The sequence below is a fragment of the Candoia aspera genome, chromosome 5, assembly GCF_035149785.1.
Source record: "Candoia aspera isolate rCanAsp1 chromosome 5, rCanAsp1.hap2, whole genome shotgun sequence".
In the NCBI taxonomy this organism is placed as follows: domain Eukaryota; kingdom Metazoa; phylum Chordata; class Lepidosauria; order Squamata; family Boidae; genus Candoia; species Candoia aspera.
In genome coordinates, this window is record NC_086157.1 from 77,106,279 (window position 1) to 77,682,994 (window position 576,716).

Genomic DNA, 576,716 nt, shown 5'->3' on the forward strand with positions numbered 1-576,716 from the left:
GCATAATCCTGTACCTTAAGTGGGGCATGTCTTATGAATCCAAGTATAAAATATAAAACTTATTACAACTTGGTATTATTTGATTTTTTTGTATTACTAAAATTATTTGATTTCATTGTGTTCCATATAGGAATGAACCTGATCAGTAATGTGGATTTATTTCTGCCTCCAGTATTATAAGTACAACTGGGATAACGTTCTGTTTTTTATTTTAGGCTTTTATTACATTACATTATAATAGCAGTTTTATATTTCCAAAAAGCAAAGTGTTTTTTGCAGAATATAATAATGGCACCTATCCATCACTTCTGGAAGTTAATTTTTGTTTTTTGATTGATACTATACATAAAGTGAAGGGGAAGCCCTTGTAGGTCTATTATTTTAAGTGTACAAAAGGTTTATGTTATAGATCAAGTAGAAGCACATTACATTTTAGCTGAGTATTGGTTTATTAATTTATTGTTGGTCATAAATTCTTCTGTATAAAAAATTGGAATGTTAAAAATATTACACATTAAAAGATTATGAGATTGTAATGATGAATAAGTAATATAAATGTTTACAACAGTAATAAAACAATTATATTCTATATTTGTCTTATTTTGTTCCAAAGTTTAAGAGTACTGTAAATAGGCTACAGCAATATGAACAAATAAACACATTATAAATTCCTGATTAACTTTTGCTTTATAGTAACAAATGTTTCAATATTAAGGTCAGGCTCTTGGAAATACCCTCTGTTGAAATTAATTTATTTTCAGCTACACGTGCATATGAATTATAAAGGTTTTTCCCACTTCATTGAACAACAACAACAAAAAATCTTATGAAATTGACTATTTTTCCGGGAGTTGGCTTTTTTAATATTAAAGAAAATTTTCAATGTTTTCTAATATTGTAATCTATTTTAAAACATGCCTATATTATTGATTTGTTTCTGGTAATATAATACTTTACAAAGTGGAAAGGCAAGTTACCTATTAAACTATATCTCTGGGGGCGGTGGGCAGGGGGAACTGTTCTTATTGCCATGATTATCATTACATAGTTTCTTATCTGAGTATCACATGTTCATGATTCAGTAATATATTGGCAGCATTTATAGTAAATACATTGCTTAAATGAAATTATGGTGGAAAGATTCCAGTCTTAATGCTTTTTTCATAAATTTTGTTTCAATCAATATCTGAAAATAAAATGGAAAATCAAAATCATGTGCCAGGCCAACATCAATTCTTGTTTAAACAGACAAAATCTTCAGGTCCCATTTTAAAATAAGGCAGAATGTTCTCATTAATCAGAATACTATACTATGCAATTTTGAAGCTTTATTGAAATAATTAGGACTATATCAGAGCTTCTACAGAGTTAACATTTTAGATAATTGACTTAAGTACACAAAACAACTATTTAAGAACTTTCTTTATTAACTAGTAGATGCACCATTCACCCTGATCCAGCAAGGTTTCCATGGATTGGTCATCCTTTGCACTCTGATCTCATATGCACAAAAGGGTGTTATGAAATGTAGCAAAGAGACTATACCAAATGATACTACTGTCAAGGCAGAAACAACATTTTCAAGCTAAAGGCTGCACTTGACAGTGATATACCAGAGTCTATACTTCAATAGAGTAAGGACAAAAGCTAAAATTTGATTTAATTTATATGTACACTGAATTAACATGGTATTAAATTAATTGAATACAGTTAATATGATTATTCCCATGTATTTAATTAAAAAAAATTACTTCTTGTGCTGCATTGACAATTTCATTGATAGCTATTTTCCGAAAGACTGTGGGACTTACGCAGACCCAAGAACTCAGGTTCTGCATCCCAAATTAAGAAAAAAAGAGAAGTCTGCACTCACCCTGAACCAATTTCTCTTTGTTGTCAGGGTAGGATGGATGAGCAGTTCTCTGGTGGAAATCAAAGTTAAAGTATTCTTTAGTTTGCAGAAATTAGCATTGATTTAGTTTTGACCAGATTCAGTCAATACTTAGTCCCATAGCTGTAGCTTCTCTGTATAATTGTCAAATGTGGACTATATTCTTTTTGTATCCACAGGAAACCTTAAATACTACATGGTACCTACTATATTTAGAGGGTTTTTTTTTTTTTAGAAAGTGCTCCACCACTTCTGTGACAGCCTTCTCCAATGAAGGCTGTTGGTCAACCTGGTAGGAAATTCTAGAAGTCCTGATTCATCTGGAACACACGATGCTGCTGTTTTAGTGAAAATCATTACAGATAGTCCTCAACTAATGACCATTCGTTTAGCAACCATCCAAAGTTACAACAGTGCTGAAAAATGTTATGATTGGTCCTCACACTTACGACAGCCACAGCATCCCTGTGGTCACATGATCAAAATTCAGGGTCTTGGCAACCTGCATGTATTTACAACAGTTGCAGTGTCCCGGGGTCACGTGGCTTCCCAGCTGGCTTCTGACAAGCAAAATCAATGGGGGGATCTGGATTTGCTTAACGACCATGTGATTCACTTAATGACCACAGTGATTCGCTTAAAGGCCATGGCAAAAAAGTTTGTATAATCAGGTGTGACTCATTAATGGCCACCTTGCTTAGCGATGGAAGTTCCGGTCCCAATTGTGGTCATAAGCTGAGGACTACCTATATTAGTATGCTCATTAAAGGATATGTGGCAAATGGCCCTAATGTTTAAAAACAGCAATGGAAAGAACATTGGACATGAAAATAAACCATTCACTATATTTTCACCGTATTAGTACTTTGAAGGGTCAATATTCATAGGAAGCTGTGTTATGACAGAATTATTTATAATTTAACTGAGTTTTATCTACTTTATCAGTAGTGACTCTCCAAGAACTTGGAAATTTATTTACATCACCTGGTACTTGAACTTTTTAACTGAAGACCCCCGGGATTGAATACAGCATTATCTGCATGCAGTTCATGCTATCTGTCACTGATCTATGGCCCCTTTCCTAATAGACTCAATCCTTAAGCCTAATGAAATCACACAGCAGTATTGACATAGTCTTTCTCTAGGTAGATGCAGTGATGTTTGTGGAATAGTCTCACCAGCGAATAAACAAAATGTGGCTTCTAAAACTTGGAAATCATATAATTATTAAGGGGGAGGGGGAATATAGAGTAAAACAAGGAGGAAAATGTAGCAAAGAAAAATCCATAGACAGAATTCAAGAGAAGATTAAGACTTTTAACTGATACATTGCTAAAAGAATTTATTCTTTTACTCTTTATTTAGTTGCTTATTATAAAAATATATTAAATACATGTCTACATTATTTTTTTTCCTATTCCTTTTTGTTGAAAATATATATTTCCATAGAGTGATAAATCAGGAAATAAATACTTCTTATACTGTTAACTAGATTTATGAAGAGTAATGTGTATCATTTCAGCCATTTGAATGGAAAGATATAGATATACCTGTCTGAAGAAAAGCTTGTACAGGCAGTTCTTTAAAAATTGAATGATTACAGATAAGCAGAGAACTTCTAGTCCCACATTAGTGTGTGCGTGTGTGCACATACATGCACACACAAATGCATACATTTTTATTTTCTACACATTTACTTGAAAGTAAGGACACTATGCCCAGTGGCTTCAGATATTATCAAACTATCCCCACCCCCCCATGCATAGCATTCTGAATCCTGCTGGTGCTTTTTATGATCAAGGAAGAATTTGCCCAGGAGAAATATGTTGGGAACTTGCACAGATATGTCATCCTTCACACACCACAGGGTAAACATGGAAATGAGTATGCATTTAATGGGCGGGAGGGGGAGGGCATCATTTCAGACAAATTCAACATTCAAATGCAAGAGAGAAAGAGAGGGACCAAGACTGTTTTAAGAGTATCCATTGTGTTCAAACAACAACAATCCAAATAGCTATAAAATGTTATCAGTGCAGGCCAGAGAGTCGTCTTTTTCTTTGTTTAGTAAAGGGATTGCTGCCTCTGCCAGGGGTTTTCCTGGCAGTTGGCTTTTGGCACATCAAACAGACTTTCCCAAAGACATAGCTCCTTGATGGCTAACTTAAAGCTAGTCATACGGAGGCTGCTTATCAAGCTAGCCAGTCCTCCATGTACAGCTGAATGCTTCATAGCTTCAACCATAACAAGAGCTGTTGCAAGACGCTGTCTTTGTGGGATTAGCAGCTGTCCAGGCAGAGCTCATGTTTATTTTAGGAGGTTGCTTGTTTGTGTAAACTAGTCTGTAATCCATATATGTTAACAAAACATAATAAGGTTGCCAAAAAACCTATTAGAAAAGCCTAAGAGTGAGACTAAGCTTGAGGCAAATTGAAAAGCCAAACAAAAAGGAAAGATTTCTTCTATACACGAGGCTGTATTTTAAAAAAAATAGAATTTATATGGCTTTTCCCTTAATAGATAAAGAGCAAACCCACCACAAACATTACAATGATCAATTCTCATAAACAGTATTAAAATGCATGAAACAACATGTTACTTCCAGGCTAGTAAACCTGATGTACCTATATGGGAGTAGTGCATGTATAACAGTACCTGAAAGATCTTAAAATTCCAAACTTTTAGCATCTATTAAATACATGGGCAGTAAAAAGAAATATTCTTATTGATTCCATTTCATATCTTCAAAAAAATCAGTTTTTGTTTGCATTAAGGGCTTAAGTTAAAGAAAAAAAAATACCCTAGTCTAATTTACAAGCAGGTTATACAGTACTGAAATCATATGTGGAAAACAAACAAACAAACAAACAAAACACATTTGCATGGCAAGCTAAGTAGAAGTGTTTACTGAAATTAGACAAAAAGACTAGTCAAGATAATTTTCTTATATTTCTTTTCTCTGGCCCAAGATACCTTTTTAAGCATTTCTATTTCTGAATGGAAGTGAGAAACAATTTGGTGTAATGTTTAGGGGCACTGGGCTAAAAACTAAGAAATAGTGAGTTCCAGTCCTGCCTTAGGCACAAAGCCAGCTCGGTGACCTTTGGCCAGTCACTCTTTCAACCCTAGGAAGAAGGAACTGGCAAACCACTTATGAAAAATCTTGCCAAGAAAACTGCAGGAGCCCATGGCTAGGAGTAAAGACCGTCTCAGAGGCACCTGCCCCCCAAACCCACTTTGAACTAGAAGCTGAAATGGTACATTAATTGTAAACTAGAAACTGAAATTATTGTTAAGTTCTTACATGGCTAGGTCATCTTAAGTCTTCCTTATTTATAGGCTAGTCATGTCCATTCTTGAACTATAAATGAGAAATTCTCTATAAATGTCCTTACATTATTACTTATATGTAATTTGTGCATGGCTTTCAGAGCATGCAGAGTACTCATTTTTGATATACCACAGAACTTATTCCATGCAAAAATGGGATGATGTAGCCAAATAAGATCTATGTAATTTTTGTAAGAGATACAAATATTTTAGAGCATTTTTATTTCAGGAATATGACATGGCTATTAAAGTTTATAGCTGAAACATCTGGCTTATCCAAGGTATCTGCTGAAGTGGCTCTTTTCAGCACCTTATGATCAGTTACTCCAATTCCTATACATCAGCCTCATTTACCACTCAAATGGATAGCATTCTTAATGCTGCTATTTCTTTTTCTATTTTGGAACAGATCTTTTTCCCATGCTATATTGATCAACTTATGGCCATTGGTCACAAATGTTTAATAGGATGATCTTTCCTGAAAGTAATGCAGTAATTAGAATGTTCTCTCATTTGTACTTAATGAAAAACTTGAAAACATTTCCATGGTAGAAAAGTATGAGAATTAAACTAACATTTTTCATGACAGTTTCATGAAAAATGCCATTTTTCCAGATTGAAAAAATTGGCTAGCCTAGAGGAGCTAAATATGTTACAGTGAAATGGCTTACAGTCATTTTTCCTTATATGTAAATAGCAATTTCTTGTTTTCTCAGTTGAAATATATTTATAAAGTCTACATAACTGCATTGTGTAAAATAGCTGGTACCTATCATGGGTTTTATGTTGCTTAAAACATATATTTTGGGATTAGCTCAGTGTTGTAGATGCATATAGAAACTTAAACATGAATAGCAATGAAACTAGCCAATCGTTAAATTAATTTGGCAATATACTCTAAACTTTCTAAGATACAGAAATCTGATGTTCAAACAAATGCATTTAAACACTTGGCATCACAAAAATGTGATGGGCATTCGTCTTTGCCAGTAATTCATTTCTATTTGTTTACACATAAATTCTGTAAACATCTGTTTACACAAAAATTCACTATAAACTTTTCATTTTTCATTTGGCCAAGAATTCTTATGCTTCCATTCCAGCATATCACAGTTGTCATAAACTAAATGTAATAATTACAAAATAAATGTAGTAATAGAATCCTACATTTGGGATTTAGTAAACAATAAAATAAATACATATGTCAAGTTCTTTTCTTGATTGCACATTTTATATTGGAAGCTAAATATCACAAAACGTGAAAATAAATGTCTATTATTATTATTATTATTATTGTTATTATTATTATTTTGTAATCTACCATCAAACTCTAATACATCAAGAAGGTAGCAATTTCAAGCCAAGAAAGCCTTTACTTTCAAAAAAGTTGATGAAAGTTTTCTGAATAGTTTACTGTTATACAAAGTTATACATCCATGCCAAGCTATTCAACATCATGTAGCAACAGTCTTTTAGTGGTGGCTAGGATGTTACTGTCAGTTCATTGAGGGAGGAAGTATGTAATGTAAGTAAAAATTCCAAGCTGGAAGTATTAACATAAATATTTTGTGTTTATAGAATGAACAAGAAGTTACAGTTTCTGAAGCTGGGAAGAAAGAAGGAGTGATAGTATTTTCCATTTTAGAAATGCTGAGGCACAAAACACAGTTGCTTCTAGAATTTTCATACATGAAATCCTTTGTCCTGTATGTGCATCATGTGTAATCGCAAAGTCTGTAAACTGCTCACTATTCGTCTCTGGTGTCCAATAAGTACAACTCCAATTCTTCTAATGTCACTGCAAGACAAAGGTAAGTTTAGGAAATATTGGTCAAAGTACAGTAGGTACAAAAAACAAATTGCTCCAAGCCATTCTTAAACCTGAAATATTCAAATCATTCCATGCCATTCTTCAGCCTGAAAACTATCAGTAAGTGGATATTGGATACTATACATGTTGACTAAATGGATCTGAAATGCAATGAATGCTTGCATTTTAGTGTTACTATTTTGTTTTTCTGGGGAATGAATATTTGTTGACCAACTCATGCCTGCCATTTTGTGATGAGTTCTTAGCACTTTCTCTAAATTCAAACGTTCCCCGCTGTCCTCTAAAGCTTAGGGACCCCAGTAAATAATGTACTTACTCAATACTCATTCTTGAAACAAGATCCATAGATGTGTACCCTGCTGCCATGAAATTAGTTTTGTATTGGCCCATTTTTATTGAGTCCAGCCAATCATTGACTGATACAAAGAAGGGATATTCTGGAATTTCACCAGGTGAATCTGGCATTCTACGAAAAAGAACAATATATTATTGATTTGGTTTTATGATACCTTCTTTGTAAGTTAGACTAAAACATTAACTATGACACAAGCTATGAATCCCAATTTCTTTTCCTGTAAGAATATTTCTTGCAACCAGAGAAACACTTCTCTCCTTAGGATATAAATATTCCATATTATCATTAATTAAAATAATTGCTGCTGCTGCTGTGTCTATTCAGTTTTTAAAGCTTTCTTCATATATTTAATTTTGGATTGGACCACTTTCCTGCAATTACAGCAGAACTGCTGCTCAAAATGCTCTACTTGCAAAATGCCACTATGGATTTCTTAGGATGAAAAGAATGACATTGTTTCACTTGCCAGCAGAAGACAGAAATCACTGAATAATTTGATATTGTGAATTCAGTATGGATGGAAGTTACTGAACATCTTCACAAAGAAAGGTTCAGACTGGAAGTTTATTATGCTCCAAAATTTGCACTTTTCAAGTGTTTGGCGGTAGTTTGTAGCTCAAAATGTTGTTTTGAGAGGAAAATACATTTTCAAAGTATTTCAATATATACTTTAGGCAGATTTTTTCCATTTAAAATCCAAAATGGGCGGAGTAGATTGGGAGAAATGTGCAAATCTAATAATATAGAGTAAATAAGATCCAGTTTGAATACTCTTGTCTAATTTTGCCTCTTATTTTGCAATATCTGTTTTGTGTAAGGCCCCCAAAAGTGATTGGTCTGTTGGGCCTACTGTATAGTTAGCCGGATGAAGACAATTCCACAGGTGAATAAATATTTTTATTCTCCTAGACTCTAGGTTGGTATTGTGGTTCTGTCTCCTTTCAACAACTGTGGGTCCTCTAAGCAACTATATGAGTATTTAAAAAATAAAAATAATTCACTCTTACAGATTAGGAGAAAGATATTAAATTATCTCTAAACATTTCCAGTTAGCAATTTAAACTGTGAGAAACATTGTAAAGAAATGGAATTTTCATAGAACTGTTGAAGGCAAGATAACAGCTGGAAGACCCAGAAAAATATCTGCTGTAACTGCAGAAAAATCAGATATGCAAAACAGTAACCAGAGATCACTGTAAATGATCTACTGAAAAGTTTAGTTGACACTGGATTAGTTGTCCACAGATTACTGTGCAATATTGCTTATACAACAATGACCTGCATGGGAGAGGAAACCATTTTTCCCGATCTCATCACAAAAGTTATCAAAAATATGCAAAAGAAAACCTTGATAAAGCCTTGGAACAAAGTGCTTTGGACTGACAGAAGAAAAACTGAACTGTTCTGCCACAACCATAAAAGACCTTTTGTTTTGTAAAAAACAAAAAAGGTGAAATATTTAAAGAAAAGAATACCTTGCTAATCATTAAGCTTAGATGTTGTGCTGTATGCATTAGGATGGTGTGTCCACCAGTAGTAGAGTGAATAGAATGGACAGAATAGATTCAGCTAAATCTCAATATATAGTAAAAATTAGTATTCCTCAGTCAGTGAAAACAAGTGAAGCTGAAAAGAGGTTGGGTATTTCCACAAGACAATGACCAAAGCCATACCTCCAAGTCAACCATGAAGTACTTACAAGAAAGACAAATAAAGGTTTTAGAATGGTTTTCAAAGTCCTGAGACTTGAATAGTATTGATAATCTTTGGGGAGATCTCAAATATGCAAGGAGACCTGAGAATATTTCTAAGTTAAGAGAATTCTACATGTTAAAGCCTCAGAGAAATCTGTGAGATGAGATAAAGAAGAATTGAAGAGAAATCAAATCCTATGGCAATATTTGATTGAATTAAAGATTAAGTCTGTTAGAAGTAAAAGGAAGGAATATAAAGTTGGTTTATTTAATCAAGGTTAAAATAAGACTTTTTTTTTGCAATGTTCTGTCAACCCTTTATGGACTTTTTGCTGACACCAGGATTGAAAATTTGATGTTTTATGGATTTGCTTATAGATAAGGGATGGGATAAGGATTAAAGAGATATCTGTTTAAACTTATAGGGGGTAAAGAGTTATTAAATTTGTTTATACTTGTTTTGATGAAGGTTGGAAATCACTTCTTTATATATATTTTTTCTTTTTATTATATTTTCTCTTTTCATTTTCATTTTCTTCTTTCTTTTTTTCCTGCACATTTTATTATTTCTTTCTTTCCATTATCTTCTCTTTTTCTAAGTTTAGTATGTATTAGCTTTTTGTAAAGGTAAAGGTTTCCCTTGACATTAAGTCCAGTCATGTCCGACTCTAGGGGGCGGTGCTCATCTCCGTTTCAAAGCCGAAGAGCCGGCGTTTGTCCATAGACACTTCCGTGGTCATGTGGCCAGCATGACTAAATGGAACGCCGTTACCTGCCCGCCAAAGCGGTACCTATTAATCTACTCATATTTGCATGTTTTCGAACTGCTAGGTTGGCAGGAGCTGGGACTAGCAACAGGAGCTCACCCCATCACGTGGATTTGAACTGCCAACCTTCTGATTGGCAAGCTCAGCAGTTCAGCAGTTTAACCCGCAGTGCCACCACGTCCCTATTAGCTTTTACTATTGTAATTAAAATTCTTAATAAAAATTGTATTTTAAAGAATTCTGCAAGGAAAAGTAGGGAAAAATTCCAGTAGGCTGCAACAATTATTTGGAAGCTGTTATTCCTGCTCAAAAGGTGTTACAAAGTACTGACTGGAAAGGTGTTCAAGTTTCTGCACCTGCCATATTCACTGTTTTCTTATTTTGAGAAAGGGTCCTACACAAAGTGGGCAGATCCAACCATTGGCTATGTCATTGCTACAGGCACTGCCAATGTGCCACACTTGAAAATAAAAAGGCTAATGCTGGGATCAGATGGAAAACACCACATCAGCACATATAAATTTGATGTTAGCTAGCCTTGACTTACAGCAAGTACATTGGGAATAGTTTCAATCTTCTCTGAACTACAAGGGCAAACCCATTTGGATAGGGGATTTTGGAATAGCTGCCCAGTAGGAGTGTTGATGGTAGCACATTATGCTGAGCCTGAAAGAAGTCCTTTCTCAATCTGAGAAAGATGAGAGTTCAACATTTGGCTGCTATCAGATATTTAGCTTTGGCTGTAGGATGGAGATAGTGAAGGGTTATATCATGGAGATATATTCCTGAAGAATGGTTAATGAGGGACCTTTGAACAATATTAAGGGGATGTATAGATAAGCCTATTGTAAAGCTTTCATAACTTTATTTATTTACCTATAAACACCCACCCACCCCCCAAAAAACAGTAGAAGGAGCTTCCTTATAAAGTCTTCCCTTGACTTTGAATGAACATGGGAAGCTACAGGAATTGCAGACCACTAGAGATATGAGTATACAATTAAACCAGAGATCTGAATATACAATAAAAGCCATTTATACATGTCCCTTGGCCACTTCATAATTAAATAAGTGCAGGAAAATAACTGATCAGACTTTTTCATCAATCTTGAATGCAAACTAGGTTTAAAAAGTGTAGGGTAATTATTTTTTGCACAAGACTAGAATTGTTGGTATATACTTAGTGACACTTCATTCCTCATTACTGTTCTTTATATGCATGTGACTCCAGGAGCAATGGAAGTTTATCATATGGAAAACATCCATACTGGCCTTATGCATTAGGTATTGGGCAAAACTGAAGAAAAAAAATTAGAGTATCTGACATGATGGAGAAAACAAAAGGGAAGGATGATGGAGAAATCACTGATTTAATGCAGAAACAAAATAATTGTATATAATGTTGTAATTAACATGGCTATTTGGAGGGTGCCAATCATGCATGCACATACAAAAGCATACTGAAAATGGTTCTTACATTAGTACATCCTCAACTAGCGTATGAAGAGAGCTGGGGTTTCGTATCAATTTGTCTAAGAAGCTGACAATGTCGGTGAACTTTGGCCGATGGCTTCTTTCCTTTTGCCAGCAATGAAGCATTAGTTGATGGAGTGCAGCTGGGCAGCCCATTGGAGCCGGAAGCCTATAACCTTCTTCTATGGACAGAATGACCTGTGTAGAAAGTGGGGGAGGAGGAGATGAAGTGATATTGCTTTGTATTTTCAAATGAAAGCTGTAATCAAGTATATAGAGCCATAAAAAAGTACTAAGCTACCATGAAGCAAAATTTATTAAATGATGTATGATAGATTCATGTATCATGCATCATACTAAATTATGCTTCACTGAATAAAACATATTCTGCTGGATTCATACCACATTAAGTATTTAGTACATTTATAGCCCACCTTTATTTTGTGCAACTCAAGATGGCATATGTTATGCTCCCTCCTATTTTCCCCATAACAATAACACTGTGAAGTCACCCAGCCAGCTTCCCCACCTTATGTATGTTAAACCAAAAAAAACAACAACCCCAAAACCAAAAACCCTACACCAGAGTTTTTGGCAGGGGTTCTCAAACTGTGGGTTATGAGCAGCTGTGGGTTAACAATATTTTTAACCTGATCAGGCTTGTCAGGCAAAGTGAGAGTGCTGTCAAAACTGTGAGCTTTGCTCCTCATTTGCAGTTGGTACTTGTCATGCCAGAACATTGGAGAACCTTTGTGATATATAGATTAAAATTTATTTATTAAAAATAAGTGGTATATTTTGTTTTTGTCAAACTCTAGCCCAAATGAAATCCTCAATTTTATTTATGGCATGAGATTCACACAAATTCATTTATCATGTAGGGTACCACAGTGTTTGAAAACCATTGGCTTATGGCTTAGCACAAAATGGAAACTCTGCTAATGTATACTATATGCTATAGGTAGTCCTCGGGTTATGACCATTCATTCAGCAACCTTTCAAAGTTGCAGTGGCGCTGAACAAATGGTACTTTTGATGGGTCCTCATAGTTCTGGCTGTTGCAGTGTCCCCATGGTTATGTGATTGTGATTTTCGATGATCCCTGCAGGCTTCCCACAAGCAAAGTCAATGGGGAAGCCAGCAGGAAGTTGGAAGTCATGGTCACATGAGGTCCTTGCTTAAAGACCCTGTATGGTCCTCAGTTAAGGACAACAACCAGGATTGCTGGAATTGCCACTGCTAAGTGATGTGGTCCCATGATGCATACTTTACAATCACATCACTTAGCAAGGGCAATTCTGGTCCCAATTACCAGTATTTGAGGTATAATAATGAGGAATCTTGAAAATGCTAAGTGATCATGCTAAAATAGATTGCAGTAGAGATGAGCAATAAACAAGAATTTTGCTTCTGTCCTGAAACTTTTGCTTGACTTCAATTATCTTTTTCCCCAAGTATTAATCCTTGATGTCAAAGCTAACAATACTAAAATGATTTGCCTCCTAGAAAGAGAATTTCAATGGAACTTCTTCAGGATGCTTTTAATTAAATGCCTCAATTCACTTGCAGTTAATAGTGATAAATGGAAATTAATTTTTAATTTCCACTTTCTAGCAGTTTGTTGTAGTAACAGTGACTCATATGCATGTTTATTCTGAAGCAAGTCTTACCAGTAGGACTTATTGCTAGGTGTGCCCCTGGATAATTGCAGTTTTAATCCTCTTGTTGTTCCCATGATTGACTTAGCCATATTCTATGACAGATAAACCTCTTTTGGTTAACTTTTGGTTATAATAACTTCCTTAGCTACAAGCTACGTGATTACCTCTGGAGAGGTATCCATCTTCTTTATTATCTGTCCCACTAGGTAGACCAGGCCAGGAAATCAACTCCACAAGATGGCTAAAGCTATTTTTATTGAGACTGGCTAAAACAACAGGATCTTGCAAGTCTGATGGTGCAGACTTATCCAGTAACCATAGCCAAATATGCTGGTATTTCTAATTATCAATTTTTGAAGAAAAGAAAAAACATTACAATTGTAAAGTGGTGCAAAAATACAGGCTTTTTATTTAGAATGCTTAACTATTAAACACATTTTGTTTCTTTTAACAACTAACTTGATGCCTAATGAAAGGATTGAAAACAATACCATATTTGTATGTAGTAGTATACTGCTTCTTAGTCTGGACCTTTTCTCTAGTCAATATGCCAAAATAACCCAGGGAGTTCACATACTGTATCATGCCAACCCATGGCTTCATTTATCATAGATTTTTGAACAAGTATAAAACAAGACAGTTTTCCATGAAACCAAATAACTATGGCTTGTTAACCTGGTTTGGTCTTTTCATTTTTAACTGCGCTTACCATGGACTGCTGAGTACTGCTTAAAAGCAATTTAATACATTAGGTTAAGCCACAGCTGCATATGACTGAAAGTAGAACAAATACTAAGGATGGAATATCCCTAGCTTTCCAGTTGTTGCTGAACTCCATCATCCATCATTCCTCACCATTGGCTATAATGGCTAGGATTGCTGAGAATTATAATTCAGCTACATTTGGTATCTACTTGCCATGAATGAGTCTAGTTTCTTTTAAAGCTTTCTGCTTCTATGCTAATCACTACCTTGCACCAGTGAATGTTGTTGTTTATTCGTTTAGTCGCTTCCGACTCTTCGTGACTTCATGGACCAGCCCACGCCAGAGCTTTCTGTCGGTCGTCAACATCCCCAGCTCCCCCAGGGACGAGTCCGTCACCTCTAGAATATCATCCATCCATCTTGCCCTTGGTCGGCCCCTCTTCCTTTTGCCTTCCACTCTCCCTAGCATCAGCATCTTCTCCAGGGTGTCCTGTCTTCTCATTATGTGGCCAAAGTATTTCAGTTTTGCCTTTAATATCATTCCCTCAAGTGAGCAGTCTGGCTTTATTTCCTGGAGGATGGACTGGTTTGATCTTCTTGCAGTCCAAGGCACTCTCAGAATTTTCCTCCAACACCACAGTTCAAAAGCATCTATCTTCCTTCGCTCAGCCTTCCTTATGGTCCAGCTCTCGCAGCCATATGTTACTACAGGGAACACCATTGCTTTAACTATGCGGGCCTTTGTTGTCAGTGTGATGTCTCTGCTCTTAACTATTTTATCGAGATTTGTCATTGCTCTTCTCCCAAGGATTAAGCGTCTTCTGATTTCCTGACTGCAGTCAGCATCTGCAGTAATCTTTGCACCTAGGAATACAAAGTCTTTCACTGCTTCCACATTTTCTCCCTCTATTTGCCAGTTATCAATCAAGCTGGTTGCCATAATCTTGGTTTTTTTGAGGTTTAGCTGCAAGCCAGCTTTTGCACTTTCTTCTTTCACCTTCATCATAAGGCTCCTCAGTTCCTCTTCACTTTCAGCCATCAAAGTGGTATCATCTGCATATCTGAGATTGTTAATGTTTCTTCCAGAGATTTTAACTCCAGCCTTGGATTCCTCAAGACCAGCTTGTCGCATGATGTGTTCTGCATACAAGTTGAATAGGTAGGGTGAGAGTATACAGCCCTGCCGTACTCCTTTCCCAATCTTAAACCAGTCCGTTGTTCCGTGGTCTGTTCTTACTGTTGCTACTTAGTCGTTATACAGATTCTTCAGGAGGCATACAAGATGACTTGGTATCCCCATACCACTAAGAACTTGCCACAATTTGTTATGGTCCACACAGTCAAAGGCTTTAGAATAGTCAATAAAACAGAAATAGATGTTTTTCTGAAACTCCCTGGCTTTTTCCATTATCCAGCGGATATTGGCAATTTGGTCTCTAGTTCCTCTGCCTTTTCTAAACCCAGCCTGTACATCTGGCAATTCTCGCTCCATGAACTGCTGAAGTCTACCTTGCAGGATCTTGAGCATTACCTTACTGGCATGTGAAATGAGTGCCACTGTTCGATAGTTTGAACATTCTTTAGTGTTTCCCTTTTTTGGTATGGGGATATAAGTTGATTTTTTCCAATCTGATGGCCATTCTTGTGTTTTCCAAATTTGCTGGCATATAGCATGCATTACCTTGACAGCATCATCTTGCAAGATTTTGAACAGTTCAGCTGGGATGCCGTCTTCTCCTGCTGCCTTGTTATTAGCAATGCTTCTTAAGGCCCACTCAACCTCACTCTTCAGGATGTCTGGCTCTAGCTCACTGACCACACCGTCAAAGCTATCCCCGATATTGTTATCCTTCCTATACAGGTCTTCTGTATATTCTTGCCACCTTTTCTTGATCTCTTCTTCTTCTGTTAGGTCCTTGCCATCTTTGTTTTTGATCATACCCATTTTTGCCTGGAATTTACCTCCAATGTTTCTAATTTTCTGGAAGAGGTCTCTTGTCCTTCCTATTCTATTGTCTTCTTCCACTTCCGCGCATTGCTTGTTTAAAAATAATTCCTTATCTCTTCTGGCTAACCTCTGGAATTTTGCATTTAATTGGGCATATCTCCCCCTATCGCTGTTGCCTTTTGCTTTCCTTCTTTCTTGGGCTACTTCTAGTGTCTCAGCAGACAGCCATTTTGCCTTCTTGGTTTTCTCTTTCTTTGGGATGTATTTTGTTGCCGCCTCCTGAACAATGCTGCCAACTTCTGTCCAGAGTTCTTCCGGGACCCTATCTACTAAGTCCAGTCCCTTAAATCTATTCTTCACCTCCACTGCATATTCCTTAGGAATATTAGTGAGCTCATATCTAGCTGATCTGTGGGTCTTCCCTAATCTCTTTAGTCTGATCCTAAATTGTGCAAGAAGAAGTTCATGGTCTGAACTACAGTCAGCTCCAGGCCTAGTTTTTACCGACTGTACAGATGTCCGCCACCTTTGGCTGCAAAGGATGTAATCAATCTGATTTCGGTGTTGTCCATCTGGTGAAGTCCATGTGTAAAGCCGTCTCTTAGGTTGTTGGAAGAGAGTGTTTGTTATGCAGAGTGAATTGTCTTGGCAAAATTCTATCAGCCTATGTCCTGCTTCGTTTTGTTCTCCCAGGCCATACTTACCTGTAATTCGAGGTGTCATTTGACTGCCCACCTTAGCATTCCAGTCTCCTGTGATGAAAATAACATCTCTTTTAGGCGTGTTGTCCAGTAGGTGCTGCAGATCCTCATAGAACTGCTCTACTTCAGCTTCTTCAGCATTTGTGGTTGGGGCGTATATTTGGATCACTGTGATGTTAGATGGCTTGCCCTGAATTCGAATTGAGATCATTCTGTCGTTTTTGGGGTTGTATCCAAGCACTGCTTTAGCCACTTTACTATTAATTATGAAGGCTACTCCATTTCTTCTGAGGTCCTCTTGTCCACAGTAGTAGATCTGATGGTCATTTGATGTGAAGTGGCCCATTCCAGTCCATTTCAGTTCACTGACGCCCAGAATGTCTATCTTTAATCTTGACATCTCACCAATAACTACATCCAATTTGCCCTGGCTCATAGATCTTACATTCCAGGTTCCAATGGTGTGTTGATCCTTAGAACATCGGATTCGCCGTTCACCACCAGCACCGTCGGCCGCTAACCGTCCTTTCGGCTTTGAGCTAGCTGCGTCATCACGACTGGGGCTAGTTGAGCTCATCCTCTGTTCCTCCCCAGTAGCATTTTGACCATCTTCCGACCTGGGGGTCTCATCTTCCGATGGTATACCGACATATCTCTGGTTGTACTGATCCATTTAGTTTTCACGGCAAGAATCCTGGGGTGGGTTGCCATTACCTTCCCCAGGGATCGCATTTAGTCTGACCTCTCTGTCATGACCTTCCCGTCTTGGGTGGCCCTTCACGGTTTAGCTCATGGCATCATTGAGGTGCTCAAGCTCCAGCACCACGACAAGGTAACGATCCTTTGCGGAGACCAGTGAATAGCATGGATTAATACAAGAGAAATATTTTTCTGGCTGGCTGTAACACCAGTAAATTTGATTGGATAACTCCTAGTACTACAAGAGAAGGAGAAGAATTTTAGATCAATGCTCTATAGTAGTACAGATATACTAAAGGCCAGAGGAGGATCGATCATATTGATGGTTCCTGTATGACACTGCCACTTGGTCTGTGAATGTGTCATAACAGAATTAAGGGCTGCTCAATTTTATTAAATGTAGTGACATTAGTTTCTCAGCTTAATATAGTGATAGTGTCTATGAAAGTTCAATTATTTGGCAATTTCCACATAAAGTTCGCAGGCTAGCTAATCTAGCTAATCTTTGTTAATTCAGGAACAATACATGGAAATTTGTGTAACACCTAAAACTACTACTAATACACCTAAGAATGCATCAACAGGGCTGCCATGCTCTGGGGAAAACATAGTAATGAGTTAGGAACATACTAAACGCACATAAAACAATAAAGTTCATTTTAAAAATGTTAGAAATGTGACTTCTGAAGCATTGGCTCTTCAGCATATCATAATCTAATGACCACAGATGCCTCTTCTATCTCAATCTGTCAGAGTGTGCTGGAAAGCATTTGGCCTGAGACATCAGAAAAATCACACACATCAGGCATTTCTATAAAAATAAATGTATTTACAGAAAGCACAAAAACATATTTTTAAGCTGTGCATTCACACACGCTCAGAGAGGACTGGGAGGAAGGCAGATAGAAAGGAAACACGAAACTAGTAAGCCCAGGCAAGCTGCCCTCCAGGCAAATCAGGAGCTTTTTCCTTATATGGTCATGCCTTTTCACCTCCAAAACTAAGAATACTTAAGTTTGACCTTCTGACTCTGCCAGAGTGATTTGTTACCATAGTAACCGTAATGGCTTGCTCCTTGCAAAAAACAATCAAATGCCAACACTCTCTTTCTTTTTGTCTGTAATATTGGTCACTTCATTCTGCCTCTTTCCCCAGAGGTGGATGGACAAAGTTCTTGCTCTTTGACTGTCTTCTTGGTAGGAGGTAGCTAGCTAGGTGCTAGGCTTTGTCTATCCCTGTCATGTATTTCCTTAAATAAAACTTCCGATTGTAAACCAGATTCACTAATCATTGCTCAGGTAAGGTTCTTACTGTGAGGAATGCTCATATACATACCCAGTGCTTTCCCTCCAACAACAACAAAATAACCATATGAATACATAAAATATATTTTCAAGCACAAGTTAATTAAATGGGGTCATGATTTAGAGAATTCCCTAAATTCCCTATTCAGGAAACTTTGATTAGAATAATTTGAAACTCATAGTAAATTCATAGTAAATATATGCATCCTCAAGAATGCCAAGATGTTGACATTGTATCTCGTTCTTTGCAGAGGATTAATAGAAGAGGGAGGAACTTCATAACTTTGGAATGACAGAATTTTAAAATTTCAGCAATTTCTTAGCAGGAATTCCCCAGAAGTTTGCTAAAAAGAATCACATACTACAGCATTGGCTCACATCACACCTACATTGGTTTTGAAGAAATCATATTCTGAAACAGCTAGTTAGAAATCAATGGATGGCTTGTGGTTTAGTTTTAGGAATAACTGTGGAAGGTACCGTATTGTGGAAAGTTTAAACTGGTAAAATAATGTTCTTTTTTTTTCCTGTGTTACAAAACCAGTGGTTACAATATAGACTGTAGGATCTGATTTAATATACTGTTCGTTCTGAGACTAGGCTGAAGCTGCCATAACTAAAGATGAAGCAGGCATGTAGGCAGAGAGGACAAAAGCCAGGAATAATCTTGTCTAAGAGATCCCTTCAGGGAGGTAGATAAGAAGGAAGCAAGTCTTTAAGGAGACAAAGGAAAAATGTCACCTGAACCAGACAAAGGAAGTTGGGCCTGAGCACATGGAGACCCCCCCCCCCAATCCCATCTACAGCTACTTTTGGGGATAAAAGGGGTCCCAAAGCCTGCCCACTCCTTGAGTTGTCTTTGGATCCAGACTTGGCAGCTTCTGTCCCTCTAGCTAGTGCCTGGCAACTTAGTTGGATGTGGGTAAGTGTGGATGAGCATGTGTATCTTGCAACCAGTAAAGTCTTGCTGTTGCTTTAAATTTACTGGGTCTCCGTGTATTTCAAAGAACCTGTTGTGCCTCAGTGTTTGGTTGGAAGTTATTTGTGTCCCTAATTACTTCCCAGCTGTTGACCAGGGCAGTGCGCCTTGTCTGTTCAAACTGCACCTATCTGGAAAACCCAGGTAGAAAGCAGGGGGGGGGGGGGCTGACAAGATCCACGTGCCTCAACAGGCTGTGAGTCTGTGAGTGATTGACTATAAGCTGAACCTGGGAGCTTGTGTGTGTAACACCGTATCTTAGATTTTGCCAAAAATTATTTTAAAAGTTGCTTCCAGATATGCCAAAATCAATATTTAGCATATCTGTAGCCCTCTAGGAAATGAACACAGATCATATTCTGAACCAATGTTAATATTAAAAAGAGCATGAGCATGTACAACAGTAACTATAATGCAATTTTAAAAAAAGCAGATTAGCAAAGGCAATGTGATATTGGATTATATTGCTTCTATTTTCAATATAGCTTCTATTTTTTAAAAAGTGCTACATTTCAATGCAGCTAAAAAGAGCCCTATAATGTTGCATAGTTACAAATAATAGTCATAGTCCAGCACACAGTAGCATGATAAAAAATGTGACTGTTTAGGTCCATTGACAATGATGAAGTTATTGCAATTGTAATCTTTAATAAAATTACTATTAAAAAATAAAAAAGACAATGACAGGATTATTCTAAGTTGGATTCCATATTTATATTTATTTATTATTTTAGTATTGTCGGTGTTGATTCGGGGATTTTATGAAGTTGAGGTTTTAAGGAGAATTTTATTGTAAACCTCCCAGAGTCCCCCTTTTGGGGGGAGATGGGCAGTAATAGAAATGTGAATAATAAATAAATAAATATATTAATAAATATATACTAAATGACTTTTTTTTCCCAGTAAGCAAAGGAGTAAATGCATTCTGAAAACAATAGCCTGTGATAACCAGGAAAAACTTACATCCTGATTAGACATCTCCCAATATGGTCTTTCTCCATATGACATCACTTCCCACATGACAATTCCATAACTCCAGGCATCGCTTGCAGAAGAAAATTTCCTGTAGGCTATAGCTTCAGGAGCAGTCCATCTTATTGGAATTTTTCCACCCTGAAAATATATATTGAAAAATTCTCAGTATTTAAATCTAACATGTATGGTCTCCACTGAATAATCTTACAAACATGTTAAAATAAATGAAACACATAATTGCTGACAGAAACAGAAATGTTCCCTTATAATTCGTGTGTTAACATAACATTGCTTCTGTAGTATCATAATTGAAAACTAAATGCATCTTAGTTCTTTAAGGCACTATTCTTGGCCATATACAGACTGAATAGGTGGTAAATTATTGTCTTCACTTAGATCATGAATAAAGTATCATTGTTATTGGGGTTTTTTGCAAGTTTATACTCAAGTATATGGCAAGTGATGTTTGTTCTATAGATTTATGCAAAAGGCGTTGTGGATCATCTGTATTTTGTAGTATTATTTTCCTAACACAACTGTCTTATGGTTCTGGAAACATTGTTCTGAGCTATGCACAATGGTTAAATCCAAGTCTAAAGTGTTTCTGCTTATAAATCATGTTGCTAAATGAGGACTGCAAATGTTATTAGCACAATATAATCTGCTAGCTTTCATGTAATTGGTCGTACAACAAAACCTGCCAATAGCACATTACATTAATAAAAATAATAACAGCATTTTTCGTTATCTTAAAGATTAATGTTTTCATTATGGTATAAGCTTTTTGGATCCAAATCCAGATAGCTGTCCAGATGTGCTCTGGTCCAGTAAAGATTATGGTGTAATATGTTTGCTGGTGATGATTCTGTTACAGTAAATGAATATTCTGTGATTTTCTCTTTCAATTTAATTTAAAGAATACTTTTGTATGTGTTTATGTTTTATTCCATTAACCTTCACCATTCTTCCAGTTTAGTAGAAGTGGAACAAAAAAGTGGCTAGTCATATGATCTCACAAGAACATGGCACAGATTACATACCTGATCATAATGAGAAAAAATCAAACTGAGAAAAAATTATTATGGGCACAAGCTAAATGAAGAGACAAGCTTTATTACTTGTATAGCTGGCAGGGGAGGAGCTAGAGTCATCAGCCTGATAGCACATGTTTTTTGCAGCTCCTGCCACTCTAAAATAGATTAAATTATTTTTAGTATTTTTAGTATACTTTTTTCTTTTTTCTCTTTTTAGTAGTTTTAGACTTATTTTAATTTTAGTAACTTTGTTTGGATAAGACGACTTTGAAGATAAACGCTCATTTAAAGGATTTTATGCGGGACTGATCGACATGAGTAAACAAAAGAAAAGAAATGGTGTTAGCCCAAATTCCCTTCCTCCACTGAAGCTTGCTAAACAACCAAGAACTGAAGATTGCTTTGCATGAAAGGGAAACGTAAGTAAAATAAACACCCCTCCCACCTCCAACAAATTTGAAATACTGGAATGGGATCTTCAAACAGAGCTGGAGAATCAACAATTATTAGAGCTATCCCTGTTAGGGAAGAGCTAAATGAGAACCAGGACTTTGGTATGGGCTCCCCTCATGCGTCGTCATTCCAAGTACTTAGCCCAAATATCTGTCGCAGGGCATCCGAAATTAAGTCTAATACTAAAAATAAAAAACAAAGTCAGAATATGGAGAGACTTCCATGGGAAAACTCAAAGGACTTCATGGCAAAGCAATGCTTGCTCATGGCGCAAACTGTTATCTCAATATTCGAACAGCTCTCAGACATAAAACATGAGCTGGATATGTTGAAAGGAGATATTGGGGCTTTTGTGGAAAAGTATGAATTTAAACCTTCTATAAAAGCTCATGAAACAGATGTGGCTAAGCCTCACACCCAAGGCAAGTGAGCTGATAAAGAACAAGCAGCTAAAGGAAAAGTTAAACAATTAGATAAAAAGCCGCAGCTCCTAAAGAACAGCGCTTTAACTTCTGATAAGGCAAAGAGTGGGGAAATTACACACAACAAAGACTCTTTGGAAATAAACAAAGCATTTCCTGCTAAATTAAATTGTCTACTGCAAACACAACAGATTGCTCTTGTTATCTCCATGAATAGACATAATGCTGGATGTTGGAATACTAGGAGAGCAATTGTAACTTCCCTGGGTCAGCTTCTTCATTGCCAACAGGGGCAGATAGATTTGTGTGCTGTAGAATGGCTCCCGAATGTTCCAAATCGGAAGCTGATCTTCTTGTCTTTCAAGCAGCCTACCATCCCTTTGATGCTATTTAAGATGAGGTCGTATTTAGCTTTGTTTCAATTTTTTCCTATCAGAGTCTTTTGCGACGAAAAGGTTAAATCTTTATTTGGCGACATGACAGCTCCCAAGGCTGCCGCCCTTCCTTCAGCCTTGAGAGAGCATGAGTGTGGGAGTCAGCCTGCCCTGCCTGATGAAGACGTTTGCGATTCAACTGAAGCTAGCCTCATTAATGCTTTCAGCTCTTTACCAAGAAAAGAACAAGATAACATTTTGCTTAAGCTGGAAAATTTGAAGAAAACCTTGCTGGTCACAATGGCTACAACTGAGCCACTCATAGACCTCGTGTCCCCAAACACTGATAATAATTCTCTCCCTCCAGTGAACAAGGGACTGTGATTATGACCCGCCAAAAAACAGCAGTTCAGATCATTTCGGGTCAATAGGGGAACCTGTAGCTGAGAAGGAGCCATTACTCTCTTCAGGACATTCTATTGAGGCTTTAGCAATAAATCGGGGGACTGGAGGGCAATTCAACACCACTGAGTCGAATGCAGCATGACACAGCAATTATGTCTCCATTGCCACTGAATGAAGCCTTGGTAAGGCAAGATCAGCTGGCTGATGTTAACTTTGAACAAGATCCCCAGGAGCCAATACAGGATTTGCATGAGGCAAGCCACCTTCCAGCAGTGGTTGTAACACCTGTTGTTGACTCCTTAGTTCAATATAACAACCTCGTAGCTCTCACTTGTCAAATTGGCAGAAATTAATCCAATCAGTCAGGATGAAAGATACATCCTTTTTTGGCATATCACTAGAGATTTGGGAAAATCGCTCCCACCCCCACCTAATCAAGTACCATCACATGCATGGGAGGAATTTTTTAGAGGGTTGTATACGGACCCTGCTTGTGATATGAAGGAGAGTCAGATTAACCTGGACAAAATTCCTCACTGGCCTCCAGTTACAGCACAAGAGGTATCCTGGCTGATCAAATCCCTTAAGGTTCACAAGGCTCCCGGTGCTGACTGTGTCTTCCCCGAAATAATTAAAAGGAATTCTAGTTGGTGGGTACCTTTACTAGCATCTCTCTTCACATATATAGATCAGACTGGTTATATGCCAAAGGACTGGGGAATGGTGATTATTGTTCCAATCTATAAAAAGGGCAACAAAAATGATCCTTGTAATTATAGGCCTGTTAGCTTATTGAGTGTAATTAGCAAGTTATATGCTAAGCATCTAAACAATAAATTACAATATTGGATTTTGTCAGAGGGCATAATTAAAGATGAACAGGCTGGATTTAGAGAGGGGAGATCAACAATTGATCATATCCTGGTGCTTCATCATCTTGTATTTATTCATATATATATATATATATATATATATATATATATATATATATAAAGAAAGAAAGAAAGAAAGAAAGAAAGAAAGAAAGAAAGAAAGAAAGAAAGAAAGAAAGAAATCTTCCCTCTTTGTGGCCTTTCTTGATTTTAAACAGGCCTTTGATTCAATAGCCAGAAGTGTTCTTTGGGAAAAATTAAAAAATACAAATATTGATAGACGCCTCCTCTATTTAATACAGAAATTATATTCTAATTCTACTTTAAGAGTGAGGTGTAATCCCCTAGGGACCTTATCTAGCTCAGTAAGTGTGCAGAAAGGAGTACGCCAGGGATGCATTCTTGCCCCTTCCCTTTTTAATCTATACATTAACTCCTTGATTGATCTCCTTCACAATCTGAATTCTCATCCTCCCAATCTATCACAATGTAAAGTACCAATACTTCTTTATGCTGATGATGCCATTATTATCTCAATTGGATTGAAAATAGCTATAGCATTATTAACCCCAATTGGATTGAAAATAGCTATAGCAGCAACATTAAATTACTGCATACAAAATAAATTGGTTCTTAATGTTGATAAATAAAAAATCCTGGTCTTTGCCAAAAGAGCTATTCAATATTCTTGGAGAGTTAAAGGGCATAACCTAGAACAAGTCAATGCATTTAAATATCTGGGAGTGATTTTCCACTCGAAAGGCACTTGCAATGCACATTTGAACTATGCGGTGCAATTAGCCCTTAGGTCCTCAAATGCTATCAAACACTTTTTTTTACACAGGTGGAGGACAATTAGTCCCTGCAGCCTTAAAATTTTTTGAGGCCAAAACGTTGGCACAAATTCTTTATGGGGCACAAGAAGGAATTTTTTTGAAAAAAGTGTCACAAGAAATTGTACAAACAAAATTCCTGTTCACCTGGTGGAACATCAAATGCCCAGCTGAGAGTGGAAATAGGAATGCCACAAATTCAGGTTAGGGCTTGGAAGATGATGTTAATATTTTGGTTGAAAATTTAATTTTTCCCAGTTGGTTTGACCACTCTAGTCCTGATTGATAACTTTTCCTCTCCCTGGAAACAGGCAATAGAGCATAAGTTGGCTCTATATGGGCTTTCCCCAATATTTCTAGAATCCTTAGGTTATGATCAAGCCAAGCAGGTGATTATTAATAGAATAAGAGACATGGAATTCCAGTCAGAAGTTAATAGGATACCCCTGCACAGTAGAAATCAGGTAAGATGGGGTACATGGGCACCAGCAAGCTATCTGAAAGACCTAACCTTTCCTAAGATCAGAACAGCACTTTTTAGAGCTAGACTCAATATCCTTCCATCAGCACTTCTGCAAGGCAGGCATAATAAAACTCCCTTAGCAGAAAGAATCTGTATATGTGGCATTAAGGAGGTTGAAAACATCTTTCATGTTTTCTTACACTGTAAATATTACAGGGATATAAGATCAATATATATATTCCCCTTAATAGAAAGATTCCCTGGGAGACCTGATAGTTTTTATGAGAACCATCTTCTTCAGGATTTAAATCCAGCCATCACACGTGCAGTAGCTAAATTTTGTGCTGCCTCAATGATAATAAGGCAAAACTGGTTAAAGAAGTAGAGATCTCTGCTTATTTTTCTATTTTTATGAATATTTTGATTAGCTATTTTTTAATGTTTTTTTAAATTTCTTGAGGATATACATTTTACAAAATAATATAGTATTAATATAACAGATCTATTAATGTTTAGATAAACGAATATGTTATTATTTTACTAGGGATTTAGAGATTATATGGTAATTGTTTTGATTTATAGTTTTCTATGTATAATTGTATTCATTTGATTTAGTTTGATGCTGTTTATTGTTCTTATCAATTTTATGTTGCTGGTCATTGACCAAATAATCTATCTATCTATCTATCTATCTATCTATCTATCTATCTATCTATCTATCTATCTATCTATCTATCTATCTATCTATCTTGTATAGCTGGCAAGATCTAAAGTTGTTTTAGGTACATATTAGTTCTTCTGTCTTCTCAAAATCTAAATTATAATTCTATAATTTAGATTAATTTAAACTATTTAGATTTATTTGTACTATTTACTTAGTATAAATCTAAATAATTTATACATTTATTTTTTTTAAAAAAAGAAGCTTGTTGCATCAGTATCCACTTCCAAATCAATTCTCTGCTTGATATCCTTGTCAAAAAATTATGATGAGATGGAAATCAAGAGGCTCTAAAGGACTTTAAATTTATAGTTTAACGGCATTTAATTACTTGCAAAATTCTAAAATCTGCACATTAACACCAACGATATAATAACGAAGTAATGGGGCACTTCATGGTATGCTTTGTAATACTCTGTTGTGAAGGCTTTTGTTTGAGGCACAGATTCTTCCCCATTGCCAGTTATATTACTTCATATGTGGTTTTCTAACCTAGTTTTGAGGATATGCTTAAACTCTAATTCAAAATCCTAATAAGCAATTTACTTTTTCTTTTTTATAGCATTGCTCTAAATTGTTACCCACTTTATTGAATACAAAATGATTCTCTTGTAGAGTAAGACAACAGAAATGGGAATTGCAAACATTCATTTACAGAAGTCCATAAAGATACATCTCTTCTGTAGATGGCACAGCCAAAGCATTGCAGTATAGGATAATCTCTTATTATACTCATAATGGCTAAAATTGCATTTTTAATATTCCCATAGATGATGGTTTCTTTTGTAAACCCATTATATGGACAGTAATGGAAAATTTCATTAATTACTTTTGTAAAGTATATTTTTATGCAGAAAATCTGTTACCCTTTATACATACTGTATACTAAGTGAAAGCATGAAGCTAAGCAGTATCTGTTCATGAATAATAAAACGACATATTTGCTTCTGCACAGCTAAAATAACATTTCTAGTGTTTGATGAAACTAATAAAAAACTCCAGCCCTGCTGTGCTTCTCTTTCTGATAATATTGCTATAAAGAAAATTATATTTATTAAAATCTGTTGTTTACATGTGCTCTATCACCAAATTAAAATAAATATATATTATTACCAATATGCAACTTATATATCAGATCAACCAAAAGAGTCACTTTTCCTCATAGGCAGATTTTCTAAGACAAAGCAGTTTTTCTCATCTTAAACCATGCTGCAGCTGAACGTCATTTCTTAAATTTATAATGAGGTTGGGGTAATGCAAATTTCACATTTCTGTATACCATCTCAGCAATGGTACTTAGTTACTTAGTTGTAATAGTGCTACAGCATACCCTGTTTTCATATGTTGCTTCCTGAGTTTTTCTTGGTTTTTCACCTAGGAATTTATCACTGTAGGCTGCCAGAATACACTGGTTGAATTCAGGCATCACACTAGCCAAAAATGTGGGTTTGGGTTCACATGTACAAATCTAGCCAATGTCTCAGTTATGAAAAACTGGCTACTGTCATTTATTGAACAACTGCTGTGGAAACAAACTATGGATTAGTGCAATCAATTAGTTCCATTGTACAGCTGGTTCACGTATGTAAATGACCTTTTAAGATATATTTACAGGCCTTGTGAGTTGGAAACCGAGCATACTGCCTAAGGATAACTGTCAGAAATAAGCAACAGAAAAATGAAACACTGCCCTGCCAACCCACAGGACTTTGTTTAGGAAAGAATGTAATAGACATTGTACCAATATTACCAAATCTTAGACTTTGAAAGGGAAGAAAAGGGACGTTCACAGAAATAAGTTTAATGAGTGATATGGGAAAAAAAAAACAAAACTGCCACCCCTTCACTCATGAAGGACACTTTCAGGTCCCTAATCTCTGGAAAAGCAATAACTGCTATTTTAGTTTTGGGCAAACTAGAATGAGAAATGAGAGCCAGTTTAGTGTAGTGGTAAAAGCACTGGACTAGAAACGGGAAATTGTGAGTTCTAGTCATGCCTTCGGTATGAAACCAGCTGGGTGAGCTTGGGCCAGTCATTTCCTCTCAGCCCTAGGAAGAAGGCAATGGCAGACAACATCAAGACAACTGCATGGAATTGTCCAGGTAGTTGTGAGGAGTGAAGACTGACTTGAAGGCATACAAACTTTCACAAAACAAACAAACAAACAAACAAACCCTGAAATGGAGACTTACAGGGCTAAGATGGGAGACATCACATTTCTGTTCAGCATGTGTTTATGTCTGTGTACCCATACCCATATAATTATATATGTAATTTTTCCCAGTAATGGAGCTGAAATTTTTAATATTTTATTTTGAGATATACTGGTATTAAACAAGAAAACAGCTGAGAAGTGGGCAGAGCTAAAGATGTAACAAATCTAGAATCTTCTGGAAAAGTTTAACAACATAATTATTTTTAAAAAGTAATAATGTGCTGCCTTTTAGTTGTGGACTCATCTAAGGAGAACCTGGTTGACCATTCCCCCATGGCTGGCTGGGGAATTCTGGGAGTTAAAGTCTACACATCTTCAAGTTGCCAAGGTTGAGAAATACTGTGATAGGCTCTAAGTTGAGTAGACTACAGGCTATCAGCCACCAGTGAGCAATAAAGGAGACTCATCACAGCTGGCTGCTGATTCAGATAGCAAGGAATCAGAGCCTGAGCTTGGAGAGTGTTGATCTCTAAACTATGCTTCTTGCTAAAGAAGGCTGAGATTGGCATGATTCCTCAAGATAAGGGAACATTAATTCCTCTAGGAATTCAGGCTACGTAACAGCATACTCCAAGCTCCTCCCTTTGTTGGAGACAACTCTTCTGTTTTCTGACCTGTGATCCTGTGATTATTCTTTCCAACTTCCTCCTGTTTCTTGTGATCAGACCTTCAATTTGATTTTTGGACCAGTTTTTGTGGAAACCTCTGGCTTTGGGCCCACAGACTAGCTTTGCCAACCCAGCTTTGGTTCAAATTCTTCAGGGTGGTAGTCTTGAGGCACTGATATGATTTACAAGGCAAGATTCTTCTCCTCAATCTTTGTTGAACTCTGTCTAACAGCCTGCCCTTACCTTTGCCTTGGCTTCTCTTGGAGAATTTAAAACAAATCAATAAAAGCTCCCAGACTTGCAATAGCTTTGCTCTCTGTTTATATCATTCTATGGCTTGCATAGGACATCTTTAAACCAAAATACATGGCCAGAGACTAGCACCAATTTCAGACTTTCTGTCAGATCATTGGGTGAAATTTAGACCAGGGTTGTGCTATAGGTGGCGCCCATAAATACCATTAGGCCTATAAATGTTGCTGTTGGGTATATGACTTGGACTGACAGGGAGCAACCTTACCAGTTTGCCTGTTCATCAATAAAGTGCTGTATGACTGGCCACCTCTTTCAATACATGATTTTGTGAATAGGCAAGTTCTTGCCTGCAGCAGTTTTGGAGAGCATCTGAGACATGGTCTCTAAATTTCAGATGTGACCAACAGCCAACAATTTTCAGACACCTGCTTTACAAGTTGCTCACCCTTGAAGTTACTCATTTTGTGCACTTTCTTATATTAGCGGTAATACAGAATAAAGGACTCATTATAAAGTGTGAGCAGTATATCCATATTATGGATTTTCTGTAGATATGGCATTTATTATTTTATTTATTACATTTATATCCTGTGTTTCCCCTAAGAAACATGTAGTCACATCTCATTTTATCCTCAAAGCAACTGTTTGAAGTTGGCTGGCTGAGACATAATGGCTGGTCCAAAATCAATTAGTGAGCTCCAGGGTCACCTGGAGACATAAGCTTGTTATTCATTTTGGTTACTTCAATTTCTTGGAAAGAAGAAAGCTTGAAAATGCAAAGTAATTATTCAATAACTTCCCTTGGTCTAAACATCTGGAAGGCTTAATTTATTACTTTAACTTTCTTTTATGTGCTATTCTTTTAAATAATTAAAAAGTACTATCTGCTGTCATTCTTTTCTCAGATATGAGAATTCCAAGTTCCTTCAACCTCTCTTCATAGGATTTATTATCTAGTGCCATGATCATCCTCACTGCTAAACCTATTGCAGTTTTTGGAATACTTCTGAAAGTATAGTGAATGCAATACTTGAGATGGGTCAGACCAACATAGAGTAAATTGGATCTATTAATTCCCATAGTGTAGAAACAATTTTAGTATTATTTTTGAGGCAGTTAGGTATCTACTTAATTGTCATATAATCCAGCTCACACTTGATTAGCATACAGGTCAGAATGTCATGGGGTGTTTCTTCCTAATGCTTTGTTGAAATAAAAATATACTATGTCTGCAGCATTCCTACAATCTACTAAATACATTAATACAATCCACTAAAGATAAAAAATGAGAGTAGGCTTTACTGGCCTTTAAAAGAGCATTAAAAACATGACCTTACCCCAAGCCTTGGCTTAGGGTCATGGGGTGTGTGTGGGGTGCTCTTTGACTGTTTTTTAAATATGCTGGTGGGGAAGACAGTTGATTATTGTTCTTTTGCTATCTTCTGGGTTTTATTTTTGTAGATGTTAAGCCACCCAGTTGGGTGGCCTAGAAATTCAATTTATCAATAAAAATTAGGTTAGTCAGGCAAGACTTACTTGGAAAAAAACCCTTGCTGAGTTTTCATAATGAGCATATTATTTTCAGAGTGCTTACACCATTTTATGACCTGTTCTAGAATTTTCCCAGATATTAATGTCAGATTAACCATTCTGTTGTTCTTAGATTGTTTTTTGACAGGAACAAGAACGTGACATAATTATTGCAGGTCATGACTGCAGAGTCCTCTGTCTCTTTTCCCTTTTATGTCTTAAAGCACTAACAGTAGATAGTTTTTGTTTCTTTTTGTTTCTTCTCAAACTGTCAGATTAACCAAGTATAAGAAAAATTCAGCCTTAAATTTCCCTACTGAACATCTCCGGCAAACTTTGCTTGCTCTATGTATTTGTTCACTTAGTTGTGGAAATGCTTGGCAAAATAGTATTTGCTGATGTACACAAAAAGTTGCAAGATACATGACTTTAAAAGGGCTTTTAACATGTTTTCAAATGATGCTGTCACTAAGAGTACCCTGGTTTTTTTCAGTGGTGCTCTTTGCTGTTTTTGGATTTGCTTTCTAAATACTGATATAAACTGCTATAAGGTGCTTCTTAAGTGAGACAGAAATATATTTGGTAGCTTGGGATTTGCAACCTGTAGTTCAGGAGAGCGTTTAAGCATTCTGCATAGCCCCAGAGCCCTCTATATTGTTATTGTTATTACTGTTATCAATGTTGTTGCTGTTATCAGCCTAAATCAATCACTGAAAGTTAATGGGTTGTAATTTACAATGTTGATCCAGTGTGGGTTGGTGGATGTTTTTAATCTTCCGAGTCTAAGTCTAGGAGAGTGACTGGTCCTAAAACACCCAGCTGGCTTCAGTGCCTAAGGGAGGACTTGAACCTCAGTTTCCCTGCTCCTAGTCCAGCACCTTAACCAGTACAACCAATAGTGCTGTCTCCCTCCCTCCTTCCCTCCGCTGTTGAATTTTTGTTGATACAAAAGACACTCCAAAATTGATTGAAAAACAGAAATAATATCACTAAAATAAAAAAGCAGAAAATTCAAGCCCTATCCATGGGTGTGCAGAGCCCCATCTATCACTACCCTACCCAACCTGCTTCACACCAGAAGAAAATTCATCCCTTGATCACCAGAAGATTGCTCACTTTTCAGATAGGGGTATAAATTATAATACAGGAAAAACAAAACAGTCCTATTATTGTTTCTAAGATTCTCCAGAATAGTATTAAAGAAATCCTCCTGACCAATTTATTCTCATTTTTCTGGTCTTGTCAGTTATGTGGAGCTGGACACCTGCTTGGAAAAGTATCACCACCAAAGCAAAATCAAAAGCTTCTGTTCATTCTTGGGGATGAGGGTCAATTATTTAGGGACGCAATATTTTTGTGAACAAAATTGCATTCTTCCTCATATTCATGAAGTAGACTTCTCTAAGAACTCAAAACTTCTTGATGATTTCATATGCAAATTGAAAATGGACAAGGAGCTGATAATCATCTCTTCTTTTGATCTGAGAAGCACAGCATCTGCTAGGTTAGTTAAGCTACATTGTATATAATGTTAACGTCTGTTCATTTATGAGAGTGATATTATTAATACTAACTGGATTTTTCTCAGGAGAAACTTAGTTTGACTAAGGTAAAGGTAAAGGTTTCCCTTGACGTAAAGTCCAGTCGAATCCGACTCTAGGGGGCGGTGCTCATCTCCGTTTCTAAGCCTTGGAGCCGGCGTTGTCATAGACACTTCCGGGTCATGTGGCCAGCATGACGACTCGGAACGCCGTTACCTTCCCGCCAAAGCGGTACCTATTGATCTACTCACATTTGCATGTTTTCGAACTGCTAGGTGAGCAGGAGCTGGGACGAGCAACGGGAGCTCACCCCGCCGCGCGGTTTCGAACCGCCGACCTTCCGATCGACAGCTCAGCGGTTTAACCCGCAGCGCCACCGCGTCCCTTACAGTTTGACTAGTCTGAGATAATTTTTTGTGGGCTTTGACCTACATAGTTGTCTACCTAATGAATTAGAAGAAAGAAATCTATATAATGAATAACAAATTTCTAAGGTAGTTTCTTAGAGTAATGTCCCCATGAGTCTTAAAGCTTGGATATCTTCAAATTATTTGAAGAAGCATTTCCTTTTACAGGAATCTGCCCTCTCTTTATGATAATAAATGGAATTATTTTTAGACATCATTTTGTCTTCATAGGTTGGCTGGAATCTGAAACATCAGCACTATAGAATATTTTCTTCTAGTCTTTTTGTTGATAAAGCATATTTTTTATTTTATTTTTTTCTATTGTACTTTATAAAGTTGTTGTTAGGAAATAGTTTTAAGTATGAAATCCATTTTAACTGCCTGTTCTGTGTTTTTTTATTATTTTATTTTATTTTATTGTTTTATATTATGTAACATGCTCTTAGCCTAGTTATAAGCTATTTTGGAGAATTTTCTGGCTAGCAGAAATGATATAAATATTGTAAATAAATAAAGGGATATAATGATGAAGCTCCACAGGTTCATCTTAAAGAGTTTTATGCCTCTCCAAGTAGCCCATTAAGAACACAACTAAACAGAAAGCTATGTACTTCCAGCAGTCCAGTTCCCATGCACAGGAATGGAACTCTGTGCAACTAAGAGTAGTATGTTTTAACTGATTGATTAACTAGGTGACTCAGAAAACATGACAATAAGTTTGATTATGTTTCTGCAGACTTATCTGGGTATAGTTGAACCATCCCTCTGATGTTGGATATTCAGACACATGACCAGCTTGGGCTGAACCATCATGTGTGGATTTAGGGTCCACAGGCCAGAAGGCCCCTAATTCAGTACAACAAATGTCTTTAAATCTTCAATAATTCTATCCCTTTCATTCCCCTCCCCCCAAATTCTCTCTAAATCTATCTATAAAAACAAAGTAGTCCATCCATATTCTTTTCAAAGCTAATTTAAAGCCAATGCCATTGCCTAGTAAAGAGAGAAGAGAGAGAAAGAAGAGATTGAGAAAGGAGGAGGAGGGGTTGATCCAAGAGGAGGAAATTGAAGGATGGAGTACCCAGTAGTATGTGTGGAGCTTGAGAATCATTATATTCAGCTACTGCAAACATAAACATGATTGGAAGGCATACTCAGGCAATAACTCAGGTAATGAATATTAAATGGGGGTCATTGTAAACAAACTCTGCATTGCAAAAGAAAAGAAAATCAAATACAACTTTGCAATCTTGTGCTTCTGAAGACCTCTTATGTTATAAATCATTCAAGGCTTTAAATTGGATGTGATATTTCTGGGAATTTTCTGAAGCAGAAGATAGTATTGACTGAATAGAATAGCAAGAAATACACAAGACTTACAGTCAACAGGGTTTTAAACAGCTATTGTCCTGGCTTAAGCAAAGACCACACTGAGATGAGGAGAATGTCTCTAGTGTTTATTTAACTGCTATAGTAGACAGAAAATCCTACCAAACTGAAGGAGCATGGGAAAATCCAGACAGATAAACCTCCAAACTCAAGGCAGTTCTGTTCTGGGTTTCTTTGAATGGCAGTTCAAAGCCTCTAAACTACGCATGTGTTTTCCCTCCTGGATAGGGGCCCCCTCCTGCTCACCATCCATACTCATAACATCTATGTATTACAGTCATCTTGATATTTTAAAATTAATTTATGTATCTGTGATTAATATTTTTATGCCATCTTCTTTGCTAACAGCCATCAAGGTGAGAAAAAAAAATAAAGCAATAAAAACCTAAAACTACTGTTGAAATTATAAAACTGTACATAATGTAAAATACAAAATTAAAGAGCTGTAACTTCACAGTTTTTTTCTAAAAGTCAAAAAAGTTGGGGCCCATTTTTATTCTAGAAGGACTGCATTCTCCAACTGCTGAATTAATGATCTTTTCTCCTCAGCAGGAACCTTCAAAAGGCCTCTACTGCAGTTTTTAGTAAATGTACTTGCTCACAAGACAAGCATTTTCTTAGGGTAAACCCTAAAGCTTTTCATTGTGTTAAAGGTTTAACCTTCAGTGAACCCAGAAAACATATGGTAATAGTACCAGTTTTTCAATATTCATATAATCTTTACTCAGTGAACTAGTTAGCAGACCTAGTTCTGAACTGATACCTTTTATAATTTCTGGATGCTCTTCCATGATAGTCTTTCATGGAGTTGCTGTCTAAGCATGACGTGGGTAGGGCATGGATAACTGTTGTCACTTCAGGTGCACTCTGGAAAGGCTGCAGTGATATAATAATGTAATTGTGTAACCTGCTCCTTATATTCATTTGCATCCCTCTCATTTTAACTTTAACATGTGCTTAATATTCATACAATAAGTAAAATGAGAAAGTCTAAAACAGACAAAGCAGGCCTATTTTTTAATCTTTTGTCAAAATAGGTCTGCAACTAATAAAACTATACAGAGAACAGTGAAATACATTCACCTTACTGCAAGAACAAAAATATGTGACATAGCTATATTTACATCTTGTTTTCATAAACTATCAGTAATTATAAAAATTAAAAAAAAATATAAAAACACTTTAGAGTGCCAAATTAATTCTATCCGATTAAAGCCCTTGGCATTTTTAATCTTCAGTGTGCTTTATAAAGCTTTAATTAATTATTCTGCAGATTCAGGATATCTTCACTCATTTCTTGTCAGACCTACACTCTTTCCAGTTTTAATTCAATTTCTTCCCTAGTGATTTGGAATTAAAGTTTGGATGTCTGTCTGTCTATCATCTAATTTGTACAATAGTATCTGTATATGTATTTTCATACACTCTTGATCATTGGCTCCAGAATTTGTTTGCTGAAGAAGATATAAAAGGATAACTTTGTGGTAGTATCATGAAGTAGATGGATTCTGGATTGTAACCATCCAGGATAAGTTTCTGTTTAAAGAAATTAGCATACAAAATTAGAATATGAACAGCCTTATATTTAACGGTTAGACTAATGGTTTGTCTTGTTGTTTATTCGTTTAGTCGCTTCCGACTCTTCGTGACTTCATGGACCAGCCCACGCCAGAGCTTCCTGTCGGTGGTCAACACCCCCAGCTCCCCCAGGGACGAGTCCGTCACCTCTAGAATATCATCCATCCACCTTGCCCTTGGTCGGCCCCTCTTCCTTTTGCCTTCCACTCTCCCCAGCATCAGCATCTTCTCCAGGGTGTCCTGTCTTCTCATTATGTGGCCAGAGTATTTCAGTTTGGCCTTTAATATCATTCCCTACCACAGTTCCAAAGCATCTATCTTCCTTCTCTCAGCCTTCCTTATGGTCCAGCTCTCGCAGCCATATGTTACTACGGGGAACACCATTGCTTTAACTATGTGGACCTTTGTTGTCAGTGTGATGTCTCTGCTCTTAACTATTTGATAGAGATTTGTCATTGCTCTTCTCCCAAAGATTAAGCATCTTCTGATTTCCTGACTGCAGTCAGCATCTGCAGTAATCTTCGCACCTAGAAATACAAAGTCTTTCACTGCCTCTACGTTTTCTCCCTCTATTTGCCAGTTATCAATCAAGCTGGTTGCCATAATCTTGGTTTTTTTGAGGTTTAGCTGCAAGCCAGCTTTTGCACTTCCTTCTTTCACCTTCATCATAAGGCTCCTCAGTTCCTCTTCGTTTTCAGCCATCAAAGTGGTATCATTTGCATATCTGAGATTGTTAATCTTTCTTCCAGCGATTTTAACTCCAGCCTTGGATTCCTCAAGCCCAGCATGTCGCATGATGTGTTCTGCATACAAGTTGAATAGGTAGGGTGAGAGTATACAGCCCTGTCGTACTCCTTTCCCAATCTTAAACCAGTCCGTTGTTCTGTGGTCTGTTCTTACTGTTGCTACTTGGTCGTTATACAGATTCTTCAGGAGGCATACAAGATGACTTGGTATCCCCATACCACTAAGAACTTGCCACAATTTGTTATGGTCACACAGTCAAAGGCTTTAGAATAGTCAATAAAACAGAAATAGATGTTTTTCTGAAACTCCCTGGCTTTTTCCATTATCCAGCGGATATTGGCAATTTGGTCCCTAGTTCCTCTGCCTTTTCTAAACCCAGCTTGTACATCTGGCAATGGTTTGTCTACTCAAGTCTTATCTATGGTGACTTGCATAGATTCACCAGGGTTTTGAAAAGGAGTCTTGCCAGTGCTGAAATCTCAAGGCTGAATCAACTGGGAGCAGTATGTTTATACAGGTGCAAATTGCAATTTCTATATATGTATATACACACATATACACAAGTAATGAGGATAGAAGCAGTGGTCACAAAGGGAATAATAGAGGCCTCTTCTTTAGAAAAAAACTGCACATGGTGTTGTTTTGAAGAGATTCAATCTGTATTTAGAAGAGATTTGGAAACCCGCTGGCATTTGTTTCCATGGTAGTTTGGATTACTGATAAGAGAACAATCTTCTGCCATTATTTCCTTCAGGTGTTTTATAGCACCTTGGTTCCAACTGATTCAACAGATGATCAGAACGTTTCTAGCAGAGCAATTGAAGAGCTGGTTGTAAATTTCCTTGTGTCTACTGGTGTGTGTAATGGATTGATCTACTGATATGGACAAGGGAGCTGGTGCAGATCACCTGAGACTTAGACAGTCAACCCATTTCTTATTCCAACCAAAGCTGCACTGTATTGCACATTAATTTACTTGCTGTACAATACGCACAGCCAAGCTTACTTTAAAATCCAACCTAAATCTTCTTATTCTTTTGGTTAAAGAAGCACAAGGCTTTAATTATTATTATTCATATATGCAAAAAAAAAGTATCCTTCCAATATCACTGCTTGTCTGTAAGTCCATAACTTGCTGAACTCAGTAGTCATATGCAGGCAGGTTTTCAAACTGCTTAGGTGAAGACATTGTAAATGGGGTAGTGTAGACATGCATGCAAGCCTCATGTCTAGCTTAATCAGGCTAGGAAAGTCTGAAAGGATTTCTATTTGTGTCTGCTTCAAATAGAAGGTTATTGGATATGCACAGGCATCTACTTTTTTCTTACTCATTTTTAGTCCTCAAATGAGGAGGCTGAGTGCTTGTGTAGTGCTAGGTAATTTCCAAAATGTCTTCAGCCTTAACAAATCTCCCCACTAGCATTCTAAATGTGTATTTTATCAGTATTACTGACAAGCCTGTTGCTAGTCTGTTTGATGCTCATGGCAGATGTCCATATAACACATCTTAAATCACCAGCCCTTTTTCAATGTTCCTGACACTCCCCCCTCCACTGCTTTTCAACCTCTTTTCCTGCCTTTATGAATCTTATTATTAAATTATTTCTTCTTTTCCACTTCTCAGAAGATCAGGGCAACATTGCAAAGCTATGGCCCTCACCCCATAAGCCCTCCTTCTCCTTTTAGGAAGCCTCCCTCAGTTATCTAATCACCATTTTGTTTTATTTCTTGGTAAAACGTAACCTTCTACAAAATTCTGAATTTGTCCCCATGAGTTTCTGAGCACACTGCAAGGACACTTTTCCACTCAGACTTATCAAAGATTACCCACACTTACATTGTGATTGGCACATTCGTTTTAGCCAGCTGTATCTGACTGACACAGTTACATTAGGAAACAGTTTCCTTACAGTGTCTGCACTAAAAGTGAAGCATAATTGGAACTGGAGCAAAAATACTTAAGAAATGCAGGAATGCATTATCAACTATGCCTCTTTCTTAGTGGAAAATTGGTAACAGAATGTGGAAGAAAAATGGTTTTGAACCTGTCTTTTGTTTTCTTCCCACTGCATGGAAATTCACCTGCTACATAGCTTTCCAACTTCTTCTACGAGAGCATACATAATCTAAAAAAAAGGAAGGAAAAATGTGCCTTTTTACTTCATTAAACTGCAGGCACAAGAGTTGAAGCCTTCCTGCATCACCACAGAATCACCTGTTTGTTACCATGCACTGTTCAGTAGTTAAGTCTCCAGCAGCATTTATTTTTACTCAAATTCTGCCTCTCTATTGAATGCTTCCTGCTTTCAGAGTTATTTATACTATAAATCTAAAAAGTAGGAGTAATCTCAGTTCTTTTCTACTTATCTAGCACAGTAATGTTCCTGCAATGCTTGGTAATAATAGCTACAACAATAGTAACAGAACTGGTAATAGTTTATGAGCATACCTTCTTAGAGAAAATAGCAGCAAAATAAATTCTGGAAACCAAATGAAGGTTTGTGTTGACATTCTGATAATATTCTGTGGCAACAAACACCTAATATCCTTCAGAAGTGGAAATAGTATGTTATAAACATTCCCCTAGTGAACTCATTCTCACAATTAAGAAATCTTTTCAGTGCCTGGCATATAATCAGCATAACAGTCATGATCACAATCCCTTAAGGCAATTCCTATGTTTGTAACAATCATTGTTCTATAGCTTAGTTTCTTTCATTAAAATTATAGAGCTGTAACATAGAGGCATTTGTGTTGTGTAGGTGAAAGGCAAAGCTTACTCTTGTATTCTAATAATTGTAGGTAATAATTGTTTTAAAATGACATAGAAAAATTGGCTTCAGCAAAAAGAATTGTCACTAAAAATGCCACCTGAAAACAGCTCAGTACTTCTGCTCTTCCTAAGCCCAAAACCAGATGTGACACATAGTTGCATCTATTTTTGAATGTCAGGAAACTATAGCTTTGAGCAGAGGAATGGGGCCAGGAGCCAGGGCAACTTAAACCTTTATTCCATCAATTTTTCCCTGTCAAATAATCTCTTATCCCAACAGGCTTTCTCTCTGCAGGGGAAAAGATGAAGATAGATCTGTTATTTGTTTAAAATTGTTATTAAATCAAACAAAAAAAATTGCAGTTTTATTCCACTACAAAAATTCTTATCCTTTTCATAGTTTATATGTTGTGTAGAAACAGCATAGTTTCAGTAATTTCTGAATTTACAAATACTTTCAGTAGTTCAAGACCTTCAGAAACCCAGGAACTTAGACTATAACATTATGTTATAATTCATAGCATGTAAAAGTGTAACGTTTTTGTTCAGTAGAAGAACAAGAACAGCAGATTCCCCAATTATTTAATCAAGATTCATTAGGTATAATTTCATCTGTGTCAAATGATTGGGGAAGTTGCACCTAAGATTAGTCTGAAAGGCCAAACAGTCAATGTAGGAATGGTGAGTTGTAAGTTCATCATAGCATATAAGACGGACAAGGTTAGTTAATGTAAAGGGGACATGAAGAGATACATAGTTTCAGACTGAAAGGAAGCAAAAATTAGAAGAAGCAGCAGTGGGAGAAACAAAAAAAAAATGGTGAAAAGTTGTAAGGAGAACAGCTGCTTTCAATTCATGGGAAGAAAAAAGAAAGATGCAGCATGCACTGAGAAATAAAAAGAGGACATACAGTACTTAAGTTTTAAATTAGAATAGTGGTTCTGACTGAGGGGAGAATGGAAAAGCAATAACAAATCCAGCTTGTTTCCTTTATTGTGAATGTCTGCTTCTTCCATTTGTAAGTGTATATGGCACTGACACCCCTTCAAGGGAGAAAACAACAGAGATTCAGCAGGCAGCTAGGATGGATTGCTAGAAAGATGGCCAGTGATTCATTGACTGGCTTTGATGACCCAATATTTGCAGCTAAGAAGGAGGAACTGTGCCAGGGTCAAGATCCTATTCCTATTCAGAGGGAAGAAAGGTAGATTGGGGATCAATCTAGATTCAGAGGCTGAAGAGCCTTACAAGCTTGAGTCTCAATTTGACCATAGAAATTATTTGAAGTGACTGTGCATGGAAGAGGCACCTGAGGTGGCAGAGACTAAGTCAACAGCACAGAGCCTGAATTAGGCAAGATCCCAGGCCCAGCAACACACAAATCACAAAGGGAAGAGCAAAGAAATCAAGCTCATCTGTTTGAAAAGAAGTAGTGTGGCTCAGCAAATTAGGCAAGTTAGTTGTCAGGGCTGCATAAAAGAGATGGCTTTTATGACTAGGTCTTTGTGGCAAACAATGTCCTAATTTTCTACCTGTGACTTACTTTATGCTGTTATTGCATTACCTGGAATCTTGGATTGGAAATTGACTATTCTTGGATCTTCCTGAATTTAACATTTCTCTCTCTGGACTCTTTTGCCAGAGTAAAAGACTCTCATGCCTGCTTTCTATGCAGAAAGCTTTGAGTTTGCAGTGTGCTTTGTGTTATTTTGGTGAAAGATTTATGACTACAATAAATACTATTATTTTATTATCTGAAGCTAGCTATACATGTATAACTGACAACACAGAACAAGGAATTAGGAACAATTGGGGACAGTGTTATGTAGAATGTTAGGCTTTGTTATTAGCATTTTAAATAAAGGTGATACTAGCATTTTAGTATAGCATCCATGCCTCCTTTTGAAGTTTAGGAAACCATGTTTTTCCTTTGAGCCAAACCCATTTCCTTTGATGTGCATAAACTAGCCCTTTCAGGGACCTCAACCAAACAATAGGGTTGTAATCGGAAGTCCTTGAGTGTTGCAAGTCTTAAGGAACAAACCCTGGTGGGCAAGGAGGAGATGCAACATATTTTAAAGGTGTGCCAGATCCCTCCGATCAAAGGGTTCACAGAATCCCTTATTGGAGCATCTTCCATCATTTCCTTATCAATGGTGTAGACTCTCTGTCGCCGGGTAGGAGGGGGTGTGAAGTTGGAGTGTGAATTGTATTATTATGGCTACACATTTATGATGGCAGACATCAAGGACAATTGGTAGAGATTTACCAGAAACACCACCTGGGTGACATACTTTTGTGGGAAAGGGAACAATTTAAGGGAATGTAGTTTTAAATGTAGTTTTGAGCGGGAACTCTTCATTCGCAGCTTTACCTCTGTCCTATTCATTTTGCTTCATTAAACAGTTAAAGGATCTTGGTCTCCTGACTGTTATTGTGTGAATGCTCGAATGAACTGGATCTGACATTAAGCTGTGAATCTAATTGTGTTCAAGAACTCTTCCTGGGAAAATAACTCAGTTGAGAGTTAATGAATCATGCCGAAACATGGAAAAACCAGGGTGAAGCAGCCATCAGAGGACAGTGCTATACGCCAAAGAGGAGGAAGAAAAGGTTGAGTCGGAAGAGAGCTCTGGGAGCGGGGAGAGTGAGTGCTAGATGGAACCCCGGCTCCATGCTATGGAGTTGAAGAGTGCACTTCTTACCCTCGACTTCATGAGAGAGCCTCAGACTCCAGACATGGTACTGGAAGAATCACAGATGGGACCTTTACAATTGGTCGCCAAGGAGGAGGAGGGAAGAGCTCCACCACCTTTGGAGGCACAAGTAAGGGTGTTGAGTCTGGGGTCCCGTGGGACTGTGACAGACACTGATGGGATGCCGCAAGCAATTCGTGGGTTGGAGGCGAGAATGTCGGCCATGGAAGTGGTGATGCAACATGTGTCAAAAACCCTCAAAACCATGGCATATCCCCTGGCAGAGAATTTGACCCAGCTCTCCAGGGTGGCATCGCCAGACTCGCGAGGAAGACATCACACCCTAACCCCAACCCGGGACTTTGACTCCCCAGTGAGGTGATGGAGGAGTGGTGGCCATGTGGAGAGCCATGAAGATCTGGGTAGAGCTATGGCCAGCGAGGTGGCACCTGTGGGGACCCTGAAGGAAATACAAGTTAAATTCAATGGCGGTCCACAACAGTTGGCATTTTTCTTGGCCAACGTGTCCATCTACATGAGAGAATATGGGTCCTGCTTCCCGAGAGAGTATGAGAAGGTGAGCCAGGTCGGCGTGAAGCTTCGTGAAGCTGCAGCAGATTGGTATGTGCAACTGCATGATGCCATGGCCCCGGAGTTACACAGTTTGCAAGACTTCATGAAAGCCCTGAGGGAGCAGTTTGAGGACCCACTGGACAAGATGAAGGTGAAAGCGGCCATCCAGCAAGGGGAAAAGTGTGGCAGAGTATGCCATGGAATTCAAAGCCCTTGCTGGAAAAGTTATGGACTGGTCGGAGACCACCAAGATTGACTACTTCAAAGGGGGCTTGCAGCCAGAGGTCCTGAGATGGGCACTTTGCAGAGGAGACCCCCCTACTCTAAAGGAGTGGATCTGCCCGGCGGGGGAAGCCAAAAATACCAAATACCAATTTCATAGGCAGGGAGGAATACCGGAGCACTGGGACAGTTCCCCTTTGCCCATGCAAAGCTATTTCGTGACAAAGAGGATCCAAAAGACCACACCTGGAAGAAAGGCAGCTGCTTCAAATGTGGAAAGGACACACATCGAGCAACAGAGTGCCTATGCGGAGAACCAGATGCAGCCAAGGGAGGAACCAAACCAACCAAAACCCCACCAACCAAATGCAAGGGAACCACTGTGACTGTGCTGGCGTGCAGAGATCCAGATGTGAATCCACTGATGGAGTTGAGCAAGGACTCTGACCTGGAGGATCAAAAGCCAGCGGGAAATGAATTTCACCTGTTCTAAATCACGCCTGTGAGCAGGTGGAAATTCTAGGGGGCAAGATGCCAGCTTCAGAGGAAGACGAAAAGGAAGACCCTTTGGTGAGTGATGAATGCCCCACCTTGTTAGTCAGTGTAGAACTAAAAAACTTAACCTGCCACAAAGCCAACTTGATGGCGATGTTAAACTCGGGGTGCACAAAATGTTTAATACACCCTGCATTAATCAACATATTAAGCCTCAAAACTAAGAGACTTAAGCAACCAATTGTTTTTACCCAGATGGATGGTTCCATTGCCCATGGGGGTCCTGTAGAGTTTTGAACTGAGTCTGTGGCCATGAGGCTATACCACAAAAGGAACAGAATGTGGCGGGGATACTCCTCAACCAGATCCCATTGGAAAAACCTGATGCAGAAACAGACATTCCAGCCAAATATTCAGACTTTCTTGATGTTTTCAAGAATCTGACCAGTTGCCACCCCACAGAAAAACTGACTGTGCTATTGAAATTGACCCAAAAGCTAAACTACCCAAACCCAAAATGTATGCTATAACAGAAACGGAGAAAAAGGTTCTCAGGGAATTCATAGACTGGCTTGGGGGTTTATTGAGCCAGCTAACTCCCCCTTATGGGACATGGTGGCACTGAGAGTTAAACCGCTGAGCTGCTGAGCTTGCTGATTGGAAGGTCGGCGGTTCGAATCCGCATAATGTGGGGAGCTCTCGTTGCTAGTCCCAGCTCCTTTCAACCTAGCAGTTCAAAAACATGCAAATGTGAGAAAATTAATAGGTACTGCTTTGGCGGGCAGGTAACGGCATTCCATGTAGTCATGCCAGCCACATGACCACGGAAGTGTCTACAGACAAACGCCGGCTTTTCGGCTTTGAAACAGAGATGGGTACCACCCCCTAGAGTCAGACACGACTGGACTTAATGTCAAGGGAAACCTTTACCTTTACCTAACTCCCCCTTAGCTGCCTCGGTACTTTTCCGGGCAGAGAAAGATGGCTCCCTCAGACTCGGTACCGACTACTGCGGAATAAATGCGGTATGAACCAGTACCCTCTCCCTCTCATGAAGGACATGCAAGCACACCTATTGAAAGGAAAGGTGTTCACCAAACTTGACCTCAGAGAAACGTACATCAGGATTCGAATACGGGAGGGGGATCAGTGGAAAACTGCTTTTAATTGCTCTCTGGGTTCATACCAGTACGAAGTTCTCCCGTTTGGGTTAGCAGGGGCCCCGGGAGTGTTTATGCAATACATCAATGAGGTCCTCCATGAACATTTGTACAAGGGGGTCCTGGTTTATTTGGATGGCATTCTAATCTATTCTGAAAGCTTAAAGAACCATATCCCACTTGTTAGAAAAGTGTTACAAAAGCTGAGAAATGCCCAACTCTATGCTAAGCTTTCTAAGTGTGAATTTCACAGGTCTCAGCTAGACTATTTGTACCATAGCTACCATATCTCATCACATGGCACCAAAATGGACCCTGCCAAAGTACAGGACATAATGGGGTGGGATCCACCTCGCACAAGGAGACAACTTCAAAGTTTTCTAGGTTTCACCAATTTCTATAGACAATTTATCCCTCAATTTGTGCAAATTGCCTTGCCTGTGACAGATTTGCTCAAAACTAGAGGGAGGGGGGAGCTAAGCTGGCTTGGACTACTGACTGCCAAGCTGCATTTGACCGCTTAGAACTTCTATTCACCAGGGAACCTATTTTGGCTCACCCAGTCCCAAGCCACCCCTTTATTGTCCAAGCTGATGCCTCTGACTCAGCCGTAGGAGTGGTTTTGGTTCAAAAAGATGAAAAAGGGTTCCCACGCCCATGCACTTACCTCTCACACAAATTTACAGACTCTGAACACAACTGGCCCATTTGGGAAAAAGAGGCTTTTGCTGTTAAAACTGCTCTAACACATTGGAGACATTTGCTGGAGGGCTCTGAACATCCCTCTGAGGTTTGGACTGATCATAAAAACCTCCAAGCCTTGCAAACTCCAAGAAAACTGAATGGTAAACAAATCTGTCGGGCTCAATTTTTAGCCGATTTAATTTTACAATTAATTTCCTTCCTGGCAAACGTAACTTTTTAGCTGATGCACTTTCTTGCCTTCCACAATATGCTACCGCCCAAACTGAAATTGTGGATACAGTCTTTTCTCAAAAACAGCTTGGCATGGCTTGTGTAATGCCAAACAAGCAGTAGCTGGGAAAGTGAAAGTGCAATCAGACCTAAAAGAGGAACTGCTTCAGGTGCTCCCCAGTGATCCCTGGCTACAATGTAACAAAGCCCAATTAACTGAAATTGACAATGTCTGGTATTGCAATAACAAAATCTACGTGCCTGAGTCTCTGAGCAAAATGGTTTTGCACCATTCCCATGATGTTAAATCTGCAGGACATTTTGCCTTCACAAAAACGCTCCACTTGGTAAGGTGCCAATTTTGGTGGCCCCCCCTTCGCTCTGACATCCATTCCTATGTCACCTCGTGCCATGTCTGTGCACAGGCAAAGAGGAAGGGGGGGAAACCGCAAGGACTTTTACAGCCCGTTGCCTCCCCCAAAGCCCCATGGAAGGAAATCACCATAGATTTTATTGTGGACTTGCCTGAGAGTAAAAATAAAACAGTAATTTGGACTGTAATTTATTTTCCAAGCAAGCTCATTTTATACCTTGTGCCAAAATCCCCACTGCTCAACAATTGGCAGTTATTTTTAAAGCACATCTACAGGATCCACGGATGTCCCACTTGTGTGATCTCAGATAGAGGTGTGCAATTTACTTCCAAATTTTGGCACACATTTTTAAAATTGATTGGTGTCCAACAATCCCTAAGCTCGTCTAACCACCCCCAGACGGATGGGGGGACTGAATGAGCTCAATCTACCCTGGAGCAATTTCTACAATGTTACATCAGCTTCCAGCAGGATGATTGGTTTGACCTCCTCCCTTTTGCTGAAGTTGCTTACAACAACTCCGTGCATCAAAGCACTGGATTTTCCCCATTTCACATTGTTTATGGACAGGATTTCGTTCCCATTCCTGAGCTTCAGCTGCAATCTCTACCTGATTCTTCAGTTGCTGATTGCACTACCCGGGTTGCCACAGACTGGCCTGTCATTTGTCAGGCTCTGGATCATGCTCGAGAGATCCACAAAAAGTTTGCTGATCTCCACAGGTACCTGGAGTGGAAGATGAAAATTGGGTCTTTTCTCATGTCTAATCAATGTCTTTTATTGTTTGATTTGTTGCTTTCTGATGGATCACATATATTGAATGAATGTATAATTTGTTTCTGTATCCTATATAAAGACTTGAACCCTCATAATAAAGTGCCTTTCTGATTGCAGGGTGGGGGTGGGGGGAAAAAAGCCATTTTGCAAAGGTATTGGGTGTTTCTCAAATTTAGGGACTACGTACTTTCCATCTCCCTGCCATCTCAGGTGCCTGAGTTTTAATGGCCAACTTTAGGAGCTGGGAAAAGGAGGCTTATGATGAGCCCATTTACAGAAGAAGCAAAGGGTATTTTGTAAGTGTCAGCATTCAGGCTATAAACAGGACTGATGGTGGTATTTCTCCTTTTGCATTAATGTGCAAACTCTGAAAACTCCAGTTATATATATTATGGCATTGCCAATACAATATGTACTTCTGAGATGGTAGATCAATAAACATCTGCTTTGCAATGCATCCAGAATTGCCTGCTCCTGCTTTAGGTAGGGCATGGAATATGAAGAGGGCAGTAGCTTAAAAATTCCTCTGCCTACCTATCTGACGATGCAATTCTATATTCACTTCACAGTAAGAAGGCACATACTCTGATGCTACAGCTGTTATGCATAAGTTGTTTTCAGGAAGAGGGACGTGTACTATGCTGCTTTGCCTGATGATGATGTTCCATTGAAATGGAAGGTTTCTGACATAATTATTATATTATTAAGGGATTCATTTATCAAAATAAATGAGAGCACTGCCACTCTGGGACTTGTCTGCCAGTTTTTAAAGTGCCATATTTTGGTGAAGTCTATTCCAATCTACATCAAATTTGGACCGTTCCTGTAGAACAATATATTTCCATTCTGATCTGATACAGATGCACCCAATTATGTGCACTTAAACTGGGCACTTTACCTAGCTTGCAATAATTTTTGAGAGCGATAATCTGTTTGTTCTATTAATGAAATATGGTGACAAAATTAATGGTAAAATTTAGAATTCATATTTGCTTGGATGTTTTAAAACAGCTGTTCAAGTACATTTGTCAACATACCTCTTGATAATATAAAGAATTCTGGGACTGGCAATTACCCTTTGGAATTTTTTTTTCCCAATCAGGAAACAATGAAAGACCATCTTTCTCAATCTAGTGTCCTCCAGTATGTTGTGACTATAATTTCTAGACATCCCAGCTATTCAAATTTTTGTCTGGGTTTTAGAGTAACACCAAATAATGCATAAAAACGTATGATAGGCAAGGTACATTTCACATGGGATCACTTCAGAATGGATGTCCAGAATTACTTTATGTAATGACTTTGCCATTACATAATCATAGTAGCTCACATAAACTTCCTGGTTGTTTTTCATTGCATGAGAATGTAGTATGTTAAGTTTTTCTCCCTCAAATGAAGATTGGAGTGTACAGTCAATAGGACAATAATATGCTTTTTTAAAAAGTCAAAACTAATGTAGTAACTTAATGGATTCCAAGTATTTATTTCAAGGAGCAATCAGAAAACTTGTTAAATACTTTATGAGAAGGATTCTTCCTTGATCCATAGCTTTTGACAGCATCATCCATAGTTCTTGATAGTACACATTTAGCAAAAGCTTTAAAAAGCTTTACATGCACCACATCCATTTCTATTTTAATAATTTATGATAAATATACTGTACATACAAGATTTCATTTTTTTCCTCTATTAAGTCAATTACTTTTGGCAACAGTATTACATAGTATGGCATTTTATACTTTTTTTTTAGCCACCATCACTACAGTATGAACCTCATTTACTTTCACAACAGTGATGGTAGTACATCCTTAATCTGATAACACATAAATCTATAAATTGATACTTATATATTTATGCTCTTTCTAAACTACCTAATAGGTTGTGCTCTCTGGGCTGTTTACAAAACAAGTTACAAGCCAAAAATACATAAATATAAGCACTTTGACTTTTCTGTTGGCTGTAGGCAGGGGGAGTGAAATTGAAGATTGAGAGATGTTTGCATTTAATCAATTAATTAAACATATTTCTATGCTGCTGCAATCAAAAGAGATTATCAGCAGCTTGCATTTCTTTATCATCTTCCCTTGTTTAATTAAAAAATTCTCACACAAGCTGGTCTCATGCTATTTGAAATATTGTAGTGTGGAAAAGAACTGGAAGCCCTTAACATCCTTCTCTGTTCTACCATTTTTCCTTTTGTGTTTTTCTAGGATTGACATTTCCTGAACTTGAAAGAGGTAGCTGTTAGGTAACAGGATAACCTTGCTATATTCATAATCCTGATTTCAGAGTAAGAAATATATCAGTTTAATGGTCCTTGGGGTATGTCTCAAAAGCATGTGTGCACTCACGCACAAATCATATTGCCAGTTTTGAATATTGTCACCAACTGCAAGAGCAGAAAACATGTCTAAACAATGGAAGACCATGGATCAGAAGAGATCTGGGCAAATTTGGTAGATTCATAGTTTTGCCGAATACAGATAATAGAAAAAAAAATAGGGCAACATTGCAGCCATATTTGCAATTGATCTGTGATTGCAAAACCTGTGAGCTTATAAGTGAACTGTAGAGCCACTTGCAGAGTTCTATTGAAGAGTACCATCAGGATGAAATGTCACCAAGTGCTTTTAATAAATAACTGAGCTATGGGACCATAGTTTGATGGCTATAAAAATCTATACAATAAGAAACAATACTGACCCAAAATTTATAGTAAAATTTTAGGACAATCCTGAATTGCCTGCTGGGCAACTGATGATAATAAAGCATGGTATTAATTTTAATGCATCCACAACTTTCTCAAGATCAGAGAAGAGTAAGAATGCCATATTTGGTACAGAAATATAAATATTGCATTTATGTTAAATCAGGAGATGCTTTGCTGATTATCACATCCAGATCAATTAATCAGACTAATTTCTGGTACTGGGCAAATTGGTAATCTTTCAACATCAATAGTTTGCCTTTTTGTGAAATTTATATTTGTGATTGTTTCAGAATAGGTTATTTAAAATTTACATTAAATGAGTACCCTTTATTTCAAATCATATTAATAAAGTACTTGATTTCCAGTAAAGGCATTCATTTAATTCATCTTGCCATAAGGAAAGCAAATATTTGTGTCTGCTAACCAAACTGATTAGAAGCACTATGCTTTTCTGAAAAAAAATAATACAGTTCCTGTGCAGCCACTGTGGGGCAGTCAAAGGCAACAAATAACATTTATTCCTAGATAACTTGACAATACAAATAGACAGTGGTCACTTGCTGACAAATATTAAATTCATATTCTGCTAAAACTAAATCTTAATTCAATAACAAAAAATCACGCCTGTGACACATTGGACATATTTGCCTGTCTGAGGCCACAATCTAAAAAAGAAGCAGGCACAGTTAAAGCCATTGTTTCAAATTCTGTATTGGACTATAGCCACAGTTTTTAGTCACCTGTAGGCTAGATTCAGAATAAATCAGCTAACCCCTAAGCCCCACTGAAATCCATGAGAATGAAATGAGACAGCTGTAACTTTTCAGACTGATTTCAGTGGGCTCTAGCTGTGACTAACAGCCTGGATCCAGCTCACTGTGTCTCTAGCTCTAGTTGTATTTCATTATGTAAAAACAAAAAAGAGTAGAATAACTCAAGCATCCTTTAGTATGAATTACAACCATACATTATTTATCAGCACTAATAAATACAAACTTATTTTATGGATTACTGGAAGAATCAGAGATAATTTGTACAGGCTTCTTGAAGTTATGACAACAGTTGAAACAATACATGTGACTGTTTATTATACAGCTATCTTCATCTTGTTAGCTTAATGAAAAATCCAAAAATAGGAAATATTAATATTTTTTTATTAAAAAAAAGAATGTAAGATAGGCTTTAAGGGCTACATCTATGTTACTTAAGTACACTTCTGTTCATGCCATAAAAATTCTCTTCCTTTTCTCTTCTTTTAAATTCCTGTACTGCAAATCCTTTAGAGGGTTATTCAGTCTCTGGAGGCTAATGTAATGATGCCATTCAATATATCTTACAGTAAGTTTCTGTGCCTTTTTTTTTTTTTGCTTTTTGTTTGTATTTCATTTGCTTAAGATTATGCAATGGGAGAAAAAAAGTAGTATTTCTCTTATACTAACCTACTATCATCAACATATACTTAGTTACACTGATACTTTGATTTTTAATTTGATACTCTGTTTCCTTTTCAGTAGTACAGAAACTTTTACAGATCCTCTTAATGTAGATTTCAATCAGATGAAAATTTTCCTCACTACTAAGAATGAACTGATGAAAACAGCCAATACATGAATTCTCTTATGCAGAGTGAGTCTGGGTAATTGTGACATTTTGCTAAGTGGTAATAAAAATTTAGGTTTAAACCAAATATGGAATTAAAACCAGGGAGAGCTGGCACTTGAAAGGGCTTCAAGAGAAGCACCAGATCTGCTTCAGGTTCATGCAGGATTTATTACCTTTCTATGCAGGACCAGGAGCATGTGACAACATTCTGTTTCATCCTGTGGAGTATTATTCTCTGAGATGGATTGCCTTTCTTACCCCTGACATCATTTCATCCACTAGAATATGGAGTTAGCTAAATCTAACCTTGCACTATCCTGTTTTACCCAGTAAGATGGCAGTACTTAGCTAACCATGGCTGAGCTCAGAAAACAAAGCAGAATTGGACCTGGTTAATATTTGGATGAGAAATCATTAGAAAATTTAAGGCTGCAGGCTGAACTGTGAAGCTGAAAAAATGTCCTGGAACAAGACAGTGAGAAACCACGGTTGGTTGTTGCCACAAGACTATATGATTGTGTCCATGAAGTCAGCAGGAATTAAGCTCAACTCAAAGGACACACTTTAGTTTTGTTCTAAACAGATGGTGAGTTCCACTTGACATTATTAGTCTTTAGGTAATGTTCCATTCTTTCTTGTAAGAAATATTATTATTTAGGACAAATGAGAGGCTCAACAACTAAAATTATTTTTTAAAAAATAAATCAAGTGATACTACTAATAAAATTAATCATAACCTGACTGCTCTTCTTAGGTGGTTTTGGAGAATGCATTTCCTTATTGGTTTAATGAATTGTATGAATTATCATACAACTATAAATCAGTAAAGGAAATATATATGATGGGATTTCCCAATATATCCTGATATATATCAGCAGAAGACTGACTCACCTGGACTGATTTTATACATTTCAGACTGAACACTTTCTATAAAGGATTACAACGAGACAACTCTTTAGTAAGACTTCCCAAGAAAAAGTTGTAGATTGGCTAGAGCTAATGAAATTATTTAGACTTGGTTGAACAGTAGTTTCTCTTCCATTCAGTTTCATTCCAAACTCCTTAACCAAGCTTCTGTGTCAAGGGAAAAAAATAGTATTTGTATTTATCCCAAGGCTTTCTTATTAAGTGAATTACACACTTAATGTACTAAGATATTTTCAATATTTTTACGTTGACTTTTCCCAGTCACTCAATCCAATAGATTTTTAAAAATAATTTTACCTTCTATTTTATTCTTTGTTTATCCAGTTTTAATCTGGAATTATTTTACAGCTTAGTATAAACCACACTATTTTTGATTAGATATATAGATTCATAATTAAATGAACATTGAACAAGAAAGTGTGCCAAATTATATGATGTTGGTAAAACTCATTGCCAAACTCAATGCCAATAGCAAGAGGAAATAATTACGTAAAAGAAAATGTTCTATTTTTTATCATTGGATGTATTAATTCAATAGATAAAGAAGCTATCAAGAAACTATGAACATTCTAGTTCTAACACTATTGAAACCCTACTTTCATAAACAGATTACTACATCCTATACACCTATGGAAATGTGCTAAAACAGAACACTGCAGAAATTATTTCTTTCATCTTGAAGATAACTGTGACATAGCATCCTGTAGTGAAAGAATGCATGCATGCATACAGTACACACACACATACATTTCACGCTATCGTTTTGCAGGATAAGAAGTGCTATATGAAGTACAGAAAAGGAGAAGGGAATAGTAAGTCAAAGAAAATGGACAGAGGGGGGAAAGGGGAAGAAGGAAATATAGCTATGTAGTTTACACCAACATCTTTTACAATAGCTCTCCATTCTTTTCTTTTCTTGCAAATAATTCATTGCTTCCACAACAGCTATATACTGTAACATTTCATACACTGCTTTTGGCTTTTTTTTTTTTTAATATCCCGCCTCTTTCTTTTTTGAGATGCTGTCAGATGCTCTTTCCAAACATGACTTCTTCAGTCTTTCCCTTTCTCTTGATCAATTCACTCATTGTTCATAGATTTGGTTTGTGATTTCATTCTGTATATGATTAAATCTCAACATTCTTTTTTCATTCTGGTCACTCACTGTTGTATTCATTTCACATTCCTTCAGAACCCATTCATTCTTAACTCTATCATGTCTTGTTTTCCTACATACACTTAATTACACCATTATCATTGCATTCATTTTACTATTTTTTCTCCCAAAATATCCAACTCTCATATAAAACACATATAATAAAGTGAGGGAAAGTACACTCTTATGCACAGCCATTTTCTATCTTTTGACTGGCATTCCTCACCACACATTTATTTATTTATTTACAGGTATATTTCAGATTTAGTCACCACCCATCTCACTCAAAGAGCCACTCTGGGTAGTTTACAATAAAACAAGAATAAATGATCATTAAAATACAATAAAACAATATTTTTAAGTAAAAAATATAGTTCAAGACATAGATGTTAAAAAGTTCTTAATTAATGGGAGCTAACCACCCCCCCAGGGTTGGTTATCCTGTGAGGTTTGAGCCTGCTTCTGACTCCAAAAACAAAACTTATCTGGAGTCAGAAGGGGAAAATGAAACTTATCAGGAGGAGCTTGGAGGATCTAAACCAGGAAGTGACTCAGCAGAGCAGGAAAATTTGCAGACACAGATTGGACAAACTCCCAAGGGGGATTTGAATCCTCCAATCAGCACTCGAGACCCGAGAGCAGAGAAGCGCACAAATCAGAAGGCAGCCTGATTGGCTGCAGGAGAGAAAAGGCATGGAAAGGATCGTTTTAAAAGGCAGGCGCCCGAGGAGCAAGCTGCTGGAGACAACCAATCCTTCGAGCTCACAGCACTTGAGGAAGAGTCCTTACCAGCATCAGAATCCTTGCCTGTAGCCAGCGTGGAACTAGCGCCAGTGCCTTCTGCCACTGCAGACCCGCCTTCTGCACAAGCCACTCCAGTCAAACCTCTCCTTGCCGTCCCCGCTGAGCACAGCCTTGCATCCAGCTCCAAGCCTTGTTGCATTGCTCCAGCACAATCCAGGTATGCTCCAAGATTTAAGCCTTGCCTAGACTCTCCAGTCCAGTCCAGCTTAGCATCCAGAGCCAAGCCTTGCCTAGAGGTTCCAGTCCAGTCTTGCCTAGCCTCCATGTTTCAGCCCAATCCTATCTGCATGCCAGTTCACAGAGCCTTGCCTCCAGCTTCTGCCTTGCCACGCACTCTAGCTTCACCAAGTCTGACAGCTTCGATCAGAGAGTTAGCTGAATTCTGCCTTGCTGTTCTGCCACAGTCTGATCCTGCAGCCTGGTCTGTTCATCCACCCTTGCCTGGGTGGTCTTGATTGAAATTGCTTTGTTTATTTATTCACCAGGACTTTTACTGTTGTAAATAGTTGCTTTAAATAAAGAGTTTGATAATAATTCTGTCTGGCCACCTCATAATCTGAACAGGACATATCCTTTCTCATGCTCACGAAAGATGGCATTATTACTCACTGTCTTTCTACAAATATTTTAATGTCTTAAAATTTCTTCTGCCATTTTCCATTTTTTTGTAAAAATTCTAGGAAGATTTCAAATCCATCTACTTTCTTCATTTTTTTTTTTGTTGCCACTTACATATACTTTGGGGGGGGGGCTGCAGAAGGACATAATAATGTCAGAATGAAGTGGCGACTGAGGAGGCTGAACTCCCATTCTTCAAGCTCAGCTTGAAAACCACCAATTTTTTATCATGAAAAAAAATCTGTTAATTCATGGAAAGAGCAAGAGAAAAATAAATGTTTACGTTTGCTGCAGATCATTCAGGTTCACAGCCAACAACACATTAATACATACAAGTACATGAAAGTTCATGTCTCCAGCCAACATACCTCTAGAGTCACCACAAATATTTCTTATGTAATTATCCATAAGTACAATAAACAGCCAAAAGGACATCAGACATTTTGAGTGTTGAACCATTTGCTAAGCACTCCATTTATTCGTAAGCTTTTTTTTACTTCTATCATATACCACATGTATTCCATTCAGCATTCAAACTTTCTTACTCACATTTATACTTTCCCCATTATACTTTCCTTCTTTTGCTGAAGAGCAAAAATCTGGTTTGCAAAGCTTCTCCCCATCATAAAACTGCATTGTAGTTCCCAAATTTGGTTACTGTTACCTCTCATACCTTTCCAATCAGAATTCAGGCAAACACTTTCCCAGGCACACTTTATTAATCACTATTGGTTCTTGTCCCTTTGTGTGGTGGAATAATAATGGCATTTTTCCAGTCATTGGAACAGAGTCAGACTTAACACACATGTTAAACAAGTTGCACAGCTACTCCATAAGGACACCATTCACACTTAACATTTCTTTTTTATGCTGTCTACATTTACATCCCTTCCATTTTTTAACAGTCACTTATGAGTTCCCCTACATCATTTTTTTCTTGGACACTAACATTTATATTTATTTCGATTTCACTCTTCAACATATCATTACCATTCCTATTCAGATCTCCGAACTATTCCTTTGAGCATTCATCTCATCACTTTTGTAACCTTTGCTAATTATCTGTCTTTTATTACAAACAATCAAATCAGTTGTCCTTTTTGATGTGAATGCATGAGATGTATGCATAAACCCTGTATTTGGAAGGCTTTTTTCTAAGCATATGATCACCAATCACTATTCTTTAATCTATGAATGAGTGAAAAAGAAACAGTTTTGACATGACATGTAGTAGCACATTACATGTACTGAAGTATTCTGCATTATAATACCAATGAAGGGTTCCTTTATTTGTTCAGTTTGGAATAATGTCAAAAATCACATCAAGGCTACATTCAGCTCAGTTTTATTCAGGTATTTGGTTTTTGTTGAATTAACAATATATCTTTATTAATCTACTTTATAATATACTTGAAATGATAGAACAAATACTGCATTTCTACAATTAAGTTCTTATAACAGTATTCAATAAACTATGATCTCTGCATAGATCTTGGCCTTGAAATTGGAATTTTGCAAGATAACTAAAATACTGACTTTCTCTATCTAAGGCACTAGTAAATCCAAATATAATTCTACTCCATTTAAAAATATAGATCTCAGTTTTGCTTTATAAATCTGAAGAGCAAGAGCAATTCTTATTAAGTTTTTTTCTTTAAACATGGTTAAACTGCTTCCTTTCTGAAAGCAGTTTGGCTTCTTTTCCCTTTTGTCTAATTTTTATTTTCTGAAAATTATATGAATTCACTACCCCAAACAATACTATCTGAAAAAATTATTAGTATTTCCCAAATCATAATTTGGTTGTTATTTACTGCAGTGCAGGCAACATTTCAGTCTGAAGGGTTAATTGACTCCAGACAATTAATGAAGGGCTACATTCCAGCTCTGCACAAGGCTACAACCCAAATGGAGCAGGATCACCTCAGGGCTGATAAATGGCCCACAATGTAGAGACACACTCCACATTGCCTATCTTTCATTTTCTCTTTGTCCCTCTCCTTTCCCTGTCCCCCCACTCTGTTAAATTTATACATACATTCTTCTCAAATTGTTTGAATGCAAGAACAGTTAATTGCACACAAAAGCAATTATTTCAGGTTAATTGCCTACTGTTTCTCTCTCTTGTAGACACCTGACTCAATTAATAAACATTCAAAACCACTGTAATGGCAATGGGCTCTTAATTGGGGTACTCAGAATGGTCCCCCAAAGGCGGATTTCAATATTCCTTGATATGAGTATTATCAGAATAGGGGCATTGTGCTAATATGTATCTGTTTCCATGAGTATGCAACATCACAGATTCTGTAGATTCATCTGATTCATGAGTCATTCCTCACTGGTGAATCAGGCTATATGAATGCTATAATATCATGTATTTAATTCATCTTTAAATCAAGCAGCATACATTAATAATATGGATAATAAATGGTGTACAGTGTCACCATTTTGTATGAACATTTAAAATTCTGTATTTTTTCTTAATATTCCTCCTTCCTTCTTGAGACTTGATTTTATCCCTCTAGCAATTTGTAAATACATCAACCATGGTATATTCTGGCCTTCCTTAGTAATTCTTGCTGTGTTTTTAATCTATTTGTATAGTCTGAATGAACTGAATTTGTATATATAATTAGATTTTTCTTGCTGTAATTATCTCCAGCATGAAAAGCATTTGAGGGAGAAGCTAAAGGGGAAATTTATTTATGTATTTATTTATTAAATTTATATACTGCCCATCTAATTCCCTTTGTAGAATTACATACCTTTATCAAAATTTGTCTAATAATATATCCTTTGAAATGCTGCAAGACACATACTCCAAAACCCCGTTATTGTCCTTTGTGTCTCTATATCATAAATATCTATGAAGTCCATTGGCTAAGCCAGCTCCTTCCAATATTGCCATTCTACTATTCAGGGATTTTATCCACTATGTTATGTATAACATAGGCAACTTGTTTTATAATACAGTTTAAAATTTGGAAGGGCAAGACTATCTCTCTCTTTGGAAACTTGTAGGATTTTTTGTTTAACTTGGTGTCTTTTCCTACTCCATAGAAATTTACTTACAGTTTCTTGCCATTCTTGTAATGTTCTCTCTGAAATTCAGCTGTGCATTTGATTCCTCTAATTTGTAAAATACTGTCATGTCCCCCATTGCAGTGCAATCATGCATCACAACGGGGAACATGCCTTTCCGGATAAGGGAAGGAAGGAGGAAGGAATCATACTAATCCTTTAAACACTCAGGTACAAATGCAATTAAAGGACAAAGGAAGCATACCTTTGCCCTGACCAAAGAAGCCATCATCATATCTCCTGGGCATCTCTGCATTACCCCGGGGGACGCACCTGCGCCGGACACAGGAAGGAGACAGAGGCGATCAGTGATAATCCCCCCCGATCGCCCATCGAGACCCTGGTATCGCACCCTGATCACCCATCAAGAATCCGGATCTGGACTGTGGGACAATGGGGGGTGGAGAAGGGCCAGGTCCGCACGAGTATTTACAGGATACCCCGCACGCCATGTGCCCACTCCTGTCTTTTTCCATGTATGCATTCTGTTCCCATTAAACCGGAAATCCTTAGCCCTATCTAAGTGAGTCCGTGTCTCTTTGGGAGCAAGGCAACCATCACAAATACCTTGTATTGTACTTGCTGGAATTGATTACTAATTTGAGTATATAATGTTTCAAATATCTGACTGATTCCATTGAATTCTGATTCTTTAGGATCCCCATTTGCTTCTTCTGTTTGTGGAACATTTTTTTATCTTTGAAAGATGAAAGGATGAAGATATACTTTCCATACAGATTAAAACTTTTTGAGGCCAAATCATTGGCCCAAATGCTTTACAGTACACAAGTGGGAATTTATGCAAAGAAGAATGCATTAGAATCAATGCAAACAAAATATTTGAGATCAGTTGTCCCTGTATCCAACTGCAGATGTCTGGTTAAGGTTTGAGATAGGAATGGCTGCAATTCAGGTAAGGGCCTCCTGGAGGAGGAGGATAAACTGTCTGAAAATCCAATCTTTCCAGCATCCTGATTCCATCTCGTGGGATTGTTATATGTTAGTAGCTGGATTGGAATGTGTTTGGGTTATCTTGTGTGTTCAAGGTTCCTTTCCCAGGACATCAGCAGAAACGGTTACCAGCACCTGGCGGGGGGGGGGGGGGAGTTTGCAACGGCAGGGCGAGGGGAGGGATTACGTTTGAGCCGAGGGTTTTTAGTTTGTATTTGGCGTGCTTTTGCTCATTCTCAGCTTTCTCTGTATTTGCATACTATTCTTTAATAAATCAGATATCATTAAGTTCCTGCTTGTGAGTCTGAGTCTATTAAGGTAGGCAATCCTTACAGACTCCTTGTTATGTTAGCATTTTACCTCACCCATTTGATTTTATTTTTTTTGTGTATATTTTTATATTTTGCTAGTCATTGATTGAATAAACATTACTACACTTTGTTGAGGTAATCTAAGTCATTTGTCTATTCTATTGCAAAATTGATGATTGGGATTGTGGCAAACTAAAGGGTTAAAGCCTTTAATCATCCCAAACAGCTAATCTTCTCCAGCTGTTTCTTAAAAAAAGCATCGGTAGTGTGAGATATAAGCTACTGCATAAACTTCAAGTATAGTTTGAACCTTAGTTTAGAAATGTAATTGTTTTATAGAATCCAAACTACATTTCATGTTGTTCCAATGACTGATTAACTGGATTAAAATAATCACATTAAATTACTAGAAAGATTTCAGTTACGGTGCTGGGAAATCATATGGTAATCTTTACAAGATTAGGGCCTCTGAAGTATTTGAAATTAGGCCAAGAAAGCTGTAAGATTATTTCTTTAAAATTTTGATTCTGATTGCCTTCTGTTGGTTCAGTATGTTCAACTAAATATAGACATCATCTGTGCTTATTTGTGTCTAGCATATCTGAACAGCAGGTATTGTATTGACACATGACTTAACACTACTTCTCCCATTATTTATATAGGAACACCAGAGTTAATTAGCCTAAATGTTCAAGGACCGTCTTTCAGTAAAACAGGTGAAATACTTTTAAAAGCAACATGTGCTTTCAGACTGAAGAAATTAGATACTTCTTGCTACTTCTCTGGAAAGTATTTCCTTTGAAGATCAATTCTAATTTTATAGGTTTTAATGTGCATGTTGTAGAAAAAGTGATATTAGAGCTGCCACTGGAACAAGAATATTATACTTAAATTCACGGGCATTCACAAGGGGTGTCAAAATGCTAGGTGTGGTGCTGTTACTGAAGCCCCACTCTTTTTGTACATTGGGGCAGAGTTTAAACTGCAATTTATTTGACCCTTCCTGTGGTGGTCCCTGCTTAAACTCTATGTACTGTATTTTTAACCATAAAAATTGGACTACTGATTATACTGGCAAACAACTTTAGTACAATTAGCTAAGAATTTACCCATTTACCTTATTGAAGTTCCTTATGTTGGTCAGGACCAACATTCAGATTGAGCCTGTTTTTTGGGGTAGCATGTTGGAACTTTTCAACCTTTTAGGGGGAGATGGGCGGTGATAGAAATATGAATAATAAATAAATAAATAAATAAACCTTGCAAATCAGGGACACTCATTTTGCCTCTAAAACCCACCAATCCTTGAAAATGGTAGGTAGGTAAGTGAGTAAGTAAGTGAGAAAGTAAGTAAGTTGATGTTTAGGTCACACTCACTCGTGAAGGATCCTGGGCTGCAGAATGGATGCTGGTGGGTTAAATGTGGTTCACGGACTGTATTCCTTGCACCCCTGTTCTAAAATGTGCATACCATCACCTACTGTACTATATCCTTCCACATTATGAGACTACAAAAGCTAAAGCTCAAAATATTATAATTTGCTGTTAGTTTTATTCCTATTGAGGGCCTCATTGTGATGCACAATAGCATAGCAAAATAAAGGCAAACCCTTTCTTAAAACAAGCCAAAATAATTGTAAAATATTTTAAGGGCTATTCAGTTCCTGAAATTATATACCGTAGCTTTTACTCAGTAAAGCTGGAGTTCCAAAAGCAGGTTGCTGCTACCAAAGAACCATCATTTTGTGTAACCACAAAGCTAGCCTGTTTTATCCGTATGAAATACAAACATCCCTATGGTGAACAATGTACATTATGGGTAGGCTTATAAGGAAGTAATCTTGGCCCTAAGCCATTTAGAGGTTCATTGGTGACTACCTTGTTTTGGAAATAAATAAGAAGCCACTAAAGTTGACTCATACAGGATTCGTGATTGTTGTTGTTTATTCGTTTAGTCGCTTCCGACTCTTCGTGACTTCATGGACCAGCCCACGCCAGAGCTTCCTGTCGGTCGTCAACACCCCCAGCTCCCCCAGGGACGAGTCCGTCACCTCTAGAATATCATCCATCCACCTTGCCCTTGGTCGGGCCCTCTTCCTTTTGCCTTCCACTCTCCCTAGCATCAGCATCTTCTCCAGGCTGTCCTGTCTTCTCATGATGTGGCCAAAGTATTTCAGTTTTGCCTTTAATATCATTCCCTCAAGTGAGCAGTCTGGCTTTATTTCCTGGAGGATGGACTGGTTGGATCTTCTTGCAGTCCAAGGCACTCTCAGAATTTTCCTCCAACACCACAGTTCAAAAGCATCGATCTTCCTTCGCTCAGCCTTCCTTATGGTCCAGCTCTCGCAGCCATATGTTACTACAGGGAACACCATTGCTTTAACTATGCGGGCCTTTGTTGTCAGTGTGATGTCTCTGCTCTTAACTATTTTATCGAGATTTGTCATTGCTCTTCTTCCAAGGATTAAGCGTCTTCTGATTTCCTGACTGCAGTCAGCATCTGCAGTAATCTTTGCACCTAGGAATACAAAGTCTTTCACTGCTTCTACATTTTCTCCCTCTATTTGCCAGTTATCAATCAAGCTGGTTGCCATAATCTTGGTTTTTTTGAGGTTTAGCTGCAAACCAGCTTTTGCACTTTCTTCTTTCACCTTCATCATAAGGCTCCTCAGTTCCTCTTCGCTTTCAGCCATCAAAGTGGTATCATCTGCATATCTGAGATTGTTAATGCTTCTTCCAGAGATTTTGACCCCAGCCTTGGATTCCTCAAGCCTAGCATATTGCATGATGTGTTCTGTGTACAAGTTGAATAGGTAGGGTGAAAATATACAAGCCTGCTGTACTCCTTTCCCAATCTTAAACCAGTCCGTTGTTCCCTGGTCTGCTCTTACCGTTGCTACTTGGTCATTATACAGATTCTTCAAGAGGCAGACAAGATGACTTGGTATCCCCATACCACTAAGAACTTGCCACAATTTGTTATGGTCCACACAGTCAAAGGCTTTAGAATAGTCAATAAAACAGAAATAGATGTTTTTCTCAAAGTCCCTGGCTTTGTCCATTATCCAGCGGATATTGGCAATTTGGTCCCTAGTTCCTCTGCCTTTTCTAAACCCAGCTTGTACATCTGGCAATTCTCGTTCCATGAATTGCTGAAGTCTACCTTGCAGGATCTTGAGCATTACCTTACTGGCATGTGAAATGAGTGCCACTGTTCGATAGTTTGAACATTCTTTAGTGTTTCCTTTTTTTGGTATGGGGATATAAGTTGATGTTTTCCAATCTGATGGCCATTCTTGTGTTTTCCAAATTTGCTGGCATATAGCATGCATTACCTTGACAGCATCATCTTGCAAGATTTTGAACAGTTCAGCTGGGATGCCGTCGTCTCCTGCTGCCTTGTTATTAGCAATGCTTCTTAAGGCCCATTCAACCTCACTCTTCAGGATGTCTGGCTCTAGCTCACTGACCATACCGTCAAAGCTATCCCCAATATTGTTATCCTTCCTATACAGGTCTTCTGTATATTCTTGCCACCTTTTCTTGATCTCTTCTTCTTCTGTTAGGTCCTTGCCATCTTTGTTTTTGATCATACCCATTTTTGCCTGGAATTTACCTCCAATGTTTCTAATTTTCTGGAAGAGGTCTCTTGTCCTTCCTATTCTATTGTCTTCTTCCACTTCCGCGCATTGCTTGTTTAAAAATAATTCCTTATCTCTTCTGGCTAACCTCTGGAATTTTGCATTTAATTGGGCATATCCCCCCCTATCACTGTTGCCTTTTGCTTTCCTTCTTTCGTGGGTTACTTCTAGTGTCTCAGCAGACAGCCATTTTGCCTTCTTGGTTTTCTTTTTCTTAGGGATATATTTTATTGCTACCTCCTGAACAATGTTGCGAACTTCCGTCCATAGTTCTTCTGGGACCCTATCTACTAAATCCAGTCCCTTAAATCTATTCTTCATCTCCACTGCGTATTCATTAGGAATATTAGTGAGCTCATATCTAGCTGATCTGTGGGTCTTCCCTAATCTCTTGAGTCTGATCCTAAATTGTGCAAGAAGAAGTTCGTGATCAGAACTACAGTCAGCTCCAAGTCTTGTTTTTACCGACTGTATAGATGTCCGCCACCTTTGGCTGCAAAGGATGTCGTCTATCTGGTGAAGTCCATGTATAAAGCCATCTCTTAGGTTGTTGGAAGAGAGTGTTTGTTATGCAGAGTGAGTTGTCTTGGCAAAATTCTATTAGCCTATGTCCTGCTTTGTTTTGTTCTCCCAGGCCATGCTTACCTGTAATTCCAGGTGTCATTTGACTGCCCACCTTAGCATTCCAGTCTCCTGTGATGAAAATAACATCTTTTTTAGGCGTGTTGTCCAGTAGGTGCTGCAGATCCTCACAGGACTTCAGCTTCTTCAGCATCTGTGGTTGGGGCGTATATTTGGATCACTGTGATGTTAGATGGCTTGCCCTGAATTCGAATTATGATCATTCTATCATTTTTTGGATTGTACCCAAGCACTGCTTTAGCCACTTTACTATTAATTATGAAGGCTACTCTATTTCTTCTGTCCTCTTGTCCACAGTAGTAGATCTGGTGGTCATTTGATGTGAAGTGGCCCATTCCAGTCCATTTCAGTTCACCGATGCCCAAAATGTCTATCTTTAATCTTGACATCTCACCAATAACCACATCCAGTTTGCCCTGGCTCATAGATCTTACATTCCAGGTTTCAGTGGTGTGTTGATCCTTAGAACATCAGATTCGCCAATCACCACCAGCACTGTCAGTCACTAGTCATCCTTTCGGCTTTGAGCTAGCTGCGTCATCACATCTGGGGCTAGTTGAACTCATCCTCTGTTCCTCCCCAGTAGCATTTTGACCTGGGAGTCTCATCTTCTGATGGTATACCGACATATCTCTGGTTGTACTGATCCATTTAGTTTTCACGGCAAGAATACTGGGGTGGGTTGCCGTTACCTTCCCCAGGGATCGCATTTAGTCTGACCTCTCTGTCATGACCTTCCCGTCTTGGGTGGCCCTTCACAGTTTAGCTCATGGCGTCATTGAGGTGCTCAAGCTCCAGCACTACAACAAGGTAATGATCCTTTGCTGAAGTAAGACATTCTACAAATAAACAAATGTTGCAAATAGTTATTGACTTGGAAGTTGCAATTGGTGCAGAATGTGGCAGCCAGACTTCTGGTTGGTGATAACAGAGTGTCCTCAATCTTACATTTGGCATCTTGACTGCAGGTAGGTTTTTGGTCCCAATTCAAAGCGCAGGTTTTATCTATAAAGCTCTATGCAGCTTGGTACCAGTTTATGTTAGGGAACCGCTTTGCTAAATGTGACTCTGCTATTAGAGAGGATTTGCTGAAGTCTCCACCCCCAGGTCATCGAGGATTGTGGACCAAAAGGCAGGTCTTTTTGCTAGTATCCTCTGCACTGTGGAATATTAACCTGGAAGTACACTTGGTCCCAACCCTTCTGGAAGGCATTTAAGACCATGCTTTTTCTACTGATTCTGATAGACATCAATAAACTATTTAGTACCAAAATATGTGCTGCAGTGGAGCCTATTTTGTTGAAATACACCAATTTGGTCCCATAAAAATCTATGGCATATTCCTTTGCCTTATTATTCTCCAGTTTTGGAAGAAAAACAAGATGAACTAAAATGAAAAAGAAGAAAGAATGACAAACTTTAAAGAGGAACAATTTTATCCTACATGAGCTGGACAACAGACATTTGTATAATTTTCTTTGTCCAGTTTTTTAATATATAAAATCTAAAAACACATACTATATGCTGACTAGTTCTTAGACTGTAGTGTTTTAAGCCATTGGCCTTTTAAAAAATTAAGTATTTACTAAAATGCCTATGAATAAATACTTTTACTTTTCTAAAAAAAAGAAAACCTAGCATTTTCGATTAGCATATATTTTTAAGTGAGTAATGAAGGTTTTGCATGGAGTAATGCAATTATAATCTGATTCACTTAAATAAAAAACCTTTTAATAGTAAGAATTCTAGAATTAGAATGCCTTTTAGAAATGCCTTTTAGATCCTGTTCTCCCCAAGCTTGCCAACCACATACCAGAATTCCGGTATGATCAGTCAGATCAGTCAAAGTCTTAATGCCTGGTTCATCTGCAACTTTGGATATTAATGAGACTTAAGATTGTAGATCCTTTGTCTTGTTTTTATCAGCAAACTCCAAATAAAATAGAAATAAAAAGTTGATAATGAATTACTAATGGCACAGATACACAACAGAAGAATCCACCGGCCTTCTTGGACTCTTAACTCCATTTCAGAATGATTAATATTGCTTACATCATATAACAGAGATTCTGAAATTTTAATGTGGGAAGTTTTAGCAAATCTGAACAAAATGTATATTCTGATAATTTTACAGTACTTTTTCATGTTTCATGAACCTCTTAAACAGGGAGTAGGAATCACATTTCAGCACATCTCATTTGTCATGTTAAAAAAGGGTGCAGATACTCTCTTCTTTACGAGGGACCATCTGCAGCTCCTTGCTCAATTCACTTTTCAGTTGCAGAGCTTGAGAACAAGCAATGTGCCTTGTTTGGGTTTCTTGCAATGATCACCTAGGGAAATAAGTGAAAGCTCTCTAGAATCCTGTTCTTTGGAATATTAGCTGCTGTGCATTGTGAAACCAGAAAATTAAAACATTTGAATGGGTCTCCTATTGTAAGCAAACTGGAAAAAAAAAGAAAAATTAATCCAGAAAATAAACATCTTTTTACATTGCCATGAAGGCTTCTATGAATCAAATCAATGAATAACAGAATCATTGTACAATGAAGAGCAGCCAGATAGTAAGCACTAATGAATTCAATAAAAAATTGGAATAGGCATAAAAAGAATTTTAAATATTGTTATTTTTGCAGAACAAAAATGAGATAATTAACAGACACACATAGACGCACAGAGAGACATCCATATTCAGTATTTATACATAACAAGAGTAACAGAATAGGAAACTGTTGTTAATATAGTTAATAAAAAGGTGAGTAACTTTCACTGACTGTTAAATAAACATGAATTTACTTTTTAAAAAATAGTATCTTTTCATTCTGATCCAATCCTCTATAATCCTATGGGTATACAGAACTGTTTGGTTTCCCTCAAGGTTATCATATCTGAACTTTCTAAAAGAGGAAACTCTGAAGAGGGGATTGTTAATGGATGTTGTTAATGGATGTTGGTGAGCCAAACATAGGACAACACATACTTTTCTCTCCTCTTTTCCACTTAGTAAAAATCATTATACCTTTCAAATCTAAAGGAATATCTCCAACAGAATAAAACATTAATCATGAGGCTGAAACAATGTTGGTCACAGTGGGAAGAATCTTAAGAATTAAAAAATAAATGCAACTAATGAGAGAGAAAGAGACAGAGAGTGAGTTGGGGCTGAAGCATTGTTTCAACATAATTTCTTATTATTGTCTAATTTTCAGGTACATGAGAGAGTCATTTCTTTAGTCCTCTTGAGGTATCATGTATATATCTCTGTTTTTACTTGTTGCATGGCAGTTGTATGCTGCTAGAAATGCAGGATGCTGTACAAACTGATATTTGGTGGTGCCATAAACAAATGCCATGGGAGATTCTGAAGGCCAAGTCTTCCCATACATCCAATCTATTATGCCAACCAGGGCCAAAGAGTCAATAAATTACCTTAACCAATTGTTATAGTCAAAAGACATAATAGGTCCAATAATAACATTCACACAGAGTAACAAAACCAGTCCAACAACAAAGAAAACCAACCTATTGAAAAAGAGAAAATTGGTTCAAACATCACTAAAGTTTTAGAGGGAAGAACTAGAAATGGTAAAGAATGGCCCTTTAGTAGTTTTCTCTAAGGTGTATTCAACTACAACTTTCAGCCTCCCTGAGCTGGCTGGGAAATGATGGGAGTTATAGTGTCACCCATTTGGCTTATGATGGGGAGGAGGGGAAGGCACTGAATTTTATCTATTGGGGGGATTCTTGCCAATGAATGTTTCAGGGTGCTATAAGATCTCCTGTTTTGGTTTACGTGTTGTTGTTTTAACCTCAGAACAGATAGGTATAGAAAAAGGTACTTTATTGGAGTACTTTATTTGGAGAAAGCAATCTACAGTTCCTTACCCTTAAGACCCACATAGAAATTATGATGCAAAGCTACAGCTTTATGGCAATGGCTATTTATCCAAACCTGGAATATTAACTTCTTTCATTTGTTGAACTTCTGCATCTTGAAGAGCTGTGTGTGTGTCAGCTGTCATCAGGATTTGGTGAAGTGGCCTGTTCCACTGCTACTAAGGGTAGAGGAACCTTGCCAGAAGCAAATCTAGTCTTGTGTACATTCCAATAATTTAAGCCAATTATTTCCTAAGTAAGCTCACTGAAGCAAATTGCAGTCTCTCATCTTGCCCCTAGGCTTGTTTTCTAGGAAGACTCACTTTGATAGCCTGCCATTGTATGTTCATAGGCTATCGAAGAGCTGCTGGTCAATTATGCCTCCTTCCAAGTTTCTAAGGATACCTGCACCAATAACAGCACATTCATATATCATGGAAAAGATTAGGTGCAGACATTTCCTAGCATATAATCCCACTGCCAGATGGTTCCTGCAGGATTCTGTGATGCTGGAACCATTACTTCCTGACTAAGGGCAGGAGCAGGAAGTATCCCACTCAGATAAGTACAAGCCCCATACTTGGAGACTCTTTAAACCATGCTACATGCTGCATGGCACCAGAGAGCCAACAGTCAATGATGCTGCTTGAACTGCAGGCTGGTTGGTCCAGACAGATTTCTGGTTGGCTACCTAGCTGAGGAGAGGAGAGAACAAGCTGACCTTAGCACCACAGAAGAAGCAGGCTAGCCATCTGCAGGGCTAAGTTTCTGTATTTTTCTTTCCAGCATCACATTTGATGGTAAGAACAGTCCATCAAATATGATGATGAGAACAGTCCAGCTTAACCAGCGATAGAATCTTGGATATTTTAAAATGTTTTAAAAAATCACCTGAATGAAATTTAATCACCAAAACCAATGGCATTCACAGGATCTTGCTGCTTCTATCATTCAGACTAAAGCAGCTTTGAGGCATTGTGCTGCAACCTCTGCCTCTCTTTGGCATGTGTGTAATGCTGAGACACACATAGGAAAGAGATAGGGCTTGTGTATCAACCTCACAACATTTTCATCAGTCTGACCTGCCCCCCCCCCCGCACACTCACACTGATACTGCTGACCAAAAAGAAGGGCACAATGAGAAATAAATGGCATATAGTAACTGTATTCATTTCAGCTAAGGAATCAGGTCTGGGTTCACAAACAAATAGACGTACTTCCTCAACTGAAATGAAAATATAATCCCGTGCATGATATAATAGAATCTAGCAAATCAACTATTTGTATGTGTGTTGTGTCTGTGTGTGTTCATCAGAGTTGCAGGGGTTCTAAAAACATTATTGGCCATTCTCTATGCAATAGTTTTAATGACACGAATGGAATTTCCACATACAGATGTTAGTTATCTCATTATTTATCATTAACTTATTGGCTGGATTGTAGGTCACAACTAAAGTGAAGTTTCCCCTTTTGAACATCTGGGGACAAGGTCAATTTTCTATTATACAGCATGCTTCCTTATATAAAATAAAATAAAACAAAATGACATTACTTGTTATTTGGTAATATTTAGAGAAGCAAAATTAAGAAGTTGAAGAAAAAAAACCTAACTTAGTAAATATGTATGAGCAATTTCCTATTTCTGAGTTCTAAGTAAGATCTCTTTAAAATATAAATGCTCATAGCTTAAGAATGGAAACAAACACATGTTCATTTATTATACTGACTATGGGTTTATCCTGTTCAGCAAATAAATTTACCTTATGATGAAATCTGCTTATGCTTACAACTTATTTATTTAAAATATTTAAATTCAATCTGTTCTCCACAGTTGTTTGTAATTTGTAGCCATAAAATATGAGAACAGTGAAATGAAGCTATATAGGTTTAAAAGGGAGGGAGAGAACAAATACTCTGAGTCATGACAAAGAGAGACAGCATGTAAAACACCCAATTTTCTGACAAACATTTCCTAGTCATAAAAATGGTTAATACAAGAAAATCTAGCAGATAGTGACTATATAGCACAAAACGAAGCAACGATCAGTGTAAAATGGAAAAAAAATAAGGATAAATTGTCAGGCCCAGCCCAAGAACGACGAGCCAGTGCATTCAAAACTCCAGTTCTCTATTGCTCTCACCATACAGACAGAATCTTGCCAGACTGAAGCTATCCCAACTAGCCTAAGGGCAAATAACCTAAGAGACTCTAGGGTGGGGCTACTCTGACTCTCTTTGACTTCCTGCCAAGACTTTCCAAACTGTGAGTCCTCTTATCTCCTTGGAATGCACTCCCTCCTTCCTGAGAATCAGTGGCAGCGCTGAAATCCACCACATCACTCCCTCCTTCAGGGACACATTCCATCACATCAATACCTGTTCAACTTCTATTGACCTTTTTGTATTGGAAAAAAAAAACTTACACTTGTTGTATAAGCTGCTTCAGGGTCATCCTCTAGTACCCGTGATAATCCAAAATCAGAGACTTTGCACATAAGATTACTGTTGACCAAAATATTCCGAGCTGCCAAATCCCGATGTACATAACCCATATCTGAGAGATATTTCATGCCTGAAGCAATTCCACGAAGCATTCCAACGAGCTGGATGACTGTGAAGTGGCCATCATGTTTCTGAAAGGAAGGTAGAGTTTCAGTTGACATTTGCATGTTGTGCTGGTCAGACTCAAATCAATTTATATTTGAAAGATCTGGTTACTTTTCAGCTAACTCTTACATGAACCCATCCATGAATCTTCCATGAATCCAGAGTTTTCACTTGAGGCACAAATGACCAGGGTCAAATTTTGGACACAGTATCAAAGACCTAATTCTGGAGAAATGTATAATGCTGGGAAAGGTGGAAATAAAAAGAGGATGACCAGTAGTGACAATAAGTTACAGTGACAATAAGTGTAGTATTGGAAGATCTGAAGGACCAGGTTGGGGTCACAGTGTCCTGGAGAAAATCTACCTAAGTTATCACTAAGAGTTGACACTGCCTTGATGACACATAATCAATGAATCAATCAATTTCTACAAGGCTAACTATTTCTCTAAAGCTATCTACATGTTCAACATGGAATTAACCTATTTCAGACAACTGCAGAGTTTAATGCTTGATTAAGCAATTTTACTCTGTACTTAACCTAGGAGTGGAGGTTGCACTGTGATGCCCTGCATGAGTGCATAGATGATTATGGAAGGAGTGCTTCACATCAGTCAGTATAAGTCTCTCCCTCTTCTCTCTTCAATTCCAGGCCTTGGTTTAGCCAAAGGCTAAAGGCTCCTCTTTCCTACCAACTACCAAAGAAAGACAGCAGGGGTAGTTTGGGAGGAGATGCATTGGTATGCATCTGCATGAAAGGTGAGGAGAAGAAGAGAAGAGTTCCAGGATATAAATAATGGAGAAAACTGGAATATAGTATTGTATTGGAAAAACAAACCTTGTTTTTGTATAATAAATCTTCCCCTGAAATAAAGGGAAATAAATTTACTCTTGTCTATAGTCTACACCATGCTATAACTGACTACTTGAGCCTGGGAAAGACAGTGGCAGTTAGCAAAATATTACAGGGCCAGAACATCTGTACATTCCTCCTGTAGCAGGGAAGTGATTGATCTAGTTAATATGTGAAAATCTAGCCTTTTTGGCTGCTGGGGTTTGATATTAATCTTGGAGATTAGATATGTATATTTTAACACCTACTTATCAGTAAATTTGTTAGGGCAGGAATTCTTTGATCCTCTTGCTGACTGCCTCTTGAAGCAGTGGGGATTTTGCAAATGTTCTGGCCATTAATACTTTGCAAACTGACATCCTCTTTCCCAGCTTCTCTGAAGTCCATCATACATCCCTAAGAACAAATAGAAGTTTGAAAATAGATATTAGCTGATGTGAAAAATATTGGATTACACCATGGGTGGGCAACTTGAGTGAAATATTTGATGCTTTGCAATGGAACAATCTAGAGTATTTGAAGCTTATTTTTTAGGAACTAGGTGTAAAGGGATTATAATGCAGATTTTTAATCATAAAATAAGTTCTTATAAATCATATTGTTATTCTTATAAATAATATTGCTATTTCTGTCAAACAAATTAAAGATAACATAAGGATGAAATATTGTATGCTAAATGAGAAGTTATTTCTTCCCAAAACCTGTGACAACAGTCTTTTAATTAAAGATGAATACTATGGGAATTACAGAGGGCAAGCCTAACTAATAACTTCTCAAGGATGTATCTGTGAAAATAATGTGAGCAACATAACCTAAACAAGAGAAACTTCAGTATTATTATTTGTTTATATTATTCATTCTTTTGCATACAGAAAGATTGACTAAGAACTCCCTTCTGTTAAGAAAATGCTGTATTGAGGCTTTGATCATTATAATAGGGAGACAGACATGCTTTACAGTTCTTTGCAGACTTTTCACAATCTTCCAAGGAAGCTTCCAATGGCTAGAAGACCTCCTTCACAAACAGCTCAGGAAGTGGAGCAAACAACTTCTCCAGATCCTCAGGAGTAACTCATCCTGGACATTAGAATGGCCTTCCTTCTTAAAATATGGCTGGACTGTTATGGCTGCTCCCTCTGGTGAGGACTTGTGTTTTCATTTTTGGTCCAGTGAGTATAGTATTTTACTTTTTGTTTTTTGTTTTTACATTTTCCCCTTATTGGGGAAAGGTCCGAAGGTTATTATTTACATTGCTTTGTTTACTTTGTTTTTAATCTGAGTTTACAAAGATAATTGTATGCTGCTTGGAGATAGCTCTGTTTGCAGCTAATAAACCTTGTAAATAAAGCTGGCAAGAACCTTCTTCTCTTTGATCTGTTGGAAAGCTTTGCTGGATGAAACAATCTTCCCTCAGTCAAGTGACAACAATAGATACAATACTTCATGTAGAATTCTCAATTCATACTTATGATTCATAAGTATTGCTTACGTAACCAGCAATATTATAGAACATTATAATAATCATATCACACCACACGTTTCAGCAACAATTTCAGCAGTTTAACGCCACTGTATAAAATCATCTGCTGTACATACATATGTACTTGCATGTTGTTGTTGTTTATTCGTTTAGTCGCTTCCGACTCTTCGTGACTTCATGGACCAGCCCACGCCAGAGCTTCCTGTCGGTCGTCAACACCCCCAGCTCCCCCAGGGACGAGTCCATCACCTCTAGAATATCATCCATTCACCTTGCCCTTGGTCGGGCCCTCTTCCTTTTGCCTTCCACTCTCCCTAGCATCAGCATCTTCTCCAGGCTGTCCTGTCTTCTCATTATGTGGCCAAAGTATTTCAGTTTTGCCTTTAATATCATTCCCTCAAGTGAGCAGTCTGGCTTTATTTCCTGGAGGATGGACTGGTTTGATTTTCTTGCAGTCCAAGGCACTCTCAGAATTTTCTTCCAACACACAGTTCAAAAGCATCTATCTTCCTTCGCTCAGCCTTCCTTATGGTCCAGCTCTCACAGCCATATGTTACTACAGGGAACACCATTGCTTTAACTATGCGGGTTAAATGTCGTCAGTGTGATGTCTCTGCTCTTAACTATTTTATCGAGATTTGTCATTGCTCTTCTCCCAAGGATTAAGTGTCTTCTGATTTCCTGACTGCAGTCAGCATCTGCAGTAATCTTTGCACCTGGGAATACAAAGTCTTTCACTGCTTCTACATTTTCTCCCTCTATTTGCCAGTTATCAATCAAGCTGGTTGCCATAATCTTGGTTTTTTTGAGGTTGAGCTGCAAGCCAGCTTTTGCACTTTCTTCTTTCACCTTCATCATAAGGCTCCTCAGTTCCTCTTCACTTTCAGCCATCAAAGTGGTATCATCTGCATATCTGAGACTGTTAATGTTTCTTCCAGAGATTTTAACTCCAGCCTTGGATTTCTCAAGGCCAGCGTGTCGCATGATGTGTTCTGCATACAAGTTGAATAGGTAGGGTGAGAGTATACAGCCCTGCTGTACTCCTTTCCCAATCTTAAACCAGTCCGTTGTTCCGTGGTCTGTTCTTACTGTTGCTACTTGGTCGCTATACAGATTCTTCAGGAGGCATACAAGATGACTTGGTATCCCCATACCACTAAGAACTTGCCACAATTTGTTATGGTCCACACAGTCAAAGGCTTTAGAATAGTCAATAAAACAGAAATAGATGTTTTTCTGAAACTCCCTGGCTTTTTCCATTATCCAGCAGATATTGGCAATTTGGTCCCTAGTTCCTCTGCCTTTTCTAAACCCAGCTTGTACATCTGGCAATTCTCACTCCATGAATTGCTGAAGTCTACCTTGCAGGATCTTGAGCATTACCTTACTGGCATGTGAAATGAGTGCCCCTGTTCGATAGTTTGAACATTCTTTAGTGTTTCCTTTTTTTGGTATGGGGATATAAGTTGATGTTTTCCAATCTGATGGCCATTCTTGTGTTTTCCAAATTTGCTGGCATATAGCATGCATTACCTTGACAGCATCATCTTGCAAGATTTTGAACAGTTCAGCTGGGATGCCGTCGTCTCCTGCTGCCTTGTTATTAGCAATGCTTCTTAAGGCCCATTCAACCTCACTCTTCAGGATGTCTGGCTCTAGCTCACTGACCACACCGTCAAAGCTATCCCCAATATTGTTATCCTTCCTATACAGGTCTTCTGTATATTCTTGCCACCTTTTCTTGATCTCTTCTTCTTCTGTTAGGTCCTTGCCATCTTTGTTTTTGATCATACCTATTTTTGCCTGGAATTTACCTCCAATGTTTCTAATTTTCTGGAAGAGGTCTCTTGTCCTTCCTATTCTATTGTCTTCTTCCACTTCCGCGCATTGCTTGTTTAAAAATAATTCCTTATCTCTTCTGGCTAACCTCTGGAATTTTGCATTTAATTGGGCATATCTCCCCCTATCACTGTTGCCTTTTGCTTTCCTTCTTTCTTGGGCTACTTCTAGTGTCTCAGCAGACAGCCATTTTGCCTTCTTGGTTTTCTCTTTCTTTGGGATGTATGTTGTTGCCGCCTCCTGAACAATGCTGCCGACTTCTGTCCATAGTTCTTCCGGGACCCTATCTACTAAGTCCAGTCCCTTAAATCTATTCTTCACCTCCACTGCATATTCCTTAGGAATATTAGTGAGCTCATATCTAGCTGATCTGTGGGTCTTCCCTAATCTCTTTAGTCTGATCCTAAATTGTGCAAGAAGAAGTTCGTGATCTGAACTACAGTCAGCTCCAGGCCTTGTTTTTACCGACTGTACAGATGTTTGCCACCTTTGGCTGCAAAGGATGTAATCAATCTGATTTCGGTGTTGTCCATCTGGTGAAGCCCATGTATAAAGCCGTCTCTTAGGTTGTTGGAAGAGAGTCTTTGTTATGCAGAGTGAATTGTCTTGGCAACATTCTATCAGCCTATGTCCTGCTTCATTTTGTTCTCCCAGGCCATACTTACCTGTAATTCGAGGTGTCATTTGGCTGCCCACCTTAGCATTCCAGTCTCCTATGATGAAAATAACATCTCTTTTAGGCATGTTGTCCAGTAGGTGCTGCAGATCCTCATAGAACTGCTCTACTTCAGCTTCTTCAGCATTTGTGGTTGGGGCGTATATTTTGATCACTGTGATGTTAGATGGCTTGCCCTGAATTCGAATTGAGATCATTCTGTCGTTTTTTGGGTTGTATCCAAGCACTGTTTTAGCCACTTTACTATTAATTATGAAGGCTACTCCATTTCTTCTGTGGTCCTCTTGTCCACAGTGGTAGACCTGGTGGTCATTTGATGTGAAGTGGCCCATTCCAGTCCATTTCAGTTCACTGACGCCCAGAATGTCGATCTTTAATCTTGACATCTCACCACATCCAATTTGCCCTGGCTCATAGATCTTACGTTCCAGGTTCCAATGGTGTGTTGATCCTTAGAACATCGGATTCGCCGTTCACCACCAGCACCGTCGGCCGCTAGCCGTCCTTTCGGCTTTGAGCTAGCTTCGTCATCACGTCTGGGGCTAGTTGAGCTCATCCTCTGTTCCTCCCCAGTAGCATTTTGACCATCTTCCGACCTGGGGGTCTCATCTTCCGATGGTATACTGACATATCTCTGGTTGTACTGATCCATTTAGTTTTCACGGCAAGAATACTGGGGTGGGTTGCCATTACCTTCCCCAGGGATCGCATTTAGTCTGACCTCTCTGTCATGACCTTCCCGTCTTGGGTGGCCCTTCACGGTTTAGCTCATGGCATCATTGAGGTGCTCAAGCTCCAGCACCATGACAAGGTAATGATCCTTTGGCTGAAGATGTACTTGCATACATATATTTAAACTTGAGGATAATATCTGGATTTTCTAGGAAAGTGAAATTATCCAGTTTAGATATTTGATTCAATTGAACCTCTAAAGTGAATTTATTTTTTGAATCAAATTGTTTTGGAGCTTCAAATTGAATATTTCTGAATCAGTTTAGTGATTTGATGGGCTTTTCAGCTTCTGCAATTCCCATTTTTTTCTTGACTGGAACTGACAAGTTGAACCAAATTTGATTTAACAAGTCTAGCATTTTCTAAGAATGTGTGTGAAGTTGTGCATATATATTTCTGAAAACCGTTTTTTACTGAATTAATGAATTTATAAATTAACCAATAAATTAAATTGTATTTAATTTTACCAATCAAAGTGAATTATTTGTAGCTCAGGGTTGAACTGTGGAGTCCTTGGTGCTCTCTGAGCCTTGTTGTTTTCTTGCAGATGTGTCATTGCCAGACTAGTGGGCCTTGCTCTCTGTTTATGTACTGTAGTTTGTCCTGCTTGTGCTGGTGGAGGTGTTGTTCTCTCCTTGCGAGTTCCTTGATTGGGCTGTTGTTTGCCGCTTGGTTGATTGACTGAGTTAATAGTTCCTTGATTAAGGTATAATGTACTGTTTGATTGTTCATCTGGTGTTAATCTTAGTGTTAATCTTTGCATATCTGGGTGTTGATTGCTGGTAGGAGGTGTTCTGATCTTTTGGCTTATCTATTCTCTCTTTTGAATGGTATGTAATGTTGTTTACCTGTATGTGTCTGTTGATGGCTGCTTTGTCTGAGTGCCAAGCTTCCAGGAATTCTCTAGTGTTTTTGGATTTGGCTTGGTTTAAGATGCTCACAGTTTCCCAGTTGAAAGTATGGTTAAGTCTGTCCACGTGTTGTGAGATTAAGGAGTTTTCATCATGTCTTCTGATTGCTAGTTGGTGTTCGTGGATGCACTCTGCTAGTCTTCTGCTTGTCTGTCCTACGTAGACCTTATACTACTATAGTCCTTACACTGTATGTTGTAGATAACTCCTGTTTTTTCTTCTTGGGCTACTGGGTCTTTTGGGTAACTTAAGATGTTTTGAAGAGTTTTAGTTGGTTTATGTGCTACAGTGATGCCATGTGGTTGTAACAGTCTGTTGGTAGTTTCTGAGATGTTTCTGATTTACGGCAGTGTTATCCTTTTCATAGCTTCTGTTGGTTAGGTTGTAGTGGGTTGAGTGGCCAGGCACTTTTTGATAAAGTTGAGGGGGTATCCATTTTGCTGGAAGATGCTGTATCTGTATGTATGATCTGTTTCCTTTTTCTGGTGTTCTGGGTTGCTGCAGCACATTAGTGCTCATCTGAATAATGTTCTTATGCAGCTCCTCTTGTGGGAGGTTGGGTTGTTGCTTTGGTAAAGGAGCACTTGGTTAGTGTGGGTAGCTTTCTGGTAGACTTGTGTTTCTAGCTTGCCATTGTTTTCTCTACTGATGAGGATGTCCAAGAAGGGTAGTGTGTTGTTGTTTTCTTCTTCCCTTGTGAATTTTATTCTATTGAAGATGTTGATGGTTTCATGTGTTTCCTCCAGTTGTTCCTTTTTTATTATGACATACTGGATCCATACTTTGGGTTATATATGTGGGAGTACTATCCTTTCTAGATGCTACATTACAATCTCTGCTATGAGTCCTGAAATAGGTGATCCCATGGGTCTCCCTTTGATTTGTTGGTATATTTGTCCATCAAACTGAAAGTAGGTCATAAGGCAGAGGTCGATGAGGGCCATTATTCTGGGTATTTCTATTCTGGTGTATTTGGATAGGTCAGGTGTGTTGTGTAGAACTGCTGCCATGGATTCTTTTGCTAGTGCTGGGTCTATGGATGTAAAGAGAGCTGTAAAATCGAATGACACCATAATTTCATCTTCTTCTATTTTTAGGTCTTCGATTTTCTGGAGGCACTGTAGTGGGGAGTTGATAGAATATTCACTCTCCTCTGTGAGATGCCCAAGTTTCTTTGTAAGCTCTTTAGCTGTGTTGTATGTGAGGGTCACTGGTAACGATACAATTGGCCGAAGTGGTATGCCAGGCTTGGGTATTTTGGGGCATCTGTAGAAGCGTGTATTTAATTTAATTTTTTATTAATTAATTCATTAAATTAATTGTGATATCTGCACAATTACTAAGGAAAAAAGAAAACTATACTTTTAAAGGTTTTGCAATATGCATAGAAGCTAGAATACCTTCCATTCCCATTTAAAATCATTTGATAAATGAAGCTAAAGTGTATTTATTTATTTATTTAATTTTATTGCCTGCCCAACTCCAGTGAATCGTATATTATGATTGGTAATACAAGCCTTGAGCACAAACAATTCAAATATCAATTTTAACACAGCAGACACTTTTCTACCAAAATGAGTAATAAAAATTCAGTTCCTAACTACAATTTCACACATGCCAATAAAAAGCAGTTCATACAAATTACTTAAAAATGGTTTAAAATAATTTTTTGTTTTTATTTATTGCCAGTGTTTTATTATTTATTTTATTTATTGCCAGTGTAGCTTATATCTGATTACAAGTAATTTTTTCATTTCATGACTCTTTTCTCTTATTCTCCTCTTTTATCATGAACAAGATATATTCAAATGATACTGAGTTTTTTTTTTAATTCTAGGAGCTGACAGAGTCTCAAATCTTGGAAGATGAAATATTGAAATGTTACAGTTCGCTACTACAGTTTTACACATATGTCTGTATACACACAAACATACAGTCCTACACAGGTTTGATTGCATTTTAAAAAAATGCCTAATTCAGGTAGCTTATAATGGCAGAATTTTTGAAAATCTTTATAGACAATAAAAAAGGAACTAATCAGCACTTTAAAAAAAAATAGAAGTAATAAAAGCAAATCATACATCCTTCTCTTTTGAAGCAGCTATTAAGTGGACACAACTATACAAAAAAAAAAATCAAAGAATCAAGGAAATCTTTCTACTTGGCACAGTGGCAGTGCAGTGGCATTATTTATTTATTTAATGCAGTTATTTTTATGCTATTTTAAGATCCTAAAAAGGACTTTTAAAATCACTTATAATAAAGTAAATTAAATGGAGGACAGAAGAAGAAAATGCAAACTCAGAGTGACATGTTGGTGAATGCTATCAGAATATCTTGATCTCACTAAATGGTGTCCTTAAGCATGATTTGTTGAATCAACCACCATTATTAGATTTAATACAATATGCTAATGTTGTTTGTTTTGTTTTGGTTTAGTGTGATGCATGAATTCTGCTACTGAGTATTAAATTAAGATATTCATTTTTTTTCCCCTCTATGTCCAGTTATTTTTACATTAAAAAGTCAGCTCTTTTAGAATTAAACAACTATCAGAGGTCAGAGAAAAAGATTCAATATCTGTACCACCTACTTGTTGGGTTCACACATTGCATTAAGAAGAGGCTAAAATGGGGTTGGGAGTGTGTGATTGACTGTTGTGTAGTTTTGTTTTGTTTTAGAATGTTATGTGGATCATGACATTACATTAAATCATACTACAGTTAATTTGTTTGCTTATGGCCTGTTACATGAACATAGCAATTGTCGTTTGCTAACATGGGTTTGGGATTTAGATGTAGTATAGTGGATTTTATCAGATACTTTTCTGGGTAAAGATACAGACTACATCTTATTACACATCTATCTATTGAAATATTATCCAGATATTTCCATTATTTGGCAATGACTAATTTGGCTGTTATAAGTAAAAACTTACTCTTTTACTTAATGACTTTTTTAGCTTGCAATTTCTTATTCTGGCCCTCAGTTATGTGTGACAAACCTAGCTTTGGAGAGAATTCAATCTTAAATCTTAGGTATGTCTTAAATGTCTTTAAACACATTTTCCCCCAAATCTCATAGTTTATTGCATTTCCACCAAAGGAGAAAGAATGGGGTGGGGGATGATGTTCCAGAGGGTGGGGGCCACAGCAGAAAAGGCACATGCCTAAGTCCCTCCAGATGGAGCTGTTTTGGAGGTGGGACCTGCAGCATACCTCTCCTGCCTGACCTAGTGGATGGGTAGTTGTAATCGGGAAGTCCCAATTGACAGTCCCTCAAATAATATTGAAAAGATGTATGTAAAATTCTTATTAGAATTTGATGCCACCAATATGAAAGCTAAGATGTATTCCCAGTATGGATGCTGATAAAAATCCTTCATGCTGCCATAGAAACTGCCAAGTATTATCATCTCATTGTTCTCTAAGTCCTAGGTTTCTTTAAGCCGTGGGGTAGATTCTCTATAATGTATTTCAAATAAAATCTATTATTTTTTTGAAATTATACAGTACCCTTAGGTTCTATGAAAAAAATTAACATTAATTTTTTGAAAAGAGGTTGAGGTCTATTTGTAGACATTTATCTTGTAATATGGAAGTGGTCTGGCACCAAAGAAACCAAAGGGCCTTTTTATTTTAATAGTTGTTCAACTTTTTCTAAATCATAAAGTTTGAGTTTTTGTAGAAATCTTTTGTTCTACAAAAATCTTTCTTTTAGAGCTACACAATTGAAACGTTCCAATGTACATAGTATATAATTTTACCCTATTCTTTTTATTCCATATGCACATCTTTTGTTTTCCTTGTTTCTTTTACACCTGACTTTCTACCACAGGTCATACAACATACAGTCTGTACTGATGCTCTTTGTGTTATCTTTTATGTAGTAAATTTCTTAATGCCTTGTGCTGCAGTGCAAAGATTCTCAATAGGATTTCTATGCTTTCTTTATTTCTCCATTAGTATTAAATAGGACTGTCTTCCCAAGCAGCTGTTTTCAGTCTGTCTGGCCTGATTTTTTTCCTTCTTCAAAGTTCTCAAGCTATGCATCAAAGTAATATGTGTTATGAAGCCTCTACTGGATAAGGTTTTCTTTTATGTCTTTTTATGACTGAAAGTGGTAGTAGTTTTGCTCATATCACTAAAAGTTTTAATTTGGGTATTTGGAACCAACAGGGAAGGAAAGAATTATGTAGATGGGGCATTTGGAGAAGGGCTGATTCTAGAGGGACAGCAAGCAAGGGGAAATATTTTGACTCCCCATTGCCTCCATTTAGTACAATTTACTTGTATTTTTGTTTTATAAACGTTATATACTAAACACAGTTTATCCACCTAGAAATGCACTGAAGTCACAATTAAGATGAGTTTTAGTGCTATCCATCCAACCCTTAGTTGGCAAAAAAATATACCAGCATGAAATTTACTGTCCCATTGTCAGTTCTCATCCTGTCTCTGTTTTTGTTCCTGGTTACTGCCAGGTTAAGGCTTCCCTATTTATAGCTATTCTTAGCAAGCCACAATGACATCAAAATGATCACATGTGCATCGCCACATTGTACAAAGGTGCTCATATGTAGTTAAATCATGATGCATGATGCTAGCATGTATTATTGCATTATTTGTACCATGATGCATATAGCATCATTTGCCAACCCTACCTCTGTCCAGTTCAATTTGCCATTGTCAATTGCATTTAAGAATACTTTTTGTTCGGTAGGAGCCGCTAGTCTACTGTTACAGTGCATTTGCATGGACCGTGTGGTTTGGTCTTAAGATATGCTTACCATTCATTTCCAGGTGCAAGAAATACTTGATTTTAGAACAAGTTGTACTAACTGCAATCAAGAACTCATTTCCAGAATGAATGGAGAAAATGTTTTCAGTTTTTGGATAAATTAAAGAGATGTTTTGATTGTTGATTGTCTTGACTGCGAATTTACTTGTGGAGGATTTATCAGCTATAGATATAATTCAAAGAATTTATTTATTGATCAGATTTCTACCTGCAATTTACACTCTTGGCAGTTTACAATGTACTCATCAAAATACATTAAAACTTCTATAGTTTAATAATAAAGGAGATAAATATAGCACAATTCTCTAAAACTTCCACAATAATAAACTGATAGCAATCAATAGCAATGAAAATAGGCCTTATGTGGCGCAGAGTGGTAGGCGGCAGTACTGCAACCAAAAACTCTCCCCATGACCCAAGTTCGATCCCAGTGGAAGCTGCATTCTTGGGTAGCCGGCTCAGGTCGACTCAGCCTTCCATCCTTCTGAGGTTGGTAAAATGAGTACCCAGCTTACTAGGGGAAAGGAAATTATGACTGGGGAAGGCAATGGCAAACCACCCTGCTATAGTCTGCCAAGAAAATGTTGTGAAAGCAGGGTCCCCCCAAACGGTCAGACATGACTCGGTGCTTGCACAGGGGACCTTTCACACATAAGTGAAAATAGACATGATCCCAAACACAACAGAACAGAATTATAAATGATAGCAATTCAAAGGCTCTCCAAAGTAATTGTTTTTGACAACTTCTAAAAAGCCAACAAAGTGGGAGCTGATCAGACTTACAGCAGAAGGCTGTTCAAGTGCCCTCCCCCCCATGGGAACTAGCAAAGTGCAGTCTCAAACTTGTACTCATTTCTCTGATTGTTCTATTTGTTTTTCATCTTCCTGTCATGGTGCTCCAGGCACCTCTTCTGCCACTTCATTTCCCGGAGGTCCTCAGTAAACCAGAAATTCACCAGGGATCATCTAGCAGTGAACACACACTCAGGGCAAACATATCTAGCACCTGGGACACTTTCTGGTGCCAGGAGCTGAACAGGCACTCAACAGAACTGGCTACAAGGTCACAAAGAATACCTCAAAGAACCTGTTGGAAGGCTCCTCATCAAGATCCATGAGGCATCCAGTCAGTCCATTCAATCTACAAAGGTCCCAGGTGGCACTCAATCTTATTTGGACCAGGAGTTTAGAAGGCTTCAAAGCAGTGTTCCCCAATAAGGTTCCATTCCATCCACATGTTTCTCAATGGAATTTAGAATAATGCTGTTAGATCATTTTAGATGCTGGACTTAATGATGTTATGAAGAGATACACAAGCACTCTTTAGTGCTTTTCAGACAGGTGGTGATATTTCTGGTAAGTGAACTGGTAAGTGAACTACAAGTGAACTTGCCCTGGGCTGCCATCTTCATCAGCCATCTGCTGGGTTAAATACACCACATACAATGCATGAGCTAACATTAATATTATTTTCCAATTGCATCTGGGGAAATATAATGAGCAGTTGATGCAGATGGGAGCAGAGTACCAGTTTTGCTTCTGTTTCAAAACACAGCTGCCATAGCCCACAAGGGAAGCTTCTTGGACTATGTCATGAAGTGGTAGTAATAATGGCCCTGAATGAGTAGGCAGCAGCAGCATACTGTCCAGGAAGCAATGGCAGGAATCACTGCCAGCATTCAATGATATCCACTTTTGGCTCTAGTTTTGTAAGTAATGAGAAGTTTGAGATAGATACATGGGGAATGAAGTTGTAATGTTCAACTATTGGAATAAAGCAAAGCAATTTTATCTGTTTTTATCAGCAAACAGTGCACAATACTTCCATCTATATTTTAAGAGCTGTAAGATTTAAGAAGTTGGTTAAAGAAAAAAGATCAAAAGCTGAAATTGTGAGGTGTCTGATTGCTGAATCCCTTGCCACATACCACACACTCCAATGCAATTTGGGGCATATAGAACAAACACTGCTGTGATTAAATCATTTTTGAATACCCTTGCCTCTTAGGATATATGCTTTAGCAGGACCCCTCACATATAAAATCATTTAACTGATTACCCTATAGAATCTCATTTGGGACTGGATTTATAGCTTTTTAAATAAGATATTTGAATGAATTCTGAATTTATACACATTTTGATATACAGAGGTTCTCTTGCAATTTTTAAAAAAGAAATTTATTTATTTATTTATTTTTCAGATTTCTATCCCTGCCCATCTCTCCCAAAAAAATTATTTTCCCACAAGGTATATAATAGAATATTGTTTTTTACTGACCATTTATGTTACATGAAGTTTTTGTCTAGTGCATATTTTTGATTCTCAGAGGTTAACCCAAGAAATATTTTTGATACAATTCCCATTTGTCTGCTGAGGATGTTTATCAGCCTTGGCAACAAGTCATAACACAGTGAATTTATCCAAGGCACTGTTCCATCAAATTCTAAACAGCCTTTAACAGCTTTGCCAAATAAACTATCCTTGACAGCCAAAGGTATATCTGATGCCTGGCTGGTTTCACACTTACATTATCATTCTGGGGCACATGAAATAAATTATTTTATATTCAACATCTGATGCTGCTTTGCAAAGTTTGATTTAAGAAATATTCCAGTCCAGTTACAGAACACTGTGTAAAGTATTATGGACAACAAATCACTCTCTCCAGTGGAAGCAATTCATTCCACATAAAAGTTTTGTTCATAAAATATTCCAGGAAGCAACCATTTTAAACAGAAAACAAAATATGAATGAAACCTGCATGTTGCCTTTTAACATTTAATTATGGAATATTAGAAATGCATAGCACTCATTGCTGCAGAGTAGGTATCATTATACATTCTCTGCCTCTGATTGCATGGACCAAACTAAAAAAATGGGGGATCAAGACTGTTGCAGAATCATTTTATACTGGAATATAAAGGTATGAATATTTAAGGAAGTTACTTAATCTGTACCCATCATTTAAGGTAGTCTCCAGGCATGCTCCCATTAGCCCATGGAATCTTGTTGATTCTCTATTTTGTAATGTTTCACTTTGCCAAAAGTCTGAATTGCACTATTAATTTTTTTATTGTAATATTAATAATCTAACAGTCATCTTCTACATTGTACTTAATATGTGCAATATGCAAACCTCTGAAGAGTGCAGGAACAGGCAACTTGAAGCACGCCTGATGTCGTTCAACTGTGACTCCCAGCATCCTTAAGAAACATGTCCAATGGTGAGGGATGCTGGGAGTTGGAATTAAGCATAACTGGCCTGCCAAACTTATTCATCAAAGGTATTTCCATGGGCAGAATCACAAGGAGAGAAAAAAATAACTCTATATCAATAGAGCACAAGGAAGTTCAAGAGAGAGAGAGAGCTCATATATTTCTAAAATGTATTTCTAGCAGTAATCTTCAGTTGGAATATAGGGATGACACAGCAGGTGTGGTAGACAGTAATTTTTTTTCTTTTCTAACATTTTAAAACTTTTCATAGAAAAGAGCTTCATCACCACTGCCTGGAGTTTCTGATTTTTATATTTCCTGTACGTTGGGTTCTGGGAGATCATACAGAAGCATTTTTCAAATTAACCACTACTTAGAATCTAGCAAAGACTGGGGGTATTTATTTAGGAAAACTAAAAACAAGAATGTTTCACATGCACTCAAGATGTTAGATTTCATTAATGAAAAACTGATTTTAGGCCAGTGGAACAATCTGCCAATAGTGAAATAGCTTGAGAAGAGCTCTGAACTAACCGGAATGATGAATTCATACAGGGTTGTTTGTGGGGTTCATTGTGATAGGGTGGTTTTGCTTTTAAATAATAGCTTTTCCTTAGTAGGGTGATTTCTAGATTCCACAGATTCAGTCAGACTTCCAGCTCAGCTAGACTATTAAAAGAAATGTAAATCAATACTCCACTTAGTGTGCTACAGAACAAACTCTTTCCAGAACATTCTTATTTCCTCTATAGAGTTAAGAAGTATCTAATTTAGATCAGCATGCAAAGTTTGTGACTCCAGATGCAACCCACCTGCCATTTATGGAGGCCTTTTTCTTTAAAAAGACAAAATAAAAACAAGAAAAATAAAACAAGAAAAAAATCCCTCCTTTTTTTCCTGAATGGGACCAGAAAGTCACTTGTCTAGGCAATTATAATACATACTTGGTGAACTGCATCTGGCTAGATGGTTATTAATACTTAGTGCTATATAATATCATTTGTGTAATCCAGGGTTTGAATGGATAGCAACAGTGCAGAAACCTGTGTGGCTTTGATTGTGTGTCTTTGATTGATATGGATGCTCAGGATTCTGAGCATCAGTCAAAATACCGAATCAATCTGTGAATCTGATAGTGTGTTGATGGTGTATCGCAGCTAATACTTGAAAGCATCACTTAGTGCACAGCAAGATGCCATGTTTTTGTACCATTGTGGGCTAAAAGCCAAAACAGAAGCATCTGCTTCTATATTCTGCATACTGATGGTTATTTGGAAAAGTGAAACATCTTTAGTTCTCAATATTTTAAAAGGCTCTAAATGTTAGGATACAAACAAAATAGATAAGGACAATCCTTATGAAATATGTAAAAAAACAAAGTACTCTGGTCCTAGTAATTAAAAAAGCAGGACAATTTTACTTAGCATCAGTTCCAGAGCTGTCTTCATATAGAACCAATCTATAATCCGGTATTTTTTTTTCTACATATTTATAATGTAGAAAACAAGAAAAATAAAACAGATTCCTGTTGTTGTTTTTTTCATATTATTTTGCTAATAAATGTCCTGGAAAAAATATCCCACATCTAAAATGAGAAAACAACAACAACAAGATGTTAATATATACAGATCTGTCAAATATTCATTCTTTAACATAATCACAGATTTTAGGTGTTGCATTCTAAACATTTCATAAAGAAATTATTTGTGATCTTTACATGATTAAAAGGGTTTCATGAGCAACACTTTTGATTACAGTTTTAAAAATGTTTAATTTATGAGTTGCACTGTTAACATTATAAGATGCTAACTTCAATTAGAAAACCCTTTTCTTTTCATCATTTTAAATTGGGTTACACTTTTATTGTATTGTATTATATATTTAAGATATTTTTAAAAGCATTTTGTGACAAAGGAATTTTAGGACAAAAATTGAAATCCTAAGGATATATAGATACAGTTCAAATGAATAGAGATAGCTGTACCTTTCTCATATCTAGTGCTTCTTGAATTTGAGTTGTTGTAAGATAAGCTATGCAACAGTTCTTCATCACACTAGAACTTAGGAGTTAGCCAAGTAATTTCTTGTGCTGAGAGATAATTTCCCTCACTTAGTTGCCAATATTCAAAAGACATTTGAATACTGGCAGAAATAGGGGTCTGGATGGGGAATAACAGGCTTCAGCTGAACCCTGGTAAGACGGAGTGGCTGTGGGTTAATGGCTCTTCCATATCCAGGACTTTGTCATCCTTGGTTCTGGATGGGGTTGCACTGCCTCAGACAGACCCAGTGCATAATCTGAGGGTCCTCCTGGACTCATGGCTCCTGCTCAAAGAGCAGGTAGCAGCTGTAGCCAGGAGGACCTTTGCACAACTTCGTGTTGTGCACCAGTTATGCCCCTTCCCAGATCGGGATGCCCTTTGAGCAGTCACTTATGCCCATGCTATCTCCCATATAGACTATTGCAATGCACTGTACATGGGGCTACCCTTGAAGAGTATCTGGAGGCTACAGCTGGTCCAGAATGCAACCACGCGGGCTATCTTTGGTGCCCCTAGAAGGGCGCATGTAACACCTTTGCTGTCTGAGCTGCATTGGGTACCAGTCTGCTTCCGGGTCCAAGGTGTTGGTCATCACCCTTAAAGCCCTACATGGCATGGGGCCAGGCTACCTGAGGGACCACCTCTTCCCCATTACATCAACCTGTCCCACCTGCTCATGCAGAGAGGGCATGTTGTGGACCCCGTCGGTAAGAGAATTCCACCTGGCAGGGTCCAGGAGGTGGGCCTTCTCTGCAGTAGCTCCCACCCTCTGGAACATCTTGCCCCTGGAGGTGAGGTTAGCCCCATTGCTTCTGGCCTTCCAGAGGAATTTGAAGACCTGGCTCTGCCAACTGGCTTGGGGTGGGGAGGGGAGTCATCATGTTTGGGGATGGCTACTGCCCTAGAGTGCTCGTTGCATACAAGGACCGACTTGGATCATTTGCCATTTGGATTCTATTTTTATTTATAATTATTGCTGATTTGTAATTGTACTTTTAGATATTGTATTTTATATTGTATTTTTATATTGTATTTTTATTGTTTTATTTATTGTTTTGCTGTAAACCACCCAGAGTCCCTCTGGTGGGAGGAGATGGGTGATGACAAATTTGATAAATAAATAAATAAATACTGACAGAAATTCATATTCTTTCTGTCTGTGCCAGGGAAGAAGTTGTCTTATCAAACTTTTAAAATATGTCAAGGTTTGTTGCAAATGTGGACAAGATTGGTAGGGAAGCCTTTTCCTATGGTCAATCCTCAGTTTGTAAATGGCTGTTCCCTGGTTAGATGTTCCAGCTGCCAAATGCCCTAACTGGATACTGGTGTCATGAGGTACCTGGTAGAGCAAACAATAATCACTCAGTTACTTTCTCTCCCATTCAAATTATGGCAGTGGTGGCACTTCAGCTAGAAGAGAAAGTAACCTACTAGTGATCCATTTCCTGGCCAAAGGGTATCAGTGGCCAGAGTTTGAAAAACCTGGGACTAATGTTCCAGCACCTGGTCAGATACAGGTATGGTTACAGAGTAGCTCTCAACTGCTACACGGGATGGGAGTTCACCTGGTATGGCAGGATAACAGACATATTCTGATGTTGAGGGTGATTTGGCAGAAAAGGTTATGTTTGTTCTGCTGCCTTTCTCAATCTGCTGTTCAGGGGAGCTCTCTGCCCGGCTCACATTAGGACCAAGCCTATTGGAAATATCACCTGAATTCTTAAAATAGCCTATATATTGGGTCTGTGCTTTGAGTAACCATTGCTATTCCAATTTAGCCCATGCATTTTTTTGGTCTTTTTTTGATACTTTGTGCGGAAATGATGGGGCACAAAATGCTGGAGTCCTCTGGGAAGTTATTTCCCCAAGTGCCCTACTCTCCAATTTGTAAAAATCTTTATCCTTGGTTTTTCTTACAAAGCTAAAAACAACCCAAAACTTTCAAGAGAGTTGATGTTAGCATGATGTAATGGTTGAAGCTGATGAAGTATGGGTCCTTGACTTTCATGCCAAAGATAGCCATTTAGTAAACAAGGAACAGATGGCAGAAAGCTTCAAGGCTGAGAAAAGAGAGGCCAAATGTCCACTGGCTCAAATAGGCAGGAGGAAGAGGCCCAGAGTTTGAACCTTGGACCGACTGAGATCATATACATACATTATATATATATACACAAACACATATACACACACACACACAGAAATAATCCTGTATGAGCTATACACAGCTCATATGTATGGCTTCCTAAGCTCTGCAATTAAACACTTATCTAACATTTTTGTGTCTGCTCTTGAATGTAGAACTGAGAGAGAACAAGAATTTTATCACTGTGCCTGGCAGGAAGCTCTGACACATGCTAACATTGTTGTTTATTATGTTGTACACATTTATTTCTTCTATGCCAAAATAGTCTGTGCAGGTTTTAGAAGCTCAACAGAACAGTTGGGTGAATTTGCACACTAAGAACAACAAGGCTTCTATTGTACCCCTTTCATCTTTTCAAAATTACATACATTCTCCATTCCTATCTTGATAGGAAAACATATATTAGTTACTGGTCTTTGGGGTTACTAATCAAAGTCTTCAAACCCAGAAATCATAACTGGCTAATATCATTTTTAGATCAATTAATTATCTAAAAGAATCTGCAAGTTCTCCAGAATTCCTAATCGGGCCAGCTGTTGTAAACAATGTTGTATCTTTAGTCAAATTTTAGTTGCCTTAGAGCCCACAGGGACAAGGGGCCTAAGTCAAGAGTTCAATCTTTAAAAAAAAAATTGGCCAGCACCTGCTGCAGACACAGCACGAATAGACGGCCAATGCATTTGTCTAGGCAGCTCACAGTGCGATGAGTAGAGCAGCAATCTCAGTAGAAACTGACTAGAGCAGTGTTTCTCAACCTTAGCAACTCTAAGATGTCTGGACTTCAACTCCCAGAATTCCCCAGCCAGCCATGCTGGCTGGGGAATTCTGGGCGTTGAAGTCCATGCATCTTAAAGTTGCTAGGGTTGAGAAACAGTGGACTAGAGGGAGCCACTAGATGGCAGCAAACAGAAAAGAAATACAGAAAACCTGTTTGTTTGGATTTTTGTGGTCCAGTTGTGACACAACCTGCTGGCACTGCTACTCCCAAAACTGCACCCAAACTACTGCTGTTGCTGTTCCTTCTTGAAAGTGGCTTGTGTGAACAAGGCTCCAGCACCAGAAACAGTTTGCTTCTTTAAATATGGCTGCCAGCTCTTTAACTGATGACTGATGTTGGGATGGGTCCCTGCCTGAGAGGTTTGCCTGGGGTCTTGGACATCTCTGCTTATGCTGCTGAAAAGAGGTGATAGGAAGAAGCAAGAACGTCCAAACATTAAGTCAGAGGAACAATTATTTCCTTTGTCCATGGAGATTATGTGCACCAACACTATCCAACGCTGATTCTGCATCCAAAACACAACTTCCTTATTAGGATTCATTTTGACCTATGTTCATGTTTAAATATTTCATACCTTAAAATTTTTCCATGGAACTACTTGGCTATAATATCTTTTCAAATTTAAAGTTATTTAAGGATAAAACAATGATGTTAACTCTCCTCTCTACTGTTTGTTATAGCTCTGGAAGTCTTGGCCAACAAGACCCCCCCCCCCCCCAAAAAAAACCAGATAATCGGGATAAAAGTTAAGGGAGAGGAATACAAGATGAAATGTTACACGGATGATGTAGTATTAACAATCATGAAACCACAAAGCTCCATACAGCAGTTGATGAAAGTAATGAAAGATTTTGGTTGCTTTTCTAGATACAAAATCAATGAAAAGAAAAGAAAGATAATAGCAAGGCACTTAACTATTGAGGAATAAAATTCTTTGTAAATAGAGACTGACAAACTTATGGCTCCAGTTATTCAGTCATTTGCAGAGCTGATCGATATAGATCAGCTATGGATAACTGTAATGAATCATGGCTTCAGTTTATTGATGTCTGTAAATATAAGTCTTGTATGCTGTTTCTTTTTTCAGATTTGTTTCTTCTTATATAATTTTGTGTATTCTTTTTCTTTGTGTTTAGTTAATAACAGCTCTCTTGAAAAAAGAACAAAATAAGCAAAGGAAGTAAATAAAAACAAGGAGGAGAAATCTACAATTTTGTTGCAAAGGCTGTACATGCTAGGGGAGAAAAAGGAAAAGAGACAGAGAGGGTGGCTCTATTTTAGGCATCTTTTGTAACTGACAAATAAAGCAGGGCTATTAAACTTTGCAGCATCATGTCAGCGTCTTCCATACAATTCAAGATAGAAAAGCTAACTTAGATGGATTTAGAGCACTCACTTTACGGCTTCATTTTATGGAAGTCTCTTCTTCTTTCTCAATATTATTTAACACAGGCTTCTACTAAAGCATCTAACCTCTAGCTGTCAGGAAGATGAGGTTAATGGCAATGGTGCACTGGGAATTATAGAAGAGCTGTTTCATTGCACAGCCATATATCCTGACATTTCTTCTCTCCAGAAAACTATTTTTCACTTTTCCTTCCCAACCTTTCTTGGATTTGTCTTTAGGCAACCAAGTTTGGTAAAAAGTATTCTTACTTTTCTTTCCCGCATTGCATGTTCTTAACATACCACTGAAACAGGTTGTGATACCTTGCTTTAATATACACAACACAAAGAGAGCTTTCTACTTTAGTATATATGTAGTGTAGCTTCCTCAGTTTCATATTTTGAGATTAAAAAGCTTCATGAGATAAGCTTTTTCTATATCAAAGAGGAAGACAGTCCCCCTTTAAAAATCCATCAAATTTGTTCAGACATATTAATTAGCCTTCACAAAACAAAGAATAAAACCCCTGATAAAATTCTATGTATTTAAGTGCCACAAGTATCTCTTCTATTAAATATTGAAGACTGGAGCATGCACCAACTGCAGAAGAATGGAAACAAGAAAGTTGCCTGATTCAGACTTGATGTACACACAGTGCTAAATTATAATCTGGTTTGTTACTTTAGCTTAGCATCTTGTGTAAACCTTGCAATTGTAACTCATGCAAACAAACCATGCATGAACCAGGTTACCAACAGAGACCATTTTGAGAGCATATGCTCCCAGATGTTCAGGCAGAACTTTTTCTCCCTAATTCTGCCTGAAAATATCAGGATTAGAGTCCCTCTTCTGGGGGAGATGGGCGGTGGCTAAATTTGAGTAATAAATAAATAAATTATGCTCTACCAATCACCAATATATAATTTTCTGATTGTACCTAATTTTAATAGACTAATATAGGCAGATGATGTTTGTTATTTACAAATATTCGTTGGACCAGAGAGTACATCACCCATGTCATTTTGTGTCATTCATGTAATATCATCATTATACAAATGCCACAATAACATTTTAATCAATGCATGTCATTTGCATAATGTTATCCTTATGCAAATTAAATTAATTGGCATAGAGTGGTCCATTACATGCAAAGTCTGTTGCTTGAAGGCAGCTACTAGTGTAGTGATGAATATACAACTCTTGCTAAACTATGTTGTTGGCTCAATTCTACTTTGTCTCCACATTTTCATTTTGTCTTTGTTACATGACTTGCTCCCCACTCTAAACAGTTATCCAATTTTAGCTTAAGCTTTATGCAAACTGAACACTATGGTCAAGCCCAGAGCTCATAACCACTGTTTGCAGGAAACAATTCCCTTTTTCAGTCAAAACTGACACCCATATGCAGTAGAAGGTGTATGGCAGACACATTTAGTCAGGAAAAGGGATCCTAGTTTAAAGAAAAGCAGGAGGCCTTCAATAGCTCTTTCTAAGACACTCTTATGTTCAAAAATTCTAGTAACAACAAGGAATAAACAAGATATTAAAAAGGACCAACAAATGACTTTTCCAAACTAAGATTGTGCCCCTTCACTCTTTCCTTTCCCATGGAATGGCTCTTGGTTAAAATGGCAGATGTCATAAAAGACCATCTCCCAAAGCAGAGGTTTTCAACCTTTTTCATCTCACAGCACATATCTCATAGATGGGACTTCCTTGAAGCCTCTTTTGGTAATCAAAAGGAATCTGGAAAATCTTTTTAGGGCCATTAACCTTTTTGCAACAAAAGCCATTAATCCAACCCAATCACATAGCCCAATCAATACTCCTTGTATTGCTTCCTGACTCTTTTTTCTTATCGTGAACAAGTCTTTTGATTTGTTTATGCCCCATTTTTCTAAAATGGGATTGTCTGGACTAGTAATACTTTTGCCTCAGAGCAGAGATGTCTTATAAATGAGAAGGAAAACCCCAGTTCTCCATCTTGGTCTGGTCAGATACACTCTTTTTTTCCTTTTTTCCCATCTTCATCCATATCTGAAGTCACTCAGGAGAACTACAGAGAGACACAGCCAGTCCTGAGTTTTCTGTCTCAGTTGCCAGCTTTTTCCTTATCCCAGAGAATCCTCTTTGTATCTTCTGAAACCAGACCCCTCCTCGGGGTAGACCTGAGCCTTGCCAGTGTGACTCTCAAGCAGTCAAAGGCCTGTCAGAGTCTTACATTGAGTTGGACTGAATTGGAAGTTGCTGGAATTTATGGAAACTGAACCAGGCCTCCTTCAGTATGTTGCCTTCTTAAACTTCGAAAGCATTGTCTTCCTTTTGGGTGGCAGGAATCCTGCAAAATTCTGGCTTTCTCTGTTGCAGCAAGGAACACTGTGTAAAGCATACCCCATTTCCCCTCCCTGTCTTTATTTCTCCTTGAATTCAGTGTCCTGCTCTCTGAACTCCTTGCATTTCTCACATTGAACTGAAAACTGCTATATTCTTATATATTATTAATGCTCTTTATTTGATTCCTTTGCATATTAGCTTTAAATGTTCTTCATGCTATATTCCCTATAAGTCATCAACTACTTTTTTGTTTGATTACATCTATGCCATTAGTTTCAAATATTAGTTAATAAATGGTTTGGTTAGTAATCATAGTTTAATTTTTGGACTACTGGAGTGCACACTCCTGTTTAATAACCTATAATGTAAAAATCCCAACAGAATTGGAAGACAGTTCCAGTTCATAATATTTTTCAGTTTCAACTGATTATCATAGTTGATCTGTCCTTAGACCTTGCTCAAGTGACTACGCATAGATCAACTGCCATAGTCAACTAACCAGGGAAAGAGAATGTCCTATGTCTATTTGCGCTAGACAATGTTTAAATGTTTAAAAAATATGTTAAAAAATCTTAATGTGATCAGAATGGTACCTGTTCATCTATTAATGAAAAAAGACTACATTTTTTTTATTTTTAAAATAGATATATAAAAAGTTTTGCATTCTTTTTGAACTCCATCCCAAACACCTATCTCACATTCAGTATCCCCTACTTCAAAGAGCAGTTTCTGTTTCTTTTTGGTCCTTCCAAAAATCCTTTCAAGAGACACTATAGTATTTATTTTCTTAGAATTGCTTCCCACACCCCCAAGAAAAGAACTGGGTTATGAGTGCCTTTTGAGACATATCCACATCGCCCACAGCTTGCTCTAAATTCTCTGGTCCAGTGCTCCATCTCGCCCGGTATAAGCTTTACCACACCTTTGTTTTGGCATTTGCTCAGCCAGTGGGAATCTGTCTTCACTGTGACTTACTGTGTTTTAAGAAAAGCCTTTTTTTTCTGAATTAAGTGTAAAGTGCTTTCCTGTTGGCAATCCTATGACTTTCATTATCCAGATCAAAATTCCCACAGTAGTTCTCAGGTATTTTAAAATCAGTTTTTCCAACTGTTGCACATCCTCCATAGAGACTGGTCAGCAGAGAAAAAAGCTCCCATAACACCCAGGCCATATTCCCAATCAGACACTGTTTCTAAAGGACCAACTATTTCTAACGTGCATAGAGGTTTGAATAAGCCACTAATTTATTATCATTTTAAATTGAAAAGATAGTTTAAAAGCTCGAAATGTTAAAACCTATTCTTTATGTTGGTCTTTTATCTTTTACCTTTGCCTGTTTTATGTTTTTATCAAGGAACTTGAAGGTTCAGAAAGGTATTTTTACATAGGAAGAGTTATTGCCTTTTGAAGGGTTTTGTGGTTACTAGATGAAAAGCTCTTAGAAATGTAACATTTTTATTATGTCTTAGAGATAACCCATGAAGTATTCCTTTGGTACTTGTACAAAGACATCTCAATGTTTAGTCAACAAGTGATGGGGAGGAAATAAGCATTAAATAAAAAAGAAGCAAAGTGATTTATTTTCAATTCTAACACTTTCCAATCTTTATTATGCTTATTCATGGTATTGAGATGAAATGTCCTGCATTCCTTTTACATGCCAGATGCAATCTCAAAACTATATTTAAAAGACATGTGTGCACACACTTGAACTGATAAACTGCATCTGAGGCAAGAACAAGCAGTATAGGGACTTTCGTATAATTGAAGAATTAATAATTATATCTGAAAGATTAATATGCATTAGTCTGAGAACCATTGTTTTCTCATGAATTACCCATGTGCTAATAATGCACACATAATACACATACTTTAGAAGAAGATATAAGGAGTGAAAAAGCCAGTAATTGATCAGTCTGATAATTCCTCTTCATAGCAAGAAAAAGGTAGTTAGAGGAAGCTGATGATCAAGAAGAAAATGTTAGCTAATATAAATGTAAGCGAAGGCAGCAAGATGTAGAAAACCAGAGGCAAAGCCTTTTCTTTTAGCTCACAGATATACATACATACATACATACATACATACATACATACACAAAAACGTGAAGACATGTATTGCTGAAAACCAGCTGTAACATGAATTGTTGATTATAAAAATGTCACAAACCTGGAATAAGACATTGCAAGATCCAGTTCTTGTCAGTGGTGTCTGGAGGGGATGAGCCAGGGAAGCAGAATGACGAAAGCAGCATTATGATGCAAGCCCTGCCCCTTTCACACAAGTACAATGACATTAGACACAAATGAAAAGGTGGAGCTTGCAACATGATGATCCAATGTGGCTTTCATCATTTTGACAAAAAGCATCAAGATCTTGCAGAGATCCTCCTGCCACATCAATTAAGTTCCTTAGATCTTAGGTTGCTCTTCTAAGCACACTTTGAGCTTCACTTCTGCACTTCTGTTTGCCTATTCTGATTTTATTTGCTTTGTTTGCTAAATATCCTGGATTTTATTCTGGTCAGATTACAGATTTCTCTGTGTTGGTTCTGTTCCCTGACTTTACAAACTCCTTCAGAGAATTTTAGTCTTGAGCAAGATATTCCTATATTCAATGAATATGAGAGAGAGTGGGAACCAACATCCTAGGTATGCTTCTTTTCTTGTCCTCCAACAGGTTAGAACCAAACATAGGAAGCAGAACATTTCATTTTATTGGAGCTTCAAACAGTATGCTAAGCCTTTAAGACCGAGTCTAGGGGCTCTGCTTGCAGACCTATTTCATAAGACTAGTCAGGCTGGTGGACAAAAAATACATTGTCTTGACGGTCATCATGGAACTTCTTCCTATAAGAAGTGTACTTTGTAGCCAGTGAGTGATATCTGGGATCTGACTGGAGCATTTCATTTCATTTTTGGGGGGTGGATGGGGGGGGGGTAGAAGCAGCTGTTTTATCAAGCTGGTTCTGTATTTTTATCTGTAATGATAATTTATTTATTTGAAAGATTTGTATGGCTGCCCAACTCAACCAAAGTGACTCTGGATGGCTCAACAGAACCTAACAGAAAGAATACAATACATAAACCAACAAACAATAATAAAATAGTAAAATATATTTGCATCTTAAAAACTAACTTTGGTGAGATTGAGCTAACTCCCCAGGTAGGTAGGCTGAAAACTCTAGTCAGATTCCTGTATACTGTAAATCCAGGAAATGACACTTGAAATTATTTCACCTTTTAACTTCTTAATTTCCAGAAAGGTAGCACAGGTTATGAGAATTATTTCTCTTTCACACACTGAAGTTACCAGGAGGATGTGAGGTGCCCCTGGAAGATAAGTAGTGGCAACAGAGATTGCCAAAGCCTTATCCCAAGGTCACTGTGTGAAGATGTAGATGACATCTAGGAGAGGAGGTTTGATACTTCCAAGCTCTCACAATGCAGGCTCAGTTGTTTCAACTACATTGTTTTTTACAGTTGAGAAATGAATTGCTTTAAGCTACTCATTATTGTGTATTTGTATTGGATGCTGAACCTATTTTATGATAACTTCTTATTGTGAAAAGCTTTGAGAGGGCTTTTCTGGCACTGAAAAAATGATATAAAATGTCTACAATAACATTCAAGCTTCAAAGCAGATGACAGTCACCTCACGTTTCAGTTCATTCACTTTTCCAACAAATACTGTTTCACATCACCTTCTTTCTACTGATCTGATATTATGAACTTGCATACAAACCTCCACTGTTTTTCACTCTTTAACAATTCTACCACTTCTATAAACAAGAATAAAATGATCTGACAGGCACAAATTATTCCAATTTATTTTTGATCATTATGTTCCTGAGACAAATAAATGAACGACTGAGTCCTGGAATTTTTCCTATGGGTTCCTGATTGATTCCATTGTATTTGTATACAGATAGTCCTTGCTTAATGCCCACAATTGGGCCTGGAATTTTGGTTGCTAAGTGAAGTGGTCATTAAGTGAATGTGTTCCAATTTTATGACCTTTTTGTGGTGGTTGTTAAGTGAATCATTGTGGATGTTAAGTGAACTGCATGGTTGTTAAGCAAATCATGCAGTTCCCCATTGATTTTGCTTGCCAGAAGCTGGCCAGGAAGGTAGAAAATGGTGATCACATGACCATGGGATATGGTCATGGCATAAATGCGAATTGGTTGCCAAGTGTCCAAATCGTGATCATGTGACCATGGGGACACTGCAACGGTCATAAGTATGAGAACCAGTTGTAAATATTTTTTCTGGCACCGTTGTAAGTCTGAACTGTCACTAAACAAATGGTTGTTAAGTGAGGACTACCTGTACGACTGAAGGGAAAGGCTATATAAAGGTGTGGTATTAAACTCCACCTGATCTATTCACATAGATAGATTGCTATTACATAAAGATAGATTTCTCCATTACTTTGCTGGTAGGAACATTTCAATCTGAGTGAGACGGCAAGGTGATTCTGACGCATATTAGTTGATGCCCTATATCATATGAATAGATGGCACTGGGAACTATTGTGTAAATGATTATTTATTTATTTATTTAATTAATTTTTATCCCGTATTTATTATTTTTATAAATAACTCAAGGTGGGGAACATACCTAATACTCCTTCCTCCTCCTATTATCTGAGAAATTCATTTAGGTGAAAAAGAAGAACCTTATTTACTTATCTTATAGCATTTCCAATTGTTTTGACATTCTGTGAGTGTTCTGCTAGGCTCAAGAACTGCCACTGCAGTGCCACAACATTTTGCATTTTGAAGATGGGTACTGGACAATACCGATGGAGGTAGTTTAATGTTTTATTTATTATATTCTTCCTCCTTTCTTCAATGAAGTCAGAAAATGCTTTCTCCTCCCCCACTTTTATTAAGGTTGGGCCTGAGGTTTGAAGGGCCCTTGAAGGACCTGTTTAGGATCTCTGATAAGACTCTCCAATTCCAGTTTAATCTCCCTTGTGTGCTTACATGATATTTATTTATTGGTGGTAGGAGAGAGATTGGGGAGCAGTGTGGCAAGCTGTACTATGTATCTGGGAGCATCACACTTTTTAAATTTCTCACAGTGCTTGGAACAAAGCTATAATGTGGGACCATTTAATTTTCTTATAATGTTCTGGAGCAATGACATGCTCAGTGTTAAGAATATAATAATGTACACTAATATTCTGGGACACTAAAATAGAAATTTGGCTCATGGACTTCAGTGCATATTCTAACAAAAAACTCCTTCAGTAAGAGGTTTTTCTGGAACCCTGGCAATTTATAAAGATGCACGTTGTTGGGGCTGGTGTCAGTAAGAAATACCTTTGGTGAGTGATTGGCCTGAAATCAGCCAGTGGACTTGGCTATGAAAAGATATGGATGTGGAAATATCTGGTCATACTTAAATATCCTGACCGCACCACATCGGTTCTCACATATTAGTTTTGACACAGTGTATAGACAGAGAAACAGATTCTAACAGTTTAGGTACAAGTGTGCTGAAAACTACTGATTATCCTAAAATAATTTCTGGCACTATGATGATAGCTGTTGTGACTTAAATTAACTAACTGGTATACAGTATTTTAGTAAGGGTCTTTTTTTAAGCATTTGTAACTAACAGGAATGGTCAGTGGAACAATTGTATCTCATGTATCTCTTTTATTATGGCAGTGTGTCTACAGTATGGCAGCACAAACTATTCTCTGCGTTACGTATGAATATATAAAAGATTGGGAATTCATCACCTGCTGTGTAAGGATGCATATCTATATTAATAGAAAAGTTTGTACAATTTTGTTTATGCTTCCTACATTTATTTACAACTGACTTTAAGTAAAATAAGATTATATCATCAAGCCACTTCAGTGTTGCTAATTCAATTTGTTTAAGTATAAGTAACCATTAATAATTATAAATCAATTACTGAACCTGTACTACACTTTTCAAGTGAAAATATTCCCACTGAGAAAACATACTTTTAAATGAATGAGTAAAATGAGCAGTTGCCATATGGCAAGGAATTCGTATTTCAGTTTATCTTTTTGTTCATACCAACGGCATTTAAAATACATTTGGCTAAATATGGAAGCAGATAGTGTATAAGGAATCAATTATATTCTTAAGTTTAAATCTTCTTTTCTTTCTGGCTATACTCTAATGTATCACTGTACCTAAGAAATTTACCTTGGGCAAAATGCTTCTCTTCAGCTAAAAATCTATGAATAACATTAGGGAAAAATTAATAGGATAAATGATTAAAAACCTTTCCTTAGAATGGATTCTTATTCAGATGTCCTGAGAAAATGATACCTCACCCGTAGAAAGGAGTCAAGGGATCCATTCTCCATGTATTCAACCACTATCATTACTGGTCTACCTGAAAAAAATACCAAAAGAATGTGTTAGGATTACAGGTATATTAAGGACTTGTTATATTTCCTGCTGTTAAGAAAAGATTAGTTGCATCACTAAGATATATTGCTCATTTCCCAATCCCTGTAGCAAAGATGCTCTACAAAATACAAAGTAGTATGTGCTCTACACAAGGCTGCCCTTGAAGACCATCCTGTAGCTTCAACTGGTTGAGAATGCAGTGGTGCAAGCAGCAATGGACATGCCTCGGTATGCCCATGGTTGCTGGTTTGCTTCTGGGTGTGATTTAAGGTGCTGATTCTTACCTATAAAGCCCTACGTGGCATAGGGCCTGGTTACTAGAGGTACCGCATGTCTCCTATAACACCTTCTTGGCTGATTTGATCCTGCAGGGTTGGTGCACTCTGGTTTCCTTTGATTAAACCATGTCATCAATCAGGATCCTGGAAGTGTGCCATCTCTGTAGCAGTGCCTGCTCACTAGAACAAGGTTTTCCCCAAGATCTGGGTGGCCCCCACTCTGCTGTGGTGTAGAAGAGCTGTGAAGGCTTGGCTCTTCACTGAGGCCTTTGGTGATGAAGAGTGAGACCACTCACTTTATTGCACTTGCCATCTTTTATCTTTATCTTTTATCTTTTATTGTAATTTCTTTGATTGTTGTGAGCTGCCCAGAGTCATTGAGAGTTGGGTGGCTGGAGTGGCAATGCAGAAGACCACTGTTATTTTGAGGAGGTGACTTATTTTGATTTTTTTCCTTCACACGAAGACACTTAGAGTTTGAGTTACACTAATGTTTAGCTGGCTTGTTTTTTATTTCTGTTTGAAATGAGGGCGGGGTGGGGGAAGAGAAAACCCTAAGATTGTTTTTGTTAAGCTTATCTGTACTGTATAGTTTCCCAGCCTCTTGGATTATGTCACAAACAGGTGCTCCAGACCCTGGGAACTATCCAGTCAAGGTTAGATCCTGCAGTCTCAGTACCATGGAAACAGGGTCATGAGGTTTTAGGGCCAGACTTTGATAAAAACCTTAGGATTGCCTTTTGAGTTTGGGAGCTTCTGCCCAGACCTGAGTGCTGGGTGCTGTGGAAATGGAGCCGCCCTGGAGTATCTCCACTGTCTTTATTAAGGGGCTCCTGACAGCCTATGGGAGATTGGGCATGAATTTGCTTGGCATGTTATGATTTTTCTTTTTTTATGTTCTGTTTAATCTGCCTAAACTATGCTTCTGTTTAAATCTGTTTGCTTAAGTTAATAATAAAGCTTAAAATCTATTTATTCACTGGTGTGCTTATTGTCTCTAGATCTAAAAGAACCAATTGTCTGGGCACCTGATCACTGCTTGGCAGAACAGTGGCATACACGTTTAATAAATTATTCTTATTACTTCGTTGTTTTATTATTTCTAAATTACATATTATTTGGTTATGACAGTGAATGAACTGAAGACGTAAACTGAGGTTTATGCTACTTTTTTGTTTTAATAACTTCAATAAAAGGTTAATATGTATAGCCCACACTCTTTATGGACACAGTTCTGTGCACTTAAAAGTCTGCTACAGGGAAGTCTATATAAGTTGTAACATTTCAGCCCTTCAGAGTAGACCATATCATAAACAGATTCCACAGGAAGACTAGGACTATACCTTACTAAGATAATAGAAAGTTGCAAGCCTGATTGTGGTTTATAATCCTTCCCTCTTGTGTACAGTGAATCAGGAAGGAGCCTGCCTGAGTTTCTTCTGAATACTATCTTGTTTCCTGGGATTTAAGGAACGTTTCAGCCTTCTTTGCTTATATAATGGTTCTTGCCCTCAAGGTCATATCTTTTATTCTCTTCATAACAATAGCCCTGCCACTAGATATAATAGTCTCAGATGGTGCATGATGGCAGTAAAGACCATGGACCAGTGCTCTACTGATAAATGATAGCATTCCCTGTAATCCACAGGTTAGTTTTCTGTCTTTAGGTAAACTAGAGAGTGATATCAAATCACCAGTGCTGAAATATGATTCAGGTAGTAGTAATCATGCATAATCTATTGGGATTATTTAATTTACTGCAGCTAGCCATAATTCTAATCAAACATATATAATGAATGCTTTTAAATATTTACTGTATTTATATGTATTTTTAAAAAATTATATACACACACATACATATGTATATCCACACAAAACTAAAAAATATATAATAAAAGTTATAATACAATAACAAAATATTTAAGGCATTAAAATTAAAAATATATTAAGATATAATTCAGGGTAAATATATTCCCAGTGAGACTAGATAGTGACTCTTCAGGGTTTCAGATCTGAGCTTTTCTCAATTCTATGTGAAGATGGCTGGGATTAATCTGAGACATTCTGTGTTCAGTTGTTCTGAATTCATGAATGGTCTCTATTCCTGAGTGACAGCTTTCATTTTAAATGAAATGTATCATTAACATTCAATGTTGAAGACAAATGCATCCACATCACTCTGGCACTAATTTTGCTTTCCTTATTTACTTGAGAAGCTTTTTACTGTTAGTGTTCAAGAATAAACTATTACTCTAATATAACATAGAAAAATGGCCCAATTTACATGCTAATCAGGGCATTCCATCAGATGTTATTTAGGTAATGCGAATAATACAAAGGTGTGTGTGTATGTGTGTGTGTGTGTGTATACATACATACATACACACACACATACACACACACACATACATACACATACACATACACACACACACAGAACTACTGTAATAAATAATCTTACATGCAAGATTGAAAAGAATATAATAAAACAACAAACCCATTTGTGGGAATGCATGTATTAGTTCTGTTTGAAATGAATGTCAGATAAGACAATAAAAAGAATAAAAAACTTGGGTACTTTCAGGGAACCATATCTACATTTTGCCTGCTATTGTTCTTTTTCATTATTTCTGTCCAGATATACAATATGGCCTGTCAGAGCCTAACAACATGGAATTTTTATGCTTCTAGCAATCTCCTACTAAATATTTTTCTGCTTTATTTGTGAACTGAAAGAGTTTTTAGGTGATTGACCAAGAAAAAACCAAAACTCAGATGTTATTTAATCCATAGAAAGACCTGTTACATTGGAATAAATGGAGGAATAATTGACAGCAGGAATCAAGATAGGTGGTGGAAGTATCTGTTGGAAAAGTCAGTAAGTAGAATTAAACAGGGAATTGATTAGGCAAGGAACTATCAGTGATATTCAATAGGCAGATATTATCAGAACCAATCACCATCATCATCATCATCATCATCATCATCCACTCTGATCACTTGTGTTCTTGGCTGCATGGAATTGGTATATAAGGCTCATATATTCCATATAATAGGCAACTCGTGGTACTTCAGACATTACTGAACTACAATTCCCAATATCTTTAGGAAGCACAGACAGTGATGAGGGATAGTAGAAACAGATGGACTGTTAAAGGTTGCATACTCCTATTATAACTATAATATCCAGTATTAGGATATGGAGGAGACAATAAGATTGGGAGAATGATGGGGTGGGAGAAAACCCACTGGGGCATTCTCTTCTAACCATCCTTCTAAGCATCTTCTAAAATACTTTAGAATTTATTTGGTCTAGAGGTATAAAGTCAATTATTTCATCTTTCTCTGCTTTCTGAGATGATTTCTTTCAGAAATAAGTAGGGGATTCTTCCAGTTTTCTCCTTGGAGCCACCTATTACACAGTGCATTTAAAAGTATCAGAACAGATTGAAGACTTTGCTAATCCTTCATTCTGTCCACTCAATGGTCAGCCAAATGCTCTGCAGAAAACCTACAAGATGGGTTTCTGATTGTACTTAACAACTAGTACCAATATGCATGGTGAAAGGTCCCCTATGCAAGCACCGAGTCATGTCTGACCCTCTGGGGGGAAACCGCTTTCACAACGTTTTCTTGGCAGACTATAGCAGGGTGGTTTGCCATTGCCTTCCCCAGTCGTCACCTTCCCCAGCAAGCTGGGTACTCATTTTACTGAACTCAGAAGGATGGAAGGCTGAGTCAACCTGAGCTGGCTACCCAAGAATCCAGCTTCCGCTGGGATCGAACTCGGGTCGTGGGTAGAGTTTTGGTTGCAATACTGCCGCCTACGACTCTGCACCACACGAGGCTTAATTAATTTCAAACAGAACCAACAGGCATACTTTTGCAAATATATAGATGCCATGATTTTCCTATACTTTCAAAAAGCAATATCATTTGCATATAAAAAATTAGGTTATCCAGCACACATACCATCATACATAATGAAGTCACATGTGACTCAAATAATTATTCAAAGCTACATGATGTAGCTTTAGGACTAAACCCAATGGGATGTAGCTTGGTGCTATATATAAATGCTCTGCTTCCTTTGGGCAAATATGGTTTAAACATAATGACATAAAATAATTTGCTGCCTGTATATTTAAGATATACATGTACCATGGAAAATTTTCTAGGAGACTTAACAGTTGGCTTGCACTTCTGATATTAACAATATGATGAACTTGTCTTATCCTTCAACAACTCCTTGTTGACATTCTAGCAGCTAAATAAAACTATAGAATAGTATTAGTAACAGACAGTTTGGTTAACTATGATTTAATGCCCCTGCTAGGGTTTGGCTGTGTATGCAAGGTACTTCTTGCCTCTCCTTATAGAAAAATAGGAAAAAGCACACATTCAAAATCAAACAAAATTTTCAGTTTTCTTATGGAGAGTAGCAGAAATTTCATTAACTGGTATCCAGGTCTGTTGTCAACTCTGTCCTAAACTTCACTTAAACAAATTCTGGTCTGGCTTTCTGAGCAGTACTAAATTCCATTAAAATATTCACTATAATTTCCCACAATACCTCAGATTACTATCCTGAGGTCACAGTGGAGAATTAAAAGAGGAATTAGGCCGAGTTTGCTACATCAACACTGAATGCTACTTCCATCAAGTAAGCTTATCGGACTATTATTTTTTGATTTGATTTGATTTATATGGCCACCTAAGTAACTCTGGGTGGCTCACAAAAAGGCTATCAATATGAAAGAAAGGGTCTGTAAGAGGATGTCTTCAAACTTGAAGCCAGCCCTGTTATGGGTCTGGGAGGTACTTGTCTTAATAAACATATTTCTGACAGCAAATAATTGTGTATTAACTATGCCACTGTACCCATTATTTAGATATTGCAATATATCACATATGGCTGTGTAAATTATATCAATAAAATAGTTATCACTTTAGCAAGGAACCCCAGCTAAGAGGCATTGCCTAGCTGACCTTGGCTGATCTTGAATACTAAGCAAGGTTGGGCCTGGTTAATTCTTTGATGAAAAATTATCAGGAAATATGAGGCTAGATGGGGAAGTAAAAAAAAAAAATTCACGAAGAAGGAATGGCAAAAGTCTTGCATGCTGCTACAAAAAAATGACTGAAATGTCCAAGAAGTTACTAGGAGATGAGCCCATCTCAAAGGAAACTTTATTCTACAGCACGAAAACATCAGAGAGAGTCTGCGGGTTGTGTTGTATGAGGCTGTCAGTGTTGGTATTTAATAGACATAGGATTTGCTTCCCTAATTAGTAACACATCAACACATAGTAGGAGATACTATCTTGAATGGAAAATAGTGAATTGGCTACAATCAAGAAAGCTGCTGAGGTCAGATAAAAACTGCTAGACCTGACTCCTCAGTAGCAGGACAAGTGTAAGTCACTTGGTCTTTGGTCTGTTTCCAAGAACTATTTAATCTTCCTTAGTCTTGAAAGGAAGGAAAGGAAAGGAAAATATGTTAATTGAAAACTGATGGGATATAGGGAATAAGAGTAAGGCAACAGTGTTACTGCCAGTTCCAGTGATCATAACTATATTTTACTGAAAGTATGCAGGGTGGATTAGGATTATATTGGTGGGCAATGTGAATACATTTAGTACTTTTTCCACATAGTTAAGAATACTAAAAAAGAACCACCAAAGCAAAGGAAGCCCTATTAAGCCATAAGATCAATCAGAAATAATGCAGTGCCTCTGTTAGGCCAATTAAAGGTCATAAATGTGTGAGCTTTTGAGATCTCTAGAAATCTTCAAGATTAGCAGTGGAGAAATAAAACATAAAATATGATTTTGAAACCATGGAACCATGGAATCTACATATAGTCATAGAAAGTAGAAGGAGACTTCAGATATTTAAATAAGATTCATTTGCTTTATGATGGTTTCAGATTGTACTTAGGGCTATACAATTGCATGGTTACATGCATAACCATGACAGCCCTGTTTTCTTTACTTTCTTCTACTCATTCAGTGAACATGAAAATATAAAGTGGCGAACTGTTCAGTAATTTGGTCGCTTTCCCCTCATTTTAAATAGTGAAGCAAGGCAGCACTTCACAGGCCATGGGGCTCCTCAATGTTTTTCCTCTGGTACAGGGTCCACCTTTTTGCATTCCTTTTGGTTTCTGGGTCTGCTGTTTTCATGGTCAGAAGAACTTGCCAGAAGGTTGCAAAAAGATATTGGCTGACACTTGGTAGGCTATGATGAGTTTTTGATCCAAAGTTTAGCTCCCAAACCAAGGAAAAGCATACCAGTCGTTATGGATGTACTGTAATTCTAGATGTGCACAACAGTCTTGTTTTAATTGCTCACTCTCTATTTTCAGGCAATGTTTTTACATAGTTAATTTTTAAAAGCCTTATAATGTGACCCTTCAAGACATCCAATTTTCCCACTGATTTTTTTATCTTCCATATCATTGTCAGTCCTTAGTCCTATTAGTAAGGACAGAAAGGCTTTCTCTTGAAAGTCTTTGGAAATTCTAATTTGCCAGGGCTTTAGATAATGTCTGAGAACTCTGATTACTACTACTAAATATCTTGGTAGGGGGAATTCCCTACTGTTTTCAGAGCTAATGAAGATCAATGAAGCAGTCTCCTTCTTGACGGCGCTTTACTGCTGCTGTAGGAAGTCAGCTCTGAGAAGGGAAATTGACTTCTCTGGATGGACCAATATTATCTGTGAGCTACTGATCATAAAAGTAAGTTTCCTACCTGTACTCAGCACTCTGTGGCAACACCATTGCCTGTTGATTAATAGTTAAGTCTTCTGTTGAAGGTAATATAAAATCTGAGCCTTTCAACAAGCTGAGCAGCATAAGAGTTTTAAAAGAAATACTCACATAGAAAAAGAGGAGGAGGTCTCACTCCTCCATATGACATGAATGACATAATCAAATAGATCACTTTCATAGCTACCAATAAGCACATCATTTTTATATTGGATATTAATAATGAGGCCTTGTTTGTCAGTATAATTTTATGCATTTTAACAAATACTTTATTGATGTACAGAGGGAACTAAAAATAGATTGTGACTTGTCTAATAGCTATCATACAGAACAACCTTCACTCTTGACTTGTATGAAGAGCCAGATGATCTATATACCTTAATACATTTTCGGTCAAACCATTTTCAATCATTTTCAGTTGGCAGGAACCTCCAGAGCAGGAGTTCCATAAGATGGCAGGCAGTTGTTGTTTCTGATATTAATATTCTGAATAGAAATGTGATACTTAGCTTATCTGGGTAACACAGTGGGAATTAATAATAATAGGCCTTGATCTATGGATTCAATTATAGATGTCAAGCTGGAGAATGGGGGGTGGGTAGGGGTGGTATAATTAAAGCACTGCAGAGCTTTGGAGAACAACCATTGGCTCCTGATCTTGACTTCTTATAGGTCTTGTTTGACCTCCAGGAAACAGAGGAGCGCTCATCCTGTGTGCAAAGGCCTTGTGCTGGTAATGATAGTTATATCTGTGATTCCTTCAAAAAGATAATAATCTCACTTTGAAGAGAAAGTCTAAACATGGTTCAGAAACAGATTGTACTGTATTTGTTCTGTTTTGTTCAATAACATTACTTGTGTATGAAATTAAATGGTGTGCTATTTCATTCGAATGGTGGGTGAAACACACTGTCTAGGTCTGAATTCACTTCACTGTAGCTAGCGAGGCAGTAATTCTTGGAAGCTGCCAAGAACAGGGCAATTAGACCTTTCTATTGTGGGAGTTAAATCCCACATTTTAAGAAAGTGTCTTTCTTACAGCTGGAAAATAACTTTCTTGGTCTCTGCCTCATCTTTGCCAACAGTGCTACCTGCAGCCCCTTATCCAGTTCTGACATCATGTATATGAGTGGCCTGTTCTCCTTTCAAACTTACATTTCCAGTCTACAACAATCCGCACTGCAGCTAGAACTGACATGTTATTTCCCAGTCTTTCTACTTCTTGCTTCCTCACTCCTCTTTCTTCCAGTTCTCGAATAAGACGACACTTGTTTTCATTCTCCATTCCGTTGCTTGGAAATTATAAAACTTGATTATATTTACAGAATAATTGTCATGATCGCCGGTGCGATGTTGGCGACATTGCACCGGCTTGCATGACAAAGCACGGAGGCATACTAATGACTGGAGAGGGATGGGCGATAAAACAGGACAAAGACAGTAATGGGTCTAGGAGATCTACAAGCCCTCATCACCCGGTAATCGGCAATTAACACCATTAGCAAGGAGAAGATTGGGGCGAAGATTGGAAGGTGGCGTCCAGATGCTTTCGAGGAATTCCGAAGCCTAATCGCCTGGTAATGAGCCATTATGCCGCAGAAAGAAAGACGGAGCAATGCCCGAGGTGATTGGGGATGGACGACCTCTCACCTAGCAAAGCATGGATGGCCGGTCACCCCGTGGAACTCGTGGGGCACGCCCAGGTAATGTGGGGGGGGGGAGCGCTAATTGGCGCGAAGCTATTTAACTCTACTCTTGGGCGCTTCTCTCACTCTCAGCTTTCTACTGGTGTGCACTCTATTCTGAATAAAAGCCAGAACTTAACTCTGCTTATAGTCTGGGTCTTTTATTTAGCTTAGGCATTCCTCACAATAATGAATCCACATAGTGCTACACTTACAGAGGTAACAAAGAATCCTTCATGTTAAATAATCACATACCTGACTACAAATTATTTCTTATGAAATAGTCCTTGATTCACTTACGCACATGCAAATGTACTGCATATAAAGCAAGGAATGCAGCAACAAAACCATTGCATTCTCTATACTTCTTGAACTGAATGAATATGGCAACTTCTATATGAGGACTCTTGCTAATTGGAAAACAGCAACCAATTTGTAGAATTGCATGAGGTTGGTTGATTCTGAGAGCCAAGTCATTTTTCTGACTGCTGAAGTTAATTTGACATCAGAGATAGCTGGTGTTTTCTTTGCAACACCACAGCTTGGCTGAACTCATGGGCTGTCCAATTCCCCATTTGAAGGAACATTTGCGTTTCTCCACTAGTAGCAGCCCTGGAAGGTTTTTCAAGAGGAAAGATGCTTTGATGCCTTTGCAGTTACTCTTCCAAGAAACTGTTTGCATTATTATTATTATTATTATTTTTCTTTTGTATACAGCCCAACAAATGAATAGAGCCTGAAGTAAAGATAACTTACTTCATAAGAATAAAGGAAAGGCAGGTACAAGCAATTTATTTATTTCACTTTTGTATGGAATAAATGAGAAGACATTTTTTGCTTCCCTAGACAGCGTGAAACAGGGCAATCCTTTTTTTCTTTTAATTCTCATGTGATATTAGTGACAATGAGGAAACTGTTTTCAGTTACTGTCAGCGTAAGCAATGACAGTACAGGTAGTCCTCACTTAACAATGGTAATTGGGACCAAACTGTCCATTGCTAAGCGATGCGGTCGTAAAGTGCAACATCATGTGACCATGCTGCTTTGCGACGGAAAATCTATCTATATCATCTCTATCTATCTATCTTATATAAAATATAAAATATAAAATTTGGGGCAAAATTCAAAGTGTAAAGAAATTAATTCACAAAAGGTAACTGAATTATGACTGATTTTGCTTGTGATAAAGGGGAAAAGGGAAGTTAATACTGATATCCCAGAAAAATATTTCCGAGTAGGGTTTTCATTTTAGTTTTTATTATACACAGGAGGTCAGAAACCTACAGTATGTTAGCTTTTTTTAAAGTTAACTTCAGTGGTAAGTGAATTATTCTTTTAAAAATGCAATGCACCAAACACTTAAGCAAGTTTTAATTCAGTTTTATTTATTTATTTATTTTTTTAAAATGTCCCTTAAGTGCAAATTTGCAGGATTCTAATAATTGGGTTTTCGGCCTCATTCTAAATTTATAATAGGGATTTGAATGGGAACTTGTACTGGGCTTGGTATTTTAGAATATACATAATATACTATCCCTCCCTAAGTGATAGAAACATGAAAAAAAATGCTACATGTTCCCACCAGGTAACCCAGGAAGCAGTCAAATGGAAATTACTTTGAGGATGCTGCTGAAGGGCTTCTTTCTAGCCCATTTACTGTAAAATACTTCCTCCAAGTATTTCAAGTATTGGATTACATACAACTCCATACAACTTTTTGCACAGTATTTTCAATGTTTGTAGCATGACTTAACCAGAACTTAACTATTTTAGAATATAAGAGTTCTCTGTGGGATCTTAGTATGTTAGTATTTTTTAAAAATATTTTTACAGTGAACAATTACATTTCAATAGAACTGATAAATATTTTACCTAGGGAATCTGGCAATGTTGCACCAATTTTATTATTAACTCACCACAACTAGGACTATTTGTTTTCCCTTACCTTATAAAATAATTAAAACGAGATACTTGAATTTTATAAAAACCTCATGTGAACAAAATACACTGTGCTTAGCATGAAGATGCTCCTGTAAGTCGCCTCATAGAAACAGTTTTGATACTGAGCAACATTAAACATATGGCAACAATGAAAACAAAGCCAGTTCTGACACAGAAACTACATCAGAATCACATGTAATCAAAACCATTAATTTTATCAGGATATTGCCAAGAGCTCATTGACATCTCATCCTGGGCTTCACATGGTATTGCCCAGAATTTGGCTATATTGTGTATAATGCTTGGGTGCCCATTATGAAGGCAACATAGTAATTGTCTGGACAACCTGGCAGAAAGGTGAGATACATTGACTCTGCATGATCCCAAAAAACTCACAATAAAATAAAACACAGGTAGCTGTTTTCACTCTGCTTGCCAGGTATGGATACATTTGTTCCCCATAGGGAATCTTACTAACTGGCCCTCCAATAAGGTAGATGACAAGAAATTAAAACAGGCTTGAGAGAAGATTCTGTGATAAGTAGGCATTTCCAAAGTAGAGAGTTAGCCAATTTCAATATGTAGCATATTTTGCATATCGCCTCCTAGTGACTAACCTGCCTTCCCATATGTGGCCTCTGAGATAGCAGGCATGAAGACTTACAACATAAGGACTCTAAATTTGAAATGTTAACATGGGAAAAACATGAGACAGAATTAGACAAAAGTTTTTCCTGATGTTTCTATGGCAAGACAGGAGTTTATTGAAGCCCTACTTGGGAAATATCAATGAAAATAAACAGGATTTTGAGTTTTTAAAATCCATTTTTATATATATATATATATATATATATATATATATATATATATATATTGTTCAAACTTCTATTACCTCCCATCTCCCCTACAGCACAAGTGGGATATTCTGCCTTCTACTACATATATCTGTGTGCTTGCTAATCTGCTCCATAAAACTAATAGACAAACCAAAGCAGATTTTTCAGGATGCTGCTGACAATGGAGAAAGAAGGAATCACATTGTACAACTAGAAATCTATTATAATATACTGAATGTGCTGTTTTGGTATGCTACAAGTAAGTGAAGTCCCACTTTAGTGGGTCTACCCTAAATATGACTAAAAGATGGACAAACTAATTATTAGTCTTTTCTGAACTTTGAATCACTGTTCTTAACTGTTTCCATGGTACTGCAGAAAAAATAGAAATTAAGAACAAAATTCCAAATATTTTAGCCTCAAATTAAATTTAGCTAACTATTTCAGTGATTCTAACAGTTCCAAAGAAAGGAAACCAAAAAGTTTGTAATTTGTGCTAGGATGTCAATGAAAATCAAATCACAAAACAATATATAGAAAGGTGAACAATGCAACAGGAAAGGGAAGGTTGAGAAAGTTATATATGGGTAGAATTGGTGAGATCCTAAAAAAAGAAAGGGGAGAAATTTAAAGGACAAGAGGTAATACATGAACTGGTATATGGATGTGGTAGAAGCAAGGATGGTTTGCAAGTACAGACAGGCATGAAGAAGTATTGTCTAATGAAACTTATGGTATAAACCAGGTTTAATTCTTTTTTCCTTTTTACCCCCAATGTCATCTATTTAATTGGTTTGGTTTACTATTTTATACTCCTTTTCTGCTCTTTGCAAAACATTGCTTAGCCCAAAGAGAATGGCATGGTGGCTTTGTATGCATGCATGGCACTTTTAGGTGACACTTGAATGAATTATCACTGTTTTCTGCAAGAGCACTACATTTCTTTTCAGTTGTTAGAAGGGAAAGAGATGTTTCTGTTTAGGAGAATAAACTGGTTGTCATATTAGCACAGCTGACAGTCCCTCTTTGCAAGGAAGCATCCTTCTCTATACAAGAGAAGGATGCAACATTTTTAGGTCTTTGAAAGATGTGCCAGGGGAATTTTCAAAAGTTGGTAGGACTAGAACCAATAAATAGACATGGACAGATAAAGAACTAAATTTGATTCAATGTAATGTTATTAATATTAAATTTAATTACTACTTGTATATTTAATAATTTTACAGCAGCAAGTTTTGGAGAAAGACTGCATATTGTCCAGGGATCTCAGGTTGTGAACCTCTGCCATATTACCAGATATGCCCAGGAAAATTATTTGCACTTAGCTCAGATTTAGATGGCCAACCTGTGGGTGCAAATAAGTGGCCATGCTCTTAGTGATTCAGCATGAAGGCATTTGATTTAAAAAGGTATGTTGGCTTGCCTTCCATTTGGTGTAGTGGCTGAAGGCACCAGGCTAGAAACCAGGAGACCATGAGTTCTAGTCCTACCATGAGTTCTAGTCCTACCATAGGCACATATGCCAGTTAGGTGAATCTGGGCCAGTCACTTTCAATCAACACTAGGAAGAAGACACTAGCAAATCACTTCCAAAAAGGCTTGCCTCGACAATTAAATCAACTTGCCAGGTAGTTGCCAGGAGGCAAGATTGACTTTAAGGTATTAAAGAAAAAATCTTGTATTATTATCTGGACCTACAAATAAATAATTTTATTTGGGGATGTGCATTTATTAATATAACATACTGTTCTGAATTGTAATTACGAAATACAACTGCCAGGAAAGGGTTAATGATGTTAAGTTTAAATGGCATATGAGAGTAGTGAGAATAAACAGACCTTATCAAGAACATCTTTATATTTCATTACCATATTGTTCTTGAATTTTGGAAAGAAAAATTGGTCTATTATGATAGCCATTGAATAATTGTTCATCTAGTATTTGTTAATTCACTCTAATCATAATTGCCAGCTTATACTGCATAAACACATATACTAAAGAAAAAAGAAAGATCTCCTAGATATACAGTACAAGGAAATCTACCTTCCTTTTAAATTTTTTTAAAATTATTTATTAAACAAATGTATATGGTCACCCAACTCACACATAGTGACTCTATTATTTATTTTCTGTTATAAAGTAACACAATACCCTTTTCATATACATTAATATGCAATGATTTGAAGGACTCTATTTCTTAAGGTAGTAAATAAACCCAATCACTATAGATAATATTTTATAGAGCCATTGCAGAAGAAGATGCAGGTGATTGAAAGGTATGGAGGTAGAAGCAATGTTTGTGCCATTGGGTGCTCAGGAAAACCTTTCAAAAATTGAATTCAAAGTGCTGCACAGCTCTAGTATTTCATACTTAGATGAATCCCAAAATGCTACTTTTATACAGTCATATTACAAAGACTAATGAAAAACCTTAAACCATTATAACCAGTGATGTCACAATGCTATGTTACAATTTATGTAGATGGGTCTCTAGCTTTCTACCCAGTAACTTTTTTTTTGCTGGATCATTTTAATTGATTTAAAACAAAATACTGCCTTTCTTTAATTTTGTAATGCTTATTTGGATTTTATGTACTTATAATAAAGCTGTTTTTACTCACTTTGATTTAGAACTCAGTGTATATTTGTCTAATCTGTAACAAAAGTAACATGCCAAATGTCTGTGCAAAAAAAAAAGAATATTTGTCAATGACCCCATATATCTTAATGGGTGCTTTGAAGATTTACATTGAATACCTACCAGAGAAGATCCTGGAGGGTAAAGATCCTCCCCCTGACAAAGGATGTGGGACTGCAATGTTATTTAAAAATCCTTCCCTCAGGAATCTTGGGCAAAGAGACTGCACCCCAATGGTCGGGAAGGGTCCTTATAAAAGATAAAAATTGTCATTAATTATAGGCAGTGATTTTGGTTGCTGAAAAGAAGTTGTTGGTTTCTAATTGAGACAGACCATGAAAATATTAAATAGTTTAAATATTAATTTACAACCAGTTGTGGTCAACCAAAAAAATCTGGTAAGTCAAAAAATCAGCTCATGCCAGACAAACACAGAAATATTACTCTAAGGATTAAGTTTCATTCTGGTGCCATGGTACACATTTCAAATGAGCAAAATGTGAGATTTGGAGAATCTTTGTTAATTTGGTTAGCTGTATTTTTTTTTTTGTAATTTTTTATATTATTTTCTATTTTCTATTTTTTCTATTTTTTTTTCTGTAAAATTTATTAAGATAAATTAAACAAGGAAAAAAAATATAATGCTAGACAAGAAACCATGGTTTACCAATCATACTAGCTCTGCTCACAAATTTTAGGCCAAAGAAATACATTTTACTTTGGTGCAATGTATGAATTCAGTATTGTAGATGTCATTCATTGAAACCTCTCCCATGTTTACCATCTTTTTTCTTACAGGTAAATCTGTTAAAGAGGGAAAGTCAGAACATTTTCAATGAGCAAAATGATATTTACACTTGCAAATTGCAAACTACATTTTCAATTTGGTTTAATATGCTGATTTGTAATGAATACTTGAACCACTCTTTGGATATTATGAGAAACCAGGAAATCTTATCATTGGTCCATCGTACTGCAATAGGTTGGAAGAATGGTAATCAGAGAAGCAGTCCCTAGTTTACAGTTTCTGTAAACAAGGAAGTATTAATGAGGTCTGCTAGTGAAAAATGGGATATAGTTTTGTACAGAGTTGAAAAGCCACAGATAGTAAACCACGAAAGTAATCTTTGCCTGACTATCTGGCTTTGATAACAGAAATATAGAAAGCAATAAGTATGTATGCATTTATTTGGATTTAGTTATTACTATCAGTCACAGGGGCTTAGGAATTCCCAAATGTTTTGGGCTAATTGTACATTTGGAATTTTGGAAATATGATATAGGTATTCTCACAAAATGTTTGTCATGATGTGTCAGGCAAATTACCATTATCATGAATGGATCACCATTTGGTTGTTCACATCTGACCTCTGTGAGGAAACTGGATGTGTTAGAAAGGTGTGTCTGAAAAGGGTATTGGGTCCAACTGGTTTCCTACTATTAATTCTGTAAATTCCCTGACTGATATCTGAAATAAGAACTTCCTAGAGAAGTCAACACAATTGCTTCGCAACACCTTCAGAGCAGATCAGCTGGGCAGATGGGTGGCTAGAACACAGGCAGACTAAATTCAAATATAGTAAGACACTGCATAAAGTTTATTTGAAGGCTCTTTCAGTAATAATTTGAGCAAAAAGTAGTTTTTTCTTTCTTCCTGTACATATTACAGGAAGAAACTGCAAGCTCACAGCCTTCTTATTGTGAGGGGTTTAACTCTGCACTTCCACCTCCCAGAGTTCGATTGCAAAACCGTCAGATGCTTGTTGTTATGCTTTTAATGAGGTGTGTTTTTTTTTGCAGATAAAATCTCTCACATTTGGTTCAGTCTGGATGCCACAGGTGATGGAGAGTTAATTATAGGAGGATTTGGTGACTCCTTTTGTATAATTAGGCTGAATCAATTGCAGTTTGTGACTTCCAAAGATATAGACAGGTTTGGAGCAGTAAATTCTACCATTTGTCCATTAGATCTTTACCCAATTTTGTTTGTAACTTCTGGCTGGCAGGTTATTAGAGATACCTTAATTCCCCTGATTGTCTGATTTATATTTAGTAATGGGTTGAAAGAGGGATAATAAATTGAAACTGAATCTAGACATGTCAGAGGTATTCATTGTGAGTGGTTGCATTCCAGAGAAGTGGTAGACATTCCTCTTCTGAATTGGGTTACACTCTCCTAGAAGGAACAGATGCTCACTTGGGACTGTTTCTAGATCCAGCTGTCTTTGTGGTTGTAACAGTCAGGAGTACCTTTTATCAGCTTTTATCAACTTATCTCCAGATCTGAGCCTTGGCTAGATGCACCAGTCCAGCCTTGTCTAGCCTCTGCATTCCAGCCTAGTCCAACCTGCGTGCCTGTTCACAGACTTGTGCCTCAAGCCTCCTCTTTGCCATGCACTCTAGCTTCACTGAGTTTTGCAGCTTCTGTAAGAGAATTAGCTGAGTTCTGCCTCACTGTTTTGCCACAATCTGAACGTGCAGCCTTGCCAGGGTGTCCTTTACTGCCTGGGTGGACTTGATTGTATTGCATTGCTTAATCTATTACAAGGACTTTTTGCTGTTGTAAATAGTTCTTGTAAATAAAGAATTTAATAGTAATTCTGCCTGGCCATCTCAGTCTGAACAGGACATGGCCTTTGAAATTTCATTAGAGTATATTTCTGGAGAATTTGAACTCCAGACCCATTGCTCTTAATTCCTTCCACACCCACACCCCTGACCTGTTTTGGTTCTTTGTTCAGCCTAACCCTTTGCCTATAGACTTCCATTCATTTTCGCCATGCTTTTTCCTCCTGGCAGTTATGGGTGGATGAGATGAATTCACATCCTTGTCCTTTCCACAAGGAGGGAAACCACAGAAGAACTTTCATCCCTAGGAAAACAGAAGGCACCTACATTCAGTTTAAACACGTTCCTTTTTATGGGTTAAGCGTCCACCCTACTTTATGAGTTTTCTAAGCCAAAGTCAGTCTCTGTGAGCAGAGTACTGTGTTCTCCCATAAACCGAAAACCTCGTGGCTGTTGCTTACTTGGTGGAATTCGTTCAATCCTGTGTAAGACTGAACCTGCTTTGGACTGGATCTAACATGCTAGAGATTAGTTGACAGGGTCAGTTGATCCCTTTTTGGTGTAAACTTATTAGCCTTCATTGATCAAGTTTAGTAGGAGTGTTGTGGGACTAAGTTGTTGTCTTTCCTGAGAGTGCTGGCGAGGCTTCACCAAGTAATTTCCAGTTATCTCTTTGACTATTCTAAAGAATTTGGTATAGAAAACCAAGGGGTAATTCGAAGGAATATATAGGGCTACCATTTCTGGGCTGCAAATATATAGACAGCGACCAGATGGCAGCACAGAATACAGAAAATATAGAGATACAGATATGATAGCCCTAAGGAAGATGTGAAAGATGAACCCACTGCAGCTGTATGTGTATGCATTTATAAGGAGAGAGACTATAACTGCACTTGCTCATATCACATCAGAAGAACAGTATAGTCCATTTCCACCTTACGTGACACCTCTCTGTGCCAGCCATGTTAACTAGGGTAAAATAATTAGTGCATGAATAATGGGGAGAAGGGGCTTTGGATCCTTTTCCTTTGCTATATAACCTTTAGCCATTGCTTTTAGAAGGCTCAAGGATAAATTTTATTAAGTAGAGATTTGCTTCCAGCTGAGAGTAGACAATATGGCACTATCTGAAATCAATCATCTGACTCATTAAATGGCAGTTTCCTAAGTTCCTGGGAACTCTTTGTTTGCCAACAGAATGTTTGTATTTAGTTGCTCAATTGCTAGCTTCACAGGCAATAGAATATAAATATTTCACATTTAATGGCATTGGAATCCATTGGTAGCAGACTGAATGTTATACTACTTTCTTTTTTGTTGTAGATGTCAGGAACTGTGCTGTTTCATCTACCACTACCTGTAGTCATCCTTATCAAAATGTATTAGAGAATGATCCCCATTGAGCCCAACAGAATATATTTGTGAATAAACAGCCACGTTCTACTTTCAGTGCTGAAACGTTAGATAAAGCAACCAGAAATTAGGGAAATGAAGAAGGTGCCATATTATGGTTGTAAACAAACAAACAAACCTGTAATATTAATGGATCATTATATTAACGGTAGCAAATAAAGGGATAATAAATTGTATGGTTTCCTTCTTAATATAAATGGGCATATGGTGCAGGGCTTTCACAGCTATGAAATTCCTCTCAGGTGGAATTATGATTGAACAAATGTCAACTTTCAGGGCAGGAATGAACAAAATATGACCCTTTTCACATCTTACAGTGTTATGAAGCATGGCAGCAGCTTATGAGACAACTTGTAACTATACTCAAATATCAGGAAAAGCCCTACTTATCAGCCTTATGTTTTTTGAGGAACTTAAGAAATTCACCTAAAATGACTGCCCAAGCTTACTTTAGAAACCACTAGGTGCAGAGTGTACTTTCAGCTGATGTTTACTTCCAGTCAGGGGTGGTGGTGGTGGAGAGGAAATATAAAGTACTTTGCCAGGAAATTTAATAACACGTTTTGCTTCCTCTGGCTTGTGCTTCCATTATTTTCAGGCAGAACTGCATGTTTGTTCCTCAGAGACAGCCAACACCTGCCTCTCATTATAATCAGGAAAGAAACAGTTTCCTTCATCTTCATGAGATGCAATTTTGCAGTGATTAACAGAAATGCAAAAAAAAAAAAAAGTCCCAAGAAGAAAATTCAGCTAAAATATGATTCATTTATATATTCCAAAGTTTACTCAGGCACAGTGACAGAAAAGTAATGTTAGCTCTATGTAAATTTAGAAACATATAAATGGATGATGAATTGCTGAACTTCCTTGCCTAAGCACTAGCATTCTCTTGTACAGTATCTGCTTCAATTCACTCATTCAGTGTGATGCATTAATACCTTTGAAGGAACAAAACTCGATCTGATTTTATATAAACAGGCCTTTATCATGTTTAACAAATCTGTTCAGGGCCATACTACATATTAGTGCATTTAGTAATAGCTTGGAAATGTTTAGATGACAAAAAAAAAAAAAAAGCATAAGCAGGAAATTTGGTTTTTCAACCTTCCCTCGCACCACCCCAACTGTTCCCAACTTAAAACTGTAGTTTCCCCTATTTTCTTTTACCAAAAAATTGACCCTACTCCACAAACGTTTCTTGCAATATGTGACTTCCTTCCTTTTTATCTAGGTCAGGATCCAAGCTGATCTTAATAAATGTAGTCATTTCACCTCTTATTTCATTATGCTTCCTTACTGTATAAATGAACAACACATAAGGGAGTGTCATGAATCAGAAAGAAAGAGAAAGGGTTAAGCTTTCCTTCCTCCTACTGCTTCTACATTCCTACATTTCTACACAACGCATGCTCTGCAGTTAGAAACATAGTTTGAGACTTGGGTATAGTTTATAGCCAAAATATAGATAAGGCTGCTATGCTGACTCACTGTGCAGAGGGGGAGGTGTTCCTGGGAGGGATGAACAAAGAACATGGGGAGCATATACCAAGACTATATATTCCCAGGAGGGTCGCCCAAGACTTGACACTCATCTCAGCTACCCAGATAAAACAAGAAGCAGCAGCAGCAATACAGGAAGATGCTGGAGGTGAATGATCATTTTACTGACAACAACTAAGGCTGTGTGGGAGAAGGCAAAGGTAAACCACTCCTGTATTTTATCAAGAGAACCACTTGGTGAACAAGATAAAGTGAGTGAATACAGTGCCAGATTATGGGCCCCTTAGGTCACATGGCACTCAACTTGCTACTGTGGAAGAGCTGAGGATCTTTCCGAGTACTATAGGTGTTTATGATGCAGCTAGGTTCAGCTTTTAGGACTTCTAATTGCTGATGTTGCCATGTGAAAAGAAAAGAAAAAAGAAAGAAAATCCAAAGCTGAAAGACAGAGTTACAGTGGGAATTTGAAACATAAGAAGCATGAACATGGGAAATCTCAGCACAGTGAAAGATGAAATGAATCAACTACACACTCACATCTTAGGCATCAGCAAATTGAAATGGACTGGGACTGCACACTTGCAATTAGAAGATCTGTTTACTACTCAGCCCATGGAAAATGAACAATGTTGCTTTTATAGTCAGAAAAGATATAACTACTTGGGTACAATGCAGTCAGTGACTAAGTCATATCAGTTAGATTTTGTGGAGCATCTTTTAATGCGATGGTTATTCAAGTTTAAGTCCCAGCCTGTGATGCAGAAGAAGAGGAAGCTGATGATTTCCAAGCTCAAGTTCAATCTGAAATCAACAGAACATGCAAGCAAGATGTGCTGCTTGTGGTTGGAGACTTGGATGTTAAAGTTGTAAATAGAAGGAAAATGTAATTGGGCTGTACTGTACAGCCTGGGAAACAGAAATGAAGCAGGTTCTGCCAATCTACTGTTTCTTCATTACTAACACATCCTTCAAACAACCAAAATGACACTCAGATACATTGGCATCATCAGATGGAGCACACTGAAATCAAATTGACTACATTATTGGTAGAAGGAAGTTGAAGAGTTAAGTTACAGCAGCAAAGAGATGGCCAGAGGCTGATAGTGAAACAGATCACAAACTAGTTTCAAACTGAAGTGGAAGAAGAGAGCCAACCAGTTTCTGTGACATGATCTTGAGCATATGTTCATCATTCTCAAGTTGAACATCAGGAATAATTTTGAAGCCCTGAACTTCACTGATAGGTAACCAGAGGAACGTTGAAATATAATCAAACAAGTTGTAAAGGAAGAATGTGAAAAAAGGCTGCCAAAGACCAAGAAATGGAAGAAAACAGACTGGATATCAGAACACAGTGCAAATTGCCAAGAAGGGAGGGGAGGCAAAGCCAAAACAAACAAAGCTCGCAGGAACTTAACAAAGAATTTCAATATGCTGTTAGAAGAGACAAGAAGGAGCATTACAATGACATCTGCAAAGACATTAAAGACAGAAACAGTAACAGAAAGTTTTCCAAAAGATCTCCAAACTCAGGAGATTTCAACCTGAAACTGGTATGCTAATGGGCACCAGTGAACTGATAGTAACTAATTCAAAGAAGATAAGACAAATATAGGAGGAGTATACTGAAATTCTGTACAGCAGAAATGTCAACATCCAAGATATTTAGAAGATATTCCTTATATACAATAATACCTAGTACTAGAAGATAAAGTTAGATCAGCATTCCAGTCATTACCAAGTCAGAAGGCTATAAGAATTAATGGAATACTGTTTGCTTCCTGGACTGTGTGTCCACAGTCAAATGTGTTTGCATAATGGCCACTCCACTGCCTGCCATTGCTCAGTGCTGTCTGGCTGCCAAGGTCTGGCTAACACCAGCCTGCACCCATGCTGCAGCCTCACTCCCCTGGTCATACCTCTCCCTCATACCTGTTAACTGCAGTCACAGTTAGTGATTGCAAGGAGAATCTGGGCAGCAGGGTGCCATGGTCTCCTGGACATTGTCTGGGCTAAGAGAGCCCTGGTACTAGTGAGCCTAGCAACAGCTTTTGGCAAAGTCCCTCATCAAAACAAAAGTACCATGAGTAAGCTGTGAGTTAAGACCACAGTCTCTCATGATAGATGACTGGCAGAAAGATCAGAAACAGAGAGACACACTACGATATAATTTCTATAAATAGGTGAATTCTCATGGTGGTTGTTTTTTTGTTCTGTATTCTTTTTGAAGCTGAAAAAGAGGCAATTGCTTCAGCAGTTGTACTGATATATGGGAATGACCTTGGGAGACAGGACAAAGACCTGCAGCCCAGGCCACAGTCTGATAAGAGGCAACTCAGTCCACAGGTGGGGGAAAAGCATGGCAAGCATTTCAGATGGAACCCTCCTTAGTTTTCCAGAGACTAAAAGGAGAGGAGAGGAGAGATACTTTGTGTCTTGCATGATTCTGTCAGATTAGTTCATCTGGATGTGTTTCTTGTCTGGACTACCTCACAAGGCTGACAGCAGTTCTGCAAAAGTGTAGAGGACAGAAAGCAAGAAAAAGAGCACATCAGAAATAGGCGTCACCATCTCTATCTCTCTTTCTCCCAAAGATGAAGAAGAATTTGAATTTTAAAAGATAAATGTATTGTTTATTATGTATCCAGTATATTCATCCGAGATACATCTTTAATCTTTAATTTAGATTCTGTGATTATTTCATTATGAGCACAAAGGGCTAACATTTCCTTTTGTAGGAATCCCTCTGCAGTGTTAATCTAGGGCTGGGAGTATAGGAGATCCCTCAAAATCTAGTGCTCATTAGGTCCCCAGATTCTGGAAACTGACTCTGCTTTTTGCTAGCATTATGAAACAAGTGCTCTAGGTCTGGCAAATGTAGAGTAGCATGCTCTAAGCCAAAGTACACTGAGCTCTATGCCCATCGCTTGGCTGCATATGACTTTCTCCACATAGGAGAAAGTGGGCTGAAATGAGCAAAAAGCAGCTGTTGCACAAATAGGCATTATAAGAAAGGAACCTTACTTTTGTCAACTTATTCATATTTTCAAATATTCAAATAGTTAATTTAAATAGTTATTTTAACATGCCCATGGCCGCTCCATCATGCTTCTTTGGCTTTGGATCTGAAGCAGTGCACATCCTAGCTCATCTGGCACAGCAACAACAAAAATAATACTTTTTTCGCTTTCAACAATCAGAATTCCACAGACAGACAACAAAACATATACTGAATGCAAACAAAAATAAAACCAGGTAAAGCTATACTGTCATTACGATAAAATGTTGAATTCTACAAACAATAAAAGAGAATTTTAGTACATCTGAAGAAACATACTTGTCAGAGAATAGCAGCTGTAGATAAAAAGTTCTGAATGGCAAATAAAGATTTTATTTAGAAAGTGGTTATAAAATATAATTGTGTATCTTTATAAAAAGAGTAGTACAAGGAAAATGGACCATAGATTTAATGGTCCTTTCTCCACAATGACAAACTCTTAATGCATATAAGACTTTTTCAAAATCCTCCCCAAGAACAGCTATTGGAATTACATTAAGATGTGCTAACTTAAAGCTTTTTAAATTTGGAGACACTTATTTAATTAAGATTTGTTGCCTGCCTAAAAGAATGACTATTCAAATATACACTTCTGGGAAGAATAGACTGATCTAGCTGCCCTTCCAAAACCATATGGTAACACATTGCTTAAGCACTGATATCACCTGCTTATAACCCCTAATCAGAAGTACATCTTGTGAAATCTTAGAATACTGCAATTCAAAACAATTCAAAATTATCAACCAAAATTAAAAAAAAAAAAAGCCCACAGGGAGAAATAGTAATTTTAATCAGTAAGAGGAAATACATATTCATGGTCTACTCTCTACTCTCGGCCTGGTGGAGAACCACTTTTGGCACACACTGGGCCACTTGGTATATTTCTTAACATTTTTACTATGCCCTATATACAAAAGAACTATATGGTCCCAGCTGAGCTCTAAATAAAAACTAAAAGGGAACCTAAGCTGATCGTATTTTAGTGCTGTGGTATAAATAATATACCTCTGGAATGATCTAGCGAAGTTTCTTATGATAGTTTGTTGATTTTATGATTGTTGATTTTTTTTGGTGTGTATTTGAAAATACATACTGTAGGTTATAAGTGTTTTAAACAACAAAAGCAAAACAATATTTATGCATAACTGAAACCTTAAATATATTCCAGAAAAACTATGTATACAGAGGAAAAACATGCAAAGGGATCAACATGAACAATCATTCTATTCATCTGACAATACACTAACCGTGTGATACAAATTTTATCATTTATAGCACTCTTGGTTATAGCTAGCAGCTTTCTATAGTTTATGCCTTGCAACCTATCATATGGATATCTGATTTTATTAAGTCTACCATGTTAGACTTCAGTAAAATGGAGTAATATCCATTCTTTAAATAGCTTTGTATCTGAGATTTAAGCCAGCCTAAGATCTAAATTTTTCATCAGACTCCCAGTTATATTCCCCACTACCATTATTGGTTCCATTAGTAGCTACACAAGGCAGGGCCTTTCCTGTTAAAGCATCTAACTAATCTTGTCTGAATCCAATCAGGAAAGTTTTAGTGAATAAAAAAGTTAACTCCTGTGAGACTAATATATACAGTACATGGCCTATATATAATTGGTATTCTCAGGATTTGAGGAGGAGGAATAAATCTTTAAATATTTCAGGTATTTATGAACAAAAGACTGTATTTGACTTCAGTTCAGCAAATGAAGTTCAGTTCATGAGATCACAAGAAAAAAATTTGTGTGAATCAGTCCCAAATGTGTTCTGCAGTCAGAACTTAAATATCTCTTGTATGTCCACTGCAGTTCATATCACCTTGCAGTTTATGTGAGTAGCTACTAACTCCTGTTATTAAGCACTGGAAGCAATTTTTCAGCATCACCTACAAGAAATGCTAAGGAGGTAGAACTGTCTTCAATAACTGCTTATATATTATCTTGGGTATATCTAATGATGCAGCCCAGATAATGTTATTGCAGTGTTCTGCAGGTAAATCTTGCTCAGCTTTGCCAGTCCATAATGAAAGAAGAGGGAGTCAGGCATATTCAATTGTAAGGATCAAACAGTGCTGTTAAAAAGATTCATGACTTTCATTTAAACAAGGCTTTTTGGCAGTGGTTTGCATTGTTGATAATGACCTTATCAATGGATTCCTCAGAGTAAATTACAAGTATAATATTCTGGAATAAAAACAATTACTGAACAATTGCACCTGGCTGCTTTTATAAAATGAAATCTCATTTTTAGTATTTGTGAAATTATGAAGTTTAGGACCACACCAACACTTTATATTTTCTACAGTATTAAAAAGCTGGCATGATGAATTACTGTACAGTAGGATCTAGATAGTTTTATGTCAGTCATCATATTAGCAAGCCAATAAGTTTGTGAATAGAAACAGATTTTGGGCTATGCTCCATTTAAAAGGCATGCTATCTAAACTAAGCAACCTGTTTAGATGTAGTTTCTTGAACTTTCTGGTATCTTTCCTCTATTGTCACAGGTGTTTCCCCATAGCCCACCCTTGCATCTTCTCAGGAACTCCCACAGCTGCCTCTGATGGTCCTGCTGGTCCTCCTTCCTGAACTCCCCAGCATTTCCTTGCTACTGTTCCCAATCTTTCTATCAGCCTACCTATCCTCATGTTCAGCTGTATACTTACAACATTATTCAATTTAATGCAGAATGACAAAAGATGAGTGGTAATTTAGGAAAAACAAAATAAGAATAGGAATGAACTGTCAAGACAATACCCCTCCCAATGAGCTATAATACAGACTATTCTTCTTGGTGTGTTCACATTCACACATTATACAGGCTGTTCAAACAATAACCTATGGTTGTCAAAAAGGGGATTTCTTGAAATAATCCACATATTTTCATTGGTGGGCAAGTGTTGACTTTACTTTTGTTTTGTAACTTTTTATTCCTCGCAGCAAATATATCTAATAAGCCTAAATTTAGTGAGAATTCAACCTTTTCTTAGGTTATTGCTATAATTTAATTTAACTTAATTATGTGCCATCAAATCAGTGTTGACTATTAGCAACCAGATAGATAGTTTGATCTGCCCTAATCTGGTCTTTCAGGTCTTCCAATGGTGCACCCATTGCCTGTGTAACTGAGTCCATCCACCTTGTTGTTGGCCATCCTCTTCTCTTTCCCTTCCACCTTTTCCAGCTTTTGAGCCTCTTCCAGAGAGCTAGATCTTTGCATAATGTGTCCAAAGTAGGATAATCTGAGCCTGCTCATTTGTGCTTCTAGTGAGTATTTGATTGATTTGTTTGATGACACATTGATTTCTTGACTGTCCACAGGATTCTCAGGAGTCTTCTCCAACACCAAAGTTCAAATGCATCAATACACTTCCTATCCTGCTTTTTTAAAGTCCAGCTTTCACTTTCATAGAGAGTCACAGGGAATATCATTGTTGCATGATTCTGATCTTTATATGTATAGACACATCACAGCATCTGAGCATCTTTGCCAAGGTCTTCATGGCTGGTCTCCCAAGTGCTAGTCTGAGGAGTATTTCTTGACTGCTTGTTCCTTTACTGTTGATGGTTGATCTAACAGGCAGAAGCCATCTGCCAATTATCAATTTTAAGGCTGGTTGTTCTACCTGTTGTCATTAGTTTGGTCTTCTTTATATTTAATTTTAGCCACATTTTTTTATTTTGCTCATTGACTTTTATTAGTAGTCCTTGTAGATCCTTTGCATTTTCAGCTATTAAAATAGTGTCATCAGCATAGCACAGGTTATTGAGGTTTTCTCTTCCAATTTTAAAGCCAAGCTCATCCTCTTCCAACCCAGCATCCCTTAATATATATTCAGCATACAGGTTGAATAAATAAGGGAGAGTATACAGCCTTGTCTCACTCCTTTGCCAACCTGGAGCCAGACTGTTCTGCCATGTTCTGTCCATACTGTGGCTGACCTGCACAGGTTTCTCCTGAGGACAATGAGATGTCCTGGGACTCCCATTTTTCTAAGCACATTCCACAGCTTAATGTGATAACCCAATCAAAAGCCTTTCTATAATCAATGGAGCACATACTGACTTCTTTTTGGTATTCTTTGGCTTTCTCAATTATCCACCATGCATTAGAAATAATGTCTCATGTTCCTCAGACTTTTCTAAAGCCAGCTTGAACATCTGGCATCTCTTTTTCCATGTAGGACTCTAATCTGTGTTGGATGATCCTAAGCATTATTTTGATTTTATGTGAAAGTAAGGATATTAAATGTTGTGATGTTATCACATTCCCAACAAATATGGAAGAAAATCCCTTTCTGATGACAACCAATCTGGCACTTCATAGAATTATTATGCATTATATGTGAGATTCTTGTAGGGTTAAATGCCAGGAATACAGAATATCCAGAGAGATCAAGAAGAGACAGTGGCAAATCTACAGATAGCATTTTCCATAATTTTTAAACAGTATGCTCTAGCACTGGATAAGGTGATTTTGTCCTTTTATTCATGCTGCTTATTCAGTCAAGATGCTCCTGTCTTCTATATTATTATTCGCTTTGTAGAGGTGTTAAGAAATGTCCCATGGGGACCAGGCTATACTTATTCTGCAAATCAGGACCCCTGCATGGCAAACTAGGAAACTATGTAGTGATATCAGTTTGCAATCAGTTTTATATTTTCATTCTGGAGTTCTAATCTAGGAAAAAGCGGATGGTATCTGATGGTACCAAATGAAGTTCTATGCTTCCAGAAATTAAGACAAACTTAAATACAATTTTGCACAACAATAAACATGCTGCAAGTTGCAACTGCATTACCTTTGTTGACTGAGCTATGAAACTCTGGAGATTAAAAAATAGCTTTAGCTTTGAAATAAATTCAAAGATGGAGATCATTGGCCATAGCAAGGAAGGGCCAGTCCACCTCTATATGTTAACAGGCTGTTGAAGGTGTCTTTTCTTCAAAAGGTTTGATTGTAGTTTGGCACCTTGCTTTGATGGGAAGATATAGTGTGTGCATAACATAATGGTACAACATTCTGATAAATTAAAACTGTTGTTTAATCAAAGGTGGAATGTCCTAATTTGCTTTTATGCACAACGAACAGAAGAAGAGCGAGCAGAAATTCTATTTCTGCATTACAATATCTACGGTTGTTTAAAAGATCTTCAGGACTCTGCAACTTCCAACAATCGTTACTACCCTCCAGTTGTTGATTATATAATGAAGTTTTCCTGGTTTTGTATAAACATTGGTAATATGCTTAAAAATATAAAGAATATTAAAAATGCTTAAAATATGCTTAAAATTGCATGCTTTAAATTATATGTTAAAATTAAATAATTACATTAAATGTAATTATACATTTAATGTTATGACATTTTAACATTAAAATATAAAAAAGTGTAATTTGGTTCCATCAATTTAGTTTAACAGGTTTATTTTTATGTTAGTTTCTGCTGTTCTAGTTAAAACAAAATTTAATACAATCCAGCAGAATTGGCAGAATGTTGACAACAAAACCAAACCAATTACAATTACATTTGTTACAAACAGTAAAGGGCAGAAGCTCAGATCTGCAGCCTGAGCAAATGAGTGCTTAACTGTGCTGACACCTGCACAAACAAAGCATGTTGAACAATAAACTAAAGTTCACACTACATTATGGCATGCTACTGTTGTAGCCAGGTAAAGTTCCTGGCTTATGCAAATGCTAAAGAAGAAGCATTTGTAACCACCAATAAATTAAAAAGTTATTAATGTTAGGTAAAAAAAATAATTCTGATGCAATTGTATAGTCTTTGAGTGTTGAATCTGTATATGTGAAAAAATATGGAAATTTTGGCAATCCACACAGCAATGCAAAACTACATATATTGTTACACATAAGCCAAACATGGTTACAGTGTTTATCATAAACATTGCATAATTTCTTTAGATCTCACCCAGAAATCAGGAAGGGGCCCAGAGAGTGCACGTCATCACCTCACCTCCAGTATACAGTCATGACACAGTTGGAGCACAATCTCTTTCTGATTCTGACTCTTTCCTTCAGGAGAAGTTCAAATGTCTTAGTACAACTAGCAAAATGCTAATATAAATGAGGTTGTGCTTGGTTCCTTCTCCTATTGTGGATTCTACCGAGGAGGACACACTTTTTCTTCTACTTCATTCCTGAAATTACCTGCCACCTAAGGACTGCTTTGCAAAGGGCATTGGTACAAGTGAAGCGTGTGCACCTTTAAGTCAGTTTTTGACTCCTGGCAACATTTCAAAGAGTAATACCAAGTATCTTTTTTTTTAGTCCGTTCAATCATGTCCGATTCTTGGAGACTGCCTGGACAAGTCCCTGAAGTTTTCTTGGCAAGGTTTTTCAGAAGTGGTTTGCCATTGCCTCCTTCCTAGGGCTGAGAGTGAGTGACTGGCTCAAGGTCATCCAGCTAGGCTTTGTGCCTAAGGTAGGACTAGAATTCAGTCTCCCAGTTTCTAGCCTGATGCCTTAACCATTATACCAAATTGGCTCTCTACAAGTGAAGTACCTTCCTCAAAACATTAAAGCAGCCACACCTTCTGGAATGTTGGCATGTCTTCTAGAAAGGTTGTCCACAGTTGCCCTTGCATGCACATGTGCAGAATGAACACTTCTTATAGGACCCACCAGGTGAACCAAACAGCTATACATACAATCTTACATGTAGATAGCTGGGTCAAGCCTTCAAAACGAACTCCCTGACTTTTTCAGAAGATGCATTCACTTTCATGCTTTGAGGAATTTTTCTTCACTCACCCCAGTCCTTTTTTAATGCTTTGCACAGTCTTATATTTGTTTAGCCTTCAGAAATAAAGGGGTTGATGCGGCAGTGATGTCATGACATCACAGTGGATTTTTCCATTTTTAAAAAGAGTTTTATGAGGGTACAGAAAATAAGTATTAAGCCACCCAGAACATGTTGTTGTTTATTCATTCAGTCGCTTCCGACTCTTCATGACTTCATGGACAAGCCCACGCCAGAGCTTCCTGTCGGTCGTCAACACCCCCAACTCCCCCAGGGATGAGTCCGTCACCTCTGGAATATCATCCATCCATCTTGCCCTTGGTCAGCCCCTCTTCCTTTTGCCCTCCACTCTCCCTAGCATCAGCATCTTCTCCAGGGTGTCCTGTCTTCTCATTATGTGGCCAAAGTATTTCAGTTTTGCCTTTAATATCATTCCCTCAAGTGAGCAGTCTGGCTTTATTTCCTGGAGGATGGACTGGTTTGATCTTCTTGCAGTCCAAGGCACTCTCAGAATTTTCCTCCAACACCACAGTTCAAAAGCATCGATCTTCCTTCTCTCAGCCTTCCTTATGGTCCAGCTCTCGCAACCATATGTTACTATGGTAATACCATTGCTTTAACTATGCGGACCTTTGTTGTCAGTGTGATGTCTCTGCTCTTAACTATTTTATCGGGATTTGTCATTGCTCTTCTCCCAAGGATTAAGCGTCTTCTGATTTCCTGACTGCAGTCAGCATCTGCAGTAATCTTTGCACCTAGGAATACAAAGTCTTTCACTGCTTCTACATTTTCTCCCTCTATTTGCCAGTTATCAATCAAGCTGGTTGCCACAATCTTGGTTTTTTTGAAGTTTAGCTTCAAGCCAGCTTTTGCACTTTCTTCTTTCACCTTCATCATAAGGCTCCTCAGTTCCTCTTCACTTTCAGCCATCAAAGTTGTATCATCTGCATATCTGAGATTGTTAATCTTTCTTCCAGCTATTTTAACTCCAGCCTTGGATTCCTCAAGCCCAGCATGTCGCATGATGTGTTCTGTGTACAAGTTGAATAGGTAGGGTGAGAGCATACAGCCCTGCCGTACTCCTTTCTCAATCTTAAACCAGTCCGTTGTTCCGTGGTCTGTTCTTACTGTTGCTACTTGGTCGTTATACAGATACCTCAGGAGGCAGACAAGATGACTTCGTATCCCCATACCGCTAAGAACTTGCCACAATTTTTTATGGTCCATACAGTCAAAGGCTTTAGAAAAGTCGATAAAACAGAAATAGATGTTTTTTCTGAAACTCCCTGGCTTTTTCCATTATCCAGCGGATATTGGCAATTTGGTCCCTAGTTCCTCTGCCTTTTCTAAACCCAGCTTGTGCATCTGGCAATTCTCGCTCCATGAATTGCTGAAGTCTACCTTGCAGGATCTTGAGCATTACCTTACTGGCATGTGAAATAAGTGCCACTGTTCGATAGTTTGAACATTCTTTAGTGTTTCCCTTTTTTGGTATGGAGATGTAAGTTGATTTTTTCCAATCTGATGGCCATTCTTGTGTTTTCCAAATTTGCTGGCATATAGCATGCATTACCTTGACATTATCATTTTGCAAGATTTTGAACAGTTCAGCTGGGATGCCGTCGTCTCCTGCTGCCTTGTTATTAGCAATGCTTCTTAAGACCCATTCAACCTCACTCTTCAGGATGTCTGGCTCTAGCTCACTGACCACACCGTCAAAGCTATCCCTGATATTGTTATCCTTCCTGTACAGGTCTTCCGTATATTCTTGCCACCTTTTCTTGATCTCTTCTTCTTCTGTTAGGTCCTTGCCATCTTTGTTTATGATCATATCCATTTTTTGTTATATTCTTATATTATATTTGTTTAGCCTTCAGCAATAAAGGGGTTGATGTGGCAGTGATGTCATGACATCACAGTGGATTTTTCCATTTTTAAAGAGTTTTATGAGGGTACAGAAAATAAGTATTAAGCCACCCAGAACATACTTAGTTATTATATGAAATTATACTTATTTATTAGGTTATTTACTATCTGAAACAGAGAGGGAGAGAGAGAGAGAGAGAGAAATTATCTCACTAAAAATTGCACTAGGTTCTGGGTCAAAAATAAACATAAGCCAATTGATTTCTACCCCTATCTACTTGCACACTTGCCTTTACCTGCTGTAAAACTGAATGGGGATTAAATTCTGAGCAGACTTTTACAGGATTGCACAACTGCTTTTCACATTGCTTATCCAGACACTATTGATATGGCCACAAAGGAACAGCACAGGCAAAAATATTCCTCAAGAACTATATTTAAAAAATATTATTCGAGTGATTAGAGCAGATCTCAAATTTGATTCTAAAGTATTGCATTTCACTATTGATTAGTGCTCTGTATTTAATAAGTTTAAAATATACAGAGGAATGATGAAGACATAATGCTAGAGAAATGCTTCTCCCAGTTGATTTTTGGTTGGGCAGTGGAAGAAACTGTAGGAAGGACTTAGTTAAAACATAGAAGGATTTCTGATCTTTCCTTCAATAATCTGATGCAAATTACTCTTATTACAGAGTTGCTGTTGGTTGCTGAGATTGGTAAAATAGGGAAATATCTGCCTTAGGTTAATCCCTTTTCATTATAACTGGTATGCAGTTTGGGGGTCTATCTGGACTCTCAGTTCCTGCTGAGTAAGTGGCAGCTGGGTCCATAAAGACATTTGCCCAGGTTCTTCTTGTGTATATTGGTTGCACCCTTTCCTGGATATAGAAGCCTATCTTATGGTCATTAATGGCTTGCTCCCCTCATGAATGGATTATTGCAATGTGGTCTACATAGGACTGTCCTTGGAGGCTAGTTGGATGCTATAGCTGGTACAGAGTGCAGCAGCATGAGCAGTGATGGATAGGCACGCCATGACTATGTAATATCCATGCTTTGGGAACTGCATTAGTTACTGGTTGGCTTCTGAGTGCAATTCAAAGTGCTGGTTTTCACCTTTTAAGCCCTATATGGCATAGGGCATAGTTATTTTAAGGACTGTCTTACTCCTTTGATTTCTGCCTGTTCTGTAAGATTTGACAGAGTTGGATCACTTCAGGTCCTGTTAATTAAGCAATGTTATCTAGTAGGATAAGGAGGCCTTTGCTGTTGTTGCACTTTCTCTCTGGAACAGCATCCCCTTGGAGCTTTGTATGATCGCTACCTTACTGGCTTTTAAAATAACACTGAAGACATGGCTCTTCCCCCAAGTCTTGGATTAATATGATTGTGTGGGCTTTCTGCCTGTTTTTGTTTCTGCTGGTAGGGTAGAGAGTTTGGTTGCTGTTCCCTCCAGAGAGATGCTATATTGGATTTTATTGTTGATTTTATATTTGTTCATCGATAGTAATTTGGAATTGGATGACTTAGACATTTCATAAATAAACAAATAATCATGATCCAAATTCTTCTACTTCACAGTGTAGAGTAGAGAGAGAGAAAGAGAGAAAGAAAGAGAGATTAAAAATGAGGCAGATAAAGCAAGGAAGAAGCATTTAAGTTTTTATCCAGTTTCATTATTTTTTCTTTTAAAAAGCCCTTTAACTACTTTCTTTGGAACAACTCACTTGACAGGTGATGGAAGGAATTGGCCTACTCAGGTCATGTGTCTTATGCTGGCTTCTCCACCCTACATAGCTCTTTCACAATCATCATGGAGAAACCTCTCAATTGTGCCATTGGATGCTACTGCTTCCCATAGATCAACTGAGGCTCTCTCTGGTGACTGCAAAGTAGTCCTCCTTCATTTGAAGCTTCTGACCACTACACTGATGATTATAGCTGGTATTGTCCCTGCACGGAGTAGAGAAGCCCATGTGGCATAAATGAGGTGACTTCCACCATCACCAGCCAAGGAAATAACTTTGAAGAAGGCCAGTGTTGTGAGAAAGTCATGTGCAGTCTTGCAACATGGTTGGTCCAACAAGTTCTACCATGACTGAATGAGGAGAAGGAGCAGGAAATACATTTCAAAGAGGAAGAGTATAAAAAAGTGCCACTGGAAAGAAGAAGGTAATAGCTCTGGAACCTAAACCCATAATTCAGATTCAGATCTGTATATGACAATCCATCGATACTCGATAAGTTTTAGAAATAATTGAAAATACGTATCATAAAAATATACATATTATACTCAGCTAAATCTATGCTTTGAAAGAGTCAATGTTTGTTACCTTAAACCAGTAAGAAAACAACAGCCCCTTCTATTATATATTTTGTCACCTTATTGTTCATTGATTGATGTGTGCTTAATATGCATGGAATTTTGAACATTAAAGCTTTAGGATAGGCAGACAGAAAGAATCAGGAGTTTACCACCTAAATAAACTCAGCTGAAGAGATAGGAAACAAGATTGCTTGCTGCTGTACTATAATTCTAATGCACATATTTGAATTCAATAGACTCTCAAAAAAGGTCAAGACTGTCATTTGAAAGACCTTTAATATAACATTCATTTCTTATCTTTTGCTTGGCAATGATAATAAGGGCAAATCTTTGCTCTATGCTAAGGAAACACTGGCATTAAATTAGTTGAAAAAGTCTATAAGCATTTTAAGCACATAGAGACTAACTCCCCATAGAATTTGACAGAAATATTGTAAGAGCAGTGACAGGGATGTATTCAAATTTGCACAAAATAACTATGACTGATAGAATCTCTAAATACTCTTTTACTATGCTGTTCACCCAGGCCTTCAGCAAGGAAGAGTGAAACCCCTCATTTCATCATCCTTGCCATCTTTCATCTTTATTTTTTTATGTTTTACTAATGTTATTGTAATTTCTTTGTTAGATTGTTGTGAGCTTCCCAGAGTCATTGAGAATAGGGCAGTGTACAAGTTTAATAAATTTATTAAATTAAAATAGTTTATCATGGTAATTTTCTATTACTCTTGTAATAAATCCAAAACATGTATACAAGCTACAATAATATCCTGCATCCAGGGCCAGCTTTAGGCTAAGGCTGAGTAGGCACTGGCCTAGGACACCAAAACCTGGTGTCTGCCAGTGCTGCCCTTCCTTCTGAATCATTCTAGAAATACAAATCTTCTCATCGGCAGCAGGTTGTGCCATCAGTCAATGTGGCCTAGGGGTGCCATATACCATTGAGCCAACAGTGCCTACATCCATCAAGATACCCTGATCTTTTGACTTTCCTTATAAAGACCAATGGAATAAAATGGATTTATGATCAAAACAATGAAAATTTCACATATTATAGATGGCTGACCAAAAGAGTTTCAGGAATATTTCTTGCAAATAAATATAGTATAACATTCAGCTGAAGGAAATAAACCTTACTTATCTCTAACTTCAAAATATTTTTTCCAGTGTTATAAGTGTACACAGGATGCTAAAATGTTCCTCTTGATTTCTTTAAATTGCCTTGATCAACATATCTAAATCTTGATATTCCATAATACTTATTTTGTTACCATAGTGAATAGCATTTTAGTAGATTAAAACATTTTTTTAAAATAAGCTATTGCTCTAAAAATAAATGTTAATTTAACTTCATTCTGCATAAAATTGTCAATTGTACTGCATTATGATCTTCCAGTTCTCACAGAACGTCAGCATTTTATATAATTAGGAAATGCCTGACTACTGGGAGTTCATATGCTAACATTCTAACATGTGATCAAGATATACACTTTGCAGATTAATTTTGGAAAGCTTGCAGTTCCAGAGAATTTTGAATTAGGATAAAGAAGATCATTATGAAATCCAAAACTGGCACATAAAATTCCTTTGGAATAATGAGATAAAAGCAAGTAGTAAAATAGTCTAACCTGAAACAAATATATTTTCTATTCTCAGAAAGTTTATGAATATCTTTTAAATAATATCAATTATTTTTTAAAACTAAAATCCAGAAAATTAATATTGCTTCTAAATGAACACCATTGTCAATGAAATCTTGGGGTTTTTTTTTTTTACTTAATAATAGGTTTCAAAGGGGAGTTTTACCTATGAAGGTTTGTGTAAAACACCCCTTTAAAAGCTTCTTTATGAAGAAGGCTGACCCACTTATTTTATCTCATTTTAAGGTTTCTTCTGCAGCTTTAACTAGCACTTTGAATAGCTGGAGGAGCCTCTTCTAAGTATTTCAAATGTTGTCTGAAGCTATGAGCAGAGGTGAAGTGTCTCACTTTGCCTCTGACTGTCAATGAATTATGGGTACTCTGCATGGCCCTGTTGAATAGCTGTATGAATTGCAGACACATTTTGTGCAAAGCCATAATCAAAGTGATCACTAAATGCAGTCCACGTAAGTTTAAATTTAAAGCTGAATTCCAGGAAGCATTTATTCTACAGATAAATGGAAGTAGGTCCGAATCTACTGCTTCACCATTACAGAAAAGCTAGATGAAAAGAATTGTGTTTGAAATCTCCAATGAGACAGAATGGTTGAAGTAGGCTCTGCATACTCAAAATCTGTGTATGGTGTTTCACTTAGGAATGCTTATGGTAATGGAAGTGAGGTGGGTCATTCTTTCAGTTCTTTTCTCCTCAACCACCACAGCCCCTTCCTTGGCAAAACTGTTATGTAAATTGGACAAAATGATCAGCCTAAATCATTATAGTAAAGGACATAATACCTTCTCCCCATTCAGAGTAGCAGTAAAATGTTATTTCAGCACACTGTACCATGACCTGAGTGTGTCCTTTCTTAATATTATTTTTCAAAAAAACCCAAAACAAAGTAATTTCACTACCATACCAAAATACTTTTTGCTTATTGATCAGTAATTAATGACTGGGCAGAATTCTAAAATCCATTGCAATCAATTAATTTGGTCTTTGTTTTTAAAGGCCAATAGATAAAAACATTGTGATGGATCACTTTTCTTACTAACTGAAGCATTATATACAAGCAATTGCTACAACTTAATAACTAATGGCCAACAGAGGGGAAAGCATATGCCTACACATTCTAGATTAGCTCTGTTTTTCACTGTCAGATAGTGATTCATTAACCATTTATAATGGTGTATGTCTCAGGGTCCAGAGTCAGATTCTATCTGATAATTTTCCCATAGCTATATCCCAACTCAGAATTTCCTCAGTCTATAGGATTTCCATAAAGCCAATTTGAACTACTTTATATTTCAAGTGGTTCTTAAATCAACCTTCATGCATATACAGTATGGCAGGCACTGCCCCTTTAAAGAGATTTAATTGATTAGCGTTAATCCCTTTAATTAATCTATTCAATTTAAATAAATGTTCATTTAATACTTAAAACTCTGCTTCTTTTTGAGATACATCACAGAATATAATTCTTAAAATAAATGAAAGCTATAATTCTAGAAAGGCCATGCAATTTATATTTTTTAATTTCCCTATTAATACTATAACAAAATAGCATGAAATACATACACACATATAACCACAAAATAAAACATAAGCCGTATTAAAAGTTGTTCTCATTAAATTCAGTAGTTTATTAGATAAAGTCAAGTTGGAAAAATATTCACTAATACAAAATATTGGCAAGAGAATAAGTATATGTTGTAATGTGGTTTGAAACATTTCTTTTTTCTTTTAGAAAGATTAAGAAATTAATTATGTTTAGGTCATTTTTAAATTTAAATTGTTTAGTTTAAAATCTGTATTTGTAGTTTTGTTTTTTGATATTCAGTGAGTATCAGAAAAGAATAGAAAAAGAAATGGGTAAAAATATAATTTGCTTGGAAAATTGTTATTCAGTAATAAACATGCAAAATCTGCTTATGAAACTCTCATTTTCCCTTTCTTCTGTAAAACTTTGTATTTTAATGTTAACATATTGCTATTGGGGAGTGCTGTATCTGTATACTATTTAAACATGAAAATCAGAAGTACTGTAAATCTGCTTTTTAAATTAATCCTGACAACTAAAAATAATTTATCACCAAACAATGAATAAATGTTCTAGTTAACTAATCTACTGGCTAAAGCTTCCAGCCCTTTCAGGTTTATAATGGAAACTGTGCAAAGAATGGCATAATACTGAACAGTATGCAAATGGTGTTCACCAATAAAATGCTCCCTACTTCAGGTACACCTCTGAAAAACAAATGAGTTTAGCTCTAATCGTGTTACAAGGCAACCCTAAATATAGTTACATGGAAATTAGATTCTTAGAAGCCTATAGAACTACAAAACTGAGTTAGAGTTGGATGATGAATCTTAATTCCAAACATGTTATTATGACCTGTATAATTTCAAAAATATTTCTTTTAACCACAGGTAAATGTCAAGAAACAACAATAAGCTGACTATTTTTAGTACCTTCCACCCATGCATGGAAGTGATTGAAATGGATTAGATGGAAATTTTATTGATGTTATGGATCTTCAAGCTTGTTTGGAAGACTAGACACAAGGCTGTAAGATTTTTTTAAATGAAAAACCAACAAAACGTTTGCTCCAGAGACAGTCCTCAGAGAGGATATGACTCTCCTGAGACAGAAGTAGAAGCTGGGGAAAAGCAGCCTGAGGGGAACTTTAAATTTCTAGAATCTGTACTGATTCTGCCTTAGGCTCAGCCTTATTCATACCGATAGCTGCTTTCTATTTATAATATGTAAATGTGTAAACAGATATTTTTCCAAGACCTCTTTGCTATTCTCCTCTTGAGATTCTAAAAACACTGCACTGAATTTAAGCACAAGGTCCTAATATTTACGCAAAGCTCTCTTATGTTAGAACAAAGAGCAAGTCAAGAAGGTTATTTGCTGTTTGTTCAGAATGAGCTCAACTGAATAATTACCTAAAACCAGTACTGAAATCATACAATTACTAAAAGACATCAATCTTAATTCATGCACACTATTTCCTAATTGCATGCTAGTTTCCTGCAACTGCAGGAAAGACTTAAAAGCAGAAGTCAAGGAATAATTCACAGTCCTTGTGATGTTGCCATCCAAAATTGTTGGTTGGAAGGAAACATTTGCTGTGTGTGGTAAGTGTTTCAGGGGTGTAAAAAGATCTTCTATAGGCATCACCTGAAGTGCCTTAGTCACACATTAGAATGATTTATTGTCAAAAGAATTACTACCAAGATTATTTATTCTTTTAAAATGATCAATTGACAGCATTCCTTTGAATAATGCTACTTTATTATCATTTTATCACCTTATAAGCTGTAAAAGAAAATTTTAAAAAAATAAACTCAATGCCAGTAGCCTTTATGAGCAGTATGAGATTGTAATTTAGGACAGTTAGTTATGGAGCATTTGCACACTAAGGATTTACAGCATAACCCAGCCATTGCTGTAGCAATATGTATCCTGCTTCATTGAAGATATATTGCTACCCCAATGGCTCGGTGATGCTTTAAATTTCTAGTGCAGAAATGCTTAGTAATTTGTTATTACTAATCTTATTAGAGATTATATCTCATTAAGTTTGGTTCTGCTTTGTTTTTGTGGCAGTCTTGTTTTGACTTTTATATAATCAAGAAATAAAATCAAAAGTTAGAAAAAGACTTAATCATATCACAGTAATGTCAGGACGTTTCTCATGTTGTCAGCACATGGATTTTCAGAATGTGCAAACCAATTTTAAAATAGTAACTAACATAAGGAAGCATTACAAGTCATCAGACCTGATGAGGTGTTGATAGGTAGTCTTAATATAGAGCTTAAAAATAAATGAAATAAGTAGTTTGCTTTTTTCAGATAAATCACATTTAACATATGGAGTAAACAGCTCTTTGCTTTTTTCTGAACAATATTGGGAAAGAAGCAAGAAAAGTAGTTGCAAAAATTTCCCATTTCTTTGACCATGTAATATTTTTATTCCTCTGAGGATATTGAAATGGCAGATAGGTAATTTTTAATTTCTGAATTAATTCACAGATTAATTTGAATCATGCATAAAAATCTAGTTGATTGTGCAGCCTAACTTCATAAGGTCTTAAATCTACTTTCAAAAATTAGCGGTTGGAACAAATTTCTTGCCAGAGGTATGTTCAGCAATCTAAGGGTCCAGGAGAAAGTAGGGGAGATAAAAAGATCTAATAGGTGTGATAGACAGGTTATCCCCACTCCAGAATAAACCTGGGGAAATGTGGCTTAGTCAAAACTTCGTTTCATTTTGTTTTGTATTCAAAACACTTTTCCAAATACAAATATGATATATTTTACTCCCAAATATTATATCTCCAGTAACGTTCTAATAACTTTTTACCACATGCTGAAAATATTAAAAGGGTAGATGTTGCATGAATTATGTTGATTTCAATATAGCTATTTAATGTTAGATACTATAAACATACACTGGTTATTCACTTTATCCATAATACAAATTTTGAATAAATGAACCATTTCAACAAGTGAAAGAACTGTGGATAGATATGAAAGTACATGTTTGCACATAAATGTTTAACATTGAACACATGGTTTCAATGCCATAATTAGGCCTACATTAAAGAATGCACACAGATACACTGTTCCCAGCAATGCTGCTTACCTGTATGTAGAGATCAGCAACTTTAGGTGATAGACTGGGGTAGATAAAGCAGAGGAAGGAAGTAACACATAATATGTCCTAAGCAACTTACTCTTTGTGACAACTCCTTCAAGGCGAATAATATTTGGATGATCAAACTGTCCCATGATACTAGCTTCTCGTAGGAAATCCCGTCTCTGTCTTTCCACATGTCCCCCTTTCAAAGTTTTTATGGCTACAGGAATCTCTCTTTTCCCAGGTGTTTTTAGGCGACCGCTGCACACTTCTCCAAATTCACCTGAAATTCAAAACTAATTTGTTAGACTGACAGCAATATATATAAATTGTAAGCTTTTACTATCTTATAATCTTTTAATATTAAATATTTGAATAAGTATATGACCAAAAGAGCCTAGTTACAAAAACAAAAAATAGAAATATACATACTTATGTATAGTATATGAGTTATTTACAAAAAATGCATCTAGCCCAAAATTTCTGATTAGTGAACTCAATTAGTTACAAATGAAAGCACTAGGAAATAGGTCAAGTTACACATTTACTACCCAAAGCAATGTTCAAAGTTGGGTAGTATCAAAGGAGATTCTGTTGGATTTCTTTTCAGTGAATATAATTGCTTTTGAACTAGTTCTTTTATTTTGAGCACACTGACACAAAGGCATGATAATGTTCTCGGTTCTAATCTAATCTGTTCTAATATTATTTTAAAGACAGATAGGATTAAATACAATATAGCCAAGATGTCAGTTGAGTAGATCTAAACTAATTCAGAATGGTGCATTAATGTGAGCCATTGAGTGAGAGGGAGAGGAAGACCTTCCCACATGCCTTCCTATACAAAACTTTGCTTTCAGAGATTCAAGGGCTTTCACATTTATACAACATATTTCTCTACATGAATTCAGCAGCTAAACAAACATTCTAAAGGGAGGTAGGGTTATACCAAGTTTACTATTGGTACTGTATATACTACTGTGTCCTGTTCAGACTATGAGATGGCCAGACAGGATTATAAAAGGGAAATCTTTATTAACAACCAACTATTTACAACATAAAAGAGTTCTTATTAATAGGCAATTCGATCAAGTCCACCCAGGCAATGGAGGAACACAGGGCAAGGCTGCCAGATCAAGAGTAGCAGGAGATTGTGGTAACACAGCAAGACAGAACTTGGCTGTCTCAATGAATCAGCAAGACTGGGCATGGCTAAAGTGTGTGGCAAGGAGGTAGCTTTAGGTTTGATTGCAGGGCGTGGCATGGAGGTGAGGCTAGGCTTGACCACGGAGACTAGGCAAGACTCTGCTGGAACAAGACAAGGCTTGGATCTGGAGACAAGGCTGGACTTGGCTGGATCTGCAAGGCAAGGCTTGGAACTGGAATCAAGACTGGACTTAGCTAGAGTGACAAGACAAGGCTTGGAACTAGAGGCAGGGCTGGGTGTGGCTGGATTGGCAAGATGATACTCAGAGCTGGAGGCAAGGCTGGACGTAGCTGGAGCAGCAAGGTGACGCTTGGTACCGGAGGCAAGGCTGAACTTGAATGGAGTGGCAAGATGAGATGCAGAACTGGATGCAAGGTTGGACTTGACAGGAGTGGCAAGATGAGATGCTGGACTAGGCTGGATCCGGGTGTGAAGGAGGTAGGTCCACATCGGTAGAGGGAGCTGGCACTAATTCCGTGTTGGCTACAGGTAAGACTCTGTTTCCAGGTGAGGATTCTCTTGTCAAAGCTGTAAGCGCAGTAGAATGGTTGTCTCCAGCATTTTGCTCCTGGTGCTGGTGCCTTTTTATGTGATCCTTTTTTGTGCTGTTTCTCCTCTGTAGCCAATTGGGCTGTCTTTTGCTTCATGCGCTTCTCTGCTCTCCTCTCTCATGCACTAATTGGAGGATTCAAACCTCCCTCTGGATTCTGCCCAATCAGCGTCTCTGAATTCTCCCCTTCTGCTGAGTTATTACTAGTTTCTATTTCCCCAGCTCTTTCCTGATAAGTTTCGTTTTCCCCTTCTGGCTCAAGATTTTGTTTTCAGAGTCAAGGTCAGACTCAAACCTCACATACTGGTATATACCACCAGTATATGGTACTACCAGTGATATACTATTGGTTGTGAAACAATGCTGAAGGCATCTCTCATTGCATGACTATACTGCATAGTGGCAACTTAATTTCATGAAGCTTTAGCAATCCAATAAACTTTTTGAAGTTCTTCAGCAATGCTATTCTCACAATAAGAAAAAAAGTCTCTTTCATTTCATGGTGTTATGAACACCAGGGTTCTGTTAACAATCCAACCATTGTTAAGGGAACCCTGATATAACTTATCAGCATAATTTTCTTATGGTTCAGAGAGTGCTCATTGGTATGCAAAATGTATTTTGTTATTAACATAAGGTATTATACAAAAATAACCTAACATCAGGCATAATCATACTAATACAATGAAATGAAGATATGCCCTATTTTCCAGGCTTTTGGTCATCACAGTAAATAATTCAGTGAAAGGCAGAAACACAAAGCAAGATGTGGTGATTTCCATGTTATTTCTGATATATTGTGGAAAATAAATATATATATAAAAATGAAATAACATGCTTTGCTAATAGTTCTGCAATCTACTCTGACCTTTCACTGTACTGTATGCTGGATCTATGGCAACATTCCAGGACTATCACCAATGGCTTCCTTTGATTATGTACCAAGAATACATTTCCAAAGTATACAGTAATAGTGCTACCAGATTTACAGAAGTGATTTTCATGGCTCTCAACATATATTATTAATAGAAATGGAAATGAAACAGAGGCAGTGTAGGGCTGTTTTGTAGAAGCCTGGAAAAAATGGCTCCATACACTTCTGGTGAAGAACTGGTTAACTGAAGATGGCTCTGCTAAAAGTGGAGCTGATGACCACAGTGTAATAAAGAACCGGCAAATAGACCAGCTCTTCGTAATTCCTATCCAGACAAGGATAGGACTTGTGATTGTCCACAAGTATCCAAACAGTTGCTCCTTACAAGGAGACCGCAAGATAGCAGACTCCAGCAGGTTTAGAGCTCTGGGAGACAAGGGAATAGCTATTTTTTTGCTCAAACTATGGTTGGCCCCTTCAAAAGGACACTGGTTTCGCATACTTCCTTTTCCAATTACTTTCAGAAATTGCTTGTTAACTGCTTTTTAGCTATTGGGAACCTTTGGATTGACAAGTCTGAAAACACCAGGTGAGTTTCCTTCAATCCTTAGTGAAAGAAGTTTTACATACAAGTTTAAGAATTTATTTTTTTTTAATAAACAGCAAACGGATGATTAGAACTTTGATTTTGGAAATTTACACATGTACTAAGGGTCCATATGGATTTGAAATAAGATTTTGGAATTAATTATAAGAATCCTTCCCATGGGGAAATGTATTTGTTTTGAATTCTCTTTAAAAAACATGATAGGATGGGACGTTGAAGGTTGGACACTAGAGGGAACTAGAACAAACTAAAGATTACAATTAAAGGAGAAGAACACTTAAATTTGACTAATACAGAATGGAGCAAAATTGCTTCTCCCCAATTATATCAGCCTGTCCTATTTGATCTGGAAGAGAAGGCATATTACGGATTCCATCAGCCAGGGACTTGCATTTGGTGGGTCCCAGGAGGTGGGACTTCTCTGCCCACCTTATAGAACATCCTCCCCACCACCCGAAATTAGTCTAGTTCCATCCCTGCTAGAACTTAGGATGTCCTTCAAAACCTGGCTGTGTCATCAGGCCTGGGGGTCTTTGGGAACCAGAGACATTCTTAGACAGCTCTACTGTGGGTGATGTTCTTGCTCTCTCTTTGGGGTTTTTATATTTTAGTATTTTTGATATTTTCATTTTAATAATGACTTTTTATATTTTTATAATGATTGTTTTTTATCTATTTGTTGTCTTATTTAATTGTTATATGCCACTAAGAGTCACTTTGTGTGAGATGGGCAGCTATATAAATGTTATTAATAAATAAAAATAAATAACTTAATATTTTAACATTGGACATATTGTTAATAGACAATGTCCATTAACATTGGACATTAACATTCAATACATATTGAAGGATATTTTTGAACAAGGGACCCAGAAGAGTCTCTGCCTCTACAGATAGACTGTGGTTAAAAGATGTTATGGAAGAGGAACAAGTTTTACAGGACAAGACTGAGAGTGATCTGAAAGTGGATTTAAAAATGACAAGCTACAAGAATGATATGGAAAAGATGCTACACTGGACATACAAAAGAAACTGGATGATGTCTTAATAATTAAGAGGGATACACAAATAACAGACCAAGAGGATGACCTGGATAATTTTCCTATATTGGATTTACAAAAGAGGCTTGTTAAAGCTTTGAAGAATTTTTTGAGAAGGGACAAAGAAAAAAAGAAAAGAAATCAAGTTCTAGGACATTATTTGAAGGGACTAAAGATCAAGATTGTTAAAAGTAAAAGGAAGGAATATAAAGTTGGTTTATCTGATCAAGGTTAAAATAGATATATTGTTATCTCTCATAACCCTTATTGGACTTTTGCTGATCAGAACTTAGGCTTTAAGGATTTGTTTACAGATATGAGATGGGATGTGGGAAGAAGAATCTGTTTATTTTAAGAGAATAATAAGTTACTAAAATTGTTTATATTTGTTGTGATGAAGGGAGAAGTCATTTCTTTATATATTTCTTTTCTTTTTTTTACTATATTCTTATTTTTCTTTTTCTATTTCTAATACTTTTCTTTTTTTTTTGCACTTTTTTTTCTTTTTAGTTTGTATTTGTTTTTTTAGCATTATAAGTGTAATTTTTTAAAATAAAATTACTATTTAAAAAAAAGAAAAGAAAAATTGGCTCCATACAAAGTGTTCCATCAAAATCTTTTGAATTGGCTCTGTTGGAACTAAAATCAAAATAATTTGAGTATCCTATTCATAAGAAACAATGAGACCTAGGGACCAGATATTGCTTCCCTGTTCTTCATCCCAAGTTAAGACATGAGAGCATGCACACAGGGCACATGCACACATAATTTAACAAATCATCCACATCAAAGATTTTTACTTCCATGTAACCTTAGCAACACTAATGTTTAAGCAAACACATGCCAGCAAAATAAGGCACAGCATATGGAACTATCCTATTCACCAACATAACTTCTAACTTCCAATGGCATTTTTTAGATAAAAAACAAAACAAAACAAAACAGCATTAACTTTCTAGGCAGGCTGGCAGGCATGCAATTACAAGCAGCTGTCTTCTTCTATCTGGCCAAGTGTTTATTTCCTCTCAACAACACTCCATTCCCAGATCAGATCATCCCATTTAGTCTAAATCAGCCCCAGCAGGAATATGGCTGGTCCTTCCTACTTGTACCTCCCAGAAAAAGTTTGAAAAAGCAATATCCACATGCTACTTACCAGAAAAGGACATTTGCACTTGAATACATTCTAATTCAATTCCATACCTACATAAATTATCTTTTTCAAACTAGTATGTATGTGTGTGTGTGTGTGTGTGTGTGTATACTGTATATACTTTTCCTCTTAAGCAAATGTATAAAAGATTATAATGTACCTGCTTGTTATAGTAAGAACAAACCTATATCTTGAATTATATGTATAATTCAAGATACAGGTTTGTTCTTATTATAACAAGCAGGTACACTATAATCTTTTATACACTTGCTTAAGAGAAAAAAAAAACTCACTGGGGCTTACTTCTTAATATAGATTATCCTTATAGGGTTGCATGGATAGTGTTTTTGTAGAGAAACCAAATAAACCATTATTTAAAACAGTGTCAAGAAGCTTTATACAAATTGTCTATATATAAATTTAAAACGTTTAAATAATCTATGAAATATCTCCTCAAATATAGAAAACAGATTGAATTGATCAAATTATTACACTCTGTACACATGCACACAAAGTCACTCACATAGTCAAATACGATTCAGTGGGCAGGTCCACGTTTGTTGTTGTTTATTCATTTAGTCACTTCCGACTCTTCGTGACTTCATGGACCAGCCCATGCCAGAGCTTCCTGTCAGTCGTCAACACCCCCAGCTCCCCCAGGGACGAGTCCGTCACCTCTAGAATATCATCCATCCATGTTGACCTTGGTCGGCCCCTCTTCCTTTTGCCCTCCACTCTCCCTAGCATCAGCATCTTCTCCAGGGTGTCCTGTCTTCTCATTATGTGGCCAAAGTATTTCAGTTTTGCCTTTAATACCATTCCCTCAAGTGAGCAGTCTGGCTTTATTTCCTGGAGGATGGACTGGTTTGATCTTCTTGCAGTCCAAGGCACTCCCAGAATTTTCCTCCAACACCACAGTTCAAAAGCATCTATCTTCCTTCTCTCAGCCTTCCTTATGGTCCAGCTCTCGCAGCCATATGTTACTACGGGGAACACCATTGCTTTAACTATGCGAACCTTTGTTGTCAGTGTGATGTCTCTGCTCTTAACTATTTTATCGAGATTTGTCATTGCTCTTCTCCCAAGGAGGTCCACATACTATTCCACAAATAGCATGATTACTGTTTAAAATAAAGAACAGTTGATGCTTCTTTAGAGCAGTGATGGCAATGCATCTCTGCTAGCCAAGTGCCAAGCAATGTGAGTTGGAATGAAGCAACATCTAGAAGACTAGAAATTGCCCATTTGTGTTCTGTAACCCACAATAGAAATTATTCAAGTTTAGACATTTTCTGGATCAGGGCTGGGACTGTTTATGTTCAGCTGAGACTCAGCTATAAATCTATGTATTATCCATACACACACACACACACACACACACATATACACACACACACACACACCACACACACACACACACACACACACAGAGGGTATGTGTGTATCTATCTATCTATCTATGAAGATTTACAGTATATTCTAGAATGTTTGGTACTATTAGAAAACTACATTCAGCATAAACCATGCATACAACTTTTTATGGTAACATTTTCACTGTATTATTATAAAAGTGCACTTATTAGTAATGGGGAAAAATGTGATTAATTTTTACCTGCCCCAATAACTCTCTCAATACGGATTCGTGATGGATCTATCTCTTTTGCAAACTCATGAACAGCAAGGGATGGGTCTTCATAAGTATCTGGATCAATATATGTTTTGGTTCCTGGGAATCGTACTGTAAAATCAGAAAGGTAGTTTTTGCATTATATAGACATGATTCCAGCATTTAACTTAAAATAAAACAAATGAGACCATTAAGAAATACTAATCCCACTATCATAATGAAATTTATAGTACTGGATCTTTTTATTCTAAGCTGTCATTCATTATTGTTTAATTAACATTCAACCTAAACAATCTGTGAAAAGGCTGCTTATGGAGAAAGGTAATATCCACTTTTTATATTAGCAAGTAAGCAAATGGCCACAATTATAATGGAGCCAGAAAGGAGAGAAAATTATCTCCCCTTCTTTAATAGAGGAGGGGAGAAATGAAGGTGATAAGATGACAGCATGGGTTTCTTCAATGGTAAGGGTGAGTATTTACAGCTTCCATCCTTCTAAGGTATATTCATGAAGTAAGTTTCCAAGCTATTGTGTGGTCTGGTCCTAGCTTGTGAAGAAGAATGAGGAAGGCAGATGGCTACATGGTCAAGTGTCAATCTAATTTTGCAATCTACAGCACTAAGTCATGCAGCTTTTCCTGCTGCTCAGATAAACAAGGGATTATTCCTTTTATGATTTACAGTACATTTTTATTTATTCTGCATTCTCTTCCTTTAAAAAGTATACTGAAGTGATGTATTATAAAAACTCTGCAAATCAAAAACATTACTTTTAGAGACAGCTACCTTCCATGATTGTCGCAAGGAAACTGATGGTTAAATATATGCTATTGCCTACTATTTTCATACTGTACTCTTTAATCATATTTTATATCAGGCTATTTTTTTTCCTCAGGGGAAGATATTTCATCAGTGAATTGACCATGGCCAAGATACTTTCAAAACAGCAAATACATGGGAGATGTTGGGATAACTACAACAGATAATAGGTAAATAATTAGACTGCCCCTATCTCCATCTTCAGAGCAAAATGGCTCCTTAATAGCCATTTCATTATCAGGACTTTTAATGATTTCAACTGCTTTGTTTCTGCAAGAGAATATTACCACTGTATTTATGTTCCTTCTTACTCTTTTAATAATGTTACGTTATTCTTTTATACTTGGTAAATTTCTGTTTCTATAGAAACCTGAGTAGCCCATTTCACTGTCCCACTGGTTGGCTTCAATATGATGGCTTCTACAGATAATTTATCCTCAAAGGAAAAAGAGAAAGTAAGGTGAGTCGGAGTGCCTATTGAATCCCCTCAAGCCTAGGGCTTATCTTTTCAGATTTCAGTCCAGATTTTGTAGTACAACTTCAGGAGAGTGATGAAGGCACTGAGTTAAATGCAGGTTACTAAACTGCAAGCTTAAGGGAAACATTTCATGAAAGTATGGATTAGCCCTACATTTTGAACAAAATTAATGAAAGCTGGCTAGGGTGAAAGCTTGAGAATACTAATATAAAAGAGCCCAAACAATGCCTTTTTCTGCCTTGTCTTACCTGCTAAGGACTCTAACTTAACTGACTCATCTGGACTTCTGAATCTTGGCCTGACATTTGACTAAGCTGTTCACCTAACTGTATTGTCTGTAGTGGCAATGGGGAAGACCATTTTTATTTTGAGGAGTTTAAGTGACGTATTTTGATTTTCTCCTTCACACGAAGAAGCTTAGAGTTTATTTTGAGTTACACTAATGTTACCTGGCTTGTTTTTTATTTCTGTTTGAAATGGGCGGGAGAAGAGAAAACCCCAAGATTGTTTTTGTTAAGCACTAGCTTATCTGTATAGTTTCCCAGCCTCTTGGATTATGTCACAAACAGGTGCTCCAGACCCTGGGAACTGTCCAGTCAAGGTTAGATCCTGCAGTCTCAGTACCATGGAAACAGGGTCACGAGGTTTTAGGGCCAGACTTTCTTAAAAACCTTAGGATTGCCTTTTGAGTTTGGGAGCTTCTGCACAGACCTGAGCGCTGGGTGCTGTGGAAATGGAGCCACCCTGGGGTATCTCCACTGTCTTTATTAAGGGGCTCCTGACAGCCTATGGGAGATTGGGTATCAACTTGCTTGGTATGTTATGATTTTTCTTTCTTTATGTTATGCTGTTTATGCTTCTGTTTAATCTGCCTAAACTATGTTTCTGTTTAAATCTGTTTGCTTAAGTTTATAATAAAGCTTGAAGTTTCTTTAGCCACTGGCGTGCTTATTGTCTCTGGATCTAAAAGAAACAATTGTCTGAGCACCTGATCACTGCTTGGACACTTGGCAGAACACTGTCTTTTGTATTTTAATCTCTGCACTGAACTTTGCCTATCTTTGTTATATTTTCATCACTGTAAATATTTAGGTGCCTTTTATTTTGGTCCCTGATTATGCTCTTTCACTTAGACCTTCTAGGACAGGGCAAGGAGGCATCAGTATTATTACTACCATTAGTACAATGTGGACTTGTACACTAAACTGTTAGTTCAGACTATGCTAGTGTTTGTTTTAAAATGTGGATGAATGGTGGAAAGAAAACTATAGAAATGTTGGAAATGACCAAAGTAGGATAAACATTTTTTTTTTTTTTACAAAAATAGAAAAGAGTATGCTATGATTTTGAGCAGGCAGAAATCAAAGAGTTTGGAGAAAATCACATAATGAGCAGCAGGTGGAAATTCTTGTAAACATCTAAATGCTGATGAAAAACATTTATTTTGCACACTTCAAAGATGAACAGAATTATTTTCCCCCTAAAATAATCTGGAATAAATGCTAATTAAAAAAGCACCTAAGAATGCTTAGAAGTTGTTTCCTGTTTGGTTATTTTAGTTTGGGTGCTTATCTGGAAGCTTCATTCATTAAGTCTGTGATGCAGTGGTTGTTTTAATCATTTCAGATCTGCAGAACATTTTGTAGGGGTCATGAATCTTCCTCAACTTTGAAATAAGAATATTTTTTTCCTGAAAAAAACTTCTACGTTCATTTGGACAAAGGTGTAAAAGATAATTCCAGGTAGGACATAAACCTGGCTTTATCAGTTTGATATGCAAGATAAATGCAAATTAAAAATTGCAGTGATGAAACTGATTTAAATATTTTTTTAAAAATTCAGTTAGCTTTGCTTACAGTGTCCATTCTGCAAATGATTTCTTCGTTTTTCTTCAGACTTCATTTTTGCCTTGATATACCACTGGCATCTTTAAGAAAGCAAACACTATTTTACTTTTTTTAATGTCACAAAATGAATGATATTGAACTAACATGCTATTTCTATAATAACCCTAAAAAGACTGCATTTAACTGAAGGAGGATGAAGAAAACCAATGATCGAATTAAAGTAGTAGTTAGCATGACTGCTATTAAAATATATTGCACATCAGCTCTCTTCATTTATCCAAGATGGATATATACTAAAATGTATGAAGTGGATTCCAATAACCCTATCAGTTAATTAAGCTTCATAGGTATTACTCACTACACACATTATTCACACCTCTTCAAAGTATCTTCAAACAAGGTTCCTTCCACAGGGACAAACTCCTTTTGATTGACATTTCTCACATATTGTTAGAGGGAAATAATTGGTGTGGAGCACCTGAGATCAGACTGAATGTTTTTGGAAGCCTTTTTGTTCATTATCAAGGGCTTAAGTATCAAAGAAGATTCAGGACTTTGAAATGCTTAAAATTACAATTATAATCAAAACTTCACATTTTTCTCATGCATGTGAATATCTTACCATCTTAGCACTTAAGATAAAAGACCCCTGGTTACCAGGAGTTTATTATATGCTGATTTACTCCCAACTTTGCAACTTAGTATGAAGGTTGCACATCCCTGCTCTCATATGACCAAGAAAATTAGGCTGCATTTTGGGACAGTGGAAAAGGGCTAAATCTTCCCTCTAATTACAAGTCTTCAATCCCTGTGGCAAGGTTGTGTCATGGCTCTGTTATACCTGAGCACACCTTTATTTTTTCCAAAGAAAGCGATATTGTGGGTGATTGGAGACACCAATGTGGCAAAGTCAAAATCTGTTCATAATACCTGATATTTTGTGGTCAAAATACCACTGGTAGACATTCATAAGGTATAAAATGAGTTATTTCAGCTTTGTTCAGTAAGGATAAATCTTTAAAACAATGAGGTGTCTTCCAAAAAGGGAAGATACCTTTTCAAACTCTGAAATGTACACATTCTCTGAGCAACCAATTGCAGTTGCTAGTATGCTCCATATCATCTACCATGCTGAAATATCATGTATTTAAATCAGGAACTAAACTTGGCAATTTTAGATATTTGGCCCACAAAGCTTTAATTATTAATTATTTATAGTAATATTACATAACTGATAGCATATAATAAAATATTATATAAGTTGCAATCCTTACTTTACTATAAATATGCATTATCTGTCTAAGAAAGCAGCTTTACTATTAAGTTCGTGAAACAAAACTCATCTTCTATTTAACTTATTCATAACTCCACTCTAATATGCTCTAGCAGAATTACACAGAGGGCAAGTTCTGAAGTTCTTTATCTGCTTAGGAATTTATTGAAAGACTGCATATAGTTGAATACAGCCTCTCAGTTTCTAATTGCCATGTGATTGTCAACTTTTGTAAAATGCTCTTTTGGGACAGTTTTAGCAGTCATGTTGGGTCAGACCAAAGATTTATACCAGCCTAATTTCCACAATGGCCAAATGTACATAGGGAGCCCACTGGTAGAAAACAGTCAACAACTGCTTTTCCTACTTGGGTACCAAAGCAATTAATGTTGCATAGTTTCACTGAACTCTGCAAAATCTCAATGTAATAACCCCTTTCTATTATTCCCACTACACTTAAGCATTACATTCTATGAAATTTATCTGCTTCCTGCCTCCTCCAACTAATGTTTTTACATTAATATTTTTGAAACTTTCTGTTGAGGACTGATCGTTCAGTCAAGCTGAGATACAGATGCTTATTGACTCATGATTCTTCAGTCTACATAAACTCATTAGTGACCATAAGATTCAGTGCAGCTTCAGACTGTTAATTCAGCATAAAAAAGCAAACATACCTATTCAAAGCCCAATTATGCACTGTGAAATTTTCAGTTCCAATAATAAATTGAGGGTTTGTTGCAAATTGTCTTACTTTATCTCCTTATCCTGGCATTTAAATTTCAGGAAAAGAATTCATTACCTTATGTAATAGGATATTCAGTATAGCTACATAAAAACACTAAAAGTGTTTGCCATGTTCCTAATGATATGTAATAAATCTAACGTATATGAAGAAAACCTCAGATATATTTCTTTCTCTTACCATTGTAATGACAAGCCTGAATCACCACACTAGAATGTTATTTACTGTACAAAATAATTTTTCACAACTTTGACTATCGCATTTAGCTTCTCTGTCTAAAGAAATGTCTACTAATAAAAGTATTTGCATATCTTTTTAAAGTTAAATATGTCACAGTTAGAGTCCTGAATAGTAATATCCATCATTTTTAATGAAGACCCTTGCTAATCATGTTGATTTTCCATATTACATGATAGGATCACAGGAAAGTAGTACTTAGCTCAGTGTGAGAGAGATCTGTATTTAGAAACTCCTTGAAGAAGCAGAACATAGGAACAAGTGCTGTCCTAAGAATGTGAAGGCTACAAAAAGATAATAAAAATGTAATAAAACCTTGGAAGCCCTTCCTAGAATTCCATTCCCATCAACGAGAGAATAAAATACTTTATGCAATAATATTGTTACAGCCAATTGCTGTGTTGTGAATTCTTAGATTTGAGTAAAAGGCAACAGTATTTGATAAGAGTCATTTTCAGGAAGTAGCTGATGTGCAGTCTTAAAAATAAAAACTTAAATTGAATAAAACTGGGGCTTTAACTTATATATCTTCTAAATATACCAACAGTAAAAACTGCTAAGTCAAAAATGATGTACTTGATATTTTTAAAGCAATGAAATAACCTTAGGTTGGATAAGATAAGTGTTCCATATATTTCTTTTCCTCCCTAAATTTATATCATTTTTCCTGAGGAAATTTTCTCTTCAATGGATGCAAAAATTCTTTAAATATTTATAATTTCCCTCTGCCTTTCAGAACTAGCTGGGGGAAACAGAAACTACGATTTCCTAGATTTCTATGTAAGAGACATGCAAGTTTGCCACAAATGCCTAGCATTTTATTCCAGTCTGGCCCACTTCTTCTGCAAAGCCTTTATTTTCCTAGTATTCACACAGCTTCTGATTTGTTACCACCAAATGGTAATCATAGTTTATGGCACAGTCAGGATAGGACATTGGGTCTCATTTTCAAACTTCAGCAACATGGGCAGGTGCTGTGCAATTTGTTTATCATCATTTTATATAAGTGATGCAATATAGTTTTTAATCTAAAACTGTGGAAATAACATGATTATGTTACTTTCATCTATTACTGTTACGGTCCTGGTCCTCAGTTATTAATTCAGAGTCTCTCAATCACATGCCATTAAAGGATATGGAAGAGTTCTTGATTAATACAGGTGATCAGCCCAAGGCAAAGATCAGCCCAAGGAAAACCAGCGCAATTGCTGTTACCAAAATCCCAGTACTGGCCCCCTCTGCACCATCCCCTCCCTAAATGCTGGTTTCTATCTAACAACTCTTCTAACTCCCAGCTGCAAATACTTTAGCCAACAAGTGCTGATAGCACCAGCCGAGCTGACCTTGGAGCTATTCAGGCATTTCAACAATTCTAATTAACATACCTAACTGCCACTACAAGCATGCTAAAGCAATTACTACAGAACCCATTATATAATTGGAAGGATACTAAATCCTGACAATTATGATCAGAGACTAAGCTTTGAACGTGGGTACTCCATTCCACATAAGTGTCAATATTACCTTCCAGTGATAAGGAAGAAAAGAGTGAGAATGACTAGAAGAGTGAATCCACCCACAGCAGCTGTGGTGATGACCAGAATCTGCCCTTGTTCTGCTGCTATATCTGAAGCTGAAACAAAATCAAACAGAAATCAGTGTTTGAGCAATACCTTTAAGAAGAAGTTACAGTTCTCGTCCAGACAAAACCCAGTTATTAAAAATGATCTTGCTGTGATTGGGTGACTAGTTTAGTAAGCCTGAAATAGAATTTCTAGTCTAAAATGGTGGTACTTTGAGAAGAAGAAATGTTTATATTTGTTCATTTTGCCTGACTCCACAATACAGGAATATAGAAGCACTCATATTGCTGTACATTAGCTACATCATTCATAACTTCCATAACATTTCAAGTTACATTTTATCTTCACAGCAATCTTGTGAGGCCGACTTTAAAAAAAAGCTTGTGATCTAAGGCACAGTGTTAAACAAATACTGGGCCTCATTTCCAAATCCAGCAGTCTATTTATACTGTTTCTTATAACAGCACCCGTATGTGCCTGGTTCCTCTGAATATATTTTGCACTGAATATAAAAGCTTGCAGAGGAGGTTTTAACATGCTTTAAGTACATTGGATATGTTATACTGAGAGGGGTTTGGAGTGTATGGTCTACAAACTGGAAAGGGAGTGAAATATGTTTGGTTTGTATTTTAATAGAAATCAAACTAATTCCCAACTCCTAAACTAATCTATGTGCTAGAATGTGATTCTCTTTTGGTTTTCACACTGTTCTCAATTTTGGGATATGGTCTATATTGTTGAAAGCCATGACGAAATATGCATAAAAATAGTACAAAATGAGAGCATATATTGCACTTGGAAACAGTCCACAAATATTCACATAATGCCACTTCCTCCAGAATTGGAAGTTCTACCAATCCCATTAGTAGTACTGATACATATGTAGTTTATGCTGCCCATATTTTAAGATATTATAGGATGTAAGTGAAGAAAAACATCTAGCACACAGTGCTGTTCTAATTGCTTTGGTGTAAGTACAAGCAGTTAGGGTTTCTCTTATTACTGTGAAAAAGGGACTCAAGAGGAGGTCTTTAAGAATGAAAATTGTAGGCTAACATTATGAGCTTAAACATGAAGAGTACAGCTGTATTAGGCAGAACTGCAAATTCAGATAAAAGGAAATGTAATTCAAATTCAATTTGCAATGCAAACTATTACTGGATTATGAGGATTTCTTATCTTACATGTGGTAATAACAGCACATGTTATAAACTGTTAGAATCAAATCAAGCTGTTTAGTGACCACACAGTCTCACACTGAAGTCTTTGATTTAATATTAAATAATTACTTTCCCAAACTTCAATTCATTAATTATGCTGAAACAATCAATTTTACACATCACATAAGTTCTGCTCTTTAATGTCCTATTTACTTGGGGGAAAAATAAGCATAAGAAAATATTATTACATGTATTATTTTGAGTTGTATCGTAAAGGTCTCAGGACTTTATTAGTTTAATCCTTCATTAGTCTAATCATAGTTTTTATTAGTCCAATTAAAAAAGGGTATTAGAGGAAGCTTTAAATCAGCCACAATCCAAGGCATGGGAGGTACAGTAGCTATTGTTATTCAAGAGGCTGTAATAGTGGTCAGAAGCCCTGAAACATAGATATCAGATGTGAGACTCTCCTTGTGAAATTGGGCATCTTTTGGCCTTAACCAACCATGAAGGACATGGATCCAATACACAGATGGCACCACTGACATTCCTGCAGACTTTGCCCATTTCCTCAACATGTACATGCTCAGACTACTTTCAGATAATAGAGCAACTCTCTAGGACTTGTCAAGCCAAGCGCTGAATGAATCCAAGTGACTTTATCCATCAGATGCCTGGAATATTCCTCACAATAGAGCTATGGATGTTCTCTCTGGCCCTCAGCCCCCATGAGAGACCAGGTTACCTTAAAAATGGCCATTGGATGGCATTTTGCAGATGCCATAAAGACATGAAATAATTAGTTTGCTACCTTTATTACCACTGTGTAGGCCCTAATATGAGTTTGTATGTATGTTAAGTTGGACTCATTCTTTGTCTTTCTCTAGCAGCACTGTAGGTATCTGTTCTGATGCTTTATTTCCCAGAGCTCCTCAGAAAAACCAAGGACCTACTGGATAAACTTGGTTTCCAGAGGGCCCCTGGGGACTACCTAAGTCTCTGATGGGCAGTTCAGGTTCCTGAATGAAGGAGTATTGGCAGCTTTGGACAGGACTGCACTTGAGCACCTCCTGGACGCTTGGTTCTTGTCAATGAACTAGTGGCAGTCATGGCCAAGTAAACCTTTCCACAAATCCATCTGGTAGTGCCAATTAGTCCTTATCTCAATTATGGTTCAATCTTCAGTTCTGCCTGTGATGTAAAATAGGGCTGGGGGAAGGAATAGTTTTCACCGAACCCTTGCACAGTGACTTTGGAATTGGTTGTTAACCATGCACTATGAATGTCTGTCTCATTTTATTTTTGAGAAAAAGATCCTGAATAGGATACACACATACACACACCTGCAATCTGTTTCTTTTTTTCCCCCTATCCATTAAAATGTTGTTTGAGACTCTCGTTTATTTTGTTTAGAGAAACATACATTATTTTCCCTAATATGACTGGAAGGCAGCCATAGCTGAGTTGCTGTTCCTATTGTTCCAGTTAGCAGACTCCAAAATTTTTTATTATGTGGTGGCACCAGTACTGGATAACTACTATCCACTCTCAAACCTTCTCCTTTTAGGTGAGAAGATGGTGGGTCTACAATTGTAAATTGCCCTGGAGGAAATGGATTATCTGTCCAGTCAGGTTTCATATCTGGATACAGTAACGAGATCACATTGGTCTTTTTGTGGATCACCTGTAACTTGAAAAACTTAACTACTTATTCCATTGTTTTCTATCCTGATTCCCTTTACTTGATTCTATTTATAGGGATTAAGTCTTTATCTTCCCTTCTTTATATTTTAATGAAACTGATAAGGAGTGAAATAGTCATTCTTGCATTAAGTAGGTGATAATTAACAAGTCCCAGCAGGGTAATATATCATTTCACAACAGAAACTTCAAAGAAATGTCCTTGGCATCATATTACTATAAAAAAATATGAATATTGGAAATATTATGTAATAATAAATACTCTGGTAATCTTTAAACTACTGCAATACAAGGTTCTTAGTTCTTTTACAAATTTCTAAAGTTCCCTGAGTAGTTCTATTTTTTTCTAGTACTTTTCAGATTTTTTACATGTCTACCACACTTGATACAATCTTCCTTCTGACTCATGGCATTTCCAGCATTTATTACTGTCAATTATTGATGGAATTGTATACCAACTATAAAACATATTATACCAATTGTCTTTTAAGTTATAACAGGGTAAATTTTATAGACTCATTTCATAATTCTTCCCACTGTTGTGTTGTAACTGTTTCTTTAAAATTTTGCATCCATTTTATTATGAACATTTTAATTTGTTCTTTTTCCGTGGCATATCTGAGTAACAATTTATATACTGTATACACCCTGATAGATGGTCTTGATTTTTCTATGAGTGTTTCATTTTTCTTAGAAGCTCTCCCTCATTTTTGAGGTCAGTTTTTATTCTTCCAGCAATTTATAGATATATCAACCTTGTAGATTCTGGCCTTCACCATTTAGTTTGTGCTGTGTCTTTAGCCTATTCATAGGTTCTGGGTGGACGATATCTGCATATGTAATAGCACTTTTCGAACTACAGTTATCTCCAATAGCAGTTAAAGGAGAGGCTAGTGGCGAGATACATTGGCATATACATAATTGTATATGCCAACCCCTGCCTGACTAGGAGATGAGTGAAAGTCTTATCCTAGTGCCTGGAGGCTATTAAGGTTTGGATGAGGATGATCAGGCTCAGGCTTAATTCCAGCAAGCTGGAATGGCTACAGGGTTGGAAACCCTCTGATACCATAGATGGCTTACGACTTGGATATTTGCTGTATCATCTTGTCCCAGTGGCATCTGCCTGCCCAATAAGACTGGGAGGAGTGGTATCTCTCTGGATTTCTTCTCTTTCAGAATGTCAGCATCAAGCCACAAGAGCAGTACATGAACAAGGAAGCAAGGTTCATATTAATCAGTCTGATTAATCAGGTTGAATACCAGGTAAAGGGGTTCAATAATAGAATCTTGGAAACTAAATAAGAAAATCGCAGTCCTCATTTATTAGTACACATTTTTTAAAATACATTGACCATTCAGCCATTGGGTGAGCTTTCTCCCTATTACCAACTCGATTTTGTCTGTTAGCTACATGCTTTAGTTATTGCAAATTGACTTCTGTCAGCCAGCAGACCCTCCAGCAGAGTGAAAAATAGGAAAGTGACAGAAAGACAGCTGGGCAGATAAAAGGGAGCAGCTGTAAGACATATAGATACAAACTGTGGTATCTATAGATAGAGTATAGATAGATGCAAAAGGCATTTATACAGAACAACAACAACAAAAAACCAAAAACACAATTTTTAAAGGCATGGGCCAATATTTGATTGAGTGACCATTTTCCTTCTTCATATTCTACATATTTAATCCTACTGAAGACTCCACCAGGGAGGCAGGGGAGGGTTCTTTTTAGGAGTCTGGGGAGCTGTTTCCAACCTAGCAACAACCTTCCTAAAATACCAAGCTTTATAAAAAAAAAATTCAGCAGCTTCACTGATAACTCTTTAAAGCCTTATTCCTGTGGGAAAGTGAAAAATTCTTTAGTCAGGTTTGTATTAAAGATAGAACTTTTTTCTGTCTGGCTTTGTGTCCCTATATGTACATGTCTAGAACCATGCTGAGTATGAGATTAATAAGAAAGGGTAAGAAAACGTAAGAGCAGGGTGTCTAAATGAGTGTATACATGAGTCTGTATTTGTGCACTGAGAAATACAGACTGAAAGAAAGAAAATGGCATGTAATATGAGGTAAGAGTGCATGGACATGTGTATCTGAGAAAGGAACATGGAGATATCTATAAGCAAAGAAGTATGTGTTTCAGAATGGACTACATGAATGTAGCTTATCCGAGTCTGTTTATGTGGCTCCAGAGAGATGCCAGGGGTTCCATGTCCACAGTGAGAATATTCTTCCTCTTTAAGATTGTAGTCCATCTGGTTCTGGCATGATACTCTTGAATTAAAGACCAGTTTAATCCTTAGCCCAGTGTAAATTCCCTATTCTTGAATGTAAGACTATGACTGTTATTTCTGTGAAATATAATGAAATGCAATTGATATAGTTATCTACAGTGCCAACATCCTGAATCTCTGAAATGGTCAATTTATTATCTTAAATATTTTGTATCATATTTTCTTCAGTAGGATTAAATTTTCTTCAGTAGGATTAAATGTTCTTGTTGGCCACATCACCATGTCAGTCTACCATGGCATTAATGTTTTTTTTTTATGATGGGAGTAATTTGGGATTTTTGAAAATGTTGATTCTTTGTAGCTCTTTGTTGTAGTCTTCTGAGAGCCAATCAAGCTAATATCAAGAATTATGTTATTATTAAAAGGAAGGATTAATAGAAGATGGCTAGGTTTGATGAGGAGAGAACACAGTTATTAAAAGAGGGATGAATATGTATCAAAGGTTTTATTTTATTTCCTTTACAGAAGCTTGTACAGTATTCCACTTTAAATACAAAAATTGGAGCAAGTGCAGCTTAATATACCTTGTAGCTCCTCCGTTTGACTTCCTGATGCACATATATGCACTGATAAAGTGCTTTAAAATGCATTTTACATGCACATCTGTGACCACACATACAACCAATGAAATCTAGTATCACTGAGTGGAGTTTCACTCATCAGATTTTCTCTTTTTCCCTTCTATTCTCCCATGATATACTCTGCAGCACTGGAGAATTTCCCACAAATATTTTGGAGAGTAGAAAGGGAATCTCTATATATAGAGAGATGCCCTCGTCTATACCACATGACTCAACTCTTTGATTGTATTGATATTTATTTCTATCTAATGTTCTATTGATGTTCACCATTTTGAATAAATCAGATTTTCTTGCAATTTACATCTGAAGCTGTCTTTTAAGTATGCATTGATTATTAATATATTTTGTGCATGAGTACATATTTGACTACTCATATAGTATTAAAACTACATCCTCTTTGATTAATTAACTTTTAAAATTACTCCTGCACAGCCAGACAGTCCTCTTTCTGCTTCATGCACCATTAATAACAATTCCTAAATTTCTGGCTGCCCTTCATAATGATGTATCTAATTCCATCCTAAATAATTGAAACAGCATAGATTGCATTCCACTCAGCAAATGGGAAAAGCAGACTGTCTAGTAGAAGAAGGAGTAATGAGCTTTTAGAAAAGAATGACTTTAAAGCTTTTTGTAATGCCTTATATTCTACTTTGTATAATATATGTGAAGTGGAATATAACTGCAGAGATTATATTTAAAATATTTTACAATTTTTCATCGTAAAATTTACAACATCACTATTTAGAAAATAGTCATTATCCCATTTTTTCAAAGATTATTTTTATTTATTTATTTACACTATTCATAACATACCCCAGTGCCAGAGGACTCTGGGGAGGGTACAGCAATATATCCTCTGTCTCTATCTCTATCCTCCATAAAACCTAAGAATTAAATATACAAAAACAAAGTCCCACTCAGAATTGCAAGGGAAAAAAGGTTTGCTGGAACAATATGAAATGTATTATGATCTATATATTCTATTTCACATGGAAAAAAAGAAGAAAAGAAATCATTTGCCAAACCTGCAAGGGATTAACAATCCATTCTTTTTTCCTGTATGTTTCAGCCCTGTGTTTCTGAACTGATTTGCAATCATAGTATCTTTTTTCCCCAAGTTTTTAAACCATATGTTCATGAGAGATTGCTAGAAGTTAATTTTGACTGCAGGAATATTGGAAAATCTATCATTGTAACCAACAAACGTTATAAACTGTAAAGGCATTTCTAAGAACTACATCATCTCGAGGACACTGCTGTTCAATGGCTACACAATCTAGATATCTGGCCATAGGCTTAGTTACTTTAGTAACTGCTCATACATAATTTAATTTATTCATAATCTTATTCATCATTTGTACTGCATGTTTTTTAAATAATTTATTGTCCCAATGCCCTATATTTTATACACTTTTATATATTGTTTTTGTGATATTTATGCAATAATGCTGCATTTTGCTATGCCATACTAAATAAATAAATATATAAATAAATAAATGTGTTGTTACTCAATATCTAAAGTGACCTGCATTCAAAGGGGAAGTTTGTGTAAGATTTTTAAATAGACACAGCTTGAAAATATCATGTGCTGATGCATGGTCTGATTTTCACAACTCAGTTGCCACAGTGATTGCTCATGCAGTTGCTATCACAAATGGATTGACCTGCCACATGTTACCATCTGTACATGTGCACTTCTCTGTCAAGTTTAGATGATATTGGTGGCATATATTGATGGAATTTAAACTGATTTTCTTTATTTGAATAATCTGTGGTTAACTGTAGCTATTTCAAAAGCTTTATCTGCTGAAGTCATAATCTGTAGCACAATTTTTACATTGGGATTTGGGAAAATTTAGTCTAGAATATGGCATTACTGAACTAAATAACTGGTTAATTATATCATATGTAATCTATATAACACACATACTGAGTTTTATCAGATTATTAAAAATGAAATATCAGGAAATTTTAAGAAAGTTCAAGATGTAGGGTGGACAACTACAAATTATTATAAGTTGTTATTGCCCCTTCAGGATGGATCTTTGTACACCAATTCTTCCACTATCCATTCCTGAGATATATGTTTAATTTTGTATAAATACTGCATGCACATTCTTTTTCTCAGCTTTGGTTGAATTAAAGAAAATGTATAGCATCATTTCCCCACTAAAGATTTGGGGACTGTAGCCCCAATTCTATCCCTCTGCTGTGTTCCTTAATCAGTTATTTGGGGTTATGGTATAAGGAAAGGGGAAGGAGTGCTGGCAGTGAGCACTTTGTGAATGTTTTTCTGAGATATTCATTAGCATTCAGATAAAACATTCACAAAAGTGTGACTTTGATTTTAATTATTTGGTAAAGCTTGGCTTTGGTCAAGGCTGCCTGTATGTCCCTATTCAAGAGTATAACATGTAGACTTTCCAAAAGAGCAGTCAGTGATAGTTTATCAGAGATGGTGGACTGATGAACTTCAAAAACAGAAAAGCCACAGGAAGAACTAAAGTAGATAAAAGGTCAGAGTTTTCTTTTAAACAGTGCACATTTAAAGAACACTTTGCAAATCATGCTCAACCATCTAGAGTCTTGGGAGCTGAGTGGTAAATAAATTCATGTAAATACATACAGACATAGACATTTTGAGTCAAGAATTCAGTTTGGACCTAATATTCCCAATGGCTAGCTGTGTAACACTAGATGCTATTTTTGTCATATATACAAGATTTGGGGCCTTTTATTTAGACTTACTTTCATCTCCAGTTTCAAATTCAAACTTCTGGCTATAGCCACTGTATCCTGTCGCAGTCCTGAGCCTGATATGAAATATGTACTTGGTGGCTGGTTTGAGACCTGTGACGATAACACTTGGAGCCTTTGACCTTGTGGAAGAATAGCTGAGCTGTTCATTCTCCTGAGGGACAAAAGAAGAGCAAATGGGAGGTGACATACTAGCAACCTTTCAAAACTAAATTTTGTTACACATGTCAAATTGCATTCGTTTAAGGGCTAAAAGCCATCACTATGAGGTATGGCAGAAACTAGGCTTAGCTATAACAAGAAATTTCTGTTTTTCTTATATAGAGAGAGTTGAGCAATTGTGAATTCAAGAGTTAGTAATTAGACAACATAATATGAAATTAATACAAGACTACAACTGTAGAAAATGGCAATTATATACTTTAAATCATGGATACATTTGGATTGCAAATAACTATTAAAAACATAATGCATAAGTATGGGAGTATTCCAATGTCTGCTACTCACTTCTACCCGCAGGTAGTGCCAAAATGCCGGCGCTATCCGTGGGTAGGCCTGTGGGTAAAAGAAATGAAAATTAACTCTTTGTATTTATGCTTGCAACCTTGAAACAGGTTCTATTATCTTTTTGGATTGGAAATGGGTGTTTATGCATATAAATATCTTGCAGATGTGTATTTTGCTACTGGACTTGCATTGGAAATCCACTCTAAATAGGTAAAATAAAAGCATGTGTATTTTTCCCAAGTTATAATGGACTTTCTCAAAAATGAGTGTACTAAAAATTCTTGGGTGAAATGACTTTTAGAGGTGTCCCACTGCTGCAAGATTGATAGGAATAGCGGCAGCTTAGTGAGAATTTGAGAATTTCTTCTGTTCCTCTTTTGTTCTTCTCAGAAGCCTCAATATATCACATGTGCAATGTTTCAAAACATTGAAAAAAAAAGTTTTATGCATCTAATTCTGTAATAAGTGCAACTAGGCCATTTTTTGAATTTGTAAGGCTCTGAGGGACAAGGGATGTGGCAAAACAGTTTACGTTTAATAACAATAAGCAGTATTTTTCCAGTTCACAACATAATTGCATTTCTAAGTTCTTTGTTTTTTGTTTTTCAACCTTACCTTGAAGTTAACTTCAGTATAATAACTAAATCATAATTCAGGTTAGAACAGAATTGTCATATAATCGATACCTAAGAGGTACCATATACATTTCAGCTTTCAGAATTCCCAATGTAGCCTATGGAATTCTGGGAGATTTATTTAATATTTAATAAAATATTAAAAAGTATCCAGTTGGGGAGGGCTGTGATAAAGCAAAAATATAGTGTATTAATTATCAAAAGGCATTTTGTGTCTGATGCCTTAGAGATATTAGATTCATTGGTGACCTCTCAAAAAGGGGGAAAAAGAGGAATCCTCCTCCCATCAAGGAATTCTACTGCATTAGGACAGCAGGTTTGAAGCATGAAGAAATGCCCTGTAAATAAAATTGGCCTAACTGTCTCTAATCTAATGCAACTAAAGTGAAATTATTTATGGCATGGCAAAATTTTTAATGCTGCTGCAGAGAAACAGTGCATCATCACTGTCTTAGCAGTATAATATCAATGTAACAATTGCTATATGATTAAGTTGTTGTGTTCAGGGAAAATGAAGCACTGGGGAAAATATTAAAGGATCTGTGATGCTCATAATTCAAAATAGGATAGACAGTTAAAAAAAAAACTCTGTCCTGTGGGGTGTCTTTATTTTGTTATTTATTTTTAATGAAGTCTCCAGCATATTATTACATTTTGTAATAGCAATCCACTGGTAAACTGAACAAGGAAAATATGAAATATTTATGTATATATACAGTATATAAAAAGTATACACACCAGAATATAATAATATGCTATTCCCTAAAAAGCAATTAAATTTTGCCTCCTCAACAAGTGTTAAGATTATGGCATAACTGAAAAGGCAGTCAGACCCTTAAAGCTTATACACCTTGTAGTGAAAAAGAATGTGGCTACAATACCATTGATCCTTCTTCAAAACCCAACATATTTATTTCCCACCTTGAGAAGGAGTAGGAATAAAAACATTAGCTCACATCCTAGAAAATCTCATTTTGTTGGCAGATACTGGATCCAACATTTTACTTAAAAGTTGAAGAAAATAACCAAGATCTCCAGCAGGTACTGAGACTGATTACATAACTGAAACTCAATGGCATAAATTGCTTTCATTTTGGTTACTAAAATAGGTGTATTAACCTCTACTGGCTTCATAAGTCCATTTTGTCTTAAACACTCTGAAAGAGTTAAGGTAAAAACAAAAGAACAAAAAACCCCCCATAACATTTCATTAAATACTCTGATTACCACATTGTATCACATTATATCACTTTTACACTTATGCTCAATGTATCCTTTGGAGTCCCTTCAAATCATAAGAAGTAAACTATGGCCCATCTGGGTGAAAAGTGAAAAGAGATTAATAATTTTTTTGACTTGAATACAGATTTGGTCTTGCTAGAACATTCTGAAGTCATATCTAAGAACAAAGATTCTATTGGTATAATATATAGATAATATATTCCTTCCATTTTTTAAAGTAATAAAAATATTTTATCACTTTCATTGTGACATAAGCATTCTCCCTGAACTGAGATCTGGAGCAGGGCCAAATCATTAGGTTTTATGGATAACCTATGGATAGCCTAGGTAAGCAAACCCCATAGTTTAATTAGCTAATATCATTTGATGAGAAGGAAAGCATGCTCAGGATTTTAGAAAATAGAAAGGAACCAAATTATTCAAAGCATTTTCTTATAACACTGTTGTGGTCCACAAAAATGGGGGCCCGCATGTTTGATACCCTTCTGTATAATATTATGGGTATGGGAATGAAAAAATAATACTGTAATTGAGGTAATTGAAAAAGGCAATCTTGTTTTTTGAAAAAATGGGTAGTACTAAGTCTTGAGAGCCAGTCTGGTGTAGTGGTTAAGGCATCAGGCTAGAAACTGGGAGACCCTGAGTTCTAGTCCTGACTTAGGAACAAAGCCAGCTGGATGACCTTGGGCCACTCACTTTCTCTCAGCCCTAGGAAGAAGGCAATGGCAAACCACTTCTGAAAAACTTTGCCAAGAAAACTGCAGGGACTTTTCCAGGCAGTCTCCAAGAATCAGACATGACTGAATGGATTAAAAAAAAGAACAACCAAGTTTTACAACTGATAGTTCCTGTTCTTTATATGTTTCTAAGAAAATCAGAGTAAAAGCAGTGGCAGTTAGAAGGAAAATGTAAGGAATAATATTCAGAAAAACCAAGCAACATGATGGAGCACATAGACAGACTTTTCTTCTTGCAGGGCAGATACATATGAAAGCGAATAAAAAAATGAAATCCCCAAAAACCACTCCAGTGTGGAATTGTGTGAAATTCAGCAATGCTGTATGCTGTATTTCAGGATTCTAAACTATTTCCCCTCTTTGATGATCCAGTTCTTTGCTATAATGGCTCACTGGCTCTTTACATACAGTATACCTGCATTCCTGCAGATCCCCAAACAAAGCAGTTTGTATTCACTTGGCTGATAAGGGGTTGAGTTAGTTTAGTTTAGGTTTTCATAGGAAAGTTCTCATAGGAGAAGGTGGGGCCATAGATGGACTGATAACTATATTAGATAATATGCTGGCATTAGAGGTCGAGAAGGTTGGAGAGGAGGAGGTTGGAAATGGGGATGGTATCTGGTAGCTAAAATGGCTGAAATGAACTTGGCAGCAACTGGCTGTTAAAATTGGGATGGTGGTTTTAATAATACCCAATATGAGCTATAAATCTAAGTTAGATTAGGTTGGAAGGTTACAAAAAAAGAAATACCAGGCACTTGCTGAAGAGGCTACAGAAAGATGCTTATATGCATTAGTTTCTTGAAGTGCTGATTTAAGGACAAAGAAAGTGTTAATTATTTATTTATTATTCACATGTCTATCACCGCCCATCTCCCCCTAAAAGGGGGGCTCTTTGTTTTCTACTACAGATTAAGGTTACTATGGTAACTAATCAATTTGGCCGGGTGAAGAGGTTGAATTTAATTGTCCCCTTTTCATGTGTTAATGGTTGCATTGCCTAAGGAGAAGAACTTGCCTGGACTTGTTTTAGTTTGTTTCCCTTCTGTGTAGGCTTGCAGAGAATATACAGCTGAGAGAAATCTCTCCTCTCAGCAAACATCCTTTAAATGTGTTTTTCTGTAAATAATTTTTTTATAGAAATCCCTGGTGTGTGACTTTTCTGATCTCTCCTGGGCCAAAGGCTTTCTAGCACTCTGCCAACTGGTTATGGGCCCAGTAAGCGGCCCAGTAAACCCAGTAAAACCCCAGAGAGAATAGAGAGATCAGCTCCACACCTCATGCACAATGTAAAGGCAGGTAGCAAAGACCTGTGAAGATTTTCTTTAGAGCCGCCTGGAGATTTTCCAGCAACTGCCGGTCTACAGGACAAAGAAGCCAGCTGAGGTGACTTGCAAAAGAAGGAAGAAGCCATGGCTACCTCCCAGCCCTCAGCAATGCCTCTGGAGCACCCATCAGAGACCAACTATTTGAATTGGGCCCTGAAGTTGGAGATGTATCTTTGCAGAGAGAATCTTTGGCTGCCAATTGGTGAGCAAACCCCCCAAAATCCCAGTGCTGAATGGTTTAGACAGGATGAGCGGGCTAGAGCCACCATTATCCTGGGAGTTGAGGACAATCAGCTAGTCCATGTGCAAGGTATGCAGTCTGCAAAGCAACTTTGGGACGCTTTGAGAGACTTGTATGTAAAGGCAACAGCAGGGAGTAAAGTTACCCTGACAAAAAAGCTGTACAAAGCCTACCTTGCAGAAGGAGATAGCCTTCCTGAGCACCTGCATTATATTCAGCAGCTGTTTGTTGAGTTGCAGGAGAGAGGAATGGAATTTACACCTCTCACAAAATCCTATATCTTCCTGTCCTCACTGAATGAAACATGGGACACGCTGATTTGTACCCTGGAGGCTATGCCTGAAGCAGACCTCACCCCATCGTATGTTACACAGTGCTTACTCACTGAATGGGAGATGAGAGAGGAAAGATCCCCCCCCCATCTCTTCTGGAAAGCTGCAGTACCAGAAAACAAGGGAAAAGAAGGGAACAGAAGCTGAGGCCATAGCGTTAGCCAGCCAGCGATGCTTCACTTGTGGTTCAGCTGGACATTTGCAGAAAGACTGTGCCTTGAGACCCAAGAGTAGAAAGACAGAGAAGAAGAACACAAGGGCAACACAGAAGAAGGCTCTTCAGACAACCCAAATTGCACAGGTTGCTGAGAAGGGTAATTCTGATGTATGGGTGTTAGATTCTGGGGCCAATTGTCATTTATGTAATTGTAAAAGCTCTTTTGTGTCACTGCCTAAAACTGAAAGACAAAGTGTATCTTTGGCTGATGGGTCTGTGACCAAAATTATGGGACAAGGTGACTTGTATTTATCCTGCTTGGGAGAAACTGTAAAAGGTGTGTTGTATGTGCCAAATTTACAATCAAACCTTTTATCTGTGGCACAATTGGCTGCAACAGGGTATGTCATAACATTTAAGAAAAATGGTTGTGAGATACGTAAACATGGAAAATTGTGTGCTACTGGTATTTTAAAAGACTCCTTGTACATTGTGCAAAATGCAAGGAAGCCAAGCTGCAAGGCTGCAGTTGGCAACACTCCATATCATGACCAATGTGTATACCTGATGCACAGGAGATTTGGTCATGCTAATTTCAAGTATATAGCACAAATGCCACAGCTGTGTGCTGACCTAAAGATAAAACCCTGTGACAAATACTTAGATTGTGTAGTTTGCAAAGAATGCAAAACACTAAAAGCTCCTATGAGTAAGCACAGTGACAGAGTTACAACTAGACCTTTGGAAATTGTACACTCTGACATTATTGGTCCTTTTGCTCCAAGTCTTGGACAAGCAAGGTATGCAATGACCATCATTGATGATTTCTCAAGATACACATTCATCTACATCTTAAAACATAAAGATGAGGCATTTGAGAAATTTAAAAGTTTTGTGACATGGGCAAATGGGAAATTCCCTATCTGCACTCCAATGTGATAGAGGAGGAGAGTACCTTTCTCACAAATTCAAAAGGTTCCTAGCTGAAAAGGGGATAGAACAAATTCTTTCTAACCCTTACACCCCTCAGCAAAATGGTGTTGCTGAAAGAAAGGGCAGAACCTTGCAAAATGCAATGGAATGCATGCTTAAAGATTCACATTTATCTTTTAAGTATTGGGGAGAGGCAATATCTACTGCCTGTTATGTACAAAACAGATTGTATAACTCTGTGATTCAGGACACTCCATTCCATTTGTTTTATGGTGTGAAAACAAAGGTAAACCATCTGAGTGTGTTTGGTAGCACTGCTTGGGTTCATATTCCAAAACAACAGAGAAGGAAAGGAGGCCCCACAACAAAGAAAGCCATCTTTGTTGGCTGTGAACAAAGCCAGAGGAGCTACAGGTTCATAATGGGAGAAAAATTGATAATAAGCAAAAGCGCTTCTTTTGCTGAACAAAACTGTGGGAGATTAAATTCTAGCTCTCCAGTTGATCTGAGCACAAGAGAACAGCAAGGACTTGCTGATGGTGATCTTTTGCCTGATGAGGACATTAAACCAGAAAAGCAAACTGAAGATCTGTCTGATGAGACAGATGCTTCTCAGGAAAGTGATAGGAGTCAAAATTTAAGCCCTGTATTACCTCTCAGATCTCAGAGAAGTAATAAAGGCGTTCCTCCATCACGTTTTCAGACTGAAACAATAAAAGCATTTCACATATTCACAGAACCTGAGTCTTTAGAACAACTGAATGCTTTACCACCTGAGATTGCATAAAATTGGCATTCTGCCATGTAACAGGGGTTGTTGTTGTTTATTCATTTAGTCGCCTCTGACTCTTTATGACTTAATGGACCAGCCCACGCCAGAGCTTCCTGTCAGTTGTCAACACCCCCAGCTCCCCCAGGGATGAGTCCATCACTTCTAGAATATCACCATCCACCTTGCCCTTTGTTGGCCCTTCTTCCTTTTGCCCTCCACTCTCCCTAGCATCAGCATCTTCTCCAGGGTGTCCTGTCTTCTCATTATGTGGCCAAAGTATTTCAGTTTTGCCTTTAATGTCATTCCCTCAAGTGAGCAGTCTGGCTTTATTTCCTGGAGAATGGACTGGTTTGATCATCTTGCAGTCCAAGGCACTCTCAGAATTTTCCTCCAACACCACAGTTCAAAAGCATCTATCTTCCTTCTCTCAGCCTTCCTTATGGTCCAGCTCTTGCAGCCATATGTTACAACGGGGAACACCATTGCTTTAACTATGCGGGCCTTTGTTGTCAGTGTGATGTCTCTGCTCTTAACTATTTTATCGAGATTTGTCATTCCTCTTCTCCCAAGGATTAAGCGTCTTCTGATTTCCTGACTGCAGTCAGCATCTGCAGTAATCTTCACACCTAGGAATACAAAGTCTTTCACTGCTTCTACATTTTCTCCCTCTATTTGCCAGTTATCAATCAAGCTGGTTGCCATAATCTTGGTTTTTTTGAGGTTTAGCTGCAAGCCAGCTTTTGCACTTTCTTCTTTCACCTTCATCATAAGGCTCCTCAGTTCCTCTTCACTTTCAGCCATCAAAGTGGTATCATCTGCATATCTGAGATTGTTAATGTTTCTTCCAGCGATTTTAACTCCAGCCTTGGATTCCTCAAGCCCAGCTTGTCGCATGATGTGTTCTGCATACAAGTTGAATAGGTAGGGTGAGAGTATACAGCCCTACCGTACTCCTTTCCCAATCTGAAACCAGTCCGTTGTTCCATGGCCTGTTCTTACTGTTGCTACTTGGTCATTATACAGATTCTTCAGGAGGCAGACGAGATGACTTGGTATCCCCATACCTCTAAGAACATGCCACAATTTGTTATGGTCCACACAGTCAAAGGCTTTAGAATAGTCAATAAAACAGAAATAGGTGTTTTTCTGAAACTCCCTGGCTTTTTCCATTATCCATCGGATATTGGCAATTTGGTCCCTAGTTCCTCTGCCTTTTCTAAAGCCAGCTTGTACATCTGGCAATTCTCGCTCCATGAGTTGCTGAAGTCTACCTTGCAGGATCTTGAGCATTACCTTACTGGCATGTGAAATGAGTGCCACTGTTCGATAGTTTGAACATTCTTTAGTGTTTCCCTTTTTTGGTATGGGGATGTAAGTTGATTTTTTCCAGTCTGATGGCCATTCTTGTGTTTTCCAAATTTGCTGGCATATAGCATGCATTACGTTGACAACATCATCTTGCAAGATTTTGAACAGTTCAGCTGGGATGCCATCATCTCCTGCTGCCTTGTTATTAGCAATGCTTCTTAAGGTCCATTCAACCTCACTCTTCAGAATGTCTGGCTCTAGCTCACTGACCACACTGTCAAAGCTATCCCTGATATTGTTATCCTTCCCATACAGGTCTTCTGTATATTCATGCCACCTTTTCTTGATCTCTTCTTCTTCTGTTAGGTCCTTGCCATCTTTGTTTTTGATCATACCCATTTTGGCCTGGAATTTACCTCCAATTTTTCTAATTTTCTGGAAGACGTCTCTTGTCCTTCCTATTCTATTGTGTTCTTCCACTTCCGTGCATTGCTTGTTTAAAAATAATTCCTTATCTCTTCTGGCTAACCTCTGGAATTTTGCATTTAATTGGGCGTATCTCCCCCAATCACTGTTGCGTTTTGCTTTCCTTCTTTCTTGGGCTACTTCTAGTGTCTCAGCAGACAGTCATTTTGCCTTTTTGGTTTTCTCTTTCTTTGGGATGTGTTTTGTTGCCGCCTCCTGAACAATGCTGCCAACTTCTGTCCATAGTTCTTCCGGGACCCTATCTACTAAGTCCAGTCCCTTAAATTGATTCTTCACCTCCACTGCATATTCCTTAGGAATATTAGTGAGCTCATATGTAGCTGATGTGTGGGTCTTCCCTAATCTCTTTAGTCTGATCCTAAATTGTGCAGGAAGTAGTTCGTGATCGGAACTACAGTCAGCTCCAGGTCTTGTTTTTACCGACTGTATAGATGTCCACCACCTTTGGCTGCAAAGGATGTAGTCAATCTGGTTTCGGTGTTGTCCATCTGGTGAAGTCCATGTATAAATCCGTCTCTTAGGTTGTTGGAAGAGAGTGTTTGTTATGCAGAGTGAGTTGTCTTGGCAAAATTCTATCAGCCTATGTCCTGCTTCGTTTTGTTCTCCAAGGCCATGCTTACCTGTAATTCCAGCTGTCATTTGACCGCCCACCTTAATATTCTTTAAAGGAGTTAGCATCCTTGAAAGAAAATAAAACATGGAAACTGGTAACTCTACCTCCCAATGAATGCTGTCTAGGTTGTAGGTGGGTTTTCAAATTGAAAAGGAATGCTGATGGCAAAATCCAAAAATATAAAGCAAGGTTGGTTGCAAAAGGGTTCACTCAAAGGAAAGATTTGGACTTTGACAAGACTTTTGCACCAGTTACTAAAGGTGAATCAATTAGATTACTGTTAAAAATTGCTGCACTGATAGGAATGTCAGTTCACCACTATGACATTCAAACTGCATTTCTCTATGGTGATTTAGACCACAAATTATATATGCAGCAACCCCCTGGCTATGAAAAAGGGGAGAATCTAGTCTGTGAACTGCAGAAGTCAATCTATGGGTTAAAACAAGCTGCTAGATCCTGGAACCAAAAATTAGATGAAAATCTGCAGCATTTTGATTTTGAAAAAGGAAAAGCAGATCCATGTGTATATATGAAGAAATACAAACAAGGCTTTATGTATCTGTGCATTTATGTTGATGATTTGCTGCTGTTCACATCAACAGAAAAACAAAGGCTTGATTTTGCATGAAAAGCCATTTCACATTAAAAAAGCCTTGGAACTGTCACAAATAACCTATGTTTGGAAATACACAGGAAGAAGGATGGTAGCTCTCTGTTAAACCAAAGGGGAAATAATGTTAAAATATTGTGAATGGAAAGACACAAAGAGTTAACAAAGCAAATTGGTTTGCATCTTATTCTGTAGTATAAAAAGGGGAGTGTTAATATGTTTTCTACTACAGATTAAGTTTACTATGGTAACTAATCATTTTGGTCAGGTGAAGAGGTTGAATTTAATTGTCCCCTTTTCACATGTTAATGGTTGCATTGCCTAAGGAGAAGAACTTGCCTGGACTTGTTTTAGTTTCAGTTTCCCTTCTGTGTAGAGAATTGCAGAGAATATGCAGCTCAGAGAAATCTCTCCTCTCAGCAAACATCCTTTAAATATGTTTGTTTTTCTGTAAATAAAATTATTTTTATAGAAATGCCTGATGTGTGACTTTTCTGATCTCTCCTGGGCCAAAGGCTTTCTAGCACTCTGCCAACACAAAGGACATAAAGAGAATAAATAAGCATAAAGAATAAATCACACAGTTTTGAGATGTCTATCCTCTTTATTTAACTTTGCTTGTAGTTTTCCAAACTCTGAACTCAGTGTCATTGTTGCTTGGAAATGAGCCTTCTATAAATATATATGAAAACTTAATATAGAACACAACCTATAATCAGTATAATGAATGACTATCTCTGCTAATGTGGTCCTACTACAAGAAATGATTTAATATTATGGATATTCAACATAGTTTTTTCCCCTAATTATCTTTCACAGATAAGGTTATGCTAATTTAACATGGATGATGGTGATAAAGAGTTTGTTCCTTAGGTTTTGATGAATAATTTTAAATAGTGAAGTTGGTTGCAGTGTATAGGGATCCATACAGATCAAGCATTCGTCCTTTAAAACTTTCAGTACATAATATGGAAAATAAGTTTTGTTCCTTGAAATTACTGAATATGTATTTTTCTTTTGAAACTTTTATATCTGTTTTCCACCCAGAGCTATAGCAAAACTGCCAGAGGATGATGGATTAGAAATACATATAATTGAGTAAGGTCAATTGCAGTTTAATAATATTATAACTAAATTATACACCAAGAGAAAAAAGGAAGAAGAAAAAAGGCAAAATGAACATAGATCAGGAATGAAAACAAAATAGACTGCAGGTGGTGTTTCTAGCTTTACCATAATTAATAGAACAAGTAAATATCATAATAACAATTAAAAAGATGTATTAACGTTTATATATTAATTTTGAGTGGGATGGAAAGAAGGATTATAGATAGTCCTACAAGGTTCAATAGTACAGAAAGCTACAGATTTAGAAGAAATTACAATAGCTAAGGTGGAAATATACCCTGTAAAATACTAAAATGGCTCAAATATTGATTGCTACTTTTCAGCTGTATATATCACTCCGTTAATGCCAATTTTCCTACATGAAAGCTTTGGAATCAATATGTCAAATACTAAGTCATGCATGTTTATGAAATTGCCCCCAAATAATAAAAGTGATGTCATAAATTCCAATTCTCAATGTGGCAGAGCGGTGAAATGAACAAAAGGAGATAAAGCAACCCTGAAGATAATGACAATCAGTTTCTATAAAATGCTCAAAACACTGCAAATATTGTTTTAAGATCATTCACCTTCATTATCTATGTAATCTCTGAATCTTATAAATTTGAAGTCATTTTTTTCCCCACTGGATTTAAGCCTAACCTAGCTGTCCGAATTGAACTGGTTATAAACAAACATTTATTTATATGGCAATAGGACTTGAAATCCCCTCTGTAAGATACTACTACTAATTTTTTTTCCACAGTAAATTATCTTTGACTATAGATTTATTGACTATCCCCACAGTTCAGTGACCGAAGATAATAACTTCTAAAAATAGAAAGCTTCTCCAGTATTTCTACAAATTGTATTACCTTGGGGTAAAAGAGCTACAGCAAGTTTAACGTCCTCTGGGATAAAAGATACATTAAAGAGTATTATTTTATTTGAAAATAAATTAGGAACACAGTCCTACGTAGAGTAGAAAAGCAAGAGATGACAGGTGCCAAGGCCAGAATTAAGGCATATTTATCTTCTCCTGCTCAGGTGGTGGAATTGAGGCTTTTTATCTGCCATATTTTGTAACTTTCTAAGAGCTTAAAGTGGACATAATGCTAAACTATGGTTTAATGTTACAAGATACTGTAGAAACCATAGCTCACACATTCTTATCCCGTTTTTCTACATTGAACCCACAAGGAGAATATTTGAAATTTCACCTTCAGATTATCTATAGTTTAATACGTCATCCATGGCTTATCTTAAATTTAGTTTTTTCTGAAAGAAGTCATCTTAAATGATAGCTGGATATTGACTTATTTCAATATACCATAAGTCTGATTACCATAGTTTATCCTGGATAAGGTGTGATTTAGTTGCTATGCAGGGGAATAGAGTAAATAGAGTGTGACTCTGAGCCTCACTTTCACATTTACTATATTGAGGCAAAATGGTAGCAAGTCCATGGGGCCTGCCTCAATGCTTTGTAACTGGGGAACAACATGTCTTATTGAGGCAAAGCACTATCAATCCATGCAGTTAAAAGTGAACATATACTTTAACTTAACAAATCTAGAGGTTATGCAGAACTAGGAGATTGAGACAGATATAAGTAATCTGTTTTATTTAAGTGTTCTCCACATTTAATTTGATGTTAGCATACAGTAGGTCCAAATTTCAGATATGTCTGTAGTTTCATGCATAAGCTGATGCATGAATTTCCATTTTAGAAATAACTGGAGAGCTTGAAAAAATAGGAAAGCATACATTTCAATTTCATGTGCTTGTGTAATATTATCTAGCTACTCATTCATCCATCCATCCTGAACAACTGTCAGTGTTGGAACAACTATCAGTGTTGTACATGAGCAATCCAAACAATTAATGTCTCCACGCATTAAAAACAACCCACACCAGGGTGTTTCCCTTGCCCAGATTACCTTCTCTTAGAAGAAACAAATAGCTTCTGCTTTGGCTCACTATAGACTCTCAACTCACACTTTACTTATACCAGGTTTAGAAAAAGCCATGGCTGAGATTAAACAGAGAGTATTCAATTCAGGGTACAATAGGACAGAATAATCACATCACCACTATGTCCTTGTAGGGACTCCTTACACCATCCACAAATATCTCCCCCACAATAATGGTATTCACTTGGCAAGTTTCAATGCCCTGCCTTCATTGTGATTTAGAGGAGATTTTATATCATCCCTTTTCTAGAATGCCTTTGCATGTGATGACTTCCAGGGGCAATACACAACTGCTCACCAAACTGTAGGCAAAAACACCAAAAGTTCTCTGGAACCTGGGTGTACACCATTAGGTGTCTTGGGATGATGATTCTAATCTGTTCTGTACTCTTACAGAGGTTCAGGGTGCCAACGATATGCAGTGTAATATTAAGTCACTTTCATTTCTCTCCACCAAATCTTTTAAAGATACTTTATTTATGACACCACCCTGGTTATTATTCTTCTATTAGATAAAAGCTTTTTTTGCTCTTGAAAGGTTTTTTTTCTGACATACCAGAACAACACTATATTATATTCAGTTATCATAAAGAGAATGTATAGACTGTGAAAGGAATGGATGCACTCACTGTCTTCTACATTTATGCTAATTGGGAAGGTCTACAATGATGGCTGCCTTATATTTTGTTAACTGGGGTTAGTTGGGATTGTGAATTTGCATAATCAGGCAGATATTCAGGACTGACTTTTCTTAACAACATGGAAAGGTTTGGGATGAAAAAGCAAGGCCAGAAAGTATATCGCTTTGTCCTTCATTATTTTTTTTACATGCTAAGATTATTCATGTGAGACAAATAAACCTAAATTTGTATACATTTCTCTATCTCTATAGCCTTAGCAAAAGCACCTTTTCTTTTACAATTTTTTAATATTATATGCTACATCATTTTTCTGTTTTCTTCACCATCTTTCTATTTGCATAATTGGGCCCATGAGGGTGTGTTGTATTAAAGTTCTAGACTGAATAGTAGTTCACAAATCAATATAAACACTTCTGCTTTGTTATACATAGTCAAGCATCTGACTACATATTTTTTCTAGACTTGCTTTCCTTTAAGCACAACAATCAAGGATTACCAGATATTGTTTTGAAAAATTCTACATGCTCATACGCTTGTTTTGTGTGTGTGTGTGTTTATTCGTTCAGTCACTTCCAACTTTTTATAACTTCATGGACCAGCCCATGCCAGAGCTTCCTGTCAGTCATCGCCACCCCCAGTTCCCCCAAGGATGAGTCCGTCACCTCTAGAATATCATCCATCTACCTTGCTCTTGCTTGGCCCCTCTTCCTTTTGCCTTCCACTTTCCCTAGCATCAGCATCTTCTCCAGGGTGTCCTGTCTTCTCATTATGTGGCCAAAGTATTTCAGTTTTGCCTTTAATATCATTCCCTCAAGTGAGCAGTCTGGCTTTATTTCCTGGAGGATGGACTGGTTTGATCTTCTTGCAGTCTAAGGCACTCTCAGAATTTTCCTCCAACACCACAGTTCCAAAGCATCTATCTTCCTTCTCTCAGCCTTCCTTATGGTCCAGGTCTCACAGCCATATGCTACTACAGGGAATACCTTTGCGTTAACTATGCGGACCTTTGTTGTCAGTGTGATGTCTCTGCTCTTAACTATTTTATTGAGATTTGTCATTGCTCTCCTCCCAAGAATTAAATGTCTTCTGATTTCCTGACTGCAGTCAGCATCTGCAGTAATCTTCACACCTAGGAATACAAAGTCTTTCACTGCTTCTACATTTTCTCCCTCTATTTGCCAGTTATCAATCAAGCTGGTTGCCATAGTCTTGTTTTTTTTTGAGGTTTAGCTGCAAGCCAGCTTTTGCACTTTCTTCTTTCACCTTCATCATAAGGCTCCTCAATTCCTCTTTGCTTTCAGCCATCAAAGTGGTATCATCTGCATATCTGAGATTGTTAATGTTTCCTCCAGCGATTTTAACTCCAGCCTTGGATTCTTCAAGCCCAGCACGTTGCATGATGTGTTCTGCATACAAGTTGAATAGGTAGGGTGAGAGTATACAGCCCTGCCGTACTCCTTTCCCAATCTTAAACCAGTCCATTATTCTGTGGTCTGCTCTTACTGTTGCTACTTGGTCATTATACAGATTCTTCAGGAGGCAGACAAGATGACTTGGTATCCCCATACCTCTAAGAAATTGCCACAATTTGTTATGGTCCGCACAGTCAAAAGCCAGCTTGTGCATCTGGCAATTCTCGCTTGTACATATGCTTGTAGCTCAAATTTAAAAAACACAGATTTTGTTGGTATAATAAATTGCATTGTGAATTCATGAGTATTAAGTAATGGAAATATATATTACATGATAGTATCTGTGACATTGTTCTATTTCTAATCTGACTGAATATGCTTGAATGGACATGGTACCTGCCACTGGCAAAAAGCAAGGCATTTCTATTTAGAAACCTTTTAAATTTAAGTCTGTTATTAAGACAAGTCTAGTTTATACAAGGTTACTGCAAATATAAGATCTTGTCAACTGAGCCAAATATCTACTATAACTTACATGCTTTTATGAGCAGCAGGTGTATTCCTCGAAAAGATTATAACACTATTAACTGCTCAGAAGGAATACCTAATAATAGGTTGTTAACTGAACTGCTCTAACAAAAGTGGAGAGAAAGGACACTTTAAAATCATTAGCAAAGCCTCCAGAATATGAAGATACACTGTGATTTTGTGTCAAAATGGTTTTCAGTCAAAATGACTTTGTGGAATGAAAATTTATATTCTAGCGGTCCCATGTGACTACTGAAAGAAAGCTTAGCATTGTGGTGGAGCTGGGGGGAGACTCCTAAGCAATGTGAGATGATAATGCGGGATGGTTGGAGAAAAAGGGACAAGAAAATGGACTTTGGTGAATATCATATTTTTTTGCAGCACATCCACAACACCACGAGTTTGGAAGCCCTGCCCTAACTCTGCAAAACAGCTCTGGGAGGAATAGGGGGTACAGAGGATTGAAGATGAGAGGAGGGAATGGGAAAATGTATTTTCCTTAAGTGCACTTAAGTACATTTTTAAACATTTTGTGTTTTTATGTTTAAATGTTTTTCTTTTATATTATGAATTCTTTTAAAACTGTAACCAACTCAGACTATTTTTTGAGTCAGGCACCTTCAAAATCAAACCATCAGTAAAGCAATCTAAGCCAATATCTTGCTGTATTTTGAAGAATGCTGTATAACGTTGTTTTTTAAAAAAATACTGTTTGCATGATAGACACATAATTAAACTCTGTATAATTTATCTGATCTACTATTAGATTCAAATTAAATAAGTTTGCATTTATTCAAAAGAATAAAAAAATAGCAACCCTCAGGTCTGTTTTGCAGAGCTTCTAGTGCAGCTTCCCACAAACTGGCATTTCCAAGACAGTTACGTATACAATATCCAGCATTCCCAATTAGCCTGGCTGTTTGCTGATATTCTGGGAGTTGTAGTCCCAACATAACTGAGAAAGCCTGCATGGATGACTGATATGTATATATCATGGTCTTTTTCTTCAACATTGAGATTGGGAGGAAATGATAGTCAGCACCATATATTTTATTAGAATTAAAAGGAAGAAATCTACCAGTCTTTGATTCCTATCCAAGCAGGATTTATGACAGATACTCTTGTGATTGGTTCAGCTCTAGAAATGTCAGCATTGTAACTTAAGATTGGATATTAATTTTGTTTGCTATATAATATTTCTAAAAAGAAGCTATTCTGTATAGTTTTTGATGATTGGAGTCAACATACTGTAGCTTAAAGTCTACTATATCCAGCAACATACTATAATTTGAGAGAGGCTTTAGAAGCAAGTTTCTTGAATAAGCTTTGTTGATACAATAGCTGTGTTTGTTCTCAGGCAAAAATAGTCTGGTAACTGTAAACCATATTGTGGTATTCTCCAGACAGGATTATTGTATGCATTACTATCTTTTAATATTCCTAGAGACCTTCAAGTAGCACAGAACACTGCTAGAAGTTTAAGTGATACAGCAAGGTGGAATGTATAATATCAACCATGATGCATTTATATTGATTCATACTGATTAGACTAAGTCCAATGAAGGGTATCATTGCTTATATGTATATTCCTTACATGGTAAATATTGGAGTATCTCTCCCTATACCTTCCTACTCATGCCTATCAGAGGAAGTTCCTTTCTTTTTTCTTTTAGTTATTTGCTAAGGGTATAAATTCTTTAATAATTAGGCAAGTGCCTGTTCTGAATAGTGCCCTATTTGGTCTATACATGGAAGCTCAGTTGACCTAGGAGCTATCATTATGCTACCTAATTAAAATTTATGTGGTTATATATTTTAAAGTAAAGTATTATTTTGCTTCCTTTCATTATGTGACTTATTTTTATTATAATATGTTATGATTTAACTTTATTGTGGCACATTTTTTGATTTTTATGTCTCTTAAAAGCACCATGATTCATTAATGTAAAGGATGGCTTAAAATACCTAAATAAAATATGATCAGTTTTAACACTGAACAGTGATGTTCACTCGCTAAAGATGCCATACACTTGCATTTTTCATCTTCCCTCCAATGTCATTAATGGCATTTGTCGTGTACTATCTCAACAGCATACCTATAGTTTTAGCAGTCTTCATAAAGAAATAATAATAAAAATATTTCTGTAGTATGACATGTTAATATCAACCATAAAAATCATGCTAAATGATGAAAAAATATGCACATAAAACTAATAGTTAATTTCCATTACCAGTTTTAAGTGGTTAGGATGCTACTTCTTTTTTCCAAGTGCATGCTATTTTGCTTGTTGTGAAGCCATGGTTTGAAGTTTTCATCATAAATTGAGATACCATTGAGCAGACCCACTTGAAGCAGGTCATTAGTTGTACAGCCAAACCAAAATATGAATCAGTTTCCTTATGAACAAAATCTAAAATGAAAAGGCTAAAAATATCAGCTGTCAGGAAAGTGGCCCTGTAAATTAAAATGCCAATTGTTCTAAGTGGCATAAAAAATAAACAGCTACTGGCTATATTGTAAGTTGATGTACAAAAAGGGGGAAATGTTAGAACATGAGGCTGATTCAAGGGTTTTATTTTATTGTAGTCAAGACCTACTTTCTCATAGTACTTGATCTCGTAGTCCAGAATGGCTCCATTAGGAAAATCAGGCTCTTGCCATGAGAGGGCAATGCTGTTTTGGGAAGCCCAGTCCTTCCTGACCATACCTATCAAGGAGGGTGCTGAAAAGGAAAAGGTAACTCCAGGTTAAAGACAATGCAATGTATTTAAACCATCATAAGGAGATAACTTTGAGTGACTTGATGAACAGGTCCCACTTTGCAAAATTACATCAGTGGTGTTAGGGGCATGGTGTTAGAAAAGTCAAGATGGTGACTGTGACCATGTGATTAACCCCCCCCCCTTTGTACATATGTGCACCATCAACTCATATACAAAAGGTGTGGCCTTTTGCTGCATGGTTCACAAAATTCTTGACTTTTTGACCCCACTGCTCTGCATTAGATTTTAGAGCTCTGCAGTACTTTAGATTCTATCTGCTCTCTTTAAAATCACTACATACTACATTTTCCTAGGATTGGGTGGCTGCCACATGATTCTGGGAAAAAATGAATCAGCTTTAAAAAGTTGCAGATAAGTGCTATATTCATGCCTGGCATGCGCAAAAGCCTCTTGTTGGAAATGAGTGAATTGCCCTAATAAATTTGTTGTTAAAAATAATGGATTCACTCAGAATTGTGTTGAAATGGAATCCAACAGATATCTCTGCTGTGGAATGGCTCATATCACAGTGCTTCTTATTTCAATGACAGTAAGTGCATTAAACATTATATTGCAGGTAGATTTTTGCAATGAAACATAAGAGCTACTGACTCTTCAGGATATTTTTCAAATAATGCAGTGAATTATAACTGCTCATACTTAATGCTAAAATTACATGTCAGCAACAGCATACGAAAACTATTAGGACTGATACAGGAAATGTTAAAAAGGACTCAAAGTTCCTACAGAGCCTGATCTGGAAATGTGGGTTTATCTTGATGTCTTCCATACATAGACAACCAAATCTATTTCATTATGCTCACTATATGGTTAACCATTGCACAGGATATAGATGCACACAAAATAAATAATCAAGTTAGTTATCAAGTTAATATAGAATATTCGCCATATGAAATGAAGAAAGTCAACAGCCGTACCTCCTAACTTCAAGGCTCCCACTGTCATAAAGGCATCAGTTAAACACAGTTGAACAATATAATTTCTCAATAGAACAGGTATAAGAAAAAATATGCACAGAAGAGCATCAGGAATGAAAGTGAAGAAAAACTCTATAAACTTTTATGCAAAAATGAGAAAACTTTGAAATAAGGGTATGGAGCTGTAGTTTTCCAGATGCTGTTGGCCACCTGTCTCAGCTAGCATGGCCAATGGCCAAGGATAACAGGAACTGGTCATCAACATCTTCAGGACTACAAGTTCTGCATGATGCCTTAAAAATAAATTAATTTAATTTAATGGAAATAATTTGTTAACCATCATACAACTTTTCATATTGATCATCTAGGATATAACAAATGGAAAGCTTTTCAACATTTGTTCTTTCATGTGTGCTTTTCCTGAAATTTATTTAGCATTATTTATTTTAGCCTAGAATATTCATTGTAAAAAGAAATTAATAATACAGATAAGTTGGCATTTAAGAGTACTTTTGCACGTACTACTGTTGAACATTGCATAACCTGTTGCATTTTAGCACAAATTATAAAATACAAGCATTCTAAAAATAATGACATGACCATGTTTTTTTATGAAGTATCCATGTTGCATCATGCATTCTGTATCACATATGGTTGTAATCCATTTTATTAAGCTACATATATAGATGCATAGACACATAGACACCCATTTATTTTCACTATTTGCAATGTTTAGAAATTGTATTTTTTAAAATGTTGGAAACTCCCTTGGCTTTATATCAGAAGGCCAGGTTGTAAATATTTAAGCAAACAGATAAACGAACTTCACAACAAGAAAGTCTACTTTACAATATAGATAATTTAGAGAAGATATTTTGAAAGATATATGAAAAATATACCTTGTGAAAGATACACTTTACTTATTTTATGCAAATAAATTAGACAATCTAATAGCTGTCCAGTTCTATTTTTAACAGGAGATATATATTTAAAAATAGGTATTTAAATAATAAAAACATAGGAATCTATATAAAGAAACCCAACAACGTCACTGCATCAAACTACACTTTATGCGTAACACATAGCTCACACAATTAATTTTGTTCTCTAGTATTAGATGCTAAAGGCAAGCATTTTCTTTCTCTTAAATCCTACAATCACAGAAGAAAATTTTCTAGGAAAGGTATGTGGCTGAGAAGGGATTCTGTGAAAACCCAAAGCAACCAATTTTCCACTGAGGATGTAAGTGATTTATGCAAAATAACAGATACAGCTGCATGCTAATATGAAGAAGAGCAGTATAGGTTCCTCTGCTCTATTCTGCCTCACTTGGCAAATACTACATTTAAAACAACTATCTGCTAGCAGTGAAGAATATAACAGAGGTTCTGAAAGAAAACATTGAATTCTATATCTGCTAAAGCAACAATATTTGCAGATGTTATAACTACATCCACCCAGAATTTAATTTCTTCCTTTACTTGTCAATAATGCTGATATTTGTATAAAATAAATAGGCTGCCAGTAAGCAAGAAAATAAATGGATATGTATCAAACCCTGATATATAAACCTTTTGAAACCATTTCAACCTACTATATCTTGGAATGACCTCAGACTACCATAAATAAATAATCTTTCAAGGAAGACTTTGGGGAAACTGGAATTTATCAAAAACTTCATTCTATTCAATGTAGACTTTTCCCCATTACATCATACTGCATGGTATATTTTAAAAATATGATACTGTGAAGATGTATCTCTATTTTTACCATGTAGATATTTGGGTGCTATAATTAGGAAGAAATTGCTTTGACTATCTAATGAAGTGGGCTCTTAGTTATCTCCCAATAAATAGTTAATCTTTAAGTTGCCATAACACTCTTTGCTGGTTTTGCAACACAACTCCCCTGTGGAATTTGTTACCTTGCTGTAGCCATCTGCCAGCTCACAGTTCTCCAATTACTTTTTGAGAATGCCATCTGGAATTGTCAAAGGCCTTGCCAAAGTCACATTATATATACTGCATTCCCCTTATCCATCAAACCAATTACCCTGTCAAGGAAGGGAATGAGATATGGTTAGTGATATTTCCTGTTCCACTTTCTGAAGGGTTGGGAAATTTAGAGCATCCTTTAAGGGTGAAGAGGCAGTGAAATAATATCCCTAATCTTTTACAAATGTATATGTTGGACATACATTATCAGAACTCAGATTAGCAATTGCATGCACTTCTACTAGTCAAGACACTTTTTGTTTTACAATAGCCCAACATGCTGTTTTGACATTTTGGCTGCCTGAGGTATAAGGATAAGAACCCTCCCTTCATGTACACTGAACTTATTTCCAAATAAATAAGGAACAGCTCCCTCCTGAGGATTGGCTAGGCTATGATGCCTAGATACATAGTTCTACCTTCTTACTACTCCCTGTCCCTTCCACTAGATCATTGCCTCTTCTATTTCTCTACAGAGGTGACTCTATCCTTACCTCACTTCACAGACCTATTAGAGGTCAGTTCTAAAATTTATTAGAAAGTTTTTTTTAAATAAGCACACATATCTGTTTCATATTTTTCCCAATATACTGTAAAAACTGATCCAAGCAATGCAGCTACACAGAAAGAAACATACATATTTTTATTTAATCAAAATACTTCTGCTATATTCTGTATTTACCATAATGTTGTGCCTATCACTTTAAGAATGATTGCATGGCAAAGCTTTCCACTATCTGGTGTCTTCTAGGAATGTTAGACTACAAGGCCCAGAATTTTTGCACAGAACATATAACTAAAGAAGACTGGTACTGCATATCCCAAGAAAGTCTATTTTCTAGACACTCAGGTGCAGCACTTCAGATTTACAGTCAAAAAGGTATTTTGATAAGCACAGAGGTACTCACAGGCAACCTGTTTACATTTCCTTAAAGCAGCTGCATCTTTTCCCATGTGTTTGGTTTTTTTTTTTTTTAATTGTATGGCATAGCAGTTCGGTGTTCATGCTGTTTTTTTTTTTTTTCTTCTTGCTGGGAAATCCTTGTGAGGTCCAGCAGCCAGATGTGTAGACTATTTAGACATGACAAGTCATGTTGCCTGAGGTGCATCAGGAGGAAGCTATGTGTTTGGTTTAAGAAGTTGCAATATATGCTCTGTGCACATCCCACGTGTTCCAAAGCACCTTTTTGCCTTCTAATCTAAAGGACTGCACAGCTCTACTATCTTCATTATAGCAATGATCCAAAGAGGAAGCTCGGGGAAGGGAAGAATTCTACAGGTACTGTATGTTGATTTTCCTATAATAAAAACCGTTCGTGTTTAGGGAGCATGGGGAAGAAAGCCAACTCAATATTAATTGCAAAGGAGAGGATTTTAAAAGTTTGATTTTGAAAGAGTAGGTTTGTCAACTCAGTAGGCTGAGTTTGCAAGGGAAGACTGTTGGTCTGGTGCCTTCCTGAGCATGCCCAAACAAAACATCAACAGTTTTAGAACTATCTTTCTAAGCTTCTGGTACAAATGATTCTTGACTCCATCCAATATCCTGGAAACAATGATGATGGTGAATAAAGAAGTTTATTTACTGCATTTTGGCCTACACAAAGTCAAATAAATTTTAGGTTCTATTTCATGTAGAGTTAACACAGGAAACTTGAGAAGAGCATTTTCTTGCTAGATGCTATTAAAATCCCCATTATTTCTTAGAGATAATTTTGATGGCCTTGGGATTTACCACCAAATAAAAAAATTAGCATTGCATATAAATTTTCTGTTCTATATTTTCTTTAAACATTTAATTTTTATTTAAAAAATATTCTTCAAATTTTACTGCTCTCTCTTGAGCTCTGCATTATGACTGTAATAACTCTGAAGTACTTTAAAAGTTACTATCACCACTGCAGGATGTAGTTCACCAGAGAAGCTCTGTTAATTTAGGATATGCATTAAAGTTCATTTACCTTACATCAGTTGCTCCCTAATAAATTTTATGAATGGTTTTCCATTTACAGATGAATCCATTACAATAGTAAATGGGCTATCTCAAATTATTGTGGATAGAGTAAAAATTAAAATTTATATTAGTGATTAGTAATGCAGTCTTCAAATGCATTGGCAGCAAATTCCACTGATGCCAAAATGATGATGTATAGAATGACATTATTGTGCAAATGCTATTCCAGACTTGCATTCTGGCATTTGATGCAAATATATGTCGTGACATTTGTGTGATGTTGTTATGCATGTGTTATAATTTGCCCCTTGCTTCCACCACCCATGGTCTTCCTGTATACTTCAGAAGTATGTCTTATTGTCCTCAAGAGAAAGTACCATCAAAAAAGGGTTGATGAGATTGCACTTTAAGGGAGTAAATCCTACTGAACAGTGTGAGACATAATTCTGAGTAAACATACATATAACTGCTGTGTAACAGTAGAAAATTTGAGAAATGTGTAATATGAACTCAAGTAGGGGGTACGTTTATTTGATGAACAAGGTGTACTTAAAGGATGTATCCAACCACTGTAAGATTAGAAGATTTTGATTTATTCATTATCATTGACAGTAATCTTTTCCCAGCTAGAGTGTTTCAGTGGTAGCCCATACATTATTCATGCAAAAGGTTCCATCTTCAATCATTGTCATCTCCAGGGAGACTGAGAAAGACTCAGAAACCTTGGAAACATCATGCTACTCATCATGAGCAATAGTGAGAGAGACCAGTGATCTGATTCACAATAAGGTGGTCTGAATAACTACCTCAGACCAATTGATTCAAGAAGAAGCTTTCAGAAACTAATACGTTTGGGCCTAATAAATGGATATAGGTTAGCCTTTTTATCCTTGGGCTGATTCATACTTTCTCTTTTCCTCTCCAGTGCTTCTGTTCCTCAGATCTGCCTGAACTCTCCAAGACTTTCTGCCATTTTAGAAATATCAATCTTTTTTCATTTAATTCTCTTTCCGAGCAGAAGAATGCCTACCATGAGAACGCCATGAAAAAAGTCCTTCCAAATACTTATGTGGCAAGACTGTCTCTGCCATGAAGTACTGTAGAATATTTAATTATTTAATTAATTGATTTCTATAGCCACTCATCTCAACAAGTGACTCTTGTTATTTAGAATATGTAACCTGAACTCATCACTTTTTTTGACTGTTAAACAGTTGTCATAACTTGAACTCCAACTATTTAATTTGTACATAGCACTGCTTTTTATACGAATCTTTTCTGTTATTTCTAATTGGGATTGAACAAGAATATGGATAGATTCAGTATTCTTTACTGTATTGAATCTAATGAATCAACATATACATTCCCATGAAAGGCATAGTATACCACTTTCTTTATTGGCCCCGACTATTCTGAAAATATGGTTTATGATAACAAGGTTATCATACTGAAAGTTTCACACCTTTTCAAAAATTATAGGAAATAAATGATGACAAATGTTTGATGCATATGCATAGGCATAATTCAAATAAATAGGAACAGGTGCAGAGATGAAGAATAAGAATGATTAGGTACTGGTAACTAGTTCTTGTAAGGAGATTTTCTGGAAGCCAGGTAGTATTAATATGGAGGAAATATGATTTAGTGCAAATATAATAGCATTTTCTAAGTACCTGAAAGCATGCCACACAGATGAAGGCCAAGACCTATTGTCTTATCAATTCAGGCTATAGAGTAAATGTTTTAAAATCAAGGAAGACAGATTCCTGTTGAATATTAGAAAACACTTCCTATTGGTATGAGCAGTTTGGTAGTGGAACTTATCCCCAAGGTAGATGGTGAGCCCTTTTACTGAATGTGTACGAGCAAAAATAGATAGCAATCTTTCAAAATGCTTTAAATTGGATTCCCAAGAGAGTATTATGGTTGAAGTGGATACAAAATCAATAAATACAGAAATAAAGTCAGAATTTGGATTCAGACCACTAAGGACAACTTTATTTATGCTGTCCTTTTCAGCTGATTCCATGCAACTTTGCAAAAAACAGGGGAATCAATCATTCTGGAAGACCTATGATTAATGATAAATGTTATGTCTGATGTAATATTCTAAAAGATATTATAAAACAATATCGAAACAAAAATGTGTCAGTCATTTTTCTAATAAAAGTTTTGGTAAGCCAGTTCTTTTGCTGTCATAATGTGATAAAATACAGAGAAAAAGTGTTAAGTAAACATTTGCAAGTGTGCATATGATATGGCCAATCAACACATTCTAAAAATGACTTTATTCCCAGTTACTTGATTATTTTCTGAATTCTTCTACAAACATTTTGTTAAACCACATCGCTAAAAGACTATTTCTTGTCAACAATGTATATTTTTAACACATTCATTTGTCAAACTTCTTTTTCAAGATTCAGCAGGAATCAGCTGGAAAATATAAAACAAATCCTGCTCCTTCTCACAATGTTGTCTCTTCACATACAGTACAATAATGTCCAGTTTCTATTTTGAGATTATAACTCTAACACACTAGCAATGAAATATTGAAAGGTACAGTACATGAATCAAACATTCACTTAGTTTAGAAGAAAGAAGAAATATACTTGTTAAGTAAACCTATACAATTGAAGTTGAACAGCAAATTATTGGCATAAATAGCTATTACCAAATACTATTAATTATAAAATGTGTTACATGTCTTTGCATCCCCAGCTTTGCTTTTGAGATTACAAGTAAAAATATGTAGTTTCAGTGCTGCCAGAAAATACTATTATTCTCATACAAAATGCCTTAACCTTGATTTCAGATTTCAGTAACTAGATTGCAATATCTATGAAGTTTGACAGTAAGTATATCTTATGGGTAAAGGTAAAGGTTTCCCTTGACATTAAGTCCAGTCATGTCTGACTCTAGGGGGCGGTGCTCATCTCCGTTTCAAAGCTGAAGAGCCGGCGTTTGTCCGTAGACACTTCCGTGGTCATGTGGCCAGCCCGCCGAAGCGGTACCTATTAATACCTGCCCGCCAAAGCGGTACCTATTAATCTACTCACATTTGCATGTTTTCGAACTGCTAGGTTGGCAGGAGCTGGGACTAGCAACGGGAGCTCACCCTGTCACATGGATTCAAACCGCCAACCTTCCGATCGGCAAGCTCAGCAGCTCAACGGTTTAACCAGCAGCACCACCGCATCCCTCAAGTATATCTTATACATAGCAATAAATAGAGTCTAGGGTCATTCACAGTCTTTGGCTAAGAAATATGCTAATTCAGTGCATTGTAACAAAAATATGTACTTGTTATTTTGAAACCTCTTCCAGGAAAAGTAGTAAGATTTTGTTTTTAAATAATATTCTTAACAAAGGAACTTAAAATCTTGAAACATTATTTCATATTCCCCAATTATCTGTTCCTGCCTTAGAAATTCAGTGCCCTGAATGGAGAGAATTGGTGCATTACTTTATTTAAAAAAATGGTCTCTGTATTTGTGGTCTCTATATCCTTTTTCAGCCATGGAATCTCATTGGCTTTGCTAGTCACTTTGAATATCATGTGTTACATTTATACTTTCCAAATATGCACAATAAAATATAATAGATCTAGTTATAGTTCCTAAATGCATTTATTGTAAATTATTGTACATTAAAATGATAATGACAAATGTTTTGTCTCTATATTAATAGAATAATATAGTATAATTTAAATCCTAATGTATTTAAACACAATATTTTATATTTATATAAAATTAATTTCAAATATGAACACAAATATAGTTGCATAAATGCAGAGAGATAGATGTACATAACAGTTTAAGCTGATTTCCTAACCATTTTCTCATTCCAATATTTATTTTATAAAGTTTTCCCTTTTTTAAAAATCATCTATCAACTTGGGAACAGATTTACTCATTGAAAATCCCCCCTTTTTTGCACAGTGTTTATGATTAGAAATTGATTAGTTATTAAGATTTTTTTAGTCAATGACTAATGAATGCTAGTGAAATTCAGATGAACAAATGCTACATGTATCTCTGAGATGATAGCTGTCATAATATGTGGAACTAAGAGAAGAGCTTTCTGCATAAATGTGTGACTGGGTTCTAGATTTCACTGAAGTTTGTGTTTAGTAGTCAAGGTGCACACTTCCTGTGGAGTTATCCTATCATCACAAATAACTCAGAGTCAAAGCCGGTGTGAAGGATGCATAGCCCTACCCTTGTTATGTAATATTGTTTCTTCAACACCTGAAAAGGACTAAATATTCATGTGCTTTATCTAATAGTTTACCTGTTCATATTCAACAGATAACAGACGTTTCTATATCTGCTCTGAAGCTCAGAAATCAGGGTTACATTTCCCACTTGGCTACTTACTTCAGTCAGACTACAGGCAGTGCAAGGACACAGAGAACTGTGGGTTCTGATTCTCACTTCTGTCTCACTACTAGATGCTTTCATTTTTATAGATAATCACTTAAAAATTTCTTAAACTAATCTCAGGCAGCCAAAGTCCTATAAACATTGTATCTGCAATAGCATATATTTAAAAATATATATTTAAAATAGCATATTTTAAATAGCATATATGTAAAATCCCCACCTGGTAGTTAAAATCCCCACCTGGTAGTGATTTTAAACCAGACTTTCTCAACCTCAGGAACTTTAAGATGTCTGGACTACAACTCCCAGGATTTCCCAGCCAGCATGGCTGGCTAGGGAATTCTGGGAGTTGAAGTCCAGACATCTTAAAGTTGCTGAGGTTGAGAAACACTGTTTTAGACCTTCCCCTGTTAAATTATCTTCCCTCAATATATTTTTGATTATAGCCCCTTGAAGAAATCAAGCCTAGATGCCAAAACTACATGACTTCAAAATTTTTCATTACCACTTGACAACTCCCAAAGCATGGACAAGAAAATAATCTGCAGAGTTAAATGTACTACTAAATTTGTTGTATGCCTGAAACATTATTTGTCTTTATACATGTCTGATGGGTTGTTTTTAATGAACTTGAGGGCACCTGAAGTATCACCACCAGCAAAACAGTTACAGTTTCACAGAATTAAAAATGGTCTGCAAGTCAGACTGTTCCAAAGAAAAGATTTATTACTTAATAAATCTGCACTCTGCATGGAGGGAGCAAGTAAATAATGAAATCTAGATTCACCACTCACATTCAGCAATAAGACAATATTCCAGGGATAAAAACATATCTTAAAAATAAATATAATTAAAGCATGTTTTAGCAAATAATGAAATTTCATTAACTTTTGGAATCTTCATGATATTAGGATTATTTAAGATCTTTTATTACTTGGAACTCTTAAAATTTGAAAGCACAATGATTTTCAGAACACAAACTTTATACTACTAAATCAGAAGGGAAAACGTTTTTTTTTTTTTTAGTAATTTGGGGCATTCTTATTTAATTTGTTGCAGTTCATATTAATTGAGCAGAATGTTTGCAGTCTGTTGAATTTCAGCTTCTTGCAAATATTTGGCTTATTTTTCCAAAGAATTGTGAAGAGTAAAGGACAGATTACGCATTTCTTACAGCTCCAATACTTAATAAAGGTTTAAAATCAAGTTTAGATGCTTTGTATTGAGAATCTGCTAAGAAAAATATAGCTTTTCAAGGACTTCAGTATGTCAGATATTTATTAAGACATCTACTTCCTACCTATGCTGTATATAATTCTAAGATTGATTGATGGATTGGATTGGATCTATATGGCTGCCCCTCTCAAGTATTATGACTCTGGGAGGTTAACAATAAATAAATAAAAACAAGATAGACATATCACAACAAAAATAATAACATTTATTTATTTATTTATTTATTTATTATTCACATTTCTATTACCGCCCATCTCCCCCGAAAAGGGGGACTCATATACAGTAGCTGAAATAAAAAACAACCAACACAATTAAAATAACCATGATATGGGCTCAACAACATATCCAGGGCCCCAGGCTCAGTAACTAAACCAGGTCTTCAAGGCATTATGGAAATCAAGCAGAGATGGGGTAAGTCTAATTTATTTCTCTGGGTCAATGATGTTCTAGAGGACAGGTGCCATGACAGAAAATGTTCTGTTCCAGGTCTTTCAGATGTGATTAAAATAGGATATAATTGTATGTTACCTGTAGATCACTACAGGTTAAAATGACTATTGCTGCCATTATTGTTATTATTATTATACTGTTCTGCAGCTGTGTTTTCAGACTTATCATAAAGAGGACATCATCCAATGATAGTGCTGGTCTACATACTACCTATTGAATAGTTATGTTTACTAGCTGCTGAGTTTCTATGTGCTAGAAGTGACCTGCCAGATGAATCTATTTTGGCAACAGTATAAAAACACAGTTTCTTATTTGGAATAAGGCCACAGTCATTTGTAGTGTATTTGGGCTGCAAAACATCAGACTACCATGAGACGGGGACATTTTCTTCATATCTTTGCTGTCATCTAGTACTCATCCAGATGTTTGCAGCCCAGATCCAATAGTTTTCCTGTTCACTATCCCAGCAGAATCTTTGCAAGGGCCAAAGACATTGCTGCAAACAAATATGATGTTAGAAGACAGTGCTTTGCTTTCTAGCATGACAGTGACCTAGTTTTTCTTTTTTACATTAAAAAAATCTGTACAAAAAAATAAAGTGTGGGTACCATATTGCCAATTCCTGCTGTCCTTTTGACTAATTCATCATAGCTCTTTCTTTGGAATACTAATGGTATTTGTAATGCAGTTAGCTTAAAGCATTCAGGACATCTAGTTGCTGGGATCGCTACAAGAAAAGAAAAACTATACCTACTATGATCAGAATCATGCAGGCAGTGGTTTTCCCTGTGACTCTCTAGGGAAGAAAGTGTTGCACATTGAAGAAGCAGGATAGAAAAAATATTGATGCTTTTGACCTTTGGTGTTGGAGATGATTTCTGAAAATACCAAGGATAGCCAAGAAAATAAACAATCATAGAATACTTGTACAAATGACCAGGCTCAAATTATGTGAAGACCCAGCAATAGTTTTAAAAACTTTTAGTTAATTGATTGTTTTATTGATTATGTACCATCAAGTTGGTGTTGTCTCTTAGTGACCACATAGATATATTTTGTCCATGACAATCTGTTCTTTCAGGTTTCCCAATGGTGCACTCAACGCTTCTGTAACTAGGTCCATCCACCTTGCTGCTTCTCATCCTCTTCTTCTTTTTACTTCAAACTTTCCCAGCATTAGGACCTTTCCAGAGAGCTGGGTCTTCGCATAATGTGTCCAAAGTAGGATAATTCGAGCCTGGTCATTTGTGCCTTGAATGAATTGTTTTTGTTAATGATCCATTGGTTTGTTTTCTTGGCTGTCCACAGTATTCTCAGGAATCTTCTCCAACACCAAAGCTCAAAGGCATCAATACTCTTCTTATCCTACTTCTTTAAAGTCCATTAATTAATTATAATTTCAAGAAAAAATGACAATAAATAATACTAATACAAATACACATTTAAAAATATATAGAAAATATAGGAAGAAAAAAACCCCAGTAGAATATGGGTAGATAATCAACACATCTTGAATAACCAGATCTAAAATACCTGATTTTTAGTCAAGATATTTGTCTACTAAACTGTAAAAATATTTGGTTAGCACAAATGAAATAAACAGAAGAAAAAGAAAGGCTGTAAGTAATGAACAATACATTGAAAGAATACAATAAATAGAATGTAGTCTATATGTCAGATTTAAATATAAACTCAAGAACCCAATTTGGGATGTGGCACAATTCCATCTGTAGAATTGTAGTCCATAAATGGTTTCCAAATAAGACTGAATTGTACATCAGATTTATTTAATTCACTGTAGAATGGAACAAATTTTAAAAGTAGTAATTCAATTTCAACCTGAGATATTTTTATTAAATTCACCAAACTACACATTTCTTCAAAATACTCTGAACTGGCATTGTACTGTATATGATAACAGCTGCAAGGATTTTATGTGCTTTTCATTAGAAAAAATCTCTGATCCCGTCTATGGAAGAATGGTTAATTAAACTGTGGGAATATGTTTCAATGTCTAGAATAATTTAATATCTAAAGAGTAAAAAGTAAATCTGACCCAGCTCTCTAGAGATAACCATAATTCCAGGAAAGGAGGAAGAAATAGAATAACTGGATAACTGGACTATAAATGCCACCACTTGACATCTAGATCCATGTCCCTCCTGAATGGTAAAAGCAGCCCAGAAGTGACATGTGATTGGGTCCAGGCAATGGTCAACACATCCTTGAGAGAGGGGGTGTTTCCAGCTGCCTTTAAGGAGGAGTTGGTACACCCCGTCTTCAAGAAACCGTAGCTGGACCCTATTGTTCTGGACAATTTTTGTCCAGTCTCCCACCTTCCCTTTTTGGGGAAGGTGGTTGAGAAAGTTGTGGCATTGCATCTCCAGAGGGTTCTGGATGAAACAGATTACCTAGACCCCTTTCAGTCAGGTATCAGGCCCGGATATGGGACAGAAACAGCATTGGTAGCACTTATGGATGACCTCTGGCAGAAGTGGGATGGATGGATGGGTGCATCCATCCTTGACCTCTCAGCGGCTTTCAATACCATTGACCATGGTATCCTTTTGGGTTGGCTCAGGGAGTTGGGGGTGGGCAGCGTGGTCCGGGGGTGGGCAGCGTGGTCTGGTTCACCTCCTTCCTCCAGGGCCAATCCCAATTAGTGGTGATAGGGAGCGAGAGATCTGACCCGTGGCCCCTTCTTTGTGGGCTGCCACAGGGTTCAGTGCTCTCTCCGCTCCTTTTCAACATTTACATGAAACCACTGGGTGAAATCATCCCTCACCGTGGGATGAGGTATCATCAGTATGCTGATGATACCCAACAATTATACATCTCCGCCCTAGGTGAGGTAAGTGATGCTGTGACTGCTCTCTCTTGGTGCCTGGGGGCTGTAGGAGTCTGGATGGGGAACAACAGGATTCAGGTGAACCCTGGTAAGACAGAGTGGCTGTGGGTTAATGGGTGTTTCTTATCCAGGACTTTGTCATCTTTGCCAGACAGACATGGTGCATAATCTGGGAGGTCCTCCTGGGCTGCTCCAGACAGACCTGGTGCATAATCTGGGGGTCCTCCTGGACTCATGGCTCCTGCTCAAACAGCAGGTGGCAGTTGTGGCCAGGAAAGCCTTTGAGCAACTTTGTGTTGTACACCAGTTATGCCCTATGCTGGATTGGGAGGCCCTTTGAACAGTCACTCATGCCTTTGTTATCTCCCTCATAAAGTATTGCAATGCACTCTACATGGGGCTACCCTTGAAGAGTATCTGGAAGCTACAGCTGGTCCAGAACACAGCTGTGTGGGTTATTTTTGGTGCCCCTAGATCGACACACATAATACCTTTACTACACAAGCTGCACTGGGTACAAGTTTGCTACTGGGTACAAGTTTGCTACTGGGTACAAGTCTGCTTCTGGGTCCAATTCAAGGTGCTGGTTATCACCTTTAAATCCCTATATGGCATGGGGCCAGGTTACCTGAGGGACTGCCTCTCCCCCATTACATCAACTCATCCCATCAGATCATGCAGAGAGGGCATGTTGCGGACCCTGCCTACAAGAGAATTTCATTTGGTGGGGTCCAGGAAGTGGGCCTTCTCTGCAGTAGCTCCCACCCTGTAGAACATGCTGCCCCCAGAGGTGTGGTTTGCCCCATTGCTCCTGGCCTTCTGGAGGAACCTGAAGACTTGGCTCTGCTGTCTTGCTTGGGGTGGAGAAGGGAGTAGCTCTGCTTGGGGATGGCTGGAACCCTAGAATGCTCCTCACATACATGGACTGTGTTAGTTCTGGCCACTTGGACTTTATTTTTACTCCTATTTTTATACTTATTAATGGTATTTATGTTTTTATATATTGCATTTGTATTTTATATTTATTGTTTTAATCGATTACCTTTGTTATAAACTGCCCAGAGTCCCTCTGGTGAAAGGAGATGGGCGGTGACAAATTTGATAAATAAAATAAATAACCAGCAGGAAGTTGAATTGAATTGATTACAGTGGAGATGGATGTGTCACTAGAAGACATGAAGGCCCAGGTTGGGGACAGATCGTCCTGGAGAAAGTCTATCTGTGGTCACTAAGAATTAACACCAACATGATGGCACATAGTCATCAATCACTATGTACTGGGAGCCATTGGTCGTATGACTGGATGATAATGATCTGGGTATATGCATGTATAGAAGCATCAACACAATGGTAATATTTAAGCTGTTAGATCAATGAGAGGTATTCCCAGATCTAAACATTATTTAGTCAGATTTGCTTGCCTGGAGACACTGGAAGGGTGGTGGAAACTCAGGAGGATGGCAAGGCATATAAAATGTGAAACTAGGCTTTATAACATCTCCAAATATTGTTTGGACTGGTGAAAAGATATATTGCTAAAGTTATTAAGGGGTTCTTTATTGTTGGTTGCAGTACCCACAGGTTTGGCAGTGAGTGATCCACTAGCATGTCCCATTTCTTGTGGCACTGATCTATAGATAGGACAGGGAGGTGGAAAATTCCTGTGATGCTGAAATGACATTAGGGCTTTGTGGTCTAGCCCAGCTTGAATGGAAAGGTAGCCACTTAATGTTGGCAGGTAAGGACATAATCTGCCATATGGAGGTGTGCTTACAATCAGCTATGCCCCTAGTTCACTAGTCATCTGGTTGGTGCTGCGTTCTGCAGATAACAGGGTGGCAGATTGTGTGTGGAATGTTGACCTAGGTCCAATGCTGTACACAGACTTGTGTTTGCTATGTCCAAAAAAGTCTAGGCTGATATATTCCCCCTTTTCTAAAACATGATGTCTTGTATCTTATTAATAGACTTTGACCACATGCTGCATTTAATGATATCATCCATCCATCCATTCATCCATCCGTCATCTCCATTGTTTTAAAGATAATCCAAGAATAATATTGATTAAGATGCCTTTCTCTAAGAGATAAAGGAACATAAAAAGTGAAGAATGTCTGTAGTACATATGGTTGTTCAAAAGAATGTAATAACTCAAAAACTGGTACAAGCCAGCCATCAGCCAGATATAATTGTGAAAAATATAGAAGTTATGTGTGTCGGCTTTTTTTCAGGGAGCAGCATAAGAAACAGTTATAGCTAAGGGCAGTTTTCAAAACCAGACATGAAAAATTAAACATAAACTATGTAGTTGATGATGGCATAAAAAGATAAGTTTGAATAGCCTCAATTTTTTTAAAAAAAACAACAGAGTTTCAAACAGCCAGAAGGTTTGCTTTCCATAAAAACATATTAGAATCACAATACTAATCATGATCATATCATTGTACCTTCACAAGTTAACATGTGTGCATGCTTATATCAAATAGCCTACGTTCATAAAATCTAAGGTTCATAAACATTATTGTGTGCAAGAATGAGCCATGTACTCTGTGCCCTCTATTTGTGGCACTCAGTTCATGTGATTTGGTCCTACAGATAATGAAAAGTAGCTGCCCAACATATTGACAATGAGAGCAAATCACCATGTTACATTCATATGTGGTATATAGTTATAACATTTTCCTTATTCAACAGTAAGTACTAGAGATTTGATATGGATTGAGCTTAGTATGATGGTATAAGGCTTTAATCCTTTCCTCCAAACTGGATTTTCACTCCTTGTTTGCAATTTGCATAAGGAAAAGAAACCCTTCATTTGCAACAACTACAAGTATAGTCTAACCCAATGGACTATGATTATGGGCAATGGACTATGTACAATGCAGCAGGACAAAGGGTTTAACTTACCATGTTATTCAATTGGCAAGAGTTTCTACCTTCCTGGATCTTCACATATGTACTGGATATATATATGTGATGAACCTAAACATTTATTATGTGCTGCAAAAACTGAAGCTTCAGCCAAGATATATATTAGCTAACTTCATAGAATTTATATGGTGCAGCATAATATCTGAATACATAATTTTGTTATCTGTATTGTCTAATAAGCATACCTTGATAATATGGGTGTGTACATATATTAGTGTGTGTGTGTATTCCCCTAAGACTCCTTTGAAACAAGCTTGACTCCTGGTGACTACATGGAAAAGGCCATGCAGTTTTCTTGACATGATATCAAACTGTTTTGCTTCTGTTTATTTTTTATTTCACAGTAAGACTACAGCGTTTAGTTCCCCAGATGGTCTCTCATTCAAGTGCTAACCAGGGCAGTCCTGTTCAGCTCTCTAGTTCAGCTAAGGTCGTCTAGAAGCAGCCACCTAAGCAAGCAATATATCTCTACTAAAAGAATAACATTTAGGGGTTTTTTTGCTTGTTTTAAACTAGCAAAATTATTTCTTCCTCCCAAAGGCATATTTTTCCCTCCCATGAATATTCCTTCATTCATTTTCCTTTGGAGGAGATTGTTGGAAGAGCAGGATTGGCAAATAGTCACCATGTTTCTGGAATGCAACTAAGAACTCTATACTTGTTTTTCATGCCAGGCTTCCAGTGAAATGTGTGAAAAAAGAACTATGGCAATATTTTGAGATATGTTAAAGACTTTTTGTCCATATAGTTTTGTTACACATACACATCAATCTAGTGTCTACAATCGTGCTTCATTGTGATTAATGGAAAGTTTGTGCTTAGCTGTGTATAGATACTGAACAAACATTACTTGTCCCTAAAATCATAATACATTACATTCACGTTTATAATTAAAATTTGCTACAAATCCATGTAGGTTACTGTAATTTCTTTTGCAAGGTCATACCATGGTTGGTGGATATATAATTTTCAAGAAGAAAAATCAGTTTTTTATAACCAGTGTTAAGAGAAAATTGAAAATAATGAAAACAAACAAACAACCCCCACCTAGGATTCTAGCAAAGCCAGTATGAGACAAAAATAATAGCTTCCTCTACTCTATAAATAGGACCAACAAAATAATAATAAATGTTAGGAACAACAAAATAATATCTTTTTAGAAACAGCTCCTTCAATACCTGACAATGTCATTTGTTGAAAGGAATTTTTAGCTCTTCACCCCAGTAGCTAGATAACTTTAACCTCTTATATTCTTTGAAAGACAAGTAAACAATAGCATAGTTTTCTTCCAACTATATAAAATGCCTTCTTCAATCAATAATTTGTATGTTGGCACATCCAGAAGGTTTTGAATGGACCTATGCCATTTTCCCAGTCCTGGGCTAAATAGAGTTGAACATATGCAGAAAGTGTCTTTATTCAGGGACTTTTGATGGCATGGTTAATTGTAGTAAAAATGCAATTGATGGAAAGTGAATTACAGATTGGATAGGCAGTGCTGCAACAGATGTAGAAGGTCATTCAACAAGGACTACTCATTACTTCAAATTACTACCCTGGAGGAGAAACTATGGTAAATGCCAGGTTGGAGTGCTTTCATTGAGAACTCATCTTTCAGATTGCCCCAGAGGCTATCTTTCTCTTCTTGTGTTAACATGGCCCAATTAAAAGCAGTTGCCTAAATGTAAAAGAAATCCATTGCTGTTTTAAGTAGGATTTATTCAGCCAATTGTATGAACATTGGCTGTAAACATTTTAACAGGACAGATAGCTGCCAAAAGGGTTGTGTTATTACTGTTTTTCTGTTGTGGTGGTGGTGGTTATGGTTGTTATTAGTATTATTACTGGACTGGTTGGATTTCTGTGCTGGTCAGATTTCCCATCTTGTTCATCTTTTATTGTCTATTGCATTTTAAATTGTGTTTTGTGATATGACACTCAGAGGTGGTCTGGAGTCAGGCAGTGCTGAAATCAAATGAATGAATGAATGAATGAATGAATGAATGAATGAATGAATGAATAAATAAATAAATAAATATTTCATGGATCCACACATGCTTTTTAACTTATTATGAAATAAGCATATTAAAAATAGAATATATATTAAACTGTTCAAACTGTTAGATGTATTTGTTTTTTATTCATTTATTTTTCAATTACATTAGTTCTGCATGTTGATTACTTCTCATACTTTAAACTATTTATATCCATAGTATTTTTATGAAATAAAGATTATATACAAATCAGGAGCTGACAGAGAGAATACTAGTGAATTAATGAAAAACGTTTGTAATGGAATAACCTGAGTATTTCTATGCAGAAAACAGTCTGCTATTATGACATCCATTTCTGAATCATGGTCTTGAAAACAAACTGTACACCTACACACAAAGGTATACAACTCAACTTGTTACCTTGAGTTCAATTAACTCAAGCCTTGTTCCAAGTTCAATTGATATCATGATGTGACATAATTTTTTTAGATTTTTTATCCTGCTGTTATTATTTTTACAAATAATAAAAGGTGGGGAACCTACATAATGCTCCTTCCTCCTCCTAATTTGCTCACAATGTCATGCTCCCCAATCAAATGTTCCCAGAACATCTGATTGGACACGCATGCATGAATGGAGTTAACACATGTTGGGACTTGTGGGTTAGCAGAATTGGGAGAGGGAACATGCCAGGAGTGTGAAAACATCTGTGAGAGTCAAGCCTGCTTTTGACTCAGAAATCGAAACTCCTTTTGAGTCAGAGGAGGAAATAGAAACTTAACGGGCTGAAACTGGGAAAGTGAAACTTGAATATGAGTCAGCAGTGCGGGAAGAGCCTAAGGTGCTGATTGGCCAAGATTCGGTGGAGGATTTGAATCCTCGAATCAGCACGTGACAGGCTGAAAAGTGTGCAAAGGAAAAGACAGCCTGATTGGCTGCAGGAGGTTCCAAGCATGCCAAGGATCGGGATAAAAGGCAGCCGTGTGAATAGCGAGTTGCTGGGGACAACCAATCCTCCAGACCTTCAGAGTCTAAGGAAGAGTCCTTACTGGAGACAGTGTCTGTTGCCAAAGAGGAACCAGCACCTTTGCTTCACTCTGGAGAGTACTTGCTTCCTGATTCTGCTGCCATCGAGGATCCTTTGCTCGCTGAGCCCAGTGGCTTCAGTTTTGTTTCCAGACTTGAAACTCTGCGATCTTCCAAGCAGCTTCTCCGTACCTTGCAACCCCAGCTTCTCCACGTGTCTTCGGTCCTGTTCCACAGTGCTTTGTGTGCTCAGTGGTGTCCAGGTATTTCACATCTATCTTGTTCAGGATCTGGAATCCAGCCCAGTTCTGGGTTTCTAGCCAAGCCCAGCCTTATTCCAAATTCCAAGCCTTGCTTCAAGTCTTCAATCCAGAGGATCCAGCCTAGTCCAGCGCTTCCAGCCAAGTCCAGCCTTGTTCCGAGTTCCAAGCCTTGCTCCAAGTCTCCAGTCTGCATGGAGCTGAACTGGCTGGCACAAAAGGGTGGGCTGCATGCCTGAGAAGGGGAGGAGTTTGAATTCATTGGGCTGTTTAACTTGCGGAAAACACGGGAACTTTCACAACTTTTTCACTGTTCTGTATGCTATACTCCATTAAAGAGATTTGTACTCTAATTATGTATGAATCGAATTTAATGGCAGGTTGAGTAATACAGTCATTACATAAAGTTGTGAATCCAAGCTTGACTCTACCTGGAGACATCTGTACTCAGAAGAGAGTCCAAAATCCTGCAGGATGTTGAAATTGGCATCTGGAGATTCAACTCAACTGATTGGGGAAGAAGGAACAATGACTCAACCAATAGAAACAGAGGTGGTAGCTAAGTTGATGGCTGAATCTGATAGAAATTCAGAAACAGGAGCAGCTGTGGGAATCTCCATGCCTGCGCAAAGCTGTACTGTGGAGGTAGACATGGAGCTGATTACTCTGGATTACACTCGGGGGTCCAAGGTGGCAGCCTCTTGGATCCAATCACCCAGATCTTAAGGGAGTAGAATGGATGCCACTTGGTGAGCAATGGCAAAGCACCCAAGATTGGGAAGATGTGATGGAGGACGAAGTCATACCAGCTATCTGTCAGTCAACAGATGTGTTACCAAAGGCTATGAGATTCTTCCCTAAGGACCTTGGACTTGAATGAGGGATCACCCCTGAGCAAATGCAATTCTTTCAGGTAGCCTCCATGGAGACAATCCTTCAAAACATTTTGCTATCATTGGATCGGGTATTAAACCAACCAGAAATGGAATCCAGCATCTCATCCAAAAGATCAACTCCTAAGCTAATTCCAGGCTCAAGGCACCCATCACTGACATCAGACAGCAAGAAAAGCAGCTGACCTTCCATGATATGGGGCGAGCTGCTGATGGGTCACATAAGTCTTCCCCCCCCAAAAGGGGGGCGTGAGTTGCATGTTAAGTTTAATAGGGATCCCTAACAATTGGCTTTTTTCCTGACTAATGTGAGGGCCTATATGGAAGACTTCAGGGCTATCTTCCCACAGAAAATTCAAAAGCAAGCTTAGTGGGGTCTAGGCTGAAGGGACCAGCAGCTGACTGGTTGGTGCAACTGCATGACATGACAGCTCCTGAATTTTGTAACTTAGATGATTTTCTGGGAGCTCTAAGAGACCGTTTTGAAGAACTGCTAGTGAAGCTTTGGGCCAAAACAGCTTTCCAACAACTTAGACAAGAATCCAAAACTGTATCAGAATACACCATGGAATTTAAAGTTTGGCTGGAAAGGTAACCAATTGGTCAGAGTGGATTACTTCAAAGGTGGACTGCAACCAGAACTATTACATTGCTTGTTCAGAAGAGGGGATCCTAGCACAAGAGAATGGATCTGCTTAGTGAGAGAAGTAGAAAACACCCAGTTTCAAGTCAGATGACAAGTGCAAGCTCAAGCTATGGGGAAAAACACAGGAGCTCCAGCCAGTCGACCAATGTTGACGAGAAAGCATAGTTGCCCATAGTATGAGAAAAGGGAGTGCTGAGCAAAGAAAGGGTTGTGTTTTAAATGGAGGAAAGATGGTCATTGAGCCTCAGCTTGCTCCCATTCAGGGACAGTCCCAACCACAAAGACGATGAGTAAAGCAATGAAATCACCTCCTTTCAAGTGCAAGGGGACCACAGCCTGTGCAATCGCCCATAGAGAGGAAAATGTATTCTTTTTGGAGGACTCTGAAAAGGACTCTGAAGATGAGAAACCTCAGCCAACAGGAAATTGTGCCTGCTCTGAATTGCACTGACAGGCAGGTAGGGGATGAGGGGTGCAAAGATCCACTGTTGAGTGATGATTGCCCAACGTTGCTGGTGGGGTTACAAATGAAAAACTTAAGAACTAACTGCAAGGCTGACTTAACAGCCATGCTAGACTTGGGGTGCACAAAGTGTCTAATTCATCCTGTTATAGTAATGGGTTGGACTTAAAAGTGAGAAAGCTGAAGCAACCCATAGTATTCACTCAATTGGATGAATCAGAAGCCCATGGGGGTCCAGTGGAATACTATACAGAGACTTTAGTGATGCGTGTAGGTAGTCACACAGAAACTTTACAATTTATTGTGGCACCAATTGCCAACTATTCCATAATGTTGGGATTTCCATGGTTATGAAGCTGAAAACCCCACATTGATTGGCAAGTTGGAAGTTTACAATTCAAGGATGGATTTTATCTGGGATTATCCAGAGAGACCCAAGCCCCAAAAAGTGAATTTGCAGGCATAATGATCAAAGAAAGTCCATCTCTTTCCAGTGAGCACAATCCATTAATCCCAAGCCAATATAAGGAGTTTGTAGATGTATTCGATGGGAAAGAGTCAGACCAATTGAAATGCATAAAGTCACAAGCCCTGGAGCACAGTTAAATTGGACAGCTGAATGTCAAGCATACCTTAAGGCACTCTTTACAGCCAAACCCATACTAAAGCATACTGATCCTGAGCGAGCGACTGTTCATAATCCAGGTAGATGCATCAGATATGGCTGTGTGGGCAATGCTCCTCCAAAAAGACCCTCAAGGCACCTTGCATCCCTGTGCTTGTCTCGTAAATTCACTGACAATGGGTGCAGATGGCATGTGCGGGAGAAAGAAGCTTTTGCTGTAAAATCAGCCCTTGTAGCCTGGTGGCACCTTTTAGAAGGAGCTGACCAACCATTTGAAGTTTGGACTGATCATAAAAAATTAGAAGCTTTATGTACACCTAGAAAACTAAATGCCAAGCAGCTTTGTTGGGCTCAATTATTTCCCTGGGAAGAAAAAAAAATTAGCGGATGCTCTCTCTCACCTTCCTCAGCTCAATAGCCAACAAAAAGACATTATAAATACTGCTTTTTCTTCCACCCAGCTGGGGCTTGCTGCTGTAACTCGCTGTCAAACTGTGGTAGAAAAAGTGAAACTGCACAGTGAATTGCAACAAGAGTTGCAAGTGGCTCTCCAATCAGATATGTGATTACAAGCTAACAAATCTACCTTAACAGAACAAAATAGTTTCTGGTACTTTGCTGAGAAACTGTATATCCCTGAGCCTTTACATGCCAAAATTTTACAATGCTTCCATGATGATAAATTGGCTGGCCATTTCAGTTTCATCAAAACATTGCATTTAATACACCACCAATGTTAGGATGGAAACTGAGTCAGAGAATGAAGAGGACAGCCTGGAAAAACCATTAAGCAAAGCCCTGGATAAACCGCTAAGCCAAGCTGAAGAAAAAATGGAGGCAGACTTACAAGTAAAGAAAAGCCTCGAGTGGGAAGAAGCTGAACAGCTGATGAGGCCAGACAGTGAACCAGGTTCACCACCACCAATCAGCGTGAGAGAGACGCGCAGAAAGGAGGGCCAAGCAACGTGAAGCCTGATTGGCTCCCAATCGGCAACAGGGAGATCTTGTCACCTATAAAAGGCACAGGGAGAGACTGCAGGGTGTTGGAGACAACCGCTCCTATATTCAGTTTCAAGAATTCACCTCAGCACTTCCTGAGCCGTCATTGAATTCAGATAAAGCCCTTAAAATTGATCTTCCTGCAACAACAATCAATCTCACACCCGCTTCTTACAGCGAATCAACTACTATCTCCGCAATTACTTAAAATAACTCCCTCAGTCTCGCTGCCGCTTCTCTACCCTCAGAATCCTTATCTGAGGCGGAACTTCAGCGCTGTCAGTCTCTGCCATAACTGATCAACTGTCAACTCCTGAAATCCTATACCATTATAATCAGAACAATCCATTTACCTCAGTTTCTGTTATTTTATTTCGTTTCCTCAGAATATCCATTGCTACCGTCTTTCAATTATCTGCCTCAACTCTTCTGTCACCATTGCTCCCTAATGTTCTTTGTTGGTTTAAATGGATTCCTCCACCTCAGATTCCTACAGTGTTTCAACTCATTCAGATCTGCCTGTTTGCCTCAGAATTAATGACTTCTACCAACTTCAATTAATTGGTAATTCAGTATTGCACAATCAGATTGATTTGTTTCTTAAATTGTATTTTACCTGTTTGCCTATAACTATCTGTTTTTATTTAATTATTTTAAATTAATTTACCTCAGAGATTCATATTAATCCATTCTTGTTCTATTTTTAATTCATAACAATCTTCAGCTTACTAAAATTAAGTAATAATTTTCAGATTAATCATTATAGACCTTCCAGATATTGTAAATTCTGTTTAATAAAGAACTATTATATTTATATTCTGAGTCAGTCACTTAAACAGGACAGCCAATTTTGGTGGCTATGTCTCTACCTACCCTAAAATGTTAGGTCTGAAAAGAAAGGTGGAAAACCTCAAGGGTTTCTCCAGTGTGTGGCTGAGCCTTCTAGATCATGGAAGCAAATTGCCATGGACTTTATTGTAGATTTACCTGAAAGCAAAAACAAAACAGCCATCTGGGTGGTCATAGATTTGTTTTCCAAACAAGCTCACTTTGTACCATGTACTAAAATCCCTACAGCCCCCCAACTCGCTAAGCTGTTTCTATAACACATGTACAGCTTACACAGATGTCCTGAATGTGTGATTTCAGACTGCAGAATTCAATTCACTTTAAAGTTCTGGAAATCTTTCTTAAAATTAATTGGCACCAATCAATCACTGAGCTCATCAAACTATCCACAAATGGATGGATCCACTGAATGAACTAACTTTACACTCAAGCAATTCATCCACTGCTTCATTAATTACCAGCAAGACAATTGGGTTGACCTTCTCCCCTTTGCCGAGGTTACTTATAATAATGCAGTACATCAAAGTACTGGACTCACCCCCTTACAAGTAGTTAATGGCCAGGATTTCATCCCTATTCCCAAACTACCACTATCTCCCCCTGAAAATTGCTCTGCAGCAGACTGGTGCAAAAGACTGCTTCAGCTTGGCCAATCATTCAACAAGCTCTGATCAATGCGTAGAAAACCTATAAAAAAATTCATAGACCACAAACACTCTGGTGAATGGCCCATGAAAGTTGGGGATAAGGTTTACCTTTCCACCAAATTCCTCCATTCTCCTCAACCTTCTAAAAGTTAGGACCAAAATTTATAGGACCTCTTCCTATTACAAAAATCATTAACCCTGTCATTGTACAATTACAACTGTCCAACAATTTAAAAAGAATTCACTGTCTTTCATTGCAGCCTGTTGAAACTGGCTTGTGACTCACCACAATGGCACCCTACTTCATCCATGCCACCTCCTATTACGATTGATGATGAACAACACTTTGAAGTTCAAGAAATTTTGGATGCTCATAAGCATTGTGGCTCTTTACAATACTTAGTCCACTGGAAACATTTTCCCAACAATTAATGGGTTTCTAGTCATCATGCTAACACACCTGCTTTACTCAAAAAATTCTGTGCTAAATACCCTAACAAACCTACTGCTTAATTTCTCTATCTCACAAACTTCGCAATTTATCCTACTACTTCTTTCCTTTGCTAATTATGCCTATAGTTGTTGTTTTTTCTAGGTGGGCGGTATGTCATGCTCCCTGATCAAACATTCCCAGAACATCTGATTGGACTCGAGTGCATGAATGGAGTTAACATGTGTTGCAACTTGCAGGTTAGCAGAATTGGGAGGGAGAACATGCAAGGAGTATGAAAACATCTTGTTTGGACTATCTCTGGTATCCAAGGTCAAGCTGCTGAGCTGTTGAAGACATCTGCATGGAGCTGAACTGGCTGGCACAAAAAGGGGGGCTGCATGCCTGAGAAGGGGAGGAGTTTGAATTCATTGGGCTGTTTAACTTGGGGAAAATGCAGGAACTTTTATTTACAACTTTTTCACTGTTCTGTATGCTATGCTCCATTAAAGAGATTTCTACTATAATTACGTATGAATCGAATTTGATGGCAGATTGAGTAATACAGTCATTACACACAGCAACAACCCTGTGAGGTGAATTGGGCTGAGAGTGTGTGACTGGCCCAAAGTCACCCAGCTGGCTTTCATGCCTAAGGCAGGACTAGAAATCACAGTCTCCTGGTTTCTAGCCTGGTGCCTTAACCTGTAGACCAAACTGGCTCTAGACCAAATTTAGGTTATTGTGAAAAAAAAGCTATATTTCTTGTTAGCAATTGTTTTTATATCAATAAGTTATTGATCCCTCACTAAATCTGTGCCATATACAAAAGATTTAGAAATGTAGTGGCACTGCTCTCTTTTATTAGGTGATACAAAGAAAGTTAACCTATGCATGGGCACAGCAACAGGTGGAATTCTTAAAGACCATCTATGAAACCACATTGCTCATAGTTCAGAAATCTAGGAAGGAAATTGAACTTGGAAATCAGGTAGTGTTCTCATCCATTCTTTTGGTCCATGGAATAGAAAGATGAATGACTGGCTACTGATATGAATGAATGAATGAATGACAAATTACATTGACAAGAGATATTTGTTTTCTAGGACCATATGCCTGTATTATTGAATGGACTCCATAAAGCCAAGGAAAAGAATCCTTTCCACTGAATTTGGTTGGGAGAGTTTAAATTATATCTGCTGAGGTGGAAACCTAGTAGTAAAAACTTAAAATGAGGATGTGAAAATTATACGAATGAGAGAGAATAATTTGGATCCTATTAAACTATGGAATAAAAATTAGAAATATGACATTGAAGGAAATATGATTTACTAGGTAAAAGTGAGGTCTAAAAGAATGATTCCCATGACTGGAATGTAGCAAATGATCGAGATAATTGGTTCAAGCATAATAGAAGCAATAACAAGGGAGAAGGTGAAAACCTGGCAATATGGTAGAGAACATCTGCATTAAAATAAAATAACTAATAAATGCAATAAAAGTAACAAATAAAAGCAATACTGTTGTTGATACCTGTTACTGACACCTAAGAAAACAAAATATGTAGACAATGCTTTTCAGAAGGAAGGAATTATAGTAAAGTATGCCAACATCTGCTGTTATGACAAGCAAGATTCTTTCAGGAATTTTTTGGCTTATTTGCTTAAAAAGTTCTTCACCAGAAAGCAGAGGAATGGACAAGATTATCAGCTACTCTTGACATTATATTATATAAAGAGAAGACTTAGCTGATTTAGTGAAAGTAGCAGAAGCATTGGGAGAAAGTGACTATGTAATGCTTTTAAGGGAAACTAAAGCCAGTATGATGTGGTCGTTAAGGCATCAGGCTAGAAACCGGGAGAATGTGAGTTTCAGTCCCACCTTAGCACAAAGCCAGCTGGATGACCTTGGGCCAGTCACTTTCTCTCAGCCCTGGCAAGGAGGCAATGGCAAACCACTTTTGAAAAACCTTGCCAAGAAAACTGCAGGGACTTGTCCAGGCAAGTCTCTGAGAATCAGACATGACTGAATGGATTAAAAAAAAAAAAGCTGGGTGCAGTCAGATATGTAACTTGGCCACCAAGAAAGCAGACTTCAAGAGCAAGAGGACAAATGAATACAGTAGAAAAAAACCATTCAAGGGGTAGAATAAACTATCCTAAAAATGCAATTTTTTAATCTTAATTAGGAAGAAAGTGGAAAAGACAACAGAAAAAGCCTATGTGCTGCACAAAAAGCTTCATAAAACAGAAAAGGACACACCTAGGAAAGGTAACAGATCACCAAGCAAAATTACACACAGATGGCCTGGAATATAGCAGTGATGTCAGAAATACTAACGTTCAGAAGTTAAGTTAGTGAACAACAAAATGGGCTTGTTCAAATATGTTCAAAATAAAATGAACTCTATATTAGCTGTTCAGTGAAGATGGGAGAACTTTAACAGATAAACAAAAAGAAGAATGTTCCATTCTTATTTGGTTCAAGCTTTGACAACAGTGGGATGTGCATTCCATCAGGCAATTGTGAAGAGCAAAAAGTAGGGGTAGGATTGAAGCTCGTGACAGAATCATGGTAATTTACTATTTTTCTATGCTAACATATGGTGCCGAATTGTGGGGCCTATCAAAGGCCTCCTTACTTCAACAAAATCAAGCACGCTTCTTAAGAACTATTCTGGGGACTGACAGGAATACACCAGCAGCAGCAGTAAGAGCTGAAACAGGCACCCATTCCATTTACAGTCTATCAGAAACCAAAGTCTTCCACTACTGGTGGAGGATTCTCCCAATGGAACATGATAGACTACCAAAAATGTGCCTTGAAGAACAGATGGGCACACCTCAACCCTCCACATGGATCAACCAACTCCTCCAAATGATCACATTCCTTGGCTTTTCATCACAATACTTACTTTCAGCCGGAGACCAGGCCAAGGCAATATTCAAACAAAGAGTCTTGGATGCTAATGCCCAAACAGACACTTGCACACAATAGGTCGGCGAAATGACTGGCCAAGAATAAACTGTCCTTTCAAATAGAAAAGTACCTGACAATGGGTCTGATGCAATACCATAGGATAGCTCTTACTAGAGCAAGATTTGAGCAGTTAGATTCTATGGTCAAATACGGACAATTTCACCAAGTGCCTTACCTTGAGCGGACATGTGTTTGTGGAGCACCCGAAGTAGAAGACATTGCACTTGTCCTATTTAACTGCCAACTATATGCCCCAGCAAGGGCTCAGTACCTTCAGACACTAATTGACAGAACCACATACTGGGATCGTAACAAAAGACTATGTTACTTCCTTCAGGGCACAAATAAGTATGTGGTCAGTAGAACTGTTAAGTTTATAGTTAGGGCTGTCTGAGAACGCAATTTATAGAACGCATTGGGGTGGCATGTAAAGGTGACGAATTCATTTAAACTCACATTGTTTCTGTATTTTATCACTTGTTTTATCACATCCTGCATTTTTATCTTACAATTTTATCTCTATTTTATCTTACAGTATTTTATCGTATTTTATCTCAACATAGTATATTCTAGTTAATTTTACTGTTTTTAGCTGTTTTATGGTATCACATTTTATATTTTATATATTATATTTTATAGTGGCTGATACCCAACTTTCTGATATGGTCATTTGACTAATCAATAAAGTTATTCATTACTATTTTTCTATTTATTTAGAATGAGTGTAATAAATTGTATTGATCATTTAGCCAAATTGTAATGTATGATCTCAGAAATCCTGGAGAAAAAGTGATGTGTCAGGTAACACCAGGTAGACAACTGTTGTGCATATTTTCAAAAATGGAAAAAGGAAGATCCAGGGAACTACAAACCACATTGACATCAATAGCTGGGAAAATTCTATAGAAGGTCATCAGGCAATCAATCTGTTAGCACACTGAAAACACTTCAATGTTTAAAAGAAATCAGCTTATATTTGTAAGAACAAGCCTTTCCAGACTGACTATCTCTTTTATTAGTTGTTAACTTCCTTAGTAGGGTGCACAGATAGCATAGTTCAATAGCCTGATAATTAGGTTGGCTCAAAAATTGCACTCAGTGCTGTTCTGTCTGACAACCTGACATTGTTTTTCCCCATGTGTAAACTTCCTGGAAATGATACCAGCTTAAGACATTTCTTTATATATTTCAACCCTTTGCCATGGTGATGGCCTGGTGTTCTTCCTAGATCATAGCCCTTGCAGGTGTGATCTCTTGCTTCTTTACCTCCTTGGAACATTTTTTTTTTAAATAAAGAAAGCATTAGTCATTTCTCTATTATTTGGCTAGAAGAGGATAGTGGCAGAACTATTGTCAATTGTACGTAGTTAAAAAAAAAGAAGCAGGTTTTTCATTCACCATTCCATCAATTAACCTGTAAAAAAAAAATTAAAGGGAAAAAAAAACTGACCAAAGGGAAGGAACAATTCCTACCACAGTGCACAGGATCCAATATTTCCATTGATAGGTGAAATTTTCTTAAATTTACAATTTTGTATTAATTAAGTGGCTAAGAAATAAAAATAACATTCAAACAGAAACAACATTCAAAATGATCATGATTGAAGCAATCGGCTGAAAGTAACATACAGTAATAAAATTTAACCAAGAGTAGTGTCAAGTTCTTAATTTAGGAAACAAAAATCAAATGCTTTTGATTTTCATATTCCTTGATTGTAGATGGTATAGTTTACTCTGAAAGGAAGAGCATGACCCTAACACACAATTTTCATTAGCTGTTTTTGGCCTGGTTCAAAGTGGTAGTTTAATCTGTAGAGCTTTTTCATTCTTACAAATCTTCTCATAAAATCTCATCCACTCTATGAGATAGCTTCCAAAGTCAGTTCTCATGCAGTTAAGGTTTGGTATAGTATGCTCTCCAGAGAGGTCTTCACAATACTCATATTAATAAATTCTAAATTCCAGGAGAAGTCTTTAAATTATAATAATTATGATTTCTGCTATTCAGATAGCATCTTAAAGTGTTTGTTTATGGGCTGGTAAAAAGTTGAAATGAAAACTAAACAATATAGACAAGACTGAAGATTAGGCTACATCCTAATCTTTTAGAAGAAATTGCTTTGAACATTGAAGTTTTCAGACTGGGACTGATGTCTGTCAATTTTCAAATAATGACAGTAGTGGTACAGAATGTATTTGAACATTTTATGTTTCATGCATCAGAAGTAACCATTCCTAAACCCATGATACATGGCTAATTATCCATGGCTCAATTATATCCCCACTAGAATATATGGAACTATTCTTAAATAGGTCTTGTAAGTTCAGTTAATGCAAAATTAGGTAGTTAGGGTGCTCATTAGTATATGATACTGTTGTCATACTATATAATATTCAAAGTGAAACATCTTCATTGGAACCAATTGTTGTCTGGATTCAATTCAAGATATTGGTTTCCACCTTAAAAACCTTAAATAGCTTAAGAACTATTGATTAAAGGGCATTAAATCTCATTATGAAGTGACCCAGACATTATTATCTGTACAAAAGACCTTGTAAAGGTTTTTTTTTTCTTTTTAACATGGGGAAAAGGTTACTCCAAATAGGAAAGATGAAAATGATTTTCATTCTCTTTGCTTTCAGAAAGAGCATGAAGATACAACTTTCAAAGTCAGCTTTTAAATTCAGTTTTAATATTTCCTAATCTGTTACTAGTATTGTTCTTTGTGAATGTTTATGATTATTATATTATTTCTATTTTAAAAGAAGAATCTATTTGTCATTACTTGTTTTGTATTTATGCTTTTTAAATTAATATATGTTTTGAGCATTAATCTAAGTGGTAATAATTCCACAAATAAATAAAACAGTTTGATGAAGAAACTAACAAGGATCAAGGAGACAGTGAAAAATGTTACACCTTAATTATTTGTGCTTGTGTCTGAGAAATTTAGTGTACTGAACTGATAAGCATTGAACAGATTGAGTAGTTGATGATTAATTCCTGCAGTTTTGAAGACAATTAGCTTAATTTCCACTTAAAGTTCTTATTTACATATAATCAGCATATTTTAAAAAGAATATGGCATTTCCAGAATAATACTAAATTTTATAGGAAAAAGGAGATAATTTGAGCAACTTGGAAGCCTCACTTATCCTTACCCATGTCTTTGAACTTATTTATATATCTCAGCGCATGCATATAGATTTTTTATTTTTCATGAACTGGTAGGAATTATATAGCACATAATTCCTATCTACTTAGATTCTACAGCCAAGCTTAGATTCCCTCTTAGATACCACAATCAAAAACAAAGACAGAAGTGTCAATTATTTATTATTTCTGTCATAATAATTGTATATTGATATGATATATGATATAATATATGATGTTAACTTGTCATGGTGCTGGAGCTTGAGCACCTCAGTGATGCCATGAGCTAAACCATGAAGGGCCACCCAAGATGGAAGGTCATGACAGAGAGGTCAGACTAAATGTGATCCCTGGGGAAGGTAATGGTAACCCACCCCAGCATTCTTGCCATGAAAACTAAATGGATCAGTACAACCAGAGATATGTCGGTATACCATTGGAAGATGGGACTCCCAGGTCGGAAGATGGTCAAAATGCTACTGGGGAGGAACAGAGGATGAGTTCAACTAGCCCCAGACGTGATGACACAGCTGGCTCAAAGCCGAAAGGATGGCTAGCGGCTGACGGTGCTGGTGGTGAACGGCGAATCCGATGTTCTAAGGATCAACACACCATTGGAACCTGGAATGTAAGATCTATGAGCCAGGGTAAATTGGATGTGGTTATTGGTGAGATGTCAAGATTAAAGATAGACATTCTGGGCATCAGTGAACTGAAATAGACTGGAATGGGCCACTTCACATCAAATGACCACCAGATCTACTACTGTGGACAAGAGGACCACAGAAGACATGGAGTAGCCTTCATAATTAATAGTAAAGTGGTTAAAGCAGTGCTTGGATACAACCCAAAAAATGATAGGATGATCTCAATTCGAATTCAGGGCAAGCCATCTAACATCACAGTGATCCAAATATATGCCCCAACCACAGATGCTGAAGAAGCTGAAGTAGAGCAGTTCTATGAGGATCTGCAGCACCTACTGGACAACACACCTAAAAGAGATGTTATTTTCATCACAGGAGACTGGAATGCTAAGGTGGGCAGTCAAATGACACCTGGAATTACAGGTAAGCATGGCCTGGGAGAACAAAACAAAGCAGGACATAGGGTGATAGAATTTTGCCAAGACAACTCACTCCGCATAACAAACACTCTCTTCCAACAACCTAAGAGATGGCTTTATACATGGACTTCACCAGATGGACAACAACAAAATCAGATTGACTACATCCTTTTCAGCCAAAGGTGGCGGACATCTATACAGTCAGTAAAAACAAGACCTGGAGCTGACTGTAGTTCAGATCATGAACTTATTGCACAATTAAGGATCAGACTAAAGAGATTAGAGAAGACCCACAGATCAGCTAGATATGAGCTCACTAATATTCCTAAGGCATATGCAGTGGAGGTGAAGAATCAATTTAAGGGACTGGACTTAGTAGATAGGGTCCCAGAAGAACTATGGACAGAAGTTCACAACATTGTTCAGGAGGCAGCAACAAAATACATCCCAAAGAAAGAGAAAACCAAGAAGGCAAAATGGCTGTCTGCTGAGACACTAGAAGTAGCCCAAGAAGGAAGGAAAGCAAAAGGCAACAGTGATAGGGGGAGATATGCCCAATTAAATGCAAAATTCCAGAGGTTAGCCAGAAGAGATAAGGAATTATTTTTAAACAAGCAATGTGTGGAAGTGGAAGAAGACAATAGAATAGGAAGGACAAGAGACCTCTTCCAGAAAATTAGAACCATCGGAGATAAATTCCAGGCCAAAATGGGTATGATCAAAAACAAAGATGGCAAGGACCTAACAGAAGAAGAAGAGATCAGGAAAAGGTGGCAAGAATATACGGAAGACCTGTATAGGAAGGATAACAATATTGGGTATAGCTTTGATGGTGTGGTCAGTGAGCTAGAGCCAGACATCCTGAAAAGTGAGGTTGAATGGGCCTTAAGAAGCATTGCTAATAACAAGGCAGCAGGAGACGATGGCATCCCAGCTGAACTGTTCAAAATCTTGCAAGATGATGCTGTCAAGGTAATGCATGCTATATGCCAGCAAATTTGGAAAACACAAGAATGGCCATCAGATTGGAAAAAATCAACTTATATCCCCATACCAAAAAAGGGAAACACTAAAGAATGTTCAAACTATCGAACAGTGGCACTCATTTCACATGCCAGTAAGGTAATGCTCAAGATCCTGCAAGGTAGACTTCAGCAATTCATGGAGTGAGAATTGCCAGATGTACAAGCTGGGTTTAGAAAAGGCAGAGGAACTATGAACCAAATTGCCAATATCCACTGGATAATGGAAAAAGCCAGGCATTTCAGAAAAATATCTATTTCTGTTTTATTGACAATTCTAAAGCCTCTGACTGTGTGGACCTTAACAAATTGTGGCAAGTTCTTAGCAGTATAGGGATACCAAGTCATCTTGTCTGCCTCCTGAAGAATCTGTATAACGACCAAGTAGCAACAGTAAGAACAGACCATGGAACAACGGACTGGTTTAAGATTGGGAAAGGAGTACGGCAGGGCTGTATCCTCTCACCCTACCTCTTCAACCTGTACGCAGAACACATCATGCGACACACTGGGCTTGAGGAATCCAAGGCTGGAGTTAAAATCACTGGAGGCAAGATTAACAATCTCAGATATGCAGATGATACCACTTTGAAGGCTGAAAGCAAAGAGGAACTGAGGAGCCTTATGATGAAGGTGAAAGAAGGAAGTGCAGAAGCTGGCTTGCAGCTCAACCTAAAAAAAACCAAGATTATGGCAACCAGCTTGATTGATAACTGGCAAATAGAGGGAGATAATGTAGAAGCAGTGAAAGACTTTGTATTTCTAGGAGCAAAGATTACTGCAGATGCTGACTGCAGTCAGGAAATCAGAAGATGCTTAATCCTTGGGAGAAGAGCAATGACAAACTTCAATAAAATAGTTAAGAGCAGAGACATCATAAGACAACAAAGGTCTGCATAAATATAGCAATGGTATTCCCCGTAGTAACATATGGCTGCGAGAGCTGGACCATAAGGAAGGCTGAGAGAAGGAAGATCGATGCTTTGGAACTGGGGTGTTGGAGGAAAATTCTGAGAGTGCCTTGGACTGCAAGAAGATCAAACCAGTCCATCCTCCAGGAAATAAAGCCAGACTGCTCACTTGAGGGAATGATATTAAAGGCAAAACTGAAATACTTTGGCCACATAATGAGAAGACAGGACACCCTGAGAAGATGCTGATGCTAGGGAGAGCAGAAGGCAAAAGGAAGAGGGGCCGACCAAGGGCAAGATGGATGGATAATATTCTAGAGGTGACGGACTCGTCCCTGGGGGAGCTGGGGGTGTTGACGACTGACAGGAAGCTCTGGCGTGGGCTGGTCCATGAAGTCACGAAGAGTCGGAAGTGACTGAGCAAATAAACAACAATAGTTTTAATATGTTTTAATATTTTTTGTTATTGTTTTTTGTTATTTATTTGTATTTTTTTGTTTTTTTATTGTGGGAGCTGCCCAGAGTTGGGTACATGAGATGGGCAACTACACAAATTGAATAAATAAATAAATAAAAATAATAAATATTAGCACAAATCAGACAACTTTAAAACATGACAAAATGATAAAGTTGACAAAATATGCATTTTTAACAATTACAGGCAAAGTTCACATATGAAAATGAGGTAATTCAAACTTGAAATGTTTCAGTAAATCTTACTGAATTGCAATGTACTTGATGATATAGTATGAATGATAAATACCTTTTAATGAGGTGCAGCAACATGTCTCTCCTCCACCCCCCTGGATGGGAAAATGCTTTCCATGTAGTAATGCTACGTTTAAGTCAGGTCTGAGAGCCAGTGACCAGAGTGCTGATCCTGAAGATAGAAATCCATATTCCAATCAACTGTGCAGTTTGATGCACAGCCTTAAGGCTAATCATTAACTCCCAGCCTATTTAACAGAGGAGAAAAGCCTACTCTAATACTTTTTTTTTTCACTTGTAGAAAATAAAATCTCGTCAACTGGCTGAGGAAATCAGAGTTCAAATCCATTAAATCTGATTGACTTTTGCACATAATGATGTATTTCACACTCACCAGTTTTCTCATGGTCATGACATGGGATAGAAGGCTCCTTGGTAGGAAAAAAAGTTGTTTGTTTGGTTGAATATATTGAGATCCAGAAAATCTATTTTGGATGTTTCTGATATCTCTAAAACTGAGCCAATTGGCTTTCTCTTTAAATGACATATTGGAAAACTGAGGAAGAAAAAAGCAGCTTCTTGATTCCGCACTCAGTCAGTTCAGTACTGACATGTCTTGCCTACTGTTTCAAAAAGATAAGTAAATGATTTCAAACATTCCTCTATCCAGATATTGAGAGCCAAGCCTTATGCCTGGTGTTTCCAAAGTAATAAATCTTAAATGAAACCATGTGAAATGTCAAAATGAAGGGGCTAGGAAAATTAATAGGTACAAAGACAAAGCTATGTGATATAGTTATCATACACCAACTATCAGTCCCAAGTTTTTTAATGGGAGCTATTTTTAAATCACATTGCACAACAGGTGTTTCCAAAATGATTTTTTAAAAAATGAATATCCCAGTCATTATCATTTGACACAGAAAGGGCCAGTCATTATCATTTGACACAGAAAGGGCCAGAGTGCAAGAAATAGAAGAACCTTACAGATCATCTAGTTCAACACCCTGTGTAGTGCACAATCCATTACTAGACATCTCTGACACACGGCAGGAATCCAGCCTCTGCTTAAACAACTTCCAAGGAGGAGAGTCTAACATCTCTCAAGGCAGTCTTGCCATTAGGATTTTTTGGCTGATTTTTAACCAAAATCTACTGATAATTTAAACCCTGTTTCTTGTCCTATCATCTGGGTAACTATTGTATCTACCTGAAGTCTTCTTTTTCAGACTAAACATATAGTACTTAATGCCTCAACTGTTCCTTATAAGTCACCTTATGAAGGAGTTATTAGAAAAGAACCAGAAATTAAATATTCATCATGTTCATGATTTATACCAGAGTTCTGGTGCGATGGAATCCTACATAAGTAAATAAACATTTGAAATGCTGAACCACTGCAATCTATTACACAGGAATAATGGGATCAGCCTAAAGAATCTGGGTCATTCAGACAAGACAACTACCATATATACAGGATTAAAAAAAATGCTACTATGCATTATTTGGTAGGGTAACAAATAGTAACAAATAATTATACTCTAGTAACAAATGATATAGTGAGATGTGACAGAATGTAGCTGAAGATGATTCACTTAGTACCTTAAATATATTTTGGCATCACATGTTTAACAGTGTTGTACAATATTAAAAATATGTTTGTAGTGATTATTTAGGCATTACAGCATGTGATGTGTTTGTGCAAAAATGCAGATGACAGCAATGTAATGGATGGTTCTGAAGAAATATCCAGAAAGGTTTTATGGGTGGGATCTCTAAGCAGAAACCTTAGATTATGATTGAATTTACTGTGATTTTTTCCCCTCATAAATAATAATAATAAAAAGGAATAAGTTATCTGGCACACTATCTTCCCCTTTATACATTTACATGATCTATAAAATAATCAAAAGCATCGTCACTTGTGTTATAACTTGATATCAGCCCTTCTCTGTTGTGGGGGTGTTTACTTTGTGGAATGTTGTCCTTCTTGATATTCTGGAGGCACTGTATTGTAGAAGCTCATGGAAATCCATCTCTTGACCCAGATCACATACAAATATTACTTTTCCATTCATTTCCACCCTATTTTCTTAGTGCAATTAATTGTTTTTCATTTATTGGAATTTTAGCACCAGACATTGTAGGAAGCGAGCCATGATAGTCTATGGTGCCAAAAAATCACTTTTTTGTCTGGTTGCACCTTTTCTGAGTAATAAACTTTATTAAAAGTTATAAGCTTTTGTGAACTCCAGCTCACTACTTCAAATGCATAGAGTAGTTAGACTGATATAGGATTTAAATTGGGATGGGGAAGGGAGGGGAAATCAAGTTGGCTATGCAGATGCAGGTTATGTGTGAGACAGATAACAAGTACCTTGTTATCAATTAACAGTTGTAATGTGTTAAAAACCCATTGTTTTTGTTGTGACCTTCTAAGATTTCCTGAAACCTTTTGATGCATGCGAGTTCAGGAATCTTTTGCTCAATGGTACTGTTAAAGTCTCATTTTCCAAAATGATTACTTTGAGGTCTGTCATAACTGTTTTGGGAGGCTGAAATGCTTTGCTATTATTTTGTCCTGTTTTGAGTCCTGATGTTAAACTTGTGCTCATTAGTTCTTTTGAAGAAAATTCATCCTATTTGTCCTATATAGAATCTAGAGGAGCAATGCAGGCAGATGATGGCACATATCACATTAGAGGAAAAGCATGTGAAGGTGCTCTAATCTTGTGTCTGTATTCATTGGGGCCTGCAGTGGGCTGTTGGTATAGCTGAGGGGGGAAAGTAGATGTATGCATTTATTGCAGAGTTAGCATCATTGTCCTGTTTTTTCTGTTTCAGATTGGGTGATTATCTGTATGCAAGTATAGGCTTGTCACTCAAAGCCTGAGAAAGTGCAGTGCCATGTCCAGTATAGACTCTGGCTTATTAATAATGTGTTTCAGTGGCTTGAGCTGTAAGCTGTAGGTGAAAAGAGTTTTTCTATTGTTCTGTTTCTGTTGTCAGTTGCTTAATTGGTCCTCCCAGGGAATCAATTTGACTGTATTGATTTGTCTGTTTATCTCATTAGGTAGGTAGTTCATATCAGCCCTGTGAAGTAGACTATACTTTATTGAGATGTTGTCCTGATGGTTTCTGGATGGCTTCTCCAAGGTCATCTCCATGCCTTCCTAGAGTTAAACCTCTTGAATGCCTCTTAATTCCATCAGTTGAGCATCTCTGTCAAGTGGGTCAGAAGATGACAGATGGTGGATTTTTGGTGTTTTTAGGTGAAAGTTGGAAGCATGTAAGTATGCATGACAATCTGTAGATTTCCTGTATTTATATTTATGTGTCAAATGTATAGTTTTATCATGATATCAAGAAAATGGATTTGTTCTGTAGGTAGGTTGATGATGAGGTTGATAGTAAGTTGGAAGTTGTTGAAGACTTAATGAATTTGGTAAAAGATTCATTTGCATTATGATGAAAATGACATAAACAAATTTCAAGTAAACGAGGGGCTTTAGGAGGTAAGAGCTGAGAAAGTTATAGGTCAGCCATGAAGATGTTGGCATATTGAGGAGCCATTTGTGTGCCCATGGCCATTGATTTGAGGTACATGTTACTGCCAAAGGTGAAGTAGTTATGATAATTACAAAGTCACACAGCCTGGTGGCAAGGTCTGCTGTTTTGACACCAGTGATGTTCTTCATGGCTTGAAGTCCATGTTTGTGTGGGATGTTTGTGTATGTTGTTTATTCGTTTAGTCGCTTCCGACTCTTCGTGACTTCATGGACCAGCCCACGCCAGAGCTTCCTGTCGGTCGTCAACATCCCCAGCTCCCCCAGGGACGAGTCCGTCACCTCTAGAATATCATCCATCCATCTTGCCCTTGGTCGGCCCCTCTTCCTTTTGCCTTCCACTCTCCCTAGCATCAGCATCTTCTCCAGGGTGTCCTGTCTTCTCATTATGTGGCCAAAGTATTTCAGTTTTGCCTTTAATATCATTCCCTCAAGTGAGCAGTCTGGCTTTATTTCCTGGAGGATGGACTGGTTTGATCTTCTTGCAGTCCAAGGCACTCTCAGAATTTTCCTCCAACACCACAGTTCAAAAGCATCGATCTTCCTTCGCTCAGCCTTCCTTATGGTCCAGCTCTCGCAGCCATATGTTACTACGGGGAACACCATTGCTTTAACTATGCGGGCCTTTGTTGTCAGTGTGATGTCTCTGCTCTTAACTATTTTATCGAGATTTGTCATTGCTCTTCTCCCAAGGATTAAGCGTCTTCTGATTTCCTGACTGCAGTCAGCATCTGCAGTAATCTTTGCACCTAGGAATACAAAGTCTTTCACTGCTTCTACATTTTCTCCCTCTATTTGCCAGTTATCAATCAAGCTGGTTGCCATAATCTTGGTTTTTTTGAGGTTTAGCTGCAAGCCAGCTTTTGCACTTTCTTCTTTCACCTTCATCATAAGGCTCCTCAGTTCCTCTTCACTTTCAGCCATCAAAGTGGTATCATCTGCATATCTGAGATTGTTAATGTTTCTTCCAGAGATTTTAACTCCAGCCTTGGATTCCTCAAGACTAGCTTGTCGCATGATGTGTTCTGCATACAAGTTGAATAGGTAGGGTGAGAGTATACAGCCCTGCCGTACTCCTTTCCCAATCTTAAACCAGTCCGTTGTTCCGTGGTCTGTTCTTACTGTTGCTACTTGGTCGTTATACAGATTCTTCAGGAGGCATACAAGATGACTTGGTATCCCCATACCACTAAGAACTTGCCACAATTTGTTATGGTCCACACAGTCAAAGGCTTTAGAATAGTCAATAAAACAGAAATAGATGTTTTTCTGAAACTCCCTGGCTTTTTCCATTATCCAGCGGATATTGGCAATTTGGTCTCTAGTTCCTCTGCCTTTTCTAAACCCAGCCTGTACATCTGGCAATTCTCGCTCCATGAACTGCTGAAGTCTACCTTGCAGGATCTTGAGCATTACCTTACTGGCATGTGAAATGAGTGCCACTGTTCGATAGTTTGAACATTCTTTAGTGTTTCCCTTTTTTGGTATGGGGATATAAGTTGATTTTTTCCAATCTGATGGCCATTCTTGTGTTTTCCAAATTTGCTGGCATATAGCATGCATTACCTTGACAGCATCATCTTGCAAGATTTTGAACAGTTCAGCTGGGATGCCGTCTTCTCCTGCTGCCTTGTTATTAGCAATGCTTCTTAAGGCCCACTCAACCTCACTCTTCAGGATGTCTGGCTCTAGCTCACTGACCACACCGTCAAAGCTATCCCCGATATTGTTATCCTTCCTATACAGGTCTTCTGTATATTCTTGCCACCTTTTCTTGATCTCTTCTTCTTCTGTTAGGTCCTTGCCATCTTTGTTTTTGATCATACCCATTTTTGCCTGGAATTTACCTCCAATGTTTCTAATTTTCTGGAAGAGGTCTCTTGTCCTTCCTATTCTATTGTCTTCTTCCACTTCCACGCATTGCTTGTTTAAAAATAATTCCTTATCTCTTCTGGCTAACCTCTGGAATTTTGCATTTAATTGGGCATATCTCCCCCTATCGCTGTTGCCTTTTGCTTTCCTTCTTTCTTGGGCTACTTCTAGTGTCTCAGCAGACAGCCATTTTGCCTTCTTGGTTTTCTCTTTCTTTGGGATGTATTTTGTTGCCGCCTCCTGAACAATGCTGCCAACTTCTGTCCAGAGTTCTTCCGGGACCCTATCTACTAAGTCCAGTCCCTTAAATCTATTCTTCACCTCCACTGCATATTCCTGAGGAATATTCGTGAGCTCATATCTAGCTGATCTGTGGGTCTTCCCTAATCTCTTTAGTCTGATCCTAAATTGTGCAAGAAGAAGTTCATGGTCTGAACTACAGTCAGCTCCAGGCCTAGTTTTTACCGACTGTACAGATGTCCGCCACCTTTGGCTGCAAAGGATGTAATCAATCTGATTTCGGTGTTGTCCATCTGGTGAAGTCCATGTGTAAAGCCGTCTCTTAGGTTGTTGGAAGAGAGTGTTTGTTATGCAGAGTGAATTGTCTTGGCAAAATTCTATCAGCCTATGTCCTGCTTCGTTTTGTTCTCCCAGGCCATACTTACCTGTAATTCGAGGTGTCATTTGACTGCCCACCTTAGCATTCCAGTCTCCTGTGATGAAAATAACATCTCTTTTAGGCGTGTTGTCCAGTAGGTGCTGCAGATCCTCATAGAACTGCTCTACTTCAGCTTCTTCAGCATTTGTGGTTGGGGCGTATATTTGGATCACTGTGATGTTAGATGGCTTGCCCTGAATTCGAATTGAGATCATTCTGTCGTTTTTGGGGTTGTATCCAAGCACTGCTTTAGCCACTTTACTATTAATTATGAAGGCTACTCCATTTCTTCTGTGGTCCTCTTGTCCACAGTAGTAGATCTGGTGGTCATTTGATGTGAAGTGGCCCATTCCAGTCCATTTCAGTTCACTGACGCCCAGAATGTCTATCTTTAATCTTGACATCTCACCAATAACTACATCCAATTTGCCCTGGCTCATAGATCTTACATTCCAGGTTCCAATGGTGTGTTGATCCTTAGAACATCGGATTCGCCGTTCACCACCAGCACCGTCGGCCGCTAACCGTCCTTTCAGCTTTGAGCTAGCTGCGTCATCACGACTGGGGCTAGTTGAGCTCATCCTCTGTTCCTCCCCAGTAGCATTTTGACCATCTTCCGACCTGGGGGTCTCATCTTCCGATGGTATACCGACATATCTCTGGTTGTACTGATCCATTTAGTTTTCACGGCAAGAATACTGGGGTGGGTTGCCATTACCTTCCCCAGGGATCGCATTTAGTCTGACCTCTCTGTCATGACCTTCCCGTCTTGGGTGGCCCTTCACGGTTTAGCTCATGGCATCATTGAGGTGCTCAAGCTCCAGCACCACGACAAGGTAACGATCCTTTGCGGAGATGTTTGTGTATAGTGCCTCATTATCCATGGTGGCTAAAATGGTGGTGTTATGGAGATTGCCTATGGAGTTCAGTTTTCTTAAGGGGTATGTGGTATTTGTTATGTAGCTTGGAGTGCTGGTGGAATAGGGTCTAAGTACAGAGTCCGTGAAACCTGATATTCCAGTTGTGATGTTTCCAATGCTTGAGACAATGAGATTGCCTGGTTTGCCTGTTAGCCTCTGAAGCCCTCCCCAAGAGCTCTTTTGAATCCATAATAGCAGTACTGGGCTAACCAGACCAATGCTGAGTCAATAGTGCATATATTAAATGGTTTAAAAGCCTCTTTTTCTATACCATATCTTTTTAGGTAGAGCATTGACATCTCAATCCTCAAACTGTTTATCTACAAGGAAATAGAATATATTTAACTATTCCTATTTACAAGTAAATATGTAGCCTCAATCTAATAAAATAAATCAATTCCTGATACATAATACAACAAACAGATTACTGAATATACAGGAGGTTTATTTTCTTCATTTTAGGATTGGATGGTGTGTTTAACATTCATATCTCTTTTAGTGTTGTTTATTAGGAAAATTGCAGCGCAGGAGAAAAGAACACACTGAGATAAACAGGACGAAATTCACACCAAAAGCTGTCATCATCCAGGGGCATTACTTATAGCTAGGAAAGTCATTTCATTTTCAAAATGAAATTTTTCATTCAACCACCCACTCTGGCTCTATCACAGTGTCATACTAAGAAGTCAGTGTCAATTCTCTTGTTAATGACTAAGCCAACTCAGGCTATTATAGTTTGATGGATAGACAGCAGCTTTTCAAAACGTGGTGGGATTTTTTTTTAATTCAACAAAACATGGTCAATAAAATAAGGCAACATTTATTATCTTGGGAGAGCTCATAGTTGAATACTTTTTAAAATAGCTTAGCTTTTGCTATACAAAATGATTCACAGATATGAATTTCAAAAATACTATTAGGAAATAAATAAAGATGGGAGTGCCAATTGATTTCCTCAAAAGAATTGTAATGCAGGAATTAGGCTTTGGGGAAGATAACCAACTGTAATGAAAAATAAAACTGCACAGTAAAGATGATCTGGCATGGTTAACTCCCCTAAGCTTTACCTAAATGTCAGAATTCAGAGATTCATTAGAAAATAGGGGGAAATACATCTTAGCAGAATATAGGAACATAATATAATCCAAATGACTACAATAAATTTAAAAAGCAAACTCTAGAGAAGGAGGAAAAACAGACTAGAAGTATCTGGTGGATCTAAAGATTTTAAGAAAGTTGATAAGGATACTATTAAGATTTGGGGTAAGTTGGAGAAATGACTATAGCAGAAAGGATATCATGCCCAGTGTATACAAAGAAACTTTAAAAATATATATTTTTCTTCTAGGTTCTGAATCTTGAGACTATTTTTTTTTAAATAGACAGTAAGCCTTAACATACTTAGAAGGTAAAATTATCCACTTTTTAAAAAAAAAAATCCTTCAGAGTTGAAGTTCTTAACTTACCATGTCTGGGATGATTATCTAAAGAGATGTGATATGAGGTGATATGATAGCCATCTTCAAATATAGGGATGGCTTGAACATTGACCATTGGACACTGAAAATGGACAAATTTTTTCTGATGCTACACAGGGTAAGGTTTGTACCAACATGTTAAAATTGATATTGGTATTTTGGATTCTATAAATTGTTTGACGATTAAAAAAAACACTGTCTCAGCAGGTTTGCATTCTTCATCTCAGTTTGAAGCAAAGACAGGATGGCTATCTTTTAGGAATGTTCTCCTAGTGGATGGCTTTCATCATCAGGAGATAGTCCAGATTGCTTTTAAAGTCATGTCAATATTGATGTTTCTAAGTTTATAAAATAGATTCTATTTCTAATTGCTTGAGTACTGTTTTGAACTTCCAGTGAGACAAGTAATATTTAGAACTGTAGTATAGGTCCTGTAGTATAAGATTCTCAACAATATTACTTTTGTTTTGTTTCAAAATAAAAGACATCCACAAGTACTATTCAATTTTATTTCAGAAACAAACTTACCTGCAAAGGACAAGCATAAGATTTTCCAAACTCAAAAGAACTATGTTCTTTATAACTTCCAGTAAATAACTGAGTAAAACAGAGACTCCTTTCTATGTTTTTTTTAAAATATGCATATCATTGAGTAAACAGAATGCAGATTAGAACTAGCAGGTAGAAGAAGCTCTTTGGGACTCATGGAGTCCAAGATATGGGCAAGAACTCTACCAAAATTGCTACAACACATTTGGTCATTTAAAGATTTGTTTCTTGTAAAGTTTGTGTAAAGTTAAGAGAAATGTATCACAAATTGAATATTTGTCACCCTTCTGCCAGGACAACAGCAACAAATTATGTGTTACAAAGAAAATGTGTGACTGGATATCTTTAAAAAATATTATTTAAACCCAAAATGTGGTCATATATGTGCAACACTTTCCTATTTCCTAACAATCGCTCTCTCTCTCATTTTGAGTGTGCATATAAAAACACTTTATTTCCCCATTGTTTTCTCAAACCTGTTTAACTCAGGCATCTTTTTGTCCCATAGACAATAAATATATGGGCAGCAATATAAGATCATTTTTTAAATCAGAAAACCAGTGTTCTTGTATCACTGCCACTATAGCTTGTCTTCCCACTTATAAGGCTGGTTCAAATTATTGTTCCATTTGATTTGGTCTTCTGTATGTTGAAATGTTGCCTGTACCTCTTATGGTTTATGCCTACCAAAAATATGGTAGCTTGAAGTTGCAAAGTGCCAGCATTAGTATGCACCGCAACCCAATATGTATGAAAGTGGATTCCCACCCTTAAAAACAAGCACCTTTCAGAAAAATTAACTTTCTTACACCAAGGACCATGAAGAATCCATAATTAAAAGATGTGCTAGAGATACTGTAGATAGATGTAAGCACTTTAGAGAATGAAGTTGTCTTTCCCTATTTTTCTATTTCGTACAATATAAACTTCAGATCTCAGGTTTAATTCAGTATTGATACACAAATCATATTTTCAAATCCCATATAGTTTTGGATTATCTCAATATATTCTCCCACTGAAGTCTATGGAACATAAATATGCTTAACGATAACTGACCTATGTTCTGCCATGTTCCAATTTTATTAGCTAAGTAGCCCCCTTATTCCATAAGCCTTTGGGTGGTGAAATAAGACATTAGAGAAATGACAAACCAAGCAGCCAGAGAAAGAAAGGGAGTAGAAGAAATAGAACAAACAAGACAAACAGATGTAATGAAGAAGTAGCTGCTTCTCCTGTCTTCTAAAGAAACTATTATGGTCAGTCTCATATTCTTGAGCATATAAAATCTTCCTGCTATTAGTAACAACTATTGGTTGCTTTTTATTCAATCAGCCCTTGGGAGATCACCATACATATCTGTGGAAGATGATTAGCTGATATTAAACATTCATGAAGCCCTGTTGTCATGACCCCGTTGCGAGGCACAAAGAGCCTCACAACGTGGGTCATGATCATTAAGGAAAAGAGGAAGGAGATAATTAAATCAGCGCTTAAACCAAGCACCCAAAGCACCCACACCCATGGAATCATATACAGCTGAAAAGAAGGACTTCAGATAAGCAGCGATAAGCCGCACCTGGTGCCCTGGAGGACACACCTGAACCAAGAGGACAAGGAAAGCCACCGGGAAAACGCCCACACAGCCATCAAGAAACCCATCAAGGGGGGTTGGGGACAATGAAGGGTGGAGGAGCACGGGACCCCGCAAGAGGGTATAAACAGGGCGCCTCACCACCGCACCCCCGTTCCCATTTTTCTTTCTGTCAGAACCGTTTCAATAAACCAGAAATCCTTAATCCCTATTAAGTGAGTCCGTGTCTTATTCGGAGCGAGGCTGATCCTGACACCTGTATTTTCACCAATCCCATGCAAAACGTTACATGTTCAACCCATGTAAAACAAGAGAGAAAGTTGTTGTTGTTACTATTAATTTATTAGCTGTGCAGCTCCAATGGACTCAATAATTCCAATCTATATTGCTTGTCAGGCTTGGACAAGTCAACTGCTACCTCTGTTTATTCTCTTAAAGCTCTATCCCAGCAATCAGCTCCTAATAGAGACATTAGTTTATTCCATTTTTTTTCACTGCCAGTAAGCAACACTTTTCTTAACCATGATTTCTTGAATGAATCAGAAATGGTTGGATTTGTTTATCATAAACAATAGTTTACAAATCACAGTGCTGTATTTGTGGATTGTGCTAAGCCAAGACAAAAACACTAGCTGATTTTGCACATTGCATCATAATGTAAGTCTCTTAAGTATTAAATTTAGATATCATATAGATGTCTTTCATATGTTTATTACTAAGTAAATTCATTTCAGTGTTACTGAATTATATAATGATGTAATTTATTTAAATTAAATAATATGATTTAATTCTATAATAAGCCATAATGCATACGTTTTGTTTAGTATATAGAGAAGTCTTCTTTCTGGGGGACTGTTTTTCTCTCCTTTTCATCCCTCTCCTTTTTTTGCATATGTTATTAAAAAACCCAGAAAAATTACCAAATTAAACAATAGTCAATTCACATATTTTGTTAAACCACAAACAAATTACAATATGATACAATGCAATGCGTGAACACAGTCACTGACGCGTAACACTTAGGTGTCCTACCTCAGGTTTCAGCCTCTCTCACACACATGATTACTTGGAAGATTATCAGCTTTATTTTCAGGTAACAGAGTTAGCAGTATACTCAGGAATGTCAAACAGAACAAAGTCTTACCTGCAAAGTCTAAGGTTGGTGCAAGATTCAAGAGCCAGGTCAAGGTTGGTAGCCAGGTTCAAGAGTGAAATTCCTACATAGGGATCACACCTGAGCTAAATTTTGCTTCCAGCAAAGAGAACAAAGCTAGCCAAGCCTCTTATATAGGCCGCAGCCAACTGCCACTAATTGGAATGTTTACTCTGTTGCTTGGCAAATAGCCTAATAAAGCCTCTGTTCTGCTCTCCTTTCTACTGGGCCATGACACTTAGGTCCTGTGAGGCTACTAACAACAAATCAAACATAACATTCCAGGATATGTACTGGATTATTTTACTTGGCATAACTGAAGTACCTGCCAAGTATGTCAATATATCCTTTTTTCCCCTTGTTTTTGGCTAGCATATATACAGATAATATTGAACATGAAGATTAATTTAACTAGGTTCACACACTGCATTAAACCTGGCTTGTTAAAGAAAGCCCAGCTGGCTGGATTCATAATACATACTAAGCCATAAATTATGGTTTACAAACAACAATGAGTTCAAAGATCACACTAAACCAAATAAACCTTAGTTCATTCTGGTTGCTATGTTGGTACAAGCTTTCTCCAGGGACAGTTGCCTTACATTTCTTAACACTAAGGTAGTACAATATTTTGACAGGCCATAAATTCATTAGCCATCATAGCCAGTTATCTAAAGCTATTTAACCAAAAATATGCCCAGAACAGTTAAGTTAACTTACAGTTAAGTTCACATGGATGCTTAACAGTGGCATTTTTCAGTGTGATTAGTACAATTCAAATATTTCCAATTTCCACTAGAATAAAGAAGTAACTGTTAGTTTACTTTAGCTGTATTGACATAGAAAATGGGTTTTGGAAGCTTATTGATATGCTTGCTTCCAGGTGAAATATTATGATTGCAGTATCAACTAACATCATATCAAAATAAAGAGCTGAAAACTTGCAACGTCTTGAGTGACAAACCAAAAATGACTGCAAACCTTCCAACTATATGGAAATACAACTATATGGATTTCTTTTGACAAATGTTAACATTACGTCATGTTATCAATGTCAGTGCTGGCACTTTGGACCAAGAATTGACCCCTCAGTTTCCTCAGGAGCTCCGACTTGGCCTGCTGTGTGCTGGAGGTCAAAATACAATGGTACTGAATTCTCAAAATCTCATGATCTACTGACCATATGGAGGCAGTACTATATAAAGAGTAATTATACTGTGTACTCTTTTTGGCTATTATTCTGCCTGCTCTTTATCAGATTGCACATCTGAATTTACCTGCTTTTATTTTCAGGCACACATGCTCTTTGACTCTCTTCTTGGTAGGATGCAGTTCACTAAGTAACAGGCTTTGTTTATCCGTATAATGTATTTCATGTAAATACATTTCTTTTTCTGTAACAGTTATAAAATCTGCTTCACTAACCATTGTTCAGATTCCTAGATTCAGGAATGCTCATATGTAAACACAAAACACTTCAACCTCCAACACCCTGGATCAATCCATATATTCTTTTCCAAAGTCTTCCCATGATTTATGTTTTTATATATTATATTTGTATTTTATATTTATTGTTTTAATTATTTCCATTGTAAACTGCCCAGAGTCCCTCTGGTGGGAGGAGATGGGCGGTGACAAATTTGATAGATAAATAAATGAATAATGCTTTTGGAATCTCCAGTATATTTAAGAGGGAACCAGAATGGCAGCCAGAGGGCTCAGCATCTGTTACCTTTGCAAAGCAGTAAAATGCTAAAATGGTGTCTGAAAGATGAAAAACTACAGAGAAGAAGCTATTATTAAGGCTTTTAGACAACATTTTCCTTACAGAACGCACACAGAGACACATACACACACCAACACAGTAAGTTGCAAAGAGAAGCCCTGGGCATGAAGAGGATGTTATGATGGAGAAGAGCCACAGGGAGATTCTGTGCTGAGGATTCCCTCAGTTCTGAATTTGATCTAAGCAATGTCACAAAGAAATGTGAGACTTGAATACCTGAGACCTAATTTTATCAAAAAATATTTCCTGTTCCAGAAGATTCATTTCCAAAAATTATCAGAGCACCTCTGGAACAGCTGCATTATTTTCTCTGGTTGGAAAATTGAATATTTCTAGGAATGTTCTGTCTCTGAAGTAGTAGGTTTTGCACATCCTTACTACTTAACTATCAGTATGTTACATTAGAAGTCCACAGAGAGAATGCAAAGGATTCCAAAGACTTGTGTTGTCTGATACTATGCATCATAAATTAATCCTTTTTAAAGTAATTAAAATGAATTAATTTAACTGAAGTAACTTAATTTAATTTCCAATCAAATTTCATAGAATTGTGTACAATAAACAATTGTAGAGATAGCTTGAGATTTCTAGCAAAAGAATTCCAACATATTTTTTGTACTTTTTATCCTTTGCCCCCTCAAACTGTCAAATTTTGAAATCTTTATAAACACATATTATAAATCTTTATAAGTATATTATAAATGTTTATAATGTTAACAGTTAATTTAGACTATAAGGTTAGTCAGTATTTGTATAATATTGAAATATAAATTTGATTTTTCCCTTGTGTGCATCACTACCATTAAATAGGTAGAAGGAAAACCAGTGTGATATAATCATTAATATGTTGGGCCAGAATTGGGAAATCTGGGTTCAAGACCAACCCCAGCTATGGCAGGTCATTGTGTGACTACAGGCCAGTCACTACTGTTCAGCTGAATTTTTTTCATAATATTGTTGGGTGGGGGGAGGTAGGCAGAGGGGATGTAGGCAATGGCTGAGAATAAAATGCCATCTTGTATCCCTGTAGGAAAGGATATAAATCTAAATAATTATTTGAGTATATTGAACAATGACATCCAGGAGTATATCTATTATTACTATAGCATCATGGCTTCATTATATTTTATAATTTAGGAAAGGAGCTTTTTTCCTATATTTTGTAAGACTTATATTTTATTTTAATTTAGTTTGGGGTTGATATTGTTTTAATCACATTATTTATTTTTGTTTAAATAATTTTCCCTGGTCTCTTTGCTGTCATAGAACTTGTGAATTATAACGAATAATAAAGAAGGTCAACTCTGGAGAGCTAAAGCTGAAAAACTTTGATACATTCAGCATTTTTGATGGAAAGCTATCACATGTCCATTTCTTTTAAATCAAGTGAACTTTTATAGCAAAATAAACAAACCAGATTCTCCATCTAATGTTTCAAAGGGCAGATAATTTTTTGGATGAAGATCTGCATAACAATATTTAGCAATAGAAACTGCTGCAACTATCATAATTTTTATAAAAACAAAAGCTGCTTGATAAATATCTTTACTATTGTAGTTCAGTGACTATGTCTTTGAAAATATTAAGCTTTGTTAGACTAATCACACACTTCTGCATTCATGAAAATGGCTATTTCAACAGCATAAAAACAAATACCTAAGTTAGATGGGACCTCCTGCTTGATATTTGAAGAATTTCTTTCAGTAACCTGATTCCTATACAAATTACAAACTGCATTAAAAGTAAGCCAAGCAAGTTTATTGGGAAAAAAAAATAGAAACAGTATGTCTGATGATTTTTAAAAATATCCAAATTTAATAGATTTCTTTCACTTTCACTTCCTTACTTTTAAGTTGTATGCCTATAGTACATTTTTCTATTTCTACTGTAATAGAATCTGAAAATGATAATGGAAGACCTGGTAATAATAAATAGCTTATCTAAATTAGTTTAAATATTATATTTAGTTTTATGATTTGATCGTGTTCTTCACTTTGTTTGCTGCTCAGAATTTCATTGGATAGATGGGTGGCAATATACATTTGATTTAAATAAATAAGATAAATGTCTATATACATTTGATTTAAATAAATAAGATAAATGTCTACACATGGATATCAAGATGTCATCCTTGCATTTAAATATGTGATGAATTTTATGTGATGCATCTACACATTCCAGTATTTTGGACAATTTGTTTGTACAGAATAATTTATATTTTATTCCTTGGAATAAAGTTGAATTGCACAGCACTATTCATTTTCAGTGTTCTGGCTTTGTGGGAGAGTGCTGTTGTAAAATACCCCTTGCTGAAGCTTTTAACTTCAACATACTATCCAGAAGATGTTATGGTATATAAGACTGCTGACAGCTCAATGAAAACCAATAGAGATGGTTATTTCCCACTGTCTGTCAGCAGATGTCATTATACAGGGTAACTGAGCAAGGGTCCCTATCCCCAGACTGGGCTTGCTTTATATTGCACAAATATACCAGGAGTTAATATGGTTCTGCCAAGATGGTGATGGTGCCTGCTTCAATTCTCTCAGCTGTCTGGATCAAGCTTGAAAATGTTTCATTATCTCTTGACTTTGTAAGAGAGTTTTCAAAGAGCACAAGAGGCTGTGTGAGAAAAGAAAATCTGTTGCAAAAACTTGTTTTCCGCCCACACAATGTTGGCTCTCATCCTCTAACTAGTATAAGGATAGGATAAATCAACATTTCAAATTCAGAAAGCTTTTTTAAAAATCCCATCTGTGAACAGTGGGTAGAATCTATCTACTATTGAAAACTAAATACAGTAAATTGTTGTTTAGAAGTCCTCAATAAAGAATAAAATAAAAATGACCTCTCCACTGGTTGTTGTTGTTGTTGTTGTTGTTGTTAATTATTATTTATTTATTTTGTAAAGTTTATATGATATTTGAAAAAGTGATGTTTTCACAAGTCAGCAATTCCTTTTTACTGGTTCACCTTACCCATACAAATCCACCCCCATAAATGATACACATGCAAAGTATATCTAAGTTTTAAATTATTATTTCACAGTAGCATCCTCTTTACCCAAGTGAGAAATAATGTTCATATCTCAGAAAACTTTATTAATTTCAAAGGAAAAAGAAAGGCAAATTAATTAAAGGAAATCTTTGAAATTAAAGAAAAAAGATAGAAGATTTGCTTTTGCCTGTAAGCTGTGGTAGCTGACTTCATCTCTCTGATTGTTATTCATACTAAGAAAAAGATACCCTAGAAGTCCCTAATTCCAATACTACTCTCAAGATAGCTTCTTAATGTGCTGCCGTAATAGAATCTGGGAACAGGTGGCTAATAAATTAACCAAAGGTACGCAATCTATTATTGACTGGCACTGCTCCAGCCACATAGCTCACATATGACAGCTTGTTTCATGTAAATTTTATTGTATTGCAGGTTTCATTTGTCACCAAGGGATTGGCTTGTTAATGAGGAGAAAATGCAAATGATATTTTATCCTTTAAGCAGAGCCTGCTAAACAAAAGGCAGGTGTGCAACATTCTTATTGCCACGTTATTCTTTATAATGTAAATTAATGAGGAAGTTACAGTAGATATGGCAAAACTAATTCATTAATCTATTGAAAACGTTCAAATTCTATATAGCGTTTTAATGTTTCAAATACTAAAACTATTCCAAATGAAGCCTTCGTTATTTTATTGTTTTTGTTAGTGTAATCATATAGATCTAGTTCCCAACTGGCTTTAGGATCAAGCAGAGTGAAGTATTTTGTCTGAACATTCCCTCTTTCTACCAAATATGCTAAATGCAAGAAGTCACAATTTTGTACCATTTGTTGTTTTTTTACTAATTCTAGAGGAGAAAAAATGATTCTTGTTATGTTACAACAAAAGGCACACATATTTAATGAGACTTCATTATGAGGCTGCCAGTTACCCTGCTAAGACCAACCTAGGTTTTCTTCTCTAGCATTGCTACCATTTCTACCACTTAAGTTCCTTGGCATAATGCTGCTACTAAGCATTTGCCATATCCTTTTGGAACACCACAGACTTTTTAGATGAAAAACTGGATCCAGTTTGCCAACTTAGCATCTTAAAAAAAAAACACTACCCTGAATGTAGCCACTTTTATGGAGTGGAACCAGTTGGCTCTCATTTCAAAATTCCACTTGATGGACAATCACTTTAGGTGGAGTAATATAATCATGTGATCAGTATCTGCACCAGAGATTCCAGTGGAAAGGGGTGGATGCCCCTGGATGATCAAAGCCCTACCTCCTTGACTCACACAGGAGTATTTCTCTTTCCACCATTTTGAAGTTAGGGACAACGTTTACCCTTCCACAATAGTCTTCACCCTCTTTCCAGGGTTTCCCAAAGGTAATGAGATGTTAAGCCTAAGCATTAACTAGCTTCTTTAGTACCATAGGATACAATTCATATGGTCTGATGATATGAAATCATTCAGGGTAAGTATTCCATAGTTATCATGCTTCTGCTGGAATCCTGCTCTTTCAACCATCTCTTAACTATGACCTGGTGGATCTCATACCCTCTTCTCATGGAAGACTGAACTCAGTACAGAAGGAAGATTGTAACACCTTTTCAGACAAAACTAACAAATATTATTAAAAGACATAAGCTTGCATTAACTGATGCCTTTTAATCAAATGTATTAGTTTGAAAGGTGCTGCCAGACTCCTGATTCTTCATTACCATAGACTAACATGGCTTTCTTTCTACAATGAACTAAAATAGTAATGCTCTCTTTTCTCTGTTATCTGGTAGTCTTTTGCCAACTTTGCTAAGCAGCTGATATACTGACTTTTTTTTTTGCATTTTTTATTCTGCACATATCTAACTTCAGCTCATTCTGAGCTTTAGCTTTCCTGATACTATCTCTACATATTAGATATATTGTTGTGTACTCTTCTTTCACATTGTAGGAGGACAGTAGGGTTAGTCTACAATGGCAAAAAATCAGGAGGAGTTCATAGAGAGGCTAGACTGATGTAGGATTTAAACTGGGGTGAGACTGGAGAGGGGAAGGAAGGAGAAGACTGTAGTTATGCAGTTATGCAGATGCATTTTACATTTGAGACAGATTACAAGTACCTTATTGATTAATAATTGTAGTGTTCTAAAAATCCATTGTGTTTGCTAGATCATCTGAGATTACCTGAAACTTTTGATGGATGTGAGTTCAGCAGTGTCTTGTCCAATGGTGCTCTCTTTCTTTTTTTTAGTACTTCCTTTTTTAGGAACTCCTTTTTCATTAGTTTCTGCTGCCATTGAATATTCCTTGTCACTGCTTTGAGTTGCTTAAAATCAGCTTGCTTGAAGTTTAAGAAATGAGTTTGACCACATTCAGCTTTAGATTCCTTTCAAATCAAGAATTTCAGCACTACATGCTCACTTTCTCCCAGAAGGTAAGAAGCTAACTTGTCCCTTTTTCTGTCTGACCAGGACTATGATGTATCTTCCCAGAAGAGTAGAAGAAACAGAGGAACAGAATTACTCAGTTCTGTGCCTGTTTCTTTTATTCATCCTACTTATTACTGAAGAATAGTATTAAACTTGGTGATCACCACCATTATTTATATTATTTATATTATTCATATTATTATTTTATGTTAGTTTATTGTATTTTATGCTGACTTTTTATTGATATGTGCATGTCAGAGTAATATATCTTATACGTGTGTGTGTACTGTATATATGATGTATATTGTGTTTTCTGGCTGTAAGGCCATAATAAAGATGAAGATTTACCAATACTTCAATTTCTTTCCTACTTTTTTAGCTATTGGTTAGGATATGTCAAGGATAGCTGATATCTTTGTGTTTTCTCTACTTTTTGAAGGAGAAAGTATTCAGCAAGACAAGCCAGGATATTCCAGGATGGACCATGTTTGGCAGAGCTTGCCTCCTAACAGATGTCAGGATAATTAGAGTCCCCCATCACTACTAATTCATGCATCTTCAAATGATCTACAATTTGCTTTTGGAAAGCATCAACAACATCTTTCCTTGGTTGGGTGGTTGACAGCAAATGTCAACAAAGGGGCCATTTTTAATTCTTCTCTTGCTTATTTTAACAAACGTTCTCAACTGTGCCATCAAATCTATTTCTTACATTCCTGTGCCGATAGAGATTCCCCCACCACCACATAATGTAAGTCCCTTTTACATTCTACTGCTTCTATCCTTCATAAACTTGCATTTTTCAATTGATATATTTCTTTTTTAATAAGAATTTTATTAGATTTCAGACAAAGATAAAAACTACAGAAAAACAAAAGCTACAAAAAGAAAAAAAACTAAAAAAGTGTGGAAACACAAGAGAATTTTTTTTTAAGTTACAAAAAGAGGTGACTTCCGACTTTTAACAGCAAGGATATATAGCAATCTTCCACAATCAATCCCTTACTCTATATTAAACCAAAATCACATTATTTCTATAAATCATTCCATTGGCACAATATAAAAATCACTAAATACAATTGCTCCCTCCCCTTATGTTAAAAGAATATATTGTGTATGTATGTATGTATGTATATATATATGCCTCCTAATCCTAATTTATTTCCTTCCTACTACTAATCTATACATTGCTGTCTACTATAATAAAGATCAAACTAAAAAGAACATATAAATTGTCTGCCATTGTAATTAATAATACAATTATAATAATCATATTAAACCCAAACCCAAACATTTATTATTATTTCTTTTTTTATACCTTAATAATCTTAATCCAAATCATTAAAGATAAATGAAATCAACCGGACCATAAAAACAATCCAGATAAATATTCTTAAACCCTTACCCCACTTCAAAATAAACCAGAGCATTTACATAACCCCACAATACATACAGAGCACTTTTCATAAAGAAATCAAACAACCCAAACGCCCCCCTCAGAAACTCCGACTTCAGAAAATCTCCCGTACATAATAACCCCTTCTTTTCCATAGCATTCCATTAAAAAGACAATTTCACTTGTGGCTTGCAACTCGATCTCTCCCTTAAATTTCTTCAACTAATTGTCCAATCTTCATCCACCATTTCAACAGAAGCCCTGATCTCACTGTTAGAAGAAACATTTCTATCACTGTTAAATTCGTCAATTTCATCCCCAACATCTCCAACCAGATGACACATTTTAAACGTCATATTTTCCACAATATCCTGAATGCCTTGCATAAGAGCTTGGCAGGAATCAGAAAGCATCTCTTTAAAGTTTTGATGGAAGTTAGAAAAAGTCTGATCGAAATCCTCCATATCTCACACAGTAGATTATGGTGCCCCCTAGGTACTTAACCAGTGAAAGTGAAAGATAATAGAAAAATTCAGGAATGTGTTTACACAAGTGAGAATAAGATAACAGACAGTTCCCCAGGGAAAGTAGCAGCAGAAAGCTGCAAGTTCGAAACAGCAGATTCAATGTGTAGGAAAATGCTAATATATTTAAATTTAGTACAAAAATAATAACAGAATATGATTATGTACTCTCAACCCTCTGTAGTATTTGAATGGAAAGCAAAGTCCAAAACTTAATTTTTTTAAAAAAATTAAGCACAAAAATAATGATAAGCACCAAGAGAATCGGTGTAGAAAGCCTCTCTTATGGCACACATACTTAAAAGAAAAATAAATTGATATATTTCAATCATAAAAATCTACCTACAAGGTCTCAGTTATATTTATTACAGGTAGCCCTAGTTTAGCAACTGACCTATTTAGCAACCATTCATTATTACAACAATGATGATGAAAAATCATTACAGTAACTTTATTGCCAATCCCCGCATTTATGACCATAGCTGGTCTGTAAGGCAAAGGAAAACTGAAGTAAGATCATAAGCACAGTCACAGTTTCACTTAGCGACTGCTTCATGACCAGATTGCCAGTCCCAATTGTGGTTGATAAATGAGGACTACCTGTAATCTATTATATTTTCCTTACTTGCCAGGTTCAAGCTCATCCAATTCAGCATGCTTCAGTGAAAGGTATTTTCTGTTTTTCTGAAGTCCAATCAATTTTGTGACAGCTATCCATGATTCAGCTAATGTAAATACATAGTCCCAGAAATCAAGTGAGTCATATCATTACTATTTCTACAACCAAAAAATCATCTATCATGTCTATTGACCAAAGGGATAAATGAAAATATAATTTGGTTTAGTTTTCTTTCTAGAGCGTCAAAATCTGAAGTGATATGATAATACTGTCTAACATAGCAGCACTGGGCAGTATCATCTGCAGTATCATCTGTTCCCATGTGGTATTGATAAATCTGCTATATCAAATGTTTAATATATAAACTGGGATGGCATGTTTCAGGACCCAGAGATCTACAATAGTTGTCAGTTGTTAGTTTCCTCATAATCAGAAGTACCAACTACTACAACTCTTCTTCTTCTTCTTCTTCTTCTTCTTCTTCTTCTTCTTCTTCTTCTTCTTCTTCTTCTTCTTCTTCTTCTTCTTCTTCTTCTTCTTCTTCTTCATCATCATCATCATCATCATCATCATCATGAAGGTTAGCTGAGACATTTGTGTTGCTCTTTAGCATTCCAAGTTCTGTTATCTATTTGGCCTGGTTTATTTACTGTTCCTTCTCTGAAGATTCAGAGCCTTTTTTCCCCTAAAAGCTATTTCTCAGTTAAACTATAAAAATATCTTATATGTCTCTTGTTTTTTACTTTGTCTACTGGGCTTGCTCCTTTTTTTGGATTTTCTTTCTAATGAAGAATTCCTTCTATGTCAGCTCTTCTTGCAGTATTCCCCTTGTTTGATTAATAAATCTCTTACGAGCTGTAAGGTGGCCATTTATTCATTTATTTATTTATCAAACTTGTCACTGCCCATCTCCTCCCACCAGAAAATTGCTGCTTCAATTCTTTTACTTTTTCTTCATGCATCATTATAAGCTTGTCCTTGTTGCAAATGATTTTGCAAATGATTTACAAACAGGAACACAAATATGCCACAGGTATTTCAAATCATGACTGTAGTGTTGTATTTGTTAATCTTCACTTCTTAAGTTTTGTGTTTCTTAAGGCACAATGATTTTTTAAAAACATTCTGTTCTCAGGATTTCAGGTTAGCCAAATAGACACTATAGACATAGATTGAAAATTTGTCTGAACCTTCCCCTTGAAATCCCTACCAAAATTCCTGTTAACTTTTCCTATTTGTTTACTCAGAACTTGTTCCTTGTCAGCTCTTAGAGGTAGGCTAGACCAGGAAACCAATTCCACAAGCTTGACTGGAACACTATTTATCGATATAAGCTATAGTAACATAATGGTAACTTGAAAGCCTGATTCCATTTTAATAATAATATTTATAGATTTATTAAATTTATATGCTGCCTGACTCCCAGAGATTCTGGGCAGTTTACTAATTGTTAAAAACATTTTCCCTCCATTCCTTCTTATACACCAGGGAGATTTATTTATTTATTTATTTATTTATTCATTCATTCATTCATTCATTCATTCAATTTATATAACCACCCATCTTAAACTAGTGACTCTGGGTGGCTAACAATAATAAAAACAATCAAACAGTAAAAACAATACAAACAGTACCAAAAAATTAAATATAAATTTAAATACAGCCAAGAGATCTTAAAAGCCATTGGTGTTAGCACAATGATGAACCAGGACCCTTCACACACTCAGGACCCCAGGCTCGGGTACAAAGCCAGGTCTTCCAAGAAGCCAAAAGGGTCGGGGCCATCCCAATCTCAGGACGAAGGATGTTCCAGAAGGCAGGCACCACAGCAGGAAAGGCATGTCTCCTGGTCCCTGCCAGCCGACATTCCTTGGCTGACGGGACCCAGAGCATGCCCATCCTGCTGGACTGGATTGGACAGGCAGAAAAAAATGGGAAAAGACAGTCCCTAAGGTAACTGGGTCCCAGGCCATGAAGGGCTTTAAAGGTGACAACATTAATTGCACCCAGAAGCACACTGGCAACCAATGCAGCTCCCAAAGCAGTGGTGTCACATATGCCGAGTAACCAACTCTATTGACAACCTGGGCAGCTGCATTCTGTACTAGCTGAAGCTTCTGAATGCTCTTCAAGGGCAGCCCCATGTAGAACACAGTGCAATACTCCAAACAGGAGGTCACGAGGGCATGAGTGACAGTGAGTAGTGCCTCCTGGTCCAGGAATGCACACAACTGACGCACAACCCAAAGATGTGCAAAGACCCTTTTAGCCACGACTGCCACCTGCCCTTCTAGCAGGAGCTGTGAGTCCAAGAGGACTGCCAAATTGTGCACTGGGTCCGTCTGGGACAGTGCCACCCCATCCAGGACCAAAGATGGAAAAACCTTGATACTGGGAATCCCAAAGACCCAAAGCCACTCAGTCTTGCTTGGGTTGAGCTAGAGCCCATTGCGCCCCATCCAGGCCCCTACAGGCTCCAAGCACTGAGATAGGACATCCATGGCATCACTCAGACAGCCTGGGGAGGAGATATAAAGCTGGGTATCATCAGCATACTGATGATACCTCACCCCAAACCATTGGGTCACCTCTCCCAGTGGCCTCATGTAGATGTTAAATAAGAGGGGTGAGAGAACCAAACCCTGTGGCACCCGGCACAGCAGGGGCCATGGACTGGACCTCTCTTCTCCTACCAACACTGACTGGAACCAATCCTGGAGGAAGGAGGAGAAACAGCGCAGCACAGTGCTGCCCACCCCCAACTCCTGAAGCTGGTCCAGAAGTATACCATGATTGATGGTATCAAAAGCTGCCAAGAGGTCAAGAAGAGCAAGGATGGTTGCACTGTCCTTATCCCACTCCTGCCAGAGGTCATCCAAGAGCACGATCAATGCCATCTCAGTCCCATATCCCAGCCTGAATCCTGACTGAAAGGGGTCTAGATAATCCACTTCATCCAGAGCCCTTTGAAGCTGCCATGAAACCACTTTAACAATCTTCCCTAGAAAAAGGAGGTTGGAGACTATACAGAAACTATCCAGATTGGTTGGGTTGAGTGATGGCCCCTTCAGGGGGGGGTGTACTACCACCTCCTTAAGAGCCAGCAGGACCACCCCTCCCTCAAAGAGGAATTAACCACCGCCCAAACCCAGTCATGTGCCCTCTCCTGGGCAGCCTTGACTAGCCAGGAGAGGCACAGATCTAACACAGAAGTGGCTGAACTAACAGCTACAAGAACCCTGTCCACTTCCTCAGGTTCAATGGGCTTGCACTCCTCCCAGATAACCATGCAAGACTCAGATCCCATAGCCTCCATTGACCTTGCATCAAGGCTGGAATTCAACACAGTTAGGACAGAGCCAGATTTTCTTCCTAATGTTTTCTTTGTTTCCTGGACTTAAAACATATTTGTTTACATGTTGTTGTACTGTCTCTGCATAGTTTCTCTCAGGTTATATCTGAGACTCTCTATACCTGAAAACTGGCTGACTTATATTCCTGCTTCAATCTCTGTAATGTACTATCTCCCAATGGGCAATTAGCATAAATTAGCACATACCTCTTGCAAGCAGCAACTTTTAATATAATTTCATCCCCATAGCTGAACACAACGTTCCTTAAAATACATAGATTCTCTGGCCATTTTCCTCTCTTTTTCATTGCTCCCTCCTGATGAAGGCCATCACCAAATTATTTTAATCTTCTCCTGTTTCCTCCTGTTTAGGTTCAACACTTTACCCTTTCACATGATGATAAGCGACAACAAGAACAAAAATTAAAGTAAATAGCTATTATAGTTGGCACATATCCTCACCCCCTTTTTGAGCCATTTTAAATCAATTACTTGTGCTGCAGCTACCAGATTATCAAGGTAGACTGACAAGCACTATAGAATACAATGAAAGATTTCATATCATTCAAGACTTTTAACAGAAATTCTTCAGATTCTCTCAAAATAGATAAAAGTAACTGTATGAAATGAAACAGATGAATAAAAGAACAATATAGACCAAAGTGAATACAGTAACCACAGGTAAAAATACTGGTTGAAGTATCATGAATAAGATGCAACATTATTGTCACTTCCATTGTTCGCCAGAAAATCCAGCCCTTTATTAGCTTAGTTTAGCTTTCTACATTTTATAGAAACTTTTCCGTAAAAGACTTTCAGCCATAAGTGTATGTCAGTTTTACAATAGAAGCAGATTCTTTTTATATACTTTCTATTCTCGATAATGATTTTTGTTATAGAAAGGCATTCTATTTTCCATGTAAAGCAGAAAGAAAGTTTACATTGGATTTTTGCATTATTTTATTTTAGATTCTGTAAAAGATCAGTTGGTAAAGTGTCAAGTTTTGTTTGGCTTATTCCTGACACTATAAGGGCATGTAACTTTTGAAAATGTCAAGCTTTTATTGGCTATGATATGAAACTCTTGTTAACAACTAGAAACCCACATGAAGAGGATCTAAATATTGCCAATGCCTTCTGTTTCTTTAAATAGCAAATCTGCTGAGAAATTTATTCAACAGTGATTTTAAATGCTTTGATTTATCATTGTAAGAACTTGTTTACTGAAGTTACTTGCTGGAATGCTGGGATGAAGACTACTGTAAATATCACTCTTAATCATAAGTTCTGAGTGTTGTTGTTGTTGTTTATTCGTTTAGTTGCTTCCGACTCTTCGTGACTTCATGGACCAGCCCACGCCAGAGCTTCCTGTTGGTCGTCAACACCCCCAGCTCCCCCAGGGACGAGTCCATCACCTCTAGAATATCATCCATCCATCTTGCCCTTGGTCGGCCCCTCTTCCTTTTGCCCTCCACTCTCCCTAGCATCAGCATCTTCTCCAGGCTGTCCTGTCTTCTCATTATGTGGCCAAAGTATTTCAGTTTTGCCTTTAATATCATTCCCTCAAGTGAGCAGTCTGGCTTTATTTCCTGGAGGATGGACTGGTTGGATCTTCTTGCAGTCCAAGGCACTCTCAGAATTTTCCTCCAACACCACAGTTCAAAAGCATCGATATTCCTTCGCTCAGCCTTCCTTATGGTCCAGCTCTCGCAGCCATATGTTACTACAGGGAACACCATTGCTTTAACTATGCGGGCCTTTGTCGTCAGTGTGATGTCTCTGCTCTTGACTATTTTATCGAGATTTGTCATTGCTCTTCTCCCAAGGATTAAGCGTCTTCTGATTTCCTGACTGCAGTCAGCATCTGCAGTAATCTTTGCACCTAGGAATACAAAGTCTTTCACTGCTTCTACATTTTCTCCCTCTATTTGCCAGTTATCAATCAAGCTGGTTGCCATAATCTTGGTTTTTTTGAGGTTTAGCTGCAAACCAGCTTTTGCACTTTCTTCTTTCACCTTCATCATAAGGCTCCTCAGTTCCTCTTCACTTTCAGCCATCAAAGTGGTATCATCTGCATATCTGAGATTGTTAATGTTTCTTCCAGAGATTTTAACTCCAGCCTTGGATTCCTCAAGCCCAGCTTGTCGCATGATGTGTTCTGCATACAAGTTGAATAGGTAGGGTGAGAGTATACAGCCCTGCCGTAGTCCTTTCCCAATCTTAAACCAGTCCGTTGTTCCATGGTCTGTTCTTACTGTTGCTACTTGGTCGTTATACAGATTCTTCAGGACGCATACAAGATGACTTGGTATCCCCATACCACTAAGAACTTGCCACAATTTGTTATGGTCCACACAAGTTCTGAGTAGATTTCTTCAAACATCTTCTCTAAATAGTACTGTTTTTTTTAATAGCAAACATTCATGTTAAAAACTAATGCCAGCATAGATTGAGAACATTTAAAAAGTTAAGTAGTCCTTATCAGAGTAAAATATAGCTTGGATATTTACAGGGCAAAATCATATTGTTCATAAATAAAAAATATTTATTAAATTTTGGCATTTAAATATTAAGTTGCATTACATTCTTGTGTTAACAAATCTGTCTTTTCCTTTTGAAGTTTTCTAATTCTGTAAAAGACAGTTCCTTAGAAACCTGAAAAGGAGGAGAAAATAACAGACTTTCATTTGGAAGTGAGCCTATAAATTTTGCTCAGAAACTGAGATAAGAAAAACACTGATGTGTCTGGCAGAGTTGAGGATGTGTCATATCAGAAAGCAATGGAATGTACTCTTTTGTCATTTTCCTGTTTTCAGGTTAAGAATTTCCCATCTCTAGCTTGAAAAAAACAGCTAGGTCATGTCAGTAATATGGCAAACAATGACTTCTAAGTAATTGTCAAAGAATGAATGGAATGATTTTAAATACCAGAAATCTGAATGACTTTACTGATCTTTAAAAGACATAACTGAATAAATAACACACTAACTAGAAGAACAAAGGATGCTGTTTAGCACAATAACTTTGTTTTGTCTTGGTACTTGAAATGTTATTCATATTTCAAAAGTTCAGGTAACAAATCTTTGACAAATCTCGCTTGAAATCTCTTCAAACGCATCCTAAAAGATACTGCATGGTATTAAATTTAGATGAAAGCACATGAAATACCAGACCAGAACATAAGTGACATAACAATTCTGTGCCAATAAGATTTTTAATATAGATTTGGTTGTCTGCTGTTTGAAATTATGTGCATTGCATAATAAAACACACCTAGAAATGTGAAAGAGACAAAAGCTTAATATTGTAGTTGCTTTTCTTTAAAATGCATTGAAAGTTAATAAAAATGGGCAGATATTTTATTTTGCTTGAGACTGAACCCAGCCTGTTATGCATTCACAGTTCAGCAGATCTGAAGAAAGTATTGGAATGAGCCCACTCCATTAAGGTGAAGAAAAATGGAACATTTGAATTCAGTGTTCTTGTGAAGTTCTATTCCATTATATGAAAATCTCGATTTCCAAAAATAATGATTAGTTGGCCATGATGCTACAACTACATTTGTTCTATGAATCTGGGAGCTCCAAAGGAATCTGCAGATAAAGGAGTCATGTCTATCCTTCATATGGAATGTCATCCATACTTTGGCTTCAGTACAGAACATGAGCTAAATTGGGAGAAGAGTTCCTGGAATTATGGACTCCAGGTGGAGAAAGAGGACACTGAAAATGTTCCATATTGTAAGGTTACAACACTCTTTGTTTCAACAGGATTTTAACACATAGCTATGTATTGGAGGAAAAGCTTTCTAGTAATAGGAAATGATTGACCTAATAGCTATGCCCAAATTCCACTAGTGGTGTCTTTGTTGCTGGCAGTAGAGTTCAATATGGCATATTCTGCAGAGGACAGTAAAATCTGTAGGAACAAACACACAATTTCTTCTCCCCCATTGAAACCAACTGGTGGAAGGGAAAAACAGAATCAGAAAAAGAAAAGAGAGATTGGGAGAAAGACTGGCCTGGCTGCTACAATTGGGCAGATCTACATGGTGAACAATCTGACATTTCACTCTTTGCTACGCCATTTAAGATGGTTGGGCTCAACATCCATAGCCTGACATCACAAATTACATCATGTTACTGTTGTTAAAGAGGTTATTAAATACTGTAAGTCATGTAATATTACAATTAAGAGCTTTTACTTATGAGAGATATTATAAGATCATGAAAATTTTGCAAAGCTTTATTAAGCAGAAGCAGTTTCAGTATTTAGCTCTGACTTTATCTACTTTGTGAATTTATTCAAAGCAAAACCCATTCCAAAAAAGTGCTAAATAAAAAGGCAACTTAATGAACAGAATCAGCAGTTTTCCATTTTTGCTTTACTCAGAGGTATGAAATTGCCCTGTGCTTGCCTTACATATGAAAAATTGATGTGAACAAATTAGTTTGAAAGTGTCATTAAATTGTCACAGTAAGAGCTTTCCTGAAAATCTTCAAACAGGCCCTACAATACCTTCTTTCCTGTTGCAGTTCAGGTATAAATAAATGAATAGGAAATGTCCTATTCTATTCAGTATTCTGCAGCTAGTTCTGTGTGTCTGTGCTTTGGAGTTAGTTTAGGTTCTGACTTATTTGGGAATAATTAAGATTTTAATTAATTAATTTTTTTCCCCAGACCAATTCTTCTTCCAAGAGACAAGGAAATTTCCTCTTTCAAAAGGAATGAGGTGACTACTTCAGGTCATAGGTGCTAGAAAAGGGGACCAAAAAAGATGGTGAGATTTTGGAGGATAAGGGTGAATTTTGTGAAATACATAAAATCACGAACAAAGGATATAACTATGTATGTCAATGAATAACATATCAACAGTACCTCCTTTTTTATTAGTTTAATTTTCAAAAATACTGTAATTCTCTCTTTCACCTCACTCCCAGCTCTAGTCCAGACTAGAATGGCAGGTTATATGAGAAATAACTAATCATTTTTTCCCATTTGTACCTTTCTCAATATTTCTTCCTTGCATGGTAGCTGCCAATATACAAACAAAATGAGTCAATGACTTGATTTTGTTGTTCTGTTAAAAACAGGAATTCAGGAATTGTGCTAGGGGGTGACACAATTTAAATGTCCCCTTTCTGCATATTGAATCAGAATTACACACAATGCTTTATTTCCATTAATTTACTACTTATGAAGCAAATGTTTTTTTTTTAAAGCTATCTCATCTGGGAGAGTCTGGAGGCCTCCAGAGGTGCTGCCCTACAGGTGCTTCCCTACAGACAGCTAAATGTGAGATCCTATTTGTCAAGTGGGCCAGAGGGATCATTTGGGATTGCTGCTTGTATACCAACTTCCTGCCTGAGATGCTTGACTCTGTGGCTGGGTTGGCAATGGAATTCCTTAGGCTTATGGTGCCAGGGGATTTCAACCCAACTTTACTTGGTCTGAAGGTGGCCCAGGCATTCATGGCCATGATGGCAACCATGGACCTGATCCAATTTATTGAAAACCCTGATTCAGAGTGGGTTAGGTCTGTTTTTTATTTCAGAGTGGTGGTGACATGATCTGGAGATGGAGGATGTTGTCATATGTCCCTCACTCCCTGTTGGTCTTGGAGTTGTCTGCAGCTGCTCTCCACTGCAGGCAGGAGGAGACTATTCAACTGGTCCATTACCAGATGACTGATGGACCCAGTGGGATTCCAGAGGGAGTTTAGAGTGTATCCTGAAGCTTTGGTGAACAGCCTGGCTGAGATCTTAGCACTTAGAATGAGCATTAAGGAGATTAATTTCAGGTGACCCAGTCCCTCCTGGGTGAGGAAGGGTCAGTGGATCCCTTGCAAGGTTGTTCTGAGGATTATGTTCAGTATCTGATGGAAAAAGTCACATACAATAGATCCACTTGGAACTGGACTCCATCTGTGTTGGTCCTATGGAGATGACTGGGATTCAATCTTTCCTGGTTATCTGGATTAAGTTCAGTTACTCCTGAGGAAGTGTACAGGGTCCTTGGGATGTTGAGACCTGCCTCCTATTTGTTAGAGCCATGTCGCTCCTGATTGGTTAGGAGGTTACATGTGGCGAGGTTCAAGCAGTGGTAGATGCCTCTTTGCAGGATAGAGTGGTTCCATCTGTCTTGAAGGAGATGGTGATGTCCCCTCTTCAAAGGGACAAAAGCTGGACCCAGCTGTCCTGGACAATTTTCATCCAGTCTTCAACCTTCTCTTTTTAAAGAAGGTTATTAAGAATGAGGTAGGCCTACAGCTTCAAAGGGCTTGGAGGAAACAGATTATTTGGACCCATTGCAGTATGGGTTCAGGCCAGTATATAGCACTGAGATGGCATTGATTGTTTTTGTGTATGACATCTGGTGGGCTCAAGATGAGGGTAGTGTATCCATCCTGGTCCTTCCTGATCGATCAGTGGCTTTTAATACTATCAATCATGGTATCCTTCTGGCTGCCTGCAGAGGTTGGGAGTGGGAGGCACTGCTCTTTAGTGATTCTCCTCTTTCCACCAGGGCTGGTTCTAGTTGGTAGGGAGGGATATAAGCAGTCCTGGGCCTCTGCTATATGGGGTGCCACAGGGCCACAGGGCTTGACTTTCTCCCCACTCCTATTTAACATCTACATGAAACTGCTGGGTGAGGTTATCTATCAGCCTGGGGTGAAGTTTCATCAGTATGTGTCATATCCCCCGTTGCGTTGTATACATACATCACAATGGGGAACATGCCTTTCCGGGGAAGGGGAGGAAGGAGGAAAGAATCAGTGCTAATCCTATAAGCACCGAAAGACAAATACAAATAAAGGACAAAGGAGCCATACCTTTGCCCTGACCTGAGAAGCCATCATCCTATCTCCCTGACATCTCTGCATTACCACGGGGGACACACCTGCTCCGGACACAGGAAGAGGACAGAGGTAATCAGCGCTAATCCCCCTGATCGCCCATCGAGACTCCGGAATCGCCCCCTGATCGCCCATCAAGACTCCAGATCAGGACTTTGGGACAATAGGGGGTGGGGAAGGATCAGGTCTGCACCACGGGTATTTACCGGCTACCTCGCACGCCATGTGCTCATTCCCATCTTTCTTCATGTATGCATTCTATTCCTAATAAACCAGAAATCCTTAGCCCTGGCTAGTGAGTCTGTGTTCTTTTGGGAATAAGGCAACCATCACATAGAGATGAGAATAAAAAAAAAATATATATTTTTTTCTGCTAGCACCTTTCCAGAATTCGTCTGTGAGGGATCAAAGCTGGCGATGGAAAGACTCAACCCACGAAGAGGTGGCTACCAGAGGACCGGCGACGGGACACTCGACTCCACGGCATGGGCGATCGGTGAGAACCCTATTCCCAGACGGTACGAAGTCCAGGAGGGTTCAGGGTCAAGCTCGGAGGAGGAGGTTGGGAGGAGCAGGATGCCTGAAGCCACCATAGAGTCGCAGAGTGAGTGGGTCACCCTGGACGAGACACCGGGATCCCTGCCAGGGACGCTCGAGGCGTCTAAGAAGCCGCAGGACCTGCTGTCCTCGACGATCGCAGGAGCCGAGGGAAGGCGCCAGATCGGACGAACCGAGGAAGGCTCCCAGACAGCTGAGCGGCTGAGGATAATGGAGGCGAGGCTGTAGTCAATTGAACAGCTGTTCCTGAGATGGTCGGTGGTGTGGGAATCCCGAGGAAGGGGTGAGGTGGAACCAGGTACCAGAAGTTCATCACCCCCCCTCCCACCCCTGAGACGCGACAGCCGGGGAGAGGAAGGAGATGGCAGGAGGCTGCGGCAGCGCCGGGCAGAGTTCACCTCACGGAGTCTGCCAGGAGGTCATCCCCCCCCTCCCACCCTGGAGTCGCGACCGCTGGGAAGAGGCTGGAGTCACCACGAAACGGAGGCAACACCACCTGGAGTCTGGCTTGGGGAATCCCCACACCGAGACCGGAGAACCCCAGCAGCCCAAGGTACATCCAGATGACCAGATGTGGTTTGGAGCCCACTGGGAGCGGGGGTGAAAGACTTTGGGGTCAAATTCGACGGGGACCCAGCAACATTATCCTTCTTCCTGACAAACACAAAGAACTACATGGAAGAATTTGGGCCATATTTCCACTCAGAAAAGGGCAAAATTAATGCCATTGCGAACAAACTTAAAGGAAGGGCGTGTGACTGGTATGTGCAGCTATGCCAGGCAGATGCCCCAGAGCTCGATAACTTCGATGAGTTCCTCTGGGCACTAGATCTGCACTTCAGAGACCCCTTGGAAAAGGAAAGAGCGAAGAGATCCCTAAGGGGAATCAGCCAAGGGCAATGATCTGTAGCAGATTATGCCATGGACTTTAAAGCACTGGCTGGAAAGGTGGTGGACTGGTTGCAGTCTACCCTAATTGAACGTTTCAAAGAGGGCCTGAACTTGAACGTTCTGAGATGGGCATTATGCAGAGACGACCCAAGCACTCTACATGAGTGGATACTGCTGGCTGGTAAGGCGGAAAATGCCCAGGAAACCTTCCTACAAGCCAAGAGGGCGGCGCAACAAGAGGCGACGGTAAAGGCACCCCGAACCGCTGCAGGACCGGTGAGGACAACATCCCAACCCTGGAGAGAGGAGAGGGAGAGATGGTTCGCCAGGGGGCAATGCCTTCGATGCAGGAAGGAGGACCACAAAGCAGCGGCGTGCCCGAAGACAAAGGTAGTTGACAGGCCAGGAAAAATGCCGGGCAAACCACCCGTGGGGTCTAAAAAGATGCCAGTGGCCAGTGGAGAGATCGGAGCAAAAGAACTACCTTACTCCAGTGAAGAGGAGGAGAACGACCAGGAAAAGCCAGCGGGAAACGCCAGCCACCTGCCCTGAGAAGCGCCAGAGGGCGGGTGGAGGAGGACAATGGGCGCAGTGACGTCTGGATGAGTGCCAACTGTCCCACCCTGTACATAAAAGTTAAGTTAAGTTCCATAGAAAAGTCAATTGAAGTCTGGGCCCTAATAGACTCGGGCTGTTCTAGGTGCCTAATGCACCCGGACATGGTTGCCGATTTAAATCTCCCCTGCTTTCCACTTCAGCACCACATAATCTTCACGCAATTGGACGGTTTGGCAGCGGGAGGGGGCCCGGTCACCCAATTCACCGGAGAAGTGGCACTGCAGTTAGGCAGCCACCGGGAGAGACTGAACTTTGTCATGGCACCAGTGGGCCACCCTTTAATCATCTTAGGCATTCTGTGGCTAGTACGAAGGAACCCATACATAAATTGGGAAACCAGGACGATCACCTTTGCAGACGGCTTCTACCAAGCACCTACAGGGGACCAAATTCCCCGTGCTGCGGTGGGGAGGGCGGCGGCTACAACCACACATCTGGCTGCAGCGGCCCTGGAAGGCTTGCCGGACAAGTACTCTAAGTTTGCAGATGTGTTCGGGGAGAACGAAGCAGACAAACTCCCACCCCACAGAAAGACTGACTGTGCGATAGAGCTGGTCCCCAACACACCCTTGCCAAAGCCAAAAATTTACGCAATGACCCAGAAAGAACTGGCAGCATTGTGGGAGTTTGTGGACAAGAACTTAGCACGAGGCTTCATTGAGCCCGCAAACTTGCCAGTTGGAGCCCCAGTGTTGTTCAGAGAAAAAAAAGATGGGACATTAAGACTCTGTACGGACTACCGTGGATTGAATTCGGTGTCCGTATCAAACAAATATCCCTTGCCCCTAATCAAAGACATATTAGCACATCTGGCAAAGGGGAAAATATTCTCTAAACTGGACTTGCGAGAAGCCTATTTCCGCATACGCATACGGGAGGGGGATGAGTGGAAGACGGCTTTCAATTGCCCACTGGGATCATTCCAATATAAAGTGTTACCTTTTGGTTTGGCAGGGGCACCAGGGGTATTTATGCAATTGATTAATGAGGTCTTGCACGAACACTTGTTCAAGGGGGTCCTTGTGTATTTAGACGATGTATTGATATATTCTGAGACTGAAGAGGAGCACGAACGCTTGGTCAAGCAGGTGCTCAGGAAACTCCGCAAAGCCGAGCTATTTGCCAAGCTTTCTAAGTGTGAGTTTCACAAATCTCAGCTAGATTATCTGGGTTACAGAATCTCTGAGAGGGGCATCGAAATGGACCCTGGGAAAGTCCAGGCCATCCTGGCATGGGAGCGCCCGCGCACTAGGAGGCAACTAAAAAGTTTTCTGGGATTTTCTAATTTTTACAGGGGGTTCATCAAGGGACTAGCAGAAATCGTTTTGCCCCTAACTAATTTACTCCGCACTAAGGGTTTGGGAGACACGCGCAAGGCACGAAACCCGGGAGTGCTACTTAACTGGACACCTGAATGCCAAAGGGCTTTTGATCATCTCAAAAGCCTGTTCACAGCTGAACTGGTTCTACAACATCCCGACCCCACCAAACCCTTTGTAGTCCAAGTAGATGCCTCCAATTTCTCAATTGGGGTGATCTTGCTTCAGCGGGACCCAAATGATCAGCTGAAGCCATGCGCGTACCTCTCCTGCAAGTTCTCCGAAACAGAACGGAGATGGCATTTATGGGAGAAAGAGGCTTTTGCCATCAAAGCTGCCTTAGAGGCATGGCGACACCTCCTGGAAGGGGCCACTTGCCCCTTTGAGGTTTGGACAGACCACAAAAACCTGGAAGTGCTCAGTACCCCCAAACGCCTCAGCCCCAAGCAGGTTCACTGGGCTCAATTTTTCGCCCGTTTTAATTTTCAGCTGAAGTTCATACTGGGAAGAAAGAACTTCTTAGCTGACGCTCTCTCTAGGTGGCCCCAGGATGCCAGTCAGGCATCAGACATTATAGGTACTGTGTGGACTGATACACAGCTGGGTTGCCAAGCTGTCACGCACAGCCAAACTGGAATGCAGCATACTCCGGCACAACTGCCTGCAAGGGGAGGGAGACACATGTCAATTTCATCACAATTGCAACAGCAGTTCGTACAAGCCTTAAAAACGGATACATGGTTGCAATCCAATAAACACAATGTTTCTTTTGTAAATGATTTGGCCTGGAAACAAAATAGCTTGTACGTGCCGGAGCAATTGTGAGCAGAGGTTCTGAGACGTTCTCACGATGACAAAACGGCAGGGCACTTTGGCTTTGTAAAAACATTACATCTGGTAAGGCGACAATTCTGGTGGCCTACACTTAGGAGGGATGTAAAAGAATATGTCGTTGCTTGCCTTACATGTGCTATGGCCAAGCGAAAAGTGGGGAAGCCCCAGGGGCTATTGCAGCTGGTGGCAAGCCCCTCCCGCCCTTGGGAGGAAATCTCGATGGATTTTATCGTAGACTTGCCACCCAGCCAGCGGAAAACGGTCATCTGGGTGGTTAAGGACTACTTTTCAAAACAGGCACATTTTATTCCATGCGCCTCCATCCCCTCCGCTCAACAGCTGGCACGCCTCTTTTTAAATCACATTTACAAATTACACGGTACCCCCTCCCACTTGGTCACAGATAGGGGTACACAATTTACTTCACAATTCTGGAAAGCATTTTTGAAGTTGATTGGCACCAAGCAGGCATTGTCTACTGCTTGGCACCCCCACACGGACGGCTCTATGGAAATCCTTAACTCCACCCTGGAGCAATTTTTGCGCTCCTTCATAAGCTACCAGCAAGATAATTGGGTAGACCTACTCCCCTTCGCTGAGGTGGCATACAACAATGCAGTGCACCAGAGCGCGGGCCACACCCCCTTCCGGGTAGTCTATGGACGAGACTTCGTCCCAATCCCGGAGTTGCCACAGCCAGCTACCCCACCTTGTTCCCCAGATGACTGGGCTGCTCAGCTAGCCAACGTTTGGCCAATCATTCAGCTGGCTCTCTCCGAAGCCCAAGCAACCTACAAGCGGTATGCGGACAACCACAGGGCTGCGCAGCCAGACTTCAAAGTGGGAGATAAGGTCTACCTCTCCACTAAATTCATTAAGTCTCCGCAGCCCTCAAAGAAGTTAGCCCCCAAGTTCATTGGCCCTTTTCCAATAGTGGAAATAATCAACCCGGTAACTTTTAAGTTAGAATTGCCACACAACATCGAGACTCCAGAATTGCCCCCTGATCGCCCATCAAGACTCCAGATCAGGACTTTGGGACAATAGCGGGTGGGGAAGGATCAGGTCTGCACCACGGGTATTTACCGGCTACCTCGCACGCCATGTGCTCATTCCCGTCTTTCTTCGTGTATGCATTCTATTCCTAATAAACCAGAAATCCTTAGCCCTGGCTAGTGAGTCTGTGTTCTTTTGGGAATAAGGCAACCATCACAGTATGTTGTTTACACTCAGTTGTACATCTCTGATCTGGGGCCATTGAAGTGATGCAGTTGAAGTGCTTTCCCAGTGCCTGGAGGCTGTCCAGGTCTGGGTGGGAAGGAGTCAGCTTCGACTCAACCCTGATGAGATTGAGTGGCTTTGGGTTTCAGGATCACCCATTGTTGTTGTTGTTGTTGTTAGTTGCCATTGAGTCATTTACAACTCATGGTGACCCTACGTATAACAGAACTAAATGCTGTTCAGTCTTGCACCATCTGGTGATTTTCCTTTGTGAACTCTGGATGGGCTTATATTCCCTCATGGAGAGTTGGTGTGCTATCTAGGGGTCCTCCTGGACTTGTGGCTCCTGTTCAAGGGGCAGGTGCCAGCCATGGCTAGAAGGCCTTTGCCCAAATACATCTTGTGGGTTGTGTGGGCCAGTTGCACCCATTCCTAGATCAGGAGGAACTGCTCACTGTCACTCATGCCTTACTTCCTGATTAAACCCTGCCATGTGATCTACATGGGGTCACCTTTGAAACTTTACTTGGTCCAGAATGCAGTGACATCTGCAGTATGGGGTCCACCAGGTACACCCACATAACACCACTGCTACATGAGCTGCACTGGCTCCCACTAGGCTTTTGTATGCAGTTGAATGTGCTTGTTTTTACCTTTAAGGCCCCAGATGGCATAAGGCCAGGTTACGTGTGGAACTGCCTATTCTCAATAGCTTCTGCCCATCCCACCAGAACTGACAGAGTGGGTGTGATCCAGGGCCCCTTGGTGTGGTAATGTCATCTGGTGGGTCCTAGGAAGTAGGCCTTCCTGCCCTATGGAATAGCTTCCCCTGAGATATGGATAACCCCAATTTTACTGGCCTTTGGGAAGGCTGTGAAGACATGGGCTCTTCCCCATGTACTGGGACCAGGTTGGCATGGATATATGGCATGGGTATTTTGTGTTTTTAATGAGAAGACCTCAGCTCAGGTTTCCATTTTACTGTTGATATTTTTACATGGTATGTTTGTTGCTGTGAGGTTTCAGCCAGCTTCTGACTCAGAAAAAGAAACTCTGAGTCAGAAGGGGCAACAGAAACTTACCAGGCAGAAACCGGGAAAGCAAAACCCAGAAATGACTCAGGAGTGCAGGAGAAGTTACAGATGTTGATAGGCCAGTCTTCAGAAGAGGATTTGAATCCTCCAATCAGTGCATGGGAAAGACGTGCAGAAAAGTGCATGAAGGAGAAGGCAGCATGATTGGCTGAAGAAGGGAATAGACACACAAGGGATCAGCATAAAAGGCAGATGCGCAAAGAGCAAGCTGCTTGTCCTGACAAGCAAGAACCTCACTGAGATGAGGAATGAGTCTCTAGTGTTTATTACTACTACAGTAGACAGGAAATCCTACCAAATTGAAGAAGCGTGGGAAAACCCATATAGATAAACCCCAAAAGCCAAGGTTCTGGTTTTCTTTGAATGACAGCTCAAACTCTCTCTACTACGTATGCGTTTTCCCCCCTGGATAGGGGCCCCCTCCTGCTCACCATCAGTACTCATGACACTTCTGGAGACAACCGATCCTTCAAGCTCACAGCCCCAGTGGAAGAGTCCTTATCTGTGTCAGAAACCTCGTCTGTAGCTGGAGGGGAATCAGCGTCTGTGTTTCCTATCATAGAGGACTTGTATCCTGCACCCACTGCCACAGAAGATCTTCTCCCTGCCGAATCCAGCAACCTCAGTCTCTCATCCAGTTTTGGACCTCACCACTGCCATTCTGCATGTTCCAGGTGTGCTCCCAGCCTTGCTTCAAGCTTCCAGCCTTGCCCAGGATCTTCAGTCCAGTTTTCATTGTGCTTCTAACTTCCAGTCTTGCCCAGGATCTCCAGTCCAGTCTAGCTGTGCTTCAGTTGCCCAGCATTGTTCAGGAACTTCAGACTTATCTTGTTGTGTTCCAGGTTCTCAACCAGGACCTGCAGTCCAGTCCAGTTGTGTTGCAACCTCTCCACCTAGTCAAGAACCTCCAGTCCAGCCTAGTCATGTGCCAAGCTTCCAGCCTAGCCCAGAGTCTCCAGCCAAGTCCAGCCTTGTTTCAAGTTATCAGCCTCGTCCTGAGTCTTCAGCCCAGTGTACCCAGTTCAGCCTGGGTCACCCAGTTCAGTCCAGTACTGCCTTCAGAACCAAGCCTTGCCCAGTGGTTCCAGCTCGGTCTTACCTAGTTTCCAGGTACCAGCCTAGTTCAGGTGGTGTTCCAGATCGCAGACACTCGCCTCCAGTTCGTTTTTCCATGTGCCCTAGCTACTTCCAGTTCCCCAACTCCAGTCAGTGAATCCTGCCTAGCTGTTTTGTTACAGTCTCCTCCTGCAACCTTGCTGGTTCTTCCATTGTTGCCCGGGTGGTCTTGATCAGAACCAGCCTACATCATAAATCACAAGGACTTATTACTGTAAATTGTCCTGATTACCAGGAAACACGCTGAGGCGAGGACTTGGTCTCTAATATTTATTAGTAGTACTTAACAAGAATCCTAACAAACTGAGAAAGCGTGGGAAAACCCAGCCATATAAACCCCAAAGGTTAAGGCGGTCCCGATCTGTGTCTCTTTGAATGGCTGAACAGTTCCTCAGTGCTACGCATGCGCTTGACAGTCTGGGTGAGAGCCCCCTGCTCGCCATCCTTACTCATGACATAAATAGTTGTATTAATAAAGAGTGTTTTTTTGATAATAACCCTCTCTGGCTGCCTCATAGTCTGAACAAGACAGTCACCCAGAGTTTTATTGGATATATGGGCAGCCTTACAAATCTGAGTAACAAATAAATAAATATGTGAAATTAAGTGACATTTTTATGGTTTCTGGCCTATAACATCTTGATTTTTAATACCTTATGAAATTAATCTCCTTACTCACTGAGAATAATTTAAAAACTGATAAAGAATTCACATTATTTATTTTTAAAAAATCTAAATAGATAGTCCCTCTTTTGGGGGAAATGGGCGGTAGCAAAATTTGAATAATAAAATACATTTAAAATGTTATTTAGATTTTTTTAGACAAATAATGTAAATTCTTTATCAGTTGATTAACTGTATCTTTTAATTTGCAAATTAGTATTTTTTTTTCTAAATACATTTAAAATGGGAATTTAGTAAAAAAAAGTATGATAAAGGTGAATAATTTCATCACACTGGCTATCCAACATGTAAAATAGTTTAGGGAATTTCTTGGGGAAGAACTAGGGTGGGTTTCAAAGATGTCAAAATTGTGGTACACTTGGGAGATTGAAATCCTGCTCCTGGGATACACATCAAAAATTGCCCAGTCATGCCCACCATTTGACATTGTTGATCCTCCATCCCATAGCTGCCTCAAAGTTTGCTAAAAATAATTGTGTCTGTCTGTATGTCTATGTATCTCTTTTTCTTTGATGGGGGATATCTTTCCTGGACATAAATTCACACTGCTTCTTTTACTATTTTGTAAGTAGGAATGCTTACATTTGTGGCAGCCACATCTTTGTCTCCAGTGGTATTGACCGCACTTGGTGCTGGTTGTGTAACTGCCTCCTGCAAGTCCAAGCATAACTTCAGAACAGATTCACTTTTAAAGTCATTATTATTTTTTATGCAGCCCTAGTACTTATCTGATTTTTATTGGAAGGAAAGTGATAAAGCAATGATTTGGTAAAAGGTCAGGCTATAAGTCATACAGTATATGTATATGTATATGTATACACACACATACACACACACACACACACACAAATATATATTCTTGTTACTTTATACGACTGTTTCTGTATGGTTATAAAATCAATCAAATAAAATTATCCTTAAAATTCATATACCTAGAACAATCAGACTTTAACAGTAATTCTGTCATATTTTATGGAATTTCAGAAAACAGTTATTACCAAAATGTAACCCACTTTTTATATTATATAGTTTGGAAAAAAAAATAGTTAATGGTTTAGCCTGTTAGCCATTTGTAACTTATTTAATAAATCTTGATAATCTAACATGGCTTAATGTGATACATAAGCCTAGTCTATAAATTAGAGAGATAAACCATTATAAGAAGGGTAAATATTAGCCATGAAGACTGTCTCCTTTGTTCAATACTTATTGTTATTGAAAATATACTGACACTTGAAGCTCCATTCATTGTTCAAAGAGAAGGTGAGAAAGCATAATCTCCAGGTCAGGCCTTTTATTCTGACATGGATGGCTATTTGGCACTCAATTTTCAAATGTGCACTCATGCACATGTTGTTGTTTATTCGTTTAGTCGCTTCTGACTCTTCGTGACTTCATGGACCAGCCCACGCCAGAGCTTCCTGTCGGTCGTCAACACCCCCAGCTCCCCCAGGGACGAATCCATCACCTCTAGAATATCAACTCATGCACATACCTGTAGTGTATTTGTTGATTACAGTATATGGTATCCAAACCATAATTCACTTGCCAAAATTAGTTATTGTTACAAGACTAATAGTTTGTGCAATGTTAAGGATGGCTGAGAAAGTAAAAATGCCAAATTTGTGTACATCCTTTCAGCTCAAACATATGCCTGCTGAAGAGTGAAAAAGTACCATTCTGATAAGGTCTGTGCGACCAGAAAAAATTTGATCCATCAGATGCCATTGGACCTTGCCTGCTCGGGCATACATCTCAGCAGCAGCCACAGGGGAGTGCAAGATGGTAGAAGCTGTGCTGCAATGCAAGCTCATCCCTTAGGTACCTGCATCAGCTCACATGTTTCTACATAACAGGCAAGGTTTGCCTTGTGAGGCTGCTTCTGCCATCTAGCTTTTTTTGTTGCTCTTCTCCTGCCCTGCTTACAAACAGAGAAGTTCTGTTTGCTCTGGGAGAGGGAACCAAATCCTTTTCAGCACAGCAGGAAAATTACATTCTTTTCCCTCTCAAATAATTATTTAGCTAGCTGGGAGTAATACAATGCAAGTGGGATAGATCTTTCAGATGGACTGGAAATATGTAACCCACGTTGCACAGTTTTCCCTTATTCTAGTGATTATAAAGCCAAATGAACGAGAAACTACTGTGCAATCCACAATGTCTTTTAGTCTTTAAGATCACAATCTGTTAAAGAGCAGTTGTTTCGTTTAGTATTAACTGCCTAAAGAACAGTTAACAGTAACTTAATACCAGGGCAGTAATATATACACCAACACAGTTTCTTTCAGTAGCCTACGCATTCTAGATACAAGGAAGCATCTTCAAAGTTACATCTTGATTTTTAAAACTTCAGCCAGTTTTTAAAGAAGAAACAGCTTTAAGGTCAGCTTTTTGCATCTGTTTATGCAAAATCAGCACATGCCCTAATACACTGAATACAAGATTGTTGATGATTCTTTTCCTCTCCAGTTTGCCAGATTTTTTTACTGGTGCAAAAATAAACAGTAACATTATGATGCATCAACCAGTCAACAGCACAGATCTGCAAGCTAGCAATTAACTAATCTGTCACAATTAATTTGAAATAAAGCATGTGCTGTTAGTTAATATCATAGCCATGGTGCTTGGGTATATGTAATATTGCCAGCAGCAGCAGCTACCTCCTCCTCAATTTATAACTGGAGGTACTGTAGCTAAATCTCAGGGGATTGAAAGAGAAACATTTAGTGTTCCAGGTAATTTATTTCCCCCAGGAATACTACTTCATTACAGCAACAGGCCATTTCAGGGTGATCCTAGGTATAACATTAACATAGTGTGCATCAAAATGAAAACTTTAATGCAGATTATACTTAATCAAAATCTCTCAGTCAACTGACTTCTGTGTTTTTCCCCACCCTCTTATGTTTTGGTTCCCCCCACCCTTCCAGGAAATAGATAGTCTCCCAAAAAAGGATGAGAAATTAGCAAGGAAAATAATTTTCCAGCAAGGCATTATAATTCACATATTGGAACCATTTAGTCCATCTGCTAATTACTAGCTCATATCCATTGGATGTGTGTGTGGCAGTAGGAGGCATGCTGGCAGGCATTTTTGATTGCATCCTAAACTAACCTGCTAGGGAGTAAGCTTCATTGAGCACAGTGAGACTATTTCAAGTAAACATATGAGATTGCAGCGATAGCAGCAAGCAAGCAAGAAGTCAATCTATGAGCAGCAAGAGAGTCTTTGATTTAGAACACCAAAATGGCCTTTTGGTGTATCCTTTGAACATCTGCACTCGCGCACTGTGTGCAATAAAGAACAGTTCCTCATTTTAGGCCAACCATTTCCTCCATTTCTCAAATGCCACGAAAGTACAGGGAATTAGGGGGCTGTCCCTGGTTACACTGTGAAACCACTGTTGCTACGCGTGATTCTGTCCCTGAACTGTTTTGTCACTTGTCTTCTAAGTGCTTTTTGATTACACAAATAGTTATAGGGTCTATGACCTGGACTTAAGAGTTTTAGCTGAATAAAAAGCCCTGCCCAGGTACTAAAAAGAAGTGTAAAATTTACCATGCAAGTGGTAGTGAGCAGCCCCTTTCCTTGTGATGTCAGCATAGAACTTTTTCTGCAAACACAGCATAACTGAGTGCTGCAGGATGTCTTCAGATGCAAAGCCCTACATATGAAGTCTTCCATGCAAACATATAATATTATTATTATAGCTACTATAATACAATTTAAAAACACAGAATAAAAGCAATTTTTTATCATTAGCTGCAGGTCCTATTTCATTATTTGAGCAACAATCATTCAACCTTATATGTGTCTGGTAAAAAGTAACTTGCACTTAGTTTATTAGGGTTTACTCCTAAGCCAATGGATATAGGATTGCTCCTTAAAAGTTCCAACATGGCAAAGAACTATCAGCCATGCCTCTTAGCCATATTATTATAAATGAAAATTTGTATCTACAATTTCAGCCTAGAATAATTAAAATTGTTGGGTAAACAAAAATGTTTCCTGGTGCTTAAAGAACATCAACATAGTCCTCAGTGAATTTTACAGAGAAAGATCAGCAGACAGCAGACAGCTATCACCTCTGAAGAAGCATCCTTTCCAGTAGCCGTCCAGAATATTATCTTACCACAAGAGTGTATAACTTGAGGCTGAAGTTTTAGCTATAACCCAAAAATGCTTTCATCAAATTGTAATCTTAACATGACTCAGGAGGAAAAGCAAGAAATAGATTGAAATTAATATTAATTGTATGATTACTTCCAATATGTTTAATTAATGTATTTAACCAATGAAGTTTAATTGTAATTAAGAAATGCCATACACCTTAGTTTGTGTGTATACTCATAGCAGGACTACAGATGATGATCTTACTGAACTGTGTGCTTTGGGGGACATTGGATAGTGGTGGGGAAGAGAGTCAGGAATTATTTGTAATAGGAGCTGAGATTCTTTGTCCTGCAAAGAGACAATGGGACCTGTCAGCTCTGGACTTTATTAGACAATAAAATCTCCATTGCTTCTTCCTTAATGAAATCTGGAATAAAGGATAAAATAAGAAAACAAAAAAACCCTGAAAATTCCAACAGCAGTATTCTGTTCATATCAGCCAGTAGATAAATTTAACTTAAAGTCAGTGAAGTCAAGAAAGACATATTCAGACTGATGAAGAATTTCGTAAAAGCAGTTCCAAGGTTATCGGTATCGGACTTTCAAGTTTCTCCATGACTCAGTCATAACCAACCTGCTTCTTTGAAATGAAACTTCTTTAATCCATTCTGTTTAGTAAGTATGGCATGCTGGTGCTTCTTGGTTTACTTTCCCCCCACTTCCTAGGGTTCTCATTCTATGAAGACCAAACATCCTAGATCTATTCTTTCTCTGGCCGTAGCAGCAACTTTGTTATTTTGCCATCAATTATGCAGCTGTTTAGGATTCAGCATTTCCCTTCCCATTTACTGGCTATTGTTGTGCTTGTGACACAGTCAATGTGGTTCAGGGAAGCATTCCCATATGTCTTTCCTTGTCAATGGTAAATTCCCAGATGATAAAGATTCAGGAGATGGTTTTGCAAAACAGCCAGCTGCAAGTTTTTCTTTCTGTTTTTAAAATAATTTTATTAAAATTTTGAAAAAGAAGATAAAAACTAATACAAACTCATATAAAGTAAGAATGAAAAAAGAAAAAGAAATCAAAGAGAAAGCTAGAAATGCAAGAAAGGAAAAAAAGTAAAAAAAAATAGAAAAGAAAGAAAAAAGATACAAAGAAGTGGCTTCCAATCCTTACAACAGTTAAAAGTACAATTGCAAATTTACCTCTTTGTGTAAAATTATAACATGTCTCTCTTCTTTCTGTAGTCTACCATGTCTAATCATCAAAACCATAAATCATAAATTCTTTTTTTTCTTTTTTTCCACAAAAAGTCCATAAGTGGTTTTCACAGAAGTTTTTCCATAAACAGGAAAAGATCAGCCTCCTCACCAGATCACAGGAAAACTATAATAAAGAAACAAAAAAGCTCTACTCTATAATGTATTGGCTTTTCAATATCTCATTTTCTCTTTGAATTCTGGTAATTGATCTTTATTTGTATGAATCAAATCCAGGATACTCTGCTAATATCCCACTTTATGGTCAGTCGTTCCCTCTGAATAAAGATGGAACAAAGTGTGGTAGATTTCAGTGGTGCCGCTGGTTCTCAGGAAGGAGGGAGCACATTCTGAGGAGGTGGAGGAGATAAGAGGAGCCACAGTCCGGGAGGCAATGATGGGAAAATGAAGAGGTTCAGAATAGCCCCACCCTAGAGCTCTTCTGGGTTATTTCCCCTTAGGTTAGGTAGAGTAGCTTGAGTCTGGCAAGATTGATGTCAGGCCCGGTCTAAGAACAACAAAAAATCAGTCCATTCAAACTTCAGTTCTTTATTTGCTCACACTGTATAGATAGAATCTGATCTGGCATTCAGGAGCAACAGCCTAAAACCTGGGTAATTGTAGACCTGCTTACTAGGCCATTGGGTTGAGCTCAGGGGGGGTGGAATGCAAAATCAGTACGAGGCATCCAGCTTACTTTCCCTGAAAATGACCCCCCCATCTCCCACCATATTTCCCCATATTCAACACCACTGAGATCTTCTCCCCCATCCTATCCACCCCACAAGTCTCTCCATCCCCCATCCTTGAACCTCCCCTCTTGATCTAAAGAGCACCCCCCTCCAAATAGCATACATACAAAATACACACAACCAGGGGCAAAGTAAAAACCCAACAGGTGCTATAGCACTAGCTCTCAGTACCTGTAGGTCATTACCCACCACCACTCATATCACCAACAAACACAAGTGCCCCCCCTGCCTGGTTGCTCTCACCCACCCAGCAGGGAGCCACTCCACCAACCTCCCTGGCTCTCACTCATGGGAGAGGATCAACCTCACACACTACAATCCCCATCCACCACCCTACAGCCCCTGGATCATCCCTAGCTTGCTTCATGGAGCAAGATTGCAAGCTGTGCATACCCACACAGAACAGTCCAGGAATAGTTTCCTAAAGCCCAAAGTACAGTGCTTCTCATTAACAGCATGGGGTGGCCATGCAGTCTGTCTAGCAGCTTGAGAACAGATTGCACTTCACCAAATGCTGCTGCCACCAGTGCTGGCCAATCACCAAGTAGTGCTGATTTGCAAAGCTGCCGTCTTTGTCGCCTCCAAGAGTCTGAGGCTTCTAATGTCCAGAGCAGAAAGTCCAGCCAGCAGCCCACTCTCCTCCACAATGCCTCCAGCATTCGTGCAAGTAGCTCCAGCTGCCGCCCTCGGCAGAGACCAGGAGGGATCATCTTCCCTGCCATCTCCACTGCCATCACACAGCCCGCACCATCTTGCTGGAGCTACAGCTTCTGAAATTCAGCTCCCAGACACCAGCTGCTCTCAACTACACCAGAAGGAAGCCCATTCAAGAGTAGGTCCCAGTGAGGCCCATAGGGGATCTGGGGGGGTTGGGCAGAAACCAGTCTTCCAACACCAGCACAGTCCTCCAAACAGTCCCACATGGCCTCTGCTCACTGTGCTCTCTCTCTCTCCCAGTGCATGTGAGCATTCTGTCCCAACTCTGCTCCAACTTCCCCTCTAACTCTCCAACATGTTCCAGCTCTCACCAAAGCTCAAATTATAGCCCTCCACACTTCCCAAGACCGTCAAAAGCCTCACTATCAACCACACTTCAAAAGTTACTATGGAGCCCCTCAACCAACCACCCTCACCACTGCCATCTTAAAAAAAGAAAAAGAAAACATGCACAGCAACCATATGGTGCGACATCAGCCCAACCAAGGTTGCTTCCAGGAAGATATGACAAGATTTATCCAGGAGATCACCACTTCTACGTGGGAAGTATGTGACTATTTAGGGGCCTTGGAAATCATGCAGGCACAGATGGATGAGGGCACATGCTGACAAATGGTAATGTAGATGGAAATTTCATAGTTAATCCTGTTGCCTTGAAGGAAGAGTGAACCCATTTCCCAAATAATAGTCAACACATGTTTTGATGAGGAGACTGGTCTTTACAAGATTGGAAGGTGTTACCCACTCTCTCCCTACAGTTGTACAGTTCTGTTCACTTGTTTTCCTGGCCTGTATACCTTATTCTATCTGTTGGTTTCCATCTTTCATAGCAGGGCTACTTTATGTTTACAGAAGAAACCACTTCATCCATCTATCTTCCACATGATGGCCTCTGTGATTCCTTTTCTGGGATGGTTGAGTCTTTCCTTCTGTCTCTGATTATGCCCACTGGTTGCTGTGCATATTTTAATTTTGAATGGCAGAGCTATTTGCTTGAAGTCCCATTTAGGAGCATCCCTTTTCTTCTTGCAAAATAGTATTATAGGCTCTTTGTCACCAGTGTAGGACTTTTGTTCCCTTTCCTGACAATAAACATTATTAATTCTTGGATAGTTGAAGCAAGTATGCTGTTGTGATCTTTCAAATGACTTATGTTTGTATATGTGTGTGGCTGAATTGCTACAGTTAGGAATGGAGTATTCAAGTATTGGGGACTGGGAATATGGAAATGTGTGGGTATGACCTGCACTGTACTGCAGTCTTCTAGGGGGAAGGACAGAATGATAACAGTGGTAGTGGTTATGGTGGTGATGCTAATGATGATAATAATGATGGGGATTTAAAAATACAAGGGTTAAAGATGAAGGGAAAAATTAAGATAGCAATTACTTGATGGAAAGAAGAGTGGAAGTCATACTTTTATATTTTCTTTCTTTTCTCACTTTTTTCTTTTCTTTTTCTTTTTTTCTAATTTCTTTTTTCTTTCATATTTTTTCTTTAAGTTTCTATACTTTTATTGTATTGTATTTAAAAATTGTATTTTTAAAATATAATTTTAGATTGTTCTTGTAAAAAAGATGGATCTTTTTTGTATGGAGATGGAAGTGGAGATTCTTTAAGTGTAAATCTATGGACTATGAACCAGGATGTCTGCTGCTATCTTTGCAGAAGAAGGGTCTTTATGTATTTGGAATTTCTAAATACTGGATATTGGATTTGGCATGTATTTGAAATTTTCTGATTGCTTATTGGCTATGTAGCATGATATCACAATTTTGAGAGCTGCTTAGATCTTCTATTTTTCCTGAGCTTTGGATAGTTCTGGCTTAAATTCTTTTGGGGATCTACAAATATGAAGCTCTTTTACCCAGACATGGCCAAATTATCCTATAGGAATGGCTTATCCAGATGTGTCGACAGCACTTATTATTGTTCATAATGCCAACTTTCTATCCCTATGCAGAAACAGGTGCAACAAAAAATTATGAATCCTTTTTAAAAGCTCCACAAAAGAAACATAAACCAGAAAGCACAATTTCTACACAATTTAAGTGGCTTGCATCCAACATTCAGTAGATATAAATGTAAACATAGCACCACAGATGAAAAAGATAAGAACAATAAGACTTACTGAACAACTTCTAGATCAGAGGAAAAGCGGTACTCAATCATATACATGTACACATGGGGCAAAATTAAGTTTATAATTATGATTCGTGAATAAAGATGCAGATGGGACAGAATGAAAGTTCTTGTAATAATGCTAAATTACTCCAGGGAATGAGCTGCTATATAACTGGCATGGCTCTATTCGGGATAAATGCATTTTGGCGTGGAGCTTAATACAGCATAATACACAAACATTTTCCTTAATCTTTAAATAGGAACTGCAGTTTTAAGTATCCTTATTTGAAAATTATACCTACTGAGCTGTTGGAAAAAATTAAATGGTTTTCAATTGAGCTATCTTTATTTACATAAAGGTGTGTAATTTTCCATAAGTTCAAGACAGGTTATAATATAAGGTAAGATCTAACCAAATAAGCCCTCCCTCCCTCCCAAATTTCTAATTAATTAATTAATTAATTAAAATGTATATCACCGCCCACCTCCCTCAATGGGGAACTCTGGGTGGTTTACAATAAAAATAATAATAAGAATAAAATTAAAATTAAACCATCCAGGTCAACAGAATCTGAATGGTGTACATAAATATTCATAAAAATAAGATTTCACAGATATATAGCCCACCCCACAATACTAATAATAATTTTAAAAAAACCTACCACCACAACAAAAGAGGAAAAGAGAATCAGAAGAAAATGCTAATCAGACTGGCGATGTGAGGTGCATTTTGTTGCTGAGAAAAATGAGCCACAAAGTATCTTAATTAGAATAGGATTTCTTAGTTCAAACTTGAGCAGATAACCATGCAGCAGTAACACAAAAAAGCAGATCAGCTCTTCAGAATGAGAAGACTATTTCTAGACTATTCCTTTTTTTTTAATCCTATAAACACATGAAGCCATGGTAAAGTTGTAACTCTTTCTTTATGCCCATGAGCAATTGACTAGTGTGCATCTCTTTCTCTAAGGAACTCTATGGGGTGGCCATGGAATCAATGTGCATGTTACAGTCTCTTAGTAAAGATTTCAAATTCGGTCCAACATTGAATTGATTAGGATATAGATTAGGATGCTACAATGGCAGCTGTGCCAGTTTTGTATGAGGAAAGCATGATCCTAGAAGTATTATCATAAATTACCATTGTTGAAAAGAATTAATAGCTATTGTCACTAACTAGTCTGAATATAATTCAAAAGTTTTAAAGAGTTTTGTAACATTTTTTTTTCCAGAATTATTGTTTTTAAAAAATGGAAAATAAATGGAGTGCATTTTTGTTAAGAAAAAAAATTGTGATAACTGTAAGTAAAGGTAAATGTTTCCCTTGACATTAAGTCCAGTCATGTCTGACTCTAGGGGGTGGTGCTCATCTCCGTTTCAAAGCCAAAGAGCCGGTGTTTGTCCGTAGACACTTCCGTGGTCATGTGGCCGGCATGACTAAATGGAATGCTGTTACCTGCCTGCTGAAGCAGTAGCTATTAATCTACTCACATTGGCATGTTTTCGAACTGCTAGGTAGGCAGGAGCTGGGACTAGCAATGGGAGCTCACCCCATCACACGGATTTGAACCGCCAACCTTCCAATCGGCAAGCTCAGCAGTTCAGCAGTTTAACCCACAGCGCCACCACGTCCCTCTTTGTGATAACTGTATCCTTAAATTAATTTCAGAATGTCACCTAATTTCACTAGAATATTATTTGGAATAAGGTCATAGTTTTAGTCTGGTGTTCACAAACACCTAAGATAAAGAATTCTCATCTCCCCCAAGAAGGAATATTTGAAAATACTTCTTGATACTTGATGGATATTGAGGGATACTTGAGGGATATTTGAAAGTAATCTTGATATCCTATGAGAAGGGTAATTTGTGCTGTCAAACATATAATTGATGGCAATATATTAAAAACAATGGAGGATCAGACTTAAGAATTATCTTTTCACAATTATAATAGTTTGCTTCTATTTGTTCTCAGTTAAAGTGACCAATTGTACTTGAACACAATATATTTTCTTCAGCCACTTAGGGCTGGATAGTAGTGGATTTTTCTTTTGATTGTAATAATGAAGAAATGAGATTTCCATCTAAGAAACCTTAGATTCTCTTTAACTATAGCTTGAAAGTACAATGGTTTATCACAAATGTCTTTGAAAAATAAATATTGAAGCATACATTTGTAATTTATTGTTCATTTGGAGCTTTACTATGGGGTGACAGTAAAGACAAACACAAGGTGAAGGAACTTACACATTTACAATCAGTCCCCAAATGAATTGTAGGTAACAAAAGGATCATATTTAGACAGTGTGAAGTATTGGTATAATTGATCAAACTGATAAGTAACAAGAGCATAAACAAGAACATAACTTTATTTGATATATTTTTATTTATTCATTATATTTTTGTTTCCTATGAAAGCTTAAGGCAGCATACATAGTATTTCCCTTCCACATTCTTTCCTACCACAAAAACTGTGCAAAATACATTGAACTGAGAAAGTTTCTGTCTAAAAATCACCCAGTGAGTTTTAATTCCTTAAAGGTAAAACCATGCAGGTTATATTTCAAAACAGTGAACTTAAATCATAATATTAAAAATATGCCATATGAAAAAAGATATTTCTGGAAATATAAAAATTAACATCAAAATATAACAAATAGCATAGCTGCTCATGTTTGCATATGATGCTCAATTTTTCATGAGTCAACATATTCAGGGCCTCCCCAGTGCTATATTTAAATTTTGGTGGAATTCTGTTTCATTAATCCATTTGGGATTATTCTTCATAATGAAAAAAACAATTATTTGCCTCTTTGATCAGATAGAGGAAAGAGAGGAAAATAGAGACTAAGATTTAATCCCTACAGTTTTAAGCAGCAGGGTTTCATCTTCCATACACCTATATTCTTAGATCTGGGGAGAAGGTTTGGCTTGTTCCACAAGGAAAGAAAAACAAATAGGGACATGAGAGAAGGTTGCAAATATAAAATCCTCATTCCAAAAAGTAGGCCTGGAACTGAACTACCTCACATTTCATCAAGGCTAATTCTCATTTGTTTTACCATGCATTTATGGAAACTCAGTTTCCTCTCTAGCAGATATGGTATGATCTATGGTAGTTAATACTTTAAATAGATATTTTATTCTATTGTTTTATTGTTTTAATGCTATGGTTAATACCCTATTATTTGTTTCTATGAATAGTAGTATACAAGTGCAATTAAATAATCAAATGGTGGAGTTAGCTCACACTGCTTCAGCAAGATTATCTGTGAACAGAAGCAAGCACTGCAACCTGAATCTGCACATAGGTAATGCTTTGAAGTTATGTCTTGGAGATGCCAATTTTAAAAGAGATGTACTTCTAATATATGTAGTTAATAGATCTGCAATGATACCAGTTCAGCTACAGAAACTACATATGCTACATGTCATATTACATTGCTCTTGTTAAAGGCAAATTATTAATTTATGATAGTTTATGTAATAGTGACAGTAATCTAGGTTTATATAAATACCGAGATGTAAATATCATAAGGAACAGAGTTTGACTTAAAGGAAAATTTTAAAAATACCAATCATGGAGAAACAATACTGCAAAACTATTCATGAAAAAGTTTTGGGAAAGGTTCTCAGAATCATTTTTATGGGCCCATATAATTCTGAAATACTGAACCATATATTTTCTTTTGTTTCAGAACTATATTCAGACCTTTATTGATCTTCAACTGGTAAAATGTCAGCATTAATTAATGTTAGAGAAACAATCTGATTTTGAAAAAGGAGAACAATGCTAATATTCATTCATCTGAATCATTCCAATTTTTTGTTGACTAACTTAGATGCATAAAATAAAATCTCTTTCTTTCTGAACTGTAAAGTGCCAAATTAGAAATTGGCTCCATTGCTTGTCAGTTTTGTTTGGAATTACATTCAGAACTCTGAATAGCGTAATAGCCTATAATTTGATAACTGAAATGAAAGACAAATCTCAGATAAATAATTGCTTGTATAAATCATATGCGACAGTCCAGAAGAGACAAAGTGTTTAATGGTAGTATGTGCTAACAAACTGTATCTTCAAGCACCTTTGTACATGGTGATCCTTGGTTTGTAACTGTTAATGCATACCTGCTATGGGCATTGTCAACTCCGATTGTACCAGTCACAATTTTAGGAAAGCCTGAGAAAGAAGAAGGCTGAATATAGACTTTATCGTGGCCCAAAATGTCCACTTCTGAAATTGGTCTGAAGAGATTGCTCTTTCCTTGGTTCCCTTTGTTTCTTTTATAAGTGGGATTGCCTCCCACCCCAAACTGAATATAGGATAAAATATACTGTTTAATATTTCCTTCTTCAGCAAAGGATCGTTACCTTGTCGTGGTGCTGGAGCTTGAGCACCTCAATGATGCCATAAGCTAAACCGTGAAGGGCCACCCAAGATGGGAAGGTCATGATAGAGAGGTCAGACTAAATGCGATCCCTGGGGAAGGTAATGGCAACCCACCCTAGTATTCTTGCCGTGAAAACTAAATGGATCAGTACAACCAGAGATATGTCGGTATACCATCGGAAGATGAGACCCCCAGGTCGGAAGATGGTCAAAATGCTACTGGGGAGGAACAGAGGATGAGCTCAACTAGCCCCAGACGTGATGACGCAGCTAGTTCAAAGCCGAAAGGACGGCTAGCAGCCAACAGTGCTGGTGGTGAACGGTGAATCTGATGTTCTAAGGATCAACACACCATTGGAACCTGGAATGTAAGATCTATGAGCCAGGGCAAATTGGATGTGGTTATTGGTGAACTGTCAAGATTAAAGATAGACATTCTGGGCGTCAGTGAACTGAAATGGACTGGAATGGGCCACTTCACATCAAATGACCACCAGATCTACTACTGTGGACAAGAGGACCACAGAAGAAATGGAGTAGCCTTCATAATTAATAGTAAAGTGGCTAAAGCAGTGCTTGGATACAACCCAAAAAACGACAGAATGATCTCAATTTGAATTCAGGGCAAGCCATCTAACATCACAGTGATCCAAATATACGCCCCAACTACAAATGCTGAAGAAGCTGAAGTAGAGCAGTTCTATGAGGATCTGCAGCACCTACTGGACAACACGCCTAAAAGAGATGTTATTTTCATCACAGGAGACTGGAATGCTAAGGTGGGCAGTCAAATGACACCTCGAATTACAGGTAAGTATGGCCTGGGAGAACAAAATGAAGCAGGACATAGGCTGATAGAATTTTGCCAAGACAATTCACTCTGCATAACAAACACTCTCTTCCAACAACTTAAGAGACGGCTTTATACTTGGACTTCACCAGATGGACAACACCGAAATCAGATTGATTACATCCTTTGCAGCCAAAGGTGGCAGACATCTGTACAGTCAGTAAAAACAAGGCCTGGAGCTGACTGTAGTTCCAATCACGAACTTCTTATTGCACAATTTAGGATCAGACTCAAGAGATTAGGGAAGACCCACAGATCAGCTAGATATGAGCTCACTAATATTCCTAAGGAATATGCAGTAGAGGTGAAGAATCGATTTAAGGGACTGGACTTAGTAGATAGGGTCCCGGAAGAACTATGGACAGAAGTTGGCAGCATTGTTCAGGAGGCGGCAACAAAATACATCCCAAAGAAAGAGAAAACCAAGAAGGCAAAATGGCTGTCTGCCGAGACACTAGAAGTAGCCCAAGAAAGAAGGAAAGCAAAAGGCAACAGTGATAGGGGGAGATATGCCCAATGAAATGCGAAATTCCAGAGGTTAGCCGGAAGAGATACGGAATTATTTTTAAACAAGCAATGCGCGGAAGTGGAAGAAGACAATAGAATAGGAAGGACAAGAGACCTCTTCCAGAAAATTAGAAACACTGGAGGTAAATTCCAGGCAAAAATGGGTATGATCAAAAACAAAGATGGCAAGGACCTAACAGAAGAAGAAGAGATCAAGAAAAGGTGGCAAGAATATACAGAAGACCTGTATAGGAAGGATAACAATATCGGGGATAGCTTTGACGGTGTGGTCAGTGAGCTAGAGCCAGACATCCTGAAGAGTGAGGTTGAGTGGGCCTTAAGAAGCATTGCTAATAACAAGGCAGCAGGAGATGACGGCATCCCAGCTGAACTGTTCAAAATCTTGCAAGATGATGCTGTCAAGGTAATGCATGCTATATGCCAGCAAATTTGGAAAACACAAGAATGGCCATCAGATTGGAAAAAATCAACTTATATCCCCATACCAAAAAAGGGAAACACTAAAGAATGTTCAAACTATCGAACAGTGGCACTCATTTCACATGCCAGTAAGGTAATGCTCAAGATCCTGCAAGGTAGACTTCAGCAGTTCATGGAGCGAGAATTGCCAGATGTACAAGCTGGCTTTAGAAAAGGCAGAGGAACTAGGGACCAAATTGCTAATATCTGCTGGATAATGGAAAAAGCCAGGGAGTTTCAGAAAAACATCTATTTCTGTTTTATTGACTATTCTAAAGCCTTTGACTGTGTGGACCATAACAAATTGTGGCAAGTTCTTAGTGGTATGAGGATATCAAGTCCTCTTGTCTGCCTCCTGAAGAATCTGTATAACGACCAAGTAGCAACAGTAAGAACAGACCACGGAACAACGGACTGGTTTAAGATTGGGAAAGAAGTACGGCAGGGCTGTATACGCTCACCCTACCTATTCAACTTGTATGCAGAACACATCATGCGACAAGCTGGGCTTGAGGAATCCAAGGCTGGAGTTAAAATCTCTGGAAGAAACATTAACAATCTCAGATATGCAGATGATACCACTTTGATGGCTGAAAGTGAAGAGGAACTGAGGAGCCTTATGATGAAGGTGAAAGAAGAAAGTGCAAAAGCTGGTTTGCAGCTAAACCTCAAAAAAACCAAGATTATGGCAACCAGCTTGATTGATAACTGGCAAATAGAGGGAGAAAATGTAGAAGCAGTGAAAGACTTTGTATTCCTAGGTGCAAAGATTACTGCAGATGCTGACTGCAGTCAGGAAATCAGAAGACGCTTAATCCTTGGGAGAAGAGCAATGACAAATCTTGATAAAATAGTCAAGAGCAGAGACATCACACTGACAACAAAGGTCCGCATAGTTAAAGCATTGGTGTTCCCCGTAGTAACATATGGCTGTGAGAGCTGGACCATAAGGAAGGCTGAGAGAAGGAAGATAGATGCTTTTGAACTGTGGTGTTGGAGGAAAATTCTGAGAGTGCCTTGGACTGCAAGAAGATCCAACCAGTCCATCCTCCAGGAAATAAAGCCAGACTGCTCACTTGAGGGAATGATATTAAAGGCAAAACTGAAATACTTTGGCCACATAATGAGAAGACAGGACAGCCTGGAGAAGATGCTGATGCTAGGGAGAGTGGAGGGCAAAAGGAAGAGGGGCCGACCAAGGGCAAGATGGATGGATGATATTCTAGAGGTGACGGACCCGTCCCTGGGGGGCCTGGGGGTGTTGACGACCGACAGGAAGCTCTGGCGTGGGCTGGTCCATGAAGTCACGAAGAGTCGGAAACGACTAAACGAATAAACAACAACAATATTTCCTTAAAACAACAGAACAAAACAAACAAAAACTAGATCCATTTCCATCAAACATGTGTGTATACATAACCAGACATACAATTAACAATCACTTAATTAACCTAATTATTTCTACTGACATATAATTATAATAGAGTTTACAATTTTAAAGCTGAATCCACTATTAATTCTACAATTATTCCATAATGTACTACTTCTCAAAATATATCAATCTCTTTTCTATCTTACTTCTCTAATATATCTATATCTTTTCCTTTTTTCAGCCAGAATCAGGACAGTTAAATTTTCATGATGCTATTGTGTGCCATTTTTCCAGAATTAACTCAATTTAAATTAAAAATCTGTTTTCCATTCCAGCACAAAAGCTCACGTTTCCTTGGGCCTTGACTACAATTTTCTCTCATTCTGTTCAAATAATCCTTAAAAAAACATTCTGTTAGTGTTTGCTTAGGGGGAATGATAATGCCATCTCTGGCTAAATGATCACAGAGTGAATATGCTGTCATGATTTAGAAATAGTGCCATCCAGATTTTTATTTTGAGATGACATTTTTTAATAATCATATTTTTAAAAAATTGCAATAGGTTTTGAGATGTACTGCAAGTGCCCTGGAATCAATTAGGGTGAAGGAAGTTTAGAAAGATATTACATAAATAATAAAGGTAAGGTCGGCTAAAAGCAATTACAACAGAAGACATTAAACCATAGAACGAGTCATACCACAGAACAACCAATACACAATGAAATAAGAAAAAGTTATAATTGGTTTGTATCAGCTTGTAAACTGTATGAAAAATCTACAGTATTCAACTAGACAACTTTACAAGTAGGAATTGATTATTCTAAAATATTAGATAGTGGACAGATTAATTTTTTTAAAAAAATCTATAGCTTTCAGTGGAGAAAAAGAATAGAAAAATAAATAATAGAAATTGTTCTAAGGACAGGAAGAAGAAGAAGAATTGTTAATAAACATAGAAACTAACTTGTATGCTTGTACTGCTTGCTAGTATTAGACTGCCTTGTTACAATGGCCAAAGCAAAAAAAAAAAAAATCTAGAAAAAGGACAGATTACTAAGGAAACAATTTCATAGTGACCATGTTATCTGCATATTTCCCTGGTAAGTTAACTTTTTTTTACAGGAACTCTTTCTTTGTGTTATTGTTTCCTAGGAAGCATATTTAAACTTTACTTAGTTGTGAAAGAGTATTTTAAAATGTCATCTAAACTATGGAGCTAGAAATCATGGCTTTCTTCATTATAAAATCCAGTCATAAATATAGATAAAAGTACATGATTAGAAATACTATTTTAAAGTTAATATAGCCTTAAATAAACAGTTTGGTGTAGTGGTTAGGCATCAGACTAGAAACTGGGAGAATGTGAGTTCTAGTTGCACTTTAGGCACAAAGCCAGCTGGGTGACCTTTAGCCAGTCACTCTCAGCCCTACGAAGGAGGCAATGGCAAACCACTTCCGAAAAAAATTGCCGGGACTTGTCCAGGCAGTCTATGAGAATCAGACATGACTGAATAGATATAAATAAATAAGTAAGTAAGTAAACCTATAAGGTTTGCAAAAATATGGAACGATTAATTGATTGATTATGTGGCATCGTGTGGTTTTTGACGCCTAGTGATCACATAGGTAGATTTTCTCCAGGATGATCTATTCCCATGACAAGAGATTCAGAGACTTGAAAAATCCAAAATGGCCTGTGGCTGGGTTATTATGGCACCAACAAAGTATTTTTTCATGAAGTTCCCCAGGGGGAACATAATAACAACCTCAGAAACATAGCAAGTCATTGTTCCAATTCCATAGTGCTGCTTGCTCAGCTGGAAGTTTGGGTAATTCTTCCTTTTTTTTCTTCATGAAGGTGTCTTTCTGTTGTTGTTCCTGGAGTTGTAGAAGCAAATCCCCACCATCTTTGCACACCTTCGGGTGGTGTGCCAGCTACACCCATTCCTGGACCGAGATGCCCTCCGAACAGTCACTCATGCCCTTGTCATCTCCCATAGAGACTACTGCAATGCACTGTACATGGGGCTACCCTTGAAAAGTATTTGGAAGCTTCAGCTGGTCCAGAACGCAGCTGCGCGGACAGTTATTGGGTCTGTAAAATCAGCCCATGTGACATTACTGTTACGCGAGCTGCATTGGGTACCAGTTTGCTTCCGGTCCAATTCAAGGTGTTGGTTATCACCTTTAAAGCCCTACATGGCATGGGACCAGGGTACCTGAGGGACTGTCTCGTCCCCATAACATCAACCTGTCCCATCCAGTTAGGCAGGGAGGGCATGCTATGGACCCCATCAGCAAAGGAATTTCATCTAGCAGGGTCCAGGAGGCGAGCCTTCTCTGCAGTGGCGCCCGCCCTTTGGAACATCTTGCCCCCGGAGTTGAGACAGGTTTCCTCGCTCTTCAGGAAGAAACAAGACCTGGTTCTGCTGCCTTGCTTGGGAGGGGGAGAGTGATAGCTCCACCTGGGGATGGCTGGTGCCATAGCACCTCTTAGTGATTGTGTTCCATCTCCACTTGGATTTTACATTTGTTTTTATGTATATTTTAATATAATTTTTATGTGGCTATGTTTTTAATGATATTTATTGTAAACTGCCCAGAGTCCCCCATTGGGGGAGATGGGCGGTGGTATAAATTTACTAAACAAATAAATAAATAAATCTTGGGTTGCAGCAAATTTTTCTACTGGAATTACCAGGTGAGGCAGTGGGGGAGAGCCCCCTCAGGTTTCCTGGATAAAACATCAGGTCTTTGGTTCTGCCCAGGAGGAATATATGTGACTTTGAAGTTAAAGTGCAAGAAGAACAAGGACCAACAAATTTGGTGTTGGTTCAAGTTCTGTGCCGTTTTCAGGTGCTCCAAATTCCAGTGATCAGTTCTCACTTCTATTACATGTCGTGCTCCCTCTAGGAGATGCCACCACACTTTGAACACAAGACAGCCTGGAAGGGTGAGCACCAGAATGGGGGGAAGAGCAGGGAACACTAAGCAGCAGAACTGTGGCAGCCTACCCAGAGCAGACCCTTGGACCCCAGTAACTGAGGCATGGCTCCCAGGCAGCCTGTGGACCCTGGAGACCCTCTGGCACCCAAACACAGACAGATGGCAGCAAGCTCCAACCCATGCATGAAGTACTTGCCTACGGAATATGAAGTCAGGATGGTGGGCTAGAACAGGATGTGTTGGCCCTACAAGGAGCAGTAGAACACCTGATCTGGAAGCTAGACTCTGGGCACAGCCCTGCACAGTGATGGTTGGCAGTGTGAGCAGTAACTGAGAATGGGATGAGGGGCCTGTGGCCTGTGAGGGGGCGGCACTGGAACCCTGGGACATGAGACCCCTGAGTCCCAAGCAGAGAGGTAAGCAAGTGAGCGGAGCATAGAGAAAGTCAGAGCTGCTCAAAGGTGGGAAAATCAAATTTCAAGCAGCAGTAAATGGCACTGCAGTGATAGTGATAGGGAGAGGAGTGCAGCCCGGTCAAGGAATCCCAGCAAAAGCAGCCAGAAAAGGTGGAATACTCACCTGCGGGGAGATCATACTGGTCCCTGAGGAGGCAGAGACCCCAGCCACTGTGGCACCACATGGAATGCACAAAAGTGGGGTGGTGGCTAAAGCCAGAAGGCCCAAAACCCAGGCTGGAGCAATGGCAGGTGGTGCTGCACTACGAGGAAGGTGGCCACCCTCTATAGGTGAAAACACAACAAGTCCAGGTGTTGCAATGCAGGGGTGGGGGGTGTCACACCAGGCACCTGGCATTTAGGAACCCTGAACATCACAAGGCTGAGTGACCCACAGAAGAGGGAGGAGTCTTTCAGGGACAGAGACCTGAGCATCACATTTACTGGAGACTCCAAGCAGCTGGCGTGCTTCTTAACACACATAAAGGGGTTTATGGAAGAATTTGAAGAGGCTTTTAGGTCTGAAGATGCCAAGGTGCAATACATATTGGGGTGCCTCAGGCCAGAGGCAGCAGAATGGTTGGAGGGATTGCATGAGGCCATAGCCCCAGAACTCCAAAACTTCCAGACCTTTACGAGGCACTAAAAGAGCGATTTGAAGACCCACTAGTAGTGATTAGAGCCAGAGCTAGTATGCAAACTATAAGACAAGGAAGCAAGTCAGTGTGAGTATGCTATAGAGTTCAAGACTCTAGCAGGAAGGCTTACCGACTAGCCTGAGTCCTTAAAGATCAAACATTTCAAGGGAGGCCTGCACCCTGAGATTCTTGAGTGGTCCCTAGCTTGAGGGAGCCCTAAGTCATTAAGAGACTTGATATGCCTGGGAGAAGTTGGGAAGTATGGGCTTAGGTGAGGTGCCAGCAATGATCGTATGCCACAGGATCATGCCCCCCCTTCACGAAAGACTCCAGACCACCCTGGGGATGAGGAAAAGGAGCATAGAGCATGAAAAGGCTTGTGCTTCCAATGCGGGAAGGAGGGACACCGAGCAGCCAACCCCCATGAAGCTAGGAAAGCCCAAGAGCGGTAACTACAACTTGAAAGTCCCACCCAGGAAGGTCAAGGCACCAGTAGTGACGGCCTTGGAAAGGAAACACCACGAGTCCTACAATGACTCAGAAAATTCCACCGAAGACAAATTCCCGCTGTCATATGGGTTGTTATGGACCTGTTTTCTAAATAGACTCACTTCATCCCGTGTACCGGACTTCCCACGGCCAGTTAACTAGCCAGGATGTTCATCCACCACATTTATCACCTCCACAGTGCCCCCAAATATATAATTAGTGATCAAAGAACTCAATTCACCACCAGATTCTGGAAGCAATTTCTTAAATTTATCGGGGTGGAACAAGGCTTAAGCTCTGTCTACCACCTGGACAGGGCAAGTGAATGGAGCAAGTGAATGGGGCAAGTGAACAGAGCAAGTGAATGGAGAAACCAGATTCTTGAACAATACCTGAGGTGCTACATCAGTCACCAACAGGACAATTCAGTGGATTTACTCCTGTTCACTGAGGTGGCATACAATAACGCGTTACATACAAGCACTGGATTTACTCCATTACAGGTTGCTAATGGACAAGACTTTGTGGCCTTTCCAGAACTTCCACAGATCCACACAAAAAAATTATCCTTAGATGACTGGATCACACAGATGAGAGACAGATGGCCTATGATTGTAAAGGCCCTTGATGATGCCAAGGAAGACAACAAAAAGTACGCTGACCACAAACGGTTCCCCAAGTGGTCCCTGAAGGTGGGAGATAAGGTTTATTTATCTACTAAATACTTAAAATCCACTTAGCCTTCGAAGAAACTAGGCCTGAAATATGTTGCCCCATTTTTGATTACAAGAGTCATCAACGATGTTACTGTACAACTCTAACTGCTGAAGAACTTGCGCAAAATTCACCCAATTTTCCACCGTTGCCTGCTTAAACTGGTGCGGTCATTGTGTGATGGCACCCTGATCCACCACCACCCTCCCCTACGCTAGTGGAAGGGGAGCAACACTTTGAGGTCCTAGCCATCTTAGACTCCAGATGCTGACGAAGACCATTGCAGTACCTGGTGTAATGGAAACACCTCTCGGAAGCTGAGAATGAGTGGGTGGTGAGCCAATACTTTTGTGCACCCCGTTTAGTCAGGGCATTACATAAGCAATACCCTGATAAGCCTAGCCTAGGGTAATAATATTATCCTGTAGGATTCTCCCTCTAACTGCCTTTTTTTAAAAAAAAAAAAATTCTAGGTGCTTTTTCATCTAAGGGGAAAAAGTGAGGGGAGCTAGGTCCAAACTTACCCCTTCAGAAAAGGATAAGAGAAGACATGAAGGTCTGTGTCTGTACTGCAGCGAGCCTGGTCATCTGGCCAGAAATTGCCTGGCTAAGTAGAAAACTCAGCCGCCATCAGGAAATGGGCCCTGCCCAACTTCGAGGGCAGTTAAGTTGGGCAAAGTCTGTTTCAAATAAAGCTCAGCTGTCCCAACTCCCTATGTCCAGGCATCTTGTAGTAGAAGTTTCATTGCATCTACCTGTGAAAAATTTGATCTTAAGATCTAAGCCCAGTAACTCACAGCACAAGCCACTAGGGATATGTGGAGTTCTTTATTAGAACTGTATCTTACTCCGTTAAAGCCACGACTGGATTCTACTTCCTCCTGCCCCCCCTTTTTAAGCTTCCCACCTTCTCCATGGCCCACCCCTTCCTCTCAGCATTCTTGGTGGCCTCCCTCTGTGCTGACAGTTCACTTGATGATAGCTTTCCACATCTTCTGTTGTGGGTGGGACAGTTGCTGGTTGTTCCCTTCTTGCCCATTGTTTCTTCACTGTCTCTCATCCTTCCCTCATTCTCAACAATATGTAAGGGTGGAGTACCCAGTTGCAATTAGCCACTGCTTCTGGGTTTTCCATCTTTACATGCCACCTCCCCCAGGGATTAATCCATCACCTCTAGAATATCATCTATCCATCTTGCCCTTGGTCAGTCCCTCTTCCTTTTGCCTTCCACTCTCCCTAGCATCAGCATCTTCTCCAGGCTGTCCTGTCTTCTCATTATGTGGCCAAAGTATTTCAGTTTTGCCTTTAATATCATTCCTTCAAGTGAGCAGTCTGGCTTTATTTCCTGGAGGATGGACTGGTTTGATCTTCTTGCAGTCCAAGGCACTCTCAGAATTTTCCTCCAACACCACAGTTCCAAAGCATCAATCTTCCTTCTCTCAGCCTTCCTTATGGTCCAGCTCTCACAGCCATACGTTACTATGGGAAACACCATTGCTTTAACTATGTGGACCTTTGTTGTCAGTGTGATGTCTCTGCTCTTAACTATTTTATCGAGATTTGTCATTGCTCTTCTCCCAAGGATTAAGCGTCTTCTGATTTCCTGACTGCAGTCAGCATCTGCAGTAATCTTCACACCTAGGAATACAAAGTCTTTCACTGCTTCTACATTTTCTCCCTCTATTTGCCAGTTATCAATCAAGCTGGTTGCCATAATCTTGGTTTTTTTGAGGTTTAGCTGCAAGCCAGCTTTTGCACTTTCTTCTTTCACCTTCATCATAAGGCTCCTCAGTTCCTCTTCGCTTTCAGCCATCAAAGTGGTATCATCTGCTTATCTGAGATTGTTAATCTTTCTTTCAGCGATTTTAACTCCAGCCTTGGATTCCTCAAGCCCAGCATGTCGCATGATGTGTTCTGCATACAAGTTGAATAGGTAGGGTGGAAGGATACAGCCCTGCCGTACTCCTTTCCCAATCTTAAACCAGTCCATTGTTCCGTGGTCTGTTCTTACTGTTGCTACTTGGTCGTTATACAGATTCTTCAGGAGGCAGACAAGAGGACTTGGTATCCCCATACCACTAAGAACTTGCCACAATTTGTTATGGTCCACACAGTCAGAGGCTTTAGAATAGTCAATAAAACAGAAATAGATGTTTTTCTGAAACTCCCTGGCTTTTTCCATTATCCAGCGGATATTGGCAATTTGGTCCCTAGTTCCTCTGCCTTTTCTAAACCCAGCTTGTACATCTGGCAATTCTCGCTCCATGAACTGCTGAAGTCTACCTTGCAGGATCTTGAGCATTACCTTACTGGCATGTGAAATGAGTGCCACTGTTCGATAGTTTGAACATTCTTTAGTGTTTCCCTTTTTTGGTATGGGGATATAAGTCGATTTTTTCCAGTCTGATGGCCATTCTTGTGTTTTCCAAATTTGCTGGCGTATAGCATGCATTACCTTGACAGCATCATCTTGCAAGATTTTGAACAGTTCAGCTGGGATGCCGTCGTCTCGTGCTGCCTTGTTATTAGCAATGCTTCTTAAAGCCCATTCAACCTCACTCTTCAGGATGTCTGGCTCTAGCTCACTGACCACACCGTCAAAGCTATCCCCGATATTGTTATCCTTCCTATACAGGTCTTCTGTATATTCTTGCCACCTTTTCTTGATCTCTTCTTCTTCTGTTAGGTCCTTGCCACCTTTGTTTTTGATCATACCCATTTTTGCCTGGAATTTACCTCCAGTGTTTCTAATTTTCTGGAAGAGGTCTCTTGTCCTTCCTATTCTATTGTCTTCTTCCACTTCCGCGCATTGCTTGTTTAAAAATAATTCCTTATCTCTTCCGGCTAACCTCTGGAATTTTGCATTTAATTGGGCATATCTCCCCCTATCACTGTTGCCTTTTGCTTTCCTTCTTTCTTGGGCTACTTCTAGTGTCTCAGCAGACAGCCATTTTGCCTTCTTGGTTTTCTCGTTCTTTGGGATGTATTTTGTTGACGCCTCCTGAAGAATGTTGCAAACTTCTGTCCAGAGTTCTTCCGGGACCCTATCTACTAAGTCCAGTCCCTTAAATCTATTCTTCACCTTCACTGCTTATGCCTTAGGAATATTAGTGAGCTCATATCTAGCTGATCTGTGGGTCTTCCCTAATCTCTTGAGTCTGATCCTAAATTGTGCAATAAGAAGTTCGTGATCGGAACTACAGTCAGCTCCAGGTCTTGTTTTTACCGACTGTACAGATGTCCGCCACCTTTGGCTGCAAAGGATGTAGTCAATCTGATTTCGGTGTTGTCCATCTGGTGAAGTCCGTGTATAAAGCCGTCTCTTAGGTAGTTGGAATAGAGTGTTTGTTATGCACATTGAGTTGTCTTGGCAAAATTCTATCAGCCTATGTCCTGCTTTGTTTTGTTCTCCCAGGCCATGCTTACCTGTAATCCCAGGTGTCATTTGACTGCCTACCTTAGCATTCCAGTCTCCCGTGATGAAAATAACATCTCTTTTAGGCGTGTTGTCCAGTAGGTGCTGCAGATCCTCACAGAACCGCTCTACTTCACCTTCTTCAGCATCTGTGGTTGGGGCGTATATTTGGATCACTATGATGTTAGATGGCTTGCCCTGAATTCAAATTGAGATCATTTGATCGTTTTTGGGATTGTATCCAAGCCCTGCTTTAGCCACGGTTTAGCTCATGGCATCATTGAGGTGCTCAAGCTCCAGCACCACGACGAGGTAACAATCCTTTGCTGAAGCTCCTGTGCTTACCTAGAGATTTAGCATCGCAGAATGCTCAGCCGCATCTCCCAATTCTTTACCTCTGGTTCAAGCTGTTTAGGGGCTTAATTTGGTTTATTTTCTCTTTATCCATTTTATTGTGTTCTTCAGATGTAGATATAGGCATCTCCTGAACTGTGATATTTTTGTATTATAGATCTTGATAACTGTATATCTCAACTTAGTAAAACGTAAATAAAAGCACATTACCTAACCCTAATTTTTAATCTCACAGGATTTTTGTGCAAACATAAAAAAATCTAGGAATTTAATCTTTTTTAGCATATTCCCTATTTTAGTTTCTCAATAATAACTGCACGGAGCACTATCGTTCATCATCTCGCAATTTACAGAACTGCTTCTCTTACTGTCAGTTACCATGCTCCATTACACAAAGTGTTGGAATCAGACTGGTTAGTTCTACTTCGTAACATAATTCAGTGAGAATATTTTCCTTTACTTAAAATTTATCCTATTTCAGGTTTCATCCTCTCTCTCACACAGTTTCTTGGAAGATTATCAGCTTTATTTTCAGGTAACAGAGTTAGCAATATACTCAGGAATGTCAAACAAAGTAAAGGCTTGCCTGCAAAGTCTAAAGCTTGTCCAAGATTCAAGAGCCCAGTCAAGGTTGGCAGCTAATCCAAGGGCCTAAGGTTCAAGAACGAAATTCCTACACAGGGTTCACACCCAAACTAGATGTTGTTTCCAGCAAAGAGAAGAGAGGGAGCCAAGCTTCTTATATAGGCTGCAGCCAACTGTCACTAATTGGAATGTTTACTCTGTTGCTTGGCAAATAACCTAATAAAGCCTCTGTTCTGGTCTCCTTTCTACTGGGCCATGACAAAACTGGAGAAACAATCAGCACAACAGAAAAAAGGTCTGTCCAATTCTTAGTACTAACCAAACAATTATATACTCTATTGTTTATTTATTTATTTATTGCATTTATTTCTAAATAGATCAATCATCTGCAGCAATTCTAATAAAAAGTATCTCATACACTAGGAAAACATAATATTTTCGATATAAATGATTAAATCCATTAAAGTAAATAATGGGATTAAAGCAGCTTAATGCTACACTCTGATACACTTTCAGTTGTAGATTACAGGCATTATTTAACAATGTATGGCTCTCAAGATTATTCATTTATCTAACTGATTTATATCCTACCATTTATCCAAAGAAGGCCACTCAAGCCACTAATACTAAAATAAAAGATCTCAATTAAAAAAAAATCAAACTGAACAAAATTTAAAATGATACATGAATGATAAAACCCACAATAAAAATATTAAAATTTGTCAAAATACAGATTAAAGAAATGTTCTTCTTCTTCTTCTTAAAACTAGAGAAACCTTTCCCATGTATATGTAGTAATATTTGCAATGGATGTTACTGTCCAGAAGAGGTGTCCACGAGGGAAGTAAAAAATCAAGATTGCAGCCACAATCACATGATTATAGCCTACCTTTTTACATGCATCACATGTACACACAGGTAAAAAAAAGGCAGAGCTTCAATCATATGATCACAGCTGCCCTCTTGAATTTTTTGACCCCTGTGGATGCCCCTGCTGCTCAGTCAGATAAATATGTATTTGTATTTTAGTACAAATGTAGAATGCTGGATAAACTGCAAGATCTTTAAATTCGTATTTGACAATGTCTTTATAAAAAACCAACAATTCATCAATTTGATGTTTATTAATACAAACTTGTAAATATACAGTATGTATTGTTGCTGCTTAAAATGAACGTTACATTTGGACCTAACAAACCAGCTACTGAGGTAATTTTTGTGAAATTAAATTAATGAAGTGTGCATTAATAAGTTAAATAACTGAAGTATAGTTCTGCACAGATAAACACGGGTTTCTTTATCTTATTGATAGCTGACTCTTAAAATAAAAGTCACAAGCTACTTCTAAGACAGTAAATAGACTGTATAGGAGCAAAATTCACTGGATTATACACAAAATGGTAAAAATACAAATCTTTAAACTTGCGCAAGGAAAAATAAATGACATGAATCAGCATCTTTTGAATGAAGGTAAGTGAGGCTGGTTTTGTCAAATTGTTTCTGAAGTCTTATTATATATCTTGCAACCATTTTTCCCAAATAGGACTATGGAAGAATAAATAATCTGAGAAAGAACAAGCCTACTTCCTTCATATTTACTCATAATCATTCACAAAATATATTGTTAACCATATCGTATAAGCTCTGATACACAAATAACAAGAAACTCACCATTTTGATCTGTGGTAATTGTGATGGCTGTGAACTGCTTCGGTGAAAAGCTTAATTCAGAGACACCATTCATGGCTTCTATTTCAAAAGTATAGTTCACGTGGGACACAAAATCAAGCACAGTTACTGAGGAATTTATTAGCCCATTATGTCTTGGAACAAATCGAATTCCTCCTCCACATATCTCACAGTGGCTGGTATCAGATCCACATTTTTTACAAATGACATTATAGGTAAGGTCTTTTCTCCCTCCTGTGTCAATTGGTGGACTCCATTCCAAAATAAGGGCTGTTTCATTTATATTAAAAATGACATTCCTTGGAGCAGAAGGTGGCCCTACAAAAGAAAAAAGAAAATAGTCTGCATAAATATTGATGTTTTATATTAACACACATTCACACATAACATACTTCCATCCTTGATTTACAAAAAACAAATTGTGTAGGCCAAATATATATATTATCATATACTGAAATAAATGAGACACAAGATGGGAAAAAAACCTTTTTAACTTCTCTGTGCAAATATCATATGGAAAGGAAGACTATTCATTTGTGCTCTTACAATAACATGTGCAAAATGTTCTATAGTAACTTAGACAAGATCAGAACTGAACTAGGCAGACACAAAGACATAAAACTAGGAACAAAATCAAATTGAGAATAGAATCCACATTCAGAACACATTCAGCATAAGACTTGCAGAATCTAGGCAGCTGATGAAACAGATATAAAATATGGGGCTTGACTGTTCTGAGATCTGAATTTTAACAAAATGATTGATAGTTTTGAAGCCTTTTGTATACTACTGTGCAATGGTCACCCATAACTTTATCAATGACTAACCAATTTGCCAGCAAACAAAAGCTGTAGCGAAGTATATAGAAAGAACTTATTTTAAAGTTTTTTTAAAAATTGACAGAAAAAGTAAATATGAATTCATTTTATTGTACACATATTATACAGGGTGCACATGACTTGCATGAATTGTTTTCCATTGGTGAAGAGCAGTTTGTTGGGATTATTTTTTGAGTTGTGAACTGTAGCAAAATAAAACACCAAACTGAAAAGTGTGGATTTCAGCATGCATATGCATATGCATTTTATATTCTCTTATATACTCAGGAGAACCAAAATCAAGTTATTCATATAAAAATATCAGTGGATCTTTTGGATTTCTCATCTATACTCAAAAATCATGGAGCTGTAGTATTAATATGCTTCAAACGATCTTGGATACTGCCAATTTTGTCCTATAAGAATAAATGGGATAAATCTGACATCTGAGATCAGAAATATTCAAAAATTAGTGGAGTTCAGCCTCCGGGGACATACTGTCACTGATTTTAAAGTGGTTATTGTAAAAAAAAGAAAACACTTCTTGCTGGCTATACTGAGTGCTGTATCATAAAATTGTGAATGGCGAGTACTAATAATGCAGTTGTCACTGCCAATACTTCCTGTATTTCATTTGCCCTAATTCTTCCTTCCCCTCCAAGGCATATGGATATTTATTTGTAATTCAGGATGTAATAGATTGTATAGATGTAATAAATTGTAATCCATGGAAATGTAAGCCATAATAAATTTGTTAATTGCTATGATGCCACCAAAATCTTTGTTATTTCTGTATAGATAGCATCTGAAGAACAAATGATGCTCAAGTTATTATTTTTTTTTAAAAAAATACAATTTGCTAATGATTGTTCATAGCTCTGTGCACTAAAGCAACGTAGAGAGTATTTTAAACTTTGTTTACAACAAAAATATGATTTATTGTCAATTTGTCCTGCTATGAACAGGAAAATTGTTATCAGTTGTGGTAGGAGTGTTTAAAAGTGTATAAATGACAGCTTGCAGATTCTGAAGAAATAGACACCCTTCATACTCAAGGGCCCTCATGCCAATTTGCATGACGGTTAAATAGGTTTTTAATTGCCATTAAATTATGCCATCTAAACTGTGATTTCATGCAAATATTAAGCTGTAATGACATGCAGTGAATCATTTACTAAGATTTAGAACTTGAAACAAAGAGAGACAATTAATTCTAATCCACAGATTCTGCTAAATTATGTGTCATTGGGATTTTATGAATGTGGCCTGATTGCTTTGTTTTCACTTATAAATTATACATAGATTATATGTCACATTGGTGGGAAAAACCTGGCAGTCATAACCTTTTTGCAGACATCTGTGAGTAATACACTCTGGGATTTCCTTATGTTATATATTTTGTTTAGGCAAGCATATACATAGATGATTTTAAATTATGCATGCACTATATTCCAGTCTTCTTCAGATCTAACAAGTAGTAAATGCTACTTTTAATCAAAGGGCTTTTTCTAATTTTTTTATCTTGAAAAATAAGCTTCTATACTGTATCTCAAATTCCTCTTGAAACCACTTGATTTTCAAAAGGGTTTATTGCCCAGCTTGGTGTTAGAAAAATCATGCAAAATTCTTCCTGTGAATGGAAGGTTACTTACTTTATTCTTCAAGCTTTGCCTATGCAATTTAATTTTGCATTCTATAAATATAACAAGTTTTGCACCAATCAAGAAATTGTCTGCAACAAATTCTAAAAGTATTTCATTGTAAAAAAAAACAAATTAGCAGTGACTCATTGTAGTTATGTTTCTTTGCCAATTAATGTATCCTGGTTAGAAACTTAAATACTAAATACATTCAAATGTTAAGAATAAAATATTTACCTAGACAGGAAACAGGTATCAATGAATTTGGTTAATGCCTGTTTTTCACACAAGTTACTAAAACATTTAAACATTTTACTGTTCCTGTTGTCCTTCTATGTACTTAAAATTCAACAGTAGTTTAGATAAATATTTCAAAGGATTTAACTGTAGTATGTACAACCTTTAAAGTGCTTAAATTTGATAATGTTAACAACAATAGCAACAACAACAGTAAACTAATAATTCCTGTTGTCACCTCAGTGTAGAAGAACTCATTCTTTCCAATTCAAATAATTATTTCTCTGTTTCCAGATGGATAGCCACATTATTCTTTTGTGGCAACAACAGAGAAGCTTTTGGCATATTAAAGAGTAACCAATTTATAACCAGAGAACTTTTGCCTCAGAGAGGCTTTCAGCAAGTATGGCAAAATGGATAAGCTGTTGCATTTGCAGAATGATGGCATCAGAGATATTTGCTCGTCCTTGCCCCTCATGTCAATACTCATGCATGTATTGCTTCAAAATTTTTAAATTAGAGACATTTATATCAAAAGGCAAATAGAATATGTTCTTTCCCCATCTCTAGATTTTGGTGGCTGAAAATTATCTACTCTTTTTTTTCCCATATAGAACTGAACTATTCAGAATCCTTTCATTTATTTATATCTTCTTTCCTACGTATTACTGATATATAAAGACATATCAATAAACCACTAACAAAATAATAATTTTGATGTGATAGCATGCACAAGGAACTTCCTGTAGTGGTTTATCAAGGTATTAATCATGTAAAGGGAGAGAAATATGAAAATACATTGAAAGTTCTGACATTTTTAGGTGGGGATTAACATTCATAAGAGGACATAGACATCTGGACTTCAGGGTAATCACTTTTAGTGCTAAATTAAGTGAGACTAGTACTTATATTTTATTTTAACTTTAAAAAATAGAGCTGCTACTTGAAACAATGGCCTGAACCTGGCTACTCAGTGCTTTATAAATAGGGCTAATCTTCCCCTAAGTTTTATTTATTAGATTTATATTCCATCTTTCTTCCTGGTGGTGTATGTAATACTGACTCCTCAAGTTATTCCCCAATATCATCCTATGAGAAAGTTAGACTCAAAGATAATGACTGGTTCCAAATCTCCCAGTCACCTCAGTGAGTTTTAATGGCTGAGAGTAGACTTGAAACTGGGTCTCCTAGTAGCAGCATAATCACAGAAATGTTACTTGGAATACTGGCTTAGTTTCCTTCAATTAAAGAAAAGAGACTGGGGAGAGAAGAAAACATAAATTGTTTTACCCATTTGCAGTTGAAAACCGCAATCTGGTCAAACTGCATTGAACGATAGTGATGTATTTTGTTGGAAAATGTTGCAAAGTTTATTTCAATTGCCTAATTAAGCCTGAATTCAGGATAATATGATAAAAAAGCAAAATGCAGCAGACATATATTAAATATGGGGGAAATTGTATTTTGTAACCCAGAGGGTGCAAAGGTCAGTAGGCTGATGCATTGTAACTCTAACAAATATCATAGTGAGCACACTATTTATCACTCAGAAGATGCCCTCTGGTGTGGAGGTATGGGAAAGGAACAGGACCAAAGCATAAGATGAACTAAATACTATTTCGTACAATTCTTGTTTTCTGCTCTCAAGTCATCCCCAAGCTCATATTTGGACTTAAAAAAAAAAAATGGACCTGAAGCAGCTTGAATATTAGGCTGTGATAATAAAATCTTGTATGTGGATCTGAAAGGGAACTTTAGCATTATTTTTTTTAAAAAACATAGTTGACTATATTATGTGCCAGCCAGGATTCCTTTAGGGATGGCTGATGGGAAATGGAATCGCTCAATTTTATTTTAATTAGTCATTTGAATCTGATCCATAAAGTTATAGTTCCATTTTAAATTCTAGACACCACATGCATATTTTGGTATCTTGAAAGGGTCTAGTATTTATCTTCTCAAAGGCATTTTTAGTATTTTTATTTTATTTATATTTCAAATTTCCATCACCACCCATCTCTCCCAAAAAGGGGACCCTGGGTGGTTTACAATCAAAGTTAAAACATATAAATTACAATATAAATACTCTATAAAATAAAATAAATATACAGTAAAAAATATAAAATCCAGCAGCGAAGATCTTGTTTGTTGGGGAGAGATCTATAATAGCCACCCCCAAGATGAGCTCGTGCCCCTCCCACCCCAAGTGAGGCAGCAGAACCAGGTTTTTAGGTTCTTCCGGAAGTCTGGGAGTGAATGGGCCTGTCTCAGCTCCGGGGGCAGAATGTTCCAAAGGGTGGGTGCCACTGCAGAGAAGGCCCGCTACATGTATTATAGATATACTCCAGTGCATGCACACCATTTGTGTATGTTCATTCGATTTTGTATCTTTTTGTTTATAACCAGGAAAAAAAGCAGTTAGGATATGAATGCTTGAGATTTCAAATGTGCTCCAAAATAACCAATTACACATTTCATTTTCCTTTCTTAGGGTTACTTAATTTTTACTTAGTATGTCAATATGTTATTTATTGAATAGTCTTCAAGTTCACTTCAAGACTAAGGAAAGGAGAAGATTGGCAAAAGTATTGTATGCGTTATGATGTCAATATATATTTTGTAGAAGGTTATACCAGGAATGAAGAATGAATTCCAGGAGTGTACACCAAGAATATATATTCCCAGCAGGGTCACTCATGGTGTGAAAGTCATTGCAGCTGCCCAGCTAAAACAAGCAGGCACCAATATTGGGCAGCTGGAAGATTCTGGAGGTGGATGATCGCTTTAGTGACAACAGCAAAGGAATGCTTTCATACTTTGTGGAAGTGGAAGAAGGCAATGGTAAACTGTCATGAGTGCCGTTGAGCTGAAGACATCAGCGCAATGGCACACATGACAATAACAAGGAAACAGGGGAAGGGGCTCAAGGTAAGCAGCCATCAACTCACAAAGACGAAAGAACAAGATACAATGGCTAAACGGATCGCGAGGCACACCCAAGCTGTTAGCGCTAGCGCAACGGAGATCGCCCAGCTGACAGCAATCACCGGAGGAATAGGGAAACTGATGATGGGCGATCCCGGAGCGCCAGCGGGGCCTCGCAACCCCTCACCTACCGGCAAGACAGCATGTTGGACAAAGGGGGGGTGACGTAACCTCGAGTGAGGGGGCGCTGACCGGCGCGGGGTATTTAAACCCCGCACCGGCGCGCTCCTGTCACTCTCAGCTTTTTTCTACCACTGTATCTACACTACGAATAAACCAGAGCCTGCTTCAACGGAATCAGTGTCTGTGTGTTACTCGGAGGTAGGCAGCGCATGACATAAAGCTGAGAGTGCACAAACTCAGCCTCGCCGAGCCCCACCGGACGACATCGAGCCGCAGGAGGAGTAGACGGCGAGAAGACCAGGAACGATGAGGCCGGAGCGACGCGGACAAGGGGGGCGAGCCGCACGGCAAGAAGCAGAGGAGGACCGATCGAGGCCAGAGGCACCGCGGACTCCCGGAGCCATGGACGCACACCCGGCCCAACCCGAGCCTCAGCTCCAACCCCAAGGGCAGATGGCGACGGAGGCAACCCGGCCACGGGAGGGAGCAACATACCTCCCGAGACCAGCGGAGAACCCCGCGCCCCACATCGCACCCCAGCCACGGGCATGGAGCGGCAGCCCAACGGCGGTAAGCACGGGGGAGGACGAAGAAGCAACACAGCCGACGGCGGAGGAAGCGGGCCAACGGTCGGGAGTGCCTGAACCCCACCGGTGACCCACCCCCGCCGACACACCGATGGAACCGGCCCCAGCGGCGGCACAGATCGCGGACGGGGACGCACAAGCTAGACTCGCGGCCATGGAGACCCAACTGAAGGAACTCCGGACCATGCTTCAGTCGCTGATGTCCCCCGCGCCGCCCAACGATGTCCCCGCACAGGTCCACACCCCGAGCGAGGCACCGAACTCCCACGGGCCAGAGGACGGTCAACAAACGGCACAGGCGGACGACGCCACAGGCCGGGAAGCAAGAGGAAGGGGCTCACAAAACGCCCGGGCCCCAAAGGACTTCCCCATCTTCTTTGATGGGAACCCCATGAAACTGTCGTTCTTCATCACGAACGCCAGGGAGTTCATGGGGAGGCACGGACACTCCTATGACTCCGAAGCGGACAAGATCGCAGCCGTGGCGATCAAACTACAAGACCGGGCGGCGGACTGGTACGTCCAACTGTACGAGTCCAGCTCCCCCGCCCTCGCCAACTTCCACGCCTTCATCAACGAGATGAAGAGCTACTTTGAGGACCCACTAGCCAAAGTGAGGGCGAAAAGCGCACTCCAAAGACTTAAACAGGGCTCACGCACTGTCCCGGACTACGCCCTCGAGTTCAAAGCCCTCGCAGGGAAGGTCAACGACTGGTCCGAGACCACCCTGCTGGAAATGTTCAAAAGGGGGCTCAACCGCAACGTACTCCAATGGGCCCTCTACCGCGACGACCCAGAGACTCTACACGGGTGGATCCACCTCGCGGGGAAAGCAGAACACGCGCACCGCACCTTCCTCATGGCAATGACGGAAGACACGACCAACACCTGCCAAAAGGTACCCGCGCCACACGTGGGGACGGCCGGTCCCATATACCCAAGGAAGAAATTTAATCGCGGGCCCTGCGGGAGGTGTGGAAAACTGGGGCACAAGACGGCAGATTGCTTCGCCGGCCAGTGTGCCTAAACCCGCCCCGAAAACTAGCCTCAAACCACCTAACCCGCCGCCGCCCCCTCACCGCCGAATGACCGGAGCCACAGCGACACCAGAGGAAGGCTGGGACGCCTACTGGGGGGGAGAGGACGCCGTAGACCCAGACCAGCCGGCGGGAAACGCTCCCCGCCTGCCCTGAAACGCGTTGCGAGGCAGGCGGTGGGACAGCAGCGTGGACCACCTCGACGGAACGGCGAAAGCTCCGTTATAATGGCGGCAATCAAACTCTCTGCCGGCAATGGAGCCACCACGGCCGCGGCACTAGTGGACTCGGGGTGCTCGAAAAACCTCATCCACCCCGACCTAGTCGCCAAACTCGACCTCCGCTGCTCCCCCCTCCCCACGCCGCTGGCATTCCATCAGCTGGACGGCTCAACAGCGGGAGGGAAACCAGCCACGATGCAGACCGAGCCGGTCACCCTGCAAATGGGCACTCACACCGAACGCACATCGTTCGTTGTTACCCACATCGGACGACCCATTGCAGTCTTGGGGATGCCATGGCTCGCGACGAACAACCCGCGCATCGACTGGGAGACCCGCACCTTCATATTTGGCGACGGCGAGTACCGGGCGCCAGTTCCGGCGGGCAGAACCAACCCCACTGTAGGACGAGCAGAGGCGGCTACACAGGACAACGCAGCTACCACAGCAGACCTACCAGAACAATACGCTGACTTCTCCGAGGTCTTCGGAGAGGTGGAAGCTGACCAACTACCCCCCCACCGCAAGACGGACTGTCGGATTGACCTGCTGCCCGATGTCCCCTTACCTAGACCGAAGATCTACTCGATGACCCCGAAGGAGATGGCAACCCTCCGGGAGTTCATCAATAAAAACCTAGAGAGGGGATTCATAGAGCCAGCATGCTCACCGGTCGGAGCCCCCGTCTTATTCCGGGAGAAGAAAGACGGCACCCTACGGCTCTGCACCGACTACCGGGGCCTAAACGCGGCTTCCCTGTCCAACAAATACCCCTTACCCCTGGTAAAAGATATGCTCGCCCACCTGTCCACGGGCAAGGTCTTCTCCAAGCTGGACCTTCGCGAGGCGTACTACCGCATCCGAATCAGGGAGGGGGACGAATGGAAGACGGCGTTCAACTGCCCCCTAGGCGCCTTCCAGTACAAAGTGCTGCCGTTCGGACTCGCGGGAGCCCCGGGGGTGTTTATGCAGCTCATCAATGAGGTCCTGCATGAACACCTGTTCAAAGGGGTCCTCGTCTACATAGACGACGTCCTTATCTACACAAAAACGGACGAGGAACATGTGACCCTAGTCAGACAAGTCCTCGATAAGCTCAGAAGGGCGCAGCTCTATGCCAAACCCGCAAAGTGCGAATTCCATAAAGCGCGCCTAGACTACCTGGGGTACCGAATCTCCGGAGACGGCATAGAAATGGACCCCGCAAAAGTCGAGGCGGTGCTGAACTGGGAACGCCCCCGCAACAGACGCCAACTCCAGAGCTTCCTCGGCTTCGCGAATTTTTACAGATCATTCGCCCAGGGGTTCGCGGAGATAGCCCTCCCCCTAACGGACCTCCTCAAAACCAAAGGGGTGGGGGACACCCGATGCGCCAAGAACCCGGGCACAGTATTGAATTGGACTCCCGCGTGCCAGACCGCATTCAATAAGTTGAAAGCGCTGTTCACCACAGAGCCAATCCTCGCGCTCCCGGACCCAGAACGGCCGTTCGTGGTCCAAGCCGATGCCTCAGACTTCTCCTTGGGGGCCATCCTACTCCAAAAGGACCCCACGGGACTCCTGAAACCATGCGCCTACCTGTCGAGGAAATTCTCCGAGACGGAAAGGCGATGGCACGTCTGGGAGAAGGAAGCCTTCGCGGTAAAATTGGCGCCGGAAAGATGGAGACACCTACTCGAAGGAGCCGCCCAACCATTCGAGGTCTGGACCGACCACCGGAACCTCGAGGCCCTCCGAACGCCCAGACGCCTCAGCCCAAAACAGGTCCGATGGGCTCAATTCTTCAGCCGCTTCAACTTCCAGCTGAAGTTCATGCCGGGTAAAAAGAACTTCCTGGCTGACGCCCTTTCCCAACTGCCCCAAGACGAAGAGCCCGCACCAGACACCATTGGGACGGTCCTATCCGCTTCTCAACTGGGGATGGCCGTGACCACCCGGAGCGGCGCTCGGAGGCAGCTCGACTCTACGGCGCAACCGACGGCGGGACAACCTGTGACCAGACGACGCCAACCACAACTACCAGGGGGGATACGCACAGACCTCGCCGCCGCCCTCAAAACCGACCCCTGGTTCCTGGCAAACCCCGACAAGGTAACGATGGCACAGGACCTGGCATGGGGGGAAGGCAGAATCTATGTCCCGGACTCGCAACGCCAAGCGATCTTGCATAGATCCCACGACACCAAGCAAGCGGGACACTTTGGGTTCCTTAAAACCCTGCACCTAACAAGGCGTCAATTCTGGTGGCCCGCGCTAAGACGGGACGTGAAAGCTTACGTAGCGTCCTGCCCAACGTGCGCCAGAGCCAAACGGGCACCAGGCAAACCCTCGGGGCTTTTACAACAGGTGGCAGAACCCTCCCGCCCATGGGAGGAAATCTCCATGGATTTTATAGTGGACCTCCCACCCAGCCAGAAGAAAATGGCCATTTGGGTGGTGAAAGACTATTTTTCGAAACAGGGCAGCTGGAAGATTCTGGAGGTGGATGATCGCTTTAGTGACAACAGCAAAGGAATGCTTTCATACTGTGTGGAAGTGGAAGAAGGCAATGGTAAACCACTCCTGTATTTTACCAAGAAAATCATGAAGCTGCTAAGATGGAATTATAGTGAGAAAATGGAATGTAAAGAAGATTGACCATGGGAAAGCTCAACTCAGTGAAAGATGAAATTAATTGAGTTAATGTTCCAACCACTGATATAGAAGAATAGACTGACCAGTTTTATGATCAAGTTCAACCTGAAATTGACATAAATGCAAGTATGATCTGCTTCTTGTGGTTGGAGACTGGAATGCCAAATCTGGAAGTAGTAATGAGGAAAACATATATTATTGGTACAAGAGATTGGACGAATCAGCCTACATAGCAATACCAAAGAAAGGAGACTTAACAAACTGTGCAAACTATTGCACAATATCCTTAAATTCACAAGGTAGAATTATCCAACACAGATTAGAGCCCTACATGGAAAAAGAGATGCCAGATATTCAAGCTAGTTTTAGAAAAAGCTGAGGAACAAGAGACATTATTGCTGATTCATGCTGGATAATTGAGAAAGCCCAAGAACCCCAAAAAGGAGCCAATATGTGCTTCACTGATTACAGAGAGACCTTCAAGTGTTTCAACCATGTCAAGCTGTGAAATGTTCTTAGGAAAATGAGAATCCCAGAACATCTCATTGTCCTCATGTGGAATCTAAACACAAAACAGAATGCCACAGTGTGGCCAGAGCATAGTGAAACGGACTGGCTGCAGGTCAGCAAAGGATTAAGGCAAGACTGTACACTCTTTCCTTATTGATTCAATATACTTGATGAATATATATTGAGGGAAACTGGGTTTGGAAAAGATGACCATAGTTCTAAAACTGAAGGAAGAAACCTCAATAACCTTCAATATACTGAAGACACCACTCTGAAGGCTGAGAAAATGATCTAGAAGCTCTAGTAATGAAAGTCAGGGACCACAGTGAAAAAAGGGACTGAGATAAAATAATAACAGGTACTGCAACCAATTTTAGAACTGACAGTGAAGTTATTGAGGAGAGGATAGCTTACTGTTAGCTTAGGTTAACAGTAAAGAACCAGTAGTCAAAAAATACACTGCACAACTAGCACTTGGTAGGATAGCAATGAGGGCATTGGAAAAGAGATTCAGATGCCGTGATGTGCCTAAACCTACAAAGTTCAGAATTCTGCAGCCAATGTTTTTACTGTAACCATCTGTGGATGCAAAAGGTAGAGTTTGGAGAAGAAGGATACATGCTTTTGAACTCTGGTGTTCGAGTAGACTCGTGAGAATACCACGATATCCCAGAAAACAAACAAATGGAACATAGAACAAATCAGCCTAGAGTTCCCATTCAAGGCAGAAATTATCAGGCTCAAGTTATCACATTTTGGATACATTCTGTAATGTATCCAAATGCTTCCTTGAGAAGTCCATAATTCCAGGAAGGGTAGAGAAAAAGAAAAGATGATGGGCAGCAAGTGGATGGATGCAACTTTGGAAGACCTGAAGGGGCAGGACGGAAAATTTCATCCTTGAGAAGGTTTATTTATGTATTGCTAAGAGTTCACACCGACTTGATGGCACATAATCAATCAATCTTTTATCCATAAGATATATACACACACAGACACCCACAGACAAATGTGCACTAGTTTCCCCAAAAAGTTTCTAAAGTGTAATCATTCTATTAATAAAGGCATTGGTGCAGTGAAACAATGAAGTGTGTTGCGAGACTGATGAATACTTTTTCACTGTTTAAGAGTCTTAGGACTGAAGGAAAAGCTAATTTGCATTTTTGATTAGCAAAAACACATGCTGTTTTTATCCTTTAAGTTAATGAGAGGGATAAGGGAAGAATTTTAAACACCAGGATCAATTAAACTTACGGGTACATGCCATAGTTGGTGGATCCTTATCAGCTCGGAAGTAACCTTTTTCACACTGACATACAGATGTTGCTTCCATGAAGGCTTGGCTGTGTGGAGGGCACTTGGAACACTTTATATTTCCAGCAAATGCTTTATAGAATCCTGACCGGCAAGCTGTGAAAAAGAGGAAAGCAACTGATTAAGTATAACTGCCTATTTCTATATAAAAGCCAGTTTCCAGCATTTTCTCTGTCTTGAAGTATGGTCACACTGTAATGTGACTCAGAAATAGAATCCAGCCTTGGCGGAAAATATAAACATAAACATTTATATATTTATTTATTTACAGACTGTATTCTCAGTTATTCGAATCATGAAAGTGAGGATACAGGCAGCCCTACAACTGGGTCATCTGTGAGAATGTCTCTCTACTTTTTCATTGGGGTGTGGGGGTGGGGCTTCTGTTTCTAGGAGATTCAGTGCCCTAACTGCACTGAGAGGAATTGTGCAGGTTGTGTATGTAACCCTGTGTGCACAACAGACACCCAGGCAATACAACCTTGAATATTTTTATAACATAAAAACTGTCTAGTAATTATTATGCGTGCACACATAATATTTATTAATATTTTTATAGATTATATATTGCCTTTGGTCAGAATGTTATAGAAGCAATGCAAACGAGTAATCATCAGAATTGCATTAAGACACTAAGATTTCCCCATACATTTAATACTCAGAAGTAAATGGATGCTATTCCTCCATTTATCATATAGTAAAATCATAAATAAATTTAAAAAATCACAATATGCCACAAATCTTCATTATGTTACAAATGAGATTAAAAAAATTACAATCATTCACAGAGATCATGTTGCCTACTTCTTCCATATGCTACAATATCATATACTTCATGGAGGAAAGACAATATACTTTCTGAATAGTCCTTGTAGCCTAGTTCTGCTATTAATTTATCCCTAGGAGATAGGAGAAAAGCACTATATGAAATACGCTATATAAAAAAAAAGATGTCAGCTTTAACAACTCTGTACTCTTAAGGCTGAGAGGAACATTTGAAGTTTTGAGAGAAAATTTATCTGCAATGAGATGGAATTACCTCTATATAGACATTTTAGAAGTCTTTTGTGACAAATCACAAAACTCTGAATTACCAAAAGCAACTGTTGTTCCTTCCTTTCCTCCCAGAATGCTCTTTTTCTTACTAGCTAATTTCACTATCTTTTTCCTGTGCAGATGGGCACACTTAAATCAAACCTTTGATCACCTGCTATTTAATAATCTAATTTTTTTGATGATGCGGGGGCCAAGGGCATCTTTGTAAATAAATTTAAAGCTAGAGTCTAGTACTCTGCTTCTAGCATGCTACCTTCCTGACACTAATGTTAGTACAGAATTAGGTTTCCAAGAAAAAAATGTGAACTATACTAATTGTCCAAGTATATCAGAAAATGCTATGCAATGCTTGCATTTTTAATAATTTGTATCTTGGCTTAGGTGCAATAAGAATTACAGTTTTATATATACTTTAGGTAGATTACAGCTTCCAGATCTGGACTGCAAAAGTCTGAGTGACCATTAGATGTCAGCAAAGTGTAAGAGTCTTCTGTATCTCTTTACTGCCATCTTGTGCCTCTCTGGATTTTTGCAATCCAGATCTGGTAGAAGTTAATGGCAGTTATAAATTATGCAGATATGACACCCAAAGGACTATCAGATGCTGAAAAACATTGCCTATGCAAGAATCCAGAGTATGATTGGATTCTAGGGACTGATTAGGCTATGGTCTAACAATACTTACTATCATATACTCTGCATTTTCTTGTCTATCTATAAATTTACAAATAATCCAACTTTTCCAAAATTACTGCCATTGAACCAGCTGGCCAACAATCCATATGTGAAATCAGTTTTATGAACATATAGGCCTCTTTAAACATAAAAGCTAAACTAATGATTGATGTACATTCTTGACTATGATTGATTTACATTGTTGACTAAAGAGTGTAAGCTAAATAAATAGATATTTAAAAATAGCTGAAATTCCACTAACTGTAAATTCAAGAAGATGAAAAGAAGATCCAGAATTAATATCCTTTGCTTCCTTTCTCTGTCAAATATTAGACAGTTAAAATCCCTTCTTTCAAAGGAGACTTGTACCAAGCCTAGGTTGCTCTGTTAGGATTTTATAGGAGCAGAGATAACATGTCTTTTTTCTATTGCTTTTTAAAAAGCAAATTAAATACAGTATGTATATATGTGTGTGTGTGTGTGTGTGTGTACAGAAAACATCAGCAATTAAAAATAATTGAATATACTGTATAAACATGCATGTTCAATATTTCTACCCCAAATCATATTTGTAGAATGAAGGTAATCTATTAGGAGAATACTGTAAAAATTCCTGATAAATGGTGATCAGATTTGAATAAATTGATCTTTTACTGTTTTTAAAAAAAAAAAAATTTTTTCAGCAAATCCACACTTTAAACACCACTCATTCAACAAAAGATGTATTTTAATTTTCTGGTGTCTAACAAAATAAATTGATAATGGACCAAATTCATCTCCTGTGTTGGATCCATTTATGTCTTAGAAATAGGGATAAAGAACTATTAGCAGAACTGTAATTTCTTCACATTCTTTCTACCAAAAGGAATTATTAATTCTATTCGTTGCTTCCAGCTCTTCAACACAATCTAGAAATGTGATGACAAAACTCTCCTGCTCCACAGTGAAATAACTTTGAGGAAAATGAGCATATGTGGAGTAGAAACAATGTGTCACAGTTTCTATTCAGGGAATATTTTTAAACAGTTTACATTCTACATCATCATGAAAATATAATGCAACAAATACATGCCATTTACTTCTACGTCAATTGGTATACTGGAGTCTTGGGAGCTGGGCAGTATAGAAATTCTTGTAAGTAAGTAAATATTTGGCATACAGGTACATTATTAATTAATTTACTTAATTTATAAGTTGCTGGTCAGTAACTAATATCTCAGATTTGCATACAATTTAAAAACAAGACAGTCAAGTCATGAAAAGTGAAAAAGTCACACATTAATAAAAACCACAGCAAAACCTCTAATGAACAATATTAAGTCAGTTATCTTCAGCAAAGGATCGTTACCTTGTCGTGGTGCTGGAGCTTGAGCACCTCAATGATGCCATGAGCTAAACCGTGAAGGGCCACCCAAGACGGGAAGGTCATGACAGAGAGGTCAGACTAAATGCGATCCCTGGGGAAGGTAATGGCAACCCACCCCAGTATTCTTGCCGTGAAAACTAAATGGATCAGTACAACCAGAGATATGTCGGTATACCATCGGAAGATGAGACCCCCAGGTCGGAAGATGGTCAAAATGCTACTGGGGAGGAACAGAGGATGAGCTCAACTAGTCCCAGACGTGATGATGCAGCTAGTTCAAAGCCAAAAGGACGGCTAGCGGCCGACGGTGCTGGTGGTGAACGGCGAATCTGATGTTCTAAGGATCAACACACCATTGGAACCTGGAATGTAAGATCTATGAGCCAGGGCAAATTGGATGTGGTTATTGGTGAGATGTCAAGATTAAAGATAGACATTCTGGGCGTCAGTGAACTGAAATGGACTGGAATGGGCCACTTCACATCAAATGACCACCAGATCTACTACTGTGGACAAGAGGACCACAGAGGAAATGGAGTAGCCTTCATAATTAATAGTAAAGTGGCTAAAGCAGGGCTTGGATACAACCCAAAAAACGACAGAATGATCTCAATTCGAATTCAGGGCAAGCCATCTAACATCACAGTGATCCAAATATATGCCCCAACCACAAATGCTGAAGAAGCTGAAGTAGAGCAGTTCTATGAGGATCTGCAGCACCTACTGGACAACACGCCTAAAAGAGATGTTACTTTCATCACAGGAGACTGGAATGCTAAAGTGGGCAGTCAAATGACACCTCGAATTACAGGTAAGTATGGCCTGGGAGAACAAAATGAAGCAGGACATAGGCTGATAGAATTTTGCCAAGACAATTCACTCTGCATAACAAACACTCTCTTCCAGCAACCTAAGAGATGGCTTTATACATGGACTTCACCACATGGACAACACCGAAATCAGATTGACTACATCCTTTGCAGCCAAAGGTGGCGGACATCTGTACAGTCGGTAAAAACAAGACTTGGAGCTGACTGTAGTTCCGATCACGAACTTCTTATTGCACAATTTAGGATCAGACTCAAGAGATTAGGGAAGACCCACAGATCAGCTAGATATGAGCTCACTAATATTCCTAAGGCATATGCAGTGGAGGTGAAGAATCGATTTAAGGGACTGGACTTAGTAGATAGGGTCCCGGAAGAACTATGGACAGAAGTTGGCAGCATTGTTCAGGAGGTGGCAACAAAATACATCCCAAAGAAAGAGAAAACCTAGAAGGCAAAATGGCTGTCTGGTGAGACACTAGAAGTAGCCCAAGAAAGAAGGAAAGCAAAAGGCAACAGTGATAGGGGGAGATATGCCCAATTAAATGCAAAATTCCAGAGGTTAGCCAGAAGAGATAAGGAATTATTTTTAAACAAGCAATGTGCGGAAGTGGAAGAAGACAATAGAATAGGAAGGACAAGAGACCTCTTCCAGAAAATTAGAAACATTGGAGGTAAATTCCAGGCCAAAATGGGTATGATCAAAAACAAAGATGGCAAGGACCTAACAGAAGAAGAAGAGATCAAGAAAAGGTGGCAAGAATATACAGAAGACCCTTTATAGGAAGGATAACAATATCGGGGATAGCTTTGACGGTGTGGTCAGTGAGCTAGAGCCAGACATCCTGAAGAGTGAGGTTGAGTGGGCCTTAAGAAGCATTGCTAATAACAAGGCAGCAGGAGACGACGGCATCCCAGCTGAACTGTTCAAAATCTTGCAAGATGATGCTGTCAAGGTAATGCATGCTATATGCCAGCAAATTTGGAAAACACAAGAATGGCCATCAGATTGGAAAAAATCAACTTATATCCCCATACCAAAAAAGGGGAACACGAAAGAATTTTCAAACTATCGGACAGTGGCACTCATTTCGCATGCCAGTAAGGTAATGCTCAAGATCCTGCAATGTAGACTTCAGCAGTTCATGGAGTGAGAATTGCCAGATGTACAAGCTGGGTTTAGAAAAGGCAGAGGAACTAGAGACCAAATTGCCAATATCTGCTGGATAATGGAAAAAGCCAGGGAGTTTCAGAAAAACATCTATTTCTGTTTTATTGACTATTCTAAAGCCTTTGACTGTGTGGACCATAACAAATTGTGGCAAGTTCTTAGTGGTATGGGGATACCAAGTCATCTTGTATGCCTCCTGAAGAATCTGTATAATGACCAAGTAGCAACGGTAAGAACAGACCACGGAACAACGGACTGGTTTAAGATTGGGAAAGGAGTACGGCAGGGCTGTATACTCTCACCCTACCTATTCAACTTGTATGCAGAACACATCATGCAACAAGCTGGCCTTGAGGAATCCAAGGCTGGAGTTAAAATCTCTGGAAGAAACATGAACAATCTCAGATATGCAGATGATACCACTTTGATGGCTGAAAGCGAAGAGGATCTGAGGAGGTGAAAGAAGGAAGTGCAAAAGCTGGCTTGCAGCTCAACCTCAAAAAAACCAAGATTATGGCAACCAGCTTGATTGATAACTGGCAAATAGAGGGAGAAAATGTAGAAGCAGTGAAACACTTTGTATTCCTAGGTGCAAAGATTACTGCAGATGCTGACTGCAGTCAGGAAATCAGAAGACGCTTAATCCTTGGGAGAAGAGCAATGACAAATCTCGATAAAATAGTTAAGAGCAGAGTCATCATGAGACAACAAAGGCCCGCATAGTTAAAGCAATGGTGTTCCCTGTAGTAACATATGGCTGCGAGAGCTGGACCATAAGGAAGGCTGAGCGAAGGAAGATCGATGCTTTTGAACTGTGGTGTTGGAGGAAAATTCTGAGAGTGCCTTGGACTGCAAGAAGATCAAACCAGTCCATCCTCCAGGAAATAAAGCCAGATTGCTCACTTGAGGGAATGATATTAAAGGCAAAACTGAAATACTTTGGCCACATAATGAGAAGACAGGACACCCTGGAGAAGATGCTGATGCTAGGGAGAGTGGAGGGCAAAAGGAAGAGGGGCCGACCAAGGGCAAAATGGTTGGATGATATTCTAGAGGTGACGGACTCGCCCCTGGGGGAGCTGGGGGTGTTGACGACCGACAGGAAGCTCTGGCGTGGGCTGGTCCATGAAGTCACGAAGAGTCGGAAGCGACTAAATGAATAAACAACAACAAAGTCAGTTATAATTCCAAATGCTGGTATTTATGATAAAGTCTTCTATGGCTTCAGTGCTGGCAACATGAAAACAAACCATTACTTCTATAGTCACCTTTAGAATCCACCCCTAGAGGATTCCCACATGTTATCCAAGATACAGAAGACCCTTGGTGAAAACCATTCTTGAGGAAAGCAAATTCTGATGACAATCTTAGTCTTTTGGTACCGTGCAATAGCAGTCTTTTTCCCCCCCCTAGATTTGTAATACATTAATTTACCCCACAGTAATGCTGGTTAAGTCCCTAGTTATATTTTGTTTCATTTTTATTTACAAACAAAAACCTTTGCTGAAGAGTGAATTAAAATTGTCCAGACAAACAAGTTGACACTAGTTTGTCTAGATGATTCTGAATTCATGAAAAGGAGAACTAGAGATAGAGGTCATCAGCAGTTCAATAACCTAACTCAGTAGTATCAAAGAGCTTGGCAGAACAGATAACTCTGTGATAGAATCAGCCCTTCAAACTGGAGCAGAACTTCTTGGTACAATACCCTCCATCTAGAAGGCAGAGAACATGTTGAGAAATGACATGAAAAATCACAAAAAGATCCCAGAGCTTTACTGAGACAGTGCTCCTGTCCTTATCTTGGAAATAGTCATCCATTAGAACAATACAAGCAATTTTTGTATTGAAACCAAGTCTAAATTTAGTTTGAAATGGATCCATTATGGATTGATGAATCTGTCAAATTCAGTTCTGATCATTTTTCCAAATCTTAAACCTTTCTCAGTCCATTTGAAGATTAAGAGCATCAGCAACAAGATATCTCAGAACATCCCAAGTCAGCCATCTATGGTAAAGTAAATAAAATATTTGTTTAAATTGCCAAAATCTCATTAGGTAGCTAAACTAATGATATATTGGCCAGACATTATAGCTTTAATGTGAAAAATTTGAAATGCTTTCTAATCTCATAAGACAATACTAAAAACTCAAGGGAATTTTTACCGAAAGCCAAAATATCATAACATGTCATCATATATCAGAGCAACTTTGTGAAAAAATTAGATCTGACAAGATTGATTATAATTATTTCTTTTGGGTCAAGTCCAGAAATAGTTCCTGACCCCCACACATCAATTGAGTTGTTAAATAATGTAAGAAAATGTGAATGGATTTGGGTGCAAATTTATTCTAATATATTACTGTAAAAATAATTTTTGCAAATAATTTTCTTCAACATAAGACTTTCCCCCCTAATATATGCATAGTGATAAACTTTTATTTCAGTCTTTAAACCATTGCAAATTATATAAAATGGATGTATTAAAGGATACTTTTATTTTTACAATAAAAGTACTTAGAAAATACAAATTAGATTAGTTTGTATTAAGTGCTAATCAAATGAAAATCACCCTCAATAGTACAGATAACCAGTTTAATCTTCTGAAGTTGTGTAGCCATCATAGAGAATTCTTCAAGGAATAATCCCAACTGGCTATTTGATTTGATTCAATTTTTATAAATATATGAAGATTTATACATATATTTACCTGGTGTTTAGTCTATAGAGATCATCCTAATGGGGAGGCATAATTCAGGAAACATGTTTTGATGAATAGTAAGATTTCATTTCATAGCAACATCTGTCTAAAAATAACTAATAATCCAGTTATACTTTCATGCATGCTATATAGTGCAGAAACGTTATGGTTGATTTTACAAACCTATTGAAAAACCCTAAGGTCAGACATAAAATGAGATCATCATGGTGACTGGATACATTAAAATAAGAATCAGTCCCTTATAGATATAATATGATAACATGCTGAGAAAGTCCAAACAATCATAGTCTTGGAGTAACTGAACTGTGAAGAATGCTGATTGCTAGATTCAAAACGAAAGGAAATAAGGAAGCTCTTTTAACAGGTCAGTGCTTATGCGATCAGAATCTGAAATAAACATCTCAGTGCCCAGTGCAGTTGCAGCCAAGTAGAAGTATTTTCCCATCAAATTTTCACATGCAAGCTTTCCATAGAGACTTTACCAGAACCTGAATTACTGTCAAAGTTTGTCAAAATGTGCTTTAAACATTTCATAATGGTAATAAAAGAGAGGAAAGTATACAATAGAATAGGAAAAAATTCAGAAAGATCATTTATTTTTGTTACTATATATTTCAAAGGAATATATGTTCAATATTGTATTACAGATTTAAAATGAATAACATGTGAAAGAGAATTGTAACTCTTTGTGGTAAATGGAAATAAACACATGGTTCCCTAGAGGCTGGAAAGGCATATTTTCATTTAGAAATTAGAACATTAGTAACTGGTGGTATACTGAAACATTAGTGAACATACTGGGAAAGTGAGTTTCATTTATAGCACCATTTACCTAATTCTCTCCCCGACTCCCATATCTATACCAAACTGTTTCCAAAGGTTCATGCCTGATTGTCCATTATGTCCAAAATCATGGGTAAGCCATGCTAAATTTAAAGAAAAACTTTACAAAATTATGAATACAAAATTATTTATTTAAAACAGGGTCTCTCTCAAGGCAGTTGCAGTGTGAAAATAGTGTATAATCAAGCAGATGATGACAAAAACATTAACAAATCCATAAAATCTTGCAAAACATAACTTTACAACACTAAAATCAGATACAATGCAGCTTAATCCCAGAACAGATCAATAAAATCCTTTGAAGAACAGTCTAAAGAGAATTAATAGTTGTTTATAAGTTTCCAAAAGGCTGGCAGATATGGACCAGATGGAACCAAGAGGTTAGGAGCCCCTGCAGGAAAGGCTGTCTTTTAACAACTCGCAGCAGAATAAAAAGGGCTACTCTTGCATGTCTCAAAGTGCAGGCATACTGATATGGATGGTGGTGTTCCTAAAAATAACTTGAAGTATTTGAAATTGCAGTGTAAATGGATCAACAGTGTAATTTTTATGAATTAGCATGGAGTCCAGGAGGATTCTAAAACTTCACATTTGGTTAGAAGGGGAGTACAAACATGTGAATTGTTGATGACTGCCTGTTACGAATTTTTCAGGACATCCACATCTAGCTATTATGTTTTTAAAGCTATTAATGGCAGTAGATCTGGTAAAGCTATGGCTGTGATCTCAAGATATTGCAGATGTAGTTTATGAGTATAGCATATTTCAGGACTGTAATACTATTCTGAAAGTCTTCACATCTTCTAAATGTTGAAATTAGTATTGGCTGGATTATATTCAGCAAGAAGGTTAGGCTGAGTTCTGAAGCCATGTTTTTTCTTTTTACAATTACTAGACAAAGTATGCTAAGTTGGAGGAGAACTCAGAACTAGAACCCTAGGAGAGCAGATCAGAGAGAATAAGGTAACTCTCTGATCTGATTTTGGATCAGAAATTAAGATACTGCATGTGAGCTTGATTATTATCCTGCTCTACTTTGGCAGTATAGGCACAACCTGGATTCTTCTTAAATATTGTTTTTAATGGAATAGGTAAAGGTAAAGGTTTCCCTTGACATTAAGTCCAGTTGTGTCCGATTCTAGGGGGCGGTGCTCATCTCCGTTTCAAAGCCGAAGAGCCAGAGTTTGTCCGTAGACACTTCCGTGGTCATGTGGCCAGCATGACTACACGGAATGCCATTACCTGCCCGCCAAAGCGGTACCTATTAATCTACTCACATTTGCATGTTTTCAAACTGCTAGGTTGGCAGGAGCTGGGACTAGCAACGGGAGCTCACCCCGTCACACGGATTCGAACCGCCGACCTTCCGATCGGCAAGCTCAGCAGCTCAGTGGTTTAACCTGCAGTGCCACCGCGTCCCTTGGAATAGAGACCCTAGCAAATCATACTCTCTCTCTCTCTCTCTCTCTCTTAATTCCCCCCCCCCTCCCCTATGGACTTAAACTCCTGCTTTACAGAAGGTAATATGATTTAATTTATTACCTGAAATAACACAAATAATTTACATCTACTCTCAAGTGCTTTCAGTCCTTCAAGGAAGGTAGGGTCAGGAAACAGACTCCACAAGGACTACTGGAATTCAGTTGTAGAGTACAGGAGCAGAATCTTGAAAACCTGCCAAAGTTTCCCTCTGTCCTCTCTTGGCCTTGGAGGCTCAAATGAAGCATTCCCTTGAATAGGCTTGTCTAGTAATGCGCCCCTTCCACTTATAAGGACAAGGCAGTGTTTGTGCATCAGCATCTTCTGCCTATTGCAAGGGCTGGGTGAGATGGGGAGGTGATTTGAAGCACCTTATCAAGGCAATTAATACCATCAGTTCACCTAAAAAGAAATCACACTGTCTTCATAGTGGAAGCTCTTAAGTGAAGCCAATCCATGTCACATGGCCTAGAATATAATTAGCCAAATGTCAGTTCAGATATCAATGAGGTTTCACTGGGTTTTTACTGCTCACTGATGTACTGAACAATAAAAGGAACATTCACTAGTAGAATCCATGGACACAAATCCCAATGATTTTTGTCTTTAACATTTTGTGGTGTAAGAAGACAGTTAGGAGAAGGTTGTAGTAGACAGTTGGGTAGGGAATAGAAGAGGGAAAAAGACAAGGAGAAGAGGAATAATTAGAAGGTAAAAGGAGGATAATAGAAGTGGAAAACAAATAGAAGACAAGATAAGGTTAAGAGAGAGGTAAGGTGAATTACCATAGGAATAAGAAAAGACTATTGAGGTAAGCCATTTAGAAACATAGGACTGTAGAGAAGAGGAATATTATGAGGCAAAATAAGATGCTGGATAAGGAAAAAGTATTGCAAATCTCACTGTAAATAAGAGACCACACAGTATTTAAGTACTGAAGTAGAAAATATAATTTAAAATATAAATATTTGTTTTATACCTTTTTCTTTTATAAGAAAAATGATTTGTCCAATGGAAAGCTTCACCTGAGTTTTGAGTCTCACCTGGTTTTTTTCTGCCAATGAACTTACATGAGGCCATGTAAAAGTGTGCATTAAAGGGTGACACCACTGTGCAACAAATTACACTTTGCGCATAGTCCCATATATGTTAAAAGAAATACCACTGATTGTAATGGGAGGATGAATCATATAAATTTACTCACCCCACTCAAAGGAACATAGGACTGAGGTACTTAACTTTACTAAATTACATAATTTTAGGAATTCTTAAGTGAGTGGGTGAGTGAATGGATGGACCATTTGTTTATTTAAATGCAAATCCTAACTTTTCTGAATTCCTTAGACATTAGTTTTATCTTATAATAAAAATATCTTTTAGAAACTATACTTTTTTCTTGTTTTCCATTTTCCATTTCCCCCACTATGCTAGATACAGGATAAAAATAATTTAAAGATGCAATTAGATTCCTTAAAATAAATCTGGGACACATTTGTCATAGAAAAGGTCAGATAAAATGTCATATGGATTCTAGTTATAGTAAATAGATAGGCCTTGCCTTTATTCCTCTCATATTTGACAAAGTAATCTTTTGAATTTTTCAACAGTGCAGGAAAGTGTAACTTTTTCCTTTTATAAAATATACAGAGTAGCAAGCTTATAACAGAAATACAATTCAGCAACCCCCCACCCCCACCCCATGGCTTTTATTTCAGTCTGACATAATTTGGGCATGGGCATTCTGAGAGATATAACCACAACACATCTGTAGAGACCATGATAGTATGATATAACATTTATACCAATATTATACCAATATTAACACTGTTGGGCCCTTTTAAAATCAAGTTAATAAATTTCATGATAGGTTAATAAAATATATTGTGAGACTGATCTTAAGAAGGCAGCATGAACAGAGACTTTCCTAAATTAGGAAATTCACAGTCGGGGTAAAAAGAAAGATAAAAGATAAATACATTATATATGAGTAAATAGTATTATTTCAGGAGTGGCAAGAATTTCATTTTTTTGCTCAAAAGGAAACTTCTGAATTCCAAACTAGAATTTTCTTTAACTTAGAAAATTATCTGAAGTTCAGGAGTGGAAGATTTCAAATTAGAAGTTCTGATCTCCTATTAAAGTTAAGCATAATATATTGTCCTGGAGAACTGATAGATCAGTTATCTTAATTTATCTCACTTATGCTATGGTCATGCTATTCCCCTGACAACACTTATTTGTATCTTTATGGTGAAAAAAGTATAATTAGTTTTCCAGAAAAAAATATAATATTCTTTAATAAGCAAAAGCCCCAGTGAAATGTCAATAGCAGAATGTGTCTGCACCTAAAAACAAGTGCTTTAGAATTTAATTTTCAAATATCTAAGTAGGATTTATATAACTTTCACTATATCAGTTTCTTGTACACAGTAAACAATACATGGCTATATGAAGGCATTTTAATATAAATTCTTCTAGAAAACAGAGTATCAGTAAAACATTTTCTTGTTACATTAATAGCTGCATTACTAATCAGTACCTGACTGAATTGGTAACATAGGGTGACCTCACTTAGCTATAACAATTCGTGTTACGCTGTAATGTAACTTAAATGCATCCTTATATCATATACTTTATTGATGCTTATTGTTCTGCAAGGGAGTTTACCAAGTATTATCAGAACATGAGAATTAAAATTGTAATGGTAATTGAATAATCAAAGCAATTTAGGAATCAAGTTGCATAATAGGTAAGTCTACAGTGATAGCTAATGAAGTCTCTGAAGGAGGAAGAATGTTCAGGCATTTATACTTAATTTGTTACTTTTACTGAGTCACTTTTAGTTTCTTTAGTGATTTGTAAGAGTAGAAAACATTATTTTATTTAATTACAAACTTTAAATTGGTATAGATCAGGGTGGCTGTCCTGGAGTCCATGAGCTAGATGCAATATCTATCCTATGTTTTCAGCTACTGGAACTTACTGCCCACATCCATATGGTGTCAGGAGCAATTCACTATTTTTTAATAGTCTGTCATCTATCCATTTATCCATTTATCCATTTATCCATTTATCCATCCATCCATCCATCCATCCATCCATCCAATCTCTGTCTAACCTATCTATTCTCATACTAAATCTCTGTAGCCTCAGTAGACTTAACTTCTATTTCATTGAACGCATGAACAAAACACACAGAGCAACAACATTCTGGCCCTGCATCCTCATATGAAGTCACTGCATCTCAAAGGACACTAAACAAAACTATGTTTTAAAAAAGTGGCTCAGAACCCAGCCACAATTTTTTTTTACTGCTATTGATGTTGATTACCTTAGAAGTGACCTCTCAGCAGAGCAAACCTGTGGGCTCACTTGAAGCACACCTGTCCAGTGTTGTCTTCACTGTAGGGAGATTGGAATACTGCTTTCAATAAGCCATTTTGGATGACAGCAATATTCCAGTAATTATATTTATTACCTCAATACTTAGTTATCTTCTACAGCTCTCTATTTCCAGATCTGGAGAGTGAGAACTCAGATCAGGTCAGTTTTGCATCCATGTGTGTTTACTCATAGATTCCCACATATTTCCCACATACTCATATATTCCCAAAGTTCTTCACCAGAAGACTTTATTGAATGCTTCTGCTAAGTAAGTTGTAGCTTCCATTACCTGGAATGCTCTTTGGGGGAGAGATCTTCATTAATGTCTTTCCTGCATGAAACGTATATTTTAATGTCCCAAGCTTTAAATCAGGGACGCGGTGGCGCTACGGGTTAAACCGCTGAACTGTCGATCGGAAGGTCGGCGGTTCGAAACCGCGCGGCGGGGTGAGCTCCCGTTGTTAATCCCAGCTCCTGCTCACCTAGCAGTTCGAAAACATGCAATTGTGAGTAGATCAATAGGTACCGCTTCGGCGGGAAGGTAATGGCATTCCGAGTTGTCATGCTGGCCACATGACCCGGAAGTGTCTATGACAACGCTGGCTCCAAGGCTTAGAAACGGAGATGAGCACCGCCCCCTAGAGTCGGATTCGACTGGACTTTACGTCAAGGGAAACCTTTACCTTTACCTTTACTAAGCTTTAAATCATGTAGTCACTATTTCCTTTTATCAAGTTTTCTGTTATAGTATATACTGTTTTCAAGACTGGGTTTTGTTATATTTTGTATTGAAGCATTTTAATTTGTTGATTTTATTCTGCAGACCACAAGAGAGCTACTTGTGTAATGTATAATCTTAATTTTAAAGCAACAGTAAGTTTCCATAAGGCCATAGTAATAGCATAGTTATTAACTTAAACAATTGCTGATCAACACTGAGAACTGCTTTTGTTTTGTTTTTTTAAATGTAGTCTATAATTGCTATTCTACATCCTAACCTCATTTCATTTAAAAATGATTCTCTGCATAAAAAATGTTTAGGCCATAAACATCCATGGAGGAAATGGATTATCTAGACCTGGTTATAGTGCTGCGATGACACTGATCACACCTATTGATGATTTCTGATGGGCTCAACTTAGTGGTAGTTTATCTATCTTGGGTTTCTTTGATATTTCAGTCTCCAATACCAGCAATCATGATATCCTTTTGGATGGCTTAGGGGGTTGGGAACAGGTTCTCCATCCTCTGAGGCCAGTTCAAGTTGGTATTGGGGAGAAAGGTCCAGCCCTAAGTGCTGCACTGCTTGGTGTCTCAGAGCTTGGCTCTCTCCCATTCCTATTGAACATCCACTTAAAGCAGCTGGGTGACATCATTCACTGATCATTCATTAGGGTATCGTTTTCTGCTTGATGATTGTTTGTCTCCTTGGTAATTCCTTGCTTAGGGTATTGTTTTCTGCTTGAATGTTTGCCTGGTGTTAATCCCTGCTTATGCTAACAAGGAGACAAATAATCAAGCAGACAAACAAGCAGAAAACAATACCCTAATCAAGGAACTAACAAGGAGAAAACCATACCCCCCCCACAACACTGGCAAGGCAAGCTAATGTATATAAACAGGGAGCAAACCCCACACCTACTAGCATTGATGATGTACCTAGTCAGGTAATGAAACGTCTGCAAGCAAACAATCTACACCATATAACCACCCTGCTTCATGAGCTGCACTGGCTCCCAAAAGTTTTCTGGATGCAATTCAAGGTGCTGGTGTAGGTATAAAGCCCTGTATGACAACAGACAAGCTTATTTGCAGGACTGCCTGTCTCTAATAGTTGTTTCTGTCCAACCCACCATATTGAGCAGAGTGGCATGCTCTCAGCTTCTCCTATGAAACAGTGTCATCTAGCAGGACTTAACCAATGTTCTTTCTCTGTTGTTGCACTTGCTGTATGGAAAAACATCACCTATGAGATTTAGATGGCCCTGACATATTAACCTTCCAGAGAGCTTTGAAGACCTTGCTTTTCCCTTATGGTGTGGGGCCAGGATGTTAGAGATGTGAGATGGCCTGTTAGAAGCCTCAGTTCTATTGTATTTTAGGTTTTACATATTTCTAGTTGCCCAGAGTCACTAGGTTGAGATGGGTGGCCATATAAATAAACAGTAAGCAAACAAAATATTTACTGTACAACTATACTTCCAATTATTGCATCTGATTTTATTTATGTATTTATTAATGAGTTTTAATCTGACACTTAATCTGATGGGAGCCTAGACAGTTTATACATATTAAAAAAAACTGCATAGGTTTATAGTCTGAGCGTTCAGTCATTTGTTCCTTATATCCGAAATATCTGTGTACAGACTTTTCAGCAGACAGAGCAAAATTCAGCATCATTCGTCAATATCACTAAACCAAACATCAGTTTTAATAAATAGTACATCATTAGGTTTTATTTCCTCCTATGGCAGTTGAGCTTTTTTAGCTATATTAAATATAACTTCCATTAATTATCCAGTTCAATTCATTTGCAAGTGCTTTAAAACTCTTGATGTATTAGAATATGTCAATGGCCATTGTTCACATATTAAATAGAAAATCAGACACAAAATTGCTCCATGCTAAAACAGAATGTTAATTGAACTGCCACAAATAATTTTGTGCTGTAGAATTCAGTAACTGCTATTTTCCTCACTTAAACCTTACATTGTTGATTTAGAAAAGACTCAATACCAGGACCTCTAGCTACTATAAACTTGATTATTCATTACTATCTTCCCTTTTGAATTCCTCTAGTCTTCAGCACCACACATGAATTGTTTATTAAGACCTTATTCACAGCATAGAAGGATGGGACTGCACCCTGAGTTTTGCAAGGCATATATATGAATTATCACTAATAAATAACTACATCAGTAATATATCAATTCTTTTCATCTATAGAAAGGGTCATCACTTTCTATACATGAAAACATTTGGAAGCATCCAATGTTCTTTTTATGCTGAATGTGACTTTTAGAATACATTGTTCTTGCATGAATAAATGCCAATATTTGTCTTAACATGCTAATAAAGTATTTTCATATTATGTGTTCAATACACCAATGTCTTTTTATTTTTGGACAGAAATGAAGAAAATTACAGAAGATCAGAAGGTGGTTTCCTTTGTACAAATGATTTAATTGCTAATGGTCTTTCTGGTAAAACCATTTAATGAATTTGTGATAAACTGACAGTTGCTTCCAAGCTCTGATATCAAACCATCCTGCAGTTGAATTACACTGTAATCATTTGCAATTGTATTCTGACAATAGTTCAGTAACTACAATTCTCTAATCATGCCAGTAAAATAAATACCCCAAAATAAAACAAAATACCTTTGCCTCAACAGTGAAATAATCCATATGCAAGAATCTGCACTTTTTAATGGGCCTTTGCTTTATATTTTGTTGCTGATAAATGATGGAATTAATTCTGCTTTACTGTGACATTGTATCTAGCAACTATTTCACTTGCATTCTACTTACTGGCAGATCAAGAAACAAATGGAGTGACAAAAGACTTGGAACAGCAGTTTTATACTAAGTGTACTTCATGCTGCATTTTCTCTGATAGGGGTCCATTTTTCCACTTGGCATCTTCCATTCTATCAAGATACCATTGAGGAAAAATTACAGAAAAATCTCACTGTCACCAACAGTTAGAAGAAACAGAGCAAAATAAAAATACATTTCTTTTTACCCTTGAACAGAAGTACAGACTGTTCTGCTTTCGCGATCCTCTCAGTGACAAATGTCAATTATTCTCCACGGATCCATGTTTCACTGCAAAAATCTGTTACATTGCTTTGTAATTGAAAAAAAAAAGCAAAATAATATTGCCTCAGAGTTGAAAAATCTAATTTTGACTGAGAGAATGCTTTCTTGGGGTGACACATAACATTTTCAGTATCAATAATGATAATTGATTATAGACAGTGCTTGAAATGTGTATGTATAATTTAATCAACTTGAATTATAGGAATGTTTACAAGAAAGATTCCTGTAATTCAAGGAAGCAAGATATTATTAAAAGGCAGTGACCAGTAATGGACATTAAGAAGAGCCAGTTAGAAGGGATGAATATATAAACTGAATTAATTATTTCTAGTTCATTTCTTTTACAACTGCAGCTTATATATAATTTTGGGGCTTAACAGATCATTGTGGTCTGATCTGTGGCATGCCTTATTAGAGATGTGGGCCATATAATATAATGTGGCTATACCCTAATTTTGTAATCCCATATTGTTTTGAAAATATTTATCCTAAGCAGTGTCCTTCCATTTTGGTCTGTCTTTGACAATTCCTCCAGTTATACAGTTAAAACAGTGATGAGCAACTTCAAATTCCTGAACACTGTATGACCTCCAAACATTTTTTTAATTTCATTTTTTTTTGGTAACCCACATAGCTCATTTAAATCACAACAGAAGAAAATCAATGAAATGAGTTCATGCCATTTTGTGGAAGGAAGCATATCCAAAGAATAGTAAAAATCCTAAAATAAGATTAACATGTTAGGAGCACTCCCAGTTTTGTCCTCTGCTCTGGAATCAACATTTAAGTAAAAATAAATAAATTAATTTCATAAACTTGCCCACTTATGGGTACAGATCATGGGTTTATCAATATCCAGGATTCTGATATGCTTAAGATCCTATCTGATATGCTTAAGATCCTATCCTATCATTCTCCTGTATAAATAATCATGCAGCAATTTGGAGGATCTGCTTGATAAAAAATTATTACTAAATTAGTAGAATTTCTTAACAAGGGGAAGAAAAAATAATTATGTCATGGGCAATTTGGGCTTGGAGAATTATCCCTTATTTTGCTAGAAATGTTGAGATCATCATGGAATTAAGGAACTCAAAGTCCAGACATTTCATTTGATCATCACAAGAAAGCAGAGGTCTTATTTTCACCCAATATATTCTCCTGGTTAGTCCAAATATTCTTAATTTTAGTGATATACAGTACTTTAGAGCAGAGCTAGGCACCCTTTGGTCCTAAATAACTCTTAGCTAACTTACTTAGCATGCTCAATGGTGAGTGATACTGGGAATTCTAATTCAGAAACATAATTCTAGTTGAGGATGAGTTCTAATTAGGCAATTGGGAATTAAGAATCTTTTCACATTTATTTAGAAATCTACACACAGTTTCAGGTATCAAGACTCTCTTCTTCCCATCTTTCTTTTTACAGCATAAAACTCTTATTAATAAACTAATTCAAATAATTTGATTATGCTACATTCAATGACAAAACATGCAAATCACATTAGAACTAAAGAACCGAAGAACTAGAGTTGGCATGAAGGTATTCTATCCCTTCATTAAGTAATTAACAATTTTGACTGAGCCATGCTTTATTCCTTCTTCTTCTTTTCATTAAACTAGAGCTTCTACTTGATATGCAAAGACTATGATAAAATATCCATAATCATTTCAAGTATACAGTTTACTTGCCATTTAAGACGTGTTGCTACCTGATGTAAAGGAAAAATGCTTCCAGTAACTTATTGCACATATAGACGCTTAGGCTGAAAGTTGAATCATACTTCAGCAATCCAAGTGATGTGATATCATACTTATGCTTCACACTTTGGGGTGCAGACTTAGTTAAGGAAGAATCTCTCATCTTATTGTCCTCCAGATGAACAGATTTTTACTCCCAGAATTATCAGCAAAGTTTGTATGTATAAATAGAACAAAGAGAAAGCTGTTTCAATATTTTAGGCACAGTGCTTAAAATGGTCTTTGGAATTGTGGGCCCTTATATGGATTTGAATTGATATTCTATTTGTGAGTTACCCTCCATCCTTATAGTACATTCCTATCCATTGAATAAATAGGGATTCAGTTATGGCTGACTTATATCCAGCAGTCCCTTGTGACCCCCATAATTATTTTCTACAGACCTGGGACAATGTCAGAAATAGTGTGGATGAAACAAGGTAGTGCAAACGAGAGCAGATGAATGAAGATCACCCCCTCGTCTTCTTTCAAGAAAACCACTACTATACTGAAGTTCCTTTTGCATCTGGAAGAAACTCCACAGAAGATATCCATGCGATATATCTGTGTGAGTGCGTGTGTGTTTGCGCACACATACACACATTTCATTTTACATTAGTGATCATATGTATTAGAAGAGAACATTTCAGAAAGGTTTCCTACAGAAGAATAGTTGTTTCCTGGAGTTTTCTGAGGAAGAGAAGTTTGGCAGAATCAATTTAAGCAGCCACATGAAATTTGGCAGCTTTCCTTTCCTTCTGTGATTAATCCACCTGCTGCTGTATCCATTGATTCTTTTACCCATTGATTGGTTAATTTAATGAAATATGAAGCATTAGAAATGGAACAAATGCAGTGCTGACAAAACAGGAATTTGACAGCAACTACTTCTAAAGCAAAGGCAATGCTGCTGGATCTGAAGCAAATGTCTTTTAACATTTAACTCAATTACGTATTAATAAACTTATTGCTATTGAACATGAAACAAAATGAACTTTATTTTTTTACAAGTAGCTGTCACAAGTATAGAATACAAGTATTCTTTTACAAGTAGTAAGGGAGCTTGGTGGCTCAGTGGTTAAGATGCCAGGCTTGTCAACTGGAAGGTTGAAAGTTCAGAGTGCCACACAGCAGAGTGAGCTCCCGCACTCGCCCCAGCGCTTGCCAACCTAGCAATTCGAAAGCATCCAAATGCTAGCAGATAAATAGGTACCGCTTTGGCAGGAAGGTAAAAGCATTTCCATGATTGTGATGCTGGCTACAGAAGTGTCCTTAGACAACGCTGGGTCTTCGGGCATGGAAACCGAGATGAACACTGCCCCCTAGTGTGTCATTAGACCCAACTAAATGGGAATCTTTACCTTTACCTTTACAAGTAGCTGGTTATATCTAACAAAACCAGAATTTTGATTTCTTATCACGTATAGACCTCCAATAGGATTTTCCCCACATCCTCTTTATATATTATAATTTTATTTTCTATTGCAAGGCTATATGTACTAGAAAATCTCTTAGTGTAGCAGCTTCTAGGATGGCTTTCTCTAAGCAAGATATTTCCATCCAGCTAAGAATTCAGTCCCAATACACTCAGAATTTGCCAGGTTGAAGGAGGTTCTATAAGGATAGATCCAGCATCTCACCTGAAATTTCAATGGTAGTAGGATCCTGATAAGGCCAGTAGAAAGCAAACTGAGATTAGGCAAAAGGAAAGGCACAACTGGGAGTCAAAGATCACAGGGAGGGGAGGACAATTTGGTTTTATTTTAAAAGCTAATCCAAGTCCTAGCCTAGTTTTGAACACTGCTGGCATGTGTTTGTATGCGGGGGTCAGTGGCTGCTTTAGTCCAATTGGAGTTTCCAAAACTTGTATCACAGCTCTGCGTCAGAACTTGGGTGATGTCAGCAATGTTCCTAGGTTATTATCAGATACTGCACTTTTTACATCTAAAAGCATAAATTGCATTTCTATATGGTTTATGGTATTTGGAATAACCTCAGATGTTATCAGACTTATGGGTCTGGTATGATTTTGTTCAGTGAAAAGACAAAAGGAATTATTCCCTTGATTTTAGTTTGACTTCTGATAACTACGTGGATACAGTCTTGCTGAGGTTGCCACTGCCTATTCTATGAGCTTTCTGGACTCCCCATTCCAGTCTAAATTCTTGACATTCTCTGTGGCACCAAACCTGACCCTGCATAACTTTCTGTCCTTGTCAATGATGGCCAGGCTATCATCTGCTACATTTACCCTTACAGTAGAAATTAGATGGTTTGAACTGGTATTGACTAATGCAAAGATACTTTATTTATAGTAATGTATATAAAACATTTTACAAGGATACCCCAAGTCAGAGTGAAGATTTCAGAAATGTCTTTCCCCATTCCAGAATATTGTTCTCTAAAAATATATTGTTATATATTGTTAGAGCTATCTCTATCTATCTATCTATCTATCTATCGCTAGTAATACACATGACATTTATTACTAAAATTCAGTTCTTGATTCATCATATCAAGAAATAGTAAAATTACCAATTGAAGAGAATATTTGTAGCTCAGGGTTGAACTGTGGAGTCCTTGGTGCTCTCTGAGCCTTGCTGTCCTAGACCAAGCCAAATCAAAAATGCTAGAGAATTCCTGGAAGCCTGGCATTCAGACAAAGCAGCCATCAACAGGCACAGAGAGTTAAACAACATTTACGTACCATTCAAAAGAGACAATAGAAAAGCTAAAAGACCAGAACACCCAGATATGCAAAGATTAACACAAGGATTAACACCAGACAAACAATCAAACAGTACAGAATACCCTAATCAAGGAACTATTAATTCAGTCAATCAACCAAGCAGCAAACAACAGCCCAATCAAGGAACTCCCAAGGAGAGAACAACACCCCTACCAACACAAGCAGGGCAAGCCACTGTACAGAGAGCAAGGCCCTCTCCCTGTTCACACTGAAGATGTTGCCTAGTCTGGCAATGAAATGTCTGCAAGAAAATAACAAGGCTCAGAGAGCACCAAGGACTCTACAATAGTTAGAGTGCTAGTGAGAGAGAAAAATTGTAAGAGGACAAATTATTAACATATTTTCTTTCTTTTTTTTTTTTTTCAAAAATTGACATATTTTAAGGCATGAACAGAAAAAAGAGTTTGTAACATATATGTGCTTTTCCATTGCTGAAAATATAAAAAAAAAAGCATGCAAAGTGAAATGATCTTAGGTAAGTTTAATACATTTATGAACTCATATGATGCAATAATATAAAATATCAACACCTGGGATATTTGGTGACTATAAAAGAACACAGACTGACATAGCTAAGAAGGTTTCACTTATCTGAAAATCCAGTACCCCAAAGTCAAATGTATCCCCAAGTAGGTTCCTCATTTAACACTGCAATATTTTCGACTGTTTCAAATGTTTGTGTGGAGCTTATGCCTGTGTATAGAAGAGCTTCTGCTATTAAGACTGATGAGGCTATTCATAGCAAGCTAATTATGATAAGGATTAATAAATACTCATCTTAGTATTATAAATCCTATCTTTTTATAATAATCTTATATTATAGCCAGCATTTTCAGGGCATATATAATCAAACATATAAGTTAACTGCAATCTATGGATATGGGTGATGCAACTTTTGAAAGAACAACAAAAAGTTATCAGAAAAGGAACTTCTGAGACCATCTTTATGGAATGAGTAGTATGTAAACACCATAAACAAACTTTCTGGCAATATCGAAGAAAAAACAATTATCCAGATTCAAATAACTAATGCAAAAATCTATGGCAATGATGCCTGTTTAGTTTTTAATAAAAATAATTCATCTATCTGGAAAGGACTTTTTTTTTTCAAAGGTTATTGGTAGAAAAATGTATTTAGTCTCAAAGTAAAGAAGGTAAACAATTCATTCTAACCCAGTTTTTAAGAAGTTTAAACCATCTTTGACTTGGATATGTTCAATGTGAATATGAGATAAAGAAACCTCTATCAGGGATTTCAGTAAGAGAATTATTTTTAAGTCTTGCTCTGAATTTTGTGGATATCTTTGATTTTCCTCCTTTAGTCTTTACTTTTATTGGAGACTTAATAGCAGAAAAATACAATATTCTAGTAACAATTCCATTGTTGATAGGCCTAGTAGTTAAATCATTCATCTGCACTGACGGGATATTTCAGATTGTATGGAGCTTGACAGAAAGTCTGAGCATATGCTAATATAGTGCAATGAAATACTAGTATCTGCAGAGAGTAGACTTAAAGCAGGTTTGTAGCAGATATATACCTGTGTACCTCTTTAAATATATCCATATCCATATCTGAAGGCATGCTTCATAATATGTTTTGTACCCGTAATAATAACATGGGATTCAGATAATTCAACCACAGTTGTACTCAATTTATTTTTATTTTGTCCTTTCCACAATTGTTTGTACTCAGATTAGTTTACAAACAAATAGTTTAAATTTAAGAATCATCAAACATGAATTTTAAACAGGACGTTTAAGCATAAGCCAAACCAGACAGTCAGTTAGAAACCACCAATCGGTGTGCATTTCTTTATTGAATCATATTTTCAGACTGTCAGACATTTTTTTAGTGAATTAACAGGACTTAAACTGGTTCTCTTCAGCAAAGGATCGTTACCTTGTTGTGGCGCTGGAGCTTGAGCACCTCAATGATGCCATGAGCTAAACCGTGAAGGGCCACCCAAGATGCGAAGGTCATGACAGAGAGGTCAGACTAAATGCGATCCCTGGGGAAGGTAATGGCAACCCACCCCAGTATTCTTGCCGTGAAAACTAAATAGATCAGTACAACCAGAGATATGTCGGTTTACGATTGGAAGATGAGACCCCCAGGTCGGAAGATGGTCAAAATGCTACTGGGGAGGAACAGAGGATGAGTTCAACTAGCCCCAGACATGATGACGCAGCTAGCTCAAAGCCGAAAGGATGGCTAGCGGCCAACGGTGCTGGTGGTGTTCTATGGATCCGATGTTCTAAGGATCAACACACCATTGGAACCTGGAATGTAAGATCTATGAGCCAGGGCAAATTGGATGTGGTTATTGGTGAGCTGTCAAGATTAAAGGTAGACATTTTGGGTGTCAGTGAACTGAAATGGACTGGAATGGGCCACTTCACATCAAATGACCACCAGATCTACTACTGTGGACAAGAGGACCACAGAAGAAATGGAGTAGCCTTCATAATTAATAGTAAAGTGGCTAAAGCAGTGCTTGGATACAATCCACAAAACGATAGAATGATCTCAATTTGAATTCAGGGCAAGCCATCTAACATCACAGTGATCCAAATATACGCCCCAACCACAGATGCTGAAGAAGCTGAAGTAGAGCAGTTCTATGAGGATCTGCAGCACTAGACAACATGCCTAAAAGAGATGTTATTTTCATCATGGGAGACTGGAATGCTAAGGTGGGCAGTCAGATGACACCTGGAATTACAGGTAAGCATGGCCTGGGAGAACAAAACGAAGCAGGACATAGGCTGATAGAATTTTGCCAAGACAACTCACTCTGCATAACAAACACTCTCTTCCAACAACCTAAGAGACGGCTTTATACACGGACCTCACCAGATGGACAACACCAAGATCAGATTGACTACCTCCTTTGCAGCCAAAGGTGGCGGACATCTATACAGTCGGTAAAAACAAGACCTGGAGCTGACTGTAGTTCCGATCACGAACTTCTTATTGCACAATTTAGGATCAGACTCAAGAGATTAGGGAAGACCCACAGATCAGCTAGATATGAGCTCACTAATATTCCTAAGGCATATGCAGTGGAGGTGAAGAATCAATTTAAGGGACTGGACTTAGTAGATAGGGTCCCGGAAGAACTCTGGACAGAAGTTGGCAGCATTGTTCAGGAGGCGGCAACAAAATACATCCCAAAGAAAGAGAAAACCAAGAAGGCAAAATGGCTGTCTGCTGAGACACTAGAAGTAGCCCAAGAAAGAAGGAAAGCAAAAGGCAACAGTGATAGGGGGAGATATGCCCAATTAAATGCAAAATTCCAGAGGTTAGCCAGAAGAGATAAGGAGTTATTTTTAAACAAGCAATGCGCGGAAGTGGAAGAAGACAATAGAATAGGAAGGACGAGAGACCTCTTCCAGAAAATTAAACATCGGAGGTAAATTCCAGGCAAAAATGGGTATGATCAAAAACAAAGATGGCAAGGACCTAACAGAAGAAGAAGAGATCAAGAAAAGGTGGCAAGAATATACAGAAGACCTGTATAGGAAGGATAACAATATCGGGGATAGCTTTGATGGTGTGGTCAGTGAGCTAGAGCCAGACATCCTGAAGAGTGAGGTTGAATGGGCCTTAAGAAGCATTGCTAATAACAAGGCAGCAGGAGACGACGGCATCCAGCTGAACTGTTCAAAATCTTGCAAGATGATGCTGTCAAGATAATGCATGCTATATGCCAGCAAATTTGGAAAACACAAGAATGGCCATCAGATTGGAAAAAATCAACTTATATCCCCATACCAAAAAAGGGAAACACTAGAGAATGTCCAAACTATCGAACAGTGGCACTCATTTCACATGTCAGTAAGGTAATGCTCAAGATCCTGCAAGGTAGACTTCAGCAATTCATGGAGCGAGAATTGCCAGACGTACAAGCTGGGTTTAGAAAAGGCAGAGGAACTAGGGACCAAATTGCCAGTATCCGCTGGATAATGGAAAAAGCCAGGGCGTTTCAGAAAAAAACATCTATTTCTGTTGTATTGACTATTCTAAAGACTCTTACTGTGTGGATCATAGCAAATTGTGGCAAGTTCTTAGTGGTATGGGGATACCAAGTCATCTTGTCTGCCTCCTGAAGAATCTGTATAACGACCAAGTAGCAACAGGAAGAACAGACCACGGAACAACGGACTGCTTTAAGATTGGGAAAGGAGTATGGCAGGGCTGTATACTCTCACCCTACCTATTCAACTTGTATGCAGAACACATCATGCGACAAGATGGCCTTGAGGAATCCAAGGCTGGGGTTAAAATCGCTGGAAGAAACATTAACAATCTCAGATATGCAGATGATACCACTTTGATGGCTGAAAGTGAAGAGGAACTGAGGAGCCTTATGATGAAGGTGAAAGAAGAAAGTGCAAAAGCTGGTTTGCAGCTAAACCTCAAAAAAAAAAAAAAACAAGATTATGGCAACCAGCTTGATTGATAACTGGCAAATAGAGGGAGAAAATGTAGAAGCAGTGAAAGACTTTGTATTTCTAGGTGCGAAGATTACTGCAGATGTTGACTGCAGTCAGGAAATCAGAAGATGCTTAATCCTTGGGAGAAGAGCAATGACAAATCTCAATAAAATAGTTAAGAGCAGAGACATCACACTGACAACAAAGGTCCACATAGTTAAAGCGATGGTGTTTCCCATAGTAACATATGGCTGCGAGAGCTGAACCATAAGGAAGGCTGAGAGAAAGAAGACATATGCTTTTGAACTGTGGTGTTGGAGGAAAATTCTGAGAGTGCCTTGGACTGCAAGAAGATCAAACCAGTCCATACTCCAGGAAATAAAGCCAGACTGCTCACTTGAGGGAATGATATTAAAGGCAAAACTGAAATATTTTGGCTACATAATGAGAAGGCAGGACACCCTGGAGAAGATGCTGATGCTAGGGAGAGTGGAAGGCAAAAGGAAGAGGGATTGACCAAGGGCAAGATGGATAGATAATATTCTAGAGGTGATGGATTACTCCCTGGGGGAGCTGGGGTTGTTGATGACCGACAGGAAGCTCTGGCATGGGCTGGCCCATGAAGTCACGAAGAGTCGGAAGCGACTAACGAATAAACAACAACAAACTGGTTCTGTAAAAATGAGGCCTCAGTTCACCTTATCTGTAAATACAAATGAATTAAATTTAGTTATTATATGTTTTTATTTAACTAAATTAAATTTTTATCCTGAACCTATCCACTTAGAATGGCCACTTACACATAGAGTTGTAAGCTGCCACTGACTTCTACTGTCAAGCTGCTACTATGCTTAGACAGTTCTTTTTAACTTTCAATCTAATTCTTCCTTGCTGTAACATAAATCCATTATTTAATGTCCTACACTTTGAAATAGCATAGAACAACTGCTGACATTCTTTGTGACATTCTCCCAGATTTTTGAAAAGTGCTGTCATATCCCTTTTTTATCTTGGACCAGCCTATCTTCGGGATGATGCCCTTTCTCCACAGCATGTTACCAAAAGACCAAGGTGGTTTTTGTTCTAGAAGGCATAAAGAGCAGAGAACAAGTAAAAAAAAAAAAAAACAATAAGCAAAGAAATGAAAAAAAAATCAAATAAAAATAGAAAAGTAATATAGCTAAAGTTATTTTTTAAAATTTTAAACATCAAAATGTACATTTCTGTTTTTTTAAAAAAATAGTACAATTCATGTCAGTTCATGCTATTTTTTAAAAAAAACCCTTAGTGATTTGTAGTATTATATATAAACCAAATGGCAATATAACTGTATAATTGCATTACCGTTATATTAAAAAAACTTGTATAGTTAAAAAAGAAACCTCATACATTATAGAAAAGAAGCCATATAGTGAAGACAAAAGGAAAAAAGTAAAAAAGCCCTAGAAAAGAACAAAACAAAACAAAACAAACCACACCACAGAAAATAGGGGAAAAAAGAAAGAAAAAAATGCTATAAATTAGTAAACAACACTAAAAACATAATTCCCATCTAAACACACACACACACGTCAGACTATTAAAAGCATATAACTTCATTTTTTTTCAACGTAAGATTCAGTTTCTAAACAATTAACCTAGACCAAAGGGAATTATATTGGTTCTCTTTTGATATAAAGCTCATTCAAAGGCTAATGTTCATCAATTTTGTTAAGCCAACATTTAGAGTCTGGGACACAAGCATTCTTCATTAATACATGATCAGCTTTTATGCACCAGTCCAAACTCAATATATCCAAAGTTATTCACAGATTGAACGATTACAGACTTCGGAGATACCACCTAACAAAACAGTTACATCTTTAAGCCTTAACTAGCTTTGTTCACCATAGCAACAAATGTCTAACCACTAAGGCATTACCATTTCTCACACTCATAACATATGTACCAAGGTTCCTGCAAATTTATTACTGTATATCTGTGGCACAGAAAGAAAGAAAACAAATCCTTTTAAAATATCTATGCAGGTTCCAATGGATTCTAAAGAGAATGTTTTGCTGAAATAATAATTTCATAATAAATATAGCTAACGATTTTTAAAATCAGTAGACACTGATTAGGCCATGTAGGCTACTCTAATTTTCTACTCCAAATTCCTTATATATTGTCCAAATTTAGTTTTGAGATTTTTTGTTAATTTTTGGTAAAAACAAATTCTTAGTTTAGATTCAGTCAAGGCTTTTTTCAATACATTCAATACCACTGGAGGGGCAAACAGTTAAGACAAATGTTTTGTCTATATTGACATTCAGCCTTTCCAGGTAAATTGTATTCCTTTTGTAAAATCTGAAAAGTTTTAGAAATACCATTATTTAATAGTTGATTGCAGATGATAATTTCCCTCTTAGTTCATGTTAAAAAAAAAAAGGTATTACCATCTATTTTAAATAAGAATTTCCCCAATGTTAATTTCTCATGAGAGAAAACCTCAAATTTAATTTTCTGTCCAATAATGATCAGATATGTCTAACTGATTTCAGTGCTGGAAAGTAATTGAATTCCTACTGTAATTAGAACCAAGAACTTGCCAAGACCATAATTATTTTGAAGCTAAGCTCAGAATAGTAAGAGATCAATACTGTTTGCATTCCCATACACAATTAAGGTTGACAAATATGCTCTATGATCTTCCTTAAAATTAGTAAACTTAAAATATAAGACAGACATAACTTTAACAAGGAATTCTGTATATTTTGTTACTTTCATAAAAACTTAGTCATTAAATTAATGTGTAGACAGGTTTAAAATATTCAAGTGGAACCAGAAGAAGCATTGCTTTCAGAAACATACTGTAAGTCTCAATGAAAAATTCATTTTTACAATCTTCACTCTTCCTTACAAACTTAAACTATTTCCATCTATTTCTTAATATTGTCTTTCATCTGGATAACACTAATATGTTCTTATTGACTAAGCTAGTTATTTTCCTGTGAATATTTAGTGTATTTAATAGTTTCTGGACAAAAGAAAAAAAAAACAAAATTGCTCCTTGTAGGTTTTTGGAGACTTTTTGGCATAATATTTGATTTACTCCAATGTATTGCCTACCTAATACAACTTCAACAAATTTAAGTAAAGATTGTTGATAGTCATTAAAATATCCAATATATCACCTGCCTATAGCAACCTCTTGTATTCAAATTTAGCTAAACAAATTTCTTTGATTTCATGAGTTTATTTGATTAGGCATGGCAGAGGTTGCAACATCAAATTAAAAAATTGAAGTCAGAGACTTTCTTGGTGGGTTCTATATTTTATTTCAATTACTGGTGAAATAATACACTTATTTTACATTAATGTCATTCACTATACCTGTCTATAGTTTTCTTGTAATTCTTCCTTGCTTCCACATCTTTCATATACAATTTCATACATTGCTTTTCTTCTCTCATTCTCATTTTTTTGCAGCAATCATTCTTTTATATGCACTTCTACATCCACAGTTTCTTTCCTTTCATCTTTCCACCAAGTATCTCTTTAACACCTCAATAGCATTATTTCAGCAACTTCTGTTGCACTCTGTAATATAAATGTTTTTACTATGTTCCAAGCAGCTTTCATATTCTCATTCATACTTAAATCAACTTTACATGTGTTCACATATATTTACCAATTCCATTCCACAAAATAGGACCACATCCATTCAAATTTATTGCAACCTTTCTGTTTTTCACAGATGCACAACACATCTATTTTTCTTCTTCTCTTTTAATTAATTAAAGTTTTTTAGCATTTACTCTTCTTACATTCCAAATAGCAGTTTTCTATAACCATGGTCATCACCCAAATGGACCATACATGTTGATCTCTGCAACCCATCATGGCTTTGGTTAATAGGACTTTCATATAATGCTTTTTAGGAAAGCAGAAGTATAGACAGGTTACTGGCCCTAGCTTTACGTATGCCGCATCCAGCATTCCCTGCTAAAGGTAAGGACACTACTAATAAGTTTTAGCACAATTGGCCAGTATTCTGGAAGCATAACCAAACCCAATTTTGCCACAAGCATGCTCACATTACCTTTGCAAGTGAAGCAAACCTATTTTAGCTACCAGCTGTCACCACAATATGTCCAGTACTCTCCCCTAATACTCTGATAAATAATTTCATTTTGGATGTAGGAATATAAGATACGATGAAGATGGAAGCAGCTTGAGCTTTTATTTGACAGAAGAATTAAAACCACCGTCATACTTGAAACCTGGTATCAGTCCTAATTTTTAAAATAGTTAATATTATTCCCTTTTGCCACATAACAAAGCAAACCACAAAACCTTTATGAGCAAGTTCTTGCTTCTTATTAGTCAAAGTGGAATGCAAGTGGGGAGGTTGGTCATCTACTTATAGTTATGTCAATAATAACTCTTTGTTGCTCCTCTAGACATCTCCTTTTCTCTTCTCTCTTTTAAAATGACACCCCACCACTTCCGCAGAATTTATGAGGAAGAATCCATTTTCTCTATACCTCTCAGCAAAAAGGGTTGCCTCTTATTCTGTGCAATTAAATTGAGAAAATAAGAAATAAAATTGTCCTACTCAGCAACTATATTGTGGAATGTGTCGTATTCAGTTTGACAACAGTAGCCTACAGTGTTTCCACTTTCCTCATTATTTCCCTTTTATTTGGTGCCCTCCTGCTGTCACTTTGACTGTTGTACAGTAGCCACAGCAGGAAGCAGAAATGAAAACAAGAACCACAGACAGACACACGAAAAGGGTTCAACCTGCTGGAGGAGCAGGAGATTTTTTTTACAAAAAAGATGTAGTAGATGTTACCACTCTCTTTTGGCAAAATATTAACATGCCTCCCATTAAAACAACTAATCTATGATTTTACCAAATTGACCTCCTTCCTTCCTCCCTCCCTCCCTTCCTCTGTCTCTATTTACAAATTAAAAACATTTTACTGTGTCAGGTTACCAGAATATACATAGATGGCCAAAGGCTAAGTTGTGCCTAAGGAAAGTAGAACTGGCTGTTCAAGCTTCAAGGGATGTATTAAGTATTTTTTCCAAATGGATTATACATATAAATGTTTATATGAGAGCACTCTTATTGCTAAAGCAAGCATTTTGTCTCTCCTAATGTCTCATAGGAGAGTAGTAGCAACAAGAAAAGAAAAAGAGAAAATGATAGAAGTCTATTTTCCAAGTTCCAAAATTGCTTTAAGGATAAAAACATCTTCATTTTAATATTATATTATTTGTCCTATGCATAATATTCACCATCATATTATTCCCAATTGCATGTAATTAGAGTAAATGTCAGAAGCTTGCTAAATTTTGATGTTTACTGGTAACTTTTAAGAACTTTAAGAAGCCAGTCCTGTCATCCTCATTTCAATCATTTATCTACAAATGATGACATCTACTCAATCCCAGCTGCTGAAAAGAGTTTTCATTAATCAATTAATTCTGGCATGTATCTCTCACTGCCAAAGAAGCAAGCTGCTGATTAATTTCAAAAGTAGTTTATCTCTTCAACAATTTGGAACCTGTCCTGTTTAAGCAATTCCTCTAATAAGTATATAAACATCTGTCAACTATGTGTTAAGCACTGGGCTAACCAAGTTCTGAAGGCTCCTCTGGCTTAAGCTTTACAAAAACAAGTTAGCTATATTTTTATGTATTCACATAAAAGTAAAATACAAAGCATTCTCTCCTGAGTTTAATGTTGTGAAGATATTCAAATATGTAACAATTTATTTTTATAAGATACCATCTATTAAACATTGCTTGCCTTTATGGAAGCTAAAAAAAAAATCCAGAGCAGACACTGTTGATCATCCTGACTGGGTACTGCATTGGGGAAATCTAACATACAGTATGTTTCCTCCTACTCCTTTAAAAAACCACCAGTTTAACTAAAAAGTATCTCTGGAAATCTGAGGGAACATTTTGACTACTAACTCTCTTGAAGGAGAAACTAACTATGGCTATTTAAGAACTGGCATTTCCTCAAACAAAAAGAAAACCACCCTTCCCAAAATCAAAGCAAAACAAATGAAGAAGCAAAGTGCTCCAAACTGGTTGCTGCTGTCAGGAACATTGCACTCATTATTCCAGCACCCATTTGGTGATGGAGATGGCAGGAAGTTAAAATAGCAAAAGAGAGTTTTTGCTTCTTCCGGTCAGAACCAAGCTTGCCTCTGACTCAGAATTAGTTTCACTTTCTGAGTCAGAGGAAGAATTGAAATTTATCAGGCTGGAACTGGAGAAATGAAACTCCAGCATGACTTAGCAGAGCAGGAATAACTTACAACGCTGATTGGGCGAGATCCGGAGGAGGATTTGAATACACCAATCAGCGTGTGTCAGAGATGGGCTGAAAAGTGAGGGAAGGAGAAGGCAGCTCAATTGGCTGCAGGAGACTCCAAGCATGCCAAAAATCGGGATAAAAGGCAGCCGTGCAGACAGCAAGCTGTCAGAGATAACCAATCCTCTAAGCCTGCAGCTTTGGAAGAAGAATCCTTACCAGCATCAGAAGTGGCATCTGTAGTTGAGGAACCAGTGCTTGACTTCCAGCCTGAAGAAGGGGATTTCATGCCTGCTGTGTGTGAGGAATCAGTGTCACCTGAGCCCAGTAATCTGCATTGTGCTTCAAGCCTCAAAAGCTCCTGTTCTCCTCAGCAGCGCAGCCATATTGGGAGTTTTCTGTGCTGCTGTTTGATCGCAGATAGGTGCAACTGCACTTTGCAAACTCCAGTGAACTTCAGAGATTTTCATCTAGCTTGTTCAGGATTTGGGTTCATGGCACACACGGTCCTTCCAGCTGAGTCCAGTCTAGTCCAGAGTTCTAAGCCTTGTTCCAAGTCTTCTGTCCAGAGAATCCAGTCTAGTCTGGGGCTTCCAGCCGAGTCCAGCCTAGTTCTGAGTTCCAAGCCTTGCTTCAAGATCTCAGTCCAGAGAATTCCGCCTAGTCCGGCGCTTCCAGCCGAGTCCAGCCTAGCTCAAGTTCCAAGCCTTGTTTTCTAGCCTTTGTGTCATAGAATTCAACCTAGTCCAGAGACCTCAGTGGAGTCCACCCTTGTTCCAAGTTCGAGTCCTGCTTCAAGTCTTCAGTGCATCCCAGTGCTTGTAGTCCTGCTTCCAGGTCAAGTGAGCCAGTTACTTAGTGTCTGTGCTGTTCCAGTATTGTTCCAGTTTGAGAACAGTTGTTTCCAGAATTGTGTTCTGGTTGAATCCAGTCTTGTCTTCAGTGGAAGATCCTCTTCGCTGCCTTGCCATGCCAGTTAACCTTTGTTCATCTAGTCTTAGTATTTCAAGGACTAGCTGATTGTAAATAGTTACTTAATAAAGAGGTTTTTTATTAAGAATTGGTCTGGTGCACAGTCTGAACAGGATACTTCCATTCTGACACCCTAATTAGGGTTGCTGAGATTGTAGTGATGATCAGTGGAATTGTTAGGATTTACCAATCCCACACTGTATGTGAATAAGTATTATCTAGGCTTGGTAGAAGTGTTGACATCTTAAAGGCAAGGAACAGCCTCTAAAGGGGGCTATTGAGCCATGTTCAGTAATATACATACATGCCATCCTGCAAAATTTGCAGACCCCTATGCTTAACAGGAACTTAATTAAAACATAGCTATTATGTTTTTGATTGCATTTTTTAAAAAGACCTATTAGTGAACCTACAGTAAATATCAAAGAGAGGTGATGTTTTTAAAAAGTATACCATAACTACATTAAATAGCAGTGCTGAGACAGAAGAGTTCTTTTGTCTTCACAGCAGACTGACCTTGTTCTTCTTTACTTACCTACAATTGCTCACATCACTGAGGTGCCAAACTAAAATTTATAGCTGAAGAAAGACTTTAATTAAAGTAATAGACATATTAAATCCTCTTTCAATTGATTTTCAGAGGTTAAGTGGATTAAGGATTTTTTTTTTAATTTACTGGTTTCAAAAACATCTCTTCCTCTGTTTCATTAATGAGGCTGTTATGGTGGGTGACATTTTGTTATGTTTATTTTTTAATGAAATCTAATACATAATCATATCAAATATTTTCCCCTGGCTACTAAACCAAGGAAGTATCTTTAAAAAATAGTTGCCATATTCTGCATTTGTGATATATTCAAGCTAAATCTAAACTAAGATATGAACTAAGTTCTTTTGAAGGAATTTTTTGGGGTGGGGTTGAGGTATTCCCAATCTGTTTTTTTCCCCTGAAATTTCTATAAGGATTTGCTCTATGTATATATGCATTTACTGAAATGACTCAATTTGCCATACAACAAAATTCTGCTAGATCTGGGTTGTTATATAGAAATGAAAAATGGTGACCTGATTACAACATAAATAATCCTGCTACTACTTAGGAGGAAAGGGAAAAAAACAAGGAAAACAATACAAGAAAGCGGGACTGTTTATGCTGGTGAATCCCGCCTTAGTCAAATAACTTTGGACCTATGAGATAAATTGAGTGAAATTGTATCTTCCAGTTGTTTATTCGCAAAAAGTTTTGAGAATGTTAGCAAGCTAAATTAATTATGTGCCCCTGGCCAGTCTTGTCTGGGTTTAGAAGCTAAACTGGATTGGCCTGGTTAGTAATTTGATAAGATCCGTCCAAGGACTATCAGAGATTTATGGAAGACTGGGAGGTAAAAATGGAAGAAGGTAACTCCAGGAAAACTATATGGATATGTCCATGAAGTCACCAGGAGCTGAACCCAACTTGAAATAGACCCCCTGTAGCACAATCTAGGATTCCTCTCTCTTGCCTTCCTTTAAGAGAAACTCTACTTCAGAACTGTGGTTTTAGAGTCCTGACTGAAGCAGTGATATCTCTGTGGGAACTCAGATCTGACAACTGACTATTCAACTGACAATATTTTCCTGGCATACACCAATAAGTTGAAAAATACAAAAATGTTTTCTTAATGCATAGAAATAGCCATATCATCATTTGGCAGAATTTAGAAATAAAGCTGTCCAAAAGACATAGGCTGAACTTTTGAAGATTAGTTTATCATGAAAATACAAATAATTTAAATAAGCTAATATTTCTTTTTAAGCTTAATTTTTTTTCACATCCCATATATCATTTTGAAATATCAGAGATCTATTGTGTTCCTTTTAGATTTTTGGAATTCTGCATGTTGGTCTTGCCTTTCTCCATTGGAACACTTGGAAAGAAGAAAAAAAACTGTACAAATCCTTTTAGCTGCTTTAAAAGGCACATGAGTGCATACAAAGAACCTATGTTCAAATTATGAAAGCAGCCACATCTTTTCCTAGGTTCTCCTGGATGCTTTGGGATCTATTCCTTATTGTCATGGCACACACATGCATGCACTGTTCCACAAGAAACAATGGAAGAGAAAGCAATCCAAAGCAGTCTTGTCAACATGGAAAAAGTTGCAGCTGCTTTAACAAATCCAAAAGAGGGGCTTCAGATTGTTTCCTGCCACAGGTATCTGGAGGGTGTGGTAAAAAAGATCAAGATGATGCAGTTGAAGCTCTGCCTGTTTTTTATGTGATGCCTGTGAAAAATGGGCAGAGCTTTGGTTGCACTGCTGTAGCCACTATATTTGACTTTTTTGACCATTCCCTAGGGACACCTCTATTTAATTGATTAATTAAATTATATAGCTGCCCATCTCATAAGAAGTGACTCTGGGCAGCATACAATAATCAAGTAAAAAACAGCACATAGATAAATCAAGCATTTAAAAATATTAATAATCAACATTAAAAATTAAAAGCTATTAAAATTAAAAATATACAAGCTCTAGGCAGAGACAGTATGAGTATATCCACCTCAATTGTAGAGCCATATAAACAAGTTTCTGGTTCCCTGGTGCCTCCAGGCCTGGTGACAAATCCAGATCTTGAGGGACTTCCGGAATATCAAGAGGGAGGGAGCTAATCTAACGTACCTCCTTAAAGACGTTACTCAGCCTTGTACAGTATTGTTTCTTCCATAAACTGGAATGAAGGCAGTTCATAAATTACATAAGTCAACAAAATTATGAATTCCCTGTGTATTCTTTGCAAAGGGCTTACAATTTAAAATAATAGGAAGATGGGCAGGCAGGTAATACCTTCTGTAAATGCATCTCACTGATGCTTAAAATGTTCTATTTTATCTGTTGTTTCTATTTAAAAAGTTTCATGTGTCTTCTCTAGTTGTTCCTTTTTTAAGAGTGCTGTGACATTGAATGAACTATTCAGCAACCTGGCACAGCCAAAAAAGGAAACAGACCCCCTATACAACATCTTCCAACAAAATGAATATTCATGCAACTTTATGAAAAAGGGCCTGACTACTCAACCCACTACAGCACAACCAACACAAGCTATGAAAAGGATAACACTGCCATACATCAGAAACATCTCAGAAACTACCAACAGACTGTTACAACCACATGGCATCACCGTAGCACATAAACCAACTAAAGCCCTCCAAAACATCTTAAGTAAACCAAAAGAGCCAGTAGCCCAAGAAGAAAAAAACAAGAATCATCTACAACATAACGATGTAAGGCCTGTAGCAGCCGCTTTGTAGGACAGACAGACAGAAGACTAGCAGAGCGCATCCACGAACACTAACTAGCAGTCAGAAGACATGATGAAAATTCCTTAATCTCACAACACATGGACAGACTCAACCATGAGAAACTGTGAGCTTCCTAGACCAAGCCAAATCCAAAAATGCTAGGGAATTTCTGGAAGCTTGGCATTCAGACAAATCAGCAGACACATGTGTCTATCAATAGACACATAGAAATAAACCAGATTTAGACACCGTTCAAAAGAGCAAATAAAAAAAGCTAAGAAGGAAACAAAAAGACCGGAACACATCCTGTCCAGCAGCCAGCACCCAGTTAAGCAGGAATTAACACCAGGCAAACAATCAAGCAGAAAACAATACCCTAAACAAGGAACTACCAAGCAGAACCCCCCGCCCCTCCTGGCAGGGTAAGCTATTGTATATAAACAAGGAACAAATCCCACATTCACAACTATTACCTAGTGGGGTAATGAAACATCTGCAAGCAAACAAGCAAGCTCAGAGAGCACCAAGGACTCCACTCTATAAATTGCAACATTCTCATTTGAAGTCAAAATTTGAAAAGCTCTACAAGTTCTGAAGTAGGAAAATCTAGATGGTAGCAAGAGGATACAGAAAAGTTTGCTGCCATCTAGAAGTTGTCCAGATTTTTTGAGGCCCAGAACCAGTAGCCCTATGTGCATATGTGTCCAAAATGTTTCAAGATTTCTGGCATAATGATTTACAAATATACTCAGCATACTTCCATGGCAAGGGAGCACATGTCATGCTATATAAACTTCAACTTGATTTAAGGTAACACCCTTGATTTGACAAGAAACAGGGTTTTGTGAGGGGAGGGACTGAAATTGTTATTTGGGTTTAATTTTATTTTTTTTAAAAAAATACAATTGTTTCAAAAGGCAGCACTGTTTAACACTAAGATTATCACTATTCCAAGATATTCTATGTGCTGAAAAAACATATAATTTCATAGATGTAATTAACTGACAGACCACCATCTTGCATTCATGGAACCTGAGACATTATACAACATTCCTGAGTACACTAGCAATTGTGCTGGATTTTACACTCTAGCAGATGTTCTGGAGAAAACACGGAAATAAAATAACTGACATACTAGATGAAAGAGTCATGATTAGGAAAGACTATATACATTCTCTTCCATATATAAAACAAGAGCTGTGGGTAGTGTCATATAGAATAATCTTAAACCTCGTAAGTTTAGAAATGTAACATAACACAAAAAACAAAAACATAGAAGTAAAATCTCACACATTTAAAACATTTACTGGTTTTAAAATGTGTGAGACTTTGTTATTCAGATAAAAGGCCTTTTCAGATGAGAAGCAATGTTACTGTAGTTTTCAGTTTCAGATGAGAAGCTGCAAGACTAGTCCTGCGGATTTAAACTGAATTTAAGAAGACATATCAGGCATGCAGGTCTATAATATGAAATGGTTATTTCAACACAATATTGATCCTGTTTCTTTTATGAACTGAAAGAATTGCCTTAGCATAAATAGAAATACTTTTTGTTTGCAAAGAAGTATGGAACTTAGTGATCCTTGGATAAGCGGATGAAATATAATGATTAAACTGTGACCTGTGTCCCCTTGCAAATAAAAACTGAGAATTAAACCACCTTTGTTGCTTTTTTTTTTAATAATGGAGCCATCATTTTAACCACTTCTATTCATGACCCTGTTTATTCTAATAATTTCTGTTTATATATCTCAAAGGAATTCAAGAAAAATGAGAATAATTCATTTTTAATGAGACTGGCTTGGTATTCCAATGAATGCCCAAGGTATTTTGTTAACAAGTTTTTTTAAACAGATGCTATTTAAGCTTCTTTTAAATGAGTGTTGGAAAGTGTGTGAACATTTTACAGTTCCACATGTATTTGGCAGAGTATGTGTAAAACCAGTAAGGAAAAAAAAAGTAAATTTTATGAAGAAAAGAAATAAAGATTTCAAGGGATAGTTGAAAACATGGTGGTTTGAAGATTCCCCCCCCCCCACTTGTAGTTTCACAGAAGATGCAAGTCTGTCTTACATATTGCTTCCCAGCTGTCACTGTCTGCTTGGCATGAAAATTAAAACTGTGATGGCGTATACTGCTTATTATGCTGAAAGCTGAAAATAAGCTTAAACAGCAATATAGTAAGATCCCTCTTACACTGAAAAATTAATAATAAATGCTGGAAATATGTATGATGGAAACAGTTGCTCCTTCATTTTGACTGTCAGGCATGCGGCATATAAAATCCTTTGATGTTTTAAATTCAGTCAAAATGTATAGTCATCAACAACTGCATTTCTTGAGCACAAATATGCTGAAATATTGCAGCTTTTAGAAAATCTGAGATTAAGAAAAAACTAAAAGTAAATGCTTACAATATGATAGTAGATAACAATGTTTTGCTGATAAGCATATGCTCAGCCTTCCCGGCCAGACAGATCCAGTCGTGCAACAACTCTGGGTCGTCTCTGCATAGCGCCCATTTTAGGACATCCCGATTGAGCCCTTCTTTAAACCTTTCTATGAAGGTTGACTGAGACCAATCGGGGACCTTGCCTGCCAAAGCTTTAAATTCCAAGGCATAGTCGGCTACCGACCTGTGGCCCTGGGTGAGATCCTTTAGTGCCTCCTTAGCTCTTGCCTTGGCCAGAGGATCCTCAAAATGCAGCTTTAATGCTAAGGACTCGAGCTCAGGGGCGTCAGCCTCCATTAATTGGACATACCAGTCCGCTGCTCTGCCTTTTAGCTTAGTGGCAACTACCATTATCTTAGCCTCTTCGGAAGGGAAGCATGGCCCGAATTGCCTCATGTAGCTCTTTGCATTAGTTAGAAAAAAAGATAGTTTGGTGGGATCCCCATCAAATTTGACAGAAAAGTCCTTCACCGCCCCTCCTGTTGGAGCGGAATCAGTGGCAGCTTGAGTGGTGGGGCCCCAGGTCACGGTAGTGGTCCCTCTTCGGGGTGGAGATCCATCCCAGAGCAGTCTCCGGCCCTGCTCCGCTGGCGGTTTGGGGGGGAGGATGGGGGATTGTTGCATGAAGCTGGGACTTCCGTCGTACCTCTCCTGGCTGCCCACCACTAAAGACAGGTTTCTTAACAGATATTCCATCGATTCCATTTTCGCCTCCAGTACTCTCAGCCTCTCAGGGGTTTGAGAGTCCTTCCCCCGTCGCACGTCAGGCTGTCTCTCCGTTGTTACCATGGTAGATTCCACCTCTGGGGTCAGCGGAAACCGGTGCTTCCAGGATGCCTGGGACGTCCCTGGCTGGGACTCTCCCATCGTATCCCAGGTGATCAACTCTGTGGGTGGTCCGCTCGGTGCCAGTTGCTCTGGTTCTCCCCCATCGCTAGATCTCCTCAGCTGAGGACTGGAACTCGAATCCTTCTGGTAATATGAAAGTTTGGCGGGGGGGGGGAGTTGGCTCTCTACTCCGGATCGTCGACTCAGGTAACAGGTTAGTCGGCTCCTCAAGTTCCCCAGACACTAGTTCCGACTCTGCCATCATTAACTGCTTCCCGCACAAGAATTGATCTTGGTAGGAGCTAACGGTGTACTTTGGAGATTCTGAGGTTTATGTGATGGTTGCCTATTCTAAAACACTCTCAGACTCACAAGCAGGAGCTTAACAATATCTGGTTTATTTGAGAATAGTATGCAAGTACAAAGAAAGCTGAGAATGATGAAAGTGCGCCAAAATCAAACTAAAACCCCCCAGTACAAATGAAGTCCCTCCCCCTGTACAATTGTCTCAAATTCACAATCCTAGGTGCTCCTAACAAGTTCTGCAGATCAGTGGGAAAAGAGCTTGAACAGAGAAGATGTCATGTGTAAGGATGGCGAGCAGGGGGCTCCCATCCAGGCTGTAAAGCGCATGCATAGTACTGAGGAATTAGGTAGCCATTCAAAGAGACACAGATCGGGCCCGCCTTAGCCTTTGGGGTTTATATGTCTGGGTTTTTCCCACGCTTATTCAGTTTGTTAGGATTTTCTGTCATGTAGCAGTAATAAAACACTAGAGACCTATTCTTGTCTCAGCGTGGTTCCTGGCTGTTAGGACATCAATCCTAACAAACTCCTACTCCCATCGAAAGAGAGAGGAACAAAGAAATTAAAGGGGAGACATTTGGAAATGTCTTCAGAAAACCAAGAAATTCGGCTCGCCATCCAACAATTGGCAGCAGCCCTGCAACAACACCAACAACAGGTAGATCTACAGGTCAACACATTACAAGCTGCCATGCTACAGCAGTTACAACAACCAGCTCCGATTAACCCACAACCGGCACCAGCAGCAGCAGCAGCAGCTCCGCCAGTAGTCTTGAGATCCCAGGGCAGTCTACCAGAGAAGTTTGGAGGAGAAGCAGGACAGTTGAGAACCTTTCTCACACAGTGCACAATGTTTTTCGACAGCAGACCGGCAGAGTTTCCCACAGACAGAACCAGAGTCACCTTCATCCTAAGTCTGCTAAAGGGACCAGCAGCCAAATGGGCTATTCCCATGGTGGAGAACAACGACCCGATTCTCAACAACTACCAGAACTTTTTGGCAGGGTTCTGAGCACACTTTGATGACCCAATCAGAGAGGTCACTGCCAGCCGGGAAATTCAGAAGCTCAAGCAAGGTAACAAGAGGGTGGGAATCTACATTGCTGATTTCAAGTTGTTAGCAGGAGATCTGGACTGGAATGAGAGTGCATTAAAAGACCAATTCAAACAGGGGCTGGATGAAGAAATTAAGAATGCATTAGTGCGCCAGGGAACACCAGCTAACCTAGAAGCCTTATATCAGTTGTCTGTGGTCATAGATGCCAGGCTAGGAGAGCTCAGACAGATGCAGCCGGCGAGAAACAGGGCCCTCAGAGCACTTACAGGATTTCCAGCTCTCTCCGTAGCATCTACTCACTCAGGACCAGAGGAGCCGATGCAGATCGGGGTGAGCAGGAGGCTTATTTCTGAGGTTGAGAGGCAGAGAAGGAGAGAGAGAGCCCTCTGTTTTTACTGTGGAGCCCAGGGGCACATGGTGAGAGCTTGCCCAGCGAGAAGCCAAGCAAATTCCATAAGAGCCCCAGGGCAAGCAGCTGAAACAAGAGCCATCTCCGCCTCTGCTTCCAACCAGGGAAACTCCGTCGGTCTCCCTCCACAGAGCTCAGCAGGGAGACCATCAATCAATTAAGGAGGGCTCATTCCGAGGATTCCAGGCAATCCTTTTACTACTTACCCGTAATAATGCATGTCAACCCAGAGCACCAGGTCAAGCTAGAGGCCCTCGTGGATTCCGGAGCTTCAACCAATTTTATTGATGTGCAGACCGTACAAGACTTCAACACCCCGACCATAGAATTGCCATGTTTCATAGAAGTGGAGACCATTGACGGCCAGCCCCTCAAGGCAGGGCCGATTAGAAGGTTCACAGAACTGGTGCAACTGACAACGAGAGACCACACTGAGTGGATCCAGCTTTATGTTACTGCATCGCTTAATGTGCCTGTAATCCTAGGCATGCCTTGGCTGAAGATCCACAACCCATTGCTGAACTGGACTATGGGAGCAATCTTCCCAGCTGAGGAATGCCAGCACCACAAGATTCAAGCCACTCTCCGCTCTTCAACAACCAACACAGTCACGGAAGCAGGGGGGGTCCAGTTGCCAGCCAAGTATGCAGATTTCGCAGACGTTTTCAGCGAACAAGAGGCCACAGCACTACCCCCCCATAGGGACTGTGATTGCACCATTGAGTTGATACCAGGAGCCAGGATTCCAGCAAGGAAACAATATCCCATGTCTCCCAAGGAAATAGCCACCTTAAAGGATTACTTGGACTCTAATCTCCAAAAGGGGTTCATCCGACCATCTACTTCCCCAGCGTCTGCTCCTACCTTCTTCGTACCAAAGAAGCCTGACCCATTGGCACCTGCAAACCAGGAGACACCCATGAGAGTGGTCCACGATTTCAGTTTTTTAAATAAACTCACAAAAAAAAAGAAATTTACCCGCTGCCTCTAATCTCTGATCTGCTGGATCGCTTACAGAAAGCACGCATTTTTACCAGGTTGGATCTCAGGAATGCATACAATCTGATCCGGATGAAAGAGGGGCACGAATATCTAACTGCCTTCGACACCAGGTCTGGTAAATTTGAGTACCTTGTTTTGCCCTTTGGCTTGTCTAATGCAGGAGCCATATTTTCCCGATTTATGAATCAAATTTTCTCTGATTTACTAGATAAGTATCTGGTCATTTATCTAGATGACATTAATTTTCTCTGAGGATGCTACAACTCATGTAACCCATGTACGTAATGTCTTACAAAGACTGAGAGAGAACAAGCTATTCGCCAAGCTAGAGAAGTGTGCCTTCGATTTAACTGAATTACATTTCCTGGGCTATAAGGTATCAACAGAAGGCATATCCATGGATCCTTCTAAGGTCCAGGCAATTCTCTCTTGGCCACCTCCCCGAAATGTTAAAGAAGTACAAAGATATCTAGGATTTTGCAATTTCTACAGGCGGTTCATAAAAAACTTTAGTGACAGGGCTAGACCCCTCACACAGCTTTTGAAGAAAGGATCAAAATTCATTTGGGGGGAGAGAAAGCAAGCAGCCTTCCAAGAATTTAAGCAACGCTTTGCATCCCAGCCGCTTTTAAAGCACCCTGATCCCACAAAGCAATTCATAATGCATTCAGATGCTTCCGATATTGCCATTGGGGCGGTGTTATTGCAATATACAAACAAAACCGAGAATACATTGCTTCCGTGTGCCTTTTTTTCACGCATGCTCTCACCAGCAGAGAGAAACTATGATGTTTTTAACAAGGAGTTGCTGGCAATTAAAGCAGCATTCCAAGAGTGGAGGCACTGGCTAGAAGGTGCAGCCTTTCCTGTGAAAGTTTGCACCGATCACAAGAATTTACAGCTTCTACAAAACACCAGATCCCTCACCCCACGCCAAATCAGATGGAGCCAGTTTTTCTCCCGTTTCAATTTTGTCATTTCTTATGTTCCCGGGGCACAAAACTGCTTGGCAGATGCCCTGTCTCGATTCTTTCAGGCAACCCCCGCCACACACCAGGAGGTACAGGCTACTACATTACAACCTCACAACTTTGATCAGTCTATGAGGGGGAACCAAACAGAGATTTTAGCAGCAGGCAGACAAGCAGAGGACCTATTTACAAGAGTCAGAGCTCAGCAGCAACAGGACCCATATGCCAGGGCCAGGATGGATGACCTCCAGAGGGGCCCGCAAGACACTCCCCCCCCATTCAATGTGGAGGCAGGAATCCTCTGGCATAGTGGGCGATTATATATTCCTCCTTCATTGAGGGAAGAAGTACTGAGACTTTGCCATGACCATCAAACGGCAGGCCACGGAGGCGTTTTCAAAACTCTCCATAGAGCTCTGAGAGACTACTGGTGGCCTAAGATGACTGCAGACATAAAGGGTTACGTTGCTTCTTGTCACACCTGCAGACGAGCCAAGCCTCTCCCAGGGAAGCCCACAGGACTCTTGCAACCCCTACCCACCCCCAGTAGGCCTTGGGATACAATCTCCATGGATTTCATCACTGATTTACCCCCGGTCCAGGGGCTGACTTCCATACTAGTGGTGGTGGACCTTTTCACAAAAATGGCGCATTTTATTCCTTGCAAGGGCCTCCCATCTGCACAAGCCACAGCGCAGTTGTTCATGGACCATGTTTTTAGGTATAGAGGCATGGTGAATCACTTGGTGAGTGACAGAGGCCCACAGTTCACTTCCAGGTTCTGGAGGGCCCTTTTCCAGTCATTAGGGGACCAGATCCACCTGTCATCATCGCATCATCCTGCTAGTAATGGGCAAGCCGAGAAAATTAACCAATGGTTACAGCAGTATCTCAGGTGTTACGCCACTTATCAGCAAGACAATTGGCCAATCCTACTCCCCATGGCAGAATTTACATATAATAATTCTGCACAGTCCTCTACCAAGATGTCCCCTTTCCAGGCACTCTACGGGGTTAACCTTCGGGTGTTGCCCACCTCCTCCCAGCAGGGAACTGTTCCAGCCGTGGCTGATTTTCTTAAAGAGCAACAAGCCACACAGGAGTTGTTAAAGGAGCAGCTGAACAGGGCAAAGAGTGCTTACAAGAGAGCTGCAGATGCTCACAGACAAGAGGGGCCAGCAATTGCAGTAGGAGACAGAGTGTGGCTCTCTACCAAGTTTTTGAACTCTACCAGACCCTCCATGAAATTGGACTCTAAGTTTGTGGGCCCTTTCACTGTGGTACAGCAGATAAATCCAGTGGCTTATTGTTTACAGCTACCAGCATCCATGAAAGTCCATCCAGTGTTTCACAGATCATTGCTAGCCAAAGACCCTCCCCCAAGTGCCTTACAATCGCAACTGCCCCCCCACCTCCAGTAATTGTGGAGGGGGAGGAGGAATACAAAGTTGAGGAAATTCTGGACTCTAGGAGGAGGGGAAGGGGCATCCAATATTTCATACACTGGAAGGGGTACCCTGAGGAAGAGCGCATGTGGGAGAATGCCAGAGATGTACATGCTCCAGCAATGGTTCATCGATTCCATCAGCTTTTCCCTCACAAACCCAAGCCTCACACTCTACCAGAGATTCCTCACTTGGATGAGCAGGCAGAGGAATTCGTAAGTTTGCACCTTCCACCCCCACCTGAAGCCTTGACTCCAGTTACAGAGGAGGGGGAGGGCACAGCCCTCCACCTCAGGCGTGCATTTCCCAGGGGGGAGGGGGGATGACTCTTCTAATTATATAGCTATTTTCCAGCAGCGGCCACCTGGGCCAGAAGCGTTATCAGACCTGGAGAGCAGCACTGATTCGTCCTTGGAGGAGTTTTCCTTTGAAGACTTTCCATCATTGCCCAGTTCCCATGGGAGCTTAGAAGGAGACGTCGACTCTTATCAAGCCTCTGGAAGGGAGGGGGCTGAAATGGAATGTGAATCTGGAGGGGAGGGTGATGTCATGAGTGAGGATGGTGAGCAGGGGTCTCCCATCCAGGCTGTAAAGCATATGCATAGTACTGAGGAATTAGGTAGCCATTCAAAGAGACACAGATCGGGCCCGCCTTAGCCTTTGGGATTTATATGTCTGGGTTTTTCCCACACTTATTCAGTTTGTTAGGATTTTCTGTCATGTAGCAGTAATAAAACACTAGAGACCTATTCTTGTCTCAGCGTGTTTCCTGGCTGTTAGGACAGAAGATAATCCAAACACATTCCATCTAAATGAACACAGATAGAGAGCTTGGTACAAGGTCCCACAGCAGCTCCCTCCCAACCAGAAATGTGCGTCAGTGCCTTGGCATGTGAAACGTTATGATGTACAATGCACATTGAAATGGTGAACATGACAATAACAATGTTTTGCTGATAAGCATATGCATGACTGTGTATCCATGACATTTGCTATCGTGATTATGCAGCAGGCTTTTTGCTTCCATTTACATAATAATTGTCATAAAATATTTGTTCGTATTTTATAAATGGTATGACAAATCAAACAACAATAAAATAATTGGATCAGAAACCTGACCAGTGATGTGCACAACAGCACTCATAAGAACTCTTGAAAATTGTTTGTGGTCAAATGCTAACCTAGCCTAGATAATACCCTAGCCAAAATTTGGAATTTATTGTGTATTTGTTTAAATAGGAGAAAATGGTAAAAAAATATTAGAAACAATTAGACAATCTGTCATTATGGTGCAGAAATAGAGGGTTGGATAGTACAGGGCACATGGTAGATATGCCTTGGCTATGGATTGTTAGAGCAGAGTAGGTCTACTTAGCATCTAACTTTGGAGATAGGTTTTCAATCTAATACATTTTTATTCTAGTTTTTCATTAGAAATCTATAGAAAAGTTTGCTGGGTTGGACCTGAAGAGGAAATGATGCTGCACTTGCTTTAAAAAGAATGAAGATCTCCTCTCTCTCTCTCTCTCTCTTTTAACTTTCAAAAAGTTCAGTGTGCTTAAAAGCACAATACTGGGACCATTTTGCTTTACAAAATAGAAGTTTAGCAGATGGTACAGCATTGACTTATGTTCTTGAAAAGTTGACCAATAATCAATCTCTCTCTCTTTCTCTCTCTCTCTCTCTCCCTCTCTCTCTCTCTCCCTCTCTCCCTCTATATGTGCATCTAGTGTTACACCTGTGATTTACAAACTGTTTGCATGTCACTTTCATTGCTCAAGAGAATACGCTTCTGTTAGGAATATTTCCAGTACTGTCACCTTGGGGAAATAAAATATTGATTCCTGTATAGTTTGTAGTTGCTTGCTTCTCTAAGTTTTAAATTATGGGGACAATTTGCATTCCACTGAAGTTAATGCATAAACCCAGGCTTTTAATTAATAGAGAGAGTGTACATTCTCTCCATCTGTTTGCCGTGGGTCTCACTGATTTTATTATGAAATTTTGTACAGGTAATGAAAATCAGAATGACACCAAAACATCTTCATAACTACTGCAAAACATATATGAAAAAACTGTTTTGTTATTTAAGGAAAATAGTCTCTGCAATTTAAAGTCAGGACTAAGGTTAAATATAAGGAAGACCAAACTAATGACAACAGGTATGGCAACCAGCCTTATAATTGACAAGGAAGATACTGAAGTGGTGGATGGCTTTTGCCTTTTAGGATCAATTATCAACAGAAAAGAATATGGCAATCAAGAAATAAACCACAGACTAGAACTTGATAGGACAGCAGTGAAGGCTTTGGAAAAGATGTTGAGATGCTGTGCTGCAAAAATTAGAATTGTGCAGACAATGGTTTGCAGACAATGTGACATTCTATGTAAGTGAAAGTTGGAGTTTGAAGAAGCAGGATTGGAAGAGTATTGATGATGAACTTTGGTATTAGAGAAAATGCCTGAGAACATCATGGAAAGCCAAGAAAACAAACAAATGGATCATCAATCAAATCAATCCAGAGTTCTCACATGATCAGGTTCAAACTATCATATTCTGGACACATGAAGACCCAGCTCTTTTGAAAAGTTTATAATGTTCGGAAAAGTAGAACTAAAGAGAAGAGGATGACCAGCAGCAAGGTGGATAGACTTAATTACAGTGACAATAAGTGCACTGCTATGAGATCTGAGGGTCAAGTGGGGACAGATGATCCTGGGGAAGGTCTGTCTATGTGGTCACTAAGAGTTGATACCAATTGATGGTACATAATCATTGAATGAATGAATGAATCTCTGCAAATGCATGTCCTGTTGGGAAACAGATATTCTATATTGCAATGGGTCTCAGATATGCATAGTTCTGTGCTGGATGAAGACATCAATTTGTCTGTTCAAAAGCATCAATTCTTCATTTGCATGGTATGTAACAACAAAAGGAATATAAAATAATTTATTTATTTATACATTTATTTTATATAGCACATTTTTCCACTGCCCATCTCAAACACAACTCTGGGCAGCTTACAATACATTAAAACAACAAATTACCTTATATTCCACAAACTTTATTTCAGGTTAATAAATGAATTTCTAGGATTTGGTTCTATCAAAGCAAACATACTAAAACAAAATCAAATCAGATTATCATTAAGTGCAGTATATCCTTTTTAAATCTTGGTTATCTCATCAATACTTCCATGCCCAACTAAGTACTGAATATTGGCTAGAAGAAATGAATTTCAGTAGATAACAGCTAGCAATCATTTATTGGTTTTGTAAATAATAAAATGAAGTTTATTATATATTATATTATTATTAACGGAAAAAAATAATATTTTAAAAGTTTGTTCTAAGTTAATTAACCAAGAAATCATTTTTCAAATATGCAGCTCAAAGCCAGAAATGTGTTACAGAGTCCAAGATTAGTATCAACTTGATTATGTGATTGAAATATTTCATAATTCTGATTTTGTATTTGTCATAATACACCTAAGCCCATGGAAAAAGTTACATTAGCCCTTTCTGCAAACTTCAGAGAAGAGCAACTGGTGGAATAGTCAATTTCTTGTCAGTTTCATTTAGTTTAACAAAAGTAACAAAAAAACCAAGTCCATTATTTCACTGTTCTATTAATGAACTTTATTTCTTTAAGTCCACCTTTTCATTTTTTATCACTATGGTAAACTGGTTAAAAAAAAAAAAGTGGCCATGGAGGTCCGTGACTGTAAAGGGGCGGAATGGGGGAGCTTTCCTGTCACAGTGCACAGTAGGCAATTGGAGCAGGGTATCGAATTGCAGTGAAGTAAAAAGTCTACTTCTGATTTGTATCAGAAAAAGACAGGTATAGGTAGCTTCCAGTGGGCAGGTAGAAATCAACATCATACATTTTTTTAAATATAATTTTTAAAAATATTTTTAAAAAGGAAAATAAAAACTAAAACCAATACAAAGTAAAAAAAGAAAAGAAAAATAAATAAATCAAAGAGAGAGCTAAAAGATACAAAGAGTAGATTCCCAACTTATTTAGAGTTATAAATTTATCTCCTACTCTATGGTTACAACTTACTCTTCTTTATATAATCTATCCTGTCTAATCATCAAAACAATAAATCATAAGTTCATTTTTTATGTTTTATGCAAAAAGTCCATAAGGTGTTACCATTCAGCAATAAACATAGATATTGTCTTTTCTCTGATCAAAGAGGTCAATTTAGCCACCTCAGCAAGTCACATCACCTTCACCAACCCTTTCTCCATTGTGGATAGTGCCGAATCTTTCCATCTTTATGCATACAATAATCTTGCTGAAATTTAGAAAAATCGAAGCCTGTAGCACCTAGTTCAGTTTTATCCCTTTCAGCTTCCTGTTGTACTTATTGAATTCATCTGACACATGTCCATTTGAATCTCCTCCAATTCCTCTAAATTTTTCTAGAAATTCCCTTGCCTTCTGGACAGAATTCAATTGAAACCTCTGCTGCTTAAAAATAAAAGTCACACTTTCCAATTTGTCTCATTGAAATGGAATATTTTCCTGCTTTAATCTATCAGTCAAAAAAGAATAATCTTTTCTCTTATGCAAGATTCTAATAGGAATTTCTTTAAGAACAATTACATATGTATTATCTTCAGCCCTGTATTAAAATGTTGCTGCATACTTGATCCCTTGTCTTCTTCCTGATAAAGTGCACCAAAACATTGCTTGGAACATTTCTTATTCTCACGAAACTTGTAATTATTCTATATACTTTATAAATTTCTGCCTCTGTATCCAAATATTTTGCTAAAGCTTTAATAATGTTTTCTCTAATATCTTCACTGGAATCCTCTGGGATTGCTCTAAATCTCAAACAAAATGCCTTCTCTCTCAATTCCAATAGATCCAGATAATATAGTTCTCTTTCCAACTTTCTGTCTATAACTTCTGTCTTACCCTCCATAATTTCCACTTTGTCATTCGTTTGTTTTACAGCTCCAGACACTTGTTTTACAGAGCTTTCCAACTTCTTCTCCTCTTCCATCTTTACAAATCTTTCATCCATTCCCACGTAGGTCTAGTTCATTTGTCTATTTAATTCCAATTTGTTCAAAAGCACTTTTACCAAAAACAATCTTTCAAAATAACTATTCCATTTGTCCATTTTAAACTTTCTTACAACCACTCCTTGTTAAGCTTTTTGCCAAAAGTTTTTAAATCTTTAAAACTTTTTTTCCCCTTTGTGATCCAGAAAGAATGTTGACTCACCATGTGGAATTTTCTTATCCTGCTGCTCAGAAAATCTCTTTAGCAGTAAATTAGTGACATCCAAAAGTGTTTAAGAAATGAGGCTCGTGCAAACCTTATGTCCATATAGATGCATTACGGCTGTGAGCTTGATTGAAATGCCTCGACTTCCAGCCGCTCAAGTCATAAGCCAACCACAAAAACCTCAGTTCCTGCAGTCATGAGGAGCAGCTGTCTGGAGTGCAGGTGTGCAACCTCACAACCTCCCCTTTTTCTGGAGAGACTGTGCCAGCCAGAATTCACTGTCTGGCTGCTGATCTCCACTGCAGTGCTGTCCCTGCTCCTTGGGACAAGTTGGCCATGTGAATCAGCACCTATATGTGCCACATATACTGTATATACTTCTTTCTCCATATGTAATTATGGAAAGGACTATAGCTTGATGGTAAAGCACATGATATACATACATCAAATCACAGATTTAATCCTTGACATCTCCAAGGATGAAGTTGCAGCTTTATGGATGAATGAAACAGATCTGCCTTGGGCCAAAACAACAACTGCTGATTAAGAATAGGCAATATGGCTTAGATTGGAGAAAAATATGCCTATTTTGTCTGGTTCCTAAGACTTCTGCTAGGTATCTTTGGAAGAGTGCATATACAGCCTGATATAGTATACTGTCTCAAGGGGAAAGTCCATATATTCTGCATACAGGGCCATTTCCATAATGGGCATGTAAAAATAAGGATGGTGACTGTAACTGCACAATCAAAGCCCATACCTTTTTTATGTGTATTGCATGCCTCACACATAAAAAAGGGGTGAAGCTTGTGAATGTGAGGTTGCCACCAGCATCTGTAATTTTTTGGCAATGAGAATATTTGTTCTTGAATAATTAACTGGCTGGCATCAATATAACTTTAACAATACTGATTTGTTTTTCCATACTGCCCCATAAAATAGTCAATGCTGCCACATCTGACTGATTGCACAAGACCTTTGCCTGGCAAAGCAAACAACAGAACAACAATGCATATCCAGTAAATGGGCTTGCTCCACAATCCTTGGATGTGAAAGAGAGAGCCTCCTCCAAAAACCTGTGTGTGTGGGGGGGAAGTTTGGAGGTAAAAATTAGTTTTAAACTTTCTCTTTAAAAAAATTTCTGAGCGTGCTTAGATTGGTATTAAATGACATAGTCTTCCTATTGTCCAGAAGCTTCTGTTCCCCCTCTATCATCAGTGCAATGTGTATTTTTTTTAATATCCGCCCTCCCTTCTCATTCAATGTTCATGTCAAACCCATCTATATCAAACACAGCTTTTAATATTATATAACAATCTGATTAAGCATACATTTGGATTTTTTTCTCTAAAAATAGCCTAGCTACCAGAGAAGGGGCTGTGGCAATGCCAAGTGGTCCAGAAGCTACTTGTTTCAGGGATACTTTGGTGCCAGCTAAGAGTTTTCCCACATTATAGCCATATGAACCATGTCATCTGTCCTCTGTCTAGTATTATCCCTACTATGCATATACTGCATAGAAACTGTTCTGGAAATGCAATAAAGTAGTGCATAGCCTCAGAACACATGCTGCCTGGTAATAAAATATTCCGCTACATCTGAATTCAGTGGGGATTTGTTCTTGAGTTAACACTGGGAACCTTATAGAAAGCCTTTTGCTCTTTTCAAAGACTGAGTAAAGAACCATGCAAATCTAATTTTGAGGTCATACTCAAGCTATACAGTGGTCTTCTGCATGAATTCCTCATAATAATTTGGGTTTTGTGGTTAAATTAATCTTAATATGATCTAATTTACATTTATCTTGCTGACTGAGTGAAAATTTATCTTGATGACTGAGGGAAAAAAAGCTACCTCTGATTCAGATGGTTAACTTAGTATAAGAATTTGTGAACTCAAACTGTGGCCATTTGAATTTGAATATATAAAACCTATTAGAACAAAACAAAGCTGCCTAAGCAGGTAATATTTTGATTTATTAATGGATCTGAAATTGTTTTCACAGGAAAGTACAGGAAAAACTTTTTTATTATTATATATCTAAACTTATATCTATATCTGTATCTATTTCTATCTCTGCCTGTACCTAAATATGACTTTTTGCCTGCTGACAATGTAATGCAAACTATTGTTTCAGCTGCATCACCACTCAGGATCCAACGAAAGCCCTGGCTCATGCCCTCATTAGCATTCCAGTGTAGTGCAAAGAAATCTGGTAACACAGCTGGGAGCAGGTGGCAGAGGAGCATGCTTAAAATGAGTTGAAAGATTCATTAAGCTATGGACTAAGTAATTGAAAGCCACAACATCAGGCTTAGTTGGGCTAGAAAAAGAGTACTTCAGATCCTTGAAGTGCTACAATAATACAAGTCCCACTGAAATAATTCTTCTGAATAATTACAATGGGAAAAAACCAGTATGCACTTCAGAGAATGGGCACACTGTGGAGAATAATATATGCTTAAAATGTTCAAGAACAAATTAAACTGTATATAGAGTTTATGAGATTTATGGTGACTGTATATTGCAAGGCCATATTCAAGGACTCATTGTTCACTGTAGAAACAGTTACACGGAAATTAATGAACAAATCAACAGCATGGCTTCCAACCTGTCCATGATTACAACAGGGGCACATCTACGTTGGCATTTAAATTAATCAGCATATACCAACAAATGGTAGAACTTTGTAAAACTATAGAACTGAACCCAGAAGCCATAAGCTTTGCTTCATAAGATTTGTTCCACTTGCACTCTGCCTATCTTCTTCATTGCTCTCAGCTTGCTGTAGACAAAGATGCAAATTTGGCATTAGAGGAGAAATGATGTTTAGGAGTAATAGGACTAAACGCCTAGGAAATCCTGCCTAGGATATGAAAAATGTGTTAGGAATTATTGCCAAATCACTACACTTATGTCTATCAATGGAGTTAGTGTGCATAAAAATGCTATCTAGTTCTTTTTCCAGACAACTATAGACTCATTAACCTTTGTGTACAACCTGAAAAATATGGCCTTTTCTTATGCAAAGCTGAATGAGATATTCATAATGCATTAAAGGTTTAATTAATGTTTCTGAGTACAAAACAGAGAATTAACAGTGCAATTTAGTATAATTCCCTCTATAACTGATAGAGTGGTGTGAAATTACACTTTGTATTTTATAATATGTATTAAATTGCATTCATTTTTGATTGAAAGCAAGTGATATGTGATATAATTTCCCCCTTTTTTGGTGTGCAATGTGGAATGTTTAAAAACATTATCACAAATATTTCTGATTTGGGACTTTCAAATACAACATTAAAAGTGATAAAATGTTATGGTTGGCAAAGCATGATCAGTAGGTTCTCAATCTGCTTGCTGGAAATAGATCTCTCAACTGTGATTAACAATGAGAGTGCTTATACTGAATTAATGAATATACATGTTGACTTTCAGCTTCAGTTCACTAGAATAATTATTTCACATTAACATATCAACAAGCCAAGAACCAACAGTCTAAAGTTTCAGGTCACTGACTGTCTATAACAAAGACTTTTCTTTAGGTAGTTTATTTCAAGAGGCCCAGTGCACATTTTCTACTGTTCCTCCATTTCTAATTGTAAATAGTCTTTTTTAACCAAATGGCAAATGAACTCTATATTATATAACCCAGACTTAGCAAATAATTTTTGTTCACTTGATTTTAGTGAAGATTTAAATCTGCTATTAGTAACTCACTTGAAATATATGGGTGAAACTCAATTTTTTCTGCCCATGGAACTGCTCCATCCATTGAATTTCACCTTCCAGATTCTTAATGCTATCTAAATCTGAAATAGGAGCTTGTAGCAGAGATGGAGGTAGAAATAAAAGAACATGTGAGAAGACAAAACAAAAATACCATTGTTTCATATGAGTGGTTTCTACTCCAATTATATTGGATTTTACTCATTGGAATTTACCTCATTTAAATTTTAGAGGGATTATGACAAATTTATATTCTTTAAAAGGGACTGCTGTAACATTTTAAATGGAAAAAAAAATACTAAATGCGAGTCCAGAGAAAGAAAAAAATACTTAAGAACTATGTTTAGTACAGCAGCTATCAACTACATTGATAAATACTGTACAGTACAGTACTGTACAGTCATTTTCCCCTGTTTGATGGACTTCCTGAAAAATTGGTATATCTGTTTTGACAGAAAAGCTTGGGAAAATTATATTGATTTAGCTACTGCATTGGTTTATATTCTTGAAAATCTCTGTCCAATGAAGGTTCCTGTCAGATCCCACTGATCAAAGGTTTTACAAAACCCCTTATTGGAGCATCTACCATAATTTCCTTCTCCAAGAAATGGACTCTGTGTCACCAGATGGGAGGGGGTGTGAAGTTGGAGTTTGAAGTGGTTTATTATGGCTATGGCGGACATCAAGGACATGGAGTTGAGATATGCCAGGAACACCACCTGGATGGGAAGGGGGTGACATGGTTTCATGTAAAAGGAGACTAACTAAGGGAACATAGTTTTTAAAGTTAGGGTTGAGTGGGGAACTCTTTATTCGCAGCTTGACTTCTTTTTTTTTCTCCTGTATCTTTATTAATTTATTTAAATAAACATAAAATTACATACAAACAATAATATCTTACAATACAAAAAAGAGAAAAAGAGAGAAGAAAAAGAAAAAAAAGGGAGGAGAAAAAGAAAAAAGAGAAAATGAAATATATATATATAAAATAAAAAAAAGAATAAAATGAAGAATAAATAAATAAATAGAAAGATTTGGGTTTCCAACTTTCTAGATGGTACAGCTTAATATCCTAGCGTATTATTATTTTTTCCTTAATTCTCTAAATTGCCTTCATTAATTCTAATAAGAGATTATATAATTAAAATAATTTGCTATTTACATACTATATGTTCATATTAACTTTTTGAGTCCATTCCACATATTTAAAAAAGGGTGTCCAGTCCTTTTGAAAGTCTTCCATATTTTTATTGTTTAGTTAGTCTGTTAGTTTTGCCATTTGTGCCAAGTTTAGGGATTTAAGTATCCATTCTTCCACAGATGGGATTAATTCTTCTTTCTACTTTGCGGCATAAATAATTTGGGCCAAAGTAATCAAATACAGTAGAATTTTTTGATAGTTTTTTTTCCAAATCTTTGTTCATAAAGCCCAATAAATAGAATTCTGGATTTATCAATGTTTACTGCCAACATTTTACAAATTATATTATGTATAGATGACTAATTTTTTTCCGTTTTTTACAGGTCCACCACATATGGTATAAAGTTCCAATTTCTTTTCTACATTTCCAACAGACATTTGACATATTTTGAAATATTTTCGATAATTTTTCAGGAGTAATATACCACATGTACATCATTTTATAAAAAAATTCTTTTAAATTATAATTTAATGTAAATTTTAATCCCTTAGCCCACATTCTTTCCCAAACATCGTATTCAATATTGTATTCAAATTTTTCTCCCATTTGTTCATACATTGCTTAATTTGTACATTTAATATTCTCATTTGTAATAGCATTTTATATGTTTTAGAGATCATGTAGTCATTATTAGCATAGATTTGTTCATCCCACCAAGATAGTTTTTTTGTAAATTTGTAACTTTTGGCATCGATTTTAAACTGTTCTTTTAATTGAATACATGTAAACCATTGACATGAATATCCTTAATTTTCCAGTTCTTCTCTTGTCTTCATTGTAAATTTGGTCCCTTCAAATTTTATTAAATCCGAATATTTTAGCCACTTATGTTTTCCTATTGTTTCTCGCCTTACAAAAGCTTCTTGTGGGGAAATCCATAGTGGTATTGTCGATGTTAAAATAGATTTATATTTTTCCCAAATTTTAAGAATGGACCATCTAATACAATGATTATTGAATGTTTTATTTACTTTCAATTTGTTATACCATAAGAAGCTGTGCCATCCAAATTTTAAATCATGTCCTTCTAAATTTAGTAATTTATAATCTTGTAGGGTAATCCATTCTTTTAACCATAATAGACCACATGCCTCATAATATAACCTGAAATCGGGAAGACCCAAGCCTCCTCTTTCCTTATCCTCTTGTAGTAATTTGAATTTAATTCTTGGTCTTTTCCCTTGCCAAATAAATTTTGAAAGATCTTTTTGCCATAATTTAAAAATTTTATCAGTTATAAATATTGGAATGGTTTGAAATAAAAATAGCATATTCGGCAAAATATTCATCTTAATTGCATAGATTCGTCACATAAGTGATAAGTTTAATTTTTCCCACCTCAATAAATCTTGTTTAATTTCCTTCCATATTTTAACATAATTATTTTGAAATAAATCACTAGTTTTGGCTGAAATCTCTATCCCTAGATATCTAACTTTTTTAACACTATTAAATCCTGGTTTAATTTCTAATACATTCTGATTATTTTGTGGCATGTTTAAATTTATCATCTTCATTTTTTTATTATTGATTTTAAAACCAGCTAATTCTCCATATTCTTGTAGTGTCTTTAATAAGTAATCAATTGATATTAACGGGTTTTGTAAAGTGATAACTAAATCATCCGCAAAGGCTTTTAATTTATATCTTTCTTGTTTAATCTTTATCCCATCAATTAGATGATCCTTTCTGATAGCTTCTGTTAGAATCTCCAATACCAATATAAATAATAAAGGAGATAGTGGACAACCTTGCCTTGTTCCTTTTTCTATTTGACATTCTTGTGTTATCTCTTCGTTAATCACAATTCTGGCTTTTTGAAATGTATAAATTGATTTTATTGCTTTTATAAATATATCGCCAAAATCCATCAATTCTAAAGTCTTAAGCATAAAATTCCAATTTAGGTTGTCAAAAGCTTTTTCAGCATCTAAAAATAACAACATAATCTGTTTTTCATTATGAAATTGAACATACTCTATTATATTTAAAACCGTCCTTATATTGTTTTTTATATATCTTTGGGGTAAAAAACCATTTTGGTCATAATTAATTATTTCTTGAAGTATTGTATTTAGTCTTTCAGTTAAAATTAAAGTAAATATTTTATAGTAATTGTTTAATAACGAAATAGGTCTATAAATTTTACATAGTGATGGGTCTTGTTTTTCTTTTGGGATTAGTATGATATTTGCCTCTGACCAAGATTTTGGAATTGGATTTCCTAACAGAATCACATTCATTAAATCTTTAAGTGGTAACAAAATTTGATCTTGAAAATATTTATAATAACCTGCTGAAAATCTGTCTGGACCTGGAACTTTGCCTGTTTTCAATTTTCTAATTGCCTCTATAACTTCCTGGGTTGTGATGGGATTGTTAGTTAATGCTTTTTGGTCTTTAGTTAATTTCTTTATATTTTGTTTTAATAAATAATTTTCAATTTTATCAATTGAAATTTCTTGTTTCTTATATAGGTTTGTAAAGAAATTATGAAATGCCTTTTTAATTTTTTCATTGTCAACTAATTCTTTCCCATTTTCTCGAATTTTAGTAATATTTTTTCCCTTTTCTTTTCTTGATTTGTATGTTAACCATTTTCCAGCTTTATTAGCTTATTCAAAATTTCTTTGTTTAATATATCTCAATTTTCTTTCAGTTTCATTTGTTGTGAGTATTTTTAATAGCTGCTGTAAAAATTTTATTTGATGATTTATACCTTCATCTGATGGTCTTATTTGAAGATTTTTTTCTTTTATCTTAATTTGATCAAGAACTGTTTGAATTTTTTGTTGTGTTTTCCTCTTTAAGCAACTATTTAAATACATAAAATATCCTCTCATATATGCCTTGCTAGTATCCCATACTGTCCCAATACTCACTTCATTATTTAAATTCCATTCAAAGAATTCTTTTAATTTCTTTTGGCAATCTTCTACAAGTTCTTTGTTTCTCAACAAGGTTTCATTTAATCTCCACCCATAACTTTTTGGGTGGAGTTTTATAACCAATTGAACTGGATTATGGTCTGAGAAGGATCGGGGGAGAAATGATACATTTAAAATTTTATTTGCCAAATTTTTAGATACCCATATCGTATCAATCCTGGAGAACGATTTGAATCTGTCTGAATAAAATGTATAATCTCTAGCCGTTCCGTTTTTATATCTCCAGGCATCTAAAATAGCCAAATTTTCTGACATATCAAAACAAGATTGGGGCAATTTTCCTTGATTTTTTTTTTTTATTTGTTGTTCAGATTTTCTGTCAATAATTGGTAATTGACAGAATTACTGTTCCAATCTCCCATCATAATCCAATTGTTATAGGATAATTTGGAAAGTTCATTTGATAAATTTTGATAGAATTTATTCTGATTATCATTAGGGGCATATACTCCAACCAATATTTCTTTAGAATTTTGTAGTTCTAATTCTATTATTAAAAATCTCCCATTTTTATCATTACTTATTAATTTAGGATTTAGATGGGGCTTTACATATGTTACAATTCCATTTATTATTATTTTTTCATTTGCTGCTATACATTCATTTCCTAATTTGTTATTTACCAGATATTTACTATCTTTTTTCACAATATGAGTTTCTTGAAGACATATAATATCTTGTTTTAATTTGTATAAATAGTGAAAAACTTTTTTCCTTTTAGCTGGGTATTGGCTCCATTTATATTCCAGGAAAGGCATTTTAGTTCACTCACTGGAGAGGAGTATTGCAAATTCTTTAGAACTTGAAGCTAGTTCCTCTGCACTTTGTTCCTCTATATTTAAACATTTCACTTTACTTTCTTTACTTTCTGGCCTTTCCCTTCTATCTGTTTCTGGTTCTAAATCTTATATTTTCTGAGAAATTCCTGAGCCTTAAAAATAGTATTCAGTTTATAACTTTGTTGTTGGAATGTGACACTAACTCCTTCCAATACTTTCCACCTAAAGGGGATTTTATTTTGTTTAAGGACTTCAGTGAGAAAGAAATAGTCTCTTCTTTTTTTTTTAATATTCTCAGTGGTATGTCTTTCAATATCATAATCTCCTCTCCTTCGATATTAATTTTTTCCCATAGGAGGCCTGTATTATCAATTCTTTTCTCTTTTTCCTAGCAAATTCAATTATTATATCTCTTGGTTTTTGGTTAGTTTTTGCATATTTTGAGTTAACTCTAAACATTTTTTCTATATCTTCTTCTAACCTTTCTTCCTCCCTTTCAATTAAACTTGCAAGCATTTGAACCACTATTTCTCTTATTTCTGCCTCTTTTTTTTCAGGTACACCTCTAAGTCTAACACAATGTTCTTTTTCTTTTAACTCTAACACAGTTAATCGGTCTAATTCTATATCATTTTCTACTTCTAATTTCTCCACTCTTTCTCTTACCTCTTGAATGTCTGCTTTTATTCTTTTGTCCATTGTCTCTAACTTATGATCTAACCTTTTTTCAAATCCATCTATTTTCTCCTCTAATAATTGCGTTAAATTTTGAGTAATATTTTGGATTGTTTTTTGCGTAAAATCTTCAAACATGGCTTTAGCCATTCTCTTTCCCCAGCTTCTGAGCCTCTCCTATTCTGTCTCCTTGTATTCATTTTGTTCTTATAGAAATCTTTATTTACTTATCTTAATCACGACACCTAATGTTATATTTATCTATATAAAGCAATGCATAATATTTATATCAAAACATACAAAGCATACAATTCAAAATAATCTTATAAGCATCTACAATATAGTCCAATATAGCGTTAGAAATTAATTAATTAATTCAGTTCCTTTTAAGTGAGGACTGGCAGTAAAGATTTTTTGTCTCCAAAGTATAGAAAAGTTTTTTTTTTCCTGCTTAGAAAGTTTCTTCTTTTTCTCTTTTAATAGAAATGAAGGGGGCTGCAGAATTGCCTAGCTAGCTAGGCTACCCACGTGGGTTCTACAGATATGCCTCCAGGCTTCCCAGCTGCTTTATTGTTGCAGCGAAAGTGAAAGTGTTGAAAGAGAAAGCAAAGCTTTCACCTGCCACTCCGAAGCCGCTGGAGTCTTTCACCGGCAGCGCTCCTTTACTAGTGCTGCCTACAAGGTCTGCCCATCTCTCTCTGACTCCGCAGGACTCTAGACCTCCGCGTTGTAGATATTAATTTTGCCGAGCTCTTACGGAGCTCAACCTGCTGCCATACTCCTTCCTATTCACAGCTTGCCTTCTGTACTGTTCATTAAGCTTCATTAAACAGTTAAAGGAATCCCAGCCTCCTGACTGTGATTGTGTGAATGCTCGGATGATCAGGTGCTGACATTAAGCTGTGAATCCATATTTTTGAAAACTCTTCCTGAGCAAGTAAATCAGCTGAGAGTTAACAAATCATGCCTAAACATGGAAAATCCCAGGCTAAGCAGCCATCGCCTTTACCGTCATCGGAGAGGACAGTGCTGTATGCCAAAGTGGAAGAAGAAAAGGTTGAGACGGAGGAGAGCTTGGGGAGTGGGGACAGCGAGTGTGAGATGGAACCCCAGCTCAACACTACAGAGTTGGAAAGTGCCCTCCGCTCCCTCAATTTCATGAGAGAGCCTCAGACGCCAAGCGTAATCATAGAAGAACCACAGATGGGCCTTCCCAGCCTGGTGCCAGAGAGGAAGAGAGAAGAGCCCCTCTACCTGTGGAGGCACAAGTAAGGGTGCAGATACTGGCTCACATGGGACTATACCAGACCACAATGGAACTCTGCAAGAAATGCAGAGCCTGGAGGCAAGCATGTCTGCTATGGAAGAGGTTTTGCAGCAGGTATCGAGAACCCTGGAGACCATGGCGTACCCCATGGCAGAGATCTCAACTCAGCTATCCAGAGTGGCGTTGCCGGACTCACGAGGAAGACGCTGTACCCTAACCCCAACCCGGGATTTCAAATTCCCAGTGAGGCGCTGGCAGAGTAGAGGCCACCCAGAAAGCCAAGATGAGTGGGGGATTGCTCTGCTCAGTGGGGCGATACCGGCTGTGACCCCGAAGGACATACAAGTTAAGTTTGATGGAGATCCATGACAGTTGGCATTCTTCTTGACCAACGTGTCCATATACATGAAGGAATATCGGTCTTACTTTCCCACCAAGTACAAGAAAGTGAGCCAGGTAGGCGCCAGGCTTCGGGGACCTGCGGCGGAATGGTTTGTGCAACTTCACGATGCCATGGCCCTGGAGTTGAACAGCCTGTGAGACTTCATGAGGGCACTGAGAGAGTGGTTTGAGGACCCACTTGACAAGATAAGGGAGAAGACGGGTATCCAGAAACTTAGGCAAGGGGGAAGAACTATGGCAGAGTATGCCATGGAGTTCAAAGCTCTTGCCAGAAAAGTTATGGACTGGTCTGAAACCACTAATATTGACTACTCCAAATGGGGCTTGCAGCCAGAAATCCTGAGATGGGCGCTCTGCCACAGAGACCCCTTCCCACACACTTTAAAAGAATGGATCTGCCTAGCAGGGGAGATGGAGAATACTCAATACCAATTTCATTGGCAACTCTGAGTGGAAACGATGGGAAAGAATACCATAGACCCAGGTCAATTTCCCTTTGCTCAGCGAAAACTGTTCTGTGACAAGGAGGACCCAAAAGACAGCACAGGGAAAAGAGGCAGCTGTTTCAAATGTGGGAAGGACACCCACAGAGCAGCAGAATACTCACGCAGGGAGTCTGATGCACCAAAAGGATGATCCAAACCAGCTAAGACCCCGCTGACCAGACACAAGGAAGCTGCTGTGACAGCGCTAGCTCAAAAGGATCCAGAGGTGAAGTCCCTGATGGACTCCAGCGAAGACTCTGAACAGGAGGAACTGGAGCTGGCGGGAAATGAATTTCACCTGTTCTAAATTGCACCCGTGAGCAGGTGGAAACTCCAGGGTGCAACATGCCTACTTCGGAGGTAGACGACAAAGAAGACCCTTTGGTGAGTGATGATTGCCCCACCTTGCTGATGAAAGTAGAACTAAAAAACTTAAGAACCCAACACAAAGCCAATCTGACAGGGATGTTAGACTCGGGGTCCACAAAATGCTTAATACACCCCATCCTAATTGACATGCTGAGCCTTAAAACCAAAAGACTTAAAAATTCAATTATTTTCACCCAGATGGATGGTTCTATTGCCCATGGGGGTTCCGTTGAATTCCAAACTGAGACTTTGGCCATGAGGTTGGTGGGGCATAAAGAAACCTTGCAATGCATTGTAGCCCCTATCGCCAACTATTCTATCATCCTGGGACTCCTGTGGCTAAAGTGTAGAAAACACAAATCGACTGGGACTTGGGTGCTTAACAATGGGGCTGGCAACCTCTTTACTGCACCACAAACTGGGTGGAATGTAGCCAGCATTCTCCTCAACCACACCCCTCTGGCAGAACCTATGGCACAGCCCAGCATTCCACCTGAGTATACTGACTTTCTGGATGTGTTTAATGAAAAAGAGTGTGACCAATTGCCTCCTCACAGGAAGACTGACTGTGCCATTGAAATTGACCCAAAGGCTAAACTAGCCAAGCCAAAAATGTATGCGATGACAGAAACTGAGAAACAAGTTCTCAGAGAATTTATTGACAAAAACTTAGAGATAGGGTTCATTGAGCCTTCCAATTCACCTTTAGCATCCCCAGTGTCATGAGTAAGGATGGCGAGCAGGGGGCTCCCATCCAGACTGTTAAGTACATGCGTAGCACTGAGGAATTGGGCAGCCATTCAAAGAGACACAGATCGGGACCGCCTTAACCCTTTGGGGTTTATATGTCTGGGTTTTTCCCACACTTCTTCAGTTTGTTAGGATTCCTGTTATGTACAAGCAATAAAACATTAGAGACCAGTTCCTTGTCTCAGCGTGGTTCCTGGCTGTTAGGACACCCAGTACTTTTCCAGGTGAAAAAGGATGGCTCTCTGAGACTCTGCATGGATTACCGTGGAATAAATGCCATCTCAATAAACAATAAATACCCTCTCCCCTTAATGAAAGACATGCTATCACACCTATTGAAAGGAAAAGTATTCACCAGACTTGACCTCAGGGAAGCCTACTTTAGAATTCGATTTGTGAGAGGGATGAATGGAAAACAGCATTTAACTGCCTTCTGGGTTCCTATCAATAGAAAGTCCTCCCATTTGGGTTGGCGGGGGACTCTGGAATATTTATGCAATATATCAATGAGGTCCTCCATGAACATTTGTACAAAGGGGTCCTGGTTTACTTGGATGACATTTTAATCTATTCTGACAACTTCAAAGACCATGTTCAGCTTGTCAAAAAAGTCTTGCAAAAACAGAGATGCTAAGCTGTATGCCTAGCTCTCTAAAGACGAGTTCTACAAGTCCCAGCTGGACTATTTGGGCTATTGTATTTCTTCCAAGGGCATCGAAATGGATCCTGCCAAAGTACAAGACATAATGGGGTGGGAACCCCCTCGCACCAGGAGGCAACTTCAAAGTTTCCTAGGCTTCGTGAATTTCTATAGAAATTTTATCCCCAATTTGCTCAAATTGCTTTGCCCCTAAGTGACTTGTTGAAAACTAGAGGGAGGCGGGAAACCTGGAAAGTTACTTCCCCAGGGGCTAGACTTGCCTGGACTTCTGATTGTCAAACCGCTTTTGACCATTTAAAGCTTCTTTTTACTAGAGAACTCATTCTAGCTCACCCAGACCCAACTTGCTCCTTTATTGTACAGGCAGATGCTTCTGACTCAGCTATTGGGGCAGTTTTGGTTCAAAAGATGAAACCGATTTTCCCTGCCCCTGCGCATACCTCTCATGCAAATTTTCAACTCTGAGCATTGCTCACTTGGCAGCCATGTATATTTAGTTTGTATTTATTTTATATTTTAACTGTTTTAATTGTGATTGTTTTAATTGTTTTATGGTTTTATTGTTGTAAGCCACCCGGAGTCACTCGCCGAGATGGGCGGCTATAGAAATTAAATAAATAAACAAACAAATAAACTGGCCCATTTGGGAAAAAGAGGCTTTTGCTGTAAAAACTGCCCTCACACATTGGAGGCATTTGCTAGAGGGGGCTCATTATCCCTTTGAGGTTTGGACTGATCACAAAAACTTCCAAGCTTTACAAACCCCAGGAAATTGAATGGCAAACGAATTCATTGGGCTCAATTTTTTAGCTGCTTTAACTTTACCCTAAATTTCCTTCCTGGCAAGAGGAATTTTCTTGCTGATGCACTTTCTCACCTCCCGCAATATCACACTGCCCAAACTCAAATTGATACAGTTTTCTCTCAGAAGCAGCTTGGAATGGCTTGCGTAACATGCAAACAAGCAGTAGCCGGGAAAGTGAAAGTGCAGGCTGACTTAAAAGAGGAACTGCTTCAGGCACTCCCTAACAATCCCTGGCTGCAATGTAACAAAGCCCAATTAACTGAAATTGACAACATCTGGTATTGTAACGGCAAAATCTATGTGCCTGAATCTCTTCGCCAGACAATTTTACATCGCTCCCACGATATCAAATCTGCAGAGCATTTTGCCTTTACAAAAACTCTTCACTTGGTGAGGTGCCAATTTTGGTGGCCCTCCCTTTGTGCTGATGTACAGTCCTACGTCACCTCATGCCATGTCTGTGCCCAGGCGAAGAGGAAGGGGGGGAAACCACAAGGACTTTTACAACCCGTAGCCTCCCCCAAGGCTCCATGGAAAGAAATCGCCATGGGTTTTATTGTAGATTTACCTGAGAGTAAAAACAAGACTGTTATTTGGACTGTAATTGATTTGTTTTCCAAGCAAGCTCATTTTATACCTTGTGCTAAAATCCCAACTGCTCAACAATTAGAAAAGCTATTTCTCACTCATACCTATAAAATTCACAGATGTCCCATGCATGTAATTTCAGACAGAGGCGTCCAATTTACTTCCAAATTTTGGTGGGCATTTTTAAAATTAATTGGCATCCAGCAATCCCTTAGCTTGTCGAGCCATCCCCAGATGGATGGAGCGACTGAATGGGCTCAGTCTACTCTAGAGCAATTCTTACGCTGCTACATTAGCTTTCAACAGGATGATTAGGTGGACCTCCTCCCTTTCGCTGAGGTTGCTTATAATAATGCAGTTCACCAAAGCACTTGCTTTTCCCTTTTTCATATTGTTTATGGCTAGGACTTCATTCCTATACCTGAACTTCAATTGCAATCCTTGCCTGACTCCTCAGTAGCTGACTGGGCTGCCCAGATTGCCACTAACTGGCCGGTCATCTGCCAGGCATTAGATCACACCCATGAAACTCAGAAAGAGTGGAAATTTAAAGTTGGTGACCTTCTTTATCTATTTGATTCAATGGAATCATTTTCCAGATCCTGAGTGGGTTAATGCATGTCATGTTAATGCTTCTATTTTAACCAAAAAGTTTCATGCAAAGTATCCTTCTAAGCCCTCTCCTTACTAACCTCATTTTTCAATTTCATTTGATATGTTATTGTTTTTCTTATTTTCTTAGTCTTTCCTGGGGGGGCAGTATGTCAGATCCCCCTGATCAAAGGTTTTACAAAACCCCTTATCAAAGCATCTACCATCATTTCCTTCTCCAAGGAATGGACTCCGTATTGACAGATGGGAGGGGGTGTGAAGTTGGAGTGTGAAGTGGTTTATTATGGCTATGGTGGACATCAAGGATACGGGGTTGAGATATGCCAGGAACACCACCTGGATGGGAAGGGGGTGACATGGTTTCATGGAAAAGGGGACTAACTAAGGGAATGTAGTTTTTAAAGTTAGGTTTGAGCAGGAACTCTTTATTCGCAGCTTGCCTTCTGTACCATTCATTATGCTTCATTAAACAGTTAAAGGAATCCCAGCCTCCTGACTGTGATTGTGTGAATGCTCGAATGATCAGGTGCTGACAGTTCCATTTTTATTTGCTTGCAGTGAATTTGAATAGATCTGTTAATCTGAAAACTATTCCAGAACTTTCATCCAAAATAGAGTCAAATAGCAATTTACATATCTATAAAAATGAAACTTCAATCTCCAATGTGTTTTCTACAATAAAAACAACAATAAAACAAAACAAAAAAGACCCTGTGGCTTCCTTGACTCATCCTTGGTCAATGCATCGACATTTAATGTTTTGTGTCCAGAGTAATAAATTCAGATACTTCACAATGAGAAACTTCACAATTAAAGGAGAAACCATTTACACCTACTGTTGGGAGAACCAAAATGTCCCCAAATCATGCCTTTTTAGATTTAGATATGTGGATATTTTTATTTTTAAAGCAACTTTTTGAAATAAAAATGTACAATGCTCCAGTGTTAAGGATTAAAATGGCTGAAGCTGTCTTGAATCCATATTTTTTAAAAGTTATTAAAATTGCATGAAACATATCAATGCAAATCTAGACTGGTGATTTCTGGCTAGGAGGAAAAACCTATGTAGCAAAACCTGAATGGTACCAGCTTGCCAGTTGAATCATTTAAACCAGCACAGATGTTTTCTCAGAGGAACCAGGACTTCTACATTAATGGGAGAAAACAACCTTTTTAGGGAAAGAAAAATAAACATTTCAGAAGAGAGACATTTGCTCTGTATGTGGATTTTACAAAAAAGTGCATGGTAATGTGATAATTTTTAACTATCCACATTTTAAACAATACTTTCTATAACATCTAAAATGCATTTCTATATTTGATGACATTGCATCTAATGTGAGTGTGAAAATATTGGTACAGTTTTTAAATCTGGAAGCTAAGACTTAGCTACCTTTTGCCATTTCCTACTGCTCTGCTGGCAACAAGATTAGTCACAGGCACCTGTAGTTCTTCTTATTAAGAAACTATACCATTTATAATCACAACCATCATAATATTATTGAAATATGAGGGTATGCATTTTTTTATTTTCATTGTATTGGCAGCATGTGTGCTTTAAAAGAATATTATAAATCATAGAATGTTGTCAGATGTGTACAGTAGAACAGCAATGTGCTGTTTATCAAGTTTACATCTCACACAAAACATGCAGCACTTACATTTTGGAGAACCCATTGTTTTCCATTGTATAATTGAGAAAATTAATTGCATGATTAGACTTGAAAGTCTGCCACTATTTCTAAACCAGAATGGAAAAAGAATGCTTCTTAAAAAGTATGTTGAAAAAGGAGCTTGCAAGGAATGCTTGAGAAATGTGATCATTCCTGCACATAAAATCCTGATCTACATCTTTCAGACTAATATACAAATTATAATTTAGGAGTTTATGAGATTTCACACTTCTCTGAATATTGTGGTGCTGTTATCAGACATTTAAATATATAAAAATATGCTTTAAATCCATATTTTAAATAAAATAAATTGAAATACATATTTGGGAAGATTTAAATATTGCAGGAATGGAACAATATGGAATTATGAGGAGAAACATAAATGAAAATTGACAATCATCCATTCCTCAATCTGGCATTGTGTCCTGTTCTGGACTAGGGTTAAAGATTGGATATAACAAAAGCATAGTTATATGTCTAAAATCTATTTTTTTTAAAAAAAGTTTATTCACAATCAGAGAGACACAGAAAATAGTAACCAGCAAACTCATCTAGGAATCAAATAAAAAATAGATCCCAAGTCCTCACCGAAGATGGAAGGTAAAATCAAGAGTTGGTTCCCCAAGGAAGTCTGTCTGGCAGTTAGGGTCAAACTGAAATATTAACTGATTACATAGACTCAAATTGACCTTTAGTTGCATGACTTCCACACACTGATAGTTATCCCATTGTTGATACTACTCACATGGACTCAATGGCTCTATCTAGATGTGTGTCAGGGCAGATGGTCCCAGGCTAGTGGCACTGATTCTGATACAGGCTACCTGACCCATCTGTTAAGTGAACTCAGTGGGATCACCTGACCTACCTTCTTCTGAGGCAATTATGCACAGTAAGATTAGAATCATTTGCTGGCTCACCTCCTTCAATATCACATGCTATAAATATCAACTGAATTTATATATTATAAATTATATAATATATAATATTATAATAATTATAATTATTGTACATGATGCTTCATGGTTTCAAAGCCAACTTTTGCCCTAAATAAACTTATAGGCAATAAATTGCCTTTAGTAATCTACAACAAATCAAGCAAGGCCTTCCTACATATTTGGTGCAAGGGTAAAACAATTCCATAAATACAGTACTGTCCATGGGATCACAATTTTCTTTATGAATAACTTGCCATTCTTCTATAATTCCTTTCCTTTTACAATTTCAGTTCTTCATTTCCTTAAGAATGACTAACCTCACCCTCTTTTTGTTGTTTTGAAGTGTGTAATATCCAATGTCTCTGTCTGTTACACCCAGTATTTGTAACTGTCTTTTCAAAAGTTTCATCTCCCATCCAGTGGAGATTGCACTAAAAATGCATCATTGCATTTGGCTAGATTTATAATTTACCTACTATACTGAGCATAGGAGAAAGTGTTTTTCATTTTTCATTCTGATCAAGCTGCTCACAGTGCTAACCTGCTAGCTATTCTGACTATAAGCCTTGATGGCAGTCTGACTGCCTCTGAAGACTGTCTGCGGGGGAGCTAGTGGGCTTCCATTGTGAGAATAGATTACTAATGAGATGGACCAAGGGTCTGATCCAGGAGGACACTGCTTATGTTCTTATGCTCTTATATTAGCCTTTCTCTTGACTTGGTAGTTTAAAAAAATATGTGAAAGCACTTTTTTAAAAAAATGAAGTATTTCTATAATTACTTAAATTGTTTTAAAATAAATAGAGAGCCTGCTTAAAACATACAGTTGAAGAGAAAGAAGGTATCAGGATGTGTGTGTATTTATGTGTGTGTTTATTTCCTAAGGTTACTCTACAGCAACAAGCATAAAATGAAAACTCACCTATTAGTATCTAGTGTGATGTATCCTAAACTTTCTTTTTATATGAAAGGAAGAATACGTTTTCTCTATTTATGGTCAATCACTCTGTTTCATTTCTACTATTAAACTTGTAATAGCATTGAAAAGCAAAGTCTGTGTGTGTATATTTACTTTCAGACAGTATTAGTCTTTTCTATTGTAAGCTGAAACTGTACAGAGTGTCCAGCATCCCTAACCATTCTCACTGTTACTTTCTTGGATCCACTTTCATTGAATAGTTGTATTTTGGATTTATGCCAAGTTATTGTCCTATTTCTGTATTTTATATCAATGGCAATAAGAATAAACTCCCATTCTATTTGTGACTTTTCTACTATAAACTGATATTTTTAGAGAGATACAATAGAAATAATCAATTTAAAAAAATATCTCACTGGGATTTTGAAACAGAAAAGCTTTGGCTAGATATGTCTAGAATTTGTAAACCTCAGTAATAATATTATATGACAAGGTTACCCACCTGTCTAATTAACAGCACCATAAATATTTACTGGCCATTTTTGCTTTTATCTATTCACAGAAAGTCAGAAAAGTACAAGCCTTTTGCTAGAACTCTAGCCTCCTTTTAACCTTTTTCCAGTTGACTTGCTCTTTCTGGCAAACATTCAATCAGCCATTCAACACTGACTATTCTTTAGGAGTCTGAAAGGATATTTCCTAAAAATATTGGTGTCATTCAAGGCTTTCCAAGTTCTAGCAAAGTGGGAAAATAGAACAAAACCTAATAACGTCAATGATGGATTAGGCCAAGGCAAATGCTGAACTCTCAATGGGACAGTCTCTGAAAGTTCCAGGTGGCAATGTGCCTCATGGGAGCAAAAGCAAGCTAAATTTGCTTTCCATCCAGATGATCACAATGCTGGGATTATCTCCAAATCCATCCTAACTGGCTCTTAGATTTGTAGTATTAATCTTGAAATCGGCACTATACTCTTCGTTGTTTATTTAAATAATAATGATCTAGTGTTTCAATCTCATAAATCTGTTTGGAACTAACTGGATGCAACCCAGGTGCCTGGAACATCAGCACTCCTCTGCTGAGATCTGAAACATTAGCAGCAGCAGGAAGTGGCTGGAATAGGCTGTTATACTGTTGCTTTTAGTACAGCACTGTAGTCTATTCCAATCCCCTAGCACAGAACAAAATAATGTAGTTTAATTTCTTGATCAGCAGGGAATAGACTTGATTACACTTAAAATGGGGCCAAAAAATCAAGAGTGAAATAAATTAGCAAAGTATATCCTTCCTTAATTCTTGATTGTTATGTAATTTAACAAAATACAATGAATTTCACTTTTTTGAAAGAAATATGTCTGCACTAGGGTAGAGACATACATTCCAATGGACATCAACAACTCATTAATTGAAATATTTGCAGTTTAGATAGATATGTAATTTATGGCATGTCTATATGCACATCCAATGTATACCTGAGTTTCCTGATCTAGTAAAAAATAGGTATAATTCCACTTGCAAATATTCTTGTTGGAGTGATACATTTGAATGACTTGCCCATGCCAATGCAATTTTAAAAAGCACACTAAAATATTGTAAAATTATGCTCAAACATACTATTATATCCAATCTGTCGTAACACAATTACACAATCTAAATAAAAGTCATGGATAATATCTAGTGGTATCATCTTTCTGCAGGATTCTTTTAAGGCTTTTGCACTGATTTTGCTTGTAGATTTTTTTCCCATGAAGTGTTCAAATTTCACAATAGGCTGCAAAAAACCAATCTAAGAAATGCTGATAAATGTGGGGTCAGGTTTGTGGCACTGCAGCTGTAGGGTGTGGTTTGGAATACAATGCCGTCTGTCTTCTGCATATGGAACATTGGTGCTGTGAATGCAAACACACATGCACACAGAGGCTGTGCAAAGTTCAAAGGGGTTCTTCACTTTGCTACTGTGTTTGCCCAACAAGGTGCTGAAACAAGGAACATTTGTACCTCTCTGAAGCACTATATATCTATAGCATCTGCATCTATCTATTTATGATAGATTTGGGGGAAGATATTAGATTACTAAAATAGATGATACAGTAAGTTGCATCAAATAAATGTGAGATAAATTCTGCATAAGACTGAGAAAATTCAGATTTTATGTATTTTTCACCTATATATTTCAGCTATATATTTAAAGTGGAAGATAAAAAAGGAAATTGAAACTACAATGGCAATATTATTCTGGAGAAATTTATTAATTGTTTGTGCATTCCTTCCCATAATGCTATCCAGTTTGGAACAATGTCCCAATATAACATTGTTTCAGTAGGCATATTTTTTTTTTAAAAAGGAAAGGAGTCAATGTGAGGAACAGCTATACTCTGTCAAAAAGACATATAGTCTGTATGCTGAAGGTTACAGATTTAATGTCCAGAATTTCTAGGTAGGATAGAAAAAAATCTGCCTGAAACCCTAGAATGTTGTTGGCAGTCAGTATCAACATTAATGGTCTAAATGGACTAATAATAGTACCAGACACCGATGCTAATATTTTCAGATATTGGCGTTCAGGAAAAATTATGAAATCCAACCCCCCACCCCCCACCCAAACTGAGGATAAACAACATAAAGAATCAAAATGATAGAAAGTCTCCTATTCCTTAGTTACACTTTTCATTTGAAATCTAAGGGTCAGGGATAATCATCAGTCATGACATGTGTGACTCTGCCCTTGAGGGAGAGAGGAAGGAAAGAAGGCAGTTATTCCACTGAACATTTAGATCCCAGCCTCATACTTTTTGAAACTGATGCCCTTCAGGGTTGTTTATTTACTCTTTGATTTGTTAAATCAAAGATTAATAACAGAAACAATAAAAATTGCATAAGCACCAAGATTATAACTATAAATAACTCACAGCAGCTACTTGGTATAACTTTAAATTGATTCTGTTGAACTAAATATTTGTTTGAAAGCTTCACGGTCTATTTGCGTATTACTTGCAAATATGACTTTCAGGGATTGAGTGCATATCACCTGCAAGCATATGGTGCTAAGAAACATGTGATATTTAAGAGAGAGATACTTCCATGCCTAATAATTTTTCAGCATTACGATATGGCATCATAAATGTTCCAGGTAAGGCCTTTTGTTACAGAATATATATGCTTCTGAAAGAAGATGCAGACTTAGAAGTATGCCTAACTGAATCAAAAGTATAAGAGTTCTGAAGAGAAGACTTTTGTTTTTGAAGGGCAATTTAAAACAGTTAAATTAATTAAATTTAAATTAATTAAAATTCTAAGGAACTAGAACAAACAAACAAACAAATCTTTAGGGACCAAAACTACATTCTCTCAGATTCAGTTGTATTGAAATACACAATATTTAAAGTATTCATGTACTGTAGAACATGAGTATGTCTTCCTTTACTTTAAGAATTAATTGAAATTAAATACTTCTATAAACTATTAAAATGATTCATCTAAACATTAAGATTATAAATGTTAACATAAGTGTAATTTTATTGTATTGTAAAGTTTATTTATTTTACAGAATATCACTGTTAAGAATAGCATATAGCATAGTACAATTTTTCAGTCAGTTCAATATTGCCCTACACTGATGTCCATATTAGGGTTTCTTTAAGATCTACTTGTATTTTTTAAAACTATTCTGTAGTTTAAAATAAGTTTGCCCAAATATTTTATGACAATCAGATGAGAATTGGTTATTGCTTGCCAAATATTTAAATTCATTCTGCCTCTCTATAGGGGGTAAAAAAAGATTCAGTAATAAAAAAGCATGAAACTTGTCTTTTCTCCCAAACACAAACACAACAATGAGATACAGTTAGTTTTGTTAGACTGAAAATTATCAGTATACAATTACTTTGAAAATTACACATTTGCTGTTCATAGTTTTTCCTTGGATATAATGTTGAACAGAAAATGTTAACCAATTTGTCCCCTCATCATCTCCTTTTTAAAGGAACGGCAACAAATAGAGTTGTCTGTTACAGACTCAGAGGAAAATATTGGGACCTCATTATCATCTCAGGATGTTTTAAATTTATCGTGAAGGCTTCGCTTGCCTTTGTTAGGCAATATCTCTCTATAATGGCACTAAATAACATTTTGGAAATGAACATGAAAGAAAAAAGAACCATACAGTCACATTTCTTCAGTGTCCTTTCCAAAATTACTCATACTGCAGACTTTGAGTAATGTAGGTAACAGTAATGTTACCTACAATAAATGAACAAAGATCTGAAAACAGCTTCCCAGACATTATCAGTCATAGCACAACTGAATGAACAGAAGCAAGTGAACAACAGTTGATTCTTACGCTGTTGATGACTCAGAAAACCAGGCAAGCATGAGGAAATCTCTCTAGAGTTGGCAAGACTTGTACGTTTTACTGATACCTCAGAACATTTTTCTTCTTTTATTTAATTCTTGGCTAGGAATGTTGCCTGAACTTAACCCCAAGCCAACTGATTATTCAGCAGAAACAATAATGGTTTTCTTCTTGAACCAACTCTTGTTCCAACTTGGATGAGATAGCAAGTTTAAAGGATCCTTATAAAAGATGTGAGAAAAAGCTACTGGAGAAGAAGTTTGCACATGGAAAGCATCCAGAATAGGTGGACCATTGTTTTAAACCATTGTTATGTTGTATTTATCAAGGAATAACACAATACAAAAGGCAAACAAAAAGAACCACATATTTATTTATTTATTTATTTATCAGATTTGTCACTGCCCATCTCCTCCGACCAGAGGGACTCTGGGTGGTTTACAATATAGAATAAATATACAATAAAAATTTGGATAAATATACAATAAAATTCTAATAAAATCCCATTAAAACTAAAAGAATTTCTTAACTACTTTGACTGGTGTTCTTCAGAAATTCCAGCCATGGAACTTAGCTATGAATTGTCTAAGTTACCTCTTAAGACACATCATGGGTCCAGGAATTTTTTTTAATCTACAGTTGATACGGCCAAAATATTTACTTTTTGTAAAATCTAATCTGTTATTCAGTCTAATGGGCAAAAAAATATTGAGATGACTTTGCACAATCTCTTTCATAATCTACCCATTTTGATCATCATACTGCTATATGTTATAATTTTTTTCCAATTCTTTTTCCATGATTCTGCTGTAGGACTATTGCCACATCTACAAAACTACTCATTTCTTTTAAATTATTGTTATAACTGGGGTATTGTGTTCCAGAGGGCAATTTAAAATTCCATACAATTTTAACATCATGATTTTCATTTTTTTCATATATACCAATGGATCATAGTGGCTACTCTGCATAATGCTCTTTATAGATGGCCCAAGCAATTTTGTTAGGTTGTTGGACTGTGACAACAGCTCTTGCTCCAACCTTGGAGAGTGCAGTACAATGTTTAAAAGATTGTTATGAAATATATGACAAGGAGAGGAAGCTGGCACAGGATATGATATATATATATATATGCGCGTGCACACACACACACACACACAATCACACACATATGCACGTGCACACACACACACAAACATACTGTATATATATGAAAATAATTTGAGAGTAGAAATAAAGCAGAAACTGGCTCAAATACGGGGGCACAAGGGAAATCCATACTTTGAAGGCCACATTCTGGTTAATAAGATACACTATGACCAGCTGAAATGAAGCTGACTTTCATTAGTTATTTCTGGGTTACATTGTGGAACTCAAAGATGGGGTGGGTACTACTTTGTGAGTTGTGAGAAAATACTGCCATAATAAAATCTTTACTAACAACACAGCTAAGGGGATTAATAAAGTTTTAAGATTGAGCCATATTAAGTACCTGCTCTCAAAAAAACAGTAGTAATAAAACATTGTGAAATGCATTGAGGGATAAGCCTTCATTCTGTAGCAGTGGTTGGGACATGTCATCATAATGGATGACCGCCATATGCCTCGCCAGTTGTTCTATAGTGTACTGGAATCTGGGAAGAGATCTTGAGGTCAACCACGCAAATGCTACAAAGATGCTGTGAAGGAAACTTTACGCCACTGTGACATCCAGCCAAGGGAACTAGAAACTGTGGTTGCTGACAGAACCCTCTGGCGAGCCCTGTGCTATTAAGCCTCCACCGGCTTTGAAGACAGGGCCATCAAAAACTGATAGAAAACTGTGAGTGGCATTACAGAATAACACCCACAGCTACTACAACAGTAGACTTCCATGCCCCCATTGTGCTAGACTCTGAGCTTCCAAACTGGGACTGCAGAGCCACCTCTGTGTCCACAGATGAACTATACAACCAGCGTGTCTTCTTTGAACTCAAAGGACTACCAACCATAGCAAGTCAGTAAGAGGCATGCAGGAAGTGGCATTGATTTCCCTGATAAAATACCTCATGATGCAAAAGTGGAACAAAACACCTCACAGAGGTGAAAACACTATGCAATTTACTTTTCTGCTGCTTATCACCTTGCAGTCTCCTAGTTACTTGCAAAAGACAGAAGCATTTTCCAGAGCTTGAAGTAGATGAAAAGTTGTTTCCCCCATACCACTTCCACAGTTCGATGCTGATGCCAGTGCTGAGAGGGACTGATGGGAGTTGGAGTCAAAAACCTGTGGAGGGGACTGAATTTACTAACTCTGGACAGAAAATATTTCTGTGCCTGCATAATATCTACACAGGAATTAGAACTCTTCCATTTCAAGTGCTGGAATAGGCTTTGGAGTAGGTAAAATAAGTTACAGGTAGTCCTTGCTTAACAACCATAATTGGCACCAGAACTTTGGTTGCTAAGTGATATAGTTGTTAAATGAATCCAACCTGATTTTATGACCATTTTTGTGGCAGCTGTTAAGCAAATCACCCCAATTGTTAAGTGAATCACGTGGTTCCCCATTGATTTTGCTTGCCAAAAGTTGGCTGGGAAGGTCGAAAATGGCAATCACATGACCATGGCATGCTGCAATGGTCATAAATGTGAACTGGTTGCCAAGCACCTAAATTGTGATCATGTGACTGCAGGGATGCTGTGATGGTTGTGTGAGGACCGGTTGTAAGTCAGGTTTCAGTGTCATTGTAAATCTGAACCATTGCTAAGTGAATGGTTGTTAAGTGAGGACTACCTGTAATATGGCAATTTCACTTTGCTTTTACAACTGAAAGGGCTGCATTGCTTCCTAAAATAGTTTTAGGAGGAAATTTTGCATTCCCTTGACTGTCTAGTCCTAGTCAATAATCAATGGAATTTCTATCTACTTCTCATCCAGGTATTTTTTTCTAGGGAAGAGCAAATGCTAACTCATCTCTGTTCTGTGGAATGTCTCACCCTGGATCAGCTGCAGTGAGATGCTTTAAATTATTCCAAGCAGAATGTACTTTGTGACAAAGGATTATTAGAACTTTAAAGAAAAACTTCTCTTTAGACTAAGGAATTAATTTTGTAGAAATAGTGTCTGTGAGTGGCCAGTACATTTAGGATTTGCCCAACATGAAAATGGGATCTTTATTGACTTGGCATTATTTTAGACTCAGCAAAACAGAACTAGCACCTCACTTGAATTAACTGATGTAAATTTCCAATTAACATTTTATATTACAAGAAGATAACATTTTTGTGAATAAGACCCCTCCTAGGACAGAAAATATGGGTAGCAATTACAATAATTAAATATAATTATATTTAAATGATTAGCTCTTTAGCTATCAATTACGGTGCATTTCATAGCAGTTAAGAAGACAATTAAATTTTTATCTTGCTATTTTCTATTCAAAACGTCAAATGTGCTGACATTAAATGTGCATTTTTATGTATGTCATGTTCTTTGCTCAATTATCACAATACTTTTTCTTAATAAGACAGCCATTGCCAATGATAAAATGTCAAAACAATATATTTTGTACTTTTCACCATGTAGGACAAAGAAATAAGTTGGTTATTTTTTTGAAAAAGTATTAATTTAAACAACTGTCTTTTATTCCCACAACTGATTTTTTTTTCATTAAAAAGTATAATATGTAATTTATCTGTAGTGATGATGAAGATGAAGATAATGATGAAAATACTGAAGCATATTTGCTGCCTGGCATTTATTTTGAAATTGGTCAATAAATATCCTCTTGCATGTTGATCACCAGGAAAGATGCAGCTTATATACCTATGCAAACATGTCTTAGTCCATCTGCTATATTCTCTAAGAAGATCCTCTGTCTTGCTCTTTCTTTCTGCCTCTCTTTTTAGTTGGAAGCTGTGTACTGTATGTCTCTATATATTATCTCTGGCCTGTCACCTAGTATTACCTATCATATTTGTGAAGCTTATAATTGCACTATGTTATAGCTTAGTTAAGAAATGGGATTCACTATTGGTAGCCAAACAGAGATACATTTAACTAATTTCTGGAATGCATCCAAAACAATACATTTTATAACATATTAATAGTGGTACTGTTGGACTATGACTGGGAGGCCTGGGTTGAAGTTCATTCTCAGTCCTGATATCTTACTGTGTGACTTTGGGCCAGTCATTCTCTTCCAGCCCAATATACCTTACAGGCAGTTGTAGAGATAAAATGAAGGGATATCACATATAAGTCATTCTGAGCTATAGGAGAAAAGACAGAATATAAATCAGATGAATGAACGTTAAATGTTGTTTGGATGCAGACAATGAGTAACTAACAAATTTCTCATCAATTTCTGATCAATATTTTGAGACCTATCACAGTTGCATTATCCACATATATAATAATGTAGATATTTTCAAAATATTAATATTCTGTCTTGGGAATGGGAAGACAAATATTTCAGTGAGACAAATATTGAGAAAATAACTTGAGTTGGCATTTGAATCTGTTAATGGTATTTCAACTATCCTATGACCTTTTGGAATGGTCAAATGGGTCTAACTCTTTGTAAGATTCTAGGGACTACATCAGGTTGAAGCTTCATACAACAACTTATAAAAAAGAGTAAAAAAGGATTCTCAAGGATAGGATCCTTTACCTATATTACCTATATTATTATATAGACTTGGGAAATTGTATTGACTTGATATTACTTAATTTACATTAGAACATGCAAACAGGCAGTCATTCCAACAAATGCTTATTTTCTGTAGAAGGATGTGTTTGACAGAAAGCAATTAACTCCTTTTAAATGTAAAGTAGCATATTGCCTATAAATAGTTTTGTCACAGTGAAGTAGTTGCTGCTACAACTTTCAATTTGGTGTACCTAAGAACAAATTTGGAGTGCTCATTATAAAATATATCACTACCTTGAAGGTTAAGTAAATGGAGAGAAAAAGCAATGAATATTTTAAGTAAATATACAAACCTATTAATAATTAAGTTTTATTAGTTAGTTAATTTATTTCTTGCATTTATAGCTCTATGAAAACTGAAAGCAGCATATATGGGGACATCTCTTTCCATTTCATCAAGACAAAATTGGAGAATCTGGGACTGTGGGATGAAAGCTTGGAACCTACAGTTAGCCATAGGCACTGGCAACAAATGGGTCCCAGGGACTAGAGCAGGCTGACCATTGACTGTCCCACAATGGCTTGTATTATGACTGGCACTTTGCCTTGGAAGAATATGCTTGCCATGATCAGCATCTGACTGTGACCCTGGTTCTGGTTTCCATTTTGGTCTTTGCCAGCTCCTGGCTTTTACTCAAAATGTTCCAGGGCAAATAGCAACACTACCAAACAGAGCAGGGGTTTTCAAACGTTTTCAGGATGTGGAACCAGTTAGTTTAAAAAAAACAAAAACAACTGTGGAACCCAGGTGAATGGGCAAAGGTGTAGCAATAAAAAAATGGCTGGGTTTGAGAGGACTCCTTGTTTTTGTTTACCCTGAGTCACTCAAGGATTTCTAGGGCTCTGTGGCATACAACTTGAAAACCCCTGATATAAAAGTGATTAGCTTGACATAATAAATTTCCTATCCTTGCTTGGGATGGAAAAATGAAGACCTGTCAAACTGTGGGAAGCCCATTACATAACCAGAGAGTTGCAGTCAGCTTAGTTGGTTGCATGTTGTAAGCTTGCTGTTTGGTATAACTTGCAGTCAAATTTTGTTCCCCTAAATTTTCACTGGAAATTTATCATAAAATATTTGACTCTCAGTTTCAACATGGAATATTTCCACAATCAGCCTTTTAGTATATATAAGAAGGCTGTTTGGGTGACCATTCCAGGTGATGGATGGAATGTACAGGTACCTACTGTATATTGCAATTGTCAGGTGAAATATGGTCATAGCTCTTCTTTATATAATTTGCAGTTCTGGACTAATATTTCAAAATGATGGTTATGAGTGTAATATCACAATTAACATAGCTTCAAGGATTTTATTTTCACAAGATTTGAAATTGCAGCATTAGGTCACTGCTCTCCTGGCCCCCACCAAAGAATAATGACACTCTCATATACAGTCATTTTTGTTTTTTTCAACAAACATTCACAACTGGCAACAAACCACATACTACCCACTACCTTTTCACTAGCATTTGCACATCTTAAAATGGTTTCATCTCTTTTTTCATCTTTTAAAAAGATTTGACCAAGATACAAAATATTATCTACTTCCTCTATTCTTCATAAATTTTCATATTAGTTCACTCCACTTTCCCTGTTATTAACCAAGCCCTGTCTGGTTTTCGATACATTGCTCTTCAGAGCCAACGTTTCTAATATTTTTTGTAAATTATCTGGATTCTCAGTCAACATGGCATCATCTGTTAAGAAAGATACATGTATATCCACTTCTCCAACCAATATGCCTCTAGTATCATTAGAAACATTGTTTACAAATTTATCTATATGTACATTATACAAGCAAAAGGAAATCACATCCTTGTCTTACTCCTTCCTAGATGCTGAACAGTCATTAAGCATTCCGTTTATTCCCATTTATGTTTAACTTCCACCTTATACTGTTTTCATGCATTCAACCAATCCTAAACTCCATATTTGTCCAGCCCCAAACATCAGGAATTCAAATATTTACAATATTCATTATGTAAAACAAGAAATGCAATTTTCTTTCTTCACTTTTATAAATTTCTCAATGACTTGAAAAGAGCAAAAACTTGGTCTGCACGTCCTTTGTCCAGGACAAATCTGCACTGCAATTAATTTCTTATATCACTTCTGTCAGAATTCTGCCAATACCTTTCCAGGCATACTGGAACAAAATAGTATTCCTGTAATTTTTTCCATTTAGCCTTGCTGTGATTCATTTTCCATAAGGGGATAATAATGACATTCTTCCAATTTTCAGGGATGTATGCAGTTTTTAACATGCATAAAATAAACCATATTACTGTTAATGTTGATATACTGTAGGTCTCCTTGAATCCTCCAGTTGAATTATCATTCCCATAGAAATATTTATAATACTTCTTCCAGAATTCTCTAGCTTCACTGTGGTCCTAAATTATTTCATCATTTTTAGTTTTAATTCTATTCATTTTGCTGGAGATTTCTTGCTTAGTCCTCATTACCTACTTTTTCTCTCACACATTTCATTCAAAATCACTTTGTACTTTCCCTGCGTCTTTTAATTTTAACTGTTCCTTTCTTTCTTTGGCCACAGTTTTTGAAAATATATTTTCTTCTATATGTACATTTTAAGATATTTTTCTGTTGGGTTCTTGGTGTTCTTTGAGCTTAGTTGTTTCGTTGAGGACATTTCATTACCAGTTAGGTAATGTTTATATATAGTAGTTTGCCCTGCCAGTCTTGGTGGGGATGCGGCTTCCACCTTGATGGTTCCTTGATTAGGTTATTGTTTCTCCCTTGATTATTTCTCTAGTGCTTTTCTGCTTATCTGATGTTGGCTGATGGAAGAGATGTGTTCTAGGCTTTGTTTTTGTCCTAGGCATTTGATTGTATCTTTTTAATGGTTTGTAAATGGGGTTTATCTCTATGTGTCTACTGATAGCTGATTTGTCTGGATGCCAGGAACAACCAGAAAACCCTATTCTCTCTCACAGTGATAATGTTTACCTAACCTGATAATGAAACATCTTCAAGAAAACAACCAAGAACACCAAGAATCCAACATTCAATCCTGAGCTACATAGATTGTCAATTCTGGTGCAATTATTTTCTTACATGCATTTTTTTTCCTCATTCACAACTTCTTTTATGTCATAATTTCATTAACAATCCTCTTTAAAAAAAGATTGTGCTCTATAAGATATTTCTTTGCATTCTGCTCTAAGTAGCGTTCACATCCTCTTTTCATACAACTGCATGCCATTCAATCTGTTGGAAAATTAATCTATCTTCTTTTTAATAGAGATTTTCTCTTTTAATTCTTCAAGTCATTGTGCATTCACTCTATTCTTCTTGTAATAGAGTGCACTTCTGTCTTCTTGTAATTCAGTCTTTTAAAGGATATTCAAAGAGATGTATGATATATTTATGTACTAAATGACACTTGTAATTTTACTGTTGAAATTGAAAGTGCCCAATTTAAATCAAAAGTAGAAAGCCATAGCCTTACATATGGTATCTCATTGAATTGGTTGCTTTTGTCATGAACTGGTAGATTCCCTTATGAAGTAAATTTTATGCCCTCAGTTTCAAAATCTATGTATTAAAACATGCATGTAGGAGTTTTTTAATAATAAGTGAATAAAACTTAATACATTTTCCTCATTACAAGCAGCCTACAATACAATCTAATTGTAATCTAATCACTAATCGTGACAGTCTCTTGACCATCAAAAAATGTTTATGTTTTGTGTATGAATGTGAACATGGTAGAAGAGAATAAAAATTCATTTTTCCCTTGTTGAAACCAGCCTCCATTATTAACTCACAGGGTCTCTGGTGTAGTGTATAGAATATGAATTTGTGTGATGAATCATGTGCCCTCTGCATGCAAAGATTTAGACACAACTAAAGTAAAGCTGAATAATTCTATTAATTAGAGTGCAGCCATTACAAACACATGAAGTTATAATTTATTGAGTTCCTGCATTATGCTTCAAATATGCTAATGTCTAATAAAACAGAGTCTGGATTCCAAGGAACATCTGAGAAATATAAAAAAACTAAAGCTTTTTCTCAGAATCAAGATTTCTACATAAAACAAAAAGTGGAGGAAAAGGAGAGGAGGACGAAGAAATTAAAAAATTATATCACTCCCCTGCAAATCAAAGACCTTATCCAGCATGTACTATTTATTCTATGTGTTAAATTGTAACTGGCTTATAATTGACCTCCTCAACCCTTTACTATTAATTGGATCCTGTTAATAACTAAACAAGATCAGCATATTGTACAATCCAGTCATCTTTAATTGATTGGAGTCAAGTATTTTGGGTCAACCCAGATTTTGTGCCACTCTATGTTGCCGATCTCAGCATATTTTAGGGTACAATAAAGCATTTTTGACACATGATTGCTCAGCATGCCTCTTTCCTACCTTGCCATTTCTTTCATTTCTGCAAATGCCTAACGTGTTAGAATGGCAATGCAAATCCAAGACAACAAGTTATTACCAAGTCACATATTTTCATATTTCTAGGAAACTATCTTCTTTTCATACTTTTTAAAAAAAATATCAGGTTGTATCTTTTAGTAGCCAGGAAGTACCTCAACTATTTAGAATATACTCTTAGAGTTATTCAAAAGTCTTATGTCAGTTTTAGCAATCAAGTTGGGCACTAATATCCAAGTTCTCACTGACTGGGAAACTTTCAAGTGAGTACAACAGTTCATATACATATGTTTATATAGTAATTATAACGCATCTGAAATATATGTAATATTTTATTGAAGGGGGAAAAATTGAAAAAATTAAGTGAAGTAAAAATGTTCTTACTAGATTGTTCCTTTAAAAATTTATGTATGGCTATCAGAGGACTCTCGAACTATAATTATGTAGCATAACACATCATAAAACAATATAGTGATAATTTTTGGAAAGTAAAGCACAACAGGGAAACATTAGAAGAAACTGATGTGATTAATCTATCCAGAGGAATGGTGGCAAATATAAAGATTGTATTCTCATTAGTCCATTAATAAGGTTTAATGGTTTAAATTAGTACAAGAAATATGTCACTGATCTGGGAAAATAACATAATTTAGGAAATATATTAAACAATGAAAAAGGAAAAAAAAATGTTGGTAAATACTAAAGGTTGACTAAAACAGGATTCTTGATCCTGTCTAAATATAACAAAACATAAGAACCCAGAACCATATTATTTTATTCAGTATTCTTATTGTTTGACTGATTCAAATTGTTCTCAACCAACCACAACCAACAGACTTTATTTCATTTAAAACTATAGATCAGACGTGTTAATCAAAAGAAAATAAAATGTTATGGAATGAAACCCATATTTTAAAACAGCATTATTTTTAGATTTGACTTTTGTTCATAGGTATTAAAGAAGTAACATCAAAATAATCTGGACATTACTGAATAGAAAGTAAATAGATCAGAATGTACTCCTATATCTTTGGATGATTAACAGATTAGCAAGGATTCCTGATTTCCAATTGTAACAATAAAATTACTTCACTCCTTTCTAACTGTACTTCTGAAATGAAGAGTAATCAAGGTAATACTAGGAATAAAACATGGAGGAACTATGCGCTCAGGTCACAGTGGATGGACAGATAAAAGTACAAATAAAAACTTGGGCTCCAGGTACTGAAATTTTCAGTGAAATGTCTTGCAATAGCCTGGTTGAAAGAACCATTGTATGGTTCTAGTAAAAGAATTAAACCAAACCAAACAAAAATGAAGTGGAATCCACAACTTTCAGATTTTAGAATTGATTTGATTGATTTTCAATTTGATTCAGTATCTCAGATTCTGAGATTTGATTGAATCTCCTTTGAAACTAAAATTTGATTCAAAGCTTTCTTACAGCCTTAATAGCCATATTTAAAGCAAAAATGCAATGAGTGGAAAACAGTATAAAATTTCACAGGTTAAACTGTTGACAACTTAATGTCATGTTCATCTAGTTCAAGTCATACATCATGAAAATTGCTAAATACTTTTCAGCATTCAACAAGCAGCTTATCTAAGGCAAGGTCATATGCAGGCATTAAATCACCAAGACATGAAGCGTGAACATGTTAGCTATATGGTGCATCACTTTATATTTAGCACCAGTGTTATTTCACTTTTATGACCCAGAATCTTCTATCATTTAGGCTGTTAGTCAAAAATTATGATCTCATCAATCAAGATGTAGTTTTGAAAAAGCACAATGCTTGCAGGAAGATATTTTCCCCACTCATCCAAAATGTTATATTAATTTAATAATAGAATCAAACTGACAGCAGCTATGGAACAACGCTTGCTACTCTTTCCTGATAATAAGAAACAATAAACCTTTTAATCGTATACATCTATATCTCTTCCCTTTGGGGTACTGGCTTTATGTGGAAGGAGAAAAGGATGGGGTTGATTGTAATATGGTGGTACACGTATACAAATATAATTCGACAGTTTATGTTATAAATTTCATTTCATCAAAAAGAGCACACCTGTCATTTATAAATGGTTAACAGTGTGACTGTAGTAGATATTCTTTCTATAATAATGTAAAATGTATAGAATAGGACAGAGGATTTTTTTTGGGGTCATTTTAGCTTTCTAAATGAAAATGATCACATCGCACATAGATTTTTAAGATGAGAAAAGTCTGAAGTATCAAAAATCTGGAACTAAACAGAGTGCCGTCACTGAAATCGTACCATAATGCAGAGTAAAATGAAGAAAGAAAATACTGAAGTCTGAATAAGAAAGCAGGGGCATTGGAACTAGACATTTCCAGACAGATTTAAATCTAATACAGTGAGCAAGCTCTAACGACCATGAACAAAATGGTAGACTGGACCACTAGAAATGATCAACCTTCATTTTGCACTTCAAAAACTGAGCTGTTGTTTATCTTCTCATTTCAATAGGATTTTATTCAAGCTCACTACTTAATATATCTGAATTGTACTCTTATTCAGGAGGGACTGAGGTGGGGAACAGTCAATAACCAATCAAAAGAATAAAATATTAAAATAATAATTTTTAAAATATTAACAGTCAACTAAATATAGTTTTTGCATAAAATACAGAGGTCTCTAAACTACCAGTTAGTTCATTTTCCACTCTATTCCCACAACCTAGGTAAATGATGATGTGGGCTCTGCCATGAGTCACTTATATGATATGTGTGTATTGTTGGAATACTACTTTTTGAGGAATGCACACTGATGAAAATTCTTATGTTGGCAGATATGAGCAGACAGGATGATGGTAGAAACAGAACACAATGTACACATTTTGGTCTCAGATTAATGCATACATTAACACAGTTTTGAGAAAGAACTTAGTTGTTAAAGATGTAGGTGGTATGTTGAATTATATTCCAAAAATATATGGGATCTGACATTTTATGAAAAACTTTGATTCTGTTTAGCTGGAAGATCAACTAAGAGAGTTATCTTACGTAGGTGGAAAGCAAGTAAGACTTTAGATGTCAAAGAATAGAGTCAAGAGATGTGTTTTATGTTAATCTCTGAAATGTCCTTATATAGTAGAAATAAAAAGATGGAGGATTATATTTTCATATGGTCTAGTGTCAGGTTAAAAGGACTGACAACAGTTCTCTTCTTAATCTTCACCTTTTGGGGGGGATTTATTAAGGAACAGGGTGTCATGGGAAAGCCACACAGTTGACAATTGCTTCAAGTACCAAAGCTTGTGTATGAGGTTCACTTTTGTCTATATTTATGTTTTAGTTATAATGGGTAGATAAGACTCATACAAGAAAAGTCATGAGGCTAAATTCATGAGAGAATAGAAGTAGTTTTTACTTCTTATAAAATGAAAATGTGACGATAAAAAATCATGAGCAGTCCAAGAAACTAAAATAATGAAATAATGCATAGAATAGCTAGTAGCAAGCCTTGATACCACATACCAGTGAATAGATTCTAAGCCTTAAATTCTAAATTAATATCACATCAATAAAATAATAATGATCTTGCCCAAATTAGAGCACAACTGTGGGGAATGGCATCATAGATGTTACATTATCTCCTTCTTGTGACCTCCCTTCCCCTTTTTATACGATTGTTTCAAAGAGAGTTTCTGCTCTTCCTGTATGATCTGCAAATAGAGATAACTAGGGGAGTTCAAAGTGTCTCCCTAGAAGGGAGCACTCATGCTCCTGGCTAGGCTTTCCAGCTAAGTCCACACATCCTGGTGACTTTTGCCTGGGTTATTATCTTAGTGTGGTCACTGCTAGACTTCATGACTAAGTCAGTGTGCTGTATTTTCACCCCTTTCTTATCACTATTCAGTTTTGTACTTTACTAAAGGAACTAATGGAACATAACAGAACTCTAATGACCAAGTTTAATAAATTATAGTCTACAGTTTAATCTCTTTATCAGGAAATTGTTTTATTTACATTAGAAATGTCCCATTCTCAAAGTTTTGAATCCTTAAAAAAACCTTTTAATAGTACGATAGGAACCACATCTATACCTAGATGTTGTGGTTTCGACCTAGTAAGAGATGATCTGTACCTTAAACTATGTAATATTTCTATACTGTTCTTGCTGATGCTTCCCTTCTGTCTGTTTATAAATGCTTATATCCAGCAGCTAAACAAAAGAATCCAAAATCTAGTATTTGGTTACTGGCTGCTGCATCTGGTCATTTTCTTCTGTCCCCAAACCTTGCCATGCTGCCTTTTTTGGCAAGAAAGTTCAGTCTGGGCAGTCCTCCTGATAATCTGTCATGTGGGAGGAAAAGGCAAATATCTGCAAGCAAATGCAATAAATATAATGAATGAGAAGGATGTCTCTCTTGTAAAGATCTTAATAATATCATGTTCACAGGAACAGATTATTTCACATTCACCAGATGTTTCATTTTAATAGCTACATTTATAGGAAATGTCATTTGAATAGAAAATGCCTTCTTCTAATGTTACTTTCCATATCAAAATTTTCAAACAAGCTGAAAACAAGCAAAGCAATGTAAATTGAGATTTTCTTGTTGTCAACAATGGGAAAAAGCCCTACAACTTGCATTTGATTCTGTTAAGTTATTACTGAACAAATTAAGGCAATAAATTATGTATCAGGTTTATGAAATAGTTTTTTTGTCTTCTCTAGCATATTCAAATCTGAACAAACCTTATTTATTTATTTATTTATTTAGTCTAATGTATCTGCCCCCCAACTCCAATGGACTCTAGATGGTGTACAAAACTGCAAAATCCATAATACCAGATAAAACATCAAGCCAACAGGCAGACCAGACTAATACAGTCTTATACAGGGCCCAGAAATACAATGATACATTAATACATCAACCCCAGGCCTGGGACCAAAGCCAGGTTTTAAAAGTTTTCTGGAACCCTAGGAGAGAGAGCACAATCCTATTTCTTGGGGGATGCTGTTCCAGAGGGTGGGGGTCATGACAGAGAAGGCACACTTCCCTGGTCCCACATGATGACATTTAATAGGGGGGACCTGGAGTGTACCCAGTCTGCTGGAATGTACCAGACAATTAACTGAGTGTTAAAGGTTAGTTGAGGAGCAGTGTCACCCTTTTTATTTATGAGTTATTTTTGATTCAGACATTAAATTGAATGATCTTCCCCTGCTACTTCAAATAGAACATACAGTAAATGGCTGGGTCACAGCCCATACTTTACTGTTAGAGCTGCAGATAAGGTTTATTTATCACTGCTTTTTTGCTTCTTCTTTTTTCCTCGTAGACATTACCCATTACAAACCCATTCATCTAATCCTTAACCAGTTTGCCTCTGTAATCAGTGTAAGGGGTTTCATTTTATACCATTTGATGAATTTGTTGTATTCTCAATCAGAAGTGCAGGACGACTGAAAGAGATTTTATAGAAGTGCAGGACGACTAAAATAGACATGGCCCATCTACAACTTTTTAAAAAACAGTTGAAAACAATGAGTATGTAAATGGAAAGATGTTGCAACAGGTTCTATTCTTTATTTTCTGATTTATTATCTATTATCTCAAATAAATATTGCATTAAATCTTCCATTAATATGTAATGTCATTACAAAAACTTTTTTCATTGTCCAGGCTTCCTATACTTCTTGAATTTTTACAAAACAATTGATGGAGATAAGACATTGGCTTAAGTACCTTTTCCCATTGCATGGGCCTATTTTAGTCATTCATTCCAAGTTAGATTTGCTTAATGTATTCTTTAAAATGTATTTAACACGTATAAAATTGTAAAACTGTACATATCAGTCTGAAAATGATTCTTATGATGGAGGTGAAAGAAGCAGTGTGTGTGTGTGTGTGTGTTTGTGTTCTTTCTTGAGAATGGGAATCTGAGCTTTTAACTATAACAGTGAGGAGATTTAATGAATACATTACAGAGATAGGCAAAGACTGGTGTTACATCTTTCCATGAATAAAGTTAAAAGAATATGTGCCCTGTGCATGTATGCCTGGAAACAAACAGAAGGAAATGATCCGAAATTATCTATCTCTTGGATGAAGTGCAGGCAGAATGAGTCAAAGAAGGGATGGAGAAATAACCTCTCAAAGTGCTCCCTATGATCAGTAGGTCACAAGGAGCTGAAAAGTTAGTGCTACTGCAGTCACACTTCTAACACTTTGAGCCTCATACTTAGAATTTAAACAAAAACTGTTGAAAAAAAGGGAAGAGAAGAGAAATGGAAAACATAAAAACAGAAACAAATTCTTAACTTAATAATAGAAAATACAGTTGTAATGTTGTAATGCAGCTGGAAATTGATGATCACCAGCTGGAACTGAAATTGTTCAAAGAGAGAAAGAGCCAAAAATGGCTGATGTTCAATTGAACAAATAGAGTGACAAATACAGTTCTCTTTTGTTTTTCTGCTACAGCCTGGTAAAATGGCTTCTGGATTAGAACTGTGAGTAAAGGAATTGTTAAGGGGCTGGCTCTTCTCTTGGAATGTTAGAAGGACTACTATTTGCTCTGATTCTGCAGTGGCGTTACTGAATAAATAAATGCATGGCCACAGGTCTGCAGCATTGCTTACAAAATATTTTTATTAAAGATCCAATCCTTATTATGTTACATGCATTTATTTTTAAGATTGTAAGCAGATAACTGAGTAAATTCAGAAATTTTAGTCAGTAATTTATGTAACCATGGTTTACTGAATATGACAATAAAGTTGTATTCCCACAATTTGTTAAATAAAGGTTCTAATAGCTATGCCTCAAAAATCTGCATACTGATTTAATAGCAGAAAAGAGTCAGGAATTTCTGTACCTCTTTGCTATGAACTGGAGATGATCTGTATATTTGCAAACCTAATTTGGTAGCCCTATGCTGGAGCAAAACCAAACAAGTCATGTTATGCCTTAGTGACATATGTGAACCCAGGAAGTACATGAATAAATCAAGCAATAACATGTTGATTGTTATTTCATGACACAACTGAATTTATAGGGCAAGGTTATAATTTTCTAGGCCATTAACTGGGGCAGGCAGATACATGGAAATAAAACCCAGTTACAAAAATTCTTTTGCATTTCTCCCTTTTCTTATGATTTCCATGATGGCTAGGATGGATATATATCTATATCTATATCTATATCTATATCGATATCGATATCTATATATCATCTATATCATCTATATCTATATCTATACACACATACATACATACTGTATATATGTGTATGGGTGTGTATGTATATATATATGCAGTACGTGTATATATATGTGTGTGTGTGTGTGTGTGTGTGTGTCTGTGTGTGTGTGTGTGTATACACATACACCTACATTCATACACAGTATATATATATTCAGTTTCAGCTCAGGGGTCATACACAAAGTGGTGACTCTTTACATTTATGTATTTAAGTAGATTTCTTTTAAGTGGCAGTTATTTTAACAGAAAATGTATGTCTTAGACATAATTGCTTATAAATGTACTGTATGTCTTAGACATACAGTAATTGCTTTATTAAATAAGTTTGCATTTTTTCTTATGAAAGTTGAATTTGACCCCATTGTTATTAGCCAAATTTAATTTTAGACCATAGTCCCATATAAAATAGTAGATTACTGGTTGTCCATTGTAAGAATAAAATATCCTTGCTTCCCCCGATGGGAGGAGATGGGCGGGGACAAATTGGATAAATAAATAAAAGAATGAATAAATAAATAAAAGTACAGAAGAAACATGAAAAATTAATTATTTGAGGTATGGAAGGAAACATTATCATAAAACCTGGTAGCCCAGAGGAACTTCTCTGAATACCGACAGTAAATTTTACAACCAATAGAACCAATAACTAAGCTGTAGTGGGTAGCGGATACAGAAACTCATTTCAAATTTTAGAAAGCATGAAACATATATCTTCGGAAATTCACCATTAAAAATAAAAGATCAAGTAGTATTACACTGAGAGACTAGAGGCCAATCATTTTACCCAGTGCCAAAGTTCTTACACACCAATGTTGAAAAACACTGCAATTTTAGTCAAAAGGTTTTTCAAAGAACTACATTGATGATTTTTATTCCTGAGGAGCCAGGCAAAAAAGAAAAAAAAGAAAAGAAAAGAAAATACGATAGCATATGAACCAACTCTGAAGAAAAGTTAGGTTCTAATCAATATTGTTAATAAACAGGAACAATAAAACAGATACTTGAAGCAAAGCTGAATTTGTGCTGCTAGTTTTAAATGAGACAAACATTTATCCCCCCATCTTTCCACCCTTCAGAATTTAATTGATTGGACAGAGGAAAGGACTGTTAAGTATTTTGAATATTCTTCAAATGAAACAGATGCTTTAAAAATAAATAGTCTGAATATAGGAAAATACTTTTCAGAGATAGGCATTTGATATTTAGAGATACACAAGCTTTAGGAAAGAAGCAACATTTGATGAAAGATAGGCATTAGGTATAATTCATAAGAGTTATATTAAGTCCAACAAAAGAAAAAAAAATGGTTCTTGAAATGTCATGAAAACGTCTTCCTATTTTCATTTTGATGGGAGCTTTAATTTTGTAAAACACTTTAATGTTTTTATTATTTCTTCTAAAAACCCAGTAACAGAATGAAAATTAATTTGAAATAAGGGAGAATGAATACTGGGTGTCTTTATATCTAAGAATATTTGTTTATCACAGTCCTATTTGATAGCACAAGATCTAATTCATCCTGTTAACAAACAAATTAGACATTTGAAACTGGCTGGGACTCCTTCTCTCAGGTATGCCTGCTCATTCCTTGTCATTTAGACCTGTAGCTGTTCATTCTTTGTCAAAATCCATCACCTAGAGGCTTCCTACATTCCTGGGGCTTGTCATAAGCTGGCCCTGTCTTTCTCTCCCAAATTGGTATATGTACTGCATCTCCTACATATTCCAGGACCTATATTTCTTGCCCTGGCTTCAGGATGGGGCCCTTTTACCAGTGTCCATGCCACTTCTGAATTTTCCCTTCAGTTCATTTTGGTTGGGTTTATTTTTCAAAGAAGCTATTATGTGGTTGGTTGGTTTTGGGCTTAACGTGATGTGTGAATCCAGTCATTCAACTATTTGAATTTATGGGTAGCCTATAGTATCCAGACTTACCTATTAGAGACATGCACACTTCAAAAATAATTTGGAAGAAGAACCCTAGGTCAGCAAAATATTCCATTGCTGTTCATTAAAAGATCCTTTTTTCAGGCTTTTGCACAATCCTGACCAAAAAAAGAGAGATGAAGTTGTTTGAAGAATTATATATTGTGCTACTTCTTCAAGAAACTGCATCTTTTTCTAGGGTTTGTATGGAAACCTGAAACTGTTTTAATGGATATCAATGAGATACTTTGTTTATGTGAGGTCCAAAGAATTTATTATGAATCATTTCTGAAGTGTGCACAGCCTTATTGCATATAACTTGTGAACTTTTTCTGCTGTCCTGGACCAAAAAGGCAGTACTGTGGATTCTGAAACATGAATAAGAAACTGTTGTGTAAGCCCTAAAATAGACTTATCACTATTCGACTTACTTATCACTAGACTTTAAAAAACAAAGAAAAAATTCAGTACGTCTGCTTCTGGCAAAGGAGAACTGTTGCCACAAATGCTTTACTCTACTCAGCACTGGAAGATACACCCCTATCCAAATGTCATCACAATATATAGCATTTCAACAAAAAATATTTAGAGAGAGTTAAAATAAAAATAATTAAGATAAAAAGAATCCAGTTCCTTAAAATGAAGTTGTCACTGATTTGAATATAGATGGATTGCATGTAATTTAGTGTTGGATTGCAACTAAAGGAAGGACTGGCAATGTAGTGCCATTAGATGCAAAAATGTATGTCAGATCCTAAAATGGCAGCTACAGCCCTCCACAATTAAATGAAATCTTGCAAGAACCTGAAATCTCACGAGATCTGAATATTCTCACATGAGATCTCAGAGGAGATCACAAAAATCATGCAAGAATTCAGACTTTTTAAAACCTGGGTGAGGTTCCATGATGGTGTCCAAGGCTTAAATAAGAATGCTAAGAATTATATTGAAATGCCCATTATGAAAAATGTTACTATGTGAACAATTATTATGGTCTTATTTTCTTCTGATACATTTCAGTGAGGCTTTTGAAAGAGCATTCCAGAAGATTTGTAACTGTGGTCCTAGTACTATTTGTTGTCTGTATGTGGCACAGTCAAAGTTGTATTGACATCGAGTTTCTTCAAACATTCATTCCAACTCTTTAGGCTCAATAATGTCCACATTCCTCATCCTTCTTCTCCATGTCAGTTCTAGAGTGTTTTTAAAGTACCCAAATACAGGGTTTCTGACAGAGTTTGTACTTTTTGTTTCTTAGGGATTTTTTCCTGTCACAGAATCTGTAATTTCTTTAGTTAACAGTCAGTATATATTATTTGTCTTTATACTCAAACTGCTGGTTAAATTAGAAACTTTCAGTTCATGTTTTTAGCTGCTGGCTAAATCAATACTGAAACGGGGGTAGTCTCAGTAGAATTCTTTCTGGTTTTGACATGACTAGCAGAAAAAACAATTCAAAGAGCCCCCATACAGCTTTTTGGTAAGTGTAATTCTGTAACACAATTGACCTTCTGTAACTCCAGCTTCCTGGAGTGACCAAATAATTGCCCAGAGTTAGCCTTGAGATGAATTGTTTAAACTGTGATAAGGTTCACCTAAAAAGATCATACAGTATTATTGAACAATTTCATTTTTAAAAAGTCAGAAGACTTCTCAATTTCCACAAAGGTGGAATTTTGCTTTTAAAAAAAGATGGCAAGAGAGAAAATGACCTTTAGCTCAAATATGGAATGGAAGATGATATACTGTAGGCAGAAATTGCACAATTGTTAAATCTGCAACTTTTTTAAAAAATAAACCTTTTGCAGAATTTTCAGTAGCATGATGAATCAAGTTGCTGCTTGTTAATTTTCTGCAGGTATGCAAATTGCATTGGACACTGAATGTTTAGAATGAAATTAAGCACATATTTTGGGAGCATTTTATTTCAAATAAGAATACCATGTCAACCGCTGGACTTACCTTTGGGAGAGGGGGGATGGCAAAAGACCAGTGTAATACTTGTAATACTGCCATTGAAGATAACATAATCATAAAAGCTATGCTGATTCAGAGAGTCAGTCTGGTGTAGAGGTTAAAGCATCAGACTAGAAACCAGAAGACCATGAGTTCTAGTCCTGATTTAGGAACAAAGCCAGCTGGGTGACCTTGGGCCAGTCACTCTCTCTTAGCCCTAGGACTACTTTTGAAAAACCTTGCCAAGAAGACTTCAGGGACTAGTCCAGGCATTCTCCCGGAGTAACTGACTTGAAGGCACACGTGCACACATGTGCGCACACACACACGCACTGATTCAAGCTCAACATCTTGCATTTCAACAAGAGTCATAACTAATTCCATACATTTATGGAATTAAACACAGTAAATTATGGTATCTTCTTTGAATATGGAATTGGAGCTGGAAGGATAAGGATTATTCAATTAGAGCAATTACAGGTATAACAAATCTGGATAAGAGGAGAACACACAGATAAAAAGAACAGGGGAGTGAGAGGTCTATCTCCTCTTCTGATTATTCATTCAGTCAGATGGACTATAGTGGCCACAATTACCTACCCTTTGACCTGCTATTGTTGTCATTGCCGAATGCTAAATCAGCAAATAATACAATCTCCCTCATGATTTGATTGTGGATGGGAAGGCTGACTTGATGTGCACAACTGAGATATGGAGAGAATAATGTTTGATAGCACAGAGCAGGTTAGACAGTCAGAAATGGGGCATATTCTATAGTGATTTTCTTTCTCTTTCTTGTCTACCTGTATACTAAAGTGCCAATCTAGAGTGTTTGTATTTTGTGTTGGATACTCAGGATAGACTCGGAATTCTGATGGTATACCACTACCCCACTGCCCAACTGCCTACCTTTTGGAGCTGGAAGGGATGTTCCTGGATTTACTTAAGAACTCTTAGAATGTTAGTTCTGTGGGACTTAAATATCTATGCCAAAACTGTCCTAGTTGGGGTTGTTTAGAACTTCATGGCTGCTATAACAACTATGGATCTTTTCTCAACTTGCCCATGGCCCAATGCTCATGTATCAGGTCCAAGTGAGGGAATGAATTTGCTTAATCAGCAAATTGCTTATTCCTCAGCTTAGGCTGTTGCACCAGCCATGGTGCCACTTGTATTGAGATAGCTTTGTATTGGTAGCCTGGCTATTCTTCACTTAGATTACTGCAAAGCATTATACTTGGAACTTCCTTTGAAAATGGCAGAAAATTTAGTTATTACAAAATACTTCAGAGGGTTTATTCTTGGTTCTCTCCCAGGTTTGTCATGGTGAGAGGCTACCCAGGATGGACCTTTTCAGTAGTTGCTCTTCTGACTCTGGAATGCCCACTCCAGTGAGGGATGACTGTACCATCCTCAATTATCTCTTTAGTACCAGGCAGAGACTTGTTTATTTTCCCAGCCTTAATAATAGTACTACTGTGTACTAACCTGCTCTGGCTATCAAATATTACTCTCTCCCTGTCTCAGTTTACACATTAAGTAAACTGAGCCCTCCCATCCACAATCCACAATCAAATCATGAGAGAGATCGTACTATTTGCTGATAAAAAAAACAGCTGCATTTTTAATAGTGGCATTTCTTTGTTATTGCTTTGTTACTCTATTCATGTTATAAGTTTTTATAAAGTTTTTATGTAATAAAATATTGTTTTAATTACTTTAAAGCAGTTGCACTGTTAACCATTTTAAGAAATTTGAAGTAAGAGGGAGTATAGACTTGTTTTAATAAATGAAGTACTGAGAACAGTAAACAAATAATGAAACCATCACACCACAACAGTATAAAGTTCTATCATAACAACAGGACAATAATAACAATAAGATATAGTAGATGTTCAGACGCAGAAGTCTGGGTTAACAAGTACATTTTCAGCTACTTATTCTTCAAACTTCCACGGGTATGATCAAGTATGTGGCAAAGTTAGGCACACCAACACATACACCAGCACACCAGCACACCAGCACATACACACCACCACACCAGCACATATCCACAGGTACAGAAAACCCCTATCTGAGGCCTTCCTCTTGCCTAGTATAGAGCCAAAATATGTTTATGGACAAAAATGCCAATGTTTTTACAAATTAAAATATGTTTAGAAATATAAATCAAGATGGGAGAGAAAGCTTTTATTCCTCTTATCCATTTGTTGGTGGTTATTTGAAGCATGTATAAAAATAATGCCCTTTGTTCACCAAAGAAGAATGAAGGAGTTATCTGCTGTGGTGGAAATCTGCTTCAGAAAAAGAGTTTGTTGCATGGTGCTCATTCCATGCAATTGTGATTGAAGAGGCTAAGCAAGTCAATGACTGTAGAGGGCATCCAAGGGAAAAAAAAAATAGATATCTTAGAAGACATAAAATTAGGAACTAATACTTGAAGCATCATTAATCCTTTGTTGTGCTGTCTACAGCCACTACTGAACAGTTTAATGGGATCCAAGCCAGTGACATCTGGTCTCCTTCTGGAGTTGTGCTGCTAGACAGCAATAAGGTCATAAAATACAATGTGTCGTCCTCCCATGGATTCTGATGATTTGTGAGCTTAGAAAGTTCCAAACTCCTTAGTATGGCTATATCCTAAGTGTAACCATAAGTGATTTTTCTCTTGCTTTTTTCTGCAGTCTTATAAAAGTTGACCTCAGTCTTAAAAAGTATCACGAATTTGAGAAGAAACTGATGTTGAATACATGGGAATACAGAAGAGATACTGGTAAAGCTTGCAGGGTTTGAAAATTGATTTGTATGTTGTGACATTTGCATCACTGAAAACCTGTTTTCTACTTTTATGTTGATTTAAAGATATAAAATTCAGAGAATCAAGCAATGTTTTCCTCCTGCCCCTGTGATGGGAGGAAAGTATGTCATATCCTAAAACTATGCCCTGACAGCAGTCCTTGTATCATGCATCTGCAGACAGGCTGGTAAAGTTGTTGCTTGCATAAAAGATAACACATACTGTATTACTTTCTGTGCAATGATTGGTTCATGTGAGCTAAAGAGAAGCAACCTTCTGAGATTCTCCTTAGAATTTAGTGGTTCCTTATGCAAGTGCTGAATTTTATGGGGGACAAGAAAGGTGGGAATGGGTGGGGATTTTCTCCCTTTAAAATCAGCAGGCTTTCCTTCTTCCTTTAGGAAATGCTTGCATTGGGGTATGAAGTTTAAAGGAACAAGTAAATCTGTGGGCATCTACTTGCTGTCTTGATGCAAGTGCTGTTTGAAGAGCCCCTCTGTCAGTCCAGAGATTGGTTGGAATAGTAACCTCATGGAATACATTTCATGAAGTTGCTATTTCTATCAGGGAAGGGGGAGGGGAAGGGGAAGGGGAAGTAGAAGGGAGGGACTTTGGCTGCTGGATGAGGATTTGTTCTCTCCAGCAGCCAAAACAGAAATGGCCATGTTTCACCAAATGTGCTCTTGTGAATGAGCAGAAGCCAGACTGTTTCTTTCAGAGAAATAATAATACTGAATAATAACTTATAAAATTATATGCCACCTGACTCCCAACAACTCTTGGTGGATAACTCTTTAACCTCTCCAAAGTAAATGAATTATTTTTTTCTGTGAAGTAAATCCTCATGGAAATCTACTGCAATACACTCAACTGTACAAAAAATGAAGGGGGGACAAAAAAAAAAAAAGGAAAAAGACTCACTTTCTATTCCAGCAAGCCAGGACATATTGAGAAGTACATATAAACCTGGTGCTACAATTGACAAAAACCCAAAGCCCTCCTTTTGCTTTTGGTGATTACAGAATTTGTCAATTGCACGATCTTGGGCTTCAGTCCTAAATGCATCTACTATGGACTAAATTCCAGAAGACACAGTGTGACTTATTTCTGCATGAATATGCATTTGATTGTTTTGTTAATAAAATGAGAAGAATTCTTTAAGAGCTCTATAAGAAATGTTAACTGATCATTTGCATCAGTTGGATCATTTGGAAAACCCAAAGTTCCTTCCTTTTTTTAATCATTAAAATTGTTCCTACCAATAAAATAAATAAACTTAACTTTTAAAGGTGCTGAAAATCAGTTGAGGAACTGTTCTGTTAAACCCTGAAAACTGCAAAGGAGTTCTTTAAAATTTTGACAGGAAATATTTTTCCTCACATTCCTTGTTTCATTTAAATATGTTTTGACTGGAGAGAGGCAGCTGCAGGGCTTTTAGAATAAATGCAACATGCCAGAGCTCACTGTAAAATACTAAAGAAAAACAACATGGACTTGAAGGACAAGCATTTCTTCACTCATAGTCTGTTCTTATTTTAGGTTTCAGTGGGGGAATGATATCACAGATGGAACCATGAATATGTTTACTCATGCCAGCCCTTTGATATGCAAATTACTGTTCTGAGAGAATTAAAAACACACTGACCAGCAGACATTCCTTCAGAAGAGAAAGCCATTACTTCCTATGGGAGATAAACATTTCTAAGTGCAGACACATGGTGAATAACTGAATCCTGACTGCTACTGGAGTGCTTTCCTGAGGGAGCTGTTGCACTTTATACACATTTTCAATCTTTAAATGCAAAGGTAAAAAATAGGTTATAACGGAGAAGAAAATGACCAAGTAGCAACAGTAAGAACAGACCACAGAACAATGGACTGGTTTAAGACTGGGAAAGGAGTATGGCAGGGTTGTATACTCTCACCCTACCTATTCATCTTGTTCACAGAACACATTATGCGATGTGGAATCCAAGGCTGGAGTTAAAATCACTGGAAGAAACATTAAGAATCTCAGATATGCAGATGATACCACTTTGATGGCTGAAAGCGAAGAGGAACTGAGGAGCCTTATGATGAAGGTGAAAGAAGAAAGTGCAAAAGCTGGCTTGCAGCTAAACCTCAGAAAAACCAAGATTATGGCAACCAGCTTGATTGATAACTGGCAAATAGAGGGAGAAAACGTAGAGGCAGTGAAAGACTTTGTATTTCTAGGTGCAAAGATTACTGCAGATGCTGACTGTAGTCAGGAAATCAGAAGACATTTAATCCTTGGGAGAAGAGCAATGACAAATCTCAATAAAATAGTTAAGAGCAGAGACATCACACTGACAACAAATCCTCATAGTTAAAGCAATGGTGTTCCCCGTAGTAACATATGGCTGTGAGAGCTGGGCCATAAGGAAGGCTGAGAGAAGGAAGATAGATGCTTTTGAACTGTGGTATTGGAGGAAAATTCTGAGAGTGCTTTGGACTGCAAGAAGATCAAACCAGTCCATCCTCCAGGAAATAAAGCCAGACTGCTCACTTGAGGGAATGATATTCAAGGCAAAACTGAAATACTTTGGCCACATAACGAGAAGACAGGACACCCTGGAGAAGATGCTGATGCTAGGGAGAGTGGAGGGCAAAAGGAAGAGGGGCCGACCAAGGGCAAGGTGGATGGATGATATTCTAGAGGTGACGGACTCGTCCCTGGGGGAGCTGGGGGTGTTGACCACCGAGAGCAAGCTCTAGCGTGGGCTGGTCCATGAAGTCACAAAGAGTCAGAAGTGACTGAACAAATAAACAACAACAATCAGATTTTTGAAGGTGTTTAATGAAATGTCATATACATGGAGGTTGTCCTAACAGTCAGAAATCACGCTGAGACGAGAAGTAGGTCTCTAGTGTTTATTACTGCTACATAGAACAGAATCCTAACAAACTGAAGAAGTGTGGGAAAACCCAGACAGATAAACCCCAAAAGTCAAGGCAGGCCTGATCTGTGTCTCTTTGAATGGCTGCTTAATTCCTCAGTACTACGCATGCATTTTCCACCCTGGATGGGGGCCCCCTCCTGCTCGCCATCAGTACTCATGACATAGGTCATGATTAGTGTGAGTTTGAATAGTGCAATACTCAATTTCATGCAAACTATAAATTGATACCAGATCATGTTTAATGTGAGCCATTAATCAGTTAATGTAAGTTGAGGTTAGTGCACGCAAAGTTGCTGTTGAGATTTTAGATGCTAATCATCGTGTGTGCAAAATGGAGAAAAGGAAAGGTCTGTTCAAGGAAAGCTCAAAAAATAAGATGCTCATTTTGAAGAACTGCAGCAGAATACATGAGATAGCAGGTGAATTTTGGATATGGGTTTATCCTCCATCTTGTCCTTTGTTCATCTGATTTATTTATTTTAAATATTTATGAGATCTATCTATCTAGAAGATAGAAAGATAGGAATGATATTTAGAACTTTTTTTAAATTGTGCTTTCCATAACTACCCTATGACTTTGTTAAAAATAAAGTTAAGTTGTAAGTATATTCTTTTAATCATTTACTGTTATATTTCATTAATAAACATATAAAAATTATGTTTAAAATTTTTCATTGCCTATTTCCATCGAGCTGGAACCAATTACTCTATTTTCCACGGAAATAACATTTTGAATAGTGTGAATTTGAATAATGTGACCATTTCACGGGATTCATTAACTGCACTAATTGAGGCCTATCTTATAACCAAAGTTTCTCCCAGTTAATATTGCTACATATATTCGATTGCCAGAATAAAAAAATGCAAAGTAAAAAACTAATTAAGTTTCTACTTTTAGCAGCCAAAATAGTTATTGCTGAACAATGGAAATATCTATATAATATCTCAATGGATAGATAGCATGGTAAGATCTGGGCTATAGCTTTGTTTGAAAAAGTCTCTGGTAAAATCAGTTGCATAATAAGGCAAAGTAGCAAATCGTTGTTTTACAAGGAATAGTAGGATTTCATTGTTTATATAGAAAATAAACATCCTGGCAACAGCTTGCATCAAACATTCTGAGCATGTTAAAATGTACCAGCACTATGTACATTTTTGAAATAAAAAGAAATACCACAGTGACTATGATGTTGCCTAACATATAGGTTGCCAGTTTGAAACTGGAAGAAACTTTCTTCATCTTCCTCCTCTTTTTGTTTCCTGGAACTATCCAGCTTTATGTTTTTATAGTCACCTGAACTAGAAGGTAGAAAGGTTTAACTGGAAAAATGGTTATAGATTATATTCACTGAAGTTCATTTATTTCCAGATGAGAAAGAAGCTGTACAATCTTTTAGCAACAGGCTGGATATGGTGAATTTAGTAACAATCTAGTAAAAATATTCTTTCCTCATATAAGAGGGCACTTTTGGATCTTGTTATCATTTCCCTCTGTGAAGTGAACGAATGAAACAAAAAAATAGCATACTACTCAAGATCATGTAATATTTGAACCCAGATGTATTTTGGTACTCTTTGATCTAGTACTATAGCATTAATGACACCCATTCCTATAGAACATGAATAAGGAAGTCTGGCTTCAGAAGTGCTATACACATTTAAATAGCCTTATATAAAGATTGTATTGGAAACTTGTACAGGCTTCTTTAAATTTTGGCACTTTGCAAGATAAGTAGCAATTTTAAAATGTCAGTACAATACATATACATGCAAATGTCAGGTGGCTGGTACATTAGCTGTTTAAAACAGATCTCTAAAGACTTGTGACAGGTTGGTTCATGCACCAGTCATTTAAACTCAGCACATTTTTATGCACAGGGAGTTCAGGTATAACAGCTACTACATGTGTATAAAATCAATAACACACACTAATGGGAAATTATTAAGGTCACATTGCTTGCTCATATCTCCTTAGTACATTCCTCATTATAATTCAGTTCCAAAATTTGTTTGGTATCAACAATATTAGACCTTCTGCAATACAACCTTATAGTAATTTTGAGAATTTAATATTTCATTATTTAACAGCCAAAAGGAACAATCTCAAAAATTTATAGGTTATTACTGCGATCAGAAATAGGAGATGCACTATATGGATTAAAGGAAGATTGGGATACTGATCTCGGTAATCCCATACAGGAGACAAATTGGCAGCAGTTATGGAAACTGGGTGGATTCACTTCAGCTTCAGTGCAAGAACTGCAGTTGAAGATTATACATCATTGGCATTGGACTCCTGTTAGATTGGCTCACATATATCAAAATTATTCTTCCAAATGCTGGAGAGGTTGTCAAAAAGGGTCATTTTTTAATTTGTGGTAGTCATGTGATAAAGTTATATCCTTTGGCAAAAAAATGTTGGAGAGATAAGTATTATCACTAAACAAGGAATTGAGTGCTCTTCTGAGTTAGACTTACAGCATTTATTTACAGGACCAAACCATAAGCTTAAAAATAAAGAACTGATTATCTATTTAATTTTAGCAGCCCAAACAATAATTGTGCAATGTTGGAAAACTCTAAATAATATAAAAATAATATAAAATAATAATAATATAAAAAAGTTGTGGATTAGCAAGTCCTCCACAATTGCCACATTAGAAAAAAAAAATCAGATAAAGTAATAAGACTTCAGAAGCATGAGCCACAATTTTATCAAATTTGGTTGGATTTTATGGTTTACCTTAATAGCAATAAATTATAATTTGGTATACTCTTTTTATATATCCTATTCACATATATAGTATCTGTCTTTTTATTCACATTGTAGTAGATCTTTTTTTTGTATTTTCTCCCTTTTTTTTCTTTATATGTATCTTGGATTAATGTTAATGTAGTTACTTGATGTAGCTTGAAATAAAATTTAAAACTATTTTTTAAAAATAATTCAGTTCCAAAAACTAATTTTAATTTTTTATGTTTAGTAACAAGATATGTGGCTTGATCAATGTGAATATACATATATTTGATAATAATTTCATTCAGATTTGCATAACAGCAGAGATCACGTGCTAATCCATGTTTTGAAATATCACATATTTTCTAGACAATAGAGCACTTCTCTAATTATGGAAACAACTCACATGGATATCATTCAACAAGTTGGTGTGCATAAATATTTAAAGAATATGAATTTAGGTCACAACTCAAGGCATAGTGCTAATAACCAACAGTGTATATTGCCTGATAAAAAGTTCTTCTGGAATTGTCTACCTTCAGCAGATACTGTATGCTCACCGAACACTGTTAAATCAGGAACTTCTTTACCAAAAATAATAGGACATTTTCATCAACCTCTAAAGCTTCATGGCATACAGAAAATGCTCCAAATCCTATGCAAAACTTAGTCCAGCAAACCAAACGGCCTCTTTTCCAAGACAACTGATCCAATATAAAATTTTGTTATGACTGAAAGTCTTTTAACATTTATGCACACTTCCAGACTGAAGCACAAAATGAATTAAAATTAATAGCTTAACATTCAAACTTCTGTAAAATATATTTAAGAGTGCCAACATTTACAAAAAATTAAATTTTCATGGATTCAGAAACTACTACCTCAGGAAGCAAAAAGGGGATGTGAAATTTTGACCCCCAGTAGAATTCATCATATAGTCATACCTTTTCTGACCGAAGATATTTGGAATGTTATTGGACTATGCATCATTTTAACTAGAATTAATTTTCATCTGGTCAATTAATGGTTATATGATCAATTCTGAAATATTTAACATGTAGGAATACAAGTCATAGCAAAATTAATACATTTTTCATTCATAGCAACTATTATTTAATAAGCAAATTCCAAATATATTCATTGTTGGCATTTTAGACTAAAATCCTTCTGTGCTTATATTTTCATGTCCTTTGGGAATTTATGCATACTTTGATCATTATCCCTTTGAAGTAAAACTTGTTTTAAAAAAGACATTTCAAGTTCTTCAGCTCTGTTAGATGTTTCCCTAGTAGGTAGAAAGTTATTTTACATAATTTATTTTTTACTCAGAAAATGTATCCTGGTGAATGCAAACTACATAATGTAAGTGTGAAATATATACTTTTTATCTCCGAGGAACATTTACTTTTTGGATTATATCAGTTTCATATTTGTTTGAGAGAGCAACCTTATTAAGATAAATAAAATTTCAGAATCATACAAATTTAGGCATTATATTCTCTTATATAGGAACATAAGTGAAATTTGATAAAAAGTGTTTGTTCTCATGTGAGGAATATAATTTCTTATGAACTCTTTCAACATGTACATAATTATGTGAGTGGGATTTCCTTTGTGTACGAAGTCACATTTCAAAAAGCAACACTGAAAGACACTAAGATGGTGGTAGTGTGAGTGGATGTTTGTTGATGGTGCTCCAGAGAGATTTTGTAGAAGGACTTTTTTAGAAGGATTTTGAACATTGTGACTGGTCTGTCAAAGTGGAGGATTGCATTGATAGGAAGGTTGGGATGAGAGGTTGGAATGAGGAATGAAGAACGAGGAATGAGAGGCTGAAGAATTGGTAGAGAATTGGCAGAGAGAGAGATCAGAGAGGGGGCAGACAAGAAAGAAGATGGAGGAGGGAAGGTGGGCAAACTTTACAGATGTTTGGAATTCCCTGGACTCTCCCCTGATACACCCTGGACTCTCCCCTGATACACCCTGGACTCCCCCTGGACTCCCCTGGATCCCAGTGGACCACCTTCCTTGTACTGTTAACAGCTAGAGCCAAGCCTGAGTCACCCAATTCCTAGTCACCTCCCATCTTGACTACCGCAACATGCTCTACATTGGACTTCCCTTGAAAAGTATCCAGAAGCTTCAGTTGGTTCAAAATATGGTAGCCTGCATGGTTTAGTGCAAGTCTAGATTTGCACATGTGTCACCTCTCTTGCGGGAGCTGCATTGGTTGCTGATTTGCTTCTGGGTCCAATTCAAGGTGCTGGTTATCACATTGAAAGCCCTACATGGTTTAGGTCCAGGTTATTTGAAGGACTGCCTTTTCCAGGTTACATCTATTGAACCCACCAGATTGGGGAGGCAGTGTGTCCTGTTCAGTCTATGAGACAGCCAGGCAGAATTACTATTAAATTCTTTATTTACAAATAACTATTTACAACAGTGAAAGTCCTTAGAATAGATTAGGCGGTGCAGTTCAATGAAGTCCACCCAGGCAGGCAAGGCTGCTGATTCAGAAGTAGAAGGAGGTCGTGGCAAAACAGCAAGGCAGAATTCAGCTAATCCTCTCAATGAGGCAGCAAGACCCAGTGTAGCTGGAGCATGTGGCAAGGAGGAGGCTTGAGGCACAATTCTTGGACTGGGTATAGAAGCTAGACTAGGGTGACAATGGAGGCTAGACAAGGCTTGACTGGGGCATCAAGGCAAGGCTCAGATCTGGAGACAAGGCAGGAGGCTGGAGCATCAAGGTGAGGCTTGGGTCTTGTAAGGATGGAGAACCCAGGGGCAATGGTTAATTGCACCTGGGTGCTCTAACCTTACACATCAAAGGGAAGGAAGGATAGAGGAGAGACTACAAGCAATGAAGGGGCAAGGGATAAGAAGAGAGCAGATGGCAGTAACCCCATTCACAACTGAAAGACACAGAGGCCACCATCACACAAGCTGTCAACACAGAGGGGTGGGACAAAGAAAAGGCAGGAAGACAAAGGAGGGAGGCAGGAGGACATGGACCCAGTTGTGGCTTTGACAGTCAGAGGTAAAGACCTAATAAAGAACTTTGCACATTCATCATGGCTTGTGCTGTGAGTTTCTGAGATTAGACCTTAAAATAAAAACAGGTCTGGAGACAAGGCAGGACTCAGCTGGAATGGCAAGGCAAGACTTGGAACTGGATGCAAGGCTAGACTTGACTGTATCTGCAAGACAAGGCTTAAAACTGGAAGCAAGACTGGACTTGGCTGGAGTGACAAGACAAGGCTCGAATTTGGAGGCAAGGCTGAACTTGGCTGGAAAAGTGAGACGAGGCTTGGAACTGGAAGCGAGACTGTGCTTGGCTGGAATGGAAAGACTAGGCATGACTAGAGTGGTTTGTGAAGGAAGCAGGTCTGCGACAGCAGGAGGATCTGGCTCTGATTCTGCGTTGGCTACAGGAGAGGCTCCCAACTCTGCTAAGGACTCTTCTGCAGATGTTGTGAGCTTGAAGGATTGGTTGTCTCTGGAAGCTTGCTCTTGGAGCATGTGCCTTTTTAAGCAATGCTTTCCATGCCATTTTTCCTCTGCAGCCAGTTGGGCTACCTTTTGCTTCATGCGCTTCTCTGCTCTTCTCTCTTGAGCACTGATTGGAGGATTCAAACCTCCCTCCAAAGTTTGTCCAATCAGCATCTCTGATTTTTCCTGCTCATCTGAGTCACACCTGGTTTCTATTTCCCCAATTCCCTCCTGATAATTCGTTTTCCCCTTCTGGCTCAAGATAAGTTTCATTTTCAGAGTTAGGGTAAGACTTAAACCTCACACAGGGTATGTTACAGGTCTTCCCCATTAAGGAGGTCCATCTAGTGAGACTGAGAAGAAGGGACTTCTCTGTGGTGGCTCCTTCCCTGTGGAACATCATCCCTGCAGAGATAAGACTGGCACCCACCTTAGTACTCTTCCAAAAGGCCCTGAAGACATGGTTTTGCCAGTGGGCCTGGGGATCCCAGGTTGATATGGAGCCCATCAAGTCATTTGTTTGAATATTGTCGTTGCCAGGGGGTGGGGGTTTAGAGGATTTTGTATATGGGGTTTTATTTCTGTAAACTGCCCAGAGTCACTGTGAGTGAGTTGGTGATCATATAAATTTAATAAATAAAAACATTCCTCAGCAGACTTAGCCTTAGCATTTCCTATGGAACATAAATAACTATTATTTCTTCTGCTGATTTCATCTGATCAGTATGAGAAAAAAAATATTAGTAAATCAGTAAAAACTGAATCTGGTCAGATGGCAACCAGCAGTTCCCAGGCTAGAGAGAGAATTGTTACATAAACATGTGTGAGCTGAGGTTGGATCATCAAGCAAATTACCAAGAATATGCTAATTTGGAAAGGTAGGAAGAAAAAGTTAAGAGTTTCAGCTCTGAAACATAGATCTGTATAAAGGCCTTTGACTGCAGAAAACAAATCAACAGTGTGGCTTTACTGTTGTCTTCAATAGAGTTTTATCTAACAAAGTCATGACTGACAGTCTTCTGCTGAGTAAGCCTTTTTATACAATTGCACTAATAATGTTTACAAAGGCACTAAAAAAATAATTCCAGAAAGTTTTATATGAATTGATCCATATTAGCTTGTATACATACATGCATACATACATACATACATACAGTGTATGTGTGTGCTATCTATTTTCAGTAATGGTTTTCATTGCTGCATATATAATGATTGGCTGCTTTTCTACCTCCTTACAAGGACAGACAAATCAAAATCAAAGGACTGGAAAGAAAGGAAAGAAAGGGAAGGAAGGAAGGAAGAAGAAGGAAATGAGGTAGCTTTCTATTTATAATGAGGATTCTTATCTACTGATTTTGCAATCAGAAAGAGCAGAGATAGATTTGATGTAGTTTTGCTGCTAAAGAAAATTAGGAACTTATAACTTTTTTTAAGGGGTTCATATGCAGTGTATTTTATTTTGACAGAAGAGACAACATCCTCTTCTGTGTAACATAGATCTAATATGCTTGCTTGAACAACTCTTTTGAAAGACTCATAATTACCAAATAGCATGAAAGATACAATATCAATTGTTTAAAAGTCTCTAACTCTCAAGAAGTAGCACAACTTAATTCTCTTAGAACTATCAACATCCAACCTTTTTTTTTTTCATATGCCTGATCAACATTAGGATATCTAAGGACCTCTGGCTATCTGTTCAGTTGATAAAGCACAATTACTCACTCAGGAACTCATTAAGGATGTCTCTTTAATAAAATCCATTGAGAAAGATTATCTTTAATTAATATTTTATTTCATTCACTTGGTTATTGTGTGATCAAAAAAGTAACAAGTAAACAAACAGCATGTTGTTTGACCCTTTGCTGAGCAAGGATGTTTAACTGTAAGAAAAACTGGATGCCCTGTTGTAGGCAATGGAACCCATTATACTAATAGAGGCCTGTTTAACTAATGATCTAATTTACTATTAAAATCTTACTCTTATGTAATGTATAATTCATGGCAACTATGCTTATCTGGTTGTGTGATCAGCATAATCATGTTATTGGAAGGCTCAACTGATTGCTTGTAAGATAAGGCAGCATTTCCTAGTTACTACTTTTTAATTAACTGTGGCAGATACAACTTGAGTTATTTCAGAAATAGTGCAATCAGAAGAGAGTTACTGAATGTTCAAGTGATACTGAATGTTCCTCCCTGTAACTGCATGTTTTGCCTTGAAATCCATGTGGTCCACCTATTTTTTTTTCCTTCATGAGCATTATTGCATTGGATCTCCACTTAGCTTGTGATTCATTGAATAAAATGTATTGACTGGACTGAACTCCCCTAATTAGAAAATGTTAGCCTTCAAACTGCCCCATCTTAGTGTTAAGAATGGATCTGTTGGGAAAGTCTTTAGTTCAGCACTAATCAGTGTTTTGTTTTTTTTAATGAATAAATATTATTTTGGATTACCAAAATATAGATACAATGAAACAAACTGAGCTTGACTTTGGGAATTCCAGCATATATGATGTCTTGAAAATCTTAAGAGAAAGGATCCTACCAAAGTTTGAAAAACAGGGAAAGATCCTTCCAGGAAATTGATGAGATGGCATTATGGTATAGATACTGTTACTATATTAGTTCTTAAGATCCAACATTCTATTCAAATTTAGATAAGCAGAATGAGCATAATTTATTTTTATTTATTTTATTTAGTAGATTTTTACAGTCACCACTCATTTCTGGGTGGCTTATAAGCATTAAAAGCAATAAAAAACCTCACCCATTAAATATTAAAAAAGAACTATGTTAGGAGGCAAAACCAAAGCAAAACTGCTACACATACAGTATTTACCCAAATAACTGACAGGGCCGTACATGTTTTCTTACCCACTTTTTTCATATCATTAATAATATTTTCTCTTTGATCATGTGCCACCACCCTTCTTCCAAATTAAAGTCCCAAACATTCTTGCATTTTTTCACAAGGAAGATTTTCAAGCTCCTGCTTTTGCACTTTAGGTTTTTATCATATCCTTTTTCAAATGTGACAACCACAACTGTACAAAATACTCCAGATGTGGATGCACCATAGATTTGTCTAAGGACATTACAGTGTTGGCAGCTTTATTTTCATTCTCTTTCCTAATGAGAATTTCACAGTTGCTGCCTTTATTGATCTATCCTTCATAGCCCAAAGATGTTTTCCCTGGTTAGTTACAGACTGTTCTGTCCCTATCAGTGTATATGTGAAGTTAGGATTTTTTGCCTCTGTATACCTCACTTTATACTCATTTAAATTAAGCCACATTTTCCCTTTGGTTGACCATTCACTCAACTTAAAAAGATATTTTGGAAGCCCTCTACAATCACTTTTGATTTTTACTACCCTGAATAATTTAGTGTCATTTGAAAACTTGGCCAGCTCACTGTTAAATCCAGATTATTTATGAAAAAGTTTAAAAGCACTTTTTCACTGAGAAAAATCCCCAAGTATTGCTTTTGATTTTCAATGCTCATTAACAATCCAAAAAAGGACAGGCCCTCTTATCCCATAGGTTTACTTAAGAACCTTGGATAAACTTGGTCACTTTCTGAAAAATCCAAGTGTACAAGAATACAGGTTATTTCCTTGCATGAGCCTGTCAATATCTCAATAAAACCCAGACAGTTTGGTGAGACAGAATTTATTTCTGCAGGAACTATTACTAACATCTCTAGAAAAGTTCATCTTAATGTGCTGCTTTGTCTTTGATTACCATTTCTACCAATTTGCCCTAAACAGAGATTAAACTATTAATAATAGTAATAAATCCTATATCTTGTTTAACCAAACACACTTCTTAAATAACCCATCTGACTGCAATCAGATTACTTTCACATTTCTTTTGACATATCCATCTGTCACTTTCATATAACTAAGAGGCAGAAGCACTTTGTTATACACGGTCATTTTGCTACTTTCAACAAACATTCCTTCCTTCAACAGAGCACTTATTACCAGCTACCATTCTACCAGCACTTGCATGTCTTAAAAATTCTCCATCCATTTTTCTCATCTTTAATGAACATTCTACCAAATCATGCACATTCATCTACTTGCTCTATTTTTTATAAATTATATATTATATGCAATGATTCATTCCCTGTTTAACACAATAATTTTGGACTTTGATATATTAATATAAAATTCATATCTATTGTTCCATCATACAATCTATCTAACATTCACTGCAAATAACTTGGATTCATAGCCAACAACACATCATCTGCATAAAAACAGGTATTTACATACCAGTCTCCAACCAATGCATCTCTAATGTTACCACGAGCATTCCTTATTCCTTATTTTATTTATTTTATATCCTGCCTTTATTATTTTTATAAATAACTTAAGGCGGTGAACATACCTAATACTCCTTCCTCCTCCTATTTTATCCACAACAACAACCCTGTGAGGTCAGTTGGGCTGAGAGACAGTGACTGGCCCAAAGTCACCCAGCCGGCTTTCATGCCTAAAGCGGGACTAGAACTCACAATCTCCTGGTTTCTAGCCCGTTGCCTTAACCACTAGACCAAACTGGCTCCTTTTATACATTTATCCATTAATATATTAAACAACCAAAGAGATATTACACATCCTTGCATTACACCTTGCTTAATTCTGATCCATTCACTAAGTATTCCATTTATCCTCATGCATGCTTTCCTTCTATCATGTACTGCTCTTAAGCAACCAACCTTCAATTTCATAGTAGGAGGAAACTTTTCAAAAGTCAAACCTATTACTTTATCATATGTTTTCTCTAAATCAATAAACTTACTTAAATGTTGTTTTCACTTTCATATGTTTTTCAAAAATCTGTTAAAGAACAAAAATCTCATCTACATAGATCCAAGTTTTGTTTTTTTATTTACCCAAACGTTGCTTATTGTTACATCTTAGATGTTTTGAAACAGAATACTACATAACAGCTTTTGATAGTATTTTTTTATCAGCAAAATAACTCCCTGGTGATATTTGCATTCATCTTTGTATTTTATAACAATATTAGCTTTCTTATAATTGTCAGGCACAGATGCAGTCCTCACATAAGTTGAACAGGTTGCACACTCTATAAGCAAAGCACATCCATATTTTAAAATGTTTGAATTACATTGACTTCAACTGGAATTTTAATTTTATTAATATATATGCTACTTTGGGAATCGTTCATGCTTTAGAGTGAGATATACATGTCTCATATAAGGATTGTAGTTTATGCACACAAATGAATATCAGACTTGTAATATTGTAGAAAAATGCAAAAAGGATTAATATATATAGACATTGTGGAGAATACCTTCACCTGTAGGACAATCAGGGTAGCAAAAACAGAAATTAAATATGCAATATTGCAATAAAGGATACTATAAGGGCAACATCAATGCTACCAATACAAAAGTAATTTGAGATTCAAAATTTGCATATATGTCTTTGATATATAATTAATGATACTACCTAGTAAATGTTTTTATATAACTTTAAGAAGAATTGTAGCTATGTTAAAGAATTAAAAAAAAAAACTTCTGAAATCCATAGTTTGGAAATACTTTTATTAAATCTTACAAGAATGGGAGAATGAGTGTGCAAACTTTCAATTTCTCCAGAATTATTTTCTGGATATTTTTTTTTCAGAAGATGGGCAAAGCATTCAAAATCTGCCTAATAAATAAATAAATAAATAAAAGATCTGAATGTATTTGTTATGATGAGTATATCAGTATAAGTTTACATCTAGAGTTCAGGGATTTTTAAAAAAGGCTGTTTTCCTCCAGCTTACAAAAACAATAACTCAGAATAACAATAACCAACTTGATTATTCTGCCTCTTCTCTATGTATGAAACTTATAGGCTCTTGAACTGGCAGAGAGCATAAATGCAGACATATACTCTGCATCCTCAAAGTCGTTCACTAGGAAAAAGTTAATTATATTTGTTTACTCTGATTTACCACTAATAAAGGCAAAGTTAAAGCTATTGATTTTGATTGATACTTAAATAATTACAAATTGTGTGTTTTAGTTACTGTGTGTAAAATATAATTTCAGTTTGAAGTAAGTAAGGGCTTGAATATTCAAGACTGCCTGAAATCACTAGCTCAGGAAGGAGTGGAGAGATCTAATGGGACTAAAAGTCACCTGTCATCCCCACTGTCAAAGTCCAAGAGAGGTCATCACAAGGGAGATCAATGCAATCTCTGTCCCACAGCCAAGTCTGATCTCTGACTGAAGGAGGTCAGGATAATCTGCTTTATCTAGGATGCTTTGCAATTGTTGTCCAAACACTTTCCCTTAAAAAGGAAGATTGGAGACTGGAAAGATGTTATCTAGTACTGCTGAATTACCAGGTAAGGGAGTACCACTGCCTGCTTCAAAGGATAAGAGGCATTAGCCAGCTGCTGAATCCAACATTTCATCTGACTCCAAATACCGAAGGCACCTAGGAAGGGGGAATGGAGTCAGCCTGCAATACCTGGACATAGCAAACAGCCCTGACCACTTCTTCAGAATGTACCACCTCAAAGTAATCTCATATGACTTTGCAAGATGTTATGCTAGTCATTTATTTAAATTCTGCTAATACAGAGTTCAGTTCTGAGTGAACACCAATCATTTTATCAAAAATTGTCTTGCAAACCTGTTACAGTGGCCTGAAGAGAGAAACTCTTCTGTCTGATCCTTCCACCAAAGGATACAGGTTATCTTAATGATGCTCTTGGATGTCTTTCTGCTTAAGCAATCCAGTTGGAGAACTACTGACATTTTACCATCCTCATTGCTAAGGGGTAGACTCTAACATGGGTTTGTATCTGTGCTGGTCGTATTCATTCCTCATCTTCCTCCATCATTGCAAGGGACATCAGTTCTGCCACTTAAGCTCTCAGCATTTCTCCTTAAACTATAGGCACCCTGGGATCTGCAGCAGGAGAGAGACTGCTTGGGGGTAATCCAGTATAGACCACTTGGCACCTCCTTATTCCAGAGGATAACAAGGCTTGTGATAGAACTGCTTTTTGTATCACTGGAAAACTCCTGAAGCACATAGATAAACCATCATAATGGAGCCCCTTCCTTGCAAAGGTTAGTAGCCTTTGGCTAACCGCAACACAATTAGTCTAATGCAAATAGTTTGAAAAACCTGATACATAAATTATTCAAATGAAGCTGTGACTTTAAAAGTAATACAGAAGCTGATCACCTAAATTCCTAAATTACCCAAATACTGCATTAAAAAAATTCAAATTAGGGATTCTTTTAAGTCACTTAGAGGTCCAAAATTTCAGGGAAGCAAATGTTTCCAGGACTGATGAGCTGCTCTTAGATGCTGCATTTACTCTGTATATACATCATTTTACAAAAAAAGAAAGGAAAAGAAAAGACTTGTGAGACTGCACTCATATCATTTGCCTGATGCATAAAATAGTCCTTAACCTAATCATTTTCTTTCTTATAGCTAAGTTCAAATGATGAGTAGGAACTACAATTTGCTTTTGAAGCAGTTTGAGGAAAATATAAATGATCTGAAATATGTTTCAGTTCATAGGGATTCAGCAACTCTAATTAAGCTGGTGCTGCAGAAATATTTTAAATGGAGAGAGTTTTAACTTTTCTTAGAAACTGAGCTGTTGATTGATCTTGCATCCTTCTTAGGGAGAAATGCAAAAGAAGGAGAAAGAGAAAGAGAAAGAAATTAAGGACTGAAAGCTCTATATATTTTTGCTAATATATACTAGGGCTGTGAAGTTCTTATTTGATTCCAAACAGCATATGGCTATGGGAATGTTTCACTTGTATTCAACCCCTTAATGCAGCCAGGTCTTTTCCTAGGACTGCACAGAGTTGCAGACAAGTGTTTGTGCCCCTGTGGGTTCAAAGCACCATTTTAGAATCAAGATTGCACAGACCTAGTATATAGTGTTCTACCAATATCATCACATAGCAACTTTTGTGCATTGTTATCACGTCCCAGCAGTTACTCTATACAAGGTCTTTTTAAAGATAAATATCTTGAATATTTTGTCATGCACGTCTTAATTTATTAAAAATCAAACTGTCATTGAATAGTTGGTTTCGTCTAGTATTAAATATAAGGAACAATTTTAAGAAATTTGGCTACAGAAAAATACCCTGATGTTCCCTTGTAACAATCAAGCTGTTGTTGAGAACCATGGCACTTCTAGCACAAAAGTTGTTTGAGAACTTTGGCAGAGCAGATAAAGAGATCAGTATAACTGTTCATGACATAAATATATTTGTATATTTACTGGAAAGCCAATGATTTCAATTTTTGTTATCCAGTTACTATCTATATTTCGGAAGTATAATGATAAAAGGAATATAGTATCTTATAAGTTTGGTATGTTGATCAGGAGTGTAATGAATTCCCTCCATTCTTCTTTTGTCCAAAACCAAGAACAAATATTTTACTTGTATATTAAAGCTATTTTTGAAAGTTAAGATATTAATTTTGAAAATGTCTATTTTCATGTTAAAGACATTTCTCTATTAAATATTAATATATTATATTTAACTTTACATTTGTCCTTTCTTCTTCCTCCAAAGCATTACCATTAGACAAGAACAAGTACATGGACTAGTTCATTGACGTACCCCTTTCATGATAACTACATTCTGCGATGTAAGAAGAGCTGAACTGAACTCCTTCATTGGGGAAACTTAGCTCCTCAAAAAATTACCTACTAAATAGAACCAGAGGCTTGGAAGATCAGGCCTTTAAGGAAAGTGGAGTGCTGTTTAAGTAGAAAAGTCCTCCACTAGAGAAGTTCAGTTTTACTGGAGAGGTACAGCAATGGTGACAAATAAACTGGTTATGGCTATTCCCACTTTGCTGCTAGGGTAGAATAAGAACCACTGAATGGAGCTCAATGGTTAAGGACTCCAACAGCTTTTTCTTTAGCAGTATAGTTTATTTAGCATATATAGGTTTTAAATAAATTAATTTAATAAAATAAAAAGTATGACAATTTCCACCCTCCACTAAACAATAATTCCAGAAACTAGGTTCTCAAGGAAAGAACTATTTTTTGTGGCAACACTGAATCAAGAAATATTGTTGTTGGTGGCTCATTTTCGTCCTGCTTCAGGCACAAGAGCTACTTTGCCACACCAAAACAAGATGACAAGATGTCTCATACCTTGAGGTGATATATATTGCTTAGGCCTTTAATGATCATTAATTTTATAAAGACTTTACAACCACCAGGAAATATAAGTTGAAGATAGACTGGGAAACTGAATAAAAGTCCCAGTGATGGCACTGAATTGTTCTCAGAAAAATAATATGGGTCACCAAGAGTTGAGCTTGGCTTAAATATGTTTTTTTGTCATAAGAATTACTTAACAACATTCGGGAAAGGAGGGAAGTTAATTGTTCTTATACATACACACATTCTACCCTGAACAGTGTGTTCAGGTGAGTTCTGACTATGATCACAGTACTGCAGTCTCAAGATCTCAATATTTCAGCAGCGGGTCCTCAGCTTGGTATTTGTTTGAAGTCACTAAACAGGTTGCTCCTAATTCATTACATAATACTATACTGTTTCAGGTGATAGGTTCTGGGAAGGAAAATTAGGAAGGCAAATTCATGGGGGGGAGTGAAGAGAGAGAGAAAGATGGGGAGATGATTAACCTAATTTAGTTTCACACATTGTAATATTAACACTAGTATCTTGGTAATGCAAACCAAGTGTCAAATGGTTTCTGCTTTCTCAAGAGAAGATTTAATTCAGATACTGTTCATTTACTGCATTAATTAGTATGGATCATAGGATGCATTCTTCAAATGAAAGGTATGACATGTTACTGGTGGACCTGCAAAAGGGTTAAAGAAATGTTTAGCTAAATTTTAGCTACTTTGTGGAGTAAAAGGAACTAAACAGAGGATAATTTCCCTTTTATCTATGATACAATGTGGCATTAAGAGAAGGAAATTCTAAATTAATAATTTGATGAGGCATCTCTTAAGATTAATGGAGAATCATCACACTGATTCATATAGGGGCTAGTGAAAAGCAGACCGTTTCTCTGGATTTATCTGTTTTACCCATGTATACAGAGATATAGAGAAAACAAGATGACAAGGTAAATTCTACTGACTACTGACTACTGACCTAGCAGTGCTCATATTCTTTTGCTGCATATTTTTATAGCTTGCAGACTGAATTTCCAGACTGTCATCTAGCACAGCAATTGATTGCTTACAAACAGTATGACAATTGAACCAGAAGATTTTTTGCTGCTGCCTGTTACAGTTAAGTTTTATAGTATAGTTTGTGGACAGAAGATCAATTTTAAAGCTCTTAATTCTGCAGCTTTCCTTAGAATTATTCACACATGCATGGACACAAGTTTACAGTATGGAATTTAAAAACACAGTGTATGCAGCACAGTGCTAAGATAATAATTCAAAAATGAACAGATGTATGAAAATTTATAAAGTCACTTATTCCTACAGTGTCAAACTGGGAAAATAATACTCCTGCAGTGACAAACTGGGGAAGTAATAAAGCAGCGATCTGAAAACACAGTCTGTTGAAACATTAATTTTCCACTCCTTAAACAAATAAAAATACTTAAATAAACATGCTTTTAAATACTCTTGCAGTTCATTATGCTTCCACCTAGGCACTGCTTGTTCAGCAGCAGAAATGATCCTCATTTGGAACAAATACACAGTCAAAGAGAGAGAGACACAGACAAACATAGGGAGAGAGAGAGAAAGCTAATATAGAGCCTCATAAGAAATAATAGGAAACATTCACAGAATGATTCTATCCTGCACATACTTAAAAAGCTTATGACTACATTTTGGACACAGTTCACTGGTTATCAAATGTCTAAGCTGTTAAAAAAATCTTGCTAAGCTGCCCAGATAGGAGTTACATTGTAATCAATATTTTGCATATTTAGATTAAAGTACTTGCATAATAACTGAACACCATTAGTAATTTATTTAAGTATTACATTAATTTCAGAGCTTTTTAACTTCATAGTAGCCTTACTAAATAGGTGAAAGCCATATAAGCTCATGAATTATGCAATATCTTTGTACATTGAGTCATAATGAGACAGTTATTTGGGGCAAAAGGTTGGAGGCAATGTAAACCATATAATTTAATTTTATTTGGAAACCATATTATGCCCTTTGTTCTGTTGCTTTTATTTGAAGAAGGTTTAACAGGGATGTCACAGAATTTTTAATGAGTTTATTTTTATGTAAATATCCTGTTAAGAATATTCATCTTGAATGATTTAAATATAAATAACAACATATAAAGATTTATTTGATCAAAGGCCAACTATCAGTAAATTCTATAAGATGAAGAGTAGGAATCAAAATATGCTTGAATAAGTTGTTCAATAGGAAAATCTGCAATTAACTGCATCTTAAATTATGATAGGTGCATCATACATTGCAGCTTTTCCATGCAACTTCTCTGCTTTTTGATCAAAACAAGTATCCAAACATAATAGTTTTCTTAATATATCCAATCACCAGTGTAAATTCAGCTCAGTGAAAATTCCTCATAATCACAGGATAAAAATATGATTTCCGTGTTGTTAAAAAAAAGAATCTTAATACAATTACATACAAATATTTTGGTACATGTAATGAAATAAATTGCTTTTACTCTATTATCAGGAGACATTATTCTTTCTATCAATATATTGGCAATATATATTTTTTCACTGACAGAATTAACAATCATACTGTTTCGCAAAGAACACATCTTTGTCCATGATTCTAATCACTGTGATTAGATAAATTCTACAGAGCAAAAACTGACTGTCCTTTTTTGTGGCAAATAACTTTCATGTGACATCTATTTGTCTATTTGACATCATTATCCAAGTAAAATGTTTCGATCTTTTTCTCATAAATATATGCTTTTTCCAATGTGCAGTACTTACTGCATAGCCTAGTGCTTCTCATTTCCGTATTCCTTTGAAATTAAATAAACTTCTGCAATCACCCTTCAAATGTTTTGGAACTCTAGCTAGCAAAATGCCAGGCCAACAAAGCCAGTACATATCGGAAGAACATAGCCTATACCAACTTATACTGTATTCCTAACTGCTTGTTATACATTCAAGATATTGTTTACTCTTCTTAAGAAAAATATGTTCTACCCATATTTTCTTATGCATAAGCATTTTTTTTTCTGTAAATGAACCTTTCATCATTCTTTACTGATGGCAAACTTGTTTTCAATATCTGTGCAACACCCAACAGTTAAATGAATAATGAGCTTAATGCATTCTCTATTAAAATAGAAATTCAGTTAAAAGCTGGACTCAACCCATATGGTTCAGCATAGCACAAAATTTGCCTTGGAATATAATTAAAACAATTATCTTACCATGGCACGAACCATCCACTTCTTCATAGCCAACACTGCATATGCATCGTCCTAGAGGCACTAGCCAATCTCCATCAGCTCCACAATATAACTTTGGAGTGTCCCGTTCTTCAGCACTCTTTACACAGGAACCTCGTACTTCCACTAAAGAAGAAGAATCAACCCTTGGAATGGTGTCAGGAAACATAGCCAAGTTCCGAACAGTGAAAGGACACTTTTTGTAGTAAACACGGACAGAAACCAAAGCAATGCATGCGCCAATATCTTGAAAAGCAAGAAAAAATCCTTTTCTGTTTATTGGTCCCACCTCACGAACTTCTGTATTTAGTTTAAGGATGCGATCTCCCAAATCCATCTGAGTAAAACTCTCATCAGCTGCAATAGTATCAATTTTACTGTACTGGTTTGGCTTGAATTTAATTCCATGGGATTCATCTGATTCCAGATAGTAAAGGTTGAATGTTTCTTTGCATGTCCCCAGCACCCATGGAATGCTGTTGCAGTCCCTCAGTGTAAATTTCATTTCCACATATATTTTCTGGGCTGCATCACGTGAGATCCAATTTGTACGAAGCCAGTTGTTTTGGTTGGGTTCCATAACATTGCATACCTGGTATGTGTGGATGGGACGATTATATTCATCCATTTCTGTTATAGCATCCCACTAAAAAGAAAATACATTCCATGAAAAAAATATTCATATTAATAAACAAAAAATGTAGGCATGTATTATCTACATTAATTCAAAAGAGCATAATATTGTTGATATGATAACTGATCTTAAATTATAGAACTGTGACAAAGCTGAAATTGCCAGAAGTAGATATTAAGAATCATGTTATTGTCATTTTCAAATGGTTATTTTATTTGTAGACAGTATTTCCTCAGAAGGTGTGCGGGTACCACCCCAGACACTCTATGGTAGGCTCTGGAAGTAGTTTGATTGTCTTGCATTAATCTGGCTGGTTGTCTGCTCTAATGCTTTTCCTTCAGGGAAAATGAAACAGAATTAATCAGAAACACCTCATGGTCCATTTTTTAATTTTTGTCTTTTGACCACAGTAGCTGCTTTCTTAAACAACTCTGGCAACATTCCCAAAACTCTCAGTAATTCTCAGTAATTACTGAGCTCATCTCTGCTTAGCCCATTCTCAGTCTTGCTATTCAGCCCAGGATCAAAAGTGTAAGGATGTGTGACCATGCCTAATATATTAATAAGATGTAGACATGGTTATTAGTAGATCCCTGGGAGGGAGGAATTTGACATTGTTTCCAAGGACAAAAGATGAAAGAAAGATACAACCTTTTTATTTGTAATTCTATAGTAAAAAGAAAATAACGTTTTGAAATAATGCATGCTTTGTTAAGACATAACTCAAGAAAATAAGACTAAGTCAAACAGAAGAGATTATTTGTTAGTTATTGGAATAATATATGTTTACAAAAGAAAGCAAAAATTAGAAAGGATATGAAAGGGGAGTAATGGAAATTCAAAAAAAAAAACCTCACTAAAAGAGGAACAAGTGGGAACAGGAATGAGAATGAAGGCAAAATAAATCTGTCAAAATCCCTAACTCCTACAGAAACTGCCATCATTCATGACAAGAGTCTGGGCAACAGTTAAGTTAAATAAGTAAAAGTGAAAATCTTCACTTAAAATCTTTTCACCTATTCAAAAGAATACAAATGGGGGCATCAGTAATGGACTGATTGCAAGAATCATTCTGATTTTAAGGCAGATTTGCTGATCACTGAAGCCATTATGCTTCCTTTCTCTTGACTTCAACAAGGAATTAGACACAAGCAAATGATAAAAGGTTATTGATATGGCTTCTGCAGCCCTGTTATCTTCAGTGCAGTGAAATTACACAGTGAAGCTTTGCTGAGGCTTTTATTACAACCATTTGTTCAATCTGCAAAAATGGTAAATTCCAGATGACTGGTAGAAAGCAAATGTTGTTCCTATTTTTTTTTTTAAAAGGAGGAAGGGGAAGAAAGTTACAGAAAACTACAGACCAACCAGTCTGATATTAATTGCTGGGAAATTCTAGAGAAGGTATCTAGAAATTGATCTGTAGATACCTTGTAAACAATGCAGTAATTACCAAAAATCAGCATGACTTTGTCATGAACAATTTTTGCCATACTAATGTAATATCACTGTTTTGACCAGGACTTCTCCTAATAGATTGTGGGAATGCTGTACAAATAATATATCTTGACTTCAGCAAAATATTTGACAAAATATACCAAGAAATGGTAATTAGTAAGTTATTAAGTAGGATGGATGGCATGACAATTAAGTGAATTTGAACTGGCTTGAAAATAATAATCCCAGTTTATTAGATCTTGACCATGGGAAGATTCATACTTCTAAAGCAAATACAGCATATTTCATGGCACTAAAAATAGCAACTTTCCTCTGTGTGAGTGGGGAAATCTGGTATGTACATAAAAAGGCCATGTTAAGTTTATCTTTCCTATTTCCATGAAAAGAAAAATCAGGTATCTTCACTGTTATATCTGGGAAACAAACTACAAACATATGATCTAAAAAAATGTAGAGTTTCATGTGACCTTTGTGAAGTGCAATAGATGTGAGAGGCATTTTTTCCAGATACTGACAATTAAACAGAAAGCGAAAACCTATTCACAAATATTAATCAATGACTGTTCTTTTATTAAATAAACTCCATGTTTTCTATTATTAACTTTTATAGCATTTCAGATTTTCTTTGAAATCAGTCTGACAAAAAGGGAATACAAGTTGTTTGCTTGCAGATTTCAGGCTAATGTCTTTGAAAGAGAAGCACAGCTGGGTCATATAAATTATTATTACTAATGCAGCCAAAATTAATTTCTTTTAATATACTGAAAAACCACTCAAGTTACATCAAGTAAGAGATTTTGCCAATAGGACTTCATAGCCACTACTGTAGAAGTGAAAATGTTTATCCATATTTCTTGTACTATAAAATCTGAAACAGACTCTGTTTCACAAAATCTAAATCTAAATTTTATAACAGTAGTTCTTAATGTTAGCTGCCAAGATACATTATTTGGCTGGCAATGATAATGAGCAGGTCCAAGAATATTTGTTGTTTTATCATCTCTTGAAATTTTATTGTGATGTTTATTCTTTTAAAAAGACTAATGTTCTTGTTTCTTATTTTTAAAGCATTTGTTTTAAAATAACTAAATATAGTGTAAAATGTCTAAAGGTAGCATATTTTCAGAAGTGAGTTTTTCATACATGAATCATAAAAGCAACCATTATCTTGCTTTTTTGAGGGGAAACTTTCTCCAGCCTGGAAGTCTCCAGATGGATTCCTTTTCCTGAATTTCCCAGCTGAGAATCATGGAAACTGTAGTTTAATTTATCTGGAAGGCATAATTGGAATACAGCTATTTTTTAGAACCTGACTGATATCTCAATACAGTAAGTGAAAACTAATCAGTTTCTTGCCACTTTTCAGAAAGAGAAAAGGCAATTAATCTGTTTGCTAGAGATAAAAAACACATTTCTCTAGAAATGTATATATTTTAATAGAATCATATCTGAAGGAGGACATAATCTAAGTAAAAGCATTAGAAAGTTAGAAAGGTAAACAAAAGTGAGTATGAGTAAAATGTTCATAAATGTTTTATTCTATGGTCCCCTGAAAATAACTAACCCTAAAATAAATTTTGTAAGCTTGTAGCCAATAGTTCTTTTTCTAATTTGAGGGCATTTGTGCTTGTGTGTTGTGGATCACTCACTTTTTACTAATCCTTCTTGCATTGCTTAATTTATCCATATCCTCAGAAAAGCTGTATCTGAGGCTTATATAGTTAGATTTATTCCATGTTATCTTCAAAGTCTTCATGCACTGGGTTTACTCTAATGCGCTGGGTTAATAAGCAGCACAGATGATGTTAATAATTATGATATTAATAAGGAGTACTGATAACAATTATAATGAGATGAGTAGCAGCAGCACTGCTGATGATGTTACCTTGTCAGGTAATGAAATGTCTGCAAGCGAACAACCAAGCTCAGAGAGCACCAAGGACTCCATAGTGGGTTAATAATGTCATGTAGACTTTAGAAGGCCCATTCTGATGCCTCTAACCCTTACAGAGTTTTTTTTTTTTAAAATCCACACTACCCAGTAAGCCCTGTGAAATGCTAGCATAAAATTCATTAATGTTGTTCTCTGGAGCACACAAAGTTAGGGAAGACTGAGACAGGGCTTATACCTGTTTCCTAAATATATTTATATAGAAGAAAATTCCACCAGGTTGAACTATCCAGAATTATGTATTCTGCATTTGGTAAATAAAATATTAATTTAAAAAGAGGTGTTTAAAAAAGCTTTTTTAATTTTATTTAAAAAATGATAGAGGAGATTTGAATGACAGTAACGGTTTAAATTTTGATGGCTTAATCACAGTATATTTTCTTGCTGCAGTGGTTGCTGTTAAAGCCAGAAGTTACAACATGCTGCTTGCTCACCTTAAACGAAAAACAAAAACCTTCCCAATAGAACTATTTCTATTAAACTATATAAATATTCACTCTGAATATTTAAATGTAGCTACAGTAATAGTAAGGTGTGCTGCACCAGAGACTAACAAAATGCATGGATTCACCTATACAGATATGCAAAATTTCAACCATTTCTATGGATATTTAGTCTTGCCAAGAATGGGTAAATGCCTACATGTTTGCATGAATAGGACTCTGCCAATTAATCTGAATGCTAATTTGGTTCATTATATTGTTTTGCAAGGTGCTATATTGAATAGAACAAATACCTGGAAGATTGTAACTCTTGTGTAACTCTTGCACTCTTCTAGTGCTCATCCAGATTTTTGCAGCCTGAATATGGTAGTCTTAATATTATATTCATTGCTTTTGTTATATTATTTGTATTATTACTGTTGTTCTTACCATTGTTATATTTGTATTTTATTATGCTATTGTAATAAATACACACGATCATGGAAGGAATATACATTGCAGTCCTGGCAGGAAATGGGAAAATAATTGTTATACAATATTTTACTATTCAAGAAGACATAGTTAAACAAATCTGACCTTAGACCAAATTTTAATTTCTCCTTTTTACATGAAAAGGGCATGCATATGAATCATGGAACATTCTGTCAACCTTTTAAAGTAGAACAGGTCAGGAAACAGACATTCCCAGGATTCCAGGAATGCTACTTTATTATTGTGGCATAGGGTGTAGTAACAGAATCTAAAGGCCTACAAGAGTTTACCTTTGCTCCCTCTTATATCAAACAGAATCAAAGCAAGATTATTTTGATTTTATTTCTCACACTATCACTTTTCCCAGGACTGAGTTATCTTTTATTACCCTGAAAAGTGCTGCACACCTTTGTCAAGGATATCTCTGCCTTCCTCTACCACTTCCTATTACCTGACAAGAACTTTCAGGATACTTACAACCCTGCCAAGTTGTGTAGCTTTAAGAATGTGACAGATTATCTGTTATGAAGACCGTCTCTCCTATATTAATTGCTGGCTTGTGTTTATGTATTTGTCTGTTTGTTATTGTTTTTCTTTTGCTGGCCTTTGGCCATAATGAAGTTTTGGATATACACAACATGCTTACACACACAGCAGCTTCCTCATAACAGTAGCCAGATTTACACATAATATTAAGACATAATGTGTTTTCTTTGTTTTTGGCTTTGAACACAACCATTATGGTCTAGCATATGACTATAATCATTTAGTTGAAGGAACAGAGATGTGGAATAATTGAGAACATTGTTATTGTTGTTGTTATTCTGTCCAACTCCCAACAACTCTGGGTGGTTACAGAGAAAAAAGAGCAGCCCCATGTAGTGCACATTGCAGTAATCAAGCCATGAGGTGACCAGAGTATGAGTGACTGTCTGAAGGGCACCCCAATCTAGGAAAGGGTGCAACTGGCACACCAGATGAAGCCTTGCAAAGGCCTTCCCACCTACAAATGCCACCTGCCCTTTGAAATTGAGCTGTGGGTCCAGAACACCTCTAGATTGCGCACCACCCTCAAATTATCTTTAAATATTTAAACATTATTTTCATTGTTGCTGTTCTGGCTTCCTGTTGCTCTCTAACCATAATTAGTCCTGAATTTTAATATCTACAGGCCTATATAGCTTGTCACCTAATATATATTACATTAGATGAGATCTATATAGCTAGAGCTTTGGATCTTGGAACTAGGTTTGCAAAACTTCAGTTTGAAGAATCCATTCACCACTTTGAATTAAATGTCAAGCTGAATAGGGTGCCTTAAAACTGATTTGGTGATTTGTTAGAATTCTGTGCACATCTAGAAACACTTTTTATCATGTAGGTAAAGGTAAAGGTTTCCCTTGACGTAAAGTCCAGTCGTGTCCGACTCTAGGGGGCGGTGCTCATCTCCGTTTCAAAGCCTTGGAGCCGGCGTTGTCCATAGGACACTTCCGGGTCATGTGGCCAGCATGACTCACGGAACGCCGTTACCTTCCCGCCGAAGCGGTACCAATTAATCTACTCACATTTGCATGTTTTCGAACTGCTTGGTGTCAAAATGGATCTTATTATTATGACAGTTGAAATAAATTATATGAATTGAACTGAATTAGTTAAAGTTCTCCAGTCAACAGATCAAAGTACAGTAGATCTCAGCATGTTTGCACTCTCCTACTGAACATAGGAAAGGGATATTTTGGTGGATTGCCTTAGGAAGGTTAGGCTGTACCTGGACATATAAAAATGAATATTGGTAATTATTCTATCTCTATCTATCTATCTATCTATCTATCTATCTATCTATCTATCTATCTATCTATCTATCTATCTATCACATTTAGATCCCACAATTCTTTAAAGACCTCTGGATGGTATGTGTATGGTATATTGTGTGTGTGTGTGTGTGTGTGTGTGTGTATGTATGTATGTATGTATATATATATATATTCCATTCAATAGTGTCCGATTCTTGGAGACTGCCTGGACAAGTCCCTGCAGTTTTCTTGGCAAGGTTTTTCAGAAGTGTTTTGCCATTGCCTCCTTCCTAGGGCTGAGAGAAAATGACTGTCCCAAGGTCACCCAGCTGGCTTTGTGCCTAAGGCGGAACTAGGACTCATGGTCTCCTGGTTTCTAGCCTGATACCTTAACTACTACACCAAACTGGCTCTTATATATTATATAGCTTCCAATTTATCTTCCCTGCCATTCTGTGAGGTTGCATAGCCTAAGAGAGAGTGGCTGTACTAAAGTCATCTGGTCAACTTCATGGCTAAATGTCAACTTTACCTTTACTTTTTCACCATCATATACTAGATCACTGGCTTAGCCTCTGCTAAGGATTTCACCTCCACTTCCTTCCCAACTTAAACTGAAATTAAAAAAAAATCAGTGAATGGCATTGAAGTAGCTGTTGTTAAGTAATTAAATGGCTATTGGTTATAAATTTATCTGTCTTGTACCTTAAAATTTCCCTCATAGCATCCATTTAGAAGTTAAATAAATGTCTTTATTTTGATAGCAATATCACAAGATAGATAGGGATAAAATGAATAAAGCAAAAGCTATTACATGTAGTTTTGTAAATTCAGAGTGCCCTTCAAACTTAATCCAATCTGGGGGATAAAATTAAAGAATCAAAATGAGCATTAATTAAAAGGTTATGGTGACAAATAATTAATTTTACCAGAATCCACTGACACCTAATACTACTAGTTTATAATGCAAAACACATTAAAGCCAGATCCGTGACTTGCAGTTCACTGTGAGATACAACAGCAGCAGAACTGGATAATTTTCAGCTTCATAAAGAATGATTTCAAAATGTTGATGGACTCACCTTCAGCTTGTTGAAAACTAAACAGCATTTCTGAAATGTCTTGTACCATATTTAGTGTATCTTTTTACTGCTTTGTGAGCATTTTACATTAGCAACCCACCTATTTATTTAATTTCAATCAGTTTAAGTCTGCATACATAATTCCCCTAATCACAGCATCCTGTCATGTTCACTGTTCCAATGTTACCGTTACATCGTAACATTTCGCATGTCATTTGTCTGATGCGTGTTTTGTCTGGGAGGGGAGGAGGATTCCATCTCGTGGGATTGTTATATGTTAGCAGCTGGATTGGAATGTGTTTGGGTTATCTTGTGTGTTCAAGGTTCCTTTCCCAGGACATCAGCAGAAACGGTTACCAGCACCGGGGGGGGGGGGGGGGGGGAGTTTGCAATGGCAGGGCGAGGGGAGGGATCACGTTTGAGCCGAGGGTTTTTAGTTTGTATTTGGTGCACTTTTGCTCATTCTCAGCTTTCTCTGTATTTGCATACTATTCTTTAATAAATCAGATATCATTAAGTTCCTGCTTGTGAGTCTGAGTCTATTAGGGTAGGCAATCCTTACATAAAGCTGAGAATCTCAAAAAATGTTCCGTTAGCCCCTTTCCAGATTTATTTTGTGAGGGAGAAGTGCTAGCGATGAGCAAACCAAATCCCCAAACCACGGAAAGTGAGGAATCGAGTGAGGGGGAACCCGACTCCACGGTGATAAGAACAGAGAGGATCCCTACTTGGGAGCTCTCAGAAATTCGGGAGGTGTCGAGCTCCAGCCTGGGAGAAGAGGAGGTTGGAGGTAAAAGAGCCCCTGAACCGACCGGCGAGTCACCAGGTGAACTGGTCACCTGGGATGAAACACAGGGACCCCTACCAGGGACATCCAAAACGTCTTGGAAACAGCGGTACCCGAGTTCCCCAACTGTGGTGAGGCAGGAGGGAAAGGAGGATTCCCAAACTCCTGAACATATTAGACTGGTGGAGGCCAAATTGGAGTCACTAGAATTTATGTTTCAGAAAATGTCAATGGACTGGGGTCCCTAGGAGAGGAGAAGAGAGGAGTCTAGTAATAGGCATTCATCTCCTTCTTCGCTCCCACCTTCTTCGGAGGAAAGGAGTAGGACCCGGCGCAGAGAGGAAGCAAGGGCGCTGAGGGTGAGGATTTCAAGGTCCCCTCCTCGAGAGCGGAGATCCCTGGGAGCTAAAAGAAAGTCCGACCGCCCAGCTGTGGTGAAGGGACCACCTGGAGTGGGGGTTAAGGACTTTACAGTTAAATTTGATGGAGATCCAACTAAGCTATCGTTCTTCCTTACCAATGCAAGGAGTTATATGGATGAATGGGAACCGTATTTTCATACAGAAAGAGCCAAGATTAATGCCATTGCCACTAAACTCAAGGGGCAGGCTGCTGATTGGTATGTGCAGTTATGTCAATCGGTTGCCCCTGAGCTGGAGGAGTTCAAAGAATTCCTGTGGGCATTGAAGCTACACTTTGAAGACCCATTAGCTAAAGAAAGGGCAAAACGGGCGCTGAGGGAGCTTAGCCAGGGGCTACGATCAGTAGCAGACTATGCTCTGGAATTTAAGGCTCTGGCTGGGAAGGTTGAGGATTGGTCCCAATCTACCTTAATAGAACTTTTTAAGGATGGTCTGAACACGGAGGTCCTGAGGTGGTCGCTTGGTAGGGGCGACCCAGATACCCTGTATGAATGGATACAGTTGGCAGGGAAGGCTGAGCATGCCCATGAAACCTTCGCTCACAGGAAGGTGATGAGATATTCCGGGCTCAGCAAGGGTTCCTGCCCTGCTGCACCTACTGGAAAGCCTGGTCAACGTGCCTGGGAGGAGGAGAGGGAGCGCCGCTATGCAAAAGGGCAGTGCCTCCGATGTGGAAAGGAAGGTCATCGAGCGGCGGTGTGCCCGAAGGGCAAGACCGATGATCGTTCGGGGAAGCCGATGGGGAAATCTCCCTCCCTACCCAGGAAAATGAAGGCAGCCATGGCTGAAACTGAAGTGGAGGAGGTTCCTTACTTCGGGGGTGAGGGGGAGCCCGATCTACACCAGCTGGCTGGAAACGCCAGCCACCTGCTCTAAGGAGCGCCTGTGGGCAGGTGGTGGAGGATGGGCGTGAACATGTTTCGGTGAGTGCCAACTATGCCACACTGAACGTGAAAGTGAAGTTAGGCTCCCGCACAAGAACCGTTGAAGTTTGGGCATTGATCGATTCGGGGTGTTCGCGTTGCTTGATGCACCCTGACGTGGTGGCTGCTTTGGAGTTACCCAGCTTTCCACTGCAACGTCCCATGATTTTCACCCAGCTGGATGGTTCTACAGCGGGGGGGAAACTGGTCACCCATTACACGGGCATGGTGGCATTGCAAATGGGCAGCCACCGTGAGGGGCTGCCATTTGTGGTGGCACCTGTGGGGCATCCCTTAGTCATTCTGGGATTCCTTGCTTGGTCCAACAAAACCCCTATATAAATTGGGTACACAGGACTTTGACTTTTGGGGATGGTTTCTATCAAGCCCCTGGGGAGGACAACACTCCAGAGGCTGCAGTGGGGAGGGCGGTGGCAGCAACCCCGCATTTTGCTGTCACACCACTGGAGGGCTTGCCGGAGCAATACCAAGGCTTTGCGGATGTGTTTGGTGAGAAAGAAGTGGACCAACTCCCACCCCATCGAAAAACTGACTGTGCGATAGAGTTGGTCCCCGACGCTCAACTGCCCAAACCAAAAATTTATGCCATGACTCAAAAGGAACTGGTGGCGTTGAGGGAGTTTGTGGACAAAAACTTGGCCAGGGGTTTTATTGAACCAGCAAATTCTCCAGTGGGTGCCCCCGTCTTGTTTCGAGCGAAGAAGGATGGGACATTGAGACTTTGTACAGATTACTACAGATTAAATGCAGTCTCAATATTAAACAAATATCCTCTGCCATTAATAAAAGACAAGTTAGGACATCTGGCTAAGGGGAAAATCCTCTCTAAGCTGGATTTGCGGGAAGCCTATTTCTGCATCTGCATACGGAAGGGGAATGAATGGAAGACTGCTTTCAATTGTCCACTGGGTTCTTTTCAGTATAAAGTGTTGCCTTTTGGGTTGGCGGGGGCACCAGGGGTGTTCATGCAATTGATCAATGAAGTGTTACATGAACATTTGTTCAAGGGTGTACTGGTCTATTTGGATGATGTTTTGATTTATACTGAAATGGAAGAGGAACATGAGCGCTTGGTGAAACAGGTGCTTAGCAAACTGAGAAAGGCTGAGCTCTATGCTAAGCTTTCTAAGTGTGAATTTCATCAGACTCAGCTTGACTACCTGGGGTACAGGATCTCTGACAAGGGCATTGAAATGGATCCTGCGAAGATTCAAGCTATTTTGGGGTGGGAGCGCCCGCGCACCCGCAGGCAGCTCCAAAGTTTTCTTGGGTTTTCCAACTATTACTGCCAATTCATCCAGGGGTTCACCGAAATTGCATTGCCTCTCACTGACTTGTTATATACGAAGGGGTTGGGGGACACACGCAAGGTAAAGAACCGGGGGCATTGCTCAATTGGACACCTGACTGCCAGTTGGCTTTCAACAAACTCAAAAGCCTGTTCACTGCTGAACCCATTCTTCAACACCCTGATCCCACTAAACCCTTTGTGGTTCAAGTGGATGCTTCCGATTTCTCAATTGGAGCACTCTTGCTGCAAGCAGATGCTGACAACCGCCTGAAGCCACGTGCGTATCTGTCCCGGAAATTTTCCGAGACGGAAAGGCGGTGGCATGTTTAGGAGAAAGAAGCTTTTGCAGTCAAGGCTGCTTTGGAGGCATGGTGCCACCTATTAGAGGGGGCTAAATGTCCTTTTGAGGTTTGGACTGACCATAAAAATTTGGAAGTGCTCAGCACGCCCCATAATCTCAGTCCTAAGCAGATCCGCTGGGCTCAATTTTTCAGTCGCTTTGACTTTAAGTTGAAATTCATTCCAGGCAAGAAAAACTTCCTGGCTGATGCGCTTTCCCGCCTGCCCCAGGATTTGGTCCAGGCACCTGATGTTGTGGGTACACTGTGGACAGAACCCCAATTGGGTTTGCAAGCTGTCACATGCAGTCAAACTCATGCGCAGCTGCCCCCAGCTTCAGTTTCACTGGCTGGGGGAAGGACACCAATTCCCTCGCAATTGCAGCAACAGTTTCTGCTAGAGGTGAAATCTGATACTTGGTTGCAAGCGAATAGAGACAATGTTACATTTGACAGAGGCTTAGCTTGGAAGCAAAACCGCCTCTATGTCCCTGACAGTTTGCGAAGAGAAATTTTGATTAAGTCTCATGATGATAAAGTGGCTGGCCATTTTGGGTTTGTCAAAACCTTGCATCTGGTACGCTGCCAATTTTGGTGGCCCACATTGAGACGTGATGTAAAAAGTTATGTTGCTTCTTGTCCTGTCTGTGCCATGTCAAAACAGAAGGGGGGTAAGCCGCATGGGCTGCTGCAGCCGGTGGCCAGCCCCTCCCATCCTTGGGAGGAGGTTTCTATGGACTTCATTGTGGATTTGCCTCCTAGTAAGAGAAATACTGTGATTTGGGTGGTAAAGGACTACTTTTCCAAGCAAGCCCATTTCATTCCATGTGCTTCTATTCCGTCTACTCAGCAATTGGCCCGCCTTTTTCTAATCCACATCTACCGGATTCACGGTAGCCCCTCCCGCTTGGTCACGGACCGCGGGACACAGTTCACTTCCCAATTTTGGAAGGCATTTTTGAAGCTGGTGGGCACCAAGCAGGCGTTGTCCACTGCGTCGCATCCAGAGACTGACGGATCTACGGAGGTTCTTAATTCCACTCTGGAACAATTTTTGAGGGCATTTGTCAACTATCAGCAGGATAATTGGGTTGATCTGCTACCTTTTGCTGAGGTGGCTTATAACAACGCCGTCCATCAGAGCACAGAGCACACCCCTTTCCATATTGTTTTTGGATGGGATTTTGCTCCAATTCCTGAGTTGCCTCAACCCCTGCGCAGCCCTGCTCTGCTTCTGATTGGGCTGCTCAACTGGCTGATTCGTGGCCAGTGATTCAGCAGGCATTGGCTGATGCCCAATCTGCCTATAAACTGCACGCTGATAAGCGACGAGCCCTTCAACCTGCTTTTAAAGTTGGTGATAAGGTCTACCTTTCCACCAAGTTCATTAAGTCCCCTCAGCTCTCGAAGAAGTTGGCTCCTAAGTTTGTTGGTCCTTTTCCCATTGTGGGAGTTGTGAACCCTGTCACATTTAAACTGAATTTGCCACACAATCTGAAATGTTTACATCCTGTTTTTCATTGCAGTTTGCTCAAGCCTGTCAACCACTCCCACCATTGGCATCCGCAACCCCCACTTCCTGCTCCAATCATGATTGACAGACAGCAACATTTTGAGGTGAAGGAGGTCTTTGATTCTCGCCGACTTCATGGCACCCTGCAGTACCTCATTCAGTGGAAACACTTCCCCCCCCTTGAGTGGGTGTCTGCCCGTGATGTTCACTCTCCTGTTTTAGTTAGACACTTTCATCTAGCTTATCCTCTGAAACCTGCTCCTTAGTGTTTTTGGGGGGGTGGTATGTCATGTTCACCATTCCAATGTTACCGTTACATCGTAACGTTTCGCATGTCATTTGGCTGATGCGTGTTTCGTCTGGGAGGAGGAGGATTCCATCTCATGTGATTGTTATATGTTAGCAGCTGGATTGGAATGTGTTTGGGTTATCTTGTGTGTTCAAGGTTCCTTTCCCAGGACATCAGCAGAAACGGTTACCAGCACCTGGGGGGGGGGGGAGTTTGCAATGGCAGTGCGAGGGGAGGGATTACGTTTGAGCTGAGGGTTTTTAGTTTGTATTTGGTGCGCTTTTGCTCATTCTCAGCTTTCTCTGTATTTGCATACTATTCTTTAATAAATCAGATATCATTAAGTTCCTGCTTGTGAGTCTGAGTCTATTAGGGTAGGCAATCCTTACACATCCACAGTGGAGTATGGGAACCATATGAAAAAATAAAGGTTATGATGCAAAATCTGTGACTTAAATACTGCACTTGCGTTTGATGTTGAGATTCAACTATTGTACATAAGGGCAGAGTTTGTTTCATTATGTCACAGAGTTACATTTTGATGTAAGCTGAATTTGCAGCAGATACCTATCCCTCGGTCTGATTCTGTCCTTACAACACTTGATTAGGATAAGATGTAGCATCTGTGCCAAGGAAAACAGTGAATTTCATGGATTAATGTGGGTTTGACCCTGAATTTTCATTTTTTCCTGGCTTTAAAACATAAAAAGAAGTTATGTCATCTCTTTGAATCACATAGGCCTTTCTATCATGTTTGCTGCAACTGGCAAACATGGCTGTGCCTTCTCAGATCCCAAAATTATGCCATGTCATTATAGTGTCCTTCATAATATACAGAATACACTATTGCCTCATATATTTGTACTCTGTGAAGCCAAACCACTTTCCATTTTACAGATGGGTAACCAAGTATAAGATCTGTCCATCAGCTGAATACATAACTGAGTTGAACTTTAAACACATTGCAATGCTTCTATAAACAACTATGATTCTCCTTTGAAACTTACTGAGATTATTGCAAAAACCAATCTGAATCCTGTACTAAATTTTTCATTAGGAAACTAATCTTCAGTCAGAAGAAAAAAGGCACTGTGTGATAATATTAAAACATAAAGGATTCTGATGAAGCAATGCTAGCCATTTTCCATTAGGTACATTTTTTCACCCCTTTGTATGAGCAGCTTTCCAAAGAAAGGAGCAGAATAATTATTTAAACACAGTATGAACCTTCTGTTAAAACATCAGATCTGACATTTATCGGTCTGCATGGAAAATCTTGTATATAAGCTGGGCTGAAGTCAGCGTTATTTTTCCCTCACTTAAACAGAACATGATTTTTTTATGAATTGTCTTGGGGGAGAGAGAAAGTAACACAAGGTGAAATACTATGAATGAAATGCTTGATTTATTAACAGTTCCTCTCTTTTGATATGAGTGCAATTTCTTCAGCTGCAAAATTCTTGGTTTTGAATGAAAAGACACTGCAGTGATCCTCCAATCTTAAGGGAGGTTCAGCTAAGGAATAAAAGACTAGCTAGGAAGGATGGAACACACATGCTTTTAAATACCAAGGATTTTTCCTTCGTACATTTCAATTTACTTCTCATTTTGACAATGGCTCAGTTTCTCTACATTAATAGTTGTTTCAAACAAAACTGTGGAATATAATCTCCTTAGCTTGTAATCACAGTTTCAATTTTCTATCTTTAGAGAATGATAAAAGATACTCCTAATTATTTTTATCCTAAAATAATTTAGATTTGCATAAAATTTGAACTTACCACAACAATCCATTTGGGGGATTGCCTTTATATAAATGAACTGCATAAAACTGAATCCCTTTCTGGTACTTTGCACTTTCCAATTTTAAAGATTTAAAGTAAAAGTTTATTTTAATATTTTTGACATTCTCCAGCAATAGCATTTTATAACCAAGCAACCACACATGCTTGAATAAGCATTTCTATATTCAGGGAACTTTAAGAATTGCTAGTATTTCTTCTTTAATCTCTGTGGATCATTTGTCTCTGTGATACACTCATCTGTAATGTAATTCCTATATCCTTATTAAAGATCTGAGACTGAGTTTGGAATTGAGTAGTAATGAGATAATTTAGCTGTGTATAGAGTGTCAAAGATGAAGCTGCAGGAGCTAGCAGCAGAAGAGTCAGGACAATGCTCAAATGTTGCTTTTCTTGCTCTAATAAGGAAGAAGATTAGACTCTACCACTCCAGCCTAAAATATGTAACACCCCAAGATTTAAATCTTATGTCTTTCTCTCCTGCTTTTATGTGGTAATTGATTTCTGTTGCTCATTTCTCAGCCTTGAATGTTCAAGGCACCTGCACTGTGTTGTGAGAATAGTGTTCTATGGTCTCAGGTTCTTTGTTTCTGATATTGGCAGCTTTAGTTTTCACGAGCTAAAGGATGTAGCATTCTGGAAGATGGCGGTGGTGAGCTGCATTGGCTGCCAATCTGCTTCTGGGTGCAATTCGTGGTGGTGGTTTTGACTTTTGAAGCCCTACATGGCATGGAACAAGGTTATTTTAGGGACTGCCTCTTTCTGATTATATCTACCAATCCCATCAGGTTCAGCAGGAGAGGGATGTTGTGGGTTCTGTCTGCTAAAGAGTTCCATCTGATGGACCCAGAAGACATGCCTTTTCAACTGTGAAACATCACCCCCCTCCAACGTGAGGTTAGCCCCATTCCTGCTAGCCTTCCAGAGGGGCCTTAAAATATGTTTTTCCAAAAACCTTGGGGATCCCATGGGGAGCCTAACAGATGGCTGTACTGTGTTTAGGTGGTTGTTATTCTCCTGCAGTCTTAGTTTTTATTTATGTTTAATTGTTTTTATTTATTTATTTATCACATTTATCACCATCCATATCCCCCACATGGAGGGACTGGGAGGTTCACAATAAAATCATTAAAACCATTGTTTTAATGGTTGTTATATTGTTTTTAACTGTTGTTCATTGTATACCACCCAGAATCACATTTAGTAAGATGGGCAGCTATCTAAATTTACTAAATCGATCGATCAATCAATCAATCCCATATGGTTGTCAAGAAACCTACATGAACATCTCCAAGTTATTACCAAAAGTTGGGAGGACTCAAGGGAGTTTTTATCTTTATGTGTTTTAGGCCATCTGAGGAAAAGTACCTAAGTATTTAAACTGATGTGGTCACATGATTCACAACTCTAAATTTTCTATTACTTTTACTGAGAATGGCATACTTTAATCTCAGAGCTTTGACAAAATAATCAGACAATGGTTCCCTGATCTTGTGAAGTCTCCATCCATCCATCCATCCATCCATCCAAGTCCAGCCCAGCCCAGCCCAGCCCAATGGATAAATTACTATAAACCAGTCTCCCCAGCATCTCTTTCTCATTCTCTCACACAGACACACTGCATATATTTCCAACATCCATTTCTATTGGATTACATGGACAGGGCCAATAGTACTTAGAGATATTATACTATAAGTATTTAGCTGATTAAGGATCAATATCCTGAAGCTAATTCTAAGGAAGGGTTGTCTTGTCTAGAAATTAGTGCAATTGTCTGCTTGGAATATGATCAGTTACATGACTAGAATTCTCCTAGATCCATATAGAAAGGCTCAAGTAACTTAACTTTTCCCATATCTGGCTGATCCAGCACTTACTCCTTTCTTAGCCAGATGAAGCCTAGCTATGGCAGTTCATATACTGGAAAATGATACCAGTACATGCACCAGTAAATCTTGATAAACTTAAGATTGAACTCTTGCAATGTGCTTTATGCAGAATTGCCTTTGAGGATACAGAAACTGCCACTTGTATGAAATGCTGCAGCTTGGTTTACCAGACTCCAATGCAGACATTACATTTCTTTTGATGAAGGGCACTGGCTTTCTGAGCCAAGTCCAAGCCTTTTGTGTTGATATGCAAAGTACTATGCGGTTGGAACCGGGATATCTGGTAGATCACCTTTTGTATTAATATTGCTGGGAATTACTGTAAGTATTAAGTAGGGATCATAATCTTGAAGTGCTGCATTTATCAGAAATTTATTACAGAGTAAGCCAAGAAAGAATGTTCTCCTTATCATGATGTCTTGATTATGCAATTTTCTTCATTTTCAGTATAGTTGGTATCAAAGCTTTCCAGATCTAGAATCAAATAAAGCACCATCTATTTTATTCAGACATTTGGTTATGCTGACATGTGATTTAATGTGTTGCTGTCATTGGTATCATGTTTATGCTTTAAACATTTGTAAAAAGTTGTATTTTTTATTCTTTTGTATTCTGCTTTGAGCCTGCTTTTCAAGAGAAATTAAAATTTTATAAAATAATAAATAATAATATTGTACTTGATTTTTCACACAAATACTGGGGAAAAGGAAATAACTAACCATGATAAAAACAGATATGCAACTTATAAATTATTAAATGTTTGAATAGCCATAAGAACAACACACCAACAACACATACGTATTATAATGATTATATCCTAAAATGCAGATAGGAAATCTAAAACTGAGGGAGCAAGTGACAAATGTGAAACAAGTACATCTTGTCCCACTTAATGACTTTAAATAGTTGTAAAGTGAGGTGGCAACCAGCAGTTCCCAGGCTAAGGAGCACTATTATGTGAACAGGGATCAGTTGTCTCCCAAAGCTGTCAAGACAATGGACAAGCAGAAAAACCATACAGCTTAAACTCTAGAGCATAGATCTCTTCCTTAAACTGAAGATGGCAAATCATCTATTCTGTATCAGGTGTCACTCTTCTCTGTGATTCAGAATTTTGGGTGAACCCATGACATATGTGTCAAAGGTGACACACCATGATGTTTTGGGTGACATGAAAGCATTCACCAACACCTGACAACAACTATTCTCACTGTCTGAGTTACCAAAGAAACTGAATGAACAAAAGGCACTGCAACTCCCCCCACCCATCTATCTCTCCCACCCATGTCTGCCCTTTTGGCCAGCCAAAACTGAATTGTATTTTTTAAAAAATAAATGAATATGTAAATAATTGTTTGTCTTTGTTCAGGTGTATGTGCATGTGACACTCCAGCAGTCAAGTTACGCATTTTCCAAATTTTTGACACACCAAGCCCAAAAGTTTCACCATCACTGATCTAACCTAATCAAGTCTTGTGTGAGAGTCTTTGACCAAGTTAATTGTTGAACAAGAGTTAAGTATCTGAAGAACTGAGATTTGCTAGTATGTCCTGCTGTGAAGCTTGATAGTACTTATGATAATAAATAGTACTTATTTATTACTACCAGATAACAAGTGTTCAAGCCACAACTACAATATACACTACAATAATATTTGATATTTAGGTACTGGCCAGATTTTACAGAACAAGGAGCTGTGAGACACAACAACAGAAGTAGACAGTGAATTTTATGTAAAAGTAACTTTTGAATAATAAAAGAGTATATGAAAAATGTTCTATGTCACCAATGGTAAGTGATTTTACCATTTTCTACACACTTAAAGTGATTATGCAGGTGCAGCTGTTCCTTTAGAAAATATCAGGATGTAACTCTAGGCATAACTTCAATTAATTTCGCTGTACAATGTTAATAGTAAAAAATAAATATTCTGTCATGGAGCTCTGCAAAAGGGGTCAAAGTGAGAAGACACAAATGATGAAAAATGCATTGTAATACAAATCTGGTTGTTAAATACTTGTGTGTGTTACTGTATTGTGATGCATGTACAAAACAGTAGAGTTTGCATTTTGAGGAATGCTACATAATTTTGGCATCAGTGATGCTACTTGCAAATGCCTGTGTATCCTGCACTCAAACACAATTCTCTCAATTCCCTCCATTAGATCTTGCTTTCAACCCATGCCTAAGATCTTAGAATCAAAAGAGAAAACTATAATAGGTAAAACTATAATAATGCTACTTCTGTGTATATCAGTTTTCCCCAGCCTTCTAGATGTGTTGGCTACAAATCAGAGAATTCCCACCCATAACAGACAAGCTGGCTGAACATCCTGTCAATTGTTGTGTTCTATATTTCTATGCAGTAACATCAAAGAAACTTCTAGAAATTAACAGGCTTGTAATTTTGTTGAATTCCCCAAACAGGTACAGATTATTAATACAAAGCTGAATAAAAATTCTCATAGACTTACTCAAATCTCCAATATACTACATTATAGTTTATACAATATGTAACACATCATAGTATGAAATATTATAGAAAGTGCTCTTCTTTCACATTGATTGCAGGCTAGATCTGGGCCTCACAGTCTCAAATGACTGAGTAACCCTTCTTTTTCTCACATACCCACTCTTCCACAACCAGGAACTTGAACTGATGCTTAAACATTCCTCACTGGAGCCGTTAATGGTATTTTAACTGAAGGAATGTGAATAATGTATGTTCTTTTCTTGCAACAACCCCCCAACCCCAAAGCTGCTTCCTGTCTTCACAGTGGCCAAATTTCTATTCTACTCCCTTCACATATGCACTAGTAGAGTTCACACAGTCACACATCAGTATAAAGAGCTATCAAGCTAGGTAGTTATTTTTGCTTAATTAAAATTCACTGAGGTGAAAATCATTAGCATGATATTAAAACACACACACATACACACACACACATCCTTTAGTCTATTTGGCATGGGTAATAAAGTTTTGTTTTTAACTCCATGAGAATAATCTCTGAAGGTCTTTATGAAGGTTAACTCAGTGGAAATAAGAAGAAAATAAGCCCAATTTCTGGAGCTTCCTTTTCTCTCACAGTTGCAAGAATTTCATATGAATATTGTGTGAATTTCTCTCTCTTTTTCTTTCTCACACAGGATTATAAGCAGTGTTTTGAATCATTCTCTAATAGAAGTCTGCCTATAAAAATGCAAATATGAAATATGCATCAATACAAATGGAACATGTTTAACTTTAGAACAGAAATGATGCAGGGAATCTTTCAGGCCTCTGGGCAATCTAAATTCTGATATTGTAACAAGGGGTGCTATATGAAGCCAAGGAAAGGAAACCTTCTAGATAGCATAGTACTCAATGGGCACAAGGTATCGTGTAGAACGTACTGTAAAGTAGCCTTGCTATCTTCTGTGCACTTAGCAAGGAGGAGAGAGTTTATAATGGGCCATGCTGCTAAAGAAGATGCCCATCCAGTTTAAGAGATCCCCAAACTGGGTGAAATGAAGTAGTTTTTATTGATAGTAGCTTACCTTTTGATCTGCAAATGAAGTTCCTAATTTACTTTGCAAAGGGAGCCTCTTGGCCAGGAGGCATACTGCAAAGAAGCCCTTGGGTGAGTCCTAATGTCCTATACATTTGAGTATGATGTGATCACATCAAGTGCATGTGATCCAAAACCATACTTCTTGCTTACAATCACTATTTACAAGACAGAACCACCTGTTTAAAAGATAGTGATGGCCATTCATTGTTTGTGCTAGAGATGTTAATAGCTTGCTCCCAATCATCCTGGAATCAGCCACGTTTGTTTGCCAATGATGGGATTTAGATTGACTTGCAGGTGAATTTCTAATCTAAAATGACACAACCAAGATCATCAGCTGATTTTTGTGTGACAATATCTTCTGGATATTTTTCTCATATTATGGATACTCTCTAGAATGACACAGCTGAGGACTCAGAGCTAAGCAGAAGAAGCAAAATGTACTTTGTTAAGGTGAAAACTTTTTTTTTTATCTGTTAAAAGTGTATATTAGTTTCTCAAAATCTATACAATATAACTTGTAGATTGTCATGTTGAAAATCATATAATTGATAAAATCAGGTGCTAATGCTTATGTTAGACTGTACCACTTCAAACAGCAAAAGGAGAATGAATGCTCATATGCCCCATGAAAAGTTCAAGGGTGTTCTAGATAGAATAATTCTTTATATGATACTCTTTGAAGCCATTTTAGGACATCATTCATACTTGTATTCTGTGGCCTAAAGCAATGCAAGTGAAGAGACAAACATCAGGTAAAGAGAGCAAGTGTTTCATTCAATAGGCAGTATTAATCAGGTCTTTGAATCAATATATTTCCTGTAATGCTGTATTATATGCATTAGTAAAACAATACTTTTGGTCTGTGGGTTTTTTTTTTTTTCTTTCTCTTTGTGTTTTTAAATGTAGAAAAAACTATAATCCTTTATGCTCACAATATCTTGAAATAAACAGAGGCTTTGTACACATTAGGCCCTAATCTGTATAAATTATTCAAGAATATTTGATACACCTTTCATGATGCATGTTTTTAAAATTCATATTTCTCTGATACAAACACACTTTAAAACCCTTTTTATCATGGTCTATGCACAATATTCAGCACTGTACAACTTTCAGGATTTTTAGAGGGGGCATTTTTTGATAGGAGAAAAATTAATGACAACACACTTCATGCTAGCATTCATGCTATTGTATAGGAAAATAATATCTAAGTTTTATGGATAAATGCTTTTACAACCTTAAGCATTAACCCTTCCTATGTTTCTTTCCAATAGTGAGGTAAAAACAATGCAATACAAAAACAGTCTACTGAAATCAAAATGTCAGTCCTTTGTCAAGTTTATTTTATTTATTTTATTTATAAACATGTATTTACTCTTTATACTAACATCATCAGCCTAGTACATCCTTCCCCAACAAACTTGGCTGTTGCAATGGAGGGTGAAGATGCATTCAACATGGTAATATCAGGACAAAGAGTATATTTTATTTTGGGGGGAGATGGGTGGTAATAGAAATGTGAATAATAATAAATAAATAAATAATATTTTATTAAATGTAATAAAGGTAGAAAGGCAGATTATAGGGCAGGGAGAAGCAGAAATAGAAACCTGATTTCATCTGTTCAGCACTGCTTTTCACAATATTATCTCCAAAATTAAAGTGAATTGAAATCAGGACCAGCTGCATGAACTTGCAAAAGTTGTATTAAAATAAGACTTATCCAATGAAACAAAATAGAAACTCATACCTAAATCAATTGGTACCTTAAACAGAGCATAAAAGTGATACTTTTTTTTTCCTTTCAAGTTATGCCTAATGGTAATGTGAAAACAATGACTGAATTCAGTGGAAGACAAAACAAAAACAAAACATGGACAATATTTGGTAAAATAATGTTTTTCTCATGGGACCAAGCAAGATATCCAGAAAGCAAAAGTCAGGAAACATTTCCTCTCGCAGACTGTACAATATACAATATTTTTATATCCTATGTGATATTGTCTAGGAGGCGTGGTGGATCAGCGGTTAAGATGTCAAGCTTGTTGACCGGAAGGTGCAAGTTTGGCGGTTTGAGACCTGAGCGCCACATGACAGAGTGAGCTCCCGCACTCGCCCCAGCTCTTGACAACCTAGCAATTTGAAAGCATGCAAATGCGAGTAGATAAATAGGTACTGCTTCAGTGGGAAGGTAACAGCATTCCGTGACTGTCATGCTGGCCACATGACCAAGGAAGTGTTTTCAGACAACACTGATTCTTCAGCCATGAAATGGAGATAAGCACTGCCCCCTAGTGTTGGACATGACTAAACGGGAACCTTTACCTTTACCTTTTATGATATTGTCTAAGAGTAAGGTTATACTTGGCCCCATATGTTTTGACCTCATATTCATTACTATTAACGTATCTTTATGTATGAAACATGTTGTTATTCAGTGACCTGGCTAACATTGTTAAATAGGAACCAACCTCATTAAGTTTTCAGTAGGAGCCAGTGTAACATAGTGGTTGTATAATTGGGCTAGCTCTGAGAGACCCAAATTCAAATTCAGCCATAGAATCACTTGAGAATAGAATGAGGAACTGTCATAACTTCCTTACAGGAAAGGTGGATAGTAATATAATTAATAGAGAGCCAGTTTGATCTAGTGGTTAAGGTGCTGGGCTAGAAATCAGGAGACTGTGCATTCTAGTCCCACCTCAGGCATGAAAACCAGCTGGGTGACCTTGAGCCAGTCACTCTCTTTCAGCCCAACTCACCTCACAGGGTTGTTGTTGGGGGGAAAATAGGAGGAGGAAGGAGTATTTGGTATGTTTGCCGCCTTGAGTTATTTATAAAAATAATAAAGGAGGGATAGAAAATAAGTAAATAAATAAAAATATAGAATCAATTATGTGCTTTTCAAATTTCACCACAGAAACATATGACAAGTCATGTGATTTATAGACTACAATGTTCATGTATTTGAAGGCCTGGCCTGAAGTCAATTTCTGGAATTGGGAAATAAATTAAATAACATAAATCTAGGTTGTCGTGTCTGGGAAAGAAAGAAGTAGACAATTTACAGGGTCACAATACATGAAAGCTTGAATAACTGCTGTTGTAAAAACAGTCTAATTTTTTTTTTAAAAGACAAGATGCTCAAAAAGCAAGACAATATTTGATCTTAAAGCTATGCTTGTTGGACAAAGGACATGATGACAAAAAGGAGGACATGTCCTCCTTTTGCTGGACACCTGGTAACCCTACATAAGAAGGACCACACTTAAGAACCTAGAAATTTCCAAATCATTCTCACCCCCAAGGAATCAAATAGAAAAAAATTGGATGTGAGGCTGAAAAAACACAGAAGGCAAGAATTGACTCCAGAGTTTCAAACATTTTAGACAAACAGCTATAATGAGATGGAAAACATTTTGGTAATGGGAGGGAGGGCATTTTAATTTTTTTCTTAGCCTCTGAATGATGCAGGAGCCATGCTGATAGTGTGGTAATATTACTTGAAGGTACATCATGCTTTTTAACTTTTAAGGGATGTAGAGAGAGTTTTTTTTTTTTAACTGAACAGGCTTTCTTGTAGTCTGTTTAATACATCTTGTTTTACTTCTTTGATATTTTAAAAATCAACAACTGACTAAGCATTTTGCTGCTAAATAATAGTGGCAGGATATTGGGGAAGGGATTGGGAGTTGCAAAAAAAGAGCTGGGGATGCATATGGCTTATATGCCATTCACTTATCAGGTATAAAGTTTTTAAAAGGCACAGGGAGTAGGAGTTTGTCACTCCAAATAACAAAGGAGTTTGTTATTTCCAGTGTTGATTGATTATGTGCCATCAAGTGGTTTTTGACTCCTAGTGACCAAATAGATTTTGTCCCTGAGGATGTATCCCTAACCTGGTCTTTCAGGTTTTCCAATGGTTACACTCATAGCCACTCTAAGTCCATCCATCTTGTTGCTGGTTGTCCTCTTCTCTTTTTCCTTCCACCTTTCCCAGCATTAGAACCTTCTCCAGAGAGCTAGGTCTTTGCATAATGTGTCTGAAGTAGGATAATTTAAGCCTGGTCATTTGTGCTTCAAGTGAGAAATCTGGGTTGATTTATTTGATGATTTATTTGATGATTCATTTGTTTGTTTTCTTGGCTGTCCATGGTATTCTCAAAAGTCTTCTACACCAAAGTTCAAAAGCATCGGTACTTTTCAAAGTCCAACTTTCACTACCATAGAGAGTTACAGGGAATACCATGGCTTTCATGATTCTGATCTTTGTAGTTATAGACACATCATGGCATCTGAGTATCTTTTCCAAGGGCTTCATGGCTGCTCTACAAAGTGCTAGTCTGTGGGGTATTTTTTGACTGCTTGTTCTTGTACTGTTGATGGTTGATCCTAAAAGCTACCCACCAGTTTAATATCTTCATTGTCAATTCTAAGGCTGGTTGTTCTAGCTGTTATCATAATTTTTGCCTTCTTTATATTTAATTTTAGTCCCCTTTAGTCCCATTTTTTTCACTTTGCTCCTTGACTTTTATTACTAGAGCTTTCAGACCCTTTGCATTTTTGACTATCAGGGTAATGTTATCAACATAGTGGAAGTTATTTATGTTTCTTCCTCCAGTTTTAAAACTGGACTAATCTTCTTCCAATCTAGCTTCCCTTAATATATGTTCAACTTATAGGTTGAATAAATAAGGGAAAGGGATGCAGCCTTGTTATACTCCTTTGTCAACCTGGAACAAGTCTGTTTCACCATGTTGTGTCAGTATTGTGGCTTTCTGACCTGTATATAAATTTCTCATGAGGACAATGACATTTCTATTTTTCTGATCACATTCAAAGCTTGATATGATTGACACAATCAAATGTTTCCAATGTACTAGCAGGAATTCCTCACACTGCAGATTTTGCAATGCAAAATGTATACATTAAAAATGCAAAAGAAATATGTAATTGGTCTCCATAATGTGCATATTTCTCCTGGCAATCTTCTAATGATCTCTGGTAAATTACAGAGAGATTTAACTTTTCTCTTGGGAGAGATCAAGCAGAAACTTCCAAGAGAATATATATTTATTTATGAGAATTTACAAATTGGTACAGTCTAGGAGGATGTCTCTCAGCCATTAGTGTTAGATTTGGAAGATATTTTCACTGTAGATTATATTTCCATGTACAATAAATAGAGCCATCAGGGATTAATTTAGGCAATAAACACAACTGGGAATGAGCCCCTTTGAAATAAAGGAGGTTTGTTCTGAATATATATGATTGCACAGGAACAATACAATCCTATGCAAGTCTACTCAGCTGTCAGATACATTGAATTTACTGGAACTTACTTTCTACAGAATGAATAAAAGATTGATGATAAGTAACTTCATATCTTTCTATATAAAATTACAGAAGTGAAATATTACTAGAAGCCAGTACAGTCACATTATTTGTCATGAATACTATCTTGTATCTGAGAAACAACCAGGATATGCCAATAAATGCATCTGTTGTCCTATTTTTTTTTTTACTGAACTTCCACAGTAGTAAAACTGAAACATTGCTTTCATTGGTGAAACTAACATGTTTTTCTGTTAATAAACCAAGTAATAACTGTAGCAGGATAAATATACTGGGGCTCAGAGCTGGAATAGTAGCTAACATTAATATAAACTATTCTTTTGGGTCCCTGTGTGTTTTGTTTTCTTAAGAAGATGAAACCATCTTGAATAACATGCAGTTAAAGCTCCCTCTCACCCCCCATAAGGGACTGGAAATCCAAATTCACTTTACAATTCCAAGTGAATAATCAGCAATCTGCACAGCCAATACTACCAATAAGCAGAATTAGGGAACAAATTTGAGGTGTCATGAAAGAGATATGCAAAGCCTGCTGTTTTGGAACAGTTGGCTTTATCTTTTGTAACATTACCTCAGGGTGGAGCACTGTTTCATCAAAGATCTCTCAGCAACCCATGAGGGTGACGTGAAAAGGAGAAAAGAAACATGAAACATTTATGATTGTGAAAATATGTTTTTAGAGTTCGGGGCAGATCTGCCATAATCATAGAAGATAGTTGACTTCTGCTGAGCTTCTGGTTAAGTAATAAGAAAACTGACAAGCTAATGGCTGAAATTTAGCCACCAGTGAGATCAACAGAAAAGCACTCTTCTTGGGGACGGGGAAGGTCTTTGCATTTATTGTGGAAAAAGCATAAAATCTTAGAAAACTGACCAGCAAGGTTTAAAAAGCATTGTATTTTGTGCAAATTACAATAAATAAGTGATATTGTTTTATATCTAATCAATAATTGCAATCTATAACAAAAATATATTTCTATTTTAGATCTGTTGTAGATATTGTCTATTTGCAATAAAATGGTAGCAGCAAATTAAACTAAGATATACAGTCTCACAGCTGTTTTGAATCAATGATGTTCTCAGTGTAAGATTGAGTTGTTCAATATATCTTTCACCACTTTTATATCCAACTAAATGGTAATCTATTTAGCTATGAATGCTTAACTGCTTAAATTCATAAGCTTGAAATTGCTAATCCATAAATGGCAACTGAAATCTGCCATCTTTAATTTAAAATGTTAATGCAATAATAAAAGTTTTACTCACATTGAAAGACTACCTTCATGTCAGTTTGAGAAACTAAAATATCCATATCAATAAAATTAAATCCCAAAATTTCAGTAGAAGAAATACTGCAAAAATCAGGTAGTAGTGACCAGAAAATTAACATTTATTTTGAAATTAGTTTTTGTCCAACCCGTTAGATCAGACAACCGAGTAAAAATATTATGTGTTTTTAGAACATTACCAAGGTATAATTCCTGTCTGGGTAACCTGCAGATGGTTATGGTTCCCATAAAGCCTTTTCTACAGTCTGGTGTGGATATACAGAACCCCCTTGCCTCTTCTGCCAATTCTGCCAGTGTTCATGATAATGACACACCAAGAAAAGTTTTTATGCTGGAACTACCAATGAAGAAACAGCATTAATTATCAGGATTTCAGGGAATGGGAGAACTCTATATGCCTTCTCCAGTGGCCCCATTCCCAAATCTACTACACTCTTCCTAACAAGAATACAGCCAGCTTGAAATTTTACACTCACTGAGGGAGTTCCAGGTTCCCACTGACTTCCATATATGCCCAATGCAGGTAATCCCATGGCACTCATTAAAATCAACCTCTCTAGAAGAACTTTGGTGTGCTGGTACAGAAGAATTAGGCAAGGTCCCTGACTACTCTGCACCCACTGGCCAAAGCTCTTTGGCCCCAGCAGACCAAACCACCTGGGAAAGTGCCCCTGGCTTCCCTCTTTCTGGCACCAGCTTCCCAAACTTCCTGGCCAAAGTCCTCAAAGAGTTGGACCAAGGCATGCTGTTTAGGAGCTTTGGCCAGATAGTGGTAGAAAGGTTTGAGTGTTTGGGTGTTCTCATTAGGAATTACCCCAGAATGCCCTGCTCAGGAGTTTTGCTCCCACTCCCCTTCTGGCCTAGCTTGTCCAAAGCTCCTGACCAATGCATCCAAGTCTAGGAAGCCAGTGGACGAATGAGGAGGAACAGTTAAAAAGAAGATTCAGAGTAGATTGGCTTATGGTAGAAACTGCATAGAATCATGACAATGGATGATATTGAACGTAAATTGATCAAATAAATGAATGAAAGAATGAATGAATGAGCCTCAAGGGCCACAATATGATACCTAATAGAATGTCAGATCCATCCATCCATCCATCCATCCATCCATCCATCCATCCATCCATCCAACCATCCATCCATCCATCCATCCATCCATCCATCCATCCATCCATCCATCCAATAACTTAATATGTTAGGATACTTCTATTTGGCTTTGTTTCCACTCACCAGTCCCTTCAAATTGTTATGAAATAATAAAACTTCACTCATATTAAAAGACTAGGCAAACCTGTCAGTTTGATAAACTAAAATATCATTATTCATTAAAATAACACCCCTCTCCCCAATTCTTTACAAGAGAAGCTGCAAAAATCAGGCAGCGGTGAGAACATCTCATCTCAAATATGTTTTTATACAATTGTCTGCTGTAATTAAGCACATAAAAAATTATGTACATCTCTAGAAAGTGCTCTAATATTTTAACCCTGGCCTATGATTATATAGGGCATGGAGGGTTTCTAGCCAGGCTGGCATAATGATTCTTGACCCCACTAGCAATGCTGATGAAAAAAGCTCATGACTTGATACCTTTGAAATTATTATTTTGGATAATATTAATGTAGGTTTTCACAGATTCTGTTCTTGAATTAGATGCCAAATTGTGTAGCCCATAAATATGTCAGTTTTGCATTGACAGCCAGAAAATAGAAGGACATTTGTACAGAGAATCTTATAGCATAACAAACATTGCCTATAAATTGTATGTTGCCTTGAAGTGTCAGATCTGTAATTAGGATTAAGAGGCATCTGCTACACTTGGGTGGAAGCTGAGATCAAGAATATTTAACTTACCAAAATTGTGTTAAGAGTTGTTACAGCCTGTTGTGTGTTTCAGACCATATCATTTTTCTACTAGAGATCTTGACTATCTGGTTTGTCTTGACCACATTTTTGCCTTGGCTTTTGAACTCTATTTGTGATGCTTGTCTCCTGGAATCTTTGAAACTCTACTTCACCTTGACTATATGTTTGGATTGCCCTTTGAGTCCCGTTCACTGGTAGAAATACTCTTTTATTTGTACTGAAGTGCCTTGCCTTGTGAATTAACTCAGAGTACTCTATTAAAGTATCACTTATTGAAAGCCAACAGTGCATGGTTAACTTGTGGAATTCATTACTACAAGATGTGGTAATGGCTACTAACTTGGAAAGTTTTATAAACAGTTGGGTACATTCAAGGAGAACAAGTTTAATGAGATATATTAGTCTTAAAGATTTAATATTACCTTTGGGTTGAGGAAAGCATTCTTCCAAATACCAGTTACAGGGGATGGTGTAAGGGGGTCAAGTCTGTATCTTTGCTTGAAAACACTCCAGACATGTCTGGTGCCCACTGAGAAAAACAAAAAACTAGACTAAGATGGGTCTTGACCTGACCCAACCAGGCTTTCTTTTTTTCCTTATGCCAGGAAACCATATAGCCAGCTTCACTAGCCTTAATAGTTATTTGCAGACACAGCTTCAGTTCTTTGAAAACTGCTCTAAATTTATGGCTCCTATAAAATATGAAATTGAATCAGCTTACTTTCTTTTAAATTTCCTGAACTGTTTTAACTGAAGCACGTGCATGTGCATGCGCACACACATGCACACACACACACTCACGTATACTTAGAGGAAAAGCTGTTTTTTGGAATCTGAAACAATAGAACCCAAAGTTAAATTACTTATGGCTGAATTAAAGCCTGCACATTTTCAGTACTTAATTTCTAGGTAGTCAAATAGGAGGAGATGAATGATTTTGTAATTTGTGGACCTTTATCTGTGGCATCTTGTTTTGTAGGTTCTATTTTTTTCCCTCAGAATTCTTATCTGGCAATACCATACCATCATGTAAAGTAGAAGAGAATTATATGTCTGCCAGAAATTATGTATCATTTGGTTACCTCTGAATGCTGTGGATGTCCCCACTAAGCGAAATGAGGTAGGGTGAGGGTCTCATAACTAGGGTCTCCCATTTACGGATTCCCACTGCCATAGCGTACCCATAACCCATATTTCTTCAAACATTTTTCTAGGTTTATAGTCAGTTTGATTTTAAGTGACTGCTATACACTGGAATATTAGATTTTATATGTTTATAAATATTATATTAACATATTCCTCTGCTATTTATTAACTATTTATTAACTACTTGCTACTTATTTTTTTATTGTTTTGACTGTATGTTTTATATTGCTTTTAGTATCTAATTCATGTAAAGAACTACAGCTTTGGGTAGATTAGAAACATAACAAACAGAAATAAAGAATGGCAGTTGCTGATTAATAAGAATCAACTTTTTTTCCCACAGTTTCTCCTTGGATAACACTTCTTAAAGATTCTGGCATGTAGCTAAAAAGAAATGCTTGATTTAGAAAAAAGGATCCATACAACTGCAGAGGATCAAAAGGACATCAACAAATAATCTTGGATTCATGATCCTTTAACTACTTCATAAGGAAATAGTTGTAGAAATTTAGAAGATTTTAGAAAGTTTTGAAACTAACTTTCTAATTTTAAAACCAGTTTAAAAAAAATGCTCAGACTTGTTATATCTGAAAATGACTAATTGAAGGAAAAAGAGAAATATCACCTAAAAGGCAGACAAATAAAAAGAGGATTCTGCTTTATACATAGTAGTCCTAACTCCATCCCTCCCCTCCAAAGATATGATAAGACTGAAAATGTGGAACGTCTCTTAAAAAAACCATGGGACTGTAAAGAAGAAGTCTTCACTGGTTCATTCAACTGCTGGTATTGAGAAATGCTACACAAACACATAAAACTAATTTGATCTACGTATTTTGCAATCTGCTTCACTTTTTAAAGAAACAGACAAATGGCTCAAAGGTAGATTAAATGCCAGTGGAGGACTTTTTATGGTGAACAGGATTTTTTTCTCTGTATCCCTCATATGAAGGTTTTATAGTATGTGGTCTTTTTCAAGAAGAAAAACTTTATATAAAAGAGAGAGAGGGAGAGACAGAGAAAGGAAGGAAATCCTGTTGTGCCATAAAAAGAGAAAATAGTTCAAAGGGAATTAAAAACAATTAATTTTACAGATCTCAAATAGAATATTCCATGAAAAGTACTAAAAATTATATTTTGATATTTTATATTTATTACATAATACATTATTTTTATTTTTATTTTGCTAATAGATTTGGTTTGTTTATGGTGCTAGGATTTTTTTTTAATTCCTACTGTATATTCAGCTTAATATTAAATGACAATTTAGGGATTTCTATTGGGAAGTTCTTCAGCAAAGGATCGTTACCTTGTCGTGGTGCTGGAGCTTGAGCACCTCAATGATGCCATGAGCTAAACCGTGAAGGGCCACCCAAGACGGGAAGGTCATGACAGAGAGGTCAGACTAAATGCGATCCCTGGGGAAGGTAATGGCAACCCACCTCAGTATTCTTGCCGTGAAAACTAAATGGATCAGTACAACCAGAGATATGTCGGTATACCATCGGAAGATGAGACCCCCAGGTCGGAAGATGGTCAAAATGCTACTGGGGAGGAACAGAGGATGAGCTCAACTAGCCCCAGACGTGATGACGCAGCTAGCTCAAAGCCGAAAGGACGGCTAGCGGCCGACGGTGCCGGTGGTGAACGGCGAATCCGATGTTCTAAGGATCAACACACCATTGGAACCTGGAATGTAAGATCTATGAGCCAGGGCAAATTGGATGTGGTTATTGGTGAGATGTCAAGATTAAAGATAGACATTCTGGGCGTCAGTGAACTGAAATGGACTGGAATGGGCCACTTCACATCAAATGACCACCAGATCTACTACTGCGGACAAGAGGACCACAGAAGAAATGGAGTAGCCTTCATAATTAATAGTAAAGTGGCTAAAGCAGTGCTTGGATACAACCCAAAAAATGACAGAATGATCTCAATTCGAATTCAGGGCAAGCCATCTAACATCACAGTGATCCAAATATACGCCCCAACCACAAATGCTGAAGAAGCTGAAGTAGACCAGTTCTATGAGGATCTGCAGCACCTACTGGACAACACGCCTAAAAGAGATGTTATTTTCATCACAGGAGACTGGAATGCTAAGGTGGGCAGTCAAATGACACCTCGAATTACAGGTAAGTATGGCCTGGGAGAACAAAACGAAGCAGGACACAGGCTGATAGAATTTTGCCAAGACAATTCACTCTGCATAACAAACACTTTCTTCCAACAACCTAAGAGATGGCTTTATACATGGACTTCACCAGATGGACAACACCAAAATCAGATTGATTACATCCTTTGCAGCCAAAGGTGGCGGACATCTGTACAGTCGGTAAAAACAAGGCCTGGAGCTGACTGTAGTTCAGATCACGAACTTCTTCTTGCACAATTTAGGATCAGACTAAAGAGATTAGGGAAGACCCACAGATCAGCTAGATATGAGCTCACTAAGGAATATGCAGTGGAGGTGAAGAATCGATTTAAGGGACTGGACTTAGTAGATAGGGTCCCGGAAGAACTCTGGACAGAAGTTGGCAGCATTGTTCAGGAGGCGGCAACAAAATACATCCCAAAGAAAGAGAAAACCAAGAAGGCAAAATGGCTGTCTGCTGAGACACTAGAAGTAGCCCAAGAAAGAAGGAAAGCAAAAGGCAACAGTGATAGGGGGAGATATGCCCAATTAAATGCAAAATTCCAGAGGTTAGCCAGAAGAGATAAGGAATTATTTTTAAACAAGCAATGCGCGGAAGTGGAAGAAGACAATAGAATAGGAAGGACAAGAGACCTCTTCCAGAAAATTAGAAACATTGGAGGTAAATTCCAGGCAAAAATGGGCATGATCAAAAACAAAGATGGCAAGGACCTAACAGAAGAAGAAGAGATCAAGAAAAGGTGGCAAGAATATACAGAAAACCTGTATAGGAAGGATAACAATATCGGGGATAGCTTTGACAGTGTGGTCGGTGAGCTAGAGCCAGACATCCTGAAGAGTGAGGTTGAGTGGGCCTTAAGAAGCATTGCTAATAACAAGGCAACAGGAGACGACGGCATCCCAGCTGAACTGTTCAAAATCTTGCAAGATGATGCTGTCAAGGTAATGCATGCTATATGCCAGCAAATTTGGAAAACACAAGAATGGCCATCAGACTGGAAAAAATCAACTTATATCCCCATACCAAAAAAGGGAAACACTAAAGAATGTTCAAACTATCGAACAGTGGCACTCATTTCACATGCCAGTAAGATAATGCTCAAGATCCTGCAAGGTAGACTTCAGCAGTTTATGGAGCGAGAATTGCCAGATGTACAAGCTGGGTTTAGAAAAGGCAGAGGAACTAGAGACCAAATTGCCAATATCCGCTGGATAATGGAAAAAGCCAGGGAGTTTCAGAAAAACATCTATTTCTGTTTTATTGACTATTCTAAAGCCTTTGACTGTGTGGACCATAACAAATTGTGGCAAGTTCTTAGTGGTATGGGGATACCAAGTCATCTTGTATGCCTCCTGAAGAATCTGTATAACGACCAAGTAGCAACAGTAAGAACAGACCACGGAACAACAGACTGGTTTAAGATTGGAAAAGGAGTACGGCAGGGCTGTATACTCTCACCCTACCTATTCAACTTGTATGCAGAACACATCATGCGACAAGCTGGCCTTGAGGAATCCAAGGCTGGAGTTAAAATCTCTGGAAGAAACATTAACAATCTCAGATATGCAGATGATACCACTTTGATGGCTGAAAGTGAAGAGGAACTGAGGAGCCTTATGATGAAGGTGAAAGAAGAAAGTGCGAAAGCTGGTTTGCAGCTAAACCTCAAAAAAACCAAGATTATGGCAACCAGCTTGATAACTGGCACATAGAGGGAGAAAATGTAGAAGCAGTGAAAGACTTTGTATTCCTAGGTGCAAAGTTTACTGCAGATGCTGACTGCAGTCAGGAAATCAGAAGACGCTTAATCCTTGGGAGAAGAGCAATGACAAATCTCGATAAAATAGTTAAGAGCAGAGACATCACACTGACAACAAAGGCCCGCATAGTTAAAGCAATGGTGTTCCCTGTAGTAACATATGGCTGCGAGAGCTGGACCATAAGGAAGGCTGAGCGAAGGAAGATCGATGCTTTTGAACTGTGGTGTTGGAGGAAAATTCTGAGAGTGCCTTGGACTGCAAGAAGATCCAACCAGTCCATCCTCCAGGAAATAAAGCCAGACTGCTCACTTGAGGGAATGATATTAAAGGCAAAACTGAAATACTTTGGCCACATAATGAGAAGACAGGACACCCTGGAGAAGATGCTGATGCTAGGGAAAGTGGAAGGCAAAAGGAAGAGGGGCTGACCAAGGGCAAGATGGATGGATGATATTCTAGAGGTGACGGACTCGTCCCTGGGGGAGCTGGGGGTGTTGACGACCGACAGGAAGCTCTGGCGTGGGCTGGTCCATGAAGTCACGAAGAGTCGGAAGCGACTAAACGAATAAACAACAACATTGGGAAGTTTGATATTCTAGAGGTGACGGACTCGTCCCTGGGGGAGCTGGGGGTGTTGACGACCGACAGGAAGCTCTGGCGTGGGCTGGTCCATGAAGTCACTAAGAGTCGGAAGCGACTAAATGAATAAACAACAATTGGGAAGTTGGCAGTAATTCAGTTCTCACAAGATATAATGAATGAACCACTTCAAAACAGAAGTTACCATGTGTGTTTATGACATTTAAAGACTGACTGAAACTGAAGATCCTATCTTTTTTTCCCCTAGTTTTCCAGCACTGGCGTTTTAACAAAAATCTTAAAGATACAGAAATAGGAAGTATGTAATAATAAAATTATCATAATAAAAATATTTATTGTGAAACAAAATTAACAGCTTCAAAATACATTTTGTGCTAAAAGCAATCTCAGGGTATATTAAATAAAAATTAATGAATTCTATGAATTCTATGAATTCACTATGCAGTCAGAATTATTGTCTGAAAAAGCTTTTTTTAGTTGCAACATAAAGAACAAACCCTAATATTTCAATATGTATGGGAAGAGAGATTCCAAACTCTCCAAATGTCATGAAGTTACAAATTAAATCAGAAATCAATTAATGTTTTAATCATTTGAAACAGATGAACTCTTATTTTTACTAGGTGCTTGAGTTTGATAAAGAAAATACATTGGATGAGAAGTTATTACTGTTTGCCCTGAGCTGAAGTCCTTGGAGTTAGAAATCACATTACCTTTCTAGTGATGAAACTACTACACTGTGCCCCTTTTCATACCATAAAGGTAAGGCCATTTATCAAAAATCACTCCAGGCTTTGCATAAGCTCTGTTAGCTGATCAGTTGGCTGATAGGTTGCAGAAGAACTGGGATCTATTTATCTGCTATATTTCTAATTTTATGAACTGATCCATGGGAGTGGAGACCTGGTCAGTAAAAGTCAAGATTCCCTGCTTTACTTGTTTATTCTCCCAGTCTGGGGACCACTGTTCAGGTATCCATACAACCTCAGTCAGCTGTTCTGTGGCCTACTTTTAAATACGGATTGAGCACTCTTATGAAAGAGCATGAAACAATGATTCATGATCTTTTGAACACAGATTTAGGGTTCTTTCAGAGGACTGCTTAATCTGCTTTAAAACTTGCTTAACAAGTGACTTATGTGTCTCTGTGTGTGTGCGTGTGTGTGTGTGTGTGTGTGTGTGTGTGTGTGTGCATTATGTGGCAGAGCTCCTTTCCATTTTACAATACAACCCCATGTGTATCTGTCAGCTTTAAATCAAGCTATTTTGAACCTGGGTTTAATAGTCTTTGGAATGAGTGATAATCTGTATTCACAAGTAGCATAACAGATTACAGGAGGAAGGAGGGTTGCCTGTTATCACAGGTGCCTCCCTCTTGCTACACCATGCAATCCTGCCCCAAGTATTTGTCAACGGTTAGTTGGTTTGATCCCTCTTTCAAAGCCTGGTCTCTAAACAGAAAGTAGCTCAGAGACCTGGTAGATGCCGAAAAGAGAGCAGTGTGAAAGATAAGGAGTCTCCTGCTGCCCAAACCTTTCTGTGCTGGGACTTCTGGCCACCAGCCAACTAGATAGCAAGCAGTCTGGATGCCTGCCAGCCACAGTCCAGTAATATAAAATCTAAGGCAGAACAGTCTTTTGGAAGAAAAAGTACTCTTTACCAGTATACATGAATGACAAATGTAAATATGGTCAAGAGGCTTGGCACAAGTCAAGACCAGGAATCTAGTAATCAAGCAACAAATCCAAGAAGAGAGCCAAAAGACACGGTGAGGTGGAATCCAGAGTGCTAAGCATGATTCAGCAAGGTAGACACAACAGAGCTGAGCCTTGAAAATTTGTCCTCCACATTTTCTCACAGGGAGTGAGGCCAATAAATCAGCCATGCCAAGCCTCCACCCCAATGCACAGCTGAGGCATGTTACTCATTGGAGTCTTTCTGCTAGCCTGCTTCTTGGCAACCTATGGAGCTTAGCTGTCTGATATTGGATATTTGTCACATACCTCTGAGTAGGGCTGGGTGACTGAACTTCAGAGTCTGAAAGGCTGTCAGTGAGGACAGTCAGGAGTCCTGGGGACTTGCTGGATCTGCCTCAGGCAGAGTGGAGTCATTGGCTTCAATCCACTGGTACCACCCACTCAGACTATTGTCACTATATTCCCATGGCTCCACTTCCTCTCCCTCACCCTCTTTTGAAGACAGTTTTAGCAGGTCTATAACACAAACCAGAATGGCCTTGGAGTACACTGCCCAGGAACTGAAAGGGAAAGGGCACCTGGATCATCCTAAAGTGGCCAGTGGGTGATCTCCAGACAGGCCATCTGACTGCAACATTGACTGAATGTTGGTAAACAGATCAGATTTAATCCAGAGTAAAACTGCCATGGCCTCTTGTCTCTTTAACAGGGAAAACACTAGCTTAAAACAAGAACAGCTAAGGATGACTTCTAACTGCCTCAGGTATAGGTTGGAGAATGGATGAAGGAAACAGAAGGAAAAAAGAGGTGGCTGGTACATGTATGTGTAGTGGTTAGAGTACAAATACTGAAAACCCCCAAAGCCACGATCATATCAGACTATAAACTGAGGATTTCATTAGTAGTGAGGAACTACTGTGTGTTCAACTAATGCACCCTTTCTCCCTCTTTAACCTACATACACACCCATACTCATGGGCATGGTCAAACCACTCATGCTATGCAGAGCAATATTCTTCAATCTTGTTCTCTCTGTAAATTGCATGAGTGCACAAAGGGTGGCAAGTGGGATCAGTTGCTGTCCCCCTAGAGGACCCATCATGCCACATGTTTTAATTGTTCTTGAAGGTGTGACATAGGGCAAATCCTATTTTTTTTAACAATATGGTTGTTAAGATTTCTAAGTTATGTTGCCAGTCATTATAATATCAAGTCATTATTATACATATATTAAAAACAGCAGTAACAACAACAACAATCAGTACAATAACTGAAAGTGTGCAAATTATACTGGTGGTGCAAAATAAGCTAGGGAGAGGAAGTAGGGCAGTTCGTTGGTATACAGAATATTTTTTTAAAATGAAAATAGTGTATGAGAGGTGTGTATGGAGTTAACTGTAGTAGCAATGCATTTTATAGGGTAGCCAATGCCAGGCATGACTGCACTTTCTCTTACCACATTCATGGCATGTGGTCATTAAAAAATTAGGTGCTTTCCTCTTGTATTGTAAAGAATTCTGTTATGAAGATACCCATGTCTCTTGTGAATAGGCGGGTAGACTACAAATGATTCAAATTGTATTATATAGCTTAAGAGAAGCTACAGAGAACATTTATTTTTTAGATCTATAGCCTATATTTCCCTCCAGAATAAGGCAGCAACTTATCCCTTGATCTGTCTTTTGACTGACCAAGTACACTTCCGTCTAATATGGATCAAATATTTTTTTAAAAAAAGTCCAGTCCAGCTACTGTTCTAGGAACAGGAAATATTCCTTGAATGTCAACCTTGATAATTTTAGCCATAGATGAAATAGGTTTATCCATTTTTTAAGGATAGCCTTTCTGTTTTTTTGTTTTTTTTAATTGTTTCATAGCCTGCTCACTTTCCAGAACTTTTAGAAATGGCAGATCTGTCCTTAGACACTTTCAAGCTTTTTAAAATTATTGTTGAATGTGCAACCAGATATAAAATCTGCATTAACAGGATTCAATATGCAGTTTTAAGTAGAGCATTTGTGCCATCAAAAAAGGATAGAAAGCAAAAACAATATTTTGTTCTTAAATGAAAAAGAAAGTGAAAATAAAGTGAGCAAAAGTGCCATCGAGGATATTCATTTCTCCCCATCCCCACAGCAAAAGATGCTCTGATTTATTGTCACTCTCCACAGATATCTCCAGTATTGATGGTAAGGGAAGTAAAATGATAGAGCTTGTTCTTTATATGTGGGAGATGCCAGCTTTAATTGGTGATCATTCTGAATAAACTGGAAAGAATCCAGTTTGAGATTTTTGTCAGTCACTGCAGATAATCAGCTATAGATAATTTTTGGCAATTTCCCTTGTTTGTATCATACAACATGAAGCCTTTTTCTTGACAAATCATGTGAACTTGTCAAATGGCAAACTAAGTTGCTTAATTTCTTTAAAGTTGAAACTTAAAAAGTTTTATGGCTAAAGACCAGCATAGAAAAATACAATAGAAAAAGTGGAGAAATTATATGATCATGAGGGGAAACATACAAAACCAGTCAAAATATAGCCAAGACCATTCAAGTAAGTCTAAAAGACAGAATCAGAAAAAAAGAAAAGAAAAGAAAAATTGTAAAACTGAGTAGAGATAAAATGAATAAGGTACAGATAAAACTAGATCCACAATAAAATTATCGTATATATATAAAAAATATACTAGACAATGCATAAAATGAGGAAATGTAAGTGCATAAAACAAATCAGTATAAAAAGCACTGACTAAAAGGGAACACACACACACACAGCAATTAACTATTACCGCCCCCCCAAAAAAAAAGCTAAAAAACAATATGAGGAGAAAAAGAGTTATTACTAACATTTTGTAGGAACCAACATCTTCCTTATCTGACATGCCCTGCCCCCAAATTTCTTCACATTATATGTTGTGGTGGAGTTCTTGTCAAACAATAGGAGAAATGTGTAAAAAATGCCTGGGGCAACCTGGGAAGTCTACTAGTAGTCGTATATAAGAGTGCTTCATAGACAGCATGGCCATAATATTAAGAAGTGAGTTCCTTTATGCAACAGAGCAGAATGAGATGCTATCCAAGGCCTCAAGAATAACAATGACATCATAATCAAACGAAGTGACAAAGGTGGGACAGTTATCATTATGAATCCTATAACGTATCAGAGAGAACTACATAATCTGATAGCAGAATTTCCTATGGACCTACAAAACCATACAATATGTACATAGAGACAAAGTAAAACTTCAAAATGGATGCATAAACCTCATGTTATACAGGAAACCTACAGATTGCCATGCTTTCACCCAGAACACAGCACCAGATTTATCATCCATAGCTGTCTCTATGCTACAACTGCATTGCTTTGATACACATGGTAAAGATATTCAATTGATGGGATTAAACCAGGCATCCAGGAGAATGAACTACTCACCCAATTAGATCAATAGACAAATCAATAGAGCCAGATCAATTACCAGAGGGTGCCTATTAAAAGATAGTTAACAGAAACAGAACAACAGAACACCACTGATTGTCACCAATAGCTCACAGCTCAGATCACTCAAACACATTATTAATAACCTAAAGCCCACACTGGACAATGAGACTGTGCTTTCCCAGGCACTAGATGCAAACCTACACTTGCATACAAAGAACCATCCAACCTGAAGCAGGTTATCATAAGCAACAAGAAACAACAGGACAATGATGCTAATATGGAACTAGACCCTGCAAGAAACCCAGATGTCTACTATGCCTACACATCTACACCAAAAGCACCATCACAGGATCCGACAAACACACACACAAAATTAAAGTAGCCTTAATATTCTTTTCCTCTAATTTGATATATGACATCAACTGCCAGCAACATTTCTCTAGTTTCTACATAGGACAAATAGGACAAACGACATCAGGAGTCAAAACAAGGACAAAGTAATATCAGAGTATTTCAACTTCCTAGGACACTCCACGATATCCCTCAAAATGACAATTTTGGAAAAATGGGACTTTAACAGCATCAAGTAAGAAATTGAACCCACATCCATGAAAAGGTTTCAGGCAATCTCAGAAGGTCTCAACAAGCACAATGGGTTTTTAACACATTATGGTTGTTAATTGATAAGGTACTTGTAATCTGTTTTACATGTAACCTGTAACCTCAATTAAATCCTACATCAGTCTAGCCACCCTATGGATTAGATGAAATGAGCTGCACTTCATGAAAGCTCATGCCTTTCAGTAAAATTTGTTAGTCAGGAAAGGTTCTACCAGATTCCTTCTGATTTTTTGCTACCATTGACTATGATGGCTCCTACAAGGTTAACTAAAGGAAAATGCAATGCTTTTTAAAATCTGTTTCCTGTCTATAACAGCCTGCCTACTGGTTATGTTTCTTTCCAGTTCGGTCTTCAGTGATATAGACATGGAGAGATAAGCCATATAAATGTGATATATTGGAGTATTAACAGGCAGGTATGGACTATATGACCTCTGCAGCTAATAAATTATACAAGTTCCTGCAATCAGTGTACCTTAGTTGTATTAAATTGTGACACAAATAGAACCTAGCAGCATTTGTTTTTGCCTTCATTGCCTTCATTCTCATCTATAGCCCGTGAGTGAGGCAGGTTTAAATCTTCCTTAGCTGTACCAGTGTTAAATAGTTATTTCCCCCCTTTTTCTGATACTGTTCAAGGGTAGCCTCATGTGTGTAAAATTTTTGTTTATGCTGTGCCCCATGGTGTTGACTATATCTTATGCCAGCTCATGAGTAAGACAGGCCTAAGTCATCCTTCGCTCTACTGGTATATAATGTTTTCCCTTTTATTCTCATAGTAGTATCCAAGGGTAGTCTCAACGTATAAAATCTGTTAGGCTTTGTGATCCATTATCTTGGATAGAGGTGAGGTAACTGGCAAGTACTGGAATAGAGGCTAGAGAGACAGAGTAAGAATTGGCCATGGGGATGGCAAATTCATGCCAGTATAGTTTCCTTCCTTCCTTTTCCTTTTCCTTTTCCTTTTCCTTTTCCTTTCCCTTTCCCTTTTCCTTTTCCTTTTCCTTTCTCTTTCTGATAACGTTTTTGTTTCTGGAATTTCTACAATGTTCTAAAACCAAATAGCTTTTAGGAAAACTAAATTCATTCAGTTATAGGATTATTTTTATTCAATATAAAATTTCTGATCTTGCAATTTTCATTTTTGCTTTATAAAGGCAGCATGTTTTTTTACCAAAGTAGTTTGGACAGTGATTGCACTGTCCATCCTCTCATTTCTGAGCTATATGCATTTACACATATGTCTGTGGTTGATACAGAAGAATTATAATATCACAGGAATAAAGTCACTTGATGGACCCGTATTAATATACCGTATTTCAATATTTAAGATGTTATGTAGAATATTTTTTGTCATAAGCATGAAAAATAATTTAAATGGCAATCAGAAATCTGCAATATGAATTTAGAATTTGAATATAGTCTGTTGTGAATTTTGGAAGTTTTAGAATATAGCTGTTGCTCATCATTCCTCTAGCTGCTGCAGGTTCATCTGATGGAAACTCTTTATTTCTACCCCTTCTGCAGAACTGAGAGATCTAACATCTTTATTTGTTTTTAAAAAGACTCTTAAAACACATCTTCTGTACAGGCTTTTTAATCCTGCCTTTAACTGTTCTTTTTAATAATTGATTATTCTAGTTTTATTTGTTTGTTTGTTTGAACTGCTAATTTAACTGTTTTAATGTTTTGATTTAACATGTAAATCACTAAGAGGATTTGGTAGTTGGCAGTATATTAAGGTAAAGAAAGAAAGAATAAAGAAACATGGTATATATTCAAGCAGATTAATCAGTAGATAATTTTTAAGTATATTAGCAGTTTTGATTGGCAGGAGTGGCAGGAAGTATGAGCTTGAAAACACTGAGGGTTTTTTGGTTCTTCAGTGAACACTTTAACTGGTGCAGTGTCCCTGGAGAGCAGCATCCTTTAATCTGCAAAAATAAAATCTGAACTAAGCACTGTTCATTGCCTGGAAACTTAAAAAGAGATGTTTTACTGAGTCATTTCTAGGATGAATAAATGATCATATGCTGCAGGAAGGGGAAAAAGATGTTCTGTAGACACACTAAACTTTTGTTTAGCAATGAAGGAATATGTTAGTGCCTGTGGCAAAAGTGTTTCAATCCAGATCTTTTTTCTCTTTTTTTTCCCTATGTTTAACCTAGACTAATCTAAGTTTTGATCTTTCACCTGAATGACTATTTAGAAAAAGAACATCTGAACTAAAATTAAAGATATTAGCATCTTTTCCTGGTTAAATGATCTTTGAAAAGCATTATCAGTTCATCATACATTCTGTTCATTTCAACAAAGAGACCTTCCTGGTATACAGGGCCTTCATAAGTTTTTGCCTCTGAGTGGAGTTTATGTCTGAATGGAACTAATTCATCTAACTGCCTCTTCACATCAGGATGAGGGATTAAGTAATCTGATTTGTCATTTAGCAAGCTGTAAAGTTACTGCCGTAAGTTTTTTCTATGAATAGAAGCTGACAATAATTCTGTGCAGAGTGGTATTAACCTACTTGTGCAGAGTTTCAGGGAGGAAAAATTCACAATCTCCTCCCTCCCTTGCAAATTAAGGTAATAGATGCATCACGACATAAATATTTATCTCACATTTTTAATGTTTACTCTGAAATAGTGTTCTATAGGAAATAATTTCAGCAGATGAAGCAGGATATCAAATATTCAAAGAGATCTAAAAGTCAAACTTTTTTAATGCTATCATGATCCACTAATTAACATCCTTAGTTTAAAGAATCAAGAGATCTGTAACATATGGAGCACACTTGAACACTTCAGTTTGTAAAAAAATATTGGTGATACAGAAGAATATGAGTCTGGTGGAAACTTATTGCTTTTCTACAAATGTAAAATACACATGTAACCCAAGGAAGCTGTAATAAAGTTGGGAAAGTAAGGAAACTGGTGGAAGTTGTTATAGTTAACTACAGGCAGAACAGAGCAAAGAGTATATAAAGTTAAACAAGGGGGAAATGAGATCACAAGATGACATAAGAGGCTTCCTAATAGACAAAGTGAAGACTGCAAGGAAATTGGGACCTTCTAATGGGAAGAGGAGGACACCCATAGAGAGGAAAAAAGAAAAAAATGTAGAGTTTGTAAAAAATATTTAAAAAGTGTAGTCTTGTCTTTCCTCCTGGTAAATGAAATGGTACTTTTCAGAACAACAGCCCGTAAGGCAGGTTGGGCTGAAAGAATGGACTAAATTAGATGAATGGAGTTGAGCCTGAATATCCTAAGTCCCAGTCTAACATTTTTACTTGCCTCCATATTCAGGACCTATTAATCTACTTACATTTGCATGTTTTCGAACTGCTAGGTTGGCAGGAGCTGGGACTAGCAACGGGAGCTCATCCCGTCACATGGATTCGAACCGCTGACCTTCCGATCGGCAAGCTCAGCAGCTCAGCAGTTTAACCCACAGTGTAATAGGTACCGCTTCAGCGGGCAGGTAACGGTGTTCCATTTAGTCATGCCGGCCACATGACCACGGAAGTGTCTACGGACAAATGCTGGCTCTTTGGCTTAGAAACGGAGATGAGCGCCACCCCCTAGAGTCAGACACGACTGGACTTAATGTCAAGGGAAACCTTTACCTTTTATATTCAGGACAAATGAGGTTTCAAGGGTTTTTACACTTTATTATTGGTGTGCTTGTTTTCTTTTAAATTTACCTAAGACACAGAGACTTTGAGAATGTTTAACCAATGAAAGAGTCACGTACGTTTTATCCTGTTGCTATTTGCTGGAGTTAGTTCAGGGGAAAAATTGGTGACGATATTATTAAATCTTCTCATCATCACTATCAGGGCCAAAGCATCTAAGCATGGCAGTGAAAGTGCCCTTGTTTCTGGTGATCTAATTGTATTATTCTTTCTTATTCTGATAAATAGTGCTTTACAGATATTGCTATGTAGTTTAGTTCTCTTATCCAAAATGACTGCAATTTCTTGCTTCTTTGCTTGACTGAATGTTGCAGGCAACTAGGCAAGACTTCAGAAAGACAAACAAACAAAAACACCTTAATAGTGTCTTCCATGGCTTGCTATGGGAACATTATTTAATAATTAACATAAATAATTAAATAAATTTAATAATTTATTTAATAATTAGCAAACCCCATAAACCTTATTTCTGTTGGTCAGTTGGACTGCCAGACTCTTTTGTGGGCCTGAAGCAAACTTGAGGGAGTAAGCTTTTTTTCAAGTTCTCATTTTCCTTTTGTGGAAATCTCAAAATGGTTCAATGGTTAGTTTTATTGGACCCATGGAACATTATGATGTTTAAACTTTTGTTCATCAGAACACAAGAAACTGAAAATATTCCAACTGAATATTCCAAGCTGGCTCTTTGTGTCCAGGTTTGTAATCTATTTATTTATTTACAATACTTATAATACACCTGACCAACCCACACTCAGGAGAATGAGCAAGAAAGCAAGAAAAAAATGGGCATAACCCTATACCCAACAGAGTGTAAAGTGAGAGACTTTGTTTAGGAAGACCCTCAAGACCTGGTTATGTTGTCAGGCCTGGGGGCCTTTGGGAATGGAAGACATTGTTAGATGGCTCCACTATAACTGACATTCTCGCTCTCTTCGCAGGATTGATATATTTTATGATTTTCTGAAAATATTCTTTTAATAATCATTTTATCTTTTCATAATGATTGTTTCTATTCATTCACTGTTTTTATCTCATTGTTGTATGATGCTCAGAGTTGCCTTGTGTGAGATAGGGAGTCATATAAATGTAATCAATCAATCGCAATACTAATAATAGAAGCAGACCAATGATCCAATCAGGAGTCATAGCACTTTGGAATAACATAGTTTTAAAAGCTTTGTGAAATGCAGGGAGGGAATAGACATGGGGATATTGCTAAAAAGGCATAAACTCAGCATATGCATACCCCTAGTATATAGAGATAAAGCCTCACAGCAATTTCATCCATATCCATATTGAAATCCTAGTTTTGATTTACAGATGTAGCTCATATTTTCTTATTTTTTTAAAGCAAATCTAAAAATAATTAAAGTACCCAAACCAATGCTCCTATAAAAGGATCATCCTTTAGTGTAGTTTTATCACCCAGCTTGGCAATATGTCATATATCCTCCAACATATGGTTTTACAGATAGCAGTTAAGAATTTTTTTTTAAAAAAAAACATTCATCTTAATGTTGTCTGAAATGTGCCAGTTAGTGAGGTAGTGCTTCAAACCACAACTTTTCTGTTTTACATTGCAAAGAACTTATAAATATCAATTTATAAGCTTTTTGCATTAATCAAGAACTTGATTAAGAAAATGATTTATAGTTAGCAGATTTTCTATACTGCTTTTTTTTTGGAGCTTACTTTTACTTTGTCACAAGGTTGAGTCATAAACATAAGCACAAAGTGAACTCCAAATAATATTTTTTTATTTGCTACAAAAATGCATTGTCCTTTTCAGATAATTTCATCATGGCATTATTATGTTACATTTGAGGACTGTACAAGACTTGTTAGGGCTATTGATGAATAATCAAAAGCACTTCTGTAATTCTGAAATACCATATATTGCTTTATTTTTTTTAATAAATAAAAATATCTTTCTCTCAGCCCTAGGAAGCAGACAATGGCAAACCACTTCTGAAAAAAACCTTGCTAAGAAAACTGCAGGGATTTGTCCAGGCAGTTGCCAAGAGTCAACACTTGAAGGCACACTCCTAAAAATAATAATAATAATCACATTATTTTACTTTAAAAAACAAAAACAAAAACTGATATACATACATTTTAGCCAAGAACTGAAACATTTTGGAGAGGTCATCCTTTGGAGCAATTACTGTATTCCACTCCATTTGGTTGATTTGCTTAAAAAACATTCCTAAACTATGCAAATCACTGCTCACTTGAGGGAATGATATTAAAGGCAAAACTGAAATACTTTGGCCACATAATGAGAAGACAGGACACCCTGGAGAAGATGCTGATGCTAGGGAGAGTGGAAGGCAAAAGGAAGAGGGGCCGACCAAGGGCAAGATGGATGGATGATATTCTAGAGGTGACGGACTCGTCCCTGGGGGAGCTGGGGATGTTGACGACCGACAGGAAGCTCTGGCGTGGGCTGGTCCATGAAGTCACGAAGAGTCGGAAGCGACTAAACGAATAAACAACAACAAACTATGCAAAAAATGCTCATTGTTTTTAATCAGTAAATAGTGATTAAAAGGGGAATCATCTTTGTATGTCTTTTTTTTTTTAAATCCACAATATATTCTCAGGTTATATTTAATAAAAAACACAACTATATTTTTAAAACAACGGTTTAAATAGTATAAGCATATAAAATATTGGTAAAATTACTTGAAAAAATCATTTATGTTTTAGTATTAAGATCAATAACAACAGTGGCATTCTTTTTTCAGGACTGAAACAAGACTTGGTATTAAAAAAGCCACTTCAGCTATTCCAGGGGACAACTATAAAGCAAATGAGAGTATTGACTTGGTCTGCATTGAAAAATGGGCCCCCATTTCAAATTTGAGACTGCAAATAATAATTTGGAAGTGAACAAGATATTCCTGAAAGCAATCTTTTAAATGTGTAGTAGTATTAATGCTTTGAGTTTTCATTGTTTCTCCCTTCACTACTTTAAATGGGAAAGGGTATTTTTTCCTTTACATTTTATAAATCTTCTCTTTTGGTAAATTGAAGAATGAATCAATTCTTACAACATCAAGCTGAGCTGTCACAATCAACATGTCAAATTATTTGGGTGTTACTGAATTTGAACAAATCAACTTCCTAATGAAGAGCTCTTACTATTATATGTCAAGAAAGGATATTTGGTGAAAATTATATCTAGTAGTTCTTTTATGCCAGAATTTTACTTTGTCTTGTGAAGAGTTTCACCTTTACTCAGTACTTACAGTATATTCATCTTGCCTTGTCTTCTACAAATTGATATGTTGACTATGAGCTTTCTTATTATCACTTTAAAGGAAATAGAGAATTTTGATCCTCTAAGCAAGTTTTTATTTTGGGTTTGATATATGAAAGCATATTTTGTTCTATTAGAAATAAGCATCAGGGCTTATCTGTACTGCTTGGTTGCCCCATTACCAGAATGGGACAGCAACCACTTTTTGAGGGTAGGAATGGATGATGTAAGCCTATACTCACCTTCTTCTCTTTGCCAGTTCAACTCCCTGCACATGTTCCTGCTGGACTTTGAAAATAATCTTTTCTGGTTTTGCCACTTCAAGTACTTCTGTCTGTCTGGGCTGGACTGGGCTTTACTTCCTTACAGGCTTGGTCCAGTAGTTACTGATTACTTCTCAGGCAGAGGAATAATGCCCATTTAAATGAGCCAATGCTTACTATTAGCTCTGGTATTTTTTAGACTCCCTTTTACTGTAATAGCACAGCCAGTATAACCTATTGGCTATTTGGGAGCTGGGGATGAAAACCCTTCTATATCAGATAACTGGAAAAAGAGTAGAACTGATACATTAAAAGCACAGAGAGAAGTAGGAGGCTTAGGAAAAAAAGTAATTATTAGAAACGATTCTGTTTGGTTTCAAATCAGCAACCCAGCAATCATGTTAAAAGTGGGATAAAAAGCCCTTGGGGGGGGGGGATAATAAGAAACATTTTTTTCTTAAATAAAAAATCTTTTTCTTGTTCCTGCATGGCTGTGCATTTTTATATACTGACCTTATATATACAGTAGCCCAAATATATATACATATATATAAACACATGTATGAAAGTATAAAGCTCCCATCCACAGGAAGGAAAGACTGGTAATTGCTTTCCTGGAAGAGAAAGTTGGAGGATGCAGCCACAGGGAATTGTCCAATGGGAAGACACGATAGCCTGCAGTCTGTACCAAATATCTTGCAAGCTGTTGCTAAATTTCTTAATCCAGACAGGATTCTTTTACAGCCAGATTAAAGATGGCATGAGCACAGGACAGAAACACTTAACTATGAGTGTGGATATACTTTTATTTTTCCTTGTTTTGAATAGGTGAGCTTTTTTCTTTATCTACCCTGTTACTTGCTTCTTATTACTCACAAAATTTTCCATCAGGAATAGCAGTGTTCAGAAGTAGGCAGCCCACCACAAGAATAGTGTAGTATGGTTCTAAAATCAGATGTTCCTGCAGCCAGTGGCTTTTATAGGGTATTGTTTCTTTGTGCAGAGAACCATTAGCTGAAACTAAATCAGTGTTGTTTTTCTCACAGCTGGGATCACCACTGCACCTCTGTTATTGGGAGATAAAATTGATTTGAATACGTTGCTTGTACTGCATATTACATTTCACACAGTTAACTTATGCCAGGTCAGAAAGATTAAGAAACAAAAATAGGCAAGAAATATCATGCCACCAGACCCAATCAATGTATAGCAGGTAAATTGTTTGCTAGTTGTGTTCAAAGGGATAAAAAGAGCATAATCATCCAGTATTAAAAAAAAAACTGCAGCCAATAAAAGAACTATGGAGATGGTGGTTGACAATGTATGTTGGCAGCCTGAAATGTATGGAAGTTGTCTGGATTAATAATGTATGTTCACCTGCCCTCCCTATAAACATTAACACTTCTCAGCTGCAATCAACTGCATTCATGTGGATAAAACTGGAAGGAAAGAGACAAAACCTCAGTGACTCAGAACATGACAAATAAAAATAGGAATAAATTAAAAACCAAAGAAAAGTTCAATATGTAGTGCAAAATGGATATATTGACAATAAATGCAGCAGCATAAAGAAAATTTAGCAACCACTTAACAAATCAGAGGTCACCAACCAGCAAATCAAGATAGTTGCCAAATAACAATTAGCTTTTTTTTTCCCTGTGAGAGCAAATTCTACTGACATCAAAGCTTCTTAATATAGCTGCCAAGTTCAGGAGAAAAAGATGAAAGGCAAGAGAGAGAAGCCAATTTTAGAAAGGAATTATTTGTCGTGAATAAAGAGTGCATCTCAAAGAAAGAGAGAGAGAAGATTAAAATGAAGTCATAGAGGTGAAAAGAAATGAATTCAGAGAGCAGACTAAAACCACTGAAGAGTTATAAATTTGCATGAAAAATTTCCTCAACAAAAACAAATGCAATCTTCTTTGTGGTGCAGAATAAATTGCAAATAACTATTCCTGTCTGAAAATGTGCACAAAATGTTTAAAGCCCTATGTCTTTAGCTGGGTGTGTCACATTTCCATGGAACTTTCAATCACATCCACTTTAAAGTATCATGGAATTTCATGAACATTTTTCTTAAAAACTACCAATTGTTTTATCTAATCTTATTTTTTAAAAGTGAAACTCATTATCCATGATTCAAGCATGCCTCACAGCAACAGTTGACAATAAAGTAAACTGGACAATTGCTCTGGAACCTTGGCAAGGCAAGGCAAGGCAAGGCAAAGCAAAGTAAAAGTTGGGAATTTTGGGAAGCAAACAAGAGTCCAGGACAGCCTAGACAGCCTTACAACTGCCAGTTCACAGTCAGCTTATGAATTTTCTGCTTTTTTTCACTTGGCAGAAACTAGCTACCAAATAATCTAAGCCTCTCTCTTAATGACTTCAGGGGCAATAGGAAAAAGAAATGTGCTTGCTCAAATTCAGGACACCCAAGTCTCAGAAAAGCTCTAAAACACCTGAGGATTGATGAGCTAATTCCACCTCTGGGTGGTAACAGGGTAAGTGAGGATAATTTTTTTTTACTACAAGTAATCACTATGATCCTCTTGACTTCACTGAAATTGGAAGTGTCGCACACCAATTAATAGTGAAATACACTCCTATTTCCAAAAGAAGATTCGTATTCTACAGGTCCATGAAAGGTCCCAGAAAGCCTATTCACAGAAGATTTCCGCAGTGGCATTCCTACAATCTGAGTTAACAGCAAAGAAGTGCTCACTTGTGGCAGAAACTGTGTCATCTAGCTAATGGTTTAATAATAATAATAATAATATAATAATAATAATAATAATAATAATAATAATAATAATAATATATTGATATGCTGAGTGTTTGGTCTTGGACAGTAAGTAAATTTGATAGATGTGCTTCACAGCTGTCTAAATCATATCACACAATGGGGATGTTCTGCAATGGAGAAGACTAATCCACTTTCTTCCAGAGCAGCTGAAATGTCACCATCAGTCAGCAAGTGGAAGGCTTCTACTCTGGGCACTACATCTGCATATGTTCTGCAAACAAATATAATTTATCCAGTTACCAGCAACAACAGAAATAACATGCACAGATGGACTTCCCAGTTTCTTTCTCTCTGAGTCAGCTCCTTCTCATTTCAATTTTGCAAGAGGACTTAGAAGCAGTAGGCTCACTGCCTTCCACTCCTGGCAGCTGGAGAATCATTAAATGTAAAACTTCAACCATCCTGCTTATTCTGTTTAAAATGAAAAATTACCTTACTCCCTTCCAAATCTATCCCAGATGCATTGTTTTGGACTTGAACATTCCTTGGTCCCCAGCTCTGAGTGTAGGCATAGCGCCAAAACATGTAGCCTACAAAGTTAAAGCTATCCTGGATAACCTTTTACGCCCTGATAAGACAGCCTTGAACAAGGATGGAAAAGCTCCAATCTCAGAAGAACTAACACTCTGAACATCAACAATCTTATCAGAAGAAATCCTGATGATAGACACTTTCCCTCAATTTTCAAGGAAGGAAGAGGCTGCTACTTTGAAAAGACTTCAGGATTTAAAATAAGCTATTTCCAAACTATATCTTAATGCAAATTTGGATATCTTGATGCAAATTTGGATATCTCCCCGAGTGGCAGAGATGGGCAATAATAAAAATATGACAAATAAATAAATAAATAAATATTTTAACTCCAGCATCCAGTGTCAGCAATAAAGTCACAGGGAAGTTGTTTTCTCAATTTTAAATTGCCAAATATATTGGTCCCTCAGATCCCAGCAAACAGCTTGTGCCGGTTGCATCTCAATTTTTTCTCATATCCCTGTGAGGAAGCAGAATTTCTCACACCTTCTGCTCAACCACTTACCCTCATGAAAATGGAAAGCTACAGATCCTCTTGGCATAAACACTAATGCTGATTCAGTGCAGAAACCTGATACTTTTCATCCCAAAAGCAGAGATGGCACTAACAAGAGGTTTTAATGCTAAGAAGTGTTCTGATGATGAATCCCTCTTCCAGCACCTCAGTGCTCTACACCCACACTTAGCTAGATTTTATCTATTTGGTCCTCTTTGTTTCAAGGACAATGCTATTAACACAGGGGATGGATATTGGCCCAGCTGGTCATTAAACAGGTTTGTTAAAATTACAATGGCACAATCCCAGGAGATTGGAGGGGAGCTCACTTTCTGGAAAGGTAAAGAGCTAACATGCCTGATTACAGGTTAATTATCCACAAACTGTTTTGTGTGTACAGATTTTATATCACCTCCCTCTCTGACAATGACCACCTCCTGGGATCTTTCTCTCTCCCTTTGAAAGCTGATACCCTGACTCAAGCCCCAGAAAATGCTACGTACAAGAAATCTCTTTACTTCAAGTAGTCAAGCAAGCTAGCAAGCATTTGCACTTGATTCTTAAATACTCCTAACAGGCAACTGTGTGCTTCCTAAGAACCAGGATTGCAGAGTCCCTGAATTATGCATCATAGCAATGGTCAGAAACTGTTAGGGCTGAACTTGATACAGGTTCATTTCAGTCCTGGGTAAATACATTTTTTTATCCCAGATACTTTGTACTTTAACAACATTTTCCTTCTGTTTTGGTCTATGGACTGTACGTTCTTTAATAAATAATGTTTCATGTGGTAAACAGTATAATAATTACTAGTCATGACTATATGATACAGTATATCCAGGATCAGAAACAGCATGCATCTAAATAATGCTTTCTGGGAAACAACAAAGGTTATTGGCCATTGTCCTCATGTTCTGATTGTGCGTTTCATATGGGCATCTGGTTGGTTATGTGGCTTTAAAATATTTATATGAAAATACACGTCCTTTCTAGTAACCAATCAGGAATATAGCAGCTTGTTAATATGTTTTCTACTACAGATTAAGGTTACTATGGTAACTAATCATTTTGGCTGGGTGAAGAGGTTGAATTTAATTGTCCTCTTTTCGGATGTTAATTTTTGCACCTGGGGAGAAGAACTTGCCTGGACTTGTTTTAGTTTCAGTTTCCCTTCTGTGTAGGCTTGCAGAGAATATGCAGCTGAGAGAAATCTCTCCTCTCAGCAAACAGACTTTAAATATGTTTGCTTTCTGTAAATAAAATTAGTTTTATAGAAATGCCTGGTGTGTGACTTTTCTGATCTCTCCTGGGCCAAATGCTTTCCTAGCAAACTGCCAACACAGCTAAGGAGTAATGATGTATGAAAAACAGTGTCAGACTTTCATTTTGTTTTCCTCTTAATTTGCTCTTCTGTGTATTGTTCAGAATAATTCTGGTTGGGTAGAATACAAATAGTGCTAAATGAATGAGTGAATGAATGGTATGAGATTGTATATGAGAATATAAATTGTTGAACTGCAATTTAATGGACATAGTTCATGAAGATCTATTAATGCTTTAAAAGGGATTCAATTTCCTATGTTTGTTTTGGTGCTCCATTGTGTTTTATAAATGTTATATACACACATACATATATACATGAATAGTATAAAATTATTTGTTAGGTTTTCATCCAGTTTTTCCTTTAAGAGCTCAGGTATAACATTTCCTTCTCCAATAGCCCCATGAAGGGATGGACAAATTCTGTATACTATTTGTATTAGTCCAGAATTTTTGGAGTACCCAGCAATGTTCTTGTTTTAATCTGTTTAGGTGAGTATTGTGTATTCTGACCCGGATGGCCGCTGAGAAGTCTTTCAGCAAACCTCCTGATATCCCTTTCTTTTTTAGAGTATCCTGGCACTAAGCAAGCAATTTTTATACATGCAAACTGTGTTCTTTATTACTGAGCTATTGCTCTTTTACTGAAGTGCCATATCTTTTCCTTTGAATATTCTACTTATGGGGTATAAAATGTACTTTGAATTTTAATAAAAGCACATTATATAGTAGCAATATATCAAAAGCATTGTCATTAGTAGGCACTTAAATGCCCATTTAATGTCCAGTATGGAAACTAATATGAACTCACAAATCATCACAACTATAATATATTGTATCCTATGTTCTTGGAATATCTTGCATATTTATATTAGCTTTTAGGTCCTAACTTTAATTACCTATAGGTAAGTTCCATCATTGTCACTAATATTTATTAATGCATATGGCAAGACAGCTTGAAAAACCTGTATATTTTGAATTTTAATCTAGCTATCAATTTAATTTTTAAAATATGGCATAGTTTAAAAATCAGAAAAAATAATCCATAACTAAACCAAATGCCATTCATAAAAGACCTCTAAGAGAAAGCTTCACAGAATCACCTAGACATTGAAGTAACACATCTTCTATATCTCTTCTTCATATATCTATATATCATAAAATATTCAGGATGCATTGTATCTTAACATTAATGCCAGTGTTATGAACTTCTAGATTTTCCTATTAAAATGTTATTTTAGGTATTGAAAATGTTACCTAATCAATTTTTTCTAGCTGTGTTTTAAAAGGGGGAAAAAATGTGATCTCATAAACACAATGTTATAACTGGACCCCAAAGACTCCAAGGTCAAGTCCCATCTTTACAAGCTTTCAATACAAATTTTATTCATCTCACCATTAGGCCTCTAAATTGCAGGGTGACCACAGTAGTGAGGACCAACATATAAGTGTAGCATAAGGTTTCCCATACTGAAAATATAATAATGTTCACACACAAGGAATAAACATGTATAAATCTGATCCACATTAATGAAGCATTACCTGTATTAGTAATGCATTATGGCTAACCATCAACCTTATAAACAATTAGAAACTCCAATCAGTTTATCAGTCATGGCTTTCCCTAACATAGGGAACCTTTGGATATGAATTTCACCAATCTTTAAAATATTTTTTAGTATATCTTGTTTATACTAATTTTCTTGATACAGGCTTCTTTTAAACTGATATTTTTATGATGTTAGCTCTTTTTAAAAATTAACTATTCCTTGTAAGTAATTTTTAAACAAAAGGAAATATTCTCCACTTGTCTGCTTTTTTGCAGTCTGCTTTATAAATATATGTTTTACTCATATTTTTGAGTTACCATTATCCATCAAGCTGCCCTGCTGCAAGATTGTTAAATTATTTATATGAACATTTGTATCTCACACACAAACACACACACACAGACAATATAGCAATGTTTTCTGCTTCTTCTGATAAGCAAAAGTCAGTGGTTTACAATCCTACTGCCTTCTTTCCTTATTCTGCAAATGTCTCTGAAACATAAGAAGAAAAAAAAAGGCTGACATTGATGTTGGGACAAGACTTTGCTTTTATTTATTAATAAATAAATGAAAGCCAAATCAGGAACAAAGTGAAAGATTCAGGGGTGTTGATAGTTATCAAGGGAAGCATACAGAAGCACAGTGGCAGCAATTCAACAACTACAACATTCCTGGTGAAGGTTTTTCCACATTTTTCTTAAATGTGTCCAGTGAAGGAACACCCATTTCCTCCTAAGGCACTCTCTTTCATTGCCAAACCATGACTAATCAGTTGATTCCCTGAAATTTCCATGCACTAGTTCTAGTTCTTTCCCCTGAGCATTAAAATAAAATTGCTCTGTCTTCTGTATAACAATCCCAGATTTTTTTTTATTCAATGAAATCATTACTTAAAACAATGATTAACCTAACTTCGTTTTGGTATACTAACAAGTATTGGATATTTCAAGGCTGCTGCTTCCTTAAATCACTTCTCCAGGCTACACATACCAAGCTTTTTCTGAAGAGGACTTTACTATCATACCAGCCCCTTTACTTTCATGATAGTGTTCTCTGAATGTTTTCTCTTTAGTTTTCTACAAGCTGGACTTCTTTGGCAGACTGACTTTGCCTCAAGGTTGGAATTTTGTCTTCTTGCCAAATATATGAGAAGTGTCATGCAGACAGCTAGATGGTTCTTGGTTTTATTAGAATACCCGTGAGCAAGTACATCAGCTTTTTAGGGCAAGATTTATATGGTGCAGTTTTGTCAGGCAAACCAACTTTTGCTCCTGTGTGGATTGAAGGTGCTATTTGTGTATTAAGGGAACCGGGTGACTGAAGCTACTGGAGAAAAGAAAGGATTTATTGAGAGACAGGATATAAGACTAACTGGTAAGCCCAAAATGAGCAAGTGGATTTAGGAAGGGAGACCTGCAAAGAGACTGGCTGGTGAAAGGATTTGACAGTGGAGAAAAGGAACTATGCTGAAAGGCAAACCAGGAGTAACAAAGTTAGAAGTGTGACCCAAGGTGTAGATTTCAAGGAGGCCTGGAAAACAGTTATTTTTCCCTCTTGACCACTTTAACTTAGAAAAGGATAAAAGCAGGAAAGCAAAAGCACAGCAAAGCTGTCTGGAGAAGGAATTAACATAATAAAGCCCAATGATTAGCAACTGTGTAATACAGGAGGGAGTGATTAAAACAGTTAAGGAATTGCAAGGAAGTGCCATAAATTCTCTGGGATTGTGGCAGGCTACAAATGTGATCCATTAATCAAGCAAAATAATAGTAGATTGTAAGTTAGGCTTGAAATTAGGATGTGTACACTCAAGACAGAGATAAGACCTTGGAAAAGTAAGCCCGCATACTTTATTTGCACTGCAACAATACAAATCATTCTAGTTGGCACTGTCTAGCTGTGTCCCTCTCCTTGATAACAATATGCCCCAGAAGCAACATTAGCAGGGGTGACATCTCATGAGGTGAGAGCTCTGCCATGTAAATGCAGTTCTAGTCCCACCTTAGGCACAAAGCCAGCTGAGTGAGCTTGGGCCAGTCCCTCTCTCTCGGCCCTAGGGGAAACCACTTCTGAAAAACTTTGCCAGGAAAACTGCAGGGACTTGTCCAGGCAGTATCTGAGAATCAGACATGATTGAACAGATGAAACAAAGAGATAAACTTGGGAAAGAAAATAAGGATTTAGACAGCAGATATCACAAAGTCAGAAGAGGAGAAAAGAGAAATTGGAGGCAGCCAAAGTATAAGCTTATGCTAAACGAACTGGGATGACTAAGAAGTGGACAGCTGCACTGTAAGAAATCTATATTGTTAGTATACAGAAGGGATGTTAAGTTAATCAGTTTATGACTAGATGAAGTGACATACTTTGTGTCCTAATAAAAGCACTCAGAAGATCAAATTAAGATTCTTTTAAAAACTGATTACCAGCAGAAAGAAGATAAAACAGTTCTAAAATGCAGGCATCCTTAGTGTATCTAAATGGGTAATGCTTGTAAATGCCCTAAGTTATTGTAGCATGAAATGAGGAGCTAAAGCTAATCCCTTTAGCCATCCCACATGAAAATGAGATCTCAAGCTAATCCTTTTACAGTAGCTATACCATATGAAATGGGGTATTTAAGCAAATCCCCTTAATCATCATGGCAAGAATCAGGGAGCTAATGTCAATCCCCTTAGTTCTCCCACATGAAATAGAGTGCCAAAGCCGTCACTTTAGCTATGCTAGAGTTAAAAGAGAACGCCGTCAAGCCTTTAAGCTATTATGACTTGAAATGGATACTTTTGTTTTATCAACATAGGAAGAACCTAATTAGAGAAACAACCATGTTTACTAGTGCAATGAGCTGAATTTTTGTCCTTATAAATTATGTGTTTATTTGTTTAGCAAAGTATTCCTTCTTCTGACAACATAAATCACAGATGTTGTACCAAATAAAAAGTAATTAAGCAAAGGAACAGCACACAAGATGGAAAAAGTTAGGAATAATGGTGAAATAAAATAAGGACTAAAAAGGACTAAAACTTTAGCTTTTTTGTCACGCTTAAGGAAGTTGAGAGTGATGACTAAATAAAATTAATTATGCACTTTTAGTCAAAAGTAACTGGCTTGTCCTTGATCATTAATACAAATGTTGTACCTTATTTCCCATGCTGGATACATGGTCTTGCAATGCTCGACCCAGTTAGAGAGCCTGACATAAGCAATGAATTGCTTTGAGTCCTATGGCATTATGTGGTGTAAGAATACAGACAAATACTAAGGAAGATCAGTACAAACACAGTGGTATATACGATTGCTAAAACATCTGGGATTGGGCCAGATGTTTAAAGTACCAAGCCTCACTGAATGCATCTCATTTCTAATTAATTTCATTCTCATATACAGCCTTTCAGTTTTGAAGAAAGAAAAGTCATATCCTGCTCAGAAGAAATACCAGAATACAATATTCTCACTAATAAAATTCCAGAAAACTGGAGAATGCAGACCAGTAAGTAAAGATAGCATAATCAATAATGTCACATTTTGCTAAACCTGAACAAATGAAAATGTATTTATCCGATTCTGGAATAACATCTGATTTAATATCAACCGAGAATGGCTAGAGATGGTACCCCATAATCAATGCAGGTTAACTAAGAAACCCATCATGCATTTGGTTTTAAAGACAATGAATATCTAAGATGGGTTTGTGATGGATCAGAGTTTGGACAGATCCATGTAGTCTATTAGATATCATGGTTTCAAGATACTTAGGGTTTTAAAGATAATCATAAGCATCCTAAATAAAACCTTAAATTTTTGTATCCTTGATACAAAGGCACCAGGATAATTAAAAGGTTTCAGACAAATAAATCTGCATTTAAATTTTTATATATTTAGATTTATAAATAATTATTTAAATTATCCAGAATGCAATTTAAGCTAACGAACTTCCCAGTAATGTCATTCCAAGCAAAATAGACTTCAATTAATGTGCATCTTACTGCATTATCCCAAATCCTTCAGTTACAAGTTATACAGTTCAGCTGTATGCGTAGGTTAAAAATTCTCAAAAGCCTGGAAGGTAGGATTATTTGTACAAATTCTTCTGCAAAAACCACAAAAACAATAACTTTTGCATCTGATTGAATCTTCCTATGTCAGTGGCAATATATTTTTAAAAAATGAGAGGGAGGGGTTTACTTTTTTCTTGCTTACTTCTGAGATTGCCAAACAATCTTGTCTTTTGCCTTGCTTTAATAAATAATCCTTTCCTCTGGCACCAAATTTGTCTGCTCACTTGTCATGGTGCTACTACAAATGCAACTTTACCAGTGGCTATGGTTGAAGAAAGTGTTCAACTTCAGATGCTTTCTGCAACTGACACCACTTAGAGTGTCATGTTGTGGATAATTCTTTCTTAAGGTGTTTTCAGAGAATTGCTGTATTCATTCAGCATCTCCCAGATCATAGCTGATCAATGTACTAAATCTGATGGCATAGGGCAAACAATCAGGGGTCAGGCATCCTTATGCCCACCTCTACAAGCTCCCAAAAGTTCACATCTATTCTTAATTTAATTACTAAAACTGAAGATGACCAAGTCCAGAATTTTAGAAACCTGAGATTTTATGTACAAGATATGCCTACTTGGTAGTACTAAGTCAACATAGCTTTTCTAGTTTAAATCACAATTTTTACAGAACCTAACTCAAGAAGTCACTTTGCATAATCCAAAGGAGGGCCTATTCCTTTAAAACAATTAAAATCTATGTACCCTACCCTAACATTATGAATATGAATAGTTTTCAGTGAGTACAGAATCTGATTAGAGGGTATCGGGGGTCAACCACACAAATTGGTAAGTTCAACCAAACAATCAATGCACATTAAAAAGTGATGGGATTTCAATCACCCAGTCATATCCATCGTTTGACATTGTTGACCCACTCTATGGAAATAAGGCAAGCATGTTTTACCCCTAGTATGCAACACAGTTTTTCCCCAATGTGATTATTGTATGACCTTTTGTAATTTTTTTAATATACTTAAGACTTCTGAAAAGATTTTAAACATATTTTAAAAATATTTTTAAAGATTAACATTTGATAATTATAAAATTTGCATTGTATTTGCAGCTTCAAAGAGACTATATAAGATGGAATTACTTTTTAAGTTTGCAGAGTTGAAATTCATTAAATTTATGTTTAATATTAATTAATTCAATATTTCCTCTTCCTCTTTATAAATTCATCACTGAGATTCTATTTCCTTCCCTCAAAAACTCAAGTTGGAGCAAATATACCTATAACAGATTCATCCATGAAAAACATATCCAAGAGGGGCTGCAACATTTTTCAGTGGCTTTTCTATGCTGGCACTGCTGGCTGCCAGCCAACATGATAGCCAACTGGATGCCTGCCACAGTGCAGAGTTATGCAAACTCAGGAAAAACTTTTAGAAGCAAAGAGTCCTTTTTACCCAAAGCTAAAGATGGAACTATAACGTAGTCAAGGTTTAGCATGGGTCAAGACCACAAATCCAATTAACAAGTTTAATTCTGTAAGCTGCCCGGAGTCACCATGTGTGAGTTGGCTGGCCTTAAAAATCTGTTTAATAAAATAAATAAGTAAGTAAGTAAGTAAGTAAGTAAGTGAGAAATCCAAGGGAAAAGGTGAGAGACATGTTGAGGTGGAATCCAGAGTTCAAAGCACAGCACAACAAAGTAAACATGACAGAGTTGAAAAGCGCTTGAGAAGTTGTTGTCAGCTTTTTCTCTCAGGGAGTGAGGCCAATAAATAAGCCATGCCAAGCCACCACCCAGATGCACAGCTCAGGTACATTACTCATTAGAGTCTACTCTCCTGCTAGCCTGCTTCTTGGCCTGCCTATCTGACCTGTGAAGCTCAGCCCTCTGTTTTTGTATCTTTAAATAACAATTCTATTTGGGACTTGGTGGGTGAACCTCAGAACCTGAGAGGTTGTCAGTAGGTGCAGGCAGGGACTCCTGGGGGCTTGCTGGATCTGCCTCAGCAAAAGTGGAGTTATTTGCTTCAACACAGCTGGACTCAACTATCCAAGACTATTATCCAAGCTGGAACAACATTTCTAGAAGATTAGTCAGATTTCTAGATGTTCTTCAGGTTACCTAGTTCAACTGGGGTATTCTATACTCTCTGCAATATAGACATTAGCCTACAAATGAGTTCTACCACAGAGTCTTCCTGTGATGACTTCTGTTGCCAAAGTCCCCACTTTGTTTTTTTTTTTAAAGTCAGATATGGAACTACTTTTACATGATAGATCCATATGACATTTTTGATAGGAAGCAGCGAGCATGAAGGAACTTGCTTTAACAACTTACTGATTTAGTTTCTTGAAGACAATCCATTGTGGGAAGTGATTAAAATTACTGTTTGCTTTTTGTGCAAAATGTAATGAAGTTTCTGAATACTTTTTTCAGAATACTAATCACATCTAAGGGAATCCTCAAAAGTTGGCACTCATTGTAAAGTAAATCACAAATGGTCATACAGAGTTAAAAAGTGATAATATTTTAACAGATTGAAACTCTTCACATTTTCTTGTCCCTTTAAGAAATATTGCAGAAGTAAAAATAAAAACATTTGTGGCTTTTCTCCATCATTGGGCTGAAAATGATGTTGGGGAGGGAAACAATATAACTTACGACATTTTATATTTTACAATATTTAGGCACAGTCCAGGTCCTTTTACTTTGGTGTGCAAACAACAATATGCTTGGAATTAGAACTCCATAAATACCAATGATGACCATGCAGTATGTGAATTCTGACAACTGGAATTCCAACATATCTGAGATCATCAGGCTGGAGAAGGCTGCTAAGTTACTATAAAAATGCATTGTGCACTGTGATTCATTGATTGATAAGTTACTGTAGTGGAAGGATATCCCAAGGCAAACCAATAGGGATTTTAATTATAGTTTGTCAGGTTAGACATTAAGCCAAATCATAGTCAAGTTAAGGAAACCATTGCCTTAAAGCAGACTTCACAACAAAGTTACAGATCATTATAAGAGTCTACAATTGGTTCTCTATTTTTAAAGTATTCTAATTAGAATAGATCTACATGGGGATGGTTGCTATAGACCACTCCTCCCACACTTGGACTGTTTTAGATTCTTCACCACTTGGATTCTTTATTTTTACCTCTATTTATATTATTTATTACTGTATTTTATTCTGTGTATTTATGGTTATAGTTTTTAATCGATTGTTGTAAACCGCCCAGAGTTCCCCGACGGGAGGAGATGGGCAGGGAAAAGTAAGACAAATAAATAAATAAATACTCAGCCATTGGTCAGCCAAAATAAGCAATAATTAACAACTAACTAAATAAATAAATAACCCACTAACCTAAATGTGAAGAGAAGAGAAGGATTATAACCTTGTGTTCCAGTTATATTACATTTTGATTCTACATTAAAACAGATTCTACTAGGGTGACATGATGATAAAGGCAGTGAGGGTAATTACAGACCAGAATCAAATGAAACTAAACCTTTCAAATTTAAAGGCTATTGGGAAAAAAAATATAGGGTAATTCTCATTTTAAAATGTAGAACAAATAATCCTTCAAAGACGTTATGCATTTAAGTTAAAGTTTACTATTCTAACTGTTCTTCCATGATTCAGTTCAAGCCATTCAGATATTGCAAATAGCTGTTAGGATAGGCTAAAGGACTATAATTAGTCTTACATGGGACTATCAGAAACCTAAGAGAAAATTTTATGAGGGCTATTGATTTACTAAAGAAGTTAACTTATAATTTTGCCTCAATTTTCTATCTGTAAAATCAAAATTATAATTTCTTACAGAATATGAAGATAATAAAATAATGAAAATAATGTTTATCTCTGTCTCTAAAGACTGTCATTTGATTGTTCTTCAGACTATCTTTATACCTGCAATAGTGTCATGCTAAATTTAACAGGCAGAGAGCTGAGTTTAAGTTGCCAAAATCCTGGCTGCAAGGCAAGTTTGAATCTTTTTGTATGTCATAAAATCGGTCATGACAAGTGCTTGAACTTTGCTCCTGCATCACTATATATGTAGCAAAACGGCAATTTCTGAGGCAGTGACATGCAACTGCTTCACTTGAGATTTTACAAGAGATGATGCTGAATAAAATTACTGTCAGTGGTATTTTCCTAGCATCTGAAAATATATAGAACATATGCAAAAATACTTGCAATGTGTCTTGAATTTCCACTAACACTAGCTTTCTTTTCATTTCCCATTTTCCACTGCTGGAAACACTTAGCCTTAGAAATTTGAGTTATGATTCAATTTTGGGGAACATGACTATGCTTGCTTGCCTTGACTTTGTCCTCTCTTTATTATAACTATACATACTCAGTCTCGATATGATTCTATTTGATCAGTTTGATGCTGTTCTGTGAACTTGCTTTATCTTTGGTTCCACAGCTTAGGTTAAAGCTTTCCATCTGTTCTAAGTGCCTTGGTTCTTCTTTGTTCAATACAATTCTTATCTTTTGCAGTGTATGTAACATGATGTCATAATGCATATTTCGTTATTTTTGTATTATACTCTTTTATCTTTATACTCTTTTATTTTGGGCTACTTTGATTTGGATTTAGAGATCTGTAACAGTTTTGTTTTCCATTGCTTTGTGGTTGGCAACCCACAGACCTCATGGTGAATGCTCACATGCTCAGCATAGTCTGGTTGTGTTTGAAGCCACATCATTCTTTTCAATCCCCTTACAATTTAACATACACAATTTGTATGTTAAGCTTGGGCTTTTAATGCTGTCCAAGTTTTATCAAGTTTGCAAACTAGTCTACATTCTATCTAACAGAATGCAATTGTTATATTTTATTCCATTTTCATGTTAATTAATTCTATTTATAACTTAAACCTTTATCTCTGGGTGTGATTCCTCTTAATTCTAACATATTGGTAGTTATCTAAGTTGAAAGTGGAACCTTCCACAGTTTTCTGAGGACCAATATTTTTTGTTTGCGAGAAAAGAGGAATCATTTATCCTTTATATATTTTTGGTTAATCATAGTCATTATTGTTTTTAAATTGATCAGAAATTTTGTCATGTCAGAGGTAACAGAAAAGAGGGGGCTGTAACCCAGATATGATCTTATCTGTACATGTTCTATGGAAATGAGTTACTGGAGGGATGTGTTTTGGATAAATTATTGTTGGATATATATAAACACTTTTTTTTTTTTGAGAGTCAATCAGGATTTACAGTACATCACCTAGTTCTGACTGGATGAATTGTTCCAATATGCATTGACTGTATGTCTGTGATTATTTATAATGTAATACTTACAGAATGTAAGTATTTAGGCTCAAATTATCCTACTTCAGACACATTATGTGAACATCTAGCTCTCTGGAGAATGCTCTAATGCTGGAAAAGGTGGAAGGAAAGCAAAGAAGAGGATGATGAGCAGCAAGGTGGACAGACTCAGCTACAGTGGCAATGGGTACACTCTTGGAAGACCTGAAAGACCAGGTTAGGAACAGACTGTCATGGAGAAAAACTATCTATGAGGTTGCTAAGAGTTGACAATGACTTGATGGTACATAATTAATTAAAATAAATGTAAGTATTATGTTGCATAACACATAAAATCTTAGGTTAAGTATAAAGTATAATGAGTATAATTTTAATAAAGTGATATCTATTGCTTATTTGTGCTTCTATTGTGTCTTGTTAAATATTCAACAAATGTATAAAGCATAAATACCTACTTCCTAAGATGAGATTCTTGGTTGAGATTGTTGGCATTTTTTTTTCTGCTCTTGGCTACCATGGTAATTAAGTACTTCCTTAAGCATCAGCCGGGTGAAGAGGTCGAATTTAATTGTCCTCAGTCTAGGTGTTAATAGTTGCATTGCCTGAGGGGAAGGAAGCTTGCAGGACTTTTATTTAGTTTTTAGCCTTGCAGCCGAGTAAGCAGCTTACCCCTCTCTGAGAGTGTGTGTGCATGCACAAGCCTGTAAATATGTTTTTGTGCTTTCTGTAAATAAATTTTTATAGAAATGCCTGGTGTGTGATATTTCTGATCTCCTGGGCCAACCGCTTCCTAGCCTATTCTGACAGGTAATGGGCCCAGTAAAGCAGCCCAGTAAAACCCCAGAGAGAGCAGAGAGATCAGCTCCACACCGCATGCACATTTTTAAAGGCAGGTAGCAAAGACCTGTGAAGACTTTTCTTTGGAGCTGCCTGGAGATTTTCCAGCCACTGCCGGTCTGCAGGACAAAGAAGCCAGCTGAGGTGACTTGCAAAAGAAGGAAGAAGCCATGGCTACCTCCCAGCCCTCAGCAATGCCTCTTGAGCACCTATCAGAGACCAACTACTTGAATTGGGCCCTGAAGATGGAAATGTATCTTCGCAGAGAGAATCTTTGGCTGCCAGTTGGTGAGCAAACCCCCCAAAATCCCAGTGCTGAATGGCTTAGACAGGATGAGTGGGCTAGAGCCACCATTATCCTGGGAGTTGAGGACAACCAGCTAGTCCACGTGCAAGGTATGCAGTCTGAAAAGCAACTTTGGGACACTTTGAGAGACTTGTATGTAAAGGCAACAGCAGGGAGTAAAATTACCCTGACAAAAAAGCTGTATAAAGCCTACCTAGCAGAGGGAGATAGCCTTCCTGAGCACCTGCATTACATTCAGCAGCTGTTTTTTGAGTTGCAGGAGAGAGGAATGGAATTTACACCTCTCACAAAATCCTATATCCTCCTGTCCTCACTGAATGAAATGTGGGACACACTGATTTGTACCCTGGAGGCTATGCCTATAGCAGTCAGTCCTCACCCCATCATATGTTACACAGTGCTTACTCGCTGAATGTGAAAAGAGAGAAGAAAGATCCCCCCCCCATCTCTTCTGGAAAGCTGCAGCATCAGAAAACAAGGGAAAAGAAGGGAAAAGAAGCTGAGGCCACAGCACTAGCCAGCCAATGATGCTTCACTTGTGGTTCAGCTGGACATTTGCAGAAAGACTGTGCGTTGAGACTCAAGAGTAGAAAGACAGAGAAGAAGAACACAAGGGCAACACAGAAGAAGGCTCTTCAGACAACCCAAATTGCACAGGTTGCTGAGAAGGGTAATTCTGATGTATGGGTGTTAGATTCTGGGGCCAATTGTCATTTATGTAATTGTAAAAGCTCTTTTGTGTCACTGTCTAAAACTGAAAGACGAAGTGTATCTTTGGCTGATGGGTCTGTGACCAAAATTATGGGACAAGGTGACTTGTATTTATCCTGCTTGGGAGAAACTGTGAAAGGTGTGTTGTATGTGCCAAATTTACAGTCAAACCTTTTATCTGTGGCACAATTGGCCGCAACAGGGTATGTCATAACATTTAAGAAAAATGGTTGTGAGATACGTAAAAATTGGAAATTGTGTGCTACTGGTATTTTAAAAGACTCCTTGTACATTGTGCAAAATTCAAGAAAGCCAAGCTGCAAAACTGCAGTTGGCAACACTCCATATCATGACCAATGTGTACACCTGATGCATAGGAGATTTGGTCATGCTAATTTCAGGTATATAGCACAAATGCCACAGCTGTGTGCTGACTTAAAAATAAAACCCTGTGACAAATACTTAGATTGTGTAGTTTGCAAAGAGTGCAAAACACTAAAAGCTCCTGTGAGTAAGCACAGTGACAGAGTTACAACTAGACCTTTGGAAATTGTACACTCTGACATTATTGGTCCTTTTGCTTCAAGTCTTGGACAAGCAAGGTATGCAGTGACCATCATTGATGATTTCTCAAGATATACATTTATCTACATCTAAAACATAAAGCTGAGGTATTTGAGAAATTTAAAAGTTTTGTGACATGGGCAAATGGAAAATTCCCTAGGCCTGTATCTGCACTCCAATGTGATAGAGGAGGAGAGTACCTTTCTCAGAAATTCAAAAAGTTCCTAGCTGAAAAAGGGATAGAACAAATTCTTTCTAACCCTTACATCCCTCAGCAAAATGGAGTTGCTGAAAGAAAGGGCAGAACTTTGCAAAATGCAATGGAATGCATGCTTAAAGATTCACATTTATCTTTTAAGTATTGGGGAGAGGCAATGTCTACTGCCTGTTATGTGCAAAACAGATTTTATAATTTTGTGATCCAGGACACTCCATTCCATTTATTTTATGGTGTGAAACCAAAGGTAAACCATCTGAGAGTGTTTGGTAGTACTGCATGGGTTCATATTCCAAAACAATGGAGAAGGGAAGGAGGCCCCACAACAAAGAAAGCCATCTTTGTTGGCTATGAACAAAGCCAAAGGAGCTACAGGTTCCTAGTTCGAGAGAAATTAATAATTAGCAAAAGCGCTTCTTTTGCTGAACAAAACTGGGGGAGATTAAATTCTATATCTCCAGTTAAACTATCTACAACAGAACAGCAAGGACTTGCTTATAGTGATCTTTTGCGTGATGAGGACATTAAACCAGAAAAGCAAACTGAAGATCTGTCTGATGAGACAGATGCTTCTCAGGAAGGAGATAGGAGTCAAAATTTAAGCCCTGTATTACCTCGCAGATCTCAGAGGAATAATAAAGGCGTTCCTCCATCACGTTTTCAGGCTGAAACAGTAAAGGCTTTTCACATATTCACAGAACCTGAGTCTTTAGAACAAGTGAATGCTTTACCACCTGAGATTGCACAAAATAGGCATTCTGCCATGCAACAGGAGTTAGCATCCTTGAAAGAAAATAAAACATGGAAACTGGTAAATCTACCTCCCAATGAACGCTGTCTAGGTTGTAGGTGGGTTTTCAAATTGAAAAGGGATGCTGATGGCAAAATCCAAAAATGTAAAGCAAAGTTAGTTCCAAAGGGTTCACTCAAAGGAAAGATTTAGACTTTGACAAGACTTTTGCAAGAGTTACTAAAGGTGAATCAATTAGATTAGTGTTAAAAATTGCTGCACTCAAAGGAATGTCAGTTCATCACTATGACATTCAAACTGCATTTCTCTATGGTGATTTAGACCACAAATTATACATGCAGCAACCCCCTGACTATGAAAAAGGGGAAAATTTGGTCTGTGAACTGCAGAAGTCAATCTATGGGTTAAAACAGGCTGGTAGATCCTGGACCCAAAAATTAGATGAAAAACTGCAGAATTTTGGTTTTGAAAAAGGAAAAGCAGATCCATGTGTATATGTGAAGAAAGACAAACAAGACTGTATGTATCTGTGCATTTATGTTGATGATTTGCTGCTGTTCACATCAAGAGAAAAACAAAGGCTTGATTTTGAAGCCTGCATGAAAAGCCATTTCACATTAAAAAGCCTTGGAACAGTAACAAATTACCTAGGCTTGGAAATACACAGGGAGAAGGATGGTAACTTTCTGTTAAGCCAACATAGTAAAATTCAAAAGCTCCTAGTGGTTTTTAATATGCAAGACTGTAAACCAGTCTCTACTCCCATGATAACAGATTTTCAGAAAGATATAGGAGAAACTCAGTTAACTGAGGCAGAGAAATATAGATCTGCAATTGGAAGTTTACTGTACATTGCAAATCCCTCTCACCCACATATCTCAAATTCTGTGGCCATTTTAAGTAGACAGATAGAGAAGCCTACATCTACTGGAAAAGCAGCATTGAAGAGGTTAATGAGGTATTTGCAAGGAACAAAGAATTATTGCCTGAAGCTAAATGCCTGTGGAACAGAGAAATTGCAAGCTTTTGCTGATTCTGACTGGGGAGCAGATGTCAGTGACAGGAAATCCACTTCTGGGATTTTAATTCAATTTGCTGTGTCAAGCTTAGGCTGGCATTCTAGAAAGCAAACACTTGTTGCTCTTTCCACTGCAGAAGCAGGTTTTATTCTCTAGCACAAACCTGTAATGAGGTTGTATGGTTTAAACAGTTGTTAAAAGACATAGGCATGGAAGTGAACCAGCCTATAACTGTTTATGAGGATAATCAAGCTTGCATTGCTATGGCAAAATCTGAAGCCTGCAAAAATAGGACAAAACATATCAATATTAGATATCAATATATCAAAGACAAGATAGCCAAAGGGGAAATAATGTTAAAATATTGTGAATCAAAAGACATGATTGCTGATATTTTAACCAAACCTCTTGCTCTACCAAGACATACAGAGTTGACAAAGAAAATTGGTTTATGTCTTACTAATTAGCATAAAAAAGGGGGAGTGTTGGCATTTTTTTTCTGCTCTTGGCTACCATGGTAATTAAGTACTTCCTTAAGCATCAGCCGGGTGAAGAGGTGGAATTTAATTGTCCTCAGATTAGGTGTTAATAGTTGCATTGCCTGAGGGGAAGGCAGCTTGCAGGACTTTTGTTTAGTTTTTAGCCTTGCAGCCGAGTAAGCAGCTCACTCCTCTTTGAGAGTGTGTGTGCATGCACAAGCCTGTAAATATGTTTTTGTGCTTTCTGTAAATAAATTTTTATAGAAATGCCTGGTGTGTGATTTTTCTGATCTCCTGTGCCAACCGCTTCCTAGCCTACCCTGACAGAGATGACAGCTGATGAGCAATCAGTAGGAATACTAGGATTTGAAATATTCATCTAGGCTTACTAATCTTCACACTGTCTGCCTTTTTCACTATTATATATGAAAACCAACATATGGATTATACTGTAGTGACTGGTGAATAATAGAATGAAATCAATTTCTTTGCATGAACCTGCTGTCATGTTCACTGTTTCAATGTGCACTGTACATCGTAACATTTCACATGCCATGTGTAATGATTGCCTATCCTAAAACACACTCAGACTCACAAGCAAGAGCTTGAATCAAATCTTGTTTATTTAAGAATAGTGTGCAAGTACAAAGAAAGCTGAGAATGAGCAGAAGTGCGCCAAATACAAACTAAAAACCCTTGGTGTGAAAGTGAGCCCTTCCCCTGTATAACCGTTTCAAGTTCCCCATCCCAGGTGCCCCTAACGAGTTCTGCTAATCAATGAGTAAAAAGACCTTGAGCACCAGCGATAACCCAAACACATTCCATCCCCAAGAAAACAGATAGACAGCCTGGTACAAGGTCTCCCAGCAGCTCCCTCCCAACTGGAATGCACGTCAGCACCATGGCATGCGAAATGTTATGATGTAAATCAAACATCGCAATGGTGAACATGACACCATGGTGCTGACGCGCGTTTCTGTTGGGAGGGAGCTGCTGTGAAACCTTGTGCCAAGCTCTGTATCTATGTTCATTTCAATGGAATGTGTTTGGGTTATGTGCTCTGCTCAAGGACTTTTCCCGCGGACCAGCAGAAGCCATTAGGAGCACCTGGGATTGTGAGCCTGGGAAGATTCTACGGGGGGGGGGGGGGAGGGATCTCGTTTGTACCGAGGATTTTTTAGTTTGCATTTGGCGCGCTTTTTCCATTCTCAGCTTTCTTTGTGATCCTGCATACTATTCTTTAATAAATCAGATATCTTTATGAACCTGTTCATGAGTCTGATGGTGTTTTAGGATAGGCAATCATTACACTTGCTGCCTTTTGCTGAAGTGGCTTACAACAATGCTGTCCATCAGAGTACTGGGCAAACCCCTTTTCATGTGGTTTCTGGCCACGACTTTGTTCCCATCCCTGAGCTGCCACAACTCCCTTCCCAATCCTGTTCTGCCTCTGACTGGGCTGTTAAGCTTGCTGATTCCTGGCCGGTGATTCAACAGGCTTTGGCTGATGCCCAGGCTGCTTACAAGTTTCAAGCCAATAAACATCGTTCTTTGCAACACGATTTCAAAATTGGGGATCAAGTATATCTATCTACCAAATTCATCAAGACCCCACAACCCTCTAAAAAACTTGCTCCCAAGGTCATTGGTTCTTTCCCTATTGTTGGTCTTATCAGTTACTGTTAAGTTGGACCTGCCTCACAATTTGAAATGCTTGCACCCTGTTTTCCATTGCAGCCTGCTCAAGCCTGTCCACCACTCTTCCCACTGGCATTCCCAACCTCTTCCTCCTGCTCCGATCATGATTGACGGCCAACAGCACTTTGATGTCAAGGAGGTCGTTGATTCTCTCCAGCTTCGAGGCACCCTCCGGTACCTGATCCGCTGGAAACACTTTCCTCATCCTGAATGGGTGCCTGCTCACCATGTTAGTGCTCCTGATTTAGTTAACCATTTCCACTTGGCTTACCCTTTAAAGCCTGCCACTTAGAGTTTTCTGTCTTTTGGGGGGCAGTATGTCACGTTCACTGTTTCAATGTGCACTGTACATCGTAACGTTTCACATGCCATGGTGCTGACGCACATTTCTGTTGGGAGGGAGCTGCTGTGAAACCTTGTGCCAAGCTCTGTATCTATGTTCATTTCAATGTGTTTGGGTTATGTGCTCTACTCAAGGACTTTTCCCGTGGACCATCAGAAGCCATTAGGAGCACCTGGGATTGTGAGCTTGGGAAGATTCTACGGGGGGAGGGATCTCATTCGTACTGAGGGTTTTTAGTTTGCATTTGGCATGCTTTTTTCATTCTCAGCTTTCTTTGTGATCTTGCATGCTATTCTTTAATAAATCAGATACCTTTGTGATCCTGCTCATGAGTCTGATGGTGTTTTAAAATAGGCAATCTTTACACCTGCATCCTAAATGAAACACTTTGGGTATTCTGGTAGCTTACAAACCGCAAAAAAGAATGATCTGAATTAGGCAAAGTGATGTTTGCAAACTCTTCTTTCCTGGGTCTAGAAAGAACTTTGATGATGCCAGTGATTTACTTTGTTTAAGATTAATTTTAAAAATTCAAAGACCACTCAAGGTTAAGGGCTGACTAACAATAATATTATCCTTATTTTCCTGAATTGCCTCGGGCCTCAAGTGGATGCAGACATAATTTAAACTAAAGATGACAGTATTCCTGGCTTCTCAGTATCCAGGGAGCTAGAAGAAAAAAAGTATACCACACAGTACAGCCCAGTAGGCTGGAGATGGCAGTGAGAAATTGGAAGAGAGGTGTTTTACTAGGAGAAGGAAACAAGAGTCTGAGGCTGAGTATGATATAATAGGAGGGATAATACTAGAGCATGTTTCTCACTTTTTAACCTATCTTGCTTTTCTAGGAAATGGGTGTTGTGTAAATATATGCCTATCATGGGAACCATACTAAGTTGTTTTCCATGACACATTTTCAAGATTCTAAATCCCAGAGGATCCCTCTCTTATATCAAATTAAATAAAGGGTTATTTTGAATCTATTTCTCATACCCTCCTTTCCCAGGATTGAATTGTCATCTTTTGGGGTTTGTTTACAGCTTTCCTAACAATGCTTGCATACCTTTGTCAAGGTATCCCTGTACTCCTCTGCAGGAAAGACATGCACTTCCTGTTCAGCCATCATGACTTGCACAGTTTCCTTCAATAGAAGTATTTGGAAAAATCTGCCACCATCTAAAGCAAAGATGGGGTTCTGGGATAAGAGAAGAAGATGGGAGTAATTCCAAACTTGGTTTATCTTGTGCATGTGCAAGGATAATTTTAAGACCATTTGGAGGAGGCAGGGACAAAATTTACTTTCCCTGCCCTCTGGTTGCATTGGCTCCTGAGAGTTGCGGAGGGAGGCAAATAATGAATCCTTCTGTAGTGCTACCTGATGGCAGCATTACAAAAAGACATTTTACCAGCCAAGCCTCATTGTGAATAACGGCCCATATATCAGCTGTATGGGTCAGGTGTGTGTGTGCATTACAGTGGCAGTTTGTACAACAGTTTGTATGTCACAGCTAAAGTGCATCGTCTATATAACTATGTTTAAAAAGAACAGGTGCAGCTAAAAATCCCGGTAAGAATGGCAATGAGATTTCACTTCTAGGAAAAAGAATCATGATGGATTTTTCAAGCTCAAATAACTCCACCAAATCTTTTCTGCGTTGACTTCCTGCTCTGAAGAGACAGGACTAACAGATCTGAGAGGAGGACAGCTGGAAAAGGGTTGTTTTAAAAAAGAGAAGGAGAAGCATAAGAGAGCAGACAAGAAAGAGCTCTGTGAAAGATGAAAGACCAAATGATCATTGAAAACAACATTTTTAGCTGCAGGTGTGCCCTGAACGTAAAATATACTTTGCAATGTAATATTTGTACTTTCTTTTTAAAAGGCAATAGATAAGATGGAGCTATCTACTGATTTTATCCTTAAGTGAAGGAATTTTCTGGTATGCTTTTTAAAGATGCTCAACTGACATTTAATGGCTTTAAAATTTCATGCACATTCTTCTCCTCTAGAATTATTTTATGTAGTTTCCAAAGGATATGGAAGGAAAAATAGGTTTAACTCATAGACTTAAATAGGAAGTAAAGTGGTTTATTAAATTTTTAAAAGTTTATTAAGAAACATGCTGTACTGCAGTTAAAGAGATACCCTTGAGTCAGTTGGGTGGATTTTACCTGGAATTTACCTTCTCCCCCCTCCCACCCTGAGTCCTTTCTGCAATTCCAGTAGTCATTCGGGAAGAAAGGAAATCATAGAGACCTGACATGAAGTCTTCAAAGTCATGCTGTTGGAAAATTGGCAAGGAACATAATTCACCTTCTTAGATGTACTCTATTGCAAACTGATCCAACTTTAAAAATAATAAAAAAAAACCTTATTATATAACACACCACATTTATATCATAGGTCTGTAATATATTCAAAGTCAATAGATTAGCAAGTATCCTCAGAGACTTCCTTGATAAATAATAATCCCTCACATCTGAGACAATCTATACCTTCTTTCATCATATAAACAGTGCTGCACATTTATAAACATACTCAGCTACAGTGTTTTTCATTTTTGTACAATGTCTTAAGCACTGTGGTTGGAGCATGTTATACTACCTTTCCCAGGGCAATTTCTAGGAAAGTATGGTTAACTATGAAGAGACAATCACTAGCTGGTAACCTTAATGTGAGTGTTTCAAGCATGTAAGGGATACAAATATTGGCATTTTGCACATACAACTTTGTATTGACACCACTACTTGCCAAAAATTTGAACAGTTTGAACTTGAAATACTGCTGCTGCCATCATACAAAGCATTGAATTTGTAGATGTCTGTTTTAATATACGCCTATTCAAACAGTTTGCAACATCTATTCAGCACTGCATTCTTGTGAATGTGGCAAAGGTTGGATGTATTCATGAGTTATGAACAGGGAAAACAGCATAAGCTGGATCCATGTCTAAATATGCCCACTATAATGTAATGAAGAAATGAATATTGATCTTAAATGAATATTGATCTTTCATTTTTCAAGAAATGAATGCCTTGCAGTTACATTTCAAATTCTCAAATCCTGCTAGAATGTCATTAATCCTCTTGCTCTGATATTGTCCCAAGATTTACAAAAGCTTAATGGTTTGAACTTTATGCACATCTGAATTTCAGCAGAGTGTTCATACTTTGCTCATATACTATAATTACTTTGAAAATAATTTTGAAGAGGTGCTTCAGAATGTGAATGCAACACTTCTTTAGAGCAGTCACTTCTTTTCATACTTCCATGTGAGCCTGTGAAAGGAAATAGCTATCTTGATTAATCATACTTAAATAGCATCTGTTTTAGCAAGTCATCTCATTAAAGCAGCTTATTTTTTCAAGCTTATAAGAAAATCTGAAAAAAACACAGCTGTTTTAAAGAGATGATGTGTTTTCAGTTCTGTGCAATTTAAAGCACTCTTCCTGAACCATTTTCAAAGCAAATCTCACCAGTGATGGTCACCTTGAATGCAAGAGGAAGAGGACTTTTTAAAGACAAATTTAAGATAGTTTAAGACAATCAGAACTGAGAAGCTTTTTGTGAACTTGGCTCTGACAGACAAGATGACTCATGAACTATGAATTACCTACTGGGCAGGGTCAATATAAAAACTGAGACTTTTTGGCAAGGCAGAAAGAGAAGGGAAAAAAAAATATTTTTTTCCCCATCTGTAGCTGAATTCACTCAAAGGGATACTATAGCAGTTGGGTAGTTAGCTCTGATGTCTTCCTATCCATTGTAAGCATCTGATTATTCCAGTAAGAAACTTCTTTGAGCCATCTGTGGCCAGATATCTTTAGCAGACTGGATCTTAACTTAGCCAATGTGATTAAGAAGTGGCTGAGGACTGCTGTGGTATGGGAACTGAACAAATGGTGAAATGAGCGTTGTGTTGTAATACTACAATACTACATTGTAATACTACAATGCAAGTTCTGCCACTTTTTTATGTATGTCATGATATTGCACATCCACACTTAGGGGTATAGCTTATGCTGTGACCTTTTGAAACAGTTGGATTCTGCTATTTCTCCACTGATTGCTACTTTCTTCCTCACTGTCACTTTCCCCTGTCATGCTTTCAGTGTATTGTTCCTCAATAAAATCCAAACTCTTTCTCTGAGTCATGTGTGGTCATCATTTTTGAGGTCCATATTCATTCTGGATTTTCTTTTGGGGGGGGATGGGTGGAAATGCCTTCGAGTCAGGGTTGACTCAATTTCAAAAGTTGCTTGCCATTGCTTTCTTCCTAAGTGACTGGTCTAAGGTCACCCATCTGACTTTGTGTGCCTAAGGAGTACTAGAACTCACAGCCTCCCAGTTTCTAGCTTGATGCCTTAACCACCACTGGAATACATAGTTTTACACACTCCTTAGTTAAAAAGTCTCACTTGAATCTTGGTCCTTGTGTGAAAAAGCATTCACCCTGCTTCTTGAAATGTTTCTCAGTCTCAATCTTTGTATGCAGTAAACTAGTTCTCTAGTGTTTGCTGATGTCCACCATAGAGAAATCAACTTCATACAGCCAAATATATATTCACTTTGATGCACATCAGTGATATGGGGAGCAACAAAGATTCAAACTGCACAGTGTTGTCTTGTGGAATAAGGTCATGTTCCTAATGCATCTGTTTAAGCTTAAAAAAAGGCAAAGAAATTTGAAAATACCAATTTGGACAAATTTGGAAGCATCTGATATTCACCACAGCAAAAGCAAAGAGAAACATTTGGTGACTGTGACTTCTGCTACTTCTTAAGATATAACTTATTTACAAAGATTTTATTTTAAAAAATGAGAAACAAGTTCAGGATTATTTAAAATTAGTTTTAGATGGGCAGAAGATTTATAAAATTAGTTTAGTATTCCTTGAATCTGTATTTTTAAACAAGATAGATTGGGACTTAAAATAGTCCAAAATGAATATTGCATAAAGGCCAAAGTAGTTTTGTGTCAAATTTATATTAAATGCAGACTTCCCTTGCCCCAACATTTTCATTCATATTCTGCTAATTAAAAAAAATGAAAATGGAAAGAAAAGCATTTAGTACCATATAGTTTGCAGTAGTTTTAGGATCCCTGAAGCAATGTCCCTGGTGTGAACCAGATCTCACTTCGAGTTCAGAATAAAAGTGTTGATTCAGGCAAGGCAAATCTGAGATTGCTTTTCTGACTTCAATAAGGCCCAAAGGAGGCAAGGAGAATTCCTGGAGGGCCATGGATTTGCAGGACACAACAAATCTACCCTTCCACCCTGACCCAAATTATAGATTATTTGGTTATGGCAGTCAATGAACTAGCTGAACTAAGCATACTGTCAGCACCTGATCATTCAAGCATTCACATAATCACAGTCACAGTCAGGAGGCTGGGATTCCTTCAACTGTTTTAATGAAGTGTAATGAACGGTACAGAAGGCAAGCTGCAAATAAAGATTTCCTGCTCAGACCTAACTTAAAACTACATTCCCTTAGTTAGTCCCCTTTCCCATGAAACCATGTCACTTGTACCCTCCCATCCAGATGGTATTCCTGGCATATCTCAACCCCATGTCCTTGATGTGCTCCATAGCCATAATAAACCACTTCACACTCCAACTTCACACCCCTCCCATCTGGCAACATGGGAAAAGGAAATGATGGGAGATGCTCCGATAAGGGTTTCTGTGAAATCTTTGATTGGGGAATCTGACACATACATACAAAGGCTGGAATGAGAGAGAAAGGGAACAAATATACCATTGTGTCTCTGCAAAATCTCAATCCCAGGTTATTTGGGAATAGGAATTTCACAGCCTATGAAAGGACTTTGATCTTATTCCTGCAAAGCCTTGAGAAGTTACAAATCTGTATCACAAAAAGACAAATGAGCCAAACTAAGAAACTGTTACTGGGTTGGCAGGAATGAGATTAACAATGTAGGATAGGAGCAGGGAGAGAAAAATTGTCAGAGAGCCTAACAATATTATCAAATTAGTTTAGGAAAAGACAAATATTCTATTGCAGACTGAAAATGTTACTGTGAGTCATTATAAAAGGAATGAACAAAGCCATACATCTCCTTGGAGCCAACAACTACCACTCTCCCAAATCAACAAAACTGTATAGAATGACAAATTTAGAAGCACATATTCCTTCATCAAACTTGTTTTTTTCAAAAATAAATAAATAAATCAGCAACTGGAAATTATTCAAAGCCTTAGAAAATCTCTCTAGGGAATGAAATGCATTTCTGAAGTGAAGTAATTGCATCTGTGGTTGATTTCATTGGAAGCTTGCTAACTGACAAGGAAGCATTTACAAAAGGTGCAATCACTGGGATTACATGTTTTCAGGAGTCCTACATAGCCAAACAAGCCAGGGTGCTAACATTCAATTCTTTGATGCAGATGTGCTCTAATTAGATATGTTTCAGACCCAGGTGTGCAAATCAAAAGGTAAACAGAGCATACTGATGAGCTGAGAGATTCCCAAGAAATTTTCCTTAACAGTAGCACTGTGTGGATTCCAGAATGCATTTTTAAAATTAAGGCAAGTTTGTTGCCCTTTCCTTGTAATGATAGCCTGGACTATAAGAAGGCAAATGCAAATTCACTCAAATGGGAACAGTTGCTTTTGAAGCCATGGTGGAGTAAGTCTGCCAGCTCTTTTTTTTTTTTAGATTTTTTTTTAGATTTTTTTTTTATCCTGTCTTTATTATTTTTATAAATAACTCAAGGTGGGGAACATACCTAATACTCCTTCATCCTCCTATTTTCCCCACAACATCAGCCCTGTGAGGTGGGTTGGGCTGAGAGAGAGTGACTCGCCCAAAGTTACCTATCCAGCTTTCATGCCTAAGGTGGGACTAGAACTCACAGTCTCCTGGTTTCTAGACTGATGCCTTATTTTTTTTAATAATAGCTTTCCTGCTTTTTACCATCTTCAGTTTATGACTTCTTGCACTTTCAGCAACCCCTGCTTCATTAGGAACAAAACACAATTCTTTCCCATGTAAAATCTATCTCTCCCTTCCACCTCAAATAGATGGAGTTGGTTTATAGCTTTCTTGGAGGAAAGAGGAGCTTGGAAGTACCCTATTTCAGAAAATGCTACTGAAAATGATATGGAAATTTGGGTGTTTGCAAGAAATGGGATGTGTGAGGTTCCCTGGAGAACTCCCAAGTCCCTTCTACTATTTATTTTTTAAGCTGTTTTCTGAGGAAAGTCTGAGCAATCATAGAATATATATATATGGGTTGCCTTAGTATCTCCCAATTTGTCTCAATTTTCCCTCAGTCTATGTCAGCTGCATATCTGTCTGTTCATCGATATTTATTTTCTATCCCACATTTATTATTTTTATAAGTAAATCAAAGCAGTGAACATACCTAATACTCCTTCCTCCTCCTATTTTCCCCACAACAACCCTTTCCATTTCTATCCAGGCTGAGTGAAGCATGTGTCCCTTCCTTTCCTACACCCTACCTATAGTATTGCAAAGCTTCCCTTCCATTCATTAAAAAATATCTTAAAGTTACAATATAGGAAGGCTGCTACTTTGTTTCTATGAAGCTGAACTAATTGTTTCTCGCTACAAATTTTCCATGGAGGAACATTGGAACAAAAACATAACCTGTTCCATATTGCAACCGGTTCCTACATAAGGGGAAAAGAAGAAGGAAGGAAGAAGAAAGGGTCTGAATTAGTGTCCAAGGACATAATGGGGCATGTGTGTGTGTGTGATGGCATCCTTTCCCTTCCCTTCCCTTCTCAAAGGACTGCATCAAGTCCTACTTTCCATGAACATTTCATGAAATGGTTTTCTGAGTTTTGTATTTCCCATGACAAAGACTTTTCCTAAACATACTGAACCTGCTTACAAAATTGTAGCAGGAGGAAAAAAATGACAAACAATTGAACCATGTGAAAAATGGTAGTTTAAACAAAGTGAACAAACCAGCACTACTGAGAAAACAAAGTCTTTGTAGATGTTCCCCCAAATTCTGAAAATGTATATACCAAATAAATTTGGTAGCATGTGAAGTGATAAAATAGTTATAGCCTGGCTGCCTAGAATGGTGATTCTGTGGAGAAAAGGCTGCAAAGGTAGTTTGAAATCTTCTGTTACAGATTAGTTGTTGAAAGCAGATGGAAAAAACAAGCAAGTTTCATAATGTCTCAGAATGTTCATTACTTTTTTTTAGACAGGTGGCTATAATAAGAAAAGAATATGTGACAGTTTTTTAAAAGAAATTTTGTTTTCCATGTATTAGCTTAAAATAGTTCTATAGCTGACAATTTTTGAAAATATCCATTGCTGTAGAGTAAAGCAATACACCCATTTGAATTATTTATACAGATCTAAAATGAGTTACTTATCCTTCACGTTTACCTCCAGTACTTAGCTAATATAACTGTTTTGAAACATAAAGGAAAGGTATGTATACTATTATAATGTCCTGGTCACCGCTGTGTTTTTTCATCAGTTTTTTCCCCATATTTTTAGATTTCTAGATTCCCTCACCCCATTCCTCTATCCTTAAATATGGAAGAATTCCTGCAGAACTACTCTTGACTAATCACCTTCTCTTTCTTTATTCTGGCAACTTCTGACCTTTTTCCTCATGCTGATCACTCCATAATTATCAAAAGCTTTCTGTACAACGCCATGATAGCAAACCATTTTAAACGTCTTTATATAGCTGATATCTATTGGAAATCAAATGTAAATATCACAAGATATTTAAGGAGCAGCTACTTCTAATTATTTATTATGTACATTGACAAATATATGGCATTTGGCATAGCGTATATGCTGCTCTAGGCCTACCAACAGGAATATTTTTTAAATTTATTATATTATCTTGTCCCACACTATACAGTACATAACTTGAACTACCTTTCTAGACTTCTAGACTTCTTTGTTGTGGTGCCTGCCTTGTGGAACAGCCTCCTCCCTGAAGTTTGGATGGTCCTGACCATTTTGACTTTGAACCTTCTCCCCCTCCCATAAAACATCTAATGACAATAACAGCAACAATGAAATCTGTTTATTTTCATTTTCTGAATAATCTCTGGCCTTGCTTCTGCGGCTCATTTCACATCCCGGATGAAGGAAAATTTGGATGAAGGAAAATAAAACTCATGTAATATTAGCCAATATTGTCATATATAACTTTGTCTCATGTTTAAGTTTCAAGAAACCATGGTTTAATGCAAAGTGTGAACTATGCCTGCTAAAGTTTTCTTGTTTTCGATGTTGTGCTTTTGTGTTGTACAATGTGCCTATTTTTGTGCCAGGACCAATAATTACAGGAGTCATCCTGGAGGTTATGCTATAGCCTGACTCTGGCTACTTAGAGAAGGCTGCAGTTGGCAAACCATAAAAAGCAACTGAAACACTTGACAGAATTGTACACCCACTTTTACCTTACTTTCTAGATTCAAAAACCAGTAACACAGACTTTGGTTCAAACCCTAGTTGTTTTGGGTTTTAGGACCCTCTTGTTCTGGGAACTTTTTATCTCTTGTTCTGGATGGAGTTGCACTGGCCCAGACAGATCCTGTGCACAATCTAGGGGTCCTCCTGGGCTCATGACTCCTGCTCAAAGAGGAGGTGGCAGCCATGGCTGGGAGGGCCTTTGCACATCTTCACATTGTGCATCAGTTGTACCTGTTCCTGAACCAGAAGGCTCAGTCACTCATGCATTAGTCACTTCCCTATTACTGATTTACACAGGGCTACACTTGAAGAGTATTTGGAAGCTTCAGCTGCTGCAAAATGCATCACTGTGGGCAGTTATGGGTTCTGGTTGCTCAGCACATGTGACATCTCTGCTCCATAAGCTGCATTAGTTACTAGTATGTTTCTGAGTGCCATTCAAGGTGCTGGTGGTAGACTTCAAAGGCCTTCATGGCTTGGGCTGGGCACTTATGGGATGTCTCTCCCCAGTGGTGTCTACGTATCCTATTAGATCTGGCAGGAAAGACATGCTGCAGGTCTCATCCACTAGAGAGTTCCATATAGCAGGACCCAGGAAGAGAGCCTTTTCTGCCATGGTACACACCCTCTGGAATATCATCGCCCCTGAGATTAGATCTGCCCCAACCCAGCTGACCCTTCTCAAAGCATTAAAAACTTGACTTTGTCATCTAGCTGGGCCCTGGCAGCATGGATGAGCCTGGTTCATGATTAATTTGAATGTGGGATGTTGTGAATGTTCTCAGCAGCTATCTCATGTTATTGATGTTTTTTATTTTGTTTTTTTTTAATTTTGGTTTTATCCTATTTTTATTTTATTTTTAATTATTACCTCCCCAGAGTTATGTATATGAGATGGGAGGCCATATAAGTTATTTAATTAATTAAACATCTTAATTGGGAAATACAATAAAACTATGGCTAAAAATAGAGCCAAGCCCTTGCCTTGATGTCAAAGTTGTAAGTTGTTTTAAGCAGACTATTAAGTATGTTGAAGTAATATTTCATACCCATAAATTCACTGGGATTTTTAAGCATCTATTTATGTCAATTTTATTTGAGGTTTATACTAATATATTTATATCCACAAATGAAAAAAAAATCCTTAGAATAATTATTACCAGATGCTTAAAATAATTCAACTAACAGCTAAAACCCAAATTAATACAAATTTCCACAGAAACATATGAGGCTTTTTCCAATTAATTGAATAACCTGATAAAAGGCTAACCATTGTACAATATCAATTAATGTCTACACCAAAATTAATATATCATTATCAATAAGATTTAATATAGGATGTCATATAACAGTTGTATTTAACTTCTTACTGATATATCCAAAATATAATCTGTTCATCTAATAAAACAGATCAATTAAAAATAAGAAGTGTTAAAAGACACTCCTTGATGAGTTCCATGAGACATTCTGATAAATGAAGCAATAATTCCATTTGTAATGAGCCTAGCAAAGGGAGTTGTCATGATTATAACCTCTGCTCTGTTGATATAATCAAACAGACTTGTGCCATCCACATTCAACTCTCTTGTTTCACCATTATACCTTTGGTAAACCATGAACCAAAGTTCATGCCAAAGAAGACACCTGGGAATGTCTAGCAGAATCATCAGCCATATCAATCACATATTATTTAAGCATTCAAGAATTCACTATATTGTACAGATGTCTGGATAATGTAGTGGGTCTATCAATTTTGCAGAGGTCACCAACAGTCCAAAACTCCACATGAAAATATCTGACAAAAGTTTCTTACGGAATCCTGCCCACTCCAATTTACTGTCCTTCAGAATCCTGCCTATATGTGAACAGTAGGTCAAAGAAATATCTTGTAAGATGTTTTGGAATGGTGAAATATCAAGAAAGTAGTTGGTAGTTTCATTAAGTTTTATGTTTTTCATTCTCTTAAACATTCTCTAGATCCCTAGGGATAAAACAGAGGAATTAAAATATTTTAAACAGTAAATGGCAAACATCAGTATTCGGTGTTGGAGTTCTGCTTGTGATATTAGTCTGAACAATGGAAAAAGTCCAAAGTGCATAAAAGCTTTTTTTAAAAATCCATTGTTGCTACAACTAAGCACAGCATAAAAACTACACAGCTGGTTTCCTAAAGCATATTCATTCCATTATAGGTTTAAAGAATTTTGACTGTGTTTTGGCACAGCCTGTGATACATAAATCAATCCGTGCATGTGAATAGGTATGCTACTGAACCAGAATTTAGAAAGGATAGTGACATTATCAGTCTGCTACAGTACATCAAACTCTATATCTGTGGATGACCCCAGTGTCTCTGTGATGTATCAGTGCCAGTGTTGGCTGTAATACTATATTAAGAAACTTAATCTTGTAACTCCCATTGTCCTATTAACAGGAATCAGTGGCTGAATATAATCTAAATGTACTATGTCTTGTTCACCCAAATTTTTCCACTTTTTTTCAAGGTAAAAAAAGGTAAATAAAAGGTAGAGAGAGAGAGATATTGAGAGAGAGCACACCAGTGTGGTCTAGTGGCAAAGGCACCAGGCTAGAAACCAGGAGACTGCAACAACAACAACAACAACATGTTTATTACAGCCCTAAGGCCAGATACAATAAAATTATATAATAGCAACAATTTTACATACAGACACACACACACACACACACAGAGTATCTATCTATCTATCTATCTATCTATCTATCTATCTATCTATCTATCTATCTATCTATCTATCCTATATAGTATAATAAGATCTAAAATTAAGAATGAAAATACTAAAATAAATTAAAATAAAATACTATATTAAGAAATTCTAAATCTAAGTGATGGTGTGGCATATTGTGCAGATGGTAGCACAGAACTGGGCAACCTGGGAGGATATTTTCGGGTCCTTGTCCGAAAGAAGTAGCCTTAAATAGAAGTCACACTCCCTGCCTGGAAATTTCTTCAAGAATGGATATATAAGGATATGTTTAGAGTTCCTTATACAGGGAACAGTATAACAACATACGGCTTAGGGTTTCTATTGAGCTGTCGCCACATGGACATAACCGAAGGTGCATAGGAGTACCCTTAAAACATCCAAAAAGGACTGCTGAGGGCAGTGCGTTCCACCTGGCTAAAGTGAAAGCTTTATGAAATTTCAAAATTGTTATGAATGATAGATAAGAAGCTGGAATGAACCCTTCTGGAAGAAACTGACAGACATTGGGGTGTAGCACCTTACTTAAATTTCTTTGGAGATCTATATCCCAGATTCATTTCTTCAGAGCAGTTCTAGCATTTGTGCAAATTCTCGTCCCGCCTTAGGCACGGAAGCCAGCTGGGTGACTTTGGGCCAGTCACTCTCTCTCAGCCCAACTCAAATTATTATCCGAGATATAAAAGGATTGCAAAACCCTGAAAAATGTAATCCATAAACTAAAAAAAAAACAGGCTACAACTAAGAAATACTATATTGCATTAAGTTCCTGCAGGTAGATATTTAGAATATATATTATGGTACTGAGGAAGGATAATTTATCTAGAACAAAGTTGCACAAGAATAAAACTTCTTTCTTCTCACAGGTAATGCTTCAATTTTTTTAGTGCAATCTACAGGAAGGTCTCCTCCACAAATTTTGCATAATTGAATGGAAGTTACATAAGAGCAGTCAGCGTATGATGACAAGTAGCAAATTTTGCCCTACATTGTTGCAGTATATATCCATATCATCTCAAAGAGCAGAAATATTCAGCACTGGAAATACAGCATATAAAAATTAATTATATGCTGACAACAGAGTGTCTTAATTTAAAGAGTTCTTGGATAAAAAGCAAACCTATAGCATGGATTAAATGCTTAGATATATGAGATCTTAATTAATGGTTGAAATAGACAAGTTCATCCAATGAGCTCTTAAGTGAACTGGCCGAGTAGAAAGCATAAAATTATTTATTTATTTATTAGATTTATATAGCAGCTCATATCACAAAACATGACTCTGGGTGGCATACACTTGAGCCACTGAGAACCAGTGACTTCAAACAGTAGAAAGGGAAAACTTCTTTTGTTCTTTCAGTGTTTCTTAACTTGCAAGAAATTGAATGATGAAGTCAAAACTATCCCCCTCTTTATGTTATTATCAAAGAGCAGGGGTCAACTGACTGTGACTAGAAGTCTGGGCAAACCTATATTCATAGGCTGACCATATTTCCTTCAGACAAAAATGGAATATTGGGATGGCAAAATGGGATGGGGTTAAACTTATGTAATATTCTGTACTCACTAAAAAGACAGTTATCGACAATAAGCAGGGAAGGTGCAGGAGTGGGAGGTGCGGCAATGGTTTGGTCTGGAGAGACTGGTGCAGGGGTGGCATTGGGTGGAGAGGTTGTAGGAGGGCTGCAAGCTGGGACAGAGGAGAGGAAGGAGGTGGCAGGAGGCTGGAAAAGTGCAGGAGGGCTGAGGGCAGCCCCAAGCTGGGACGGAGGAGAGGAAGGAGGTGGCAGGAGGCTGGAGAAGTGCAGGAGGGCTGAGGGCAGCCCTGGAGGAGAGGAAGGAGGTGGCAGGAGGCTGGAGAAGTGCAGGAGGGCTGAGGGCAGCCCCAAGCTGGGATGGAGGAGAGGAATGAGATGGCAGGAGGCTAGAGAAGTGCAGGAGGGCTGAGGGCAGCCCCGGAGTAGAGGAAGGAGGTGGCAGGAGGCTGGAGAAGGGGAGGAGGGCTGAGGGCAGTCCCGAGCTGGGACAGAGGAGAGGAAGGAGGCGGCCAGAGGCTGGAGAAGTGCAGGAGGGCTGAGGGCAGCCCCGGAGGAGAGGAAGGAGGCGGCAGGAGGCTGGAGAAGTGCAGGAGGGCTGAGGGCAGTCCCGAGCTGGGACAGAGGAGAGGAAGGAGGCGGCCAGAGGCTGTAGAAGTGCAGGAGGGCTGAGGGCAGCCCCAAGCTGGGACAGAGGAGAGGAATGAGATGGCAGGAGGCTAGAGAAGTGCAGGAGGGCTGAGGGCAGCCCCGGAGGAGAGGAAGGAGGTGGCAGGAGGCTGGAGAAGGGGAGGAGGGCTGAGGGTGGTCCCGAGCTGGGACAGAGGAGAGGAAGGAGGTGGCAGGAGGCTGGAGAAGTGCAGGAGGTCTGAGGGCAGCCACGGAGGAGAGGAAGGAGGTTGCAGGAGGCTGGAGAAGGGGAGGAGGGCTGAGGGTGGTCCTGAGCTGGGACAGAGGAGAGGAAGGAGGCGGCAGGAGGCTGGAGAAGTGCAGGAGGGCTGAGGGCAATCCTGGAGGAGAGGAAGGAGGCAGCAGGAGGCTGGAGAAGGGGAGGAGGGCTGAGGGTGGTCCCGAGCTGGGACAGAGGAGAGGAATGAGGTGGCAGGAGGCTGGAGAAGTGCAGGAGGGCTGAGGGCAGTCCCGGAGGGCAGGAAGGAGGCAGCAGGAGGCTGGACAAGTGCAGGAGGGCTGGGAGGAGAGGACAGATGGAGGAGTCTAGTGAATGGTTGTCCGACAAACTGTTCATCCCTGGCACGCCCTTTTCTTTTATTTTCTTCCCGCCATTTTGGCCTGAGAGCCAATCAGCTTCTTTTCTGCTGGGCGTGCTTTTCTGACTGTCTTTCACTGCACTGATTGGTGGCAGCAACTCTCCCTCTTGCTCACTGCCAATCAGCTGTTCCTGTGGTTCCCCGCTCTAGGTTTCCAGCCGATTTGAGAACTACTTCCAAGTCAGCCTCCTTTTCAATTTCAATTTCAATTTTTTCCCACTTTTCCCAATAACAGCTCCAACATTTTTAAAAAACGGGACAGAATTGACATTTATGTTAAAATGATGGGATGGTTGGGAAATGTTAAAAAAATGGGACTGTCCTGTTCAAAATAGGATGTATGGTCAACTTATATATTCAGGACAAGCATAATGGTTTTGACTTATTTACAAAACCATTTCCCTTTCATCCATTGAGTCTGCTTCAAATATCTTTCTTAGGTTCATATTTTACACAAGTTAGCAATGTTACAGTTACTACTGTCTTTGTCTGCCATTACTGGAATGGCAAAATGAAAAGTCTTAAGATCATGTGAGATGAGCTAGTGACTGATTCCATGCTGTAGGTTTCTATTATGAAAAGGGAACAATTCTGGACTTGACAGAAGCTGTATTATAAACTTTAAATTTATAATGTTACTAATTCAAAATCTCTTTCTCTCCTCCCCCACCTCCCCCAGTAATGTCAGAAGATAGGAAAAGCTGCTTTGAACAAAGTCAGGGATATGATAATGAAGAGAACATGCTGTTGCTTAGGAAAATATGTGTATATTGCTCTACTTGGTAACCTAATCTTTATATTTGTCTCTTTCATAGACTGATAACAATCTACAGTGTTATATAATTTCATTGACCATGGCATCCTATTGTTTTTCCCCATTTCTACTCTTTATATATTTCAGACAAAAGAAAGCAGTGCCTTATAAGAAATACAACAAACATCCACAGTCACTCTAGCAGTTTCCATGAGAGCTTTACAATACACTTCCAACATTTTTTATATTCATTATTCTAAATTCGCATAACGTGATGGCCAGATTCCAACAGCTGAGTACTGTAGAGGCAGCCAGGGTTTTCAGTGCTGTGGAATAGCTTGTATTTGCAGGTTCATAACTTCCATAGAAAAATATGGGACCCTATTCTCCAAGTGGGCCATAGAACTAGGATTTTCAAGCAGAAAACCATTTCCAGAAGTTCTCAAAAAATGTTCTAAAAATACTGTATATTCATACTTAAAAGAACACTTACTAAGTCCATAACTATTCATAAATAAAACACAAAAGGTGGTTAATGAATTATGCCATTTTTATGTAGATGCGTCTATTGATCCAGTTCTATTTTTTAGAAATATTTACTAAGTTATAGTTTTCCATTGAATTAAACATACTGATAACTTCAATGTACATCAGATATATTCCCAATAGCCATCAAAACTATGCAGGTTGACTTACCCCATTTAGAGGATAGGTTTTCCATCCTAGCTCTCCAATTGCAGTGGTTGTATCAAGCAATACAACTAGAAATAAATAAATAAATAAATAATAAAGTTAATTCAGGATATGTTTTAAGCAGTTGAAAGACCTACTTGTAATCTATGCAAGTGAGGAAAAATAACCCACTTGCAGACAGTCTGAATAAATAATAGCAACAACAAGGATATCCTGACAATGTTTTGTAGAATTAAAACAAAGCATAAAAAGACATAAAATATTTCTATGTTAAATACATAAAATCAAAAAGACAATAAGCATAACTTGAGGATACTGAAGAACCATTCTTATCTTAGAATCTGAGAGTTGGATGGGGACATTTAAGACATTGTGTCCAACCCAGTGCTCAATGTAGGAAACAACTTTTCTGACTATGGAATCTGTCTTTTTGTAACTTAAAATCATTATTATATGTCGTGCACTTAGGAAAGAGAATAAACTCTTTGTAAGTTACAATACATCGTTTTCCAGATATCTAAATAGTGCTATTATACCCTTCCTTAGTCATCTTTTATAGTCTTATAGCAAGCTTCTTTGTTAGACCACCTGTTTATTGCCATTAACAACTCTTTTTCACTCTGCCAAAAATGGTTTAATTCTGCTATTCTTCCAATATACAAGAAAGGCAATGGCAAAATCAGCTAACTATTGTCTAACTAGCTTATTGTCAATAATTAATTAATTCTTTGCTTGATTTTTATACCATAAACTTTTAGATTGGAGGTACTCAGAAAATATCATAGCTCCTGAACAAGCAGGTTTTAGATCAGGATTGTAGGTGGTTGTCATGTATGATGGCTTGTACATGGCATAAGAATAAAGCAAGGCATAGAAATGCAAAGAAGCAGGCAAACCAAAGCCACCTGATGACCCTGGAGAGAAAGAAGACAGATAACAGAAACCAGACTGTGGTCCTTCCTGTGGTATGAAGGGAGACACTACATGGGCACAATAAATGCCATTGTTTATGGTACATGGTGTGAATATCTGTAATTAGGGTAAGTTAGAGTCCCACTAGTAGAGAAGAACATGGAGGTGCTGGGATATCCATAGGAAGGTCATCCCATAGTGTTATCAGATGTTACATTATGCCAGTAAAGGTCACAGTAGGATTTGCTTTCTTTATCATTACTATGTAACTGCCCTGGGTGTATATATCTCATAACCCTGCTTAGTTTGGGGCTCTTCTGCATTATTTTGGCTAAGAACCTAGTGTTCACTATAGTTGTGCATGCCAACAAAATGTACTTTGTTGCATCTATCACCAATCCCAGCCCTAGTGCAACATCTTAACTACTACATCACACTGGCTCTCATTGTAACTACATAGAGTAATCCTTGTCTCAGAATAATGTTTTGATACTTAGGTGCTTGAATAGGAAAGCTATTCTACTGTGATTGATTACATTTTTACTGGCATTTCACTTCATATATATTTTGTATACACTGTATGTCATAGATATTTTATTCACTGATATCCATGCATTATTCTACACTGATTACAACTAAGTTGAAACTTTATAAAATAGGCTGCACAACTTTATAAAATTGCCACCTTTTTCCTATGTTGCATCAGGAAATATGGACTTCCTAAAAATACAATTTTTCTACTTCAACTTTCAATAAACAGCATTTTAATAGTTATGTTTATATATGGTCAAGTATCCAAACTTCTCTAAGGTATTTTAAAAAGCTTCTTTCATGCAGAAATCTTTCATAATATGTGCATAGAAACTTTGTAGAATAATGAATATAATACATGCCTACTTAGAGTTAGTATTTTTAACTATATATTTTACCACAGTGTGATTTGTTCTGCTTGAAGCAAACAGTGCATTTAGAATATACCTCCCTGTTTCCCAAAAAAGCCTATCTATCAACATTAATGAAGTATTCTAAAATTTAGAATTAATACTAAATGAGTAGGAATAGAATTTTTTTTTCCAGGTTTGAAATATAAATTTTATACTTTCTACATAAAACCTGCAGTTTTGTATATACTTATGCAGAATTATGTCCTAGGAAATTATTTTGAAGTAGTCATGCATAGGATTAGGTTAATAAAGTTGTGTTCAGTTTATTTTGGGCATATGTGCATATATATGTTTATGTTCTTTAAATAGTTTTTTTTCCAAATAAATTTGTTAAGAATTATAAATAAAAAGAATAATGCAAGCTACAAAAAATATAAACAAAAAGGGAGGGGAGGTAATGTAGAAAAGAAGGAAGGAAGGAAGGAAGGAAGGAAGGAAGGAAGGAAGGAAGGAAGGAAGGAAGGAAGGAGTAACTTCCCCCTTCATCCTAGCAGGTAAAAATAATTTTAGTGGTTTATCACCATCTCTAAATCAATCATAATCTCTCACTTCCCCATGACTCATCTCTTAGATAAAAAACAAAACAAAATCCAAATGCTTCATTGATCATTCTTTGTCAGCAAAAGTCCAGTAAGCATGTATATGTGTAGGTGTGTGTGTAAATTTAAATGCATATGCTATTTTGAGAATGATCAGCATTGATAATTGGTATGTAATGTATCCTTTAGTTTTAAGAGTTTGCAAGACTTCCTTGCCTGTGTTTAATAGAACTATGATCCTGTTATTAACCCAATAACCTGGATTTGCACAACATACTGAACCTAAACTATCCACAGGAGAAAGTTTTAAAGAAAACACTAAACCAAAATTTGGATGTCTTGTTAATGGTGCAGTATGCCTGCAAATTTGTGAATAATTAAAAATAATTTCTTATCCTATTATTTAATGGGAAATGCTGTTTTCTGATACACCTATAAACTTACGTACTATTCAATAACCATGTGATATATGTATTAGCAGAGTGGAACATTTCAGAAGGCTTGGGTTTATCTGAATAAAGATATGGAAACAGGTAGAATATGTTAAGTTAAGTGCCCCTATAAATGCTGGCAGAAAGAAATAGGAGCATGCTACAATATTCACAGGAAAACTGTGACATGAAGTAATGTCTGAAATTCTTCTGTGCTTTTTTACATTTGCAGAAATTTGATGTTTAATGAGATGCATGTTTCGTTCATATTTCCTTCAAGTGGAGATACTTAATTGTACCACAAAAATAACACATATCATAAGTCTAATCCTGTTCTTTTATATGAAATAATAGTAAGTAGTAGATAACCCTTCATAGGCTCTCTTCTGTGGAGCTCTAGACATTAAATACCCACATGTTGTTGATAGAGCCCTCTATGCATACAATATATATGAATAAGTAGCATAAAAGCATAGCATACATTTCATAGGCTGTAGATGCTTAAATTCATGTTGAACATAGTTAATATGTGCTTTTTATTTAGAAATAGTAGGAAAAGAACCATATTTTCTTGATAATATTAATATAACTATTAATATTATCAAGAAAATATGGTTCTTTTCCTACCATTTCTAAATAAAAAGCACATATTAACTATCCTGTTAAATAATGGGACCATACTGAGATACACTGTATCTTGGTTGCTCTGAATCTTCTCAATAATAATTACAACCAGATTCACTGGTAAACTTAATGTTACTTATTTATGTAACAATTTATTTGTTTCATATTTATAACCTAAGCCCAACACAAATCTAACATGCCCAGACATCCCAGCACAACTTCATTATATCAATGTTCAAAACCCAGAAAATTACTTTCTTAAAGCCCTGGGGAAGAGCTCCATTTTGACTTCTAAACACTAGCAGGTAGGCCATTCATAGTAGGTACTATATTCTATAAGGATGGAGCATAAACTGAAGAAAGGGCTGTCCCACTCCTTGAGTCACACAGGGATAACTCTTGAGACAAAAGTACTCAGGATAGTTGCGCCAGATGAGTTAGTTCCATTTGAAGAAGGCAGTTATGTAGATACTCCAATGTCAAGACATAAAAGGCTTTATAGGTCAAAACCAGCACTTTCAATGGTACTCAGAAGTTGGCAATGAAGCAGTTTGCAGAATTGGTGACATAGTACTAAGGGATCTCATTTGCCAAATGCAGTTGAGATGCTACAATTTGCATCAACAGCACTTCTGCAGCTTCTGGATAGCTTTAAAAATCAACCCCATTTAGAGTAGATTGCAGTAGCTGATTCTACAGGTAAAATAAACAGGAAAAGCTGTTGCCAGGACCTCATGTTCCAGGAAGGAATGCAACTGATGTACTAGTCATAGCTGAGCTCCATAGCTATAACCTACATATGCTTATTTAGCAGTAATCTTGTGTCTGGCACATTCCCAAGTTGCAGACCTAATCCTTTAGGAAGAATAAATAAGCCCCTAACCAGCAGGCAAACACTTCAGTCTTTATGTGATTCAGCCTCAGGTTGTTACTTCCCATCCAGTCTTAAAGCCTTCAGGCACCAGGTCAAGATTTCCACTGTGTCCCAGTTCAGCCCAAGGTGATGGTATATAACTAAGCATTATCAGTGTGTTGATAATATCTCAACCCATATCAGTGGGTGACTTCTCCAAGTGGCTTTATGCAGATATTAAAAAGCAGAGGGAGAGGAACAGTCCCTCTGGCATCTCATGAATAAGCAACACTTGAATGACTTCTCCCCCACTATCACCAACTGGCATTACCCACTTAGGAAGGAACAGAAACACTCCTAACCACAAGAGAATGCTTCCCACTCCTAATTGTCACAAGCAGCTTAGAAAATATCATGGCTGATGGCATCAAAGACTGCTGAGAAGTTCAAAAGGACCGCTTGAAAAAAGTGTACTTCCCCCATCCAGGTCTCAGTAAGAGTAATCAGTAGAACAACCAATAGGATTCCCATCCCATGCCCAGGTCTGAAACCTGATAATCTAGATAATCAATTTCCTCTAGAGAACACCTTTTCAGAAGGGGGCACTAGCATGTGAAGGCAAGGAAAGGCGGATATTTTTTGTTGGGTGAAAATTAAACATGACAATTGGAAGCTTCATTGGTTATGGATAAAGTTCTATACTGTGCCTTAGTTGAGCTCTAAACTCAGGTCTGCAGAAAGTAATCTACTTCTAAGGAAGAGAAATGGAATGTGGGCTAAGCCAATGAAACATGAAACAATAAACAAATCTATGCAGAGCTAGCTATGCAATTTTTCTCTTTTCATATAGGGAAGTTTGTGTTTAAAGGCTTTTTAAGAGGCATAAGTATAATTGGCAGGATTTTTCCTCCTTCACTAGATACTGGTAAAAGTTATAATTATTATGTTTAGGCCTCTTACATAAAGGCACAAAAAATTTGCTATAGGCAATATGGATACAATTGGCCTATATTCAGGTCTGCTACATTTCTTATCAAGGCCTCATAAACATACTGGTCCCAGTAAGAGACACACAGGGTTCTCCAATGCAGTATTTTTCCAATAGGATGCCCTTCAGATATGCAGGCTTCAATTTTCAACACTGTCACTGTGATTCTGTAACCCTTCCAAATGTGACCTTTATGTAAATCGTTACTGATTGGACTTCTTTAAAGAAAACCAATTATAAAATGACAACATTAAAATTTGGGACACGCCTGGTTCAGAGATTTCAGACAATATTTTACAGCCTAGCCTACTTCACAATTTTTTATAAGGATGTTTTTTTTTTTTTTTTTTAAGTAGGGGATACTTGTGGACAGTTCTGTGAATGAAAACTACATGCATTACCCTGAAGTGTTTTAAAATGATTTTCCATGAAAACAATACACTGTATTTTTTTTTCAAAGAAAAAGAAAGAAAGAAAGAGAGAGAGAGAGAGAGAGAGAGAAAGGGAAGGGAAGGGAAGGGAAGGGAAGGTATACAACTCTGACAGCTGAAATATGATAGGGAAAATACTGTGTTGCCATATCATAATGGGATTTAGTCATATAGATAGAACACCATAAATAAATTTCACCAAAATGACATATGTATTCTAGAGAAGTGCTTAACACAGTCTTTCTCAACCTTGGCAACATTAGGATCTGTAGACTTGGCATGGCTGGCTGGGGAATTCTGGGAGTTGAAGTCCACACATTGAACAACATTGGGTTACCAATAGCCATTATAAACAAATTTGATGAATAAATCCCAGCAACCTATAAAACAGCCTGTGGCTTTAGAACATTTTTTTTTTTAAATCTCAGAGACTGCAGCTATTCTTGAATCTCCCAAACAAGTCCTTTGCTCTAAATCCCTAATCCCAAGTAACTAGAGCATCTGTTTTCCATGTTTTCTGAAAGAAAAAGGAGCTGCTTTCACTGAGCCTCTTTTCTCCCCTGCTAATCTGCAGAGTCCACAGAGCAAGAAATGAGACTGCTGTGATGGCAAGTGTCCTGGAGAGTCACACGCTGGAAGCCCTGACCTACTTTTCCGATTCACTCAGCAGCTTTGCCCTGTTTCATCTCATCTTTTCATCCTTGATCCTGATGATGGGCAAAATGTTAGTTCTGGAAATCCCTAAATCCATCTCCTTGAACTGAAGAACTTTCTGGCAATTGTACTTTGATAAATGTTGTTAGAATCCAAATCCATCAGCCCTTCAGAGAACTACATTTCTCACTTCCAGTGAGAAAAAGTTGTTAAGAAAAAGTTATGGCCTTATGTGAAGTTCCTGCCTCTGGAGGTGATGGAGTCTTCTTTTCTGCAGGTGTTTAAACAATGACTAGATGGCTATCTGATGGAGATGCAGTAGAATTGGATACCTGCAGTGGGAAAGGGATGATCTAGATGATCTTCAGTATTGCTTCCAAGCACTTTCATTCTGTGATTCCTTATCCTATTATGGGTATGATCTGTGAACTGAATTATATATAATTGTCAGAACCACTCAATTTTACTTTCTTTGTAAAGCACAAAATGGGTGTGTGGACAGGGGAAACTGATCTTCCTTTGTCTGCCTTTTCTACCTCTGTAGTTGTTGCCTGAAGTTACTAAAAGGAAACCAGCAAGGAATAAAAGCAACTAGGATCAAAGTCAGTGGAGGAAGCATCAGGAAGGTGTGGATAATTCAACACCCATAAGTCTGTTTTCCCCTGCACCCCATAGGGAACCGGGGCATGCCCATTATTTAAATGTGGAAAATTATATGATATTTTCTTCTGTCTGTTCTCATTCAGTTTGTTGATATTTTTATTGCTTTTAACTTGCTGTTATTTTTGCAGTTATTAAAATGGAATGAATAAATAATAACAGAAGGTACAGTATTTGCTTTCAAAATTTATTTTAAGGGACAAGATAATTTTACTGGTGCAAGAGGATGCTCTTGCAAGCATTTGGTGTTATGAAGTGAACAAGGACAGTATATACTGTACATATTCATTGCATAGTCTCCCTTTTAGTTTCCATGCTTCTTAGCCTAAAGGAAATGCTTCTTTTCCTAATACTTCTTTTCCTAAAGGAAAAGTTAATGAAAGTTTTTGGTTTTTTTTTCCAGATTTGGAAGTGTGGGTAGCCAGAGAGGCTTCAGATGTGAAATGCAAAATAAGATCAGCAAACTTCTCAGCATCTAAGCAGTAAAGCTCAAAAATACTACCAAAAGAATTCAAAGATAATTCTCAACTATTCTGAAAATTTTTTAAAAAAGCCTCTTTGGGAAGTAAAGAATATGGTTGAGAAAATGCAAGAAAGATTTCTGCAAAGCATTGCTTTAAATATTTGAAATGGTTTTTACATGGCACTTTAATTGAAGGAGGAAAAAATCAGGCTGCTAGAAGGAAGATGCGGCCCAGAACAAATATAATAATCTCATATCAGTTTGTTGTAGTTCAGGGAACAAATATATTCTTGCTCTCTTCTATAAATACAAACCATACAATTAAGGGGGAAACCATATATTGGCAGTGATGGCGCAGTGTGTCTGGTGGTATCCTCCTGATCTGTATCCCAGACTGATGCACAATTAAATGAACTCATTCTCTTCCCTGCTTGCATCCCCCAAAATCTTTCTTTTTTCAACTTAAAAAATAATGTTCCACAAAAGAGCAATATGTATTAGAAAAGGAAAGAAAATGTGCTAATGATATATATTTCAAGGATATGTAGAGTCTGTTTATTCAAAAGAAAGTCACTCAATTCAGTCACAATTAAGTCTTATTGAAGCTTTATTCTATGTTATGTATATGTTCCAAAGTAAATACCATTGAGTTCAGTGAGATTTAAGCCTAGGCAAATGTATATAGGTTTTCAGCCTTAATGAATCTCTGTTTAATAAAGATGTTAAAATGTACCCCTATTCCTCCTGGAAAACATTATGAAGCATACAAAGCATATTTATAGCTACGCTTATTGATATAACGATAATGATAATAATACAGAAATAAACTTTATTTATTATTTGTTTATTTATTATTCTAATTTATATGGCTGCCTATCTGAAATACATGACTCAGGGCAACTTACAACAATTAAAAAACTATATATAAAAGAACAAAGAACAGTGTAAAACACCATATAAAAAACTTGATTTACTTCTGAGCCTTGTGTCTTTTTAACTGCTTGCACAGCTAGGCAGTCTGATGTTTTCTCTTTTATAATAATTTCTTAACTGATCCAGTCTGACACTTTTGCACTCACTGTTCATTTATTATTTACAATGTTAAGCACCAAGCCTTAGCAGCGTGTGCATTTTACAGGTGCATGGCCAGGCTGTCAAACTGAACTACATGCTTGGGAACAGCAAGCCCTGAAAATTTCATTCTCTACGGTGCACAGTCTGTTATCTTGTTATTGTTCCAAAATAACAATCAGTTTTCCTTTTCTAATATACATTAAAAATGTGTGGGCTTTTAAAATACAATCCACAATGCCAGCTATCAGTTGCCTACTTATATCTACTTGTTTCATTTGATTTCTGCTGACCATCTTGATAATCTAAAAAGTGAGATGAAAATGAAGAAACTTTCTCGCACATGCTAGCTAATAACAGCTATCTGTACATGGAGAAGAAAATGTTGTACACTTTGCCTAGAAACCAAATTATAAAAATTAATATTTCTGAAGAATGTCAAGTATGTTCCAAATACTTGTATATTTTACAACTGAATTCGGTAATAATTGAGAGCTCAGCCTCCATAATTTAGCTCTTATCTTTCCAGAGCATCACAGGAAGCCACATGGTGATGTCCCTGGAAAGGGAATGCCTGTTGAGGGAGTGGCCTCCATTCCTATGCTTAAATCTCCAAGTCTGAAAATAGCCTGAGCCAATGTATGCCTCCAATGATTTCAGATACTTCATTATTCAACATCAGTACTGATAATGTTACCTAGTTGGGTAATGAAATGTCTGCAACCAAACAACCAAGCTCAGAGAGCACCAAGAATTCCACAGTTCAACTCTGAGCTACAGATATTTTCTACTATTGGGTTTCAGATACCCACAAGGTCTGTTGCTTACTAGCAACAATCCCATATCACATTATTGTTGAATCTCCCTGCCTCATCCTCCTGCTCCTTCTGTATACAAGATTCATAAGAACAGGTGAATTTCAAGGTTATCCATTCCTTCATCCAAAGCAAATAACAAGAATCAAAATGCAGTTTTAAATTAGATAAACCCAGACCTCCTCATTCTTTGGCAACTTGTAACAATTTATATTTAATTCTTCGTTTCTTGCCTTGCCAGATAAACTTTGAAATATCTTTCTGCCATTGTTTAAATGACAAATCTGTCAACAAATTTGGTATAGTGTGAAAAAGGAACAACATCCTAGGCAAGACATTCATCTTAATCACAGATATTCTCCCCATGAGAGACAATTGTAATTTTTCCCATCTTAACAAATCTTTTTTCACATCATTTCAAATTTTCCATTTATTCTTTCATTCCAAAGAACATGCTGTTCTTAGTTGACAGAATCACCCCCAAATAGCTAACTTTTTTCAATTTAAAACCTGTCTTACCCATCAAATATAAGGCAAGATTGTCGCCTAATGTACCCTTATGGTTGTCACCTCAGGAAGCATTTGTTGGAAGAGAAAATGTGGGAGGAATAAGTTGGTTAACGTACAGTATAAAGATTTGTTAAATTTTGAAGAGGGTGATCCAAAATGTAAAACAAAGGAAATGTTAGAGTTGGAGGGTTTTACATGCCATTGGTTTACTTATGTGCAATTGTCAGAATGTTTTAAAGCATATAAAAAGAACTATAGATTTGTTAATGAAACGCTCACTTTAAAATGGAACTCTGCACAAATGATTAACATGTTATTACTAAGATATATAAGATGTTACAGATGAATCTGGAAGATGAACACATCAAGGAATGTATGATTAAATGGGCTAAGAACTTTGAATATAATAGGCTGGAGCAAAATATGTGGAACAAAGGTTTGAAATTTACGCTGAATTATAATCTAAAAGAAAAAGTTTTATAAAATGATCTATTGTTGATATTTAACACCTGAAAAGTTGTCCAAAATGTACTGTATAATGGTGTACCAAGTGTTTGTTGGAAATGTTTACAAGGTAAAGAAACTTTTTATCATCTTTGGTGGACCTGCGAGAAGGCTATAAAGTTTTGGGACCAAATATGTAATATTGTTCAAAAGATTCTCAAAGTGAACATACCAAAAAACAAACAAACAAACAAACAAACAAACAAAAAACCCAGAAATGTTTCTCTTGGGTTTGATGGAAAAGCAGTTAGAGAAACAACATGGAAATTTATTTTTATATATGACTACAGCTGCAAGACTTTTATATGCACAATGATGGAAAGATCCACATTGGGAGATTGGATTATTAAATCAATGGATTTGGCCCAAATGGTGAAGTTAACAGCTTTAATAAGAGAGAATACTGTCTCCGGATTCGTCTCTACTTGGCAACCACTTTTAGACTACTTGCTTATGAAGGAAAAAAAATAAGTTTTAATTGTGGGTTTTAGTGACTAAATGTTTTGCATTGATAGAAATAATATTAATATGGTTTAATTACTGGTAAGAGATTATATTTTAAATTGTATTTGTATCTGTATTGGAGAAGTCGGAAACCATCTTTCATTTCTTCACTTTTATAGTTTTTTCTTTTTTCTTTAGCTCTATCTTCCTGCTTTCCTATATTTCCTATATTGTATTTTAACTATATATTTTGAAATTGAATAAAGTTCTTATAAAAAGGAAAAAAAAGGTATGTGTAATGAAGAGTGAGATATGGGAGTAGGGTTCACATATGCATTTATTAAATATTTCGCACCTGGCAATCAGTCAAAATAGGAAGTCATGGGGATTACTATATATCTAGTAGATGTTCAAATATTTAAAGTAATAATATGAATTTAATTCCATTTTGTTTCAAAAAGCTGCATAAAAGCTGGTGTGCACCCATCTATGCTTTATAACAACTTTGCAAGAACCTCACATTCCAAATGTTACCTAAAGTGAGATTATGATGAAGTGAAATTCAAATCAGGGTTTCCTGAGTGATAGTATTTATGCTATTCCAGCTTTCTGGAATCACCATCCTGAATATCTGTGAGATGCCTTCCCACTTCTGTACTGACTTCTGTTAACAACAGAGCTAACAGGCTAAAGCATCCTTGCTGTTAATACTATGAATCACCATATGCTGATGGTTCTGCATAATTGTCTTTACTGTGATAGCAAAGATATAAATTCATATGCAAATCTCTCTCCATATCAGAACATTAACTGAAGATTAGCATTCAGTAGTACTAACTGAATACTACTTTTCCACTACTATGGAAAAAAACTAATTAATTTAATTCTTGAGAAGTCCAGAATTTAAATTGTTCACTTGAATTGTTTGCCTTTATCCATTTGCATGTTTTAACAATGCTATTAGCCTTGTCTTTTGCTGCATTTTCATATGGCTAGCACAGACCTTGGTATTATTATTTGGCCAGCAAACATACAAAAAGGAAAGTGTTATTTAATTAACCAACATTGGTTGATTTTGGAAAACAAAGCAAGCTCAGACCTGGTTAATATTTTGATGGAAGATTGGGGGCTATCAGATAGTTTGGGACATCATCTTCATTATTATCATCTAAACAAAAACACCAACAATAAAGCAATGATGTATCTATGCTATGGATTTTCATGAAGTTATTAGAAGTCAAACTAAAAATGGACTTCACTTTTACTAGCCTAATACATTTTGGATATACATTCATTTTAAACTAAGTTAGTTTGTCAAGGATGCACAAGTTATGAATTGCCATTGGGAGTTTGAGCTTTGGCAAAGAATTTTTTGGAAATGCATTGGATTATGTATTTGGGATAAAATACTTTGATTTTTTTTCCTTTTTTTTTTTTGTGATAACCTTACCTACCCTTCCCTTTCGTTTTTGTTTCCTTCTGTGATTAGATCAGATCAGTTGTATTACTGTGTATGGGGAGCTGTAGATCATGACAATGTGAAATGCCTTTGAGCTATCTTATAATGCTGCAGGAATCGGAAGCTTCACTGCAAATTTTATATAGTGTCCTTGTTCTCAGAAAGTATTGGCTTAGAGCATGTAGCAATGTATTACATAACTGAAAAGAATTAAACATTTACTGAGGAAGTATCAAGATAGCATAGAATGAATGAACTAAGGTATAGTATACAATGTGAACATTCATCTAAATTTTCTTAATCATGATAACCAACTCTAGTAAGGTTGCAATCAAATGAACATTTTTTTAAAGGATTAACATGCAGAATTCAGTGGGACTTTCTTAATAAAATACATTACTATTATTACAAAACTATAAATGGTCAGTGAACCCAGTTTTCTTTTTCAGTTAGCAAGACATAACCTGTATCAGAAGACACCAAACTATGATTACATGGAGTCAGGCACTCTTTCTCATGGTGTGCCGGTTCTTTATGATTTCTCCAGTTTTAGTACTAGTAATATTTATTACAGATTTAGTATTTCAGGATACTGTTCAGTTTTCTTCAAAGTGAGAAGAATTCTTTTTTTTACTAAGTTTTAAAATAATATGAGCTATGTATTATGGGAATGCAAGTCAGTTAACATTTATGCATAATTGTTCTCTCTGTGCATTAGAAGTTACAAATATTCTTTTCCTTCCAAATGATCAAAATTCTGCTAATTTGTAAGAAATATGTCCTAAGGAATCAATTCTTCAGAGACATATAGTGTCAGAATATGAATATGTCTCACGGAAGGATGATTAGGCGGGTAGAGTATAGCAGAAGTATTGCATCACTATTCTTGAAAATAATGTCAGTTTGAATGACTTAGTTCAAAGTAATTCTCCAAAGGTCCACTTCAGTCTTAAGTGCTCCTTATATAACCCAGTGAAACAAGCAGAATGCCACTGTGTATGATGTTTCTGAAGAGCTGCAAAGGCAGACAGTTATATATACATATGCATATACACATACACATATTGGATGCTTACATTAACAACACGTTTTTTTCGAGCCTTTGAGTCAGATTTGGCTTCTGGGGACTGCCTGGACGAGTCCTGCAGTTTTCTTGGCAAGGTTTTTCAGAAGTGGTTTGTCATTGCCACCTTCCTAGGGCTGAGACAAAAGTGACTGGCCCAAGGTCACCCAGCTGGCTTTGTGCCTAAGGCAGGACAAAAATTTATGGTCTCCTAGTTTCTAACCAGATGCCTTAATCACTACACCAAACTGGCTCCAATACAGATTAGAGAGCTTCAAATTTATCTGCAGAATTTCCATATCAGTGAAGTGTGTCTTTCACAGTGACTAACTTCAGAGAGAAATAAAGGTGATCATTCTGATTAACCATTTATTTAATGAGAAAAAAATGAAGCAAATTCAATAGTAGTTCCAAAATGTTTGCTTTATGTAAACTACTACATCATTACTGAAAATATCTTTAAGACCACAGTGTAAGTGAGGGGTCAGCAGTAGCACTCCAGTATTCCTGAAGGCAGCCACAATAATCCAAAAGACAATTTTTAAAAGTGGACAAAGTCTCATCAGATTTAGATTTATATTACTATTTTGGTTGCTGTGCAATGGAACACCTGCAGGACATTTAAAGGTCCATGAGTACAGAGCACTCCTTAGGAACCATTGTCTTAAACATAGGGCACATGCAATCTTTGTAAAAGGAGAGGAAAACTCAGAGCTGAGAGGGATTTAGGCTGATTATTAGATGAAGGAAGTGTGAACGAATAGCAGATTATGCATGTAAATTCATAATATTCTGATGATTCCTCCTACTGAACTGGGTAGGTGTCATGACCTTGGGGGACAGGGAGAAGAGTTGCTGCCTAGGGAATGATCAGATAAGAGAGGGCATAGCCCACAGCTGTATAATGGTCAGAGAAAGAGACTCAGAAAGGAATCTCCCTAATGTATCAGGCTGTAAAAGATACAGTGGGAGATTTGTACTTTCAGACTTGCAAGATTCTGTTAATGTAGCCTTACAATAAAGTAAAATTAGCTCATCTGGTCATGTGTCCTGTGTGGTCTACCTGGGAAGGCTTACAGTAGGGGAGGATGCTTCCACTCCTTCTCAAAACTGGTAAGGTGAAGGCAAAAGGAAGAGATCATTTGATTTTCATGTGGAATAACTGATTGTGTAAGAAAAGAATTTTAATTTTCAATATTTTGATTCCTGTGATATTCTCACACACCAGATGTGGTGTCCCTGCACTTCTCTAATTAGTCAAGGGTTATATGCAAATATCCTGTCTCTTACCAAATAATAATTTCTTCAGAATGTTTTCCTGCCTTCTCACATTTCAATTAAGTTGCAAGGAAAGACATCTATTAAGGACACAGGGAAGTATGAGCAGCTAGAGAAGAATGATGTGTAACAGAAAACAATACCGTCACTAATACCGTCGGCCACTTCCAACAAAAAACTATGCTGCTTGTTTTGTTAGTAGAAATGGGGAACAACTGAATAATATTGCTTCAGTCAAGCAAGAAGTATTGTGACAGAAGTATTAGGAACAAGATTTTCAATTATACTTTCAGACATAGCCAAGACAGTGCACATCTGAACTACCATGTTTTAAAATAATCACCATAACAGGTTGGATCTGCTTAGTTTTATCATCATATCCACATTAACCTTTACAAATGATGTTCTATATCTGAACCAAGGACAAAAGTATCTGTGCAGATAAGGAAATGGGGGAAGGAGGGGTGGTGTCAATAAATGTTAACATCCTGTGTACAGAGTATTAAATGTCAACATGTAATCAAACCTAATCTATTATTGATTCTGTCATCTTCATCAGAAAATATACAACTGTTTTTCTACTTTCGTAAGCAGATATGGCACTTTAAACTTTCTTACTGACATTTTCTACTGAAATAGACAAAAGGGTATTCTTACAAATTGTAGCCATCTATTAGAACAAGAGTGGCAGAAAGTTTCAGGATGAGGGAAGAGCTACTGTAGCTCTTGACATTTCACTTATTTTTAATTAAAACATTTTAATTCTTTGTTTCATTTATAACCTGTCTTCCTAATAATGTACTAATTTAATATGGATTTCATATATCCAATAATTACCACCTTTTATCCTTTTGGAAATTACCATTTTTGGGTGTTCCCTGTGTCCTGGGTCCTCAGTTTGTGTCCATTTGGCCTAAAGTAAAATTTCCTAATGCTTGACAGCTGATCAAGAATTATGAAGTCAAGGTATAAATAATTTGAAGTTATAATTCTATTCTAACAGAAGGTGCAATGAAGCATGCACTGATAGAGTTTGTAATAACTTCTTTTCTTATATCAGAATCCTAAAACATGATGTATATAAATGGAATATGGGTCTGAGCTCACACTAACATTGCAGGATATGAACTTTTTATTTTCTTCAGTGTAGCTTTTTAGCTTGGATATTTTGTTTTTCACATTCAAATGCTAACATGCTAACATTATGATATATTAATACATGGTTAACATAAAAGGCTGTTTTATATGGGGCCATTTTATTTAAACTTCAAGAAGATTTCTGGAAATGATCTGGGAGCTTCTTATGCAAATATTATGGTCTCTGAACCAACCCATGCCTACCTGAACTAATCAAGAATACACAGGAGTTTTTAAATCCTGTGGTCCAGTTAGGGTTTATAATATTCAGGTGTTTTTAAAATAAGACTTGCAATTTGTGTCAGTGAACGTATTTGAAACATTTATAAATAGAGATTCACAATTCTTAAACTTTTCATTTCATTCATCTAATTTTATTCTGTTTCTATATCTTGGTTTCAGTTCCTTGAATCAGACTACAATTTTAAGGCTCTAACTATGAAACACAAACCTCATTACTAGCTATCACAAGTGTGAGTGGAACTATTCAAGGAAATTATAGCAGGAAGCCAGTCTCCAATGTACAGAGCATTTTAATAATCTTGAAGAACAGCTAATGAGACGGCTGGGGGCTTTCTAATACATGTAAAAATTCTTCTAATCTTTGAAGTATTATTATGCTCTGCAGACATTTAACTGATATTTTCAACAGTAGTAGTTGAAATGAAGATTCTCAGTTTGAACCTTAGAGAAGCTGGAAAGGTGCTACAGTTGGAAGAGGCAATTTAAACCACTGAGTCCAAATGCCTGCTTAGTGCAGAAATCCAAATTAAACCATCCTTTGCTTGAACACTTCCAATGAAGGGAAGTTTACTTTTTCATAAATGTCCACTGCACTGCTCTTGCTGCTAAGTATTTGCCTTCCTGTAACTTTAGACCATTATTTCACTTCCTGCACTGTTGGATAATCAAGAACTGGCCCTGGTCTGTGTTTTAGCATCAACCACTGTATGATGTCCTTCTTGTCAGTCTTCTCTTTTCAAGACTAAATATGCTCAGTTTTCCAAAGTTCTGTTCTATAAATTATAAGGCTTCATTTCCATTGTCCTAATTATCTTTCTTGTTCTTCCTTCTTAAGATATAATTCTATTCTCAACAGTACTTGTTTATTGTTTGACTACCCACAGACCACATTTCTCCACTGCTAATTTAGAAAAGTTTCATATCAGGGCCATTCAGAATGTTTTCCTACAGTCAGAAAAATTACCATAGCTACCATAATATACATATTAAACACTATACTGGTCACCGCTTTCAGCAATTCCCAACTACCTATGCTAATTCTCACACACACACACACATGCATGCACGCACATGTACTCCATGCTCCATACATACTGTACATAGTGGCATAAATACAGGAAAGAAAGAGTAGGCCAGGCTTTATCACCCTGGTTTCTACTTCCACAATGTGTGGACTTCAGCTTCAGTGCTGTCTGGGAAATTTTGAGATTTGTAGTCTAAATTTCTGAAGAAGATCAGGTTGGGGAAGGCTGGATAATTGGCAGTCTCAATGAACAGTCACTAGGGGTGTGTGAATCACTCATGATATAACTTGACATGGTGTTTCACTTTGTGGAAGTGTGCTGTTTTCAGCACAAAATAAGCAATGTGGAAAATGCTGTGTTCTGCTTGATAAAGAACAGAGGTGAGGCAGATGTGCCTCTATTGACCTCTTTGTTTCCATAACAGTAGTTTGTCTCCTTATGAAAAGAAACTGGGCACCATTTTAAAGAAGTGGTAAAGTCTCTATTAAGTACAACATCAGTGATATACAAGCCCTAACAGCCACCTCAACTTTCTTAACTGCGCACTGATGTCAGTAGAACCTGTGGTGGAATAAATCTCCACATGGAGAATATTATGTTACATTACATTATCATGGAGACCACCGTAGATCTTCACAGACAAATAGCCATTATACGATTGTGCTGGAAGGAATTCAAGATACAGCCAACTCTTAAAAGGATTAAAAAACCTGTCCGTAAACAAATACATTAGCAAGCTTTTTATAAGCTGTGCCAAATAAATTAAAACATTTGGCAATATTGAAAGAGGAAAAAAGTGGAATGTAGAACATTTTTCTTACTTTGGGAAATGATTTAAGACAAAGAATATAGTAAATAACCTGTGATCATTTCTTGATCTTTAACCCAGTCTTCCTCCCACCATATAGATATAGTGGAGTATAATGTCAATCATCCCAACTGTATTATACAGTTCAACAAATATGGAGGCTTCCAATTTTGGCAATGCTAAATGGGAGGTGAATGGCTATTCCTTCTCATAAAAAAGTAACATATAACAAACTTTACAACAAAATTTTAAAGCAAAGCAGAAATGATGTTTTCTAGTAGACTAATATCCAAAAATAAGAACTCCCAATGATAAATAAGGACAGCTGGTATCTATCTATCTAATTTGGGAAGCTGCAATTGACCTCCAGTAGCTATGAAGCAGCAGCAAATAGAGGATAGTCACAACGTCAGTCTTCCTCGGGAACCAGAGAATGTAACTTAGTGCACACATCATTAATATCTATACTTTCTGACTTTTTTCTTTTGATATATAGTTGCAGAAAGTTTAAAATGGCTTAATATTTGAGAAGCAGGGGATAATATATGCCAATATTGGCATTACCTGATCTGTTCATGATAAACTATATTTCTATACCATTTTTACAGTAAAAAAGAAACAAAAAGAAACAAAATTCCCACTGTTGTTCTGGACAACAAAAATTGCTATTTTATTCTTGCTTAATATAATGGAAAATTCTATTGGAAAGATTCATATTTATCAGGTAATCAGAATAATCTTGCCCTCCCTTAATATGTCTTCCTTTTAAAAAAAACATTTAAATTGATGAATATTACCACATTTATGATGGAAAATTTTATATTTTAACTATATGCTATGTGAAGACTTTCCTTGTCTTTCTATATCTCTACTAACCTGATGATCTTGAAGGAAGGGAGGGAGGGAGGGAGAAAGGGAAGATTACTTTAGGGATTTCTCATGTGTTACCTTACTCCTCTTTTTGCCATAAATTGGAAAGCCCAAATTAGATAGTTAAGATAAGGTCATCTACATTAATTGGCTGGATTTTCCATTACTTTAGAGCAAACCAAAAACAAGGTTATTATGAATTGGATAGCAAAAAAAAAAAAAAGATTGTTTGTGCTTTAATAAACCTATGGTTTGGAATATCACTGAATTGATATGAAAGTTTGGGGGAAAAGGCTATTTACAGGCAAAATCACATAGTGAGAAGGCCTTGAAATCAAGGTGATTTCAATGCAGTCAATGGGCACAGTCCTGTGAGCAATTATTTGGGCTGTTCACATACAGTATGTTTTGAGTACAGATCAGTCCTTACTTCAGTCACAATTTATTTTTGAAGTTACCTCTCAATTAACATGAATGAAGAGGTTACTTTGTCAATATTATTGTTTCTGGATAGCTTTCCACAGATGGAACACAGTAATATCCATTGATTTATAAGAGAGATAAAACTATTGAAGAGTCTGAGAAGTAAATTTAAAGAATTAAAACTTTTGTTCTATTAGAATAACACAGAAGAAAGAAGTATCCTTGTGATGAATTTAAAAGTAAACAAATTCATTTGTAATATAGTGCATTAGAGGTGTATTCACAATTTTAGCAACCTGTAGTCTTACTAAGAATGAATAAGTATGCATACAGTATTTTTTTACATAAGAAGCTGGCATACAACAGATTAAATTATTTGTCTGCTTAACCTAGTATTGTCAATTATTGAAATTATGAATTTATTTATGTAATCATTTGCTATTTTAATAATATTTTAATAACTATTTAGCTATTTCCCATATTTTCACATGGCTAATAGTACATTTTTCTCATAACATTAAACTGGGATGAAAACTTTATCAGGCCCTTGTTTACTAATATGCAGCCAAGAACAATATAATTAGCAACTTACTGATTTATAGATATTTTCTTTTATGGATTACATACAATATATTTTATCAGAGATTGTTCTAGGGCAATTTCTAATTTATTACAGTTAGCAAATACTGTGATTCAGAAGGAAACTGAAGTATTTCTTTCAAAAGAAATACTTTTTAGCAATAAATATAATACTGCTGGTACAATATATTAGCAGGTAAATTGTTCATTGATGGCGAACAATAATTGCTTACCCGCAATCCAGCAATCTTGGAGTTCCAGCTATCTTTCATAGTCAGAGGGGACAGAAATGACTGCTGTGACATATTGTATGGATGATACATGAATTACCAAGCCTTTACCCCAAAAGTTTTGAACAACAGTTTTGATTTCTCTGCAACTTCGTCGTCTAGCAATTGCATTAAACTCCAGCCCCATTAAATAATATCAGGTTAAGCCCTACTCTCACCAACATTACTCAATGAAGTCAGTTTTTCTGCATAATTTGCTTTTTCAGCATTAACATTAGATAGATGAAAGTCTGTATTGTAGACCTGACTTGTATGGTAGCAACATGGTTGAATGGTGGACGCCTTCAGGGAAGCCATGAGTTACCTGAACCTCTCCTGCCATGAGCACTCCAGATTTGTATATGCCTGAATGGGTCTTCTGAGTGCAACAAATCCACCAGATAGAACAATATCATGAAGACAAGCCATATAAAATGGGCAATGCTTGTATACAGAGCAACCACACAATCAGTTTATCTCATGTTTTACTGTATGTACCTGTTAATGTAACAATAGTGGGTGAAGATAAAGGGAAATGGTAACCATATTCCTCTAGTAGCATAAGATGAAGCCTACTAATAAAGTATGTCAAATGCTTTGGAATCTTAGGAGAAAGCTCTATAGAGCTAATGGTTTATGATTAGATTTTACTATATTCTTATTTTATTGTATTGTTGTACTGAAATGGTTTTAAGTTTTAACTGCATTTTATTGTAAACTTCCCAGAGTCCCCCATGAGGGGGAGATGGGTGGGGAATAAAGTTATAAATAAATTAAAAAAAATAGCCATATAGGCTCTTTTACAATATAGTGTGAATATGTTAAAATCAATGTTAACAGGATATCAAGATATTCTTGTATAATAGTATGGCATATTGCTTGCAGTTTGAGGGTACCATTTTATATTAATTGCAATTTTTAATGTCTCTGTAGAGTAATAAAATGCTAGTACTACTTTTGAAAATAACATAGATAGCTGCAGATCTTAGCATTAAATAAAATCTGGTCACTAGTAATTTTCCAGTTACATTTCTGTATCCTTTCCTGAATATACTATCTGTTGTCTTTATTAGCAATGAGACAAAGAAAGAAATGAGGACAAGACAACTATTTATGAAGTTGTATCTAACATCTGGAATAAAATCTTATGTTTGTACTTACATAAATGCAGACAAAATTAATTCTGAAGAGATAGATTTTATGTTGAGTATGTTGGTAAGCATAAATATGAGGGAACCAATTCTGAAGTTGCAAAGGCACCTTACCTGGGACATTTTTTCCCCTATACATCATATAATAATAGACCACCCTATCTCTTGCATCTAGTGTGATGATGAATGGCACACAAAATTGTAACTAAAAGATGTCATCCTCAAAACCCAAAATTTTAAGGGCATTTCAACATAAAGTATTTATTAGACCTGATCTCTATCTATCTATCTATCCATCCATCCATCCATACATCCATACATCCATCCACCCATCCATTTTTATTATACTATCATGTTCAATTGCACATAAAATATAACTTCTACATTATCATTGTCTCTACTCCCTACACACAAACACAAACAAACACACATACACACACCCATAGGTATACTACAGGTGTTGCCTGAAAAGCTAATGGTGAGATGTCATGGATTCAGAGCAAGGACTCTGCAGGTCAGGCAGTGGCTAGTGAAAGATTGTGCCTCTCTGTAATTAAGCTAAGCATAACAGCATGGGAATCATACATGGATAGTAAAATACAGATAATTGAATCAATATGTTTTGTTTTGAATACAAGGATTCAGTGGTGGCACCAGTCACACCACTTTGTAAACTAGATTCTCAGTGTGAAGATTGAATTAGTTTATAAGGACGATTCAATCCTAGAAAAATGAACATCTGAAGCTCAAAATGTTATAAACTCCTCCATAGTGTGAAAGTCTGCTCTTTAGTCCAGAATCAATTTGGCTGTCAAATTACAAACATCTATAAATAATTCATTCAATTAAAAAAAAAAGTGAGAGAGAGACTGCCTTCAGCTTTAACTGCAGGAGTAAAGACTGTTATTTTCCTTTATCTTAGCTACATGTCTGTTTATAGCACTCTCAGTCATAGCCAAGTAAAAAGGTTTTACCAATACACTGCTGTGTATTATTTTGAAAATTAGACACATACATGGATACACACATAATTAATTTCCTGCAGGAGTAGAATTTTGTACTTGAATGAATCAATAAGAGTAAGAGTTCATATGTTGACATTTTGTGGTTTTTCCTGTCAGCATAAGTGTCCACAGATCATTAAGTAGTAACAAGATTAGTTACCATGATATTCCCCAAAGAAGAAAAGCAGGGTCAAGAATGAATCCAAGGACACCACTTATTAGAATGATTATGCAGGTAAAGCAAAAGATAAGCCTTTGATTTGCCCAGATCTCCTAAGAGCTGTTCTGTTGTACTCAGCCAGCAGAGATGATCCTTTAAGCTTTCTTCTGAACAATTTTGGAGACCCAGAGGTATTTTAGATAGACTATTGGATCATAAAACATGATCTCCGTGCCTTAATTTCCCTTTGCAGTGAAGACAAAGAAGAAAGAAAATCTTGCACATGTAATAGTGTTATCTAAATAATATTCTTTATGAATTTATTTTGTATTTTCAAATGATCACATTTATGACAGATAGCTTTGCTACCAAAATCTAAGGCCAAGATTCATAGAGTGTCATGTGCATGCATATTCAGGTTCTGGGCTATTAATGGCTTTGGAGGACCTGTAAGAAGCTTTAGACTCTAGGTGGGCCTCAAAAGCCCCATAAATGTTTCCATATAGCAATATATCCACTTCTTGATAATACTATACAATGACCTCAAACCCAAAAGTGAAAACAAGCTTGTAGATACAAGCCAATGAAAAATACCTTTGCTTGACTTCATGATGAAGGAAAAATAAAAACTGAGCACAAGAACAGTGTTTCAGGCTACCATTCAGATTTCCCCACTGGAAGCAAATTTTCCCCTTATTTTAAGTTTAAAAACTCCACTCACCCATCTATGAGGATTATGTACAAAAATAAATACATGCTTTGATCCAGAAGTGTGAGCTCAAAGTCTATATTCATGCTCTGCTCACATGAGCAAACCAAGAATAGTGGTATTTAGGTAAGCTAAAATGGAGAGGGGAGTGCTTCCAAAGCTTCATGGAGTTCTAATCAGTGGCATAGCATCAGCTCCCTCCTTAACCTCAGCATAATTGGACTGGTCTGGGCCTGAGGAAGCTTTGACTCAATGCAGAAACTTGACTTTCTTTCTACCATGCATGAGAACGTTTTCCCCTCCATCTGTCACTTAAGTGGGGCAAATCAATTGACACTGCCAGATGAGACAGAGCGACCATTCCATTAGCCCATGAAAGAAACAAGTGATCCTTTTATGCCTATGGGAATTGTCCACCCCAGCAGCTACCCTGTAGACTTAGACAACTTGCTTTTTTTTCCCTGGCACATTCAATAATGTTCTCTATGAGCCCAACCGTTACCCCTCCCACTCCCAACAGCCCCCTTTCCTTCTCTCTCTCTCTCTCTCTCTCTCTCTCTCTCTTTTACCTTGGTTGCTGGAAACATGACTGCAGCCTCCGGGGCACACCAGTATCAGCAGACGAAGGACCATATTAAATTTCCAAATGAAGCGCCTCATTTCACTGCTGTCCATGGCTGGGACCTCAGACCCTTCTCCTGGTCCCACGCTGGGACTGAGGGCGTCAGGTTCTTTGCCTTCTCCAGGCTAATAAGCAGTGTTGAAGCCCCGAGGGAAAGGACGAACCAGGTTCACAGATGTTGCCAAAGCTGAAGAAATCACGGGGGGGGGGGTGGATGGAGTGGGTGGAGAGAATTTACCCCGAGAAGCGCTTCCTTCTCCTCTCCAGCAGTGACTGAGGGCAAAGGACACCGTTGAGCCTTAAAGACTTAAAAGGCAAACAGCTTAGCCCAAAACTTTCCTTGGTTCGGACGCAGTGTGTGTGTATTTGTGTGTGTGTGTGTGTGTGTGTGTGTGTGTAAGGAGGGTGCCCAGGCTGGTAGCGCCCACTTGGCTGCCTTCTTCCGTTTTGCTTCCTTTTCAGCTTCTCACCATCAGCAGCAATCCTTTCACTGACGACCCCCCCAACGACTGCAGCCACCGCCTGGGGAGCAGCCTCTCCACCCCCTTCGTTGATTGCCCATCCCCGCGCTTGACCATAAGGGACGGCGCTGGGACAGATTATGATTTCCGCCCCGAGCCGGCAGGGTTCTTCTCCCGAAAGCTGCGCCAGCCTCTGGCTGGAAGGTGCTGAAACGCTGGACAGCTCCCCGCCTTTCCTGAGCCGTCAAGAAAACTTGCCAAGCAGGATTTCCCAGCCGCCGCGACGGACTCCCCTTGGCTGGGACCGAGGCTCCCTGACGCCAAGCGCTCGCAAATCAGACTCAGTTGGGCTGCTTTTCTTCCTCCCGCCTATTGACATCTCCGTGTTTTCCCATCGGCTTTGGTTTGGGACTGAACGGGTCCTTCCTCCCCACCTCCTCTTTTCTGGAGGGCTGTGCGTGCCCGTGTATTGGAAGCCAAGCAGCCCTTCGGAGGCACTCCAGAGAAGCAGGATCGATATGCTACCGGGCGTCCGAACCGGCAGGAGGGCTGCTGAGATTTTCTAAGCCGGCAGCCCTTGAAGGCAGCAGCCACTGTTTGCTGCAGAAAATCCCTGATTCGTGTTTCCCTATCCTTCCCTGCTAAAAGAAGGGTGGGAGGAGAAATCACATTTGCACTGGATCTTTAAAGGTTTGGGGAGGGGTGGAGGGACAGAAGCAGGAGAAGCAAGCCAGGAAAGAGGTTGGAGATTTTTTCACCTGCTCAGTTGTTCTTTTGAGAAGAGGTGAAAGACTGGTGGGAGAGCAGGAAGCAGAAGAAAGAAGCTGGTCCAGCTTGGGAGCTGTGAGCAGCCCGCAGGTCAAATGCAGCCTGTTCAGCACTAGAGGGGGTTAGTTGACAAGGTAAAAATAAATAAATAAAATAAAAAATAAATAAAATTCCTCTGTTCAGCTCTTGGAGAATAGGAGCAGCTAAACTTTAAAATTGCATTAGATAAAAAGACACTGGTAATCCTTAGGGCATGGTGGCAATTTGCTATCTTTAGCTTTTTCATCCTTCCTGAAGACAAGCGACTTCCTGGGCTGTAGAATAATGGTTCCCCAAGTCTGTTGGGATGTTGCAGGCTAAGGTCATGTAGAAAATGATGAGTTTCAGAGTTGGGTCAGGGAATCATGATATTGCCTTCAGTGGACTAGGCCTATAAGTTTTTGTTACATGTCCAACAGAGGAAGAAATAATAAAAGACTGACAGATGAAAATGACCGCCTGGTGGTTATTATAGGAGCTTGCCTGAAGGTGAGTTAAAGGAATAGAACACACACAAACAAGGCATTTTCATGTACTCAGCAGTGTTGGCACTTGAGAAGGGACCATGGGGGAGGCACAAGAGAAGATACCAAGAAGGACCTCACAGTTGGCAGTGGCAGCAACTTTCTTTGTGACGTGTGGGAGAAGAGGCCAAGGAAGGTATCACTCTGGGTCTGAACTAAGTCTACAGAAGGAAAGAAGGAGATGTGGGAAAGCAGTAGGAAATATATTTAAGTGATTGTACTTGTTGATTCTGGGTTTGGAGGGAAAGGAGAGAAAGGGTCTCAGAAAGGCCTCACATCAGGGGATGTGGGAGAACTTAAAAGAGTATGGGGGTGGGAGGAGAAAAAAGACCAAGGCTCACAACCCAAGGTAGAGAATCTAGGTTTGTAAAAGTTAGAAAGGAATGAAAAAGGGCAAGAGAGGTCTCATATCCAATCTGGAAGATAGATAAGATCTTGTTCCCAATGGTAGTAGAGAGTGAACCAAAAATCAGGCAGCCCCCATACCTGTATCATAGCTGAGGAGGAGGCAGAGAATAGAACGAGAAAGATATTATTAATAGACTTGACACACTTTCTGAAACAAGGTTATGGGGACTAAGAGGAGACACCAAGAAAGGTCTCTTGGTGATATATGAGTCTGTCTTGTAGCCCTATGGAGAAGGTCAAAATACAGAGCAAGTACTTGGTACAAGATAGCAATTTGGGATACAATCTGAGTAGATAATAAATTTGGAAAAATAGATTTGAAATAAGAGCTATTAGGAAGGGCATTCATTTGAGGAAATGAATCAATTTATATTTATTTAAATATGAAGGAAATAAAATGATAATTCAATTTCAAATGCAAACTGAAGAACCTCAGAAATTCCTTTGCATGGGCCATTATTTAGCTTGATTTGTGAATTGGTACATTTGCCTTTTGGCCTGAGCCCTGGTCTTGTGAATAAATGGCAGTACTGAAGCTTCACAAATCTATTTTTCAGTTGTAAAATCTAAAGGCAAAGAATACAAAAATAAAATAAAATAAAATAAAATAAAATAAAATAAAATAAAATAAAATAGTCTCATCTAATCAACAGAATTACAACTGAGCTAATATATAAATACCACATTAGACAACATTTTGTACATATCAAAAAGTTTACTTTCAGGAATAAAGATATTCACTCTACCTTTTCAATATTATTGAGTAAATATTGTAATATTTTATTTTTATTCTATCAATCTTTATTATAATTTAGAGCTAATAGAATCCATTTAGATAACAAACTAAAGGATTTTATAAATGGTATTGTAGTTGATGGTATTGTAGTTGATAAATGGTATTGTACAAACTCTGATTGTAGTTGAAGTTAAACTGCAGGTACCATGAAGTTTTTAAAGCACTATAGAGGGGCTTTATAGAGCTATAGAAGAACAGTGAAAGAGTTTAGAAGGCAGTAGTTGTCTAATGAGGTTGTCTAATAGAGTGATACAGGTTTGAGCTATAATCTAGAAATCTCCAGTCTAAATTACATTTCAGAATGAACTCTTTGTGCAGTATGAGTACTGAAAACATGAAACACTTAGAATATTTAGAAAGAATACATGCAGTAGAATACAATGGACAACTGAGCTTCTGAAATAAAAAGTGGTATATTGTGATGAGAATTACTATGGAATACCTATATCTAGCACTGGGTGGGGAATGTTCCTTACTGTACAGTCAAGGGAAATGACATGTCTGTAGACTTTTCACAAGTCTTATTCCTTTCAATCAATGTTGAGGGATAACATGACAAGGTAATTGAAAGAACTGTTTCATTTTCAGAATGAAAATGAAATGCTATAAACATGTATCTTAGCACAAAAAGAGTATTATTGATTTGGTATAAACATATGCAATTATTTAATTTTGAGTAATGTTACCATCTCAAGTGTAGGGGGTGTCAAGGTCTCTGGCAACGACTTCCTTAACTTAGACACCTAAAAGATGTTTAAAACTGAGGGGCAAATTCTGTGGCCAAACCCACATCTAACTGAGTCAGTCCCCTGTATTTTGAAAATATAACCATGTTGGAATACAAGATAGAGAATTATTCTATTTTGCACATTCAGAGCTATTTGTATGTTTTGACCGCTCCTAATGAAAAGTTGAAATAACTAATATACCTCTCACAAAGAAGAATATAAAATCCATAAATACTGCTTTCCATATCACTTTATATACTTTTCCATTAAACAACAACATCATCAAAATATTACCAAAACCACCTACAGATTTAAAACACCTGTCATTTCTCTCTATATTACTGCTCACAAAAAATGTGACTAGGAACATGGAGTGGGGCTGATTTCACTGTCAACCTATATAATGGCTGAACTCCAAATAGCTTTTAATTCTAGAAGATCTAGGAAATAATGCAAAATAACAGTTAGAGGTAACTTTGAATGGTGTATATGTGAGGGTAGGATTTTATTTTGTTGATTAATTCTGATAAAGTGATTTTGACACAATAATTGTTGAGAATGCTTTAATACTTATATTAAATTTTCTTATATTAATCCAACTTACGTTTGCACAATATCTTATTTAATTTACAACAAAAGGGAAAACTTCAGTCACTAGGCCTGTTTTGACAGTCATGAAATATTATTTTAAAACCTTCTTTGGATGTTAATTAACTGTGTTCATTATTGTAAGGAAGTCTCAACCTATTCTATTTTTAGTAATTCTCCCTGCTTTTTTTATAATATACAGAAATTTAATCAAAGCAATAATTTACAACTAGCACACATCTATACTATATTTATAAACCACGTATTAGCAAACACATTCTGTAGTGCTGGTCAGTGTTTTATATAGAAGAGATAGAAGCACCTTTAATACAGCATGTAGATCAAAATTATATGTTGTTGTCTTGTAAGCTGTTCTTTAGAATGTAGTGTGTAATAAAATTTGACATGCTTTAAAGGGCAATATAGTCCAAAATTCATTGTACTTTTTCCTTTAAATGTGATTATTTTATATTATATTGTATCTCCATCACAGTAGAATGACCTTTTTTAAATAGTAGGTTCTGAAAGAAATGTATGAAATTGTTTTGATAATCAATGAAGTATGTAAGCATACAGCAAAATTTTACAAGGATAGCACCATAAACACCATTAAAGTTTTAGGATGGGTTTAGCTATTGCAAAGATTTTTTTTTTAAAAGCCACCCTATATTAAGTGGAATTTTAATTTATAAACTTAATTTAGAAAAAATGTTTTTGGTCTGGTGCAATGATAACTTTTAACATATAGAATCAGAGTTCTACTAAACAAATTCCTAGATGAATTAAATAATATTTTCCCTGTGTTTGTTTGTTTTTTAAAATATTTGTTTTAGCTTTCTATACAATTGTTTGTATTATTTTAGATGTAGTACTATTATTGTTAATATTTTGAAATGGGGAATATAAATAATTGTAATAAAGTCATATATTTTAGTCCAATCTCTAATTCCTAATCAATCACTCAGGAATGCTGTGACAACAATGCAATTCAGTATTTCAAATTCAGACTGAATAAAATTAGAGAAAGGTGATTATTTAGTTACACCTTAAAAGTCATATAGTTAAATGATTAGCCTATTAATAATGTTAACAATGCAGTTTATGTGCCATGAATTTATTTCTGAATGTTTTGTTTTACAAAATAATGTTTTACAGTGGGCCAGTGAGGGTGATAAAATAGTTGGCAAAAGGAGAATACATACTGCCAAAGTATTTAATATACAAATTTTAATTTCCTGCCACTTTGTTTTCTATTTTGCTGTGGATTCTGCATATTAGGCTTATGTGATACGTTGTGATAAATATATACATGCATAAATGTAAAAAGCTATTTTTGTCTATATGCTGTCTCTGTTTATTGTGACATTTTAGCAGCATGAACAATATTTATTTCAATAAACTCCAGAGCTTTAATAATAACTTTTCTGATAACTGCTTTCATTATTCTCTTATGTGCACAGTTAACATATTTTACATCAATCTATTTTTGCTGCAGCTTGAATAAATTGCTATTGTTCTTCATAAAAGAATTATTTTGCAACCATATATTTCTTTCTGAAATATGTAGGATGTTGGCGAATATAACTGTCTCCTTATTTTAATTTCTAAGGGTTACAAGAGTGTCAGTTCCTTCCATCTCTCCCTATATTACATCTTTCATGCTTATTTCCCCAATCCAAATGTATACTTTTAAAATCATTATGTTAAAAATATATAATAGAAACTGAATGCAATGAGATAGATTTAAATTCATAGATTGCATTTCCTTGTCATGGAATGGTTCTTTTCTCTTACATGTTAGGGCTCTGATCTTATACAAGTAAGAAACAAAATCTTAAGTACTTCTTCCACTGCATAACAGCTTGACTGAGAGCTGTTCATGTCTTGCATAAGAGTCTGCAGAAGCTTTTTTCACAAATGGAAACATGAGATTTGCTATACAGTCTTCCATCTGACTGTTAGAACCAACATTCATGCAAATGTTAAGAAACAGCAAAACATGATGATAACTATTTTTTTGGTATCCGACCTTTAATGCTTTAATTTGTGCTAAAGAAGTGAAATTATCTCATTCTACCATGTGAAATATACACATGGACAAACACACATTAACTGAATTTTCTAATGGTATGAAAGGATCAATAACCTTTTTAATCTTAACAATCTGTCTGGAATATTGTTTCTAACAGAAATAGGCACCTGCCGTGTTCTATAGCACCATAACTTATCTATTCAAATATTTCTGCAATTCATCATCATAAAAGTTGAAACTGAACACATGCACTATATGATGATGACAACAGTTAGCATATATGGCATTTCAGAAAGTGACAAAGCAGAAAAGAGTTAAATTACAGTTTAATTATGATTTAAGTAAACTTATAAAAGTGTAAAAGGTAGAAGCTAGGTGTTAGTTAACAATTCTATACATGTTCATTCAGGAGCAAATTCCTCACAGTCGATATCCTTTCTCTTAAATAAATAGATTTATGTTTATTACAAACCTTTTAGTGCTTCATTCGACTTATTTTGGATCTGATTTTAATAAAGCAAAAACTTTGAATAAAAATTAGAAATATTAATTTGCAAGATTTTCAAGTACAGTCTTATGTTCCTAACAGAAGACTTGAAAAAACAGTCTGACCGCTGCAGCGGTTATGGTTTTGGAACTAGTAACAAGGAGGCCAAATTGAAGACCATACTGGAGATGGAAGCCTAATGAATGACTTTGGGCCAGTATCTACTTCTCAGCCAAACATACTTCAAAGGATTGTTATTATGGTAAAAAGAATGACATATCTTTGCTTTAATATCCTGGAGAGAAGGCAGGCTATAAATCAAATGGAATAAATAATATGAAGCCTGTATTATAAAATTTGGTGCAGATCTATACAAATTTAATTTTGAGAAGACCTATTTAAATCAATCAATTTTATGTCTGGGGAAACATTCAAGAGGTATATGATCACTAAATCTCATCAGAAATCTGAGCACACAGTAAATTTGGGACAATTTGAAATCATCATTATATATTCTATTTGAATTGCACAGTTACTTTAAGAATAATGAGGACTCATCATAGCTTATGTGATTTACGTTGCTTTTGAAATAAAAGCATTTGGCTATAGGCTGATTGTCATGAGCTACAATGGAATCTGCTTAAAGATTTTAATCTTCCAAATTGTTTTTCTCTCCGCCTTTTCCATACAAGTGCCTCAGTGGTGAAAATGAGAAAGCGCTGACACTGTAAACTGAAGCCTAGAACAAATAGCAAGCAATGCAAACACCATATTGAATACACTATGATATATATCTTTGCCCTTATCCAAGTGAAGCAAATATAGAAATTATGTACAGAAGCTGACATTATTGTGTTCAAAGAATAATTTTGCCTTTTGTTGTTCTAGATCAGTGTTTGTCAACCTTAGCAACTTTAAAATATCTGGACTTCAAATCCCAGAATTCCCCAGCCAGCATGCATACATGCATATTGTTCTAGATTATCATATCAGTTGTCATATAATGACAAATATAATTACATGCACTTGCTGACATGTTTGTAATAAAAAGGAAACAAATTATTCTCAAGTATGGTACAACCACATAGCATATCTGCCTTATCTCAGCTGAAAAAAATATTTTTGTTATTTTCATGCACAAATTTCAACTTCTTGCAATTAAGTACAAGAAACAGTGATTAATAAATTATATGTTATATGGGACCTTTATGCCTAGCAACAACACTTTCTAGGTTTTTTTTTTATCTCTAAGGTTTATGGGTCTTTTTTTTAAAAAACAAACAAACATGGAGGTACTATTCTTTTAGATCATTTTGTTGTTTATTCGTTTAGTCGCTTCTGACTCTTCGTGACTTCATGGACCAGCCCGCACCAGAGCTTCCTGTCGGTCGTCAACACCCCCAGCTCCCCCAGGGATGAGTCCATCACCCCTAGAATATCATCCATCCATCTTGCCCTTCTTCCAGTTGCCTTCCACTCTCAACACCCCTCTTCCAGTTGCCTTCCACTCTCAGCACCTTCTCCAGGGTGTCCTGTCTTCTCATTATGTGGCCAAAGTATTTCAGTTTTGCCTTTAATATCATTCCCTCAAGTGAGCAGTCTGGCTTTATTTCCTGGAGTACGGACTGGTTTGATCTGCTTGCAGTCCATGGCACTCTCAGAATTTTCCTCCAACACCACAGGTCCAAAGCATCGATCTTCCTTCTCTCAGCCTTCCTTATGGTCCAGCTCTTGCAGCCATATGTTTCTACAGGGAACACCATTGCTTTAACTATGCGGACCTTTGTTGTCAGTGTGATGTCTCTGCTCTTAACTATTTTATCGAGATTTGTCATTGCTCTTCTCCCAAGGATTAAGCGTCTTCTGATTTCCTGACTGCAGTCAGCATCTGCAGTAATCTTCGCACCTAGAAATACAAAGTCTTTCACTGCTTCTACATTTTCTCCATTTGCCAGTTATCAATTAAGCTGGTTGCCATAATCTTGTTTTTTTTGAGGTTGAGCTGCAAGCCAGCTTTTGCACTTTCTTCTTTCACCTTCATCATAAGGCTCCTCAGTTCCTCTTTGCTTTCAGCCATCAAAGTGGTCTCATCTGCATATCTGAGATCGTTAATGTTTCTTCCAGCAATTTTAACTCCAGCCTTGGATTCCTCAAGCCCAGCTTGTTGCACGATGTGTTCTGTGTACAAGTTGAATAGGTAGGGTGAGAGGATACAGCCCTGCCGTACTCCTTTCCCAATCTTAAACCAGTCCGTTGTTCCGTGGTCTGTTCTTACTGTTGCTACTTGGTCGTTATACAGATTCTTCAGGAGGCAGACAAGATGACTTGGTATCCCCATACCACTAAGAACTTGCCACAATTTGTTTTGGCCCACACAGTCAGAGGCTTTAGAATAGTCGATAAAACAGAAATAGATGATTTTCTGAAACTCCCTGGCTTTTTCCATTATCCAGTGGATATTGGCAATTTGGTCCCTAGTTCCTCTGCCTTTTCTAAACCCAGCTTGTACATCTAGCAATTCTCGCTCCATAAATTGCTGAAGTCTACCTTGCAGGATCTTGAGCATTACCCTACCGGCATGTGAAATGAGTGCCACTGTTCGATAGTTTGAACATTCTTTAGTGTTCCCCTTTTTTGGTATGGGGATATAAGTTGACTTTTTCCAATCTGATGGCCATTCTTGTGTTTTCCAAATTTGCTGGCATATAGCATGCATTACCTTGACAGCATCATCTTGCAAGATTTTGAACAGTTCAGCTGGGATGCCGTCATCTCCTGCTCCCTTGTTATTAGCAATGCTTCTTAAGGTCCATTCAACCTCACTCTTCAGGATGTCTTGCTCTAACTCACTGACCACACCGTCAAAGCTATCCTCGATATTGTTATCCTTCCTATACAGGTCTTCTGTATATTCTTGCCACCTTTTCTTGATCTCTTCTTCTTCTGTTAGGTCCTTGCCATCTTTGTTTTTGATCATACCCATTTTTGCCTGGAATTTACCTCCAGTGTTTCTAATTTTCTGGAAGAGGTCTCTTGTCCTTCCTATTCTATTGTCTCCTTCCACTTCCACACATTGCTTGTTTAGAAATAATTCCTTATCTCTTCTGGCTAACCTCTGGAATTTTGCATTTAATTGGGTGTATCTCCTCCTATCACTGTTGCCTTTTGCTTTCCTTCTTTCTTGGGCTACTTCTAGTGTCTCAGCAGACAGCCATTTTGCCTTCTTGGTTTTCTCTTTCTTTGGGATGTATTTTGTTGCCACCTCCTGAACAATGTTGCGAACTGCTGTCCATAGTTCTTCCAGGACCCTATCTACTAAGTCCAGTCCCTTAAATCGATTCTTCACCTCCACTGCATATTCCTTAGGAGTATTAGTGAGCTCATATCTAGCTGATCTGTGGGTCTTCCCTAATCTCCTTAGTCTGATCCTAAATTGTGCAAGAAGAAGTTCGTGATCGGAACTACAGTCAGCTCCAAGTCTTGCTTTTACCGACTGTACAGATGTCTGCCACCTTTGGCTGCAAGGGATGTAGTCAATCTGATTTCGGTGTTGTCCATCTGGTGAATTCCATGTATAAAGCCATCTCTTAGGTTGTTGGAAGAGAGTGTTTGTTATGCAGAGTGAATTGTCTTGGCAAAATTCTATCAGCCTATGTCCTGCTTCGTTTTGTTCTCCCAGGCCATGCTTACCTGTAATTCCAGGTGTTATTTGACTGCCCACCTTAGCATTCCAGTCTCTTGTGATGAAAATAACGTCTCTTTTAGGTGTGTTGTCCAGTAGGTGCTGCAGATCCTCATAGAACTGCTCTACCTCAGCTTCTTCAGCATCTGTGGTTGGGGCATATATTTGGATCACTGTGATGTTAGATGGCTTGGCCTGAATTCGAATGGAGATCATTCTATCATTTTGGGGATTGTATCCGAGCACTGCTTTAGCCATTTTACTATTAATTATGAAGGCTACTCCATTTCGTCTGTGGTCCTCTTGTCCACAGTAGTAGATATGGTGGTCATTTGATGTGAAGTGTCCCATTCCAGTCCATTTCAGTTCACTGATGCCCAAAATGTCTATCTTTAATCTTGACATCTCACCAATAACCACATCCAATTTGCCCTGGCTCATAGATCTTACATTCCAGGTTCCAATGGTGTGTTGATCCTTAGAACATCGGATTTGCCGTTCACCACCAGCACCGTCGACCGTTAGCCACCCTTTTGGCTTTGAGCTAGCTGTGTCATCACGTCTGGGGCTAGTTGAACTCATCCTCTGTTCCTCCCCAGTAGCATTTTGACTGTCTTCTGACCTGGGGGTCTCATCTTCCAATGGTAAACTGACATATCTCTGGTTGTACTGATCCATTTAGTTTTCACGGCAAGAATAATGGGGTGGGTTGCCATTACCTTCCCCAGGAATCGCATTTAGTCTGACCTCTCTGTCATGACCTTCCCATCTTGGGTTGCCCTTCACGGTTTAGCTCATGGAATCATTGAGGTGTTCAAACGCCAGCACCATGACAAGGTAACGATCGTTTGCTGAAGTTTTAGATCATACCAGCATATTAATAATAGCATATACACAACAATAGAGATACTAAAATGGCTGTGGAGAACTTAACATTTTTCACAATATTTTTTTTATTAAAACATAAGACTGCCACAAAGTTGTAATTAAACTCAATTTTTTATTTTTTTTCAAAAGCATGATTAAACTTTTACTAATTAATCTTGTCATTTAATAAAACATTACAGCTTGAAATCAGTTCGAAAGCATGCAAATGTGAGTAGATCAATAGGTACCACTTCAGCGGGAAGGTAACGGCGTTCCGTGTCGTCATGCTGGCCACATGACCACGGACGGGTCTACGGAAAACACCGGCTCTAATGGCTTAGAAGTGGAGATAAGCACCGCCCCTAGAGTTGGACACGACTGGACTTTACGTCAAGGGAAACCTTTACCTTTACCTTAAACTGCCTAAAATAATGGAAAAAATAGAACATTACATTTTATTACCTCAAACTACTTATCTACAGTGATTGTCAGCTGTTCTCCATGCTTTTTAAGCAGAGTTCTCCAAATTAAGTTAAAACAACCTTTTACTTACCAGATACTGTACTGTATATTGTGAGTTTCTACAATTACATGGAAACCTTTGTATATACATGTGAACAGCAAGGTAAAGAGTGTCATTACTCATCAAAGCATTTCAATAAGCCTGGTTTAAGCATTTATGCTTACTTTAGTCAAAACCACTTTCTAACTCCTCCCCCAATAAAATATAATTCTGCACTTCTTACCCAAGACCTTATATATTTCACCTTCCTGCTGCTTACTCTGTCAGTGTTGTGTCTTTTCTTTTCTAATATAATACTTAAAATAGTAACCATGGTGGATTTACATACAGCAGAAATTAGAGCAGCAATTACTTAGACCACAATCCATGAGAAGTTTCATAATGTAGCTCAGAGGTGGATAACAATATATTTGAATGTATTGTTGCTGTGGGTGTGGGTGTGGGTTATGTATTTGGGGTTTTATTTGGTTATTTATTTTTGTAAGCTACCCGGAGTCACTGTGAGTGAGTTGGGCAGCCATGTACAGTAAATCTTTTAAATAAATAAACGAACAAACAAACAAACAAATAAATCTGCTTGAAAAACAAAAGTCCCAGGGTAATTTCCAAGTAGACGTGACACCTACCAGTTAGACGGGCTAATGATTTAACTGAATATAAAGCAATTTCCTATGCTCCAGATAGATCATCACACAGCTCAAGCAACCCTCTATTACTTGTCTTTTCAGGGCAGTGCAGAAGATTAGGAAGATTACTGTTCTGATAAGCCCAACGAGGAAATAAATTATGATTCATTTGAAGATCCCGCTGTCAGAAAGTTTAGCACCTCCATTGCTGGCAGAGATTATCGTTGTTTGCCACAGACTGGAAAGTTACCAGTTGGGTCTTGCTTACAAATTGTTTTCAGTCTGTATTTAAACTGGTGGCCTCTGAGTCTAATCCATGCAATGTTGGAGGGCATTTGAACAATGTGCAGAAGGATTTACTAGAACTTGCTGAATGCATGGCTGATTCCATTCACAAGCATTTAGCATGGATTTGTATTATATAAGGTAGTTCAAAAATTAGAGGAAAGGGACTCAAACGTCTCTCTAGCTTTGATTTTTAATCCAGAAGATTTTGTTACACTTAATGGCATTTGCTTTACAATTATTCTGATGTATGTATTGTATATGTTACAGGGCTGCAAATAAATGGAATCGCCACTAACTGTATACGAGGGTGAAAATGTACCAATTAAACTTTGGCTTGATCAGATTGTGTCTGTGTTTGCTTACTCAATAGAAACTATCACTAGGTTCAGTGTAGTTATTCTGTAGTAACTGTATTATCAAATTACAGCCTCAAACTTAGCTTTGTTAGGCTTTCTTTTAAATATGATTTTCTTTTATTGTACTGGCTTACAAAATATTGTCTTTTTCTTAGATAATACATCTTTATTTTCCATTTAATAAGAGTTTAATTGTTCAATAGCATGTTTAGTAATGCTAAAATATATTTATACATTATACACAGGTCCTAAAGCTTTTTCAGTATACTTTCCATTATACTTTTATTCAAATAATTAATCAATATAAAAAATGGATGTAACCCTAATATATTACTTATCTGAAAATAGCTTTCACCCTCTGAGGCCAAAAGGAATGAATATAAGAACGTGACAAAAATAAGGAACACAACAATATACCTTTTATTAAATATATTAGTGTTAAAAGCCCTCCGTAGCCATTTTGTTCAATCAGCTATGAAAAGTGAGGGGTGAGTATTTACTTTTTCAGCTAGTATCTGCATATGTACTATGAATATTAGGTTGTGAGAGTTAAAAGAGTTCATACTAATTTTGTTTGTTCTTGGTATCTGCATGTATGCTGTGAACTTCTGCTACATCTTTATCAGGGAATAGCAATGTGCATGAAATAAAAAAAAAATGTGTTTTATTTCCAAAGAAAATAAAATAAACGTAAAAACAAATAAAATGAATCACCAAAACTCAGAACAGCTTTAGTGTTCAGTGTTCTGTCAGAATTGTGGGAGTAAAGTTTTTTTTTAAAAAAATCCTAAAAGATTTACTAACAAGGGGAAAGATGAACATAAAAGAAATTACTGGATTTTTACAAGGAACGTTTAACTCTCCTTCTTGTTATGCCCATTTCAGAATGAAAAAAAAAAAATAACATTGCAACTTTCATTGAATTAACTTCAAAAGTTTGTTCTGGTAGGAACTGCAATAGATAGTCAGTGAGAGCATCACAGCTGCTAAGACTGCTCTCAAGATTTCTTGGAAGTCAGTTTCCATGTCCGGATTTGGTTCTAACTGGTGATTCAGTATTCAAATGGAATAAGATTCCATTTAAATTTGCAATGTAATATTTGACTAGGAACTGATCTGAAATGTTTTGAAATCAAAGATTCAATTTTTTTGAAATGAGTATTCTATAGGCTATGATGGAGAAGAATTAAAATGCTTGCAACTGCTTCATTGCTTGGCAAAATAGGATACAAATAGGACTTCACAAGGCAGCCTGAATAGATCTGTTGTTTCAAACAGCTCCACATTTGGATTTATCAATCAAATGGTCCAGTACAAGCTTCATCAAGTCAAATTATTCTTTTGAAGTTTTGCATAGCTCTAGTAATTCTGCCAAATACAATGCATCTAAAAAGCAGGAACAGAAAGACCATGATAACATTGAATACAAGCAATACATGGAAAATTTTAAAGTGATTTTTAGCCTGTGCAAGGTTGTCATCAGGAATTGCTCTAACATGTCCTTGCCATGCCCTGGGACATACCTTTGACTTGATTTGTCGAATCAGGAAGATGGTAACATGAAATTAGGCTAGATTTTCCCTTGCTGTCAGATGAGTTTCTATTAAATTTAGTGGTTGTATACAGAAGTTTAAGTACCCCTCATCAAATTGTATGTTTCAGTGAATCCCTACAAAATTGATATCTTTCTGCAGATTTGAAGGAATACTTATTATTTATATGCCATTATTTACAGATTGTTTTTAAAAAAGTGCATATAGTAGGTGCAAGTTTGGATGCTGTTTTAGTCAGTACTTTGTGACATCTCCTTTTGCAGAAATAGGAGCTTTCTAATGTCTATTAACTATTTCCCTGTCTGCAAAGTAGTGTTTTATGTTAGTGTATCTAACTTATTGTGACATGCATAGCTATAATAAATTCCCCTTAATCAGGACTTCAAATAAAACTGGCATCTTTAGATCCTTTTCTTCTTCTCCCTCCTCATGATAAACAAGATCTCTCAAGTCTGAGTCTCCTCTATTTCCTGTTACCTTTTTTTCCACCCAGGAATCTGTAGAACTTCAGTGATATTTGGTCCACCTCGGAACTTACAGAAACTGCCAAAATCCATTGGTTTGCCAGCCATCTGCTTCTTCTCTGTCTCATCAACTCCAGGATCATTCCCATCTTGCCAGTTCCTTTGCCCATTTTCACTTTCTCCCCCATCTCTATGGATTCCATATGTGTGCTTCTTTCCCAGCTATTTTACCAGAGTTGATCAGCTACAAATACAGTTTGTATGATGAGACATTACATGATGGAATGGCTGATAGTGTTTACCTGCTCAGTTTTGTCAGAGAATCAAATAGTGATGTGCACTTTGCAGATTTGATGACTTGCACCTCCTTTTGGAAAATACAGGGATGGAGATGAGTTGTGTGATGGGCAAAGCTAACCTTGCTTTGGGCTTCATGAACTTTTTCATCTCTCGAATTCTTTATTGTGGCCACCTACAAAGCTTAACTTTGCTCTTGTTAGTGGTAATGAAAGTCCTAGGCTGGTTCTGCCATACAATCAGGAATTCAACTCAGGTCTCTAAACTTTGGATATGGGCTCAAATCTGGCTAGCCAAAAGTATGCATTACTTTTACATTCTGTATGACCTAGATTCAAATCTCTTGGCAATTAATGAATAGGCATCAGACCACAAAGATGTTGCTATAAATATTGATTTTTTTAAAGAAAGCATCTGGCCAAACTCACTATGCCACTTTTTCAGTGCCAGCTTGTTTTATTGTAGCCTACTGTTGTCACCTTGAATTTCTCTGTGCCAGCCTGTTTCTGCTATGCATACTAATTAATCTAGGGTTTGCCAGCAAACCCATAACCCTAACACAGTGAAATTCTTGCCAGTGAAGAGGATATCCTTCCCAGAAGGGAACAAGTTCAACCTATAACAATAAGGGAAGTTTGTGAAGTTATGAAAAAGACAAAAACAGGAAAGGTACCTGGTGCAGATGGTCTGCTGGCCTCCTATTACAAGTGTTTTGAGGATGAACTTTTACAAACTTTACAATAAACAATGAATATTATTTTACAGAATGGAAAGGTTCCTGACAGTTGGAAAGAGGCCAATATAGCATTAAGACCCTAGGAGGACCAGGACCTGACTTTAACAAGAAATTATCAACCAATAAAGACTATAGGTTGTTTACAATGATTTTGGCTGAAGGGTTGAAAATAATTTTACAGGACTTTATTCATGAAGATAAATGTGGGTTTTTACCTAAAAGACAATTACCAGGTGATATTAGAAATGTATTGGATATTCTGGAGTATTTGGAACAACATAATGAAAAGCACACTGCATTGATCTTCTTAGATGCAGAGAAGGCCTTTGATAATTTGAACTGGATTTTCTTGTTTAGAATTCTGGAAGATATGAACTTTGGAGATAATTTTATTAAATGGGTAAGTTCAGTTTATACCTCACAGAAAGCACAAATAATTGTTAATTGAAAATTAACAAAACCTTGTGAGATTCAAGAAGGGACCAGAGAAGGATGGCTGCTGTCTGCACTCATTCATTTCAGTTCTTGAGGTACTATAGAGACATAAGACAAGATGAGAGAATCGTGGGAGTAAAGATTTTTTTTAAAAAAAAACATAGAAGTTACGGCATTTGCTGATGACCTGGCAGTAGTTTTGGAGGATCTGTTAGCGGGAGTAGAAACATTAATGGGAAAATTCAAGGTCTTTGGTATGATAGCAGGTTTTAAAATTAATAATCAGAAGACAAAGATGTTAACAAAAAATATGAAAATAGAAGAACAAATAGAACTGATGGAGAAAAGTGGCTTTAAGATCCAGAAGGGAACGACCTCACCAGCTAGCTACAGAATGCCAAACGTTTGATAGCAATCAGAATAGGAAAGCCTACCATTCTACAAAAACAGTGTAATGATTAATTTTCAATATCATGCCTATCTCCAGAAAAGAAAGCAAAAAACCAAAAACTTTTCAGAATTTATGTTATTGAAATAGTGAATAATAGTGTGTTTCAGCACAACATAGGCTTTTGGCTGGACAATTTGGGAGCTGCCATGCTGCTCCTTCTTCACACTTGCATTCTCTGTCTTAAAAGGAGAATAAGAGGGAATATCTTAAAACATTATCCTGGTGAAACCCTTAAAGTTGTCTATCTGAAAAATGCCAGGGTTAATTTCTAGGCTATCATCGCTGCTATTTTAATCCCTACTTTCATGAAGCAGCTGCAGGCATTTTTGATGCTTCCCCATTATAGCTTTTTCTTTTTTTTCAAATCTAATCTCAAATCTTGAAGAACCTTGAGTTAATTCAGCTTGCCCTTAGAACTTCAATTTGAATTGAATCAGTCTGGTATGGACAGACCTGCAAAATATAGTTAGTTATATATAGAATAGTGTGATCTATATAGCATTCAGAAATATAATCCACAAACTTTAAGTTTATTTTATTAAGGAGTGAGGAAGTAGTGCTGTATAGAAATGGTAATCTTGTTAAAACACACTGGTAATATTAGTAAACTTATTACAACGTTGTGGTCATGTCCTGACTGCAGGCAGCTTATTTGGCTGTCAGTGAAACAAGATTGTGGTTGATATTTTGAACAGTATAGTTCATTCTATCCAATGTTCAATTTTATGACAACATTTTATACTAGCACTTTTTCAGGCCTAAAACATAGTCACAGGATCGTTGTTTTCAAGGATGCGAACTGCACATTCTACAACAAAGGAAATGAAATTGACCCCTTTTCCTATATCTTAAAATCTAATAGGAAACATACAGGGCAAAAGAAGAGGCATTGTTGCACATTTATGTAACCATTTCTAATTGCCATGTTTGTTTCAGGGATCTTTTGAAAAATAGGTTGTCAATCCCAAAATCCACCATTCAGTCTGTATTCACCATCCATCCACTATATTCAGTTCTAAATATGACTGGTCCATATTTTAAGGAAACCCCTTACATTTTTGTAATTATCATGCTAAACATTCTGAAATAGGCTACTTTAATTCATCTCATTTGAAACTTTGTAGCAAGCATAATTTAGTTACAGATTTGGATAGCAGTTTTAACTGCCTGAAGTAATACATCTTCCAGGCATTCTGGTGAGTTACTGCCATATTAATTTAATCTATTTGATTTCAGTGTCACCCAACTCCAAACCATATAGAAAATGCTCTTCATATATATGAGATATATATACTTGTACATTATACTTGTAATTGGTACTTGTTTGCACAACAACCTTTATCATTTAATTTAGAGCAATAATATATATTTTTTGAATTGTGCTTATTTCATTACAAAATTACTGTGAAACTTCTTCTCTTTAGTTCTTTCATGACCTGCTTTTTCCATATCAAGCCTCTAGCTGCCACTTCTCAGCTAAGCCTAAATATATGCAACTAAAATAACTGCATGTTCATCCTTTGATATTGTTGCCTCTGGTTGATTTAAATGCCATATACATGGATGTTACAGAATAATAAAACCAATAATAATAATAATAATAATAATGATAATAATAATAATAATTTATTTCATTAATTAATTTGTATGATATTTATATCCTATCTTTTTGCCAGAGAATGGTGAATTGTCATTATCACTGTCATTTGTAGACTATGATATTTAAAAAAAAAATACACAAATAAAAAATTCTATTTTTGCCAATTCCTTCTGATCTCTGTAGCTTGGTGTGTGGTGCAATCCCCTTCAGTCATCAACTAGAGTGATCAGTGACATTTCTATCCCATAATCAGGTCTTCTGTTGCAAATTTGCCATTTATAAAACAAAACAACAAAACAAAACAGAACAGAACAGAACAGAACAATTTGATATCAGGATCTAGCCAATCTGACTGACTGATTGATTGATTGACTGATTGATAGACAGATAGACAGATAACCATCTTCTGTTCTGATATTGTTCATGATTACTCTGAATATTGGCTGAATGCCAAGATGTCAGATTTTTATCAATGCACATTTATTTATCGCATTTTTTCCACTGCCCATCTCAAAAACATACTTAATCAACATTGTAATCATTTTTAGTCTATAAGCAACATAATTGCACAATATACACTTCAATAGAAAATATACTGTTCTATCCCTTTTGTTACATACTATTCTTGTGTGCCTGCTGGAACTATCTGGGGTATAACGTTTAGTATAAAAAATAGTCACATTAAGATGAATATTGATACTGACAGTGTTTTATAAAACAGATTTCTGCAATATAAAACTGGGGTGTTTATACAAAATATAATTATCATTTTCCTATAGTATACCACTAGAGGGACTAGAGGGACTAGAGCTGAAAATCTCTTCCATGAGCTTAGAAAAAAGGCAAGCAGTAAACAGATTATTATTAACACAAAATGGACAAATGATTCATCTTCATATTTAAACTTTACATTTCAAATGAAGAAGAAAATGAACATTATGGGCCTTTTAATGCTTGTATATCCATTTAATTATAGTCTTCTAGCGCTATCACATTTCTGCATTCATATTTTCATTTATAAACTATTTTGGGATATGCATTCACACACTTACTGTATATAAAGGGGTTCTGCTTTGTAAGTGTTCTTCATTCTTTCATAATTGAAGATTGATGGTAGCAAGTTTCTTGGCTGAAAGAAGCAGGAGTTTCCCTCATCTTTGTCTACCTGTATGAAGACTTCTGAAAATTATAGGAAGAGTATTTTGCATGATGAGAATGCATTTGCTGTTATTTGCCAAACCTAACGACAATTAAAAACATCTTAATAAAGATTATAATTGCATCATTAAACAATAAAATCAGATCTAATCATAGAAAAACCTATTAGTGCCATTCTTCACATCAGTGGCATATACAGAGTGCAAAAAGGGTCTGCATCCATGAGGATGATCAGACTGGCTGATAACCCATCAAAGATGTATAGTACTACATAAACAATTTTAAATTGTGAAAGTAAATAAATAAAGCCCCAATTAGTGCAAATTGGTTTTTAAATGGACTGATGAAAGAAGCAAATTGTTAATCCATTTTCTCAATCTGGAGAAAGTGGGAGCCATGTGCAACTTGCAACAAGGAGGTGATTCATTGCCCTGCAAATTCCTGATGGTCTGCCATCCAAGTTCCAACTAGGCCTGATCGTGCTTAACTTGCTTGAGATTAGTCAATGCCAGCATGGTGCTGCTACCTGCCATGACAATGTTTACTTTAAGTACTTTAAATAAACTGTCCTTAAGTGGTTAAGCATTACAGGATATTTTGCCATTCCAGAAAGAGGAATTTAGGAGCTTGGATAGGCTGGCAATTAAAGATATTTGGACCAGTGGTTTCTTCATCCACTGAATATTTTTCACTGGTGATCACAAAGGCTGATCCAGACTGAATTGAATCTGGGGAAACCAGTACTTGCAAATAGACTAATCTCACAAAGACAGCAAAAGACTGTCAGTGTCCTTCATGGTATTTAATTTTACAGATAACTAGAAGAATCAAGCAATACACAGTCCTATTTACTTTCTAGTTGGTAGTAGCTTGGCAAATAGTAGAAAGACCACATATGCAGCAGTTTTGGATAGCACTGTAATGAAAGTAGTTGTAGCACAGTTTTTGTCCATGAAATGTCTGATTCCATCTTGCATCATGTGGACAAATAAATGGGCATACTATTTATTTATTTCAATTTACTTATAATATTCTACTTCCTCTGCATTTTTATCCCTTATCTCATATAAATACAGTACATACTTTTCCCCTTCCCTTCTTTATTATATACCAGTTTCTAAAGATGGGTATATTAAATTTGAATGTTTATCTCTGTTGATCCATATCAAAGATCTCATATCCAAGGCTACGTCTCGATTATAGTAGCAAAAGCTCACCATCTGCTTTCTTTTGAATCACAAAATCATGTTTGGACTTTCATTTCAGTGTCAGGCAGAAAATCCAACCAACTGAATGGAACTTCACACATTTTAATCACTGGACAAAGAGTACAATTGTTCATAGAATCTTAGACTTCACGATTGTTGCACTTTTTCTTTATTTGTCTCACCTTCACACTTCAAAGATCTCTGCCTACTGGGCAGAAATAGTAATCACTGTTCTTAAAATGGCTTCAGCTTGCCACAGAAGACATTATAGAGTGTTGTCAGGTAGAACTCTCACAGTTTGGAAATAACTCTTTTGAGAATATAAGATCACTAAATATGCTACTAACCTTAGGTTTTTTTCTAATGAAATATGTGATTCACATTATATTTAATACAGGTAACTTATTCCTTTCAACCTCAGCAGGACTTATTTCTGCATCACTATGTATGGGATTGGTCTGTTAACAGTTTTGTACGTGTGTTTGTATCTGTGTGCATCTATCTATCTATACATACATACAGTGTGTGTGTGTATGTATGTATATATATATGAATGTAATACTAAACGCATCAAACTTTTGATCTGAAAATATGATGAAAAATTTCCAATAAAATGTTACTATTCACTACATAGTTATGGTTTATTTAATTAGTTGACTTGTATGTCTCTTCAGTGCTGAGTGACTGTAGGCAGATTATCCCATAACATTAAAATATCAGGTATACAACATGTAAAAACAGACAAAACCAAAAGAGTATGTGATGCCTATCATGGAGCAAAACAACACAAATCTTCCCACATGCTTCCATGAGGGAGCAAATCCCTCCATTCTGTCCCAGGGAGTGACAAAAGTGCAACTGTTAACCACTTTGCAAAACCCAAATAGGGCCAAGGCCTTACGGATCTCAGAAGGAATGTTCTTCCATGGGGCAGTGTGAAGCTTTTAAGAAGGTATGACTCCTATGTCCCACAATATGACAATGCTTTATAGCTGGTGCCTGGAGTGTGCCAGGTCTTCCAGATCTTACTGGTCCAGCAGAAAAAAACAAGAGAAACATGGATCCTTAAATAACCAGTACCTAAGCCATGAATAATGGCTTTATGGATAGCAAGCAACACTCCTGACTCTTCATTTTATGGAGTGCCTCAGAAGATCAAGGAATACATTGGGATTGGCACACAAAGACACTACTCAGCTGCAATCCTGCTTAATTCCAGGGATTAAAGTATTTTAGCAGATTGCTAAGAAAGTATTTGGATCAGAAAAGTCATACACCAGGCATTTCTATAAAAATAATTTTATTTACAGAAAGCAAACATATTTAAAAGCTTCTGCATTCTTACAGGCTCTCAGTGAGAGCTGCTTAACTCTCTACATGCCTACACAGAAGGGAAACTGAAACTAAAAGAAGTCCAGGCAAGTTCTTCTCCCCAGGTGCAACAATTAACATCCGAAAAGAGGACAATTAAATTCAACCTCTTCACCCAGCCAAAATGATTAGTTACCATAGTAACCTTAATCTGTAGTAGAAAACATATTAACAAGTTATTTTGGTTGAACTGCCAACTAGAGACTCAGGAGACTAACCAGAAAGCCAGCTGGGTGACTATGGGCAAATAATTTTCTCTCAGCCCAACTCACCTCACAGGGTTATTTTGTGAGGCAAATAGGAGGATGGAGCAATAGGTACTGTATGTATGCTGTCTTGAGTTGGCCAAAATAAAGATGAAATATAAATTGTGGTGGTAAAAAGTACCCCAGCCCATATGCATGTGAGTTTCATTCATCACCAAACCTATGATATGCCCCCACCCCCTGCCCATGAACTGCTTAAAATGCTCTTGTAAGCACGGAAGTGGAAGAAGACAATAGAATAGGAAGGACAAGAGACTTCTTCCAGAAAATTAGAAACACTGGAGGTAAATTCCAGGCAAAAATGGGTATGATCAAAAACAAAGATGGCAAGGACCTAACAGAAGAAGAAGAGATCAAGAAAAGGTGGCAAGAATATACAGAAGACCTGTATAGGAAGGATAACAATATTGGGGATAGCTTTGACTGTTGGTCAGTGAGCTAGAGCCATACATCCTGAAGAGTGAGGTTGAATGGGCCTTAAGAAACATTGCTAATAACAAGGCAGCAGGACATGACAGCATCCCAGCTGAACTGTTCAAAATCTTGCAAGATGATGCTGTCAAGGTAATGCATGCTATATGCCAGCAAATTTGGAAAACACAAGAATGGCCATCAGACTGGAAAAAATCAACTTATATCCCCATACCAAAAAAGGGTGTTCACATCTATTTCTGTTTTATTGACTATTCTAAAGCCTTTGACTGTGTAGACCATAACAAATTGTGGCAAGTTCTTAGTGGTATGGGGATACCAAGTCATCTTGTCTGCCTCCTGAAGAATCTGTATAACGACCAAGTAGCAACAGTAAGAACAGACCATGGAACAACGGACTGGTTTAAGATTGGGAAAGGAGTACGGCAGGGCTGTATCCTCTCATCCTACCTATTCAACTTGTATGCAGAACACATCATGCAACATGCTGGGCTTGAGGAATCCAAGGCTGGAGTTAAAATCGCTGGAAGAAACATTAACAATCTCAGATATGCAGATGATACCACTTTGATGGCTGAAAGCGAAGAGGAACTGAGGAGCCTTATGATGAAGGTGAAAGAAGAAAGTGCAAAAGCTGGCTTGCAGCTAAACCTCAAAAAAAAACCAAGATTATGGCAACCAGCTTGATCGATAACTGGCAAATAGAGGGAGGAAATGTAGAAGCAGTGAAAGACTTTGTATTTCTAGGTGCGAAGATTACTGCAGATGCTGACTGCAGTCAGGAAATCAGAAGACGCTTAATCCTTGGGAGAAGAGCAATGAGAAATCTCGATCAAATAGTTAAGAGCAGAGACATCACACTGACAACAAAGGTCTGCATAGTTAAAGCAATGGTGTTCCCCATAGTAACATATGGCTGTGAGAGCTGGACCATAAGGAAGGCTGAGAGAAGGAAGATCGATGCTTTGGACCTGTGGTGTTGGAGGAAAATTCTGAGAGTGCCTTGGACTGCAAGAAGATCAAACCAGTCCATCCTCCAGGAAATAAAGCCAGACTGCTCACTTGAGGGAATGATATTAAAGGCAAAACTGAAATACTTTGGCCACATCATGAGAAGACAGGACACCCTGGAGAAGATGCTGATGCTAGGGAGAGTGGAATGCAAAAGGAAGAGGGGCCGACCAAGGGAAAGATGGATGGATGATATTCTAGAGGTGACGGACTCGTCCCTGAGGGAGCTGGGGGTGTTGATGACCAACAGGAAGCTCTGGCGTGGGCTGGTCCATGAAGTCACGAAGAGTCAGAAGCAACTAAACGAATAAACAAAGCTGAATTGATCCTAAGTGATGACAGGGAGAGGAATCAGACAGGGACCAATGGCCCAGTAAACCAAATTGTTTATATTCATTGACAATATATCAGAGATAGTATAGCTTCCATGCTGACCTAGTAGGAATGGATAAATAATAAATAATAAACCAGATTGCAACCAAAAACTCTCCCCGTGACCCGAGTTCAATCCCAGTGGAAGCTGGATTCTCAGATATCTGGCTCAGGTCAACACAGCGTTCCATCCTTCCAAGGTTGATAAAATGAGTACCCAGCTTGCTGGGGAAGGTGATGACTGGGGAAAGCAATGGCAAACCACCCTGCTATAGTCTGCCAAGAAAACATTTTGAAAGCAGTATTCCCCAAAAGTGTCAGACATGACTCGGTGCTTGCACAGGGGACCTTTCATCTTTCACCTTTTTTACAAACCAGATGGGTTTTCAAAAACATTTCAAAGTCATGCTGTAATTTAACTGTGTCTGCCTTTTGTTTCATCTTGTCTTTGAAATGTGGTAGGCCAAGTGTACATTAGCTGTGGTTTTGCTTTTGCCCAGGGCTGCCCAGCAAGCTGTTAATGCTTTGTTGGGAGCTCAGTGTATGCTGTACTTGTTTGCATGCCTAATAAATTTATGCTATATCTTCAAAGTGTTTTGGTTGCTTTAGGTGAGCCCAGTTTGTGAAAAATCAAACCCTGTTCCCAGAGAAAGGCCCAATCCAATCTCCTGTCTTAACTTACTCTGCCCCAAATACCAAAATGCTCTTTCGTGCCACAGATCCCCATAAGCCTCACAACTCCAGAACTTGGAAGACTCCTTCCTAAACCTAAACCCCACATGTCACACCCAGACCATTAACACCAATAGTCAAAGAGGCTGCATCTGCCTTAGCAACTTAGCAACCTCTCAGACCCCCTTAACACTGACAGACCCACTAAACACACACTCCCCTTCAGCCACCTGTCAGTCCTGCTCTCACACAGATGGAAACACCCCATTTCTACAGGAAGAGGTACTGTAGGTAGAGGGGGTGTTCCACCTCTCACTTGAGGAAGGAACTTAACCTCAAGAGTCTCCCTTTTGCCACTAGCCATAGCCAGACAATTAACCAGATAATCCTGGCAATCCACAAAGTACAGCTCCTCATGCCAGGCAAACTCAGCAGCAATCTGTGTAAGCCTAAAGTTAAGTTCTGGCAGACATCACAGAATACTGGAATCATTTCCAATTGTCCACACATTGTCACAGTAAAGTAGGAGGAGAAAAAATGGAAGCAATCACATTCATTGTTTTTAACTAGGGCAGCTGCAAGGCTCTGACCAGTGCCTTACTACTTACCACCAGGCACCACCTTGCTCCCATTGCCCATACCAGCATTGTGCATCATCATCTGTCTTCATCCTCAATGGACTCATTGTTCCATGGTCTTTAAAGCCATCTGGCCATCCACACTACCAATATTCCCCCTTAACTACTGCTGTGGAAGCTACCCAGCCACTTCTAGCAACAGATTGCTTTTCCAACCCATAGCCCATCAGCTCATGTTCTTGCTGTTGCTGCTCACTGCCAGTGCTGCTGTTTTCTGCTGCTGCTCCACCTGCTTCTATGCTGGTACTGCTGCCAGTGCTGTTGTTGCTGTTGACTTGAGCAGTTCCCTGTGCAATAAAATTCCTCCTGAAGTTACTTTTACTCCCTCACACCTCATGCCAATTTCAGATGACTTCAGAATGTGACAGTGTTTTATACAGTTTTATATATTTTATCCTTGGATTCAATGGTTATGGTTGGAAAGCACTGTGAAATGGCTTTTCTGGGAGTGTGTGGTATATAAATATACTATACCAACCAACCAATAAATAAATACTTCTTTGCCAACGTCAAATATACAGTTCATAATGCTTGCCCAATGAAGGTGCACAATGCAGTGGTTTTGGTACAACAGGATAAGCTCTTCCTTTTCTTCCTTTTATAGTTCTTCTACACGTTCTTAAAATATGTTCTGGTAACCTTTTAAGGTCATGCAAGGGACTATTTGGATAGGAAATTGCTTTTCCTATCCTATGACCAGAAATGCATTCTGTTCATGTGTTCCACCCCTAATGTAATGTTTCCAGACTGTGAGTTCTAGTCCCGCCTTAGGCATGAAAGCCAATCAGATCTAAAACTTTGGGCCAGTCACTCTCTCTCAGCCCAACTCACCTCACAGGGTTGTTGTTGTGGAGAAACTAGGAGGAGGAGAAGGGCTTATTCTCTAGGTCTGTTCACCATTTTGGGTTATTTATAAAAATAATAAAGGTAGGATAAAAGAAAAAAAAAAGTTAGCTAAAAGAAATTGCATGAAATTTAAGTGAGGTATAAAGATTTATGCAGAAATTGTATCTGAGTGTTTATCCAGCCACATTTAGTTTGGAACTGTCAGATAGCAGTACCCTGACTATTTGAAATGAGTTACCAACATGTTGTTTTCATTATGCAGAAAAATTAATACAGATTTTAGCCTTGTGTAAAATAAGGCTTTTCCAAGTGAGGAACAAGTGTTTGATGTGTCAAATCACAGTTTCCTTTACAAACTGAAATACAATTGCTAAAGCATAACGTGCATAAGCACATTATTAATAACAGACTTTGATTTGTTAAATATTCTGATTATGTATTCAAAAAACACACAGCAGTAGTTTATGTTTCCCACTAAGAGCATGCCTATCACACCATTTCCAGGTTGTAAATTATTTACAGCAGTTGAACATTATGCCATTAATAATTTATTTACTTATGAAATTGTAAATTATAATGTACTGACAAATTCCATGTGTTGTAAGTAATCAGGTAGATTGGGTATAACCCACTGCCTGTATCATGCTTAAAAGTGGGTGTGTTCTTGCTAATACTCCCTTTATTTCTATGGGATATAGATATGACAAACTTTGGGTGGACTATGCCTGTTGAATGTTAATATTATTCACACTGTACCAAGGTTAGAGAAAGCATATTGACATGGTTCACAAGAGGTATAAAAACACTGAAACTCCTTTCATATTAAAATGCAGATGTCCTTCTAAACATTTTGATTTCATGGACATAAAATATTTTCATAGGCAGCCAAAATGGCAAGGAAGCAAAATGGCCAGAGATAGCTAAATTAGCATTATGCTGAAGCTGTCCTACATTTTACCCTCAGCCATTCCAGAGTGGGTAAAATTCAAGTGAGTGGATAAGGAAAAATTTGAGCTGAGATCCCACTGGATTGGTAATTAGTTAGCCAATAACCTTGTGGGATTACTGGATAGCTCTTGATCAGTGAGGTGCTTGATATACTGTAAGTCAGTCCCTCCTATGTTTGTGGAAACAGCTGAATGGAAGTAAATAAGCTGTCCTGTCAACAGATCAAATCTAAAGATTTTACAGAAATACACAGGCATTAGGAAAAAGTCTATTAAAAGAAGCAAACCTATAGAACAGAGTGCAAAGCTGCTTCTTTGCAGGAAATACTTCTACAGTTAACTTGCAGACCAAGCATACATACTGTATGATTGGCTCACTGCCTTAGTTGCTATGGTACACTTCATGCTGAATAGTTTAACCCTTAATCTACAGTCTGAATATGATGAGCTACTGTTGTGCCAGTACCCTTTGGAAAGACAAGGAAAGCAGAACCAAAGTGCTTATAGATATTTTTCTCATGGACAATTCAATCAAGTGATTTGGGAGATGAACCTGTTGAATGTTTGTTGGAATGCATTTCTATTCAGCCTAGAGTTGATCTGAAAATCATCATGGGTACCTAGACTCTGGGTTGTAAATCTGCCTTTTCATATGAGACTGAACAAAGTCTTTGTGGTTTATGGAGTGAGGTTTATTTTTGAAGTGCAAGGGGAAATTAAAAATAATTTGATTTGATCTTGTGCTCTGGGTTTCTTTGAATAAACAATGTCATCTATCAGGACCCCATACGTGCACCTTCTTTGTAGCAGCACCTGCTCTCTAGAATGATGTTCCCCCTGAGATCCAGATGGCCTCCAACCTGCTGTTGTTTAGAAGAGCCATCTTTTTTAAGGGAGGGTGAGACCCCTTGCTTCATTCCATCCAGTCTACTGTTCTTGCCATTTTTAATCTTTTGTGTTTTTTTCATTTTATTGGTTTTATTGTAATTTCTTTGTTTTGATTTTTGTGAACTGCCCAGAGTCATTGGGTTATCTTTCTACTAAGAGATACTTCTTTTTCTCTCCTTCCTGCCTTTCAGCCTCCATAATTGTTCCTCCCACTCTGAGAATAATAATAATAATAATAATAATAATAATAATAATAATAATAATAATACCACCACCACCACCACCTTTGGTTTAGGATGAGCCCATGAGCTGGGCAGATACTATGGGAGACAGGTGGTCCCTTAAGTAATCTATGCCATGTAGGGCTTAATAGTTAATGACCAGCACCCTCAATCACACAAACTGGCAACCACTGCAGCTTGTGAAGCAGAGGTATTATATGAGCATACTTAGGCATGCCCATCACTGCTCACGCCACTGCATTCTAGACATGTTAAAGCTTCTGGGTGATCTTCAAGGGCAGCCCCACATATAGCAGATTGCAACAGTCAAGCTGTGAGGTGGCTAAGGCATGACTGTCTGAAGGGCCTCTGATCTAGGAAAGGGTGCAACTGACACAGTAGATGAAGTTGTGCACAGGTCTTCCTGGCCACAGGCACTATGTTTTCATTGAGGTGGAGCTGCAAGTCCAGGAAGACCTCCAGATTGCACACTGACCTTGAAAGGGGACACATCATGCATACTGATGATACTGAACCTTAAACCAGCAGATGACCTCACCCAACAGTTTCATGTAGATATTGAAAAGGAGGGGAGAGAGAGTAGAACCCTGCAACACCCACCCAGGAGGGCCTAGGGATGATCTCTCCTCAACCAACATTGACTGGAAGCAACTCTGGAGAAAGGAAGAGAGCCACAATCCCAATCCATGGAGCTAGCTCAGATCAATACCATGGTCGATACTTAGAGGTATAGAAAGCCTCTAAGAGATCAAGAAGCACAAGGACAGATGCACCACCTGCATCCTGGCTCTGCTACAGGTCATCAACAAGCACTACCAAGGCTGCCTCAGTACTAAATCCCAACCATAGTGTTGGATATAAAAATCACGAAAACCAGACCAGAGATCTCTGAAAAGGAACTTACTTTATTGAGCGGTTTGCAAAGCGCAGTGGGCACCTCGACCAGGCTACGCAGAGTCTGATCGAAAGGAGAGATGCCACACCCAAAATTACAAATACACACTTTCTTATACCTTTCCCTGTCCAGCCTCCCCCCCCCCCTTTCTGGCCTGTTTACCCATTGGCTGGGCATTCAGACGCACAATCTTCCGACCTCCTCATTTCCTGGACCCCTCTATCTTATTTTGCTTTTGCTTGTAAAAGCCTATTTTGAAACATTTGAAACATTCCAAGGTTTTCACACATTGAAATCCTCATAGGACAATATCTCATATGGTTACATTTACTCTATCTCCTTGCTTAGCACATCCTGGAGGAGCCTTTGTTCATATGTCTCCTCTGTTGGTCAGTGTTAGGCTAATTAGTTAGAGACCAATTGCTTCCCTTTGTTTCTTTTGAAAGCATTCTAAGTTGTTAACTTACTTGTAAGCCTGCCAGTTTTCACCTCATTATCCCAAGGCTTTTACACATTTAAACCTTTACCTGTGTTAACTGTCTCTTTCTGTCTTCGTGTTAGTTTAATTATTTAACATTGTGTTACTTACTAGCTTAAACTTTGCTATTAACTAATATTAGTATTTATACCTTAAAATCTCCCCCAACCAAGATCTATATGATATTGCTTTATATGGATATATATATATATATATATATATATATATATAGATCTTCCTTATTTACAAATTGTATTTTTCTATATCTTACAATTGGTCACCTCCCTGACCACTTTTATGACCCAGGAGGATCCCAGATCCAGTAAACAGGTGGCCAAGTTGACAGCACAGAGAACCCTATCCACTTCTTTGAGAGTCATCAGCTCCAACATATCCCAGATCATACCCCCAGGCTGTGCCCCAGGCACATCAGCCTGCCCTGCACAGTCAGAGTCCAAGTTGGAGAAAATTTGAGTGACTTTATTCATCAACCTGAATAATCCTCAGAGCAGAGCAGCCCAACAGTTATTCCAAGGGGCCCGCCCTACCCAATAGGGACTGGGTCACCCCAAAAAGGATGGCTGGATAACTGGATAGCTATCAGCAGGTGCAATAAGGGTAAAGAAACATTGATGTTTCATTGCCCTTATCACCACAAGGTAATCCCTAATATGGGTTCTTACCCATGTCTGGTCAGGCTTACTTTGGGCCCTCCTCCAATGGCCACTCACGTTTCACATATAATGAATTACAGTATTCCAGACATAAGATAATGAGAGCATGAACAACTGTCACCGGTGCCTCCTGCTCCATGGGCAGTTGTAACTGATGCACCAGCCAAAGCTAGGCAAAGTCTTTCTGATCACAGTCCCCACCTACTGATCTACTGGGAGCTATGAGTTCAGAAGGATTACAAACCAGCTTCTTTGAGGAAAGCAGAACTTGATCCAGAGCTAAAGCTGGAACTGTCCCAGGATCAGTTGGCTTTGATTAAAAGCCAGTCTTGTTGGTTTGAGCTTCAACCTTATTCCTCTTATACAAACTAATATACGGTGAGGTGGTTTCATGATATAGAGAATGAATACTTCATAGTAAGCATAACCCGCTGTAAGATGTTGGGTCCTAAAAATAAATCAATTGGTAGCAAGAGCTTAGGCACCTTACTGGGAGCCAAGGGAAAGAAGGGAAACAGTCAGAAATGGGATCTTTATTGAAGGCAAGTGTTTTACAGCCTTTGGTCCAGCAAGATCAGATGGTCTGAGGAGCCAATAGAATCTCATTTGATTTATGGTTGGTGTGAAAACTCTGTCTGAGTTAACTTGCTCCTAGTCCATGTCCAGCTGAAATAAGCTAACGTCCCAGTCACCCTGACAACACAAACTTATTTTTTCTAATTTTTTCATTTTACAGTTCATGATTTGTAATTTTATTCTAACCACTAAATGCTTATCTTCTCAAAAGATGTGCTGTAGCTATATTACCAGTCCATCTGCATGATTATTCTTAAAGTCTCAGTGGTGACTGCTCTCCTAATGAGCCAAGATGAAAATCATTAAAATGTAATTGTGTGCAGGTTTTACAGATATGTTTCTGCTCTGGGATGAGGCAGTCCTGACAAACTGCAATATTTCTAAGGCAATATACTCCTCCCCAGCTGTTTAATGAGCCATATATTTTTAATCTGGGAGATTCTAAGGCTAAGCAGAATGAATACCCAAGAGGCTTTGTCACATCTTATATGAAAATGGTGATTATGTGCAGTGGAGATGGGTATAGGCACCAAGAAGAAAGAAGTCTTCACACAGTATACCTGGTGATCAAAAAGATTGTATTATAGATGGTTTCTTCCATGAAGGGGCAGTAAGCTTTGCCATCTAATGTCCCCTAATGCAACAATAACATATACATTATGGATAAGGTCTGTTTGAATTATTGTAGGATTTAAAAAAAAAAAATCCACATAAACATAAAATAATAGTTTTATTAATTCACTTTAATCTACTTTTGTGTTGAGATTCAAAATAAAGTTAAATGTACACACATAAGAGACACACAGAGAGATACAAAACTGCTTTCCAAATGTAAAAAAAAAAACCTCACTATTTTGGATTTCGCCCATGAGGAAACAAAACACCTTTTCATTTCGACATTTTGCACGACAGTACTTTATATGTTCTGCAACTTAAACTATTTGCTTCAAGTAGTTAAATTTCCTGTTTTATCTTATAAATGTTTAATGCATGAATATATCACTGGCCTATGGGAGAATATAGTCAAAATTTGTAATGAGAAATGTGCTAACAACACAACTTTTAAAAAACTTTGCTATTTATATATTCATGTAGTAAATGAATGGAATTTCAAATCACCCTTGCTTTTTTTAGAAACAGAAGATTTAAATTACAAGTTCAAAAATGTGCTTGTACTGTATCTATTGCAAAATTCATGATAGCTGGAACTGTATCTGGAGTTTAAAATCAATATAAACCCTTCTTCAACCAAAACAAACAAACAAAACTTATTAGATCTAATGGGTTAGACAGCTTGAATGCATTTCTGGGTCAGGGCTGGAAAATTAGGTCATTGACAGTATCTTGAAACCATATCACTGGTACTGCTGGGGGTGGGGGGAGGGGGGAACTTTAAATGTTTAGATTCCATTTCCAGTACTTCCAACCACTGCTCTTTATTGTAAGCTCTGACTATATGATCACATTTCTCATATCACCACCAACTTAATTGCTGGCCATGAAGTCTGAACAAGGTTATATAATTAAGTATGAAATCAGCTACATCACCAGAGAAATCATACTGTGCATATGTACAGTAGTATATTTAAAAACAGAATGAGAAAAAGTCTTTGGAAGTAGCTAAACAACATCTAGATGTACTGGATTTCAGCACCCATACACTGAAGTGGAATTCTTTTTCCCCATGCCATTTGAGGTGTCACAGAATTAATTTGGAGGCCATAAACATTGGGAAAGCTATCTTAATGGGTTTCTGTGGCTACTTTCATTAGGGTTCTAAGATGACTGCAGGCTACAGTAAGGTAAACTGGGTTAAGTAATTAACCCATCACCATGAGCCTAGTGCCATTCTCTTTACCCCAAAGAAATTCAATTGATTTGCATTATACCCTAAACCCCAAATCCTAGTTAATAAAACTTGTGTTTACTCAGCGCATTATGCCTAAGCAATTTATTGTGGCTTAATATGATGGCTGGTTTCCCACAGCATGCTATGGCAATGACTGGCTTCCCACAACATAGCAAAAAGCAAATTGCTCAAACACATTTTAGTGTATTATGTGAATGAAGTCTGGTAAAGTGGATGTTCATCCTAATCTTTACATTCTTGGTTGCCCTACAGAATACTTGCATTCTAAAATCTGTGGGCTGTTACATATTAACAGCCACCTTCCCTCAAATGCTTGGACATTTATTCTATGCTCTTCACATGACATAGGTTATATTTCTATGTATGGCTAGTCTGCTTCTCAAAATACTTCAGCATTATATAGGTTCCAACAAGAATGCCCTGAGGATCTTCAAATGTTAAGCTAGTGTTCCCATAGTGAACAATTTAATACCATTTATGTACGCATCTATTAAAATAAGTTACTGGTAAAGATGTATGAGTTTCTGAGAACATTCTATGGAATGGATTTTGATAGTTCAACAAAGACGATTTCATAAAGACTAACTGTAAAGTATATAATTATACAGAAAGTACCCAAGTAATATTAAATTTTTCTCTCTGATCTATGCATAGATCTACTGTAAAAGTAATGTCCTTATTCTCATTGCATTCTGGCAGTCAGCACCACTGAGTTATATCATACTTGTCCTCTGGCAACTTTCTAATTTCGTATTTCCAAGTGGTAGAACAAATATTCATTTTTGTATCAGTATGATATTTTATTTTTTAAATTCACATAAATATGATTTTAATATTTTGAACAATATTTCTTCGTAAGATTTGTATATTTCACATTTTTCACAAACATGAACAATGTTGTGCATGCTTTTCACTAACATTTTCACTTTTTAGAACAATCTTGTGATAAGAATCTTATCACAAAATTTGGGAAATGAAATTTGAGAGACAATTGAATTACTGTATGTTTTGTGTATTGATGTGAAAGTGAAATATTAGGTAAACTGGCCTTAAAATAGAAAAGTGAAATATTTTACCCCCATACTTAAAAATGCTCTGTCATAGAGAAAGGTCAATTTGCATTTTTTTAAAAAAAATATGTGTGTGGATAATTTAAACTGGATCTGTAGCCATTTAAATAGAGTGATTCAGCTACTGTATTAAGCTTAAGACATGTCTGTGCCACCTCGCTTGGGGCGGAAGAGGGGATAGTTCGCCGTGGGGGTAGCTGGTGCCATAATACAGCCCTGGGGAATTTTATCTTACCATCTTGGGTTTTAGCTTTTACTTATCTATTTTATAATATTTATATATTTCTAGAGTTTTGTTATATTGTATATTTCATAACGTTTTTAATTGATATGACTTGTTGTTGTTTTAATGTATTGTAAGCTGCCCAGAGTTGTGTTTGAGATGGGCAGTGGAAAAATGTGCTAAATAAATAAATAAATAAATAATATTAATATGGAAGAGGGAGGAGACTCTCTCTGGAATTCCAAATTATTTTTTATGCTTTCCCTGAATAAATTGATTTATATAATACATTTTTTTAAACTTCTGGTGTAACTGTCAAGTTTTTCTACTTTTACTAATTAAGTACTGTAGGAAAAGATAATGTACACTTTCAAGGTGAAAGAGTGTCATAGGTCTTTCCAACTCATTGTTGCGTGAATTCATATTAGGAGATATCTAACTGTTTGAAAAGCAGTCTTTGGAAGACTGCACTTCAGAAAGCCAAATAACACCTTTTGAACTTGATTTCTTTAATTCCATCTTGCTTGGTAGCTGAAACAATGAATAAGAGCATGATATCATGCTATGTACTATAAATAACTAAAATTCATTTTTCATTTTTTAAAATGTTTTAGCCAGACATGCATATTAATTTATCTTTAAAAATCAACAGGGAAATACTAAAACTACACCTTAAGAATATTTTGTGAAACAGAACTGTGACAACAAAGAGGGTTAAAACAGGTATTAAGACATAATTTTTCATTCCTTTACCTGGAAATGCTAAGAACTGCACCTAACATTTCAAAATGTTACACTTAGGATAATGCATTCCAGAGTAGACAAAATGTGGGGTGGGTTGCCAACCCTAGCCCTGTGAAATCCTTTGAAAGCTATATGAGTGAATGGGACTGGCAGGTAGCCATTCCAATCCAAATGTATGGCATATTACTATTTTCTTCTGTTGTTAACAACAAAGCCTTAAAGGTTTGGATAGGATGTTGAGATGCTACAATAAAATATTTCCTCAACCCACCAGAATTGTGACCTGATCAGGACTATTGTTTCTGTTCTGTAAATCAAATCACTGTCTACCCACTCAGTGATCCTGAAGAAAAGTTTGTTTGAGAATGAAGGGTGCAGATTGGTAGTATTTGAGACAGGACAGCACAACCTCATGTGGGTATTCTATATCAGGTAAGTTGCAATAATCTGTATATTATGAAGATGTGGACAGCTCCAAACTTATTTGCATTTTCTAGGACAGGATGTAACTGGTGCACCAATAGAAGCTCAGCAAGACATTTCTGAAACTGCATTTCTTGACTGTGGGGAATCTGGAGAACATTTGACTCTAGAAAGGCCAGTTCTCACTGCAATTGCACCATAATGTCCAAAACTAGCTGATATAAAATATGGGCATGGACCTCTTTCTGCATCACTCCCTCCACCCCCATTTAAAGCTATCATATGACTTCATTGGAATGGAGCAAAAAGAACCAGAGTCACGAGAATATTTTCCATACAGAACTATGCTGTACTAGAACTCTCTGAATGATAGTTCATAACAAAAATAATAGTTATGTATATTAGTTCTAAACTAGCTTAGAGATGACTACTACTAAGAGATACTTATTTATCTTAAACAGGCATAGACAGGGGATGTCACTATTAGCACTCAAAGGCTCGTTTCTCGCTCTCATCTGCTTATTTGGAAAAGATAGTTACTAATTAAAAAAGAACTTACCTGAGGACACTTTGAACTTTGTAGTAATAACTTCCCAGAACAGAGAATAAATGGGACCAAAAAAGTTAATTCTGTGGAGATAAGTTTAGTGTTTCATAACTGCTATGGGTGAGACAGTAGTCGCTTTTCAGTTGTAGCCTCATATTTATATTTGGGCTTTAAGTTAAACAAAGCAATATCTTTAGATTAAGATAAGCCAATATATTTGATTTATTTACTATTTCAGATGTGTTTTTATCATAGTAATTTATCTATGAAGTCAATATGGTTGTGCATTTTATATTAATAAAATAATAAAGATTTATTATCATTAAGAACAGATTGATTCAATTCTAGTAACCCCCCCCCCCTTTTTTTTTTGCCATAGTTAGTTGCACCAGGTACACAAGAAGCCATGCATTCTGCAATGCAGGAGATTTACACATGTTCTATCTTAGCAAACTTTTAAGGGTATTAACATTTGTTAGTGCAAAAACAGTCATGTATAATACTGGGAAAAATTGTGAAAATAAATGGATGGTGATTATACCATATTCAAATTCCAGAGCAAGTGCTTACATAATGCAGCATCATGTTTTCCACAAAGTAGTTTTAGTATTTCTAAACATGTTTTAAAATTTCTATTATATTAGATGTCTAATCATTTTGTAATGGACCACTTTTCAGATTTCCTTCAGTAGCTGGATAATGTGGCTTAACTTATTTGTATATGAATGTATTATGTTGCATCACTTTGCACTGCAGATGGATGCTTTATTTTATGATCAAAATATTATGTTTTTCTGTGCTGGTCCTAAGCTACCTTTAGGTCTCTGCTGTACAAAACCATCTGAGCATGGAAGCCTGAGTAGCCCTAGAAGTCACAAGGGAACAAAAAGTTAATATAGGCTAGGTTCAAAGATAAGGTTTTAGTCCCAAGAGTATCATTGCCCAAGGATATCTGAGAAATTACTTTGCAGCTGGAAAGTGCAAATCACTTGATAGTCTTCAATGACTATATTACTTTTGGAGATGATTCATTGTTTTGAAGCCCACAATGAATCTTGCAAACATGAACCAAATTAAGACAAATGTACTTTATCATAAATCTGTTCTAATTTTTATACTATGAAGATTCTATCATGGTTGTGGATGTTGTTTCTTATAACAAACAAGAAACAGTATTTGAATAATACAATTTGTCCCCTTTCCAAAATATGGAAAGACTAAGACACTGATGATAACAGAATTGCATTAATCACAGAAAGAATTGTTCATAAATTCTGGATAGGAAAAAGCACTTCTGTTCCATTTAATGTAGGAGCTCTTAATGTGATTGTTCTTGCAATTTGAATATATTATGTCTCCATTCACAAAATAATAACAACGTGATATAGTTTCTAAAGGAGATAAAGGTAGATTTGAAATATTATGCTAAATTCAAGTATCTAGCTGTGAGGATGTATGGGGTCTAAAATACAGTGATGTTTTGAAATATAGTCAACTATCTCAAGACCTAATAAATTCTAAATAACTTGTATGGTCATGCATTGAAAAAAACCCATTCATGGCTACTTTCTATATTTCGTTGGAGATGAAGGTAAAATTAGCTTTAAGTACGCTTGAGCTGAATTGTTCTTCTTGTTATTCTTCTTGTTATTCACTCTTATCAAGAGAGTTCTGGGGGAAAAAAAAAAACTAGTAAAAATGGTGTCTGAAATGACTTTATTTGGCTCAGCCAGTTTCCTTGAGTACATAGTATCATGGCATTGAAACATTATGGACATTAGTTAGAATCCTCCATCTGACATTTTAAATAAAGGGTTGTGTCCCAGGAATAATTCACAGGATTCCTGTGTAGCTACAGAAATGGCCTCTAATTTATTTGGATAGCTTTTCTGCATATATCTCAAAAGGAAACCAACAAATAACTATCCCGATAACTCAAATTTAGCTACAGTATACTGGAAGGTTGACTAGAATACCAGGGCTGATGTTCCTTCCAAGGGGACTCTTTATAAACAGATTTTATTGACCATGCATTTTTTTAAAAAATTAAGTGTTTTAGCTAAGACCTTCCACCAGCATATTCTATTTTTTTTAAAGCTGCTACCATTATCTACCTATATGTAATCAGGAAAATGGCAGTTAAAGCCATGAGGCTGTGATTTCTGTCAACGGTTGGCTGTGTATGTACATACAAGTATGGTTTTTTCGCCAATGGCTAAAAAGGGGCTTACACTTGCACTAGCTGAATCCTTTAAAAAAAGGGACAGCTAGAACAGGAAGAGAATAGAAGTGTCATGTTCCCGTTCTGATGTTTATGGTTCCTCGTAACGTTTCACATGTCATATCTGCAGTTGCGTGCCTGCCTGGCCACGCTGGTAAATTTCCTTTGTGCTGACTTGTGATCTTCTGGAATGTATGTTTGGGTTATCTCTGCTGTTCAAGGTTACTTTCTCAGGCCAATTCTAATGGTTGCTAGCATCTGGGGTGGGTGGTTGCTATGCTAGCCTGAGGGGAGGGTTCGCAACGGGAGCAAGGCTTTTTAAGTTTGTATTTGGCGCGCTTTTGCTCATTCTCAGCTTTCTTCGTACTTTGCATACTATTCATTCAATAAATTAGTTTTCTCTAGTAATTACTGATGAGACTCCTTTTATTGGAATAGGCAATCATTACAAGAAGGCTGTAGAGGAAGACTTGACTAATGTCTGCACACAAAAGAGAGAGAAACAAGAAGAAAAGCTGCTCAGAAAAAAGGGGAAGGAAGGAAGGAAAAAGAAACAAAGAAAGAAGCCTGAAGAAGATATGGAAGAGAAGAATATGCAACAAGCTAAGTGGAGGATACTTCTGTCAATAGGAGAGATGGGAGAAGGGGGCACTACATGTTGTAAATATGCAGGTGTGTTCATTGAGCAAGGCAGCAGCAGAGAGGAGGAAAGGCTTTGGCAGCTAGAGAAAAGATCCTGGAGGACCCTGAGAGTGACAAAGCTGAGCAAAACCTGGAATAAGGAGCAGCAGCAGCCCAGGCAGGTTGTGTCAGAGTAAGATGGAGTAGGATAGGTCTTTGGATGTCTCAGTGAAAAGCCTATGTATACCTAGAGAATAGACCAAGCCAGAAGAAGAAGAAATCTAGGGCTAAGTGTTTAGTTTTACTCCTGCCTTGCACACATACACTTGGAGTACCAAGTAGCCAATGTAGAAGAGGCTCACTGGGGTCTTGAACACTGACTGATCAAAGTAGAACCTTAACGAACCTCCAGGCACAGCGGCAGAAGCCAGCCATACCAACAGCCTATCAACTGACACCATCAGTAGTCCCAGAATCACCATGGCCAAGTCCAGCTGAGTCAGCTGCTAACAAAGACCAATTAGGCAATAAAGACAGCCAAGGGAGAGGTAGTTGGTTGTGCCTGAAACTGAGACCAGGATAGATAGAATTAAGACAGAACTAATGCTGGACTGGACTTTACGTCAAGGGAAACCTTTACCTTACCTAATGCTAAAATAGAATGTAATATAGAGCCTAGAGGTTCATGAAAAGAAACAATTAGACAGCTATAGACAGAAAGTAAAGCATAGAAGTCAGGTAGTGAGAACTTAGAGAAAGCTAGAGGAGGAATAATAAAGTAGAAATAGAAGCTAAAATAGCAAACATAAGGAAAATAGAATAGAGTTAAGTCATCAAAATAGCCAATAAAAATAGGAGACATAAAATAAACTGGTTGAATATAAGAAATTAATAGTCTTTCTTTTGTAATAATCATATTAATAGTAGTAGTAGTAATACTTCTGTAATAAAGACACTTTTTCCAAAATAATGATGTCTGTGTTCTATCTGTAGTACATACTATTCCAGAACCTGCAGCACAGCCCAAATAAATCTGCTGCAGAATGAAGGCCTCTTTATCTACTATGCTGTCCAGTACAGGTTGGCAGACAGATGTTTTCTGACTTCCCAATCTATGGCTGGTCCTAAGTTAGCCAGCCAGTTTCCACACCTGAGGGAGCACTCTAACCACTATACCGCAATGGCACTATACCACAATATATTCCCATTCTGCTGGAAATGAAAGGAGAAAATCTACAGCAGTGAAAGCCCTGCTGTTTAAATGTGAGCCACCAGGGCAGGTGATAATTTGTATTTTAAATGGATGTTTTTTACTGACTTGGGCATAATGAATCTTCCTGAAGAAGTCTTTCAGGATATAACCAAATTCATGTCTCTTTGAATGAAGATGCACAGGATGACTTATGAATGTTTTCTGAAACACTGAGCTAACATAAGTCCCATTTGATAGCAAGAAACACAGACAAGAAACACGGACTCCCTTTATCTTTACTGTCATTGTCCTCTACTTGTAGAGGGTAACTGCAGCAGGTAACTATCCACAGAGAATGTCTGTAATTCATAATCCAGATTTGTCAGGTTTCTAAGCTGTGCAAATAGTTTTGGAAATAAAAGTGGCTAGTCTTTCCATAGAATTGCCTTCTACATATGGAAAATTCTAAGAATTACAATAGAGAGAGCCAATGTGTTTGTTCGTCTTACCTTTCATCATTTGTATAAATTACATTTTCAAATGCCTTAATAAATCTATAGATCACTTTAAATTGTGCTTGTGTTATGTCTTACAGCATTTATCTTCCCTTTCCTTTTACAAGCAAGGTTTACAAGCAATGTCTTTGTAGTGGCAGTAACTTTTCCTTTAAATTAGTCTCTATTTATGCCTTCATTCATTACTCAGGTAGAAGGATACGATAGTACAAGAAGTGTGGTATAGTGGTTAAAATGTAAAACTAGCACTAGCACTGGAAAGATCCAGGTTCAAGCCCACTTCCAGACTTGGAAATTGGCTGGGTAAGTTCCTGCCAGTCACACACTCTCAGCCCAATCTACCTCATAAGGGTTCCTGCTGTGGGGATAAAATTAAGGGAGATTAATTGCTTTGTGCTCTTGGACAAAGGCAGAATATAACAAAATCAATAAGTAAATGGCACAGGCAAATTAGGGACTGGTACAATTTCATGGACAGTTCTCCATAGCCCCTTCTATATGTTGAGTCCTTTTACAAGAGTGGTATGTGAAAGAGATTCCTGTGCATATCTCAAAACAACTTGTAATGAAGTAACATTGTATAATGCTGGTATTTATACCAAGGATATTGTAATACTGTCACGGGTTCTTCTTCATACCCAAGGTTTGATTGTTTCAGGCTCATAATGATCTCCCAAAAAGCACTGCACTTATATCTCCCCTGATAGGTTGGACAGATGTTTTTATTGTAAACAAACTTATCTGCAGTATAAAAGTGTATACCATATGACTATGTGACTAGCTAATATCTAACAATCCTAGCTTATTACTAATTAACCTATATTACCAATGGACTTATCCTATACAATGTTCTTCTATCCTTATCTCACTATGTTCTATACAGCTACTTCTATTCTATACTAATACACATATAATCTAACTACACTTATTTCATTACTACTACTACTACTACTAGCCTACTGCTGCTATAGGTAGGATAGAGAGCTTCTCTTATTGGGCAGTTTGCACACACTTGCCCCTTCTCATTGGTTTGCTGCAGGACTTTGCTTTGTCATGTTGTTTCCTCAGGGACCTCCAAAGTCTCTGGGTGGAAAACAAACACTTCTCCTTTCCTTTGGCTGCTTTCCTTTGCTTTGGCTGCACACCATTGTTCCTTATCTCTTCACATCTCCCCCTCCCCCAGCTGTTACAAAGCTGTGGCTTTTTATCAGCCACTCTCCCCTCTCTGCCGCTGGGAGGATATTTGAAATAGCGGGGTGGGAGGGAGCACAGGTCTCTGTGATTTTTCAGACAGCCTGCTCTCCCACAAATACTTCCTTCAGATTGATTCCTGCTGATTGCAAGCGTAGTTCTCAGTCTAATAAGAAATACACCAATTCAAAACAATCAATAAGTACACTCTGTCTCACCTTCACAAAAGGGACACGGTGCTTGTGTGAAAGAAAGAGAAGAAACTTTCCACCCCTTTTTGCTTATATGTAGATTTCTATTTGAAGTAGAATACTCATCAGACTTCTTGTGCTTTAACTTTAACCTTCTTCTAAATAAACATTATTTAAAAATAACTCAGAAAAACTTGTTCTTGAGATTAACCACCTTCAGTCCTGGCTGCTACCAGAAGCCTGACAAGGCTTGATGAATAGCTCCACACAGTTTTCTTGGCATCAGTATGAAGTGGTTTGCCAGCTCTCATCTGGGATTATTTTGACTTTCCAGTCCCTGGGATTCCCTGCTGGCGTGTTGAGTACTAACCAGTTCTCATCTTGCTTATCTTTTCAAGATCAGTTAAGGTCTATCTAGGTGCTGTCATACAAAAATATTGTATCTTTTTGTAAATACACATCAGTCCCTAACCCCCCATCCAACAGTACACATATGACTGATAATCTGGAACAAAATCAAGACAGAACGGTTTAAAAGCTTCACTACAAGATATGACTGTCAGAGGATGACAAAGAATGGAATACTTTTGATGCTGTCTGGTACAGCAACACAGCAAAATGTAGTTCACTCACTTTCTATTTGTCTCTCTCTCACACACACAGAGAGCATAATATAGCATAGCATAGCATATTCCAAGTAATATTCATTTACACAAGGAATCCATTTTTGTAGACAGGTATTATTGATCACCATATGAAGTATGTGTCTCTGAAATATAAAGTAATATAAATCTCTTGATTGCATGCTTCATCTGTAGCCAGTTTATAAATGGGGTTATACCACAAAATGTGATTTTTTAGTACTTTTATTTGCATTTCTCACTGAATTTCATTCTGAAAGCATTTCAGGAATATGCACCATTTGCTATATATCCTAAAGGAATGATACATTTTATATTTTTCTCAAATTGCCCAAATAATTCAGATCATTTTTTTTTGCTGACTTTCAAAAACCCCTGTGTGATATATAACTTGATAAGGGCACTGTATAAGAGCTTGTGGGATGCAAGTAGTCCACTGTCATATTTACTTTTATATTAAATAATGGAGTTCTGATTGGTCCCTTGACTAATTTTAACCCATGGATTAAATGTTAAGAATATATATATATATATATATACACACACACACACACACACACACACATACTATGTGTGTGTGTGTATTCATTCATCTTATAGCCATGATGAGAAGGTTTAAGGTATACCTCAGATACTGTTGTCTTGAATGCTGTATTTAGTCACTCTTTATGAATTCAGTCAACTCAGCCTGGGAACTAGTGGTAAAAAATGTTTTACCTTCTCAAAAATATTAAATAAATATGTTAACAATATTAATATAAAAAACAGCACAGAAATCTTATTCATCCCTTGGCCATAGAGATGTATTATTAACAAAATATTACATTGCATTTTCTGGATGAAATTCAGAATAAAAATATTAGTAGGATCTCCTTGTACAAATCACCCAACTGAAGTTATTCCTATTTTCAGTTTCAGTTTCAGTTTCAGTTTCTTATGATCAATGGCTAGCCACTATCATAAATTTAACTCTCTTATTTTTCCCTGGAAATTATTCATTAGCTTAATATTTCTTAATATTTTCTTAATATTTAAGGTAGAATAACAATCTCTCATTAGTTTGAAATATAAACCAATATAGTCAATGCAGCCAAATTCCACACTTTCCATAATCATTTATGTGGCTGCATTCTGTTTGATTCTGCTTGTAAAGACCAAATGCAACAACAAATACAAATAGGAGAAAGCAAAATCAGTTAAGGCAATGTCCCCAACCATTTATTCCTAAATTTTTGTGAATTATAACTCCCATCATACTTGAACTATGGCCATATTGGCTTGGAATAACTGGAATTGTAATCTAACAGTTGTATTTTATTGATTGAAAAAGTTGACAAGAGCTAAATAATAAGAGTTGGTTTGTTTATTGTGTGATTTAAAATATATGCTGCATAATTGCCATAGTTAGACAGAAATTTTAGGTGAAAAATGCACATTATTTTAATTTATAAAATCTATAATCTCTAACAGAATTTTTTCAGTGTGGAATGCAATTCTTATGTTATGCTTTATAAAAGCATACTTTAATTACTGATAGTTTAATGTTTTTATTATATTTTGATGTGGCAGTTCACTGAATTTTAACCACCTTTCAAGATTGCAACCTTCCAAATTTTCATAGAATTATCTTTCTGGAACTTGTCACCTTATGCACCATTTCACTGATGTGAGACCTGCCTTTTTTTCCTCATTCAAATACATTTATCTTGGAATTACTACTATAATTGTCCTAACAGGCAGGAACCACGCTGAGATGAGGAATAAGTCTCTAGTGTTTTATTACTGCTACATTAGATAGAAAATCCTAACAAACTGAAGAAGCGTGAGAAAACCCATACAGATAAACCCCAAAAGTCAAGGCGGGTCTGTTCTGTGTCTCTTTGAATGACTGCTCAATTCCTTGCTACTACGCCAGCATTTTCTTCCCTGGATAGGGGCCCCCTCCTGCTCACCATCAGTGCTCATGACAATAATGAATATAACAGATCTCAAAACATGTTTTCAGATAGAGAAACAACTATATACAATAAACTTCCTTGGAAAAGGTTAGTGAATATAGACACACACACTAAGAATATGTGTAATATTTGCTGGACTTGAATTAGTTATTAACACTAGCAAATACTTAAATAATGTGATTCATACTTTTATCATTTTCCATGTGACTGTAACTGGGGTTACTGCTGTTCCAATGATATCCATATTCTGGATAAAAGAAGAACCAGAATCAAGAAAAGTCTATGACCATATCGTTCTGGGTATATATTTAGCATAATTGTTTAACTCTGCTGTCATTTTCACAGTAGATTGAAATAAAGGTTGCTTTTATAAATGGACCTATATGTGTCATAGAACTCCAACGATGTAAAATAAAGTGACTGAGTCCATTAAAACCTTTCAGTCAGTTTATTCTTCAAAAGTAAAAGCTAGATTTATGAGTTGAATTTTTAAAAATCTCAGGCTTTGCTTATAGAATGCAGTGTTATCTGAAACTACTGGAATGTCCAAGCATCTCATTCTGAATTCCTTTAGTCCAAGTGTGGGAAGTCAGTGTGGCATTAATCATCACTGAGCAAGTGTGGGATCTGTTGATTTCAGGGTCAGCTTTCTGTGGTTTGATAAAAGGCTACCAGATTTTTGTGTGAGATTTCCTAGTTCTCAGCTGAACTCTACAGAGCCAAAGGACAACTCTAAGAAGTTACCTGTTCACTGTAAAAATTACAGTTGGAAGAGCCATATAAAATGAACAAATAATTGAAGACTTAATTCCCAAAGATACATGAGAGAGGTGGGAAAGAACAAGTTCTTCAAATTAGTGTACTTTGTGCATGTATGTTTTACAACACAGTTCTCAGCTTCTACTAAAGTATTCTTTCTATATGGAAAATGATCTTATCCAATGAATACTGATGCACTGTTGAATTCTGTACATTCAAATGCAAATGAAAGTGAAGAAAAGAAGACTGTGAATAGGATTATTGTACAGAACCACTTCCTGGAGGTTTTACTGAAACTTACAGACAATCACACTTCACACAGTAATAAAACAAGCTACAGTAGGGAGCCATGGACTTCCACTACATGGTTCAAAATCCATTGTGTTACTACCAAGGCATTATGCAAAAAAAAGAGTGACAACTTGGTTATCATTTTTTTCCAGCAAAAAGCTCTGGAAATAATCTTTCTAAACTGCTTCTGAAAGCTTTAGTTGATAATACTTCTTTTAATGACAAGGCTGGCTTTAAAGACAGTGAGGAAGAATGCTCTATAAAATACTGAATAAGAACCAGAAGGAATATTGAACACAGTTTCAACTCCTGAAATCATTATTTTTAAGTGTATTAATTATTTTGCATTTCATTGAAACTACATTATGTTGGACTGGAAACATTGTGAATTTGAATAGATGGCTCAGCTGGCAGCTCCTCAGAAATTAATCAGTTTTTTTTTTCTTTAATTGTAGTAAAAGGCAGCACCCGCACCCGCTCTGAACAATCGTATTAAGTAACATAGTCTTTGGCTGTCAAATATAAGGCAGAAGCTTCTTTGTTAAGTGGAAGCTCAGACATGCTGACTTTCTGTTTGCAGGTAATTGCACTTTGTATTTTTCCACTGACATACCCTGACACCTTTGCTCAAGAATCTTTTTTGTTCTGGCACAAGCAGCTAAGTCAGAAGCATCAGAATTCTAAGAATTAAGACTGTGCCCTAGAGGATGGTGGAGGGGTCAGGGCCTCATCGTTCATGAGTCTCCTTCATTGATTACCTGAAAGAAGGTTATGTGACTCCTCAATTGATTAAATTAAAGAAGTTGCTCTCACAAGCTGTGCAACTGTCATGGCTAATGGGGAAGCTTAACCCTGGGAAATTAATTCTTATTTAAATACCTCCCTCTCCCAGATTGAAGAAATTTAGTAAAATGTTCCTTTCAATTTGTTGGCCTGGATAAAAATGAGAGTCCATTTTTATACTCTTCGTAACCCTGCTGCTCTTTTAAGTAGATTTCCTCCCTTTTTTATTCAAACTATATGTGCAGGATTTTTAAAAACTGGCAACAAAACCAGGGAATCAGATCAACACCAGCATAGTTATCAGTGATGAAAAAGTGGTGCTATACCATGAATGAATTAAACCATGTAGAAGATGGGACTTGACAATGCAGGAAATACCCAAGACTGTGACATGTTATTCAGAGCAGAATCATGAGGAAGACAGGGAACATTCTTGGGCCCCTATACTTTAACCAGACAATTTCTTCTTTTCCTTTTTCCCTTACTATTACAGAGGTAACATTCCCAAATCTGAAATTACTACTAAGATCAGTATGCAGTTAAGATGTAATGGGGTAGACTAGGGTTAGGATGTGTTTTATATTTTATTATTTATGATTTTTACATGGAGTTTACAAGTACAATGCATATATAGTTGGTGAAGTTCTGACACTAATTTATGTTTAGACTACTTTTATTTTTGCTTAGTTTCATTTAATAAAATGCAGGTGTGTAAGGTTTAAAGCAAATGCTCCAAACCCATTAAAATTAATATTCATGAAGTATAATAGCCTACGGTGATGTTGAGCAACGTGCTTCCATGAAAAGATCCAGTTTCTCACAGTTTTCATTACAGAAGTTCAAACTTTTCAAAATCTGTTATATATTGTTTCCTAGGTAGAGGATAGTAGCTGTCAGTGATGAGCAATGGAAAGACAAAAGCTTTATTATTCATCATGCACAAAATTAACCTATATTTCAAAACTGGAGCAGCATTTTAATACTCATTTGAAGACTTCAATATTTGATATTTAAGACTGTGCATTCAGCAGGTTTTCATGTCTGTCTTCCCTTCTTATGCTAAAGTAATTAAATGTATCTAATAAACTACGGGTTGTCTTTTTTATTCCTTCTACAGAAAGTAACTCATGTTTTACTTTCCTATTTAAGTGCATGTCAAATGACACATGGCAGATCATCTGATTTTTGGAGGAGCTCTGGGTGATGAAATGGCATAAGAGATGCCTAGAACATTGCTCAAGAAAAACAGAGAGTGAACCTAACCAAGGCCAGGTATGAACCTTCTTTAAGGACTACCTCATGGCAATAAGGGTGGTGAACCTGAGATATTTTTCCACCCTTATTGCATCTACAGAGAACTAGCCAGTGGCCCTGTTTAGTGTGACCTGGGGTAAGGAAGAGTTGTAGGAACTTTTGCATGGCTGCTGTGTAGATTATTCTAGGTACATGTTGGATAAAGTCATGCAGATTCCCTTGGAGTTAGAATGCCACTGTACAGGTCCTGTGGAGTTGCTTGAGGCCCAGTTTTACCTGGTTATCTGGGAAGACTTTAGCCCTGATTAAGTGCACAGGGCTCTCAGAGGTGTGAGCTTGGCCACCTGGGTTTTAGACCCCTGATTCCCCTGGTTGATTAAGATGTCCTGGGAGGTGGCAGTTGGCTAGGTCTGTGCAGTAGTAAATATTTTTCTATGGGAGGGGGTGTTTCCATCCACCTTGAATGAGGTGATTGTCTACCCTCTTCTTAAGAGACCATCACTGGACCCAACAGACCTGGACAATCTTCATCCAATCTTCAAGTGTCTTTTTTTAGAAAAGGTTGTTGAGAAGGTGGTTGGCTTACAGCTCTGAAGGGCCTAAAAGAAGCAAATTATCTGAACCCTTTTCAGTCAGATTTCAGGCCTGCTTATAGTACTGAGACAGCATTGATTGCACTTGTTGATGATCTCTGGTGAGCTCAGAATGGGGATTGTGCATCCCTCCTGGCCCTCCCTCAGTGGCTTCTTATGCCATAAATCATAGTAGCCTTCTGGACTGGCTCTGGAGGTAGGCACTATATGACAATGTTTTTCCTCCTTTCTCTGGGACCAATTCGAATCAGTGTTGGTAGGGGAAGAGAGGTTGAGTCTGAGGCTCCTGCTTTTTGGGGTGCCTTAGGGATCCATCTTCTCTCTGCCCTACATGAAGCCACTGGGCTAAGTTATCCATCAGTATGGAGTGCAATATCATCAGTATGCTAATGATAACCAGTTGTATATCTCTACTTGGGCCAATCAAGAGATGCTTTCAGGGTCCTTTCCTAGTGCCTGGAGGCTGTGAGGGTCTAGACGGGGGAGAACAAGCTTTGGCTCAACTCTGGTAAGACTGAATAGCTGTGGGTTTTAAGGACTCCTGGATCTAGGGAATAATATGTCTTTAACTCTGCACTTCCCCAGTCAAAGTTGGGATGCAATTTGGGGGTCTTCCAGGAGTCTTGGTTCCTGCTCTAAGAGCAAATGGCAACATGGGCAGGAGGCTTTTGCACAGGTTTGCACCAATTGCATCCATTCCTGGACTGGGAAGCCCTGCTCATGGTGACTCATGTTTGGATTAGTGTAATGCACTCTATATGGGGTTGCCTTTGAAAAGCATTCAGAAGCTGCAGCTCATCCAGAATGTAGCTGCATGGGCAGTTTTTGATGTTTTTTTTATTATGCTCATATAACACCACTGCTCCATGAGCTGCACTAGCTCCCAGTAGGCTTCCATGTGTGATTAAAGGTGCTTGTTATCTGTACCAGATTGAGTATAGAAGACATATTCCAGGTCTCTTGTATTAAACAATATCATATTGCTGGATCCCAGAGTCACTCCTTCAGTGTTGCCACTGAAACAGCATCTCCCCAGAAATTTCAATGGCCTCAACCCTGTCAACTTTTTGCAAGGCACTGAAGAGCTGGCAGTTTCTCCAGAGATTTGTATCAGGTGGTGGGGTTAGCTCTGCTATTGTTCATGTGCTGCTGCTTCTTCTTTTGTGAGTAGGGTTAATGTTCATCCTTGGTCACCTGGGTTTTTATGTTGTGGGGGGGAGTTGTATGTGAGATGGGCAGCTATATCAATCAATCAATCAAATAAATCCATATGAAACCAATGAAATATATTCCATGGCACAGCTGGTTCTGTAGGATCTGTACTGGTTTCAGATACTCTATACAAAGGATGATTAGTAGTACAATTTAGTACATAAAACCTTGGGTTCAGAAAGCATCCACCCAAGACTTCATAAATAACTTTTTTAAAAATACAACTTCTCTTTAGCTAATGTGACTCTGATTTTTAAAAATGGATGAAGGCTGATTAATGAAAAAAACAAGCTTTAAATCAGTTAGCTTAATATTTGTTGTAGTAAGGATGACTGAAATATTTCTAAAGAGAAAATAAGCAGACACAGAGAAGAATGAACCTTGCTGAAAAGGAAATGAGTCTTGTCTAACCAGCTTTTTAGACTTTCTGATAGTGTCAACAAAGAAGTAGGTAAGTATAATCCGATAAATATTGTATATTTGGTTTTTCAAAAGGTCTTTGACAATGTCTCCCCTCCCCGCAAACAGCAAACTCAGCTGCCATGGGTGCTCTCATTGACTGACAGCTGATTAAGAAACAGGAAAGAGAAAAAAAGAATAAGTGAGAAATGCTTACAGTACATTAGAAAGAGTGTATAGTGGAGATTCCCAGTATTAGTGTTGGGAGTTAGTGAATTGTAACTTGTATATAAATGATCTGGAGCAGTGAAATGGTCATATTTGTTGGTCTCATAGTTAATCAGGTCCTAAGCCACTTAGGGCTTTTTAAGTGCAACCAACACCTTGAACTGCACCCACAAATATAGTTTGAGTGTAAATAAGTTTTGAATGGTGCATGTGGCACACAAATCTGAAACTCTACCTATACATCAATGGGATTTGCATTGGCAGTGACTGATCAGGAAAGGGACCTTGGAACTGCTGTGGACAGCTGACTGAAATGGCAAATAGCAAAAAAAAGCCAAATTAATTGGTTGGAATATTAGGAATGAAATTGAAAATAGAACTACACTTTACACAAAATGTTCTTATAGGCAAACATATGGGGAGACCATGCTCAGAGTTTGAATGGAATTCTGGTCACCCCACTGTACAAAGGATATCACAAAGGTAGAAAATATGCAAAAAAGACTTTCAAAATATTTAGGAAAGACATAGCAGTTGGGACCTTTCTCTTTCTCTCACAGTGTTAGAATTCGATGTTATTTACAGAGACTAAATGCAGGGAGATCAGGACTGAAAAAGGATTTCTCCCCCCTGCCCACAACAGTGCACAATTGAACTGTGGAATTTGCTGCCAGCCACTGAAATGGCATCCAATTTGGTTTAAAATGGGACTGGACAGGTTCATGGAGGATCAGGCTATCAATGTCTATGAATATTAAAACTGTTTACTACCTCCAGAATCATAGGCAGCAAGCCTTAAGTCTTGCTTGCTGGAAAGGGACAATAGAAACAAGCTTTTGCCTCTTTGTCCTTGTTTTGCAAGTTTCCCCAATGTATCCAGCTGGCCACTGTATGACCTGAGCTATGGAATAATCCAGCAAGGCTGTTTGTCTGTTCAAGTTTGGTACATAAAGTCAGGATGTCTGCTATTATTATTTTAAAACCACAAAATCACAGTTAGGCCCCATTTGATGTCATTATAACTCTGTATAGCTGTTTTACATTAGTAGTTCAATTTGAAATAGCAAAGAAACTCATTTCCTGAATAAATATTTTCAAGGCATTTTCATCCAGCCTGCTAATTGTAAATGTTGCTACTTTATCTTGTATCAGAAACAAATCTTTTAAAACTCCTGAACTGTGTGTGTTTGGGGCATAGGGTACCTCACTGAAACTCTGGACTAATGATACATATCATTGTCGAAGACTAGTAAAATAACCACATGTATTTCAATCTTCCAGAGGAAAATATAATTATAGTATGTTATAAAGGTCCACTTTTATTGTATTAATGAAAGTGATCCTCAGAAGAAGGGACATAACTATGCAATGGCAGTTGAGTAGGAAGGTATTGATCCCATATTAAAAGAGATTCAGGAAGGTTTCTTTTCATACACTATATATAGTATTTATATCAATGCAGAACAATAGGTTGAATTAGAGGAAAGGATTTTCCTAATCAAATAGAACATACTTGTTAGGTTCAGGAAGATGAAGGGAAAATTGTCTCAAACAACTTCGTATAGCTTAATAGAGTGACCTGGAGTATAGACTCCTTTAGCTACCAAAGTCTTACTATCATCAAGGCTTAATGGGTTGCTGATCAGTCCTGGCTTAATCATTGGCTCAGCGGACTGCAGAACCCCAGATTCCCAGCCACTAGCTAATGTAAATTTTCAATCTGCAAGACAGAGAAGGAAGGAAGGAAGGAAGGAAGGAAGGAAGGAAGGAAGGAAGGAAGGAAGGAAGGAAGGATAGTTTTATTGTCTTAGAGAATCCAAAATAAGATACAGAATCTTGGATAATATTCTGTCCAATTAGTGAGAGAGGTTTCTGTTCCCACTTTTCATAGGCAATGTGCTGATGTGTAGTTAATGAAGTCGTATTCATGACAACTTGTCAGCAGTAGAAGCCACAGAGGTAAATGGGTAATGTCTTGAACCCAGCATTCTTGCAGACAGCTCTGTTTTATGTCTTCCTGATCTTTGGAACATGGAGATAGTGAGGATGCTTGCCAGATTGTCCAAAAGTGGCCTTTCCTCCTTGCCAATCCCAATGATCTTCTTGGGTTGCCAAAGACCTGTGGAAGGAGCTGATAAAGATGCCTAGAGTAATGGTTGTTGAGAACAAAGAATGAACCAGGCCATATCATGAGCCATATGGTTATGTATCAATGTTTGGGAGTATACTGTCATGAGTACTGATGGTGAGCAGGAGGGGGCCCCTATCCAGGGGGGAAAATGCATGTATAGTACTGAGGAGTTAAGCAGCCATTCAAAGAGACACAG

At 37.5% G+C, this 576,716-nt stretch overlaps 1 protein-coding gene across 2 annotated transcripts; it reads right to left on the reverse strand.

Moving 5' to 3' along the window:
* Window positions 1–6,904: 6,904 nt before the first annotated feature.
* Window positions 6,905–413,895, reverse strand: EPHA6 (EPH receptor A6). 2 transcript variants are annotated; one of them, XM_063305541.1, is made up of 17 exons: window positions 413,232–413,895; window positions 294,858–295,013; window positions 282,794–283,129; window positions 179,317–179,441; window positions 161,661–161,708; window positions 161,145–161,307; window positions 152,599–152,707; window positions 148,829–148,899; window positions 145,661–145,786; window positions 138,715–138,900; window positions 112,943–113,068; window positions 98,590–98,651; window positions 68,892–69,101; window positions 20,302–20,451; window positions 11,346–11,539; window positions 7,369–7,518; window positions 6,905–7,019 (listed from the first exon to the last, which is right to left on the reverse strand). In XM_063305541.1, exons 1-17 carry the CDS (start codon window positions 413,875–413,877, stop codon window positions 6,905–6,907), a joined length of 2,973 nt encoding a protein of 990 aa, XP_063161611.1. In that variant the 5' UTR covers window positions 413,878–413,895. The 2 variants fall into 2 exon arrangements, with proteins under 2 accessions (XP_063161611.1, XP_063161612.1); XM_063305542.1 differs by lacking the exon at window positions 161,661–161,708.
* Between the last annotated feature and the right edge of the window lie 162,821 nt (window positions 413,896–576,716).

Excerpts from the sequence above, each read along its gene's own strand:
- EPHA6 (XM_063305541.1), bottom strand. The coding sequence starts at position 413,877 with ATGGATGAATATAATCGTCCCATCCACACATACCAGGTATGCAATGTT. Across the intron at positions 295,014-413,231 it reads AGTGGATGGTTCGTGCCATG|CTTGCCGGTCAGGATTCTAT; the intron begins GTAAGATAATTG and ends TCTTTTTCACAG. Across the intron at positions 7,020-7,368 it reads GTTTCAAGAATGAGTATTGA|TGACATTAGAAGAATTGGAG; the intron begins GTAAGTACATTA and ends TTTGTCTTGCAG.